Source organism: Giraffa tippelskirchi, chromosome 9 (genome assembly GCF_054371585.1).
Source record: "Giraffa tippelskirchi isolate mGirTip1 chromosome 9, T2T-mGirTip1v1.2.pri, whole genome shotgun sequence".
In the NCBI taxonomy this organism is placed as follows: Eukaryota; Metazoa; Chordata; class Mammalia; order Artiodactyla; family Giraffidae; genus Giraffa; species Giraffa tippelskirchi.
Window position 1 is genome coordinate 84,688,674 of NC_137283.1, and position 576,716 is coordinate 85,265,389.

Consider the following 576,716-nt stretch of genomic DNA (forward strand, 5'->3'; position numbering starts at 1 on the left):
ATTGTTTCAATTTACAGAGCCCAAAGACAGTAGTCACTCTCAGGGGAAAGTTCTCCACTTCACATGGCAGAACCTGGGAGTCTGCTAATTAGATATTTTACTCCTGAAGGCACATCCTATTTCTAAATGTGTGAGGTTGTGAGATCCCCCAAAGTACTCATTCCCTGACTTCTGCAAGGCACCTTCAAAAAGCTGATGGGCTTTAGATCCTACAGAAATTGATGCCTCCTCGGAACAAAGGCCCATCCCAAACATGAAATAGCATAATAAGCAATCCTGCCAAAGGGCCCAGTTCATTCCTGGTCACTTTCAGTTTCCTTCAACACTTTTCACTTAGAAAGGTGATTCCTGTGTCCGTACTCATAGCAATATTTCCTGAGTTGTTTCTGAATATCTGGTCTGAAGGAATCATGAACGATGCAGCCTAATTAAAAATTCATAATTAAGTCCAGGTGGTTTCTGAAAGTTGCAGTACAATGATCACTTGTAAAACATTGAATGTGTAAGGAATTTCAGTTTTTGATAATATTTGTCTACACATCTACAGATATCTATTGTATATGTATATTTACTGTGAAATGTAATAGTCAAGTTTATTAGTAAGAAAAATGTAAGGAACAGTAATTCAAGAGAATTTTTTTATCTCCTTCTGGTTTGTTCACGACCATTATCCTTCATCGAAATAAAGTTATTTAACAAAGAGAGGGATTCTGGAATCACCATGTAAGAGAGGGAGACTGGGAATCCCCACAAGAGAGAGGGATGTTGGGAAGGCAATATAAGGGAGGGAGACTGGGAATTTGCCTTCAGAGAGAGGGATGCTGGGAACATGATGAAAGGGAAGGATTCTGGGAGCTTCCATCAGAGAGAGGAATGCTGGGAACATGATGAAAGAAAGGGATGCTGGGAGCCCCTATCACCCTCAGAGGAAGTGATGTCAGGATTACCCGTCAGAGAAAGGGGTGCAGGCTGGGAGCCCCCTCAGAGTAAGCTGCTACCTCTCAGAGCACCAAGGCTGGTTCTGTCTATCCATAGAGTTCTTACTCAGCTTTTTTTTTTGTTTGCCAAGGGACGATCTTGAAAGGTTTATGGCATGAAGTGCTACAGTTAGTAAGTATTATTAATTCTCTGAGAGGTTTCGATGTGATGGACTTTTGATCTTATACTTATTTAATTAAAGTTCAGATTGTCTTTTGATTTTTTTTTTGAAGTCGCTCAGTCATGTCCAAATCTTTGTGATCCCATGGATTGTAGTCTGCCAGGCTCCTCTATCTATGAAATTCTCCGGGCAAGAACACTGGAGTGGGTAGCCATTCCCTTCTCCAGGAGCCAGGTTAAAAAAAAAAAAGTTATCTAGAAGGGTCAAGGTGCAGTGGAAAGAATCAGAACTTCTAGATTTATGTTTCTTGTCTTCCACTGATTAGCCTACTATTTCTAGCAAAATATTTAATTTCTCTTAACCCTGGCTTTAGCAGAAATTATAATATCTTCCTTATTTTTGCCATAGTTTGTTGATGAGGAGCAGATGAGAAAAATGCTCATGACAATCTTTCCAAAATCCTGTACAAATACAGCAATTATATCAGGAGGAAGGCATTAGAATATCCTCACCCTACTGACAATTTAGGAAACTTCCAGTACAGGGTAACAGCAATCCTTGTAAAAATGTCTCAGTTGTTTGCTTCTATCTTTGGACTGCACTAACACTTCTCAGATAAAAGTGCAGCAGGCCATAGACAGAGGAGGTCTGAAAGCTGACTGGCAGTTCAGTCAACGACTTTGCATTTCAGGCACACAGAATCCCCCTTCAAATGCGGTCTTTAGAGGAAGTCAAATATATGATACGATATACAATAAGCTAAGCTGCTTTGCCTGGGCTGGTGAGGGGAGGTGAGTGTTCAGCTGCCCTGGTGAATCTCCTGCTGCCATCAAAGCACTAACCTCAGTTTGAAAGCTGCCTCATCAGAGGAAAGGACCAGTGGTAAAGAAGTCACCGCGAGGGCCAAGTAGCAACCCTGTGCCTGGGACAGGGCTCCATTTCCCGGATCTGACAATCATCTGTGCTGACTTGACTGTAGGGTTCTTATTGTGATTCCAGATCTCAAAGTGCAAAACAAAATAACTCAGGACCACCAGATTAATTACTGTGGATGGTGACTGCAGGTATGAAGTTAAAAGATGATTGCTCCTTCGAAGAATAGCTATGACAAACCTAGACAGCATATTAAAAAGCAGAGACATCACTTTGCCTACAAAGGTCCATATATTCAAAGCTGTAGTTTTTCCAGTAGTCATGTATGGAGGTGAGAGCTAGACAATGAAAAAGGCTGAGCACTGAAGAATTGATGCTTTTGAACTGTGGTGTTGGAGAAGACTCTTTAAAGTCCCTTGCCCAGCAAAGAGATCAAATCAGTCAATTCTAAAGGAAATCAACCCTGAATATTCATTGTAAGGACTGATGCTGAAGCTGAAGCTCCAATACTTTGGCCACCTGATGAGAAGAACCTACTCATTGGAAAAGACCCTGATGCTGGGAACGATTGAGGGCAAAAGAGAAAGGGGTGGCAGAGGATGAAATGGTTAGATAGCACCGCTGACGCTATGGACATGAATTTGAGCAAACTCTGGGAGATAGTGAAGGACAAAGGAGCCTGGCAGTCTACAGTCCATGGGGTTCTAAAGAGTCAGAGACAACTTAGTGGCTGAACAACAACAGCAATCCTTACTTAATCTGGTGGGATCCCCGAACTTATTTGACGAAGAGATTCTTTGGGAAGAAACACCTTTTAAAGACTATTTTCAGAACATGTTCTGGGAGGTGGTTTCTAAGTCTTTCCCAGGGGACTGAAGAAGGGAAAAGTGAGGTAGAGAGTTTGGCACAGGCAAGAGAAACCAGTGCTCAGCACACTTGCCCTGGGCTGTGCCTGGACTGTCTTGGGCTGATCTAATTCCCCTCAGACCCATTTTACAGATAAGAACCTAGACACTCACTCGCAAGATGTTAGGTTACTTGCCGAAGGTCACAAAGCTGAAAAGTGGAGGGATTCAAACTCAGGTCAAATTCTAAAACACTGTTTGCTTCCCATTTTAGTTCAGAAAAATCCCATGCCAAGAGCCAAGTGACACCATTAAGAATGGCGATATCAGGACTGAACATTTCAGCCAGGAGTAACACAGTTGTCCAGTCTAGGGGTTTCAGACTGTCCTGGAGGAGCCTCCTGGGAGCCACGTGAGGGCGGAGGACAGACGCGGGAGGGCACAGCCCTGGCTGAGACCAGGTCTGCCTATGGTTGCTTTGGGGAAGTCAACGACTGAGAAAGGGCTCTCCTCTCTTACAGAAGGTTGCAGACCTTTGATGTAGCTGTCTCTCCCTTTTCCACAGTGGGCTGTGGGGGCCCAGTAGGCAGCTGAATGGCCGAGGTGCAGAATTTCTCAGAGACGGAGCCATCTATGGATCCATCTGGGTTGTCAGACTCTTTGACTTCAGTATCCTTCCCACACGGATGGCCTGTTCAGACTAGAAATCAGAAATTTAATCCCTTTAAAGACCATTTTCCATTTTATTACTCATTTCTGAGGGCTGGCTAGGGACACCAAAATTACCAGACTCCATTTCCTGACTGAAGTATCCAGTTCTACTGGTTTTGTTTCCTGGCAGCTGCTTTTTGAGGAGGGATTTTTCTTTTTTTTCCTTTCAGATCATTTTGATAAAAATTTTCCTCCCTGAGGTGCCCCTTTTCCTAAAGATGAACAAACAACGATGATAGTTATCCTGTGGTGAGAGGTTAGATAACAGCTAAGGGCTAAATGTGTGTTTCCTCATGTTCCTCTCTTAGAAAACATCCTGCAGATAAACACTGTTACCCAAGTTTTAGGGTTTTAGAGGTGAGGAGCCTGCCTCTGCGAGCTTCCTGAGCTTGCCTAAGATCTGGAGTCTTACCAGTTGGAAAGCTTGGCCTCAAACCCAGGTTCTGCCCTTGACACCTGGGCTTTTAGCCACAGTGTTAAATTGCCTGATCCTTTGTCTGATCAGGGAAGAGAATTCTCAGCAGACAACTGAACCAAAATCCTCTTAAATTTCCTCTTAAATACTACAATACTGGAGTCTTAAAATGCTTATTCTATTGTGACTTAATTTTTGAAAGGGAATCTTAATGAATGGAGGAAGTACAGAGCAGATCTTTATGTATGTGGTGAGAATATTAAGGGTGGCAATTGTGAAAACCAAGTCCATGGGCCAGTGCAAATTGTCACTGTTTTGCCTGACTTGTTACAGAAGCACCAATCTTACCAGAAGAGTAAAAACATGGTAAATACTGAATACTGAATACCAGTGGAAATTCCAGTATTTCCCAGATACTAAGGACAATGCTTGTAAACCAAACTTTTCCTCTCTTATAACTGATTATGATATTTGATGCTCAGAATATTTTACATGAATTAAGCTAACCACAACTGCCACCACCACAATAACAAACCCTGGGAAGTAGACAAAATAATGAATGACTTGAGACTCTTCCATTTGAGAAAGTGTCTCAAAGAACAGGAGTCTTATAAACTTCTGTTACTCTGTGATACATAATACGGAATATGTGTACAATACACATTAAAATAACACGTTTGCTACTTCCTGTTCCCCAGAAAGAATCTTATTTTTATCACCATTCTTAAGATCACTGAAAATGTATTTGCTTTCTCTCCTGAATAAAGGGCTATAATACTCAAAATCTCTATTTTCTTAATAACTTCACTCTTCTGAAAAGTATGTACCTACCTAGAAACTGAGAAGATAATGCATGGTTGGATAAGTGGAGAAAGGTGGATATTTATATTCCCTTACTTGGAAATGATTAAACATGACATTAATTCACTTTCTCCTGTTGAATATTCTACCTCTAAAATACATGGATAACACCCCATAGTAATCGCTGAGCCAGTTGACCAGGGCAAGAGAAGCAGCTGTCACTCACAGGTTGTGACTTTCAGCATCACTCACAGGCATTTTGGAAGAGCTGGTGCCACACCACCATTTGTGGCTGACTGCTCTAATAAACCTGGCACAATGATTCAACATAGATACTAACTTAGTTTGAGTGTGCACTTTTCTCAGCAAACTATGCCTTATACTCATCAAATACCATTTTTCATGAAATGTTGTTAAGGTTGCACTTGCTTCTAAAACTACAGAAAGAACAACTTTCTAATAGGCCTGATGACTTCAAATAAAATGTCTCCCAAACTGTAATTTTGTAATCACTGTATTTCTTTACTGATTAAAACATGTCTACTCTGAACTGTCAGGAGATGGTTTTTAAACAACAAGCTTGAGTGCAATGTAATAGTTGACCAAATTCATATACAGTTAATTAAGAAGTATGCATGAAAACAATAGTCTGGAAAAGGTTTTGTTATTGGCTAGAGAATCAAATCCTTAGGTGCTATGGTGACTGACTCCCATCCTATTCTTAGAGCATGAGCTATGGTATCTAGAGCAGAGTGACTCACTCATGGTAGGTGTCCCAGACACTAGTAACGGTGGTGGGGTGATATCAGCTCCAAACAATCATCTCATGCTTTTCTCATCTCTGTAATATGTGTGACTGAAGACACAAATAACTTCCTTAAAGAAATACACCTTGTATGAGAGAAGTGAAACCTGAATTTTGATTGATTACCTGTTCCTAAAGTACTTCATAATCTACTTTATTACCTCTAAAGTAGGACCTCATAAAAAAACAACACTAGATCTTTCCAGGGTATGGAACAACAGAAATTCACACTGCTGATGTAAACTGGTGTAACCTCTTTGGATAACTCCTTAGTAATATTTACTGAAGTTTAAAATACACATACTCAATGGCCTGGCAGTTTTACTTCTAGATATATACTCAGCTGTGGTGTATGCATGTGTATGCATATGTAGAAATCTATTTCTTTTTCCTTTCTTTTCACCTAATGACCCCTCTTAGCATAGTTCAAAGTGGAGACTACCCAGATACCCATTACCAGTAAGTTGGGTGAATATCCAGTGGAGAACAGTAAGAATGATTGGGCTACAACTGCACAATAATAAGGATATATCTGAAACACAATGTTGAATGAAAGAAGTAAGACATAGAAGAAAATGTATTTCATAGTCCCCTTTTTAAAAAATTTATTTATTTTATTTGGAGGATAATTACTTTACAATATTTTGATGGTTTTTGCCATACATTAACATGAATCAGCCACAGGTACACACATGTCCGCCCATTCCGAACCCATCTCCCACCTTCCTCCCCATCCCATCCCTCTGGGCTGTTCCAGAGCATCAGCTTTGGTTGCCCTGCTTCATGATTCACGCTTGGACTGGTCATCGATTTTGCATATGGCGATGTATATGTTTCAATGCTATTCTCTCACAGCGTCCCTTCCCTTCTCCCCCTAAGTCCAAAAGTCTGTTCTCTATATCTGAGTTCCATTTACATAAAGTATAAAAATAGGCATAATTAGTTTATGCTGTTAGAGGTCAGGACAATGGTTACTGCCTTCCTGGGGGTTGGGAGGTGGGGGTGGAGGTAGCAACTCCCATAGTGACTGAGTGGAAGCCTCTGGGGATTTACAGTCTGAGCAGGGGTTTCATGAGTGTGTTTAGTGGTGACAATTCAGGTTTACATTTATGCGATATTTATCACATTTTGAAGTTAAAAATAAAAACGACAATGGCAACAAAAAATAGGCTGTTATTGTGAACAAGGAGAGAATATGTTCTCTTGCTATCCATAAATATTACTATGTATAGGTCATGACAATGACTTAAGTCTCTCAAACTCATTGTAATGAAAAAGAAGTTTATTTTTTACCAGTCAAAGAATTAATTAGGCAATTATTTATTATCTGAGATTTGAGTTGTATCTCTGTGGGTGTTATGGACCATTCAGATCTTGAGATAAAATTTAAAAAGCACTGATCAGACAGTGGAGCTGAGGATTTTTTATCTCCATTTCAGAGGAAACAGGTAGTGTTCCAGCCTCAGTCTGAGTCGGGGAGGAAAGATCAGCAGGATTCTACAGGTGAATTATCATGTGCTTCACATGTTAATGCCATGTTCATCTTTTCTTGCTTCCATCCTTCTCCCACACCAACTACCCTCTCGGACAGTTACCAATAAAAGTTTCATAAATGAAACACAAATCCAACTGTATCACTCTCCTGCTCCCTGTGTCACTCTCATCTCTTGCACATTAAAAAAAATACTAGGTAAAATCATCTTCATTTTTCAATTTTTTATTACCTGCATCCTTCAGCTCTCCACTTCTCTAATAGAACAAAGATCAAGGAAGCTCTCTTTTGTATCATGTTGTATCTCAAGGCCAGAATAGTTAGCACATCATAAGTGCTCAGTACAAATTTGTTAAATGTGTAGATACAGAATAATAAAAGTGGTGAGAGCAAAATGTTTCTGCTATTTGCCCTTCTGGGGTTCTTTTATGAAAATTACTTGAATTTCTGAAGTTTCTGAAGTTTTTAGACTCCTGGAATCTTATAAGATTAAATATAAATCTTATAAGATTAAATCCTGATGTCCTTAATTGTCTAGCACCCATATATCAAATATACCAGGTAGGGTTACTCTCTGCTTTTTCCTTAATATACTTTTTGCTCATGGGAGGCAATGACAGGCCTCAAGCAAAAGCACTCCCAGACAGAAGAATCATGTGTCTTTTGCTGGAGGCTAATGGAAATAGGAAAGCCTTGAGCTATTACATAAAGCCAGTGGGGGTTAAGTCTCCCAAATGTTAAAGGCCCATTAAAATTGGGGAATTGTGGTTGAATGAAATGTTTTTTTGTTTTTTGTAAAAGCATTCTACAGAATTTGCCTCATTTCTCACTGAACACTCTTTTAGAAGTGACTTAGCCATTTAAAAGTGCAGAGAATATAAAATGCTATGGTCTTGCTGTCTTGACTTTCTATCATGCTTTGTTTGTATTGACTGTTCAGCATTGATTTGCTGGATGACCAATTGCATTCTTTGTTTTTGGCTTGCAAGTATTGATTAAATACTTCATTTTAAATGACTAGCTTACACAAAAGCTGTAGAGTGAGCCAGGACCCAGAAACAGGTATTCTGCCTTCTTCTGTTTATATAAGCTGTGCTGTCAAGCTAGAGTCACAGAACTCCTTGGGGCTCCGCTCTGCTATAACACAAAGTTTTCATTGTGTTGGGGTATTTACCGCTGAATGCATTTTGGGTAACTCACAGGTGAAATAGCATTGTCTGTGAAGTGAATGGCCACATTGGTAGCATGGAATGGTGGTACTGGCATTTGCCCTGGACAGTTTTTGTGCTTAGAGATAAACTTCTGGGCCATTTAAATTCATCGAAGCTCTGTTGTTTCTAGCATCACCTTGGACTACTGGCGATTTTAGTGCTGATCATTCACAAGGAAACAGGTCACTTTCAGGTTAGAATGTCCTCAGCAGAATATTGCCTTCGCTGAGTGGGTGCTAAAGGAGGAGTGAATATGGGCTGGCCCCATGTCCCTTTACAGTCCCATCTGCACCACCATGCATAACTGAATGGGAATATTAGACTTTCCTGAATGGTTGGGGTAAAATAACAACTCATGTGCTTATAGGGAGTTACTATGTGTCAGTCTGTTTTAAGAGATTTATATTCATTAATTTATTTAATTTTCAAAACAACCCTATAAATAGGTGTTATTATTACTCCAATGTTATAGTTGAGCAAACAGAGGGAGAGAAAGGTTAATAACTCTTCTAAACTTCTAGCTACTTTAAGACAGTTCTCAAGGTGGCTACTCCTAGCTTGAAAAGTGTTAGTTGCTCAGTCGTGTCCGATTCTCTGTGACCCCATGGACTGTAGCCCTCCAGTCTCCTCCATCCATGGAATTCTCCAGGCAAGAATACTGGAGTGGGTAGCCATTCCCTTTTCCAGGGGATTTTCCTTATCTAGGGATTGAACCCAGGTTCCCTGAATTAGAGGCTGATTCATTACTATCAGAGCCACAGAGTGGTGGCACTAGTGGTAAAGAACCCACTTGCCAATGCAGCAGACATAGGAGACACAGGTTTAATCCCTGGTTTGGAAAGATTCCCCTGGAGGAGGGCATGGCAACCTACCCCAGTATTCTTGCCTGGAGACTCCCATGGACAGAAGAGCCTGGCAGGCTATAGTCCCTAGCATCATAAAGATTCAGACACAACTGAAGCAACTTAGCATGCATACGTGCATGCATTTTAAAAATATGCCCTGGTGATTTTATTTTAAAATATCCAGGTGATTTTATTGTGCATCCAGTGTGGAGAACCAGTGGTCTAGAATCACATCCTGTGAAGCTCTGGAAATACAGCCTGTGGTAACAATTGGTATGTAAAGTCTTGTTCAGTGGGTCAGGGGTTGGGAGTGACTGGTGCTTCACCTCTGGTCCAGTAGCCTTAGATATGGTCACAGCTATGAGCCCTACTCTGGGTAGGTTGAGTATATACCCCTTAATTATTTCATCCAGATGATTCAGAAATACATACAAATGAGACACTTCTGAAGAGCATGCTTTACTTTCCTGAGACAGTACATTTTAAAACTTTAAGGAGGGAGAACATATTTTCTTAGCTATAATGTAAAGTGAAAGGCAATCTCTAAAATGCAATCTGTGCTCACATTATTATGTAGTAACTAAGTCCCCTACTTGTAATTGTGCCCCTTGGGTTTAGCTAAGTCATATGCCTCCTACAAGCCATTGTCTTAGCTACATAAGTACCTTGAGAGAAAATTTAAAATAATACTTGCAATAATATGTGTAAATCATTGATTAAAATTGTTCTTTAGCAAAGATTCATATATCTTCCCATTCTGTGTGTCTGAGTTGAAATGAGGAGAAAAGTTGATTTTATTATTCCAGTTTGTATAGTCATATATACTAATGCACATCTCCATGTGCTTTGGGGCTTCCCAGGTGGCTCAGTGGTTAAGAATCCACCCGCCAGTGCAGAAGATGCCAAAGACATGGGTTCTATCCCTGGGTCGGGAAGATCCCACAAAGAGGAAATTGCAACTCACTCCAGTATTCTTGCCTGGAGGATTCCATGGAAAGTAGACCCTGGTGGGCTATAGTTAATAGGGTCACAAAGACTTGGACACGACTGTGCAACTGAACACACATGCCACGTGCTTTCATACATGCATAATCTAAACATATATTTACCTTTGTCATTTCACTGTGAATTAAGGTGAGCTTTGGATTACCTTTCAATTTTATTTGTGTCTTAACCGTTGCTTATACAAGCAAGCCATATATTTGCAAGCTAAAATCCTCTCTGTCTGTAACACATATTAATCATGTGAGGCTTAGTAAATGGATGGAGCTGAAAAAATATTTTCTTTGGTATTTGAAATATGAGTTTTTGAAGTCCTACTCCCCCCACTCCCCGCGCCACCCACATGGATAGAGAAATGTTGGTTTTGTAATAAAATTAGTGTGAGGTGTGTGTGTGCTTTGTTCAGAGCTGTTTTCTTTTAGGAGCTCTGTTATAAATTAGCTTCAGGAAGATGAAAAGCCAAGTGTGGTCTAGTTTATTGAGTGAAAGCTACAGCTATGAAAGAAAGCCCGAGGATGTGGAGGTAAGCGAGCCAGCAGCTGGGAAGTGAGCTACCAGGTAGGGACTAATAGAGACTGTCTTGTTGGGACTGATGCCCATCCTGACAGCCTGATGAAAGCGAGGTGGGGAAAAGGATGAAACATTAGCGAGAGGACATCTGAGTTACTGCTCTCTGTCTTAAGTCACAGAGTGGACTGATTTTTTAAAAGAAGAATATTCTCTATGTTTAGGTATGGATTTTGAAGCATGTAAAGGATATTTGAGTGGAAAATCTTAAGTACCAAAACATTTCTATCATTAATGGAAGTGAAAAACCTTCAGATGGTTCTAAACAGGGCAGCTGAAGAGATGTGCACAGTGCCTGGCACATTGCAGGTACTTAAATGAACTTTTGGACAAATAGATGAGAAATGTAGACGGCCTTATCATATTTTTTTCAATTTTTGGTAGGTTGGGAGGAGTTATGCTTATCAGTACAGAGGATCTGTGTTTGGGGGAAAAAAAGCCAAAGATCAAGAATCTGATGTTTTGCAAAACTGTGTGCTGAAATTAACAAGACTTAATGGAGAAAGTGGAGTGAGGTTGAGAGGTGACCACTCACGCTAGTACAACCTTGTGACTAGAGCACTAACCAAGTTAGCATTGATGCCTTGGGAGATAACAGACTACTCAGGCAGGCAGTTCAATATAGCTAGAGGCTGTCCCACAGGATCCTAAAATGTACAGAAAAAATCTAGTGGAAAGTCTGGCAACTCCTTAATTAGTAACAGGCTGGCAGGTAGATGGAAGCAGAGATCTCGAGCAGTGGGGGTCCTCTGAAGGTGAGTTCTGGGTGTGCAGACCGTCAGGAGGATAAACTGTAGTACTCTGGGATGTTCTTCTCTGGGGAGGGCTTATTTCAACCTTTTGAAATTGGGGCTGAAAGAGTTTCTGCTGCTTGAGCAGACATGGACTTTCTCCTTCACTGTTGAAGGTTTTATTTCTATTCCTGCTTTTTTGGCTCCCCTCACCTAGAAATATTACATATGAACCAGATTACCTCCACATTATACTAACATTTCTCCATTTCCCAATTCTTCATGAGCTAATTGATATTGTAGAAATAAAACAGGAGGGAAGGAGACAAGGCACAACCTTTGAAAGAATGGCACAGCCACATGCATGTGCTCATTTGCTCAGTCGTGTCCAACTCTTTGAGACCCCATGGACTGTAGCCCACCAGGCTCCTCTGTTCATGGAATTTTCCAGGCAAGAGTTCTAGAGTGGCTTACCATTTCCTCCTCCAGGGGATCTTCCTGACGGAGAATTGAACTTGAGACTCTTGTGTCTCCTGCATTGGCAGGTGGATTCTTTGCCACTGTGCCACCTGGGAAGCCCATAAGACATGGCAGAAACTAATTAGAACCAAATGGGCCCAAGGTGACAGATGAGTCAATCTCTACTAGACCTTGAGCCTCAGTATATGTTCATTGTAGCACATCTGGGTTTTGGCTCAATCATAGGTGCATGGTTTCAGCAAAATACTCTATAGTAGAACAGATTGTTTAGTGATTTGGAATTTTTGTGAAGAATGAAGTTAACTATATTAGATCTATGAGGATCTTAGTAGCCATATAATAAGTCTAATTTTACAAATGTAAAAGCAGAGAATTAGAGAAATCACATCCTTTGTGGTAGGGCCTATAGTAATTCAATATTTACCAAGTTAAAACAATTAAAAAAGCTCTAATATTGGGAGTACTTTGTAAATTCATGTTAGATGAAAGAAATAAAATAGAATTTTAAGAAGCCAGCTAATTCGGCAGCAATTAATAGTACTATTATACCACACACAAATATCTTGCTTTTCTGAAGATGAAAGCAAAAATTTCACTGGACAAAAGTAAACAGGCAAGGGAGATTTTATTCAAGGCTACAGGGAAAAAAGGCTATAAATCTGTCTGCATTCAACTCTGTGGAAGCAAAACACTGGAGAGTTTTGATGAGCTGGAGGGAGGAGAATAGAAGGCCATTTGTGTTTGCTAGTTGGATTCAACCAGACAAAAGGTAAACTTTCTCTTATCGTTGTGATAGGAAATAACCCACAAATCACAAACAGGAGATAGTTAAAAACAAACAAGCAAACAAAAAGCAAAAATAATTAAATTCACATTCATATTATTATTATGAAATTCTTAGTAGCATTAAAAGTAGAAGGTAGAAATAAGAGTAAAAACATGTAGATATACTTTAAGTTAAAAAGGACAGCATTTCTCCAATGTTATGTATTTCCATATAAATATATATTTATAATAGCATCATATGGTGATTTATAATTTTCTTTTATTTCCCCAAAGTTTATCTTCAAATAGTCAGTTCCTTTTCAAATCCTATTTGTACAGACACCTAATATCTTGCCTCCTTTTTACTTCCTTTCCCTCCAACAAAATGTGGATATCCTCTTCTTTGACTTCTCTTGAGCATCACATACACAGGGCAGTTGTGTGTAGCAGATGACCCATACTGAATGTTTGAGAGCAGTGGAGAAGGGCTTTAGCACATCACACTTTCAACCTAAATCACAGACCAGCATCCCCCTTCTCAAAGTCCCTTAGCCATATCTTCCACCAGGCATTTCTCATAGATTGTTCCTTCACTTTGGGCAATTGCTTCCTGCCAGTCTCTTAGTTCTCTATAGATCTCTTTTATCTTTACCCTTTTCTGAATCAGTTCAGTTCAGTCGGTCAGTCATGTCTGACTCATGGACTGCAGCACGTCAGGCTTCCCTGTCCATCACCAACTCCCAGAGCTTGCTTAAACTCATGTCTATCGAGTCAGTGATGCCATCCAACCAGCTCATCCTCTGCTGTCCCCTTCTCTTCGGGGCTTCAATCTTTCTCAGCATCAGGGTCTTTTCTAATAAGTCAGTCTTCAAATCAAGTGGCCAAAATATTGGAGTTTCAGCTTCAGCGTCAGTCCTTCCGATGGATATTCAGGTCTGATTTCATTTAGGATTGACTGGTTGAATCTCTTTGCAGTCCAAGGGACTCTCAAGAGTCTTCTCCAACACCAAAGTTCAAAAACATCAATTCTTCGGGGCTCAGCTTTCTTTATAGTCCAACTCTCACATCCATACATGACTACTGAAAAAAACATAGCTTTGACTAGAAGGACCTTTGTTGGCAAAGCAATGTCTCTGCTTTTTAATATGCTGTGTAGGTTGGCCACACCTTTTCTTCCAAGGAATACCTTTTCTGAATACCTTCATTCTTTTTCTACAGATTTGTTTATTAGACTCCAGATTTTTGTAATGCAAAACAATTTAGCTTTCTTTTGCTTTATTTCTCTATCCTCAGGAGTGTGCCCTGGGGCTGTCTTTCTACTAGCAAAATAGTTTGTTGGTTTTCTTTCTAAAAGGAGAGTAAAAATCTTTTTTTCTTCCTATATGTCAATAGACATCAAGTGTTTTGGACAGTCTTCACAAGCATGTGAGTGCAAATGAACTCCCATTGAGAGTACTGATTTATATTTCCCTGGTTCTCTCCTCTTTTCTTGAATGGAGCCCTGTTGCTACTTCAAATTCCCCCTTTTATTGTCTAGAGTCTCCTGTGCTGTTGATACATCAAAGTATAAATGCTGTTCAGTGATCTGGAATCCTAATTGTCAAAGTTCTATGCCAAAGCAAGACTTGCTTTTGCTGAAGTAAGGATGTCCCCCATCCTTACTGTATTGCAGTCAGTTAGAAAGTGATCAGAGGAGAACAGCCTTAATCCTCAATACCTTCCTGAGATCTTGGAGAAGGTAGTCATGCGTAATTCATCTGGAGCAGTCTGCTCGCTGAGACTTCCTTGGAGCTGGATCTGTTACACATCTGAGTGCCAGCCTCTGGTCCAGACCTGGTATCCCTTTCTGCTGACTGCTTATTCTGGTTGTAGTTCCAGTTGGTTGTGATTCTCTCTTCCCTTCATGTACAGTACTCCAGGAAGCTTTTCAAATGTTCTTGGGAAGAAGATCTGATTATGCTACCCTACTCTGTCCTAACAGTTTTTTAGAGAAGCCGAAAATGTCTGAGTATTAGTGGTAGGTAACCTTACAGATGGGGGCTTCCCACGTGGATCATTGGTATAGAATCCACCTGCAATACAGGAACCACGGGAGTCCAGAGTTTGGTCCCTGGGTCAGAAAGATCCCCAGCAGGAGGGCATAGCTCCAGGATTCTTGCCTGGAGAATCCCATGAATAGAGGGGCCTGGTGGGCTATATAATTCAGTGTTGCAAAGAGTCGGACAGGACTGAAGTGACTTAGCATGCAACCTTACAGACAGGAAAGAAATATATAAACACTTTAAGACTTATAAACTTTAAGTAGCAAGATCATGAATAATTTTAATGTTTTATGCTTTTCTTTATTTTTCATACTTTCATGTTGACCATGTGCTACTTTTAAAATCAGAATAGTTAAAACTTATAATAGGTACTTGAAGTACATTATAATTTGAGAGATAGATGATATTCCCTTACATGTAAGAACAACCAGTCTGAATATAATTATCCTAATTACTCACACAGAGGCTTTGTGAATATTTATGGTCCCCTTTATCTAAAGGATTTCTTTCTTTCTTTCTTTCTTTTTTTTTTTTTTTTTACAATTTTTGAGCACAAATTTATCCAGGTAGAATTACAGGGAATTACTTATTTTGGAAAAACTGGACAACAATTGCCAAAACCCTTAGAGTTTTGTGCAGTATGTTAAGTCTCCTGGGAGGAAGTGAAGTGAAAGTTGCTCAATTGTGTCTTATTCTTTGCGACCCCATGGACTATAGCTTGCCAGGCTCCTCTGTCCATGGAATTCTCCAGGGCAGAATAATGAAGTGCGTAGCAGTTCCCTTCTCCAGGGGATCTTCCCAACCCAGGGATCAAACCCATATCTCCCACACTGCAGGCAGATTCTTTACAGTCTGAGCTACCAGGGAAACCCTAGATGTTTTAAAAAGATGTATGGCAAAAACCGCTACAATATTGTAAAGTAATTAGCCTCCAACTAAAATAAGTAAATTAAAAAAGATAAAAAGAAAGATGAAATTTCACCCATTAAAATGAAAAACAAATGTTTTTCTTTAACCCCAGGCATTTCTAAATTCCTCCATTCTCTTACTCAGGAGTTGTTCCCTGACCTGCATTGGGATTAATGGTTGGTCATCAGTATCTCATAGGGAGCACTGGGGTCTGAGGCCCACAGAGGGAGGTGCTCATTGCTGAGTTTCACACAGAGATGGTGGTCTCCATTCTCCTCCACCGAACAATAGCAAGGTTGATGTAGAAAGAAAAGTAGCATCAGATGAGTGAGAGAAGACTTCCACTTTCCCCTTGGTTGGATGGCATCACTGACTCGATGGACATGGGTTTGGGTAGACTCCAGGAGTTGGTGATGGACAGGGAGGCCTGGCGTGCAGCAGTCCATGGGGTCACAAGGATTCGGACACGACTGAGCGACTGAACTGAACTGAACTGAACTTGGATAGCTCATTGGCTATGATGGTGCGTCAATACTGACCCTTTGACCACTAGCTCTCACTGTTTTGATGGCCGTGGCAGCTGTGCTTTGAGAGTTTGTTAGAAACCTGCTGTTCTTGGATTGAGGATTCATAACCTCAGGAAACCCATTCAGTGGCCTGTGTTAAAGACAAGAGCTCAGTTATTATCTAATGACATAAAGACACTTCCTGGGAAATCATGCCTCAGGAATTCAAGAAGGATCACCTCAAAGTGGCCAAATGGGGCTTGAAGTCTTATTCATTTTATTGTTAGAAGTTGATGACCTTATTTTGTACCCCAAGCTGAGGATGTGAGAGATTTGGGTTAGACTAAGGTGTGTAGGGGTTTCCCAGGTGGCGCTCCTGGTAAAGAAACTGCCTATCAATGCAGGAGACATAAAAGACACCAGTTCGATCCCTGCGTTGGGAAGATCCCCTGGGGGAGAGCATGGCAACCCACCTCAGTATTCTTGCCTGGAGAATCCCCACAGACAGAGTAGCCTGGCGGATTACAGTCCACCGGGTCGCAAAGAGTCGGACATGACTGAAGCGACTGAGCACGCATGCCCAAGGGCAGTGCCGAAGTTAAACACTGCGTCCACTTTGGAAACAGAAACACCTTGACTCAAATTCTATTTCCATTCTTCTAACTGAGAGTTATTTAATGTCCCTGAGCCTCAGTTAATTCATTTGCATAAAAATGAGGACAATAATAATAATACCTATCTCAGTGAGTAGCTGTAGTAAATAAATGAGTTCATTATTCAAAACAAGTGTTTTAATTATTGCAGTATAGTAAAAGTTTGATAAACAATAGCTATTGCTGTGAAGTTACAGACTTTCCTAGATATATTCAAGGCAATTTAAGAAAAGCAGGTACAACTAACACAGTGCTCTGCATACAAAGAAATAATCATTTTAATGAAATTATTGTGTGATGGGAACAACTGTGGGATGTAGAAGAGGACCCCCATGTGAAACATAACAAGGATGATGGAGGAATAACAGAATCAGGCAGGAACATGGTATTCGATGCAGGCCTTTTGAGACTTTGATGTCAACTAATAATCTATTAGCCATTCTATCTACATATGTTTTTTATGCATCTTGCTACCTAAGGATTCCTCTTCCTTAACAAAATGTCACATTATCTGTCTATTCAATAAATATGTATGTAAAACAACATGGATTTTTATACCCTATTGGGGAAATGGACCTCAAACCATATGTATTTTAGTGGGAGAATAAAGTGTGTCCAAATTGGGACACACACACACACACACACACACACACACACACACACACACACACACACACACACACACACACACAGGAGAGAGAGGGAGAGATACAGAGGAAGAGGTAGAGCTGCTTCTCTTTATCATATAGATGCCTGGCATTCTTATCAATCAAAAAAAATAAAGTAGAAAAAGCACAGTTACCATATGTGGTGGACATTTTAACCTTTGGGTCAGTTCCTGTGGTCATGGTACTATAGCAACTGTATTTCTCTTCCTTGGAAATGTAATATGAGTTTTAGAATTTACCTCCTCCTTGTTGAAAGAGGAATGAGGAAAATCCTAAAAATGAGAACTCTAACTCAAAAATTTACCCTTAAAACCCATTAGGATTGAAAATTTTTTTATATTTGCCACTCATTCTCACTTGTGGTGGATGGTCTGTTGTATGTGCTCTTTATATGAGTGTTATCCATTTGCCGTCATGTAGATTGCAAGTATTGTTCCCAGATAGATGGGTACTTTTTATTTCGCTCTGGGTGTACGGATATTAAGCTTTTCTAACACTGCTGTGCAGTCTAGTGGTTTCCTTTATAATTTTTGCCTCATAGGATGACACTTAAAAAAGCTTTTCACTCTCACTCCCATTTCGTCCCCATCTATATTTCCTTTGGCCTTTCCATTTAGAAACCGAGGCAGTTCTCATTTCAAGTTAGCCTTTACATTCCTTGATATCTTTGGTAGTTTTCTACATAAATGCCACATAAATTTGTTCTGCGATTCCCAAGTATCTGAAATACTTTCTTGTTTTGGGAATAGTAATTTATTTCTGTGATTTTTAAAATGTGTCATTTCAGCTATAAAAGTGTGGAAATATCTATGTATGTTTTTTAAACAGGCTCTTTGAGTGAGCTCTCTATTCAAATAATTTTTCATTGATCATCCAGGTCTTTCTTGAAGGACACTCTTCTCATATGTAAATATTGGGAACTTTGATTTTAACTTTTTATTTCTCTTTTTGGAATTTTAGAAAATGGCTACAACTTTTCACTCGAGTTCCTTTACTTGACTAACTACCACCTACTTGGAAATATTTTGAAACCGTTCTAATTTTAGGAAGTGCATATGAAGACTGTCTGAAGGCTCGAGTATCTCAGAATACCTTTCTTTGCCTTTGAACATCAGTATAAATGTGGTTGGTAGCAGAATCTCAGGTCACAACTTTCGGTCCTTAAATTAATGCAGATCTAGCCTCAGTTCCTCTGCCGTTATCTGGTGCAGAGGCATCACAGGGCAGCCTGAGCTTGTTTTTTGATCAGTAACATCAGTACAACAGAAGAAGCTATTTTTTTCTTATATCGTCTATGACATTAAGAGTCTTTAGACGTTTTGCCCTTTGTCCCTGTAAGAAAATAGGCTCTTAAAGAGATCTTTAGAAGTAAAGACTATGGAATACTTCTATCTATGACATGCCAACTCATCTCATCAATTTGTCTGCTTGTGACGTGGTTAAACTGTTCAGAGAGCTGTGATGAAGATAATGACCTACCGAGACTTTAATTATATTCCATGACCCGCAAGTGCTTTAAAACCATTTTCTAATTTATTTTGCTTCTGATGTTGATTCTTTACTCATGACACTATACAAGGGTGCATATGCAAATATAATGAATTTCTGTCTGCTTTTTAATGAAGATTTTTAATAAGATTAAGAGTCAAGACACATTCAAGCTCTCTGATTAGGGCAAAGATCTTCCAGTTATTCTACATTTATTGAATGAAGTGTTGGTCTTCTCTAGCTGCCTTCTGGAGGATGTACCAAGCAGCGTGGTTTCACAGCTTCTCAGAATAACCCCTGAATAAACATCTCAGACCTGACCATCTAGAGTATTACTAGGAAAATGCCAAATAAATTGGATAATTTTTGCTAACTTGTCTTTGAAACAGTATAATACGCTGCTAGTATAAACAATATAAAGTAATATACTCTCTTGATAATAAACAACATAAAACATTATCTTTTGGGATAATGTGGTTGGCATATTATGATTATTTTTGTTTTTGTGGTGAGTCCACTAGTCTGTGTAATCCAGGGAGAGGAGCATCCAGATAATGAAGCCAAGTTGGACCTTTGTACCCCAACATGGAGTTAAATCTCAGAGACACAGTTTTGGGTGGAGTTGAAAAGAATCACTTTATTGCTTTTCCAGGCAAAGGGGGCCAAGGTGGGCTGAGGCCCTCAAAACTGTGTCCTGACATAGAGCGGGTAGTGAGGAGTTTTACAGTAATGATTCAAAGAGAATGTGAACAGCTCTTGGACGTTCTTCTGACTGATGGTGAGTAAGTGGGAGTCAGCATCATTAACCTTCTGTTCCAATCTGTTTGGGGTCTACATGCTTGTGGGTAGCACACAGTTAACTTCCACTTGTTTGAGGTTTCATTGTCTGCAAAATAGCTCAAAGATATTATTATATACAAATATATCCCGTGAGTGGGGACCAGGATCCTGCCTCAGGGCTGCACTATTGTTTCTTTTGACTGTTTCTCCCTTGTTTCTGCCTCCCCTCCCTTCCCTAATTAGCATCTGTTTGAACCTGCCTGTTGGAACTCAGGGAAAGTCATGGAAGCTGAATGAAGCCTATTTTCTGTAATCAAAAAGTGGGGGACACAGAAAGACTTTTGTGCCCAGGATCCCCAAAGGTTCCTACTCAGTTTCACTATCACCTTGAGTTCCAGAATTCATTCACACTGGTGGTAGTGAATGTTCATCTAGGGTTCCTGAAATCTGTCAAACGTATCTCAAAATAAGTCCTCTGTGTTGTATCATTTTCTCATGCAGATATTTTATCTAGAATCTTCTGCACTGGTCATATTATTTAAAAAAACAACAACTTGTGCCAAATTCTTTTGGTCTGCAAGTGGATATAAATTAGCATAATTCTGTAGCAACAAGGATTTATTTTGGATTGTTGCACCAAATTGGATTCACCAAACTGTGCTGCTTGGTGCATCCTCCAGAAGGTAGCTAAAGAAGAGTCAACACTCTGGTCAACAAATGTGGAATCACTGGAAGATCTTTGCCCTAATCAGAGAGCTTGAATATGCCTTGACTCTTAATCTTATTAAAAATCTTCATTAAAAATAATTTTGGATTGTGTTCACATGTTATTGGTGCAAGGTAGTGTATGCAGTTGTGTAGCAAGTAATCACAGGGAATTCCTTTTTCTCAACAGCATGTACTACTTTTTGGTTGCAAGTTATGGGCCCATGAATCTTAGACCTTCAGAGATTCAATTTATTTTTCTTTCTCTCTCTTAATTGCAATTACCACCACCTATAGTATCTCCTGGGGTTATTTTCCGTTTAAGAATTGCTGCCGAGTGGGACATAATTTCTTCAGGAACTCTCTTTCAGCTCGTAAAAACTAAATGTATAAGCCATTTCTGCCTTACAGGTTTCACTGATGAGTTCTGAGGAATTTGGAAGAGAAAAATGAAAATCACCACGATTCTAAGAAGTTGAACTAAGTTGACCCTTGTTTCTACCTTCCTTTTTTGATTGAATGTGGACATGTGCAGTCCCACTAGCTATCAAGTTTATGTGAGATGATTGATTTTATTGATCCTGCCCTCCCAGCTTCACTCATTTTCTCCTGGGGCTCTGTCACTCTCAGTAGACATATTGCTGCATTGAAATAATAGATGTGAACTAGTGTTAATCAATCACCTTCTAGAATCCTCTGGATAATTTACTTCTCAAGGGAAACTCTCAAATAGGTGACTGCTGTGTCAAAATTCTTCTTGCTCTATATTGAGGAAGTTCCCTTCTCGGTGGGAACAAGTTCCCAATATATTCTATTCCAAGATATTCTATTACTCAGAGGGAGGTTCCTATGTTCTCCTTAAGGGTCTTCTAACAATGCATTCAACAATACATTTATCTCTGTGAGAGTTGATCACGTAAGTCAGCCTTGTGCTAACACACACTCACACACAAAACCAGTAATTTCTTACTATTCTCTTGAAAGTGAATGTTCCTCAATCATGTCTGACTCTTTGTGACCCCATACAATCCACAAAATTCTCCAGGCCAGAATACTGGAGTGGGTAGCTGTTCCCTTCTCTAGGGGATCTTCCCAACCCAGGGATCGAACCCAGGTCTCCTGCATTGTGGGAGGATTCTTTACCAGCTGAGCCACCGATTCGCCACTGGACCACCAGGGGAGTCCTACACTATTCTCTGACTATATTTGATTTTAAGGGTTTTAGAAAAGGCTCTCTCATCTGGAGGTAGGAGTACAGTGGGCATCTGAGCTGGACTCATGGTATTTATTAAGTAAAATTCTCACTTTGTTCTCACCCAGATACTCCAAAGACAAAGCTAGTGGTAAAAGATGAGCTCTGCTAAAGCAAAGTGATAAGGTGCCCACTCCTGGGGTCAAGGAAGTCTTTCTTGCCTGTACATGCACAGAAAGGCTCCTTAGAGGTCACAAAGTGAGGGAAGCCCACCCCATAATAAATGTGGACATGCATCCATAGGCCTCTATGGTGGGATCCATCTTAGCAAAAAAAGTTGTGCATGCATCTTGGGGAGGATCTACGGACCAGTCAGATGTGAAGAAAGAAACAAGATAGTTAGCCAAGGATAAACAAAGACCTGGAAGGACTCTCCTATATAAGTGATTTACATCACCTCCACACTGCACATTCTTCCTCATCCAGGACACCACACCACTCTCTGGGTCCTAAAAATTCCCACCAAATAAAGCATAACTCTCAACTTTTAGGTTGTGAATATTTTTTAAGTCTACAACAGTAGGTAAGTAAATAACATAATTTTGGTTGTGTTAATTATTAAGGATGAAATTAAGCTGATGATAAGGAGAATACACTGGGAAGTTCACTTTAAGTCAAAAAAGGCTTCTCTGAGAAAGCATTTTCAAATGAGACCAGAAGGCTAGAGTGATCTACACATTTTAAGAGCGCTGGGAACAGTCAACTGCAAATGCTTTAATCTGGGAAAGGACTTGCCTTGTTCCCTAAAGAGAAAGGTGGCTAGTATGATTGAAATGTTCTGACAGGAGAAAAATGGTGTCAGACAAGTTTAGAGAAGGAGTTAGCTACCTGATGATGCAGCCCTCATAAGTGAAAGAAATGTGTAGTTTAAGAGCAACAGGAAGGTATTAAGAATGTAGATAGTATATTTCTACAGCTGCACTGATTGTTTGAGACCCTGTCAATTAAGTATAACTCATTATCCTGGATGGAGAAGGCAATGGCACCCCACTCCAGTACTCTTGCCTGGAAAATCCCATGAACGGAGAAGCCAGGTAGGCTGCAGTCCATGGGGTCGCTAAGAGTTGGACAGGACTGAGCAACTTCCCTTTCACTTTTCCCTTTCATGCATTGGAGAAGGAAATGGCAACCCACTCCAGTATTCTTGCCTGGAGAATCCCAGGGACGATGGAGCCTGGTGGGCTGCCGTCTATAGGGTCACACAGAGTTGGACACAACTGAAGCGGCTTAGCAGCAGCAGCAGCAGCAGCATTATCCTGGGAGAGTTTCTAATATTGTGCTGAGGGATTTGGCAGGGGATCTGGGGTGTGAGATATGGGGTCCATCTCTCCATGCTGACTTCTGTTGAAGCACTCTTCTTTTCATCTGGTCCTTGATTATGACTCAGGCTGACTGCTTTTTTTTTTGGTCCCTCATCTCAACCATTCAGACTCTATAGATGCCACCTCTCATAGTTTTGCCTGTGTCTTTCTTGAAGACACAGGGCACTTTTGGTTGCTCTCCTGGGTTAGGGTCCACCTACAAATGCAGGAGACACAGGTTTGATCTCTGAGTCAAGAAGATCCCCTGGAGAAGGAAAAGGCAATCCACTCCAGTATTCTTGCCTGAAACATCCCATGGACAGAGAAACCTGGCAGGCTACAGTCCATGGTGTTGCAGAGTCAAACGGACTGAGAGATTGTGCACGCATGCAAGAAAGCTATTGGAATGACATGGAGCATTGCTTAACTATAAGGCCATGAATAAAAGCATGAGATATGCCCTAGCCCATTAGGTGGAAGAAAAATGTCACCATCCTTCTGCTGATAAGATAATCCTAGTTTGACCTCATAGGGTCAGACACTCTCTCCTCTGATATGAAGGAGGAGCTAGTGGTAAAAGCCTCATGCCTACTCAAAGATGGTGATCTTTCCCCCTCTCTGCTTCCTTTGACTATAAAATTGTAGTGCACTCAATACTCGGGAAAAAGCTCCCTCCCCTACCCTTTTGCATCTCTTGGACACATCTTATGTTAGTAAATCTATTTCTTGCTCATCACTTTACCTCTCACTGGATTCCTTCTGCACTGAGACACAATGAACCTGAGCCTCAGTTAAGTCAAGACATCAGGTGAGTGATTCTAATGAAAAGATTGTGGGTTTGAGTCCCAAGCAGGGTTTTGTCCAGATCCGAGTCCCTGCACACGGGGTCAAGTTCCAATTTGAGGTGAACAATTTCATTTTGATGAAGATGGAGAAGAGGAAGACAGAATGACTAGTTTACCATTTGGTGTGGACTAACTTGATTTCTAATGACAACCAGTACATACATATTTGATAAATAGGAGACCACAATTTAAAAACATAATCTTACATAAAAGAATTTACTTATGAAACAGAAATAGACTCACAGACATAGAGAACAGACTTGTGATTGTCAAGGGGAAGCGGGTAGGGAAGGGGTGGATTGGGAATTTGGGATTAGCAGATGGAAACTATTATATATAGAATGGATAAGCAACAAGGTCCTACTGTCCAGGAATGATAATCAATATCCTGTAATAAACCATGATGGAAAAGAACATGAAAAAAAATATATGTGTATTACTGAATAACTTTGCTGAACACTTGCATGATCAGCTGTGTCTGACCATTTGTAACCGCATGAACTGTAGCCCACCAGGCTCCTCTGTCCATGGAATTCTCCAGGTAAGAATACTGGAGTGGGTTGCCATTTCTTCCTCAGGGGATCGTCCACACCCAGGGATCAAACCTGCATCTCCTGATGCTCTTGCATTGGCAGGCAGATTCTTACCACTCAGCCACCTGAGAATCCCAAATTTAAGGTTGTCCAAGGTTTTAGTTGTGGCATGTGGGATTTAGTTCCCTGACAGGAGATTGAAGCCACCCCCTTGCACTAGGAGCACAGAGTCTTAACAGCTGGGCCACCAGGGAAATCCATCTCTTTGCTTTACAGTAGAAATTAACACAACATTGTTAATCAACTATATTTCAATAGAATTAAAATAAATTAAAAAATATCAATTTGCTTACATCATTAGAAAATATAGTTTCTTACTATTTTTCATTAAATTCAGAATATCTAGAATGTTCAAAATATTTCTATCAAATTTCCTCTTTTCCCTTGGGTATTGCCCTGTATCTAATTCAATTCTTCTTTGATCTTTATGTAGGAAATTGTATTTTCAGTAATTTGTGGTGTCGCCAAGGAAATTACAATGAAGGATTGAGGGGTGGATTTTCTGAGAGTTAAAATAGGAAACCACTACATAATGAGTGATAGAGTAAATTTATTATTCAAGGTATATCCCCAAATCCTAGCATCTGCCAGACACAACAAAGATTTGAGCTGTGGAAAACATGAATGGATGAAAGCCATTTTATCAAGATATAAGAGTCCTCAATCCTATATGATTTAACTATATAAATGAAAAAAAATTATAACGAAGAAATGCTCTTGTCTTAACTATGCATAGAGAAGGAGTTTTGGTGAAGTGGGGAACACATTTGTCACCTTGAAAACTCAGTAAAAGGGTCAGGGTGATAAATTTTAGCAGTGCAGCCCAAGGCACTCGCCAGAAGACATCCTCCCCTGGCCTACTGTGTCTCTGGAGAAGTCCTAAAGGCAGTGGAAGAGGCCCCACGCTGTGTTAGTCCAAGATCATAAAACACTTGAATAATATAATTAACTCCTCTCAGTCTGAATCTAGACTTACCAAGCAGGCTTTTCAATATTTTGACTATAATTTGGTTTCTCATGCAAATCTTACAGTAAAAGGGCAAGATGGCAGGAAGACACAGGCTCCCAATCCTCTTGACAATATTTACTATTGTATTGGAAAAAATTGCTTTTCTGAATTTATCATGCCTTCCTGAATTTTGCATCCATGAGTCCTTTAAAGTATGGATTCAGGATGCTAACCAGACAGGTTTCTGGGCTGAAAGGATGATTTAAAAAAAGACCTTGGTTTATGTTAAATGCATCATGTTGCTCCACCCTGCAAGCTGCTAGGGTTTTGCCAGAAAACAGAATAAACCCTGGGTAGCTCAAGTGGAGAGAGTTAATTAACAGACTACTTGCCCAGCTGTAGGTCACAGTTGAGATAATGCGCATGGGATAGTGAGGTTCCCACAGAGAGCAAAAGGGGAAGTCTGCCTCACTCTTGGCGCCAGTGTGACAAGAGAAGGAAGTGGACTGATTGGGGTCCAGTGAAAACTAGAGCCACGGAGGAGAGGAGACCCAGTGGGAGCTGTGGTCATGGAGAAAAGTGGACATTTTAAGAGGTTCGCTTATAGAGCAAAGAAATACGGCAGAAAACCACAGCTCTCTCCCCTCTGGCCCTCTGATTTGCTCACCAGTTCTACTGACCTGCATAAAGCTGGTCAGCAAGAGAGCTCAGAAGATGCCATGTGAAATTGGTCTCTCAAGCCATAGAGCAGACGACGAAGGGGAGCTGGATGAGTTGGGGTAGGGTAGGGCATGCTGGGGAAACCAGAGGAGTGGCAACAGTGTAAATGTTAAGAGACAGCCACCTGGACATGAGAGGTGATAAAATCATGCATCTCAGCTTGGGACTGAACCCACAGTCTTTTAACTGAGATCTCACTTGGTCTCAGGTTCTTGATGTCTCATCAAAGAAAGAATTCAGTGACAGTAAGTGATAGGTAAGAAGTGGATTTATTTAGAGAGAAACACCCTCCACAGACAGAGTATGGGCTGTCTCAAAAGGTGGGAACAGCACCAAAGTATGGGGTTGCCAGTATTTATAGGTGTGCGTAATTTCATAGGCCAATGCATGGGAGGAGTAATCCAGCTGTTTGGGGGAAGGGGTGGGGATTTCCAGGAATTGGACTTCCACCCACATTTTGACCTTCATGGTCAGCCTTGGAACTGTCTTGGCACTGGTGGGTGTGTCTCTTAACTTGCGGATGTGTTACAATGAGTGTACACAGGGGCTCAAGGTCTAGTGGAAGACAATTCCTCTGCCATCTTGGACCTATTTTGTTCTAATAAGTTTATGTTGTGTCTTCAGGCTATGTCATTTTTTAAAGGTTGTGCTCTGTCCCCTTCCCTCCTGTTTCAGTAGCACAAGTGAACAATTCTGTCTTTTTATAGTTAGAATTTATGAGTTTGTTTTCTGATATAATTTTCATAGGACCAATGAAATGTATTGTTTATTTGTGTACAATTGTGATCTATCAAAATTCTTAGTTCTAATCTTTTCAGAAAGGTTCTTATTCTGAGAGCAACAGCTGGGTTCTTTTGAAGTTTCAGGGTTCTGCTGAATTCAAAATGGACTAATTTTCTGGAGTATTTGTTGTTCTTTGAGGTTGCTTCAGGCAGAAGGTAAAAAAGTAAAGATTTCACATTGCTCATGTGGTACAAAAGCATAAACTTCTGCATGCAAAGATATACGTAGAATATTTGGAACAAAATAATGTGTCTTTCCCATTTGTGAGATTTTTTTATTGTTCAGGAAATGCAATGCCATCCTTGTTGAAAACCTGTTCTGGAGAAAATTGGTTGGCCTTTCACATCACACATGGAAAATATATTTACCTGCTTGGTTCTTATGGAAAGTTTGAAGGTCAGGATAATTATACCAAATAACTATCATTCACAGAACTTCACATGACTCTTCTGTATCCACTTCTGAATTTCAAGCTTTCAAGGGATGCAGAAAAAGTTACAAAAGTTCATCCTAAAAACTTTTCCCTCTATACTCATAACTCAGAAATAAAAGAACAAAATGAAAAATAAAAACATCAACTATTTGAATTTCCATGTACAAATAAAATAATGATTGAAAGATAATTTGAGACTAGGGACCATACATATATTAGCATTGACTTTTGCAGTGTTATGTAAAATACTGGCTATGGTATTTATCCTCAGTAACAGAGACTGACCCATAAGAGAAATTTGAAGAAGGTTTGGAAGTCTATACAAAAAAGATCTTAATGACCCAGATAACCACGAGGGTGTGATCACTCACCTAAAGCCAGACATCCTGGATTGTGAAGTCAAGTGGACCTTAGGAAGCATCACTATGAACAAAGTTAGTGGAAGCGATAGAATTCTAGATGAGCTATTTCAAGTCCTAAAAGATGATGCTGTGAAAGTGCTGCACACAATATGCCAGCAAATTTGGAAAACTCAGCAGTGGCCACAAGACTAGAAAAGTTCAGCTTTCATTCCAATCCCAGAAAAAGGCAACGCCAAAGAATGCTCAAACTACCACACAATTGCACTCATCTCACATGCTAGCAAAGTAATCCTCAAAATTCTCCAAGTCAGGCTTCAATAGTACATGAATTGGGAACTTCCAGATGTTCAAGCTGGATTCAGAAAAAGCAGAGGAAGCAGAGATCAAATTGCCAACATCCGCTGGATCATTGAAAAAGTAAGAGTTCTAGAAAAACATTTACTTCTACTTTATTGACTATGCCAAAGCCTTTGACTGTGGATCACAACAAACTGTGGAAAATTCTTCAAGAGATGGGAATACCAGACCACCTGACCTGCCTCTTGTGAAATGTGTATGCAGGTTAGGAAGCAACAGTTAGAACTGGACATGAAACAACAGACTGGTTCCAAATTGAGAAAGGAGTACATATGTCAAGGCTGTATATTGTCACTCTGTTTATTTAACTTATATGCAGAGTATATCATGCAAAATTCCAGGCTGGATGAAGCACGAGCTGGAATCAAGATTGCCGGGAGAAATATTAGTAATCTCAGATATGCAGATGACACCACCCCTATGGCAGAAAACAAAGAAGAACTAAAGAGCCTCTTGATGAAAGTGAAAGAGGAGAGTAGAAAAGTTGGCTTAAAACTCAACATTCAAAAAACTAAGATCATGGCATCCAGTCCCATCACTTCACAGCAAATAAATGGGGAAACAATGGAAACAGTAACAGGCTTTATTATTTTGGGCTCCAAAATCCCTGCAGATGGTGATTGCAGCCATGAAATTAAAAGACACTTGCTCCTTGGAAGAAAAGCTATGACCAACATAGGCATCATATTAAAAAGCAGAGACATTACTTTGCCAACAAAGATCTGTCTAGTCAAAGCTATGATTTTCCCGGTAGTCATGTATGGATGTGAGAGTTGGACCATAAAGAAAGTTGAGCACCAACGTATTGATACTTTTGAACTGTGGTGTTGGTGAAGACTCTTGAGAGTCCCTTGGACTGCAAGGAGATCAAACCAGTCAAGCCTAATGGAAATCAGTACCAAATATTCATTGGAAGGACTGATGCTGAAGCTGAAACTCCAATACTTTGGCCACCTGGTGCAAAGAACTGATTCATTGGAAAAGACCCTGATGCTGGGAAAGATTGAATGCATGAGAAGAAGGGGATGACAGAGGATGAGATGGTTGGATGGCATCACCTATGTGATGCACATGAGTTTGAGCAAACTCCGGGAGCTGATGATGTTAGGGAAGCCTGGCGTGCTGTAATTCATGGGGTCACAAAGAGTCAGACATGATTGAGTGAACTGAACTGAACTGGTAAGTTTACAGAATTTCTGAGAACACTGGAGAAACAGGCTTGGGAAACACGCAGGAATAAACAGACCTTGCCACCAGAGCCAGTCTTATGACACAGGACCCTACTGCTGATACTTATCACTGGACTCCAGACCTTACCTGGCCTCCCGTGGACAATGTTTACAGCCGTGGCCCCACTACCATTTTGCTATGCAGGAATGGAAACTCTCCTATCACTAATGGCTGAATCAGAGTTCCAGCCTTTGTTACAAGCCTATACCCTATCTGGAAATGATTTATTGTTAAGAGGATCTGACTTTTTTTTTTTTTGCTTCTATGGGGAAATATAGATATACTCATCTTCCTGTTAAGATTCCTAAATTTGAGAATTCCACAAGCAAGTCAGAATATTTAGATGGTGGGTGATTAAAACAAGACAAAAGCCAAGCCAACCTTAAGCACAGTTAGTATAGATGTGTGTTTACATGCTCAGTCACTTCAGTTGTGTCTGACTCTTTGCGAACCTATGGACTGTAGCCCGCCAGGCTCCTTGTCCGTGGGATTCTCCAGTCAAGAATACTGGAGTGGATTGCCATGCCCTCCTCCAGGGGATCTTCCTGACCCAGTGATTGAATCCAGGGCCTCATACGTCTTCTGCATCACAGGTGGATTCTTTACCACAGAGCCACAGGGAAAGCCCTAATTTTGATGCAGAGTCTAGTATTATCTCTATTACAAACAGAATAAGTTTGAAAGAAGGTTCCAGATGTAACATAAAAAGATTTAGACAGACCAAAAAAAAGTTACCTGATTAGGAAATGTTAAACATATCATACCTAAGTGATTATGGTGTCTCCTTTACAGAGATCTTTTAAGATAAGTTTCTCATTTGATTCAGTTCAGTTCCGTTCAGTTCAGTTCAGTCACTCAGTCATGTCTGACACTTTGTGAACCCATGGACTGCAACACACCAGGCTTCCCTCTTCATCATCAACTGCTGGAGCTTGCTCAAACTCATGTTCATTGAGTCAGTGATGTCATCCAACCATCTCATCCTCTGTCGTCCCCTTCTCCTTCTGCCTTCAATCTTCCCCAGTATCAGGGTCTTTTAAAATGAGTCAGTTCTTTGCATCAAGTGGCCAAAGTATTGGAGTTTCAGCTTCAGCATCAGTCCTTCCAATGAATATTCAGGACAGATTTCCTTTAGGATTGACTTATTTGATCTCCTTGCAGTCCAAGGGACTCTCAAGAGTCTTCTCCAACACCAAAGTTCAAAAGCATCAATTCTTCAGCGCTCAGCTTTCTTTATAGTCCAACTCTCATATCCATACATGACTAGTGGAAAAACCATAGCTTTGACTATAAAGACCTTTGTTGGCAAAGTAATGTCTCTGCTTTTTAATATGCTGTCCAGGTTTTTCACAACTCTTCTTCCAAGAAGCAAGCGTCTTTTAATTTCATGGCTATAGTCACCATCTGCAGTGATTTTGTAGCCTAAGAAATAAAGTCTCATTTGATTGGAGAAATGTAAATATGTGTTCTATATTATCACTTTGAGTTTGCAATGTTTGATTTAATTGATCCTTATTTTGAAAGTTGGATTTTTTAAAAAGACTTTTGATGTGGACCATTTTTAAAGTCTTTATTGAATTTGTTACAGCCTTGCTTCTGTTTTACTTTTTGGTTTTTTGGCCCTGAGGTGTGAGATCTTAGCTGTCTGACTAGGGATCAAACCCACACCCACTACATTGGAAGGTGAAGTCTTAACCTCTGGACCACCAGTGGAATCCTGAAAATTGTATTATTAATGAGGGTAGAGATTGTTAGAATAAATACAAAGAAGACAAAAACTTAATAAGAATTGATAAGTGGAAAAGGGCAGAGTCATAGGAGGATCTGATGAGTTGTTTAAGATCACTTGCTATGCTTCTTAACAGAAATATCCCAAAGATGAACATGAAGTATATTAATATTGTAAATCCACTAGATGTTTTAAAAATGTAAATGTATGTCTCTTAAAATAGATAACAAAATGATGCAATTAAATCTTAATAATCTAGTTTGAATTTACTCTGAAATTAGTTTCAAGGTGACCCATATCTTCTATTCTTAATAGAAACTGAGAATTAGGGTCAGGATCCTTGTTTGGAATTTAATTGTGTTTCTAAATAGGATGACATTTTGGATGAATTCTACAGGTGTTTATTAAATCCGTTTTATACTAAAAGCACCAGAGTTACAAGTAAAAGATGAAGGCAACACCATTTCTGTTTTGAAGAAGTTTTTATTCTAGTGGGGTCAGAGACATAAGACTGATATAAAGTAGAAAGGCTAGGTACCAAATACATTCCAAACTGCAGATGGCTGGAGAAAGGCTGCATGCATTCTGCTATGGGAGATAAGATGAGGTTGCTTTTGAACTAAGCTTTGGAAGAGAAAAGTAATTATAATTGGAAGAAAGTGAGGAGACATTCCATATAGGGATGGGAGCAAATTTTCGAATATGAGATGAGTGTGTTTGTTCAGGAAACAGCTGATAAAGCTGCAGAGAAAGAGTGTATGGTTAGCAGAGGAATGGAATCGAAGGGCTTAAAAGCTGGCCTGACATCATATATTATGGTAAAGAATTTGGCCTTTGTCTTAAACGCTATCTGGACCTCTGCTGTGTTTCTCCCACAGCTATCCTTCTTTACCATCAAAATCTCCATTTTTCTCACTATTGGGTACCTGAGGGTTGAATATCTAAGCCCATCACAGTAATTTCTTCCCCGTTTTCAGTGATTGGATTAGGTGTGAAAGTGATTTGAAACCTTGGTCACTGAGATGTAATGGAATGTATATTGGGGACCTCTAGTAAAGGAACCCAAAACAATGAGTTGATTCTTTCAGCCTATGGACACTGACAGACAATATGATGCTTGGAAAAGTGGCAATTAATATGAGCCCAGAAGTAAAGCAGAAGTCTATGTAGAGTCCTCTCTACACTGAGTTACACAAGTAGCCAACCTTGGAACTAGCTACTTGGCCATTTATAGTTATGAGAGATCAGGAATTTTGCTTCTTGGTGCAGGCTTTTTTCTCTTGATACTTCATTATTTGTACCAAAAGCACCTGTAATGATAGATCTCTCTTGCTATGACTCAATTCTGCATTCTCTTTGGGACATTCTGAATCAAAGTTAATGTTTACTTTTTCTGTCTGTCCCTCTAGGTGGAAAGCTTTTTCTTGTTTATCAGAATTACTTTTATAATTAATACATTTCTTATCTAGGAACAAGTTCACTTTCTGAAGTTCTGTTAAACATTTATCCAGTTGTTATATCCAAGAGAAGAATAGATGAGTATGGAAAAAGTCCAAAGGTTAAAAATGTCAAATATATTCATATGCTCTAGAGCTTTCATTGTTTATTGAAGCAAATGAATTTTTCTGCAGAAACCTGTGAGTATTGGTACTGTCTGTATTACTTGGGAGAATGACAGTCATCCTTATTGGCTTCTCATTTGAAGAAAACAAACTTTCAGCAAAGTTTTCATGAAAGAGATTATTCTCCTCTCTGTAGGGAACCCTTTGAGATCTGTGTTGCGGGTCAGGAAACTGAACCAGGCAACAAAAAGTCCTTTGGAACCTAAATTTGCTTGTTGAGATTCTGCCAACTCAGGCTTTATTCTTTTTCCTTCACTCCTGATGATTCTCTTATTCTCCTTTGTTTGGAGCAGGCAGTACTGAAATTTCACATATTCTGATCTTCCCAGTAAGCGCCAGATCTTTTCCTCTGATCAGTGTGCTAATTCATAATTAGAATTATCCCCAGTAACTTGACCATACCTTCATCTGATCAAATAAAGTCTGGAAGCTGATTCACAAGGCACCATCTCCTTCACTACCATGGTTATTTAAAGCTGGGGGTGTTGCAAACTTTTAGGAATCCAAATTGAGTTGAAACCCAAACTTCATGTATAGTAATGTGTTTATTCAGTCATTAACTTTCTGAGTTTCTGGATGCCTAATTTCCTGACTTACTCAAATCATGAACATTGTTTGAATACCTCATTTACATTTCTTCATTTAAACAAAAAGACATAAAGGGTCTGAGTTGTGTACTTTGAAGGCATTATTAATGCAAAACTTCCCTGAAAAAGAGTTTTTAAGTTTTTTTGGTAATACTTTTTACTTTTTTAAGCATGATTTATGTCTATTTAGAAATATGGAAAATACTGAGATAATGAGAAAAAAGAAAGTTGTACCAAATCACATCAGGGAGGCAATGAAACCTTATATTTATTTTTCCATATGTGTTTATAAATGTGCATAGAATGTCTGTGTTTGTACACACACATATATACACATGCATTACATATAGATAAATTCATATTAATATTTATTGTACTCACTGGATTTTAGGTAAGTGTTGATTTAATTTTAAACTTATATACAATTTGCTAGATTAGTGCAAACAGCTTCAGCATACTCTTTACTAAGATTCAACAGTTGTTTACATTTTCCCCATTTATGCTCAAAGTTTTATAACTTGCTGTTTTATTTAGCAAGTATAGCATATCTTCTGATATTTACCAAGTATAATTATATTGTATCATTCTAAAGATGATGATGCTTTCTTGGTGGCTCAGACAATAAAGAGTCTGCCTGCAATGCAGGACACCTGGGTTCGATCCCTGGGCTGGGAAGATCCCTTGGAGAAGGAAATGGCAGCCAACTCCAGTATTATTGCCTGGAGGATCCCATGGACTGAGGAGCCTGGCAGGCTATGGTCCATGGGTCGCAAAGTGTAGGAAACGACTGAGCAACTAACACACACACAAAGATGACAATGGAGATGATGTTGATAGTAATGATAACGATTGCTAAATACATTTTGGACGTTTTGATGTGTCAGACACTGTTCTAAGTGCCTAACATATTATGTCTCTTAACCTTCAGATATACCTAGAAGATATGCACTATGATTACCCTAAGTTTAAGGAACATAAAGCAGAATACAAACAAGGGAAGTGACATAGAAGTGACAAATGAAGAAGCAAGGAGCTGGTTAAGGAAAAATCTCAACCCTTGTAAGAGGTGCTGCAAATAGACTATGGTTCTCAATGTGTCTGAACCAGACAATTCATTACTCACGGCACAGCAAACAGCAGGAGAATTAGCATGATAATGCCAGTTTTCCTGACCCTAAGTCTCAGGGAGGGACTCAATGGATGGTAACTCTTCACACAGTCATGTGAACCTTATCCCAGGATTCTTGGGTGAAGGGCTCAGTACCTTTTGTTGCAGGCAATAAACAAGCCCCTCAGTCTCATGGTTTCATGCTGTGGTACCATTTACCTACTTTATTGCCCACGTGTCAAATTTCCCAAACAGTATCAGAGCAGAGGAGGTTAGACGTGTAACTGCAAGCACTAAGCAAGGATATATGAGGGGTGCTCGACGCCCATGGCCAACTACTTTCCCCGGCTGATTTGTATGCAGATGAATTAAGCCCACAAAACTGATGATATATTATGCTATCTCTCATCTCATTTTATAAGTATTATTTGACTAATTCAGCAGTTTGACCATAAAGAGTGTTTCTATTTTTTTCTTAACCAGAGAAATATAGTTATGATAAACATGTTTCACACAAATCTGCTCACTTCCCTGTTTATCTACTTTAAATAAATTTCTTGAGCTAGAATGACTGCATCAAAGATAAGTTTTTTTCCCATATGATAAGGTTGTACCCCTGAAGTGTTTCATTAGTCAGTTTTTCCAGCAGCATTTTCTACCAATAACAGCATTGCCTCTTCTTTTCCAGTATTTATATCTCAATACAGCCGATATCTTATCTTTGTTTTGTTGGGTTGGCTAGAAAAGTCAATATTATTGGGCATATTCATCTAAACAGAGATACATTTTTAATGGAAGTTTTATGTTTTCAAGTGACTTATTACCTATCCAGACAATATGTCTTGCTAGAAACCAAATTTATTTGCTCATCTGTTTTGTCTCCTATAAGGATCAGAATGTTGATGAATACCTGGAAAGGTGGTTAAAGTCAGCATTTTATAAAATTGCAACTAAAAGAATATCTTCTGGTCTATGCAACAAGAACTACATATAGTACTGGACTATAAACTTATTTAATTTTATTTTTTACTTAGGGATTCTCAGCAGTGGGTGCTTTCAGACACTTCCATTGTTTTCTCTCATAATGGAACTAGTGAAAATTGTCAGGGAGTGTGGACAAAGGAGTGGTTTATTCACAGGTAATTTTCATGTTTCTTTTTCTAGGATCCACTGACCATCTCCTGTGACCCATTCTGTCCTTCTGCAGTGGTTTAGTCCAGTGTCAGTCTGCCTCAGGATGTGATGCTGTGAGTACAATTTGCATATCATTTCTAGTCTTCGCCTGTGTCTTTGTTCAGGGTTCATTTGAGTTTGAGTTTTTATCACTGCCTTACCTAGGAGTTTTTATTTCTTTGTGCAAAAAGTTGTTCTCCATCACTCATACCCTGGGAGCAGCCTTGCTCTCTGTGAGGCACCAGTTCTGACTGTGCCACTCATCTCATTACTCTGTGCCTTTGTTGCCTCTGGCCTTTGTGTTTGGAACCTCCTGTGGCCAATGGCTGCCATGAGAAGGTCAAAGCTGCCGTGAGACTGTAACCAAGCAGGACCCTACGAGGCCTTCCAAGAATAGACCTCTGCCCATGTCCTCTGCCTGCCTTTTGTCTGTAGAACTTTAGTCAAAGGATGCATTTAATCAGGCAACTGAGGAAAGGCAGAAAGAAAGGAAAACAATCAAGCAAGACAAAATAATAATACTTGAGCCTTTAAACGAAGTCAAGGACTTTTAGTTCTTTCTCAAGGACTATAGATACTATTCTGAGCCATGTCCTTTGAGCTGTTTTGCAGAAACTGAAACCCCCACCAGATGGAAGAAGTTAACTGTCTGCTGCCCAGAAGCACTTAGACCCCAGGTTGGTAGGAACCAGAGGCTGATGATGCTAACTCCTGACTACCTCCACTTGGTCAGAAGAATGTCCATGAGTTGATCATGCCCTGTTCCTCACTACTGGCTCCAGAGTGGGTCACATAGTCTTGAGGGCATCAGCCCCCTTTGCCTGGCAAAGCAATAAAAGCTACTCTTCTGTACTTCACCCAAAACTGTCTCCATGTTTCTATTTAGTGCTGGTGAACAGAGGCTGAGTTTGGGCAACATGACTAAAATGATTCATGGAAGGCCAGCCTTTGAGGTGGATTTATTTTTCCCTCCACAAGATGGATTCTCTGGTGACAATAAAGAACTTGCCTGCAATGCAGGAGACTTGGGTTCAGTCCCTGGGCCAGGAAGATCCCCTGGAGAAGGGAATGGCAGCCCACTCCAGTATTCTTGCCTGGAGAATTCCATGGACAGAGGAGCCTAGCAGGCTACACACTCCATGGGGTCATCAAGAGTCAGACACCACTGAGTGACTAACACAGCAACAACTTTATCAACAACCGCAAGATGGCACACACAGTGTTTCTCTCTTTCAGTGTTTACCCTGACAAAAATGTAAAATTTTAACATTGTCAAATAGAATTTAATGAATAGTATGGCTTATTTAATGTGACTTCATGTTGTTTCTCACCACATTGTGATATTAAATGTTCCTCCTCTGGAATTCCACTGGGACCCAAGAGAAGACAAGTGATAATCTGAGGGAGAAGGTACACCAGTTAATTTCATGGGCTGGTGACTCATTTCCTTTGCAGCAGAGTGTCTTCCATAGTTAACAATTCTAGGTACCTTGGGCTCTGTCCTCTGGTGCAGATACCCTTCAGAACTATTCTGAATGGAGCCTGTAGGCTGTAAGAATCAAGGCTGACTGTTCCAGCATCCTTTGCAACTGTGTCTAAAAGAAATCTTGGTGCTGAGTTTACTATCTTGCCTTGAACCATTTGCGTCCTAGTGATCAGAGAGGTTTTTTGGTTTATTTTTTCTTTTCTCTTTTTTCTCTTATTTTCTGAAGTTAAATAACATTCTTGTAGACTTCAGTGAAATCCCTGTGGCTGTTGTTTGGTTTGGAGGAGCTCTGCTTGCAGTGAATCCAGTCAGAAAACTTGTTGCATCATAGCGCTCTGTGAGCTTGGCTGAACTCTCGGGGCCGGGTTTATGATTCTTATCAACATCTCTTCCTGGGATTCTGTAACTCTATATTTATCTGCTTAATGACCTTAGTGTTAAGGTCTAGTAGAAAAATAATGGCCAACAGGACAGATTTCTTTAAACTATTCATGTATTTATATCTTTCCCAAGCCATGAAATCCAGTTTAGCTTTTGAATTATTTGCATATTTGTTATGTTGAAGCTTGAGGATGGCACACAGTAAGGGAATTCTTTGAAAGGGCCTATGGAGAATAATACCTTTCTAACTTTCTAGCTAATTGCACGTGTTATCATTCTAAATATTATGATACTTTTTTCCCAATCAGAACATCAGAACACCTAAATTGTAATATGTGATCATGCAAATAATTTGGATGCTACATTTTGGCAAGGCACATCATTTCTTAATCTGGAACACAGCAATCTTAGGTCCAGGTCCTTCTTTCCTTTCGGCCTCTAGACAGGGAATTTTCCCCTCAATTCTGCCTTTGTAGCTGTCTGTTTCACAGGTTGTAATCTGCATACTCTGATACCTTTAAATTGACTATGACACCCGTTAAAGCCTCACTTTTTGTGGAACTATGTTCTGAATTGTCAGGGATAGCAGATGTTAGCTGACCTCTTTTGTTATTGCCAAACAGAAATTGCTGGTTTCCTACTCCTTGTTAGAGGAATCCTTATTACCCTTCAACATGTACTCCATTTAAATTCATCCAGTTTTGCTTTTTTTTTCCTCATATGAATTTATTTACAACTTCACTTCTTGTACTAATTTCTGTTGCTTTTAAATTTGGCTACAGATGAGTGAATCCCATTCAAAGAAGCTCAAGTGAAAGAGCTCACGTTATTATCAACATTCACAGGTATCTCATGAGGCCAAAGGCAGGATGTATATTAGACTTTAGGAAGGAAAAACTATGAATCTAAAAGCCATCTTCTTCATTTCAATTAAGTTGATCTCCCATCTCTGTGTATCTTTTTCATTTGTTTCTCTCTACTGACTAGAATTCTGTTGGACCAGAGTGGTAATTCTGGCATTTGGTACTCTCAGCGGCAATATCTGTGTCCTAACTCCAGTCCACAGGTGAGTGGATCTGATTGGTCGAGTGGGGATCATTATGCCTTCACGTCCAATTAGCTCTGACTGTGAGACTGAGCTGAGTAGGACCCAGAGAGCTGTATAGCCATAAGGCTTTGGGGACCTATGATCTGGTAGACATACAGAAAGTAATTCATTTTGTTCTCCATTGGGTAGAAGCATGGATGACATGGAACAGCATTCAATAGTGTCTCAGCTGAAGTGACTCAGAGAGTTTGTTAATTTTATCCATAAGGCTTTGTAGGTTATACTGAGTTTCAAGGATACTTTCACTCATTAAACTCAAGGTAGCATTATTATTTTAGTTTTATTCTCTGCTGTCTAAATAATATCCACATGTATGTAGCCTAGTTCAGTACTAAAATTGATTTACACTTAATTTTAAGCTCACCTCCATTTGCTTTTTTAAAAAGTTTCTTTATTTCATTCTTTCTTTGCTGGATTTCACTGGCCAATCATTTCATGAACAAACTCAGGGATACTGTAATCCCTAAAGCCTATTTGAAAATGTGTGGTTTCTTTACAGTTGAAGAACATCTTTTGTTCACAATTTTGGTTATGGTGCTGTACTCTGTCTGCCTAGAGTGTTGCTGTGGAGAAGTCTGTGCACGTGTCTCTGTGCCCAGTTGTTGAGTCATGTCTGACTGCTTGCAACCCCATGTACTGTAGCCCACCAGGCTCCTCTCTTCATAGTATTTTCCAGGCAAGAATACCCCTTCAGGGCATCTTTCCCACCCAGGGATCCAGCCCTAATCTGCACTGGCAGGCAGATTTTTTTACCATGTGACAATTTTCATTTGATGAGTTTTCTTTTCAAGAGTAATAAATATGTGTGTTTTGGGTCTCTTTTGAAGTCATTTTCAATAAAAAAAAAAACCTTGTTATTTTCTATTTTATTTAATTTTACTTTCTCTAGCCAACCTATGTTGTCTCTCCCTGGATTTCAGTCACGTGATCCTATTTTTCTCTGATTAAAAACTGGATTTTCTTTCTTGGTGATGTTTCTGCATTGCTCTTTCCTTTCTTTACTGAATTCTGCAGTTTATTTTTCACTCCCTCCTGTCTTCATGTAATTTCATCTTTCGAACTTTCTATTTCTTCCTTGTCCTTTTGTGGAGGTTTGTCATAATTAGTGGAGACTAATTATGAAAAAACATGGAGAAACTCTGTGATTTCCTTTATTCATATATCTTTTTCATCATCTATTCTTAGAGATTTTATGGTTGCTTTTTGAATATTATTCATGCTTAAATGGGACTGGAATTATTTCTTTTTTACATGGATAATATAAGGCAAGTGTGGTGACTGAGCTGATGAAGACCAAAGCTTTGATTTAGGCTCTGTTGCCTCAAATATCCTTTCACAAAATCTGCTATATTTGCCCTGGATACATATATTCTTCCATTATTTTTTCTCACGTGTGTGTGTGTGTAGAAAAGTTAGCAACACTCATTAAATCTCTACCTCTCTGACTTGAAATCTGGTTGCTTCTCCTTACTTGTATCTTCCTGCTGCTCTTCACCTGAATTCAACATCAATACTGAACTTCACCTGGAACTGCTTCTGTCCCCCTCTGTGTCCCTTGGTGCTGTCATCTTGATCAATGATTGGATAGGCCCTGGAAGCCTAGGACACTGATTTTTCTCCGTTTTTGAATTTTTAAATTAGCTCTATTGAGGCATAATTTACATATAATGAAATGCACATATATTAAGCAAGTAAGAGCCAGGTGGGAGCAAAAGTCTTCAAAAACGAAAGAGTTTTCAAAACTCCAGAAACTGAAGTTTTGAGAAGGGAGAGTGGAGAAATGATTTAACATCAGCAATGGGAAGCAGTGAGAGCAGCTCATCCACTTCCGGGCATGGAGGAATGTGGAGGATAGATGTGAAGTAACCTTTGCTCCTGAGGGAGCTGGAAAGTGGGATCATCAGGGGACAGCTGCATGTCACTGAAAATAAGATTATCACCAGTGACATGGGTCCCCACTGCTTATCGAACAGTCCTGTGTTCCCATATACACTGAGTTTTTAGCTTTTACATTTCACTTTTAGCCAAGTAGAACTTGGAGATTTTTAAAAAGTAAAAGAGAACTGCTGTTGCTTTTTAGTTGCTGAGTCATGTCCGACTCTTTGCGACCCCATGGACTATGGCCCGCCAGGCTCTTTTGTACATCGGATTTCCCAGGCAAAAATACTGGAGTGGGTTGCAATTTCCTTCTCCAGGAGATCTTAAAAAAGCATTCTTAATAAGAATTATAAGGCTTCCCTGATGACTCGGTGGTAAAGAATCTGCCTGCCAATGCAGAGGAGGCAGGTTCAATCCCTGGTCTGGGAAGATTCCATATGCTGAAGAGCAGCTCAGCCTGTGTGCAACTACTGGGACTGCGCTCTAGAGCCAGGAAACTGCAATTACTGAGCCCAGGTGCAGTAACTACTGAAGACTGTGCTCCCTAGAGCCTGTGCTCGGCATTGAGGGAAGCCCCTGCAAAGAGCAGTAGCTGCCACTCTCCGCAACTAGAGAAAAGCCCATGCAGAAACAAAGACCCAGAACAGCCAAAAATAAATAATTTTTAAATAGAATCACAGCAGAAATAGTCGTCCACTTTTCCATCCTTGCTGTCCTGTAATCCTGCTTTCAAGAAACTACAGTTTTTTTCTTTTTTCTGCTATTTACCTCTATATTTTGGAATGACCTGCCTCTACTACAGTTTCATATTATTTTTCACTTTTGGGTATTTTTTCCTGACTTTTTATATCAAATTTCTTTCACACACACTTTTCTTTCCTCCATCTTCCTGATTAAGTCACACCAAATTTTTTGGTAAATGTTCAGTGCATACATTATAATGGTTATATAAGCATTTTTCAAGCTTTTTACAGCATATCAAAATTTGTTCTGCTCTCTTGTACAATTCTCTGAAATTAACTTCAACATCATTTTAAATTTTGTTAATTTTTAATATATCTGTTAATAACCCACCCACAAACTTTCCACCCATAAACTCTCCAAAATACCCATGAATATTCCAACACATTCAAATCCATAAATAATGTATGAGTTCTATTCTTTTTCTGAAAGTGTTTATCTTGGAACTCTGTGATTTCCTTGATGGACCTTGTACTCTAATGAAAACAGTGTGTAGCATAGTTATCCTTATAGAAATTTTCCTTTTACCTCCATCCTCTGTTGGATTCTCTTCATGATATACCTTGCATTTTTTGCCGTCTTGGTTTATTCCCTACTTTTTGTGGTACTCACATTATCCAGTAGTTTATGAAAAGAGCGTACATTAGAGTAAACTTTGAGAGCTTGCATATTTGAAAACATCTTCGACCTTCCCTCAAACTTAACTGATTTTCTACCTCGGAATACAGTACTGGGTTGAAAATCATTTACCTTCTGACATTTCTGTTGTGTGTGTGAAAGCTTTATTATATAGTCAAACTTCCAAAGTTGCATTAAAATTTAGGTGATATTTAATTTTGCTTTTTCATCGCTTTTAAAAGCTACCTATTTCTGGATTTTTGAAAATTTTGATGCTGTTACTTAGTGAGGTCCGTATTCATCTCATTTCTACGGCTTTTAGTAGTCTCTTTTAACTTGAATGTTAATGTACTTTAGGTCTGGTAAAACTATTGGTGTTATATTTTGAGAATTTTTACCCTACAAATTCATTGTTCTTAGACTGGGATGGCTTTATTTTGATGTTAAATATTGTAAACTGTTGGTGTAGGAAATGGCACCCCACTCTAGAATTCTTGCCTGGAAAATTCCACAGGCAGAGGAGCCTAGTGGGCTCCAGTCCACGGGGCTGAGAAGAGTTGGACATACCTGAGCAACGGGGCACACGTGGTAAACTGCCCCAAACATTCTCATCTCTTCTCTTTGTTCTCCCATCTTATGTCTTAAAATGCCTTTTGAGAGATTTCTAACAACTTGACTGACAAAATTGGCTCTGTAATCATATTTTAAAATGCAAGAATTCTTATTTTTGGATTGCTTCATTTTAAATAGCATCTCTTTCAAATATCAATGGATGATGTAAATAATACAGTACTTACAGAGCATTTGAAACATACCAATAAATAGATGCAAATGTATTTACATGATTTTCTGTGTGTCTATATAAAAATTACAAATGATTCATATTAAATATATTATAAGTTATAGAATATTAAAAGCTTTCTTTTGATCTCAGCATAGTCTCGGTCGTCTCTGATTGCTTGTTTGTTTTGGTATCTGCACTGAATAAAATAATCTTTTCTTCATTGACAGGTTATTCTTAGCTGTCTTTTCATATTTCAGAGTGAAACCCTAAAATTCTGACTACAAACTGTGTGGCGAGGGCAATACTTACTGACTGCTGGATTTCACTGATTAATTAGGGATTGGCCATTTCACAAGGGATCCATAATAATCAACATTGATTGACTTTTTCTTTGTCCTAGTCAGTTTTTTCTTAGAGAATACCTGCCCTTGCAACCCCGAAGATATAAGCCAAAGAATCCCCAGTGGGTCTTACTTCTCACATGTAACCTTTTGTTTAGTTTCCCAGCTTTGGTTTCCAGCACCTCTGCTGTAGCTCTGCCTAGTGTCTTGAGTCAAGAGGTACCCAGTGTAGCCTCACTAGAGAGGGAATGGCCAAGCTTCCCCAGTGGAGAAGAATTGCTTGGCTGTCCCTCAGTGATCTAGGGGTCAAGTGCACTCTATAAGGATCTTCAGCCTATTTTTCTGTCCAGAAACTACACGGTATTTCTGCTTTCATTGACTACTGCAATACTTGTAGTTTTTGTACCTCCAAATCTTGAGACTTTCCAGGTTGCTGAGATGTGCAGTTTCTAATTACTTGGTTTCTACACCCTTGAGCTCCTGAGTAACTTTTTTCCCTCCTCTGTGTAGTTACCAACGAGCTATTAGCTTTCTGACTTCTAAAAAATTTTGTTAAATCTTGTTTTCTGAGATTTACTCTCCCATTCTCACTGGCTTTATATACTAGTATCATATTGTTTAGTTCTTTTGTTATAGCTCTAGTAGGACTTTAAGAGAGGTTGGTGGTTAATATAGATATTTAATATTCAGTGTTTCATTAGAAACTTTCATATCTACATAAAAGATTTCAATCTTTTTTAATAAAAAGAGAGGACTCTTCAGGGTCTTTGATAAATGTATTAGACATAGGATTTATGCAGTTTATGTTGTGAGAATGATAGATAAGAGTTATCCTGCTGAGAATCAAGTACATTTCTATTAAATCTTGTAGTTTTAAGGATGAACCTTAGAAGCAATGTCTTTCTTTGGTAATGGAGAACTATATATTATTGTTAACTGAAATACCAAGATTTTTCCCAGAATGTTTAAGTAAATTAAGCATTAAGTAAATTCTTCTTAAGTAAATTAAGGTTAAATAAATTCTTTCAATTCTCTTGGCTTGAAATGCTGCAGGAGGGAAAAGCAAAATGGTACAACCAGAATAGTATTAAATTCAGATGCGCTTTTATAGTGAAAGGATTATTTCTTTCCTACCTTAAATTTTTAGACTACATCTAAGCTCTGTATTATTTTTTTGTTTTCTCCATTTTGGGATTTGGTTATTTTAAAAAAAATTATGCATACCCACTATCATTGAAGACATTGAAGTAAACTATTGCAGAAATGTGTAAATAATTGTGTCTTTGTGTGTTATGTTTTTGTTTGTTTGGTTTTTGCTATTAGTTACTTCAAGGACTTTCCAGGATTCTGGTAGACTCTGGGGTAGCTTTTCAGAAAAATGCAAATTTATTGACTTTTATTTGATGGTTATCTATTAAGACTTTGGGCTTACTTGGTGGCTCAGACGGTAAAGCGTCTGCCTGCAATGCAGAAGAAGTGAGTTTGATCCCTTGGTTGGGAAGATCCCCTGGAAAAGGAAATGGCAACCCATTCCAGTACTGTTGCCTGGAAAATCCCATGGACGGAGGATCCTGGTAGGCTACAGTACATGCAGTTGCAAAGAGTTGGACATGACTGAGCGACTTCATTTTCTTTCTTTCTTGTTAAGATTTTGCATTGTTATTTTAACCTCCTAAAGATTTTTTTTTTTGATAAGTATATGGTTTGATGATTTTAATGTTGGAGTTCCTTGGTACTAAAATGTAGTTTAAAATATGTGTCATCTCAAATTTTTTTTTATGTTTATTTAACCAAAGAAGAGAAGCACTCCATTAAATATTTATGTTAGTGGGGTAAGGTATTTCAACATTTCATGAATATTTAACTGCAAAATTATCTTAGAGTCAATGAGATATGGTAATTTATGTGTATATTAACTATTTGTGTATGTATAATAAGTTCTGGGATCAAACAGTAAGGGAATATTATAATTTTATGCTCTCTAATGAGCAAATTATTGTGTTGATTTTTATGAAATTCATGAATGCATTCTAAATACTTTAACAGTTTATTATGAATATATTAATTTATATTAAGACTCAGGATTGTTTTATTGTTTTATTCTCTATGTTATTGGTAGGATTGATTTAGGACAAATAGATGTATGTGTTTACATTTTTTCTAAGATTTATAAAGCTTAGAATGGGTATTAGAAAAATACTACTGTCTTAAACCATTTGTTTTTCCCTGGAAAGTTATTTCTTTGTTTGCATGTAGCCTTTTCCTAACAAGAATCACAGAAACTTTCTTTGTATTTCAATTCTAAAAAGATCTCATTTACTGTCTACATGTACTATACTTCTATGTTGCTTTACATTTTAAAAGACATTTTACATAAATTGCATCAGTGACATTTTGACAGCATATATATTTACATCTATGCATTGAACACTTATTTACATTTATTTCTCTAATTGGCTCTCCATTTTTTTCAGTTAAGTCTTAAAGTCTATGATTTCTTTCTCATTACCCTTCAAAGTATGTTCAGTAAAAGGATAATATTTCCTGAATACTTATTTCCTTTCACATGTTTTGGTAGGGTAGGTAAGGAGATAAGGTGTATATTAACTCATGTGATGTTTCCTCTTTTGAAATTGTGTCAATTCTATATATTCTAAAATGAGATTCACCTATTAAGCATTCCTTATAGAGAAGACAAATATCCCCATCATTAGATCTTTACTGTGACTAAGGAAGAGCTCAACTTTGTCCTTTCAAAGGTAATATTTTTCTGTAATATGTACATATGTTTCCAGCACTAAAATAAATTTTTTAAAGCATATGCAAAGCAATCTGAGTGCATAATACTGGTAGAGCTTTGTAAAGTTTCCACCAATTTTTATAGTCTTTTCCTGTATCTAATTTCATACCACTTTCATTTTAGCGATGCATCTTCATTAAGGTCAAAAATGTAATTTCATTTTCATATAAACAGGTATATTTAGCACTCATTTTTCTTTAATTTGTGTTATAATTAGAATAACATGTAAAACTGGCATAAACTTATTTGGGTGAAAACACAACTGACATTTGGAAACTGAAGCAGGAGCGACCCAAAAGAAAGCAGTTCAGCAGCTTTGAGTGTTTAGTGAACTGCGGTCATCATCAGCTATACTTCACTGAGGAAGTAGAGCGCTGGCTAATCCGGTAAGTAGGCAGAGTAGAGGTCGGTTAAGAGAGCTGCTGATGTAGTGGAACTCTGAGTATCCCCTAAGAGCAGGGACAGGGTGATGCATCTAGAGGAACCCTGTATCTTGTTTCTGCAGAAGGAAAAATTTCTTTTGTTAATATGCCAAACTTGAATAGATTTAAATTCTTTTAGTTCTGCTTAAATAAATTATGGTACATACAGAGTATGGACTACTGCTATAAAATATGACAGGGAGGCCTGGCATGCTGCAGTCCACAGGGTCACAAACAGTCGGACACGACTGAGCAACTAAACTGAACTGAACCATGCGTCGTGAAGCCAATCTAAGTGCAGGAGCTGTAGTTCAGTATGAATGTTTATGCGCATCAATCTAACTGCTTATGAGTGGGATTCAGTGGCTCTGGCAGGAAATGCACTCTTTAATCACTTCAAACGGTTTATGTTTATATTACAATCAGTATTGCTTTTACAATACTAAAGAAAACAAAACACTCAGAGATGGCTCTCAGAGTTTAATCTTCCTTTTTCTGATCTGTTTTAATGTTTTCCCCCACCTCCATCATTGTTACAACAGATAAAGACTCTCACTGGTATCCTTAAGATCATTTAGTTCACATCATCCGATGGGGGCAAAGCAAAGAAGCCGAGGGAGCAGAATTCCATGCTACAAATGTCCACTTTGGTCAAATGGGAAAATACTACTTTCCATACACAGATGTTAGAATTAAATAAGGCAATACATGTCAGGTGCTCAGCATTTTGTCTTGCACATGGGAAGTATATATGCTGCATTATCAATAGTGTATCTGTTGTTGTGACCTGCTGCTAAGTCGCTTCAGTCGTGTCCGACTCTGTGCGACCCCATAGACGGCAGCCCACCAGGCTCCGCCATCCCTGGGATCCTCCAGGCAAGAATACTGGAGTGGGTTGTCATTTCCTTCTCCAGTGCAAGAAAGGGAAAAGTGAAAGTGAAGTTGCTCAGTCGTGTCCGACTCTCAGCGACCCCATGGACTGCAGCCTACCAGGCTCCTCCGTCCATGGGATTTTCCAGGCAAGAGTACTGGAGTGGGGTGCCATTGCCTTCTCCGGTTGTTGTGACCAAGTCTAGCCAACTGACCTAGTGAGAATAGAAATTATGCTTCTAGTGTCAAACTTGAGGGTGAAAAGAGGGTGGGCTCAAGTCAGACAGATCTGGTTGTGTACTCCGGCTTCATCTCTTATAGCTTTCTGTTCTCAGACAAGTGATTTTATTCTCTTTGCTTCAATTTCTTATTCTGTAAAATGGTTATTATAATGATGATCGCCCAGAACCTGTGATGGTTAAGCGGTGTTGAAGGATATAAGGCACTGAATACATGGCAGAGTGCCCACGGGCCCTCCCTCTAGCTGTGCCCCTGCCTTCCTCTCTCCATCACTTCGTGCTTTTCTCTGCATGACTGAACAAGCTTTCTTTTCTCCCTTCTTTCTTTTTAAACCAGTAAGAGTCTGTATGAGCTCTCTTTGCATTTTTTATTTGGATGATAAGCCCTTCCTAGAGACTTGCCAAAGGTTGTTACGTTTTAGTATTATAGTCCTGAGGATTATATCTGTTATTAAATTTTAGAGTATAATTTGAGCTTCTACCTGGAGAGAATCAACATTACTAGCTATTTCAGTTTGCTGCTTTCCTGATCTTCATAGATGCAGAATTGGAGAGCAACTTTAATTATTCATTTCTACTTTGATGGTCCCATTCATTTTTTATGATTTTGGGAATCATTTAGGTCAGCTCCCTCACTTGTTCCCAAATGGGACTTTTGCTCTAATACCACTGACAACTTTCATGCCTTAGTTTTTATTTACAAGGTACTTTTTACCTTGCAAAAGTATATGGAATTTTAGAGAACATCCAAACAGATTTTTTTCTGTGCACCTTTTCTTTAATAAAAAATAAAAGAAAGAGAACTGTCTTTGGAAAAGGTAACCTGGAGGAGGAAGTTAAAGAAAACTAGATGCAAGTGATTGAAACTTGTCAATACATGTAAACTGAGTATTTCTACATATTTTTATTCCCTGGAAACAATCTTCTCTATGTACATGACATATAAAGTCTGGTAATAACTTGTACACTGAATTGTTTCCTTTATCTTTTAATTGAATTTTAAGAGAATACTCTAAGATTGATATTACATGAAGGGTTGGATCTCAACTTTGTTTTGCCTGAAGATTATGCAGCTTGGGAGGGCCCTCTTTCATAAAAGGAATAAAAATTTAAACCGCAAAGTTGTATACAAATGTAAAAGTTTATATGGGATAAAGAGAAAAACCTAAAACCTTACATATTCTACAAATATCTAGAAACTAACTTACTCTAGTATTTTCATTAATGAACTGCCTCACAAAGCACAGTGATTCTGTTCCCTATATATTCAGTTGAATGCTCTTTAACTACCTAGTTAAATGGCAAATAATTGCACAATATTCACTATAGCAACTACAGAATTAACCTTTTTTTTACCATAGCTGATTAAAGTTTGTTTTTCATTAGTAAGAGCTGGGATGCTTTCAATATGAAATATTATAATAAGCTATACCTACTATTTGGGCTTTCCTGGTGGCTCAGATGGTGTAGAATTTGCTTGCCATGCAGGAGACTCGGGTTTGATTCCTGGGTCAGGAAGATCCCCAGGAGGAAGGCATGGCAACCCACTGCAATATTCTTGCCAGGAGAATCCTGTGGACAGAGGAGCCTGGAAGGCTACTGTTGTAAAGAGTTGGATATGACCGAGCAACTGAGCACACATTCCTATTATTTATAATGCTGATCTCGGTATGTGCGCCACAAACACAGTAATTCTAATTCTAATACATTTCATTTTGAGAGATTCCTGTAAAAAATTATACTGTGCTGATAATGATATATGCTGCATTATTGAGAATTGTCCTGAAAAAAATAGAGCTACCATTTTGGTTGGGGGTCACTGAGAGCTAAATCCTTTCCTTACAATTAATTACATGTCTGATAATTAGAAGAATTTTCCCCATACTCTTCTTGCTTCATACATTTCATACCTTATTTCTTCTTTCCTAGTTACAAATGTCCGTGCTGGGAAATACGGGCCTGTTTATATCACGATATGATCTCTGGATATGTACATTCCTTATATATTTCTTGCAATGATGCCTGGTGAGTCAGCAACAATTGAATTACACATGGGAAAAACTGGAAAACATAAACGCATCCAAACCAGGTACATATATCTCCTATTCAGCTTTCCTTTAGCCTGATTCTAAAATACACACGGCTCCTCCATTGACACCTCACTCCAGGGGATTTGTGATGGAGAGGGAGTTGAGAGAAAACAGACGGCAGTCTAACTGGTTGTAGTAAAACCTCACTTTTGAAAGTTTTAGAAAAAACAGTGATTCTGTGAGCTCATTGCAAAGGAAGACGCTAGGGCCTGGCAAGTGCCTAAGAAAACTGCCCAGAAGTTAAGCTTCATTAGCTTCACAGCAAATCTGCCTCTGATTACAGGACTTTCTGAGAAAAGGGTTCACCCTGGAGATCCCACTCTCCCCAGGCTCAGATTCTGCCACACTAGATTTCGTGTCTGGTTATGTTTTCCCATTCAGTTTTTTTTTTCCTCAAAAGTTAAGAGCAAATCCGAAGGACTGAGATTGTGACCCAAGAACTGTTGCCTGCCTCTTATAGCACTAATTCTGTGTGAACTATTAAAAAATGAATGACTTGCAGCAATACAACGCAACAAGAAAGCTGGATGAAACCAAAGATGTGAATTGATCTAACAAAAGGGAGGCCTGGTCAAGTCATTTAAGGTAGAAAGACAGCTATTGCAAAGCTCTATTGCTTCCCAGGTGGCGCTAGTGGTGAAGAATCCGCCTGCCATTGCAGGAGACGCAAGAGACATGGGTTCAATCTCAGGGTCAGGAAGATCTTGAGCAGGACGAAATGACGACACACTCCAGTTTTCTTGCCTGAAAAATTCCATGGACAGAGGAGCCTGGTGGGCAATGGTCAATGGGGTCAAAAAGAGTCGAACACAACTGAGTACATACACAAAATACCAGAGACTTAGATGTAATTCTGAATGCTAACTTATTAATTAATAGTAAAATGAAACTCTACACTGACCCGAGTACTTGGGATGCTGTGACAAGATTTCTCTCCCTATAGGCTAGCTGCAGTGACAAATCTGATTATAAAAACAAAGTTGCTTGGTGAACATAGAATGAGCACACGGAGTGTGGCTTTGGTGCTCTGCCAAATACACAGACTCGGCGTTTCGTAAGCAACTACTTATTTCTCACATTTCTGAAGGCTAGAAAGTCCAATATCATGACACTGGCATATTTGATGTTTGGTGAGGCCGCCTCCTTGCAGATAGCTGACTTCTTGCTGTAACCTCACATGAGGGAAGGGGCAAGAAAGCCCTCTGTGATAAGGGCACTAATCCCATTTATGAGGACTCTGCCCTCAGGGGACTCCCTGGTGGCTCAGATGGTAAAGAATCTGTCTGCAATGCAGGAGACCTGGGTTCAATCCCCGGGTCAGGAAGATGGCAACCCACTCCAGTATTCTTGCCTGGAGAATTCCCACAGATAGAGGAGCCTGGTGTGGTGCAGTCCATGGGGTCACGAAGAGTTGGACACAACTGAGAGACTAAACAGCCATGCATACTGCCCTCATGGCCTAATCACCCTTCTAAGGCCTCATCTCCTGATACCATTGCTTTGGGGGCTAGGACTTTAACGTATGAATTTTGGGGGAATGCAAACATTCAGACCATTTAAGCAAAGTTTCTCAGTTAATTTAAGTCAGATTGCTCTTTCCTCTCTCTGTTGGTCACAGCTGGCTTTTCTTTTCATGTTGTTATATGCACACGCACACATTCAACATGTGTATTTTTTCTGACTGACACATTCTTGGTTCACATATATTAATGCCATTGTTACGTCTGCAAACACTGTGCCAACTAGGAGTCATTTTTACTATTTTAGATGACATAGCATACATCCTTTTTATATCTCTTTAAATTTTTAAACTTTTGCCAAAGTAATACTCATCTATGACTGACAAATCAGAAGACTTAAACAAAAAAGGTACTGTCACTCCCACTCACCATTCTTTTCCCTGGAGGTTGCCTGCATTGCTGCAAATAATGTGGATAAAATAGAATCTCTTGACTGTCAGTCTTTAGATATTTTCTATTAACCTCTTGCTAAGATAGACGAGAACTTAGCCTACTTATAACTGAGCAATCTTCCTTCACTCTAACACAGTTGTATTTTTTTTATTACTAAATTCTTACATTTGGTGCAGTAGAAAATGTTCTTATGCCTTTACTTTTTGTTCTGCCAACTATACACAGTCATTTTTATTCCCTGATTCATAAAATATGGATATTCGTACCTCCAACTTTCTTTCAGCAGTTCTCTACTGCAGTTTCTATTTGTATTTTTACTTTGTCAAAATTGATAACAATTATTTACTACATATTATATGGAAGAGAATATTAATTGAACCCAAGATTAATATTATCTGCATTCTGTTCATAATTTGATTGTTGAGGAAAAAATTAGATCAAGGAAGAGATTTGTGAGCAATAACCATGGTGTTTTACAGCCTGTAAATGTTTTGCTTAAGAATTCCTTAGAATATGCAATATGAAGTGTGTTTAAGGATGTTTGCATGTACACTATGTCCTGAAGATCTGAATGTAGACACTAAGGCCAACCGGGTCCAGACAAGCAATCCTGTCCTCACTAAACAGCCTGACATCACTTTTTATGATTATCTGTAAACTCCTCTCCCAAAGGACCCTGGAGAAGAGATATATTCATTGACTTCTTCATATGCACACTTCTTCACACCAGAGCAAAGCTTCATAAGCACTCAATTCAGATGCTGCTTGTTTCTTTGATCATGTAAATTTAGAAAACTAATAACATTTACATTATTATGATTGTGTAATTCTGTTTCACTAAGAAATGTTCCTTTTCCATGTCTGGTATAAGGCTTTGTTTTTCAATTGCCCTCTTTTTTCATCACTGTTTGTCTTCACTAAGTACTCTTTCCTCCCCCTGCCCTACTTCATATAGTGTAGCTGAGTTCAGTAAGGATAAATATAAGAATAAAAATTCTCCTCTGAATGAGTCACAGAAACACCAAATCCAACATTAAAAACTGAATTCATCATCTTTAACCCAGTCTCGCTCCTTCTGTGTTCCCCCTCCGAGGACACCCAAGTCCCAAGACCAAAAATCCAGCAGGCATCCCAGTTCCTTCAACTGACTCTCCATTTCCTGTATGTTGTGAGGTCAGATCTGTTCTGCTTCAAAAAGAGCAGTTGAATCAGGGAAGTTTTTTTTGCTCTTGTGACTGCTGTCTTGGTTTGATCTGAACTGAATTCTGAATCCTCTCACTGAGTAGTTCCTACAACAGCCCCTTCACCTCTCTCCTTGCCTCCAGTGTTACCCATCTTCAAGCCATTTTCCATTCCCCTTTAGATAAATCTTCCTTATACTCAGATCTGATCAAATACACTTTCTGATTACAAACCTTATTGCTTTCTCACTGCTTGCTTGATAATGTTCCAAAACCCCAACATAATATTCTAGTCTTTTTATTATCTAGGTTCTGCTTATTTCTCCAGCCTGGTATCTGAACACACCTCCTGACTAGACCCACACCCACCAACTCCTGAGCCTCTAACAAGCCACTTCCACTTTTGTCTTTAGGGTTTTACAAGTTTGGTCTCCTCTCACTGGAACTTCTTTCAGCCACCTTCTCACCTGGCAAAATTGTGTGACAGGTCTCAGTTTAGATGGTAAACCTTTTCTTGAATATCTTCTTCTCGAGTTGTTAAATACCAAAATCATGTTTCTAAAGATATATTTTAACTGTTTCTCAGAATACATACATTATTCTGAAATTATTAATATCTCTTTACTTATTTTGCCTACTAGACTATACATTCTTCATGGAGATTGTGTCTTATTCCCTGTGCCTCCTTAATGCCTAAGGCAGATACTGGCACTGCCTGGTATCTGTTTATTAAATGGATGCATAAAATCATCTGAGGCCTTTGTTATACTTTTCTTGATTTTCTCATAGTATTTTCAAAGGAGCAGATGACTATTTCATGGGATGGTATAATTTTTCTTTAAAAGGAATGAATGGGAAGAAGGAGAGGGAGGGAAGAATTGAAAGAGTAATGTTGAAACATATATGTCATTATATGTAAAATACATAGCCAATGGCAAATTGCTGTGTGATGCAGGGAGCTCAAACCTGGTGCTCTGTGACAACCTAGAGGGGTGGGATAGGGTGAGAGGTGGGAGAAAGGTTCAAGAGGGAGGGGACATATATATACCTAGGGTTGATTCATGCTGATGAATGGCAGAAACTAACACAATATTATAAAACAATTATCCTTCAATTACATGAAAGTTCTGAAAAATAGCAAAATGGTGACTCTGCAAGATGATAGCTGTGTTAACTAACTGTACTGTTGTAATCATTTTACGATATATACATATTTCAGATCACGTTATATAACCTGGTTGGTGATGGTGGTTTAGTTGCTAAGTCATGTCCAACTCTTGTGACCCCAAGGACTGTAGCCTGCCAGGCCCTTCTGTCCATGAGATTCTCCAGGCTAGAATACTGAAGTGGGTTGCTGTTTCCTTCTCCAGTTATATATTCTAAGTTTGCACAATGTCATATGCCAATTTTATCAATAAAGCTTGGAAGAAAAGGAAAAAAGAAAATGTTCACTGTGATTTGGGAAGCCTGGGGAGAGGTTTGATTGTTATGGGTGTCAATTTTTTTGCACATCTGTGATCAGAAATTGAATAGCAGTAAAGATGAATAAGATAATGGAAAAGGTAAAAATGGGATAAAAGAGAGCATTTCTAAAATTTAACTCTCAATATCAAGAAGTTTCACCATGACTTCCTTACTGATTTTGGCCAAGGCCGTGATTCTAAAAGTCAGTGGCAAAAAATTTCAAGTCTATTGTGAATCCTCCATTTGTAAAGCATGTTTATATAGTTGTTTAAAAAAAGGAGTGGGTGAATTAGATGATAACTCCAGTTGCTTTAGGGTTGTTAGAGTATTAAATTGACTGCCTTGTATATTCTGAAGCATTATAACATCTTTTTGTAAAGCCCTTTTCAAGTTTGCCTGTGGTCTGAAATTTACCTGAGGTTTGTAGGAATTTCCAAATGGCTAAGAAAGCTACTTTTCTATATACTTTTATTCTCTAACTGCAATAGTGTGAGAAAAGCAGTTGTTGCTCACTCTTTTAGGAGTACAAATCACGATCTCGGTAGTTATTCTGGAACATGTTGCATTATGATAAATGTATTCCATTATTTTAATTTAAATTCAACAAGTTATATTTCTACCAGAAAGCTGTTTGAAACTTTATTATGCAGTCAATTCATTTACGAGATACTTCCAAATGGGAAATTTGTTTTCCAATTATTTGACTAATCTCCTTAAACTCTGTTGACATTCTCCCTACAGAGATTTCCCAATCACTCTAGGTTCTGGAATGTGGCTATGTCACTGGAGAGCTGGGTCCCTTGAGAGTGTGAGATTTAGGGACTAAGCTTTGGAGCATCCTAGCTTTCCATGGTAACATATCTTTTGTTAAGAAATTTTCCCAGATATGCTGTGCTTTGTTCTGAAGTTTCCCATATTGATTTACTTCTCTGCTTGTTTCATCATGACATACTTAGTGTTTGAGGGAATCTTGGCTACTTAAATTGCCTGAGTATCCTACCTATTCTGTGCCTGGACTACTTACTGATCAAGGCTCTAGTGGCTCGTCACACTCAACATCTTCAAGGACAATTCACGTTGATAAAGGATCCAGTGTTTGCCTCTGTGATAACTGTTCAGTGAGTGCGTTTGACACCTCTCCACCCAGGGCTGATTCTTCATCTGGAAGTGTGTTCTGAGAGATATCTTCTTTGTTTTTTTTGAAAACTTTGTCAACTACAAATTGGCACTTGCCATCTATTTCTACAAGAATTAAATCATAAGCTGCCACATTTGCTGACTTTCAACACCCCCTGAAAGGACTTCTGGGTGGGGAGCAGAAATGAGGCACTATGTGCTCTAGGAAAATGGGCAGAACAGGCCTTCAGAGGATTTGGCAGTTTCAGGAGATGATTTTATGAGCCTCATTCTTGTACCTCCTCATATCTAGAAAAGCACTAGAATTCTTCATGGTGATGATCGTTTCTTGTGACTAGACAAAGCTTCATGAAACTAGCAGGAACCTCCTAGAAAAATATGAGCTTGATTGCATTGTACTGCCTTTGCAGAAGAATTGATGCTTTTGAACTGTTGTTTTAGAGAAGACTCTTGAGAATCTCTTGGACAGCAAGGAAATCAAACCTGTCAATCCTAAAGGAAATCAAACTTGAATATTCATTTGAAGGACTAATGCTGAAGCTCTAATACTTTGGCCACCTGAAGCGAAGAGCCAACTCATTGGAAAAGACCCTGATGTTGAGAAAGACTGAGGGCAGGAGGAGAGGGAGCAAAAACCATAGCTTTGACTAGACAGACCTTTGTTAGCAAAGTAATGTCTCTGCTTTTTAATATGCTGTCTAGGTTGGTCATAGCTTTTCTCCCAAGAAGCCACCATCTTTTAATTTCATGGATGCAGTCACCATCTCCAGTGATTCTGGAACCCCCCAAAATAAAGTCTGTCACTGTTTCCATTGTTTCCCCATCTATTTGCCATGAAGTGATGGGACTGGATGCCAGGATCTTAGTTTTCTGAATGCTGAGCTTTAAGCCAACCTTTTCACTCTCCTCTTTCATTTTCGTCTAGAGGCTCTTTAGTTCTTCACTTTCTGCCATAAGGGTGGTGTCATCTGCATATCTGAGGTTATTGATATTTCTCCTGTCAATCTTGATTCCAGCTTGTGCTTCATCCAGCCTGGCATTTCACATGATGTACTCTGAATATAAGTTAATTAGGCAGGGTGACAATATACAGCCTTGACATACTCCTTTCCTGATTTGAAACCAATCTGTTGTTCCATGTCCAGTTCTAACTGTTCCTTCCTGACCTGCATACAGATTTCTCAAGAGGCAGGTCAGGTGGTCTGGTATTCCCATCTCTTGAAGAATTTTCCACAGTTTGTTGTGATCCATACTGTCACAGGCTTTGGCATAGTCAATAAAGCAGAAGTATATGTTTTTCTGGAACGCTCTTGCTTTTTCAGTGATCCAACGGTTGTTGGCAATTTGATCTCTGATTCCTCTGCCTTCTGAATCCAGCTTGAACATCTGGAAGTTTCAGATTCACGAACTGTTGAAGCCTGGCTTGGAGAATTTTGAGCATTACTTTGTTAACATGTGAGATGAGTGCAATTGTGGGGTAGTTTGAACATTCTTTTGTATTGCCTTTCTTTGGGATTGGAATGAAAACTGATCTTTTCTAGTTCTGTGGCCACTGCTGAGTTTTCCAAATTTGCTGGCATATTGAATGCAGCACTTTCACAACATCATCTTTTAGGATTTGAAATTGCTCAACTGACGTTCCATCATGTCTACTTGCTTTGTTCATAGTGATGCTCCCTAAGACCCACTTTACTTATAGCCTTTTGCTTGTATTGATTTCATAGGTCTATCCTATAAGCATCTGCATTAATGGGGATTAAGAGAATGACCAGTTTGAACCATTCTAGTTGTGCTGCCTTCATATTTCTTATCCCATGAAAATATGGACACAGTTACTTTTAAATTCAAATTCATGTTCTCTGAAATCTTTGTGAGTTAATTTCTACCTTTCAAATCAATGTGCATTGAATAGACTTCTCTTTGCTTTATGCGAAGTAGGGTGGGAAGGCCAAATTGGAGGTGAGGATCACACTGAAGTCATCTGCTATCCAGGTAAACCAAGTGGTAGGTTACATGTCATCACTTTGGTCCTTTTTTCTCAACTGCATTCTCCTTTTATTCATCCTTAAGACTACAGTGGTTGAGAATAATCACTTTAGATATCACTTTAGCAGAGTGGTATCTCATTAATAATAAAAATGAAGCAAAACTTTGGGGATTTCTTTATTCTAAAGACACAGTTGAAGTGTAATTTCCTTGTATTACTTCCTGGTCGTTGATCATTTCTCTGCTGCTGCAAGGTAGGTAACTGCTGCAGTATCTAATTGGCTACTTAGCCCAGGGTGGCTTTTCTCTTCTGGGATTGCTTCCCCTTTGCCTAGGACGCTTTTTTTTTTTTGCTTCATCAGGTAAAGTGATCCCAAAGCTGGAGGTAAAAAATGTATCATATCTACACTTCAGATTTAGTGGTGGTGGTAATGGTTTAGTGGCTAAGTTGTGTCTGACTCTTTGTGATCCCTTGGACTATAGCCCATCAGGCTCCCCTGTCTATGAGATTTTCCCAGGCAAGGATACTGGAGTGGGCTGCCTTTTCCTTCTCCAGGGGATCTTCCCTACTCAGGCATTGAACTCGCGTCTCTTGTACTGCAGGTGGAGATCTGCATTCCAGGCAGATTCTTGACTACTGAGCCACCAGGGAAGCCCTTAAATGTGGTACTAGAATCTAAATCTCAGATGGCTTGAAATGCCACATGACTTAGACAAAAAGGATTGTAACACTTCCTTCTTTATGGTTAAGATTATGCAGGAAAATATTTATGGTTTCAATTAGATGTTTTGCCCCCAAACAGTTATGCTTTTTATTCAGCAAATAATTTAGCTCCCATTCATTTAGGAAAAAGTAGCATGTGTTCAAACATGTACCTATGGAAGAGATTACAATACTTAAGAGCAGTTAAAACATTACAATGTTTAAGGATTGTTTCCTGGTGAATTGCCCTATCCATATCAAAATTTACTTATATAAGAGAAACAAAACATATTCAGCACCATAAATATCAACTATAGTGAAAAGAAAGCCATTGTCTCCCAATTAAAATCATGAATTCTCACACATGCTATAATTAAAGGACAAAGTAATAAATGTTACCTTTGCTGTCCAAGTGCTAGAATGAGGTTGCTATTATTGAAACCTAAACTGGTATAATCTGGAAGAAGTCACATGTACTCTAGTAAAAGGTCCTGCAAAGTCATTAAATACTTAAATACTTCAAGTATAAATGGTTTGGTTGCAAATAATGCCCCACGGTTATTTAACAGATTAGAACTGCATATACTGTTATTGGATGTTTTTGCCAGGCACAGACAGTAAAGAATCTGCCTGCAATGCAAGAGACCTGTGTTTGATTCTTCTCAGGAAGACCTCCATGAGAAGGAAATGGCAAACCACTCTAGTATTGTTGCCTGGAGAAGTCCACTGACAGAGGAGCCTGGCAGGCTACAGTCCATGGGATTGCAGAGTCAGACACGACTGATTGACTAACACTTTCACCATCACTATTGATTGCTCATTGGAAAGCCAGTGCAGATTTATAACTATCATTATATTCACATTGTGTTCAAAGTGTATAATTATTTGTAGCTCTCTAGACAAATATGCATCACAGAATTTTAGAGTTACATAATGAAAACTTCTGGAGTGCACAGAACGCAGTAAAATATGAACAAGTACCATGAATATTTTAGCTTTAGATAACAAGATTTTTGAACTGGGAAAAAAAGTAACTGCATTAAAGCTCTTTATATTACTTTATAATAGTTAAGACATATATGTGGGCTAAATGTATCTAGTAAGGTAAATTGGACTTAATGTTTATATCCCAAAGAGGCAAAGTATGAAACGGAAGAAAAATTTCTATCTATTAACCACATTAATAAAAAAAAAACTACTTAGGAGATAACTTATTTGATAACTTCAGGGATCATTAAAGATATGTGAGAGACTAATCTGCCCGTATGGCTCTGAGATTCTTTAATTTAGAACCTTTACGGAGGAGGAAATCTAACTTCCCTCCAGTGAGTTATAAAACCATTCCTTCTTTGGAATTCTAGTCTGATTTTTACATTTGATCTTTATTGAGATTTGGGAAAGAAAGAGGGGTACTTCAAGCCACTCTTGCTTTCGGAAAAAATTACATGAAAGAAAATTTGCCTTTATTTCTTCTAATTTTCATTCCAAATCTTACTTCTGGTTTTTGGGACAACGCTTGATGGAGGGGGAAAATGAATCTCCATTTCCCTGAGTCAGGTATTGAGTACCTTCACTTTTCTGTTCCTTCAGTTGTGCTCCTATCAAAACTCCCAATTCATCAGTGTATTGACTTTAATAATTAGCTTGAAAGGTTGACCTGCTTTTCAATGTACAAGTATAGGAGTAACCTCAAATTGATGTCTAAATGGAGAAATGTGTTAATTAGGATGCAAGGGCTTCATGGTAAAGTGAGCAAAGGAAATCTTGGTTTGTTTATCTTGCTATTACTTGTGTGTATAAAAATTAGAGTCATTGTAAACACTCTCCTCAGAAAGGTGGTGGTACTTTGTCCTAAGAAAATTGTGACTTGATTATTAATAACTTGATTATTATTACTATTTATTTTTCACCCTAATTATAACACTGGTTTACATATTGAACTTTAAAATGAATTCAAGCTTCCAGAAAAAAAAAAAAAGAAAGTGAAGACATAGGAAAAAGCTTTGAACCCTCTCCTAGAAACTTACCAAAATAGCAAAAAATAACAACAACAACAACAAAAAAGGAATAGCATCAGCTCTTTTCTTAAAGGTTCTTCAGGCAGGTTTTGATATACAGGGAAAGTGCTCTAACATGGCAGAGCGGGCTCAGAGGGAGGAGTGTGCTCACTCAGGGGCTGACTGATCTTCTTACACCATTCTAGCAGCTGTGGCTCCGTGACTCTCTTTTTTATCCTTTTGTCCTTATCTCTACTCTTTTCCTACTCCATTTTCTCTTCTTTCTCCTAACTGCAACTTGTCCATGCTTTGGGTTTCCACAGCTTTGGATCAACACAAGGGCATCCTTTAACCTTCAAAACTCCCTTCTTAACACTCCAGTCTCCCACATCTCTGAAAATCTCCTGAGAGGAGTCTCTGGATCACAAGCACAGCTAGGTGATGTCTGCCCAGCAGGGTGCCCACTTGGTATGGAGCAGGGATACCCAAGCTCCAGAGAGTGAGACTTGGTAGGGTGGGCATGACTTTTGAATGGTGTGGGCATGGCCAGTGATAATACTCACCCCCCAAATTTATCCCAGTTTTTGTCTTCTCTCCGTTAATCCAGTTTCAAAGATGACTTCTCTTGACTTAGCATCCTATAACCAAGAAAGCTGTGGCTGTCTCTGCGATTGTCAAGGCTCAGATTATTTTCACTCACTTCTTCATGTCTTCTTTATGGCCCAAGTCATTACAATTAGCTTCTAATCATTTTATAATCTGAAAAAGGCAACTTTATTAAAAATAGAATAAAGTAGATTTCAAACTTGTTGAGAGTGAATCTGGCCTTTTGTAAGATATTGAAAAGTAAGAGTAATTGAAATTTTGAGCAGAGGGAGTATTTGGTACTACTGATATGCTTTAGCTGGAGAACAGCCCTTTGAATCAGATCTCGTATTTCAAGAAACTCTTCTGTGGTTCATTGTAGGCAAGTAATGGTTATGGACACTCACCCGAAGAAAGGTAAGGGCAAAATGAATGGAGAAAAATGAGAAGCAGAAATAGCAAATGTGCCCTAGAGTCTTAGATGATATTTTGCTTGTGTTTTTAATTTATCTATGGAAAGAAAGAAAGTCCTTTCTCCAACCTCTGACACACCTGAGAATTTGATACTTCTGTGACTCAAGTTGAATCCTTCTGTGACTCAAGTTCAAGGAACTGTACACAAGTATATGAAATTCATAATGAATGGTACAGAGCTATGGAGCACCTATACCTCAACCTAGGGATAGCTTACTGCATAAATTGCAAAGACCAACCACTGTAATTGATGAGAAGTAGATCTACCAGAGAAGGAAAGCATGTTCTGAGGGGCCAATGTGACTAGCAATGCATAAATGCTGATGACTTCCTTAGAGTGTGGTAGTCTGTACCCATACAACCTTGCCTCTCCTGACCACGCATGTTTGGAGTCTAGTCATAGGGCCTCTGCCGTGCTGGGGGTCTTCAAGCCACATTTACTGTCCTGGCTTTATCTGATCATTAAATAATCTGGGATTGAGTGAAGCTTGCTATGTCTCATGACACTTTATTATTAATCAAAATCATCATTGCTAACTGAGCAGTGAGTGTTGCAATGTATGCTGGAGAACTTTCTCCCTAAAATTCCTCCAGCTTTTAATGCTCAAATTTATTGGAAAATAAGTCTTTGAAATAATATTCAAGTGATAGCCAGTGTGTAAACTCTTCAATAACTTTTGGTAGAAAAAATGGCTTCTTTAACCCCTTTTGCAAAGAAATCTGATGGTTTAATTATTATGATACAACATATAATGCTTCATAATAAAACTTCTGTATTATAAAGATTGGTTCTGTCTTCCAGAGTAAAATATCAAAATGTTACCAAAATGGGTGCAGACATCTTCAAACATTAGTTTTTACCATGACCAAAACTTGCAAAATAGAGGATTTTTTAAAATAAAGAAAGAAAGGGAAATTATTTTCAATTTTATTCACCCACTCAAAAGGAATCATGAAATGTGTTTTAAAAATCATTTTCTGTTTGACTTTGTACTTGTCTTTTCACCTGTTTTTTACAGATAAAGTGATAAAATAGGACACTTAAATTGCAGCTTTGCTGATGTGTTTTGAGAAATCCAGGGTTTTATAAAACATGATAAAGCAGTGGCAGTTAACTTATTAAAATATTAGATCAGTTCTAGGAGCTCAAAACACCTTGCACATGCAATATTATTTGTCCTCACAAATATTCAGATGCTAGAAAGACAAAGCAATACCTTTGCAGTGTACATCACAGGGGTTTGGGACACATCATGGTAGAAAATATTTTCTTCACGATCTGAGTTTTCAAGGTCTGTGTATTTTTGTGTACAAAAGTAATGTTTCTGTACTTTTATAAACCAAGTTTATATTTTAGAACTATAGTATTGGGGGAATTATTAGTACAGTTAAGATTTCTAAAGACTTCCACAAGTTTTGATTAGAATAAATAATTTATTTTGTAAGGGATACTTCCAAATGATTAATAATATACACACAATTGCCTCCTCATTGAAATTTAATTGAAATATTTTCCATATGAACTGGTTTTCCAAATGAGGAGTTGGTTCCAATTTGGGTGGGTGGTTAAGATTTTTTCAGTTGCCCACTTTATAAACATTGCTTTGTAACATAGATCCAGGGTCGGTAAAACATTACATACTAATCAAATGCAATGAATTAGCTTTTGTTGTACTTAAAAATAAGTAGATATTAATTTTATCCACATAGAAAATATCTTCTCCAATTTCCAGTGATTTAGGGGTTCAGTTTATGGTCAGCTGTCACTATTTACATCTCCTCTGCTATTTTTTTGCAATGAATAATTACCTGAACTCTGAGAAACAATTTATTCTTGAAAAGGATTAAAATCACCCATCATAAATATTATGTTGTTATTTTATCTGTGAAGCTGTTGTCTGATAAATAACTTGGATTGTTTGGATAATCCTAGATAAATTTTGTGTGTACATTGGATCTACAATCAAACTACTAATGGATGGAGACTAAGGAGGGATAATTACTCATTCCTTCTTTGTATCTCTTCTTTATTGTCATAGTTTTAGTTGCTTCTTTCGATTTATATTCTTTTTAATTTTTCCTTTTTAAAAATAATTATTTGTTTACTTATTTTTGGCTGTGCTGGGTCTTCATTGCTGCATGGGCTTTTCTCTTGTGGTGAGCTGAGGCTACTCTTGATTTCCATGCATAGGCTTCTCATTGTGGTGGAATCTCCTGTTGCAGAACGAGGGCTCCAGGACATGCAGGCTTCAGTAGTTGTGGCACGTGGCTCTGTGCGATTCCTGGGCTCTAGAGCACAGGTTCAATAGTTGTGGCACCCAGGCTTCGTTGCCCAGTGGCATGTGGGATCCTCCCGACACAGGGATTGAACCCGCGTCTTCTGTATTGGCAGAATTCTTTATCACTGAGCCACAAGGGAAGCCCTGATTTTTCCTTTTTTCTTCAAGTTTTCTTACCTTAAGGTTAGAAGTATTTTATCTCCAACTTGCCTTGAAATTTTAGTGCATCATTGGAATTTAAGGTGGTTGGAAGGAACCTGAAAGCTCAAAATAAAGGACAGTTGTTAACAACAACAACAAAAATACTAAATTTTACAACTTCTAAATTCAACTCTTACCATATTAATTTAGATATTGCAGTACATTTAGATACATTCTGAATATTAACTCCCTTTCCTCACTGTGCATTCTTTTTTATTTTTATTTTTTATTGAACTATAGTTGATTTACAATGTTGTGTTAATTTCTTCTGTAGAGCAAAGTGATTCAGTTACACATATTTAAGTTCATTCTTTTTCATTTTCTTTGACATTATGGCTTATCACATGATGTTGAATATAGTTTACTGTGCTATATAGTAGGACCTTGTTGTTTATTCTATATATAACAGAATATTTGCATCTTCTAGTCCCAAACTCCCAATCTTCTCTCCCCACCCACTCTTGGCAACCACAAGTCGGTTCTCTACTCACCCAGACGTTCTTGAGTATACATAGTCCTTTAGTCTTGACATTTATCTAATTAACACTTAATGCCATTCTGGCTCAGGAGAAGAAGTTGTAAGGAAGATCAGTTACGTACCTATGATGATCTTGGGTGGTGATGCGAGAAATCAATTTTCTACTGTCCTTGCTGGCAATTTGGTGGACCAGTCACTGTGCCATTGCCTGAGCTGAGGCCAGTTTGATGCCAGAAGTCAGCAGCTCTCAAGGTAATAGAAACAGTTCAGGAAAGGCCAAATTATAGGTCAGATGTACTGAAACATATTTCAGGACAGAATATTATTTCAGAAATTAAAGACTGAAAGGTCCTACTTTAGTACATATAAGAAAACAATCAGAGCATACTAGTTGCTATGGTTTCATCATTTATGAAAGTGAAAATGTTAGTCGCTCAGTCATATTCCGCTCTTTGCTACAACGTGGACAGTAGCTCATCAGACTCTTCTGTCCGTGGAATTCTCCAGGAAAGAATAATGAGGGGATAGCCATTCCCTTCTCCAGGGGATCTTCTCACCCAGGGATTGAACCCAGTCTCCTGCATTGCAGGCAGGTTCTTTACTGTCTGAGCCACCAGGGAAGACTTACCATGTATAATAAGGTGCAAATATACAAGTACCTATTAATTTTATTGCTTGGCAAGCATTTTAGTTTTCAATACAGCTCCTTCTCTACTTACAACTGGGTTACGTCCCAATGAAGCCATCATAAGTGAAAAATATCATTAAGCTGAAAATGCATTTATTACACCTAATGTCATAGCTTATACTAATCTATCTTCAAAATGTGCTCAGATCACTTGCATTAGCCTACAGTTGGGGAAAATTATTCAACACAAAGCCTAGTTTACAATAAAGTGTTAAAAATCTCATGTAACTTACTAAATGTTCTTCTGAAAGTGAAGAACACAATGGTTGTATGGATGCTGAATGGTTGAAAATGTCCTGATTGTTCCCTCTCATGATCTCATGACTGACAAGGAGCTGTGACTTGCTGCCATCATCCATCATTACAAGAGGGAAACTACTGCTGGGGAAAAGTTCAAAGTTCAAAATTCAAAGCACAGTTTGTATTGAATGGGTATTGTACTCGCACCATTGTAAAGTCGAAATACTTTTAAGTCAAACCATTTTGAGACAAGGAATGTCTGTATTCAATTTTGATAGCAACAAATTAAAAAAATGGAAGAGTATGCTTAGTTAAATATTAAGGCGGAATTTCTGAAATTCTAAACAGTTGTGTTCATTGACTATGCTAAAGCTTTTGACTGTGTGAATCACAACAAACTGGAAAATTCTTAAAGAGATGGAAATACCAGACCACCTAGCTACCTCCTGTGAACCTGTATGCAGGTCAAGAAGCAACAGTTAGAACTGGAAAAATGCACTGGTTCCAAACTGGGAAAGAAGTACGTCAAGCCTGTATATTGTCACCCAGATTATTTAACTTATATGCAGAGTACATCATGCAGAATGCTGGGCTGGATGAAGCTCAAGCTGGAAGTCAGATTGCCAGGAGAAATATCAATAACCTCAGATAGGCAGATGACACCACCCCTATGGCAGAAAGCAAAGAGGAACTAAAGAGCCTCTTGATGAAGGTGAAAAAGGAGAGTGAAAAAGCTGGCTTAAAACTCAGCATTCAAAAAATTAAGATCATGGCATCCAGGTCCCACCACTTTATGGCAAATGGATGGGGAAACAATGAAACAGTGACAGACTTTATTTTCTTGAGCTCCAAAATCACTGCTGATGGTGACTTCAGCCATGGAATTAAGACACTTGCTCTTGAAAGAAAAGCTATGACGAACCTAGAGAGTGTATTAAAAATCAAAGACAACACTTTGCCAACAAAGATCAATATAGTCAAAGGTTTTTCCAGTTGTCATGTATGGATATGAGGGTTGGACCATAAAGAAGGCTGAGCACTGAAGAATTGATGCTTTCAAACTGTGGTGCTAGAGAAGACTCTCGAGAGTCCCTTGGACAGCAAGGAGATCAAACCAGTCAATTGTAAAGGAAATCAACCCTGAATATTCATTGGAAGGACTGATGCTGAAGCTCCAATATTTTGGATGTGAAGAGCTGACTCATTGGAAAAGTCCTGGATGCTGGGAAAGATTGAAAGCAGGAGGGGAAGTGGGTAACAGAGGAGATGGTTGGTTGCATCAATGAGTCAATGGACATGAGTTTGAGCAAACTCCAGGAGATAGTGAAGGACAGGGAAGTCTGGTGTGCTACAATCCATGGGGTCACAAAGAGTCAGACACAACTGAGAGACTAAACAACAGCAGCAACAACCAGAAGACACAGATACACTAAAATCAAATTAAAAAAAAATCCATCAAATCAAATATTAGAATTCATTTTAAAAAGACTGTGCAAAAAAACACAATCATTTAACACATGCAGTTGTGGAAGATGCATTTACACATCAATTTGTGAAATATGACCTTTCCTTTAGATCAGATGACAGTTGTCCTATTTGATTTGCCTTTTTTGACTCCAGTTTTTTTATGAATATGTGTATTGGTTGCTGTTTTTGGTTTCATCAGTAGAGGAATAGCTTCACAAATGCCTAAAATATGTTGGTTTTTATAGCAGTGTCATTAGAAGTCAATAGAAATGGAAATATGAATCAAATTAAAATATCAGTAAATTTTAATAATGGTTCCTAATTTTCTTCCGAAACATGGAGTCAAATATATCTGGAAGTACATCTTGTTGAAAATAAAACATTTGGCAATATTGTGATTGCTATTGTAATTTTGGTGAAAATTTTAATTATTGAAGGTAATGTACTTGCTTTTGTGGTGATGAGAGGAATACACATATTGGTAGGCTACAGCATAATGATAAAAGTAATGTTCTTGCGAAATTAAGAAATTCATGGACCAAAAAATGAACTTGGAATTGGCTTGAAACGTGAACATATAATTCATAATTACATCCAAATAAGCTCCAGTCATTGACTCATGATTTGCCATCAACTATAGAGGGCAAACCTTTAGCAGTATGTTTATACCTAAGCAAGGCCCCTGGACCATAAACATACTGCAGCCTAGCAAAACATGCTCTCTCTCTTTGCTGTCCATGCAATGCCAGACTTTAAAAATATTTGAGACTTTACAAAACACTTTGTTAATCAGTCTTTGTCACTGAATGGTATCAAATATTTACATAAATGTGTCCTATATTTATTGCATTTGGCTTAAAATCTTTTGAGAATATTTAATCAACATATTCAAGTAGAGTATTAAAAACTTTTGAATACTTTTAGAAAACCATGATTATTGAACACTAAGGTTACAAACAGGGAGATATCCAAAATCTCTACCTACAAAATCAAGGGAAAAGCTCAACAAATAAACAATGAGAGCATAGACTGTGTAAAAGGTTTAATTTTGAAATTCTAAAATTGCAGTTTCGAATCTTGTTTGTGGGATGACTCTTGATAGGACATCTATTTTTAATTAAAAAACATAGATTCTCTGCCTTATTGAAATGATTTCAACAAATTTTATAGCTTAGTAGCATCTAAATTATGTGATACTTTAAAAAGCATCATAGTGATATTATGCAAGAAGTTTTGTGTGACAAAAACACTTATTGAAGGTAGATATTTTGAATAGAGTGAAGACCACCTACAAAAATAATTGTGTTGAAATACTTTAAAACAAATTTAGAATTGAAATTATTCTTTATTTAGTAAAAACTTTCACTAACTTTTACAGTATTTGTACAGAGAATTTTATCTTGATTTAAAATACTATGGTAAAGACAAAATAGTCAGTGAAGGATATCAACGTTATCAAACACTAAGTATATAATCCAACTCTGGTCAAGGCTGTAGTCAAATATATCAAAAAGTTAAAACAATAAGATCTTATTTTCAAATACATTCTTTAAAAAATAACTGTGGCATATTAGTTATGCATGAGGCTGAGAAATTGATTATAGTACATGACTGTGTACAAAGAATTATCACCCTGCTTATAATTGTTTATAAGCATTATAAAGACTATATTGCTTTAATACTCATAGAAACACATAGATGGATGGTATTTAATTTTATGTAAAATGTTTATTATAAAAATTTGTTTTTGAAATGAATCATTGTTGAAAATATAACCTGTTTTCCACATTAACTATTTTAGTTTATCCATCTACTTTTTTTTTTTATACTAAGATCTACGATTTTTATCTTGATGTTAAAATTTGTTACAGTAGGCTGATATTTTTCATAGTGATTAACTATAGAATTTAAAAGAAAAGCACTTTCTTCCTGCAACTTAATATATTCTATAAGTAAAATTCAAAAAAACTAATATCATGGCATACAGTCTTATTTATTCTTGGCAAATAGATGGGGAAACAAGCGAAACAGTGACAGATTTTATTTTCTTGGGCTCCAAAATCACTGAGGATGGTGACTGCAGCCATGAAATTAGAAGACGCTTGCTTCTTGGAAGAAAAGCTATGATGAACCTAGACAACGTATTAAAAAGGAGAGACATTACTTTGCTGACAAAGGTCCATCTAGTCAAAGCTATGGTTTTTCCATGTACAATTGTGAAAGTTGGACCATAAAGAAGGCTGAACACCAAAGAATTGATGTTTTCGAACTGTGGTGCTGGAGAAGACTCTTGAGAGTTCCTTGGACTGCAAGGAGATCAAATAAGTCAATCCTAAAGGAAATCAGTCCTGAACATTCATTGGAAGGACTGATGCTGAAGCTGAAGCTGCAATACTTGGGCCACCTGATGTGAAGAACTGACACATTGGAAAAACCCTGATGCTGAGAAAGATTGAAGACGGGAGGAGAAGGGGACGATGGAAGATGAGATGGTTGGATAGCATCACCGACCTGCTGGACATGAGTTTGAGTAAGCTCTTGGAGTTGTTGATGGACAGGGAAGCCTGGGGTGCTGGAGTCCATGGAGTTGCAAAGAGTCGAACACGACTAGTGACTGAACTGAACTGAGCATTTGATAAGCTCTCCAATCCTTTCCATCACAAAATACAAAGGTTTTTAATATAGTCTGACTATTGTATACATACATTTCATTTGGTGATGAGTTTTAATTTCTGACCAGTAAATAACAAAATTCCATTTTTACTTTTACCTGTGGGTTTATTTTCACTTGTGTTGATAAACAAGGTGAGCTATTGTCAGTATAGCTCTGAAGGGTTTAATACAGTAAAACATCACCAATTCTGCTATTCTGCTATCTATTTAATAAAGTCAGCCTTATGTATTTTAGACTCAAGTCTCTTGAGCAACATAGGTGGTTGGCAGATGCCCCATTTTTCTCAGATTTCTCTACTTAAGTTTTCACTCTTACCTTGAATTTTGGTTTACTGTACACTTCCTTAATTTCTGATCTTTGTGTTGATATTTGGTCATCATGGTTTGACACTTGGATCTCTCTTATAACTTAGTTTAACGCCAACTCTGTGATTACGTTTCTTACATATGTTAAAGTAATTTTCAGTGACAGTCCTTGGCCCACTGATTATACTGTCTTGTTTCTTCTATAAGTACCTCCCTGAGGTCTTGTATCACCACTAATGTGATTAAAATAGTGTTATGTGGCACGCACACTATGAAGTTCAAATGGCTTTTCTTTTAAAATAGTTATATAACTTAAAATACTTATTTCAGTTAAGTTAATGAGAGTTATATAATGTTAAATAAATGATCTATTAGAGATACAAATAGTCATTTTTAGTGATGTGCATTGTTAATTCTTTATAATTAAATATTATACTCTTCTAGTATATATCTGACTTGGTTTAGCAAAAACATTAAATTTGGTAGGGTATGATTATTCCTACTTAATTCCAAAGAAAATTTGACATCAGGCCAAAGAATTTTGAACAGGCATGGACTTGAACTTTTAAGAAATAACCAGGTTAAACGCATAAGATGCCTAATAATTTAGGGATACGTAAGCGAGTTTCAGTTCTGAGTAATCTGTCTTTCCTAACAGGCTCTCTATTAATGTTGCATGAAATGCCATGTAATGATCACTACCAGTGCAGTTAAATGCTTTTATAATTAAATCTATATTGAATGGATTTCTTTGTCTTTCCTAAGCAGTTTCTCACTGTGTGTTTAAAATTCTTGCAGTTTAGAGTATTGTGGTGGAAAATGTAAAATGTGTAAGAATGAAGTGAAATTGTGTTCTGTGGCAGGAAAAAATATTTATTTTTGCCAAATAAATAGGTATTGAATCGTAGTCATTAATCTAATAATATATCTTGTAAGCTTGCTACAGCTTAGGAAAGATACTATCTTTTGTGAAAACTATGTGAAATAATACATTTTGGCAAAGAATATAAAAATGTTTATAATTATTTCTTTCACTGTATAATCTTTGTAAGTACTCCATAGGAAGCATGATTCATGGTTGTTGAAAGCACTCTCAGTTTAAGTTGTGATTATTCCATTTAGTAGCAATGTGAACATGGGTTACTTATTTATCATTTGTAAGTCTGTCATTTAGAACAAATAGTACCTGTGGCACAGAGATGTTTTGAAATTTGAATGTGAAGATGTATATGTAACATGCCTAGTGCAGTGTCTAGTGCTTGATAAATATTAGCTATTATGATCACTTTTCCTTACTAAACAAACCTCTTTACCTGAAATTATATTGAGATTTATTTAAGAAAACTATATGATGTACGTTTCATAATTAGCCTACAATTTAGGGAACAGATATTCATAGAAAATATTTATTTCCTTAAGAAAACTCTTTATTTTCTATCCAACAATGATCTGTTAAAAAAATGAGTTATATACAAATGTATTAATTTAACTGAATATGGTAAAGTCCAAAAATGGGTATTTTAGTGTCAGTGACAGTGAAAGTGAAGTCGCTCAGTTGTGTCCAACTCTTTGAGACCCCATGGGCTGTAACCTACTAGGCTCCTCCATCCTTGGGATTTTCCAGGCAAAAATGCTGGAGTAGATTGCCATTTCCTTCCCTAGGGGATATTTCTAACCCAGGGATCGAACCCAGGTCTCCTGCATTGTAGGCAGATGCTTTACCATCTGAGCCACCAGGGAAGTCACTTTAGTGTCAGTGCTTCTGCTTAAATCTCCAGATTCTCTTTCAAAACTAAGATTTTAAACTTTAGTAGATTAATATGAATATTTGAAGGTGTGTGAATCTAAGAAATTTTTTTTTTGCAAAAAATAAAAATTGAAGAAGTTAACTTTAGTACATGCGTATACATTTGTCACAAAAATTTAGCAACTGCTACCTATTGATGTAAATTAAAGTCTGTGTAGATCAGGCAATGTGAGCACTGATCGTCAATGCTGTGTCACTACAGTTCACATATTGTACAGGTCTCTTGTTGCCTGGAAAGATCCGATTATTTTATTACATGAGTGAGTTCTATTATGTCTTGAAGCATTTTGAAAAGAGATTCAGCTTTGATATTAAACAGTTGAAACCTCAGCTCTGTCACTGGTGACAGCACCACTGACTCCTTCCTATGCGCTTTAGTTTCTTTGTTCATCAAATAGAGCTGGGGGAGAGTTCGTGTGAGAAAGCAGTTATGATAACCACTTGAATGATTTCTATGCTACAGTGGTCATTTCTCTGTTTTAGGCTCTTGTCCATTCAACTATTTTTTACATTTGAAGCAACAGCTGACGAGGCTCATTAAGATGCTTTTTCCTAATCTCTTTCCACATCAAACTGGCCTTGCCAGTCATGATGGAACTGCTATTCTAGAATATCTGCTTGTCTTAGCATAAAACTCATATGCTTGAGAAAATGTATAATAGAAAGAAAGAACTGGGCATCAGGGCTGAAGACCTGAGTTTGCTTTGTGTGCCTATAACCTAAGAAGTTTGTGACTTCTCTAGGCCTCAGATTCCTCATTTGTAGAATGATGATAACAACAATGTATTTGTTTTGTTGTCTGATGTTGTGAGAATCAAGTCATAGGTGGTTTAAAAATGCTTCTTAAGGAAGCAGCATAAATATCTGTCAACAGTGATATGGATATGGATAAAGAAGATGTGGATAAAGAAGATCCTTTTGGGAACACTTCTGGTGCTGTAATTGAAAACGCTGACATTGATGTTGAGAGTCTGATACCAGGACTGGAACCCCTGGTGCCTCAGCACCTCCATTCTCAGACAAAATCTGTGACCTCAAACTGCACAGATTCTCTTGCCTGGGAAGATTCCCTGATTGATCGTTCTCTACTTTCTAACCCCTCTACTGACCTTCTGGAAGAGTTTGGCCTCACAGCCATCTCTCAACCATCTCTCAATCAACCACCTATGACTTGATTCTCACAACATCAGACAACAAGACAAATACATTGTTGTTATCATCATTCTACAAATGAGGAATGTGAGGCCTAGAGAAGTCACAAACATCTTAGTTTATAGGCACACAAAGGTTGTAGGCGCACATTTCTCAAGCATATGCTCCAGCCCATAAAGCTGCAGAAGATAGTAATCTCATCTCAGGTTTTGATGTCCCTTAAGGCTCGGACAATGTGGCAGAAGATGAGTTTGACCCTATTCCTGCATGGATAACCAAAACCCCACAAGGTAGGCACTGTAGAAACAGTAGTGGGAACTCTGAGTCCAGTCTCCCCAGCCTAGCCAGGTCTTTACTGCTGGTGGATCAGCTCATAGACCTGTAGCCGTGACCCAGTAGCAGAAGCAGTTCTGTAATCTTCATACCATAATACACATTTTCATTACAGAGTTATAAGAAAATGATTTTTTTTTTAATTTGCAAATAAGGGGCCCTCTAGCCCTGATCTCTTATCCCTTGCCTTCTCCGGTAGAAATGATAAGGAAGGAAAATCACTTTGGCCCTCCAGATACTCTATGGCCAGTTCCTGCCTGTTAGTTTGCTGTGTTTTCTCATTACCCTTCGTCAGTAGCATTATCTTACATCAAGCACTAGATGCCATGAGCCTTACCTCTGCTGGAATCGACTCCACCACAAGCTTAACTGTAACTGAAACTAGTGAATTGACACCTTGGTCTCATTCTTGCTAGGAATGGCCTCTCAAATCGATCCTCCCAACCCCATCTCCTCTGGCCAGATGCTGATGAATGTGTTTCTCTGTTTTTGCTTTTCTATCCTGCTGCTCATCCTGAGTACACGGCTTCTTCAGCTGGTCTTGACTCTAGGCAGTAACATAGAGATGTGTGTGTGGTGTAAGAGAGGGTGAAACTGACAGATGTTATATGTCCGGAAAGAAGAATTGAGCCCAACTCTAGCCAACCAACCCCGACCTTGTTTGATCATAGACTTAGCCAAGGGATTTTACACCCCATGCAACCTGCCCTGGATCCGTCCAGCATTCTGGCTTCCACTAAACCATGATTTCTCAAATCTGGAGACGTGACTGTAAGAACTTGAGATCCTTAGATAAAATGTGTACATTATATAAATCCCAAGTATTGCCATTCCTTTTTGTGTTTAACTATCCCAAGCTGGGATCTCAGAATTAGCCCCAAACAAGACAATATGGTAATATAATACCTTTTATTAGAAGACTTTTCACTGAGGGGTGGATGGAGGAAGGGAAGGAATTGTAGCAGAAGCAGATGTATTTTTCTTGAGATTTTTATTTTGAATCAAATATTGTAAATTGTGTATAAATGAAGACATGAAATAGTTCTGTTTCCACTTGGGGATTCAAGTTTGATATCAGGTGTCTGTGCAGGGTTTTTATCTCCTTTCCTTGTATAACTAACTACAGCAACCCTACAATGTAACATACGGAATCATATTAAATAGACTTGTGTGTTGCTACAAGCTTTCAGCAGGTCCTCTGTCTTTGTAGGATAAGCATGTTGTTTATTTTCAGATAATCAGAAATAAATACACTGACACACTAGGCACAATTTCACTCTGGCTACTTACCTTTCTTTCTCTCTGATGTTTGAACTAAAGGATACAGCCAGTGAAATATGTTCACTTGGTTTTCCTTGTCTTCTTTGATTAAAAAAAAACAAAGCATAGTTTTCTCACTAACCTTAGAATATTGTTCATAAAATAAACAAAGACCCCTGCACTGATGTGAAAAAAATAGATGATGTGGCACATATATACAATGGAATATTAATCAGCTACAAAAAGGAATGAAATTGTCCCATTTGCAGAGACATTGGTGGACCGAGACTGTCACATAGAGTGAAGTAACTCAGAAAGAGAAAAATAAATATATATTTACATATATATGTGGAATCCAGAAAAATGGTATAGATGGTCTTATTTGCAAAGCAGAAATAGAGATAGACATAGAGAACAAATGTATGGATACCAAGGCAAGAAGGGGACTGGAATTATTAGGGAGATTGGGATTGACATATATGGGCTTTCCCAGTGGTTCAGCGGTAAAGAATCAGCCTGAAATACAGGAGTTGCAGGAGACACAGGTTTGATCCCTGGGTCAGAGAGACTCCCCTGGAGGAGGGCATGGCAACTCACTCCAGTATTCTTTCCTGGAGAATCCCATGGACAGAGGAGCCTGGCGGCCTACAGTCCATAGGGTCACAAAGAGTGGGACATGACTGAAGCGACTTAGCAAGCACGCATGCATTGCCATACATATGCTATTGATACTAGGTATAAAATAGGTAACTAATGAGAACCTATAACACAGAGAACTCTACTCAGTGCTTTGTGGTGACATAAATGGGTGGTGGTTTAACTGCTAAGTCATGTCTGATCCTTGGGACCCCATAGACTGCAGCCCATCAGGTTCCTCTGTCTATGAGGTTTCCCAGGCAAGAATACTGGAGTGGGTGGCTGTTTCCTTCTCCAGTGGCTTTTCCCAACCCAGGGTTTGAATCTGGGTCTCCTGAATTGCAGGTGGATTCTTTATTAATTCAGCCACCAGGGAACTTAAATGTGAAGGGGAAAAGAAAAAAACAGGGGACATATGTAAGCATATAGCTGATTCACTTTGCTATAAGCAGAAAACTAACCCAACATTGTAAAGCAACTGGACTTCAGTTAAAAATATTTTTAAAAGCACTTCTTAAACTGAAAAGTCATCTGGAAATGTATTGTTTTCTTGATTCCACTGGTTTTCAGGTAACAGTTTCATATCTGTAGAAGGATTGAATGTTGGTTATATTTTTTATGTTCTTGACATGTTTTCTCACAGAGTTACAGTGGTTCTTTCAAAATGGCTGGCTGCAGTTAAGAGGTGTCTGCTCCCTAGCAACAGATTTTCCTGCACTCCCTCTGCAGCAACACAGCTTCTGGACACTGGTACACACTACATGTCACAGTTCAGTGGTTTATTCACCTTTACCAAACATATCTGTGGACTTTCTCAGTTCAGTCGCTCAGTCATGTCCGACTCTTTGCGACCCCACGAATTGCAGCACGCCAGGCCTCTCTGTCCAACTCTCAGAGTGGACCCAAACTCATGTCCATCGAGTAGGTGATGCCATCCAACTATCTCATCCTCTGTCATCCCCTTCTCCTCGTGTCCCCAATCCTTCCTAGCATCAGGGTCGTTTCCAATGAGTCAACTCTTCTCATGAGGTGGCCTAAGTATTGGAGTTTCAGCTTCAACATCAGTCCTTCCAATGAACACCCAGGACTGATCTCCTTAGGATGGACTGGTTGGATCTCCTTGCAGTCCAAGGGACTCTCAAGAATCTTCTCCAACACCACAGTTCAAAAGCATTGTGGACTTTCTACAGCTCATCAAATGAATGGAAATTCAATGACCATGACTCAGGAAACGGCCTGGGTTAACAATTATACATTTCATTAGATATTTGATTTTACCTATTTGTTAAGTGTAATAATTTATTTTTTGAACTGAAGTCTTCTTTGTTTATGATAACTGTGATTGGTTATCAAATAAACCTAATATCCTTGAATTTCATAAGCATCTGCAAAATTGTGCTTTCTATATTTCTGGCTGATATCCAGCCTTATTAAATATATTAGTGCAATAATAATAGTTGCCAAAGCCCAGAGTTTTGCTTAAGCTAGCAAATAATTAGTACATCACTATAAACAAGCCCTTTATTAATAAATTTGTTAATGATTATTCTGGCTATGGAAATAAGTTCAAATTGGCTTTTAACCAAACAGAAGGCTTTAGCTTTATTGTATCAAAGTGAATAGCTCTGCTCACATATAATTTCAGTTGTTAGGCAAAGAGAGCCCTTGCATAATTTATTTTGTATTTTTAATACTTGTAGTTCTTAGGTTCTGTTGAAGCATATTTTCATCAAAATGACCACATAAATCTTGAAAAGGTGCAAGCTCTTGGAGTAATCAGATCTTTCTCAGCAATCAGCCTGAAAATAGTCCTGACAATTCACAGTACAGCTAATTAGTCTGTAGCTATATTAATTGATGTAAGACTCACCGGTTGTTACTTTGGGATTATAATTTTGTTTTTTTCCAAAATCTTTGAGGCAATCATCATATCCACTCGTAAAACTGGTGTAATACTGGAGACTAATGATACGTTGAGTTTTGCATCTGCACTTTAAAATTTTCTATTATGGCATTAGCATGATAGATGGTTCCTTAACACTTACAATTCAGGATATTGCTATAGTTTCTAAAAAAAGAAAATAGCTAAAGCCTAAACTCATCTAAATTCTATTTCCCTTACTCAAACCATTATATAACTTTTTTAAAATAAAATCTTATTTATATGTAGAGTCTTGTTTTTCACACAGCACTCAGGAAGCATGTGTGAGCAAATTATTTTTCCTGCCACCTACTGTGATATAATTCCCAGGTGCTACTTCAGAAACAGTGGTTATAAGGAGTAGAGATTTGGGGAGAGGGAAGGTTGGGAGGTTTCTTTGCAAGCAAAATCTTAACACAACTGAAAGTGAAGGTTGCTCAGTTGTGTCCAACTCTTTGCGACCCCATGGACTTAACAGTCGATGGAATTCTCCAGGCCAGAATTCTGGAGTGGATGGCCTTTCCCTTCTCCAGGGGATCTTCCTAACCCAGGGATTGAACCCAGGTCTCCCTCATTGCAGGTGAATTCTTTACCAGCTGAACCACAAGGGAAGCCCGAGAATACCAGAGTGGGTAGACTATCCCTTCTCCAAGGGATCTTCCCAACTCAGTAATTGAACCTGGGTCTCCTGCACTGTAGGCAGATTCTTTACCAACTAACTGAGCTATGAGGGAAGCCCAATGTGTGCACAAAAGCACTGCAACATTGCTATGTCCATGTCTGGAATGTAGGAATATATATTTCTTTCAAAAGAGCAGTAGCAAATATGAGTTTTCACTAGAAAACTTAGTAGAAAATAACATGCTATTCAACTAGTAACAAACACTTTTTTTAGAGAAATGGACAACAGTTACAACAAAATAATTTATGGCCATAACCATTTGAAAAGATGGATAATAATAAAACTGGGATTTAAAGAAATGTAAGCTTTAAAATAGGTATATAACTCATAGGATCAATAAAAATGTAAAACCCTGACAATATCAAGTACTGATGAGGTTTTCTGCAAAATAACTGTTCTCCCGTATTGCTCGTGGGGATGAAATGACTGCAGCAATTTTAGAGGATCTAAACTAACAAGGTAAACCTTGTGACCATCAATTTCCATTCTGAGTATCCGAAAAAAAGGTTAGTGCATTTGACTAAGGAGATATCAAGAGGGATGGATTGCAAACAAATTAAAATCTTAATTAAAAGGGAAAGGTAAATTAAATGCGGTATATTTAAAAATTTATTTTTATTTTATATTGGAGCATAGTTGGTTACCAATGTTGTGTTAGTTTCAGGTGTTTAGAAAAGTGATTCAGTTATACATATATTTGTATCTATTCTGTTTCCTGTTTAGGTTATTACAGGATATTGAGCATGTTCCCTGAGCTATAAGTATTAATAGGTCCATTTTGTTTATCTGTTTTACAGGCAGCAATATGTAAGTGCCATTCCCAAGCTCCCAATTTATGTCTCCTGCTCCATCCCTCCTAGTAGCCATAAATTCTTTCTCTGAGCCTGTGAGTCTATTTCTATTTTGTAAATAAGTTAATTTGTATCATTTTTTTAAGATTCTGCATATAGGTGATATCATATGATATTTGTCTTTCCTGATTTACTTCATTCAGTATGATAATCTTTGGGTCCATTCATGTTGTTGCAATGACTTTATTTCATTATTTTTAATGGCTGAGTAATATTCCATTGTATATGGATACCTCATCTTCTTTATCTATTTATCTGTTGAAGGAAATTTAGATTGCTTCCAGGTCTTGGCTACTGTAAACAGTGCTACAGTGAACACTGGAGTGCTTGTATCCTTTTGAACCATGTTTTTTTCCAGATATACATCCAATAGTGGGATTGCTGGATCATATGATAGCTCTGTTTTTAGTTTCTTAAGTAACCTCCACACTGCTCTCCATAATGGCTGCACCAATTTACATTCCCATCAATTATGTAGAAGCGTTCCCTTTTCTCCACACTGCCTCCAGTATTTATTGTAGACTTTTTAATCGTGGCCATTCTCACTGATGTGAGGTGATATCTCATTGTTTTTCCCCCTGGGGCCCTGGTGCACACTAGACATTGTAAGCACCCTTCAAGTAGGATTTCTTTTTCCCTCAGTCCTGTGGAATTCCTGTGATCAAACCCAGCTGGCCTTCAAATCAGATTCTCTAAGGCTTCTTCCTCCAATTACTAGATCCTTAGGGTGGGAAGACTGACACGGGGCTCAGGACTTTCACTCCTGTGGGAGAACCTCTGTAATATATTTATTTTCCAGTTTGTGAGTTGCCCACTCCATCAGGTATGGGATTTCATTTGATTTTTTTTTTTGGCCAAGACATGTGGCATGTGGGATCTTTAGTTCCTTGAGCAGGGACCACATCCATGTCTCCTGCAGTGGAAGCTTGGAGGCAACCTCTGGGCTGCCAGGGAAGTCCCAGGGATTTGATTTTTTTGCAGCTGTGCTCCTTCTACTCTCTCATTATAGCTCCTTCTTTGTCTCTGGATGTTGGGTATATTTTTTTGTAAGTTCCGGTATTGGTTTCTGTTTGTTCTTTTTTTTTTTTTTTTTGTCGATAGTTTTGAGCAGTTAGTCATGATTTCGATGTTTTTATAAGAAGAGTAAGTTCATGTCCTTCTATTTGTCCATCTTGCCAGCAAGTCCTCAAAACGTGGTACATTTTTATACAAAGAAATAATCCACATGAGCAAGGTTCAACAGAAATAACCAATCAGACTCTTACAGAGATGAGAGGTATCCTTTCAATCAAACTGCTACAGAAATGAGAGATATTGACAGTACAGTATCAAAGGGATCCAAGAGATAATAAGAGGGAAAGACTGATATGATGTGAGACAGCAGCTGAATTTTTCTCCTAGAATTTACTAAAGATACAGATGCTCAGAATCTTAAAAGCACACGTGTTGCAAGCAGGATAATGAAAAAAAAAAGAAAACAAACAACACTTAGAAAAATTGTAGTAAAATGAAGGAAATCAACCCTGAATGACTGATGCTGAAGCTGAAGCTCCAATACTGTGGCCACCTGATGCAAAGAACTGACTCATTGGAAATGACTCTGATGCTGGGAAAGATTGAAGGCAGGAGAAGGGGATGACAGAGGACGAGATGGTTGGATGGCATCCCCAACTCAATGGACATGAGTTTGAGCAAGCTCTGAGAGATGGTAAAAGACAGGGAAGCCTGGTGTGTTGCAGTCCACGGGGTCACAAAAGAGTCAGACTCAACTGAGCAACTGAACAACAGCAACAGGATGGAGACAAAAGAGATCTTAAAACTAGCCAGAGAAAAAAGACTGATTACTTAAAAATTGACTGTTAATGTCTCAGAAACAATGGTGATAACCTTTTTCTGTACTGAGAGATGGGAATGAGTCATAAATGTAAACTGGAAAAAACTATCTTTCAATAAAGACCCTGGAACAGAGGCACAGCTAGACAGCACATATGGAAAGTTGTCATTGCCAACTATTCCTCTCCCAAAGTTCCTCTCACTACAGAAAATTTTAAGCTTTCAGGGTGCACTTCAGGGAAAAGGAAAATAATTACAGGAAATAGGTTAGGATACAAAAAAAGGATGTGTCAACAAGTAAAATGCAAATTGTTGAATAAATTGAAGAAATATTTCTTGGATAAAAATAATAATATCAGATTTGTAGGGTTAAATCAAGCTAGAATTAAAATCCTAGAAAATATCATATTAGTTGAGAGTGCAGTGATATTAGTTTAAACATTCTAAACTGCTTATATTTTTTCAGGAAGAGGGCAAAGATACTCATCATCACTGAAATTTATTGAGAGTTAAATCACTAACAAAAAATCAATAACAGAAAATATATCACTGACAGCAAAGAGAATCAATTCAAGTAGGGCAAGGTGATTGCTAAAGAATAAAGAAAACAGTCCTCCCAATGAATACTCAGGGTTGATTTCCTTTAGCATTGATTGGTTTGATTTCCTTGCAGTCCATGAGAGACTATTAAATGTCTTGGTGAAATCAATGTGAATTTCCTGGCTTAATTTCTTTCTTTTTTTTTTTTTTTAATAAATTTATTTATTTTAGTTGGGGGCTAATTACTTTACAATATTGTAATAGTTTTTGCCATACATTGACATGAATCAGCCATGGGTTTACATGTGTTCCCCTTCCTGGACCCCCCACCCACCTCCCCAATACTTTGGCCACCTGATGCAAAGAGCCAACTTATTGGAAAAGACCCTGATGTTGGGAAATTAGAAGGCAAAAGGAGAAGGGGGCAGCAGAGGATGAGATGGTTAGATAACATCACTGACTCAATGGACATGAATTTGAGGAAACTCGGGAGACAGTGGAAGACAGAAGAGCCTAGTGTGTTACTGTCCATGCGGTCACAGAGAGTCAGACACAACTTAGTGACTGAAAAATAACATCATATTATTGTGGATACTGTGGAGAACTATGTACTGGATAGCAATAAATTGGGTAGACTTGTAACCATTTGGAAAAACTGTCCTATTAAATAGTGCATAAAATTGTTAGCAAAAAAAAAAAGAATAAAGAAAACAAAGGGACAAAATCAGGTGATAGAAATGAATAGAAACATATAAATAATCATAATCATTGTAAATGGTTTCAACTCTTCTATAAAAGATAACTGATTATCAAAAATCAATTAAACTACTTTCTATAAGAGACATAGCTAGAACACAGGGCAGTGAAAGGCAAGCTGGACATAAAAGAATGAAAAAACCCACATCAAGGATAAATCAACAAAATAAAGCTCTTGTAATCATACCAATACTTTACAAAATAGATTTTAAGGGTAAAAATATTTAAAGTGGAGAAGAGGGACACTATATTTTTTCAAAAAGATTCAAAACATCCTGCAGATAATTTCAATTTACATGTGTCCCATGAAATTTTAAAATACATAAAGCAAAAATTTACATAACTTCAAGGAGAAATAGAAAACTCTACCATGATAGTGGGAAATTGTAATGCACGTCTCTTAGAAAGAATTAGATCACATTATAAAATAAAGCAGGAAGGATTTAAGAAGATTTAAACAGTTGCATAAATAGATTGATTTAAAAGGCATATAAATAAAAAAAACATGTACTCCAAAACTAAAGAATAAATATGCTGTGCAAATTTTCTAAAAATTTCAGAAAAATTGACCACATCCCAGACTATAAAGTAATCTAAAAGGGTTTATAGCCTTTCACCAATACATCACCATTTTTAAACTATAGAACAGGAGTTTTTATATGTATTAAAATCTATTACAAAAATGGTCTTATAAAATATATTTCTTACAAACTGTGCCTTTAAAATTACTTGAGAGGCATAATTCACATAGCTATGGGCAAAGAAAAATAATAAGGGAAATTAGAAAATACTTCATATTGAAAAATAATGAAAAATTTACTTATCAAAGTATATATATAGGATGGATAAGCAACAAGGTCTAATATAACACAGAGAACTATATTCAATATCCTGTGATAAAACATAACAGAGTGAAGTAAGCTAGAAAGAAAAACACCAATACAGTATACTAACGCATATATATGGAATTTAGAAAGATGGTAACGATAACCCTATATGCGAGAAGGCAAAAGAGACACAGATGTATAGACGAGTCTTTTGGACTCTGTGGGAGAAGGCGAGGGTGGAATGATCTGAGAGAATAGAACTGAAACATGTATATTGTCATATGTGAAACAGATCGCTGGTCCAGGTTCTATGCATGAGACAGGGTGCTCAGGGCCGGTGCACTGGGATGACCCAGAGGGATGGGATGGGGAGGGAGTTGGGAGGGGGGGTCAGGATGGGGAACACATGTAAACCCGTGGCTGATTCATGTCAATGCATGGCAAAAACCACTACAATATTGTAAAGTAATTAGCCTCCAACTAAAATAAATAAATTTAAAAAAACATAATGGGAAAGAGAATAAGAAAGAATGACTAGATGTGGACATCTGAGTCTCTTTCTACAAAGCAGAGATTGGCACAACATTGCAAATAAACTGTACTTCAGTTTGGTCACTCAGTGTTGTCCGACTCTTTGCTACCCCATGGACTGCAGCATGACAGGCTTCCCTGTCCGTCACCAACTCCTGGAACTTGCTCAAACTCGTCGCTTGAGTCAGTCATGCCATCCAGCCACCTCATCCTCTTTTGTCACCTTCTCCTCCCCCCTTCAATTTTTCCCAGCATCAAGGTTTTTTCCAATGAGTCAGTTCTTTGCATCAGGTGGCCACAGTATTGGAGCTTCAGCTTTAGCATGAGTCCTTCCAATGACTATTCAGGACTGATTTCCTTTAGGATTGACTGGTTTGATCTTCTTGAAGTCTAAGGGACTCTCAAGAGTCTTCTCCAACACCATAGTTAAAAAGCATCAATTCTTTGGGGCTAAGCTTTCTTTATATTTCAACTCTCACATTTATACATGACTACCGGTTCAATAAAATAATTAAATAAAAGAGCATATATAGAGAAATAATTGATAGAATTAGTCTTTTATGAATAATATTATATTATTTTCCTATTAAAGAGGAATTGAAACTGAAAAATAGGGGCTAAGAAACCGGTTTAAAAACTTAGAAAAGGAAGAATAGAATAAACCAAAAGAAAATAATGAGCAGGCAATTTTAAATGTAAGAAATTAATGAATAGAAAACAAGGAAATAGTAAGGAAGACAATCAGGGCTAAGACTAATTCTTTAAAAAAATATAATAAAAATAACTTTTGGTAAGAGTGATCAAAACACAAAAATAAACAGTATTGTTAATGAAAAGACATATTTTTAGAAGCAGCAGATATTATAACATAAAAAATACAATAAGCTTGCTAGAAGCACATAAAGTACCACATTGACTAATAGAGCAGTGCTATGAAAGGTGCCATCTTTTTAATCTGCTATGATGAATTTTTCACAGGGTAAGTAGGATGAAAGTGTATTCCGGTTGGTGAAATTTTGGGTATTTTTCCCGTTTATTTTCTTTTCTCTTTCTATATATCTGTTTATTGAGGCTACCAGGCAAATGATTCTGCCTGTGAACCTGTAACTTGGGTTATCATATACATGATAAGATTATTGTTTTTCTTTTTAGAAAAGAAGAGATGCTTATTTTTCTATCATTTGCACAAAAAAACTCCTAACATTCTAGGCTTTTTTTTTTTTTTTTGTCATTTGGGGTTGTCCAATTCAATCTCTATTCTAAATTCTATAATATTAGTTGGAAAAATTGGAAAGGCAAAAGCTATCTTTCCTACCCTTTTGTTTTTTTCCTGCAACTAGTGTTTTTGTGTGTGTACGTGAGTTTTGGCCATTTAGAAACACATATGTTTGGCCATTTGTGTTTGGGCAAACATACATCTGTATGGTGTTTGGAAGGTAAATGTGAGGTGCAGGCCACATGCTTGACGTCCTTGATTGACTGCTACCTGGAAGTCCCTGAAAACTTGTGACTTGCTTGCAAAACAACAGTGTCTATCTCCAGCTTTCAGTGTATCAGGAAGCAGAGGTAGCATTGGTGAGTTTTTGCTCTTAATTTCTAAACTCTGGAGCCTAGTTTCATGTTTCTTTTTTTTCCTTCAGGGTCTAAGAAGTGTTCATGGTTGATGTTCTGAGTTCTTGATTTAAATTTCTACGTGGTGATAAATTTAGGGCATCAGTTGCATATTGTTTTAATAGATTCCCCCCAGAATCTACTGCTCAGGATCTTTCAGTGTTTAGGTACCTAATTGCCTGATTAATCTCTTCTTGCATTAAAATGTAAGGCATTGTTTCTTGTCCTAAACCTTGACTATGACAGACTCAGATTCTTTGTATATTTCCTTCTTTATACAATAGAGCCGGAGAAGGCAATGGCACCCCACTCCAGTACTCTTGCATGGAGAATCCCAGGGACGGAGGAGCCTGGTGGGCTGCCGTCTATGGGGTTGCACAGAGTCAGACACGACTGTCGCGACTTAGCAGCAGCAGCAGTAGCAGCAGCATACAATAGAGCATTGTACTTCCTTGCCATAGATTTGACAGTAGAATCAGAGACAAACTAAGTACTGCTGATTTGTTTTCTTCTCTTGAATCCCTGAGTATCAGGGCAGAGAAAGCTAATCACTCAAAATCTGTAAAAACATCGACTTCAGCTTGACAGATCTCCCTTTCAGGATAAGTACTGTTACACCTGTAACACAATTTTCCTCTAGCTTTCTCCAGTCAGGTATGTGTAGTGTAGGTAAAAGACAGTGCCTGAGAAAAACAGAGGTCAGTGTCCATATGCATCCCTATAATTAGCCAAATACAATGCTAGGAACATTTTTTTTGTGAATATTTCTCAGTGAAAACTTATTTTTTAAAAATCAATGAATCTGAATAAACTATAGTTCTTCATGTTTGTACATGATATGATTGTGAAATCAGAAAGTGTATTCATTACTCCAGTGAGATATCCATTCATTAATATTAATAACAAGTAGATTTTACCCTGAGAGATACTTGAGCATATCAACAGACTCTTGACCTAACCCATGTATTGCTCCTGGGAAAAATCAATAGGTGACAGGTGACCATTTATCTAAATCTATATATATCTGCCATTTGATTTGCCTCAGTAATCTTGGGGTCTTTATTTTTAGTCAAGCTTGCTATAAAATAATCCCAAAGGAATTTAGCACTCAAGTTCTAGGGCATAACACTCGCTGTCAGCTATTCTTCCTGCCCCAAAATATGTTGTGCTTCTCCTATTTTTTTTTCTCCATTAGTTTAAAGTAAAGTAGGATGAGAATTGAGTTTTACTGGTTTATCCATCTTCCAGTTTAATATGTTACAAATTTAATTCTATTTCAGTTAGAAAATAACCGTAAATAGCATTTCACTCTGAAAACAAATTTGTTTGTGTAGCTCTATGAGATGGTTTTGAGACATCATTGAATTAGTGATCAATCTATGGTGCTCTTTCTCCAATGGCCATAATATATGGGATTCAGAATCAGGTATGTGAACAAACACAAAGGATTGAATTATCAAATTAAACCCACACGAGTCATAGATCTTACCCAGTGACATGCTTTACTTATAATTTCAAGGTTACAAACAGTTTAAAGGCACAGATGAAGTAGGAGAGGTCCCATTTGGCTCCCCAGGTCATTCCTTCCAGTATCAGGCCTGGAAGGCCTAGAGAAAGAGATGGTGTTTCTAATGATGTTGTCAGGGCAGCTAACACAAGGTACGCATTGTAATGTCTCCATTTCCCACCCTGTGTGTGCTCAGTTGCTTCAGAAACGTCCAACTCTTTCTACCCTATGAACTATAGCCTCCCAGGCTCCTCTGTCCATGGGATTTTCCAGGCAAAAATACTGGAGTGGGTTTTGCCATGCCCTTTTCCAGGGGATCTGTCCAACCCAGGGACTGAGCACATGTCTCCTGCATTGCAGGTGGATTCTTTACCCACTGAGCCACCTAAGAAGCACCCATTCTCCACCTCATCTAGTACTAAAGCTTATGTGTTATTTTCAGATAGCCATGATTCACAGATTCATAACTTGTTGTACCACATGCAACTCTAAACCAGAGGCAAGGACATCTTGCTAAAAGTATTCTACAGATGATGATTCTCTTCCTAGTCAATATTATTAGTTTATATTCTAAACTAAAAAAAAACTAGATATGTTTCTTTGTGAGTTAATTAGCGCATATTGTTTGTCTTCTTCTTTCCCTGAGGTATTATCCTTTGATTCCTGCAATCAACAGAGACATTGATCATAAGCCAACTGCTTTACTCCTGCCCCAGAGTGGAAATATGTGTGGCTTCTTTCACTATTATACTTAATAAACTACATGTAGAACTTTTGTTTCCCATCCCTGCAACTTCAAACTTTGCTGATCTAGAGGGCTTAGTACTTAAGATAAAAAAATACTTCCACCAGGGGACATATAATATCCCATTTAAATTGGAAGTTGAGATTCCTGCTTACTTTTCAGTTCAGTTCAGTGGCTCAGTTGTGTCCGACTCTTTGCGATCCCATGGACTGCAGCACACCAGGCTTCCCTGTCCATCATCAACTCCCGGAGTTTACTCAAACTCATGTCCATTGAGTCGGTGATGCCATTCAACCATCTCATCCTCTGCTGTCCGCTTCTCCTCCTGCCTTCAATCTTTCCCAGCATCAGGGTCTTTACGGGGTCTTTACTTTAGGGAGTTACAATATTGATTGGGGTGTTTTAATATACCAATTGGAATGATGTTGCTTTTACATAATTAGAGAGGGAGGATTATGTCTGAAATCCAGGGGATCCTCTGGGGTGCTTTATCCATTGAGAAAAATGAATGATAAACAATAGTAATCCAAAATGGGCAAAACCACTGAGGTCTCAGGTCCTTTAGGAATGACAAGATAAAGAATTTCACCCCTCTTAAGTGCTGACTTACTGTGAAGGGAACGTGGAATGGGTTGTTGAAATAGGAAATGATGACAACTATAGCCTCTGGGAAGTTACAGAAATGAGGTTGCTACAGCTATCCCTGTTGCCTTTTTGCTTATTATGTGGATGTACATACATACTAACTGTTTTCTCTCTGCTTTTATCTCATGATTTTATTAAAAAGTTGGTGGTGGTGAATAACTTCACTATTTTTTTTTAAGTTACTGATTATGCAACTTCTGCCAAATTCCAAAATTCAAAATTACAAAACATTTTATTTGGAATCAGAGAACTCTAAAGCCTTAGTAAGAATAATAAAGTTGGAAACATCATAGTCTTCATTTCAAATTATATGACAAAGCTATAATAATCAAAACAATGTGGTACTGGCATAAAAACAGACACATAGACCAATGTAAAACTATACTACATCAATCAAAAAACTTCTGCAAAAGCAAGGAAACAGCAAAATGAAAAGGTGATTCATACAATGGTAGAGAATATTTGCAAGCTGTGTTAACAGGTTAATATCTTATATAGAGAGAACTCCTACACCTCAGTAGGAAAAAGACATGTAACTTGATTAAAAAAAAAAAAAATATAGGCATTTTTGCAAAGAAGGCATACATATGACCAGAAGTATATGGCAGGTATATAAAAAGTACTCAGCAACACTAATTGTTATGGGAGTGCAAATTAAAACTGCCATGAGATATCAACTCACACAGGTAAGAATGGTTGTTACCAAAAAGTGTTCGCAACTATGTGGAGAAAAAGAAACACTTGTATACTGTTGATGGGACTGTAAATTGGTACAACTATTATGAAAAATAGTATGGAGATTCCTCAAAAAATTAAAAATAGAGTTACCACATGATCCAGCAATCCTACTTCTAGATATATATCCGATCTTGATCTCTTGGTTTTCTTTATTCAATTTACAAGTCAAACAGTTAGCACTTCTACTCTCAAGACTCATGTGTGTGTGCAAGTCACTTCAGTTGTGTCTGACTCTTTGCAACTTTATGGACTGTATTCTGCCAGGCTCTTCTGTCCATGGGCTTCTTCAGGCAAGAATATTGGAGTGGGTTGCCTTGCCCTCCTCCAGGGGATCTTCCAGACCCATGGATCGAACCTGCATCTCTTATGTCTCCTGCACATTGACAGTGGATTCTTTATAACTATCACCACCCGGGAGGCCCTAAAGACTCATATGCAACTTCAATTCTAAGATATTATTTTGTATCACTCCATTGAAAATTTCTCCCCTCTGAAGTCTCATTCTGATATTCTTAGTTTTATGTTGGACACTTCAATTGGGCCTGTTCATCTTTACAAAATCCTTTCTTTCTTGTATTTCCCATTTCTTGATCTTTCTCAATTTTATGTTTCAACATTTAAATTAACTTCTTATTTGGCAATAATATTTTATTTTCTTAAGCTCTTTCTTATTTTCCTGTCTACTCATTACATCTTGTCTTTACTTTTGTAGATGTAGTCTAGAATTTCTTTCAAGATGCTATAAGACCTTTTTATAAAAAAATTATTTACTATTCCCTGGCTTGTCATTTTTGGATCTGCAGTTATGTTTTTGTCTATATGTTTATTTTAATCTTTTTCATTTACTGTATGTTATATCTTCAATGTTTGATATTTGTCACCTGTACATTTCTATTCAAAATGACATCGGTAAAGATGCTGTCTGATGTCTGCCTCCTATACACTTTACTATGAGATATGTTGATGAGCAGTAGGAAAATTTCAGATAGTGGGCATTTGCTAAGGCAAAATGAAGAGTTCTACCTAGCAAGTTTCTTTTCTTGAGAGACGAACACTGATTGGTTTAGTTTTCCCTCATTATTTTTTGCTTGTGATAAATACATTCTGGAGAAGACTCCTGAAAGTCCCTTGGACAACAAGGAGATTAAACTAGTCAATCTTCTTTTTTATTTATTTTTTAAATTAGTTTATTTTCTATTTTTTAACTTTACAAAGGGAAATCAACTCTGAATACTTGTTGGACAGACTGATGCTGAAGCTGAAGCTCCAGTATTTTGGTCATCTGATGCAAACAGCTGACACATTGGAAAAGTCCCTGATGCTGGTAAAGATTGAGGGCAGAAGGAGGAGAGGAAGTCAGAGGGTGAGATGGCTAGATGGCATCGCTGATACAATGGACATGAAATTGGGCAAACTTTGGGAAATGGTGAGGGGTAGGGAGGCTTGGCGCGCAGCAGTCCATTTGGTCACAAAGCGCCAGACATGCCTGAGCAAATGTTGAACAACAATAGCGTTCCACATTCTTTACACTGAAATGGGAAGTCCTCTTGCTCCATAGTCATTGTTCAAGTGTTTTAATTCTCATACCTGTATTTTTTTTCATGTTGGTACCTCAAGTTGTTAAGCTTTTCTAGGGTCTGTCCTCTCAGATCAATTTCTCTTTGCTCATATTCTAGGAGATGGACTTTCAGACTATGTATCAATCACCACTCTTCTATATGTTCTCTGTCCCAAAGAAATTTGAAGTTATCGCAAATCTATCAGTCTGCCACTGCCAAATATTACTACTTTAGTTCACATCCTAATAATGGCTTCCCTTGACTAGCATAACTCACTATCTCACAAACTTCAGCCTCTTCCCAATTCAGTTGTAATTTCCCCTTGCTATCAGGGCGTTCCACTTAAATAACAAATATAATTGTTTAACTGTAATCCTTAAAATCCTCTTTCATCTCTCTACCAATTATAGAATTAAATCTAAACTCTGGTTTAGCTTATGAGTTTCTTAAAAATCCACACCAAGCATAATACTTGAATATGATTTTAATAGTCAACTTTGGCTATATTTGGTTCTGTCGTCTTTTTTTTTTTTTTTTTTGATTCTGTCTTTGTTAGACAATGTGACTGTGAGTGAGGGGCAAGGTTTTATTTATCTGTGTATCTAAATAAAAACATTAGTCTTACCAAAAACTATTATTTTATTAATTCATTCAAATCATTTTTTGAAACTTACTTATGTATCAAGTGTTCTCTGGGTGCTGGGTATATAATCTGAACAAGAGAGACAGAATTACTATTTTCATAAAGCTATGTTAGAGACACCAAGTATATGTACAAAGCTCTCCACCTTTGTCACCCTCTACCTATCCATGCCCCAACACATGAAATTTTCACCATTTTTATAAAACTTCCATTCTTATGGTATGAGACTTAAAGACTCAAAATTATGTTCTACCTTGAAATCATAAACTCAGGACCATCTATAATGGCCTAAGTATAAATTTCCCTCCTTACTCTGTTTCCACTGATAAGGTTCCTCAGAGAAACAACCCTACTTCTCAAGGAACCAGACACAGTTTTGCTTATCCCTGAGTAGTGGGATTTACTTCCCCGATAGCCATGGTATTATCCCAAGTCAGTGATATATCATCTCAAAGGAGTCAGGGGTATCTTACCTCCTTGATACTATAAAGCCTGCCTCCCACAGCCCCCATCTGCTCACTCTCTTCTTGAGTGCAACACCAGGGTGGTGATGCAGTGTGAATTAGTGTGATGCAGTGTCCTCCTCCTGGCTGTGAGTATAGGCGACTAACTGCAGCTGATCTCACTTGTCCTGTGTTGGGTGATGTGTGTTCAGCCATTCCTCTAATTATAAGACAAGAATCCTTTCTTCACCAGTGGGGTGAATGAAAGGTAATTAAAACAGTTCCTCTGCCTGTAAATCTGTGCCATTTGTTCATAGTTGACAAATAAAAGGATGTATCTAAAGTTTCTTCTTTTGTGAAGATTTCCTAATTTTTCAGGAAGGGTTATTTCATTCTCCTTCTTCTTGCTCCACGTTATTCAATCCTCTGTACCACGCCATACATTTTTTCTGTTTCTGTTATTGTCTTCTTCCTCATGGTGAGCACCCAAATGAAGAAAAAGTCTTTGTAGTCCCAGTATCTAGTAAAGTGAATGCATTAATTTATCTAACAAATGCTTCTTAGCAAATAATGTATGCACATACAAATTCTTCTTTTAAACAAACTCATAGTCGTTTAGAAAAATTACACTGTACCAGCCTTCATGATTTAAAGTCCTATTGTTGAGAAAAACTTATTAATACAAAGTTGTAAGTCATGGCTGGGAAAAGTCAGTTTGATCTCTCAAATAACTGATACATATAAAGAAAATAAACATGTTATAATATGATTAAATTAGAATGTCTTTAGTTAAAGTGTATACTATTTTGGAGATCTCATTTTTTATGATAGCATATTCATATAAATAAAATTTTAAAGACTCAGTAGAAAAACACAGATTGAAAGGGAAAGTACGTGTTTTAAAATATGTTTCAAATAGTTCCCGAGAAGTCTAGCACATTCAGGGAATATAATTATATAGAAATTGCTGAAAAGCTATTTGAAGTAAAAGCATGACAATCTCTATTCCATTCAGATAGCTTCATTAAGTGGAAATATTAAAAAAGGCCATTGGAACTTTCCATCATCATTTCAGAACATTTTATTAAATCCCTATTGAACAATGGAAGGCAGAATAGACAAAGTTGCACATTGTAAAACTCTTGTGCCAAATGTTTTGAGAAAAAGTCTAGGAATTAGATTCTGATAGATTTCTATGTTAGTCAGTAAGTAACCTAATTTGCCAATGGGAAGAATAAACAATCTCTATCGTTTGTGCTATGATTTGGTTACATTCTTTTGTAAGAGAAAGAGAGAGGGAAAATAAATACAATAGACAAAGGAAAAGACAATGAGTAAGACATAGAAGGAGAATGTCCCTTAGTTTTCAGTAAAACAATTACAGCATACTGTAGAATACATGATTCTAAATAATGACAAAAGAGGAAACATGTCTCATTGATATTTCTTACAGGAATCCTTGTTAAATGAAAGATGTATTAAAGAATGACATCTCATAGTGATGTATCAACTTGTAGCCTAAATCTAGTAGACTTTTCCATGTCTTTGTTTGTCCTGCTTAGTCTCCCAGTTGTGTCTGACTCTTTGTGACCCCGTGGACTGTATAGACATCTGTCCATGGGATTTTCCAGGCAAGAATACTGAAGAGGGTAGCCACTTCCTTCTCCAGGGGATCTTCCCAACTCAGGGACTGAACCTGCTTCTCCTTCATTGCAGGTGGATTCTTTACTGCTGAGCCACCAGGGAAGCCCTTTTCAATGTCTAATTGAATTAACTACTGCAATGTAATAAACCATCTCAAAACTTAGTGGCTTAAAACAGCAGCCATTGATTTAGTTCATGACTTTCCTGGAGAGCAATTGAAGCTGGACTCAGCTGAGGAGTTTTTCTTCTTATCTGGGCTCCTGAACAGCTTTGCTGATCTTGGCTGGACTTTGCCTTCTGTCTAGGACCTTGGGTAGGACAACTGGGTCGACTCAGCTCTAGTTCACACAGTCTCAACATCCATCAGATTAGCCCAGGCTTCCTCATATGGTGGTGAGGCAGAGTTCCAGCAGAGAAGGAAGCATGCCCTTCTCTGGTGGTCTAGTCTTAGAACTGCTATGTGATTACATTTGCTTCATTTTATTTGCCAAAGCAAGACACAAAGTCAGCTTAGTTTCAAGGGGTAGAGATTCAAGGACTTAAAAGGTTGCAAACGCAGAAAGGAGTAAAAGCTATGGTCATTTTTGTAATCAACCACATAAATGTACAGAAAATGGAGATCACTGACAGCAAAGTTCTAGAAACAATGATGACAGAGATAAAATAGTTTAACATCAGAAGTCCTTTCAGAATTAGTTTTAAAGTTTGTAAATATTTAAGTTTTTATTTCTATTGACTTCTCAAAATTGTTGATGAATTGAATATAAAAACAGTAGATCTTATTGAAAACATAAACATAAGCTCATGTACAAAGAAATACAAATTTAGTTGCCAGTTCTTAGGACACAGTCAAATAACCTTGAATTGATGATATTCTAACTATAAATTAATTTTCCAGTTGTTATTCCATGTCCTATTTGCTTTAGGTTAATGCATCTGAATGTAAATCATGTCCTAATAAATTTGACATTTTATGCACATTATTTTTAGGCTGTAATATTTCAAAAGGTTCAGTAAATAGCAATTAAAAAAAGCCATGACTGCAGTTTTCAGTTTCATTTGTTCTTACAGAAAAATATTACTAGAATCAACCCTGGTGATTGACGAGAGAGTAGTTTTTTTTTTTTAACATTGTTTTCTCTTTCTACAAATACTTGCTTCTTTTTAAAAACATTTGTTTATTTATCTGACTATGCCAGGTCCTTTTTGCAGCACATGGGATCTTTAGTTGCTTATATGTGAACTCTTATTCACCACATGTGGGATCTAGTATTCTGACCAGGATCGCACCTTGGGTCCTTGTATTGGGAGTATTGACCACTGGACCACCAGGGAAGTTCCAACAAGGGATTTTTTAAAGTTTTCTGTGTTGTAGCTAAAAAAGTAGTACTTTTACTTAAGTGAATATATTAACAATAGAATTTCACAGTGAGTGATCAGAAACATATGATCAGAAACTTGATCATAAAGTAAAACCAAAGTAAATTTTCTGCAGTATTTCCTAGAATATCCTTCTCAGCTTCCATCAGATAAAGACCGACTATGGGACAGGAAACTGAAATGTGTGTGCGTTACATTTACGAACCTTTCTTATTGGCTGCCTCAGAAAGCTGAGAATTATAATGCCAATCCGAAGTTAAGATCCAATTCAGATAATGCACGTTCATAGATAATTACCATGAATATTTATTTTATGGATAATCCATTTTCACTATTTGAAGCCAACCAAATCACTGCTAAAATGCGTTGACACAAGAATTCTGAAGTTAAAAAAAAGAAAGTTACTTATACATGAACTGCTGACAGGAGAGAGTATCAGTAGATGTACTAGTGTTATTTTCTTACGTAGAACAGTGACTAAACTCTTCTCTGAAGAAGTAGAGGAGGTGGCACGATGACACTGGTTTCCTGTAATCCACATTATAAAGCCGTTGTTGAGGATTATGCTTGACTTTTTCTGTTACTTGGGGGCCAAGTAGCAGTTGAACTTTCATGACAAAAAGAGGAAGAGAATTTTGCTTAACTTTTAGCTAAATTCAGTGAAATGTATGAAGCATAATAAGAATTTTTTCCTTTATCTCAGTACACAGCCTAAAGGGAGAAAAAAAAAAAAACAACAACCACCTTGGGGAACAACTGAGTTGAAATACAGTATTCAACAAATGGCATTTCAATGATCTGCAGTTTGGTCATTATTGGTGTGATCAGCCACATCCACCACGGGCTGTTGCCTTTGGAGAGTGAGCTGGAATGGGATATGGAAATTTCCATTTTACTGCTGGTTAAATCACACCTATTCAAATCTAGCTAATTTTTTTTTTTTCTCATGGATTTCATGGAAAAAATAAATAAACTAACCCCAAACCCTGCTAGTGTTAGTGACTCTATCTCAGTGAGCATGCTTAACTAAGAAAACTTTCCCAAGACCACAAGTTTATATATTTTGATTATCATTTTAAATTTTGTTGTCCAATGAAGCAAAGCAGAATAAAGGATTTTCCTTAAAAATCAATTAAAAGCCTCTTTACAGGCATTAAACCATTAAATTATTTTCAAAACTTGTTCCAAGGTTAAATTCTTTATTATGAAAATAGGACCAGAACATTTTGAGATTGTTTTCTACTAACAGAATACCAGGTGGATATCAAGATTATTATTCAAAACCATTAGTTCAAGGTATCTGTGGTATGTATGACATGCAAACAGCTTTGTTAAACTGTTCAGACTATGAAAAATACAGTGTTTTCCCAAGTCAAATTTGTAACTGGGTGGAAAGGCTAAATGTTTTTCTCTTTATGTTTTCTTAAGGTTGTAAAATGTCAACATTATGTAAATTAAACATTAAAATGATAAATAGCAAACCTTATGAGAGGCAAATGGCATTTTGTTTTTTACTAAATTGTAATATTCACATATCTTACATAATATTTTTAATGACTAAGTTTCAATAGTTTGTTACATCAATTTAGTTAACTTCTTAGAGGCTTTTGCCTACACACAATAACTATGCAAGTTAGTATAATACTGCTTTGAGAACTCACCACTAGCATTTATCACATGGAGCAAGTCATTTTAAGGGCACTGAATGATTCAACTTTTCAAGGGTTTCAGCTGACTGGCGAAGGCCTCTGATATAATTTCATTCTTATGAGCTATAATTTAACTGGGATTGCCTGAAAGCAAGAAAAAATTGCCAAAGTTTTAATGTCCATCTTATTCCCTAAGCAAATGTTCTTTCTGGAACTCCAATTGGAATACAGCATTTTTCTATTTCAAGACAAGGTTTGTTAAGGAAAAATGAATTAGTAAAAATGAAATGCACTGCTCATGTGGCCCTAAACATTTTCCTCAGAGGGCAAGTAATGATTGTTTTAATTCCCTCCTTGACTTGGAGAACTTGGCTTTTATTTAACCAGGCTGATGGGTTAGAGGCACAAGTCCTCATCTAAGACCATGGAAAAGTGATGCATAAATCAGATATGGTTCATGGGTTCCAAGAAACAAAATCAATCCAGGATAAATTTAGCCAAATCAAATTTATTGTGAAGCTGGAGAAATGAAGCTTAACGGACAACGTTTACTGGGTGCTTGATAAATGCCAAGAGCTGTTCTCAGCATTTTACATGGATTATCTCATTTAATCCTCTCAACAACCTTATTAAATATGATATTGCTGTTCTTTTTTCACAGCTGAAGAAATATAAGCACAGAAAATTAAACAGATTGTCCAAGATTATGGAGCTAGTATGGTATCAGGTCCACGATAGGAATCAGTGCTGCCCTGGGAGACTGCATCAGAAACTACCTACTCACCTGTCTTTCCTAAGAGGAGCAGCTGGGCTAAGTGTACACCAGACATTTTCAAGTCTTTAAAGCTCTCTCTCCAAGATTCAAAGACCCTTGACAGACATTCTATTGACCTAACATGGGTCTTAACTGGGTGCAAAATACTTTGAAAGGATTCTTATCATAATACACCCAATGAGGGGTAGCTAACTCCCTGAAAGGAATTAGAAATGCTCTTAGGGAGAGGAATAGATGCTGGGTCATCCCCTAAAAGTCAAATCCCTTCTACACTGGAAAAATAATGAGACTAAAAATCAAATCTCATCTTTTGCAAAACAATCAAGGAAGTTGTTAGCTCCTGGGGAACAAAGACAAGGAATAAAGCTAAGATTTTTACAATTCAAACCATGAGAACAAGCATAAGCAAAGGAGATCAAGGGTTTATTAAAACATCAGCTGTAACTACAATCTGATTTTATAATACATACATGAATTACATGGCCACCAAAACATACACTGAAGAGGACTAAATTCATTCTTCAAATGAGAACTGTATAGAGTTTATTCTCCAATTAATTTTATCACATAACTAGCTATAAACCCTATACAAAAGTGTTCCTTATAGTGACTCCTTAGCTAGGAAACTGATAAACCTCTTAGCAGGACATATTTTTTTTCTTTCCCAGTTAGGGTTCTGTGTTGTCCACACAGACATACTTATGTCATGCACTGTCTCTTTCTTTTATAAAGATTGACATGAAAATAGCTCAGCACTGGGAAGTTCAAAGAGACATCCCTTCTTACCTTTTAAATGCTTCAACATGGTTGGATTATGATACACAGTTCCTTGACAGGAACTTGGATTAAAAGGGTGGTGTGAGATCTAGATGTTCTCCCTGTTAATTCTTTTAATTCAATATCTTAAAGGAGAAATTCTGATGAAAAGATGATAGTGGGAAGTACTAACTCTTTAACCCAGTTGAAAAATAATCAATTAAAAAGAAAAAAACATAAAAAGAGTGATGAAGATGGATAACAGAGCTGGAATTGTGTGTAGAGGGGAAAACAAGAAAGTATAGAAAGGCCATGGCTGATAAGGAGGTGGGATTCATTCTTAATGCCATATCTCAGGATGACTTTTGAAAGTAAAATATGAGAAATTATGATCGTATCTTAAAATTCTTAGAACAAGAAATTTTCATTCAGCAATGAGCAAATGAATCAGCTGCTGTTTTATTTTCCCCTTCTCATTCAAACATTTTAAAAAAACATATAGCTACTATCCATGTCATTGAAACTGCTCCCCTCCAGGGATCATGAACTTCTTTCATGTTGACAAATCCATATGGGCATTTTCAGTCTTCATCATGTTACCTCCTTTAGTAAATTTAGTTCTATTGACTTCTGTATCTTCATTTTCAAGTCCTTTCTCACTTAAAATATAAAAAAATATTTTTATCATTATATTGCATTCAAAAATTTTGAAAAATTATTTTGTACTAAAGGAATTATAGTAAAAAATAATGGTCTTGGTCACCAACTAGTATTACCTTCCCCCATAACTCACCAGATGAAAACATCTACTCCTTTGATGTTTCCTTGGTATTTACCATCATATTTGTAAGTGGTGTTCCTACACTACCACCTCATTTTCAGTTCTCTCAATAGACATATTAATTTTAGTAACTATTGCTTTTCATTTTATGTTCCATATTCTTCATCTAATTGTATCATTCCAATATAAGTCTACATTGGGACTTCTCCGATGGTGCAGTGGCTAAGGCTTCGTGCTTCTAACAGAGAGAGTGCGAGTTCAACCTCTGGTCAGGGAAAAACATCCCACATGTCACACAGTACAAACCAAACAAAACCAGACAAGTGTATTTTTAAAAAGTCCAGTATAATGATAGATAAATTTTGGGAGAACAATACTTATCATCTTCACATTATAGCAATTTAAATATAACTTATTTCTGTTCCAAATAGTATCTATGATTTTATTTTCTTTCTTATATGATTTTAATTATTGTCTCATTATTTTATTGAAATAATCCTTTGTATATCACTTCTGTAAACTATTTCCCAATACAATTTTCCATTTGGACAAGTCATATTATTTCAATTATTTTTTTTCTTGGTATATTTTCCTGGAACACTCAGTTATTTATCTTGAGAATTTTTTCCATTTTGCTTCTGTGTTAATATTTCTCATTCTTGGTTTACTCTTTTCTTGGTGACATATGTTTTACTAGTAAGTAGTTTTTTGAAAATAGGCTAATGGGAGGTAAATGTGAGAATTGCATAATTAAAAGATGTCTTTATTTTATTTACTCATTTTGTTGATAGTTTAAATAGGGAAAGAGATCTATATGGAACCTCATTTTCACTCATAATTTTGAAAGAATGACTTCAATGTCTTATGGTTTATAGTTTTGCCTTTGTGATAGTTTAAATAGGGGAAGAGATCTACATTGAATCTCATTTTCACTTGTAATTTTGAAAGCATGGCTTCATTGTCTTATGGTTTCTCGTCTTGTCTTTGAAAAGTCTGATGAGATTGGCATCTTTTATTACTTCAGTGTGACTTTACTTCTCTCTTGGGGAGGTTTTACGGAATTTATTTTTATTCTTTTATTTTGAAATTTTATAATAATGTGTCATAACATGAGTTTAATGGTTTTCAACTATTTGGGTGTTTGTGTAGGCCTTTCTTAGAGCTTAGAGGGTTGTCAGTTTGAGAAAATATTATTTTCTTATTCTTTCAGAGATTCTCTTTCTTTATATTTTTGTTCTGAAATTCCAATTGGTTTAATGCTTTATATTCTAAAAATGTTCTCTTTCTTCCCCATTTAAAAAACCTTGATCACTCCCCTGCGTTTTGGAGCGTTTCTGCTATTATATATTCCAAATTCTGAATCTTTAACATACTTTTTAGCTATCATAATTTTTTACAGTTTGCTATCTTCAAATGTTTCTATTTAGTGCCAATCTATGAAGTGACTTAGCACAGACATATTTCTATTAGGTCATGACATCTTTTCTTTTTCTCTATTGTCTCTTTTTCTTGTGAGCTTCTCTCTGCATCGATCTCTCTTTCTCTCTCTCTCCCTTCACATACCTCCCCCTCTCTGCCTTTCTTTTTGTGCCTTTCTCAAACATCTTGGCCACTATTATACTTTCGGACTAAGATGCTAACAATCTGATGGCAGGCTCTGTATGGACTGGCAAGGCTTGGAGAAAAGGCAGAACTTGATTTGGGTGAAGGGTTCCTAGTTTTCTGTTGGTAAGCCCTGGATGTCTATATATGTAGGTATTTCCCTGGATAGCTTAATTTCTCCTGATAAGAAAGTTTTCATGTCCTGCCTGAGATGGAGTTAGTGCATCAGTGAGGATGTGAACATAGTATAAGCATGGTTGTTGGCATTCTGGTGTGGGAGAGGGACAGTGATGGATCAGGCATTTCGTTTTCCACAAGGGCTCTCAATTAATCCCTATCTTTATGGCAAACTATCTACCTGCTCTCCTTTTTGACTCCCAGTTCATCCAGAGATTAAATCTCAATCTACCAAGGAGGTCAGTGGAGTGGTGGGTTAAGTGGGGAAGAAGGGCCCAGGATTTCCTACTCTGCCATCTTGCTGGCATCCCTCTTCTCTCTTTCCTCTTAAGAAAGTCCTCAAAGGTAGTACAGACCTCAGACTCTGTAGTCACAATAACTGTATCTGCGATTTAGGGTAAGTTACTTAAACTCTGTGAAACTTACCCTTAAAATGGAACTGATGATAGTAGTACTCTACTAGGTTGTTGTGAGAATTAAGCATATTAATGTATTTAAGAATGATGATTGTTATGTAAGAAGTGCTAATGATATTATTAGCTAAGACCTATAACAGGTAGCTAATGGTAAAGAACCCACTTGCCAATGCAGGAGACATAACAGATGTGGGGTCGATCCCTGGGTCGGGAAGATCCCCTGGAGAGGGAAATGGCAACCCATTCCAGTATTCTTGCCTGGGATATCCCATGGATAGAGGAGCCTGGTGCACTACAGTCCATAGAGTCGTAAAGAGTTGGACATGACTGAAGAGACTTAACACACGTGCACACACACACACACACACACACACACACACACACACAAATAAGATTCATAACTTATTTGCTGTACTTTGTCCTTAATAATATTTTAAATTAATTTTTAAGAATTGATTACTGAAGGAAGGCATTCTGATAGACTTAGATTCCAAATGACTTCCTTAATAGTTTAAACTACGCCATGTACTTTTATATATGAATGTGAGATTTAACAGTTAAAGTTAGTTGCAGCAGACTGAGAGTCTGAGAGCTACATCTTCATCCTGTTTTAGATGAAAAACATTTTATTTCATTTAATTTCATATAGAAGTAATGTGACTCAATTTGGTAAGTGATGGTAACATAACAGCGTGATCTGAGACATTCTTAATAAAATTAAATAACCTATGGCTTGTGAACTGACCTAGTAATATTGGTTTGGTACTGAAAATACTGGTTTGTACAGTGCCAACCTCAGTTGAATTATATACCCTAGAGAATATTCGTTTATATTCAAGTAAAACTAACAGATTATACAATATAGTATTATTATGTGTAGTATATATTATATGAATATTTTATATTGCATTATAATATTATCTATATTATATTTATATTGTATATGTACCATATATATTGTATATGTATTGTATATATTGTATATGTATTGCATACATACAATACATATAAATGTATTTCTGGACCATCCACATTAATTTTCATTTAAGTGTCTCACCAGGAATTAACTCTTACTGTATAATTATATCTTAAAATTCATCTTCCTTAATCTACCAGATGAATGATATACAGAGAACTCTGATATACTGGTACCTCCAGAGGGTCCTATATTCAAGGCCAGAATTTTATGGGACAAGTTAGATAAAGCAGCACACACTGCCTCCACTCCTTGCCAACGTTCTCTTTTTAACCCCTTCCTTTCTAATCCTAGTTTCCTCATTCCACTGAAATAACGGCCGTTAGGACCAACTCTGACCCCCATTCTCCCTGTTAGTCATCATTTCTCATCTTACCGGGCTTCTCAGCAGCTTTATCACTTGACCTTGTTCTTCCTGAAACACTGTCATCTTGCCTTTGGAACCACGTTTACCCAGCTGTCACTCATCTTCCTGGTTTCCTTTTCTGTTTCCTCCTGTTTCATTCTTTAAATTTTGATTTATCCAGTTCCTCTTTTTTGCTTAAGCGCTCTTTTTAAAAAAAAAAAAATTCCACTTTTTCATTTAAATGATCTTTTTACCTCATCTCATGTGATTCTGCAGCTTGAAGCATAATTTATGTGTTGTGTGGGTGTGTGTGCTCAGTCGCATTAGTCATGTCTGACTTTTTGCGACCCCATAGACTGTGGCCTTCCAGGCTCCTCTGCCCATAGAATTCTCCAGGCTAGAATACTGGAGTGGGTCACCATGCCCTTCTCCAGGGGATCTTCCAATGGATTCGTTACCACAAGCGTCACATGGGAAGTCCAATTTATTTGTTGGTGTTTCTCAAAAGTGTACATTCAAGCTTAATATCTTCTCTCTTTCTTTTTTTCGAATCATAGTTTTTTTTTTTCATTTTTTGGCTGTGCCGTGAGGCATGCGGGAACTTCCCCAATCAGGGGTAAGCAATGTGAGCATGGAGTCTTAATCACTAAACCACCAGGGAAATCTGTATGTCTTCTCTTGAACTTAAGTTTTATTTTAAATATTTACCAGCTATATTGCAAGGATCCATAGCCAAAACAGGACTTTTGATTTCTTACCTACACCTCCAAACTTCAAGCTCCACTACCTCAATAACGGCAACAACTGTCACAAGTAACTTAGTTCATTTTCTTCGGAGGCATTATTGAATCTTATTTTCCTCATATCTCACATCTCATTTGTCAGCACCATCTTTAGAAACTTCTCAAATCTGATCCATTCTCTTTACTGTTCTACAATCCTTCAAGCTCCCTTGTGTTTTTCCTTGGGGAATTATTCAAATTACCTCCATAATGGTCCTATAATAAATCATAACATATCAATGACTAGGTCATATCACTCTTCTGTTTAACCCTCTATTATATATAATATAGGGCTTTCCTCGTCTCAGACAGTAAAGAATCTGCCCACAATGCAGGAGACCTGGGTTCAATCCCTGGGTTGGGAAGATGCTCAGGAGGAGGGCATGGCAACCCACTCACTGGAGTATTCTTGCTTGGTGAATCCCCATGGACAGGAGTTCCTGGTGGGCTACAGTCCATGGGGTCGCAAAGCATCGGACATGACTGAGTGACTAAACACAGCACATATATAATATGACTAGAATAAAGTAGCATGCTTAGCTTGGTCTATAGGGCTTTGCCTGGTTGGGACATTACCTCTTAGTTCATTTCCAATGTGCTCCAGATGAAGCCTCTCTCCTTCTTTCAGATATGCCAAACTTCCAAGTCTTTTTATTTGCACTTCCCTTTCCCTGGACGCTTTTTCCCCCAAATCTCTACATTGCTGACTCTCTCTCTTCATTCAGTTCTCAGCTCTAAGGCCATCTCTGCAGAGTCATCTTCTAAGCTAGATAAAGAACCTCACTCTCCTTCCTGTTGTCTAATCCTTTACTCTCTTATTTCTTCATGCCCTTTATCATTATCTCTGATGAGCAAAGAAGGCAAACTCTCACTAAGATATAGCCTTGGTGAGGAGGAGAGTTTGATTTATTTTTTTAAACCATGATCTTTAGAGCCTAGAACAATGTCTAGCAAGAGTGTTTGATGAATATCAGATGAAAGAATGAATGATTCAATTAACTGTTGAAAAGTCAGTTGTTGAAGAATGCACTTTGATGAATTACAAATAGAAATTAATGATAAAGAACCTGAATCAAAAATTAAGATATCAATGCTCAAGTAGCACTGGGAAAAAATTCGTTGAGATTAGAGAATTTAAAAAACTTAGGGTAGAACAGGCTATTCTTTTGCTCTGAATTGTTAAAGGTTATCAGTAATATCATTGTGAAGAGTTGCTGAAGCTTGGTGTCAAAAGCCCTGTATTCTTTTTTCTGTATAAGCTTGATAAATGATATGTAATTCTTACTATTGATGGCAGAATCAATCATTCTAAACAACATATTTTGCAATTTTTAAGGAATCTACAGTTAGAGAATTTTTTCAAGGATTATTTAATATGAATATTGTACTTGGTGGATTCTACCTATGTATATAAGACCAGGTGTGTGTCTGTGTGTGTGTGTGTGTGTGTGTGTGCACTCAGTTGTGTCTGACCCTTTGCAACCCCATGGACTGTAGCCCGCCAGGCTCCTCTGTCCATGGGATTTTCCAGGCAAGAGTACTGAAGTAGAATGCCATCTCCTACTCCAGAATACTGGGTAAGCCATGTCATTTACAAAATTCTGTCTTCCTAAGTTTTATTTATATCATAGTCTTTTTTGAAACACATGAGTATTAAAAGGTATTTGACCAGTTGAGTAAGACTATAACATTCCTAATACCAGTTTTAGTAGGTACTCCTCACCTAGCCAACTCTTGAGAGAGAAATATAAAAGAAAAAAATATATATTTGTTGGTCTACTTACTTATAAGTGGTAAAATATCTTTTCAGTGTAAAAAAGCCTTTGAATTTTCAAAATGGGTATAATGGAGACCTGGAGATGCTGTCAAAAAACAGAGGAATATTTGACCAAAGAGGCTTGAGATGTTACCATTGAAGACAAATTAAAAAAATTTATGTTGAGTATTAGAAAAAAATTAACTCCCTGACTTTTGGCATGGTTTTACCAACAATAAACTCACTGATGGAACGAATTTCTTTTTGTGAAATAGTTACTAAAGTGATAGAAAAAGTAATGTGACAAATTTGGATGTGAGTAACAATTTGACAACTTAAAAATTATTCATGTAGAAAAGACATGTGTGGAATCTATTGATAAATTAAGTGAATTTTTAATCAGTGAAATGGCTGTACCTGAAGGGTCCTACTGATTATATCATTGTTAGAACACAGGAAAAGGTCTCTGGTGATATCTCAGTACACTGTTAAATTTAATGTTTTTATTGCTTCTTTGAAAGTTGACATAGAAATAATTATTGCTAAATTTTTAGACAACATGAAACTGGGAATATAACAAATATACTGAGTGACAAATCCAGCATCTATAATGATCTCTATATGCTGCAAAGCTGTTCTATATCCAACAAGGTGAAATTGACTTGAAATAAACTAAAGTACTACATTTAGCTTTTTAATATACCATTGCTAATATTTAGGACAGGAGAAATATAACTTCATTTGATATGGGAAAATCTTGTCTACAAAATAAAAGCAAATCAACACTTTGGTTTACTTATTAAATAATTGTTAAGCACCATTTATGTCCTTGCCTTTTATTTATTTATTTGTGGATTTACATTTAGGTTAACTTTTCTGTTTCTCTGGCTAGACTATTGCTAATATATTGTGCTCAGGTTTGGAAACTCACTCTAAACAAATTGAAGTTCACAGAAAGGGGAAGGTACTGACAACTCTAATTTATGAAACGTAATGGGAAAATCTGAGAGAGGTTGGCCTGGAAAGAAGATAACTTAGGAGCAGTTAATAGTTCTAAAATAGGCCGGAGATAAATAAATTAATTTATGGCTCCAGAGGAAAGGATCACATCAATGGATAAGTGATGTGGAAATGACTTTTGGTTCAATATAAGGTAAACTTTTAACTGTAAGATCTTCCTGGAAAACAGAATGTGCTGCCATGCTGAATCTTAAGATATAGGGAAATGTTCACATAGAGACAGGATGACCAATTACTATGAATGTTGAGGATAGGATTCATGCACAGGTTTAATTTGCTTTCCAAAAATTGCTTTCCAACAACTCATATTCACAGTTTTTTAAATTTGTTGTTCAGTTGCTCAGTCGTGGCTGACTCTTTGTGACTCCATGGACTGCAGCATGCCAAGCTTCCCTATACTTCACTGTCTCCTGGAGTTTGCTCAAACTCGTGTCCATTGAATTGGTCATGCCATCCAACCATCTCATCCTCTGTCACCCCCTTCTTCTCCTGCCTTCAATCTTTCCCAGCATCAGGTTGTCTATTTTGGCAAATACTCTATAATTCTCTTGAACTGAAGATGAGAATGACCTGTAAGTCTCCCTCATAGCTCCCCAAATATTCTGGCTGCTTTCCTAGTTTCCATTAGATTATAAAAATATAAATGCTAAGATAATGGACTTGCTTTTTCTTAAATGACTATTTTTGAATGTTGTTTTAATTTTTCTTTTCTATTTATGTAATTTGAACTTTGAAAATTACCAATAATGAATTATAGTAACCTGAATATTTTCTCTCTTTCTACCTATTTTGCATCTGAGATACTATTATTTTTTATATTCTTCTATGCACAATGCAAAATTTTAAAAGACGTTTTTCACTAGTATTCTTATGGAAAAATTTACACTGATATTTAAACTCCTTTTCTTGCCTAAATTTATTTCTTCTGTGTGAACAGTGCTGTAGATTATTGATACAGTGTTGGCCCTATTACATCTCTTATGGTAATGTTAAGCCTCCTAGAGCTATAGTTCTTTATTGGGTGGGATGAAGAAATGCAGTTTCTTTAGTGTGATCAGACACATGAACAAGTCTTTACCTAGTCTCCTTTGCCAGGTCTGTTTAAATCTCTCCACCCCTGAAATTACATGTAAATGTATGTGTGTGCAATCGTGTAGTTTTCTAGTACTCTTTAAGAGTGGAGCCTCTATTTTCCCCAGGTTTCTGGGCTTCACAAAACTAAGCCCCATTGCCCTTCCAAGCCAAATGCTCTGAAGGGTTATCTTTCTGGTGCAGGACCCCAGGGCTGGGGAGCCCAGCATGAGGCTCAGACCTCTCACTCTTTTGGGAGAACTTCTGCAATTGTAATTATCCTCCTGTTTGTGGGTCACCCACCTAGTGGTATGGGATTTGCCTTTCTTGTGAACTCATCCCCTCTTATCCATTTCACTGTTGTTCCTTCTTTATATCTCTAGTTGTAGCATATCTTTTCTGATAGGTTGACTTTTTTCGCTGATGGCTGTTCTGCCACTAGTTGTGATTTTGGTATGCCCATGCGAACAGATGAATCCAGGATGTTTCTACTCTGCCATCTTGGCAGATCTTCCCTGGTAAGGTTAGAATAAACAATTTTATAAAGTGTTTGATGCAAAGTAAGCTTCAAACCAATGTTAACTATTATAAATTATTACAAATTTATTAAAAGGAATGCTTTTTCTCACAAGCATTAGTTATCTACTGTAGAGTCACTACACTTGAGCTCTATCAAATAGGATCAATACATTCATTTTTTCTGTTGTTCTTTAGAATGAATTTTGATATGATGTTGTTTTGACCTAATATAACTTTCATTATTGATCTTTTTTTTTTTGTCAAGTGCTTTGGATCGAATTGCATCAGGTGTGTGCTAGTGCATGTAACTTTTGAAAAGGAAAAAGAGAAAAAACTGTGGATGTTTTCTCATCAGGCAATTTTTTTCCACATCATTTCCAATCAAAGAATAGAATCAGGGTCTTGTGTGCTATTGTATTCATGAGAGGAAATAATGTCACTCTTCTGGCAGACTGAGAGTAGATGATTTGGCTGGAAAATAACAACAAAATATAAGAAAAATATGATTATCAAATGGTAGAAAAATGCTATTGTTGAAAAAGTAGATCAAAAGTGTTTTTAACTAAAGATGGTCTTCTAGAACTCAGTGATAATAATAGAATAGTGATGATATTCATGACGCTTATGAACAAGGCTTAAAATAAAATAACTGAAGAAGCAGATGAAAAAATGAAAATGGTAAATACATGTTAAGTGGACAGATTAGGAAATATAATGTTCATATAAAGTGTCAGTAGAAATTGTAAAATGGTGTGAAAGCTTTTTGGTTGTTTTAGATATTTTACTTTTATTGATGAAAGGAAAAACAGTATTAGATTTTATAGTTTAATAAAGAAGGACTTGGATAAAGGCAATTATAAAAGTATGTATTATTCGGCTATTAAAAATAGGAACATTTCCCAAGAGCCAGATACACACAAGGCCTTCTGACTCTCAATGAAAGTTTATATTGTTAGCATTAGGAAATGAATATGTAAGTACTTAAGCTTGCTATCTTCATACAAGGTACATTAGAATCATCAAAAAAGATAAGTCAGAGTCTTCCCAGGTGGTCTAGTGGTTAAGAATCCACCTGTCAATGCAGGGGACATGATCCCTGCTCCTGGAAGATTCCACATGCCTCAGGCAGCAGCACAACTACTGAGTAAACCCAGAATTCTGTAACAAGAGATGCCACTGCAAGGATAAGCCCGCTCACCGCAACAAAATGTAGCCTCCACCCCAGCACCTAGAGAAAGCTGGCATGTAGCCATAAAGACCCAGTGCAGCCAAAAATTAAAAAAAAAAATAAAAATAAAAAAAAAAAATAAAAAAGAAGTAAACAACTGATGTCCTAAGGGGTTTGGGTTTATTAGACTGATAAAAGGCCTGGAAAGGGCTTCCCTGATAGCTCAGTTGGTAAAGAATCCTCCTGCAATGCGGGAGACCCCAGTTTGATTCCTGGATCGGAAAAATCTGCTGGAGAAGGGATGGGCTACCCATTCCAGTATTCTTGGGCTTCTCTTGTGGCTCAGGTGATAAAGAATCCACCTGCAATGTCAGAGTTCTGGGCTCGATCTCTGGGTTGGGAAGATCCCCTGGAGAAGGGAAAGGCTACTTACTCCAGTATTCTGGCCTGGAGAATTCCATGGACTGTATAGTCCATGGCGTCCCAAAGGGTTGGACACGACTGAGTGACTTTAACTTTCAAGGCCTGGAAGTCTGCATCTCAAACAAATCTCTCCAGATAATTTTGAAATTATCTCAGATTTAGGAGATATTGCAAGATGTTAAAAATATCAACAGTATTAAGACAAATAAGTATTAAGCTTCAATTATGTTGAAGAAATTGTTCTAGGCTCTTGAAGCATATAACAATGATCACTTTACAGATTCTATTTTCAAAGAACTTAATCTATTAGAAGAAAGTTGCCATAAAATTTCCATAAGAAAGGTACAGACCTCAAGCTTCATTAGCCAAATTAAAGAGCATATTTTTTTTTCTTCTGAAGGAGAAAGATTAATAAAAAGAAGCCTTCTGAACAGGACCTTGATAAACTGCTGTCTTCATAGAATTGATGGGGAGAAACTCATTTCAGACAGGAGCAGTAATGTGGGCATCATGAACGAAATCTCATTGAGGATATATTTAGGGTAGATGTGGGGAAAGAGGAATAATCTAATTTAGATAAACTGAACTGAAAATTGCTCAGTTGTGTCCTACTTTTTGCAACCTCATGGACTATAACCCACCAAGCTCCTCCGTCCATGGAATTGTCCAGGCAAGAATACTGGAGTGGATGATCATTCCCTTCTTCAGGGGTCTTCCCAACCCAGGGATAAAATCTGGGTGTCCTGCATTGCAGGCAGGTTCTTTATTATCTGAGCCACCAAGGAAGCCCAGTTTAGATAAAATTGATGGCCAAACATTCATTCATTCAATAAATATTTACAGAGAGTAAATCTGGTCAAAAATGAGTCTTAGAGTAGTTGCAGTATGGGTGGACAACTTTGAATAGATTCAAAAAATACTCAATGAACTTAAAAATTACTTAGTAGTAGGTAAAAACTCCATGATTCATGGGATATGGGCAAGATGTGAGTGAGGGAAGGGAGTTAAAGGTCAGTTGAACTTTCTAGTATGAGCTACTGTCTGTGTTATAATACATCACTGGGTTTTGGATGTTTCCTATTTACAGGCACTGAACTTGCCCCTTTGCTCTTTGGTCTCACTTGAATTTTGTGAGACCACAACAATGTGGGTACCATAGTCCCTTTGCTGATACCAGTACTAGTACTGTAGACCTTTGGGTTGACAGTCACGTAACAATGGATGAATAAGGTGCCTTTTCCATTCTCCTTTACTTTGATCGGACCATATGCATTTGATTTTCCTCCTGTTAGAGAAATCAAGTACCATACAATACACTGATTAATATTCTACTGCTGACAGTGCAAAATTACAATTCCAATTCATATTCAAAATAAGAGTATGTTAAAGTTATAGTAGCTTTAGGTAAGATACTGAATTTAGTCAATAGTTTTCTCATTTGACATCTACTTGGTTTTGTTTAGCATTGAGCTTGAAATTGAAAGTGAAAGTCTCTCAGTTCTGTCCAACTCTTTGTGACCCCATGGACTATGTACAGTCTATGGAATTCTCCAGGCCAGAAAACTAGAATGAGTAGCCTTTCCCTGCTCCAGGGGTTCTTCCCAACTCAGAGATGGAACCCAGGTCCCACATTGCTGGCGGATTCTTTACCAGCTGAGCCACCAGGGGAGCCCAAGACCCCATTAACGTTTTTTATTCTTCTCAATTTAGTTACATTCTATGAACAAAGTTATTTACTTTGAAATAATATCCCCCTAAGCTACTTATTATCAAGTTATTAAAATAGAGCTTTCTCATAAGGTATAAATCAAATGTTTTCTTCTCTTAATTTTCACTCAGAGTAAGTGTGCATTTTAATGTAATCTCAAGAAGAGGTCATGTTCCATGTTAAATTTTTAATTGTCCAAAGTATGTTTTTTACAGAAAAATAACAAAAATTGGAGAACAGAGTAAAATCAACAAGTTAAAGATTATTATGAATAAAATGATATTCTGTGATAGGTTCTGTTATTTTGTTCTTTAATATAGCTTAAGGCCTCATGCATTTCGTAAAAGGATTTGATTAGAATTCCAAAAAGAAAAGGAAACTTAGAGGAAGAGCCATTTCAAACTTTGATGATAGATACATTGGAACTTAAGCAGTACAGCCACAGGATGAGTATATTTGTAATTATAGTAATGCTAACCAGAATATCATGCCAAACTGTGGTTTCATAGCATAGAGTTCAGTGCTGCTCATATTTGCCCCGAAATTTAATTAACATAGAAGTAAAGTCTTATTAGAGTCTAGTCCAAGCCTGTAGTTATCAATTATAGGATAGAAAGCATTTAAATTGTTTAATGGCCCTGGGATCTGGAGAGTTTTGTAAGTAAGGCCACATTCTATCCTTACCCACACCTTCCATTAGCCCTGAGTTCAACTAAATTCAATAGTGATTGGAGACATGATTGTGAACATTAGGATGGTTTGAAGTAATAAAGAGAAGAATTAGAACAATTTAGAGACACTATGAATATGAAGGTCGGATATGTAAACAGCCTTGAGTTCTCAGTAGTAATATGGTTGCAGGTTTTTTTTTTTTTTAATCAAGATCATGGAGAACAAACTGCTACCATTTATTTTAATATTTCTTTTAAATTTCACTATAATAGATTAGGACAGGATCTTATCTATGATAAAATGAATCTATATCTATTCAGACTTCTGAGAAAATAGAAACATACTTTTATATAGATATATATATGGGTAAATACTAGATAAATACCATATATATTCCCATTAGTGTTCAGAGGCTGGAATGAGAAAATCTTCAGAACTTTGTTCCTGTTTCTTGGTCTCCAGAACTGAGAGGAGAGTAAAACCATTGGAAAACATGCTGCAGGCTAGATGAGGTCTCAGACCTGAAATTAAAACTCTAGTTAACTACTATAAGAATAAAAGACATACTACCAATAACAAAATAGAGTGATTTTTCATTATTGAACAAAGGAATATAAAATGAAATTTAAAGTACAACCAACAAATAGTTACCAATGTAGATAACACTGATTCATACACACAGGCCATTTGTAGCTTGGTGTTGAGCCATCATGAGCTATTAATACTTCTAAGTTAATACTCTTCAAAGCATTTTCACTAGAATGTTGAACACCAAAAAATTGATACTTTTGAATTGTGGTGCTGGAGATAATTCTTGGGAGCCCCTTGGACAGCAATGAGATCAAACCAGTCAATCCTGAAGGAAGTCATCCTTGACTATTCATTGAAAGGACTGATGCTGAAGCTGAAACTCCAATACTTTGGACACCTGATGCAAAGAGCATCAAGAAACTATTGGAAAAGACGCTGATGCTGGAAAAGATAGAAGGCAGGAGGAGAAGGGGGCAACAGAGGACAAGATGGTTGGATGGCATCATCAACTCAATGAATGTAAGTTTAAGCAAACTCCGGGAAATAGTGAAGGATGGGGAAGCCTGGGGTGCTGCGGTCCATGGAATTGCAAAAAGTAAGACACGACTGATAGACTGAACAACAACAATAGTTGATTTTGAATTATGCATAGTCATCCAACTTGCCTTGGCCAATGAAATGTTGAGTCAAAAGGTCAAGAGTCACTTCCATGTGGAAGTTTTAAAAGCTTGTGCATTATTTGCTTCAGCAACTTCTTTCTGCTTCAGAACTCATGGATGTACATGTTGATATTGAAGCCTATATCAGCCTAAATCTTTGAATAAATACAAAGAGTAGAGCCCTCTTGGGGTTTCCCTGGTGGCTTAGTGGTAAAGAATCAGCCTGCCAGTGCAGAAGGTGAGGGTTCAATCCTTGGGTCAGGTAGATCCACTGGAGAAGGGAATAGCTGCCCATCCAGTATTCTTCACTGGGAAATTCCATGGATGGAGGAACCTGGCAGGCTACAGTCCATGGGATCACAAAAGAGTCACAGACAACTTAGCAACTTAACAACAACAAAGAGCCCTCTTACAGATCTTCATTAAACATGAAGCACTGAGCCACTGAAAATTTAGGATTTTTACTGAAGCTTAACTTAGCCTATCCTGATTGACTTTATACTTAGAACTTGACAGTTTTATTCTCAATTTGACTATTTCATGAGTGAAAGCTGGTGAATGATCCTGCAAGATGATTTTAAAAACCTAGTTCTTGTTATGGAGAAGACAATGGCACCCCACTCCAGTACTCTTGCCTGGAAAATCCCATGGACGGAGGAGCCTGGTAGGCTGCAGTCCATGGGGTCGCGAAGAGTCGGACACGACTGAGCGACTTCACTTTCACTTTTCCGTTTCATGCACTGGAGAAGGAAATGACAACCCACTCCAGAGTTCTTGCCCAGAGAATCTCAGGGACGGTGGAGCCTGGTGGGCTGCCGTCTATGGGGTCGCACAGAGTTGGACACGACTGAAGTGACTTAGCAGCAGCAGCAGCAGTGCTTGTTATACAGAGTGAAGTCAGAAAGAGAAAAAACAAATATTGAATATCAGTGCATATATATGGAATCTAGAAAAATAGTACTGATGAACCTATTTGCATGGAAAGCATCGAGATGCAGATGTAGAGAATGGACTTGTGGACACTTTGGAGGATGGAGAGGATAGGACAAATTGAGAAAGCATCCACATACATATATATAGTATCACGTCTCAAAGAGATAGCTATGGGAAGCTGCCATCTAACACAGGGAGCCCAGCCTGGCACTCTGTGATGATTTAGAGGTGTGGGATGGGATGGAGAGGGAGGCTTAAGAAGGAAGGGATATATGTATAATTATTGCTGATTCATGCTGTTGTAAGGCAGAAACCAACACAACATTGTAAAGTAGTTATCCTTCCACTAAAAATAAAAAAAGATCATTTTAATTTTTGATCTAGAACAGTGCTATTAAATAATCACATGATGGAAACTCTCTTTTGACTTTTGAAAAACATATACCTTGCACATTGCAAAGTCTAGTTGTCTAAATAATCCAAATGATATCTTCATACTAATTATATTTTTATAGCTCTGGTGAAAATAGTAATTATAACTATCAAAGTTACTTAAAACAGTGAGTTCAGAATTTTTAAAAAGTATAAAAACATATAAAAACAGTTCCTGATTCATCCTGCTTTTGTCTTAAAACTACTGTATTAGTTTGAACTGCATATATTACCTAAAATTAACTCAGGGAAAACTGTATAAATCTAAAATATGGCTTCTTAGAGGTTTATGTTTTTTTCTGTAAGTTGATGTTTGAACCAGGTTATAAAGCAGGACAATATACAGGTGGAACTGCTGCCTTGAGAAATATCAAATCAGTAGATGTGGTTGGTTTTAATCATTTTAATTTTTTATCTTTTCATTTCAACTGTTTTATTTCAAAATTTGTTTTTATTTTTGTACTACTTCATCCATGATTTAACAAAGAACTTGTCTTACGTAGAGTGTAAAATTAGAGAAAGCTTGGGTTTTGTTACCCCTGATTTGTTTCTTGTCTTTTTTGTCTTCAGTTCAGTTCAGTCGCTCAGTTGTGTCTGACTCTTTGCAACCCCATGGACTGCAGCACCCCAGGCTTCCCTGTCCATCACCAACTCCCAAAGTTTGCTTAAATTCTTGTCCATTGAGTCGGTGATGCCATCCAACCATCTCATCCTCTGTCGCCCCCTTCTCCTCCTGCCTTCAGTCTTTCCCAGCATCAGGGTCTTTTCCAATGAGTCAGTTCTTCACATAAGGTGGCCAGATTATTGGAGTTTCAGCTTCAGCCTTATTTCTATCAATACTTCTTTCTGCCATGATTTTCACATACCATGTGAAGACAAGCACAAATTCAATACCTAGGACTAATGACAGCAATTTATACCTTCTTTCAAACTGGAGTCATTAGTTTCACTTTTCTCCAGAGTACATGCATTTCAAGTGTATATGTGATGGTAGGAAGATCATTTGTGTCCTCTGAAGAAAAATTCAGATATTAGATGGGAGCAGGATTTTAAAGAAGAGAGGATGATTTCTAACACCTCTCAAATAATACTCAGTGGGGGCTACTTTTCAACCAACAGATGAAAGAAGCTTGGCTTTGAGGTGTAGAGAATGCAAAAGAGGGAATCACCTACTTCCATCTGCATAAATATTTTTATTTGTATTCAATAATGTTTTTTTTTTTTGGAACTGAAACAAATAGACTGCCAGATATTTCTCCAGAAAAGATGAGTTTATTTGGAACTAAGAGAATTGAAAATTGGGTTCTGCAATTATGACAAGGTGCACTCAAGTCCCCATTTGACAAGGGAAGGAGAAGGCTTTTATAGAGAGGTAAAGAAAGTTGGAAAAGCCATAGTAAGCAGTCTATGGCTTTTCATTGACTAAGTCATTGCCAGGAAGAAGAGGAGTCTGTCTTCTTCCAGTTGGCCTCTGCTAGGCTTTTAGGCATGAAAGCTTCCCTTTACGGTCTCCCAACTCAATTTAATTGAGATTTCTGTTATTAAGTTTTTACATTTCCCCTTTTTGATGAAGATTGTTCTCTAAAAGCATTTTACAGTAGTGGGGCTGAGTACTGAGAGTGCAGCTCTAATATCAGAACTAGAACAGATTCATCGGCAATCTGCAGAAATGTTCTTCACGTTGACTAAGAGGGAGGCTTGGGAAGAACCCCTGTAGTTTCTTGGAGCCCATCGTTGATAACTGGGAGGATATTGGTATTGAGGTATTGAGGATATAGGAAAACCCAGTTTGCAGGCTGAAGGTGCCTAAACTGCTTGCATTTATAACAATCTCTTGTGCAATGTCCTGGCTCTCTGCAATAATAGCAGAAGCTAGAAGGGCTTCAGTTCTGTGTAGGGTCCTTCACTTGCTGACTAAGAATTTTACCAATCCTCCTTTGCAGTGAGAGAGAGAGATGGTTTGCCAGGTTAAATCTGGGGCGAACATAGTTTCTCATTTCATCCTATTCCTTTTGACTAGAAAAGAAAGATCTCATTTCAGCTGATTAATCAACACAGAGTTAAAAACTTCAGCTGGGTCAACATCTGAAGTAAGATCATAGTTTCCTTAAAAACAATTTGAAGTTGATTATGATAATCATGGGGCTTCCCAGGTGATGCTTATGTTAAAGAATCTGCCTGCCAGTGCAGGAAACACAAGAGACATGAGTTTGACCCCCAGGTCAGGAAGATCCCCTGGAGGAGGGCATGGCAGCCCACTTGAGTATTCTTGGCTGGAGAATCCCATCGAGAGAGGAGTCTGGCTGGCTATGGTCCATAGAGTCGCAAAGAGTGGACATGACTGAAGCGACCTTAGCACACACATTTTAATCATAAATGTGTTCATCAGATTTTTGTGTGCAAGCCTAAAATGTTATTCTAATGAACAGATTTTGTAAAAGCCCTAAGAACTATTCAGTGAAGTCACTCAGTGCTTGAGGTGGATCATATAGAATGTTAGCAGGTTGATCTCCTGGTTGTAAATCTAGATATTTTTAGGATTTTTGCAATTAGCAACTTTCATCTACTAATGAGTCTAGTCTTCACCAACAAGCATATGAATTAGCTTATATGTCAGATAATCCAGTTTGATAAACTTTAATGACTATATCAAATTCTTCAGTCTATCTAGGTTCTTCAGTTACCTTGGGAAAATATATGATTATGACTGGCAGATCATATTTAGTTCAAAAAAAAATCAAGAGGTTAGCTTCTGAATCTTTAGAAGGCTTAATTTTAAAGGGACAGGTTTTGACAAGTTCAGAGGAAACAGTAGTAGAGGGTTCTTTTCAGAGAAAAGAAGTTGGCAAGAGAACTAGTATGAGGGTATTGAGGATATAGGGGGCTTCCCTGGTGGCTCAGCTGTTACACAATCCACCTGCAATGCAGGAGACCCAGGTTTGATCCCTGGGTTGAGAAGATCCCCTGGAGGAGGGCAAGGCGACCTACTCTAGTATTCTTGCCTGAGGAATCCCCATAGACAGAGGAACCTGGTGGGCTATAGTCCATGGGGTCACAAAGAGTCGGACACAACTGAATGACTAAGCAGGGCACATTGAGGATATAAAGGAGGGATAGGCAGTGTGAGGGAAAAAGAGGAAAATAGTGCTAGATGTGGAGCCTAAAGCAAAGAAGCCACAGAAGTAGAACCTGAGGCTTCAGGAGCCATTCTATCTTTTTTTAACTGCTTGCTTTGCCTGAGGTAATCTCAAAATCTTATTTTGCAGAGAGGCATTTTTAGACTCCAGATAATGTTGGGAAGCATAAAAATACCAATCAAAATAAAATTCCAGTAAAGTCTGTAAAATTTTGAGTTATTGTAATCCAATTTGGTTTTAATAAAATTAATTTTGATTTAAAAAAATTCCCCAAGATGGCCATTAATATTCTAAATTAGCTTCAGTCAAGTCCATCCCTCTAGTTAGAAATGCATATGAGGAAGGACCATGGTTTTCAAATATAAAATCAGCTGAAGTCCCTATAGGTGGGACACTCGCATAATATTTAGATGACTTGGACCTTGTTTCTCAGAGTTTTTTCTAGAGTAAGAAAACAATTTTCTGACAGCTTAAAAAGTTTACAGTATTAAAAAGTTCACTTTTAAGTAGTAGGCAAGCCTGAATACCAACCAATTCTAAGAAAACAGCTTGATCCCAGAGGAAACAGGCAGAGGGCTTTTTAAGCCAGGTTTAAGAGAATATCCCATTCTGAAGGAATAGGCTGAAGTCTGAAAAAGTGTGCCATTTCAGAGAAGCAGTTCCTATTCCTGAAGAAATGAGCCAAAGGCATTTTCAGACAGCTTTAGTTGAAAAAGTCTGATCAAAAAATTAGGCTGAAGTGCCAACAAATATTTGCACACAGAACAAGATCTTAACCAGAAAGACAGAACTTTAAAATAGATCTCAAATAAAACGTGGAGAGCCTCAAATGCAATGATAGCATGAGATTAGATCCAGGAGAAAGATGTACCTCCAACCTCCAGGATCTTCAAGAAAGCAGTGTGTGGCATTAGGCACATACTGTACCTATTTTCTCAGCAGCCCTGGAAACATTAAGGGTCTTTGGTTCCCATACAGGCCTCTAAAATGTTGACCTGAAATAAATAGGCTGCCAGATATTTTTCCAGCAAAGATGGATTACTCAGGATCAGCAGAGAATTGCAGTTTGAGGTCTGGAACCGTGGTCAGTCACCTTCAAGTCTCTGCACAGCAAGGGAAGGAGAATGCTTTTATGGAAGGGAAAAGGAAGGGCTATAGGAAACAAAGATTTCATAGTTTTTCATTGGCTGAGTCCTTGACAAGAAGGAAGAGGACTCTTTCTTCTTCCTGTTGGGCTCTGCTATCAGGGCATGAGAAATCCCCTTCTAATCTCCCAGTTTTATTTCATTGTGGTTTATGTTTATTAATTTTTTACTGTTTCAACAGACTTTTTAACATTTTAGAAAATCAAATTTTAGATGTTTTGCACAGTATGGGATCTCTGTGTGAAATTTATTGTAACTCAACAGAACTGCCTTCTGGCTTCACGTGACTGAGCATTTGATTAAAATTACAGAAACCAAACTACCAGGAAACTTCCTCTAGCTCCATATGGACCATCTGCTGAAGTAAGCCTTTAGAAGTTGGAGAGAATTAAAATGTCATGCTCTAGGGAAAATATACACAAGACAGAATTAAGCGATGAACATAAAGGAGAGTGCTCACAAGGTGTGTGTGTGTGCTGAGTCACTTCAGTCATGTCAGACTCTTTGCAGCCCAATGGACTGTAGCCCACCAAGCTCCTCTGTCCATGGGATTCTCCAGGCAAGAATACAAGAGTGGGTTGCCATGCCCTCCTCCAGGGGACCTTCCTGACCTAGGGATTGAACCTGCGTCTCTTATGTCCTGCATTGGCAGGCAGGTTCTTGGCACCACCTGTGAAGCCCACTCATAAGGTATAAGCTCATGTAAACCTGTTTGTTTCTGGCTCAAATGTTGAGATTTCAGGAAACAATAAAGGAGCAGGGAGTTATAGATTTGTTTTCTTGTTTGGATTAGCTTAATGTTGTGTAGAAATATCTAAGTCTAGTTATAGTAAAGTTTCAGGTAATAGAACTCTTTAAAATAACTACTAAAAATACACTGAGCAATTCATTTTTAAATTTGTCCAAAAGTTGAAATAGTAAATACATTTCAGAAATTCATATGAGTAAAAAGTTATTATACTAAGAAAAACTTTGGTATATAAATTTTTAGCATGAAAAAGCCATTATTTGACTTAAGTCGACAGACTTTAAAGAGATATTGATGAATAAAAATACATAAAATATTTATTCTAAATTTTCAGAAAATCTGTAAACATATAACTGATAGTGACAATTGAGGTGTAAATAAATTAAATAAATATTTTCAAAGAGATGACTTACTATGCTACTTAACCAATTAAGCTAGACATTTTTTTTCAAAATTAAAGAAGTGATATATTAAAGCTATAGAAATCATAAATTGTTGGTACCTTCCTCTTTTGTAGAAAAACTTACTAATATAGTTTTGGACCAATACCAATTTTATATTTACTACTAACATTGGTTATAGTTGAATACACAATAGCTAATGTACGCGTGTGTGTGTGTCTGTGTGTGTGTGTGTGTGTGTGTGTGTGTGTGTGTGTGTGTGTGTGTACGCGCGCGTGCACGTTCGCGCTAAGTCGCTTCAGTCATGTCTGACTTTATGCGGCCCTAAGGACTGTAGCTTGCCAGGCTCCTCTGTCCATGGGATTCTCCTGGCAAGAATACTGGAGTGGGTTGCCATGCCCTCCTCCAGGGGTCAAATTAATAATTATTGATTGTGTCTTTCTCAAAGTTAATAATTCCCATTAATATAATCAAGTTTGATGTTAGAAGTGATGCTATTGGTCATTTCTCAAAATAACCATGAATATTACATTTTAAATACTCAAAATTATTTAAATAATAGATTTTGCAATTGTTTGATTTATATTTTACTAGTAAAATATTTCTATTTTTCGCTTTGTGTATTCAATATAACACACTGTATAGAATCAAAATTCCAGTGCTTGATACTTGACAGAGGAATAAAAAAGCTGAACTTGTAATTCCTGGGTGTTATCTTGCAAAGAGTTATGAAAAGAAAAAAATCTGAAAAATTATGCTTTATGTCATGCTATAGTTGTATCATTTGATGAAATTCACATGGTTCATTAATTTCAGCAAGAGCTACAACATGAGCAAAGATTTAAGAGATAAAAGAGACTCACTGGGCAATAGAAATATGTTTTCATAAAAGGCAACATCAGAAAGACTTTATTTCATAGATATGCTTTAATAAAAAACATTCACACATATTCATACCAAAATTCATGTTTGGCTTATAGGAGTTCTCAGTGATTCGTTCAAAGATTAGAACCAACCAGTGGGAGAGGACAGGTGCCTCTCCTGCTGCTGCTAGGAAACCATGGTATTTGAGTGACTAAATGAAACTTAGTTACCTCTTTTAATCCTTAAGGATTAAGCTTTAGGATGTGGATGCTATTTGCTAAGGATGAACTTTCAGGTAATATTTTGCTTGGAAAATCCCATGGACAGAGAAGCCTGGCAGCTACAGTTCATGAGGTCACAAAGAGTTGGACATGACTGAGCAACTAACACCTAGTTAGTTATACTTAGTGACTGAGTACAAATACAGAGAACTATAGAAAGAACTATAGAACTATAGAAAGTTAAGCCTATCCACATAAGATAATTTAAGACAAAAACCAAAGAGTCAGGGACAGAGAGACATTGAGTCACTGTTGCAGCCCATGTAGCAATGTGACCATAGCTCTCCAGGTATGTGGAATTCAGAATCAAAGCTACATAGAAGCTCACCTCACCAGCTTTCCAGAAGCTTGTAGAATAAAGATAAGAAAAAGCATAATAAAATCACAAAATACAGTATATCAGTGTGTGTTTTGACTTCTCGGTAATGTTGAAAGATGCAACTTTATTTGCATAGAACATATCTTCTATAAAGTAATTTGTATGGTTATTAGGAATAGGATATAATTAGCAATTGTCATCAAAATATATCCCAAATTAGATCCATCAGTTTGAGTTAAATTGTATTTCACTAAGAATTTATAACAGTATGTTATAAAGTGTTACTCCATTTCCATAAAATTGAAAGCAGATAAGATCTGGAAGATTTGAAGCACTTATTAACTTTTGACTTGGTTGATTATATAAGTTAATGAACCTAGAAATTTATATGATGTTGGAGAAAGTTCTAAAATGAATTTTTGTAGACTTACTCCAAGTCAGTGATCACATTTTAGCAAGCAATTACTTATAGATATAAACCAAACAAAATAAAACATCAAAGTTGACAACTTTGTCATTTACCTAAGCTATTTATCAGCACTAGACTTATATGTGTGTGTGTGTGTGTTTGTGTGTTTGGTTGACTCGTGTGGCATGCAGGGATCAAATCTGTGTGACCCTGCAGTGGAAGCATGGAGTCTTAACCACTGGACTGATGACGAATTCTCTAGACTTATATTTTTAATTTGACAATTGTGTTAATTATTTTAGTGCAAAAATAAACTCACTGCCATCAATTTTATAAGAAAGAAAATCAACTTTAATAATGTATTCCTATATGAAATTTATATGGTTGCAATCATGTCTTCTTTCCTCAACTCAAGATTTTGGGAGAACATACAACTGAATATAAATCACTGGATTAGGACGGGATTTTAAAAACTGTGCAATTTTTCCTTATCACTTATAAAATTATTACACGAATATACACCTAGCTAAATTTTATTTGGAGTTGAAAAAAGACGTAAAAATATGTAAGCTAGGGCATCCCTATCACTTTAGATACTGCTTGATGATGTAGTACCCATGAGTCTACATATAAGACATGTTAGTGTAGGCAAATGAAAAACAAGTTTGCAACTTTCTTCCATATAGCAACTTTGATTGGCTAGCAGTGCATTTGACTACATGATTTATTACTGGTATTTATAGGACTAGTGCCAATAGAGGAGAAGGAAATGGCAACCCACTCCAGTATTCTTGCCTGGAGAATCCTGTGGACAGAGGAGCCTGGTGGGCTGCCGTCTATCGGGTCACACAGAGTCCGACACGACTGAAGTGACTTAGCAGCAGTAGCAGCAGTGCCTATAGAAAGATTACCATATTAGTAGTGCCAAAATACTCAAGTATTTGGTTTGTGTGTGTGTGCTTAGTTGCTTAGTCACGTCCTACTCTTTGCGACTACACGCACTGCAGCCCGCAGGCTCCACTGTCAATGGGGATTCTCCAGGCAAGAATACCGGAGTGGGTTGCCATGCACTCCTCCAGGAGATCTTCCCAACCCAGGGACAGAACCCAGATCTCCTGCAGGTGGATTCTCTACCTTTTGAGCCATCAGGGAAGCCCATTTGGTTTGGATGTATATATTTAAATAATTCTACAAAGCAACAACAAACTCTTTCTTCAACTGTTTTCTCTCTTTACCCTAGTTCTCTTGGGGCTGCCTCATCTAAAACCATATGAAGTTTGTATATCTGTGTATTATAGTATATTATTAATATAATATGGAGAACTAGATATTTTATTTCTTCTATAACACCTTGCTTGTTTTGATTTTGGGCTTCCCTGGTAGCTCAGACGATAAAACGTCTGCCTACAATGCGGGAGACCCAGGTTCGATCCCTGCGTCGGGAAGATCCCTTGGAGAAGGAAATGGCAACCCACTCCAGTATTCTTGCCTGGAAAATCCCACGGACTAAGGAGCCTGGTAGGCTACAGTCCATGGGGTCGCAAAGAGTCGGACACGACTGAGCGACTTCACTTTCACTTTCACTTTTCAGTAGCTCAGTCGTGTCTGACACTTTGTGACCCCATGGAATGCAGCATGTCAGGCTTCTCTGTCCATCACCAACTCTTGGAATTTACTCAAACTAACGTGCATTGAGTCAGTGATGCCATCCAACCATTTCATCCTCTGTTGTCCGTTTCTCCTCCTGACTTCAATCTTTCTCAGCATCAGGGTCTTTTCCAATGAGTCAGTTCTTTGCATCAAGTGGCCAAGGAGTTGGAGCTTCAACTTCACAGTCCTTCCAATGAATATTCAGGACTTATTTCCTTTAGGACTGACTGGTTTCATCTCCTTGCAGTCAAAGGGACTCTCAAGAGTCTTCTCCAATACCACAATTCAAAAGCATCAGTTCTTTGGCACCCAGCTTTCTTTATGGTCCAACTCTCACATCCATACATGACTACTGGAAAAACCATAGCTTAAACTAAACAGTTCTTTGTCAACAAAACAATGTCTCTGCTTTTTAATATGCTGTCTAGGTTGGTCATAGCTTTTCTTCCAAGGAGCAAGCATATTTTAATTTCATGGCTGCAGTTAGCATCTGCAGTGATTTTGAAGCCCAAGAAAATAAAGTCTGTCACTGTTTCCATTGTTTCTCATCTATTTGCTGTGAAGTGATGAGACCAGATGCCATGATCTTAGTTTTTTTGAATGTTGAGTTTTAAGCCAGCTTTTTCACTCTCCTCTCTCACTTTCATCAAGAGACTCTTCAGTTCCTCTTCACTTTCTGCCGTAAGGGTGGTGTCATCTGAATATCTGAGGTTATTGATATTTCTCCCAGCAATCTTGATTCCAGTGTGTGCTTCATCCAGCCCAGAATCTCACATGTTGTACTCTGCGTATAAGTTAAATAAACAAGGTGACAATATACAGCTTGGCATACTCCTTTCCCAATTTGGAACCAGTCTGTTGTTCCATGTCCAGTTCTAACTGTTGCTTCTTGACCTGCATACAGATTTCTCAGGAGGCAGGTAAGGTGGTCTGGTATTCCCTTCTCTTGAAGAATTTTCCACTTTGTTGTGATCCACACAGTAAAAGGCTTTTGGATATAGAAGTAGATGTTTTTCTGGAACTCTCTTGCTTTTTCTATGATCCAACAAATGTTGGCAACTTGATCTCTGGTTCTTCTACCTTTTGAAAATCCAGGTTGAACATCTGAAGTTCTTGGTTCACATACTGTTGAAACTTCACTTGGAGAATTTTAGGCATTACTTTGCTAGTGTGTGAGATGAGAGTAATTGTGTGATAGTTTGAACAGTCTTTGACATTTGCCTTTTTTTGAGATTGGAATGAAAACTGACCTTTTCCAGTCCTGTGGCCGCTGCTGAGTTTTCCAAATTTACCAGCATGTGAGGGCAGCACTTTAACAGCATCATCTTTTAGGACTTGAAATAGCTCAGCTGGAATTCTAACACCTCCACAGTTCAGTTCAGTTCAGTCGCTCAGTCGTATCCAACTCTTTGCGACCCTATGAATTGCAACACGCCAGGCCTCCCTGTCCATCACCAACTCCCGGAATTTACCCAAAGTCATGTCCATCGAGTTGGCGATGCCATCCAACCATCTCATCCTCTGTAGTCCCCTTCTCCTCCCGTCCCCAATCCTTCCCAGCATCAGAGTCTTTTCCAATGAATCAGCTCTTCCCATCAGATGGCCAAAGTATTGGAGTTTCAGCTTCAACATCAGTCCTTCCAATGAACACCCAGGATAGATCTCCTTTAGGATGGACTGGTTGGATCTCCTTGCAGTCCAAGGGACTCTCAAGAGTCTTCTCCAACACCACAGTTCAAAAGCATCAATTCTTTGGTGCTCAGCTTTCTTCACAGTGCAACTCTCACATCCATACATGACCACTGGAAAAACCATAGCCTTGACTAGACAGACATTTGTTGGCAAAGTAATGTCTCTGCTTTTTAATATGCTGTCTAGGTTGGTCATAACTTTCCTTCCAAGGAGTAAGTGTCTTTTAATTTCATGGCTGCAATCATCATCTGCAGTGATTTGGGAGGCCAAAAATATAAATCCTGACAGTTTCCATTGTTTCCCCATCTATTTCCCATGAAGTGATGGGACCGATGCCATGATCTTAGTTTTCTGAATGTTGAGCTTTAAGCCAACTTTTTCACTCTCCTCTCTCACTTTCATCAAGAGGCTTTTTAGTTCTTCTTCACTTTCTGCCATAAGGGTGGTGTCATCCGCATATCTGAGGTTATTGATATTTCTCCCGGCAGTCTTAATTCCAGCTTGTGCTTCTTCCAGCCCAGCTTTTCTCATGGTGTACTCTGCATATAAGTTAAATAAGCAGGGTCCAGAATCTGTTTTAAATCTCTTTTAAAAATAAAAGGCCATTGTGGGTGTCTTAATTTATTTCTATCAAAATAGACTTTTCTCTTGGTTTTTTTTTTTTTTATCTCTTTTGCTTTTAGCTTTGATCTAATCCACCACCACCCCTTTTTTTTTTCTCACATTTACTATGGTTTGAGTCCTCTTTTTCATTTGCTCAGAGGGTAAAAAGCTCAAAGGAGTTTGTTTTTTTCTAACAATTATGCAATTTTCTTTTTTCTTTACCTAATTATCCATTTGTGAGGATATATCAAGCTTATATTTTGTTGCAGACTATTCTGTATATTTTTTCTCCTCTAATACTGCACTAGTTACTTATTGCTGTATGACAAATTTCTCCTAAAATTATCAGCTAAAACAATGATGATTGTGTATTGAAAGTGAAAGTGAATGTGATAGTCTCTCAGTCTTGTCCAACTCTTTGTGAACCATGGATTTTAGCCTTTCAGGATCTTCTGTCCTTGGGATTCTCCAGGCAAAAATACTGAAGTGGGTAGCCATTCCCTTCTCCAGGGAATCTTCTTGATGCGGGGATCGAACCAGTTCTCCTGCATTTCAGGCAAGTTCTTTATCATCTGAGCCACCAGGGAATCTCACACCATTTCTATTGATTAGGAATTTGGGAATAATTTAGCTGGATGCTTCTGACTAGGAATCTCTCATGAATTCCAGGCAACATGTGAGTGGAGGCTTGACTGAGACTGAAGGATTAACCTCTTTAATAGTCTGGGTTCTCCAGAGAATAGAATCAAGACTGTAAAAGACTTATTATGAAGAATTGGTTCACATGATTATGGAGGCAGAGAGACCCCATGATCTGCTATCTGCAAGCTGGACACCCAGTAAAGTCAAAGGTATAATTCAGACCCAGTCCCTAAATGCCTGGGAACCAGTAGGGGTCAAGAGTGTAAATCCCAGTACAATGGCAGGGAAGATGCAATGTCCCAGCCTAAGTATTGAGGCAGATGAAAGGGACAAATTCCTCCTTTGTCTGCCTTTTTGTTCTATTAGAACCTCAACAGATTAAATGATGCCCACTCAGATTAGAAATGGGAATCTAATTTATTGAGGTCACCAATTTAAATGCTACTTGCATTCATAAACATCCACATAGACATACTCAGAAAGAATGTTTTACCCACTCATATTTCTGGCAAATTCATTGTTAGTGGGAGGCCTCAGGTCCTTATGATGAGTTTTTCTCTAGAGGGTGGTGTTCCTTATGATATGGCCACTCATTTCATTCAGGTAAGTGATCCAAGAGGGATCAATATGACCTTGCAATTTTTTTTGTGGCTTAGCCTCAGTCATCACACTATTAGTTACCAGGTCATTTCATGTTGGTGCAGTAGGGACCACAGCAGGTATGAACACAAAGAAGTGAAATCATGAAAAGCCATCTTAAGGGCTAGTTACCATAAATACCACACTATATGATTTCTTCTTATTTCACTTCTGATCCTTTGAAATTTCTCAGGGATAATTTTTATTCAACACTCACTTTCCTCTTCTTTCTAAATTTCATCTCTCTATAAAAACAAATCCATGGTTGCGTTTGAAGATTTTGCACTTGACTGAACAGTCAGTGTTATCCTATAATTTGGACTGCTCAGTGTATAGCATTTTTATAGAAAATGTGCTAAAGTCATGTTTGCATAAAATCCCCTTTTAACACAATTTTTGTAAACTTTTCCTCTCAGCATCATGGTGGACGATCCTAACAATACCAACATATTCTAATTGCTTCCTCTTGTAGCTGCTTGGTTTGTTTCTACCCGACCACTAGGCTGTTATTATTATTACCGTTATCTACTCTGGAAGCATTCTTTAACAAAAAGTACCTCAGATTAAGCTTGCATTTTTTGGGGCCAAAACTATTGAGTCAGTCTTATTCAAGGAGTTCTGTTTCCTTTTAGAAGAGAACAGCATGAAAGATCAACATATAGAAGCCAGAAGAGCACATTTGTTTGCTTCAAAGGACTCTTGGAGGTAGGCACTTTGTTGTTTGATGGTTATAGTTTCAGTTTTTTAAGTTTTAGACTCTGTGATTATGTTTAAAAAAATGGATATAATCATCCTTCCACTTTAAAAATCTAGTTTCTTACTTTATACAAACTCTAGAAAGAATACATATGGATTTGATCTCATGTGCAAGAAGCAGAGAGGTATGAGGCAAGAAACTGAGAGAATGAAATGAGATGATATGTACAAGCCTGAGAGAGAACAACTGAACGGAAGATGAGCTGATAACTGCTGGTGTCTTATGTGTAACCTAAAAAAGTTTTAGATGAAAGTCATTTAATCATGTGTGTCTTGGGTAAGAGGAGATTGGAATTCCATGCTTTCCTTTCTGAAGCTCTGTGTTTTGGAGCACTCCTCCGTTTTCTATCAAGATAGCTCTCCTAAGTTTCATGGATAGTTTCTGAGGACTTTCCCATCAACTGGGAGTTTTGGTGGCTGGGAGCCATAGCTCTGAACTGACTCCATCATCTGGAGTCCTACGTGACCTTAAACAAGATATTTACAGCCTCGGAACTTCAGTTTCTTCATCTGTGAAACAGGAATAATATAGCAACCTCATGGTGTTTTAAGTATAAATGAAACATAAAAGGCATTCAGTTAACATTGAAAGAATGATAGTTATGTTGTATGCATCATATTTTGTAAGTGTTTTATGATCAAGAGATTAGCGTAGTGCCTGGGACCTAATAATATTGGTTTATTTCTAGCTCTTATTACTTATCCAATCTGACTTCTTTTTTTTTTTAAGAAACTTTTTGATAGTCTTTTTTACCCCAACAATGTGCTTCCACTAACTAATGCTTTACATTGTGAACATGAAGAGCATCTCTGAGTACACATTAATAATGCTAAACAAAATTACTTGGTTGAGAAGGCAACGTGAGTAATTGAAAAGGAAACTAGTTTTTTTAGCATATTTATGAATTCTATGACTTTGGTTAAATTATTAAACTTTTCTAAGACTCAGTTTGCTGGAAAAAAAAAGGGATAGAAAAAACAGGATAATATCTTTCATTAGTATTGTAGTGTGGATTAAAAAACTAATTACTGTTATTTTTTGAAAGAATGGCCATTTCTCTATATAATCACCTCTCCACTGTACTAAACTTAGCAGAAAATATAATCCCCTTCCCCAACTGTAAATGTTGAGAAATGTGTCTTCATTTGCAGTGATCTGTTCAGTGACATGTGCTTTAAAATGAGATAGATTCTATTTTGGTTTGTGTTTTATCAGTTTAACTTTATTTTAAATGACAGCTTATTTACATATCTCAGATACCAGTTTTCATTACTGTCCGTGGTGGCTCAGATGATAAAGAATCTGCCTGCAATTCAGGAGACATGGATTCGATCCCTGGGTTGGGAAGATCCTCTGGAGGAAGGCTTGGCAACCCACTCCAGTATTCTTGCGTGGAGGATCCCATGGACAGAGTAGCCTAGTGGGCTACAGTTCATGGGGTTGCAAAGAGTCGGACATGACTGAGGGATTAAGCACATGCCCTGTTTATCTGTAAGACAAGTAATGTGTCCTTACAGTTTAGGAATTAAGGGATTCAAATGATTATAGCAAAAATACAGAGGGTGATTATCTTATGAAAAGATGATTGGAGACATTGTATTAATACAAGCACTTCTATTGACTGCCATTTATCATTTTGGTAATGCCCACATAAAGGCCATATTTGGAATAACCCAAAGTAAAAAGTATATGATTTGAAAGGGGATTTAGTAGGGACCCACTCAATTTACAGACAATGGAACATGTCATGTCTGCAGTCCTGGGGTAAATTTTGTAGAACAATGTTTCATCAGTCTTGAGAAGTTTTTTGGTTTTGCTCTTCTACCCATGTACGAGTAGATTCAAGCCCTTTCTCATTAAAAGATTTGTGCAGAGGGGGGGAAATGTTAGAAAAAAATGAGGGAAAACAGTATCAATAAGATGGATGTTTTATTAAAGAAACCCCCCTTTGCTTATTTTCAACAGCTATTTAACTTGATCAATTATTTCAGAGGTTATCTTTTGCTAACATTAGCACTTAAAAAGAAAGAGAAAAAAGATTGGCTTATTTATTCTTAAAAAAATAATCGTTAGCCACTTGTGATATGAGACTGAAACGGAATTAATCCTGGAAGATGCTGACTACTAGGAGAACAAACATCTAAGCATAAGAACAGCTTCTGCAATTTCACAATGGGAAATATTTTTCAAGCACTGGATTCTTCCTGTCCTTGTGTTTTGGCCTCAAGCTGATGATTAGCTATCGGAGAAAAACTATTTTTTTTTGTTGGAATAGTTTTGCATAGTTAGGAGCATAATAGGTTCCATACTTTCCCCTAAGCATTAAACAATATTCACTGATACAGAATGTCAGGCAAGATACACCACTGATCTTTCGAAGTTAAATAGTTCTTTTATTTTGATGGTAATTATCCTTGGTTGGCCATTAGCATAGATGATGTACACATGAGGGTTCCAACCAACCACAGGGTTATATTAGCTTCTGTGCTGCTTTAGCTGAGGGAAGTAAGGAGTGAAAGGAGAAATATATGGATGTAACAGTCTAAAAAATTCCATGACCAGTAGTAAAGGACCTGAAATTTCATTAGAACTGCTTATGGATGATATAAATAAAATAAAAGCTAGTAAATACATTAAAAAAACTAAAAACTTGATTAAATTGTGATAATGATAGCCTGTTGTAGCCCTAATAACAAAACTTGGAAAGGATGTAAGAAAAGAAAATGATAAAGTTACATTCTTCATGAATAGAGATGCAAAACTTCACAACAAAATATTATTAAATTAAATCTAGCAATAGAAAAAGGCATAATAGCTTACAAAGTGAGATTTATCTATGTAATTCATCACATTAACAGAGTAAATCAGAAAAATCATGTTCATATCAATAGAGATAAAAAAGTTGATGATATCTGAAACTTTCAGGAAAAAACACTCAATAACATACGAATAGAAGGAAACTTTCTCAACCTGACATTTATAAAAACCAAACAATATTCTTTATGAATACTCTTACAACTTCTATTCAACATTATACTGGAGGTCTTAGCCTAAAAGATGGGAAATAATAAAATAAAATGTATGACTATTGTGCAAGAAAAAGTAAACTTACTTTTATTCACAGACAGAATGATTGTGTATATTGAAAATCAAAGTATTAGATCTAACATTTGAACTCTGCAAGATTTCAGGACACAAAGCCAAATATTAAAAATAATTTATATGTCCTTTTATTGGCAATTAATAATTGAAAATATCTTATAATACTTACAATAGCAACAAAAACAAAATACTTAGAGACAAATCTAATGAAAACTGTGTAAGGCTTCTACCCCAAATCTGTAAAACACTGAACAGAAAAATAAATGAAAATTTACATTTGAAAAAATGTGATGATAGAAATAGAGGGAAAAATCTGTTAGAAGAAAATTTTCAGTTAAAACTGAAAAATATGTATTTGATTAGGGGAAAACAAAAAACGAGGATTTTCAAATACTGTGAGGTCAAAAGTAAATAAGATGATGAACATTTGTTAACAAAACATGGAAACAAGGAAGCTTAAAATCTCCAAAAGTAGGATTATTAAGTTCTTAAAAGACCTGCATGGCATCCTTCACATAGTTGACAACAATTACTGCTTACTGAATATATAAATTATTAAATAAAACCTTGCCATAAGATGAACTTCCAACTCCTCCATTTTGGAAACTCTTCAAAGAAATAAATGGCCAGTGTATTGAATTTCTATGGAGCATATTCAAATGTGCTAGATACATGACATATGCTATCCTTACAACAATTGTATGAAGAGTTATTACTCCATTTAACAGAGGTATTTTGAAATAATAGCATGTCTAAACTACAGGACTGAGAGGCAAATTTTACCAAAGCACAGTCCTAACTATCTGTCAACTGAATCTATAGAGAAGAAGAAAATGAACCAAAACTTTTAGTCTCATTCAATCTCATGCTAATGAGGAAGAATAAAGATAAAGCAGAAATATATAGAAATAAAGATGTTAGAACAGGCCTTTTTTTTTTTAACTATCTAGTAATGGAAACCTAATTCAGGTCAGTCGCTCAGTCGTGTCCAACACTTTGCGACCCCAAGGACTGCAGCACACAGGCTTCCCTATTCTTCACCAACTCCTGGAGCTTACTCAAACTCATGTCCTTCGAGTTGATGATGCCATCCAACCGTCTCATCCTCTGTGGTCATCTTCTCCTTCTTCCATCTTTCCCAACATCAGGGTCTTTTCCAATGAGTCAGTTATTCTCAGCAGGTGGCCAGTGTTGGGAGTTTCAGCTTTAGCATCAGTCCTTCCAAAGAATATTCAGGACAGATTTCTTTTAGGATTAACTGGTTTGACCTCCTTGTAGTCCAAGGGACTCTCAAAAGTTTTCTCCAACACCAGAGTTCAAAAGCATCAATTCTTCAGCACTCAGCTTTCTTTATAGTCCAACTCTCACATCCATACATGGCTACTGGAAAAACCATAGCTTTGACTGGAGGGACCTTTGTTGGCAAGGTAATGTCTCTGCTTTTTATTATGCTGTCTAGGTTGGTCATAGCTTTTCTTCCAAGGAGCAAGTGTCTTTTGATTTCATGGCTGCAGTCAACATCTGCAATGATTTTGGAGCCCAAGAAAATAAATTCTGTCACTGTTTCCATTGTTTCCCCATCTATTTGCCATGAAGTGATGAGATCAGATCTGATCATTGGAAAATTGTACTTCATTATTTTCATTGTATTTCATTGTATTTCATTATTTTTAGTGGGAAAATCATGATGGATTCCAAACCACAAAACTCCAACCGAATGTCACTAAAACTTTCTTAAATAGCTAAATAACAGTCCACAAATGACTTCTGGATAATATCAGCATTGAAAATACAAGATATCTAATTATTTACAAGTAATGAAATCATTGGAGTAGACCATGTTACTCTGAGTTTTCTTTTTCCACTACAAGAGCTATTACTTCAAGGCAGCCGTACAGTGAAATAAAAATAGAAAAGATACTGACTAAATTGGAGTCCGTTGATAGGGCTCTTGGGTGCCTGACAAAAACAAATAAGAATCCATGTCAACATAAAGCTCTAAGTAAACAGTGAAGGAGACAATAGTAATTTTGTATAGTAGATTTAAAAAATGTTAACACAAGTCATAGTCCCATTAAGAGAACAGCAGAGTTAGAACCGCAATTTGATGAAAACTCTCTTATGAGGAGAGGCACTCAGTTAAGTTGTCTGCTGATATGCATATGCAGTTTTGTTTAGGGATGTTTGGATCTTGACAGTGAATTTTTAACATTTTTTTTGTGCAAATTGGTGAGATTTTGAATAGCAAGAGCTAATTGTACACCTCTCAAAGGGTTTTTTAGAATTAAACGAAATCATTCTTAAAGATCTGACCTTATTAAGTATTCGTGTATAGTAACAAATATTAAGTTTGAAAGAAGTAGAAAGATAGGTATAATTGTTGTCATTAGATTTGCCACAAATTAATGGTATGCCTGTTCTTGCGTATGAACTTCCTATTTGTCAGCTATTTTTTTCTGATTCAATAATCTTACAATTTACCAGTTTGGAGAACATGAAATAGGAGAGAAGCTTCTCAAACTGTCATATCAAAGTGCATTCTAATCAACCATGAGTCCTGCAGCTGCAGTGATGACTATTATTCCTTATGAAGGCTCTTAATAAGGCTCTTATGTTGTATTGATTTATCTGACTTCCCTGGTAACTCAGATGGTAAAGAATCCTTCTATAATTCAAGAGACACGGTTACGATCCTTGTGTTGGGATGATCCCCTGGAGAAGGAAATGGCATGGACAGAGGAGCCTAGTGGGCTACAGTCCATGGAGTTGCAGAATTGGACAGGACTGAGCAACTAACACTTTTGCTTTCAAAATAATTTCAGTTTTTAAATTTGAAAATCAAAACTGTTACGGAGGGGACTGAAAACTTGTTAGATTGTTAATGCCTGGCTTTAAAATTTTGAGAAGAATTGGTATTCTATTTTGCATATCTCAAATCCCTCTAAATTATTTCAGATGCCTAGTCTATAATAGCTTTGTGTTTTCAATTTTGCACTTACGGAAATACATATCTAATTTGAAATTAAATAAGTACTGTTCTTGTATCATAGATAAAAATATGGCTGGCAAGCTGTTCTCAGTTTTATGGAATCTATTATTGCTACTGTGAAGCTACCTGCATATCTGGTTAGGTTAATAATGACAGAAAAAGAGTAAACCATAGGAATATCATCTGCTACCTTAGAGTAGAATTTTAGTTTGATTTTAGAAATCAATATCTACAAGCAAACTATACAGATACTTTTTTTTTTCTGCTTAGATATTTAGTTTTAGCTCTTTTGGATGGAAAATCTTTGCAGCATTCTGCATATACTTAATTCAAACTTAAAGTTTGCCTCATTAGCCTAAAAACTAACCTGAAAAGTAGACCAGTCAGTCCATCTTCTTTTATACCAATCAATTCTTTAAAAATACTATCCAGTTACAGTCAGATTGGTAATTATCAATAAAACTAGAATTTGTACCCAGATTATCATTTCAGTTTCATGAACATAACTGTAATTGTTAGATTGCTAGTTTTTTAAAAACAAAATTGCCTTCTGCAATTTTGAGCTCAAGAATATATTCAATATATTTTGGATTTATTAGGCTAAACAATATTTGTCTTGGTCCTAGAAAACAAAAATTGGATACAATTTGGAAGAGCAGGAGCAAGCTGACCAATAAATTGCTAAAATGCTAAGAAACTGAACAGATTAGGGAAATACAAGGTACCAGTATTGAAAAACTAAGTTAATTTATTCTCACTGACAGAGGACTAATAAAGTATGTGTGACTCAATTATATCTCATTAAGTAATTCATTTCTTTCACAAACATTTATTGAATATTTTGAAAGTTTCACACAGTTCACTAGTACACATAGATTTGCTTAATAACACAAGAAAAATATACAGAAAAAATAAGGAAAAAAAATCAAGACTAAGATCAATGTATGCTAAAAGTCAAGGGAGTAACGTACTGTAACCTGGACAATTCTCAACACTTCTAAAGAGAGTAAGTCTCTTTTTATGTAAACACTATATCTACAATCTTATGTAACAGAAACAAAGTAATGAGAAAACAGAAAAAGTCTAAGAATGGACACATCAGTATAAAACAATAATCTAGAATTAGAGCAATCTTTCTTCCTCTCTCTCCAAGCTCACATGCACGCGCGTGCACACACACACACACACACACACACACACACACACACACACACACTCATTCAATGTACAAGTTGAAAATTTTTCTTGTTATTAATTTCTAAGGTAATTATATTATGGCCATAAATTAAGGTGTGTAGGATATATGTGCCTGCGTGCTCAGTCACTCAGTTGTGTCCCACTCTTTGTGACCCCGTGGACCTCAGACCACCAGTCTCCTCTATTCATGGAATTTTCCAGGAAAGAATACTGAAGTGGGTTCCTATTTCCTACTCCAGGGGATCTTCCCAACCCAAGGATCAAACCTGCATCTCCTGAGTATCTTGCTGAGTCACCCGGAAGTCAAAGTATGATATATATTCTCTGCCCAAATAACACTGTTTTAGAAAAAGAAAAATATTGGAAATAATAAAATAATCCAAGCATTGAAAATATATGTGTTAAAACTTATGGAATGTCATAAGTGTAAGTTTTACAGAAAGTTAGACTTTCTAGCTAGTTATGTTAGTAGACAAAAAAGCGTCTAATTAAAATTCTAAGCATCTAATATAAGAATATAGTACAAGAAAAACATAGTAAGGCCAAAATTTAGAAAGAAGTAAATGAAAAAAAATAGAGTAGAAATAAATAAAATAGAAACAGAGGATGTAAAATTTGATAATTAAAAAAAAACTAACAGGAAATAAACATATATTATTATTGTTAGAGAGATGAAAGAAGATACAAATAAACAATACTGTGAATAAAAAGAGGACATAAATACAGACTCAGTAGAGACCACAAAAATAAGAAAACGCTATCAATGATGAGATGACAAGTTTGAAAACTTACCAAAAATTCTAGAAAAATGCAATTATGAAAACTGACTTGTGATGAAGTCAAACATTAATAGTCTTATACCCCTTAAAACAATTAAAATAGTCATTAAAAAATCATTTTTCAAAACATACTATGTCTAGATAATTTTACAAATATTTAGGAAACAAACTTCAATTTTCTTTCAAATTTTCTAGACAATTGAAAAGGTAAGAAAATCTTCCATTTAATTCTCCAATACATTTACCAAAATGAAAGTCACTATGAGAAAAAAAGACATACTCATTTCAATCATACTACAAAAACAAAAAAACCAAGAAGAAAATGCTGCTGCTAAGTCGCTTCAGTCGTGTCCGACTCTGTGAGACCCCATAGACGGCAGCCCACCAGGCTCCCCCGTCCCTGGAATTCTCCAGGCAAGAATACTGGAGTGGGTTGCCATTTCCTTCTCCAGTGAATGAAAGGGAAAAGTGAAAGTGAAGTTGCTCAGTCGTGTCCGACTCTTAGCAACCCCTGAACTGTAGCCTACCAGGCTCCTCTGTCCATGGGATTTTCCAAGCAAGAGTACTGGAGTGGGGTACAGGTAGATGGCCATAATATTATAAACTGTCATTTTTAACCCTCGGTTATTTTTTTATCTGTTGATAAACTTAACTACAAAACATCTTTAAAAATATGGTTCCTGAATGATGTCATATACACCAGGTTAGTAACAACCAACATTCTAAAAAATGTCAAAGAGCTTTCAAATGAACAAAATTTCAGTATCACTTTTAATACATTTAAGTTATATCCACCCTAGGACTAGAAACAACATTCTTTGATGGTGGCTCACTATAAGATACTGTATTGGAAATATGTAGATTAAGCAACTGCTTCTTATGATATGCATCATTTTCCTGGTTGGCGTGTTCATCCAGAGATTTCCTTAAACAGTTCTTTAGTTCATCAATTCCTTCTCCAGTAATTGCAGAGATGGGGATGATGTGTTGGAATTCCACAGTCCTCTCTGGAATCATGTTTTTTTCAAATAAATGCAAAAATTCTTTAGGATTCTGGAGTTGGTTCATCAGTACATGGAATTTATCCTGTGCATCTGGCAAGTCCATTTTATTTACTGCTAGGAGTGCAGGTTTTGTCTGAAGTTCCTCTTTGTACAACTCTAACTCTTTTGAAAGTAATATTATTGTTTCAAAAGCAGTTCTGTAATGAGTTTGAGAAGAAAGCTGAAATCCAGAAATATCAACAACAAAAAGCAGTTGTTTAGTTCTTTCTATATGCTTGAGGAATTTGTGGCCCATTCCTTTGTTCATATGTGCTCCTTCTATTAAACCAGGAAGATCAGCTACTGATATCTGTTTGAAATCACTATACATAATTTTCCCAAGTTCAGGCTTTGTTGTTGTAAATGCATAATCTGCAATTGCAGGTTTTGCATGAGAAATCTTACTTAGCAAAGAGGATTTTCCAGCATTTGGGAATCCCACCAGGCCTATATCAGCTATAAGTTTTAGATCAAGGTGAATCACTCGCTTCTGGCCTTTCAATGGCAAGAAATTTGTAAGTAATTTACCACCAAGACCTCCTTCAGCTACCAAAATTGTGTCTTTCTCTTTATTGAGTTCTCGTATAATTTTACCATTTTCATCAGTTACTGAAACACCCACAGGTACAGGAATTTCACAGTCTTTTCCTTTGGAGCCTTTCAGCGCACTAACTCGACTGTTAGAAGAAAATATTAACAAGTAAAATCCAATGTGCATGACAAAGATACATTCCAACCATGCTAGGTTTAATTTTACATCTCTAAGAATCCTTTAATTTTAGGAATCCATAAATGTAACTCAACATATTAATTTATAAAAAATATATAATCATATCAATAGATGCAGAAAAATATTTGATAAATTTCAACACTAAATCACAAAAATAATTCTTGGGAAATCAATATTAGAGAGTAACTTTATTTGTCTGATAAATTGATTTCATTTTTCAAAAAGTGCACACATTATTTTATCTAGGAAACAATGAAATAGTCTTTTGGAAAGTATAAAATGATGCAACAAATTCCATAAACACCACTTGCATTCTATATCATAGTGGAAGTTCTAGGCAGAACATTAAGGAAAGGATTTAGAAATATATAGTAGGGAAGATGCATAGATATGCATGACACTAATTATTATAGGCTATAGTTAGTATGTTCCTTTTTATTTTACTGAAGGGTTATCTAGTGGCATTATATTTGTCAAAATAGAAAACTAAACAACAACAAAAAAAATTAAAAATGTGGTCATCCATGGACAGATGATGAAATTAAATCACCATCTAGTATAATAATAATCCAATATGTGCAGCGGAGTCAAAAATATTTAAAAGTATAAAGTAAGTGATTTTCCGGAGGATAAAAACTAAAGACTTTCAAAAGCACATCTGTATATATTCAACCAATTGAACAGCTATGTAGGCTGCTGCTGCTGTTGCTGCTGCTGCTAAGTCACTTCAGTCATGTTCAACTCTGTGTGACCCCATAGGCGGCAGCCCACCAGGCTCCTCTGTCCCTGGGATTCTCCAGGCACGAATACTGGAGTGGGTTGCCATTTCCTTCCCCAATGCATACACGCACGCTAAGTCGCTCAGTCATGTCCGACTCTGTGCGACCCCATGGACAGCAACCCACTAGGCTCCTCTGTCCACAGGATTCTCTAGGCAAGAATACTGGAGTGGGTTGCCATTTCCTTCTCCAATGTAGGCTAGTATTAGCCTAAGAAATTAAAATTTTGCTTGATTTCATAAATGCAAAAATCAGTTATGATTTTTTAAGTGAAAAATTGCTTGTGAATGACAACTATCAATTTTTAATCAATTTTTGGAACACCTAATCTATACTCTGATTAATCCTTGGAAACAGAACTGCAAGTATAGTGAAAGGCCTTTACTGAGTAGAACTTCTTGTCTTTATTAATATTATTTTGTCTTGTTTAGATAGCAAACTGTCAGTGAGGATGAACAATGAGTATAAAATAAACTTACTTTTAAAGTCATCATAGTAAAACTAACTTGGTTGAACAACTTTTATTTTATGAAAGTCTTGAACCTTTTTCACTTAGCATTCAAAATCTTTGCTTCGGATATGAAGATGCTTTAATTGAGTGACCTAATTAGAGGCCTTTTTGAAGATAGATAATATTATTTGACCTCAGGACATTGAACAGTTCTTTAAAAATTTCTGAGATGATTCTATGGAAGGAACATATTCCAGTATTCAATCTTCGCCCTGAGGTACTTCAGTTACTAAGGTCACCTGGGAACATCTAAGGGGCACAATAGTAAAATAAAATATACATGTATTTTTACATGTGTACATATATATGGGGCTTCCAATGTGGCACAGTAGTAAAGAATCTGCCTGCCAATGAAGAAGACACATAAGCCAAGGGTTCAATCCGTGAGTAAGGCAAATCTCCTGGAGAAGGTAATAGCAATCCACTCCAGTATTCTTGCTTGGGAAATCCCATGGACAGAGGAGCCTGGTGGGCTACAGTCCATAGGGTTGAAAATAGTTGAACACTACTGAGCATGCACTCAATAAAAATGATGATGTATATATGAATTCAATTGTTCATTGGGGGTGGAGGAGATGGGTGTTAGAAATCATTTGCCTTTCTTGAGCATCAACACCTCAATTTGTTTTTAGTAATCAGAATCAGTCACCGGTGTTCCTTTATCTGTCTGTTGGTTCAGTGCCATAAAGAGCCCCAAATGAACAGGGGACAGTCTTGGCTTATTATTTAATATAATTACGACTGTTTTTCCTGGTGGAAGACTTCTCTAAAGAATTAGGTCATCCAATCCACTGGTTTCATGGTGAAGAGCAACTGTCAATTGATTGTGAAGAACTTTGTGCTTAGCAACAACAAAAGGGAGCTGTTAAAACCACTTTTGTCTTGAAAGAGTACAAAGGGAATTTATGTAACCTAAAAGCTATGGCTGTAGAAGAGAAATGTCCGCTAAGAGCTGTAACTTTGGATAGCAGAACACAGAGAAATCTAACCTGTGTCCAGTAGGGGATCTTCCAGGCTCTTGTTGAGAGAGATCTTCTAATCTCTTTCTTGGAAATCAACCAATAATCTATTGATACAGTCTCCAATATTAGCCTTCTGGAGCACAGGGTAGGGTAGAAAAGAATGGAGAGTGAATTCGGATGGCAGATTGAGAGTATTCCATACAGTCTACCTTCGTGTTGAACAGCCTGGTTTTCTGCTCATCATTTAGTCAGTTCAGCTCAGTTCAGTCGCTCAGTTGTGTGCGACTCTGCGACCCCATGAACCGCAGCATGCCAGACCTCCCTGTCAGTCACCAACTCCTGGAGTTCACCCAAACCCACGTCCATTGAGTTGGTGATGCCATCCAACCATCTCATCCTCTGTCATCCCCTTCTCCTCCTCTCTGCAATCTTTCCCAGCATCAGGGTCTTTTCCAATGAGTCAGCTCTTCACATCAGGTGGCCAAAGTACTGGAGTTTCAGCGTCAAAATCAGTCCTACCAGTGAACACCCAGGACTGATCTCCTTTAGGATGGACTGGTTGGATCTCCTTGCAGTCCAAGGGACTCTCAAGAGTCTTCTCCAACACCACAGTTCAAAAGCATCAATTCTTTGGCACTCAGCTTCCTTTATAGTCCAACTCTCACACCCATACATGACTACTGGAAAAACCATAGCCTTGACTAGACGGACCTTTGTTTAGGCAAAAATGTTCAAATTTTTGAATTCTATGTTGAAGACTCAGAAGGAGCAAGAATGTCCTCTTGATATTATTGTTGTTTAGTAGCTAAGTCATGTACCACTCTTTTGCAACTCCAAGGACTGTATGTAGCCCACAAGGCTCCTCTGTTCATGGGATTTCCCAAGCAAGAATGTAGAATTGGATTGACGTTTTCTTCTCCAGGGATCTTCCCAACCAAGGCATCAAGCCCACATCTCCTGCACTGGCAGATTCTTTTCAAAATCTTGTCCCAGATTCTTCATAAAGTGATTGAAAGTGAGAATTCCCATTACGTTTAGATGAAACTGTTGCTAATTTATGATGTATCAACTGATTGGATAGTGGGTTGATCAGATGTCTGGGGAACATTCTTTCTTTGTGTGTCTGTGAGGGTGGGTCTGGAAGAGATTAGCATTTGAATTGACAGATTTAGTGGAGCACATTACATACTGTGAGTGGGCTTCCTCTTTTTCCTTGAGAGACTGAAGAGACCAAAAACGTGGAGGAAGTGAGTATTTAGTCTCTCAGTCTTACTGTTGAGCTGGAATATCAATGTTTTCCTGCCCTTAATGCTTCTGGCTCTTGGGTTTTCAGCCTGAAGTCTATAACATTGGCTTTCTGACTCTGAGGCCTTTGAACTACACCATTGGCTTTCTCAGATGTTTTGCAGATAGCGGATTGTGAGGCTTCTTAATCTTCATAATCATGTGAGCTAATACTTTATAATAAATTTGTTTACACACACACACACACAACTGATTCTGTCTCTCTGATGAACCCTGATTCAAAACCTTACCCCTTACTCACAGTAGTGGTCCTTTTTTCTCAGAACAGTGGCACTGATATATATAGACCAACATCAGTATAAGAACTAATTATCAATGACAGATAACTTTTCCTTTAAATTTTCTTTTCTTCTTTTAGGTACAGAATGAAAGAAAGACTAGCAGCTTCAACTCTTTACTATTTCTTGAACACCGTATAGGACAGCAACGAATGGTAAAGCCAACCTTTAACGAGTCAATTCTCTAGAAGGAGACATTTAGGTTTAAGCATGTCCCCTCCACCTTCTGAGCTTTATTTGGCTTTAATCTCCATTAAAACAGTCCAAAGGAAACATTTGCTTCTTCACAAAGCCTAGCCACATTCTGCAGGTACAGCAGCATCTAAATTCATATTTAGAAAGGAAAAATTTTTCTAAAAGGAGCATAATCTTCAAAGATATACTTTACCTTATAACAAATGCTTGATTAAATTATGACACATTCTAGTGTATTGTTTCAATTTCACATCATCTTGATTTTTACCAGGTCCACAATATACTCTTTACTCTTTACTTGCATAATGTGTCTGTTGGATCTGCTTTTTCAGAGTAAAGAAATGAAAGACATCAAAAGTGTAGTCATATCTGTGGATGTTGGAAGGTAAAATATTATATACAGTTTCAAAGCTGTAGTATTTCAGGTTACACCATTCTCATCATAGTTTCAAAGAATGTCAGTCAAGATTCAGATGTTATGTACCATATGTTTTTACCTCTTCCATAGCCTCTTTATGATAGGTTGCCATACAAACACAAAGATAATAATCAAAATAAAAGTGACTTTTTAATAAAATAGTGTTTTATTTTATTTTATTAAATAAAATAAACTGTGTTTATGTTTCATTTATATAACTGTATCTTGCACATGTTACTCAGTTAACTCTTTGCATCACAAAGAGTTGATTAATCTTCACAACAATCCCATGAAGTAGCTACAATTCTTATCAGCATTTTAGATTTGAGGATCCTGAGGCTTAAGGAAATTAAGTAAATTCACAACACTAGTAAGTGGTGGAGTTGGGCCTGTTTTCCTTATCAGAGTACATGCTATTAACCTTTCTTTTTCACTATTTTATAGATATGCAAATTTAGCCCTGACTCAGAGACGGAAGCTGTCTTGTGGTAAGTGAATTTACTGTTTTGAGTATAATTAAGTAAAACAGGAGTTGCATCTAAAGAAGTAACAGTAGTTCTGTGTTCAAGGGGTTTAAAATCAGGCATAGTACTGTGAGGCAGCAGTTTATATCTGGATCCCAGGATTTTTATAATAGTAGTAGTAGTAGTAGTAGCAGTGTTGCCAGTGAATTTGAGGTTCTTGCTTCATTGTGAAAGAATTTGGAGATGAAGATATAGGCAAGAAGTGAATTTCTTTAGAGAAACACTCCATAGGCAGAGTGTGGGCCAGCTCAGAAGGTAAGAGAGAAAGAGAGAGAGAGCCCAAAAGAGGCCCGAAATAAGGTGTGATTAGTTTTTATAGGCTGGCTATTTTTACAGGCTAATGAGTAGGAAGATTATTCCACTAATTTTGAGGAAGGGATAGAGATTTCCAGCAATTGGGCCTTTGCCTACTTTTTGGTCTTTGATGGTTGGCCTGTAATGGCACTGGTGGGTGTGTCATTTAGCATAAGCAACAACAAAATGTATTACAATGAGCATATAATGAGGCTCAAGGTTCCCTGGAAGATGACTCATCCACCATCTTGGATCTATTTGGTTCTAATCAGCTTATGTCATGTCCTCAGGCTATGTCATTCTTTTAAACATTTTGCCCTGCCCCCTTCCCTCCCACTTCAGTAGTAATAATATAGTAATAGTAGTAATAATAGTTAAGATAAAGAATCTGCCTATAATGTGGTAAGCCCTGGCTTAATCTCTGGGTTGGGAAGATCCCCTGGAGAAAGGAATTGCTACCCACTCCAGTATTCTTGCCTGGAGAATTCGATGGACAGAGCCTGGGGTCTGGGTTACAGTCCATGGGGTCACAAAGAGTCCAATAGCTCTCATGGGCTTCCCAGGTGGGACAGTGGTAAAGAATCTATGTGCCAATGCAGAAGATGCAGGAGACATGGGTTTGATTCATGAGTAGGGAAAATCCCCTGGAGTAGGGAATAGCAGCCCATTCCAATATTCTTGCTTGGGAAATTCCATGAGGTCACAAAGAATTGGACACCCGAGCAGGCACACACAATAGAACTTGTGCCCCTTTTTGTATCTCAGCACATTTCAGAATGTGGTTTCTTTCAGCCTAAATCTCAGAAAGAAGTTGATATATTGAGCAGAATTCCGTTCAGAGCAGAGCTGGATGTACCATGAGCAAGAAATAAACTTTTGCTACTCTAACCCTCTGAGACTAGTGCAGCAGCCTTACCTGGCATGAGCTCATATATGACAAATGTTGCTAATTATTCCTGATCCTCTTGCCTGCAGAGTTCAGGGACACAGACCTTTTGCCGTCTTTTTCACCATAGCATTCAGGTTTCCAACACCATTGCATCACAGAGGGTTCAAAACTTGAAACTTCTTGGTGATGCTTGTATTTCTACCTCATATCATGTCAGACAGGATGTAAAATATGTAAGCTGACAGACAATGCTCTTATTCACTAAGGCTTGTAATCTTTACAGAAATACATATAGAAAAATTGAAAAATAATGAAACATATGATTTAATTTTGATGTTCTTTACAATTTTCTCAAGTCAAAGGTTAATATAAAATAATGTTCAAATTAATGACCCTGACATACTGAATATAATATGACTTAGAATAGTGCCCTGAAATATGGTGGATGACTAATAAATATTTGTTGGACATATAATCAATAATTATTAAATTAGTAAAATACAAATATATCCAAAATACTAAGATAACTTGAGTTGAGCAGCATATGGAAATATGGTTTATAAAATATTAAAAACTGAAAAGTGAAAATGTTTGCACAGATTCTATCTTTAGAAATGACACCCAAATGAAAACTATTGAATGTCAAAACTGTTTCAATCAAAACTATTGAATCAGTTTCGAATTGGTGATTGATAATATTATGAGTGGCATTCATGAAACATAATATAATATTTAATATCTATTTGCCACTAATAATCCACAAAATAGATATTTCATTGATTACTAAGCAATTATCTACCAATCGCATGCTTTTTATGACACTTTTATAGGTAACACATATAAACTGCTCTTAAAATGTAGTGGCATGTTCCTACATATTATTTTAAATGCTAAAAATTTTTATCAGAAAGAAAATAATAAAAGTATCATAATCAGCAGAAAAATGGAAGATGGAAAGACATTAGAAAAGAAAAGAAAATTACTTATATCACAGAAATAATTTGGAAGAAAATATGGAATGCCAGGGGAAAAAAAAGAAAATTGCTTATTTTTCAGCAAAACATACTAATAAATATCAAACATAATTGATACATTTTACCAAAAACTAAAAGACAAAAAAAAAAAAAATACTCAGAGAATCCATTAAACTAAACATAGCTTTTGCAACTCTAAGTATATGACTGTGTAAATTGACTCTTAAATTACTCTTTTTCTGAAAGTTATGAATCTCAAGCAAGAAATTCTAACTTTCTGAAAGGTAGGAAGTTTTGGAAATGAATATTATGTGAATATTTCAAATGGAAAAAATGAATAGAATTTGGTTACTTCATTCAATTGAGATATTGTGTATATCTCAAACTCTTTGGAAATATAAAATAGTGTATCGAATAGTGACAGGTTTTTCATGTAGTACAGGTAAACATGAAGGAATAGAAATGTATATTAAGCAGTAATATTAAATATTCAGAATTATAATCTGATTTTTAAAATTAGTGTGTAGAATAGAAACTATATGTAAATGAGAAGAAATAATGTCATATGATAGTTGAAAGCATGATTCAATTTTTAGAGATGCAATGTCTAACACCAATGGATTAGCCTACAGCATAATGAGCATGATTATGGAACTTTTTCCTGGTGGCTCAGTGGTAAAGAATCCACCTGCAATGTAAGGGATGCGAGTTTGATCCCTGGGTCAGGAAGATACCCTGGAGGAAGGAATGGCAACCCACTCCCGTATTCTTGCCTGGAAAATTTCATGGACAGAGTAGCCTGGAGGGCTATTGTCCAAGGGGTCACAAAAGAGTTGGACACAATTTAGCGACTAAACAATAACAACAACAAATGGAACTTTTCCATTTGGCAGGAATTATAGCAAAATTTGCATATTATGGAAAACACTTATGCAGAATACAAATATTTCCACCAAAAACTGCTACATGTTATTTTGAGAACGAAAAACAACTGAATAATTAAGACAGTAATACATGTGATTAAGAAAGTAACTTTGAATAGATTAATTTATATTACTCAATTTCTCTCTCTCTCTCTACATATATATATATAATCACAAATTATATTGAATTGTGACAAATTAATGCTTGATTTGTAAATTTCTAAAATGCAGACTTTTTCAGATTAAAATGTTTTTTGAGGGTTTGCCCAGTAGATGACAAACTTGAATAAAGAATACAGACATTTTTAGTGGACTACTTGAAAAATCTGAATCTTGCCAAAAATAATCTAAGAAGCATGGGTAAAACAGTGTGCAGAAAAAGTAAGATATTGCAATAGATGATCTTAAAAAAGAGTATTTTATGTTGCTTAGTCTGTGAATGTTTATATGTCTTAGTAAAGAATATAACTAAAATCTCTTTTGACACATTTGATTTTGTTGTTGTTGTTGTTGTTCAAGAACTACACAACTACTTTTCATCTTCAGAGAAATCATTGTAGTATGTTGAAAGCACATTTACCAGACTTTTATTTTAAACTGACAATAAATAAATGTATTTCTTTCCCTAAGTGATATTGTTTCTTAAAAGTACTAAGGTCAATAAAGTATTTTTAAACATAGAATTTGACTCATTATTATATATTAGCTGAACATTAACATTCCGCTACCTCTTACCCACATCTCATAATTCATTACTATTTATTGCGATAGTTATTTAATCTTTATCAAGTTTTGTAACATTTACAAAATGCTGTGTCACCATACAGTTGATTAGTTAACTTTGTAATTAAATTGCTTAATGAATGAATTTCTGTTCATCTCTTTAAAATTTCTTCAAAACCTGGGGGGATATTACTTTGATTAATCTTTTAATTCACTTGATTTTAATTCTTAAATGTTGAGAGTATCTATGATAGATTGAATATTGGCCCTCTTATGATATATCTACATCTTAATTCCTAGAACCCTATGAATATGTATCTTAATCTTTTAGGGCTCCTATTAACAAAACACCATAGACTGGGTGGCTTAAAAGAAAAAAGGAAAAAGTAATTTTTTTCTCCACATTTCTAGAAATTAGGAAGTCCAAGGTGGAGGTATTGGCAGATTCGGTGTCTGTGACCATCTTCTGGCTGTAACTTCCCACGGTGGAAAGGAAGAGGCAGCTTTCTGGAACCACTTTTATAAAGACACTTGTCCCATTCATGACATTCTCCCTTATGACCTAATCACTTTCCAAAGGCCCTACCTACACATATTATCCCATTAGGGATTAAGTTTCAACCTGTGAATTTACGGAGACACACATATTCAGTCTATAGCAATATATTACCTAATATGGCAAAAAGAGATTTTGGGAAATGTGATTAAATCAAAGATATTGAGATTTTGTGAGGGACTGAACAACAGTAAATTGAGATTTAGTTGTCCAGATTATCTAGATGGGTCCAATGTAATCATTAGTGTCCTTATAAGAGGCAGGAAGTCAAAGTACAGTGAAGGAGAAGAAAATGTGAAGAAAGAAGAGATGGGAGACATTGTCACCATCCAAGAAAAGCCAGAAGCCTCTAGAAGCTGAAGGAAGTAAAAACTCAGTTTTTCTTTGGAACCTCCAAAAGGAACAATCCACTAACATCTTACTTTTTTTTTTCCCTCTGGGGGGGGAAAATTATGCTCAGAGACTGCGATTGTCTTTGCCAATGTTTTACTTAACACAAGTTCACTGCAGAACTTGTATAATAATTTCATAAGCCAATAACATGCAAGATAATATCTCATAATAAGCCAATAGAGAAATACCATATTCTAAACCAATGATAGATTAATAACTATTGTTCCAAGTAAGAGAAGATGAAAGGAATAAAGTCCAAATTTAGTTCAAGGTGAACCCTTCTACCAGTTGGTTCTTGGGAGAGTCAGTTTAGCCAATCACGTGTTGATGTCCAGCAGCTGGCATAAGAATAAATGTTCCTTATTGCTAGAGGAATAATTTCCTTATTGCTTATTCCCTTCCTTGTGTGAGGGAATGAAGATGTAGGTGTTGACAGGCAAGATGATCTTCTGAGGCCACTACATGGTTTTCACTATGGCCAAACAGTCATTTTCCAGGCACGAGCTGATGCCCCCAAATCTTCAAAGAGCTGTTTAGATCAGCGAGAGTCACTTTGCCCAGACCAAACACTCTTGCATAGTCTTCAAGAGCTCCGGGTGTTTATACTCAAAATGTCCTTTGCCATGGTTGTTTCTTCTTATGTTCTTACTGGTAAGCAACCAGTGGTGCCTCTCAGCAGCTTACTCAGTGCTCGTCAGCAATCATGGGTGACACAATTTCCCTTTTGTATCAAAACAACTTTACCAATAAAAACAACTTCATTCTTAGATCAAAACAGATTCACTCTTAGAAACAACTTCATTTCTCCCATAGACAAGTAGATTTGAAATCACATTCCACTACGTAACACTTTGATTTTAGACTCACGAGACTAACTTTGGACTTCTGTACCCCTGGAAAGTAAATTTGTATTGTTTAAAGCCACTGATTTTGTGATAATTTGTTATAGAAGTGATAAGGATTTAATACAACATACCATGGTGCTGGGAGCCAGCTCACGAGATCCCACCCATGACAGAGTCATGAGAAAGAGGACTGATTTGAGCACGGCTTCTCAGGCCTCGGGGATTCTCGAGAGGCTGCCTCAGCGCTCACCTTAAAAATTAGATCTCTCTTTCTGACGCTTGCTATAATAGACCTCTTCTTGTCTTCTATGACTTGAGCAAAAGGCTTTTCCTGATTCTCTTCTGAAATAGATCAGTCTGAAACCCCAATCAACAAGGCCCCTGAACGGTAGCACCCTAAATAAAATTATCTGGGGTATAGAGTATGCTGATCTAAATTCCTTTTGCTAACATATTGGTTTGTTTAATAAATGTACCTGTGCCTTTGGAGCTAATGTGCATGACTGTTCCTTAATAATAAAACAGCATTGAGAGCCTCCACACGGAAAGCCCCTATGGGCACAAAACCCTTCGCAGGAAAAAAGGCTTGTTGGGAAATATAGGAAATGTTGCTTTGTGAAACTGTTGCTTAGTCTATATTTACTCGCTATGTTTTTACTCTTAACGTATTTAGCCTATATAATAAAAGCATAATAGTTGAAGATTTATATAAATAGAAGTTTAGCTGTAATACAAATAGTGAGACAATTGTTGATTTGACTGAAGATTCTTAATTAGAGCTGACCTTCAGCTTGCTGTTCTATGACTTTATGGGACCACATTCTTTTCTGTTAAGCTCAAGGCGTAAAGTAAATTACTGAAAACAGGTTTTGCCTTGAAACTTTCTATTGATGGATTCTTTCCTGCTGTGCCTGATACAAAAGTGTTCTGACTGATCAACCCTTATCAATAGGAGAGTCACAAGATGTTGGCAGGCCCCCAGGCCAGAAGATGATGTAAACAAAATGAACTAAGATATGCAAACGATGTCAGTAAAGGTCAACACTGTTGACCCATTAAGCTGATTTGATATGACTCTATACATTTGTTTCTATGTACCACTAAAGATATAAAAGCTGTCTTAAAAAACAATAAAGGCAGGAGACACTTGGAAACACCGAGACTCGCTGTGTCTTCTCATTCACATCGCCGACGCCGTCCATCCTGAGGGAACCCCTGGACCAGCTGGAGCAGGACTCCGGCACCATGGTATAAGTGAAGAACCTTTGGTGTTTATGATCGCTTATAATATTACTGAGTCATAATTTTACATCCTGAAAACTTTGGAGATATTAAAAAAATTTCTCTTGCAAAGAGATATTAATTTGGAAAAGCCTGAAACCAGCTTGGTTTATTCTCCCCTTTTTTTCAGTTTGAGTGCTTAACATATTTTTTTCTTTATTTTTGAAATTTAATAGCTTATCCAGGATATTTCTAATTTAAATTACTTTTCTTAGTGTTTCTGAGTTATATTTTAATAAACAGATTTAGTTATTCCTAGGTATCTGCAAGGAATTTTTTAATGTTGAAGTAGAATTAATTGTTTGTTTGTTGGACTTTCTATTTTAGGAAAAGCTAACGTTAAGTCGCATTATCTTTGTTTTTCTCACTGTTTTCTTTCATTGCTTTACTTTTATGGTTTTCTCTCCATTTACTCTGATTGTCAGAGGAATCCTCAATCTCTGTTATTAATTTGCTCTTTGGATCTTAACTTGATAAATCTATCTTAGTTTGATAATAATATCATTAGTTTGATATCATTCTGGTATTTTACCTGTGTTCTTATATTTTGCAATCATTTTTTTGTTTCATTTGCTCTGTTTTTGCTGGCCTCTGGTCTAAATTCTTTGTTTTGGGCATGGAATTATTAATATTTTTTTTATCTGTGGTTTTATTACATAGATGTCCTGGCATTTGTCTCATTATGTACTTAAGTCAACAGGACCACCTCTGTCCAAACATCAATATTTTTTCATTGGTTTCAAGTGCATTCTGTCTGATGAAGACTAAGGAGGGAAAGGGAGAGAATTCAGTGGAAACTGTGCAGTCCATTGAAAACCACTGGCTCTCATGTGAAGTTTGGTAAATTTACTGCCATAGGGTTTATTCCACATTGCCAGAGCTGGTTCCTATGGGGCGATAACTGAGAATTTAAACTCCTGACTCCAGCTGTTCACTTTCCCCATTATACGTTGTCTTTCCCAGTAACAATGGTTCTTTTCCCCAGCTTCTCTTCAGATTTTCAAATACTAGTGAGAATTCTTAGAATTGTTTGCCTCATTCATTAATGCATGCATATGGAATCTAGAAAGATGGTGCCAATGAGCCTATTTGCAGGGCAGCATTGGAGACACAGACATAGAGAACAAACTTGTGGACACAGTGGGTGAAGGAGAAGGTGGGATGAATCGAGACAGTAGCATGGAAACATATACACTACCACATGTAAAATAGATGGACTTCCTCGGTGCCTTAGATGGTAAAGAATCATCCTGCAATGCAGGAGACCTGGGTTCAATCCCTGGGTTGGGAAAATCCCTTGTAGCAAGGCATGGCAACCCACTCCAGTATTCCTGCCTGGAGAATCCCCATGGACAAAGAAGCCTGATGGGCTACAGTCCATGGGGTCGCAAAGAGTCAGACATGACTGAGCGACTAAGCACAGTAAACAACACATGTAAAATTGATAACAACTGAGAATTTGCTGTGTGACACACGGAGCACAACCCAGTGCTCTGTGACAACGTACAGGGGTGGGATGAGGGTGGGAGATGGGAAGGGGGTTCAACTGTAACTGATTCAAGTTGATGTATGGCAGAAACCAGCATAATACTATAAAGCAATTATCCTCCAATTAAAAAAAACTTGCATGGTTTACTCTTTCTCTGAGTGTTGGCATATTAATGAGAATGAAGAGCTTGTCTTCCCATAGATTTTTTAATTCAATGAAAATTCTTAGACTTGGTTGACCCTCTTCTCAGGAATAGAATTGGGTTAAGTGTTTTATAGCAATTTTTATCTCTATCTTTTGCCTAGATTTATTTCAAATTATATTGTAGCTCTTTATATGGTTGCTGTTGATGGTGTTAAGAAAACAAAGTTCACCAAAGTAAATTTTAAAATTCTAATAAGCTTTACTGAATGATTCATGGACCCGGCAGCCTCCTGTCTATTGAGCAGAGGGGAACTACAATGGTCCACAGGGAGGGAAAGGTTTTCAGAGGCAAGACAAAGAAGTAATAAACAAAAAACACAATTTCAGATTAGGTCATCTCTGTTTGGGGACAAAGTGGTCTTCTTAGGTGGGTTACTTCATCTTCATTGAGTGGAGATAGAGCGGGCCCACATGACACATTACCTCATTGGTGCTGACCAGAAAATTTCACACTGACTGTTTAGGGTTATAGTTCTGAGGAAGGTTGTAATTGCAGCTAGGTTATATATGTATTAAGTCTTGATTTTAGCATTAGTAACTCTATTAAGGGCCTGACATTTCTTTTTTAACATATGGTAAATATTTTTCTTGCTTTAAAAAAAAATAGCTGCCCGAAAAAGATTCTACAGTATAGCTTTGCTCCTCATCATTATCTAGAAGTTTCTCATTAATGCGCCTCTATTTTCTAATCAGACATAATCCCTTGGATATCATATAAACCTCTCTTCTTTGTATTGTGCTCTTTATAAAGTTAAAACTCTCAAATATGTATTCTGAAATACCCTAAAATATATACCTGCATCAAGTTACAGAACTTTCAATAAATATACCATTAAGTATTATACAAATAGTACAGTATTTGGTCTAAATATTAGACTTTTTAGTATTATAGCCCCAAGAGCTAGGAACCAATAAATCCTTCCACATAGCACATTTATCCACCCCAATATGGTTATTGAGGAAGCTGAACTTACAGGGAATAATGGCTTAGGAGTATATGGTAATACTTATTGGTAAGTGTCTTGGGTCCTGAACTCCAATAACATGAACTCTTTTTAATTTACCTGGAGGGTATACAACTAGCTACTGCTGCTGCTGCTGCTAAGTCGCTTCAGTCATGTCCAACTCTTCGCGACCCCATGGACTGCAGCCTACAAGGCTCCTCCGTCTATGGGATTTTCCAGGCAAGAGTACTGGAGTGGGTTGCCATTGCCTTCTCCCACAACTAGCTACAGGCCCAACTATTTTTCTCCTGTTAATATAACCAGAAATAACACAGAAACATGACTCTCCAAAAGGATAATCCATCCTTCTGCTCATCCCCAGAGTTATAAGCCGAGGCTGGTATTTTACTTTACAACAGCTTCATGAAACGCAGGGCTTCCCTTGTGGCTCATTGTCTGCAATGTAGGAGACCTGGGTTCAATCCTACGTTGAGAAGATCCCCTGGAGAAGGGAAAGGCCACCCACTCCAGTATTCTGGCCTGGAGAATTCCATGGACTGTATAGTCCATGGGGTCACAAAGAGTCGGACACGACTGAGCACCTTTCACTTTTTATGAAACATATGGTGTTTTGATCTGCAAAACCTGCCACAACTATTCCAGAATGAAAAACTGGGGTAGTTTATGACTTCTGCTTCATTGAGAGAAGTGGAGGGGCACGCTGGCTCTGTTCCCATGTTTCACTCCTTCTTTTGGCTCCAGCCAAATAGAAGTACTATTCAGAAAGCATGCTCATGATTTTCGACTGCTCTTCACTGTGACTTGACCATTAGTTTAAGTGGCCTCATCCAAGTTCTGGAATCCAATCAAGCAAATGTTGCATAACTCCAGCACTGTTAGGTGGGATTTTTAGGTAGGGATGAGTGGCAATCGTCTTTTCTAAACTACAAATCAAAATATATTACAAAAAGATTTGTGTTTGTTTTTTTTTTTGTAGGCTGTTATAAATGGCAATCCATTCCAGTAATCTTGCCTGGGAAATCCCGTGGACAGAGGAGTCTGGTGGGCTATAGACCATGGGGTAGCAAAAGAGTTGGACATGACTGAGCGACTAAACAACAACAAAAACAATTAGGCAGTTTAGGAGATTGGGTGATAAGTTGTTTCATTTTATCTGACTCTTTGTGACCCTTTGGATTGTAGCCCACCAGGCTCCTCTGTCCATGGGGATTCTCCAGGCAAGAATACTGGAGTTGATAGTCATTCTTCTCCAGGGGATCTTGCCAACCCAGGGTTTGAACCCAAGTCTCCTTCATTGAAGGCAGATTCTTTACCAACTGAGCCACCAGGGAAGCCCAGGAATACTGGAGTGGGTTGCTATGCCCTCCTCCAGGGGATCTTCCTGACCCAAAGATTGAACTTGTTTCTCTTAAGTCTGCATCAGCAGACAGATTCCTTACCACTAGTGCTACCTGGGAAACCCATTTAGGAGATAAGAGACTAAGTGTTTGTAATAATTGAATCGTGTTGATGGTTTGTGGAGTACGAAGAAAGAAAATATGAAATACGTAATTCTTTTAGAATACTGTAAGAATCAGAGTAACTACAGGTGGCTATTGTTAAAGAGAAAAACCACAGGCCCATAATGGTGTCACTTGTACACTTAATGCCAGATCGAGATTTTATGCCTAACCTCAATAGTACTCTGGACCTTCACCAGAAATGTAATCAATGAGTCCATCAGACAGAGGAAAGAGAGGCAGTTTGCATGATAAAACCTTTTGCCTCCCCGCCAAGCTCCGCCCCCTCCCAAAGATATCCTGGCCTAAAAATAACCCTTTCTTTTTTTTTTTCTTCCTTTCCCTTGCCTCATTAGTTTTCCTATAAATTCTTCCATTTTGTACAGCTGCTCAGAGAGCCCTTCTAGCTGCCAGATAGGATGCTGCTGGGTTCATGAATTGCCTGATCTTCTCCACCCAGGAACAGAAACCAGGTCTGCATTGCAAGCAGATTCATCACCAACTGAGCTACAAGGGAATCCCAATAAAATCAATTAGATCTCATAATTTCTATGTTGAACTTTCAGCTTTTAATACTATAAAGACAAAGAAGACATATAGCTCTTGACCTCATGGAACCTAAAGTCTAATTCAGAAAGTATAACAAATATAGAAAACATCTGGGGAAAATGTTTCAAAATAAAATACACAAAATGTTTAGTAATTTAGAATCCTAAAGTAAAAATAAGGAGTGATTACCCTGAAGATAACATTATTTAGGGACAACATTGTAAGGAAAAAATCAAGTTATACTCAAGATAAACGAACACAAATTTGTCAAATGGAGAATAAATTCATTTTAGGCTGAATGAAGATATTGGATACGAGGATGAAAAGAGTGCATGAAGGAGATGAAAAGAAACTGGCTTATTCTGAGTACCAAATCCCTGAGTTTTACAGGAGAGCATATTTTGCCACCCTAAGAGATGTTTATTGGCATAAGGATTATTTTAGGCTGATTATTTTTAAGAAACGGCAGACATAGAAGCTTTGAAAACTGAGAAGTTATCCTTTTGTAACAGACACTTACATGTATAAAAAATACATATATCTATATATCTATATATTTTTAAGGGCCTCTCCCTCACTGTACCAGGAAGAGGGAGATGAACTTACCTCTAAAAACTCCTATTGTACCAACGCTGTTTCTGTTACCAGGAAACATACCCCTGGCCCTCTCTCAAACAGAAGCTAATTACTCTAAGTTTCAGTAGGAAGCTGCAAAGAGAATAAAACAAGAACCATTTAGAAACAACTAGGCCCAAGATGGCAGAAGATTTGAGTTCCAGTAGACCATGAGCCTCATTATACACTCACTATAAATCATTAGCTAAATGGCACACCTGTCAGTGCCATGAGAGCCGACAGTTGCCATGACAACAGCCAGAAAGGTCCAAAAAAGGACTGAAAAGGAGAGTTGTATTAGTTTTGGGTCCAAATCACATCCTTGTTCCTGGTTAACTCATCATATTGATTCCTCCCACTCTTTCCAAATCCCTCCCTTTTACCTTGACCCTCCTATATATTTGGTGTCTCCATCTAAATTTGTCTCACTCAAATTGGGTTGAGTTGATTTGTGAACTAAAGTCTCATTTCTCCATTTTTTGACCATTTAATAAAGCTTGAGTTGTTCTAGTCTCAGCGTAGATTTTGTTATTGGCTGTGCAAATCTGATCAGAAAAAGAACCTCTCTGGCTGAGACAAGAAGGAGGTCTCTGCCTGGGCTAGGACCCCAGCATATGTCTGGTTTACCAGTTGTGTAACACTATCTATGCAGAAGGCAATAAACTTAAATATGCTAAACAATCTTAACCTCTTTTACTGTGCATTTCCTGGTAACCTCCCACACCCGACTCCCCACTTCTCACATCTGCTGTCTAGCTGAAGATGGTATTAGGTGAGGGCTCTGCCACTTAGGAGACTTACTCAGTTTTACTGGATCACTCCCACATATGTAAGAAATAGACATGTTATTATACTTCACTTTTTCACCTGTTAATCTGTCTTATATCACTTTACTTATTGGACCAGCCACGGTACCTGTAAGAAAAGTGAACACTCTTCCTACAGTGTTCAGGGATAAAATGACATAAGTAAGTCAGGCGAATGGATGAAAGAATATAAAAGAAGTTCATGCATTGTGCTCAGCTCCATATGAGAATATTTCTATCAGTTCCATGTGTTGATTGCTAAAATACACCACAGGATAGCCATGAATATGCACATTGAATTGTTAATTGATTAATAGGTCAAAGGAAATTATCAATTGTGCATATAGCTCTTAAACATTTCAATCTCAAATAAAACCGTTAATCAGTTCAGTTCAGTTCAGCCACTCAGTCGTGTCCGACTCTTTGTGACCCCATGAATCGCAGCACGCCAGGCCTCCCTGTCCGTCACCAACTCATGGAGTTTACCCAAACTCATGTCCATTGAGTCGGTGATGCCATCCAGCCATCTCATCCTCTGTCGTCCCCTTCTCCTCCTGCCCCCAATCCTTCCCAGCATCAGGGTCTTTTCCAATGAGTCAACACTTCGCATGAGGTGGCCAAAGTATTGGAGTTTCAGCTTCAACATCAGTCCTTCCAATGAACACACAGGACTGGTCTCCATTAGGATGGACTGGTTGGATCTCCTTGCAGTCCAAGGGACTCTCAAGAGTTTTCTCCAACACCATAGTTCAAAAGCATCAGTTCTTCGGCACTCAGCTTTCTCTATAGTCCAACTCTCACATCCATACATGACTACTGGAAAAACCATAGCCTTGACTAGATGGACCTTTGTTGGCAAAGTAATGTCTCTGCTTTTTAATAGGCTGTCTAGGTTGGTCATAATCTTCCTTTCAAGGAGTAAGCATCTTTTAATTTCATGGCTGCAATCACCATCTGCAGTGATTTTGGAGCCCCCCAAAATAAAGTGTGACACTATTTCCACTGTTTTCCCATCTATTTCCCATGAAACGATGGGACCAGAACAATGATATTAGTTTTCTGAATGTTGCATACGGGTCACGGTGGAGAGGTCTGACAGAATGTGGTCCACTGGAGAAGGGAATGGCAAACCACTTTAGTATTCTTGCCTTGAGAACCTCATGAACAGTATGAAAAGGCAGAATGATAGGATACTGAAAGAGGAACTCCCCAGGTCGGTAGGTGCCCAATATGCTACTGGAGATCAGTGGAGAAATAATTCCAGAAAGAAGGAAAGGATGGAGCCAAAGCAAAAACAATACCCAGTTGTGGATGTGACTGGTGATAGAAGCAAGGTCCGATGCTGTAAAGAGCAATATTGCATAGGAACCTGGAATGTTAGGTCCATGAATCAAGGCAAATTAGAAGTGGTCAAACAGGAGATGGCAAGAGTGAACATCGACATTCTAGGAATAGGCAAACTAAGATGGACTGGAATGGGTGAATTTAAGTCAGATGACCATTATATCTACTACTGTAGGTGGGAATCCCTTAGAAGAAATGGAGTAGCTATCATGGTCAACAAAAAAGTCTGAAATGCAGTACTTGGATGCAATCTCAAAAACGACAGAATGATCTCTGTTTGTTTCTAAGGCAAACCATTCAATATCAAGGTAATTCAAGTCTATGCCCCGACCAGTAACGCTGAAGAAGCTGAAGTTGAATGGTTCTATGAAGACCTACAAGACCTTTTAGAACTAACACCTAAAAAAGATGTCCTTTTCATTATTGGGGACTGGAATGCAAAAGTAGGAAGTCAAGAAACACCTGGAGTAACAGGCAAATTGGCCTTGGAGTGCAGAATGAAGCAGGGCAAAGGCTAATAGAGTTTTGCCAAGAGAACGAACTGGTAATAGCAAACACCCTCTTCCAACAACACAAGAGAAGACTCTACACGTGGACATCACCAGATGGTCAACACCGAAATCAGATTGATTATATTCTTTGCAGCCAAAGATGGAGAAGCTCTATACAGTCAGCAAAAACAAGACTGGGAGCAGACTGTGGCTCAGATTGTGAACTCCTTATTGCTAAATTCAGACTTAAATTGAAGAAAGTAGGGAAAACCACTAGACCATTCAAATGTGACCTAAATCAAATCAGTTATGATTATACAGTGAAAGTGAGAAATAGATTAAAGGGACTAGATCTGATAGAGTGCCTGATGAACTATGGATGGAAGTTCGTGACATTGTACAGGAGACAGGGATCAAGACCATCCCCATGGAAAAGAAATGCAAAAAAGCAAAATGGCTGTCTGAATAGGCCTTACAAATAGCTGTGAAAAGACGAGAAGTGAAAAGGAAAGGAGAAAAGGAAAGATATACCCATTTGAATGCAGAGTTCCAAAGAATAGCAAGGAGAGATAAGAAAGCCTTCCTCAGTGATCAATGCAAAGAAATAGAGGAAAACAACAGAATGGGAAAGACTAGAGATCTCTTCACGAAAATTAGAGCTATCAAGGGAACATTTCATGCAAATATGGGCTCGATAAAGGACAGAAATGGTATGGACCTAACAGAAGCAGAAGATATTAAGAAGAGGTGGCAAGAATACACAGAAGAACTGTACAAAAAAGATCTTCATGACCCAGATCATCACGATGGTGTGATCACTCACCTAGAGCCAGACATCCTGGAATGTGAAGTCAAGTGGGCCTTAGGAAGCATCACCATGAACAAAGCTAGTGGAGGTGATGGAATTCCAGTTGAGCTATTTCAAATCCTGAAAGATGATGCTGTGAAAGTGCTGCACTCAATATGCCAGCAAATTTGGAAAACTCAGCAGTGGCCACAGGACTGGAAAAGGTCAGTTTTCATTCCAATCCCAAAGAAAGGCAATGTGAAAGGATGCTCAAACCACCACACAATTGCACTCATCTCACACACTAGTAGAGTAATGCTCAAAATTCTCCAAGCCAGGCTTCAGCAGTACGTGAACCGTGAACTTCCAGAGTTCAAGCTGGTTTTAGAAAAGGCAGAGGAACTAGAGATCAAATTGCCAACATCTGCTGGATCATCGAAAAAGCAAGAGAGTTCCAGAAAAACATCTATTTCTGCTTTATTGACTATGTCAAAGCCTTTGACTGTGTGGATCACAATATAGTGTGGAAAATTCTGAAAGAGATGGGAATATCAGACAACCTGACCTGCCTCTTGAGAAACCTATATGCATGTCAGGAAGCAGTAGTTAGAACTGGACATGGAACAACAGACTGGTTCCAAATGGGAAAAGGAGTACGTCAAGTCTGTATATTGTCACCCTGCTTATTTAACTTGTATGCAGAGTACATCATGAGAAATGCTGGGCTGGAGGAAGCACAAGCTGTAATCAAGATTGCTGGGAGAAATGTCAATAACCTGAGATATGCAGATGACACCACCCTTATGGCAGAAAGTGAAGAAGAACTAAAAAGCCTCTTGATGAAAGTGAAATAGGAGAGTGAAAAAGTTGGCTTAAAGTTCAACATTCAGAAAATCATTAATACTCTTTTTTTTAATTAGTTTATTTTCTTTTTTTTAACATTACAATATTGTATTTGTTTTGCCATACATTGACATGAATCCACCATGGGTGTACATGTCTTCCCCTTCCAGAACCCCCCTTCCACCTCCTTCCCCATCCCATCACTCCGGGTCATCCCAGTGCACCAGCCCCAAGCACCCTGTATCATGCATTGAACCTGGAATTATCCATTATTTGAAGGACAGAGCAAAACTGATAGTTGGCCACCTTTCTGTGTAGACGGCAAGAGAAGTCAAATTATAATGAAACAATTAGAAATATAAGTCATTAGCTCTTTGTTCCTCTGGTAAACTGAGATGAATTATATGGAACATGGACCTGAAAAGTTCTGTCTGTACAAGTAAATTGATGTTGAACAGATAGAAACGTATAATGGTTTCAAATTTCCTCTCCTGGCACATTCAGATCAACATGGATTGAAAGACTGTGAGGGTTCTATCTGAAATATCTGTAAGAGCCAGACAGATAAACTAGTGTGTGGGTCAGGTCGAGTACAAAATAATAGGGAAGAATGGGGGCTGGAGAGAGCATAATTGTGTGCACTGTCTCAAAGGATTTCAACTCAATTTTTATAAAAACACAGGGTCTGCCAGAGAAAGCTTGTGTGACAGCCATATAGCAACCCATGGGCCACCAGTATGCCATCTTACAGATACACCTGCAATCTAATAAAAATCAAAAAAAAAGAAAATGTTAAAAAAAAAATCTTGAAAAAAAGGAACATTTGCTAATTAAAGTCCATGATCTATTGAAATCTTTTCTGTAAACAAGATGGACTATCAGAGATGCGTGAAATAAACATGAAACCAAATGATCCCGTTCTTTTAGATTAAGTCCCCAGATGATGAGAGCTCTGGTTCTGTTTCCTATGAGCAAAAGTATCTCAGTCCTTGTCTTCTTTGAATAAAGCATTTGACAAAGAGATCAAGATTGCAAAGGAGGCACAGAGTTTATCAGAAGCACAGTATGTGTGGGACAGCACATGAGCATTCCTTTGGAGTGAGTTACAAGTTTCAGAATAGCTTAGATTTTTTAATATGGGGTTAGTTTTCTCGGGTTTAGGTGAGAGTGACTGCATTTCCCCTTTCCTAGAAGCATGTCATCTGCGATTCTTGGGTTTCCACCAGGCGCCATTTTGAATCTTTCCCATGAGCACTTAAGTGAAACCCACGCCAGGGCGGGGATGGATCAAAGCCACAAGGCTGATGATATTATCATAATATTACAATGTGGCCAAGATTTCTCGAGGATGACTTGCGATCCCTTCTGCGCAGCTGTTGGGCTGGGAAATCCTCTCTACCACAAAAAATGAGGAGGCTGTGGTGGGTTGCTTTGCTTTCATCCAGTCACACTGTTCCTGTTGGCGGTTTATCTCAAAGGGCCAGCATGAAACTTGGTGCTGCAAGGTAACTGGAAGCCTATCTATCTTCTTCTTCAGTCCTGCCGTGAGCCTGGTGGAATGAGTGGCTCCTCCACTCTCTGTTGCACTGCTGCACCCCCTCTCTCCTTGTTCACTCTCTGTCCTGGTTTCAGAGAACCGATAATAAAGGCTAATCTACTTGGAAAGACAGCAGAGGGTAAGTAAGGACATTGAAATGATTAAATCCACAGAGAAAAGCTGAACCAAAGTATTACATTTCCACACATCTCCTCCTCACTGCTTTCATATACCATTTAGTCTTTTTTTTTTTTTCTGAGGCTGATAGCTTCTTATCACTTGCTAACTGACTGTGCCTGCCTAGTGAGTTGAGTCTCTGTTCAAATTGAGCCATGAGCCTTTCTCTCTTGAGAGAGAAAACAATGAAAGAGGAGAGAGAAAACTAAAGGAGACGCTGGAGGCAGAGACACTCAGGCCCTCAGCCCTCCTATGATGACCTTGAGAGAACAGAGGCAGATGCAAAGTCTGATACTGATAATTATGATATGAGAAATGGGGATCAGAAAAATGGGAATGTGGGTAAGAATTTTTCCTGTCACTAATTGCATTCTGCTTCAAGTAGACATAATGGCAAGAAAGTTTCAATTGGCATTTATTAGTGCAGCTGCTCACCAAATTATGATCTTGGCTTAATTTTTTTCCCTTTAATTGCTGCATTCTCCTTTTTTCCTCCTCCCCTTTATGCTGCCTCCTCTTCCTCCTTCTAAACAAAGTGCTCAAAGAGTCCAAAGTGCTCAAAGTCCAAAGGAGAAAAGCAACAGTATTTTGGCACAGTATTTGATTTTAAATGTCTATTTTAAAGAATTAGGAAGATGATCTAAAAGGTGAGGTAATTTTGTGAACTGGACTAAATTTCACAGGTAGAAGAGGAAAGACAGAAAAGATGTACATTTATAAAATTTAAATTAAGGCTTTTGTTATTCAATTATTAAAGGGAAAGCTTTGAGCTTGTAATGGAAAACCCATTAAGATCAATGAGCTCTTCAGTGAGGGAGAATATAGTAGTTTGAATCAATCGAATCCCTATTTCTATTCTACTTTATCCAGTTTGTGCCTGTGTTTCCAGGTACTAGCAATTTTATGCCTCTGCCTAGAATGCTTTCAGTCCTTGTAAGTGAAGGGAAAGTCGCTCAGTCATGTCCAACTTTGCAACCCCATGGATTATACAGTCCATGGAATTCTCCAGGCCTGAATACTGGAGTGGGTCGCCTTTCCCTTCCCCAGGGTATCTTCCTCAAACCAGGGATTAAACCCAGGTCTCCCTCATTGCAGGCAGATTCTTTACCAGCTGAGCCACCCGGGAAGCTCAAGAATACTGGAGTGGGTAACCAATCCCTTCTCTAGGGGATCTTCCCAACCCAGGAATTGAACCGGGGTCTCCTGCATTGCAGGCGATTCTTAACCAACTGAGCTACCAGGGAAGCCCTCAGTCCTTGTAAGGACAAATACAAATTAAAAAGAAAATACTTCAAGAAACTGGTACCCTTAATTTCAAATTTCAGTGGGAGAGTGAGTACCTAACTAATTATATTATTTATAAAATATATTATTATATTTATTTTGTTATTATACTTGCTACTATAGATATTTCTAATCAGTATTTTACAAAGTTAATATGGAATCTTCTTTGGTTACAGAAGATTTCTAAATTAAAATAAAGTCTGAAAAATATGGCGATATGTAATTAAAAACATATCACCAAAATGTACTCAAAGATAAGAGCTTATTTTTGTGGCAATATGTTTTTTATTTTTTGTGAGAAATTAATATATAAACCTTTTATTATTTCATTATGTTTATTTTTGCTTGCTCATGTTGGTTTCTGTTTCACTTTCCTTGAATGCTTTCAAGAAACCTTGTTTCCAGAGTAATGACCACCTTCTACCTTTGTCAATGTTTCCCTTACCTGAAATGGATTACAACAATGCCAAGCTAGTAAATAAATTTTAGTGACTTCTACAAAATATCACTTCAGTACCTTTCATAGGCAAGCACATCCTGATTAAAGGAGTGTGCTCTTCCTCTTCACAAAAGCTAGTAAAACTCTGTGTTTGCTTAATGGTAAATATATATGATAATATGGTTCAGGTAAAGAAAATATAATTGGGTAAAATTTGCAATGCAAAAATGTATTTTGTGGTGATTTTTAAAAATATTTGTAAAATAAATAATATATAGTAAATAATGTATACATATATGTGTCCATCAACAGATGAATGGATAAAGTAAATGTGGTATATATCTATATATATATATAGAATGGAATGGGTTTCCCAGATGGCTCAGTGGTAAAGAATGTGCCTGCCAATGCAGGAAATATGAATTTGGATCCTGGGTGGGGAAGATCCCTGAGAAGGAAATGGTAACCCACTCCAGTATTCTTGCATGGACTGAGGAGCCTTGGGGGCTACAATCCGTAGGGTCATAAAGAGTTGGACATAACTGAGTGCACACATACACACACACACACACACACACACACACACACACACACACACATACACACACACCAGAATACTACTCAGTCATAAAAATGAATAAAATTTTGCCATTTGCAGCAACATGGAAAGAAAGAAAGACAAACAAATATTTTATTATATCCTATATGCTGCTGCTGCTAAGTCGCTTCAGTCGTGTCCGACGCTGTGTGACCCCATAGATGGCAGCCCACCAGGCTCCGCCATCCCTAGGATTCTCCAGGCAAGAATACTGGAGTGGGTTGCCATTTCCTTCTCCAGTGCATGAAAGGGAAAAGTGAAAGTGAAGTCGCTCAGTCATGTCCGACTCTTAGCGACCCCATGGACTGTAGCCTACCAGGCTCCTCCGTCCATGGGATTTTCCAGGCAAGAGTACTGGAGTGGGGTGCCATTGCCTTCCCCCATAGCCTATATATGTGGCATCTAAACAAATACAACAAACTAGTGAATATAACAAAAAAGAAACAGACTCACAGATAGAACAAATTAGTGGTTACCAGAGGGCGGGAGGAGGGGAAATATCAGGGTAAGGAATTAAGAAGCACAAACTATTAGGCATAAAATAAACTATAAGAAAATATTATACAACACAGGGAATATAACTAATATTTTACAGCAATTATAAATAGAATGTAACCTTTAAAAGGAGAAGGCAATGGCAACCCACTCCAGTACTCTTGCCTGGAAAATCCTATGGACAGAGGAGCCTGGTAGGCTGCAGTCCATGGGGTCGCTAAGAGTCAGACAAGACTGAGCAACTTCAGTTTCACTTTTCACTTTCATGCATTGGAGAAGGAAATGGCAACCCACTCCAGTGTTCTTGCCTGGAGAATCCCGGGGACGGCGGAGCCTGGTGGGCTGCCATCTATGGGGTTGCACAGAATTGGACATGACTGAGGCAACTTAGCAGCAGCGGCGGCAACCTTTAAAAATTGTGAATCCCTAACTTGTACACTCTTACCTTATATAATATCAAACTGCAACTATGCTTCAGTAAAAAAAATTTGTTGAAAAAAAGGGAGTCAGATCAATTTTCTCTTTCACTCAAACTCTCCATTGCTGCCCTATCTCATGGGCATAAAACCCAGTGCTGTTCCCAAAGACTCCCTGTGATCTGCCTCCTGTCCAGTCCCTCTCTGACCTCATCTCCTGCCTTCCTCCCTCTCACTCATCCCTCTGCAGCCAGGCTGTCCTCCTTGTTGTCCTCTCTCTGTCAGGATATTCTTTGCACTTGTTCTCTCTGCACCATTCTGAGCCACCTGGATGACTCACTCCACCTCATTCATGTCTTCGCTTAAATGGCATCTTTAATGGACACTCTAGTTAAAAAGTATAATACCCCCCCCAACCAATTCTGGATCCCTATACTTTTTTGCTGTTTTTATTTTTATGTTTAACATTTACCACTATCTACATACTATATACTCTGCTTGTTTTTCTTGATTGTGGTTCATATCCTCCTGATAGAATATAAATCTCTGAAGGCAGGAATTTTTGCATAGTGTTTACTGCTGTATTCTGGGTGCCCAGTCCAGTGTCTGGCACAGAGTAGAGATGTAGATGTTATTTAATGTATCAAATGAACAAATGTAAATCTATATCTTATATTTGAAGAAATGCATACAGAGAAAATAAGCATTTATCCAAAGCCCCACTTACAGTCACTCGGTGATGGATGGGGACAAGACTGAAACCAGGCAAGGTAAATGAATGAAGTCAAAGGTCATCTTACGTGTATATATATATATATATATATATAAAAAACTCCAAAGGTGACCATACTCATCCTCAGTTGGAGCTTTCTTGGAGGTACCCCTAACATTCTAACATGCATATTTATTCAACAACATTTATTGAGCATATATTATGTTCCAAGCCCTGTTCAAGACACTAGGACTTAGCAACAAACACAACAGGAAAGGAACATATTTAAAATGTCTTCTAGTAGAATACAAAATACAAATCACTGGTGACGAAAGCTGTAAAACATGGTGGGATCTTATTGAGTGTTTGGTGTGGAGTGAGAGAGGGAGTCTATTTAACATTTGGTGTCCAGGGTAGCATTCTGTTAGGAAGGAAAGTTTAATCCAAAGTCTAAATTAGAAAAATAAGATTGTCTGCACTGATCTGGGCAAAGACCTTTCCAGACCAAGAGAGTAGCTAGTGTAAAGGTGTGTACTTGGAAAGAGCATGACATGCTGGAGTAATAGAAGACAGCCAGGGTGGCCAGCACATTGTAAAAAGGGATACCATTGCATGAGATGAATCTAGAGAGACAAGCTAGTTCACACATTGCCTCATAAGCCAAAGGAAGGGAACACTGATCTTTTTTTTTTATTTAAGAAAGAGAATACTCTGGTCTGATTTACTCAACATAGATCACCCTAGTTGGTACATTTTCATACTGTTCATGGGGTTCTCAAGGCAAGAATACTGAAGTGGTTTGCCATTCCCTTCTTCAGTGGACCACATTCTGTCAGACCTCTCCACCATGACCTGTCTGTCTTGGGTGGCCTCACCCATCACTTCATGGCAGATAGATGGGGAAACAGTGGAAACAGTGGCTGACTTTATTTTGGGGGGCTCCAAAATCACTGCAGATGGTGATGAAGCCATGAAATTAAAAGACGCTTACTCCTTGCAAGGAAAGTTATGACCAACCTAGACAGCATATTAAAAAGCAGAGAGATTACTTTGCCAGCAAAGGCCTGTCTAGGCAAGGCTATGGTTTTTCCAGTGGTCATGTATGGAGGTGAGAGTTGGACTATAAACAAAGCTGAGCACTGAAGAATTGATGCTTTTGAACTGTGGTGTTGGAGAAGACTCTTGAGAGTCTCTTGGACTGCAAAGAGATACAACCAGTCCATCCTAAAGGAGATCAGTCCTGTGTGTTCATTGGAAGGACTGATGTTGAAGCTGAAACTCCAATACTTTGGCCACCTGATGCAAAGAGCTGACTCATTGGAAATGACCCTGATTCTGGGAAAGATTGAGGGCAGGAGGAGAACGGGATGACAGAGGGTGAGATGGCTGGATGGCATCACCGACTCGATGGACATGGGTTTGGGTGGACTCAGGGAGTTGGTGATAGACAGGGAGGTCTGGAGTGCTGTGATTCATGGGGTCGCAAAGAGTCGGACACGACTGAGTGACCGAACTGAAACTGAAGTTGGTGCCTGGCATGGAGTATAAAGGACAGGAGAAAAAGAAGATTAATGTAGTGACCCAATACAACAATGATGGGGTTCTGAAGAAGGTTTGTAACAGTGAAGATGGGGAGAAGTGGATAGATTTGGGAGATGATTTGGAGTTTGAGTCAACTGAAACTGCTGCTGGATTAAGGGAGTAAGGACAAGGAAAAACTCAATCACATCTTTGGATTTTGTCTGTAGGTATTCATGGACAATGTTGCTAAGAGGGAGTAACATAGAGAAGATTTTTAGAGGGAGAGTTTGTTTTGGACATGTCAATTGTGAGGTGTAGTTCATGTGGACAGTCATGTGGATATGTCAAATTGGCAGGTGAATACATGAACTTAGGTTGATTATACAAACTGGAGAGTAACTATCATATGAATAGGACTTAAACTTGTGGGAAGAAGTCTTTTAGAAAGAAGGCGTGGTTAACAGATTGAGTCAGTATTTGGTGACTGAGTAGTGGAGAAGTCACTTAAGTCTCCTGGGAAGGAGGAAAACCTGCAGGTGTGATGTTAGAGAAAACGGGACTAGTAGGGGGTTGGCTAACCTTGCTGGATATTTTGTGCACTGAGATGAAGACAGAATATTCATCACCAAGTTTGGCCACATGGAAGTAATGGGTGAACTTGACAAGAGCAGAGGTGCTGAACTGGTAGAGCCAGAATTCCTGTGGTTAGAGATTCTGACTTGTGATATTACTAGAACAAAGCAATTTATTGAAATTGACATCAATTGGTGAATTTTCCAAGACTTCAAGTCTTGTTTATGGACACTGGTCTTTTTTTTTTTTTTTCATGACGTTAATCAATGTCTGTTCTCACAATGATCCTGAATACTCCAGTTGCAATGATAGAAACTGGCTTTAAAAAATGAAAAATTCTCATATGTATGTTTACTTATGAAATTAAACATTTAACCAGTTAGTTGAAAAGTTCAGAGTTATGAAGTCAACTGTGCTTGGAAACAAATTAATTAACAAAATGAGGAGGAGCTTCTCCTTGTGGTTTCAACAGTGTATATATTTGTAGGTATAAGGGAATATCATTTTCAAATATGCTTGCAATTTATAATATCTGGGGAAAATATTTATAATTTACTCTTTCAATACTTGGCAGGTGGAAAGCCTCAGTAAATAATTTTGCTTTTATGAACATAAAATTTTTTTCATCAAGACAGTAGTTTAAACCTCCCACTTGCTGTGATTGGTTTTGGGTTCCTCTGCACCCCACTGGCAAAAACCATGGCAGGGTGTCCACAAAATGCACAGACATTCTCTGTAAAGCAGGGGAGAAGCCAATATTTACTGTTTAAGCTTACCATTTTCTAATACTGAGAGCTAGAAATGCTCAGAATTCAAACTCATCACAGCAGGTGTTACACAAGGAGGGGGAAGAGAAAACCATCATATATTAATTTAGCCTGTTGAACTCCCCCTGACACACACAATATGTTGTGCTGTTTCAAATATATGTTATTTTCCTGCCTGTAGCAGTCCATCTGTTAAGGAAGGGTTCTTTAAACACTTTAGTTGAAAAGAAATAAACTTCAACAATACATTTTCTAACAGCTTTTTTTGGTTCTTGTTGATTTTATGGTGGCATTCAAAATAATACATCAGAAATACTTTGCAAGCAAAACTCATTTTCTGCTTTTGTCCTTTAAAGAGCTCAGCTTCTTGGCACACAGCAGAGCGCAGCAAAATGTTTTAGAGGAAATAAGTTGTGTAGGTGCAAAATATCCCTACATCAGGGGGTTGATGATTGCTGTCTATCTGCCAGGTAAAATTCATATCCCTATTATGAATATGAATCTTTTTCTCAAAATGGGTATGTTTGTAAAGGTGTTTTTATTAGCTTCTGAACAAATACATGTTTTCAGTACTGAAAAATATTGCTTTAGTTAAGTGTGAAATTACATTATTAAACATATAATGCAGATTAAAGTGAAGGGATGTGGCCCAGTGTGTCTCCCAGTACAGACAGCATATGTAGGGATTTCTCCTTATGGATATGCAAAAAGGACTTGAACCCTATAATTTCAGAGGGTAGACTCTTCTTTCCCCTTTTTATTTCTATAAATACATTTCAGGAGATTTATTTTATAGAGACCTACACTGTCTGTAGATTTGGTTCTATTTATTAAATTCAACCATTCTAGGAGGGCATTGTCTTCAGAAGAGTTATCAGTGTTTTCCTAGGAGGATCCACTTTTCTTAACAAATAACCCACATATCATGTAAAACACTATTGCAAAAAGATAGAAATACAAACTACTCCAAAGGCATTTCCAACAAAGGCTTCTACTTACCCTTACATTCCTCCTCATGTTTTTCTCTAAATCTCTGACTGTTTGCCTGTCTGCATTTTCTTCCCCCTGATCATTTTCAGCTGAAGTAGAGCAGACAGTAAAATCATAAATTCTGTTTGTTTCCTACTTGCAGCTGCTCATGCAGTTACACTGCGGGCTCCTTTTGAGGTGTGCCAGTCGAAAATCTGAAAACTTCAATGATTTGTTTGTAAACAAATTGCAAGTCATTTGTGGATTTGGCCACTTAGGAAATGCATTGAAATAATGATTTATAGCAGCTGTGATAAGGGCATTGATACTAAGCAGAATAAATGTCTTATCATTTCTTAATGGAAAACCTGAAGCAATTTTCTCATAATTTGAGCACCTAAGTGTTGAATACATTATCTTAATCCTCACTTCATTTCTTTTAAATTGAATAGTACATTTTTTCTTGTTGAAGTGCATTTGTTCTTATATTTGCCATTGAAAGACTTAATGATTTATGAGTATGTGGCACCCAATATCTGGAATCTTTTAAATTAATTCAATAAGACCATTACATATAGTTTCTTAGTTTTCATAGCTTTTTTTTCCCCTAGGAGATTAAATTGCATGTGCATGTTAAATTGCTTCAATAGTGTCCAACTCTTTGAGACCCTATGGACCGCATACCAACAGACTCTTCTGTCCATGGGATTCTCCAGGCAAGAATACGTGAGTGGGTTGCCTTGCCCTTGTCCAGGGGATCTTCCCAACCTAGGGATCAAACACACATCTCTGAGTCTTCCTGCATTGGCAGGTGGGTTCTTTACCACTAGTGCCACCTGGGAAGCCCCGGGAGATTAAGGTAAGCCAATTTAAATTCTAATGTCATCTGAAGGCTCCTATTCACCACATGGAGATAAATAAAAATAGCAGCTTAACTTCTCTGTTCTTCACATCATATAATGGTGTATTTTGTATATGGGGGTTTTGGTTACACCCTCTTGCAAAATCTTATCCAGATCACCTTCATGTGGAACTTCTTGCAGTGAATGACACTTAGTACAATAAAGTTTAACAGATTGAAAGAGTCTTCTGAGTTTATATGACCTCAGTTTAGCTAAAGATCAAAGGGAACGAAAAGTAGCTGTTCATTTTGAGAAAAATAATGGTATTCTCTCACTTTCAAATGATTGTCTAATTTTGATAGAAGGAGGTACGCTCAATGAAATCTGAGAACTCTCAAACAAGTTCCATAGAATAATTCCTGTGAAATCTGGTCACAAAGACCTGGAAATACTTGACCTTTCAGCACCATTCCTTATACAAGGAAAAATACATCACTATGGATGTAAACAGTGTTCTAGTTCGAGACTGATACAAAATCTGAATTCCCTAGTTGATAAAACTTTGTGGATTCCTTCTTCTGTAGCAGAAGTGCTGGCTATTGTACTCCTCCAACATGTGTTTATGATGACATTCACTCTTGACAATGGAATGGGAGTATTCAAAACTTACCTCACAAATTCTGAAAAATTCTTCCAGATTCCAGCATCAGAAGTCTTAATCAATGATGACCTTCAGCAAGGTATGGATATAATCATGGATATGTTTTACCCTCCAGGAGCAAAAATTGATGCATATCTGTGGTATAATGTTGCAAGCAAAATGGAGCAGCAAATTTGCCATCAGATTTTTGACATCACAGTTGCAGCTGATGTTATCCAATTTTGACATTCAACTTAGCATATGCAAAATATTGTAATTTTAGAAAACATTACGATTTTCTATGAGATTGCTATAGAACACATGAAAGAGCTAGCTCTGTAGTTTATTTTCCTTTTTAAACAGTATTATTATTATTTTTTTCTTTTACAAATAGACATTGTGTTATCTTAAAGCCCTCTTGTAAGTTAAAAATGTTCCTGTGGCTCAAAATCTCCAGTATGACGGTTATGAGGGATATCAAAATGAGATACTGAATAAATAAGGACTGTGTTTTCACTTAATCTTTACTCTTCTCCTTTTGAGAAGCTATTTTGTTACGCTCCCCTAATAATTGGAGTAGAAAATGGCAACCCACGCCAGTATTCTTGCCTGGAAAATTCCATGGATAAAGGAGCCTGGTGGGCTGCACCCCACGGAGCCACAAAAAGTCGGACATGACATAATTACTGAGCTCAAGCACAAGCAACTTCTCCATAAACATGGGTGTTCAGAGGCGTCACTTCTGTTCTCCTTTAGGGTGAGTTAATACACTTATATTATCTTTGTGTTGTCCCCTATCAACTTTTTAGGACACAGGTAACTTGAAATTCATGGACGGTTTCTCGTTTTTATTAAGACTAATTCATCCCAGTCATTTAAGGAGCTACCAGCTCCTTCTCTTTCTCTAAGAATGCATCCAAGAAAGTCTTGATGCAAACGGCTGGCCTCATGAACAAAGGGACAAAATAATTAAAGAACAAAAACAGATGTGTCTCCATTGTAATTTTTGCTTTGTTTTCAGTTTTCCCCAAATTGACCATTTTGGAGAAACAATAATAATGACAACAATAAGAACAATGTGCATATACACTGTCAACTACAGATTGGCACTTGGCCTCTACCTGTACAAGGATTAAATCATGTGCTGCTTTGGCTGCTGATTTTCAGCACTCCCTGTAAGGAGTTTATTTTTGGGGGCTCCAAAATCACTGCAGATGGTGACTGCAGCTATGAAATCAAAAGACGCTTGCTCCTTGGAAAAAAAGCTTTGACCAACCTAGAAAGCATATTATAAAGCAGAGACATAACCATACTGACAAAGGTCTGTCTAGTCAAAGCTATGGTTTTTCCAGTAGTCATGTATGGATGTGAGTGTTGGACTATAAAGAAAGCTGAGTGCCGAAGAATTGATGCTTTTAAACTGTGGTGTTGCAGAAGATTCTTGAGAGTCCCTTGGACTGCAAGGAGATCCAACCAGTCCATCATAAAGGAAATCAGTCCTGAAAATTCACTGAAAGGGCTGATGCTGAAGCGGAAACTTCAATCCTTTGGCCACCTGGTAGGAACAACTGACTCATTGGAAAAGACCCTGATGCTGGGAAAGATTGCAGAGAGGAGGAGAAGGGGGTGACAGAGGATGAGATGGTTGGATGGCATCACCAACTCGATGGACATGAGTTTGAGCAAGCTCTGGGAGTTGGTGATGGACAGGGAGGCCTGTCGTGCTGCAGTCCATGGGGTCGCAAAGAGTTGGACATGACTGAGAGACTGAACTGAACTGAACTGAAAGAAATTCAGGGTGTAGAACAGAAATGATGCACTCTGTGCTGGAGAAAGAAAATGGCAGGACAGTTCCTCAGATAAGTCAACATTTTTAGGAGTTGATTTTATGAGCCCAATTCTTCTATCTCCTCATATGTACTAAAATCCTTCATGATGGCAGCTGTTCCTGTGACTAGCAAAAGCTTCATGAGACTAGCAGAAACCTTCTGAAAAAATATGTACTTGATTGCATGTACCCTCCTTTCACCAAAATCACATATATACCGACCTTCTCCCTTCCTCTCAGAAGCAGTTTCTCAGAGATAACTGAGGTGCTGTCACATGGCCTGCAGTCCTCATTTTGCTCCCAAATAAAACTAAAACTCACACCTCTCATGTTGTGCATGCTTAAGACAATGATACCTCAAAGTTATCATCAGCATCTCTTCTATTTGACCCCATTTTAGAGCAGTTTTTAAAACAAAAATCAGTTACTCTAAGATGCAGTCACCATGAAAATTGAATTTTCTGTTTTCCCCTTTGTAAAAAAGAAACACTGGTTTGTTTCTTTCCTGCTGTGGCAAAATTCTGATTCAAGCCAGATAACTCCATGAAGTTAGCTATTGCTTGAATGTTTTCTTTAATTTAATAATAACAAAGTCTTGCTGTCATTCAGTTTACAAAGTACTTTTGAGCCTTGCATCAACCTGGTGAAATAAGCAGGGCAGATGAGTTATTATTCTCAGTGGCATAATTAAAACTTGAACTCAAGTCTTCTGACTCTAAATTCTGACTCAACATGCTATAAAAATGTGACCTGACCCAATGCATCAAAGCATGAATGAAGCAGATCTGTCTGCTGTACAAGCCTGTTTCCCAGAGCTCACTGTGATCCAAAGAGCCCCAAGGAGACCAGAAAGGTGGCTGTGAAGAGGTTGCAACTTTCACTGTTCATCGCATCCTGTTTCCTGCCCTAGCTTATATAACCTTCTAGTATTCAAAATCCGTGGTAGCAATGTGGCCTGAATGTCATTCTCTTCCATGTTTTATCCATACCATAAGAATACCAGTGGATGAGATTTTATAGAGAGACAACATTCCAAGCGTTTGTGCTTAGCAATTTGTTTACCTTATGAGACTGCTTTTTATATTTGATGTTCTAAATATAAAGGGATACTCTCTCTGAAAAACAAGTAATGCCGAGGCCAAACTTGGCTACAGATCATGGGATTTTCAGGGCTTCCCTGGTGGCTTAGTCAGTAAAGAATCCGCCTGCAATGCAGGAGACCTGGATTTGATACCTGGGTTGGGAAGTTCGAGGAAATGGCCTTGGAAATCCCACAGACAGAGGAGCCTGGTGGGCTACAGCCTATGGGGTCACAAGCGTTGGACACTACTTAGTGACAAAACTACCCCCATGGGATTTTCAGACAGTTCCACTGAAATATATATATATATATATATATATATATATATATATATATATATATATACACTAGACATTGTTCTTTTTTATTACATGTGATCTTAAAAGAAAATTTTATTGAGCTGTTGAAAATCCTGGAAATGTAGAAGTACTTCCTCTTAGGCATCGTTTTTCTCTTCCTCTTTTTAAGCTAATAAAATATCACATTATGAAAGCAGTCTGCTGTATTCAATATGAAGGAAAGCAGGCATTAGGCAGATATATGGGAACCAGGAATGTACTGAGAGCTGGCTCACAATCTTTCTCTACAGAAAAGGAAGAGTGCAGTCCAGTGTCTCAGGGAGTTATCTTGTAGAATAGCTGCCTTGATCTAGAGAGGGGTTTGACCCAGAGAGAGAAGCTGAGTCACAATGTGGGTAAGAGCTTACATTTCAAAGTTAAACATACAAGTCTTTAATCCCCAAATCTATGACTTGCTACCTGAGTGAGCTTGTGCTCGTTACTTAACTTCTCTAAGTATCTCTGGGAACACACACACATATATGTACACCTACATACATGCATTTTGAATAGGACATACATTCACACAATTCAATAACGAACACTATGTGAAAGAATATGCAATTTAAAATTGATTTTTTCTTACTACGTCTTAGGTAATGTGACAGACTATACCTTCCTTAAATTAAGGAGGATTGGCATCTTAGAGTCTTAATGTGGAAGTAATACAGTGGAATCCAGAGGTAAGATATAAAGGAAGATTTAGCTTCCTTCTGGTTCCTGTGAGATGCTTGCTCTTGGAATCAGCTGCCATGTTGTGAGGAAGCTCAAGCAATCTGGGTACAGAGGAACCTTCATGACCTCTGGCTCCCAGCCCCATCTGAGCTTCTAGTTGACAGCCAACTCCTAACTGCCAAGTGTTGTCAAAAAGTCAAACTGAAGTGGCTATTCCAGCCCAACTCAGGTGACATCAGCTTGTCTTGCATGGAGTAGCAATAGCCTGTGGTTGCTGATACCTGCCCAAATTGCAAATTAGTGCATAAAAACAAATGACTATTGTTTTAATTCACCAAATTTGGAGTGGGTTGTCAAACTGAAATAGGTAATTGAAAGTGTTAGTCGCTCAGTCCTGTCCAACTCTTTGTGATGCCTGACCACACCCTGCCAGGCTCCTCTGTCCACGGAATTCTCCAGATAAGAATATTGGAGTGGGTAGCCATTCCCTTCTCCAGGGGATCTTCTCAACCCAGGGATTGAACCCAGGTCTCTTGTATTACATGCAGAATTTTTACTGTCTGAGCCACCAGGGAAGATTGTTAGACATACAATCAAAGATAAATCAGACATATAATCAAGGATAAATCCATAATTGATTTGTGTTATTATGCATATTTTTTCTAATTGAAAAGAGAAAACCTTCACTATTGAAAATTAGAGGGCTAATTTAAGTCCAACAGAATCACTACTACAGATTTTCAACTATTCAATTTTTTTTTAGTTTCACGCATGATAAAAAACTTAATCTGCAAGCCTAAGTGGGGAAATTTATATAGATTTCTCATTGCACTTAGAGACTATGTTTTTCAGATTTCTGTTGTTATTTAGTCTCGAAGTCATGTCTGACTCTTTTGCGACCTCATGGACGGTAGACTGCCAGGCTTCTCTGTCCATGGAAATATCCAGGCAAGAATACTGGAGTGGGCTGCCATTTCCTTCTCCAGGGGATCTTCGCAACTCAGGGATCAGGAAGGTGGTTTCTTTACCACTGAGACACCAGGGAAGCTGCTAGATTTTCTATTAGCATTCATAGAACTTTATTGTTTTCCCTTTTAAATAACATGTAAATTTGCATGTTGCTTGTAACTTCCTACACTTTTACATACATTGTATCCTTTGACACTGAGAATGACACTGTGAGGTAGGTCTTATTTTCCATAATTTTTAAGTGGGGAACTAGAGGTTTGAAGAGGTTTTGAGAGAAAAGCGTCACTGGGTCAGGTTTCCTTGATACAACACATTCCACCAGGCAATTCTTTATAAGCAAATAGACCCGATAGTAAAACAAAGCTGGGTGTAACAAAGCAGCCACCCCAACCCTCTTCACCTTACTTCACCTACTTTATGATCCACGCAGAGATTGAAGCCACAGAAAGGGATGGTTTGAACTAACTTCTCCATAGCAACATTCCCATTACTCCACTGTGCAGGTAGCAGCTCTTCACACAAGATCTCTTCAGTTACTCTGTATCTTTCTTTATTTCCTTCCTTATTTTGTTACTCTTCAAAAGTAGCCTCCTTCTAGCTCTCTTCATATTTTCAATCTCCTGATTTTTCACATGAAGCCTAAGCTACTTTTCAGTCTCTCCTATATTATTCTGCAGAAAAGTTTCAGACTTCCATTTCAGTTAAGATTATAACCTCTAAGAATTTTCCGTATGAAAGTGTGCCAGCAGGACCTGCTACTGATCCCAGTCAAAACTGCATTCTCTCTTATTCTGTTTATAATTCTGTTTTGTTATGCACATGTTTGTTTTAAACTCATAATCATTCTTTTTTCATTATAAAAGTAATCTTTGTTATATATTATTATAAAACAATTTTATTTTTATAATTTATATAAAAATTATAGAAAACAAGCAACATATAATGAGAAGGATGAATCACCCATATTCCATTTTCCGTATCCTACTCTCCATCAATCATCCATTACCCTACCCAGAGATAAGTGCAATTAGTAGTTTGATAAGCATCCTTACAATGAATTTCTGTGTATTTACATACATATTCACATATGTGTGCATAACTCTTTTCTTGGATAAATTGTGTAATAACATATCCTTCTGTGAAACTTTATATTTTCATTAAAATTTGTGTCTTAAAACTCTTTTCGTAGCATCCCATTTAGACTTCTCATATTTCATAGTGACTGTAACAACTTATATTTCAGATTGTATATAATCTTATATAAAATAAAAGTTCTGGAAGGATCTGAAAATCCATTTGTTCTGAAATCCAAATGAAAGGGACAATAAAATCATCATTTGGTGGTGAGTAGGATAAAGAAGCTATTGTTTAATTCATGATAATGAATATTTATTTAACTTAAAGATGGTTAAAAATAGAGTCTCCTATGTATATTTTATAAGATAGATATGTTATAGTTTATTTAAAATCTATGTTTTAAACCAACTTCTAGAATTTGCTCAAACTTATGCCCATGGGATCGGTGATGCCATCTAACCATCTCATCCTCTATCGTCCCCTTCACCTCCTGCCCTCAATCTTTCCCAGTATCAGGGTCTTTTCCAAGGAGTCAGCTCTTCACATCAGGTGGCCAAAGTATTGGAGTTTCAGCTTCAGCATCAGTCCTTCCAATGAATATTCAGGACTGATTTCCTTTAGGATGGACTGGTTGGATCTCCTTGCAGTCCAAGGGACTCTCAAGAGTCTTCTCCAACACCACAGTTCAAAAGCATCAATTCTGAAGCCCTCAACTTTCTTTATGGTCCAACTCTCACATCCATACATGACTACTGGAAAAACCATAGCTTTGACTAGACAGACCTTTGTTGGCAAGATAATGCCTCTGCTTTTTAATATGTTGTCTATGTTGGTCATAGCTTTTCTTCCAAGGAACAAGTGTCTTTTAATTTCATGGCTGCAGTCACCATCTGCATTGATTTTGGAGCCCAAGAAAATAAAGTCTGTCACTGTTTCCATTGTTTCCCCATCTATTTGCCATGAACTGATGGGACCAGATACCATGAACTTAGTTTTTTGAAAGTTGAGTTTTAAGCCAACTTTTTCACTCTCTTCTTTGACTTTTATCAAGAGGCTCTTTAGTTCCTCTTCACTTTCTGCTATAAGGGTGGTGTCATCTGCATATCTGAGGTTATTGATATTTCTCCTGGAAATCTTGATTCCTGCTTGTGCTTCTTCCAGGCCAGCATTTCACATAATGTACTCTGCATATAAGTTAAATCAGCAGGGTGACAATATACAGCCTTGACATACTCCTTTCCCGATTTGGAACTAGCCCGTTTTTTTATGTCTGGTTCTAACTGTTGCTTCTTGACCTGCATACAGATTTCTCAGGACACAGATCGGGTGGTCTGGTATTCCCATCTCTTGAAGAATTTTCCAGTTTCTTGTGATCCACATAGTCAAAGGCTTCAGTGTAGTTAATAAAGCATAAATGGATGTTTTTCTGGAACTCTCTTGCTTTTTTGATGATCCAGCAGATGTTGGGAATTTAATCTCTGGTTCCTCTGCCTTCTCTAAATCCAGCTTCAACATCTGGAAATTCACAGTTCATAAACTGTTGAAGCCTGGCTTGGAGAATTTTGAGCATTACTTCGCTAGCATGTGAGATAAGTCCAATTGTATGGTAGGTTGAACATTCTTTGGCATTGCCTTTCTTTGGGATTGAAATGAAAACTGATCTTTTCCAGTTCTGCGGCCACTGCTGAGTTTTCCAAAATTTCTGGCATATTGAGTTCAGCACTTTCATAGCACCATCTTTTAGGATTTGAAAATAGCTCAAGTGGATTCCCATCACCTTCACTAGCTTTGTTCATAGTGATGCTTCCTAAGGCACACTTGACTTCGCATTCCAGAACATCTGACTCTAGGAATGTGATCACACCATCGTGGTTATCTGGGTCATGAAGATCTTTTTTGTATAGTTCTTCTGTGAATTCTTGCCACCTCTTCTTAATATCTTCGGCTTCTGTTAGTTCCATACCATTTGTGTCCTTTATTGAGCCCATCTTTGCATGAAATGTTCCCTTGGTATCTCTAATTTTCTTGAAGAGATCTCTAATCTTTCCCATTCTATTGTTTTCCTCTATTTCTTTGCATTGATCACTGAGGAAGGCTTTCTTATCTCTCCTTGCTATTCTTTGGAATTCTGCATTCAAATGGGAATATCTTTCCTTTTCTCTTTTGTTTTTTGCTTCTCTTCTTTTTATAGCTATTTGTAAGAACTCCCCAGGCAGCCATTTTGCTTTTTTCCATTTCTTTTTCTTGGTGATGGTCTTGACCCCTGTGTCTTGTACAATGTCACGAACCTGTGTCGATAGTTCTTCAGGCACTCGGTCTGTCAGATCTAATCCCTTGAATCTATTTCTCACTTCCACTATATAATTGAAAGGGATTTGATTTAGGTCATATCTGAATAGTATAGTGGTTTTCCCTACTTTCTTCAATTTAAGTCTGAATTTGGCAATAAGGAGTTCTGATCTGAGCTACAGTCAGCTCCCAGTCTTGTTTTTGCTGACTGTATAGGGTTTCTCCATCTTTGGCTGCAAAGAATATAATCAGTCTGATTTCAGTATTGATCATCTGATGATGTCCATGTGTAGAGTCTTCTCTTGTGTTGTTGGAAGAGGCAAGAGGAGGGGAGGAATGAATTGGAAGATTGGAATTGAAATATACACATCACTATATGTAAAATTCCTATTGCATAGGAACATGGAATGTTCCAGGTTTGCTATGACCAGTGCGTTCTCTTGGAAAAACTCTATTAGCCTTTGTCCTGCTTCATTCTGTACTCTAATGCCAAATTTGCCTGTTACTCCAGGTGTTTCTTGACTTTCTACTTTTGGATTCCAGTCCCCTGTAATGAAAAGGACATCTTTTTTGGGTGTTAGTTCTAATAGGTCTTGTAGATCTTTATAGAATTGTTCAACTTCAGCTTCTTCAGCATTACTGGCTGGGGCATAGACTTGGATTACTGTGTTATTGAACGGTTTGCCTTGGAAACAAACAGATATCATTCCTTCATTTTTGAGATTGCATCCAAATAGTGAATTTGGGAATCTTTTGTTGCCAATGATGGCTACTCCATTTCTTCTAAGGGATTCTTGCCCACAGTGGTAGATATAATGGTCATCTGAGTTAAATTCACCCGTTCCAGTCCATTTTAGTTCTTTGATTCCTAAAATGTCGAGGTTCACTCTTGCCATCTCCTGTTTGACCACTTCCACCTTGCCTTGATTCATGGACCTAACATTCCAAGTTCTTATGCAATAGGAATTTTATATATAGTAATATGTATGTTTCAATCCCAATCTTCCAATTCATTTCTCCCCTCCCCTTGCCTAATGGTAACCATAAGTTTGTTTTTTACATCTGTAAGTCTATTTCTGTTTAGTAGACACATTTGTATCATTTTTTAGGATTACGCATATAAGTATTATCATATGGCATCTGCCTTTCTCTGTCTGACTTGCTTCACTCAGTATGACAATATCTAGGTCCATTCATGTTACTGCAAATGGCATTACTTCATTCATTTTATGGCTAATATTCCATTGTGTATATGTACCGCATCTTCTTTATCCATTCCTTTGCTGATGGACATTTAGGTTGCTTCCATGTCTTGGCTATTGTAAATAGTGCTGCAGTGAACATTGGGGTGCATTTATATTCATGTATTTTGAATCTGTGTTTTTGTATACATGCCCATTTATAATTGCTATATCCTCTTGGTGAGTTGGTCTAGAAACTGATACTTTTCTCAGAGATCTACCACTCCTGCTGCCCCACAGTTCTGTCTGAGAGAAAAGAGTTCCTGTAGGGCAAAACAGTGAGAGGAAAGAGTGAGAGAAAAAAAAAATATATAGAAATTCCTTCCAGTCTTCAGCGACAGGAGCCTCCAGTCTAGATTTTCTCTTAGGGCTTTGATGCCCGTGCCACCACAACCATCACCACTGGATAATTTATGAATGAGATTGTGTTTGGGACAGTGCAAAAAGAAAAAAAAAGGATGTCCTCCTATACTTTCTGGCTCAGAGGGACTTCCTGTCCCAAGCTACTGGCCAGAAAGGCAAAGTTTCCCTCAGGAATTTGTCTGTCCATGCCCCACTGCCCAGTTTTGCAATGGAACTCTCTGGCTTAAAATCAAGATAAAAGATAGGGGGAAAGGCTTTTAAATTTAGCCCCATTACAGATTATTCTTCACCATTTGCTTTCTCAGTCTACCGGTTAATGGTAATTTTTCAGAATCTCGTTTAGTTGCTTTTTGTATTTTGTCCAGAAGTTTTAGCTGTAATCAATGGGAGCAATGGCCTCTGGTAGATTTATTACTTCTTGACCAGCAGTGGAATTCAAATAATCTTGCCTTATGATGATAAATTAGGATTCATATATATATATGTGTGTGTGTGTGTGTATGTATTAATATAGATAATTCTAAAGCCCTTTTCTTAAACACTGTATTTCACATCTTACATGTAAGGTATAATCTTTATTTTTACATATTTTATGCAAAATGAAAAGACTTGTGACCTATGATTTCTATTGTGTTACCTGGAAATAGTCGAAAGAGAACAAGAGCTAGAGTAAGAGAAAAATCAGTAAATGGAAAAAGAAAGAGAGAAATTGCAATAGATAGAAGGATAAGTAGATGTGAGTTGGCTTGCATCATTAGAAATAAGTACTTGTCATATTTCTCAATTAGAGTTCAGGCAGGGAACAGATGTTATACTCAGAGAGTAACTAAAAGAAGTTTAATGACGGTACTCTTTCCAAAGGGTTAGGCAAGGTAAGAAAAGTAACAAGTGATGCTGAAATACAAAAGGACTCACAGTCAGCTGAGATCCATTCCCATCCCTGGACATGCAATTTACTGGAATCAGTGACCATAGCTAGAGAACTTCAGCCACTTCTCTATACTCGTAAGGAAGGAATTAGATAGTAAATATTCTGTCTTGTGTTTCCTCCTGCTCTTTTATCTGCTACTAGTGTTTCTTGAATAAACTCAAACAGATGCCAGACTCAAGAGAGCCTGGATAAGACAGCTTATGGATATCACTGCTCAGAACTCAGAGTAGGTTAGAAAAGAGTAGAAAGTGGTTATAGAAAACAAATGGGGGATATCGACTTCTTTTGCCCATCATTTTTCATTCTTATCTAACAAAGGGAAATCATGTCTGTCTTATTACAAAGCAACATCTCTGTAGTCTTAAATGGAAATATTAGGACCAACTGTGCCATTTAGATATGATAGAAGAAAAAAAGTGAAGTGAAGTTGCTCACTTGTATCTGACTCTTAGCGACCCCATGGTATGTAGCCTGCCAGGCTCCTCCATCCATGGGATTTTCCAGGCAAAAATACTGGAGTGGGTTGCCATTTCCTTCTCCAAGAAGAAAAAAAAGGAAGCATATTTAACTTACATGAAACATAGCTTCTATAGTCCCCTCTTTTATAATCGATCTCAAGGCTAAATTGACAAATAACTTTTTTCTTTAAGGACTCATTCTGTATTTCTCTTACCCTCTGCTAGCATGTTGACTGGTTGCATATTTAATCTGATGGGATGATGGAGCTTTTATTTCCAGAAGATCCAAATCCTCAGTAGTCCTGTATTTATTGGTTATGTTATTCTCCATTATCCACTGAGCATAAAAGTACTACAAGGTGACCCAGTGAATCCCCTGGACTTCGGAAATAGTTACCCTGGAATCTTAATGTGCAATTTCCCCTTGACAATAAGGATAATCTTCATTTCTAGTGAAGTGGTATTATTTTTTACCAATTGTTTTAACAGCACGAGAAGCTGTAAATAACCAAGGGACATTGAAATTGGTAGAATATTGCTCCAAGGTGTCCTGGAACCTCTGAATGTGTTAGGTTACATGGTGAGGGGAATTAAGGTTGCAGGTGGAAGTAAGATTGTGAATAAACTGACCCTAAAATAGAAAGATTATTCTGGATTATCTATGTGAATCCAGTGTCAGTTCAGTTCAGTTCAGTCACTCAGTCGTGTCCGACTCTTTGCGACCCCATGAATCGCAGCATACCAGGCCTCCCTGTCCATCACCAACACTCGGGGTTTACCCAAACCCATGTCCATCGAGTTAGTGATGCCATCCAACCATCTCATCCTCTGTCGTCCCCTTCTCTTCCTGCCCCCAATCCTTCCCAGCATCAGGGTCTTTTCCAATGAGTCAACACTTCGCATGAGGTGGCCAAAGTATTGGAGTTTCAGCTTCAACATCACTCCTTCCAATGAACATCAAGGACTGATCTCCTTTAGGACGGACTGGTTGGATCTCCTTGCAGTCCAAGGGACTCTCAAGAGTCTTCTCCAACACCACAGTTCAAAAGCATCAATTCTTCCACGCTCAGCTTTCTTCATTGTCCAACTCTCACATCCATACATGACCACTGGAAAAACCATAGCCTTGACTAGATGGACCTTTGTTGGCAAAGTAATGTCTTTGCTTTTTAATATGCTATCTAGGTTGGTCATAACCTTCCTTCCAAGGAGTAAGCGTCTTAATTTCATGGCTGCAATCACCATCAGCAGTGATTTTGGAGCCCCCCAAAATAAAGTCTGACACTGTTTTCACTGTTTCCCCATCTATTTGCCATGAAGTGACGAGACCAGATGCCATAATCTTAGTTTTCTGAACGTTGAGCTTTAAGCCAACTTTTTCACTCTCCTCTTTCACTTTCATCAAGAGGCTCTTTAGTTCTTCTTCACTTTCTGCCATAAGTGTGGTGTCATCTGCATATCTGAGGTTATTGATATTTCTCCCGGCAATCTTGATTCCAGCTTGTGCTTCTTCCAGCCCAGCGTTTCTCATGATGTTCTCTGCATATAAGTTAAATAAGCAGAGTGACAATATACAGCCTTGACGTACTCCTTTTCCCATTTGGAACCAGTCTGTTGTTTCATGTCCAGTTCTAACTGTTGCTTCCTGACCTGCATGCAGGTTTCTCAAGAGACAGGTCAGATGGTCTGGTATTCCCATCTCTTTCAGAATTTTCCACCATTTATTATCATCCACACAGTCAAAGGCTTTGGCATAGTCAATAAAGCAGAAATAGATGTTTTTCTGGAACTCTCTTGTTTTTCGATGATCCAGCAGATATTGGCAATTTGATCTCTGGTTCCTCTGCCTTTGCTAAAACCAGCTTGAACATCTGGAAGTTCACGGTTCACGTATTGCTGAAGCCTGGCTTGGAGAATTTTGAGCATTACTTTACTAGTGTGTGAGATGAGTGCAATTGTGTGGTAGTTTGAGCATCCTTTTGCATTGCCTTTCTTTGGGATTGGAATGAAAACTGACCTTTTCCAGTCCTCTGGCCACTGCTGAGTTTTCCAGATTTGCTGGCCTATCCAGTATAATAACAAGCATTCTTAAAAGCAAAAGAGGAGGCAGAAAAAGTGAGATAGAGAGAGACGGGACTATAGAAGAATGGCTAGAAAGATTTCACATTGTTGGCCTTGAAGATGGAGGAAGGGAGCCATGAGTGAAGGGATTTATGTAGCCTCTAGAAATACTAAAAGTCAAGGACAGGATTTCTCCCTTAGAGCCTCTACAAAGGAATGCTGAGCTGCTGGCATTTTGATTTTAGTACCATGAGATCCATGTTGGACTTCTAATTTTTAGAACTGCCAGATGATTAATTTGTGTTGTTTTAAGACACTAAATTTGTGCTGATTTGTTACAACAGCAATAGAAATAGTTTTTTACATACACTGTCAGTTCCCATTTAATGGACCCATGCTTCTGTTTCCTCCTGGAAGCATTTCTCTCTAGATAAATGTTGACAAGTACTCCAAATCCAATGAGTTCAAGATTGGAGGGAAAGAGTAAATAATTCATTCAGTGATATGGGCCATTTTGACCTTCATCCCTTGATTCCCAAACCCATGCATTTTGGCTTTGGGCAAATAATGTCGTATGTTGGTTGCTGACTTAAGGCCCTTTCCATATTCTATGGAACAATATCTCAGTCTCTCATTGTTGTCCCTTGGATGACAGAAAACAGAGACTTCAATAGGCCATCCTATCACTCTATCAATCCAGCCACTTCTGATATCGGTACACTTCTAAGATCAGTGAATAGTCAAAAGCTTGTTGCATACCTTTTTCACTGTAAAATATATACATTTTGGTTAGAGATAATATTAGTGTAGCATATGAAGGAATTGTATAAATCTGAAATGATGGTGCTTTCAGAAATTTTGTAAATAGAAAGGCAGGTATGAATATGAAATATGCATTTCTCCCATGAAGACAAACTGAGATCCTCTCTGTGAAAGATGTTCAGTGTGATCAATATGCCTCAGAGCATCTGGTGGGTTTTGACCACCATATATGATGCCATAGTGGAAACTCAGCCATGTTCTTTGCGTTTGGCAGTTTGGGCACTGGCGACATTTGAACTAGCCTGCTGAATCCATGAAGAAATTTTATCCCTGCCTGTGTCTCCTGATTATCCTCTAAATTATATGTAAATGTTGTTACTGAGTAATAATATGTATTTATAAAAATGATTTGACAGTCAGCTCTTTGTGCTATCACATTCACCTTCAAATACTCTTTTATTTAAGTCCTTGACCAGTGGGTTAGGAATTCTGAATGAGTATAGATTCCTACCTCAGGCCATAATTGCCATGCTGTAAAATAGGTAACTAAATATCTTATGTAGAGTTTTTCCAACTGGGAGCATATAATTCTATTGCTATATTTCACGACTACCCTAACAGTCAAGGTAATGCAACAACTCTTCACTTCCAGCTGGTTCCATGTTCCCTTGCAGACCCATCCATATACCTGGCCTGTATCTTTCTTCCTTTGGTCCAGGAAAATCCCCAGTTGGCCATAAGCTTATGAAGTTTAATTTTGTATTCTGGAGCAGCTGGGGCCAGGTGTCCTAAAATGGGGTACTAATCTGTGCACTAAATATTATGACTTTATAGATTGGTAACACCTGGTCCAGATGGGAGTTGAGGTGGCATAGTAATCTGATGCTTCATGATCAACCACTGTTGTTTTTCAGTCGCTAAGTCATGTCCAATTCTTTGCGACACCATGGACTGCAGCACGCCAGGCTTCCCAATCCTTCACTATATCCCAGAGGTTGCTCAAACTCAGGTCCATTGAGTCTGTGATGCCATCCAACTGTCTCATCCTCTGTCGCCCTCTTCTCCTCCTGCCCTCAATCTTTCCCAGCTTCAGGATTTTTTCCAGTGGATTGGCTCTTCACATCAGGCGGCCAAAGTATTAGAGCTTCAGTTTCAGCATTAGTCTTTCCAGTGAATATTTAGGGATCAAACAGAGTTGTCACCAGAAACTACTTTTCAAGTAGAGAGTAATTTTGGACAGAATATGACATAGCCTAATTCTAAGACCCTAGGGACTTGTATTATGGGTTCCCTTTAGGGTTTTTCAGAGATTCCATAGACCCTCTTGATTTAATCTTACTATGAATACTGGGCTTGAGGAAATAGCTATAGGAGAGTTCTGTAGTCCCACTGGAACTATTATGAGATGAACTAAGGCCAAAGCTCCAACTGTTACCTAACTTCCATCAGCCCTACTCTGACCAGTTTTCTGTAATGACATTTTGTTGTGTCTGGAGACTGGCAGAAGTTTAGAGCCAATATCTAACGTGATCATTGAAGTGTGCGACCGAATCCCAGAATTCCTTTTCAATGGCTGTTTCCTCAGGCCACTTCTGGAAGAAAAGAATATTGTAGTTTTCCCATCAGGAAGGAAATATCCCATCAGGAGGGAAATGATGTACTCAAAAAGGTTAAAATACATATATATATATAAAGTTAAATAAAGGGGCAGTTGACAGAGGTGTGGGAAGGTTAAGGAAACAAAGGACCGCAATGCAAGCAGGATCTAGCAACAACTGAAAGCCTTCAGCAACCCTTATTTGGAAGGGCTAGGGGAACAAGCTGCTGTGACTGCTAACTACTATGGGAGGTTAGGAGCCAGACAAGAGCCTCAGTCTTAGGTAGAGGAGCAGAGCTACTTCTGCACCAAAGTCTTCAAGAGGGAACTGAGGGAGCTTGTTTTCTGACTTTTTCCCTCTGACCTACTACTGGAGCTTCCCACTCCAGGAACCTACCAGTATCCAGAGGACAAGAAAACCCAGAAGGTACAACACACCTGGGCCAGAACTTAATCCAGAGAAAAGTCCCAATGGATGGAGAATGGATATTGAGAGCAACCAGGGAATATGCAGGATACCCTTTGTAAGACCCATTTTTGTTTCAGAGATATTTAAATGGGGAAAAGTGCTTCCAAGGTGCTTTTCAAACATAATGAAATACGGTAATATAGAACTAGATAAGAATATGAAAATGATTTAGAAAGATAAAAGATAAAGAGCAGACTCTTGAGGAAGTTACGTATTTTAATGGTACATTAAATTTAAGTATTAGACTTCCTGACCATAGTAGGAAAATAAAACCATGAATAGTAAAAATTTAATTTTTTGATAAAATGGAACAAACAATTAACCTAGGTTTTTTTCTTTAGGCCAATTTCAAGAAGAGTACATCTTATAAATCTTAGTTTTAAAGATTTGTATAATGATTCGAGCCTTAATATAAAGGAAACCATTCAAAACAGGAGTTTAAGCATGGAAGCATTTTTGGTAAAAAAAAAAAAAAAAGAATAAGCAAAGCCAAGGAGACAACTATTGAATGTGATTTCTTCACGATTTTATGTTTTAGAGGAGACTGTTATTTGGCATCATTTTCAAGACTAGCTCAAGGCAAAATTGAAAACTACCTGTAGTTTATCTCTAGTCTCAGCTCTTCTTAATTTTACCATTTTCCTTCCATATGGCACTTATCTTAATCTGCAAATATGAAAAACAAAACAAAGCTTATTATTGCATCTGGTATTTTGTAAAGTTCTGAAGAAAAGTAAAAACAAATAACTTTATTAGTGGATGCTAAGTAATTTCCATATGCTTATTAAATTCAAATTAGTAAAATCATGATAAGAATATATTTCAATGAAAAATAATAAGGACAGAGAGTATCTCAATAGAATTGCAAAATCCAGACCTGCTGAGAGACTAGTGAAGACATTAACTTACAAAATTTATACATTGTTAGAAGTGAGAGAAAATATAATTTAGAGAAATGTGGTATTCATCCTGTACCATTGAGTACTGAACAGGTTAGAGGCTTCTCTCCCAGGAACAAATTGCATTTTCGTTAGAGAGAAACACACAGGCAGTCCTTTGGCAGGAGTGTCAAAATCAAATAGTAATTTCAATCTGTAATGCCTTTTATCTAAAGAACTCAGCTGCATTTCCTCGTTAGCTTTCAGAATATACTTGTGATTTGTCTCTTGAATTGTAACTCTTTTATTGTTGTTACAAAGAAATCAAGGCGTAGAGAAACAGACATGTACTAACTTCTACTGAGGTCATTTAAACAGGGTCAATTACTGAGACACACGGGTCTCGATGCTTGATATAATAAGTGAAAATGAAAGTGTTAGTCACTCAGTCGTGTCCGACTCTTTGCAACACCAAGGACTGCAGCACCCCAGGCTTCCCTGTCCTTACCATCTCCTGGAGTTTGCTCAAATTCATGTCCTTGAGTCGGTGACACCATTCAACCATCTCATTTTCTGTTGCCCTCTTCTCTTCCTGCCCTCAGTCTTTCCCAGCATCAGGGTCTTTTCCAATGAGTTGGCTTTTCGCATCAGGTTAACCAAAGTATTGGAGCTTCAGCTTCAGCATCAGTACTTCCAATGAATATTCAGGGTTGATTTCCATTAGGATTGATTGGTTTGATCTCCTTGCTGTCCAAGGGACTCTCAAGAGTCATCTTCAGCACCATAGTGTGAAAGAATCATAAACACTCTTAAAAAGTCAAGAACAGAGACCGTCATTGTTCAGAAACATGAGAGACCATGGAGAATTGTCTTCCAAGACAGTGTACCACATATATAAAATTATATATACATATAAAATATATATAAATATAATTTATATATAAATAAAACTAAATTTATATATAATTTATATATAAAATATAATTATATATAATATATAAAATTACATGCAAGATACAAAAGTGAATAGAATACATAAAATCCTTTGTAATATATGTAAGCATTTAACATATAGAGAAATGGCAATTAAATTAGTTTGTTTTTTAGTATTATCAGACTGTTTTTATAATTCAATTTTTTTCTAGATGCCTGAGTTAATGAATGTCATTAATATAATAAGTAAGGTTTTTAATGCTGCATGATGAAACTTTGTATTATCTGTTTTTCTATGCATCATGACACTAAATTGAACACCAAAGTTTTCATGACTGTTTCTAAATTGCACATAGTTTTATTGGGTAGGCCAAAAAGTTTGGGTTTTTTTGTAAGTTCTTACAGAAAAACTCGAATGAAATTTTTGGTCCACCAAATAATATAAGATGGTTTGATTTTTACACCATATTATTTTTTGCTCCAGTGATGTCTCCATAATCTTTTTACAGTTATGCTAAAATAAACATGATACAAACTTTACTCCCATAACTGTTTTTAAGCATACAGTTCTGCAGCATTAAGTCCATTCATGTTGTGCAACTGTCACCATCAGCCGTCTCCAGGTCTCTTTTCATCTGGCAAAACTGAAACTCAGTGTCCATTGAATGTATTTCTTAATGTCATAAATAGGTAATAAGAATATAATGTGCATCAGACACTGTTCTATTCAGGATTCTATCAAAGTAATCTGGCTTGAATATATGGTTAATATTTTGATTATTGCTATCTGTAATCTATCCTAAAGTTAAAATCTAATATTCAGAAACGTAAGACTCAAATTTATCCAACACCAGGGAAAATGTCCCTTCCTATGACAAGCAGGGCTATCCTTCCATACAAGTGTGTGTGCATGCGTGCTCAAATCTTGTCCAGCTCTTTGCAGCCTCATGGACTGTAACCTGCCAGGCTCCTCTGTCCATGGGATTCTCCAGGCAAGAATACTGGAGTGGGTTGCCATGGCCTCCTCCTGCGGATCTTCCTGACCCAGGGATTGAATACAAATCTCCTGTGTCTCCTGCACTGCAGGCGGATTCTTTACCACTGAGCCATCAGGGAAGTCTCTATCCTTCCATAGTCTGGTATATTATAATCCATAGTTCTAGTATGTTTATTCAGGATGTTCTGGATGTACCTCTAGTTTCCAAAATAAATGCTCACAATTATTTCAAGGATCCTAGAATGCTCCTTGCTGTTCAGTTTATGTGAATGTATCTTATATTTTAAATAGACCTGTTTTTTTATTGATGGAGAAGAGGTTAATATTTTGGCATTTTAACAAAATCCAATCCTGAAACCATGAATTCCTTTGGGAGAAAACTATTTAGTTAATGCAATATTTGCCCGTATTATGTTGTGATAGGGTCTCCATTTCTGAATTTCTCCTGAGAATCTTCCAACCATCATTATCAGTATTAGGAATTCCAAGTGGGCTTGGTTAAAGCCTCATGTCTCAGGTATATATTTTGCTTGTAGGTATTTTAGCCTCTACTCTGTTAATACATATGGGAGGGGTTGATATCTCTTACCATAATTATAAATCCTCTATGTACCCATCTAGCATCTTCAACAATTGTCACTCACAGACACAATTTTTGTTTTGTCCTTGCCCACTAAGACTCACTGGATTATTTTGAAACAATTTCCAGACATAACATCTTTCATCTTTAAATAGTTCACTAAATATTTAAAAAAAGATAAAGATCTTTGTAAAGTACAATCATAGTACCATTGTACCATTTGGAAATACATCATAATTATTTTCAATAACTTAAAATCCAGTCAATATTCAAAATTTCTTAATCAGCTGACATTTTCCCCTTTGATTTACTTTTTATTCTTCTGGCATTGTTTGACATGTTCCCTGCATTTTCTGTAAACTGATAGCTAAATCTAGAGATTTTATCATATTCAGATTTTATTTTTTGTTTATTTGGTTAGAATTATTTTATGAATGTCATCATATACTTCTATCAGGGATACCTAGTGGCTGGTGGTCCTTCATTTTATGACACTGGCAAACGTTAATGATTATTGTTTAGATTAATTATTTCATTATAGGTTTGCAAAGTGGGAATAGTCTACCTTTACTATTTATTCTTCCTTTTTCCCTCTTAAGCTGGGACATAACTATGAAGAATCAGCTATTAGATTTTGTTACTCCAAAGTTTTGTTCACATAGAAAGGATGCATGCTTGATTATTTCTGTTAATGTACTTATTTTTTAAATTAATTGTTTCCCAGAATCCTTCTAAGGCGACTATTAACTGCATTTTAAAAATATACTTCTGAACTCATTTGATTTATTTCAATCTGCTTCAGCTATTAGTCTTTCTGAGACTCAAGCCACCCTTCCTTTGCCGAGTAAAAGGCTCTTCAAGTCGACTGGAGTATTATGGACATGGTCATAGAAGTTTGAATAGTTTTATTGATTTCTATTATAAGATGTCCCAGGTACGTCTTGTATAATTCCTCTGACAGCCTTTTATCACCTGTTTCTTTACGGAGCTTTGGTTTATTTTTAGTGGGAAAGACATTAGGTAGTACCACTCAGGCACTAGGGTGCTCGTTATTGCCAAGGTGATCTTTTATTGTATTTTCCTAGTCATTTTCAGTGGACAGAATTTTAAAATGTACATTTTTAAAAACAAACTTTATTTTTAAGAGCAGTTTCAGGTTCACAGAAAAACTGAGCAGAAAGTAGAGAGAGCTCCTGGAGGCCCCCACCTGTGTACAGCCTCCTCCACTATCATCATCTAATACAGTGGTACCTGGGCTTCCCTTGTAGCTCAGTTCGTAAAGAATCTGCCTGCAGTTCAGGAGACCTAGGTTCAATCCGTGGGTTGGGAAGATACCCTGGAGAAGGAAACGGCAACCCAATACAGTATCCTTGTCTGGAAAGTCTCATGGACAGAGGAGCCTGGTGGGCTGCAGTCCACGGGGTCACAAAGAGTCAGGTGTGACTGAGACTAACCCTTACTTTGTTACAAGCAAAGAAACTATACTGATCCATCATTAACATCCAAAATCCATAGTTTCTATTAGGGTCACTTGATGTACATTCTGGAGAAGGCAATGGCACCCCACTGCAGTACTCTTGCCTGGAAAATCCCATGGACGGAGGAGCCTGGTAGGCTACAGTCCATGGGGTCGCTAAGAGTCGGACACGACTGAGCGACTTCACTTTCACTTTTCCCTTTCATGCACTGGAGAAGGAACTGGCAACCCACTCCAGTATTCTTGCCTGGAGAATCCCAGGGACGGTGGAGCCTGGTGGGCTGCCGTCTATGGGGTCGCACAGAGTCGGACATGACTGAAGCGACTTAGCAGCAGCAGCAGATGTACATTCTATGGATTATGACAAATGTTTAATGGCATGTATCCATCATTATAGTATAATGTACAATAATTTCACTACCTTAAAAAAATCATCTATATTCTGCCTATCCATCCCTTCTTTCTCTCTAGCCTCTGCCAACCACTCATCTCTTTATGGTCTCAGTAGTTTTGCCTTTACCAGAATGTCATATTGTTGTAATCATGCAGTTTGTAGCCTTTGCAGACTGACTTCTTTTCCCATGTCTTTTCATGGCTTGATACTTCCTTTGTTTTGAGTGTTGAGTAATATTCCCTTGAGACTTCCCAGGTGGCTCAGTGGTAAAGAATCTGCCTGCTAGTGCCTGCCAATGCAAGCCATGCAGGTTCAATCCCTCAGTCAGGAAGAACCTGTGGAGAGGAAACAACAACCCACTTCAGTATTCTTGATTCTTGCCTGGAAAATTCCATGAGCAGAGGAGCCTGGCAGGCTACAGTCCATGGGGTCGCAAGAGTCAGACAAGGCTTAGCAACTAAAACACCACCACCGATTATATATTTTCAGTAGTTTTATATATATATAAAACTACTGAAAATGACATTTTTGGATTTCCCTTGTGGTCCAGTGGCTGAGACTCTGTACTCCCAATGCAGAGGAGCTAGGTTCAATCCCTGGTCAGGTAGGTAACTAGATCCCGCATTCCACAACCAAAGATTCTGCATGCCTCAGTGAAGATCCTGCATAGGATCCTGCACAGAATACCCTGAGTGTTCAAACTAAGACTTGGTACAGTCAAATAAAATAAAGAAAAGAAAATGTCATTTTGAGTAATAGTCTTCCAATTCTTCATAAACTATTAAATTGAGCTTATTTTCCTGAACATTCCCACCAACCACAAACAAAAACAAATTACTAATTAGTGACCTTGGAATCAAGGAACTGAGGCCCTTGATTCCTGTTTGATAGAGCATTAAACCTTGATTACTACCCTTGGTTATATTCCAGAAGCTAACGTGACTTTGGGTCATTGGGAAGATTAAGCTCTTATGACCCATGTAGTTAATAATGACAATGTTATTTTTGTTAAATGTGTATGAAGTTTCTATTTTTCCAAGTATCTTTTATGTTAAAATCATTCCATATTTTTTTAGTGTTAGCTAGGTAAGATTTTTTTTTTTCACTATTGAACCTATAAAGAGAAGAGTTTTATATGTAATAAAATACGAGTGGGATCTAATCCCTTCGCATATGGCAAGGGGTTAGGAGAGGTTGGCCTTGATTTTTATTAGAGGATTTTCAAGGAGTCATTAATGGATACAAGCAGAATATTGAATTCTAAATGATGAACAGAATTCATCTATGTCAAAAAGCATATATATATGATGGTGGGACAATGAATATTTCTATGAACTTGAACTAAATTCCTTCCTGCAATTATTAAGTTAAGCTCTCTTTAGTAACATGATGTGCAATGGAATTCAGAAATCTAGACAAGATGTTCCATTCAGCCATTCCAGATCCATTCATTATCTTTATGTTAAGTGCTTCCAAGTTTTAGCAATTATAAATAAAGTTAAGTGATTTTTTTGAGGGGTGACTTTGAGTTAGCAGTTAGATAACCAAAAAAAGAATGATTGTTGCTTATTCTTAGGCTCTATCGTTATAAAATTAGCAGGCTGTCTCACTGCTTCACAATTGAGCATTCTGTTTCATGTCTTGAGGAAGAACATAAAACCACAAATGTGTTTAGTACTGTTTTGTCTCCCACATTCTCTTCATCTTGATGACAGAGGATGTCTGATTTGGCATAGTCTAACTCAGTTTTGACTTTCTGGTAATTAAACATTTAGTCTTGAACAGACTTTCCATTAGTATAATTTCATTATGCCTCACTCTATCTTCATAGCCTGCAAATAAAACTTTATAGGAACTCTGTAACTACAGCAGGATAGCAGTAATATAAACACCAAATGAATGATTCTGTTGTTTTACGACTTTTATTTTAACATTACTTTCCAAAGTACACTGAAAAAATAAGTATAAGGATTTTTCTTTGCAGAAGAATGATTCTAACAGTCTGACTAATTATATAAGTCTATTAAAATATTTCAAAATGTATTTTGGTAGTCCAAATAAGAGCTTTTCCCACTAATGATATCAAAATAGGAATATCAGTACTTTTTCAAAATTAAAACTTAGCCATATTACAGGTTCAATCTGAGAAACACGATGATGTTCATTCAAAATGTTCTTCTACTTAAGATGTCAAAATTTAAAATATTATTTTAAACTAATTATTGAGAGGGTATTACTATAATATGGCTTCCCAAGTGGCTCAGAGTTAAAGCATCTGACTGCCAATGTAGGAGACACAGGTGATGCGGGTTTGATCCCTGGGTTAGGACGATCCTCTGGTGGAGGGCATGATAACCCACTCCAGTATTCTTGCCTGGAGAATCTCAGGGATACAGGAGCCTGGCAGGCTACAGTCCATAGGGTCGCAAAGAGTCGGACATGACGAGTGACTGAGAATGAATGCATAAAAGCACACTACTCAAATAAATGAGAGTGGCGCTCAGGGGACGGAGGTGGGAGTAGGGAAGATCTTATTTTAATAGGGAATCAAATGTCTGCATATTCCAAAACAGAACTCCAATTTTAGAATTTAAGACAGTAACTACTAGTGGAGGTTCTTTCCAGCTGGCGCACTTCAGACCATGTGATCTCAGCACAAACATGTACTACCTATTTCTGAAGCAGATCCAACTTGTGAAAGCTAAACTCGTGTAAAGAAATGTCCAAGATCTTCAACTGCTTCCCTTTGTTATGTATGTTTTAAAAGCATCTTTTGCAGACAATAGCTGCTGTCGAAAGAGTATTATTCTTGCCCTGGGGTACATAATTAACTCTTAGATCTAAAAAGAAAAAAAGAAAAGACATTTTGTACTTGAATCTGACTAATCCATTGCTTTCTACAGTTGAGTAACATTTAAATATTTAATTTTTAGAAGTAGTTCTACCTGTTTAATTCTCCCTTACTAACACCGTGAGGACTTGAGGAAGAAGAATCTTCTTAAAAGCCTCTAGTTGTGAACACAAGTCAGTAGCATGATGGAAAATCACTATGATTCAGTGTTGAAATGGAACATAGAAATATAGTTAAGCCCTCATGAGAATGGGATCAGATTGGGAACATTTTAGAGCCAGGGAGCAGAGTTTGAGGTGGGGATAAAGATGAATTATTTCAGTTGAATATCTGAATTAGGCTGGGAAGGACAGTGAAACACTTAGTGATACACAAAATCAGAGTGAGACCCTGATAGAAAATTGCAATTATAATGCAGTAATCACAGTTCAGGTGTTAAAAAAAGGTATTAGGTGGCCATAGAGGTTCTGGTCTCAGACTTGTCTCTGCACCACTGACAATTTAAGTTTGTTTGAACTGTATGAGACCCAAGGACACCAGCAGCCATATTTAGAACACCACCTGCCAACAGTCTTAAGTTCTTCCCTTGTAACTATGCATCTATCTCAGACTCCAACGAACCCTAACATTACAAGCACCTTTACTTCTTGCCAATTTCAAGTATAATTCTTGATAAACAATTCAAGTAACTAACTGTAATCTTGTGATTTTTGATTTTGTAAGCCTCCCCTGTTTTGTACTCCAGCAGAACACAATTCAAGTGTTTCTTAAATCTGTGTCTCCTGGGCTGCTGTCCTAACAAATCCCTGACAAACACTTTTATTTCAATCAGGTCTGCTTTTCTAAAATTTTGGTTAATGACCCTACTGTGGAGATATTCCATAAAGCAGAAAGCAGTGAGTGTTGGAAAGATAAGTCAATATATAACCTATTAGAAAAAGCTATGGCTCATGTATCACCAGACAACAAACAGATACGCAATAATGGAGAGTTCTTAATCTCTCTGTCAGCCATTTCTCAGTGCTCATAGTATGTTTGTATTGATTACCTCAAAATTTTGGGCTTAGTGATAATCCATATCCTTCTTTGAAATGGCTGGTATTTAATAACAGAAAGTACCATATATTTTTTCTTATTTTATAAATGTATTCAGTAAATACTATTTAATTTATTCTATTCAATTAATTTTTTTGTCAGGCTTGTGATTTCATTTTCTTAGTTAAGTCCATCAAGTATTTTCATTTATAGTAATTCGGCACAGTAGCTTTCCTGCCCACCTCGTCTGAAAATCACCTACAGATAAATCTATAAATGCATTGCTGGGCCAGAAAAAAAAAATGAAGAGAAATTCTCTGAAGGCAAAAGAATAGTTAGGAGCATGAATACAGAGAGATGAGTGAGAAAGTGACAAGTACCTGGCTGCTCTGGAGAAATCCACTTTTCCACAGTTGGTTCCATGGCCTTTATCTTCATGGCTGGATGGAGTCAAAGGCAAAGACTAGATCACGTTACATGTGAAGTCTAATAGGAGACCCTTCAGATAAGATCAGACCAGAAAAGTTGCATCTTCTGAATGGATGCAAAACAAGTATTCTCTGCAGAATTTCTGTATGGAAGGAGAAAAATTAAATCTCTCTACAAATAAACTAAGTAGATTTAAACCCTTGAGAAGATTTGTGGTCAAACTCAAGCTTCATCAGATTGAAACTGAAAATCATCAAAGAAACAGAAAATCTTAGACGCAACCAGAGAAAAAAGACATTAAGTACAGGAAACAGCATTTAGGTACAAAAAGTATTTCTTACCTCACCAATGGTAGCCAGAACACAGTAGAATAACATTTTCACTGTGTTTTACAAAAATAAATCTTAATCCAGAATAATATAACTCATATTTTATTTCTTATATCAATAAGGGAGATTCTACCACTAACAATCCTTTACTAAACCCCCTTATTAAAATGATGAAATATTTACTCCAGAAGTCTAGAAAATGATGCTACAAGAATATTCTGTGATTACAGAAGGAAAGATTAGCAGACTGGTAAAAATGAGATAAATCTCAATGAACACTATCTATAAAACTAAAAACTACTAAAATAAAGTGTGGTTTATAAAGTAAGAAAAAGGAGTCAAATAGCTTGCAAGTCAATTAGAGTTAAATTGTATTGTTTAGGAAGATAAAAACAATAACTTTAGTCTTTAAAGAGTTAAATATGCATTTAATATTTTATAACAAACATTAAAAATAACCTTCAAATTAATAGAAAAAGTGGAATCAGAAAAAAAAATCAAACAAATCAAAAGAATGAAAAGGAGAAAGAGGGATGCATACATGTTGTATCATGATTAATCAATTATTATGACTCTTCTTCCTGCTGAGGGTTATACTTCCCCACCCTCTTGATGTCAGGCTGCATGTTGGTTAAAGCAAGTTACATGTCAGGCTGTAACTTGCTTTAGCCATTGGAAGGTCAGTGTGGAAGCTTTGTGGGCCAGGTTACAGCTTGACATCTCTGCTCTTTCTTTGCTGTGAGATTGGCAGAGGTTGCTTCCTGAGTCCTAAAGGGAAGGGGGCGTGAGGAGCCAGCGCCACCATGACAGTGAATGAGGGACACCTTTTCACTGTGGTGAGCCCCTGAGGTTTTTAAAGTTAATGTTACTGGAATGGTAAAATACACATTCCTAGTGATATAGGAAAATTAACTGTCTTGAAGTTTGGGACTAGTAGCTGTGTGACGTTGGGCAAGTTGCTTCACCTTTCTGGGTCTTAACTTCCTTTCCTGTAAAATAAGGTGTTGTGTAGACAGGAAAATCTCTTGGAGGAGTTAACAGGAAAAGGAAAAATCATACAACATGACACCATTTATGTTAATAAAACCCTCAAAATAACAACTCTTCACTGTATATATCTGTAACTATGCATATCAGTTTACAAATACAAAGGAAAAAGTCCAGAAGGATACATTCCAATTGTTAACCACTGTTGCTACTATCATAGAAGGGAAAAGGGGTGGGGAGGAAGGTAAAGGGGACTTTTTATTCTCTATACCAATTGTCTAAACTTTTTATAATTGATTTTACCTATCCATGTATAATTTCTGGCACAAAGTAGAATCAAATGAGTGGTGGTGAAAATAAATAATCCTTGAGATTAATGAATGTGTGTGTGTATGAGAGAGAGTTTTCAGAAGAGAAATTTGAACTTGAGACCCAACCAATAATTGAGCTATTGAAGTTGAGATTCAAGTGTCCAGAGTGGATGATATCTACTTTAGAAAAAGTTCAAACAAAGCCCTTTTCATGTCTGAACATGGCATCAAGTATATACGCCCAAAAGCATTTCATGTCTCATGTGTTGTCAAGATACATACTCTAAACAGCAATGAGGCTACCATTTGTGTCACTTCTGTAAATGATAAAGGAAGGCTGAGTGTCTCCAAGATAGAAATGTGAATGTTTTTGGATAGTTGATTGACAAGCTGTGTTTGAGAAATATAAAACAAACAAAAAACTCATTTCACACAGAAAACAGCATTATAGTCATTGGAGAACACTTTGCATTTAGTACAAATATTGCAAAGGATTATCAGAGTAGCTTTTTTCTAAAAATATCATAATTAATTAAAGATGCATTTAGTAAGTAACCACGGATATGTCAGGATTGTTCCGAGAGTACAAAAATTATTTGGCACCTGCACATAAGGAACCTACAGCCTAAGAACAGAAGTGCTCACATAGTCAAATAATGGAAATTACAGTAACTTGGTTCATGCTCAACTTAAAAAGTTAGTTCTCAAAATGAAAATATAAAGGTCATCTAAGGAAAAGCCACCACATAATTAAGGCAAAAATTCTAATTTTCAGTTCATATCATTGCAACACTTTTCAATAATATCATTCTATGTAGAGCCAAGATCATCATACTTTTAGAAAGAGCAAAATGGAATGGAAAAAATTGTTGCAATTTTTAAAGCAATTATTTCTTTGAATGAATTTATGCAGTTTAAACTGACCACAGGAAACAACAAAGGACAAAACTATCTCTGCTTCTTGATATGACTTCTCTTTAGCTATTTTCATGCTCTCCCTAAGTACTGTGTACCTTAGGTGGAGACTGAATGGTTATTTTGGATAGGTTTTTATATTTTTCTAAAAAATAATTTGGAAGAACTAGTCATACTGTGCCAATCTTCTTAATAAGTCATTCCTTCCCAAAGATTTTCAACCTACTTGAGGAAGGAATTTTATAAAAATGATGAAAAAAATATGTCCCAATGAACTTACATTCCAAACACTTTTCAAAAATGAACATCGACCAAAGCCTTTCATAAATTATGCCAAATTGAGTAGTCTTCTAATTCTTGAACATTCATATCTTGAGTTTTCCTGGTGATTGGTGGTCATAGAGAGAGGAAAACAGTTATTTGCATTGCAAACACACAGAAAAAGATAATGAGTTTAAAATTATGTTGAATACTAGTGGTGAGAGTGAACATCCTTGTCTTATTCCTGATCTTAGAGGAAATGGTTTCGGGTTTTCACCACTGAGAATAACGCTTGCTTGTCATATATGATCTTTATTATGTTGAGAGAGGTTCCCTCTTGCCCACTTTCTGGAGAGTGTTTATCATGAGTGGATATTGAATTCTTTTTGTGTCTATGTTCATCAATGATATTAGTCTGTAATTTTCTTTTTTGTGTGATATTCTTGTCTGGTTTTGGTAGCAGGGTGATGGTGGTATCATAGAATGAGCTTGGGAGTGTTCCTTTTACACTACTATGTATGCAATAGATAACTAATGAGAACAATCATATAGCACAGGTAACTCTACTCAATGCTCTGTCGTGACCTAAGTGAGAAAAAAGTCCAAAAAAGAGGGGATATGTGTATACATATAGCTGATTCACTTTACTGTAAGCAGAAACTAACACAACATTGTAAAGCAACTATACTCCAATAAACATTTTAAAAAGATAATATGCTGTAAAGGGAGATTGCTGTGGACTAAGAACAGAAGATAAGTGACTCTTGGGGACAGAAGTCACAGTCAGATGGATGTGGGTGGGGTTAAAGGAATCTATACAGATGTTGATACACTCAGGACCTTGCTACTGTGAGAAAATGTTATCACACTAGGCTTGAAGAGGCATTGAGGTCTTCAAGATTCAAGAGGCTTGAAGAGTATTACTTTGTGAGGATAGGAGCCATGGAGGAGAGACTCTGTCAGAAGCTGAGTTCATAGAGGGTGCAGCTGCTGTAAAACTACTGTAAGTGACACAGTGAGAGGCTGTGAAAGAAGTACTCCTTCTCCAGCCTCTGCTTTCCTGGTCATGCCTTCCACTGACTGAACCCAACTAGAATCAGAGAGTAAAGGAGCTACGGAGATGTAGTCTATAGAGCTCATCCACCTGGGTCATAGTAGCTCTGGCAAAGTCACATGAGATTTGAATACATTTAACCAGATTATAGCCCACACCCTCCACCCCCATCATCAAAGATCAGCTGGATGGACTGTCCGTTTACCTCTCCAAAGACTGAGCATTATACCCTTTCCCACTTGTTTGCTTTTTCAATGCTACTCTTGAGATTTATTCTGAACACCTTTCAACTGGACAAAAACATTGAGCGTGGGAAGAAAAAGCTTACACTATGATTTGCCCTGGCAGTCACACCCCCATTGCTGCCTAGGAATAACCCTAATAGATCTCATCACAAAATATCTATCATCAGCTATATTGCATTTTCTTCCTCTGATACCCCTGAAAATGCTTTTCACAATGAAATAACCTCATGATATGTTATTTATCATCATTTTAGTTCTGCCATGAATTTTACTCAACTTATAAATAAAGGTTTATATTTTATAAAAGCAAGTAGAGTGATGGAAGGGAAAAGTTGCTACAGTAGAAAAACTTTTAATGTCAGAATCTTCTCTTGTAGTTCCGTTTCTCAGCCATTGCTTTTCTGTCAGAAATGCCAAGGTGAACCTGCTGGATACTTGCCTGAGCCCTGCTTAGCTTCCAACTTCCATCACAGCCATTTCCAGGTCTCGTAAATACCTTTCAGACATAGTGCATAACATCACAGTGATTTTTGTATGAATGATAAAGTCAACAATGCTATCATAGTCTGTTAGGGAATGATGAGAGCAACTTTTCATTTACATTTCCAAAATTTGGTTTTATATGATCAGATTAGATTCAAAAGACAGTTACTTTAGAGTGAAGTAGTCTCATTTTCTAACTTCTATTCTCCTCCACCACTGTATCCAGGATCTTGTCTTGGACCACAATCTATGACCTAAATTAGTTCCCTCATTTCTCCTCAGGGTTTCTAGAATCTTCAGTTGGATGTCCTATTCTTATTATGGCATTTAACATGCTCAGATCATGAACTCCTTATTGCCAAATTCAGACTTAAATTGAAGAAAGTAGGGAAAAAGCACTAGACCATTCAGGTATGACCTAAATCAAATCCCTTATGATTATACAGTGGAAGTGATGAATAGATTTAAGGGACTAGATATGATAGACAGAGTACCTGATGAACTTTGGACGGAGGTTCGTGACATTGTATAGGAGACAGGAATCAAGATCATTCCCACGGAAAAGAAATGTGAAAAAGCAAAATGGCTGTCTGAGGAGGCCTTACAAATAGTTGTGAAAAGAAGGGAAGCAAAAAGCAAAGGAGAAAAGGAAAGATATACCCATTTGAATGCAGAGTTCCAAAGAATAGCCAGGAGAGATAAGAAAGCCTTCCTCAGTGATCAATGCAAAGAAATAGAGGAAAACAACAGAATGGGAAAGACTAGAGATCTCGTCAAGAAAATTAGAGATACCAAGGGAACATTTCATGCAAAGATGGGCTCAACAAAGGACAGAAATGGTATGGACCTAACAGAAGCAGAAGATATTAAGAAGAGGTGGCAAGAATACACAGAACTGTACAAAAAAGACCTTCATGACCCAGATAATCACAATGTTGTGATCTCTCACCTAGAGCCAGGCATCCTGGAATGTGAAGTCAAGTGGGCCTTAGAAAGCATCACTACGAACAAAGCTAGTGGAGGTGATGGAATTCCAGTTGAGCTTTTTCAAATCCTGAAAGATGATGCTGTGAAAGTGCTGCACTCGATATGCCAGCAAATTGGGAAAACTCAGCAGTGGCCACGGGACTGGAAAAGGTCAGTTTTTGTTCCAATCCTAAAGAAAGGCAATGCCAAAGAATGCTCAAACTACCGGACAATTGCACTTATCTAACACACTAGTAAAGTAATGCTCAAAATTCTCCAAGCCAGGCTTCAGCAATACATGAACCGTGAACTTCCAGATGTTCAAGCTGGTTTTAGAAAAGGCAGAAGAACCAGAGATCAAATTGCCAACATCTGCTGGATCATTGAAAAAGCAAGAGAGTTCCAGAAAAGCATCTATTTCTGCTTTATTGACTATGTCAAAGCCTTTGACTGTGTGGACCATAATAAACTGTGGAAAATTCTGAAAGAGATGGGAATACCAGACCACCCTACCTGCCTCTTGAAAAACCTGTATGCAGGTGAGGAAGCAATAGTTAGAATGGACATGGAACAACAGACTGGTTCCAAATAGGAAAAGGAGTACGTCAAGGCTGAATATTGTCACCCTGCTTATTTAACTTATGTGCAGAGTACATCATGAGAAATGCTGGGCTGGAGGAAACACAAGCTGGAATCAAGATTGCCAGGAGAAATATCGATAACCTCAGATATGCAGATGACACCACCCTTATGGCAGAAAGTGAAGAGGAACTAAAGAATCTCTTGATGAAAGTGAAAGAGGAGAGTGAAAAAGTGGGCTTAAAGCTCAACATTCAGAAAACTAAGATCATGGCATCCGGTCCCATCACTTCATGGGAAATAGATGGGGAAACAGTGTCAGACTTTATTTTTTGGGGCTCCAAAATCTCTGCAGATGGTGACTGCAGCCATGAAATTAAAATACACTTACTCCTTGAAAGGAAAGTTTTGACCAACCTAGACAGCATATTAAAAAGCAGAGACATTACTTTGCCAACAAAGGTCCATCTAGTCAAAGCTACGATTTTTCCAGTAGTCATGTATGGATGTGAGATTTGGACTGTGAAGAAAGCTGAGTGCCAAAGAATTGATACTTTTGAGCTGTGATGTTAGAGAAGACTCTTGATAGTCCCTTGGACTACAAGGAGATCCAACCAGTCCATCCTAAAGCAGATCAATCCCGGGTGTTCATTGGAAGGACTGATGTTGAAGCTGAATCTCCAATACTTTGGCCACCTGTTGCGAAGGGCTGGCTCATCGGAAAACACCCTGATGCTGGGAAGGATTGGGGACAGGAGGAGAAGGGGACGACAGAGGATGGGATGGCTGGATGGCATCACCGACTTGATGGACATGAGTTTGGGTAAACTCCAGGAGTTGATGATGGACAGGGAGGCCTGGCATGCTGTGATTCATGGGGTTGCAAAGAGTCAGACACAACTGAGCCACTGAACTGAATTGAAGTGAACTGAATGTGCTTAGGGATGCAAGTACAAGCTCTGAAATGCATGGTGGCTTAAGCAGTTATTATCTCAAATAATGAGTCCAGGGGAAGGTGGTTGCAGAGTTGGTACAGTAACTCCCTGAAGTTGTCAGGAATCCATGTGTTTTCCATTTGTCTACTGCTGTCCATGTGGTGATAAATTCCCCCATTCTCACAGATGGCAACAGTAGCTCTGAGACAAGAACAATAGTTCTCATATTTATCTTCTTACCAGGGAGAAAACCTTATTACATAAGCTTCCAGTAGACTTTTCCTTATATCCTATTGGTTAAAATTGGGTCATATGACAATTAAATATAGTCATTACAAAGGAGACTGTGGTCATCATGACTGGCTAAGGTGAATTATGATTTTCTTGGGGCTATAGTTGGGCCCTGCTTCCTTGAGCACAAGCTCTATGCTTCTGGGCAAAATTAGTGAAAAGACTGGGGAAAAAGCACTACTGAATAGACAAACAAAAGGATCTGTTAAGTACAAGTACTTTTGTGATGTTCCCTACACTGAGCCCACTGGCAGGTACTGAAGGTTTCTTCTCTCTCACATTGCAATTTCCTTCTCTATCTTCCTAACATTAGAGAGGCTGGAGTATAAAATATTCACTTCCTTATGCTTTAAATGAGCGAGCGCAGGACTCATTTCTGACAATGAAGGAAAAGGCCGATCATTAGTGAAAGGTATTCTAGGCAAAAATAAAAGCATGGACGAGAAAAGTGGTATATAGAGAACAGAGATGTGGTAGTGAAGTCTAATCAGTGATAAATAGTGTGTATGGAGAAATAAAGTAAGAGATAAACTTGAACACTTGGGCGAGAGCCAGTAAGAGAGAAACCTCAGATTTCATTCATCTTAGAAGTGTTTTGAACAGAAAACTAACCAGCCATCTTCCCCAGAATTGCATTTTGGAAGCTACTCGTTTTGGATTCAACAAGATAGAATAATGGGTCAAGCTTTGAAAATATAAGCACATTTCAAAGGATACCATGAAAACATCCCAGCTCAATGAAAATAAATAAGCTGACAGACTGGATAGCTAATATATCAATTAGAAATTGTTTTCTACTTCCTATAACTCTTATACAATAACTCAAATAATTGCAAGGTTTTTGTTTACAAATTTGTTTTTTTAATCACTTGGCAGCAATCCAAGGCTCATAAGGATTCTCAGTGATGCCTTCAGAGACTCATCCTATACTCATTCTTGTTCTGCCATCCTTACCCATGGTTTTCAATTTCATGTTTGTAAGCTGTTCCACCTCCAGTCACATGTCTGTATCCAAGCAGATTTAAGAAACAAAGACAAAAGATAAAAGACAAAGAACAAAAGCTTGTATTAGTAAATTTTGGCTTTTTATCAGAACAGCAAGTCCTTCTCAGACACTTGTTTGTAGATGACATGTTCAGAAAATTGGAAATGTTTGACCAAAGACTCCTGGAACTAATAAGTAATTGGAGCAGGGTTGAAGGATTCAGGGTGAATATACACATGTCAATTGCTTTCTGAAAAAGAAAAATGACTGGTGTGGAGAAATTTGAATATTTTGTGTACTACTGATGGAAATGTAAAATAGTATAATTGCTATGGAAAACAGTTATGGTGATTCCTCAAAAAATTAAAAATATAATTATAAATAATCCAGCAATTACACTGCTGGATATATAATAAAGGAACTAAAAGTAGGGACTCAAATTTCTACTTGTATACCATGTTCATGGCAGGATTATTCTCAATACTCAAAAAGCAACCTAAGTGTCCACCGGCAAATGAAAGGATAACCAAAATGTGGTATATATACACAGTGGAGTATTATTTGGTCTTAAAAGGGAAGGAAATTCTGACACATGCCACAACATACATGAACTCTGAAGACATTATGCTAAGTGAAATAAGACAGTCACAAAAGAACAGATATTGTATGATTGAAGTTACAAGAGGTATATAGGGTAGTAAAATTCAAAAACAGAAAAAAAGAATGGTTGTTGTCAGGGGCTGGGGCAGGGGTAAATGGAGAGTTGTTTCATTGGTACAGGGTTTCAGTTTAGGGAAATAAAAAAAGTTCTGGAGATGAATAGTGGTGTTTGCAGTTGTCATGCTGCAGTACAACCTGTGAACTTACTGAATGCAACTGAGCTATGCACTTAAAAATGGTTAAAATGGTATATGCTATGTGTATTTTAGCACAAAAATTCATTAAAAGTCACTTCTTTTTTTTATAGACCAGCAATGAAGACATGGAATTTGAAATCACAAAACAAACAAAAATACCAATTCCTTTAGCATTCCCCAAAATGTTATTAAGTCAAAATTTAACAAAATATGTGCCAAATATGAACAAACTTCAAGGAAATATACCAAAGCAGAAGTAAGTAAGTGAAAAGATATTCCATGTTCATGAATAGGAAGACTCAACACTGTTAAGATGTCATTTCTTCCCAACCTAATCTGTAGATGATATAATGTAATCTTAATAAAAGTCCCAGCAATTTATTTTGTGAATATTGACAAACTGATACTAAAATTTATAGAGAAAGACCCAGAGTAGCCAACATAATATTGAAGAATAACAAAAGTTAGAGAACTAATATTCCCTGACTTTAAGATTTGCTATAAAGCTACAGTAATCCAGACAAGTGTGGTATCTACTAAAGAAAGATAAATGGATAAATTCAACAGAATGGAGAATCCAGAAACAGATCTACATAAAAATAGTGAACTGTTCTTTTATAAAGGAGCAAAAGCAATACAGTGGCGCAAAGGTAGTCTTTTCAATAAATTGTACTGAAACTACTGGACATCCACATACAAAAAAAAAAAAATTGAATCTTGACACAGAACTTACACACTTCACAAAATTTAATTCAAAATAGATCAGAGACATAAATGTACAATCTAAAACTATTAAGCTCTGAATGATAACATAGGAAAAAAATCAAGATGACATTGAGTATGACAATGGCTTTTTATATACAACTCAAAATTATAATCCATTAACATAATTAATAAACTGTACTTCCTCAAAATTTAAAACTCTGCTTGATGAAACACAGTGTTAAGAGAATGAAAAGATAAGCCACAGATGGGGAGAATGTATTTCTGAAGATGCATCTGATAAAGGCCTGATATCAAAATATGCAAGAGCTTCTAGAACTCAATGATAAGAAAAGAGACAACCCAGTTAAAAATGGGCCAAAGACTTTAAGAGATGCTTCATCAAAGAAACCATGTAAGTGATAAATAACCACATGAAAAGATTCTCCAGATCGTATGTCATCAGAAAAATATGAATTAAAACAGCAATAAGATGCCACTACACACCTCCGTGAGTAGTCAAAATTCAGGACACTAACAAAGCCAGACACTGACGAAGATGTGACTCTACAGGAGCTCTAATTCCTTGTTGGTAGGAATGCAAAACGATACAGCCACTTTCAGAAGACAGTCTGGCCGTTCCTTAAAAAACAAAATGTACTCTTACCATATTCTTACCATCCAGCAATCATACTCTTAATATGTACCCAAAGGAGTTGAAAACTTGAAAGAAAGTGCAAGTGGTAGTTGCTTAGTTGTGCCCTGCCTTTGTGACTCCATGGTGTAGCCCACCAGGCTCCTCTGTCCACGGGATTCTCCAGGCAAGAATACTGGAGTGGGTTGCCATTCCATACTCCAGGGGATCTTCCCGACCCTGGGTCTCCCACATTACAGGCAGATTATTTACAGTCTGAACCACCAGGGAAGCCAGTTGCAAACTTTTGTCCACACAAAAACCTGTATACATATTTGTTGTTGTTCAGTTGCTAAATTGTGTCTAACTCTTTGTGACCCCATGGACTGTAGCATGCCAGGCTCCTCTATTCTCCACTGTTTCCAAGAGTATGCTCAAATTCATGACCACTGAATTGATGATTCTGTTAATCTTTTCACCCTCTACTCCTGTCTCCATTTTCCTTCAATCCTTCTTGGCATCAGGGTCTTTTCCAATGAGTCAGCACTTTGCATCACGTGGCCAAAGTATTGGAGCTTTAGCATCAACATTAATACTTCCAATGAATATTCAGGATTGATTTCCTTTAAGTTTGATTGGTTTGATCTCCTTCCTGTCCAAGGGACTCTCAAGAGTCTTTTCCAGCATCAAAATTCAAAAGCATCAATTCTTCAGTGCTCACCCTTCTTTATGGTCCAACTCTCACATCCATAGCTTTGACTATATGGACTTTTGTCAGCAAAGCTGGCAAAGATGTCTCTGCTTTTTAATACCCTGTCTAGTTTTGTCATAGCTTTTTTTCCCAGTGAGCAAGGGTCTTTTACTTTCATGACCCTAGTCACTGTCTGGAGTCATTTTGGAGCCCAAGAAAAGAAAAACTGTCACTGCTTCCACTTTTTCCCCTTCTATTCGCCATGAAGTGATGGGATTAGACGCCATGATCTTAGTTTTTTTAATGTTGAATTTCGTGTCAGATTTTTCACTTTTCTTCCACTGTCATCAAGAAGCTCTTTAGTTCTTCCTCTCTTTTTGCCATTAGAGTGGTATCATCTGCATATCTGAGGTTGCTATTTCTCCCAGGAATCTTGATTCCAGCTTGTGATTCATCCAGCCTGGCATTTCACATGTACTCTACATATAAGTTAAATAAGCAGGATGACAATTTACAGCCTTGTTGTATTCCTTTCCCAATTTTGAAGCAGTCCATTGTTCTAAGTCTGATTCTAATTGTTGCTTCTTGACCTGCATATAGGTTTCTCAGAGACAGGTAAGTTGGTCTGATATTCCCATCTCTTTAAGAATTTTCTATTGGTTTTATAAAGGAATGGAATAGCAAAGAAGTCACAGGGAGCTTTGAGCCTTTATACAGAGGTTGAAGCTCATTTTACATAAGTTAGTTGGTTAAGCTGCTAATTAATACTTCCTTGCAATCCTGTGAACTGAAGCCCGCCAGGCTCCTCTGTCCATGGGATTCTCCAGGCAAGAATACTGGAGTGGGTTGCCATTTCCTTCTCAAAGGGATCTTCCCAACCCAGGGATTGAACCCAGGTCTCCCACATTGCAGGCAGATAAAAAAAAAAAAAAAAAGAATTTTCTAGTTTGTTGTGACCCACACAGTGAAAGGTTTTAGCATAGTAAGTGAAGCAGAAGTAGATGTTTTGGAATCCCCTTGCCTTCTCCATGATCCAGTGAATGTTGACAATTTTAGCCTAAGACTTTTCTAAACCCAGTTTGTACAACTGGAAGCTCTTGGTTCATGTACTGCTGAAGCCTAGCTTGAAGGATTTTAAGCATGACCCTGCTAGCGTGTGAAATGAGCACAGTTGTACAGTAGTTGGAACATTCTTGGGCAGTGCCCTTCTTTGAGATACATGTTTATAGTAGCTTTATTCATTCTTGCCAAGACCTGGAAGCAACATTGTCCTTTAGAAGATGAATGATTGAACTATAGTACATTCAGACAATGGGGTATTATTAATGCAAAAAAGAATTGAGTTATGAAGCCATTAAAAGACAAGGATGAGTCTTAAAAGCATATTACTATGTAAAAGAAGCAAATCTGAAAAAGCTACACACTGTATGACTCCAATTCTATGAAATTCTGGGAAAGGGAAAACTATGGAGACAGTGCAAAGATTAGTGGTTGCCAAAGGTTAGAGAGGAAGAGAGATGAATAGGCAAAAGACAGAGGATTTTGCAAAACTGTTTGTGTGATTCTATTCTGATGGAAATATCATTATAGTTCTATACAAACCCACAGAATATACAACACCAAGAGTGAAGCCCAATATAAACTATGAATTCTGGGCAATAATAATGTTTCAAGATAGGTTTGTTGAATAATTATAAGAAATGTGCAACACTGGTGGGGGATGTTGGTAATGGAGGCAGCTGTATGTGGATGGGGGAGGGAATATACAGGAAATATCTGCACCTTCTTCTCAATTTTGCTGGATAGACTTCCAAACATACTTGGGGCACTAGTTTCTGGGTTTATTTTCTGTTTGTTTTTTTAAAGTTTTTTGTTTGTTTAAAGTTGTTGTTGTTTAGTCACTAAGTCGTGTCTCTTTGTGACAACATGGACTGGAGCACGCCAGGCTTCCCTGTCCTTCACTATCTCCTGGACACTATCTCATGTCCATTGAGCCAGTGATGCCATCCAACCAACTCCTACTGTGTCATCCCTTCTCCTCCTGCTCTCAAACTTTCCCAGTATCAGAGTCTTTTCCAAAGAGTTGGCTCTTCGCATCATGTGGCCAAAGCATTGGAGCTTCAGCATCAGTCCTTCCAATGAATATTCAGGACTGATTTTCCTTAGGATTGACTAGTTTGATCTTGCTGTCTAAAGGACTTGCAAGACTTTTCTCCAGCACCACAATTCTTCAATGTTCAGCCTTCTTTATGCCTGAGCCTTCTTTAAAGTTGAGGTGGATACAAAACAGAAAAAAAAAAGCAGTGACTTGATTGCTAGTCTTTAAGTTAACAAGAAACATTGCTTTTTCTCACAGAGAGTTGGAATTAATAACAACAACAAAAAAAAAACCACAGAAGGAAAAAAAATACCTAACAGAAAAATTTAATGTACAGAATCTTAAAAATTATCTGTAATATACTTTATTCACTTAAAGATGACCAGATATGCATTTTTGTAGAGGAGTAAAGTAATGGGCAGTAACTCTTATCACTCTAGTTAACACTGAGTTAGACTAAGGAGCTGGGTGAAACTACGGGGTCCATTCTTATAATGTTAGGCATTTTATTTTTTTTTCCATTTTTTTTTAATGTATCAAATAACATTTCAAATAAGCCTACTGGTTCATTACAAAGTAACCAGTACCCATTCTACTGTTTGGTTGATATCTGCTTTCTGGTTTACATGGTTGGCCTGTGGTCCATAAAAATAGTTAACATCCAATTAGCATTAGCTTTCTACTTCCCTGTTTTCATGAATGTTTGTGTGACAGCCACAGGATTTCCTGGTATGATCCAGTCATATTTGGATATATTTTGCCTAGTTTCAGAGAAGAAAGATAGCATTTGGAGAGCTCTAGAAGTTACCAAAGGGATTCTTGGTATCTTCACATTATCTGTAGGCATCAGGGAGCCCTGATCTATACCTAATCACCTTGGTTATCTGAAGAAACATATCTTAGTCCTCTCCAGGTTAATCTAGATCCCAGAATATTTTCTCACCTTTGTTAACAACTAAGAATTGGAAATCATAGAAAGAAGACGCCAATTGATTTTGTTATCCTGGAAACTTTAGACCAAGTCTGATTATATCTGAAGTGTTGGACAAACCCATAGGTCACACTAAAGGATTTAATAATTTGTTTCCTTTAACATTAAAGTGGCTATTTTTGTTTGCTTTTTTTTCCCCTATGCTTTTCTTATTTTTCCTTTTTCTTGCCTCCTTCCTTCCTTCTTCCTTTCCTTTTAGTTAAAATGAACAATATTAACACTTAATATTGTAATCATATCGTATTAAAGAGTCTATGGCAATTTTTTTAACATTAGGTAATAAAAATTTCTATTCTAACTCTCTTTGTCTAATAAGACCTCTCTAAAAGTCCAGGCTATATATTTAGCATTGCTCTGATGAAAACCATTAGTTTGATCAAGAACAATTAACAGTATGTTCATATCTAATTTATGGTTCACACAAATGATTCTAGCATTCATGAGGGATGTTCAATTATTGTGGAATGTTCAAGTAGATGACAGATTCACACCTTCAGTGTTTATGTTTACGTTAGTGATATATGATGATTATAAAAAATACAGAGATAAAATTTCCATAATTCCGAGAGACTTTTATTATTTACTCTGTCATTGTTGTTTAATCATTAAGTCATGTCTGACTCTGTTGCAACCCCATGGACTGTATAGCCCACCAGGCTACATGGGATTTTCCAGGTAAGATTACAGGAGTATGTTGCCATTACCTTCTTCCTGACCAAGGGATCAAGCCCAGGTCTCTTGCATTGCAGGCAGATTCTTTACTGCTGAGTCACTAGGAAAGCCCTTAACCATTTCTACCTCAATATATTTTTCCATCTAGCTCTGCCTCTAGCTATAGTTGAGATCATGATGAATTAATCGCATCCTATCTTTTAACTTGATATAATATGAGCACTTTTCTGTCTTTAATATTTTTGTAGACTTCAAAATTATAGAATTTTTGATACTTTTTCAATTCGAATACGGGCTACTTCACTTATATAGTTCCCTCTTGTTAATCCTTAAAATTGATCTCTCTGATTTAATATTACAAATAATATGAGTCATAATTTTCATTAATTTTTGATAAACTTCTACTTTTTCTTTTAGTATATATTCTTAAAAATTATTTATTAGAAATATAAACAGTTAAATGTCTTTTGATATAATCTGTTGAATTTTTCCAGGCATGTTTGATACCAGATTACAAACCTCCCTGTAATATCTAAGAATGTGTGTCAATGTCTCCTCTAGCATTATTAGAAGTGTCCTATATGATTGTCCCTTTTCAAGATAAAGGCACACAAATTATGGGCCTTCATTATCAAAGTTATCCAAGTCTCTTCATCAAATTTTGAACAGGTCTCATGTAAAAAAAATGGGACCCAGTATTCTTTTTAAGATTATTTTTGTTGTATCCTAGCAATTTAAAACTTGTACCTTATGAAACTAAAAGTTATCATAGTAATGTGACAGTTAATAGAAATTGAAATTTCTCTGCTTGGCAATTTGCCTACATGAAAAGAAAATCAAAATGATGTCAGTGTTGCTATAAGGCTCCCTAAAGTCAAGCCAGGAAGCCAAGAAGAAAGTGTGACTTATGTGTCTCAGCCTAGATGGTACCTGACCCACATATTGTCCTAAAGAAGGCATACACAAGCTATGCCAGAAATTCTGTGCTTGAGATTGTTACCCTAAAATAGCTCATGACAGCCTATATATGTATTTGGACACCTCCCCTAATACAGCTTGTGACTCCTTAAGGACAAATACTTCTTGACTCCCTTCAGAGTCAACCACAGTGCTCACTGGCAACTCTTTACAACCTCATGTTTGTGTGTGTACGAGAGTGTGCTTTAATCTGTATGAGCCCCTGACTACTCCTGCCTCCTGAGAAACCTGTATGCAGGTCAAGAAGCAGCAATTAGAACTGCACATAGAACAACAGACTGGTTCCAAAGTGGGAAAGGAGTATGTCAAGGCTGTATATTGTCATCCTGCTTATTTAACTTATATGCAGAGTCAGTTCAGTTCAGTCAGTTCAGTTGCTCAGTCGTGTCCGACTCTTTGCGACCCCAAGAATCGCAGCATGCCAGGCCTCCCTGTCCATCACTAACTCCCAGAGTTTACCCAAACTCATGCCCATCGAGTTGGTGATGCCATCCTGCCATCTCATCCTCTGTCGTCCCCTTCTCCTCCTGCCCCCAATCTTTCCCAGCATCAGAGTCTTTTCCAGTGAGCCAACTCCTCACATGAGGTGGCCAAAGTATTGGAGTTTCAGCTTCAACATGACTCCTTCCAATGAACACCCAGGACTAATCAGCTTTAGGATGGACTGGTTGGATCACCTTGTAGTCCAAGGGACCCTCAAAAATATTCTCCAACAGTACAGTTCAAAAGCATCAATTCTGCAGCGCTCAGCATTCTTCACAGTCCAAATCTCACATCCATACATAACCACTGGAAAAACCATAGCCTTGACTAGATGGACCTTTGTTGGCAAAGTAATGTCTCTGCTTTTTAATATGCTGTCTAGGTGGTCATAACTTTCCTTCCAAGGAGTAAGTGTCTTTTAATTTCATGGCTGCAGTCACCACCTGCAGTGATTCTGGAGCCCAAAAAAGTAAAGTCTGACACTGTTTCCACTGTTTCCCCATCTGTTTCCCATGCAGTGATGGGACCAGATGCCATGATCTTAGTTTTCTGAACGTTGAGCTTTAAGCCAACTTTTTCACTCTCCTCCTTCACCTTCAAGAGGCTCTTTAGTTCTTCTTCACTTTCTGCCACAAGGGTGGTGTCATCTGCATATCTGAGGTTATTGATCGTTCTCCCGGCAATCTTGATTCCAGCTTGTGTTTCTTCCAGCCCAGTGTTTCTCATGATGTACTCTGCATATAAGTTAAATAATCAGGGTGACAGGATACAGTCTTGACGTACTCCTTTTCCTATTTGGAACCAGTCTGTTGTTCCATGTCCAGTTCTAACTATTGCTTCCTGACCTGCATACAGGTTTCTTAAATTTCACTTAAAGGAGGAAATTCACACCAGTATGAGTTGTGCCTTGGCTCTCAACATTATATTATCTTGTTCTAAATCCTATTCACTCACCTTCTGCTCTGTTATTATAGCAAGATACACCCCACAAAGCAGCTTGCAAGATTCATCTATCCATTTATCCAAAAGTGTTTATTGCCAGATTGTATTTTAGGTGTTATAAATAATATGGTAAACGAAGTATACAAGTTCCTGCTTTCAGTAACTAGTGTTATAATGGAGAGGATAAAAAAATCCCCAAATTAGCAAATAAATTGACCAAGCAAATCCATTTAGTGGTAACTCTTCTGAAAGAAATAAAAGGGGGTGATGTAATAAAGAGTGATGTGTCTACACTGGGTAGTCAGGGAAGGACTTACTTAAAGGTAACATTGGAGCTGAAACCCGAATGACCTTTTAGACAAAAAGCATCCCAAACACGGAAATGACCCCAACCCCAATTGCATTCAAAAGAGAGAAAGAAAACCAGTGTGGAGCCCAGTGAACAGGGAGAGGATGGTATGAGACAGAATCTCATCATGAGAGGGACAGAGAGGGAGCTGATCCCAAAGGGCCCCACACTAGGGCTCCCATGGTGACAGACTTGGATTTTAAGTTCACGTTTAGTTCAATGGCAAACCATGAGGGAGTTTAAAGCAAGAGAGTGACTCGATCTGATTTATCTTTCAAAAAGTTGACTTTGGTTTCTAAGTTGAAAACAAACTTAGAGGCAGGAGTGGAAGCATTAAGATCAATTAAGAGGTAGAGCAGTTGGTCCCCAGGGTAGATGGTGATGCTTGGTCTCCAGTTGTCACAGCAGAGATGCAAAGGAGGATACGGAATCTGTAGAGTATGTTTTGGCAGAAGAATTGATTCAGTTTCGTGTATGGGGGTGATGGAGAATAAGGAGAGATGAATGGATTAGATTGAGGATTACATCTAGGTTTGGGCTTTAGAACGGCTTTTGGGTAGTGGTGCCATTTATGAAGATAAGAAAGCCTGGGAAGAAATCAAGAGATCTCTGTGGGCACACTGAGTTTGAGATATCTCTTAGGCAGTTAGGATAGGAAAAAGAAATCCAAGATGGTTGTTAGAGAAAGAGAACTATGCAGAAGGCAAACAAAGAAAAGAAAAAGCCCAGGAAAGAGAAAACCACAGACTGGACTGAAAACTTTCAGCAGGAAAAGACGCCCTGGCACACTCCTTTCCCTGATTGGCCTTGAGCATATGCCCTATTTAAATTTTCTTCCCGATTGGTCTCAGGCACAAGCCCTGTTTTGCTTGGGGCAGAACAAATTAGGCTTTGGGGACGCTTAGGGGAGGAAACAAAGAACAAAAAAAGGGAAACCGAGATCAGTTGAGATCCTTCACATGGGATTTGGTCCACTCTCACGTCTCAAGAGTGTACTGTTTTCTGCTTTCTTAGTAAATCCTGCTTGTTTGAGCAGTCCTAGCCTGTCATTTCAATTCTTTGATGCAATGAGATAAAAATTGAAGGGGAAAAACCAAGCCAACATATCTATTATGCATCCACATAGAGATGTCAAGTAGGAAATGATGAGTATATGAGCCTGGAGATGTGTGGAAAGACTGAGGCAGAGATATAAGAAGTTATGTGGCTGGATGAGTTATGCTAGTGAGATAAAGTAGATGCAGGGGTAAGAGGGCTTAGGACCAAGCAGGGAGGAAGAGTGAGAGCTTGCCAACATTTCAATGTTGAAAAGGGAAACAGAAAAGGTAACTAATGAGATACAGTCCAGAGAAAACAAATTATTAATAGGAACCACAAAACCAGAGCTTCTGATATTTTTCTTTAAGTGGTCCTCACTCAATATAATTTTTGTTTTGGGTTTGGCTTCTGGCATTTTGATACTTAGTAAAGAGCATTTTTAATTTAAGCAGTAAACACTTTTACTCTATTATGGGATGAATTGTGTATCCCCAAAATTTGCATGTTGAGGTTCTAGCTTCTGATACCTCAGAATGTGATTGTTTTGGGAGATAGGGTCCTTATAGAAGTACTTCGTTAATAATGCTTGGTGGCTCAGACTGTAAAGAATCTACCTGCAATTCAAGAGACCTGAGTTCAATCCTTGGGTCAGGAAGATCTCTTGGAGGAGGGATTGGCTACCCACCCCAATATTCTTCCCTGGAGAATTCCATGGGCAGAGGAGGCTGGTGGGTTACAGTCCATGGGGTTGCAAAGAGTCCAACACAACTGAGGGACTAACACTTTCAACACTTTCAGATTACAATTAAATCATTAGGGTGGGCTCTAATTTGGTATAATTGATGTCCATGCTGGAAAAGAGATAAAGACATGGACATGTGTTTACAGAAAGAAAAGACTGTGTGAGGACACAGTGAAAAGGTAGCCATCTGAGAGCCAAAGAGTGAGGACTCTGAAGAAATCCACTCCACTGACGCCATCATCTTGAAATTCTAGCTTCTAGAACTTTGAGAAAAGAAGCTTCTGTTGTTTAAGTGATTCAGTTTATGATATTTTGTTTTGTAAGCCTTAGCAAATATATATCCCTTGTCTTCATTTTTCTGTGGCATCTGAAGTTGCCAATTGCCCATTGAAAGATTTGTAACAGTTTGTTAGTTCAAGTATAAATTTAGCTAAGTAAAATGGACCCCCAATAATAGACATGTTAGAAGTTTACTTTTCTTCCACTTAAGAGTCTGGGTATCAGTTCAGAGCTGGTGTTAGGGACCCAAGTTTTTTTAATAATTTTCTCTGCCATCCTCAAGGTTTTTCTCCATTCTCATGATCTCAAATAGTTCACCTCGGTGTCTACATTTCAAGAGGAAGAATGGGCACCATCTGTCCTTTGAGGAAGTGACCTGAAAACTGCCTACATGACTTGCCTTTATACACATCAGTCAGGACTTAGTCATACAGCCATGCCTGCCTTTAAGGGAAGCTAGGAAGTGACGCTAAATGAAAAGTGGAGATTCTACAATTAGAGAGAAGAGGAATTTTTTTTCAAAAATAGCTTTATACAATAAAATGTGACTTTGATTTTGATTAATCACTTTGATTTTAATCTTATCACAATATTACTTCTAAATATTATAAAACTAGAGAAAGTTTATTTTCTAAGCATTTGTCTTCTACTGTAGGTAAAAGAACCATATCCTATCATTACCCTTCTCTATCTACCCAGTCATGACATACTAGAAAGTAAACTGAGGCTTTGTCCCTATTTCATGATTTTCTCACTTATAAAATTAGATTTGATCAGATTATCTTTAAGATTCCTGTTGATAAAATTTCTATAAATCTATGCTATGAAACACACATAACCTACATATAAGCAGTTGAGAAATAGGTATGTCAATGTAATTTTCCTGTATAAATATTATGGTGAGTTGTTTATTTTCAAATAGTCATGCAGTTCTTAGACAACTCCTTTTAAAAATTAAAAATAAAATTGCAGAAGAAAACATTCAAAATATTGCAACTTTTCTAGTCTGTTTGTACATACTATCCACAAGGTGGCAGAAGTAGAGAAATTTCCCCATAATTTTCTCAGGCTCAAAAAAACCAAAAACCCAAGCCCAACAGCAAAAAAAAAACCCCATTACAGTATTTAGAGAAATGTCACGAAGTAAGTAATGTTTTTTCTCCTTAAATTTCACATGTATTCTCTCATAGTGATAGCACAAGAGGGACAGCATCTTTTGTTTGTCAGTATTAAAAAAGAAAAAAAAATTTGGTAAAGTTTCACGTGTGCAGAAGTTAAAATTTCTCAATACCACAAATATATACAAAACATACAAGCAGATATTCATGCAGTCATTGAAGACCTAAACTCAAAAATTCGAACTCCCCATACTTCCCATATTTATCTTTGATCAGCAGTAGTTGAACAGCTTAGGGCTCCTCTGCTGTTTCTTAATATAGTAATTTTATAATCAGCCATACATTCAGTTACTACTTAAACTGTATCGAAAGGGTGATTTTCATAGTATAGACATAATATGTACTACCGAATGTAATGTATATTTCATAGTATAAAATAGCATAATATTTACCCTTTCAAAGTATTTATGCTGTGCTGTGCTTAGTCGCTCAGTTGCTCCTCATCTTCCCCAAAGAGATCAGTATCCATTTGTCAGACTGACTATGCATCCAGAAGGGAAATCATCAGACTTTCCAGGAATTGCTGGACACTGGTTCTGAACAGACCCTAATTCCTTGTCAAGCAAATTGTCATTGTGATCCATGAATCAGAGCAAAGCTTCTGGACGTTGGCTGATCAGTGAGGTTTTGGCCTGGGTCCATCTTACTGTGTACCTGTTAGGTCCTTGGACTAACCTTGTGCTTATTCTTTCAATTTGGAATTCATAATTGGAATAGATATTCTGTCAGATGTCTGAATCTTCACATTGTTTAATTGATCTGTGGTTTGAGGGCTATTATGGGCACAAGGAAAGCCAAATACAAACTACTTCAACAGTCTAGTTGGCAAAGTTTTTCTAAAGAATCTGTAAATTAGTAAATATTTAAGGTTTTATGGGTCAGTATAGTCTCTGTCATGAAGCAAAATTCTCTTGGTGGACACAAATTTGGACTAGAGGAGAAGAAGCCAGATCAGGTACAGAGAGAACTTCAGGAGTGAGTCTGTCTCAATGAAACGCTCAGCTGACGGTACTGGCAGCTTAGAAGTTGAGGTAACCTTGCATATTTGTCCCAAGTTGGGAAGAAGGGGGCCAGGACTTCATACCCTTGTGTTAATCCAGCTATTGAATGTTTCCCACCCCGGGAAGGGGGCACAGCTGTGGAGGAGGCAGCTCTTTTTTGCTGAGACCATGATTGCAGTTGTCTGGCATCTCAGGGAAGGCTGGCTTCATGGGCAGATAATATGTGCAGACTCAGATACCCCATACTCAGTAGTGCCCACACTTGGTTTAATTCTCCACTCTCACCACTTCAAAATTCTTGCTAGTATTTGAATAAGAGGCCCCACATTTTCTTTTTGCACTGGGCCCCACAAGTTAATTTATCCTGGTTAGTGACTCTGTGTAGATTTCAGTGGCTGGGATCGTGTGTCCTTACTAACGGGGGATTTGGATAATATATTATGCTACTTCTAGCATACGAATAGATAGGACCACTTCTAATGAAAAATCATGTAGAGTAAACAAACAGGATAATTAAACTCATTAAAAAGAAAAAGTTTCATTTTATTTTCTTTAAATTGAGTTCTGTTCCATTCTCTGCCTTCCTGAAATATAAGATTTAATATCTTAAGTTGTTATACACTTATTTGATTTACTTTATAGAAACTAGAGCTTAAGTAAACAACAATAACAAAAAGGAACTGTATGCAGCCTGATGTCTGTTAAAGACTGTGGCCTTGTCCATTGTTTGGTTTAAGGTCAGCACAGTGAAAAAGCAACGCTGGAGGAAAGAAGGAGGCATTTGCTTTTTCTGAGTAGTTAACTTGCTGGGAATTATTTTGCATTGTTCAATATGGGAATAGTGCATTAGAAAACAAAACAAAACAAAAACCTGTTTTTCTTCATCTTTCCTTATCAGCTTAGGACATTTTTCCCAGATCCTCAGCTTTGTATTGAGTTTGACTTTTGATTTTTCTTTTGTTTTCCTCAGAGTTCTTTTCTGAAAATTGCTATAGATTTAAGATATTAATGGAACGTTCAGGAGGGAAAAAACAGGAGAGAATAAGGTCCCCTGAATATCTTCACAGAAAATATATATTCTGTAACTTGATGGGTGGAAAACTTACCGATAGGGAGATTTTGGACAAATATTGCTACTAAATTCTGTGTTTGCCAAATTGCTTGTTTTGAGAAAGAATCCTGACATGGATATTTATATAACAAAATGCCAGCTTTCATTCAGGCTAAATCCTTTATTCAATATCTAATTCTGGTTTATCTAGTCATTTTGAATTTAGACAAATTGCTCTTAATACCATTCATAGTGTTAAACTCTCAGTTGTATCTGACTCTTTGTGACCCCATAGACTGTAGACCTCCAGGCTCCTCTGTCCATGGGATTTCCTATGCAAGAATACTATAGTGAGTTGCTATTTCCTTCTCCAAATACTATTCATAACAGGGATATAGTACACTGATTCCTTTTATAATGAATTTTATATTGAAAAAATAATGATGTTGAAAATAAACCTAAAGTAATAGGTGACATTCTGAGATGGCTGAAAAATTGAACCAAAGGCTGTTTTATGGCTTAAATATAGCTTTCATGAAAAAATTGCTTGATCATAAGAGCCTGTAGATGATCCATTCTCTGATGTCAGGGAGAACAAAGGACAGACTAGCACAAGCAATGCAGTTGGCGTATAGTTAAGAATAAAAAATGAAATATAAGACAGAGTTAAGGGCCAGGAAAGGAGGTGATATAGTGTGACGACCAAAAATATAGACTCTTGAGTCTGGCTTCCTGGGTTCAGATCCTAGCTTTACCGCTTTGTGATGCTGTCAATTTAGTTACTGCTTTCTCCCCCACCGTGAGTTAGTTTTCTCATGTATAAAAGTGATGATATCTGCTTCACAGGCTGTTAGGAGCAATAAATGGCTTAATACACGTAAAACACGTAGAAAACACCTGGCATATATATGCAGTATTGAGAGGTTGTTTTTTAGTTTATTGAAGTATAATCAACAAATAGAATTATAATGTATTTCGTGTACTATGTGATGATTTGATAATGTGCATGCGTGCTGAGTCACGTCAGTTGTGTCTGACTCTGTGAGATCCTATGAACTGCAGTTTGCCAAGTTCCTCTGTCCATGGGGTTCTCCAGGCAAGAATACTGGAGTAGGTTGCCATGCTTTCCTCCAGATCTTCCTGACCAGGGATCAAACTCATGTCTCTTAAGTCTGCCTCCACTGGCAGCTGGGTTCTTTGCCACTAGTACCACCTGGGAAGCCCTTGATATATGTATACATTGTCAAAGAATTTTCACCATTGAGTTAATTAACACATCCTTCACACAACATATTTACTCTTTTTCCTTCTTTCTTCCCTCTTTCATTTTTTTTTTCTATTGGTGGAAACACCGATTCTACTCTTGACGGATTTCATTTACAGAGTAAGTATTGTCAATTATAGTCATTGTGTGTATATAAAACCCTCAGACCTTATTTATCTTTTAATAGAGGTGTACCCTTTGGTCAACCTGTTTCTAAATTTCCACCTCCAGGATCTTGCAACCATCAGTCTACTATTCTATTCACTGCTTCTATGAGTTAACGTTTTTGTTTGTTCATTTTTAATTCCACATATAAGTGATAGAACGCAGTATTTGTTTTTCTTTGTCTGGCTTATATCACTTAGCCCTACAAGTCATTCAACTTTTCACAAATGTCAGGATTTTCATATTTTTTAGAGCTGAATAGTATTCCACTGAATATACTTAATATGTATATGTTCTGTTTTCTTTACCCATTCATCTGTTGATGAATACTGAAGTTGTTTCTATGTTTGGCTATTGTGAATAATGTTACAATGAACATGAGAGTACAGATATCTCTTCAAAATAATAATTTAGTTTCCTTAGGATACATACTCACACTCAGGAGTAGAATTACTGGATCATATGGTAGGACTATTTTTAGTTTCTTGAGGAACGTCCATACAGTAGTCCATAGGGGTTGCACCAATTAACATTCCCATCAGTAGTGTACAAGTGTGCCGTTTTCCTTACATCCTCACCAACATTTGTTATTTCCTGTTTTTGTTTTTTTTAAAAAAATAGACATCCTAACTGGTATGAAATGATATATCATTATAGTTTTGATTTTCGTATCCCCAACGATTAATTGATGTGCAATACATTTTCATGTGCATTTTGGCCATTTGTATGTCTTTCAAAGAACAAATCTTTGGAAAATTGTTGGCTTAGATCCCTTGGCTTACAAATTGGGCTATTTAAAAAATTTGTTTTTGCTATTCAGTTTTTGGCTTCTCTATATATTTTGGATATTAAGCCCTTAATCAGATACATGACTTTTTTCTATTTCTGTGAAAAATGCCTTTGAAATTTTGGTAGGGATTGCATCAAATCTGTAGATTGCTTGGGTTAGTATTTTAACAGTACTAACTCTTTCAATTCATGAATATGACAAATATTTCCACTTATTTGTGTATTCAATTTCTTTTAAATTGATGCTTATAGTTTTCAGTGTACAGATCTTTCACTTCCTTGATTAAATCTATTCCTGAATGTTTTCGTGTTTTTGATGCTCTTGTAAATGTGAGCATTTTTTAAAATTTCTCTTTCCAATAGTTCATTGCTGTTGTATAGAAATGCAATCAAATTTTTATATTGATTTTGCATCCTGCAATGTTATTAAATTAGTTTATTAGTTCTAACACTCTTTTTGTGGGTCTTTAGGGTTTTCTATATATAATGTTATGCCATCTACAAATAGGGACAGTTCTACTTCTTGCTTTCCAGTTTGGATTCCTTTATTATCCTGCCCCTCAACTCACCAGGTGCTCTGTCTAGAACTTCCAGTCCTATTTTGAATATAAACGCCAAAAGTAGACTAGCTTGTCTTGTTCCAGAAAAGCTTTCAGCTTTTTATTACGATGTTAGCTGTGAGCTTGCAATATATGACCTTTATTGTTTTGAGGTACATTCCTTTTGTACTCAACATATGAAAGTTTTTATGCTGGGCTGGAAGAAACACAAGCTGGAATCAAGATTGCCGGGAGAAGTATCAATAACCTTAGATATGCAGATGACACCACCCTCATGGCAGAAAGTGAAGAAGAGCTAAAGAGCCTCTTGACGAAAGTGAAAGAGGAGAATGAAAGCTCAACATTCAGAAAACTAAGATCATGGCATCTGGTCCCATCACTTCATGGGAAATAGATGGGGAAACAGTGCAAACAGTGTCAGACTTTATTTTTTGGGGCTCTAAAATCACTGCAGATGGTGATTGCAGCCATGAAATTAAAAGACGCTTACTCCTTGGAAGGAAGGTTATGGCCAACCTAGATAGCATATTTAAAAGCAGAGAGATTACTTTGCCAACAAAAGTCCATCTAGTCAAGGCTATGGCTTTTCCAGTGGTCATGTATGGATGTGAGAGTGGATGGTGAAGAAAGCTGAGCACCGCAGAATTGATGGTTTTGAACTGTGGTGTTGGAGAAGACTCTTGAGAGTCCCTTGGACTGCAAGGAGATCCAATCAATCCATCTGGAAGGAGAGCAATCCTGGATGTTCATTGGAAGGACTGATGTTGAAGCTGAAACTCCAATACTTTGGCCACCTCATGCAAAGAGTTGACTCATTGGAAAAGACCCTAATGCTGGGTAGGATTGGGGGCAGGAGGAGAAGGGTCGACAGAGGATGAGATGGTTGGATGGCATCACCAACTCGATGGATATGGGTTTGGGTAGACTCCGGGAGTTGGTGATGGACAGGGAGGCCTGGCGTGCTGCAATTCATGGGGTCGCAAAGAGTCGGACACGACTGAGCAACTGAACTGATAAAGTAGATAACTAATAAGCACTCACTGTATAGCACAGGGAACTCTAATGGAAATACAAAAAAGAGGAGCTATATGCATACATTTAGCTGATTCACTTTGCTGTATAGTAGAAACTAACACAGTATTGTAAAGCAACTATGTGTGTGAGCTCCGTTGTGTCCAATTCTTTGTGATTTCATGAACTGTAGCACACCAGGTCCCTCAGTCCATGGAATTTTTCAGGCAAGAATACTGGAGTGGGTGGCCATTTCCTACTCCAGGGGATCTTCCCAGCCCAGGGATTGAACCCACTTTTCCTGCATCTCCTGCATTGGCAAGTGGATTCTTTACCACTGTGCCACCTAGGAAGCCCAACACTCCAATTAAAAGAAAAAAAAAAAAAAGGAGGGAATGGCTTGCTCCATGGTAGAAGCAGAAAGTCTAGTGTCTTTTCCCTGTGTATTCGGTATCATTTCTGCCACATTTAGCTATATATCATATATCATATTCCTAGCTACTCTTTCATCCACAAAGCATGACGTGGATATCCCCAACAATATATAATCTATTGGATTGAAGTTAAACACTGAACTTCTGTTAACAGAGTAGACATGAAAGGCCATTAATATTCATCCAAATTGATATACCCACCCAGCAACAGTAATATACAGAGCTCAAGCAATGAAATAAGAATAGATGCATTTGGTAAAGGAAAAGATTGATAAACATGAAGTGGTCCAGAAACTCAGAAGAACTGGTCTCTGAGGGAGTCCCCTGCAGTGATGCTGGGTGACTAAGGGCCCTGGGGCTGAATAAGTGAGTCAACTGGGCAGGAACAGGGTTGCAGAGGAGAGGAACTGGAGATTCCACTCTAAGCCTAAGTCTGGTATGCGTGTGGACTCAGTCGTGTCTGTCTCTTTGTGACCCCGTGGACTGTAGCCCACTAGGCTCCTCTGTCCATGGAATACAGGCAAGAATACTAGAGTGGGTGGCCATTTCCTTCTCCAGGGGGTCTTCCCAACCCAGCGGTCAAACCCACATCTCTGGCATCTCCTGCACTGGCAGGTGGATTCTTTACCAGCTGAACCAGCGAGGAAGCCCAAAGTCTTGTAGTTAATTCTAAGCTTTAATAAAGATTGAGTAAATAAATTCACTGAAATTATTTATTGCACATTTGATACTGAATTCCGTATTTTAATTGTTGTATCAGCTTTTATTTGAGCATATGAACCTTGCTCCCCAACCTGCATTAACTTAATAATTATATTATAGATGCCTGTAGTGATTGGTGGGGGCCAGGGGTAAGATTTCTCAAAGACACACAATTTTATTATCTTACATTTTTCTGTGAGTGTCTTACAAATTATCCCTTCATCTTGCCAACCGAAATCCTTTTTCTGACAACAAATTTGACTGGCATTAAATATCTGAAAACCACCAATCATTTTCCCTTAGCCTATTTTATATTTAGCTAAAAATTCTCCACATGTTTGATTGGTATTAAAGCACCATCAGTTATGAGGAAATCTCAGCATTTAGCTCCAGATCAATGGAACAGATTATAATGGAAATTTAGAAAACAATATCTGTTGAAGGATAAAATGCATGAAAAATGCATATTATCATACTCTTGCTCTAACAAAGAATTTCAAAAACACTTCAAAAGAGAGATATTTGCGTTTCATTCATGCCCCTGAAGATGGCACTGATGATATTAAAACTTTCTTAGTTTTTGCAAGGTCCTTGTAAGGGTTAATCTGTGAGGTCTAGCTGTTTTCTTTGATTCCATGGACATTATCCTTTTCTCAGGGCATGAACCCAAGAGGGTAGTGAAATTTGTGGAAACTAGTTCAATCTGGGCTATCTGTCTCTCCACTGCACCAGCTCCCATAGTTTTAATTAAACTCAGTGTTTAGTAATCTCATCTACTTAATAAAGCAGTTATTGCATTTCTGATTTCCTTCCAAACATTTATAAAGGTCTACTCCAGGCTCTACTTGAGCAATAAAAATGCTGTCCTAGGAGTTTTGAGAACAGTTGGGAAGATACAGTGAGACAACAGAAGTGACCATCTGACCCTAAGTTAATGTGGTATTTTGTTTAAACAATAGTAGGTTACTAATAAGTCTGGCCTATGTTATATATGCTAGAAAAAGATCAGAATACATCATAGCATAGTACTTTAATACAGTGAAAACTTTTCATTCAGATGAGGTCAAGGTATGAACCTTGGCTCTATGCCCTGGCATTGTAACTTTACAAATATTGCTTATTCTCTCTGAATCTTGCTTTTTTTTTTTTTTTGTTTTTTTAGTTGTAAAACAAGAATAAAAACACCTAAATGAATAGACAAATATGCAGAACTTTACAAATGGTGTACACTCTCGATAATGACCCAGATCTGCCTAATAATTCTGCCAACCTTGTTTACCCCTCCTTAAATATTTCATGGATACATGAAACCCAGAAAAAGTCTTATATATAGTATATAATATAATTATATTTTGAAAATGTTGAAAAACTTAAAGTGAATAGTGCTTGATATCTTAGCAAGATTTTGCTACTATAAAGTGGGATGTATGTAAAAATTCAGTCACAATTGCTTTGTTTTTTCCCTCTCTTAAAATATAATGAGAAAACACCTCAGAGAACACAGGCAAGTTTACCCAGGAATGAATCTATGTCACCACAGAATGTTGACACCCTGCCTAGCAAAGTCTGTGGCACAAACTTGGCATGCAAATTGCTTGTTGAATATGAAATACAGTGTTTTTTGTTTTTTTTTTTGGTAATGATTTCTTATTTTGTTTGGCCCATTCAGATAAAGAGACAGAGGGTGAGAGAAACTAAAGAGCTAGTTCAAAGTAGCCCAGCTTATTTGGGTTGGAACCAGCATTCCAGTGGAGGATTGATTCTCTGCCCTTTTTTTCCCCCACTTCTTTTTTTTTTTTTTTTAATATTTATTTACTTATTTATTTATTTGGCTGCATCGGCTCTCTAGTTGCGGTACATGGGCTGTAGAGTGTGCGGGCTCAGTAGTTGTGACACACAGGTTTGCCCCTCAGCATATGGGATCTTAGTTCCCTAACCAGAGATTGAACCCACATCCCCTGCATTGCAAGGCAGATGCTTAACCATTGGACCATCAGAGAATTACCATATCACTTATTTTTTTCTGGAATTCCTATAGTACAAATCTTGATATGCTTGATGTTGTTTCAGAAACTTCTTAAAATACCCTCCTCAAAAAAAAAAAAAAAACTTTTTCTTTTTCCTGTTCAGTTTGTATGATTTCCACCACTCTGTCTTCCAGATAACTGATCTGTTTCTCTCTATCAGTCAATCTGTGATTGATTCCTCCTGGTATATTTTTTATTTAGATATTTTATTATTCAGCTCTGGACTTCTCTGGTGACACAAATGGTAAAGAACCTGCCTGCCAGTGTTGGAGACATAAAAGATTCTGGTTCGATCCCTGGGTCAGGAAGATCCCCTGAAGGAGGGCATGGCAACCTATTCCAGTATTCTTGCCTGGAGAATCCCATGGACAGTGGATCCTGGCAGGCTACGGTCCACGAAGTCGCAAAGAGTTAGATAAGACTGAAATGACATAGCACAGCACAGCACATTATTGAGCCTTAATTAGTTACTTTTATGTTTTCTAACCATGCCAAAATTCTCACTTTGTCCCTTCTCTTGAGTTTGGGGAGCAATTTTATCATCATTATTTTGAAGTCTGTTGGGTTGATCAGTTATCTTTATTTCATTTATTTTTTTCCCTCTTTTCTAACTTTGTCCTTTGTTTGGAACTTTGTCTCCTCATTTGCCTACTTCTTTGTGTTTACGTCTATGTATTAGGTTGGCTATATTTCTTTTTTTGGAGAAGTAGCATTACACAGGCTTTCCTGGTGTAATGACTCAGATTCACTCCCTGGGTCAGGAAGACCCCATGGAGAAGGGAAAGACAACCCACTCCATACTCTTGCCTGGAGAATTCCATGCACAGAGGAGCCTGGAGGGCTACAGTCCATGAGGTCTCAAAGAGTCAGACACAACTGAGAGACTAACGCTTTCACTTTCAGCCTTATGCAGGAGATGGCTTTGGAGACTTAGCAGCACACTCCACTCTGGCCCCCAGGGTAGATGCTCTAAGGAAGTCCCGTATATGGACTGTGTGTGCCCTCTGTTGGGCAGATCTGACTACTGTGGCCCCCTGGCAGGTGAGATTGGCCCCTGACCTGGCCTGCTGCAGTTCTCTCCCTTGTGTTGTTCCTGTGGTTGTATGGTGGGTGTGGCAGGCTTCTATAGTGGCTGGTGGCAATGACCCGTGACCTGAGAGTGTTGGTGGGTAGGGTAGGCACCTCCAGGCTGACTGTCTGGCCCAATCCCACATGCTGCTGTAGGCCCACTGGTGGAGAAGGCTGTCATTAATTGTCTGGAGGGAGGATTCCAAAATGGCCCTTGCCAGCTTTGGTGTCAGCATGGTAGAATTACACCTTTAAAGTGGCTTCTTCCAGCATCTCTGTGGCCAGGGAGACCCAGCTGCCTCCTGCTCTCCAGGGGGCTGTCCATGATCAGCAAACTGGTCTGACCCAGGTACCTCTCAAACTGCCGCCTCTGGACTGGGGTTCAGAGCCTGTGAGGTCTTGTGTGTGCCCTGTAAGAATGGTCTTTCTTCCCAGTAGCCCTCTGGTTTTTCTGAATGTGAGCCCTCCTGATTTTCAAAGCTGGGTGTCCTGGGGACTCATCTTCCCAGTGCAGGACCCTTCAGCTGGGGAGTCTGATGTAGGTTTAGACCCTTTGCTTCTCAGGAGGACCTCTATGGGTGTGATATCCCTCTCATTTTTGGGTCATCAGCCCAGGCATGTTAATCCTGACTTGATTGCGTCTTTACCCCTCTTAATGGTCTCATTTGGCTCCTTATTTATATCTTTAACTGTGGAAACTTTTTTCTGCTAGCCTAAAAGTCATTGTCGTAGATAGTTGCTCTGTAGGTAATTGTAATTTTGGCATATCCATGGGAGGAGATGAGTTCAGGGTCTTCCTATTCTGCCATCTAGATTCTTCAGCTGTGAGTTTTAAATGACTGTACATGGATGTAGAGTAATTTATTTAACCATATCCTTATTGTTGAAGAGGTAAATTGTTCCCATAAAAGCTTATATAGATTTTACACAAGTAATATATTACTAAAGCTTCATTTAGAAATGGATTTATGAACACCAAGAAGGTGCAAGTATTTACTGTCAAATTTAAATAAGTATGTTAGACTTAATAGAGGATAAAAATAAAACATGACCTATAGAAGTAAAACTAGAGTGTTCAGAGAGGTTAGTCAGTCCCCAGATTCTTTTGTGGAGCCAAATTTACCTTTAGGTTCAAGGATGACTATACCAGAAAAAAATGAATGCCACATTTTGCAAGGATAAATCAGAGCCATAAGTTAGAGGAGACAATTTGAATGAGCAATATTTGGTGTTCAGAGATCCTGACTGCACAGGTTTTGTGAGAGTCTGTAGAATACACAAAAATTATATTTGGAGAATGCTTGTTGCCGTCTCCCCTTCCTATCTCTGGGAGCCACACTGTTTTACAATGGGAAGGTCATTAGGACTAGAAAGGAATATGTCATTCTTGGTTTCGGGAAGTATTAGCTTTTGAGGATACTGTGATACAATCTAATGTTTGGAAAAAATCAGTGCAATGGGTGTCATTAAGATTTTTAAGAAGTCTCTTTTCAAGCTTCAACTCCTTGGTCTTTAATCTAGGCTATTTATGGATATAATTATTTGTTGTTGTTTAGTCGCTAAGTCATGTCTGACTCTTGCGACACCATGGACTATAGCCCACCAGTCTCCCCTATCTGTGGATTTCTTCAGGCAAGGATACTGGAGTGGGAAGCCATTCCCTTCTCCAGGGTATCCTCCTAGATCAGGGATTGAACTCACATCTCCTGCATTGATGGGTGGATTCTTTACCATTGAGCCACTAAGGAAGCCTATCTAATTATCTGCCTGTGCATTCACATCACTGGACTTGGTGGCATTTAGTGAACATCTATTCCCTAAATTGGATCTGGGTTAGATTTGAATACTCTATATGTGGGAAATAATTTTGAAATTATAGGAAGTATCTCACCTTCACTTGTTACTATTGGTTCTCAATTAAGGATGAATTTTTCTTTCTTCTTCCCAAGGAACATTTGGTAATGTCTGGAGATATTTTTAGTTGATACAACTTGGCATCTAGCAAGTAGAGAGGAGGGACACTGATGAACAGCCTACAATACACAGGACAGTCCCCACAACAGAGAATTCTCTGTTAGTAACAGCTCTAAATGCTAGTAACACTGAGACACCATGCAGTGAGCAGTCTCATGTAACAACTAGTTTTCTAACAGGTTCTGATGTCATTTTAACTTATGACATATTTAGAAAATCTTATGCATTCTCAATAGGTGTTGGGATGTCACTGTCTTAAGACTTTTTGTACAATATTAAATATATATTTATATATACATATAAATACATATGTAATGGATTCCTTGCTCTGTCAAAATTGATATTAGAAAGGTACAAAGTGAGTGACCTCTCCTGAATACCTCACTTATACAATGTATTTTCTTACTTACATAAGCTATTCCACAGATTGAGAGAAAAATGGTGCTCTTCCCCCATAGTTTTCAAATCATAGACTTTTATTTTCTTCCTAGAAACAGCGACCACGTCTACCAGCAGAGGCTGGTAGTGTGACTCAAAAGAACAGCCGTCAGATTCACAGCTTGAAGCAAAATGCTTTGATTGCCGAAGTCTTTCCTAATAAATTGTGCTCCCTCTTTGCCAGGGTAGAAAACACTTGAAGTAACAGAGAGAGTTGCCCCTGGCTGGTGGGGGAAGAGGAGGGATAACTTAACACTTCCTTTTCCACCCTGACTTTTTATTCCTCTAGTTTTCTTTCTGCCTTCCATTTCCTAGAACTCTTTTTTTTTTTTTTGGCTTAAACCACATAAATTTATTATCTTATAGCTGTGGAGGTCAGAAGTTCAAAATGGCCTTCCTGGGCTAAAATAAAGATGTTGGCCAGGCTGCATTCCATTTTTCTGCCTTTTCCAGCTACTAGGGGCTGCCTGCATCCTTTGGCTCATGGTCCCTCCTTCCATCTTCAAAGCCAGGAATGTAATAGGCATCACCTCCATGAGCTTTCTTAAGTCTCTCTCCTTTCCTTTTTATTCATCTTGATTGCGGTGATGTTTTCACCTTACATGCCTGAGTCCAAATGCATCAAAGAGTGTACATTAACTAGGCGCAATTTTTGTATACACAATTGTATGTAAATAAGGCTCTTCATAAAACAAATTCCAGCATGGGATTCTCCAGGCAAGAATACTGGAGTGGGTTGTCATGCCCCCCTCCAGGGGATCTTCCCAATGCAGGGATCAAACCTGCGTCTCACATCTTCTGAATTGGCAGGTAGGTTCTTTACCAGAAGGATCTTGAGATGGGGACATTATCCTGGATTATTCAGAAGGGTCTAGTGTAATCTCAGGGGTCCTTATAAATCAAAGAGGGAGAACTTCCCTGATAGTCCAGGAGTTAAGACTCTGCCTGCCAGTGCAGGGGACACAGGTTTGATCCCTGGTCCAGGAAGATTCCATGTGTCACGGAACAACTAAGTCTGTGGACCACAACGACTGAAACCCACACATCACAGCCTGTGCTTTGCAACAAGAGAAGTCACTGCAGCAAGAAGCTACAGCAGTGAGAAGCCCGCATGCTGCAACTAGAGAAAGCCTGTGCACAGCAATGAAGACCCAGTGCAGCCCATAAATACATAAGTAATGTTTTTAAAAAAATCGAAGAGGGAAACAGGAGAATCAGAGAGAGATGTGAAGATGCTACATTTCCTAGAACTCTTAATGCTCAGCTTGGCTGGAATTAATGACATGTCTTGGTCAGAAACCATCAGGATAAATTGTCACTTTATGCACATTCCACAGTTTTTCATTTTATGGTTTCCACTTGTCTCTCACTTCTCATCTACACTAGACTCGAAGCACAATTCATCAATCAGTGATTCCCAAATGTGAGTAAGCATTGCAATTAAAATGGGTAGATATTAACACAAAGATTTCTAAGACCACTTCACAGATATTTTGACTCTGGCATAGAGCCTCAGGATCCATACTATTAACAAACAACCTTGGTAAATCTGAAATAATGCTACTAGAATTTATAATTCATTGCTCAAATATCCCAGAACTTTCTCCATAGCAGCCCCCAACCCACCTTCTGCCTAGACTATACTTTTAACCTCTTCTGTGGAGTTTTTCCTGAACTTCCCAGGCTGACTTGACCATTCCTACCTCTGTGTCTCCATAGCACTTTTCTTACATGTCTGTTGTTAAAGCAAATGTAATAATGCACAGAATTTAATTTTGTTGTGTTATTTTACAGGTCAGATTGTGAATTCCTAAAGGAATAAATACTTCTTAAAAGAATTACTGCAAGACTACAATTTGTACCAAATTAGGTGTACCTCAAGCATCATGCAGAAATCTTGGAGGTTAGAGCTGCCAGTTGTAGAAAAATTTGAAAAAATATTCTTCAAGTAAATTTTGCCTGTAATTGTTTAGGAATTACTTTGGTTTTTAACTCCCTTCACAAAGATGACTCCTCATTAATCTTAGGATTAACAGAAATATTTGAACACATGATGAAATATATAATGATAATAAGTAACAAATATGTAAAATAATACTAATTAATACATACACATACATATGATAGTAGAAAAATACACTAAATATACTGCGAACATACACTGTGAAAAATTTTCAGTGTGATTAATTAAATCTGGGGGCTTCCCTGGTGGCTCAGATGGTAAAGAATCTGCCTTCAATGCAGGGGACTTGGGTTGGGAAGACCTCCTGGAGAAGCGAATGGATTCCCCACTCCAGTATTCTTGCCTGGAGAATCTCATGGATAGAGGAGCCTGTCAGGCTACAGTCCATGGGATCACAGAGTCAGACACGACTAAGTGACTAAGACACAATTAAATCTGAGATATATTTTTCATATTGTAAGGAGAACATCAATTTAAATAAGAGGCTTTATTCTCTCTGTTGAAAACTGGGGGAGATTTCCCTCTCCATCTTATTCTTAGAGTATTTGCCACATAGAAAATGAAAGTAAATACTTTCTCATCTGTTTGAAGTGCATGTGAATTATTTTGAAGACTAGATAGGACTTTTATAAATTTTGTAACCCAAAAATGACTTTCTCAAGAATCTGGGAGTCATTTCTTTGAAACAAAAACATCAAAGAGGTGGCACCCCTATCTTCCAGTTTCTGTGGGAAGGTAGGGGTCTCACTTTGTGGGTGCCTCACTTCAAGACACAAAGCTACCTTCCTTCCACAAAGATGGGGCATTTATATTTTCCTCCTGTTAATTTTAATTAGGTAACACAGATGATCACCCCAATTACCAAGTAAAGCTAGGATGAATTAGGTGTGACAAATGAAGTTGCAAAAACTCCTCTTATTTAAGAACTAGTTATTGCTTGAAAACGTGTGCATTGTATCTGCTCAACTATAGAAAAAAAGAAGGGGTGAAAATTCCTTCTGTTTTTGCAGTCACTTAGTTGATTGACTGTGATGTCTATCACATTCTGGTTTAATGCTTATTCAGTGATGAAAGTGTTTTCTTTCTCTACTTGTTTTGGGAAAGCATATCTATGTCTGGGAGATTTTGTTTTTAGTTATATTTACCTTCAATTTTTTTTTTTTCTGTTTAGTTCATATAAGTTCTATAATGAACTATTTGTTTAAATACAAATTAGACATTTACTTGTAATATTTTTTCCCTACATCAAGAGAAGCCACTTTTTTTCCCCTTTGGCTTTTCACCTAAAAGATAATTGAGAGGAAGTGTGGCCAGCTGGTAAGGAAGATGAGCATCAAATATTTATTTGATGTATTTTTGTTGAGTGTTAACTTACCAAAAGTATTACAAGGAAATTTCTAATTTGCATTTAAATGGACAGTTCATTATAGAACTTATGTTAATTAAACAGAAAAAAAAATGAAGATAAATATAATTAACATGGAATGATAAAAGGTCATACCCACCTTAAAGGTCATTTAGTCTAACTGAAGACACAGGTATGTTCCAGGTAATACAGAGAAGCTAAGGAAGATGGTGAAGACAGACTTATTTTCTATAGTCTGAGGAAGTGACTGTTTACCATCAGGGATCTAGATTGTAATGTACCAATTTTAAGGAGTAACTTGCTTTGTTGACTGACAACTCTAAAATCAAGATGAAGGCGATATTTTTCATCAATGATAACAAGCCATGGTTGATGTGAAGAGCTTTTTTTCTTTTTGTAACTGTAATAGTTTATCTTATTTTCAAACTGACTATAAACTGCTAACCACTGTTTTGTCGTTGTTGCTGTTTAGTTGGTAAGTCGTGTCTGACTCTTTTGTGACCACATGGAGATTAAGATACTAACTGCCCAAGTATGTTCCTACCAAAAACTTCTACCTTCACTCAGAATGGATCATAAATCTAAATGTAAAACATGAAATCATAAAATTTTAAGAAGAAAATGTAGGAAAACATTTTTGTGACCTGAGGTCAGGTGAAGAGTTTTTGGACATGACAACAGCAGAACTGTTTATATGTCAAGGAAAATAAGCAAATTGGACTTTTGGTCTGTATTTGTGAAAAACGCTGCCATGAGAGTGACAAGACAAGATACAGACTGGGAGAAAGTGTTTCAAATTCACTGTATAACAAAAGACTTACAGTAAGAATATAAAATAAGCAACTTCATTAGAAAATAGGTCAAAGTCTTGCCTTAGAGTTGAACTTGTATGATGTTAGCAGATCCATGCTGGCTTTTTAAATTTAAATTAGTATCTGCATGAGATATTTTTTCATTTGTTTACTATTCAGACATTTTTTTCCTTATATTTAAGGTGTTTAATGTAGGCAACTTATAGTTGGATTTTGAACAATCTTTTCCCTTTAATATTGTATCATTATATGTATAGGAATTATAAATAAGCTTACATTTTATTTTCATTGCTTCATGTTTCTTTCTTTATGATTTTCTCTTGGATTAGTTAAGTTTTCAAAAATCATTACATTTCTTCATCTTATTCTGTAATCTGTTAGTTCTAGCTCTTCTTTTATTGCTCTCCTGGAGTTTACAACACACAGTGTTCGTCTTTGACTTATAGTTCTTTTTAAATTGGTATTTTAATTCTCCCCAGAAAATTATGTTAAATCAGAACTCTAACTATAGTCACCACAGTAATTGCCATAAATCTCATTCTTCATATATTTTAAACTTCAACACATTTTTCTTATTGTTTTAAATAATCTGTACAAAATTAGATTTAGGTACACTTTTAATCTCTATGGTACTGTTCATGCCTTTATGCATTGCCATAATTTCAACTGGAATGAATTTTCTTTTGCTGGAGAATTTCTGCCTTATTGTTATTTTCAGTGTGATTCTTCCAGTAAGATAGTCTCTCAACCTCTGTTTCACTAAAACTATGGTATTTGCCTACATTTTTTGTGACTAGATCCTGATTTTAATGGTTGCCATTTTTGTTAACTACATTTTAGAAGGAAATTATCAATAGTTTTAGAGTTCTAGGTTTGCAATTATCTTCTGTCTGGACTTTAAGGATGTTATCACTGAGTGTTCTGGCTTCCACCATTTCTTTAAGTCCGTTGTCAGTATTTGTTCTTTGAAAGGAGTTTTTTTGAAAGACTCTTAAGGTATCTTTTTCTTTGGTTTTCAGTGGATTTACTGGTCTGACTTTCTTTGTAATTGTGTTGCATGAAATTTTAGAGAATCTTAATGCTTTGGAAAGTTTTGAATTATTTTAGGCCTGTATCACTTCTAAAATTACCATTTTCTCTCTGTTTATTTCCAGAACTTGCAAAATTACATGTGCTACAGCTTTCCTATATCCCAATCATTTTTTTTCAATTGGAGTATAATTGTCTTACAATGTTATATTGGTTTCAGATGTAAAACTCAGTGATTTGATATTTTGATACATTACAAAATGATCCCAACAAGTCTATTTATTGTCACTATTAAAGTTATTAAATTATTGACTCTATGCTCCCAATGTTATACTTTATATCTATGTGACTTATTTATTATGTAACTCATCCTTCCACAGCCTTCCTCTCTGGCAACCACCATCTTGTTCTCTGTTTCTGTGAGTCTGTTTCTGTTTTGTTATATTTGTCCTTTTGCTTTGATTTTTAAATATCATGTATACATAAAATCATAAGTTATTTATCATCTTCTGCCTGATCTAATTTCACTTAACAAAATACCCTATAGGTGCATCTATGTCATTACAAATGGAAGATTTCAGTCTTTTTTAGGACTGAATAATAATTTCTTTATCCATTTATTTACCTGTAAGGACCTAGGTTGTTTCCATGAGTTGGCTATTTAAATAGTGCTGCTATGAACATGAGGTGTACATATTTTGTTGAATTAGTGTTTTTGTTTCCTTTGGAAAAACAATCAGAAGTGAAATAGCTGGATTATATGATGCATGTGAGAAGGAAATGGCAACCCGCTGCAGTATTCTTGCCTGGAGAATTCCATGGACAGAGAAGCCTGGTGGGCTCCATTTCATGCGGTTGCAAAGAGTCGGACATGACTGAGCAATTAACACTCACTCACTCATGATGCATGTGTGTGTGAGTGCTAAGTCACTTCAGTCAGACTCTTTGTGACTCTATGGAGCCCACCAGGCTCCTCTGTCAACGGATTCTCCAGGCAAGAATATTGGAGTAGGTCGCCATGTCCTCCTTCAGGGGATCTTCCCCACGCAGGGATCAAACTCATGTCTCTTATTTCTCCTGCATTGAGGGGCAGATTGCTTACCACTAGCAGCACCTGGGAAGTCCACATTATGTGGTAGTTCTATTTTTATTTTTTTGAAGAATCACCATTCTTTTTCAATAGTGGCTGCAAAAATGTATTTTCCAAGCAATAGTGTAAGAGTTTTCCCTTTTTGCACATCTTTGCTTGTTACTGGTTGTCTTTTTGACAGGTGTGAGGTGATAAGTCATTGTGATTTTGATTTGCATTTCCCAGACAATTAGTCTAATTATTGGTACACTGAAGTGCATCAAATTGTAACATACTATTATGTGATAGTGTCAGTTTTTCCCTTTACGTCTGTTATTCTTTGCTTTATGTATTCAAGTGCTTCTATGTTTGGTACATGTGTTTACAAATTTTATATCTTCTTGTTGAATTGATCCCTTGATCATTACATAATGTCCTTATTTGTTTCCTATTACAAAGAGTCAAAGTCTGTTTTATCTGATATAAGTATTGTCACCCAGGTTTTCATTTCCATTTACATTTTTCCCATCCCCTCACTTTCAGTCTGTGTTCATCTTTAGATCTAAAATGAGTCTGTTTTAGACAATATATGTGCCTAACTAGATGAAGAAATATGATATATATGTTATATTTCTTCATCTAGTCAGGCTCAGTATGTCTTTGGATTAGAGCATTTAATCTATTTACATTTAAGATGACTTTTTATATGTAGGGTTACCCTCATAGCACAGTTGGTAAAGAATCCACCTGCAATGCAGGAGACCCCAGTTTGATTCCTGGGTTGGGAAGATCCCCTGGAGAAGGGAAAGGCTACCCACTCCAGTATTATGGCCTGGAGAATTCCATGGACTGTATAGTCTAGGGGGTCACAAAGAGATGGATATGACTGAGCAACTTTGACTTTAACTTTATATGTATGTATTATTACAGTTTTGCTAATTATTCTCTGCTTATTTTTGAAGTTCTCTGCTGCTGCTGCAGCTGCTAAGTCACCTCAGTTGTGTCCGACTCTGTGCGGCACCATAGATGGCAGCCCATCAGGCTCCGCCGTCCCTGGGATTCTCCAGGCAAGAACACTGGAGTGGGTTGCCAGTTCCTTCTCCAATGCATGAAAGTGAAAAGTGAAAGTGAAAGTGAAGTCGCTCAGTCGTGTCGGACTCTTAGTGACCCCATGGACTGCAGCCTAGCAGGCTCCTCCGTCCATGGGATTTTCCAAGCAAGAGTACTGGAGTGGGTTTCCATTACCTTCTCCACTGAAATTCTCTATTGTTCCTTAATTCTACTTTTGCTAACTTCCCTTGTGCTTTGATGACTGTCTTTTGTGCTGTATTTGATTTCCTTTCTCTTTTTATGTGTATCTATTTTCAGTTCTTAATTTGTGGTTACCATGAGGTTCATATATATCAAACTAAATATTGACATGATTATTTTAAGTTAATGATATCTTAAGTTTGAAATTTAACAACTGTGGATGTTTACTTCCTCCTCCATTAAACATGACATTTAATGTTTTGAGGTCATATTTTACAGTTTTTGGTGTTGTGTATCTCTTAACAACTTATTGTTGATATAAATAATTTTTCTGCTTTTGTCTTTGGTTTCTATAATATTTATAATTTTTTGATTTACTGTGGTTACTGTGTGCTTGCCTCTACCAATGGGATTTTTTTCCTTTCATAATTTTTATATTTCTACTTGTGGTCTGGTCTTTTCCCCTTGGAGAAGTTCCTTTAACAGTTCTTGTAAAGTTAGTTTTCTTGTGCTGAACTCTTAGCTTTTGTTTGTCTGTAGGACTCATAGTTTCTCCTTGCATTCTGAATTATAACCTTGCTGGATATAGTATTCTTGGTTGTAACTTTTTCCTTTCATCATTTCAGCTATATTGTGCCACTCCCTTGTGGCCTCCAGTGTTACTGCTGAAGCTCAGTTTATAGTCTCATGGAAGCCCCTTTGTATGTAGCTAGTTGATTTTCCTTTGCTAAGATTCTATTTTTAATTTTTGCCAATTAATTATAATGTATCTTGGTATGGACCTCTTTGAGGCCATCTTCTTCAGGACTCTCTCTGCTTCCTGTAGCTAAACATCCATTTCCTTTTCCAGGGAAGTTTTCAGCTGTTATTTCTTTAAATAAGTTCACTGTCTTTCTCTCTCTTTCTTCTTCTGGGTCCCATAGAAAGCAAATTTTAGTATGCTCAATGTTGTCCTAGAGGTATCTTAAACTATCTTCATATTTTTAAAATTCTCTTTTCCTTTTTCTGTTCATGTTGGGTGATTTCCACTATTCTTCCTTCCTTCCAGTCACTGATTCATCCCTCTATATCATCTAATCTGCTGTTGATTCCTAGTGGAGTATTTCTTATCTCAGTAATTGTATTCTTCAGCTCTCTTTGCTTCTTTTTTATATTTTCCAATTTAGAATTAACCTTCTTGCTCTGTTCATCCATTCTCCTCAGTTCATTAAGTATCTTTATGATTATTATCTTGATCTCCTTTGCTTAGTTCTTCTTGGGTTTTGTCCTGTTCCTCTGCCTCCTCATTTTGTCTAATTCTCTGTTTTGTTTTGTTTTGTTTTTTCAAATGCTGTAGTTAAGTCAATTACATTTCCTGATCTTGGAGATGATCTTTGAGACCTTGTGTAGGAGTATCCTATAGTCCCATTAGCATATTCCCCTCTGGTCCCTAGAGCTATATGCTCCAGGAGTTCCCATTATGTGGGCTGTATGGGCTCTTCTCTTGCAGTGGGACCACCTACTGTGGGTGTGCTAGTGGGTGGGATTGGCTTTCAGTATGATTGAGTGCTAGGTCATAACTACCGACGTGGCCTCTGTTCTATTTGTGGATGGGGCTGTGTCCCAGTATGGCTGGATGTTTGCCCTGGGGCTTTCCAGGATTGATGCTGACCCACTGGTGAGCAAGTAAGCCACTGGTGCTAATGGTCCTTGCCAGTATCAGGGTCACTGTTACAGAATGAGCTCCTCAAAATGACTGCGACCAGTTTCTGTGTCTCCAGGGTAGTTTCCAGTGACCTCTCTGGGAGGCTCTCCAAGATGAGAAGTTTATTCTGACCCAGACTTCTTTCAAATTACTTTTTCCATGTTTTGACCCCAAGTGTGAGATTTTGCATGCAGCCATTAACAGCAGAGTTTGTTTCCTATATCCCTCCCACTGGCCTGTTCACATGTCTTCTGTCCTTCAAATCGAAGTGTTCTGAGGGCCTGTCTTGCAGCATAAGACCCAGGTTGTGGAGTCTTTTGTGGGTCTCAGAACCCTCACTCCTTGGGGAAATATCTCCATAATTGTGATTATACACCAATTTGTGGGTCACTTATCCAGAGGTGTGGGTTTTCACTATACCACATCTCTGCCCCTCATACCCTTCATACTCATCTTGTTGTGGTCTCTCTTTATAACCTTAGTTGTATAAAATCTTTTATGCTAGTTTGCAGGTCATTCTCATCAATAAAACGTTTTCATCTTACATGACCAATATTCTATATCCTTTAAACAGATGCTCCCTGTTTTCCTCATGCCTTCATCCTTGGACATCATCACTCAATTTTCTGCTTCAATCAGTTTGATTACTTTAATTCCTCATGTAAGTTCAGTTCAGTTCAGTTCAGTTCAGTCGCTCAGTCGTGTCCGATTTTTCCTGACCCCATGGACTGCAGAACACCATGTTTCCCTGTCCATCACCAACTCCCGGAACTTCCTCAAACTCATGTCCATCAAGTTGGTATGCCATCCAACCATCTCATTCTTTGTCCATCCTCATAGAAGTGGAATCATGAAATATGTGTTCTTGTGTGTGCCTGACTTATTTAATTTAGCTTAATGTTCTCTAGGTTCTTCCATGTTTTAATGTATGGCAGGATTTTCTTCTTTTGTAAGGCTGAATAATATTTAATTCAGTTCAGTTCAGTTGCTCAGTCATGTCCGACTCTTTGAGACCCCTTGGACTGCAGCATGCCAGGCTTCCCTGTCTGTCACCAACTCCAGGAGCTTGCTCAAACTCATGTCCAGCAAGTTGGTGATACCATCCAACCATCTCATCCTCTGTCGTCCCCTTTTCCTCCTGCCTTCAACCTTCCCAGCATCAGGGTCTTTTGCAGTGAGTCAACTCTTCGCATGAGGTGGCCAAAGTATTGGAGTTTCAGCTTCAATATCAATCCTTCCAGTGAATTTTCAGGACCGATTTCCTTTAGAATTAACTGGTCTGATCTTCTTGCAGTGCAAGGGCCTCTGAAGAGTCTTCTCTAACACCATGGTTCAAAAGCATAAATTCTTCGGCTCTCAGTTTTCTTTATGGTTGAACTCTCACATCCATGCTTGACTCCTGCAAAACCATAGCTTTGACTAGACAGACCTTAGTTAGCAAAGTAATGTCTCTGCTTTATAATATGCTGTCTAGGTTGGTCATAACTTTTCTTCCAAGGAGTAAGTGTCTTTTAATTTCATGGCTACAGTCACCATCTGCAATGATTCTGGAGCCCAAGAAAATAAAGTCTGTCACTCTTTCCATTGTTTCCCCATCTATTTGCCATGAAGTGATAGGACCAGATGCCATAATCTTAGTTTTTTGAAAGTTGAATTTTAAGCCAGCTTTGTCATTCTTTTCTTTCACTTTCATCAAGAGGCTCTTTAGTTCCTCTTTGCTTTCTGCCATAAAGGTGGTGTCATCTGCATATCTGAGGTTACTGATATTTCTCCTGGCCATCTTGATTCCAGCTCATGCTTCATCTAGCCCGATATTTTGCATGATGTACTCTGCATATGAGTTAAATAAGCAGGATGACAATAGACACTATTGACATACTCCTTTGCCAATTTGGAACCAGTCTGTTGTTCCTTGTCCGGTTTTGTTTCTTGACCTGCATACAGATTTCTCAGGAGGCAAATAAGGTAGTATGGTATTCCCATCTCTTGAAGAATTTTCCACAGTTTGTTGTGACCCACATAGTCAAAGGCTTTAGCATAGTCAATAAAGCAGAAGCAGATGTTTTTTTCCAGAACTCTCTTGCTTTTTTGATGATCCAAGGGATGTTGGCAATTTTATCTCTGGTTCCTCTGCCTTTCCTCAATTCAGCTTGAACATCCGGAAGTTCTCAGTTCACATACTGTTGAAGCCTGGCTTGGAGAATTTTGAGCATTACTTTTGCTAGCGTGTGAGATGAGTGCAATTGTGCAATAGATTAAACATTCTTTGGCATTGCTTTTCTTTGGGATGGGAATGTAAGCTGACCTTTTCCAGTCCTTTGGCCACTGCTGAGTTTTCCAAACTTGCTGGCATATTGAGTGCAGCACTTTCACAGCATCATCTTTTAGGATTTGAAAGATATATAGGAATTTAGGATTTGAAAGATATATTATTTAACTATATGGATATATTTTTTTATCCACTTGTCTATCAATGGTCACTTCAGTTGCTTCCACATCTTGGCTATTGTGAATACTGTTGCACTGAACACTGGAGTGCAAATATCTTTTTGAAATCTGTATTTCAATTATTTTACCCAAAAATGATATTTTAAAAATCACATGGTAGCTATATTTTTTAATATTTTGAGGATCATCCATACTGTTTTACACAATGGTTGTACCATTTAAAATTCCCATCAGCAGAAGGATTCCATTTTGTCAATATGCTTGTCAAAATTTACTTTATTTTGTATTTTATTTTAATACTTGCCACACAAAAGGTTCAAAGTGACATCTCATTGTGGCTTTGATTTTTATTTCCCTAATTATTAGTAAAGTTGAGCATTTTAATACATTCTTATTGACCATTTTTTTGTCTCTTTTGGATAAATGTGTATTCAAGTCCTTTGCCCATTTAAAAATCAGGTTATCTACCTATCATCTATCTACTCATTTATTTTTCCTGAATTGTATGAGTCCTTTATATATTTTGGGTACTAATCCATGGCTGATATATCTGACAAAAGACATATTTGATGACATATTTTCTTTTGATGACATATGACATATTTTGATGACATATGACATATTTTCTTTTCTTACATAGGTTGTTGCCTTTCACTCTGTGGATTGTTTTCTTAGTTGTACAGAAGTTTTTTTTTTTTTCAGTATATGTGGTCTACTTCTGTTTTCTTTATTTGTGCCTTAGTGTCATATTCAAAAAACAAATTATTGTCAACACCAATCTCATGAAGCTTTTCCTCTATATTTTCATCTTGGAAACTTACAGTCTCAGGTCTTACATTTAAATATTTAATACATGTTCAATTGATTTTTGTATATAGTGTAGTAAAAGCATGCAATTTCATTCATTTTGCATGTGGGTATTCAGTTTTCCCAGCATAATTTGTTGAAGAGACTATGCTTTTTCATCATGTGTTTTTGGTTCCATAGTTGAAGATTAGTCTATTTTGATCAGTATTCCTTAATATTCAGTATATATGTGTGGATTTATTTCTGGGCTCTCTATTCTGTTGTACTGGTCTACTTGTTAATAATACACTGTTTAGCTGCTATAGCTTAGTAATCTTCCTAAATCAAGATGAGTGAGGCTTGCAGCTCTATTTCTCTTTCTCAAGATTATTTTGGCTGTTCAGAATCCTCTACGGTTCTATATGAATTTTAGAACTTTTTTTCTATTTCTATTTCTATAAAAAATGTCATTGGGATTTTGATAGGGATTAGGTTGAACATGTAGATCACTTTGGATAGTATGGATACTTTATATACATAAAATAACTGCTTCACAATAGTCAATTGAGCAGAAGTTTCTTATTTTAAAAAGTCCTATATTGCTGGAATTTTTTAGGGTATTAGTTTTTTGATATTAAAACAGTGCTGCAATGTCTATTCAGGTTATTTCACACATGCAAGTAAATTTATATTTTTGATGTTGTTAAGTTGCTCTTTACTGAGTTTGTAGAAATTTTACTCCTTTCATTAGTTTGTGTCAATGCTTATCCCAACACCACCTTTAGCAAAGTGTGTCCTCTTGCTTTTAGACCTTTGTCAATCTTATGGGCAAAATGCCACCTCAGTGCAAGGATGCTTCTAATAAACTCTTTGTTTATAATATAATAATAAAATTATAGCCAAAATGACACAATTGCTACTGTATGCTAGGCTTAGGCACATTTCTAGATACTATATAATTCTTAACTCTCAATTCTCAGGCCTACATTTGAGGTAAACGCTTTTTTAATTCTTATTTTACAGATGAGAAAACTGAGTCTAAAAGATAGGATAATCTCCCCAAGATCATTAGAAGAGAAGATAGCCCTAAAACACAGCAAATATGACTTTAGGGTATGTATGCGTTCCTCTTGGGGTGATGCAAACCAAGGTAATAATTCTAGGTACAATTTTAAAATAAGAATGACTTTCTTTCTGGTATAAAAAGGTAAATATAGCCGTTTATATTCTTTCTTCCTTTAGCAATCAAATGCATTATTAGAAGCTATTAGAACATCCACATTGTATTAATTTTTGGAGGCTGCTGTAACTATTTGTTACATTTATTTAACTATTTTTTTAACACAATAACTATTTGTAGTTATTTACTACAAAACAGAGTTTTAAAATGACAGAAATGTATCCTCTTATTCTTCTGGAGGCCAGAAGTCTGAAGTCAAGGTATCAGGAGGGCCACTCTTGAAGGTTCCCGTGGGAATTCATTCCTTGTCATTCAGCTTCTCATGGCTGTTGGCACTTCTTGATTTATGGTTGCATCACTCTGATTGTCTCCATGGTCACACTGCTTCCTCTCTTGTATGTCTTCTTGATACATCTCTCTCTGTTCTCCCTCTGCCCCTCTCTTATAAGTTTACTTGTGATTCATGTAGGACTCACTTTGATTGCCCAGGTTAAACTCCTCTTTTCAAGATCTTTAATCATGTCTTTTCTAGTTATAATGTACTATCCATTCTTTGTCCATAATAGTCACAAGTTCTTGGGATTAAGACATGGACAAATTTTGGGGGAGGGATGACTTTCAACCCACTAAACACATTTTCCATTCATTTACTCAAAAATATTCCTGAAAGGCACACTATGTGGCAGACATTGTTTATGGGCTGGGTAAAGAGCAGTCAATAGAACAGATATTAAGTCTGCCCTCACAGTGCTTATGTTTTAGCTGAAGGAACCAAATGCTGTGAGAAATAAAGGAGTAAATATATGAAGTGCAGTCAGGTGAGAAATGCTGTGGGAAAAGACAAAAAAGAAGGAAGAGGTGCTGTGGGAAAAGGGTGGGAAATTCAAGCATGGACATATGAGAAGATGGCTGTGGCTAACAAACGACTTCCCCCCAAAGATATCGTGTTTTAATCTCCAGAGCGTGTAGATGTCAACTCACACGGCAAAGTCTTCCCTGACAAGAGTAAATTAAAGATTTAAAGATGGGGAGATTATCCTGGATTATCCAGTGGACCCTTAATGTTATAACTGATGTCTTTGTAGGAGAGAGACAGAGAAGATTCTTCCAGGCAGAGAGCAGGCAGTGTGACCCGGGGGGCAGAGCTCTGACTGAGGTTCCATCAGAATCTGGGAGGGGTAAAAAGGGGGTTCTCCCCAAAGACTTTAGAAGGAGTGTGGCTCTGTCAACACCTTGACTTTGGCCCATTGATTTAGAATGTCTGCCTTCTAGAACTGAAAGAGAATAGATATCTTTTTTGTTTTAAGACCCACAGTTTTTGGTGATGTATTACAGCAGCAACAGAACGCTATTGACAGCACACATTCTGTAAGGAGGTGAAGGAGAAAGCCATTGTGTATATCTGAAGGATGAGAACTCCTGGCAGAGAGAGGCTTCGTAGCCATTAGTCTTGAGATGGAAGCATGCTTGATGTGATGGAGGAAACTTTAAGGGGGCACTGAGGCTTCTTTGCAATGAGTAGGGGAACAAGGAAAATGAGAGGTCAGAGGACTTGAGGATTTGGTCTTGAGGTTCATTTTCTCTTCCTGTGAGATGAGAAATCACTGAAGGATTTTGAACACAAGGATGATCGAATCTGACCTGTACTATGAGCAGCTCTCAATTCCTACTGAAAGGAATCAGGATCATTCTGTCTGTCTGTCTGTGGTATTGATAATAGACTATAGGGAGCTAAGGGTAGTGATGAGAATCAATTAGAAAGCTATTGATTGTGTTCAGTAGGCAGTTGATGAAATGGTCTAAAGTTTATAGACAATGCATACTTCTAAGTCTTGTGATATAGAAATATGCTTTAAACATTTCCTCATAGGAGACAGGATACATACACAAACACACACACACACACACACACACACACACACACACACACACACACACATTCCATATTCAACTTTATCCAAGAAGCAGTTAGTTTTCCTAACAGGAAATACTTTACACATATGAAGGGTGATAACATTTAACTGAAAGGTAGCTACAAATGTTTCAGCTATAATTGTCTCTGATTAAAAACCAGATGCTTTGCAAATGGATGTTAGAAGAGGATTTTCATGGATGAACTTACTGGCTTTTTAATGAGTACAATGGCTATGTGAATAAATTATGTGTGGATTTAGTTGTATTCAACATATACAGATTGGTAAACTATGTTAGGGGGCTTCCCCGGTGGCTCAGACAGTAAAGAATCTGCCTGAAATGGGGGAGACGTGGTTTGAATCCTTGAGTCAGGAAGATCCCCTGGAGAAGGGAATAGCTACCCACCCCAGTACTTTTGCCTGGAGAATTCCATGGACAGAGGAGCCTGGTGGGCTACAGCCTACGGAGTCGCAAAAAGTCCTGTACAATTGAGTGACTAAGACTAACGCAATCGATGTTAGGCTTCCCATCACTGCTTATATAGGGTAATAGTCAGGGAGGCTTTTTACTCATCACATTTTGGAATGCCGTTTGAGGCATGATTCTAATGCAGTCATCCTGCTCTTGAATGCTTATGGTCATTTGAATATGTTGGTTGGCTCTGTCAAATATTAAATCAATTGACTCTTGCTTCTAAAATATTGTTGAGCAAGAATATCTTTTATGCAAAAAGTATTTTCTTAATCTCAAAAAACAGAGAACTGAGGCTTCATCAAGCTGACAGGAACAGGTTGTATGAAGGGTTTTGTACCTCCTTATTAATACAGATTTGACTTACAAATGGCAGTATATGTTGCAGAACTGAGACTGAGATTTGTTTTCACTGAAAACCGGGTAGTGGAAATATAAGAGGGAGATATTGTTAATCTTCTTTAGAAGCAATTTAGATTTCAAGAGAAAATTTCAATGAAGGTTTTATAGCAAAAATTTCCATGCTGAAAATTTGCAAACTATTTTGGACTAAAAGGGTTCCCCCACTCAGTTAAAAAATGTAGAGTCAGAATTAATTTATTTCTCTTTGTTACCTGGATATTCACATGTTTTCTGTTATCTCTCAGAGGTAACAGGATCACTCTGATCACTATCTAAATGATTTTTCTGAAGCACATTTTGTGTTTCCTTCTTGCTAAACAGTACTCTTCACACTTTATAGCGTATAAAACATAAAAATATGGACAAATCTTCCTTCTCTTAGACCTGGTATGATAATGATCTGGAAAGAATAAATAAGTCACAAAGCATTAAAAAATGTCTTATGGGCAAAAAGTTGATCCAAACACTTATTAATTATAGTATATAATGAAATAAATATAGACATTGATCCTAATATTATAAAATAATGATAAAATAAAATGTTAATTCCAAACTTCATACATATAGAATTATTATTATTTTTCTTTATTTTTTTAAAGAGGTATAGTTGATTTAAATATTGTATTAGTTTTAGGTGTACAGCAAAGTGATTCGGTTATACATATATATGTTTATATTTATACTCCTTTTTAAAATTATTTTCCATTATGATTTATCAGAAGATATTGAATACGATTCTTTACCGATCACAGAATAAATTCTAACCACTGCTTGATCTTTCTTACTACATGCATTTGGATCTGAGATAGAGAAATGAAGTTCATGGGAGAATGGGAAAATGTGTCTTCTCTGCACATGCAGAATAAATTCTACTAGTCATCCTTTGCTCTACTTGGGAGCTCTTTGTACATATAGGTTATTAATCAGTAGATTTTACATTTTTGATATTTTAAGTTAATAATTCTAATAATGTACCCCATTTACAGATTATCTACTTTGTTTACAGAAATTGTTTAACCCTTAAGACATCCTGTGAGACTTAGTATTCTTTTCCACAGGAAGGAGTTTGGGTTAAGATTAGATAAATAACTCACCCAGGTTCACGTGACTAGAAACGGGTAAAGCAAAAGCTATACCAATATCCAGTGAAATTATCTCCATGCTCTTTTCATTAAGTCATAATGGCTACTTACAATAACTCTGAGAAATGGACAGAGAAGTTACTAATATTCATAATTCGTATGCAAAGAAAAGAATACCTTGTCCAAGATGACAGAACTAGTTAATAGTAAACTAGCCTTTAAGTAAAACTTTAGACTCACTGAGTGATTCTCCTTCTTTTAGACCCTTCAGTGTCCCAGTTTATGATGTACACTTTTGCTTTTCTTGCCATCTCAATGTAAAAACACTGCAAAATCTTCCCTTTAATTCCTATTAATTAATATTACAAATAAAATGATGTTTAAAAGTCTGATTAGATAACAAAACCTCATGGTTCACTTTCTTACTCATTTTATCTTTTTGAGTCTTGCAAATTTGAGAAAATCTATTAGATAAATACATTGATTAAAATAATTTTAATACAGTTTCTTAAAACAGGCTTCCTTTGTAGCTCACTTACTAAAGAATCTGACTGCAATGCAGGAGACCTAGGTTCTATTCTTGGGTCAGGAAGATCCCCTGGAGAAGGAAATGGCAACCCACTCCAGTATTCTTGCCTGGAGAATCCCATGGACAGAGGAGTCTGGCAGGTTACAGGCCATGGGGTCACAAAAGTAGGACACGACTTAGCGACTAAACCACCTTAAAACAGGAATTGTTTTTATTGAACAAATTAGAGAATTAGTAATAGTGATTCTATTACTAGTTTAATTCTATTACTAAGTTCTATCAAACTTTTATTTTACGTTATTGTGAATTCTCTAAAATGTCCCTAATTTCTCTAAGGAACTTGGTTTACAGATGGTGTATTTTCCTTTACATAATCACACACAATTAAAAGGATGCATTGGTTTCTTTTCTAGAGAGCTCTCTAATGTCTAAAGTAAACTTTTTCTCATTTATAGCATGTAAACATACTGCCTACTACATTGTTCCACAAAATGGTCTCATGAATGAAATTAAAAACCTCAGCCCAATTTCTCATAATTGTGATAGTCTTTTACGTTTTGGAAATTATGTAAGTTATTTGGAAAGTACGTAAATTAACTCTAATTTGTATTTCATTGATAAAAAAGAAATAAAACAGGAGAGGAAGGAGAGAAGAAAGAAGAAAAAGACAAGTAGAAGAGAAAGAGAAATAGAAGGGGAAAATATATGTATATATATCTAAAAATGTATAGCAACATATATATGTATATAAAAATACATGTAATGTTTTTAAGCGAAGCTAATACAGTATGCATTATATTTTTTATGTACTATATAAGTATGCACTGTACAGACATATGGGCTTCCCTGGTAGTTTAGCTGGTAAAGTACTGCAATGGAGGAGACCCCAGTTCAATTCCTGGGTCAGGAAGATCCCCTGGAGAAGGGATAGACTACCCACTCTAGTATTCTTGGGCTTCCCTGGTGGCTCAGTGGTAAAGAATCCACCTGCAATGTGGGAGATCTGGGTTTGATCCCTGGGTTTGGAAGATCCCCTGAAGGAGGGCATGGCAACCCACTCCAGTATTTTTGCCTGGAGAATCCCCAGGGACAGAGGAGCCTGGCAGGCTACAGTCCACGGGGTCACAGAGTCAGACACGACTGAGTGACTAAGCACAGCACATACACACATATGTCAATACACCTTTTCGTGCTGGAAAAGAAGATTGCCTGGGAGATATGTATCATTGTGGTAGTCAGAATTATAAGGTGGTCCTCAAGATTTCTGGCCTCCCTCTGAGTATTATAGGATGTCACAGTTGTAACTAAGTTATGTTACATGGCAAAGGTGAGGGACTCTGCAGGTATAATTAAGTTGGTTGATTTTAAGTTAATCAAAAGGAAGATCATCCTAAATGGGCTTGACTTAGTCAGATAAATGTCCTTTAGAAAGGAAGGCCATTAATTAGGAGAGAGACTCTCTTGCTGGCTTTGAAGAAGTAAAGTGGTACATTGTGAGATGGCCTGTGGGAGAGTCATATGGCCAGGAACTCTGGTTCTCTAACGGGCCTTGAGCAGCAGATGACTTATAGCCAGCAAGAAAGGGACTTCAGTCCTACAACCTTGAGTAACTGAATTCTGACAACAATCATGCAAACTTGGAGGAAGACTTCAAACTCCAGAAAGGAATATAGCCCAGATGACATCTAGATTGCCACCTTATTTGAACCTCATCAAAGGATCCAGTTAAACTGTTCCTAACTCCTGCTCCACAGAAACATACAGAAATTGTGCTGTTTTAAGTTACTTCATTTGTGGTAATTTGTTACACAGCAATAAAAAATGCAATGATTTTTTCAAAAGTAATATATGCCACATATTCTTATAGAATCACACAGATACTTCAGACTCTAAGCTTGGTAAATATATTACTGTGGTTCTTTCAGTTCTAAAATTCAGTTCTGCAGGAGGTAAGACTCATAAACTTGAATTCATACAGGATTTATGTTGTGGCACAGAGTGTGAAGCAGTCATAGAATAAAATAGGTGCTCCCTTCCCCCATTGCCACCACTGCAGGCATGCCGCCTGCCTAACTACAGTTTTTTAAAAAGCACTCTTACAGGTCAAATGAAATCATTAGAAACATTCTAGGACTATATAAGTCTTGTGGGCCAGAGATTGAGGCCCTGCTGTAGGATTACCCACAGAGGAGAATGTTTTATAGATGATGGCTTTCTGTATTCCGTGTCTGGAAAACAAAATTTAAATCACTATAGTCCTTTTCTGCTAAGAGATTAAGAAACCTGATATACAAACATTTATCAACTGTTTCCCATGTATGGTCACTGTCCTAGACACTGGAAAAAAATATTTGAATAAGCTCTATTCTCAGGAAGCTCATAATATACTAGGGATATAGATGGTTAAACAAATAAGTAACAATTGAGAATATATAATTGAATGTGTCCAAGATGTATACCTGTTGTAGAAATCTTTTTACTAGACATTGAGTTATTTTTTATTGGACACAATAACTTTACATGGATAAAAAGTAAGGTAATGATTTAATTCATGTAATGCTTAAATTCGAATAGCTCCAAAATCTTCAGCAATTTTATGGAGGGAGATCCAAATTATGAAAGTCATTCATAGTTAAAATATTGATCAAGTTATCATAAATGGAAAAAAAGAACTAACATTTTATAATTCATAGGCAATTCCTGATAGTGTTGGTGAAGGATGAAACAATTACCTCAATCGTAATCATGAAGACGTTTTCCTCTGTGGAACTCAATTATCTATGTTTTTTTGGCTCCTAGAACCATTTTTATATTGTTTGGATTCATTCTAAATCAGTTGTGTCTATGATTTCTGGTATGCAATTAACACATTTAATAAATTTATTTTAATGAGTTAAATGATATTATAGTTCTCTAGCAATTTTTCTCAAAGTCTTACTGGTTTTGAAAACAGTCTGATGTACCATAGAGATGTGTTGATGTTGAGTTAAAAGGGATTCTTAAAAGTATTTAAATATAAATTCAAGAATTAGTATAAAACTCTGTTAGTTTACTAATATTTAGTAAGTACTAAATTTATATGTGTATAGGACTGAGAGCTAGGTATTGTAAATGGTAATGCCTGATTTTTTTCTCTTTTAAATAATTTCTTTTAAACAATGTATTTTATCTATGCGCTGGATCTAAAAGCCTCATTACTGATTATACACTGATTACAGTTGTGTGCATTACTGTGATTACTGTGAATGCATTATAAATTGCTCTTCCAGGAGAATGCCATTACCTTAAAATGTAGAGGAACACCATTACAATTTTTAAAAGGAGTTAGGTGATAATCTCTATTGCATAAGCAGACTGTACATTTAAAACTTGTATAAATATATGACATATATAATTTTAACTTCTTTAGTTTCTTCATCTTGAGTAAATGATGAAACTGCATTGGAATATATTTTTTGACCTTTCTTGCTCTAATACATAATTTCTAGCCCCTCCTTTTACTTTGAAATGCTTTCTAAATCATGATAAGGACCATCCAGGATGTTGCATCCCTAGAATATATATTCTTTTCCATTCTCTCTATTCTACCTGTTGCCCATGTGATAAGAAAAGTGAAAGACATGACAAAATGAATAGAAAGCCAGAGAAGCATAAAAATAAATGTAGACAGGGGAAAAAAAAAAACATAAGAATAGAGAACAACAGGCTAAAGGAGTTAGAAGCAGTTAGAGTAATGCATGAAAAGAAAGGTAGAAACAGGACACGAAGCATGCCATTTATACACAGGCTCGTAATACTCCAAGGGTGCCTTACTTATGTGTTCTGGTTTCTGTTCAACCGAGTGGTATTAATACAAATTACTCTCTATCAGTAGTATGGAGAGATACAATAGTATGGATAGATAGGTAATCTCAGCCCATGATTTAGCACTTTAAGTAAGGTTTGAAAGATCTGAGGAGAGATGAGGAACAGTTGTTAAGAGCAGTTTAGAAGGACTTTATTGGAAGGACTGATGCTGAAGCTGAAGCTCTGATACTTTGGCCACATGATGGTAAGAGCTGACTCGTTGGAAAAGATCCTGCTGCTGGGAAAGCTTGAGGGCAGGAGAAGGGGACGACAGAGGATGAGATGGTTGGATGGCATCACCGACTCAACGGACACGAGTTTGAGAAAGCTCTGACTGGGAGCTGGTGAAGGACATCACCAGCTGATGTACCATGTACCAGAAGGACTTCACCATCTGGGAGATGGTGAAGGACAGGGAAGCCTGATGTGCCGCAGTCCTTGAGGTCACAAAGAGTTGGATATGACTGAGTGACTGAACAACAGTTTTCTCCTGAACCAATTCACCCTCTCACAATCTGCTAGAATTTTTCTTGTAGAGTCCACCAATGACTTTACAGTGTTAAATCCAATGACCCTCATACTAACCCATTACTATCTTTAGACAGTTGATCTGTCGCTTCCTTGAACTTTTTTATTCATCTAGCTTCAGTGACTCAATCCATCCTTGCATTTTCCCTTATAACTCATTGATCACTCTTTTCAACTTTTTTCACTTGTCCCTTCTCTTTTCTTCAACCTTTGAAAGTTGATGTGCTCCAGGGCTCACTACTAAGACCCCCTCTCTTTGTCTTTTACTTTCACCCAGGTCCTATCTTTAAAGACCATTTTCATTCCCATGAGAACCAGCATTATATCTTTCACTTGGATGTCTTGTTGTTCAACATCAACAGTTACAGAAAACTTGATATGTCCAGTCCAAACTCCTGTTCTCCTCTCTGCTCCTGAACTTGATTTCACCTTTGGTAAATGGCAACTCCAGTCTCCCAGTTCTCTAGGTTAAAAGCTTTGGAGTCCTTGACTCTTCTCTTTTATACCTCACATCTAATTTGTCAGCAAACACTTTGTATCCATATTCAAAATATTCAGAATAAATCTTACCACCTCTATTGCTGACTTCCTGGTACAAGCTGCCCTATTCTCTCATCTCAGTAGCCTTCTAAGTATTCTTATCCCTGCCTTTGCTTCCTGCCTATTCTTAGCAAGTAACCAAAGTGCATCTTGAAAACATCAATCAAACTGTATCTCTCCTAACCATCTAACTCAGAATAAAAGCCAACATCTTCTGGCTTATAAGACCCTCATCTCTTATTCTTCTCATACCCTTGCTTATTCCCAAAACTTTCCACTGATTCTTTGCTTCTCTTAGTCATACCATCCAGGGTCCTATCTCAGGACATTGCACTTGCTGTCCCCTCTACCTGGGATGCTTTCCCCCAGACATCTACATGATTTCAACTTTGTTCAGCTCACCTTTCCAATGAACATTCCCTTGGAAATTTTACTTAAAACTGCAACCTTCCTTCTCTCCCCAGCACTCTTTCTCTCTTTCCAGGTTTGATTTTCTCCATAGTGCTTATCATCTTCTTATGTACAGATATCTTACATAACTTATTCTATCTTTATCAATTAGAATGTAAGCTCCTTAAGGACATGCATTTTATTTTGTCTTATTCACTCTGTTTTTAGCACCTTTGAAATTGCCTGATATATGTAATATAATTACTAAATTCTTGTTTAACTTAACACATCACTTTCTGGCACCACCACCAGATCCCCAGCACTAGAGTTTCTAAAACTCATCAGAGTTTTTCATGTTAGAATTTCATGTTTTTCATGTTAGAATTCTTAAGTGAAACAAGAGGAAATTCCAGGAACATAAAGATTTTTAAAAAACTAATGGAGAATTACCTGGTGGACTAATGGTTAGGACTTGGCACTTTCTCACTCTTGTGGGCCTGGGTTCAATCCCTGGTCAGGGAAATAAGATCCCACATGCCATGTGGTGTGGCCAAAAATAAAAAATAAAAAAAAATCAGTGCACCTAATGGCACTTCAAAGAGTTTCCATATTGCCTTCATGCTGTGTTTTCAGTTACACAAAAGTGTTGTAGGATACACAGAAATATGCCAACTGAAACTTAAAAAAGAATGCGCAATGCCTTTTAGAATCCATCACACTTATTTCCTGCTGGGCTTAATTTCAGAACCCAGAGCTATTATTAAACTTTAAAAAGTGTTTGTTCTTTTATCTGGGGATCATAGTGTAACATATTTATTTATTTATTTTGTGTGTGTAAAAAAATGCCTCTAAAACCTTATCATCAAGTTATACTCCTGGGACCCTCTGCATGAGAATTTTCTAACTTAATTCCTGCTGTCAGGTAAGCCCAGCTGAACTTGCCATCTATATAAGAACTAATTGAAAAGATTTTCGAGATGGTATTTTCACATGGCCCCAAAAGGTGACCAGAAGTTTCCAGTGCTGTATATTAAGGGTTTCTGTGATTCAGACACAGATGATTTTATTACAGTATGGCTTTGGGGGCTGGATGAACACCTGGGAGCTAGTTGGTCAGTGCTGATTTGCCAGGTGTAAAACACTGCTTTGTTGCTGCTGTTATCAGCATATTCCTTGATTGTATAAAGCAACTGAGATCATATTTAGGTCATAGGGGTGGTTTTATCTTGCCTGAATAGTAGGGGCATTTGTACCTGACTGGGGAAACTTCTGTCACTTTTTGTTGGGTTCATGAAAGTTAGCAAGAGGTAGCAAGGTTAAAAGATGACTTTCATTACATCTTTTCTTTCAGTTGCTCAAACCATGATAGGAAACTGGCTTTCTTCAGGAACTTTTACTATTTAAGTTTGTAAATAGTTTCTGAGTGATGGATCTGAAGAAAGTAAATTTGGTAATTTTTGTAATCATTTTTTCTCGTGAATCAACAAAAATATTGCAAGAAAAGATGCAAACTTCTCAAATTTAGCTACCAAGGGGAAAATGGAGCAGCTGACACTATATTGCTTTGCCATAAACACAAATGTAAAAGAACAACCAATTTAAAAAATGAGTGACCTGCCTAAACTGCCATTTTTAGCTTTATGAAGAGTGGGGGCCAGGTTATGAAGATAAAATTTTGTCTCTTTTTAATTCTGTTTGTACTGATTCTTGATTTTCTTTCTGAAAAACATCTACTTGTGTTTCATTGACTACACTAAAATCTTTCAATGTGTGAATCATAATAAACTGGACAACTCTTCAAGAGATATCTTACCTGTCTTACCAGCCCATTTTCCCTATCTCCTGAGAAACCTGTAAGTGGGTCAAGAAGCAACAGTTAGAAGCTTATATGGAACAAATGACTTGTTCAAAATTGAGAAAGGAGTCCATCAAGACTATATATTTTCACCCTGTTTATTTAATTTATATGCAGAGCACATAATGCAAAATGCTGGGCTGGATGAGTTACAAGCTAGAATTAAGATTGCTGGGAGAAATATCAATGACCTTAGATACACAGATGATGCCAAAACCCTAACGGCAGAAAGTGAAGAGGAACTAAAGAGCCTCTTGATGAGGGTGAAAGAGAAGGCTGAAAAAACCAGCTTAAAACTCAACATTAAAAATACAAAGATCATGGCATTGGCCCCATCACTTCATCGCAAATAGAAGGGGAAAAGGTGGAAGCAGTGACAGATTTCCTCCCCTTGGGCTCTAAAATCACTGTGGATGGTGACTGTGGCCATGAAGTTAGGGGATGATTGTGTTAGGGGATGATTGTGTCTTGGAAGAAAAGCTATGACAAACCAAGACAGGGTATTAAAAAGCAAAGACATCACTTTGCTGGCAAAGATCTTTATAGTCAAGGCTGTTGTCTTTCCAATGGTCATGTATGGATGTGAGAGTTGGACCATGAAGAAGGCAAAGAATTAATACTTTTGAACTGTGGTGCTGGAAAAGACTCTTGAGAGTCCCTTGGACAACAAGGAGATCAAACCAGTCAATCCTAAAGGAAATCAACCCTAAGTATTTATTGGAAGGACTGATGCTGAAACTGAAGCTCCAGTATTTTGGCCACCTGATGGGAAGAGCTGACTCACTGGAAAAGACCCTGATGCTGGGAAAGATTGAAGGCAAGAGGGGTAGGGGACAACAAAGGATGAGATGGTTGGAGGGCATCACCAATTTAATGGACTTGAACTTGGGCAAACTCCGGAAGGTAGTGAAGGACAGGGAAGCCTGGTGTGCTGCAGTTCTTGGGGTCACAAAGAGTTAGACAGGATTTGGCAGCTGAACAACAATAACAACAGCATGATTCTTGTAGTGCATGCCATCTTCTTGATGTCCAAAGAAATCTATCAGAGATCAGGTAAACTTTTTAAGATATTTGTTTATTTTTGGGTATGTTGGGTCTTTGTTGCTGCACACGGTCTTTCTCTGCTTGTGATGAGTGGGCATCTCTTTGTGGTGGCTTCTCTTGCTGCAGAGCAGGAGCTCTAGAGCACAGGCTCTGTAGTTGTGGTGCATGGGCTCAGTTACTTTGTGGCATGTGTGATCTCCCTGGACCAGAGATCGAACCCATGTCCCTTGCTTTGGCAGGCAGATTCTTAACCACTGGATGAAAGGAAATTCCTGGGGTGAACTCTTTAAAGAATAATTTTTTAAAAACGTATCTTTATTGAAGTCTAGTTGATTTATAATGTACAGCCAAGTGAGTCAGTTATGCATATACATATATCCACTCATTTTTAGATCCTTTTCCCCATAGGCCATTATAGAGTATTGAGCAAAATTTCTTGTGCTATATTTTAGTTATCTAATTTACATATAGTGGTGTGTATATGGAAAAGGAAAATATTCTTGCCTGGGAAATTCCATGGACAGAGGAGCCTGGAGGGCTACAGTTCATGGGGTCACAAGATTTGGACACAACTTAGTGACTAAACCACCACCAGTGTGTATATGTCCATCCCAGTATCCCAGTTTACCCTCCACCCTTTACACCCTCATAGCCATAAGTTTGTTTTCTATATTTATGACTCTATTTCTATTTTATAGATGAGTTCATTTGTAGCTTTTTTTTTAGATTCCAAATATAAGTGATATCATTTGGTGATTGTCTTTCTCTGTCACAATGATCCATCCATGTTGTTGCAAATGACATTATTTTGTTCTTTATGACTGAGTAACATTCCATTGTACATATGTACTACATTTTCTTTATTCATTCCTCTGTTGATGGGTATTTACTACAGATAACAGTGTGGAGGTTCCTTAAAAATCTAAGAATAAACACCATATGATCCAGCAATCTCACTACTGGGCATATATCAGGAGTAAATCATAATTCAAGCAGACACATGCACCCCAGTATTCATTGCCACACTATTTACAATAACCAGGACATGGAAGCAAATTGCAACCTCTTAAATGTGGATCATCATTTAAAAAGTGGAATTTTAGTCCCTGACACAATTTATTTGTTTGCTCCCATTCTTATCTTTATACTTTACCCCCTTTTTTCTGATCTAAAAATGCTTGAACCAAATTAATTTTTCTCATTTAATTGTTGCCTCTTTGTTACTTTCTTATTTTTATTGACATTGCTGTTCTCTGTGTTATTTATGTAAAAAATTTTAAAGTTGCTTTGATTCCTTTTTTTTCTATGACCTTTTCTTCTAATTTGTGACCAAGATGATCCAATGTGTGTGTGTGTTGTGCTAAGTCACTTCAGTTGGGTCCACCTCTTTGTGATCCTATGGACTGTAGCCCATCAAGGCTCCTTTTTCCATGGGATTCTCCAGGCAAGAATCCTGGAGTGGGTTGCCTTGCCCTCCTCCATGGGTTCTTCCCAACCCAGGGATTGAGCTCACATCTCTTATGTCTCCTGCATTGGCAGATGGCTTCTTTGCAACTAGTGCTACCTGGGAAGCCCAAGATGATCCAGTTTACCAACTAACCCTCTACAAGAGAGCATCTTGTACTTTTCACTTTCTTTCTAATCTCATTAGCAAGTGCCTGGCTTCAGTTTCATGACTTTTCGACCAACCTGTTGCTATAATCTCTAAACTGATCTTTTGTCTTTACTTTTCCCTCATCTCCAATTCTTTCTGTATCACAAGCTTAATACAGTAGCCATTAATCAAATACTTTAGTTAAGAGGATGGCATTCCTTGACTGAGTTTTCAGATAGCCTTATTTTTCTCCTAGAATCAATAAAAATTGCCCCACAGTGATCATCTTTCAACTTTTTTAAACATGCTAAAATGCCAAACACTACTTTCATCCTCTTGAATTAATGAATTTAGTAAAAAAAATATGCTTATTCTGTGGGGGCTTCCCTGGAGGCTCAGATGGTAAAGAATCTTCCTGCAGTGTGGGAGATCCAGTTTTAATCCCTGTGTTGGGAAGATCCCCGGGAAAAGGGAATGGCTACCTACTCCATTTTTCTTGCCTAGAGAATTCCATGGACAGAGGAGCCTGGCAGGCTGCAGTCCATGGGGTCACAAAGAGTTGGACATAACTGAGCAACTATCACTTTTACTTTTTTATACTTATTCTGTATCGTTAATTCAAATCTATCTGCTAGATTTTTACAGGATGCATAAATGGATAGCATTCCTGCTCTCCAGAAGCATATAGTATTCTCAGTTCAGTTCAGTTCAGTTCAGTCACTCAGTTGTGTCCGACTCTTTGCAACCTCATGAATCGCAGCATGCCAGGCCTCCCTGTCCATCACCAACTCCCAGAGTTTACCCAAATCCATGTCCATCGAGTCAGTGATGCCATCCAACCATCTCATCCTCTGTCGTCCCCTTCTCCTCCTGCCCCCAATCCTTCCCAGCATTAGGATCTTATCCAATGAGTCAACACTTCGCATGAGGTGGCCAAAGTATTGGAGTTTCAGCTTCAACATCAGTCCTTCCAATGAACACCCAGGACTGATCTCCTTTAGGATGGACTGGTTGGATCTCCTTGCAGTCCAAGGGACTCTCAAGACTCTTCTCCAACACCACAGTTCAAAAGCATCAGTTCTTCAGCGCTCAGCTTTCTTCACCATCCAACTCTCACCTCCATACATGACCACTGGAAAAACCATAGCCTTGACTAGATGGACCTTTGCTGGCAAAGTAATGTCTCTGCTTTTAAATATGCTATCTAGATTGGTCATAACCTTCCTTCCAAGGAGTAAGCGTCTTTTAATTTCATGGCTGCAGTCACCATCAGCAGTGATTTTGGAGCCCCAAAAAATAAAGTCTGACACTGTTTCCACTGTTTCCCCGTCTATTTCCCATGAAGTGATGGGACCAGATGCCATGATCTTAGTTTTCTGAATGTTGAGCTTTAAGCCATCTTTTTCACTCTCCTCTTTCACTTTCATCAAGAGGCTCTTTAGTTCTTCTTCACTTTCTGCCACAAGGGTGGTGTCATCTGCATATCTGAGGTTATTGATAGTTCTCCCGGCAGTCTTGATTCCAGCTTGTGTTTCTTCCAGCCCAGCGTTTCTCATGATGTACTCTGCATATAAGTTAAATAAGCAGGGTGACAATATACAGCTTTGACGTACTCCTTTTCCTATTTGGAACCAGTCTGTTGTTCCATGTCCAGTTCTAACTGTTGCTTCCTGATCTGCATACAGGTTTCTCAAGAGACAGGTCAGATGGTCTGGTATTCCCATCTCTTTCAGAATTTTCCACAGTTTATTGTGGTCCACACAGTCAAAGGCTTTGGTATAGTAGTCTAGGAAAGATTAAATATAAAATTAAATAACTATAAAAATTAAAAACATTCGAAATAGGATTCAAGCAAATTGCTGTAGCCCAACATTATTATGTTTAGCACATATTATCTGTGCCTGTCACTACTCTGGATGTGGGGATATAATGGCAGACAGAGCAAAAAACTCACCCTAATGAAACTAATGTCCCAAAGAAGTTAGAAAGATAATGCATATGTAAATATGGGGACTCCCAGGTGGCTCAGATGATAGGAATCCATCTGCAAGGCAGGAGACCCAGGTTTGACCCCTGGGTCTGGACAATTCTCTGAAGGAGGAAATGGTATCCCACTTCAATATTCTTGCCTGAAAGATCCCATGGACTGAGCACACACACACACACACACACACACACACAAATATGCAGTATGTTGCCAGATAGTGATGAATTGTAGGGAGACAAATTAACTAGGATAAAGGAACAGAAAGTGGGCCAGGGACGCTCTTTTAGGAAATGAGGTCTGGAAAGCCTCTTGGAAGAGGGGCTATGTGACAGAGACTCAGAGAAGTGAAGGAAGGACCATAAGAGGATGGAGGGAAGGGCATCTGGGAAGAGGAACAGTTAAGTAAAGGATACAAAGGAGCCATGAAACTGGGTGTCCAAAGAATAGCAAAGAGGCAAGTTCATGTGGAGATAAGTGGGTTGAGGGGGTGAGTGTTGGATGTTTTTGGGAGAAAAGAATGCAGGGATTTAAAGACTATGTTAAAGGACTTGGACTTTTTAAAAATATATATTTATTCATGTATTTTTGGCTGTGCTATGTCTTCATTGCTGCTCAGGCTTTTCTCTGATCGAGAGATAAAGCTTCGTTGAGGTGCACAGGCCGCTCAGTGAGGTGGCTTCTCTTGTTGCAGAGATGGGCTTTAGTGTTCTCAGGCTTCAGTAGTTGTAGCTCCTGGGCACAGGCTCAATAGTTGTGGCCCACAGGCTTAGTTGCTCCTTGGCATGTGAGGTCTTTCCAGATCAGGCATCGAACTCACGTCTCCCTCGCTGGCAGGCAGATTCTTTACCACTGAGCCACCAGGGAAGCCCAGGACTTGGACTTTTGTTCTAAGTGTGATGAGGTGGTGTTGGAAGGGTCCGAGCAGATGTATCAAATGATCTAACTTAAATTTTGAACCAATTATTCCAGCTGCTCTGTGCAAAAAAAGCTGGGGAAGGAGTGGAATCTGGGTGGTCTTTGAGGATGCTCTGGCAGAGTCCAGGCTGGAGAAGATGCTGGCTTAGGCTTGGGTGGTGGCAGAAAGGCAAGAAATGCTCCATCAGATCCTTGATGTATCTGTAAGACAGAGCTGATGAAACTCACTTGAGAATACTGGATCTGCGGTGTGAAAGAAGAGAAGAATCAGAAATAGCTCCCCATCTTTTTAGACCAATGGAAGAGGATAATTTGGAAAAACAATCTTAACAGTTCTATTTCACACATGTTAAATTTGAGATTTCTATTCATATATAAGCACAGATGTAAAGTGGGCTTCCCAGGTGTCACTAGTAGTAAAGAACCAGTCTGCCAATGCAGGAGACATGAGAGATGCAGTTTTGATCCCTGAGCTTGGAAGATGCCCTGGAGGAGGGCATGGCAACCCACTCCAGTATTCTTGCTTGGAGAATCCCATGGACAGAGGAGCCTGGTAGGTTACAGTTCATAGGGTTGCAAAGAGTTGGACATGACTGAAGTGCTTCTGATGCACTCATAGATGTAAAGTAGGTAATTGACTACGTCAAGAGACAGGTTAGGGTTAGGAAAAAAGAGGAACTCAATAATTATGGGTGGCACTGAAACTCTTGGGACTGGATGAAATCACTTACCAGTCATAAAATCGATAGAGAAGAGACCCAAACATTAAGGCCAGGGACTGCAGACACTTAATAAGGTTTACAAGAAAGGGCAGTGAGATTCCACTCATGGAGCTGGGAATCAGGGAAAGTTTCCCATAAAATATGTCATTTGACCTAACCCTGGAATCAGCAGAATTTTCACATTAGTGCTGGTGGGAGGAGTCTAAGGCAGTAAAGAACTACATGAGCAAAGTCGCAGGGGTTAAAAGTGTTGAATGCATTTGACAAACAAATTGCTTAACCAGCACCCGAACTGAAGCCCTCATCATTCCTCACACTCATTTCTCTGTTTGGCATGATACATCTCAATATGTGTTGTTTTTGATGCTCATATTTTATGCCTTTTCTATTCCAGAGCAGTGGATTACAGCCCAGAAACTATGTTACTGATTCACAGTGGACTCAAGCTGCTTTTCATTGTCACTGTCTTTTCACTTTCTGGAAAAGGTGCTTTGCCTAGCCATGAAATGCCAGATGGCAGCAATGTATCAATTAAATTCAAGAATAAGTGTATATATAGAACAAAACTAGGTATAAATTCTCGAAGAAGCCCTGGCTCTTATTAGAGGAACTACAACAGTTCTCTGAGCTTTTATCTTACAAATGTTTAATTGACACAAACTTCTCCTGGGGTTTAGAATAAATCAGGTGTCTTCCATGACCTCAAGATTTTTACTGTGTAGTATAAGGAATATATTAAGTGCGTAAGTAATTATTATACATGACTGACTATGCTTTCAATGTTTCTACCTCTAGTTACTGATTCCTATTTCAAACAGTCTAGGATCTTTTAGTTATTGCTACTCTCTTGATTTGGAGAAGGCAATGGCACCCCACTCCAGTACTCTTGCCTGGAAAATCCCATGGAAGGAGGAGCCGGGAAGGCTACAGCCCATGGGGTCGCTAAGAGTCAGACACGACTGAGCGACTTCACTTTCACTTTTCCCTTTCATGCATTGGAGAAGGAAATGGCAACCCACTGCAGTATTCTTGCCTGGAGAATCCCAGGGACGGCAGAGCCTGGTGGGCTGCCGTCTATGGGGTCGCACAGAGTCGGACACGACTGAAGCGACTTAGCAGCAGCAGCAGCAACTCTGTTGATTTAACAGGCAGCATACAGGTAAACACAGGCTCAGACCCAGAATCTAGTGTACTTTTGATGACTCTAGATATAAAGGTATTCAAAACACAAGTGCCAGCCTCTTGAGCTGGAGATTCTGCCTTCCTTTCTCTAACTAGTACTGCTATTTCCCACTGTGTCTTGACGGACACCTTCTTAACATCCAATCTATCTTTAGCAAACCTTTTGCACAAAGGTTTGCACAAAGAAGCACAGTTTTTCATATCCTCTAAATTGCTGACCATGTAAATTGATCTTTATGTACTAATCACCTGGAAATGTTAAACCACCAATTTAATATCCAATATATCTACCCACTGCATTTTCCCTGTCCCAGTGGGCAGTTGTAATATCCTGGGTGAGCTGTTCTTGATGGGTGTAACTTACATTGCCCTCACCCACTATATCACTATGCTTTATTATGTAGCAACCGACCCTTAGGATCAGCTATGCTGCCTGGCTGGTTTTGCTTTACCTGTCCTGGTCCTACTTCTCCTTTCTTTGTAGCTGGTAGTGCTGAAGCCCCGGGATGCCTCAATCAAAGCCCATGTACAACTTGGCAATAAGCGTAATAAAAGAAGTACACAGGTGTTGAGATAAAAAGCAATCATTTACAGTTGAGATTAGTGATGAAAATTTGAGTTTCTCTCTCCTTGAAACCTAGAACAATGAGGACATGAGTATTGGAGTCACGGTCACTCTTTCTTGGTTTAGCAAAAGGGAAGACTTGGGTAATGGGGAAGAGGGCTAAAATCAGGTGGTGATTGAATTCATGGAAATTTCCCCTCTTTATTCCTGAGTGAGATCTTCCTGTTTGTTAGCATGCTCACACACTTGTACTGTTCTTTCTACACAAGGACTTCAAAGAATCAGGCAAAAAAGAGAGAGATGCCTCATTGCCTTGTTGCATCATGTGCTCATTTCCTTCCAGAAAGTATGCCAAGAAGAAAACCATGAAAAGAGCTCATGGCAGTTTCTTATACTAGATCCTTAATCACCCACAATTTGAATTGTATATAAATATAACAGCAGTAAGCATAATTTAATTCTAACATCCAATTACTTGCAGCAGTATTGTGCTTTCATCTAACAATCCCAACGTGCATATATACCATTTTATTTGCAGTTGTGCTCAATGCCATCTGTCAGACGCTCATGGCTCAGAGCGTTTGGGCCTGTGCTGTCCACTCTCACTCCTGCTGCACCTGTTCTTGTGCTTGGTCATCATACAATTTCAGTCCTCTTATTCCCACCTCCTCTCCCCAGCCTCGCAAGCATTCTGTTCCCCACAATTTCTCACTCATTAGTTTTCCCCATAGATTTTTAAAAATTAAACTCTTTGATGATTCTCTCGTGGAAGTTCACATCCTTTCTTCTTTCTCTTGTCGCAGCCATATCCTTGAGATGTTATCTGATGACAAGGTTTGTGACCTTTATTTTACAACATAAGGCATTGATGGAAAATGCACCATTGGAAGTAGGACTTCAAGATTTGGTGAGCTCTTTATTTACAAAACCGAAAGACCACAGATGAAGAAAACAAACTTATAGTTACCTGAGGGGAATGGAGTGGGAGGCGTAAAGTAGGGGGATGAGATTAACATACACACACTACTGTATATAAAACAGATGAGCAAGAAGGACCTACTGTATAGCACAGGGAGCTCTACTCAATATCTTGTAATAACCTATAAGGGAAAGATCTGAAAAAAAGAGTATACATATATATAAAATACTATATATATAATGTGCATCTAATATACATTATATAACATATATGTTATATATAAAACATGAAACATTATGTAAACTTTTAATACATTATATACTATGCAATATATATCATATATAATATATATCTAATATATAACAAATATCTGATATATATTAGATACATATTGTATATAAATTATAAAGTATGTATATCATATATATGATATATAATATTTAATATATATGCTAGATATAATAACACATTATGATTAAATAATATATAATATATGATTATGTAATCATATAGGTTTAATATATTATATTTCACATAATATCATACAGTATATAATATATATTAATATATTGTGTAATGTACAAAATATACATTTCCCCTTCAAGGATCACTGCCTTGTTGCGGTGAAGGGGCTTGTGTAACTCAATGAAATTGTGAGCCATGCCCTGAAGGGCCACCCAAGATGGATGGGTCATAACAGAGAGTTCTGGGAAAACATGATCCACTGGAGGAGGGAGTGGCAAACCACCCCAGTATACTTACCATAAGAACCTCATGAACTGTATAAAAGGCCAAACCGATATGACACCAAAAGATGAGTCCCCAGGTCTGAAGGTGTCCAATATGTTACTGGGGAAGATCAGAGATTACCAATAGCCTTAGAATGAATGAAATGGCTGGGGCAAAGGGATACGACACTCAGCTGTGAATGGGTCTGTGATGAAAGTAAAACCTGATGCTGCAAAAAACAGTATTGCATAGGAACCTGGAGTCTTAGGTTCAAGAATCAAGGAAAATTGGATGTGGTCAAGCCAGAGATGATAAGAATAAATATCGACATCCTAGGAATCAGAGAACTAAAATGGATGGGAATGGGAGAGTTTAATTTAGATGACCATTTTATCTACCTCTGTGGGCAAGAATCCCATAGAAGAAATGGAGTAGCCCTCATAATCAACAAAAGAGTCTAAAATATAGTACTTGGGTGCAACCTCAAAAATGACAGAATGGTTTAGGTTCATATCCAAGGCAAGCCATTCAACATCACAGTAGTCCAAGTCTATGCCCCTAATATATAATATATATTAATATAATTTATATATGTATATATAATATACCTCAGTTCAGTTCAGTCTCTCAGACATGTCTGACTTTTTGCGACCCCATGGACTGCAGCACGCCAGGCTTCACTGTCCATCACCAACTCTCACAGCTTACTCAAACTCAGGTCCATTGAGTCGGTGATGCCATCCAACCATCTCATCCTCTGTCATCCTCTTCTCCTGCCTTCAATCTTTCCCAGCATCAGGGTCTTTTCCAGTGAGTCAATTCTTTGCTTCAGGTGGCCTAAGTATTGGAGTCAGCTTTAGCATCAGTCCTTGCAATGAATATTCAAGATTGATTTCCTTTAGGATTGACTGGTTTGATCTCCTTGCAGTCCAAGGGACTCTCAAGAGTCTTCTTCAACACCACAGTTCAAATATACATAATATACATTTAAATATATTTATATATTATATAAGAAAGACATAAACTATATATATAATATATAAAATATATATATTTACAAAATATATTTGTATATATAACTGAATCATTGTGCTACAAAACTGAAACTAACATGACAATGTAAATCAACTACACATCAGTAACGAAAGAAATAAACATGAAGCAAAGCAAAAATCTTGAGAACTCTACAATTTATTCTACAATGGAATGCAAACTGAAGACACTCTATTTGGAAGAAGTTGTAAGAGTACTGTAGTTGCTAGCCAATATAGTTTTTACTAGGTAGTACCTTTTAATAGCCATAAAGAACACATAACATGAGATGTACTCCCTTAAAAATGTTTGATGTGTAAAGTACCATATTGTTAATGATAAATATAGTGTTATACAGAAATTCTCTGGGATGCTTCATCTTGCATAACTGAGACTCCCTACTCTTTGAACTGCAGCTTCTCATTTCTCTCTCCACCTAATCTCTAAAAACCACTATGCTACTTTTTTTCTAAGAGTTTGACTTCTCTAGATGCCTTACACTAGTGGAATCACACAGTATTTAGCCTTCTGTGATTGTGCTATTTCACTTAGCAGAAAGTCCTCAAGATTCATCCAGGCTGTAGCATATGGCAAGATTTACTCCTTTTCTATAAAGAAATAATAGTCCATTATATGTCTATATCACATTTTTTTTTTGGATCCATTCATCCACTATTGGACATTTAGGTTCTTTAGAACAAGAATGTTCTCTGAATCACTGCATCTGAAATTATCATTTTAAAATAGGTCAAAATAGTTGAATATCTAGTGATTTAATAATATAGATCAATATATTATACAGAAATTTAGAGACTTTAATTATAATATGAACTCAAAAATACTAAAGTGCATGCTGCTCCATAGTAAACTTGATATTTCTTCCTCAGTAGTTAACACTTTTTTTAACCAGCAAGGGCAGTGGTTCTCAAACTTTGCTGCGCATTAGAACCGTCAAAGGAGCTGATACAAGTACCAATGCCAAGAATGTCCCCTAGGCAGACATTGGTATTCTTTCATGGCCCAAGGCGATTCCAAAAAATGTACCAATATTTGAGAACCATTTGATGAGGGGATTATTTTGCAAAGCATTCTTTATATTTCATTAAAGTACGCAGTATGAACAGTGATTTCATGTAATCAATTCAGATTTTCAGAGAAGATTTACTCTTTCCTTCATCTCACTGTTCCAGAAGGTGTGTTGCCAGACATTCATCCACTTCTAAGGGAAAGGGGAAAGGGAAAGGGAAGTCGCTCAGTCGTGTCCGACTCTTTGCGACCCTGTGGACTCTAAGCCTACCAGGCTCCTCCGTCCATGGGATTCTCCAGGCAAGAATACTGGAGTGGTTTTGCCATTTCCTTCTCCAGGGGATCTTCCCGACCCAGGGATCAAACCCAGGTCTCCCGCATTGGAGGCAGACGCTTTAACCTCTGAGCCACCAGGGAAGTCCCACATCCACTTCTAATCAGACAGGATAATGTAAGAAGAAGACACAACACACGTAGCTCTGGGTCACATTTTCCTTTGTTTCCTTTCACATTGTTGCCCTTTGCTTTCCTCCTGGGAAACCAGAGCAATGATAATAATGGGACTGCCCAAGTGATGGTAAAGAACCTGCTTGCCAGTGCAAGTTAGACTTCAGAGATGTGCATTTGATTACAGATGAGGAAACTGTAGTACAAAGAGGCAAAGGCAATTAACATGGTGGAAAAACAGTTCTATATTGCAACCTAGACTGTAAAAGGCAGTATGAGCTGCCTTTTAACTGAAACAAGAGTTTACTTTTTGTTTTTTCTTTGCCTTCATTTAGCCAAAGGAGTGTGCTTCATAGCATGACATAAGACACCTAACTTGTACTTCCCTGGTGATCCAGTAGTTAAGAATCCACCTGCTTATGAAGGGGACATGGATTCCATCCCTGGTCCATAAAGGTTCCACATGCTGCAGGACACTTAAGCCTATGTGCTACGATTACTGAGCTCACATTCTAGGGTTTGGTTCTGCAACAAGAGCAGGGTGCTTGCACCTCAATGAGAAGCCTGTGCACCACAGCTAGAGAGTAACCCTGGATTGCTGCAGCTAGAGAAAGCCTGTGAGCAGCAGCGAAGTCCCAGCACAGCCAAACAAAGGTAAATAAAAGATGCCTATCTTATCTCAACCTCACATAACCTCATGAACTTTAGAAATCCCATCTTTGAATTACCCTTATTAACCATGCATCATGGCACATTTTCATTAAACATACAAATTCCCTTAATCCAACAGGGCAGAGTATTCATATCCATCTTTTCTTCTTTTATTACACTTTTCTATAATTTCTTAATCATTTTAAGGAACATTCAACATAGCGTTAAGGAATCTGGAGGCATGTCAGAACAGGTTCCTGGTGCTTTCCTTTCCCTCATTTGACCATTTGTGTTGACACAAGTGGTTCAAGTCACAAGCTACAGGCTCCAGTAATTATTGCTTCTCCATAGTGAATTGGTCTTTGCTGTACAGAGTTTTCTTGGCTATATCATTTTTACTTCCAGTGTCTGGCATCTTGTTTATATTCTTATAAAGACACAAGTTCCCAAACTTTATTCTGCAGAACACTATTTCAGTGAGATTATAATGGGGCTTCTATTTTAAAAAAAAGGATTCTATATCTGTGGTTGGGTGAATGTCAGCTTTCCAAAGATAACCACATCCAAATCCTTGCAATCTATGAATATGTTACCTTACATGGCTAAAGGGATTTTGCACATGTGATTAAGAGATCATTCTGGATAATTTTAGTGAGCTCAATATAATAATAAGGTTCATGTAAGAGAGGGACATGAGGACCAGTGCCCAAGATGTGACAGTGGAAGCAGACGCACATAGAGAAAGATTGGAAGATGCTACCTTCCTGGCTTTAAAGATGTATGGTGGGGCCGTGAGCCAAGGAAGGCAGGTGGCCTCTGGAAGCCAGAAAGGCTACAGATAGATTTTCTTCTAGAGCCTCCAGAAGAAACACAACCCTCCTGACACATCCTGGACTTTAGAGCTGTAAACGAATAGCTTTGTATTGTTCTAAGCCACTGGGACTTTCCCGATGGTGCAGAGGGTAAAGAATCTGCCTACACTGCAGCACACACAGGAGATGTAACGTGGATTTGATTCCTGAGTTGGGAAGATCCCCTGGAGGAGGAAAATGGCAACCCACTCAAGTTTTCTTGTGTGAAAAATCCCTTGGACAGAGGAGCCTGGTGGGCTACAGTTCAAAGGGTAGCAAAGAGTTGGACACAACTGAGTTCTAAGCCACTGAAAGTGAAAGTGAAAGTGAAGTCGCTCAGTCGTGTCCGACTCTTTGCAATCCCATGGACTGTAGTCTATCAGGCTTCTCTGTCCATGGGATTTTCCAGGCAAGAGTACTGGAGTGGGTTGCCATTCCCTTCTCCAGGAAGCTTGTGTTAATTGGTTATAATAGGAAACTAATTTAGTTACCAAATAAGTTTGGGAAATGTTACATGCTTTATTCTCTTTCAGGAAATTCATAGTGTATATTAATGCAAAATGTCAATGATAAATATGAAACTTGTAGTAGAATTGAAATAATTTTCTCTTAGAAAAAGTAACTTTTGTGGAGAAAGGACTTTGTGACTAATTTCAATTACTTGGCTAGATTTTTATTAAATAGTAACCGGGTTCAAATCCAATAAGTACCAGGTATTGTTGACTAGTTCTACCAATGGACTGAGAAGCACCTTGAGCACTGAACTGGCAGGAAACAGGCATACAGTCTGGCCCTTCCACTCATTTGATGCATTTTAGTCATTGTATCCTCTCTGTGTTTTCTGTTCATATAAAATGGGAGCCCTTAGATAAAGTCTTATTGCTTGCTTGTATTATTATTCACTTTGGATGGACGATGCTTTATAAATATTTTTTTTCTTGTTTTGATAAAAAGACTGAGCACTTATATTTCATTTTATGGTGCTGCTGGGGTTTAAAATAAAAATGTATTTAAAAATTCTCTATTATGAATTATACTCTGAGATATGTTTTATTTTAATTTGTTTATTTTTAATTGGAGGATAATTGCTTTACAATATTGTGTTGGTTTCTATGATATATCAACATGAATCAGCCATAGGTATACACATGTCCCTTCCTTCTTGAGATAATAAACACTATAATTTATATTCTAGGGAACAAAAGATGCTTTGATATATCAATTATTAGAAATTTTGAGTTTTGTTTCCATCCTTTTATATATAGCATTACCGATGTCCCTGGTGGCTCAGATGGTAAAGAATACACCTCAATGCAGGAGACCTGGATTTGACCCCTGGGTTGCCAAGATCCTCTGGAGGAGGACATGGCAACCCATTCCATTATTCTTGTCTGGAAGATCCCCATGGATATAGGAACCTGGTGGGCTACAGTCCATGAGGTCTCAAAGAGTCAGACACAACTGAATGACTAAGCACACACACTCAATGTCATTTAAGTGAACTGTATTATTTTTTTCACTGGTTTTTGCACACATTAATTGGAGAGAAAAACCAATATAAAGGTCAGATGCTCTTTAAAACATTTGTTCTTGGAATCAATTTCTGGCTAGATTTATAGATTTACTTTGTTACATTTTGTTTTTTAAAAAATGACCTTTCTTGAGTTATTAAAATATATTTTTTTCTTGTTTATTGTGGATTTCCTTCAGATGACATGCTAGAATTAAATTTGTTTCTTTGGCATTCCAAATAGTTCTCACTTTGGAATATCTCATTATAGGACTGAAGATACCACAAAAATAAAAGGAACATAAATAATCCAAAACAAATATAAATTCATCCTATTGATTATTTAAAAAAAAAAAGATTAACTTCCTATTTTAAACCACATACACAACAAGGTGCTGATGATCTACAATATCCTTGCTTTCAAGATGCTTATGGTATTATTTTCAATTCCAGTTTTCTTAATCTTCTTTGACTTTTATATTTGAATCTCAGGGATTTGTGTTAAAAGGACCTCAGTGTTTTGTTTGCGCCCTCCAAGAGTCTGTTTCTCCAGTCCTGTATAAGTTCTGTAATTAAATCCCACTGGCCTCCAAAGTCAAATTCCCTGGGTGTTCTCAGTCCCTTTGTCAAATCCCCAGGTTGAGAAATCTGTTGTGGGTCCTAGAACTTTCTTAACAGTGCAAGAATTAATTTGGTATAATTGTTCTTCAGTTTGTGGGTCCTCTGCTCAGCAGATCTATGGTGGTGTTAAACGTGAGCTCCTCCAAGAGGGCTTATGCCACACACTGTGTGACCCAGGTCTGCTGCACCCAGAACCCCTGTCCCTGCAGCCAGCCACTGCTCACCTGTGCCTCTGCAGGAGACACTTAAACACTCAAAGACAGGTATGTCTCAGTCTCTTTGGGGTTTCTGGGTCCTGGTGCACACAAGGGTTTGTTTGAACCCTTTGAGCTCAAGCTTTGATTTTAAATGTGATTTCGGCCCTCCTACCATCTCGCTTGCCCTCGGATGTGGGGTAATTTTTTGTAGTGGGCTCCAACATTTGCCTCTCAATGGTTGTTTAGCAGTGAGTTGTAATTTTGGAGTTCTTGCAGGAGAACATGAGTGCAGGTCCTTCTACTCCACTATCTTGTGTGGGGGAAAAAAAAAAAACACCTTGTACATACCAGGACTCAGAAGAAAGGAACATGACCCCACAAGAGACTGACCCACACTTGCCTGTGCATGTCCAGGAGTCTCCAGCAGAGGCATGGGTCAGCAGTGGCCTGCTGTAGGGTCAGGGACACTGAGTGCAGCAGGGCCTACATGGGGCCTTTTGAAGGAGGTCGCCATTATCTCCATTACCTCCACCATAGTTTGGCCTCAGGTCAAACAATAGGGAGGGAACAGAGCTCTGCCCATCAACAGAAAACTGGGTTAAAGATTTACTGAGAATGGTCCCGCCCACCAGAACAAGACTCAGTTTCCTCCACAATCAGTCTCTCCCATCAGGAAGCTTCCGTAAGCATCTTATCCTTATCTATAAGAGGGCAGACAGAATGAAAGCCACAATCAGAGAAAACTAATCAAACTGATCACATGGACCACAGCCTTATTTAATTCAATGAAACTATGAGCCATGCCACGTAGGGCCATCCAAGATGGATGGGTCACGGTGGAGACTTCTGACACAACGTGGTCTACAGGAGAAGGGAATGGCAAACTGCTTCAGTATTCTAGCCTTGAGAACCCCATGAACAGTATAAAAAGGCAAAGAGATAGGACACTGAAAGATGAACTCCCTGGGTCAGTAGGTGCCCAATATGCTACTGGAGATCAGTGGAGAAATAACTCCAGAAAGAATGAAGAGATAGAGCCAATGCAAAACAATGTGCCGTTGTAGATGTGATTGTGATGGACATAAAGCTTGATGCTGTAAGGAACAATATTTCACAGGAACCTGGAATGTTAGGTCCATGAATCAAGGCAAATTGGAAGTGGTCAAACAGGACATGGCAAGAGTGAACATCAACATTTTAGGAATCAGTGAACTAAAATGGACTGGAATGTGCAAATTTAATTCAGATGACTGATATACTACTACTACTATGAGCAAGAATCTCATAGAAGAAATGGAGTAGCCCTCATAATCAACGAAAGAGTCTGAAGTGCAGTACTTGGGTGCAATCTCAAAAATGACAGAATGATCTCTGTTTGTTTCCAAGGCAAACCATTTAATATCACAGTAATCCAAGTCTATGCCTCAATCAGTTATGCTGAAGAATCTGAAGTTGAATGGTTCTAAATTAAAAGATGCTTGTTCCTTGGAAGAGAAGCTATGACCAACTTAGACAGCATATTAAAAAGCAGAGACATTACTTTGGCAACAAAGGTCTGTCTAGCCAAGGCTATGGTTTTTCCAGTAGTCATATATGAATGTGAGAATTGGACTATAAAGAAAGCTGAGTGCCAAAGAATTGATGCTTCTGAACTGTGGTGTTGGAGAAGACTCTTGAGAGTCCCTTGGACCGCAAGGAGATCCAACCAATCCATCCTAAAGGAAATGAGTCCTGACTATTCATTGGAAAGACTGATGCTGAAGCTGAAACTCAAATACCTTGGCCATCTAATGTGAAGAACTGACTCATTGAAAAAGACCCTGATGCTGGGAAAGATTGAGGGCAGGAGGAGAAGGGAACGACAGAGGATGAGACAGCATCACTGACTCAATGAACATGAATTTGAGCATACTCCAGGAGTTGGTAATGGAGAGGGAAGGCTGGCGTGCTGCAGTCCATGGGGTTGCAAACAGTCGGACATGAGTGAACAACCGAAATGAACTGAACTGAACTTTTGACTAAAAACATTTACAAATAAATATGCAAAAGCCCAAATTTAAAGATGGCAACTAAGAATCGAATTGTTCTAAATGAACAATAATCAAGTGCAATTTTCCCTAGAAATTCAGAGATAGTGCAATGTCAATAAATCTTTAAAATAGTTATTCATGTTAATAGTACAAAGAAATAAAATATATACTCTCAATATAAATTAGACAAAGTTTGATAAAATTCAACATCTATTCCTGGTTTGAAGAAATTAGCAAAGAATTATTGCAAAAAGAAAAAATATACTTATCCTGTTGAATTAATAACCAACTCACTGCTTAATGGTAACTTAATAGAAATTTTCTCATTATAAGGTATATGCATATACATCAATATTTTGATGATATATAGAACCTGACTCTCACTTTTTAGGGATTTATCATATAAAGATGGATGTATGAGATATTGTTCATGATGTGAATGTAAGATAGTAAATAAACTTCTGTATTTGGAATTAATGTGATCAGTCATTTTTCCTTCTAACAGGCAAGTGTTATACAGCCATTAATCATGATGACTGAGGGTTCCAGTTAAAGTTGTTGAATTGAACGCACACTTATCTTTTCCACTTTATGAAATGCTATTGAAATGACGAACAGAAATAAAGCCAACTTTATAAACACAAGTACAAAGAAAATAACAAATAAAAAATAAATGGAAAAGAGAGTTCCATGAGTTTTTGAGTGAGAGAAGGTGGATGGAAGAATGATAACTGTCCTGATAAACTGGAGTGAGGGGAAAGCTACTCTTCCTCCCGAGACTCTTCTGTTGATTAGTGAGCATGTTCACTTCACAGAACCCTGAGAGGCACCAAGTACCACAGAACTTAAGGGTGTCATTGGAGCTGAGAGGCGATTTCAACATTTGCACTCAGAGTGAATATACATCCATTCTTCCTCATAACCTGCCTCACTCCAACTCCCTGGACTACTTGCAGATAGCAGATTCAGAAAGACATCTTTCTGGAGAAATTTTATGAGAGTAATTCTGGACACAACGATACAGAGAAAAAAAATTAGAAATGAGGCACTGGGAGGTACAGGGGGATTTAGTGAAAATTTGCAGAGTGACAATTTCTGCAGCTTACTCCTTAGATGCCAGTGTGCAGGCCCATGCCCATTATGCTGAAGAGTGGATAGTTTCCCTCCAATCCATCCTAGAGAATAAATGTCTAGACATTTATGCTTGTGAGTCACTGATGAAAAAGTGGCCACAACCCTGTTACAGTAAGTCTTCTACATACAAACCTTCAAGCTGCACACTTTCCAAGATGTGAATATGCATTTGCAAGTCCAATCATGTAAGTTAGTTCACGTGTCTGGCATGCATTGTTACATGCATGCATCCTCTACAAGTGGCTGGGCTTTTGTGTACTTTACTGTATAGAATACAGTATTGTACAGTATTGTTGTTTCAAGCCCAGGATGTCTGGAAGCAAGCTTAAAAGCAGAGATGATATAGCAGCAGCTGCTAAGAAGTGCCAAGCAAAAATGATGGAAACAAAAGTGAAAATAATTGAGAGAATGAAGTGAGGCAAAAGATGGAATTAGAGGCCCAGAGAAAGGACAAAGAAAGACAAGAGGAAGAAGAAGTAATGGAAGAATTGAAGAGATTTATGACACAGGAAATGGCAGAGGATTTTCTTTATTTGAGGAGACACTGTTAATTTTGAGGCACAGGACCTTAATGTAGAGCAGTATATGAAGGCTGCAACGGTCGTTCAGAAAGCAGTCCAGTGCTACCGTGTTCTCTATGACAAGAACAAAGAGCTGCTACTCAGACATCACTGAATCTTTCTTCAAGAGGGTAGATAAAATTGAATCCAGCAAGGAACCAGAATCTGTGCCATCAACTTCCATGTATCAGGCATGAGTGAAACTGCAGCTTGCCCTCCATCTCCTGCTGCTGGTGATCCTCCAGCTCTCCCATTTCCCACCTCTTCTCCGTCCTCCAGTCAGTAACTCTTCTTGCCTGTTCACTCAATACCAGTCACTATATGCCAGCTACTGTACAAACTGCTGTACTGTTCAAGTTATGCTACTATAAGATTAAAAATGTTTTCTTTATTTTTGTTTGTTTTTTATATATGTATTGTTTGTGTGAAAAGTCTTGTAAACCTCTTACAGTGCAGTACTGACTGTGTTAGTTGGGTACCCAGGCTAACTTTGTTGGATTTATGAACAGATTGGGCTTATGAATATGCTCTTAAAATGGAAATTGTTTGTATGTAGGAGATTTACCACACTCTTCTTTGATACACTCTAAGACACATAAGAAGAAATTTCAGAATCCTCAGTGCAAAACTAGCTGTATAATTTGTGGATCTTAACACAAAATGAAAATTAAAGTCCCTTGGTCAAAAAGCAGGAAAAAAGTGTCATTAAAACTTCTAAAATATCAAACGTTTTCCTTCATTCCACAATATCTCTATCTCAACCTGTCATGATGTTTTTCACTGGTATTTAGCAATTTACTTGAGCTGAATGTGGTGATGGACGTGATGACATTGGCAGTGTGAACGCAAACATTCACAGAGGTCTAGGGACTCTTGCTGTAGAATTGGGCAGGTTTCCTCTGCTGCTTACTACCAAGGAGTAGTGTCCAGTGAAGGATGGTCAAGTCAAACCAGGAGATCCCTGGCACAGACAAAAGACTGTTATTCAGGTTAAACATTTGATTTCAAAATTGATAACAGATGCCAGAAGGAAATGAAGAAATACCTTCAACTTTCTCAGTGAAAATCATTTTCAATTAGAACTTCATCATTGACCAAATTATTGAGTATAAACAGAACTGTTGTTGTTGTTGTTGTTCAGTCGCTCAGTTGTGTCTGACTCTTTGCGACCCCATGGACTGCAGCATGCCAGGCTTCCCTGTCTTTCCACATCTCCTAGAGCTTGTTTAAACTCAGGTCCATTGAGTCGGTGATGCCATCCAACAATCTCATTCTCTGCCATCCCCTTCTCCTCCTCCCTTCAATCTTTCCCAGCATCAGGGTCTTTTCTAATGAGTCAACTCTTTGCATCGGGTGGCCAAAGTATTCAAAAGTAGAATTAAAAATTGTAAATTATGAAGGATTCAAAATATTTTTTCACCCTTTTTACAAAGCTTGGAGGATATGTTTCATCAATTCAAGAAGGTAAGCCAGGGAGGAGACCCAAATCGACTAGAAAACAGAAATTCCAATAAAAGAATGCAGTAAGGCCCAAGGGTACATACATCAGATTGCAGAACAACTAGCCCAGATCAATGTAGAAGGTTTCAGTAAGAAATGCTCTAGGGAAAAAAGTGGAGTTGATGCTATAATATATGACATAGGGGGTCATTTTGAAACTAACCTTAACAACTGTGTAACTCATAAGATGAATTGTGTGGGAGGAAATAGGCCTAGATATCATGCCAGGTAAAGTGACTTTTAAATTGTTAGATATTTCTTCATGAATTTGTAAAATTATTACCCTTTAGAGGTATAAGAGACTTGGGTTAGATCCTTGGGGTGGGAAGATTCCCTGGAAGAGGAAATGACAACCCACTCCACTATTCTTGCTTGGAAAAGTCTACAGACAGAGGAACCTTGTGGGCTACTGTCCATGGGGTCAAAAAGAATTAGACACATCTGAGCACATATTATTTAGGAAAGTTTAAAAAAGTTATTTTTCCCATTAAGGAAGTGATGTGCCTCCTTCTATTATAGAATTTTTGCTGGCTACAATTCCTGCGTCTTTGCCCCACATCCTCTTGCTTCACATTTGGGGGCCCACAAATGTGAATAATTTCTAACCTTCAGTAAATAATTCAAATTCCCATTGACATTTTATTTCTTTGATCAAACATGTCTTAAAAATATGACCAAAATATAGTTTTCTTTTCTAAATTGGCAAATGGAAACTTTTACCCACAAACTTTTCATCTTTACTTTCCATAGTCATCATTCTTTCCAAACATTTGTGTATGAATATATCATTATACTGGGGGGCTACAGTCTGTGGGGTCACAAATAATGACAAAACTTAGCCGCTAAATAACAATAAATATCATTTACACTGTTGAGATAGATAAATAGGGACAAGAAAAAATACACAAAAGCTTAATATGAACTGGAAAAAGATGGATTTTATAGAATATGGAGGCCAAGGTTAGACAATAAATATTCTAGGAGTCCTTGAGAATGCAATACTGGATTATTGAGTGTTTACAATGTCTGATGGTTTTCTCTTTATTCTACCAAATGAGACCAAAATTGTGAATTGAAGTGATGTTTATTCTACCTAAGCAATAACCATCCTAGTTAGAATTGATTCTTTGTTCAGGGCTTTGAAAAATTGCACAAAAGTAATTCTCTGAACATACTTCCATGAGGTGTCATTTCACTTGGAAAGGTTGGTGGTAAATTACCTGGACATTTTAATATGAGCTACATATGCTAGATGGCAATAAGCTGAACAGATGGATGTGATTTAGACAATAGTGCCACTGGGATTGGGTGAGTAATTGATGTGAAGTCAGTGTTCCTGTGATTGGACTAAATGTTCATGAAGCTTTGGTAAAATCAAGATCAGGCATCTTCCACTATAAAGACATATTAAATGTTGTCCTTTTAAAAATCTTAATAAAAATTGTATATGTTTAAGTAGTACAGCATAGTGTTTTGATATACTTTTAAATAGAGACATGATTATTATAGTCAGACCAAATAGCATACTCATCTCCTTATTTACTGAGTTGACCAAAAAATTTGTCCAGCTTTTTCTGTAAGAAAACTCTAGTAACCCTTGGTTATCTTTAGCTTCAAGCAAAACAGTTTTTTTAGATTGTATTGTGATAACTGTCATATCAGTACTCATTAAAAAATAAATATCAAAATTGGTGAATTTTTGTGTAGCCATTTCAATACTGAAGATGGAATAAAAAATAACATTTTAGGCATATTATAATTTATTATTTCAAGGAAGATTAAAACAATAGAGATGCAAAGAGAAAAAGGATTTGTGCAGTGTATAGAGAAGGTGCTGTGACTGATCAAATGTGTCAAGAGAAGTTTGCAAAGTTTTATGCTGGAGATTTCTTGCTGGACATTGCTCCACAGTCAGATAAACCAGTTGAAGTTAATAGTAATCAAATCGAGACCTTAATTAAGAACAATCAACATTATACCATGCAGGAGACAGCTGACATATTCAAAATATCCATATCAAGGTTTGAAAATCATTTGCTTCAGTTTGGTTATGTTAATTGCTTTGATGTTTAGGTTCCACTTAAGCAAAAAATACCTTCTTGACTGTATTTCTGCATGCGATTCTCTACTGAAACATAATGAAAATGTTCTGTTTTTAAAGCAAATTGTGATGAGCAATGAAATGTAGATACTCTACAATGATATGGAATGGAAGAGATCATGCAGCAAGTGAAATGAGCCACTACAAACCATACCAAAGGCCGGTCTTCATCCAAAAAAGGTAATGTTATATATACAATGGGATTGGAAGCATGTCCTCTATTATGAACCCATTCTGGAAAAAAACAAAAGGTTAAATCCAAAAGGTACTGCTCACAATTAGACCAACAGAAAGTAGCACTTGACAAAAAACATCTGGAATTAGTCAACAGAAAATACATAATCTTCAATCAGATTAATGCAAGACCACATGTTTCTTTGATTTCCAGGCAAAAATTGTTACAGCTTGGCTGGGTAGTTCTGATTAGTATTCACCAGACATTACGCTTTTGGATTTCTTCATTTGTCTTTACAAAATTCTCTAAATGGAAAAAAAAATTCAATTCCTTGGAAGACTGTAAAAGTCACCTGGAACAACTATTTAAAAGTTTTGGGAAGGGATGGCCCTAGTGGTCCAGTGGTTAAGAATCAGCCTTCCAATTCAGGGGATGTGGGTTCGATCCCTGGTCTGGGAACTAAGATCCCACACGTTGCCGAGCAGCTAGTGTGTCACATATGCAACTAGACGGAAGCCAGAGTGCTGCAACTGAGACCCAACACAGCCATAAATAAATAAATACTTAAAAAAAAAGCTTTGGGAAGGTGGAATTAGGAAGTTTCCTAAAAAATAGCAGAATGTAGTAGAACAAAATGGTGAATACATTGTTTAATAACTTTCTTGGTGAAAAAGAAACATATGTCTTATTTTTAGTTAAAAAACCAAAGGAACTTTTTGGCCAATGCAATAGTTTCTACTCTTTTGTGTGTCATGAGAACACCTAAAATTTTCCCCTTTAGCAAATTGCCAGTGTACTGTGCAGTACTGTTAGCTGCAATCGTAATGGTGCACATTAGATCTCTAGACTTATTCATCTGCCTAACTGTGACTTTGTACCCTTTGACCAACTTGTGATTCTGAGTGCTCTCACTCAGGGTATAGTACACGCATTTGAAGAGGGTGAAGCTTTATTTTGTGATAGTACCCCAAGATAGTGCCTTGATTTGTCAAGTTGTGATGTTGTAGTCATTACTGACAGGAAGAAGAAAAGTTCAGACTTCTTTCAGATAAAAACATCTTAAAAGCTTTCCAGGTCTAAACAACTGGAGAAGACACCTCAGAAAATGACACGTTATAAAGCTGGTGACTGGACTCTGTCTTACGTATCAGAATTTGGTAGGATCTTATGTGACAAGCTGTGTCCCTCAGTGAAACTGCAGAATGGGAGGGCTACTGGGGAATTTTTCAATGTACTTTGCCAACAAAATTTCCCTACCCTCACCTTCTTATTCACTTCAGTTAAGAATTTGTAACTCAAATTCCCAGAATATTTGATTCTGGGAAATCAATATTTCCCAGAAGATGAATTTTCCACATTTCTGAACTTAAAGCCAATAGAAAGCTGACACTAGTAGCTGAAAGATAATTCAACTCTTTATATCCATGACTATTCAGACATGAGAATCACATAATAGATTAAATTCTTTGAAGAATTTTTTTTGTGGGAATAGTGGCTCCATAAAGAATCCTCACTTATAACTTATATCTCATATCTCGTGATTTTAAAAATGTTATGCATCCAATTTTTAAATCAGATCAGATTTGTAGTTGCTGCAACAGCAATGTTTATCAAGTTATTATTCCATATCTTTACAGAGATTAATAAGTTAGGTGATTTTATTTTTTTTAGATATGTAAGGACACATTTAATCACGTTACATGTATTTTGGGGAGGCAGTTTTACATTTAAATCCATTTTGTGCAATGCACAGATTTTCACACTGAATTACACAGGCTTTGAGAAATTTAATACTGGCCTTAATCCCCAAGCAATATTAACTAAATATACATACAATTGCTTTAAATTACTTCAGTGTATTGAAAACTTGCTTAAAAATTATTTATGACTATTCACAGGGATTCAGAAAATATTTCCTTGACTATACATGTATTTCGTATTAAAGGGGACCTATATGTGTAGTGAATTTTGAAAAAGGAAGCAGGGGATGCTTTGGTTATATAACAAAGAGATGGGTACCAGCTAAATATGTCAGAGCAAATACTTAACCAAGTCTCAAATACTTAAAGATTATTAATTTCTAAAACTTAATAAATAAAGCTAATAATTAACAAACTTTTTAAATAAATTATAAGGTCTTCCATTTCTTGTTACATCACAGCCACTTGCATCCATTCAATATTGCACTGAGACAGCAAGAAAGCTAGTTTGAAAAATAAAACAGAAAGAGAAAACTAGGACCTGAAAGGCCAAGGCTACATTTCCACTATGTTTTCTTCTCAGTGTGTTTCTGAAATGTGCCAGAGAGGCCAAGGAGAAAGCAGAGACTGAGAGCATTTAGAATTTTCCTGAAACATTTTCAATGTTCCTGAAATAACGAAAAATGTGGAATAAAAGGTTAGCTAGGCCAAGGCCCAGGGAAAAAGGGAACCACAGAGAAGTGAACCCAACATTCTGAAGGAATCTGCTAAATCCTCTGATGTGTTGGTGTTAGAAGTGAGGGGTAGATGCTGAGAAGCTAAAAGACTAAGCAGAGATGCCAGTGCTACTGTGGAACTGGGAGACCAGGCTCGGAGTTGAGGGATGATAGACAGCAGGGGTAGATCCAAGCCAAGAGGAAAGGGAAGCGAAGAAATGTGAAACCAGTACCGTTAGGGGTCACTCTTAAGTGTTCACTTCCATCCTCTATCCTTCTGCTAGTGTTTACTTTTCAAGCCTTCTGGAGTTACTTTTTGTCTGTCCAGAGTTTTAAATTGTAATCAGTAGGTGAGGTAGAGTGTAGTTAGTGTACACCATCTTAGCAATTACTGAAAACATAGATATTTTGTTTTTAAAATACAAACCCATAGGGACTGTTACAAACATCCATCAGAGGGTCTCTACCCTTAAATATGGTGTTATGGACAAACAGTTGAGTGTGATACCTCTGCATTAGAAAACACTCCTCCACCAATAAAGTTTCAGCTTAAAATTAATTTCTTATTTATTTATTTAGTACAGAGAATTTAAATATCAGTTGGATTTTGGGAATCTCAGTGATGTTCCAGTCTAGCTGTGTGCACGCTCAGTTGTGTGGGACTCTGAGACTGCATGGACGGTAGCCCACCAGGCTCTTCCATCCGTAGAATTTTCCAGGTGAGAATACTGGCGTGGGTTGCCATTTCCTCTTCTAGGTAATCATCCTGAGTCAGAGATCAAACCGGCGTCTCCACGTTTTCTGCATTGGCAGGCAGATTCTTTACCACTGAGCCACTGGGAAGCCTGTTTCAGTTCTAGAAGTCAGTACAAAATAGCTTTTATTCTTTACTTCTAATTTCTCTATTTTTCTGGCAAAAGTGATCTTGATAAAATAACTTTGAAAATTGAAATTGCACCAAATTTGTCAACCAGATATTCTTTAACCTTTTAACAAACCTTATATTTTATACATGATGTATTCTAATGCAGTGGGTGTCCCAGCTCAGCAGTAAAGAATCTGTCTACCAATGCAGGAGATCCCTTGGTCAGGAAGATCCCCTGGAGAAGGAAATGGCAACCCACTCCACTATTCTTGCCTGGGAAATCCCATGGACAGAGCAACCAGGCAGGCTATGGTCCATGGAGTAGTAAAGAGTCAGACACACAAGAGTGAGCATGCAATGCAAAGGAAAAACTAGTATAAAAAATTATCAGTTGTTTACAAAAAAGAGTAAAAGGAGCCTAATCAGGCTCCTTCAAAATATTTTCTCTTGAAGTGTCAACATGTAACTTTTAAAGGATTCAGCCAAACAACAGAACAGGAAAATCAGACTGGCTTCAGACTTTTCAATACTAAAAATTTGAAGGACAACTCTTTCAAAATCTTACAAGGAAAAGAAAATGTGTGTCTTGGCTTTCTATTTATAGCTAAATTGCCCTTCATTCTGAAGGCAGCAGACAAATATTATCAGATAACAAAGTAATCACAACATATACCAACTCCCAATAAAAATCACTGTAAAATTTAACTGGGTTACAGTTAATTTTTAAGTTACAGTTAATTACAGTTAATTTTTCTAAGTTATAGAAGTAAATTTTAATTTTTCCTCAGTCTTTAATCAGAGTTTTAATGCAGTGGTTGAACACATCAAGCAAGAAAATATTTTCTTATGCAAGTGAAATTTACAGTTGTTAAAGTTTGTTTTTCATTGCTTTTGAATGCTGAAGCTCACAATTTTTGGTTCCTTAAATTATATCTTAGTTATGGCTGACTCTGCATGGTGGTAAATGAGTATTGTTTTCAGTTAATATCTATCATGGCAGGTTTAATGAATCTCTTGAATAAGATTATTTTTAAACGCTGACTTGAAAACTACTGTCAGGAAATTAACAGGTGTGTTAGCATTTTGATTGGAAATAATTTCTGTTGTTTGTTTCCATCCATTGTTCCCCAGTGATTATTCTGTCACACGGAGGAGGGTTTTCCTGAGGGAAAAACAAAAGCCTTCTGATTGGGTCAGGTTTGAATTAAGCCTTACCATTTACATGCTTTCAAGCTGAATAGAGAAAAAACAATTCCTGAGTGTGGGGAAGTAGTGGCAGGAGAGGGTACATAGAACATTTATTGTTACCTCCAGTCTAGTGGCCCAGATGGGGAATGTCCCACACAGAGATGCTTCTGGTCTTTGTCCTAACACTGGATAATTTTATTATTTTGTGTTCCTGCTTCCTCTACTGTGGAGAGAGAGTGAAGAAAGAAAATAAAATTGAGCTTATTTTTTTCATTTTCAGCAAACACAATTACATACTTTAAGGAAAACAGAAAACGTTATTGTCAACTTATATATAATGCTCCTTCACAGTACTTAGATCAGAGAGAAGGCATGGTTACTTTCACCATGAATATTTTAAAGTTTCAAGAAAACTCAAGCAGAGGCTGCCTTATGTGGCACGCAAGCACCAGTGTCTGAAGGATAAAAATTGCATCACCCTTTTCCTGTGTGTTTGTGTGTTTATGAATTATTTCTAATTACTTCAGCAGCATGAAATATCTCATCTTTTATGTTTCCCCCAGTGAAAGCCTGACAATGCCCGTAGGATATTTTCTTCAACCTTTTTCACTGCAATTGCATTTTGTAAGTGGTAAACATCATTCACATTAAGTAACTATTAAGTTCCCAAAAGTCTAACATGAATTTAGAAAAGTACAGCAATTTCACTACAAAGAAATATAACTAAATATGTCATTTGGTATTCTATTTAGTGGAATATGAAGGCTGTGACTGTAGTATAAAGAGAATAACTATAAAAGGTTTTGTGACAAGTAAAATTTAGGGCATGCTAAACATTTGAATTCCTGTGAAGATCAACAGCCTCTTCAGAAAAGTAATGAAAAGATATAAAGCTTGTCACATGAAAAATGCCTCAAAAATAATCTGAAGTAATAGTCTGCCAGTATAATTAAGTATTCTGCTCCAAAAACCTTTTAGCTCTGGAAAATACGGTGTGTATATATGTATCTATCTGTTATATATATCAATATATAAAAAACTTTTGATAACAATTTTCATAGTCAATTATGTAAAATGAAAGTGTCTTGAGTCTTTGCGACCCCATGTTGCCCATGGAATTCTCCAGGCCATAATACTGGAGTGGGCAGGTTTTCACTTCTCCAGGGGATCTTCCCAACCCAGGGATCAAACCCAGGTCTCCTGTATTGCAGGTGGATTCTTTCCCATCTGAGTCACAAGGGAAGCCCAAGAATGCTGGAGTGGGTAGCATTTCCCTTCTCCAGGGGATCTTCCCTACCCAGGAATCAAACCAGGGTCTCCTGCATTACAGGAAGATTCTTTACCAACTGAGCTATCAGGGAAGCCTTAGCCAATTATGTAACTTCAGTTTAAATAAGTGACTCATTGAATTCAGTTCATATCAGTTCAGTTCAGTTGCTCAGTCTGTCCAACTCTTTGTGACCCAATGGACTGCAGCAAGCCAGGATTCCCTGTCCATCACCAACTCCCATCCATCACCAACATCAATTCATATACTTAGAACTATTTTAATATATGTAAGGTATAAAATATGTATCAGATATTATTTTTTCCATTTAAAATAATTATAATGTAGCTGGAGAAAGAAATTACTATAAATATACATAGTGCGGTGCATGCTAAGCTACTTCAGGTGTTGTGTCTGATTCTTTTCCACACTATGGACTGTAACCCACCAGGCTCCTCTGTCCATGGGGTTCTGCAGGCAAGAATACTGTAGTGGGTTGCCATGCCCTCCTCCAAGGGATCATCCCGACCCAGGGATCCAACCTGTGTCTCTTACCTCTACCTGCATTTGAAGGTGGCTTCTCTTACCACTAGCACCATATGGGAAGCCTCATAAACATACATATCAAAAGCTACACAACACTATTAATTTTAAAGAAGAGTTTAGGTAATAACTGTAAGAGACACCATTTTATGAAAATCAACTATAAATAGGATAATTATTAAAGAATTCAGAGAATGAAGGTATACTTTCTTTTTAAGATTAGCCTGAGGAGATAGAAATGCATCTTGTGGCTATTTCATTAGAGGTGAGAGCAGAGAGTGTTCTAAGCAAGTGGAACATTAAAAATAAATGTATGGGGGTAGTGTCAGAGCAAGGACCTCCAAAAGTTCTTTCTTCCATAAAAGAAATGGTCAGAATCAAAAATTTTTAAAGCTTTTTAAAACCCTAGGAATTAACCAAAGAATTGCAGTATTTATTCATAAAAGTGACCGAATCTAGGTAAAAAGAGTGACCTTTGTGATGTTTTAACTTGCTCTTTCCCATCACCCTGTCACAACTCTATAGTAGCTTTAAAAACCAGCATCCCACAGCCTTTGTGACAACCAGCGTTCTGGTTGTCAGAATGCAACTATCAGCCACTGGAGGAGGCAGATGATTTTGAAGATTGTTCAGAGCTCTAATTTCAGAGAATTTGGACAAGACTTGCTTTACCTGACCTGACTCAGAGCTTGCCCAGTGAGAACAGCTTTTCCTCGGGGGTGTCGGTTGTAATCAATCAGTGACAATGACTTAATATTATGGCTTCCTATGATGGTAGATAACGTCTACAATAAACAATACACAAATTAAAAAGCTTGAAAGGACAAACTTGAGAATGAGTTGTTCTTAAGGGATTTGGAAAAGCTCTGACATACTTCTGGCAGTCTAGAAGGGCATACATATGTGTGTAGGTCTATGCATGCTTAAGGCTGTATGCATGCTCTGAAAGGAACTGAAAAGATCCTGAGCCCTCATCAATGTCAAACTTTGAGGCTCTGTGCAACTAGAAAGTGAAGGCTAAGGCAAAACTAAACAATATGCTGAGCATTGATGTGTACATGAACACACATTCTGAGGCCCTTGGTAAAGTCTAAGAAATTTATTCATTTCAGGCATTTAAGGAAACCTCTGTCCAATCATTAATTATTAGTGTGCTAACTGAACAGAAACTTTAGTGGCCATGTCATACTATATTAGAAATTAATGCAAAATGGATTAAAGACCTTACTGGTGGAGCTAAAACTATAAAACTATTAGAAGAAAACAGGCATAAATCACTGTGACCTTGGTTGAGGCAATGGCTTCTTAGATACGACGCCAACAGCACAGGAAGCCAAATTAAAAAAGTGAATCATTTTCTATCAAAATTTAAAACTTTTGGTTTCAACAGATACTATCATGGGAGTGATAAGACAGTCTACAGAAAAGGAGAAAATATCTGCAAATTATAACTAGTAAGAGTCTAGTTTTCAAAATATATTAATATAAAGAACTCATGAAATTAAACTATAAAAAAGCAAATAAGCTAAATAATAAGAGGCAAAGGATTTGAATAGATATACCTTCAAAGAAAATATACAAATAGATAATTGGCATATTATAAGGTGCTCAACATGATTAATTATTAAGGAAATGCAAATCTAAACTAAATGAGATATCACTTCAAACACACTAAGATGTTATGATTAAAAAGATAGATGATTATAAGTGTTGCCATGCATTTGGGGGAAATCAGAACCTTCATACACTATTGGAGAAGGCAATGGCAACCCGCTCCAGTCCTCTTGCCTGGAAAATCCCATGGAAAGAGGAGCCTGGTAGACTGCAGTCCATGGGGTCGCTAAGGGTCGGACACGACTGAGAGACTTCACTTTCACTTTCCAGTTTGACGCATTGGAGAAGGAAATGGCAACCCACTCCAGTGTTCTTGCCTAGAGAATCCCAGGGTCGGCGGAGCCTGGTGGGCAGCCATCTATGGGGTCGCACAGAGTCGGACACGACTGAAGCACCTTAGCAGCAGCAACAGCAGACACTATTGGTAGGTTTGTAAAATACTGCACCTGAATACACTCAAGATAATAAAAAACACAGGTCCTCACACAAAAAAATGTTCATGAATGTTTATAGTAACAGTATTCATAATATCCATTTAGTGAAACTAATTCATATGTCCATCTGCTGTTGAGTGAAAAATTAAATATGATTTACCTGTATAATGGAATATTATTCAACAATTAGAAATAATGAAGTACTGATACAACCTACTAGACAGATGAATCTTGTAAACATTATGTAAATGAAATAGCCAAATGCAAAAAAAACCCACATTTAATGTAAATTCATTTATGTGAAATGTCTCAAACAGTCAGATCCTTAGGTTTAGTAAATAGATTTGTGGTTTCCAGGGATTGGGGATAGGGTAGAGTGAGGGTTGACTTTTATGGCATGGAAATTCTCTTTTGAATGATGAAAATCTTTTGATATCAGATAGTGTTGATTATTGCACATTTATCAATATATTGTATATTCTAAATGGATGACTTTTCTGACGTTTGAATTACCTCTCAATAAAATATTAGCAATAAGTCTGTTCTCTGTGTCTGTTTCAAGAGGGAGGGGACATATGTTATACCTATGGCTGATTCATGTTGAGGTTTGACAGAAAGAAACAAAATTCTGTAAAGCAATTACCCTTTATTTAAAAATAAATTAAAAATAAACAAAAAATAATAATATTATTAACAAGTGGATTCATGGGGGTCAAAATTTAACATGACTATATGAGGAACTCAGAAGAGCCTCTACCAGATAAATAACAATTTTAAAAATAATTTTATTTATTTTTGGCTGCGTTGAGCTTTCGTTGCTTTGCAGGCTTTTCTTTAGCTGCGGCGAGCAGGGATTTGTCTCCAGCTGTGGTGCGCAGGCTCATTGCTGCGGTGGCTTCTCCTGTTGCTGAGCGTGGACTCTAGCGCATGCAGATTTCAGTAGTTACTGCCCCCAGGCTCTAGAGTACAGACTCAGTAGTTGCTGCGTGGGCTTAGTTGCTCCTCAGCATGTGAGAACTTCCCAGATAAGGGATCAAACCCATGTCTCCTGCATCAGCAGGTGGAATTTTTTACCACTGAGCCACCAGGGAAGCCCTGAGAGACAACAGTTTCACCTCAAATTATGAAACTCAGTCTTTTAACATCTCTGAAATTAAGTATCTAACAAGTGGAGAAATACCTATTTAAGAACATTTACTAAATATTGGTAAGAGCAGTGAGAGTCTGTGACATTTGAGCCATGACATATTCACACCCATCTTCTGCACTCAATGCAATGGAAGGTCTACTCCTAGCAGTTGCAGCCAAAATAAAAGACTCCCTTTATTTACCCCAAGCTCCCAATCTAGGACTACAGGTTCACCCTATACAGTGAGGCACAGCCTCCCTGCATATCTCATCACTTAACTCCATACGGTAGAAGCTCTACTGTAGGCTAGCGAGGATAAGAAGATTGGGCTTCCTTCCCTACACAGCTCCCGCACATAGGCCAGAAGCTCTGCTCCAGCTGCAGTAGGCCAAGAATACTGGAAATTGAACATCTGTGCTGCAACTATCTTGATGATCATAGGTTCCATGTCAGGAAAGTCAGGCCTAAAAACCATGAGCTATCATCTGCACGTGGAGACCTATAAGTAGAGAAGATTTGTCTATAAGGGTGAGTGGGGAGAGGCGGGCCACTCCTTTCCCCAGTCTTCAGAGCAGTGGGGCAGAGGTTCTGAAAAGGAACCAAGTTCTCATATGTGCTACAACATGGATAAAGCGTTAGTCGCTCAGTCATTTCCGACTCTTTGAGACCCCATGGACTATAGCCCGCCAGGCTCCTCTGTCCATGGGATTTCCCAGGCAAGAATACTGGGTGAGTTGCCATTTCCTACTGCAGGGGACCTTCCCAATGCAAGGATTGAACCTGGGTCTCCCACATTGCTGGCAGATTCTTTACCATCTGAGCCACCAGGGAATTTTGTGGCCAAAATTGTATGGTTCCCTTTGATGACACTGCCAGAACTGTCAAATTTATAGGGATATAAGGTAGATTGCTAGTTGTCTAGGGCTGGGTGGAGTGAGGGCAATGTGGGGTAGGGATGGAGTTTCTTTATGAGGTGATGAAAATATATGAAAATTAGATTGTCATAATGTTTTCACAAATCAGAACAATCTAAAAAAAACATTGAATTGTGTGCTTTAAGTGGGTGAACCACATGATGTGTATTACGTTTCTATAAAGTTAATGAATGGACACATGACACAAGAAAGTAGTATTTGTTTTGGGGAGGTAAATGTTTTGTACTGTATTAAGCATTTATAAAGGGGAATAGTAAACCTGGTACTAAAAGAATAATTTTGCTAGGCTCATATGCCAGGTAAATGCTATGGATATATACTTATTTCATAAAGGAATTTTTTAATGTCTTATCATAGAGTTCCTTAAAAGATGCAGATATTTGCTTTGAATGATAGCATTGTTAAAAGTATGCCTAATAGGTCTCAAATTTCTATACAACATGACATGATGAATGGATCAATATAAAACAAAGTTGGGAAATACATGAGGCTCAGCTTCCAGCACTATGTCATAGATACTACACTTGATCTTAGCCAAAAGGCCGAGAAGTGATAAGGACTGTGTCATAGAAAATCCTCTATTTGGGGGTTAGTGATTGAATAAAGACATGATGAGATAATCAGAGACATAAATCAAAATCAATATATTGACTGACAAAATTAGTATCCTATCACATTAAAGCGGTCCTATTTGATCCAAGATCAAATTTGTTATAAATGTGTATGTACGTAATTAGTCCAAAAAGTGACAAAAAGGAGAATGAGGAAGATAACTGATTGAATCTGTTTGAAGTGGAGCATATATATTATTATATATGTGTATATATACATACGTATGTGTGTGCATATATATATGTATATATACCAGTACATTCTCATGAAATTGGTTAGAGGTCTATAATATTTAAAGTAAGAGGTTGAAATCACTCTACCTATAGCATTCAGGCAATAATTTTAATTTGGTGACAAACTGCATTAGTATCATTTTGATAATACTATACAACAATAATAGAGTGAATTAACTCATTCCACACCTGCTCCAATCTCCTTCTCAGGAACCTTCCTGACAAACTGGAACCAGAAAAATGAAAAGCCACGTCTTTCAGACTTACTGAATTTCAGATGTTAAGCTCTCCATATTGTAGTAGTTGGGCTTCCCAGTGGTTCAGTGGTAAAGAATCCACCTACCAAGCAAGAGACTCAAGGGATGCAGGTTCAATCCCTGGGTCAAGAAGATCTCCTGGAGAAAGAAATGACACTCCAATCCAGTATTCTTGCCTGGCATGAATATATCCCATGGACAGAGGAGCCTGGAAGACTACAGTCCACGGGATCACAAAGAGTTGGTCATGCCTTAGTGACTAAACAACAAAATTGTGGTAGAAATGGGATGGTTTGGTGCCAGAAACCAGATCAGTGACTTCTGAATTAACAGGTTTTCTGATTATGCAAGGAAGGATACATCTCCTTTGAGAACAAAGTCTGTCACTTTCTTCTAGAAGTCATAACTAGAGGTCCAGCTTTTTCTTTCAACTCTTTTAACAAATTTGAGAGCACCTAATTTTCTGAGTTAAAACACTTTAAAGTAGCAAAATTATTTCTATTGCTAAAATAGATAATTTATTATCAGAAATGTTTATAAGCAGCAAACTTTTCAACAACTTTGGATTGGTTATTTGCTCTAGTTGACTCTGAAGGCATTGAGAATCTACCTATCACTACATGGTGGGGCTTCACTGGCGCATGGAATGAATGGTAAAGTAGTCTCTTCAATTCTCACGTATAGTCTCCTGGAATGAAAGGCCAATTTAAAGTGTTTCCTTGGTAGTATGTGTGGTGTTTCAGAAGGAAAAGTGAAGTATAAGTGCTGGAGTTAACTGACTATTTCCAAATATATGATATGGCTTAAAAGAGATTCAAATTCAAGATACAGAACAAGGAGAAGGTCTATGATAGGATTAAAATATCTCATATTTTGTATCTTAGTGAATAGCAACAGACCAGTGGCCTTAGTAAAATTATGTTTATAATCTCAGATGCTGTTCCAGAAGTTTTTTTTTATTTTAATGAAGAATATAAGACAAAACTTAGTGCCTTGCTGCTGCTGCTGCTGCTAAGTTGCTTCAGTAATGCCTTGTATGTAATCTATAAATACAGTAGAACAATTTTCAGTCTTTCCTTAGTGTTCTATTAACTCTCTTACTCTTTGTCTTAATTTGCTTTCCATACCTTACCTATAGTAAAACAAATCTTCTGTAATGTTGATTTCATGATGATGGGATATCAGGAACAGGAAGAAGAAAGAAATATAAATGCCTTTGGATAAAATAGTTTTTGGAGGTGAGATATACTGTATACTATCCCACAAATAGTTAAGGGGTGACATTTTAGTAAATTTTCTTAAATCCAAAAGGTTGTGGTTGGTTGTGATGTCCTGTCTAGAGTGAAAAACTAGATGCTACATTTAAGCCACTATTGTTAATAAGAAAGGAAGTCTTTTTGACATCTTTGATTTTGGAAGGTATATGGATTCACAATATGTATTGGTACATGAGTTACCTCCTTACCTAGTAATCTCTAATGTTTGGAGTAGTCTGAAGAGCAAGACAGGTCTCTTTAGCGGGCTCTAGCTTATGTGCAAGAATCCCTGCCACTTGGTTCCTATGAGATAGTATACTTAGTGTGGATTCACAATATGTATTGGTACATGAGTTACCTCCTTACCTAGTAATCTCTAATGTTTGGAGTAGTCTGAAGAGCAAGACAGGTCTCTTTAGCGGGCTCTAGCTTATGTGCAAGAATCCCTGCCACTTGGTTCCTATGAGATAGTATACTTAGTGTTACTCTAAGTAATACTCTCTGTTATAGAACAGGATTCTAAATGGAACCTGTGGAAATCCCTGATAAGGGAATCAAAGTGTAGTCCCATAGACTTCCCTGGAAAGTCATGAAGTTTTCTATAAATCACTTTTCTTCTGATAAAAAATTCCCGGCTTGCAAATGGAACCTGAGATTAAATGTCTAACCATGAGACCAAATATGATCCAAGGACTTGAGATGCCCATCATTAATTATTATGTGATAACCCAAGCTATAAAATTGGATGTTCCAAGTGGCACACCATCATCAGATGGTGAGAGTATACCCAGCACTGGGCTGGGGTGCATGTACATTATATAAGCAGTAGGACCACACACCCAGTGCACCTTCTTTTGCTTGCACTTCTGCTCCCACTTCAACTCATGCTCTAGCCACCTAAGGAGTCTCCTGTCACCAGCTGAGTAAGAGAGAAAAACAGAATCTGGTTTATTGGTGATTGTATATGACATGCAAATACCTGTCACAAGTGCTTTACTGGGCATTACAACCCCATTAACCGGTAGTTATAAAACACAGAGAAATTATCCTATGGGGAGAACTAGTTGTCCATTTGTCCTGGAGTCTTAGATAATCTGAGGTTTGGATTTGAGGATCACTACCATATGGCTTACTGTAAATTTTCTGTGTAATATATTTAGTATATTACTACTTCTGGTTATGGAATTTATTCTGCAGTAATAGAAGTGAAGTAGGCAAGTTGGCTGTCAAATTGGACATTTAGTTAAGGCATTAGCTTACAGGCAATACATTACTAGATTAGAGTGCTGTCCTACAATATTCAGCATATTCTTTGAACTTGTGACAAATATACGGTACTCATGGAATATATGAAAGAGTTAGTATCATTTTTCTGTTTTGTATCTGATAACCCATTTGCAGTTTTTTTGCATTCCATTCTCTTAACCTTGAACGCTGCTTGTTTAAGGATTGAGTAACAATAATTGCTTCACTGAACTGGAAGTTGGGACATCACGGTGCCATTTTGAATGCCTGACACTATTGGACTCCAAAGCCAAAAAGGCTACATTGGCTAAAGTGATTGGCTTTCATTGTTAATCATGATTGCTGCTATGCAGTGAGGCAGGAAAACATGTCTAAATCTCCTGGAATTCTTGATGTGTCTCTTCATAATACCACATCCAGTAGTGAAGTTAGTGAAAGACTATAGAAACCCAATGTAGAGGGGAAGACCAGGTTTCAGAACCCTCAGCAAACAAGACTACTCTCAATTCACTCTCCATTTTTCGCTGCTGTTTGACAGCTCTTGTCAGTTTCTTTGCTGGATTGTGAGGTGCACACATTTGAGCACCTCCATCTCTGTCCTTATACTTTTTATTTACCAATAATAGATTTTTGAATTATTTCTATAGTTCAAGATGTCATTTGTATACTGATGACTTCAAAGTCTGTAGTTCCAGACAAGACCATCTTTTGGACTCTAGATTCATATATCCTATTGCCCAGATATCTACATATCTGTCTACTGATTCATAAATTAATAAGTTCAAATCCAAACTCCTGTTGTTGTTGTTGTTGTTTTTTCTCTTATGAACTTTTCCATATTAGTGAATGGAAACTCCATTCTTTTAGTAGGTCAGACCCCAAATCATGGAGTCATCATTGACTTCCCTCTTTCTCTCATATGCTATACCTAAATCATCTTCAAAAGTAGTCAGCTATATTTTCAAAGTGATTTCTCCTTATTTTCTCTTGTTTGTGTTTATATTTTAAAAATTGTTTTTAAATGAAGGATAATTGCTTTGCAATCTTGTGTTGGTTTCTGCCGTACATCAACATGAGATGCAGACATAGAGAACAGACTTACTTGGGTTTTTGAATAGTCTCCTAAATATTTTTTTTTCTGCTTCCATTCTCTACTAACTATATATATGTATTTGATGCTTTGACACCTGGGGTCCTACTGACCATGGAGAGATTTCCCTCCCAGGGCTAGCCAATTTCTAGAGATAATACTGGCCTGCAAGTGATCTTTCAAATGCAAACCAAGTAATCCAAGCCCTTAACTTCAATTTTCTCTGTTACAGAGATCTTATACTCCAGATCACCATTTTTCTGCCCTAATCATCCTAGAGGCAGGTTCCAGACTACTAGAGACCTACCCTATATAGTCACTGAAATTACTCAAACTAGCCATTCCAATGCCTGCACACCCTGCATTGTCTTTCCTCCCCCCACCCCCCAACACACACACACAGAAACCACAATCAATGAACCTTCCACTAGGGAACTGTGAGTAACAAACCACTTTTTCAATGGTAGTAGGGCAGTAGTCTCCTGATATGTTGGCCTCACTGTAAATGAATTATAGTAAAACCTACCTTTAAAACATCCTTGACTCTCCTGCCTCTCTCACCCATTCTAATCTGCATAGAGAAGCAAGATAAACCTTTAAAAATATGTCAGATCATGTCCTTCCTATTTTAAAAATCGTCCAGTAGCTTCTCATTTCTCCGACAAGACAGGACAGTTTCTGTTCCTCCCTTAACTGTTACTTCTTCATCTCTGCCTCACTGGTCTTCTTGGTCTTCCTTAACAAGTCAAGTCACCTGCTTCAAGCCTTTGCATTTGCCTTTCCTCTACCTACAAAACGTTCACCCACTTTCCACATATTTTACTTGCTCACTTTCTCAGATTTCTACTGTAATAGCTCTTAAAAAGATATCTCTGTCTACTTTACAGTGGAACTTTCATCCTCTATTCCATCACTTTATCTTCATTTCTCCATTTCTTTTTTTCTTTTTGGTACTTGTAACCACCATCAGCATAATTTTTCTTTTGTTATTAGTATTATTATCTTATGTCTCCCCACTAGAAGTAAGTTTCTCAAATGCTGGTACTTTATTTATTTCACTGCTGTATTCACAGTGCCTAGAAAGGGTCCTCCCCAGGGATGGGTCAGTCAGCCAGTCAGATCAGTTCAGTCGCTCTGTCGTGTCTGATTCTTTGCGACCCCATGGACTGCAGCACACCAGGCTTCCCTGTCCATCACCAAATCCCGGAGTTAGCTCAGACTCATGTCCATTCAGTCAAGGATGGGTAGCCATTGAATACTTAGGCAGCCAAATGAAATTTTTGTTAGTCAAGTGCTACAGCTTTGGATCTATAGTTGATGTAAGAGTATCAAGAAAGTTTCAGAGGAGTAAAATCCAAGATTTAAAAATTGACCTGTAAAATCAATGCTCTATCTGGCACCCTTCATCCCATAAAAGTTGCAAGATCTCTACAACAGACAAATCTGCTTAATGGTGTCATCCATTGCTCATTTTACCCACTACTCACATATCTGTGGATACTCTGATCCCATATCTGGCTTTATACTTTCCCACACCATTGATTTTGTCAGCTTCTCTGAATATGTTTACTCTTTGTCCATTTTCGTGGCTTCATATTTTCCTTCACTTTTTAAAATGTCTTTTCCTTTTGTTGTATCTTTTATTTTCTTTGCTTCTTTTGCTAAGAAATATTTCCCAACTTGTACTTCTGAAGGTCTATAGGCCCCTTAATCTCAAAAATATACAAGCAACTCCTGCACTTCAATTCCAGAAAAATAAACGACCCAATCAAAAAGTGGGCCAAAGAACTAAACAGACATTTCTCCAAAGAAGACGTACAGATGGCTAACAAACACATGAAAAGATGCTCAACATCACTCATTATCAGAGAAATGCAAATCAAAACCACAATGAGGTACCATTTCACGCCCATCAGAATGGCTGCTATCCAAAAGTCTACAAGCAATAAATGCTGGAGAGGGTGTGGAGAAAAGGGAACCCTCTTACACTGTTGGTGGGAATGCAAACTAGTACAGCCACTATGGAGAACCGTGTAGAGATTCCTCAAAAAACTGGAAATAGAACTGCCATATGACCCAGCAATCCCACTGCTGGGCATACACACTGAGGAAACCAGAATTGAAAGAGACACGTGTACCCCAGTGTTCATCACAGCACTGTTTATAATAGCCAGGACATGGAAGCAGCCTAGATGCCCATCAGCAGATGAATGGATAAGGAAGCTGTGGTACATATACACAATGGAATGTTATTCGGCCATTAAAAAGAATACATTCGAATCAGTTCTAATGAGGTGGATGAAACTGGAGTCTATTATACAGAGTGAAGTAAGCCAGAAAGAAAAACACCAATACAGTATACTAACGCATATATATGGAATTTAAAAAGTTGGTGAAGATAACCCTACATGTGAGACAGCAAAAGAGACACAGATGTATAGAACAGTATGATGGACTCTACGGGAGAGGGCGAGGGCGGGATGATATGGGAGAATGGCATTGAAGCATGTAAATTATCATATGTAAAACGAATGGCCAGTCGAGGTTCAATGCATGATACGGGGTGCTCGGGGCTGGTGCACCGGGATGACCCAGAGGGATGGGATAGGGAGGGAGGTGGGAGAGGGGTTCTAGAAGAGGAAAACATGTACACCCATGGCAGATTCATGTCAATGTATGGCAAAATCAATACAATAAAAAAAAAGAAGAAATATTTCCCAGTATCGTAGGGACCTTGAATTGTATTTTTTTTACTTAGCAGGTAAGGAGAATTTGAAGAGATCTAGACATAGCCCATGCAAGCAGAGAGTTAGCAAAATGTACTGGATACAGTGTTACATTTCATTGAATATACTTAAGGGCATTGTTTTTTTTTGGCTAGATTTAGTGAGAACTAGTCTGCAAAGACATTGTTTCTCTGAAGTTATGGTTTAATTCTGTATAGGAAAATATATTATGGAAAACTTAGAATAACATGCTAGGCTAAAAACCAATCTCTTGCTGGGCCATGGAATACACAAAATAAGCCTGGGGCATATTGAGTGCCAAAAAGTAATGAAGGAACCTAAGAACAAAGCAATGAGTGTTTGTCAAAGTAACATAGGAGCCAACTGAAAGTGCTCCTAATTGACAAACCTGGAGTCACTGGAAGAACAACAACAAAAGAGTAGCAATACATTATTACCCAAAGCATGAGATAGATATTCATGCTGCTGCCGCTGCTAAGTCGCTTCAGTCGTGTCCGACTCTGTGCGACCCCATAGACGGCAGCCCACCAGGCTCCCCCGTCCCTGGGATTCTCCAGGCAAGAACACTGGAGTGGGGTGCCATTTCCTTCTCCAAGACATTCATGAGTCTATAGTAATATAATTAAGTGATGCAATAAGAAAATGGAAGAGAAGATATAAACCTTTTATACAGAAAGATTCCAAATAATTTATGCAGTCACTCACCTCAAAGATGTGAGGCATAACTCCTCAGTTTTTAAGTGTGGACTGTGCTTATTTGCTTAATTCTAAATAATACAATATGAAAAAGGTGAAAGAAGGACATAGCAAAACTGACAATATACCTCAGGAAGGTGATGAAGGTTAACCTCAGCAGTGATGATCTGATTGATAATTTATACTCTTTTTCCAAATTTCTATTTTATATTAGAATATAGTTGATTTATAGTATAGTGTTAGTTTCATGTGCACAGCAAAGCGGTTCAGTTGTGCATATACATATACATCTATTCCTTTTCACATTCTTTTCCCATATCACTTATTGTAAGATATTGAGTAGAGTTCCCTGTGCTCTACAGTAGGTCCTGTTGACTATCTATCTTATATATAGCAAGCAAAATGTAGATGTTAATACAAAACTCCTAAATTAGCCCCCCCCCCTACTTTTTCCCTTTGGTAACAATCAATCTTTTTTCTAAATCTAGTGAGACTCTCTGTTTTGCAAATAAGTTCATTTATATAATATTTTTTAGATTCCACATATAAGTGATATCAAATGATGTTTGTCCTTCTCTGTCTGACTTACATCCCTTAGTATGATCATGTCTAGGCCCATACATGTTGCTGCAAATGACATTATTTTATTCTTTCTTATGCATGAATAATATTTTACTATATATGTGTATATATATATATATATATATATATATATATATATATACACACCACATATCCTTTATCCATTCTATTGTCAGTGGGCATCTAGGTTGGTTCCATGTCTTGGCTACTATAAATAGTGCTGCAATGAATATTGGGGTGTATGTATCTTTTTGAACATTTGTGGCTTTCTCTGGATATATGCCCAGGAGTTGGATCACAGGATAATATGGTAGTTCTATTTTTAATCTTTTAAGGAACATCCATACTGTTCTCCATAGTGGCTGCACCGATTTGCAGTCCCACCAACAGTGTAGGAGAGTTCTTTCTGTTTTCCCCACAACTTCTCCAGCATGTAATGTTTGTGGATTTGATAGTATGCACTCTTGCTATGATGTGATAAGAATGGCAGTTCACCTCTGTGGTCTCTCTCCCCTAAATTATGAGAGAAATATCAGACAAACTCCAACTGAGGGAGCTTCCTACAGAATATCTGACCAGTACTCCACATAACTGTCAAAGTCATCAAAAACGATAATTTGATAAAATGTTATAGCCTAGAGAAGCCAAAGAAGACATAACAACTAAATGTAATATGGTGTCCTAGATGAAATTCTGGAACATAAAAGGTAATTAGAGAAAACCATTGAAAATATGAAATGTAGTTAATAATAATGCATTTTTGATTCATTAGCTGTGACAAAATAACTGTAGCAATGTAAGACATTAGTAATCAAAACTATGCGCAGGATATATGGGAACTTTGTACTATCATTGCAAAGTCTCTGTACATCTAAATCTATTTCTATAAATTTAAACACATAAATCTATTATAACGAAGTTTATTTTAAAAGTTGAGTCCTAGGAGATGATAACCGTTGTGTTCTCTGCCTTTAAGACTTTTTTTTTCTTTTCTTTGAATAAATATCCTAAAGACTTCAATCAGAAATAGTCTTACCTTAGATTAAGAGTAAAATCTACAGGGACTTTTTGTTGGGGTCCAGAGGTTAGGACTTCACCTGCCAATGCAGAGGATGAGAGTTCAATCCCTGATCGGGGGGCTAAGATCCCACATGCCTCAGGCTGCCCCGCCCCCAAATAAAACAAAACACCGAACAGAAGCAATTTTGTAACAAATTCACTAAAGACTGCATCAAGAAACCATCCACACTAAAAAAAAAAAGACTAAAATCTATTAGCGTTGCTAAACCACATAAATACCTGTTGCTATTACTCTCAATTTTGTTTCAAATATTTTTCCATTTGGCATGTTTAAAGTTAGTGGGGACATCACTGTATGTACCTTGACCCACATGATGAGATCTCACGGACAGGATTTTCTCTCCTTCCTTCCAACACCATTTGGTTTCCCTGTGTTACCTTTTGCTATGGATCCTCAAATGAGAAGATACAGAAACACTCTGGATATAAAAGAAATGAACTATCTTATTTTCCTTAAATTCCTTTCCATTCTCTGTACCTACTCAGATTGGTATACCCTCATTTCTATCTCTCACCAGATGAAATCTGAGGAAGAAAACATCAATGCATCTATACCAATTATCCATCATACCTAAGACAGCCCAGATCCAGCTCTAAGGGTCTTGCTTATTGCTCATCACTCACAAAAGAAGCATTATTCTTACTTGGCCAATGTTTCTTTATTATGGGTCCTGGAAATTTCTGGTGTCCATCATGCTCTTGGAACCCCTTCAGTTCAGTTCAGTTCAGTTCCTCAGTCATGTCTGACTCTTTGCGATCTCATGGACCGCAGCACACCAGGCTTCCTTGTCCATCACAAATTCACGGAGTTTACTCAAACTCATGTCCAATGAGTCGGTGATGCCATTCAACCATCTCACCCTCTGTCGTCTCCTTCTCCTCCTGCCTTCAGTCTTTCCCAGCATCAGGGTCTTTTCCAGTGAGTCAATTCTTTGCATCAGGTGGCCAAAGTATTGGAACTTCAGCTTCAGCATCAGTCCTTCCAATGAATATTCAGGACTGATTTCCTTTAGGACGGACTGGTTGGATCTCCTTGCAGTCCAAGGGACTCTCAAGAGTCTTCTCCAACACCACAGTTCAAAAGCATCAATTCTTCAGAGCTCAGCTTTCTTTACAGTCCAACTCTCACATTCATACATGACTACTGGAAAAACCATAGCCTTACCTAGATGAACCTTTGTTGGCAAAGTAATGTCTCTACTTTTTAATATGCTGTCTAGGTTGGACATAACTTTCCTTCCAAAGAGTAACAGTCTTTTAATTTCATGGCTGGAGTCACCATCTGCAGTGATTTTGGAGCCCCCCAACCTAAAGTCTATCACTGTTTCCACTGTTTTGGAACCCCTTAGTCTCACCAAGTTTAGACATTGCTTTAGTCAGAAGTTAAAAGGATTGGGATAAACAACTTTGACAAGGTGGATGGACCATGTAGGTCTAGATTTCCAAGTCTGAACTTTTGACTTAATCTTGAGAAATTGTTGTCAGAGCTGTATTCAACAAACATTTAAAGCACAGTTTACATAGGTTACCAGTGTGCTTCCAGGAAGGGCACCTCTGCTCACAGGTTTACAGTCCTGAAGCAGATCCCTTCTTGGGGAGCAAGGCATCAGCTTCTCTGCCTGAAAGTCTCCTCATGGAATAACAGCCAGGGAAAATCATTAGTTTTTCAGGATCTAGGATGCATTCATCTGACATATATCAAAAGGGTGATAACAATCTTTGCATAACAACAGACAAGCATTCTCACAGAGGCTGTTAGATTGCTGAGGCCGCTGTTCCCTTTCACATCATCCTTTTGCAGGAAACAGTACCAATATTTATAATTGCCAAAAATTTTAGGTATATAAAATATAAGATAAACAACTAAGATGTTTTGTTAGCATCAAGATATATAGTGCTTGTGCTTAGTCCCTCAGTGGTACACGATTCTTGGCAACCCTGTGGACTGTGGCCCACCAGGCTCCTCTGTCCATGGGATTTTTTCAGGCGAGAATACTGGAGTGGGTTGCCATTTCCTTCTTCAGGGCATCTTCTCAACTCAGGGATTGAACCCATTTCTCCTGTGTCTCCTGCATTGCAGAGGGATATTTTATCTGCTGAGCCATTGGAGAAGCCCAAGATACCTAGTTTTACAGTGAAATTTATTTAGTCCTAAAAACAATTATATGAGGTGAGTGTTATACCTAGTTGACGGTTGAGAAACCTGAATCTTAGCAAAGTTAAGTAAGGTATTTATGATCTCTTATATAACAGTTAGATATGGAACTGAGCCCAGGTGTATTTTGATTCCATCTACACTCCCTAGCTCTGCTTTATTAAAACAAGTAAACAAGGGATCAAACAAACAAAGAATAAAAGAAATACTCCTGGCATGTCCAGATACCATTTTTGTTTGCACAAATTTCTTTTTGTGTAATTGACAGATTGAGAGTTGATGAATATAAAGTCCTCGGTAAACAGGAAGGAGAGTAGAGAAAGGAAAGGGAAAATAAATCCTAAGATAAAAGTACTTTTATGTTTTATAGTCATTTGTTTAAAACGTAAGATAAAGTGTTAGACTTAAAGGCAGTGCAGTTAGCAGTAAAATAAAAATTCATGATGCTGGAAAAAAAGAGTGGAGGAAAGATGATTTCATGCTGAGAATCTAGGTTTGGCATTCAGTGCAAATCAAGAGTCCTTTTTGGAAAATACTTTGCGATCAGCAGCACAACCTAGAAGATGGGCCAATTACAAGAACCATTTAGGTACCTGTAGCAGGATGAAATCTAAAAAGAATAATCAAAACTGCTATTGCTGGATAGTTCAAGCTGACAACAGAGAACAGCTGTGGATTTTTAGTGAAGAAAACATATTGCAGCATGAGCAACAGAAGTTTGTTTAACTGCCTGTGAAGAGCTGATTTGTAATAGCTGTCTCTTCTGGGTCATTGACAGTGAGACGGTTCTAAAAGGGTTCTTCTCTGAAAGCTCACTCACAGGTCATTTTAAGTGGTTTTAGAGCATGGATTCCAAGTATAATCAACCCATCCTCATAAGCAATATCTAGAATTCTCTTTGCACTGGGTCTGCTATTGAAAATGTCTAATTTTTTTTTTTGTACTTTTAGAATTAGTTTACAATATGGTATGAAGTTGGGCTCTAACTGTAATATTTTTTCCTAAATTGTTGCCTGTTAATTTCAGACGGCGCTAGTGGTAAAGAACCTGCCTGCCAATGGAGGAGACATAAGAGACACAGTTTGTGTCCCTGGGTTGGGAAGATATGCTGGAGGAGGCCATGGCAACCCATTCCAGTATTGTTGCCTGGAGAATGCCTGTGGACAGGGGAGCCTGGAGGACTATACAGTCCATAAGGTCTCAAAGATTTGACACAACTATTGATAACAGCAATAGCAGCAGCAGCAATTTTATTACCATTTATTGAATAATACATCCTTTCTCCTGACATTTATCATATCTCTCATATACTATATTTTGTGCATATGTAGGTGCATCTCTATGTCCTTTACCATAGTCATGGCTACTTTTGTTGGGCCAATATAATACAGGTTTTTTTTTTTGATGCATAGTTGACTTTTTAGAATGTGTTTTAATATTCAGTAGGGGAAGGTATCTTGTTCACTATTTTGTCTATTTTTAATAACCTATCCTTCCTGAAAATTTTCAAAATAATTTGACAGTATGAAAAGAAGAGTTTTTAAACGTTCATGGTATTCAAAAGCCAAAAACCATAAATGGTATATGGTGAAAGTTCTTCCTCTCATCCTATTTGCCATCTTCCCAGTTCCCTTGTCACCTTTCTCCTGCAAACCCGTAAACACTAACATTTGTTTCATCTGTATATTTCCCAAATTTTTTTTAATGTATGTTAAAGTAATTATGAAAGTGTTAGTTGCTCAGTCATGTCCGACTCTCCACGACCCCCATGGACTAAAGCCTGCCAGGCTCCTCTGTCTATGGAGTTCTCCAGGCAAGAATACTGGAGTGGGTAGCCATTCCCTTCTCCGGGGGATCTTCCTGACCCAGGGATAGAACCTGGGCCTTTTGCATTGCAGGCAGATTCTTTGCTTTCTTTAGCCACCAGGGAAGCCCTAAAGTAATTACGTATTTTTAATTTTTTTCTTTTTTTTTTAAACAGAAGATATTCCTCAACAATATATTTTTGTCACTTGGCAATATACCTTTAGGGTATCTTCATTTATTATATGGGCAGCATGCTTAATCTTTATTAGCAATTTGATTGCATTTTATGGAGGTACCAGCTCATCCAGTAAAGAATCAGCCTACAATTCAGGAGACCTGGGTTTGATCCTCCAGTTAGGAAGATCCCCTGGAGAGGGAATGGCAACCCACTCCAATACTCTTGCCTGGAGAATTCCATGGACAGAGGAGCTCCATGGGCTATAGTTCATGGGGTTGCCAAGAGTCACACATGACTGAGTGACTAACACTTTCACTTTTCAATGGACATTTAAGTTTCCAATATTTTGCCATTATCAACACTACTACCATGATTAAACTTGTACATATCCAAATTAGCACAACTGTATGAGAAGAATAATTTACCAGGAATAAAATTGTTTGATCAAAAAGCACAAGCATATTTATAATTTTGATAGTTCTTACAAAATTACTTTGTGTATGGAGTAAATATAACAAAAATAAAACATAGCATTTTTATATAATAATGTTTTTCATGTAAAATATAACATTTATACAATAAAAGATAAACATTTATCCTCTCTCCACTAATATATTTGGGTATTCATTCCCTTCATGCATTAATAACACTGTGCATTTTCTAGTTTTTGGATTTTTGCTAATCTGATAGTGAAAAATGGTATCACGTTTACATTTTCTTATATGAGTTATACTAAACACCTTTCTCATGCTTAAGGGTCATTGTATTTCTTTTGTTGTATTTATTTATTCATAGTGTAGTGTTTTTCAATCTGTATTCTTCAATTTTGTCATGGAGCTTTCTCTTTTCTAGAAGCTCTTTATAAATAAGAAAAAGTAAAGCATTTGTGATATGAATTGAAAATATTTCCCCCATTTTATTATTTATTTTTTGAACATTTTTCATATTTTTTTAAAAATGTGGTTAAACTATATTCACCTTTTGTATGGCTTCAGAAATTTGAGTCATCAAACGGCCTTCTCTTCTTGAAAGAATTGTATGATTTCTTATCATTTTAATATTTTATTTTAAAATATAAATATAAATTACTAATTCTTTTGGAATTGTCCTGCTGTATGATTGATGGTTTGCATCTGCTAGAGTTTTTTGGCCTAATTAACTCTGAAATTGTTCCGATCTTGTTTTCCCACTGATCTGGTATATCATCTTGATCATAAATTAAATTTCAACTTCTACGGGCTTCTGTTCCTGGGCTTTGTGTTCTAATTCCATTGATCTGTCTATTTATGTGTGTTTTTCACTGTTTAACTGTATTTGGTAACACATTTAAATATTGGGTAATGCCTTTCCCTCCCACTGTTCTTTTTTCTGAAACTTTTCTGAGTTTTCTTTTTTGTTTATTTTCTATGCTTATTTTACTTCAATTTTTTTCTTATAAAGAAATTCTTTTTTTTTTAATTAGAAACATGTTGAAATACTTAGAGATAATAATATAATGTTGAGGTTGGAATATTCAAATAAGAGCATGTTATGTATTTTCATTTGCTCAAGTCTTTCCTTGTATCTTTAGGTGTATTGAAATTTTTTTCTTCATAAGGGCTTTACATACTTAAAATTGAGCTTCTTTCTCAGTATTTTATATTTTGTGTAACTATTGGAAATCAAGTTTTTAAATTCACATTAGTTTCTGATTATATAAATGGCATTGATCTCTGTGTATTAATTTAATCTATCTTACTGAATTATCTTGTGCTGTCACATTATCTGCAAATAATGATAGTTTTATCTCTTATGTAATTTGTATAGCTTACTTTACTTCCAGTAAAATGTTGGACAATAACAGTATCTTTTTTTTTCATTTAATTAGAAAATCTTCCAGTGTTTCTCTGTTAAAGATAAAGAATTTAGGCTAACATAGACATATATATATCATGCTGATAAATATCCTAAGCCTTCATTAATGAGTTTGTTTAAAAAAATGATATTGGATGAAGTTGCACTCACTTAAAATATTAGCTACAGGAAATTAAAAATCTTCTTGTCATGAAACAGAGCATACTTAGTTATTGGCTAAATATTTCATGTCCTTCAGTAAAAATCTGTGATTTTCTTCATGTAAAAATCTCACTAAAGGTCCAATTAACTCTTTGTCTTGATATCCAATGTTTGTGTTTAGGTCCCTATTTTACTTAACATTAACCAGCTTTTGGCACTGTTTGAAATTCTCTCCATCTTAAAACATTCTTTTCCATTTGAGCTAATGAAGCCTCACTGCCGTTTTTCCTCCAAGATCTGACTCCTCATTTATATGATTTTATTCCTAAGTTCTTTACATTTGTTTTCACTATTGTAAATAGAATCTTCTCTCATTTTCATTTTATTTTTCCTACTGGTTCTTATAGACAGGTTCTAAAAGAATTGTGATCCTACTGAAAGATTTTTCTATTAATTGTTCATTTAGTTTTTCAGTTGCTATCTCTACAGCACAAAGAGCAATGCCAAATAATGGCTGAGAAAATAAGCATATTTTTCTTGTTCCTTGCTTTAAATGGAATAAATAATGTTTTACAAGCAAATATAATGATACCTATTGATCTCATGGTTATTTTTTATATTTCTGCTTTGTTTTTTAAAGAAATAGTTTATTTAATAAAAAGGATCTATTTCCAGACTTTGTGATATTGAAGATAATCATCTTTTCTGGTAATGAGGTAATCACATATTTTTGTCACATTAATAAGATATGTTGTCTTACTGTACTCCATAATAACTGTTGCTAAATTATGGTGAATTTTATTTGTAAATATATGAGTTAGGATTTTAAAATTCATAATATTTATAGTTGGCTTATGGTTTGTATTTTTTGTGATAATCTATTAATTAGTCGCAGTATTTAACTCAGTTATTCCACAGATACATAGTAAACTCCCCATCGCAGTCAGTATGCTAGTTGCTAGGAGTAGAAGGGATCAAAAAACCCATGCGGTACCTGAACTCCTAGAATTCACAATACAAAATACAACTGCAACCACTGCTCACTTTACAAAGAAGAGTTTACAATGCCATAAGGGACAAAACAGAATCTGCACTAGTTTGAAGCTTCAGAATGTTCAGGAAGACTTTTCTGAGGAAGTGACAAAGCTAAAGATTGAGTAACAGTTAATGTCAAGCAGGATTAGAGTATCAGGAAGAACCTTGTAAATTCAGTAGAAGGAGAGCACTAGAACAGACACAACAGCGGGAAGGCAGTGCATGTAAGGTGCAAGGCCTAAGACCCCACAACTCTTTCAGTTGTTTCTTTTGGCATATACTTCTGAGGCTCTAAACTATGTGTTTGAATGACTACTTCATGATATATCATTACCTATTGTCTTTGAAAATGAGTGGTATTATTCTCTCTGCCACCCAAACTCACAGGCATAAATGTTGTTTCCCCATATTCCCAGAGTAATTATATCATAACTTCGATCAGAGTTTTTTCTTCTTTTACATATTTGGCTCCATATTTTGAATCCACAGAAGAACATGTGGCACAATAAGATTATGCTTATATCCCTACACAGCATTTTCCCCCGAAGTTAATGATCATCCTCATATGCTTTCATGTTAGTACTTCCCCCAAATCACTTCCAGTTGCTTAAATTGCCTCACAATGTTGTTAGTCATTTCATCTTCTTCCAGACCCTTTCCCAGAGCCTCGTGAGCTACTTGAGCCAGGAGCAGCTGATTTCTAGGACGGCTGCAGGCAGTCACCTCGGAATCTCTCTTCACTGTTATCCATTCCCTTTGACTCTTTTTTTTTCTGTTTGTTCCCTTGTTTTCTAAGTTCCATGACTTCCTCTTCCTTGGTTTACTCTCTCAGTTTCTTCCTGAGAAAGTGACCATGGAAGATAAGATATGGAAAGTGAAAGTGAAAGTTGCTCAGTTGTGTCCGACTTGCTGTGACCCCACGGACTATACAGTCCATGGAATTCTCCAGGCCAGAATACTACAGTGGGTAGCCTTTCCCTTCTCCAGGGGAGCTTCCCAACCCAGGGATTGAAACCAGGTCTCCTGCATTACAGGCGGATTCTTTACCAGCTGAGCCACCAGGGAACCCTAAGATAGGGAAAGCATTTTATATCTGAAAGCACTTTATCTTTCTATTTCTGCTCTGGTATTTGTGTGGTAGTTTGACTGGTATTAGAGTTCTATATTGGAAATAATCATCTGTCTAGAATCTTAAAGGCAACACCACATTGTGGTTAAACGTTTAATGTCATTGTTGCCATTCTGACTTGTTAGCCTTCGTAATTATACTTGTTTTTTCTTTTCTGTCTCCTAAGTTTTAAAATTATAAAAACATATACCTTTTAGCAAGAGACTATTTTTTTTTCCCATTGTTTTGAATGAGCCATTTCAAAATGAAGGATTCTAGGAAATTTCTTTGATGATTCTCTTTACTGATTTTCTGTTTCTAGAACTCTAATTTGCATGTTGGATCTTCTAGACTGAATTTATGTTTTAAAAAATCTTTTCATTAAATTTCTTCACTTTTCCATTTTGGCTCTGCTTGTCATTGTATTGTTTTAATTTTATCTTCTGATCATTTTGTTAATCTTAAAATTTATTTTTATTATTGTTATTTTTTAATTGGAGGATAATTGTTTTACAATCTTGTATTAGTTTCTGCTGCACAACAATATGAACCAGCTATATGTGCACATAAACACTGTCCCTCCCGACCCTCGCTCTTACCTCCCCATCCCATCCTTCTAGGTCACCGCAGAGCATCAAGCTGAGGTTTCTGTGTTAGACAGCAGCTTCCCACTAGCTATCTGTTTTACACATGGTAGTGTGTATATATCAGTGCTAACTCATTCCAAGCTGTCCTCTCCCCTCTATGTTCATAAGTCCATTCTCTATGTCTGTATCTCTATTCCTGCCTTGCAAATTGGTTCGCCAGTACCATTTTTTCTAGAGGCCATATATAAGTATTAATATATGATATCTTTTCTCTTTCTGACATATTTCACTCTGTATGATAAACTCTAGTTTCATCCACATAACTTCTGTTAATTTTTCTCATTTCTGCTGGAATATTTACAATTTCCAAACTTCTTTTTTCAAGTACTCATTTGTCAAAGCACTTTGTTCTTGCGTCCTAAATGAAATAGAAACTCCAGAGTCTGCTTTCCTCATTATTTTTCATACATAAGAGAAGATGCTGATCAATGTTTTCTATGCGTAAGTAGACTTTATAGACTGGGGTTTTCACTGAAGACCTCACCTTTCTCATCAGGGTTCTGGGAGAGAAAAAAGTACCACAGAACTTGTATGCATGGCTATTTTCTCAGGAGAGAGACTTAGCTAGTACCATTATAGATTTGTAAAAGATAGTTTAATTTTTTGTGTATAACAGAAGTCCTGGATCATTCAGGCTTACTTCTCCCATGGTACCTAGTTTGTGAAGGGTTGCTTTGGCCCCAGTGTACCTTGAAAAGTTTTATCTTGATCAAAAAGATTCCCGGAAAAGTATCTTTCATTCAGTGAGCTACAGAATATAATGTGCTAACATTATGGTAGCTCAGTGGGGAATAAGTACCATGTATGTCAATATTTCAATGAGTAAATATTCACTGAGGCCCCTGTTTACAGTTAGTGCTGGAATCTCATCTTCAACTGTGCTAGTAGTTTCTGGGCTAGAATATTGTGATCTTCACTAGAGAAAACCCATCATCTCTTGCAAAAGAGATGAATAAGAGGGATACTTCTGCCTGGAATCAGGGTGTGGTTTCAGTTCAGTTCAGTCGCTCATTCATGCCTGACTCTGGGTCCCAGTGGACTTTCAGCACTCTAGGCTTCCTTGTCCATCACCAACTCCCAGAGCTTGCTCAAATTCATGTCCATTGAGTCAGTGATGCCATCAAACCATATCATCCTCTGTTGTTCCTGTCTCCTCCTGCCTTCAATCTTTCCCAGAATCAGGATTTTTTCCAATGAGTCAGCTCTTTGCATCAGGTGGCCAAAGTATTGGAGCTTCAGCCTTGGCATCAGTCCTTATAATGAATATTCAGGACTGATTTCCTTCAGGATTAACTGGTTTGATCTCCTCACAGTCCAAGGGACTCTCAAGAGTCTTCTCCAACACCACAATTCAAAAGCTATTGCTTCTTTGGTGCTCAGCTTTCTTTAAGGTCCAACTCTCACATCCATACATGACTACTGGAAAAACTGTAGTTTTGACTAGGTGGACCTTTGTTGGCAAAGTAATGTCTCTGCTTTTTAATATGCTGTCTAGGTTGGTCATAACTTTTCTTTCAAGGAGCAAGCGTCTTTTAATTTTGTGGCTGCAGTAATCATCTGTGGTGATTTTGGAGCCCCCCCAAAATAAAGTCTGTCACTGTTTCCATTGTTTCCCCATCTGTTTGCCATGAAGTGATGGGACCAGATGCCATGATCTTACTTTTCTGAATGTTGAGTTTTAAGCCAGCTTTTTCACTCTCCTCTTTCACTTTCATCAAGAGGCTCTTTAGTTCTTCTCCACTTTCTGCCATAAGGGTGGTGTCATCTGCATATCTGAGGTTATTGATATTTTTCCCGGCAATCTTGATTCCAGCTTGTGCTTTATCCAGCCCAGCATTTCACGTGATGTACTCTGCATATAAGTTAAATAAGCAGGGTGACAATATACAGCCTTGATGCACTCCTTCCCCAATTTGGATCCAGTCCATTGTTCCATGTCTGATTCTGTTTTTTCTTAACCTGCATACAGATTTCTCAGGAGGCAGGTAAGGTGATCTGCTATTCACATTTCTTTAAGAAATTTCCACAGTTTGTTGTGGTCCACAAAGTCAAAGGCTTTGGCTTAGTAAATAAGGCAGAAGTAGATGTTTTTCTGGAACTCTCTTGCTTTTTCAGTGATCCAGAGAGTGTTGGCAATTTGATCTCTGGTTCCTCTGCCTTTTCTAAATCCAGCTTGAACATCTGGAAGTTCATAGTTCATGTATTGTTGAAGCCTCACTTGGAGAATTTTGAGCATTACTTTGCTAGTGTGTGAGATGAGTGCAAATCTGTGGTTGTTTGAGCATTCATTGGCTTTGTATTTCTTTGGGATTGGAATGAAAACTGACCTTTTCAAGTCCTGTGACCACTGCCGAGCTTTCCAAATTTGCTGGCATATTGAGTGCAGCACTTTCACAGCATCATCTTTTAGGATTTGAAATAGCTCAACTGGAATTCCATCACTTCCACTAGCTTTGTTCATCGTGATGCTTCCTAAGGACTACTTGACTTTGCATTCCAGGTTGTTTGTCTCTAGGTGTGTGATCACACCATCGTGGTTATCTGTGTCATTAAGTTCTTTTTTGTATAGTTCTGTGTATTCTTGCCACCTCTTCTTAATATCTTCTACTTCTGTTCCTCCATATCAGGTGTGATTTAGGGAGCCTGTTTTTTTAATTGCATTTTTAACCAGTCCTCTTGTTTGGCCTACTTTCAGCCTTACTTCCCAAAATAAGGAATGTCATCCATTCCAGGGCTTCAGATGATTCTACAGTGAAACTGAACTCAGTCCACCACCCACTGAGAATTCTTTTTTCTGGATTCAAGTCCTTTATCACTCAACTCCTGCTTTTAAGCTTCTCAAATTTTATCTTCTCTATCTTTACTCCTCAAATTTCATTTCTAAAGTATGTGTATTTTCATTGTTTTTTTCAAGGCATTAATACAGAGCAAAGAGATGCTTATATGTAATCTATGTCCTGTAACCAGAAGATAATTGTTTTTGTCTTTACATTACTTTTTATCATTCTCTAGAGCCTGGAAAATCCTGGACAGAGGAGCTTGGTAGGCTACAGTCTATGGGGTCGGACATGGCTGAGCGACTTCACTTTCACTTTTCCCTTTCATGCACTGGAGAAGGAAATGGCAACCCACTCCAGTGTTCTTGCCTGGAGAATCCCAGGGACGGGGGAGCCTGGTGGGCTGCCGTCTATGGGGTCGCACAGAGTTGGACACGACTGAAGCGACTTAGCAGCAGCAGCAGCAGAGATAAGAGTATCTCATTTGTTACTGTTTCAGAGACAAAAGTTGTTGCTATTTACCCAGTCAATGAACTTCAAAGTAATTTTAAAAATCTGTAGGGATATTTTCTTCAAGCATATTGAATATTTATAAATATTTATTGAGAGGAAATGTTTACAGTATTAAGGATAATTTCTTTACAATGTTTTATTAGTTTCTGCTAATACACTGTAATAATGTATTAAATGTATTTAATAATGCTTTGTGCATCATCTTTGTGAAAATTGTGCATCATCTTTTAAGACCTCTTAGCAAAGATTTTAGAGATATTCATATGTTTTTAATATTTCTTGTCAAGATGGTTACAAGTTATTTTGAATTACTTGGTAGAATATTAAAAGACAATATTTTATCCCATTAACTTCCTGAGACTTCTTAATATGTAAATAAGTTTTAATTTGTGAATATTTATTTTGTAACTACACAGCTAGTTTTTTTGAAGTAAGATTTATGTAGATATTTCTCTTGTGTCATTAGAAGACAAATATTACCTATAAATAATAATTTTTTTTTCAGTTTACAATGACCATTCTTATTTTGAAACTCTAAGACAAATTTATTAACATCTATTTCTTTTCTTTCCCACTATTTGCTTTCTCTAGATTTATTATCAGTTATTTTTCAGCTACCTTACAATATTATTTTAATAGCTTTTTGTTTAAAATATGTATAATAATTTTATATTTATGTGGAACCTTGACTTTATGATAAGCGTTTCCTTAAATAGTATCATCATTTGTAAGAATTTTATAAATTATTTTCAACTATTTTTATTTACTTTTTGACATAGTATATCATAAGAATCGGAGAAGGCAATGGCACCCCACTCCAGTACTCTTGCCTAGGAAACCCCATGGACGGAGGAGCCTGGTAGGCTGCAGCCCATGGGATTGTGAAGAGTCGGACACGACTGAGCGACTTCACTTTCACTTTTTACTTTCATGCACTGGAGGAGGAAATGGCAACCCACTCCAGTATTCTTGCCTGGAGAATCCCAGGGATGGAGGAGCCTGGTGGGCTGCCGTCTATCGGGTCGCACAGAGTCGGACACGACTGACGGGACTTAGCAGCAGGAGCAGCATCATAAGAATATAGTTTTGTTTTTAAGTAATTTACCTTGCTTCTGTGAACTTTCATTATATTTAAAATTACACTGTATGATGGGTGTCTCACATGATTGTTTCAGAATTTCATTCCATCCTTAGACATGCTTTATTTAGGAGTTTTATCATGTCTGAACAGTCTTTAAAATGCAATGTAAATATTTTCAGATAGCTTCTGTTGCAACTACTCAGTTGTTACACTGTAATATGAAAGAAGCCACAGGAATCATGGAAGTGAATGAGCCGGGCTGTGTTCCAACAAAACTTTCTTTCGCAATAGAAGTGGTAGACTAGATTTAAGCTGTGGATTGTAGTTTGCCAAAATTTGGGATAGATTTATCAGATCCTACTTTATGTATAGAGAAATTGAGGAAAACTCTAAAAATGGCTTGGAAATTTGTCATGGATTTTTATGAAGACCTAGTCCTCAGCTTTCTCTTTCTGACCAAGTAACTGAGGCTGAAAAATCAGTTCAGACATGGTCTCTTGCGTTGGATATGTATTCAGCCATTTCTCTTCTGCTGCATCAAAATTAATGCCTTCTTTACAGTGATTTTCATCTAATCTACAACATTTTTAGCTAAATAGGGGGCAAACTGAAATAATTATGATCAGAGAATAAGTCTCTTATATATTATCCTTATATTAGAATTTTCCTTTGTGATGGTGCTGGATATTTTCTGTTTGCTTTTATATATCAACTCTCCATGCTCTCTACCCAGCTTGTGACCCAGAAGGCTGAACCAATGGTCGCCCATGCCAACTGGCTGCAGATTGTCTTTGGCTGTTGGGAAGCAGGAAGGGAGCTCCTCAGAGAGCAGAGAGGGGGAAGAGAGGATGGCTGAGGTTTTTGTTTCCTCAGCTCCTTCTGTTCCCTAAATTTTACAGTTTCTTTGAGATGGGTCTCCATACAACTTTCTCTTTCTCTCTGAATTTTGCAGATGCTTCTTCAGCCTTTCAGGAATCTAGGACAAGTTCCTGGATATTGCACCATTCCTGTGGTTTCCCTACACATTCTTAAAAACTCCTCAAATTATCCATTGTGTGTGTGTGTGTGTGCAACTTGTTCCTTACCAAGAATCTAAATAATAGGGTTGGCAAATAAATGGTCAACATCTTGGCAACCTAAGAGAATGGATAGTCTCTATTTGTAGAGCACAGAGTTCTTTTTATATTAATTCTTTCATATAATTAAACCTTGTTTCATTTACACCTTTTAGTTTTGTAATCAATAGAGTTATATAGAAGCATTAATTATATTAAATGGATTACTACAATTTTCTTGTTTTTTTGCATTACTTAACTGGATTTCTTTGATTATTTTTGCTTTTTATATAATATGATGATAGCCCACAAAGTTTTTAGATTTTAGTTTAATCAATGTAAAATGACTTTCTCTTGCCCATTTAGTAATTTTTGATCTTTAATATTCACTCTGATTTGAATATTGCTGCTCCTGTGTTTGTTTGTTTGCATTAGACTGATAACATTTTGCCTCTAATTTTTATAGTTTAATATATTTTTTTCTAATTATTTAAATAACGTGATTTTTAACCAAGATCAGAAAACATCAATTCAATAATAAAGGAAAAATAGTTCTCTAGTAATTCCAACTCCACAGTTGACTCTATTAATATTTTTATATGTAGAAGCTCTCTTATCTCGGTGAGTTAATTGAAAAAGTTGCTAAAAGGAAAAATCCATAAAAATGGAATATGTATACCTGAATTTTATTTTAACTTAAAGCTTATATGTATGTTAAATCAGTGCTCATTTTTATGCTCATTTTTTTCTATATGAAATCCACTAAAAGATAGTGATGATGAGGATGACAATGATAATATTCTTGTCTTGAGTACTTTTCATTTTACTCTTTCTGTCTGCAAAATTAAGTACCAAAATCACGTTTTCAAACTTTGGCTTTTGTAATTCCTTGTATGCTTAAGGGGCCTTCCTAGGTGGCACTAGTGGTAAAGCACCCGCCTGCAAATGCAGGAGACATAAGAGATGGTGGTTCAATCCCTGGGTTGGGAAGATCCCCTGGAGTGGCAACTCACTCCAACATTCTTGCCTGGAGAATCCTATGGACAGAGGAACCTGTCAAGTTACAGTCCATAGGGTTGCAAAGAGTTGGACACACCTGAAGCTACCTAGTACACACGCATATATCCTTAAGGACCTGATTCTCAGGCCCTGTATCTTAGAGATTCTTATTAGACTAGAGAGGGATTTGAAATTTTGTGAGTTTAACAAGTTCTCAAGGTATTTTAGACACAGGTGAAATTAAGCCACTCAGAAAAATTACCTTGGTATGACCAATAAGCCTTTCATGGTTCAGCTCTTTCTGACTATCTCTTATCTCTCCCTCTTGCAAAGCTATCCTATCTATTTCACTTCAATTAAACTTAAGCATTTGTAGTCTCTGGATGTAGTCAGTTTATTTGCTAGCAGTGCTTTCTTCATTGCCGTGCACCCTCATCAGTTTGTCCATCTGCAACCACCAGTTCATTTGTTCACATCCATCTTTTGTGCTCTTTACTTTTAAAGCCATCAATCATTTTCAGTTGAACTGTGTGAGGGAAGAGCTTCTTGGAAGCCATCTTACCAATACCATCTTACTCTAGCACCAAAGTGAACGCCTACTCCCCTCTAAGAAACTGTCAGAACAATCCCTGCCATGGTCTGTGCTCATTTAACCTAGACACTGGGAGATTTCTGCGATCCCACAGTCACCCATTAACAGGGGGATTCCTACCGCTGTGTTGCTCTGATCTGTACAACCCTCCTATGTTACCCAAATCTTTCCATTATGTTCCCAGAACTGTGGCTAGGTGATTAGCACTGTATCATCAGCTTTCTTCCTGAACATCACTTCTACCTTCTAGCTTAACTGAACCTAACTGCCCCATGAAGACTCCGCATTCTCAAAATGAAGCATTCTAAGGCAACAGCTTGGGTTGATATCCTGCTGCAACCCCCCTTTTCTGGCAAACTATTACTTTTTCTTCCTTTTGCAAGAGACCTCTACTGCTGTTACTACTCCTTTGAGGCCAACATCATTATAATTCTCCATCGTTCTACTCTCTAATTGCTGTCGCCTGGTCACTTTCATCATTCTCTGAAGACAAACCAGTCTGCCGTTCAAGATATCTATCATGCACATGTCTGACGTTAAGTAACTTTTAGGTCTAACACACTTACACCTGATAGGTAAATATGGCAGTAGCCAATTTTAGCAACAGTGTGAAAAATAATCCTCTTCCTTCATATTTGTCTCAATTGATCTCAGTAACTTCCAAGTTAGTTCATTTTGCCTGGTCCTTAATAGAATTGCAATATGTTTTATGTGTTATGGTTATATAATGTTCTTATTCTGTGGTTACATATTCTGAATATAAAGTGTGCATACATATGTGTACATTTCATATATATATGTGTGTGTGTATGAATATAAAGTCTTTGTACATACATATATGTGAATAATCTGTTTTTATATTAAGTATTTGTGTTCTCTAAATCTTCTGTTAAATGTTAAAACTGTTTGGAGAACAAAGGCTGTGATGTCTATGAGAACTTGTTCCCAGATTTTGTCTTTTCCCAGAGCTCTGACAGGTGAGAAACTGGAATTTTTGTTGGAGAACTTCTGTACTTTAATTATAAAATCACAGTACTATTCTGAAACATTTTCACCTTTTCTTTTTCCCAAGTGTTCAATAATAAGAAGATAGCAGGGTCTTTTACTTCAGAACAAATATGAAGATATGTAAGATCATGTTATTGAATAGTCAAAGGATTGCTATGGAGACTAAAGAATACTTTCAAGCTAGAATAACAACCTTGAATTAAGAAAAAAATAAATACTTAGGCAGTTGTCCTAGATCAGAGATCAGAGGTGGTGTAAGTTGCCCAAGCACTGACTGGCTCTGTGTTTTTCAGAGTGTTAGTTTATGAAGTCATCCGATATGACCAGATTTCTAAACATAGACCTTGTAAATCAGAGGGAAAAATCCAGATGACATTTTTGTACACCAAGGTCAGATGAAAATTTCCACTCTGTAATACTTCGTTTGATGTTATTTGCCCTTTGCTTAAACTTTGGGGAGCAGAGGAGGAGGTTTAATTAGAAATTCTAATGGAATATTTATAGAAATAGTAAATAATCAAATCATCATTATTTAGCTTGACATTTGGTCTTTCCTGTCTTTATCTTTGGATTATACTCTCCTCTCCCCTTCCTTTCATAATCAGATATGCCTCATAATGCCAAGACCAGAAAAAGCCAAGTTTTCCCCTGGGAAAATGACTACAGAATAGCTAAGGTCAGAGACTAGTTAACTTCTATAACCAGTTATGGAATTTTAGGGATAAGAACAAAAAAATATAGAGTATGGGATTAAAAATACACAAAGATACAGCCCTAAGAATTATAGTGTCACTCTCCTATAACACAAGCTCTCTCTGCATTAGGCACTGATGGGCAATACAGGTAGTTGCTCTTGTCTGGCAGAAAGAAAATTACTTGCAGACACTTTTAATACAGGCATGCTCTCAACTAGGTACACTACTGAAAATATATTGATAAATATGTTTAAGTTGGTGCAAAAGTCATTGCAGTTTTCAATTGTTGAACTTTGCATTTAGTACTGGAATACATTTGTTAATAAATATAGTTATGTTATACACCATTTTAATGAGCATTCCTCTCTATGTTTTTTTTAATGACATTGCTTGCTGCTTATTTTATATTTATTTTAGACTATACAAATGATGCTAGATAAAAAGCAAATTTGAGCGATTTTTTAATTTGAGTTCAAAATAGGTCATAAAGCAGCAAAACTACTCAGAACAGCAACACATTTGGCCCAGGAACTGCTAACGAACATACAGTGCAGAAGTGGTTTAAGAAGTTTTGCACAGGGGACAAGAGCCTTGAAGATGAGGAGCCCAGTGGCTGGCCATCAGAAGTTGACCATGAACAACTGAGAGCAATCATCAAAGCTGATCCTCTTACAACTACACAAGCATTTGCCCAAGAACTCAATGTTGACCATACCATAGTCATTCGGCATTTGAAGCAAATTGGAAAAGTGAAAAAGTTTAAGTGGTGCCTCATGAACTGATTAAAAAAAAAAATTGTCATTTTGGAGTGACATCTTCTCAATCTGTGCAACAACAATGAACCATTTCTTGATCAGATTGTGATGTGCGACAAAAACAGGATTTTATACAACAGCTGACAACAGCTTATCAATGGTTGGATTGATTAGAGGCACCAAAGCACTTCTCAAAGCCAAACTTGCACAAAAAAGGTCATCATCACTGTTTGGCGGTCATCTGCTGGTCTGATCCACTACAGCTTTCTGAATCCCAGCAAAATCATTACATCTGAGAAGTACACTCAGGAAATCTATGAGATGCACTGAAGGGATTGGTCAACAGAAAGGTCTCGGTTCTTCTCCATGATAACATCTGACCACACATCACACAGCTAACACTTCAAAAGTGAAATGAATTGGGCTATGAAGTTTTGCCTCATCTACCATATTTGCCTGACTTCTCGCCAACCGACTGCCACTTCTTCAAGCATCTGGACAATTTTTTGTGGGGAAAATACTTCCACAACCAGTAGGAGGCAGATAATGCTTTCCAGAATTTGTCAAGTCCCGAAGCACAGATATTTATGCTACAGGGATACAGTTATTTCACACTGGCAAAAATATGTTGATTGTAATGTTTCCTATTTTGATTGATAAAGATGTATTTGAGCCTAGTTATGATTTAAAATTCACAGTCTGAATCCGCAATTACTTTTGTACCAACCTAATAATTTCATGTAACTATGGTATTCATGACAATCAATGTGTAGCGAAAATTTTACTTAACTATTTATTCAAGAAACTGAAGCAAAGGAGAATAGAATTAGCATTTACTGAATACAGAATTATAGGTTTGGGAGATTAGTGGAACAGTAATCAGCAAGGTTTCATTCTATAAACACATTCTTGCAAAGTGATACTTAATCCCAAAGGAATAACCTCCTACACTCTGTATTGTGCAGACATAATTAGGAAATATTCTTACTAGTCAAGAACATTTACCAAATAAATATATATTAATAACTGCAATCAGAATAAAATGTTTTTGTGATTTCATAGTATTATTCCTCTGTGACCTGTAAGTCTAATGATTACTACCTAAATAGAAGTTCACGTTTAGGTAAATAACTATGAATGAACAAGTCGTTCTGAATATTTAAATTATTTTATTTTCAGTATTTTAAGAAAAGGAAACATTTATGCCTTTATGTACTAAATAAAAAGATTTAAGATATATATTTAGTTTATATAAGCATAAATAATGTTTTGCAGTATTATTTGAGTAATTCAGTGTGAGAAACATACTGTATTAAACTCTCCCCTGAGACACATTCTAGAACCATTTCTTTTAGCTAATGTTTATATCATATGTCTTTTTAATTTTTCAGCATTTATGCTTTACATGTGTCACATTTAAACAAAATACCATTTTATTTCCAGATTATAATACTCCTCGTGAATTTGTCTCTGTTTGATTAATTTCAGTGTAATCTCTAATTTTTATCATGTTAGTGAATACTTTCTATTTGTCCTGACCATTTTATGATCTTTAATTTGCTTTCCTTTGTTATTTATAAGTCATGCACTCTTTCCTTATTGTTTCAGTGTTAAGCCAGATGACATGTCCTTGGTTAATTAAAATCTAACATTAATCTTCAATTCTTCTCTCTTTTCAGGCAACACTAATATCTTAGTATGTTTGCTTTCCATTTTTATACTTTATTAAGATTTTATTACTATTTATTAATATACTCTATAGTTAATATGGAATTATACATGTTGTTATTAATAATTTGTTATTCATAATTTATTTTTTTTCCTAGATCATGGATTTACTGGCTTTACCATTTTTCATTCCTCTGTGTATCTTCAACCAACCACGGCCTTTATAGTTCCTTCTGGATGTACAACATCCTTTATTATATTAATTTTAGTCCAGTCTGCTAGGGAATCTACTTTTTTCTGAGTTATGGAAAGAAAACATGTCTATTTCACTTTATTTGTTGGCATGTATGTTCACTAGTTAATATTTTATTTGGGTAATGATTTTCTTTCAGAACTAAGAATATGTCATTCCACTTTATATTGGCATTGTTTATATAGAAGTCATTCATAAGTGCCTACTACTACTCCTTGTAGTCTGTCTTCTTTTTCTAGTGACTTAATATTTTGTCTTTGTCTTTAGTTTTTGTACTTTTACATATGATATATGAAATTCTTGTATCTATAAGTTGATTACATGTGCAGAATAAGCTTGCCAAATCTGAAGGTTGATGTATTTTTATTAAATTTTTATTTAGTCCTGCCCTATCTTCCATCTCTTTTCTTTTGGGAATGCCAATTATATGTGCATTAAATCTTTTACTATGTTGCATCTTTTCTTTCATTCTATCTTCTTATTACTTGGTGCTTTTTTTCTACTTATTTTCTCCTGACTATATTCTAGTTCTGTAAGTATCTCATGAATTGTATCTAACCTGCTGAGACACTCACTCCCTGAGTTCCTAATTTCATGTACTACATATTTTTTAATTCTATAATTTATTTTTTGCTCTTTTTAAGTACTTCTGTTTCCAGTTCTCTCTTTCAATATTCTAGCTTGATCTTTATCTTTTTAATGTAGTGATGATCTTTTTTTCTTTTAAGTCTGTATCAGATAATTTCACTTTCTAGAGTCACTAATTCCATTGTTAGTTCTTTTGCTTATTTTAACTCATGTTACTCTTTATAAGAATGTCTCATACTTTTTGATTTTGTAGTAAATAGTTTGGAAAAAAACATCTTGAGAGAAAGAATAATATTTTCTTCCTCTGGGGAGAATTTTTTGCAGGCTCATCCTGAGGTGACTGAAAATGTGATATTATTATAGGCAAACTTCAAGAATTGGAATTTTTGAAAATTTAAAATTGAAGTTAGCTATAGTTTGTGTGAATATTCTTGTATGTTCCAGCTCATCCTTATTTCTCAGGTAGCACTTTGCCATTCTAACTCCAAATAAAGAGTGGATTGCTAGAAACACCATTCTCCCTGGGCCCTGGACTCCAACATTTATGTCCTAGATCCAGGAGACAATCAAAACTGCTACCCAGCCTTTTAGTTACTTTTCTCATATTAATAGGTCAGAATGTCAAGCTCATTTATTGGCCAGTTATTTTCTTTTTTTTGCTTCTATTTTTTATTCCTTCAGAATTTATACATATGAAATCATGATACCTACAAGTAGAAATGCTTTTACTTTAGTTAGTATAATCTTGAAGATTTTCACAACTGTTTTCTTTTTTTTTTTTTTGCCCAAATATTCTACTATAATTTTTAAAAACATAAATGAGGTCATACCTCTTACAATAATTTTTTTTTTAAGTTTCTTTTTTTTTTTTAAATAAATTTATTTATTCTAGTTGGGGGCTAATTACTTTACAATATTGTAATAGTTTTTGCCATACATTGACATGAATCAGCCATGGGTTTACATGAGTTCCCCTTCCTGGACCCCCCACCCACCTCCCTCCCCATCCCATCCCTCTGGGTCATCCCGTTGCCCTGGCCCTGAGCCCTTGTCTCATGCATCGAACATGGAATGGTGTTCTGTTTCACATATGATAATATACATGTTTCAATGCTATTCTCCCAGAACGTCCCACCCTCACCTTCACAATAGTTTTAGTTCTTTGGTAACTTCTATTAGATTTTATATATATTCCAGGCTAATTTTTTGGCAGGTAATTTGATATGAATTATCTAAGGTTTTAATGATCTGAGGTCAGATAATTATTTAATGTATTTTATAATCTTTCATGGCTGTACCGATGTTCTCTATTGGAGAAACTGATAGCCTTTTCTGGGTTCAAATTCTCTCATGACCTTTATTAGCTTTGAAATTTGGCAACTAATTGTACCCTTCTTTACCTAAATCCCGTCAACTATAAAAAAGGGACAAACTATATTTTACTATTAAATATCAAAATTTATAGAGCATTAAAAGCTATTCCTGGTGTATATAAATTAATATGTACTATTGTACAGTTACTACCTGATATATGCTGAATGCAGCGTGTTCTTTAATGCATCTTCCCTTTATAATGTTTCTCTCTTTTTCAGCCCTCTTTCAGAGTTTCAGAAGTAAACCTATTCATTTATTAAAAAAAAAAAAAAGATTGGTTAAGGCATTTTTCTGAAATTCAATAACAAAACAGTTGTATTTCTTTTTCTGACAAGTATTACACCTTCTTATTACATACGTATTCATATTTCATCTAGTAGTTTTTCCTTTACATTTCACAGGATATCATATAATGTTAGGGTTGAATGGGCAGTTTAGTTCAGTGACTCCAAAATATTTCTCTGGCTACATCAGAATTGTGTAAAAGTTTTGTAAAAATCAATCTTGGGAGTAGCTGATCCAGGATATTCATATGCATTTATTCTGTAATAGTTTCCAAGAATTGAACTATAACATGTCTTTTCTTCATTATGCTACATCACCCCTGCATCTTAGTCAATTGCTATTAAATGCACACATATTGTTCATTTGTAGAGGATACTGTATGGTCATTTTCATGGTATCATGGTTTAGTTTTTAAATCTCAGTACTTGGAACATTTTTTAAATTCAGTAATAAAGTGTGAAAAAGTTTACTTTCCTTATGGTATTAATTATATTTAACATTGTGGTGGGAAAAATGTCTTGGGGGAATTGTTTACCATTTTCTATATTTAAAAATTAAAAACTCCACCATTGCATTATTTAAGCAATTTTTAATCCTATAAACTGCATTCACACCTAATACCTTTCAAATATGAAAGCATCAAAATACAATAATGTAAGTTAAGAACTTATTTATATATTTACTTATTTATGTTTCAGCATAAGCCTTACTTCTTATTTTTTCAAAGGTAGACCACAGTTCTCTAAATTGTGATTTAAAGAGTCATGGTAAAAGGACAAAAATAAATTTATGGATTTTATTCATGTTGTATGTCAACCGCATTAAGTCAGTCTAAATTCTCATAAGGCTATTTGGTAGAAGTATAATGTTTTTTTGTTTGTTTGTTTATCAACATTGAGAATGCATTTTGTAACAGGGGCCATAATCTCCTCATTCTGCCCCAGACAGGTCTTATGCCACCTACATTCAATATTTTCATATCAGGAAATACTTATCTTTCAAGGCACCAATACTTATTGCATTTAATTACTTCCATCATTACTTGTCATTATCCCTAAAAGACATTAAATCTGAAGAGAACAGGGATCTACACTTATCTGATCTATCAGGGCGTAACTTAACGCCAGGCCCAGGCAAATGTCAGGTGTATGGTATGTTTTAATAAATAGTAATAATTTTTTAAAGCAATTGTTTGAATGATTCAGTAAATATATCTGCTCTTCAATATCAGGAAGGTATAAATGACTGAAAGAGAGTTGTTAACTGGAGTTTAGGTGAATGGTTACACATTGCAGATGTTTTTATTTCCCCAGAGCTATTTCTACTGAATAAAAGTCAGTGATCAAACTTACCTTTGAATCATAAAGACTTTAACTTTGCTGCTTTTCATTTTTATTTTCTTAAACTAGTGTACATCTGAGATCTCTGACCTAGTGGGTGGTGATAATTATAAAGTGACGTAAGAGTAAAACAAAGGTCAAAATGATTCTGGCAAAAAGCACACCACACCGTGCTTTGAGTAAACATATCAGTTAAATTCATAGATAAAATAGCAATTTAGTGCCATCTATAGCCATTGTAACTAATTCAAACTTATCCTCTATGATGACTATCTCATTTGTAATTTAGAAAATAAAAGATGTGAATTCTGAAGATTATAATTAGCAACTGAAGTTCAATAATTAAATCTATCACAGCAGAAGTTTTCTATGGAGAAAGAGAAATGATGTTGCTTAGCAAGATTGAACTTTAACTTAAGACAGTTTGTCATTCCATTTTGAGGCTACTGAATACAGTACGCTTCTTTAATTTATCTATATTCATGTCTGCAACAAGATATAAGGTTCAGAGAATATATATGCATACATATACAGAGAATATATATACACATATATATATACACATACATACACAGAGAACACACACATGCATATGCACACATTAAGCATATATTTGAGGAGAGCAGAAGCTATCAATTCACTAAAATATTATGTGGATGGTGATAAGGTCGGAGACAGTTCCAAAATTCTGTTTCCTAAGGCTTAATCATACTTCTTGAAAAGCTAACCCTCCACTGTGAAGCAAGAGGGATAAATTTATCAGGTATAGCTCCCTTTATACTCAGCCCTGTCCTGTGTGTCTTATATCTGTTCGTTCATTTGATCCTCACAACAGTCCGTGAAGTACGTATATTATTATCTGTATAGAGATGAATTAAATTTGTTATTTTCAACTTCCCAGGCCCAACTGTTCTCTGACTTCCTTCCCCAGAAATTTTTAAATATGTATATATAAATATATACACACATGTGTATGCAAATATATACTCACCTCTGGATTCAAATATATATATCAGTTCAGTTATATATATATATATGTGTTCAGTTCAGTCGCTCAGTCGTGTCCGACTCTTTGCGACTCCATGAGCCGCAGCACGCCAGGCCTCCCTGTCCATCACCAACTCCCAGAGTCCACCCAAACCCATGTCCATTGAGTCGGTGATGCCATCCAACCATCTCATCCTCTGTCGTCCCCTTCTCCTCCTGCCTTCAATCTTTCCCAGCATCAGGGTCTTTTCCAATGAGTCACCTCTTCGCATCAGGTGGCCAAAATATTGGAGTTTCAGCTTGTGTATATGTGTGTAAAAACATACATACATATATATATATGTATACACATGTGCTGAGTCAGTTCAGCCATGTTCGACTCTTTGCAATCCCATGGACTGTAGCCCCTCACACTCCTCTGTCCATGGGATTGTCCAGGCAAGAATGCTGGAATGTATTGTCATGCTCTCCTCCAGGGGGAATCTTCTCAGCCCAGGAATCAAACTTGCGTCTCTTATGTCTCTTGCATTGACAGGCATATTCTTTACCACTAGTACTGCCTGGCAAGCCCAATATATACATATACATACACACACACACATATATATATATATATATATATATATATACACACAGAGAGAGAGAGCGAATATACATAGTATTGCTATGTTTACTTTTGAAAACTGTACATTGGTATATTCTATCAATCATATTTTATCTCACTGTTTAAAAAGTAACATTATGCTTAAATATTTTTTTTTGTTGAGTTCAAACATACAGAAAATGCACAAATATTAACTGTGAAGTTCAATAAATTTTTGCCAAATTATGGGCCCTTAGAACCTCATGTGTTAATGATTGGAAATGAAACCAGCCCAGGAAGCTGCTCTGGAGTCTTCATTCAGTTGTCATGCCCCTAACTGATTTCTGTCACCATGGATTAGATAGGTTAATAGAGTTTTGCCAACAAAATGCACTGGTCATAGCAAACACCCTCTTCCAACAACATGAGAGAAGACTCTACACATGGACATCACCAGATGGCAAACACTGAAATCAGATTGATTATATTCTTTGCAGCCAAAGATGGAGAAGCTCTATACAGTCAGCAAAAACAAGACCGGGAGCTGACTGTGCCTCAGATCATGAACTCCTTATTGCCAAATTCAGACTTATATTGAAGAAAGTAGGGAAAACTACTAAACCATTCAGGTATGACCTAAATCAAATCCCTTATGATTATACAGTGAAAGTGAGAAATAGATTTAAGGAACTAGCTCTGATAGACAGAGTACCTGATGAACTATGGACAGAACTATGGATATTGTACAGGAGACAGGGATCAAGACCATCTCCAAGAAAAAAAAAATGTAAAAGAGCAAAACGGCTGTCTGAGGAGGCCTTACAAATAGCTGTGAAAAGAAGAGAAGCAAAAAGCAAAGGAGAAAAGGAAAGATATACCCATTTGAATGCAGAGTTCCAAAGAATAGCAAGGAGAGATAAGAAAGCCTTCCTCAGCAATCAATGCAAAGAAATACAGGAAAACAATAGAATGGGAAGGACTAGAGATCTCTTCAAGAAAATTAGAGATACCAAGGGAACATTTCATGCAAAGATGGGCTCAATAAAGGACAGAAATGGTATGGACCTAAAGGAAGCAGAAAATATTAAGAAGAGGTGGCAAGAATACACAGAAGAACTGTACAAAAAAGATCTTCATGACCCAGTTAATCACGATGGTGTGATCACTCACCTAGAGCCAGACATCCTGGAATGTGAAGTCAAGTGGGCCTTAGGAAGCATCACTACGAACAAAGCTAGTGGAGGTGGTGGAATTCCAGTTGAGCTATTTCAAATCCTAAAAGATGATGCTGTGAAAGAGCTGCACTCAATATGTCAGCAAATTTGGAAAACTCAGCAGTGGCCACAGGACTGGAAAAAGTCAGTTTTTGTTTCAATCCCAAAGAAAGGCAATGCTAAAGAATGCTCAAACTACCGCACAATTGCACTCATCTCACACGCTAGTAAAGTAATGCTCAAAATTCTCCAAGCCAGGCTTCAGCAATACGTGAACCGTGAACTTTCAGATGTTCAGCTGGTTTTAGAAAAGGCAGAGGAACCAGAGATCAATTTGCCAACATCTGATGGATCATCGCAAAAGCAAGAGAGTTCCAGAAAAGCATCTATTTCTGCTTTATTCACTATGCCAAAGCCTTTGACTGTGTGGATCACAGCAAACTGTGGAAAATTATTAAAGGGATGGGAATACCAGACCACCTGATCTGCCTATTGAAAAACCTGTATTCAGGTCAGGAAGCAACAGTTAGAATGGACATGCAAGAACAGACTGGTTCCAAATGGGAAAAGGAGTACGTCATGGCTGTACATTGTCAACATGCTTATTTAACTTATATGCAGAGTACATCATGAGAAATGCTGGGCTGGAGGAAGCACAAGCTGGAATCAAGATTGCTGGGAGAAATATCAATAACCTGAGATATGCAGATGACACCACACTTATAGCAGAAAGTGAAGAGGAACTAAAGAGCCTCTTGATGAAAGTGAAAGAGGAGAGTGAAAAAGTTGGCTTAAAGCTCAACATTCAGAAAACTAAGATCATGGCATCTGGTCCCATCACTTCATGGCAAAGAGATGGGGAAACAGTGGAAACAGTGTCAGACTTTATTTTTTGGGGCTCCAAAATCACTGCAGATGGTGATTGCAGCCATGAAATTAAAAGACGCTTACTCCTTGGAAGAAAGTTATGATCAACCTAGATAGCATATTAAAAAACAGAGACATTACTTTGCTGACAAGGGTCCATCTTGTAAAGGCTATGGTTTTTCCAGTGGTCATGTATGGATGTGAGAGTTGGACTATAAACAAAGCTGAGCACTGAAGAATTGATGCTTTTGAACTGTGGTGTTGGAGAAAACTCTTGAGAGTCCCCTGGACTGCAAGGAGATCCAACCAGTCCATCCTAAAGGAGATCAGTCCTGGGTGTTTTTTGGAGGGTCTGATGTTGAAGTTGAAGCTCCAATACTTTGGCCACCTGATGTGAAGAGCTGACTCATTTGAAAAGACTCTGATGCTGGGAAAGATTGAGGACAGGAGGAGAAGGGGACATCAGAGGATGAGATGGTTGGATGGCATCACTGATTCAATGGACATGAATTTGGTTGGGCTCCATGTGTTGATGATGGACAGGGAGGCCTGACATGCTGCAGCTCATGGGGTCTCAAAGAGTCAGACACAACTGAGTGACTGACTGAACTGAACTGCTTTAACTCCAAATAAATAGAATCATTTTTCCTTCAGCATTATTTCTTATGATATTTCTCACTTTAATTTGGAGCACTGATTCTTTTATTTTTACTTTCAATAGAATTTTATGAATGTACTACAATGGTACATTCTGTTGTTGTTCATATTGGGTTATTTCTAGTTTTTTTCCATACTGTTGAGTATTTAAATTGGCATTACCACTTTGAAAACCACTGAAACGAATATGAGCTACTAAATCTACTGAGCTAATCTGCTAAAGAAAAATGCATTATACCCTCCAAACCAGCAATTTCACTTTGAAGTGAATATTCAACAAAAATATATATACATATGCACAGAATGTTCAATAAAGTATTATTTATAATAGCCATCATTATATTTTTTCAGTTCTAGCTTGATTTTATACAAACATAGTTCTGTCACTTTCATTGTTTAAGATTATTCACTGTGTGAATAATAAGACTTTGTTTTTGTTGTTGTAAATAATATTGCAATGTCTCACGATACACTTGCACAGAATTGCTCTAAGGCACACACATACACAGAAGTTAAACTGCCTGATGGTTTTAGAATCAGCATATCTGAACCACTACTCAATATTTAGAAAAAAAAATCCTAATTTATTCCTACTAGAACCTGTAAGAACTCTTATATTCCACTTGTTTAATACAACTGGGAATTGTCATTGTTTTTTGTAATATATTTTGTGGCTATACTTTTTGTGAATGTAGTTACTGTTTTGCTTTGAATTGTATTTCTTTAGTTAGTAGCGTAACTAGAAAACTGCATATGGATGAGAGCATTTGTGATACCTTTTTAGAAATTATTCAGCATTTATCTCAATTGCGTGGTCTCTTTTTTGGGGGGATATAAAAAAGTTTTTCATACATTCTGTATATAAATTTTTCATCTATGTATTATAAAATATTTTTAAGACTGTATCTTACCTTACCTTTGGTTTCTAAAATTTTTCAGAAGACAAGAAATAAAATGTTTTCTTGTTGCTATCATACATATAATTATATTTTTATTTTGTGAGATTTGCTTTTATATCAATAAATATCGGTTTCAATCCCAATAAGAAATCTGTAGGAGACATTTTCCTATATTATTTCCCATAGTTTTAAAATTTTACTTTCCAAATTTATGTCTTTGATCAATCTGAATTTTATTTTTTAGAGGAATTTTGTAGGAAATCTATTATTTTAAAAGATTTTCTCAGAATGCCATTTGTTCCAACACATATTAAACAGTTCATTCTGTGCCATTTGGCTTATAAATAACCTCAGTCTTATACCAAGATAGTATACACACTATATAAAACTTTGCCTTTTTTTTTTTTTCTGGAAAACAGACAATTCTTGTGAGAAGTTTTGCTTGAAATGAAGCAAAAGAATGGTATGATACCTGGATTGAGGTACTAATTTGAGTCATGTCTGTTCTAGCTCCAAAAAAATCTTGATTATTACAACTTCTCCATAGCCACAATTTCAAGACACCATAGACACAGCTCCAAGACAGATCTCCTTGGTCCAAGGTACTATCGTCTCCTACACAAGCCACTAGTACTCTTCACGCAAACCCACTATTCCATTTTCCACTTTGGCTTTTTCATCATTGCCCTCCACTCTTTTCAACCTATTATTTTAATATATTTTATCCCATAATAGTAAGAAAACTATAATAGCAGCTGTTCATTTCCTCATCAAGCATCCAGATTCTTTATTGCTGCTCTGAAATCCACTGGATGCTGTCATCTTGAGGTTGGTTTCCCTTGTGGTGACAATATGACTGCCTGCTGTGATCAAGAGGTATGCTCCCACAAGGGAAGGAGCAGATCTATTCTTCACGTAGAAACCAGAGTAAGGATGATTTCACTCTTAACTCCCAGGGGACATTTGTCAATGTCTAGGGACAGTTTTGGTTGTCATATCTGAGGGAGATGTCACTGGCATCTGTTGGACAGAGGTCAGAGGCGCTACTACACATATTACAATGCAAAGGGCAGTCTTCTGAAACAAGGAGTTATCTGACCCCAAATGTCAATAGTGCTGAAGCTGAATAGCCCAGATTTGACCAAATCACATCAGTCTCTTTGCAGCAAGCCCACTGATGTCGTTCCACTGTTTATCCTTACAATGGACCATGGGGTACCTCATGATCTGGTCTCTATGAAGCTCTACATCTTCATCTTGTTTCACTCTCTGCCCAGTATTCTAGACACATTATCTTTGGAAGTTTTCAGAGTTTCTGCCCCTAACGACTCTATTCCCTATTCTCCTATATTTCAGCCCCCTGTAAGTTTCCTTCATGGAAAACCACGATGTGTAATTCTATATCTGTTTTTCTGCTCTTCCAAACCATATCTAATTAAATCTAGAGATTCCATAGTATAATTGCTTCATTTGCAGTATACTATGACTATTTCACTATAATTAAAACATAGCAGAGCTACAATACACAACCACATATACTATTTACATATGCATACTTAAGTAAATAACATCATAAATATGTAAATAGCATTAATTTTGGCTAGTGAAGAGTATTAGCAATCTTGTTTTCTTCTTTTGGCTTATAGATATACTCTTAGTTTTCTACAACAGACATAGGGACGTCAAACTATAATAAAATAACAAGTTTTCAAAATATGTTGACATTAAGTCTTAAAGATTATCGTTTATAATGACTTTTTAGATCCATAAAGGTTTAACATGCCCTCTGATATCTTGTTGAAATTATTCCCTTATAACTATTTAAATAGTGTATCATGGAAACAACTGTGATTGTTCAGTTCTCAATGGGAATAGTTTTTCCTTCGGCAACAGGAAGCCTGCTCTTTTGTTGGTAGTGGGGTTTTCATGAATATGTGCAAGTACTTGTTAGGACATATTTCATAACAATAGCAATTTATTTTTTTCAAACCACGAAGAAGAAAATATTTTACTATTCATATAGTTAATTTTATCATTAAAATATTAGCATTTCATTTTATGTTTAAAATAGATTTCTAAAATATTACATGATTATTTTTCATCAGGTAATAGTGTAAACAGAAAATACTCATTGGATATAATTTTATTTGTTCTCTTAAGTGCTGTCTAATTTTCTTGGGATACAATTCACAAAATATAGGAAAGAAAACTGTATGGAGTACAGGGTTAAGAACTGTGAAGGAACGAAAAGGAGAATGATCAGAGGGATTAGAAGAGTGAAGAAAGTTCCACAGAGCCCTACACACATTGGACCTGGGTTTTCTTGAATGAACAGGACAAGGGTAGGTGAGAGGCCAGCTATGTGAAGCAAACATAGCTGATTTGGTGACTTATATTGAGTAATACTAATATATAATAATATATAACAATATGATAAATAAACCTCAAACCTGATGAATTATTATGTGCTGGGCAAGTGCTTTATATGAAAAAATTCTCTAATTATTACTCTCCTTTTTTTTTTTTTTTTCAAATAAGGGAGAAACAGAATGGCAGAGTCAACACAGCTAGAAATGTCACATAACTAGAAGGTGAGCAAGGATTGAAATGGAAGAGAATTTTGGTATATTGCCTCTCTCATAATGTATTCCAGCCACTTTTCTATAGCTTGTATGCAGGATGTGAATGAAAAAGAGTTTGGGGGTGAGGTCAAAGAGATAGGATGCGGGGAAGCTGTAAAGAAGTGAGAAAAGGGACACAGTGGGGATTAAATATCTAATGGCAATGGCTGTCCTCAAGGAGATTTTTCTAATCTATGTGTTATCATTTCTCTTCCAACTATTCTCATCTGTCCCATACAATGAAAAAATTTGCTAAGAGATATATCAGCAGAACAAATAAATGCAAGAATTATTTGGACGTTAATTTTTCTTATTTTAAAACGGATTTCACTTACAGTTCTTAATGCTTTCATGTCCAGAGGAAGCAGCTTAAACCACTTTCTTGGAACTAAACTTCACTAGTGTCAAAGAACAGCTTTGGAAAATCTGAAATGCCCTTGGAAAGCCCATGTACTTTTTTTGCCAAGAAAGATGGAACTCCTGGATTACTTTCCTAAACTTGAAAAGACATCTCAGGCTACCAGGAGTGGGGAGACTTCTTCATATTCCACACTATCTGTAAAAGGATGCCAAAGTGATCAGTGCTGGTCCCTGGAAAGCTGTCTACTAGCTCCATTCATAGTTCAGAGAGGAAGGATGCCTAACTCCTCGGGTGTATCTGTGGTATAATGGGAAGGCGCGGAGCCAGAGAAAGAGGAAGTCTGATTTCTATGAACAGCACTTTTCTTACAGGGTAACAAAACTAAGCCAAGTCACTTCTCTTCTCTGTTCACAATGTCCTCAACTTTAGAATGAGAAACTATGAACTAAAAATATATGCACAGACATAGAGAACAGACTTGTGGTTGCCAAGGAGGAAGAGAGGGAAGGAAGTATTGGGATTAGCAGATGCCAACTATTATATATACGTGATGGATAAACAATAAGGTCCTCCTGTACAGCACAAGGAATTATATTCAATTTTCTATGACAAACCCTAATGGAAAATAATATGAAAAAAAATATGTGTACAACAAAAAGATGTAGCAAATGCCCAAAATCAAGGTCCTGTCAGAGATATGATGCTGTTCATTCATTCACATAGCAACTATTTGTTGAATAGCTACTTCTAGTTGAACCTCGGTGTTACAAAAAACAATGAAAAAAAATGCAGGGTTTCTTTTTTCATGGAAATCTCAGATTGTGGGAGATAAAGACAGTTAAGTTGAGCACATAATCTGTGGCCTGATGAATTTTGTGGGACTGCACTGGAGCTACCTAACCCAGATTAAAAGTAAAATTTTGCAATAACGTGAAAAATTATTTAAAACCCAGTGTAGATTTAAATCACAGCGCTTTTCCATTTGTGAACAGCATAGTTCATTTCAGTTCAGTTCAGTCGCTCAGTCGTGTCTGTCCCTTTGCGACCCCATGGACTGCAGCACACCAGGCCTCTTCACATCAGGTGGCCAAAGTATTGGAGTTTCAGCCTCAACATCAGTCCTTCCAATGAACACTCAGGACTGATCTCCTTTAGGATGGACTGGTTGGATCTCCTTGATGTCCAAGGGACTCTCAAGAGTCTTCTCAGTCTTTTGAACTGAATCACAGTTCAAAAGCATCAATTCTTCAGTGCTCAACTTTCTTTATAGTCCAACTTTCACATCCATACATGACTACTGGAAAAATCATAGTCTTGACTAGATGGACCTTTGTTGGCAAAGTAATGTCTCTGCTTTTTAATATGCTGTCTAGGTTGGTCATAACTTTTCTTCCAAGGAGCAAGTGTCTTTTAATTTCATGACTGCAGTCACCATCTGCAGTGATTTTGAAGCCCCCCAAAAATAAAGTCTGTCACTGTTTCCATTGTTTCCCCATGTATTTCCCATGAAGTGATGGGGCAAGATGCCATGATCTTAGCTTTCTGAATGTTGAATTTTAAGTCAACTTTTTCACTCTCCTCTTTCACTTTCACCAAGAGGCTCTTTAGTTCTTCTTCATTTTCTTCCATGAGGGTGGTGTCATCTGCATATCTGAAGATATTGATATTTCTCCTGGAAATCTTGATTCTACCTTATGCTTCATCCACCCCAGCCTCCACCTTATGCTTCATCCACCCCAGCCTTTCTCATGATGTACTCTGCATATGAGTTAAATAAGCAGGGGGACAATAGATAGTCTTGATGTACTCCTTTCCCGATTTGGAACCAGTTTGTTGTTCTATGTCCAGTTCTAACTGTTCATATTAGTGGGAGGTTAATCACTTTAGAATATCTTCAGATCTATCCTATAGCAGAGATTGATTAGTAAGAGATAAAGAAAATGCCTCAGCTGGTAAAGAACCCATCTGCAATGTAGAAGACCTGGGTTTGATCCCTGGGTTGGGAAGATCCCCTGGAGAAGGGACAGGTTACCCACTCCCATAGTCTGGCCTGGAGAATGCCATGGACTGTATAGTCCATGGGGTAGCAAAGAGTCAGACACAACTGAGCACCTTTCACTTTCACTTGCAAAGAAAAAGCACAGATTGGGTGAGGTCTCTGTGATCCTAGACTGATGTTGGGAGCAGATAGTGCTTTATCATAGTAGGCAAGCCTGAGTGAACTGGGGAGACAGAGTTAGTTCTGTGTAATAAAGCAAAGGACATTGCAATTTTGCAGCAGACAGATTGTTGCACACGTTGGCAGGAAATGGCAACCATAACACTTAGAGAAAGATGGTCAAAGTTTTAAAGTTGAGTACTTTGAATGTGTTTAAAGCTCATCTCGTACTTCAAAATGTCTAATGAAATCTGTTATACATAGAGATAAGTACAAATGAAGTCATTTTGGGAGATACCAAAGAAAAGAAGTAGGCATAGAAATGTGGGGCAAGTGTGGAGGAGAAGGTAATAAACAGCTGTAGGAATTGAAAAAATGTGTGAAATCCAGAGTTCAGCAAAGATGATGATTCAGAACCAGAAGGGACCAGGTGACCTTAAGTGCCTTTGTCACAGAAATTTCAGGAAGGTCTTTGGACTTCGCCTAAAGTGCAGGGTAAGAATTTGCATATAATATAAAACTCTTAAAGAAGAGGCAGCCCCAGCTGGTGGCAGGGTTACAGCATGGGAGAGAAAGAGAAAGAAAAAGCATTGTTAAGACTCCACATGAAAAAATATATGTGAGTCTGCCCAACGCCCACTATGCTCTTCTTTGTCTCAAAATGATTCACAGAATAGGGAAGATGAGTGTCCTCACAGAATAAAAATTGTTCAAAGAAAGAACTACATTTTTTTTCTTTTCCATAAAGTTTTAATTATCAGATTCCACAACTGATTAACCTGGATATGCAGAGAGCTGAGAAATGAGAGAAGCCATGTTATGAGGCTCCTGAGTGTCCGCTTCTAAGACCCTGAAGAGTATTCCCCTCTGTAGCCATTGTGACTGAAATGAGGAGTCACCAGAGATTGGAGCCTGGAGAGTGGGACTTGACCCAGGGTAGCTCTATACACCAGAGCTGACTAAATAGTTATCTTATGTCATTTTATACTAAATTCTTTTTATTCCAGCTGTATTCCAGGACTTGCTTTTTTTCTCATAAGGCAAGAAATCATATAACAAGCCATTTCTTGAAGTACATTGTTGCAAGCTTAACATAGAGGGCTTGGACCTTATGCTAAGGTCCTAAGCTGAGGCTAAGGTCCCTACACTTCCCTCTCCATTATGTTTTCCTACTAGATTAGATGGCCCAGATAGGAAGGCAACTTGTCTATACTGCTTTCCAGCTACAGGGCCCTCAACTCCATCACAAAGTTTGTCACATAATACAAACCTATGTTTAATATCAGTAACTATAGACAATTAAGACATTCATGCAAGAATGATAGTGAGTTTGAACATGTGTAACTTCAGTTATAGATTCACTATGAGGACAGGCTTCTCGTGAGACTATTTTTTTGCTTCTACAATGATAAGTTGCATTGATGTATACAATATACATTCCTTATGACATAGAATCACTAATAAATTGTAAAAGTGAGGTTAAGGCGCTAGATGCCCTTAAGATTACAAACCTGAACAAAGCTAACTAGCTCTCCTGGGACAGGAAGCAAGTGAGTTTAGCAGTCATATGACATATTTAAACTGTAAATCGAGTTGAGTGACCATTGCTTGCAGAATTAAGCTTCTGCAATTCTTTACCATTTTCTTTGATATTCATTCTATTTCATACTCCAAATTTAGGTTCATATGAAAGTATACATGAAGTCTGAAACTCTCAGAATTTCATTCTTAGTTATATAGAGGAATTTTGCTAATTAATACTCACCTTCAAATTTAACAATGAGGGGCTAACCTTGCTAACTTTATCTTTAAAAACTGAAACATCATAGTGATTAATTTTATTTCAGATTGTGAAAATGTTTTTTCCTCCAAGGTCTGAATGTCCATTTACTTAATTTACAAACAAAAATTATTAAATCATTGCTGGTTTGTGAGTGTCCTGCCATACACCAATGTGTTGCTACTTGTCCTTCTGAAGCAGAAAGAATCTGTTTTTTTCCCCTGTAGGATGGAACTTTAAAACACCACAGCTCCAAATAAGGGCATAATGGAAAGGCATTATGACATTTTAAAATACACTTTGACAGATCAGGTAGTGCTTTTGAAGTGAACTTGAGAAACATGAATTTTTTTATGGTTAACTGCATGAAGCATGGTTTGACTACCAAAGATAAACATATTGGCAGAAAAAAAAATCACTGGGCAAAAAGAAAAGACAAAAAATAAAATGCAAAGATATTTATAATCGATCAAAACCCATTAGATTACTCTCATTGTCACTGAAGAAAGATACACATATGTTAAAAATCTATGGGAAATGAAGAGTTGTCTGTAGAATACTGCAAACAATCTAGTATGACCCCCAAATTATTATTAACTCTATTATGCAAGCTACATTGATAAAGCAGACACAATGTTATCAAATAACTCACCTGCTTTAATAATTGGTACCATACAGACTTAGGTCGTGTATGTATAAAGTTAAGTAAATAAGTAAATGTTGATAAAAATTTAGAAATTATAATCGATATAGATTGGGCATCTGACGTGTCTAAAGACAAGCAGACAATTGTTACTTTATTTCTCTGGCTCTTTTTCTCCTGCATCTGCTGGAATTTCTTGGAAGGTGATGGATAAAAGGGTGATGCACAGACTCTCGTTTTCAATGACTGTTCTGTTATCAGACTTAGCTCCCATAGCAAGCCGTCTTCTTCAGCAGATTCTCAACTATTTTCTATTATCAGCTAAGACTCTTTTCTTTTTTTCAGTAGATATTGAAAATAGAGAAGTGTGTTTGGGCTTTCATGTAGCTGAGAATTATCTGAGACTCTAGGGGAAATGAGTGTTTTCAAATCACCAAAAACAAAACTAACAAAAAAGGTGCATCTTTTATTTTTATAAATTTAACCACCTATCTGAAGTTTTGTTTTAAATAATGTTTTCCAATAAGATACATTCTGTTTGGAATCAAAAATATTTCATTCAATTTTATATTCTTATTGTCTGTTAAAGGGCTTACTTCAGAATAAGAGCTCCATAATGTTAAATGAATGGATTTATGGAGTGATGAGTCGATGGATGGAAGAGCAAATGGATAGAGTTGGGAGAATGAATGAGTGAATGTATAGACTGATGTATAGAGAGGTATCTTCAGAAGTATTAAAATAGACTTGAGTTTACACAAAGCAGAATCTGATATGTATGTTTTCTGTAGCCTCAGTTGCCCTCAGTTAAGCAATTATATTCTTCTTTTCTTTTCTTGTTATGCTATTAACAAATACAGCCTAAAAATACTATAGTGAAAATGTACAAGCACACCTCATTTTATTGTGCTTGACAGATATTGCTTTCTTTACAAATTGAAGGTCTGTGGGAACACTGCTTGGAGTAAATCTTTCAGTACTATTTTTCCAACAGCATTTGCTCACTTTGTATCTCTGTGACATATTTTGTTAATTTAGGTGATATTTCAAACTTTTTCATTGTTATTGTATCTGTTATGGTCATCTATGATCAGTGATCTTGATGTCACTATTGTAATTGTTTTTGGATCATCACAAATGCCCATATAAGATGCAAGCTTAATGAATGAATGTGTGTGTTCTTACTGCTCCAGCTGGATTAGTTTTTTTTTTTTTTTTCCCATCTCTCTCCCTCTCCCCAGGTCTTCCTATTCTCTGAGGTATGACAACATTGAAATTAGGCTAATTAGTAACTCTACAATGGGTTCAAGCAAAAGAAGAGTCACATTTTCCTTACTTGAAATTAAAAGCTAGAAATGAGAAAAGGCATGTCAAAAGCAGAGATAGGTCAAAAGCTCATCCTCTAGTTGTGAGTATTAAGGACAAGTTATTGAAGAAATTAAAAGTGCTACTCTAGTGAAAGCACAAATGATAAGAAAGTGAAATAGCCTTACTGCTGATATGAAGAAAATTGTTGTGCTCTGGGTAGATCAAACCAGCCTCAATGTTTCCTTAAGTGGAAGTCTAATCCGGAGAAAAGTCCTAATTCTTGTCAAATTCTGTGAAGGCTGAGAGAGGTGAGGAAGCTGCAGGAGAAAAAAATTGAAACTAGCAGAGGTTCTTTCATGAGGGTGAAGGAAAGAAACTGTCTCCATAACATCAAAGTACAAGATGAAGAAGCAAGTACTGATTGCATAAGCTATCCAGAAGGTTTAGCTAAGAAAATTAATGAAGGTGGTTACACTAAATGGTAGATTTTTCAATGTAGACAAAACAGGCTTCTATGAGAAGAATTTGTCATATAAGATTTTCATAGCTAGAGAAGAGAAGTCAATGCCTGGCTACAAGCAAGCTGACTTTCTCTTTAGGTACTAGTGCACCTGTGACTAGTGCACCTGTAAGTTGAAGTCAATGCTCGTTTACTATCATGAAAATCTTAGGGACTTAATAGTTATGCTAAATCTATTCGACCTCTGTTATCTAAGTGGAACAATACAGTCTGGATGAGAGCACATCTGTTTACGAAATGGTTTACTGAATATTTTAAGCCCACCCTTGCTCAGAAAAAAAAAAAAAAGATTCCTTTCAAAAATTAGTTCTTGTTGACAAAATAACTGGTCATCTAAGAGTCAGATCCAGAGGTACAACAAGATTCTTGTCGTTCTCATGCCTGCTGATACCACACCTATTCTGCAGCCCATGGATCAAGAAATACTTTCCACTTTTAAGTCTTAATATTTAAGAAATACATTACCTAAGAATATAGGTACTACATGTAGTGACTCTTCTGATGGATTTGAGCAAAATAAATTGATAACCTTCTAGGAATGGTTCACCATTCTAGATACCATTAAGAACATCCCTGATTCATGCAAAGAGGTCAATATATCAACATTAACAGGAGCTTGGAAGAAGATGGTTCCAACCTTAATGAATGACTTTGAGGGGTTCAAGATTTCATTGAGAAAATAACTGAAGAAGTGTTGGAAGTAGCAACAGACCTAGAATTAGAAGTGGAGCTTGAAGATGTGACAGAATCGCTGCAATCTCATGATAAACTTGAATGGATGAGGAGTTGCTTCTTATGGAAGAGCAAAGAAAGTGGCTTCTTGAGTTGGAAATTGTTCCTGGTGAAGATACTTTGAAGATTGTTAAAACAACCACAAAAGATATATAATATTACATAAATTCCGTTGATAAAGCAGTGACAGAATTTGATAGGACTGACTCCAATTTTGAAAGAATTCTACTTTGAGACCTTGCCTGCTATAGAAAAATAATTCATGAAAGGAAGAGTCAATTGATGCAGCAAACTTCAGTGTTGTCTCATTTTAAGAAATTTCCACAGTCACCCCAATCATCAGCAACCGCAATCCTGATCAGTCAGTAATCATAAACACCACAGGAAGACCCTCCAGCAGGAAAATGCTTATGGCTTCCCTATGACTTGCTCCATGGGGTCATAGAAAAAGCAAGAGAATTCCAGAAAAACCATCTACTTCTGCTTCATTGAATACACTAAAGCCTTTGACTGTATGGATCACAACAAACTGTGGAAACTTCCTAAAGAGCTGGGAATACCAGACTATCTTACCTGCCTCCTGAGAAACCTGTATTCAGGTCAAGAAGTGACAGTTAGAACCAGGCATGGAACAATGGACTGGTTCCAAATTGGGAAAGGAGTACATCAAGGCTGTGTATTTTAACTCTGCTTATTTAACTTACATGCCGAGTACATCATGCAAAATGCCAGGCTGGATGAAGCACAAGCAGGAATCAACATTTCTAGGGGAAATATCAATAACCTCAGATATGCAGGTGACATCACCCTTATGGCAGAAAGAGAAGAGGAACTAAAGAGACTCTTGATGAAGGTGAAAAGGAGAGTGAAAAACCTGGCTTAAAACTCAACATTCAAAACATGAAAATCATGGCATCCAGGTCCCATCACTTCAAATAGATGGGGAAGCACTGGAAACAGTGACAAACTTTATTTTCTTTGGCTCCAAAATCACTGCTGATGGCGACAGCAGCCATGAAATTAAAAGACTCTTGCTTCTTGGAAGTAAAGCTATGACTAACCCAGACAGCACATTAAAAAGCAGAGACGTTACTTTGCCAACAAAGGTCCATCTAGTCAAAGCTATGGTTTTTCTGGTAGTCATGTATGGGTGTGAAAGTTGGACCATAAAGAAGGCTGAGTGCTGAAGAATTTTTGTTTTTGAATTATGGTGTCGGAAAAGACTCTTGAGAGTCCCTTGGACTGCAAGGAGATCCAACCAGTCCATCCCAAAGGAAATCAGTCCTGAATATTCATTGAAAGGACTAATGCTGAAGCTGAAACTCTAATACTTTGGCCACTGATATAAAGAGCTGACTCATTAGAAAAGACCCTGATGTTGGGAAAGTTGAAGGTGGGAGGAGAAGGGGATGACAGAGGATGAGATGGCTGGATGGCATCACTAACTCAATGGTCATGAGTTTGAGCAAGCTCCAGGAGATGGTGAAGGACAGGGAAGCCTGTCATGCTGCAGTCCATAAAGTTGTAAAGTCAGATATGACTAAGTGACTGAACAACATGACTTGCTCAAATGATGATTAGCATTGATTAGTCATAAAGTATTTTAATTAAAATATGTATATTTTTCAAAATAGTGTTATTGCACACATAGGAGGCTACAGTATAATGTAAACATAGCTTATAAATGCACTGAGAAACAAACAAACAAAAATTTGTGTGACTCAATTTATTGCAATATTTGCCTTATTGCACTAGGCTGAAACTAAACCTGCAATGTCTCAGAGATATCCCTGTAGTCACTGTTGAGGCTATCCTTTGCTGTTAAAAAAAAAAAAAAAAAAAAAAAAAACTTGAAACTTCATGGCTTGCAACAATTATTATTGTTTCTTCCAGATTTTTGAGTTGGCTTGTTTCAACTGGGCAGTTCTCCTTTGGGATCTCACCTGCAGTCACAATCAGACAGATGGTAGTTGGTATCTGAGTCATCTGAAGGCTTGACTGAAACCAAGATTTCCAAGAGAGTTATTCACATGGCTTGGCCTTGGACTGGAACACTGAAATGTGGATTCTCTATGAGGATTGTCTCACTACATAACAGTTAGTTTCTGAAGGGAGGCAGGAAGTACAAGCTGCCAGATCAGTTAAGAGCTTCTGTCTGGAACTGGATGCACGGCTCACCCAGTTCAAGGAAATGAAGAAATAGACTTCAAATATCACTATACACTGACCCCTATTGGGGCACGCATGATCTGATTTAATTTTTTACATATCAATTGTCTGAATAAGTCTATAAACGGTTGTTCACTGTTTATTCCTCAATTCCTCACTGAGTGCCAGATATGTAATAATTCAATAACAAATGATTCACTGAACTAGAATAGTTATCAGGAAAATAATATGTAGTAGAAGCAGTGCTAGACATGAGATACTCTGATTTTTCCTTATTTATCTGCCTCCCAATTTCCTGCATTTACTGGTATTTCTTGGAGAATGTCTAAAAGGCATGCTGAAAAAGACAGGTTAAAAATCCTTTCTTCCTGGTACTTACACTCCAGTACTGGAGAGAGAATAATAATATACAAATATAGAATTTGGAGTTGTTTTAAATGAAATTGGCAGGGTCAGTTGTATATGGAATAATGCGGGAGGAAGAATGTGTTGCTTCCATGCAGGCATGTTCAGAGGCAGTCTCTCTGGGAAGGAGATCTTTAAGCCCAGAAGTGAAGCAGGAGAACGAGACAGCCATACAAAGAGACAGAAATACACATATTCCCATTCCAAAGAAATGGAAATAAGCCAAAGTAAAACTGATAGATCCAAAAAATGAAAGAAGCCAATGTGACTAAAAATAAATTTATCAAGGTACAGAAAACCAGGGGTTAGCCTGATTATGGTTAGATCATGCCGTGCTTAGCAGGATGATGAGAAATGGGTGTTTTATTCTAAATGCAATTAGGAGCTAATGAACTAAATCTCTTAAGTGAGCCAGTGGCATGATACAATTTATGCTTTTAAAATATGCTGGCTGCTTTGTGGAGAATGGCTTGGAAGAAGCAAAAAGGAAGTACTGAAAAAAAGAGTACTTTTGTGCTTGCTTAGGGGAGAGATGGGTAGTGGGATTGAAAATGGAAAAAAAGAGAACCCAGATCTATTTTGGAGGCATATTAGAAAAGGCCTGAGAAGGAGATAGAGAAGAATAAGATGATTTCTGTGTTTTCTTTTCTTAGTACACCAAAGCAGATGCAGTGCTTTTTACTAAAGTGGAAAAGACTGAGGGAGGAAGGCATAGGGGAAAACCAGAGTTTCCGTTTTGACATGCTAAATTTGAGCTATTTATATGATAGCTAAGAGTAGATGTTCATAGAAAAAGGAAGGGAAAAGTGGCTGCCAGGAGAAATAGGAAGAAGTTGGTAAAAATGGTATGAAATTTCACTGATGAGTTGAATGAGGTCTGAAGATATAAGCTATAACATGGTGCATTATTGACAGCACTTATTGTATAATTGAAATTGTGTAATTCACTGAGAGTAGAACTTAAATATTCTTAGAGAGAGAGAAGTTGAACTTTAAAAAGTAGATGTTGAGTTCCTGGTTGGACATAGGAATCTAGAACTTGTGAAACAGAAAATACAGGGAACCCACGCTAAACTAATGATATTTAAATCTTATTCTTGTGGGTAGATAAGATTTCCTAAGGTCTAAGATTCTGGAAAGAGTAGAGGCCTTAAGACTAAACTTTGAGGATTCCAATCATTTGAGGTTGAGGCAAAGAGGAAAAACAAGCCAATAAGCAAATCAGAATAGTGTGGTGTCCTTGATGCAGGGAGGCTTTCAAGAGAAAAGATTCTCCTATCTTGTCAAGAGTTGCTGACACAGAGCTCTTGGAGGATGCAGGCAAAGAAGTATATGAGGATTTTGCTGAAATAAAGTATGTTTGACAAGAAGATTCAGTTAAGTGTTAGGAAATAACAGAATCCAGGTTGGAATGGGCTTGGGAGTTTAGAGAAGGGAGGAAGTGAAGATTATATATAAACATTTTTCTTACTGCTAGCTTCCATTATTTTCTGCTAAAGGTTTTGCTGTTGTTATATGTATACAAAAATATACACAATATCGAATCCAATTTTCCTTCTTCTTATACCAAATGCACCTGAATCATGATTATTTTATACATACTAATATATCTAGTATCACATATCATATAGAGTTCATTGTTCTTTTTATATTAATAGCAACATCATACAGTATTCCAATATATGACTATGTCATGCTTTATTTAATCATTCAAATTATTCTTTATCTTCTTACTATGCATAATATTGTGGTTATAGGTAACTGGATACTCTATATTTAAAAGTTTTGCCCTCCTTAATATTTGTGCTAATTTGCATGTCTCATTGTAATGTAAACAGATGACTTTTTTCACAGTTTAGTCAAAATTTGTGCATTATCAAACTTTTTTGCATTTTTCTAATCTGATACATTAAAAATATATTTGGATATTTTTAATATATTACCATAAAATAAGTGAAATTTACATAAAATAAAATTAAACACTTTAAAGTATACAATCCAGTGAAATTTAGTACACTCACAAAGTTGTGAAATGACAACCTCTATTAAATTCCAAACATTTTTATCACCTGAAGGAAGATGAAACCAAGAAGGACCTGTGGGGCTGTCCCAAGGCTAGACTGCCTTATCCCCTGTCTGTCTTTTGTTTGTAGGAAAGCTATAGTCTCTTAGGCCTTCTCTGAGTTCTGTAGAGCAAATTTAATTAGAGATGTGAGAAAATGCAGAAGCAAAGGAAAATAGTCAAGTAAGATAAAATAAATAAAACAAATTCAAGGACCTTTATTTCATCCTCAAGAGCCATAGATAATATTTTGGGCTGTGTGTTTGAGTTCTTTTATAGATATTAAACCCTTGCCTGGTGGAAAAAGTTAACTGCATGATCACTTCAGGCACATAGACCTCAAACAAGTTGGAACCAGAAGGTTGATGCTGTTAACTCCTGAAATACCACATTGATGCCTCATCACAAACCAGTCAGAAGAAATGTCCGTAAGCTGATCAGGCACTCTGAGATCCTATTCCATACCTTGACTCTAGAAAGCCTTTCCCCAAACTCATTAGGGTGTTGAAGGCTTATAAGTATAGGCTGCTCATTCTTCTTACTTAGCCCTGTGTTGGATGCCTTGCAATAAACTCTGTATTTTCCTTCACTTCAGCCTGGTGTCAATAGATTGGCTTTGCTGTGCTTTGGGTAAGTAATCTAAGTTTGGTTCAGTAACAAAAATCTCACGCTCATTGAGCACTCCTACTTTATTCCCTCGCCTCCTGAAAGACCTGGTAACCACCAATCTGCTTTCTGTTTTTACGGATCTACCTATTCTGAATATTTCCTATGAATAGAATTATATAAAACATATTGTGTCTGACTTATTACACTTAGTACATTTTTGAGGTTCACGCATTTTGTAACATGCATTTGGTACTTCATTCATTTTCATGACAATTAATATTCCATTTTTATATTTGTAAAAAGCACAATTTGTTTACCCATTGGTCCATGGTGGACAATTGCATTTTTGGCTATTGTGAATACTGCTGCTATGATTATTTGAAGTATCTGAGTATCTGTTTTCAATTGGATGGTATAGGTATAGGAATAGAAATTTTGGATCACATGGTAATTCTGTGTTTAACTTTTTGAGAAAATGCCAAGCCATCATCTACAATGACTGTACCATTTTACATTCTCACCAGCAATGTATCAGGGTACCAATTTCTCTACATTCTTGGCAACATTTGTTATTTTTCTTTTCTTTGTTCTCTTTTTTTAATCATAGCCATCCTAGTGTGTGCTGTATGGTATCTCATTGCGGTTCCCTTATCTATTTATGGTTACATGGCTGTGTTCATTTTATGACAATTTATTAAGCTGTCAATTAAACTGTGTGTTCTTTTCTGTACATATTTTATTCCAATAAAATATTTAAAAAACTTTAATATAAGTGTCTATTGAGGTATAGGTACATATTATGCATATTTTTAAATGTTTATTAAATTGGCTCCTTTAATTAAATGAATTTCCACATCTATTTGTCCAAGGCAGTCAGCTTGAAAGGCTATGGAAATTGTTCCTTCTTCCAAGAGGACACACTTGGCACTTCTCTTATTATTTCTATTTTACTTGACCAAGTATTTATATTTGGCATTGTAGGCCCAGTAACACCTGAACTTTTCACTTTTTTTAATTCACTTTTATTCTCATAAGTTTCTATCTCACACAGACTGTGCAAATCTATCCAACGCTCTACCCCATCTTAGAGAGTTCATCCTACTTTCAACTCAGAATGCTTACTTGCAAATGTAAATATTTGAGAGCTATTGAAAAATTACTGTGGACTTCTTGAGAACTTCAGTCCTTAGTCTGAAATATTTAAACATGTAATTTTAAATGCAATTTTTCTTAATTTATGTGATCACATACAAATGATACTGTAACTCAAATATTATTTGGCCTAATGAGGTTGGAATATGTTTGAGTCACAAAAGTTATTTTTCATGCCTCTTCTCTTTCTTACCACCTAAGCATTTCACCTTCTCCTCTTATTGGCTCTTGTACAGATTTTATTTAATTTTTACTTAATTATATTAAAGTTATCTTTGGTTATAGTTGAGATGTGGGCAAAAAATACTAAAAAGAGGAAGAGAATATTAAGTTGCCTGAGAAAAAAATAAAGAATGAGAAAGAAAGAAATGGGGGAAAAAAAGGGGAGAAAATGAAAAGGTCCTAGTATGTGCAGGGCTTAGGTGAGGATTAATAAGAGAACTTCAATTTTGAGAGAGGCTGAGAGGTGTAAGCAATACTGGAAGCTAGAGAAATGGAAGCAAGCCTTTCCATGGAGCATTATTTTGAAATATAAGTTGGATTGATATTGGTGTCCTCTAAATATGCCAATAAAAAATGAAATTTACTTTTGATTCCTTTTGTTGCTGTGTCATGGTAATTGCAGCAGCCAATGAAAAGTGGGTTATGAAACACCAGTTTATTTTCAGTTTCTTTTTTCTTTTATACACTATTACTGAAAATAAAATAAAATAAAATTCAGTATTTAAAGCATCTTGTACACAGGACATTTCCTAGTGGCTCAGATAGTAAAGGATCTTCCTATAATTCAGGAGACCCGGGTCCTATCTCTGGGTTGGGAAGATCCCCTGGAGAAAGAAATGGCAACCCATAGCCTGGAAAACTCATGGACAGAGGAGCCTGGTGGGCTATAGTCCATGGGTTGCAAAGAGTCAGACAGGACAGAGCGACTAACACTTCTACTTTCACTTTTATATATCTTGAAGAGCCTGAAAATATGTTTGCTAACCCCAGTTTGAAAAATACAAGGACTTTCCCAAAGTTATCAGCCGAGACAAAATTCAGTTAGTCCTTCTTTGCAAAATATGAAAATTATTGAAGAAAATAATCAGTTTTCCCATGAAATGTTACTACATTTTCTTTCTTTCTTTTTTAACTAAGGAGAAACCTGATATGTCTCTACAAGGTCTGTAAGAAAAAATAAAGGCAGTAAGAAAGGAGCCTTCTTTAGCCACACAGGGCTCTGAGGGACATACCAGCTCTGGATTCAAAATCTAGGTGGAGGTGAGGTTGCAAAAGGACTTTGGGGATTTCCTTGGTGGCCCAGTGGTTGGGACTTTGCTTTCTGGTGCAGGGGGCGCAGGTTCAATCGCTGGTCAGGGAGCTGTGATTCCACATCATTCATCAAAACACCCCCCACTCCAGATAAAAACCATAGGGCAAAAGCATTGTTGTGATGAATTCAATAAAGACTTAAAAAACAAAAAAAATTTATAGTCTTCAAAGAAACCTTTAAAACAAAAAAGGAGAGGACTTCAGAAATAAGGTCAATTTACCATTTATCTCTCTTCTTAATGCTACATATATATATATATATATATATATATATATACATACACAAATATATTAATATATATATTCTTTATTGCATTTCTCCTGTTCTATTATTATAAATATATACATATATAATATTATTATAGATATATATATAAAATATTTCAAAAACTAACTTTTTATGTTTTTTTTCTTGTAGCCATTTCAATTTTGTCTGTTTTGGGTGTGTACACATATATACACACATATATATATACACGCATCATATTTTAGTTATACTAAGCAAACCATATAAACAAAGCGAAGGAATCCTAAACTGGCAAACCTCTACCTCTCAATTAAAAAAAAAATATTTCTCTGTAACTTCCTTGTCCCTCAAATTCAATTGTAGGAATGTTCATTTCTAATATGGAAAAAAGAATATGAATAGTGCTTGCCAGTTAAATTATATGCTGAATCTTAATTCTCAAATAGTCAGTTGTGACTATTCTTTTCTTTTTCATTAAGCCTCTCCTTATAAAAGAAATGTTAATTTAAATTATTTGTCCAATTTATAAAAGTATGTTTGTGGCCAAGATTTTCAGAGAAGGCAATGGCACCCCACTCCAGTGTTCTTGCCTGGAGAATCCCAGGGAGGGCGGAGCCTGGTGGGCTGCCATCTATGGGGTCGCACAGAGTCGGACACGACTGAAGCGACTTAGCAGCAGCAGCAGCAGCAGCAGCAGCAGGCCAAGATTTCTGGACATATGACTAGTTTTAATCCATCAAAGACACAGCAGTGTCTAGTAGCAAACCATATACTTCATAGTATTTAATCAACTATTCTTACATGTGCAAGGGTCACTCGACAAGTCCTTTTACTCTTGTTATTGAAGTTCACATCTGGTGTTACCCAAATGAAACAACTTTGTACACAATGTTAACTCAGTTTGAGAGTGCTCTGAAGGTCATTCCCTTTGTTCACTTTCTTCCTTTGTTCTCTTCATCATACATTTATTGCATACTCTTTTTGTACTCTCTTTGGCAATGAAAGGAATACATAGAATTCTAACTCACTGACTACCTTCTACAGAAAAGTTTTGCAACATGTAAAGCTTATCACTAATATAAAAGATAAGTAACAAAAATGAGATTGTCACAGGACATTTTCTTTGCAATTGTCAAATAAGTGAGTTATGGAATAATTTGAGGGAATTGTGAACAAGACTGATCAAGGAAATCCTCAAGTTAAAGATAAGATTTGAAAGGGAAACTTGTAAGAGATGTAAGAAATCAGTCTTGAGAAAAGAAAATAAAACATTCCAAGAAAAGGACCAGAAAAAGCCATGGTGGTCTTCCCTGGTGACTCAGATGGTAAAGAACCCACCTCCTAATGCAGGAGACCTGGGTTGAGATGATCCCCTGGAGAAGAGAATGGCAACCCACTCCAGTATTCTGGCCTGGAGAGTTCCATGGACAGAAGAGTCTGGCGGGCTACAGTCCCCATGGTCTTACAGAGAGCCGGAGACAACTGAGCAACTAACACTAACTCAGGGGGAAAATGTAGCCTTCTCAAGGTACTTAAGTGCCTAACTACTTTAATTCAGGCGGGGGATCAGCACTTGGAGAGATCAAAAAGGCAACCCATGAGCTTAACCTTCAGAGTTTCAGAAGCTTCACCTTTGAATTACAAAATGATAAAAGAACCTGATTTTGGAATATTCCATACATTGTTTCCACTTCTAAACTAACTGAGCTAATAAAGAGGAGCAAGTCTAGATTATTCAAAATGATTGAATTCCCTTTGGACTGTGCTTTTATATTGAAATTAGAATAAAATTGTGTTTTTTTGTGACACTGCAAGCCTTCGATTATGGAAGAACTCTGGAGCTTTTTCTTAGTTCATCTCCATTCAAAAGATAAACAAGGGATTGCTGTGTGTTAATTTTATATCCTGCAACTTTACTATATTCATTGATCAACTCTAGTAATTTTCTAGTAGAGTCTTTAGGGTTTTCTATGTAGAGGATCATGTCATCTGCAAACAGTGAGAGTTTTACTTCTTCTTTTCCTATCTGTATTCCTTTTATTTCTTTTTCCGCTCTGATTGCTGTGGCCAAAACTTCCAAAACTATGTTGAATAGTAGTGGTGAAAGTGGGCATCCTTGCCTTGTTCCTGACTTTAGAGGAAATGCTTTCGATTTTTCACCATTGAGGATAATGTTTGCTGTGGGTTTGTCATATATAGCTTTTATTATGTTGAGATATGTTCCTTCTATTCCTGCTTTCTGGAGGGTTTTAATCATAAATGGATGCTGAATTTTGTCAAAGGCTTTTTCTGCATCTATTGAGATAACCATATGGTTTTTTTCTTTCAATTTAGCCCCCAACTAAAATAAATAAATTTATAAAAAAAAAAAAAAAAGATAAACAATACCTCTTGGAAATGTGTATTGCAAACTTTAATAGATGTGTCCTTTTTCTGAAAAATTTTTGGTAGGCATTTTTCTGAAGTTCAAATAAGTTAAGCATAGGCTATGATGATTTGGTGTTAAAAAATTAAGTCCAAAAAATTATTATTTTTTTGATTACGCTAGGCTGTTGGTTTAAAAAAAAGTCTCTAAAATAAAAATCCCTTTGCAAATTTGGCAGAAAGTGGTTCCTAAATTCATCGGAGTATAATTTGCATAATTTTGTGATGTGTCTTTATTTGTTTTATAAGTGAGTTCTTTTAATACGTTTCTGCTTGCAACTGTAACCTTAAAATAAACTGAGAATATCAGCAGCATGCTGATCACTTGAGAGTCATATAATTATTGGTATCAGCCCGTAATATCGTGCAATAGCTTTGAGCCAAAATTTTAAATGAATAAAGACTAAATTAAGCTATTTCCTTGATGAAATAATTAGATCATTAACTGGATAATAATAGAGTCTAATCTTCATAGATATTTTTAAATTACTGTCTACTCAATGGCATTTGGATTATATCTTGTAAAAAAAGTTTTTCTACAAAATTAATCCAGTTCACCTAAGTCAGATATAAACTTGAAAAACACTTCATATCTTGGCTTTCTTTTCAAATACATTAGGGTTAATTGTGTGGTATACTGATAATGATGTTTCCCTTTTAAAAGTAACTGGAATGAGATATTAAAATGGACTTAGTAAAATTTATCACCATCAAAACACACTGCAAATCTGTCTTCATAACATGCTTTATTAGTTGCTATGCACACAAAGTTAGACAGACATAATCTATCTCTTGGGAATTTACAATCCAAAGCTGAAGATGCTGACAGATGCTACTAAAGCAATTTAGGTAAAGAGATAAGCAATAAAAAGAAAACTTGAATAGGTGGGTGAATTTTTTTAAAAAATGCTAATAACAAATAACTTTAGATAAACAATTCACATCTGAACATTTCTAATGTTCTTGTCTTTTAAATAATTCTTCATTCTTCCAAGACTGTCCCTTAAGTTCACACATGAAGGCACCAGGGGGTAACAGAGACTGATAAATAAATTGTACTTTTGGCTGCATGGAAAAAGAATCACAGGCAAAGAGGTCGCAAAGTCCAAGGAAAAAAAGGAATTTGCTCAATATGTCTTAGTGTAAAAGCAGGATTAGGAATGTAAATTTGGTCTTCGGATCCAAATAGAAGAAAAAATTTAATTCCAGTTGATCCTCTCTTGGTTTATTCCTGAGTCTCATATATTTGAAGAGCTTCCCAGGTGGTGCTAGTGGTAAAGAATTCACTTGCCAATGCAGGAGACCTGGGTTTGATCCCTGGATCAGGAAGATTCCCTGGAAAAGGAAATCGCGCCCTACTCCAGTATTATTGCCTAAAAAATTCCATGGACAGGGCACAGTCCATAGGGCCACAAATAGTCAAACATGATTGAGTGACTGAGCACCTCATATATAAAAAGCAAAAACCTTCATTAATCTAAGGTACAAAGTGATGAATTATTCCAGCAGATGGATCAACAACCATTGGCCTTTGTGCCTGGGATCAGGAAAATTTATGATGATCCTGGAGTAAAAGGGTATCTCCCTGTGGAAAATTGTTCCTAGGATAAAAAACCAGAAAGAAGTACTTCGTATTTTTTTTTAATTGTACTACATATGTTTCCCAAACAATATAATCCCACATAGTTACACAGAACAAATACATGTTCAAGCAAAGCTAAACACATATACAAATGGGTGTGCAATCTCTAAGGAGACTGAGACAGGATGGTCATAAAAAGCTACTGAATCTGCCTAACTCTGCCCTGTTTTCTTCATAGGAGCCAAATTTGATTTTAGAGGAAAGATGAAGCTAGGTTCGAAATCCTGCTGAAATCAGAGTTGATTCTTACTCACATAGGTTGAGAGGAAAAGCAAAACTCTGTACCTGACTTTTTTCAAGCAACAACAATAAAAAAATATTTAAAATGTATAAAAGCTCAGACTATAAATCGTTCTGTCTTTATTAAAGTTATTTTTGGAATATGAAATTGAGATACTGGCATATTTAATATTTTAAAATATTTAGCAAGAGGTTCATCCTTCAAAAATAAAATCCAGTTAATACTCATCTGCATATGTTAACTAGGGTCCTATTAATCATAGGCATATGCTTCCTGGTATCAATCGTAAACAATAAATTTGAAGGAAAAGACACAAAGGAAAAATAGACAAAAGGTAATGAAGTTCACAAGATATATATTCTAAAATTATTACAGAGAAAATCAGTCTTCGGAAAGAAAAAAATAGATTTTAATCAGTCAAAAGTAATAAGACAGACATTTTTAAAACAAAATTTTTAGCCATTTGGAGTGCTGATTTTCTCCACCAGCTGTATATCTTAAAGAACAGGACTATTAGAACAAATATTTCAAATTCAGTATTCTCTGGTTGCATCGCCCAAACTAAAAACCAAACATCACTTTTTTGTAAGGAAAACATTTTTCTTTCTTTCTAAATGATATTGGGAATCAGACTCCTCTAAATATGTCAGAGAAAATAAAAGAGAAATAAATCCCTGATTGAAGAAATTTCTTCTAAAATGAAAACAAGGAAATGAAAGAAATCTTTATAGCTAGACTAATAGTCTAGGTGGCATAAAAATGACTATAATTATAACTAGTATTAGCCATGGAGAGGAAGTTAAAGATAGGAATGCCCCAGAAGTTAAAAAGAACTTGTTTCTGAAACAAATCAATGGCTTAGAAACAGTTTGTGAGGACTGCTCCATATCTAAAGAGATCCTCATAAGCAAGTGTGACTAACATATGAATTTTCAGAATCTTGATTTAGAAAAAGTAAATATGAAAAAGAGTTTTTTAAAAATCTGAGGAATTTATTACATGCTCAATATTAATTGACATAAAGGAATTTGCTAATTTTGTTATGTGTGAAAAAGCCATTCACTTTACAAAGGAAATTATTCATGCTTTTATAAGGTATATGCTGAAGTTTATAGAGATAACATTAAATGATGGCTGGAATTTGATTTAAAAAATCATAACAACAAAATAAGAAAAATAAAATGTGTATGAAATTCTTCCAAAATCTTCAAAATTGTTCATTTAGAAAATTGGATATGTGGAAATTGCTTGCTTGCAGCTTTTCATAACAAATATTATTTTGGGATGATAAAAGTAATATGTATACGGTTTAGAAATTTTAGAAAATAAAAAGAATTTTAAACAAAAAAATCAGCAGTAAGCTTAATTTCTCTTAATAGTTTGAGTTACTTACTTGTATGCTATTGATAAAAAGTTTATATAATTAATTACCATTTCTATTTCTTCCTGATGAAATATGAAGATGTCTTGATCCTTTTATTTTCCTTTTATGTCTTAGTTATTTAAAAAATAGGTTTATGGAATTTTATTTCAGAATAAAACTAATCACATTTTCATACTTGAAGAAAATGTTTTCATTTCATTGTTTGTATTTAGCATTACAAATTTATATGTATTGAAGTTTTAAAATTCTACCTATTCTTTTTTTATTATAATTTGTATAATATTCCCTTCTTAATTTAAAAGAATAAAGAACTGTTGTTGAATTTTCTTATTCACTCTGTGGATATATATATTCCACAACAAGTAAAATTATTTCAACAAAGAAATTTTTCTATATAATTCCTGGTATCAAGTTAGTGTGCTAGATGGGTTGCACATTCATTGCTGAGAATTCACTGAACACAAGCTGCTAAAATTCTGTCAGGTTTAAGAAGTGAAGCCGTTTATATATCAGCCCAGAACTCTTAGGAGCAATATGATTAAAAAACTACCCCTTAAAAAGAAAGTATTTGTCATCACCCACAGTTGGGAAAAAACTAATTCATGGGTGGTAAAATGCAGATGGCTTCTGACACATGAAGAATAATCTTAATTACAGGTTGCCTTCTTTCTCATTCAAATGGAAAAGTTGAATGGAATAGTATGACTCACTTATTATATTTGTTTATTACTATACTGAATTCTTGAAGGTAAAGACAGTATCTTTTATTCCTGATAGGCACAGAGTATTAGGTACTCAACAGTTTGGCTAAAATATATAATAGTGAGATTGTTTTCTTAAAATTTCATGATATAACTGAGCATGCCCAAGTCAATCTACATACAGATTTAAGATTTCATAAGAATTCAGTAAAAAGAAAATTCAGAGTTGGAAGTTATTATTATTATGTTTTAGAAGAGAAGGTAATGTTTTGATAATATGTTCATACATGTTCTTTCTATTTTTTTGGTTCCCATTTCTATCTTTTCTTCAAGACCCAGGTCAGATTTATCTGCTCCATCATGTATGTGTAATCTCCCATGCTTAACTGTTGCTGTATTTTATCTGTACATGTTAACGTCCTTTTTTATTCTCTTCTAAAAACTTAGTTTCTTGACTTCATAGTTCTAATTATATTTATTTATTCTCATTTTTGTTTCTCTTATTGTCTGAAGCATCATACAAATTAAGAGCATAAGTATTTTATAAGCATATGAATAAAATGGATAAGCATCACAACATGCTCTCTACTACCAACCAAAGAAAGCATTGGATAATGTAATCATATGCTCATTTAAAAAGGCAATAAAATATCTTTCATCATAGCAGCATTATTAAAGAATGGTAGAGAATGGCTCAGTGGGATTTTCCTTGGATCCTAGAATTGTTACCAAAACCCAAAGCTAGAGACCAAAAGAAACATATATCCCAATCTGTAAATTCTGAGACTGATTTGTGATTAGGGCCAGAAATCTCATAAGATTTGTTGAAACGTGCAAGCTCAGAGAATAAATTTCACCAAGAATGATATTTATTTGTTAGCCAGTCTGACAACACTGGCTATCTCAAATGGATGCTAGTTATAAAAAATCAGTATAGCTATAAAAGTTAATGATATTGTCACTTTTACCCTCCAATAATGTCAAGAGAGGATTAGTAGAGCAAATATTAGTCCCGTGCACTGCAATTCCTTCCTATCAAAACTGATCACTTATAAAGACTGAATGGAGACTGCTTTGAAAAGTAAAAGGCTGGCATTGATTTGCCAATAGACCAGGAAACACTGTGATCTTCTCTTGTGCTACTGGTGCAAGATCAAATGGCAGACAGACTGCCTGCAGAATGAGGACTGAGACTGCTCCTCCTGAAGTAAGACTTTTGAGAGGAATAGGAGGTGAGTCCTTCTCCTTCCCAAAGGTTGACAATTTGACTGTGCAGACTGGATGAGGCTGGAAGTTATCATATTGCCAGAACTGCAACCTTATGTTGCTGGAGAAGTTTGTACACCAGAGAAAGGTGATGTGATGCAACCGGTTTGAAGCCAAGAGAACCCACAGTGCTTAAAGCAGCTCACAGGAATGAACCTCTTTCTCAGCAGGACAAGTTGGCCATCACCTGTCCACATCAGACAAGACAAGACAAGAAGAGGAATGTATTAGATACGAAACGTCTACTTCCTAATTCTTTGGCTTCCTATTAGGCCCTCATTCTTAACATCTTCGATTCATCTCCTAGTGTCTTCGGTTCCTCACTTAAGCTTTTCTTGTCCACCAGACTATCCCCTATTTTAGCAGATCTAAGTGATGGTGTATTTTCATGCTTTATCTCGCTCCCAACAAAGGATCCTCCTTCTTGTACCTTCTTCTCAATGGTGCAGCACCTACTACTGCTCCATAGAGCACACCATTTTGTAAATTACTTTTTTTTAAATCATTCCTTCCAATTGAAATCAGGCCCACCCATTCATGGCCAGACAGAGAACAGGCCAAATTTCAGCACTACCTTCTCTCTTCCTGAGTGCCCTGCAACCAAAAATCTGCAAAACAATATATGATAGGTAAGTTTAAAATGATAGAAGAAAAAATGAAAGTCTTTCAAATAATCTTCCTAAAAACTTCAAATCTATGAAAACTTAGCATTTATATGAATTATAAAATTATATATACAGTTTAAAGAAATAAATAGGTTATTCATTCAATTAACTCTTCAGAAAACTGATTTTTGGGAGAATTGGTTTTTGGTAAACTGATTTTAAGTCGACTAATTTCCATGGAATTGACCTTGAGCACTGTCACGACTTCAGAGATTAAATTAGAGAAGGAGCAGGACCATGCCAGAAGCTTCTGTCTTTCTCACTCCATTCCAAGATGCTATAATCAGGGAGGGATTTCAGGGAAGGAATAGAAAGAATTTCAATCAGACATGAGACTGCTATTTAAATGAGGAAGATCAACTCTCAGCAAGTTAAATGAGTTGATGTGAATACTGAAAGAGATGGAAGAATTACAAAATCTGTCTGAGATAGCATTAAATAAAAACTATTTAATTGCTATGTAAGGCCAGGAGGACACAATTCAAGGTGATGACTGCAAAATAATTTAAACTTTCATTTTGTATCCATAAAAAAGATTCCCCTATAATCAAGAGAAATCATTTGGAAATAGAAGCAAATGGGATTTGACCAACTTCAACAGAGCAAAATTTTATGGTCTGTGAAAAACAGCATTTTACATTATTTAACTATATTTTGTTTACAAAACTCCTTCTCTGTAAAGTGTCTCACTTCATTGCAATTTGAGAAAGTTGAAATGTACTTATGAATTCAAGAGATTAGCTAAAATATAGGGTTTTTTCTTTAACTCCCTCCTTAGAGTTGGATGTTGAATCACTTTTTTCTTGTGTGTTCATCCTTCTGCAGGGTCATGGCAGTCCGTCCCATTGAACAAGATGAAAAGTCATTGTCAGAATGGTCCCCACTGCAGAAACACACAATGGCCAAGCTGATGTCAGTACCCGTTGGTGGCTTCCATTTCTACATTACACAATTGTGTTAAGAGAATCATCCACGTATTTAGGTCTCCTTTTGTTAGCATTGTAAAATCCAAGTGGGTGAGCATATTGTCACTATAGATTATTGCCTTATATCTGACTTACTAACAAATGTATGTAAATATTAAGCTTAATGTTTTTTGCTGCCCTAGAATTTTAAAAAGTTTTAAATGTTATACTTTGTCCTCATTTCCTTTATATAAGTAATTTAGTCAAGTGAAGTCTATAAAAATTTTATAATTTCTGACTTGTTATTTAGAAATGTATATATATGTATATATCCAGGGTCATGGATATGATTTTGGTGTGGTCCTTGTAACTCTCTTGGGGTGTGGAAACAGGGAAGTATCAAGGATTTGGAGAGGGAATACTTTATCTTTATCTGTGGTCTTTTCATCACTCTATTTCTCATTAACAATATCTCCATCCTTGAAACTGACTTCAAAGAATCAGAGGAACTTGCCGTTTACCAGTTACCACCTCAGTTCCTCTTGTAAATATTCACATATATTTATTTCAAAGAAGTTTTCAGCATCTGTTTATTTAAAGCTTCCAGGAGTAAAACTAAAATTGCACCCTGTAAGGAAACTTAGGTATAAGAGCTTGATATTGGACAGCCACTCTAATCTTTCATCTATAAATGATTATATAACTTCACTGGCCACACAATGGAGATGTACACACAGATGTTTTCTTTCTTTCTTTCTTTTTTAAACGTGAGCCATTTTTAAAGCCTGTATTGAATTTGTTACAGTATTGCTTCTGTTTCATGTTTTGGTTTTTAGGCTGCCAGACATGTAGGATCTCAGCTCCCAGCTAGGGACTGAACCAGCACCCCATGGGCTGGGAATTGACGTCTTAACCCCTGGACGTCCAGGGAAGTCCCCACCAATGGTTTCTAGGCTAGTTACTGTGTCCCACTTGAACAGTTCTCTCTCACAGTCACTTCACTCAGGCCACCCAGCAGCCCTTCCTTGCTGTGTGGTCTTTTTAACTTCTTTTCACCTCTCTAAAGCTGGCTCAGTTGATAAAGAACCTGCCTGTAATGCAGGAGATGCAGGTTCAATCCAGGTCAGGAAGATCCCCTGGAGAAAGGAATAGCAACCCACTCCAGTATTCTTGCCTGGAGAATTCCACGGACAGAGGAGCCTGGTTTTCTTTTCTGTTTTATTCAGGCTCTGGTTACCTGAACATCTAGACAGATCAAGCATATCTTACACAGAACTGATTAGTGGTTTTTTTTGTTTTTTTTTAAATAACAGCCCCTACAATATAGGACTTGGCATATAAGTTTCACAGTCTTTACATATGACTTGCAATCCTTCTGCCAGTAATTGATTTTATTATGTTCAAAGGTTACTGATGTCTTTCCTGTCCTCAAGTTCTCTTTCAGTGTCTTTTTTATTAACTTGATATTAGAGTGTAGGGACTTTTTGGTGGCTCAGATGGTAAAGAATGAGACTGCAATGCGGAAGACTCGAGTTCGATCCCTGGGTCGGGAAGATCCCCCAGAGAAGGGAATGGGTACCCACTGCAGTATTCTTGTCTGGAGAACTCCATGGACAGAGGAGCCTGGCGGACTATAGTCTATGGGATCACAGATCACAAAGAGTTCAACATGACTGAGCAATTAACACTTTAACATTTTTAGAATGTACTCTGCCCAAACCTTAATTCTGTTTTCTGTCCCTTGCTCACTATGGAGAGAGAAGGCATGGACTTCCTTCTCTTCTTAAATAGTTAGCTGGAAGAGAGATGTACAATGCTTTTTTTTTTTTTTTTCTTTTTCTGAGTTTCTTATAAGACTGCAACCTTCATTGGAAGTCATGCTATAAGAAATGACAGAGGATAATCTGATTCTTTCTCCTTCCTGAAAACAAAAGATTCTGTAGAGATGAGTGGAACTATGTTAGTCAATTCAGAGGGAAGACCTTTTTGGCTATAATTCTTTCTCTTTTTAATCTCAATTGTTTACTCTGTATAAAGGTCCTAGTGCCTGAAGAATGGCAGTTCATTTTTTTTTGCTATGGTTTGTTTCATTGTGTTATTACTTTGAAATATCATCACTTCTAAAAATAGATATGTTCAGATTTTTCTGATTGAGATAATTTCATGAGCACGATTGCTTAATTTTCTTTCTTCCAAATTCCCATGGAAGTTTCGAGCAAAATATGAATCATGGAAAATATAAATATAGGAAATATTAAAATATTAAAAATGTTTATCTCTATATGGTAAGATTATAGTGAGTTTTCATGTTTTCTGTGTGTTTTTACATACTGGTATTTATTTTAAAATTTATAATCTAAAAGTTTGTACTCTGCTTTAACCTGCTCCCTTCATTTATTGAATTGCTACTTGTGTAATATCTTTTTACACCATCTTGGTAAGTTTTATTAATATTATTGTTGTTGTTTAGCTGCTAAGTCATGTCCAACGCTTTGCAACCTGATGGGCTATAGCCTGCCAGGCTCCTCTGTCCATGGGATTTCCCAGGCAAGAGTACTGGACTGAGTTGCCATTTCCTTTTACAGGAGATTTTCCCCACCCATGTAATGAACCTGCATCTCCTACATTGACAGGTGGATTCATTACCACTGAGCCACCAGGGAAGCCCTTAATATTATGAATTTTATCTTAAAGACATATTATGTCATTACAAGTATACATTTCAAATATTGTATTTCTAAATGCCTGAAACAAAATGATTGCATTAAAGCAAAAATTTACAAATCCAAATAGACTAGAAATAGTAATCCTTGATTTCATATTTTTCATCTAAGTTTTTTCTAACAAAATATAAATAGTCTTTGTTCCCAAATGCATAATAACTGTGTATTATCTTAAGAAATTTAATTTTAAAATTGAACTTTGTGAATTCTCAATGTTCATTTTGTAGCATTTTTATCATGTATCTACTGATCTTTTCTCATTTTGGTGCCTATCTAATGGCTTTTTCTTTTCAGATAATTTTTCATTACTAGTTATCCTAATTGATTATTTTATCTTGCATTTATTTCCTCATTATGTATATGTTTTCCTTTATCTCTTGGGGCATATTTATGATCGATGTTTTATAGTTTTTATCTGATATTTTCTCTTTATTTTTAGGTCTGTTTCTATTAACTGATTCTTTTATGACTAATGATAATATTCACCTCCCTTTTGTTCATGTTTAATAATTTTTTTAGATATGGAACATTGGTATTATCAGTTTGATGGATGCGTTGATTTTGTTATGTTCTTCTAAGCAATATTAGAGTTTATTTTGGCAGGATGTTAGCTTCTTGCAGATCATCTTGATTCCATCAAAGCTTATATTTAAGATTTGATAGAGGAAGTCTATGAAATCTTGCTTTGAGTAGATTATCCATTCTATTACATCGTGATTCACCTATCTTAATTGAATGACGTAAGTATTTCACTGCATATCTTCACTCTGACTCACTATAAATTCGATGTATACTAGCCCTGCATGAGTTTTAGGACCTGCTAAACTCATAGGCATCCATCACTCTTTGCCTGTCCTTGTGGAGTTTTAGTCAATATACGTGCAACTGGAATGTACAGTAGACTCACTGTGATCCACAGGCAGACTTCTGGAGCTTTCTCGCAGTATACATCCCATATATCATGACCCATACATGTTGGCATCTTGGTCTTCCTGTGCTTGATTTCTGTGTCCTCAGTTCAGTGAGGAGACACCTTCTGCTTGAGTTACCTCTCCCTATACTGAGGTCTGAAATTGCTTCAAAGTGTAAAATCAAAGTTATAGGACCAATATCATTTGTTTCCCTTCTCTTACATGTGAAACTCTGGTGTTGCATGCTGTCCAAAGCTTGAAAAAGGCTTTCCATATAATTTATCCAATTTTCTAGTTGTTTATGGTAGGAAAACAAATCTAATACCATGACCATATGCAAAATTTCATAGGTCATTATTTTTCGTAGTAAGTATTAAGACACTTGCAAATTTCTCTGTCATATAAATTTTATACCAGATGATTTTTTTCATGGAAAGGGAAATAGACACACCTTTCAGTATTATAATCTTGAAAAGTCAGAAGAGACCCAGTGAAGCCTATTTGGAAAGTCCTGAATTTGACATATGATTTTATTTTTATTTCTAACATGGATATATAGATAAAAACTGTATATTCTGATGGATAAGTCTAGATTCACTCAGAAAACAGAAACCCTAGAGAGATTAAACAGGATAAGTTTAATATAAATAATTATTTAAGCATGGTAAAAGTAACCCTAAGAGATAAGAAAACTCAATATAGTATCTTGGGAATGAGGAAGAATATCCATGGTAGATGTTCAGAGCTTGTGGGAGGTGTGCTTCTACTCACTGGAGAGCAAAGAAGTTTGCAGGTTTGGCTAGTGTGGAGTTGATATGTAGTTACTGGGTGAGCAGAAAGTGACCTGGAGCACAAGCATGGAACAGGGTGGTCAGAAACTTTTCAAGCCACAGACAAGGTGTACAGGGCTTACAGAGGATACAGAGGTTCAGTGGGAACCCAGGGAAGTTAAGGGAGGCAGGCTATGAGAAAGCTTGCCTTGGGAATGTGGTGCTAGAACTCTTGATATGACTTTGAGTGTTAATGTGTAGCATGGAGTGGGTTTGGACAACATTCAGAATAAGAACCCCTTGGGATGATGGTTTTTGGGATGAGAGATCTACTGACAGGTTATTGCCAGACCAAACTGCAAGTTGGGGCTTCCTTGATGGCTCAGCAAGTAAAGAATCTGCTTGAAGTGTAGGAAACACAGGAGACTCTGGCTTGATCCCTGGGCCAAGAAGATCCCCTGGAGAAGGAAAGGGCAACCCTATCCAGTATTCTTGCCTGGGAAATCCCATGGACAGAAGAGCCTGGTGGGCTACAGTCCAAATGGTCACAAAGTGTTGGACACGACTGAGTGACTGAGCTCAATAAGCACAAATTGCAAGTTTACCAAAGGACCACCATTAGGGGACTACTCTCAAGGACAAAGCTCCCCTAGATGTTCTCATACACACATGACAGACTCACCAAGTACCAGACAGAGTCATCGGGGGAGTCTGTTCTTTCATATCCTGCCGGCACCTCTTACTGAGAAAGTTTAACATTATGCTCACTGTAAAGGAGAGATGCTCAAAGGAGTACCATTATCACGGGGCATATACTGAAGGGTATTTTGTAACTGTCAAACCTGGACACTTGTTGAGATTTCAGATCAAAAATAACATATTTTCACACTCCCAACAAAGCAAGCTTTATGAACTTGACTGATAGAGTGTAGGCTGCATTTAAAATTTTGGTCTGCATTTATTTACCAACACTTAGTTTTATCAACTTTCTGTTAACAATTAAATTATAACATCTGATCTTTCTCACTCTTTCTTTGAACATCAACCATAAATTTTCAGCATAGGTTTTTCTCAACTGAATTCATTAGAAAGTATATTTTAAGAGTTTTGCTTTTTTGCATTATTTCAGTTCTTTTCCTTTAGAGGTTGACATTTTCTCATACTATAATAGCCAAAGTACCCAAATGTTAACATAGTTTAATTTTCACAATTTTATCTGTGGACACAAAAGTTAATTTGTCCTAAAGCAAAAATATGGGTTTGAAGAAAAGAGAATTTATTTATTTTTACTTTTTTTCAATATATGTTTTAATTGGAGGAAATTTGCTTTACAATGTTGTGTTGGTTTTCTGCTATGTACTCAGCTGCTCAGTCGTGTCTGACTCTTTGAACCCCATGGACTGTAGCCCACCAGGCTCCTCTGTCCATGGAATTTTCCAGGCAAGAATACTGGAGTGGGTTGACATTTCCTCCTCCAGGGTTTGCACTGTACAACAACACAAACAGCCATGATTATACATATATCACCTCCCTCTTTAGCTTCCCTCCTCTGTACCCATTCTACCCCTCTAGGTCATCATAGAGTGCCAAGCTGGGCTCCCTGTGTTATAAAACAAATTCTCACTAACTATCTATTTTACACATGTATATATGTCAATGCTGGGAATTTATTCTTTTTTTTTTTATGAGTCAATCAGAAGTTATTTATTTTCTATAAAAACACATACAAAAAGTGACCTACTCTTGGCTAGAATTAAGGTAGTATCATTCTTGATGTTGATATTTTGAGTTGAGTCTTCACCTGAAAGACATTAAAGATGGATTCATCAAGGGAACAGAATGATGTGGCCAAGTTTTGAAACATGTTATGCAAAGAATCACATAGAATTGCTCTAAATAGAAAACAATGCTTCATGCATCAATCACATGAAATAGGTTTTAGTTTTGTTAAAAACAAAACATTTTTCAGTATATCTAAACCACAAAGACAAACATTTTTTTTAGGTTTCAATATCTTCTGTATTAAAGCAAATCTCATTTGATCTTTTGTGTAAAATTGCATGAGACACTTATGCAATTCTTTCATTTCTCATTGTTTAAAGCTCTGTCCTTGGTGTTCTGTTTCTACCGAAGATTTTATTCAATATACTGAAGCTCACTTTTCGTATCTACTATAACCGCTAGTCAGATGGCATAATTTTAGCCAATCTAAGAAAGAAAAATCACAGTTCAGCACAAAAGCTGTCATTGCAGAGTTTTTCTTTCCCTCTCTTTTGGTAATCACATTTCTCACTTTGTAAAATAAGTCTCTAATTCCTTTAGACGGGTCATTAACTTTAACACAGATAGCCTTATTAGGATAATTTATCAACCATCCAAGTCAAAGTGAAGTGGAAATCTATGAGAACTGGAGTAGAGTTAGGAACATAGGGCAGCTCTAATGAAAATTTATTTGTAAGGTGGGAAACTACTAGATTTTAATTTTTGGATTAAGTTTGAAAACATTGCTTAAGGCAAAAGAAAATGAAAATAAAACAGAATCACTGGCATTACTGGGATAACAGGAATCATTCAAGATAGTCATAGAATGGACTTTTTAAAATATTAACAAACAATCTATGGAAAATTTCTTTAAATGGAAATGTTCACTGGGGAGAATAAAATTTTTCATTAAAATATTTCTAATCTAAATCCAGGAATTCTTCAGGAATCTATGAGCTAACCAGCAATTGCTCTCCTCTTATGGCAAATGCTTTTTATTTATGTGTGTGTATGTGTGTGTCTGTGTCTGTGTATGAGAGAGAGAGAGGAAACTAAAGAACTAACCAGCAATTGCTTTCCTCTCATGGCTAATAGTTCTTTATTTGTGTATGCATGTGATGAGAGAGGAGTGGGGAAAACATTGTGTCTGTTTGTGACATCCTATCATATGACTTGTGTGGACTTGGACTCTGAAAACTTAGTGGGACCATCCCTGCCCATCCTCCATGGGCACATCATTTAGACATTCATGTCTACTGGGCACTGTAGTCACATTGGACTATGATAAAAATTTAGCCATGTGTGGATACTGAAAATGTTTCTTTAGGCCTCTGCTTGCATCTCATTTGCGTACATCACTTTAGATCTGACTATTCATAGGTACTTTATTGTATAATTTGGAATCAACTTATTTTTACCAAAGAAAACAAAAATACCAAAAGGATACCTGGGGACCACTCATTTGGTCCCCCATACTGGAAATGTATATTTAAAATAAAGTTATAAGTTGGGTCTTGTTTGCTCATTTTGCCTCACAGTTGCAAAAGAAAACATTGACTTTGCATTCCCTCAGCTCTTCTGGGAAAGAATTGATCTTCATATAAATCCTAGATGGCAATCAATAAATATGTGTGAGTTACAGATGAATAAATGAATGAATTAATGCATAGCTAATGTGACTATTTGCATTTTTTCTCCACAGTAGGGATACTTTTATACTGATTCATTTACAATGCCATACAATTCATGTAATTGATTGCTTATACTTGAAAGTACACCAGGGTCTGAGGTTTACTCTCTTAATCAGATTGCTGTGAATTCAACACCTTAGAGTCATTTAGCCTCAGTTCAGTTCAGTCACTCAGTCGTGTCCAACTTTTTGCGACCTCATGGACTGCAGCGTGCCAGGCCGCCCTGTCCATCACCAACTCCTGGAGCTTGTTCAAATTCATGTCCATTGAGTCGGTGATGCCATCCAACCATCTCATTCTCTGTTGTCCCCTTCTCCTCCTCCCTTCAATCTTTCCCAGTATCAGGGTCTTTTCAAATGAGTCACCTCTTCCCATCAGGTGGCCAAAGTATTGGAATTTCAGCTTCAACATCAGTCCTTCCAATGAACACCTAGGACTGATTTCCTTTAGAATTGACTGGTTGGATCTCCTTGCAGGCCAAGGGACTCTCAAGAGTCTTCTCCAACACCACAGTTCAAAAGCATCAATTCTTTGGCGCTCAGCTTTCTTCACCATCCAACTCTCACATCCATACATGACCACTGGGAGAACCATAGCCTTGACTAGACAGACCTTTGTTGGCCAAGTAATGTCTCTGCTTTTTAATATGCTATCTAGGTTGGTCATAACTTTCCTTCCAATGAGTAAGTGTCTTTTAATTTTGTGGCTGCAGTCACCATCTGCAGTGATTTTGGAGCCCCTCCAAATAAAGTCTGTCACTGTTTTCACTGTTTTCCCATCTATTTGCCATGAAGTGATGGGACTGGATGCCATGATCTTAGTTTTCTGAATGACGAGCTTTAAGCCAAATTTTTCACTCTCCTCTTTCACTTTCATCAAGAGGCTCTTTAGTTCTTCTTCACTTTCTGCCATAGGGTGGTGTCATCTGCATATCTGAGGTCATTGATATTTCTCCTGGCAATCTTGATTCCAGCTTGTGCTTCATCCAGCCCAGTGTTTCTCATGATGTACTCTGCATATAGTTTAAATAAGCAGGTTGACAATATACAGCCTTGACATACTCCTTTTCCTATTTGGAACTAGTCTGTTGTTCCATGTCCAGTTCTAACTGTTGCTTCCTGACCTGCATACAGATTTCTCAGGAGGCAGGTCAGGTGGTCTGATATTCCCATCTCTTTCAGAATTTCCCACAGTTTAGCCTCAGTTGCACTCTATTACTGAAACAACTTGTTTAAATGGATATCTTAAGCTCTCAAGGTGGCTAAGCATTTCACTAGGATAAATTTCATTAATCCTTATCAAAAAATCACCATATGATGTAAGGAATATTATCATTACAAACATGGAAACAGATGTGGAATATATAGATACTTCCCATAAGCACATAGCTTCTATTGTGGTCAATCCTTTACATGAATACAAGCAACCTGGTTACAGCATCTCTATGCTAAACCCCTCACTGGCAACTGCTTCAGAGAAACGGTCATGGTAGTTCCTCTGAAAAGAGTTGCCCCATAAAGTGCCACAGGTCACCATTTGTGGGTCTTCACTATAGTTGGGTAGGCTAGCTCTTAGTCTTACCTCTGTCCTTCTCTAGTTTTTAAAACTGTGACTTCCAGAAATTGCAGAAATCTGAAACATTCTTCCTGACCTTTAGAAACATTAGGATGTTGTGTGAACCAGGAATTAAAATCTGTCTGTTTATCTACCTGGGTGTTCTCTGGGTAAAATTGTTATGACTGTGTTAGAAGAATAAACAGTTTTAGGCAGGGTCTTGTCTCTGTAATTCAGTGAAATCTGAAAGGAATGTAGAGACTCTTTCTATACCTATATGCAGGAAATAATGACAGCACTGGAGAACAATAACCTACACTGACACAGATTACAGAAAAATAGCTAGATGGATGCGGAGACTGGGGGAGGGAAGAGGGCCTAAGTTTAATAGAACTTAGCAAAAGAAAGAGAATAGAGAGAAGAGCGAGGGAATTAACAGTAGCCAAGAAAAAATTAAAAATAAAAGTGACTATGATTTCTAGGTTGTAGAATATATGTAGTTTTGGTATTTATTTATAAATTTTAATTAAAGGTGGCCGGATTCCTGGAGCCTTAAAGATCATAATGTCTGTTCCTCAACATAGAAAGCATGTAGGTTCTATTTCTTGTGGTGAACTGGAGGAAGCTTTATTGCTGGCAGTGTTTCTGTGGGAAATCCTCTGGTGATTTGGGAACACACTGAAAACCTCAGCAAGAGTCATCAGAACAATACTAATTACCAGATTGACCCTTCTTATTTTCTTTTCCCTTAAGATCCAATTGATTGAATAGAATTCCCTCCTACTCACAGCCCCAGGGAGAAGACTTGTTCCTAAAACTTATAGGGTAGTATTTCTGTGCACATCAGCTCCCCACATGGCCAGTAATACAAAACATTCAGAGAATTACTGGGCTCAAAATTGAAAGAAACTTAAAGGGCTACTGAATCAACCCACTTTTCAGGGCTAGACTCGGTCCTCAGCTCATGCTTCACACACACGGCTGTCTTCCATATTTTTCCATACAGGGAGGTCTTTGTATCTTTGGAAAAGTTCTGATTTGTTGGAAAGATCTCCTCCTATTCAATAGAAATCGGCATTCCTATGTGTTGCACTGACTGATCCTAGTTCTAGCCCCCTCCAATGTAGGATAATCATGCTTTTTTGTTGCACTCACCAGGTGTTCAAACATTGAAAAAAAGGTATTAGTATCATTTGATAAACATTATTTGAGCACCTTTTATGTGCCAAGCACTTCACTAAGGACCAAGGGCTCAAAAATAAAGAAGACACAATCTCTTTCCTGACAGGTCTCCTGTAGTAACATAGGAAGAGAAAAAGTGAGCCACAGTGAAAACACAGAAGAATATAACTGAACTCAAGGAACGCAGCTTAGCTCTGGAGGAAGGTTAGGAGGGCTTCTGAGAAGTACAGAAGTTTGGGCTGAAATGCAGAAAAGTGATTTGTTTAGGCAAACAAGACTAGCAACTGTGTTAAACTTAGAGGGCTTTGTGCAAGAATATGGAGTCATGAGACCACGGGGTTCAGAGTGTTTTGCTGCAGTTTTCTACATTGAAAGAAAATGAGTTTAAGGTATGGTCAGATTGCGGGGAAAAGGGATTCTTTTGACTTGTCAGACATTTGGCTTTTGTCCTTGAGGCATAAACAAATTTACATGGTTAAAGCACAGTAAGGACATGATAAAAATCTACCTTCAAAATTATACTACTTGTTCACATAATCAAGACTTATCTGTCTCAAGTTAGACTTGCCCTGTTCTTTAATTATCCTCAGATGACACAGCTTATCCCTTCACCATCTGGCCACTATTTTGAAAAATTGCTTAGTTTATTCATATCAATAGTCTAGAAACTCAAATCCCTACCAGGGACAGGGAAAGAGAAAGTGTACAGTTGCTGGAAATGAGACACTAGAGAGTGATAATGCTCAAGGAAACCTGGACAATCAAGGTCTGCAATTCTCACAGGCAGGCATATTTCAAGATTTAAAAAATTTTTTTAATTGAAGTATAGTTGATTTATAGTGTTTCAGGTGTATAGCAAAGGGATTCAGTTATATACATCAGTTATATATATATATATTTTTTTTTTTCAGTTTCTTTTCCATTATAGGTTATTACAAGATATTGAGTATAGTTCCCTGTGCTATAGAGTAAGACCTTGTTAGTTTCCTATTTTATAAATAGTAGTGTGTATCTTAATTCCAAATTCCTAATTTATCCCCACTTTTCCCTTTTGGTAACTAAAAGTTTGTTATCTATGTCTATGAGTCTATTTGTAAATAAATTCATTTGTACCATTTTTTAGATTTCATATATAAGTGATACGCGATATTTATCTTTCTCTCACTTACTCCATTTAGTATAATAAAGAGCCCTTTGATGAAAGTCAAAGAGGATAGTGAAACAGCTGGCTTAAAACTCAGCATTCAAAAAACTAAGATCATGGTATCTGTTCCCATCACTTCATGGAAAATAGATGGGGAAACAATGGAAACAGTGACAGACTTTATTTTCTTGGGCTCCAAAATCACTGCAGTTGGTGACTGCACTCATGAAATTAAAAGACACTTGCTCCTTGGAAAAAAAGCTATGATCAACCTAGACAGCATATTAAAAAGCAGAGACATTACTTTGCTGACAAAGGTTCATCTAGTTAAAGCTATGGTTTTTCCAGTAGTCATGTATGGATGAGAGTTGGACTATAAAGAAAGCTCAGCACTGAAGAATATAAGCTTTTGAACTGTGGTGTTGGAGAAGACTCTTGAGAGTCCCTTGGACCACAAGGAGATCAAACCAGTCCATCCTAAAGGAAATCAGTCCTGAATATTCACTGGAAGGACTGATGCTGAAGCTGAAACTCCAATACTTTGGCCACCTGAAGTGAAGAACTGACTCCTTGGAAAAGACCCTCATGTTGGGAAAGATTGAAGGCAGGAGAAGGGGATGACAGAGGATGATACGATTGGATGGCATCACTGACTCGATGGACATGAGTTTGAGCAAGCTCTGGGAGTTGGTGATGGACAAGGAGGCCTGGTGTCCTGCAGTCCATGGGGTCGCAAAGAGTAAGACATGACTGAGCGACTGAACTGAGATTCATCCATGTTGCTGTAAATGGTATTTCTTCATTATTTTTTTCTGTTTGAATAATGTTCCTCTGTGTGTGTGTGTGTATGTATATCAATCTTTATTATTCATCCATCTATGGACATTTAGGTTGCTTCCATGTCTTGATCATTGTCAAATATTTTCATTGTTCATTTTTGGCTAAGAAAATAACATTTCTGGGCCAGATTTGACTAGGACTGGTATCAACAGTGGCCCTTGATCTGTAACTTTCCTAAAGTATAGGTCTCAAAGCCTGGCATAGTATTTCTACTGCAGTCTAACAATACAGACTAAAGCTAGTTCCTTCACACTACTCTATATTTCTGTTCATCTATTTCATTATTAAATTGACATTATACCTTTATATACTATAGTACATTTTATATTTTGGTTGCAGAAGCATATCTTTCCATGCTGCGCTAGAATAGTTCTTTTTCTCAGGCATAATTCAATCACCAGGTGTGGTGGGAAAGCACCTCTTTGTTGTACAAAGAACTTACCTCCAGTTTTGATTCTACTCTTTGAACTTGAGAAAAAGGAGTTTGCGATCTAGGAGACACAGACATAAAGAACAGATGTTTGGACACAGTGGGGGAAGGAAAGGATGGGATGATTTGAGAGAATAGCATTGAAACATATATATTACCATATGTAAAATAGATGAGCAGTGAGAGTTTGGTGTGTAACAGAGGGAACCCAAAGCTGGTGCACCCTAGACAGGTGGGATGGGGAGGGAGCCGGGTGGGGGTGGCAGTTCAAGAGGGGAGAAACATATGTATACCTATGGTCTACTCACGTTGATGTATGGCTGAAACCAACACAAGTTTGTAAAGTAATTATACTCTAATTAAAAAAAAAATTTAAAGGGGGTTTGCTCTCTAAGATGCCTTCCTTTTAGAAAAGGTGGACTGAGGCCTTCTCTGAGTCATCGCATGTGAATTCTGTGTTATGTAAGTAGTTTATAAGCCATGAAATGGTCACAGACATTACTTGTTATTTTCTTGACTGAATCGTCTCTATTAGGTTCAGTTATCACTCCAGGTTTCTTTCCTTTTTTAAAAAAAAGTCCTGCCTCTTCAATCTTTCTTTCAGCCAAGGACAATCTGTTGAATTTGCTGACCCTGTGAAATGAATTTTTGGCTGTGGCTATTTGAAATCACTGCATCTATCATCACATATAATTTTGGGTATGGTCATATCCTCTGACTATAAAAGTGATTTATTTCTCTTTAAACAAAATGTGGCCCCATTTGTTTATTTTTAGTTTTGTTGACAAAGAAAATTTTAACAATTTCTAAGTATGAAAATGGATCAAAATAAGATTACAGATTCATTTCTATATAAAAAAAATTAATACTCTTCAATATAAATCTATATCTGTTTGGCTTAAGGAGTTTGCTTTTAATTTTGTTTTTCACAATAAAATAGAAAACAAAGAATCTTTTTGGCATGCAGATATTTTGGGTTAAATAGTTGGTAAATAATCCTCCTGCAATGCAGGAGACCCTGGTTGGATTACTGGGTAGGGAAGATATGCTGGAGAAGGAATAGACTACCCACTCCAGTATTCTTGGGTTTTCCTTGTGGCTCAGCTGGTAAAGAATTCACCTGCAACACAGGAGACCTGGGTTTGATCCCCTGGAGAAGGGAAAGGCTGCCCACTCCAGTATTCTGGCCTGGAGAATTCCATGCACCGTATAGTCCATGGGGTTGCAAAGAGTCGGACAAGACTGAGCAACTTTCACATTCATATTTATAGAACTTTCTGTTTTGGTAATTATAACTTTGGACTTCCCATGTTGTGCAGTGGTAAATAATCTGCCTGCCAGTTCAGGAGATGCAAGAGACATGGGTTCAACTCTGGGCCCGGAAGATACCCTGGAGAAGGAAATGGCAACCCATTCCAGTATTCTTGCCTGGAGAATTCCACAAACAAAGGAGCCTGGCAGGCTACAGGCCATGAGGTCTCAAAAAAATCAGACACAACTGAGCAACTAAGCACAGCACACAGCGCATATTAACTTTGTTATGGAATATTTAGCTATTGCTTTAGAGTTTTAGCATAAATTCATTCCCAATATCTTTAAGATGAGCTTCTTATTCTCATCAAACCACAAAAGAAATGTCATTACAGAAATGCAGAATAAATATGATATTTCTTGATAGCATTATTTTGTTTTATTTTATTGAATTTTCTTTCCTTAAAGTTTTGTTTCAAGCTTAAATAAAATAAAGTCTATCAAGTGAGATTATCATAAAGGTTTATTTGATACCTACAATGATACAACTCAGTGAAGGGGAAAATACGTATTTGATTACTGGAGCTAGTGTTTTGGAGAAGGCAATGGCACCCCACTCCAGTACTCTTGCCTGGAAAATCCCATGGACGGAGGAGCCTGGTAGGCTGCAGTCCATGGGGTCACTAAGAGTCGGACACAACTGAACGACTTCACTTTCACTTTTCATTTTCATGCATTGGAGAAGGAAATGGAAACCCACTCCAGTGTTCTTGCCTGAAGAATCCCAGGGATGGGGGAGCCTGGTGGGCTGCCATCCATGGGGTCGCACAGAGTCAGACACGACTGAAGCGACTTAGCAGCAGCAGCTGCTAGCGTTTTGGTGTGTTCCTCTGTTTATACACACAGCAGTTATCATTTATATTTATAATTTCATTATAATGCCCTACAGGGGCTATTACAAAGTCAAAATATAAATAATCAGATACATTAAGCATGCAAGGTCTTAATTTAAATAAATTAAATTTAATTAATTTAAATCATATAAATGGTTTCAAATAAGCGCTGTTCTTCACTTTCAGTTCAGTTCAGTTGCTCAATAGTGTCTGACTGTGCGACCCCATGGACTGTAGCATGCCAGGCTTCCCTGTGCATCATCAACCTCTGGGGCTTGCTCAAACTCATACCCATTGAGTCAGTGATGCCATGCAACTGTCTCATCCTCTGGCATCCCCTTCTCCTTCAAACACTTGAAACTGTAAATAATATAGTTTCCTGGGGCCTGAACAAGGGGAAGGAATTCCTAGATGCTTCCTGGCAGTGTTCCATCTGCCTGCCTTATTAGAAGGAAGAATTGGTTACACACCATTGATCATCTACATGACTACTAATTCCCACATTTGTTGCACATTTAAAATGAAAAGTGAAAAAGTGGTTACCATGCAATCCCCCCTTTCAGTATGTCTATAAAATGTTTTTCAATTATTCTTTTAAGAATCATTCAACAGGAAATGAGCAAAGCACTATTTTATATCAGGCACCATGGCAGGCAATGGAGATCTTTCCATGAACAAGATATAGTGAGATTGACATCAAACAACTTACCCCTGGATTAGTGATAACATCATAAAAAAAAAAAAAAAAACAGAGTCTTACATAAATATAAAAGTAGGCAAACAAGCTTGTCTGAACATTAGAAAGGCTTCTTAAGTAAGGAATCTCTGGTTTGCATTGATTGAAGTTGGGAGGTGAAGAAGGAATAGGTTTTGCAAGTTTCTTGGTATGGGAGTGAGCATAACTAATCTGAACAACCAAAAGAAGCCATGAAATGCATTTGTTCTTCTCTCCAAGTTTTATTTAGCCCCACTCAGGGTCAGCTCTGTGCAAGGTCCTGGAAAGAGATAGATTATTAACATAGTCCCCTGGGGGAAATATATCAGAATGTGAACCTTTTCAATTGAGTTGATTTTATTTTTATTTTGGCAGTTTAGGGGGATTGGTATCCCTCTTGTTTGAAACAAAATGCTCAGCTGAGCTGGCACAATGAAATACAGAAAATTCAAATTTGAAAAAGAAATAATGTAGATTCAGACTCCTGGGAGATAAATTAGACTCTGTTGATAGCTGCATGGGGTAGAGAAAATGGAAGATAACGACTAGGATGCTGGCACAGTGGGGGAATCTGAAACCAGACTCCTACATAAGGCAGTAGAAGCTGTTACCCTTGATATAAGATGAACTGAATCCTGCCAAGTGAAGAGATACAACATGCTGTAGCTTTCAACTATGTTGAACAGATCTATACTCACAATCCATAACACTGAGTTTCTTTCATCAATTTTGGTCTACATTCATACAACCAGAGTAGACTAACAACTTCAAGCTAATAATTTAATTGCAAGGGACTCTACATTAGAAGTGTCCCCCTAGACTGGCTGATGAAAGTACAGTCTCTGAGAAGCTCAATTCCAATTCACATCTTCACAAATTCCCAAAATGCTTCACTTAGAGTCAGAAATCACAAAATGAAACTCTATAAATGAGAATCAGTAGAACAGTACAGAGTTGAAATAGACCCATAAAGACTTTAGATACTATAATTATCAAAGTATAAGACAGTTACATTTAATATGTTTTAGAGGAAAAAAAATGAAAGTGTGACCAGAGAATAAGTCACTACCAAAATAAATAAATAAATAAATAAACAAATAACCAAATCAATCAGACAGAGAGAACACTTCTAGAAGTGGTATGCATAGTAATTGCAATTAAAAACCCTATGGGCATCCGGCCCACCTCCCCCATATGGCTGATTCACACTGTTATACAGCAGAAGCTAACAACATTTTAAAGCAATAGTACTCCAATTTAAAAAAAGGAAAGAAAAATCACAAAGACATGAAAATCATTAAAGGCTCTGAGAACTCCTGCAGAAAAAAGAAAAGCAGATTAAACCACTAAATAGAAACAGCTGAAGGAGGGAAGAGCAGACATCTAGTGTTACTATAGCATTCTATGTGGGAGTATCTTTATTTTTCCATCTTTACATGACTTTCTCTCTCACCCTTTTTTCTACCTCTGCGTGATTCTATTCTTCTTGGGATTCAGCTTTTCATTGGGTTCAGGCAGCTGCCTTTGCTCTCAGGCATGAGGCTGAGTTGCTGAATCAGGCTTGGTTCTGCTCCATTTCTGCTCTGTAATGTGATGTATGGGTGAGTGATACAAGTTTTCTCTAGTCACCATCCAGAATCTGAACTGGTGTTGTCCCTGGGTGACTAGTGAGTAGCAGAACTGAATAGTCCTGGGGAGAACCACCATCCTCCTGTTTAAGTGAGAGGAGAATTTTCACGCTATATGACCTGATGGAAATTTTCCCTTGTAGGGTTTTGAACAGACTGATCTCTGACCCATGGGACAGACGACTGTGACTGCTGACTCACTGTGGTTCTCCCGTGTTTTCAGTGGCCCAAATGCATTTCATGCTTCAACCGATGCTGAGCTATTTTAAAAGTCCAAATAAATAGGGCCTCTGTGGGAGGTTTGAGGATCCTAGAAAATAGCATTTTGAATTATTACCTACTTATATAATGTACATGAGTTAATATTCCCCAAAGGATCTTGTATTGTTAACTCCATATTTTCTGCTACATTGGAGTTTGCTCTTGCATTGCTACATTTTGTGGCTGGCCAAAAAGATTTGAAACCACCGTTTACATCAGAGACCAAACTAAGGGTACCCAGTAATTTAAAAAGCCTAACTTTAACTGGCAGGTACCCTTCGGATCCCTTGAAGATAAGATGGGGAATTTTCTTCAGTTAATTTCTAAGCTCATTTACTAATAATGTAATAATATAATAAAGCCCACATCCACAGAGAATAGAATAAATTGTGTACGTATTCATTCATGTACTGTGTATATTTCAACTGATCAGGATAACTACAGATTGTTTATCTTTCAATGTGGATATCTGTCAAACTTCTGCTATAGTTCCAAAAAAAAAAACCAACCCTGTGTGCATAGCATATGATTCTAATTATGAGACATGTGTTAAGCATAGGGAATATCACTGAGTATTACTACATGCAAAATCTGAGTCAGGTACCGTGAATGACTCAAGTAGCTGACTAACAGTGGAAATATTTAAAATACATGTAATCGGTTGTGGATTTCAAAAAGAATCATTTTTTTCTCTCTTTTCTCCAGGTACTGCCTTCAATTGTGCTATGTCTAATTCCTCTTACTTTCCTTGTAAATCCATCAAAAATCATTTGGACAAGTCTGGGTATAAAGATGTTCTTTTAGGCAGAAGGTGAGTCAGCATTCCATGTTCTTAGACTAGGATGGATGCTCTTGTATTTACCCTCCCCCATATAAGGTGCTTGGCACCCCACCTCCATCCCCCAACTATGTGAAGGAACCCCTAAAAGTGCTTTGTGAAAAGTGGTTTGTTTGCAAGAGGGGCACCTGGAGCCTTGTTTAGGAGAGGTGGTCTGCTCAAGCTGTATCATCAAATGCTGGGTCTCCCTGCTTCCCCACCCTTTCCTCTCATTTTGGGCCAAGAGATTGAAGAGACCTGGGAAAGAAAGGACTCAGAGTACTCAGCATTCTTGATGTACTGGGAGGCATGCTTTTTATAATACGGAAGAAACTTGTTCGCACCACTTATGGACAGGAAGAGCCAAACAGGAGTTACGAGTAGGAAGAGTGGAATTGGAAAGAAAAAGATATTTTTCAGGCTTGAAACTTTCCATTCAACCTGCCTAGAAATGAAGTGAGTGAGCTACACTTGTTTAGAGGCATGCAGCTAGCAGTTCAGTTATCATACAGAAAGCATACTGCAGAGGTAGTTCTAATATCATCTAAGAAGCGTCTAGATCAACTTTTCATTTCTCTCTGAATTTGAATTCTACACTATCAATTTTTTTTAAAAAATGGCATTTGTATTTTTCTTTAATAAAATCAAAAACAAAAAATGAAATCCATAAAAATCTGCTCAAAAATCTCAACTCGAAGATATCACTGTTACAATTATATACTATTCTATATATGTTTTCTTATGTATTTCAAGGATGCAGAAATACCATATACATGAACAATTGACAGAAAGCAAAATGCACAACGTAAAGGTTTTATTTGGGGATCTTACTAAGGACTGTAGCCTGGGAGACAGCATCTCAGAGGAACTGCTCCAAAGAGGTAAGGAGGGAGCCAGGATACACATGGTTTTTTGTTGTTGTTGTTGTTGGGAAAAAAAAAGACATCTAAAGACTACTGCTAATCACAAAGAACTTAAAGTTAATGGTTGTAGTGCTTTTTTATATGGGAAAGTGAAATTGGCTCAGTCATGTCCGACTCTTTGCGATCCCATGAACTGTACAGTCCATGGAATTCTCCAGGTCAGAATACTGAAGTGGGTAGCCTTTCCCTTCTCCAGGGCATCTTTCCAACCCACGGAAGGTCCATAGACAATGGGAGATGCACGGAAAAATTTTTCTCCAGCCTGAGTCTGCCGCAGGTTCATGCAGTGTTAGTGGGTGACCGCAGTGGCGAATGGCTTGATCCTTATAGAACTTGAGTGGCAGGAAATATTTTCTTTTTCTTCACAAACTGAACCCTCTCTCTTTAATAAGATTTTATTGACATAATCTTGTTTTAAAGTAAGATACGGTGCGCATCTTTCTTGACCAGCAAATCAACTCTAACATTTTAAATAATGCATAGTATCTCTCTCACAGGGTGAGATGATTCAATTTTATTTAGCTAGTTGCTGTTTTTTGTACTTTGACTTTTATTTGCATTTTTTTGCCAGTTGCACTAACCATAGGATTAACGTTTTTAAAGGAAAATCTTTATGTATATACTTTAAAAAATGCAATGGATTGAATTAGTTTTCTCCAAATCATAAAAAATAGTTTTATAACTTAGCACTTCTTAGATAAAGAAACTTCCCTGGTGGCTCAGACAGTAAAGAATCCGCCTGCAATGCAGGAGACTCAGGTTTGATCCCTGGATCAGAAAGATCCCCTAGAGAAGAGGATGGCAACCCACTCCAGTATTCTTGCCTGGAGAGTTCCATGTACAGAGGAGCCTGGAGGGCTACTGTCCATGGGGTCGCAAAGAATCGGACATGACTGAGTGACTAACACTTTCACTTCACCTATATAAAATGAATTTTTTCCTAATGACTAAGTCACACAGATGAAGACAGACTATTTCATTTTGGCTGATGCTGTAAAAGGAAGCACTATTTTCTTTACTTTTCAACTGCCTGTCAATCAATTACAGGCTGTTTAAATCCCTACTCTACCTTTTATCCACTAATGGTACCCCCTTTACTCCTTTAAGTTAAATGTATTTGTTCTCAAATGGTATTGTGTCTAGAATTCTAAGTGAAACCTTTTATGAATAGATATATTATATTGTCATTCCTTTACTCAATTCCTGACATTCTGGAAAGCTCTTAACAGGCAAGTTTGTATGTTGAACAAAGAAAAATCAATAAGAAGCTGAAGACTTGGAACTGATTTTTATCTTGCTATATTTCTAGGAGAAAGCAGAATTATTGACAGTATCCCTGAAAGAAGGAGCTTGCATTACAAGAAAGATCCTATTAGGGATTTCATTATATTTGCAACATTCTTAATTCTTATAACTCAGTCAAACTCAGTCAAGCCATTGGAAGCAATTTACAAAATCTTTAAGCATTCAGTGATTGGTTTGTTAAGAATGAACTGAAGAGATGTTTGTATGGCTTCTTTCTTATATTGTTAATTATTTTTATAATATTCTCTCTAGAATTCAGCATGCCATCTTAAGGATCTTTCCTAGTTTTCCTGTTTTTTTTCTTTTTTTGAAAGCATATCTTTTTGTATATATCTTTAACATCACAAATTCCATCATCTCACTTTTTTCTTCAAAAAAAATAAAAGCTTATATCTTTCTATGTTCAGTGAATTCAGGTTAACTTCATAGGTTGATATATTTCCTGTGGCCATTTTTAATAACCATCTGAAATGTTTACTTTTTATAATTAGGATATAAATAATTTATTTCTTTAAAAATTCTGACAAAAATAGACCTACAGGTGCCCAGTGGACTAAGCATAAAGTTGCTAATAAAGAGCCACTAGTGCTCATTTTTGGTGACCTTAGGCAAGTTTTATGGTCTTCAAATGCCAAAGATGCTAATTAATTTTACTCTTTCCATGTTAGAAAAATAATGCTTACTGCTTGAAGATCTGTTGCTGGATGCAACCAATACTGCATACGAATTAATACCAGGAAGAAATGAATACGCATAAGGGAAAGGAAAACTTGATTACCCAACTAGCTGGATGTACAGAGCATAGAAATGAAACAGGAATTTAAGAATTACCACTGCCAAAGGATTTGCCCTTTTCGCATATGTTTAAACCTTCATCAGAGGTGAGACTTTCTCTGAACTTCCTTTACCACAGTGAATCGCCATTTTCACTATGCATGTGAAGCTCACTCATTATTTTCTGTGCCTGCTGCTTATCTCTGCATCCTAGTCTGATTCTCTCCCATAGGACTGGTAGGAGGTTTCTCTCATTCGGTCAAACCATGGCTCCCGCGTAGGTGTGTTGTTGTTTAGTCACTAAGCCAGGCCTGACTCTTTGTGACCCCATGGACTGCAGCTCATCAGGCTCCTCTGTCCATGGAATTTTCCTGGCAAGAATACTGGAGTGGGTTGCCATTTCCTCCTCCAGGGGATCATCATGTTAAACACCCTCCAAGTTAATGTTTGGAAAATGCTTAATCCAAACCTTGCTTTTCACCCATGGTAACTCTAATACTGAAGAGCCGAAGACTTCATCTGCAAATAAGAAAACACTGTTTGGCAGTTCCCTGAACAAATGAGACTACAGTTGACACTCGAACTGCTCATTTTCACTTACACAGATTTTTTTTTCAATAGTAAATACTATAGTACTACAGGATCCAGATTGGTTGAATCCACAGTTTCAAAACATCAGATATAGAGGAATTACATCTATTTAGGGTAAACTACAAGTTACCTGGATTTTCAACTGCACGGAAGGACTGGCACCCCAGCCCTAACAAGGTTCAAGGGTTAATTGCATTTATTTCCACTGATCTCATCATGTTTCCTTTTCTTTAAATCAGTACTGTTGTCACGTGGTCACAAATGGCTGCTTCCATCCAGGCATCACATCTGTATTTAAATCACTAGCCCTTATATAATTACCTTCTATATTTGTAGTATCCATTTCACATCTTTACTTTCAGCTGTAAACAGGTTATTGTCATTATGCCAGACCTTACACTTTTTATCAGATTAAAATCACAGCTACACATATGAACATAAAAACTATCTGAAAATGTTCTGATTGTAACATTTGTCATGTGTACTTCCCATATGTAGGCTTTATAAATCTAAAGACAGAAAATATAGTGTTTTAGTTTATTAGTTGATATTTATCTTTATATAGAAAAACCCACAGCTTATTCAAAGCACCAAAATAAGAACAGAAAGGATTTTAATGTAATTCTGCCCTCCAGCATGGAAGCACCCTTAGGCATCTTAACTACTCATCTAAGTGTGTGTACCTCAATTTTTTTTAGACATCACTGTCATTACGATGCTAATTTCCAGGAGAATAGGTTCTCTCTCTTGTTTTCCACTTTATTTTTGGCACTTAAAACCTACTGGCAAACTTTGATAAGAGAATGAATAGATATATCAATTTTCCATTAATGCTTTAAATCATCTTTTTTTCTCCAAAATTCACTTTGTTTTACTTACAAGTTTATGGGTGTGGAGCTGGCTTAGTGGTAAAGAATCTTCCTGCCAATGCAGAAGACATAGGAGATGTGGGCTCAGCCCTCAGTTCAAGAAGATCCCTTGGAGTAGGAAATAGCAACCCACTCCAGTATTCTTGCCTGGAAAATTCCAGGGACAGAGGAGTCTGGCGGGCTGCAGTCCACAGGTTGCAAAGAGTCAGACGTGACTTAGCACACAGTCACATTCACAGAGCTTTACCTCTGCTTCCACAGTCCTGATATTCTACTTTTTTTTAATGCCAAAGTAAACTTATTTTGCTAAAGAGAAACTGTTGAACTAGACGAAAACTAAGTGCAGTCTTGATTTTGTGCATATGTGGGGAAAAAACCCTGAGATTGCCAATTGTGTATTTCTCAGAGATATACCTAACTAGTGTTAAAAAAAAAAAAAGTTGAAGGACTTACTGACTTTGAAACATATGTCTATACATTTGAAATATAAAGGCAAACTATACAATCTTCTCTAGTGGCCACAGTTCATAGAAATGGAACTTATTATTATATACTGAAAATTATTTCAACTAAAACATAGACGGTAAGTATTCATCTTAATTTTTATTGTAACCAAAAGCAGGATGAATATGCCACATGAGAAGAAAGGAAATGCATTTTCACCTGCTTTATGGCATCTAATTTTCAGATTGAAGAAAACAGGCATTTATATACCCTCTTTGAAATCTTCCTAAAGAGTACAGGAAATCACGGATTTAAAGTACATATAACTTAAAATACACTAACTAAGTGTGTTGAGACTTTATTCTCCATACCATTTTCTAACACATCTTTCTTATATTCAGCTTGTCCCAGTTGACATTAAAATTCCAGTTGAAACCATTTCCTATCAAATTAGTGCTTTGGGCCATCAAGAGATCTTTTGCTTGAAGGATCCCTCTGAAAGATTATGACAGTGAATAAGCTGAGAAAAAAACTATAAGGAATTGACAATTCACACGTAAATATTTATATAAAAACATAAAGTTGTACCTTTCTTAACTACTATAAAAATGATATCTACCATGCTATCAATGGTATTGCCTCATTTACTGGCAATAGAATATTCTCTTGGAACTGTTTAAAAACAAGGCAAAACAAGCCAAACGACTTTTAACTTAAATGAAAATGAAATAAATATTCAAGTTTGAGTTGTCCTCTACTTGGAAATTGACACAATAGCCTCACAGCTTGTTTTCTGTGTGGAGGTTTGTTTTGGAGTGTGACTTATCTGTAGCATATAGTTGAAAATTTTGAGAATGAAGTATTTCAGAAGAGGTGTCACTATTATATCACAGTAATCATGACTGGGGACTGAGCAACAGCTTGTTTGGTCTTTTCTTTCTGTTTTCTATGCATATATATATATATATATATGCATATGTGTGTATATATATATATGTGTGTATATATATATAGTACGTATTCTCAATTGCTTCAATCGTGTGTGATTCTGTGTGACCCTATGGACCATAGCTCACCAGGCTCCTCTGTCCATGGGATTCTCCAGGCAAGAATACTGGAGTGCAATGCTGTGTATATCTATATATTATCTATATATATATATATATATATGTCTATGTCTATCTATATATACATATATATATATATGTTTTATTAGTAATAAACATAATAAATGTCTAAGGAGTGGTTGCTAAAATTTTGTAAGGGCTTACTCTGATTCAGCAACTGCCTCTGTAAAGGATTTTACACGTTTTGATTTTGTAAAACTCCTAGTCTAAGTATTGCTTTACCTCCACTGTGTGGAAAAGAAAACTGAGGTACAAAGTGGTAAGGAATCTTGCCTAAGGTCTCACCAGTAATTCGAAGAACACAGATTTGAACCCAGCTCTGGGTTCTTATTTTTTGCTCTACAGAAATGAACAAATGCTAAATAACTCTACCAAATATTTTCAGGAAATTTAAAGTTAAAAATCAATAGAAATGTTTCAATAATTATGGTACTGCTACCCAAGGGGTTAAGCAAAGAAAAAAAAAGTGGTCTCTTGGTCGTATAGATGAAATCTTCACACTTTCATGTATTGTTTTTTCTATCCTACAGATTATAATACAGGTAATGTTCAGAGACGCTGGAGGAGACAGACATATGTAAAATAATAGAAGTAACTTAATGGTTGATAATAATACAGGAAGCACCAAGGTGCTCAGGATGGTAGTTCTGTGCAAAAGCAGAAGAAGAATGGGTTATGATGCAGGAATTACACGAACCTCTGTTAAGTACAGTTGTGGCAGGTTTTCAAGTTCTCTAAGGCTAATAAAAAATATATATACCTGGGGCTCTGTGGTTATTATTTTCTATGGCTCAAGGCTGGAAAATACTCAGTTCCAATTCAAACCATTTTAGAGAAAACTCTCTCTAGTATACAAATTGAAGGTAGTTGCTGTGACTAAAAATCGGTATCATTTTTACAGCAGCCTACTTATTTTAACATTTATTGATTTTTTACAGATATGTTGAGAGGAGCTATTTTTCTCAGAATCTAGTCACATACTAAAATAATAATGTAAAGCCTATATTACTTTAGCTATCACCTTAGGAGAAACTGATTACCAGAGCAACCTAGTCGTGATTGGAGTTGAAGTTATTTCATTTGATTTAAAGGCAGAACATACAGAATATACTTAAAATTTCTGTTTCTCCTTCCTCATTTGTATCAATCAAGGAAAACACAGTATAACCCTTTCCTTTTAAAACATTTATACTTTACTTCTAAAGTATACTAAAGAAGGGAGCAAGTTACATGCAAAGTTCATCATCAGCAGTCTGAAAGCACCCAAAATGGCCTTGTCTGCAAAGCATGGAGCCTCCCCCTGTTCTGGATGAATCAACAAAAATTAAAATAGTAAAATTTTCAGGGCCAACTATGTTAGGGCTTTCCACATAGTGCTAGTTGTAAAGAATCTGCCAGCCAATGAAAGAGATGCAAGAGATGTAGGTTTGATCCTTGGGTAGGGAATAGCTCCTAGAGAAGGAAATGATAACTCATTCTAGCTTTCTTGCCTGGAAAATTACATGGATAGAGGAGCCTAGTGGGCTACAGTCCATGGGACTGCAGAGAGTCGGACCCAACTGAGTGATGGAGCACATATACCAGATTTTGCTAGGAAATGTGGTGATTAAAAATATTCTTTAGAGTCTTTAGCTTATACTTTCAAAGAACCTACAATCCAAATACAATCAAGTTTATTAACTGTACACAGGCACACAGTAACACCACTTTGTTTGTTGCTGTTGTTGTGTGTTATTACATGATACTGAGTTATGTTCCTCCCATTGAAAATAATGACTCTGGCTTCTCCTCTTCCTTCTGATTCTTCATGGTGTTGCTTCTCAAAGACCAATGATGCATTCGCTTCCTGTTTCTTGAGTCTCCCGCTGGTAGCATCTAGTGTGAAACATTAAGCTTGAATCCAGACTTCTCTGGGAACTTCCTTCTCAAATGCCTTTTATCCTCATTGACACTCCTCCTGGATACCTCATTGGCTTCCCAATACCAGTTTACCCAAAAATGACCATGATTCTACCTTACTAAAGAAAATTACACTCAACATTCTGACAATATTTGCAATCTACTTTCAAGCCTTTCAGCCCCCTTCATCTTGATTTGATTTCTCCCTTGGGTGCTTCCTCCATTAAGATCTGGGCTATACTTTGTACCTGTTTTCTTCTCTGCCATCCACCAAACCACTCTAAGGCAATCGAGTTATCTTTCAAAGTTTTATTTCAGTCTCTTATCTGGCTTTTCTGCTGATTGGGAAGCATTTCCTTTCACTTAAATCTAGAGACAGAAAGTCCAGAGGGAGTACAGTGCCTCTATGATACTGTCAATGCCTCAGCCTTCATCTATCTTCCTTCTCCATTATCTTTAGAGCATGTTTTTCATTTTCTAGTAGCAAGACGGTGGCTGCAGCTCCAGCCATCATATTTGACTTCCAGAAAGGAAGAACAAGGAAAGAGGAGGTAAAGGCAATATGGATTAACAGAGTCAGCCCCCTCAAAGAGATTTCTTGAAGACCTCATTCTACAACTTTCCTTTTCATAACATTGGTTACCCTAGTTTTCAAGGAAAATGACAAATTTTTTTATTTGGGAAAAATAGCCACTCTCAAAATACAGATTCTCTCAGTGAAGAGAAACAGTTCAGTTCAGTTCAGTTCAGTCGCTCAGTCGTGTCTGACTGTTTGTGACCCCATGAACCGCAGCATGCCAGGCCTCCCTGTCCATCATCAACTCCTTGAGTTTACCCAAACTCATGTCCATTGAGTCGGTGATGCCATCCAGCCATCTCATCCTCTGTCGTCCCCTTCTCCTCCTTCCCTCAATCGTTCCCAGCATCAGGGTCTTTTCAAATAAGTCAGCTCTTCACACCAGGTGGCCAAAGTACTGGAGTTTCAGCTTTGACATCAGTCCTTCCAATGAACACCCAGGACTGATCTCCTTTAGGATGGACTGGTTGGATCTCCTTGCAGTCCAAGGGACTCTCAAGAGTCTCCTCCAACACCACAGTTCAAAAGCATCATTTCTTCTGCGCTCAGCTTTCTTTACAGTCCAACTCTCACATCCACACATGACTACTGGAAAAACCATAGCCTTGACTAGACAGACCTTTGTTGACAAAGTAATGTCTCTATTTTTTAATATGCTATCTAGGTTGGTCATAACTTTCCTTCCAAGGAGTAAGCGTCTTTTAATTTCATGTCTGCAATCATCATCTGCAGTGATTTGGGAGCCCAGAAAAATAAAGTCTGTCACTTTTTCCACTGTTTTCCCATCTATTTGCCATGAAGTGACAGGACCAGATGCCATGATCTTAGTTTTCTGAATGTTGAGCTTTAAGCCAACTTTGTCACTCTCTTTCACTTTCATCAAGAGGCTCTTTAGTTCTAGAGAAAGGGTTATTAGATATTAATCAGGTATCTAGCTTTACTTAATTTTAGCAAAGATAATTTGTTCATTCATTCAATTCAAAACTTTTATTCCCAAACTCCTAATCTGTAAAAAATTAGGAATTTGGGGTTAAAGTGTACTCACTATTATATATACAATAGATAACTAATAAGGACCTACTGTATAGCACAGGGAACTATATTCAATATCTTGTAATAACCTGTAATGGAAAAAAATCTAAAAAAGAATATATATGTATAACTGAATCACTTTGCTGTATGCCTTAAACTAACAAAATATTGCAAATTAACTATATTTCAACAAAAAATTTTAAAGACACAAAACTTGTATTTATTTTAAATGTTGAAGATACTTGGAAAGATTGAAGGCAGGAGGAGAAGGGGAAGACAGAGGATGAGATGGTTGGATGGCATTACTGACTCAGTGGACATGAGTTTGAGCAAGCTCCAGGAATTGGCAAAGGACAGGGAAGCCTGGCATGCTGCAGTCCATGAGGTCACAAAGAGTTGGACATGACTGAGCACCTGAACGACAGCAAAAATACTTGGAGAATAGAGATTAAAAAAGACACAATCATTGTCCTAGAGGATATCACAGATAGCTCTCAGTACTGGAAAAATAAACAGATAATTGTAATGCTATACATATATATATATACGTATATATATGTGTATAAAATGCAGCTAACAGGAAAGCATTTTTAAACATGAGGCTATTGCATTGGGAGCACAAAGGAGATGTCATGAATCTTCACTTGTGGGTATGTGCTCAGTCACTCAGTCGTGTCCAACCCATTGTGACCCCACGGACTGTAGCCCACCAGGCCCCTCTGTCCGTGGGGTTCTTCAGGGAAGAATACTGGAGTGGGTTTCCATTTCCCACTCCAGGCGATCTTCCCAACCCAGGGATCAAAACTACATCTCCTGTATTGGCAGACAGGTTCCTTACCACTGAGCCACCTAGGAAGCCCAGCATGTTGGTAGTGTTTGGTAAACATTTGCTTTAAAAGAGAATGAAATTTGGGACAGCAAAAATAAAAAGAAAGAAAAAGAGTCGGAGTGGGGATTAGAAAAGAGCAGGCCAGTGTATGAGAGCATCATGTGCTAAGAAATAGGATGGTGAGTTTAGGATGTTCAGGCAAGTTCGAGAGCTTGGTATGATGGACACATAATGACCCAACTGGAAACACAAAAGAGTTAATGCTTAGACAAGAAGCACCAGGGAAATCCTATGGAAGCACCAGGAATTTTCTATAATAAGAGAAGATGTGCAGCTTTTAACCTGAAGGGAAAAATCAACTCTTTGAAGGATATTAAGCAAAGCATTAGTTACTTTGATTTTTGCATTTGGAATATAATTAATGTGGTGGAGTGGAAAATGGCTTGAAGTGTGTTGGGTATGGAGAATGGAGGCAGTAAGGAGGCCCAGCACCACAAAGCCAGACAAGACGTAATAAGAATCTGAACTAAGGTGGTGGTGGCTATGGGAACAGAGTAGGAGGGAAAATTTAGGAGGTGTTCACACACTTCGCTTCCTCCTTTACCCTCTGCCACAGTCTGTTTCCCCTATGGAATCTCCTTCACTATTCCTTCTTTCCTTGCCTTCTTGCTCTACCTGTCCAAATTCCATGCATCTTTTAAGATCTATGGAAATATTTACCCTCAAACTTTTCTCTTCTCTACCCTAAGTTTGGATTATCCTTCCTTCTAAACCCTTTTTTTTTCTTTCAAATATTACCTGCACTAGTATAAATATGAGATACATTTTATTGATCCCAATATATTTTAAGACATTCAAGCACAGGAGGGTGTCTTACTCATCTCTTTGTATTCCCAGATTCATGAACAATTTTGAGGACACTGTGGGCAGTCAATAAATGTTTAAAAATGAATGAAGACCATATGATTACAAGATGAACTATAGCAGAGAGCTCTGTTCTGGGATTTAACCAGTGCTGACTTTGTTAACTTGATGACCTTGCCAAATAATTCACCTTTTGGTCAGCAGCTTCAGCGTGTAAGGAGACCGTGATGTTTTTCCTTCCTCAATTCATTTGTGTCACAAATATTTGTTGAACACCTGCCTATGACCACTTTGTTCAATATTGGGAAAGCAAGCATGAACAAAACATAATCTCCACAGCAAAGGAAGATCAATCTAGAGAGGCACATAAACTGATCAGAGGAAGTAATAGTTATAGAGTCTTGGATATCATTAAGGGGAAGGGTGTGGGGGGGGCGGGGGGGGTGTAGGTTAGAGTTCAAAGAAATAACAGAAGAAAGAGAGAAAGGTAGGAAAGTTTTAACATGTCCTTGAGTCTGGAAAAATGAGTATGATTATGCTACATAAGAAAAAGAAAAGAGCATTTCATCAGAGAAAGTGGCATGAGCATAGCTGCCTGTAAGAATCCTTGCATTTTGGCCTGGCCCCCCGTGTAGAATGGAAGATTGTCAGGAACAAAAAACTGATGCTAAGCCTTGAAAAATTCATGGAAAGTGCTGAAGATTCATGGACTAAAGTTTCGTGCTTGAAGTCTCAAAATGTTCTTACTATCTGTTTATATGTTTTCAGCTGAATTTGAGGTGCCAAGTGTTAGAATAATCATGCTTGTTGGTTCAAGGCAACTCTATAAATTTTCCCCTCATCCTACTGTGCCAATTCTAACTCCTTCCCAAAGCATCATGCCATCTAAAGACATAAACATTAATGCAGTATTATTAACTATTGGACAGTTGCATTTTAATATCCCCAATTCCACCATAATGCCTTTTATAGCTGTGTGGCTGTGCGTGTTTCTGGTCCAGAATATCTTCAAGGCCCACACACTGCAGCGGAAATTTCATGCCTTCTTTCTCTAATTGCCTGTAATCTAAAACTGTCCTCTGCCTTTTTGCTTTAATTTTCATAACATCAAATCTTTGATGAGAGTAGGCCAGTTTTCTTCTAGAAAGCCCAACTATTTAATTTTTCTGATCGTTTCTTCTTGGTTAGGTTCAATTCAAACATTTTTCAAGAATGCTGTGCAGATAATATCTTTGAGTCTATGTCTTCTGCATATATAGTAGTAGTAGTAGTAGTAGTAGTAGTAGTAGTAGTAGCAGCAGTGTTAGTCATTCAGTCTTTGACTCTTTGCAACCCCATGGACTGTATACCTCTAGCCTCCTCTGCCCATGGAATTCTCTGTATACATATATGACATTTTGGAGGGTTAATTTCTTACTCTTCTCCTTCAACAAAGATTTGAAAATCTACCATGACTGCTACATACACTTAGTTTTCCTGCCTTTGACCTCAGGAAATGCTTCACACTGGGCTGTATTTCTCAGCATACCATCTATCCATACCTCAAGTGATGGGGATAGAGGTTGCATCTGTCTCTTGGTGATCAAAGACAACACCAGGTGAATAACTGCATTCATACCCCCCAAATATAGGTTTTTAAGTGGAGGAGTAATATGATCAGATACGTGTTTTTGAAAGATCACATTTGTACTGGTATCTAAGATCTAGTTGAGGGGACAGAGTAGAGCCAGGAAAGCAGCTCAGAGACAAATAACACTGCCGATGAGAAAGATGAGGCAAGGGGGGCTTAGGTCAGCACTAGTCATTGTCATGGTGAGAAGGAGAACTTGTTTAAAGTTGTGTTCAACTCTTTGTGATCCCGTGGACTGTAGCCACCAGGCGCCTCTGTCCATGGGCTTTCCCAGGCAAGAATGCTGGAGTGGGTTTCCATTTCCTTCTCCAAGGATCTTCTTGACCCAGGGCTCGAACCCAGGTCTCCTGCATTGCAGGCAGATTCTTTACAGCTGAGCCATCAGGGAAGCCTGAGAAGGGGGAAGAGGGACATGAAAGAAGCAGAATTAATAGAACATTACTGAAGGTTCCATTATTATTCAAACCTACTTATTAAGCTCTTTCTCCATTTGGGAAAAATCTTCCCTTTTCACTTATCACCCAGTCTCCCTTGTGGTGTTGAAAAGGAAATGAGTATTGGAACTGAAATTTTTTAGGGAAGGTTAGAAAATAAAGTTAATGTCCTTAATTATTTGCATAGTGAGACCTATTAACTCTAAGAGGAAGGAATGACTGGCAAAGCAGTGGTGCTCCAGAAGCAGGTTCTGGAAAACTCCAATGCCTCCCAGACTAAAAGAAGCTTGACCCTGGGGTGCAGTCCATAGTTTAAATCATTTGGAAATGTCCAGAAAATTATGCTTTTATCCCATGCAGCCTATGTATAAGGAAGCCAAATAGCAAATTTTGGTCAGAAGAGGAATAAAGAAATCTACTGGAGTGTGGTAGTTAAGAATATGTTATCTCAAGAGTTAAAATGGATGAGTAGCAAGCACTAGGAATCTGATTTTCCACGTAAATAACGTCTGTCTGATGTAACTACTTTGGAGCTATAGACTGTTAAAAGCTTGCAATATCTACAGGATGTCCTGGATAGTTAAATACCCTTCATTCTGGTCAATTTCAGACCTTGGGGTAGCAGAGCAGTAGCAAGTACCTCTCCTATAGCCCATAGCCACAGGGCAGGCAGAATTCACATGTTCCTGGAGCACTTTGCTGGCAGCTTACGGAAGTCACAGTGGGCAATAAGGATTCTCTCCTCCAAATATTGGGCATCTGTTTTCTGATTGCTGATTGTTGCCACCTGATTGTGGAGGTCAGACACAAAGAAAGGCAGAAATTGTTACAAACTTTTCCTCTTGCTGAAGTGACTTCCAAGGATTTCAAGACCCAGTGTCTGTGGGTTTTGATTTTTTATTTTTTTTCTCTTTCATTTTTTTCTTCGTCGTCTTTTGGGAGCCAGGAAATTAAGGATTAGGACATTCAAAAGCAGTTGCATATAAAGGGGAATTTGGAAAGTCTTTGCACATGCCCAGGGAAATGTGCAGATTCAGAAAAGACCTAAGACCGTAAGTTTCCATCTCAGGCTTATTGTAGGTCCAGAAAAACCCTACAATAAGAAAACATGTGAACCAAACTAACAAACAAACAGAAAAGAAAACGAGAAACTCCCAGCATCCTGGGAAAGAGAAAATCTCTCATCTCCAGTTAACAAATGATTCAAATGTACATTTTTAAACAACAACCACAACCACCACCACAACAAAAGCAAAACACAAATAAAGAAACACTAAGTGTGGTATATTCAAAGAAAAATAAATCAACAGAAATTTTCTCTGAGAAATACCAGATAGCAGACATAAGAGACAATAGCTTCATACGTAGCAGGATGATTAGTATAAAAAAAAACAAAAAAATGAAAAACTGTCAGACAGTGACAAGTGTTGGTGAAGAGGAGAATTTGGCACTCCTGTACACTGCTAGTAGTCATATAAAATGGTGCAACTGCTGTGGAAAATACTATGGTAGTTCCTCCAAAAATGTAAAATAATGAATTACTATATGCTCCAGCAATTTCACTTCTGAGTATATACTCAAAAGAATTGAAAGCAAGAACTTGAAAATATATCTGTACTCTCATGTTCATAGCAGGTCTATCAATACAACCAAAAGATGGAGGCAACAAAGAACTCATCAGGAAATGAACAGATGCACATATTTTAGTGTATACCTACAATGAAATATTACAAAAACAGCCTTAAAGAAGAAAAAAACAAGATATGGAATGAAAGTCTCTCAGTCATGTCCAACTCTTTGCAACCCCATGGACTGTAGCCCGCCAGGCCCCTCAGTCCATGAAATTCTCCAGGCAAGAATACTGGAGTGGGTTGCTGTTTCCTTCTCCAGGGGATCTTCCCAATCCAGGGATGGAACCCAGGTCTCTCACATTACAGGCAGATTCTTTACTGTCTGAGCTACCAGGGAAGCCCAAATCAGATGCATGCTGCTAATTGGATGAGCCTTGTAAAAAAAAATATTAAACCAGTAGCAAAAGGACAAATACTGTGTTATGACACTTATATTAAGTACCTAGAGTATTCAGATTCATAGAAACTGAAAGAAGAATGAAGGTAGTCATGGGAATGTGTGGAAGTTATAGTTTAATGGGTAGAGTTTCAGATTTACAAAGTGAAAGCAGCTTTGGAAGGCAATGGTGATCATGGCTGCCCAACAATGAAAATACACTTAAATTTATTGGATTGTTAAAATGGTAATTTTTATATTATTTGTTATCATAATTAGAAATTAGAACATTTATTCTAGAGCCAGAGAGCCTGCGTGTGACCTTGACTCTCACTCACCAACTGGGTGACCATAAGCACATTACTTCACTTCTGCTCCCTTATTTGCTTGTTTGTCAAATAAAGAAAATAATATTCCTTGATTTATAAGTTATTATGTGGATGAATTGAGGTAAAATATGCAAAGCACTTAGAAGTTCACCCATAAAAATGCTCAAAAAGAACTAGAAAGTAATTTATCAAGAAAATTATATAAAAAAGAAACACAGTTGCTAGCTATTTGGATTTAAGTAAGGATGGCTTTACATTCTTATGGTGAATATTGAAGACATATCACACTTATAAAACTATTATAATTTAGACCCATTTTTTTTTTTTCAGAAATAAGGTTTATCTAACACCTGTGTGTAGAATTGAATGTGATGTTAGTTCACCCATTCCAGTTATCTCATGGCTCTGTAATTCGATCAGTTTCCTGATGTAATACTGTTTTCTTAGAATAAATCATTATGGAAAACAAAATATTTTTCCACATTCCCAATCTCTTTGGCCATCCACGGAACAGTGTTCTTCAAGCTGTAGAGCTCAATCTTTTTCAGTGGGACAACAGTTATTTTTTAATGGTAGAATATCATTAATCAGCTTATGTCTTCATTACTGTAATTGTTAGGTTTGGGGACATCTTGTAAGTGAAATCTCAGTCTATTGGGATGTGATTTAAAAGATGTATAGGTTATGAGAATGGGTTTATATATCATGAGGTGAAAGTGAAGTCGCTCAGTCATGTCTAACTCTTTGTGACCCTGTGGACTGTAGCCTACGAGGTTCCTCCATTCATGGAATTTTCCAGGCAAGAGTACCGGCTGCTGCTGCTGCTAAGTTGCTTCAGTTGTGTCCAACTCTGTGTGACCCCATAGACGGCAGCCCACCAGGCTCCCCCATCCCTGGAATTCTCCAGGCAAGAACACTGGAGTGGATTGCCATTTCTTTCTCCAATGCAGGAAAGTGTAAAGTGAAAGGAAGTCCGACTCCTAGTGACCCCATGGACTGCAGCCTACCAGGCTCCTCTGTCCATGGGATTTTCCAGGCAAGAGTACTAGAGTGGGCTGCCAGTTCCTTCTCCAGGGGATCTTCCCTACCCAGGGATCGAGCCTGGGTCTTCTGCATTGCAAGCAGACACTTTTACCATCTGCCACCAAGGAAGCTCCGAGATAAGTTATAAATTCAGGCTGGGTCTATGAGTTCTATGATCTAGGAGCCTCATTTTGTAATCACTTTAATACAGTGAATAATACTTAGTATAAACATGGCTTTAAGATTTATAAGAAACCATGAATGTACGTAAATCTCTGCAGTAGGCTACATTATAACCACTATTCATGAATAACCGCTAATTATCTCTGAAAGAGGATTATGTCTTCCAAATCTGATGACATCAGACTTAGCCACATGTCTTGACTTGCTTTCAGTGTATGTGAGTGAAATGTGTTTCATTTGGGGGCAAATGCCTTACAAACCAGCATATAGTTCTCCATGTGCCACAAGAAATGGCAATGTTCTAGATAGAATCTACTTCATCATCTTAGGTTCTGGGTGAAGATAACATGTAGCAGAATCACAGCTGACTTAGAATGAGAATGTATGCTTAGTGGAAGCAAAAATTAAAGTGCTGATGATTTTATAAAACAAATAAGTGGAATAAAATAGTAAGTAATAGAAAACATAAGGCTAAGGGTGAGTATCATTCTATGATGCTTTTGTTCATGCTACAGTTGTGTATGTGTGTGTGTCTGTACCAAGATAAGATTAAAAAATGTATTTATTGTGTGTCAGTGAAAAATAACTTTGAAAAACAAGATGGGGATTTAGAGGTCAAGAGGAATCATTTCTATTTATAATGTTACTTAGAAAACAAAGTGTGATTGATTCACATAATAATGCTTGTTGTTGTTCAATCACTAAGTCGTGTTGGACTCTTTGCAACCCCCAAAACTACAGGATTGCAGGCTTCCCTGTCCTTCCCTATCTCCCAGAATTTGCTCAAACTCAAGTCCATTGAGTCAATAATGCCATCCAACCATCTCATCTTCTGCCACCCCCTTCTCTTGTTGCCCTCAATGTTTCCCAGCATCAGGGTCTTTTCTAATGAGTTGGCTCTTCACATAAAGTGGCCAAAGTATTGGAGTTTCAGCTTCAGCATCAGTACTTCCAATGAATATTCAGGGTTGACTTCCTTTAGGGTTGAATGGTTTGATTCACATAATACAATGTATGAAAGAGTTCATGTATTTCAGGCAAAGTGTAATTTTTAACTCAGTTAGGTCATTGCCTCAATAATTCAGTTTTAACTCAGTGTATTACAAATGAATTTCTCCACCCTTCAAAAAGGAATAAACTAGATGTATTTGATCACTTGGCCTCAATTATCACATAGAGTTCTGGAAAGTTTTATTCCCAGGAGCAGAGACACTGCACATTTCCTTCAGTGGAAATGTTCCAGGATGACCCTGGGTGGCCTTCTGCTCTGTCCATACAGAAAGGGTGTCTGTATGGAAATAAGAAGGTTCAAATCGACTTATGAAGTCCTGTCTCTCTCTCAGGTCCTGACATTCTGTAGGAATGCAAGCTTCTGGCCTTGGGCAGCAGGCACTGGAGGGCTTGTGCTTTCATTGACCTGTTCCTGCTGCTTCACATTATTGATACTGACACTTAGCTGGGTTTCACATCTTGATGTCATGCTATTTTCAGCCACTTGGCAGCAAACGCCAACCCCTGTGCATCCATTTTCCACTTCTTAGCTATTTAGGACATGACTAAATTGTAGGAAGCTCAGGGGAGAGAATTTAAGGAAAGCATTCCATATGAGACTGACATGGCAGAAATACTAAGGGACTGAGAATCAAGAGAGAGTGGCCACTGATCTGACCAAACAACTGCCAAGTCCCACTCCCTGTGCCTAACATGCTGAGCAAGGTGCTGCAGGGCATCACACCAAGGGCAACATTTCATGGAGCTGAGCTATAGATCTCCATGTAGATAACCCAGTTCATCTCCGTGACCCAGTTCCCTTTCTACAAGCATGTCTGACCACCTACATTCAGAAATGCAAGCAAAACACTCTTCTCAGCTTAGAGAAAAACAGAGGCAGTATCTAGTATTGCCAACCTAGTATTATCCTCTGCTTAAGATAAAGGGAAAGGTGTAGTTCGAGGCAGCAAATATACTGAAGGGTCTATTATGCATCAAACCTTGTGCAATAATGGTGGATGCAAAGATAAACAGACACTACATCTGCCTATGTGGATGGGCTCATATTCCAGCTGGGGAGTTGGGCCTAGAAATTGATAATTTTACCACTAGATGGCAAGAACTAAGATATTCATGTATATAAAGTGCTGTTAAAAAGTATATAACTGAAATCTGAATGTTCTCTAGTGAAGAAAATCTAAACATTCTCCAATTATATGCAGTCAATATTTATTTCTCTCTGGTTTTTGAAAGCAAAATGGAAAAATTTACCAAATAAAATACCTAAGAATTACAAGCAATATAATTACTCTAATACTAGTAAGTTAGTATCAACAAAAGTGCTTCTAATAAATATAAATCATTATTTGTGAAATACAATGTTTTATTTTAAAAAAATGTTTATTCAAGTATCCACTTGCATTTTCTGCACTATTTTCATTTTCATGGTGTTTTTTGTTTGGCTTTGTTTCGTTTTAGGCCATGCCATGCAACATCCCCCCTTCATGGATCTCTGCCTTGTTGTGGTGAAGGGGCTTGTGTAACTCAATGAAGCTATGATCCATGCTGTGCAGGGCCACCCAAGACTGACGGGTCACAGCAAAGAGTTCTGACAAAATGTGATCCACTGGAGGAAGGAATAGCAAAACACCTTGTATACTTGCTGTGAGAACCTCATGAATTGTATAAAATGCCAAAAAGATATGACACCAAAAGATGAGTCCCCCAGGTCTGAAGGTGTCCAGTATGTTACTGGGAAAGAGAGAAGGAGAATTACCAATAGCCCCTGAATGAATGAACCGTCTAGGCCAAAGTAGATATAGTTCTCACTTGTGGATGTGTCTGGTGTTGAAAGTAAAATCAGATGCTGCAAAGAACAGTATTGCATAGGAATGTGGAATGCTAGGTTCATGAATCAAAGAAAACTGGACATGGTAAAACAGGATATGGTAAGAATAAACATCAGCATCCTAGGAATTAACAAACTAAAATGGATGGGAATGGGCGAATATAATTCAGATGACCATTATATCTACTACTGTGAACAAGAATCCTATAGAAGAAATGGAATAACCCTTATAATCAACAAAAGAGCCTGAAACGCAATACTTGGGTGCAACTTCAAAAGTAACAATGATCTCGGTTCATTTCCAAGGCAAGACATTTACATCACAATAGTCCAAGTCTATGCCCTTACCACCCTTGCTGAAGAAGCTGAAGTTGATCAGTTCTATGAAGACCTAGAAGACCTCCTAGAACTAACACCTAGAAAAGATGCTCTATTCATTATTGGGGATTGGAATGCAAAAGTAGGAAGTCAAGATATACCTGGAGCAACAGGCAAGTTTGGCCTTGGAGAACAATATGAAGCAGGACAAAGACTAACTGAACTCTGCCAAGAGAATGCAATAGCTGAAGGAAATACCCCTTTTCAACAATACAAGATACGACTTTACACATGATCGTCACTAAATGGTTGATACTGAAATCAAATCGATTCTTTGTAGCCGAAGATGGAGAAACTGTATACAGTCAGCAAAAACAAGATCTGGAGTTGACTATGACTCAGATCATCAGCTTCTCATAGCAAAATTCAGGATTAAACTAAAGAAAACCAGGAAGAACAGTAGGCCAGTCAGGCAAGACTTAAATCCTGTATGAATTAGCAGTTCAGTTCAGTTCAGTCACTCAGTCGTGTCTGACTCTCTGCGACCCCATGAATTGCAGCACGCCAGGCCTCTCTGTCCATCACCAACTCCCGGAGTCTACCCAAACCCGTGTTCATCGAGTCGGTGATGCCATCCAACCATCTCATCCTCTGTCGTCCCCTTCTCCTCCCGCCCCCAATCCTACCCAGCATTAGGGTCTTTTCCAATGAGTCAACACTTCGCATGAGGTGCCCAAAGTATTGGAGCTTCAGCTTCAACATCAGACCTTCCAATGAACACCTAGGATTGATCTCTTTGAGGATGGATTGATTGGATCTCCTTGCAGTCCAAGGGACTCTCAAGAGTCTTCTCCAACACCACAGTTCAAAAGCATCAATTCTGCGGCGCACAGCTTTCTTCACCGTCCAACTCTCACATCCATACATGACCACTGGAAAAACCATAGTCTTGACTAGACGGACTTTTGTTGGCAAAGTAATGTCTCTGCTTTTAAACATGCTATCTAGGTTGGCCATAACCTTCCTTCCAAGGAGTAAGCGTCTTTTAATTTCATAGCTGCAGTCACCATCAGCAGTGATTCTGGAGCCCAAAAAAGTAAAGTCTGACACTGTTTCCACTGTTTCCCCATCTATTTCCCATGAAGTGAAGGGACCAGATGCCATGATCTTAGTTTTCTGAATGTTGAGCTTTAAGCCAACTTTTTCACTCTCCTCCTTCACCTTCATCAAGAGGCTCTTTAGTTCTTCCTCACTTTCTGCCATAAGGGTGGTGTCATCCGCATATCTGAGGTTATTGATATTTCTCCCGGCAATCTTGATTCCAGCTTGTGTTTCTTCCAGCCCAGCATTTCTCATGATGTACTCTGCATATAAGTTAAATAAGCAGGGTGACAATATACAGCCTTGACGTACTCCTTTTCCTATTTGGAACCAGTCTGTTGTTCCATGTCCAGTTCTAACTGTTGCTTCCTGACCTGCATACAGGTTTCTCAAGAGACAGGTCAGATGGTCTGGTATTCCCATCTCTTTCAGAATTTTCCACAGTTTATTGTGATCCACACAGTCAAAGGCTTTGGCATAGTCAATAAAGCAGAAATAGATGTTTTTTGGAACTCTCTTGCTTTTTTGATGACCAGCGGATATTGGCAATTTGATCTCTGGTTCCTCTGCCTTTTCTAAAACCAGCTTGAACATCTGGAAGTTCACGGTTCACGTATTGCTGAAGCCTGGCTTGGAGAATTTTGAACATTACTTTACTAGCATGTGAGTTGAGTGCAATTTTGCGGTAGTTTGAGCATTCTTTGGCATTGCCTTTCTTTGGGATTTGAACGAAAACTGACCTTTTCCAGTCCTGTGGCCACTGCTGAGTTGTCCAAATTTGCTGGCATATTGAGTGCAGCACCCTCACAGCATCACCTTTGAGGATTTGAAATAGCTCAACTGGAATTCCATCACCTCCACTAGCTTTGTTCGTAGTCATGCTTTCTAAGGCCCACTTAACTTCACATTCCAGGATGTCTGGCTCTAGGTGAGTGATCACACCATCGTGATGATCTTGGTCGTGAAGATCTTTTTTGTACAGGTCTTCTGTGTATTCTTGCCACCTCTTCTTAATATCTTCTGCTTCTGTTAGGTCCATACCATTTCTGTCCTTTATCGAGCCTATCTTTGCATGAAATGTTCCCTTGGTATCTCTAATTTTCTTGAAGAGATCTCTAGTCTTTCCCAGTCTGTTGTTTTCCTCTATTTGTTTGCACTGATCGCTGAGGAAGGCTTTCTTATCTCTCCTTGCTATTCTTTGGAACTCTGCATTCAGATGAGAATATCTTTCCTTTTCTCCTTTGCTTTTCTCTTCTCTTCTCTTCCCAGCTATCTGTAAGGCCTCCTCAGACAGCCATTTTGCTTTTTTGCATTTCTTTTCCATGGGGATTTTCTTGATCCCTGTCTCCTGTACAATGTCACGAACCTCTGTCCATAGTTCATCAGGCACTCTGTCTATCAGGTCTAGTCCCTTAAATCTATTTGTCACTTCCACTGTATACTCATAAGGGATCTGATTTAGGTCATACCTGAATGGTCTAGTGGTTTTCCCTACTTTCTTCAATTTAAGTCTGAATTTGGCAATAAGCATTTCATGATCCAAGCCACAGTCTGCTCCCGGTCTTGTTTTTGCTGACTGTATAGAGCTTCTCCATCTTTGGCTGCAAAGAATATAATCAATCTGATTTCGGTGTTGACCATCTGGTGATGTCCACGTGTAGAGTCTTCTCTTGTGTTGCTGGAATAAGGTGTTTGCTATTACCAGTGCATTCTCGTGGCAAAACTCTATTAGCCTTTGCCCTGCTTCATTCTGTACTCCAAGGCCAAACTTTCCTGTTACGCCAGGTGTTTCTTGACTTCCTACTTTTGCATTCCAGTCCCCTATAATGAAAAGAACATCTTTTTTGGGTGTTAGTTCTAGAAGGTCTTGTAGGTCTTCATAGAACCATTCAACTTCAGCTTCTTCGGCGTTACTGGTCGGGGCATAGACTTGGATTACCGTGATATTGAATGGTTTGCCTTGGAAACGAACAGAGATCATTCTGTCGTTTTTGAGATTGCATCCAAGTACTGCATTTCGGACTCTTTTGTTGACCATGATGGCTACTCCATTTCTTCTAAGGGATTCTTGCCCACAGTAGTAGATATAATGGTCATCTGAGTTAAATTCACCCATTCCAGTCCATCTTAGTTCGCTGATTCCTAGAATGTCAACGTTCACTCTTGCCATCTCCTGTTTGACCACTTCCAGTTTGCCTTGATTCATGGACCTAACATTCCAGGTTCCTATGCAATATTGCTCTTTACAGCAATATTGCTCTTTACAGCATCCGACTTTGCGTCTATCACCAGTCACATCCACAGTTGGGTATCGTTTTTGCTTTGGCTCCATCCCATCATTCTTTCTGGAGTTATTTCTCCACTGATCTGGATTTATTTCTCCACTGAATTAGCAGTAGAGGTTAACAAATAGATTCGGGACTAGATCTAGTTAGCAATGTTATTTCTCCACTGATCTGGATTTATTTCTCCACTGAATTAGCAGTAGAGGTTAACAAATAGATTCGGGACTAGATCTAGTTAGCAATGTGCCTGAAGAACTATGGACCAGAGGTCCTTAATATTGTACAGGAGGTGATGAACAAAGCCATCTCAAAGAAAAATAAAAGCAAGAAGGCTAAGTGGTTATCTGAGGAGTCTTTATGAATAGCAGAAGAACAGAGAGAATTGAAAAATAAGGGAGAGAGGGAAATGTACATCCAATTAAATGCAGAGTTTCAAAGAAAGGCTACATGAGACAAGAAGGACTTCTTAATGAACAGTGTTTAATAATAGAAGAAAACAACAAAAGGGGAAAAACTAGAGACCTCTTCAGTAAAATTGAAACATCAAGGGATCATTCCACCCAAAGATAGGTGCAATAAAGGATAAAAATGGTAGACCTAGTAGATGCTGAAGAGATCAATAAGAGATGGAAAGAACACATGGACGAACTGTATTAAAAAAAAAAAATCTTAATGAACCGGATTACTACAATGGTGTGGTTAGTCACCCAGAGCCAGACATTCTAAAGTGCAAAGTCAAGAGAGCCTTAAGAAGCCCTGCTCTTAATAAAGCTAGTGGGTGCGATAAAATTCTAGCAGAACTATTCAAATCCCTAAAGGAGGATACCATCAAGGTTTTACATTCATTATGTCAGCAAATCTGGAAGATCCAGCAGTGGCCACAGGATTGGAGAAAGTCAATCCTCATCCCAATTCCCAAGAAGGGTAGTACCAAAGAATGTGTTAACCATTAGACAATTGCACTCATCTCCCATGCTAGTAAGGTCATGCTTAAAATCTTACATGCTAGGCTTTAGCATTATGTAAGCCAAAACTTCCAGGTGTCCAAGCTGGGTTTAGAAAAGGAAAAAGGAACTAGAGATCAAATTGCCAATATTCATTGGATTATAGAGAAAGCAAGGGAATTTCAGAAAAAAAAAAAACCAAAAACATCTATCTCTGTCACCAGCTATGCTAAAGCTTTTGACTGTATGAATCCTGACAAACTGTGAAAAGCTCTTAGAATGATGGGAAAGCCGCATCATCTTACCTGTCTCCTGAGAAACCTGCATGCAGATCAAGAAGCAACAGTTAGAACTCTGTATGGAACAACTGATTGATTCAAGATCAATAAAGGATACGAAAGGTCTATCTGCTGTCACCCTGTTTGCTTAACCGATATGCTGAGCACATCATGAGAAATGTTGGTCTGGGTGAGTTACAAGCTGGAATTAAGATAGATGAGAGAGACACCAACAACCTCAGATATCCAGATGCTACCACTATAACGGGAGAAAGTAAGCAGAAACTAAAGAGCCTTATGATGAGGGTGAAGGAGGAGAGTGAAAGAGTGGGCTTAAGACTAAATATTAAAAAAAAAGAACCCTAAGATAATGGCATTTGGCCCAATTACTGCTTGGAAAGTGGAAGGGGAAAAGGTGGAAATAATGACAGATTTCCTCTTCTTGAGCTCCAAAATCTCTGTGGATGGTGACTGCAGCTATCAGATCAGAGGATGTTCACTTCTTGGCAGGAAAGTGATGACAAACCTAGACAATGTGTTGAAAAATAGAAACATTACTCTGCCAACAAAGGTCTGTATAGTCAAGGCTGTGGTCTTCCCAGTGGTCATGTATTGTTGTGAGCACTGGACTGTAAAGAAGGCAGAATGACGAAGAACTGATGCCTTCAAACTGTGGGGCTGGAAAAGACTCCTGAAAGTCCCTTGAACAGCAAGGAGATCAAACCAGTCAATCTTAAGGGAGATCAACCCTGAATATTCACTGGAAGGACTGATGCTAAAGCTGAAATTCCAGTATTTTGGTCATCTGATGTGAATGGCTGACTCACTGGAAAAGTCCCTGATGCTGGGAAAGATTGAGGTCAGAAGGAGAAGGCATCAGAAGATGAGATGGCTGGATGGCATCAATGATGTAATGGACATGAACTTGAGCAAACTCTGGGAGATGATGAGGGACAGGGAAGCCTGGTGTGCTGCCATCCATGGGGTTGCAAAGAGTTGGACACAACCGGGTGACTGAACAACAACAAAATTGCAACACCAAGGACATCAATTCCCTTAACAGGGATTGAACCCATGCCCCCTGCATTGGGAGTGTAGAGTTTTAACCACTGGTCCAGACCACCAAGGAAGTCCCGCAGTGTTTTAATTTTGATATATTTTATTATATATGCAACTGACATTATATTCTTCTCAAATATATGTTTAGTGAAATAATTTGTATATAGTTCTCTATAACTAAAAGATTTTTCAGAAACATAAGCAAATTGTGTTAAAATTCTGTGTCTAATCTCAGACTCAGAAGAACAGAATGTTCAAAGATTATGTAGAGAAAAGCTCTACATATATATTTAACTAGTGTAAATGTTTGGAGAAGGAAATGGCAACCCACTCCAGTGTTCTTGCCTGGAGAATCCCAGGGATGGCAGAGCCTGGTGGGCTGCTGTCTATGGGGTCTCACAGAGTCGAACACGACTGAAGCGACTTAACAGCAGCAGCAGTGTAAATGTAACCTCCTAGAGGGCAAGGATTGTTGTCTGTCTCCTTTTCTGATGAAAGTTAACATAAAGGGTATGTTGCTGTTCAATAAATTGTGAGTAAATAAACAGCTTGTAATGACTAGTCATAAAACAGTATTATTTAAAATAAATAAATATGCAGAATTTCACTTCATCCACAGACACTTAAAATTTTATTCCCTAGAATGATGACATTGAGTTATATAAATTTCAGGTACAAAATATAGGTGTGCATCCCATGCAGCATTTAACACTGTTTTAACTGAAGCTTGTGTCATATTATTATAGGTTCCCTTAGTCACATTCTTATTGTCATTAATTGCACTTCCTTCTCCCTCACTCCACTGCAACCACCTAATGAATACTATATTTAATGTCCTTTAAGTAAGAAAACCAAATGGGGGTGGCGAGGAAGAATTCAGGAAATATTGTTCACATAGGCTTTATGAGAAAAGTGGAGAACATTTAACCAAATGTATATTTTCAGGAAACTAGAGCAAAACGTCAGGGACAGAATCTTAACTATTTAGGCCAAAATCTAAGGAAAAGTGAAAAAATGAGTGACAGAATGAAATGTACATGCCATATAAAAAAGAGGAAATGATACAACTACCAAAAAATGAGAAACAAAGGGAAATAGAGTTTGTTAGGTCAAGTGATATAGTTAATTTCCAAATCTTTAATAATTGAGAAAAAAACATCAATTAAAATTAGTAAATGCAATATATTGTGACAGAGATAAGGTCAAGGAAATATGATTTCAATAAGTGTAATTAGAACATCTATCTTCTTTTTACCTGTCCTTAGAAAATATACAAGGAATGATCAGGGCTTCCCTGGTGGCTCAATGGTAAAGAATCCACCTGCCAATGCAGGAGAGACAGGTTTGATTCCTGATTGGAGAAGATCTCACATGCCTCGGACCAACTAAAGCCCATGGATGGCAACTATGAGCCTATGTTCTAGAACATGGGGAACTGCAACTACTGAGCCCATGAGCTGCTACTACTGAAGCCGGTGAGCTCTAGAGCCTGTACTCCACAAAAAGAGAAGCCACTGCAATGAGAAACTCTCGCATCACAGCTAGAGAGTAGCCCCTGCTCAACACAACTAGAGAAAAGCCCGTACAGCAATGAAGACTCAGCACAGCCAGAAATAAATAAATAAATAAAATTATAAAAGGACCAAATATAAAAGCCACACAGGTAATTTACTATTAGTAAATTCCAAGTGAACAAAAATAAGTAACAAATCTAATATTCTATTAAATAAAAATAGAAATTACCTTTATAAAAGGAAAAATCCTCCTAGTTAAAGATCTTAAAATTTTATAAGAAACTGCTGATACAGGGGGAAGGTCAAATAAATTTTATAAGGTTTGTAAAAAAGAATGACAAAGAAAACAGTATGTATCAGAATCGCTGGGATACGTGTAAAACAGTACTTATGGGAGCATTCATAATATTAAATTGCATTAAATTGTATTAAATGTACTCATGCAGATATAAATTAAGCATATAATTGTAAAATGTTAAAATAAAGCCAAAATAAACTGAAAGAATGAATTAATGAGATAAATTTAATAAGTTAGAAAACAGTAAAACAAATTTTAAAAATCTACTTTTTTGAAAGTCGGCAAAATAATTCAACCACTAGGTACTAGATCATGCAATCAAAGAAAAAATAAGACAAATTACAGATATATAATGTAATAAGTAAAAAATGAAAAAGATCACAGAAATTGACTAAAGTTTTAAAACTCATAAAAACTACTCTGCATAATTCTTTGAAAAGATATCTTGAATGAAATGGAAGTTTTCCAAGGAAAATGTAATTTATTAAAGCAGTTTATAATTTATTAAAACAGATTAGACAGTGTATTTTTACATAGTAGTACAGGAAAAATTGCAAATGAGCTAAACCTCTCCTTTCCAAAGCACTTGTTTCCAGGGTTACCAAGAGGGGACTTTTATTGAATGTTTAAAGATCAGATTCTAATATTTAAATTCTCCCAGAACATAAAAAGTAGTAAAGATGTCTTTTTTTAAAATAAAACAATGCAATGTTTATACCAAATAATCAATGAAATAGCAACTTACGCTTTGCTAACAGCAAAATTCTCTAAGAAATTATAAAAGATCTTAGAATATGGGCAGGAGGAAATATATAAGACACAAACTTATTATTTTAATATATTACCCTCCTACAGATAGTAACATTTGTCTGAATCTTGAAAAAAATGTGTTAAAATCATGCTGCGATTTTTTTTCAGCATATATTTCCTTTCAGACCCAAGTTTTGTACTTTTAAATGTTATCTTGATTTATAATTTCTTATTAAAAGTCTCTTTTCCTTTCGTTTCTGTAATTATTTAGGCCTCTTCCTGACAACTCTTTGGTTCCAGGCAAGAAATTTGAAATAATGCCTTAAGATGGAATCACACAAAATGCATTATTGTTGAGCTCATATTGGACACATTTAAATTCAGTATTTATTATATTTTAGGCATATAAAATTGAATATAAAAATAAAATATGACATTAGTCTTGCTGCTTCAAAGGTTAGAGGTAGGATGTTGTACTGCTTTTAGTAGAACTTAGCTGTTTGTTAGACTATGGTGTCATATTTAAGGAGAGGTCATTGAGGAAAGCTATAAATGTAAATTTAAATGATGCAGCATTTTCTAGTTACCTAGAAAATATATCAATTTTCTTCATTTAGCTTTATTATCCCAAAGATTTTATTTATGAGATTGTTAATTGTATTTTGGGCTTCTGTGGTGGCTTTTCTGTCTGGTAAAGCATTTGTCTGTAATGTGAGAGACCTGGGTTCGATCCCTGGGTCGGGAAGATTCCCTGGAGAAGGAAATGGCAATCCACTCCAGTACTCTTGCCTGGAAAATTCCATGGATGGAGGAGCCTGGTAGGCTACAGTCCATGGGGTTGCAAGAGTTGGACACAACTGAGCAACTTCACTGGTTAATTGTGTTTTGACAGAATTTAGCAATAAAGATTTTATGAGAGTTACTGAAAAAATTCTGATTTGTAAAAAAATATTTAATTTGGTTACATTTATAGAATACAACTCTGAAATCTAGAAAAAAATTACTTTTACATAGAAATATGTGTTTTTACCACTTTTTACTTGATCCAAACTCTGATTTGGATGATGTGGGAAATCATGAACTCAGGCAGTAACTGTGAAAAGTAACTTAGAGGTTTGGAGAAGCAAATTTTAATAGAAGTGTACACAAAAACTGAAGCCACCATTTCTATATTGGAGCTCAAGTTATCCAATTTAGCTGTCAACTGGACTGCTAAATCCATACTTTTTCTATCCATAGGCCAACCGGTCTTCAGTGAACCGATGAACAGAGCAATGTCACATCACATCTGCATATAATGTCATATTGTAGCTATTCATTAAAATGATCCTTTTAAAACTCAAGGCAGATCATGTCATTCCTCTGCATGAATCTTGAATGGCTTTTCATCACAGAGTCCAAGTCCAAGTCCAATAATCCCTAAGCATGATCAACACTTTGCTCACCACCATCGTTCTTTATGATCTCATCTTCTGCTTGCTCTGGATTACCAGCTGGACCTCAAATATGCATGGTTTATTTATTCTTAAAAGATACATCACAGTTTACAACTATTTAATATTTTGCCTGTCTGTCTTCTGATTGGGCCATCCTTCTGCGGTGTCCTGGAGCTCACTTTCATGGCTCCGTTTGGCCAAAACTGGGTAGAAGATGGGCTCAGTTGAGAGGGGTGGCTAGGCCGTTCTTCCCATAGTCTTTCATCGTGGACTTTTTTTTTCTCTATGGCAGTCCCAGGGCAGTGTTCCAAGACCAGAAAGGCAGAAACCATGAGGCCTCTATAGACCTAGAGTCCAGGATGTATACATCTTCACTCCATCTATGTTCTATTGATCAAAGCAAGTCTGAAGGCCTGCTCAGACTCAGAGTAATGAGGAGCTACCAAGAAGTCGTGGCCAGATTGAACCTAGCACATGTAACACGCCATGGCATCATCTGGGAATTTGGCTCACCTTGTTCAAAGGTCCTACTTTCTCATCCAGATCACCCATCTTTCTACATTGGTATCTGTCTCTTTAAGCCTTCCAGTCCCTGACTTCTCCATCTTCCCAGCCTCTTAACTTTTTTGTTTTTCTCTCTAAGTACATGTGATTGATCTTCTGAGCAATCTTTTCACCTGTCCTCATCATTCCTAGTCAGGGAGTTGGGTGAAGATTTTTGGCAGGCCTGAAATCTCACAATCAGGAAGAAATCACAAAATAAAATGGACTGGCAGGTTGTCCTCCACCTGTTCTCAAACTCTAGACTCCACCTGTCAATGGTTTCACCTGTTCCAGGTCAGTCTCTCACCCATCCTCCTCTAAAGCTAGTCCAAACCTCCACTGCTGTGTAACCTCCTTACTCAAACACTATCAAGTCCCGTCTCTCACTCTCAGTAGAAGTGAAAACAGAAATAGTGTCACAGATGTAGGAAAAGAAAACTTACAGTTACCATGAAGGGAAAGAGGGAATGGATAACTAGAAGATAGGGATTGACATATACACACTACTATATATAAAGTTGATAACTAATAAGGACCTGCTGTACACCACAGGGAACTCCACTCAACACTCTATAATGACCTATATGGTAAGAGAATCTAAAAAAGATTGAATATATGTATGTGTATAACTGATTCACCTTGCTGTGCACCTGAAACAAACATAACATTGTAAATCAACTATGCTCAAATAAAAATCTTAAAAAAAAAAAAAAAGCAAACAAGGTCATTAGATATAATCTCTCTCAATTCCTGTTCCAACCTATAGAAGCATCTCAGTACTCTTGCCTGGAAAATTCCATGGATGGAGGAGCCTGGTAGGCTACAGTCCACGGGGTCTCAGAGAGTCAGACACAATTGAGTGACTTCACTTTCACTTTCTTTCACATTTTTCCCTTCAGTCTTAAAAAATAAAGTTCCCTTTCATCCAATTCAAATCTCCGTCCTTTTCCTATGCCCTTGATCCTATACCTGCGTTTGTAATCTGAGAATCTGCATTTAAGACCTACAGAATAGGTGGCTGATGGCCGAGGGCGGAAACCAAAATACACAAAAGGAGAAATAAGGCAATAAGTGGAAGTCATGAAGAAATTAGTATGCAGGAACTGGAAAGTGGAAACTGTGCGCAAATTGAAGCAATAAAGCAAAGAAAAGGATAGTAGATAGAAGATGTTTGTCAGAGAGGGTAGCAGTAGAAGCGATGAACACTAAAGTTAAGGTAATAGTCAAACAAAACGAGAGAGCTACAGACCCACTGCCAGCTTGGAGGCTCGAGAGCCAAGCCAAACACCGTTTTTGTCTTTAGGAGCCTGAGTGTGGCATTCCTAGGTGCTTGTGAGATTCAGATACTCAGACAAGATTCTCATTTTTATTACTGTTGTATATATTCTTTAACAAATTTATTTTCAACAAACCTTTATTGATGGGAATTTGAGTTCAATGTACTTCCTTCCCTGGTGGCTCAGCTGGTAAAGAATCTGTTTGCAGTATAGGAGACCTGGGTTCGATCCCTGGGTTTGGAAGATTCCCTGGAGAAGGGAAAGGCTACCCACTCCAGTATTCTGGTTTAGAGAATTCCATGGATGGTATAGTCCATGGGGTTGCAAAGAGTCGGACAGGACTGAGCGACTTTCACTTTCACTTTATTTCTTTATGAAACACACCCATAATGTTATTCTACAGGTAAGATATTTTGGGAATTCCCAGGTGGCACTAGTGGTAAAGAATCCGCCTGCCAATGAAGGGAATGTAAGAGGTGTGGGTCCCATCCCTGAGTTGGGAGGATCCCTGGAGGAGGGCATGACAACCCACTCCAGTATCCTTGCCTGGAGAATCCCCATGGACAGAGGAGCCTGGTGGGCTACAGCCCATCAGGTTGCAGAGAGTCAGAGTCAGACACAATGGAAGTGACTTAGCACACAGTACAGAAGATATTTTATTATCTTTGTACTAATTCTTTAGTTTTGACTAGGAAACTTATGTATTTTTTTTTGGATGCCTCTTAGAATTGCATCTTCTCTTTTTTGAAGTAGCGTTTTCAGTTCCTCATCTCTCTTAAACAATAACTATTTTATGAAGAAATTGGAAGCAAGAAATTAAGATATCATAACTACAAAAGCAAATCCTCAGTGTAACTTCTGCCAAGTCGCTTCAGTCGTGTCCGACTCTGTGCGACCCCATAGACGGCAGCCCACCGGGCTCCGCCGTCCCTGGGATTCTCCAGGCAAGAATTCTGGAGTGGGTTGCCATTTCCTTCTCCAATGCAGGAAAGGAAAAAGTGAAAGTGAAGTCGCTCAGTCGTGTCTGACTCTTAGCGACCCCATGGACTGTAAGCCTACCAGGCTCCTCCGTCCATGGCTTTTTCCAGGCAAGAGTACTGGAGTGGGATGCCATTGCCTTCTCCCAGTGTAACTTCTAGGGAGTGTATATTTATTCATAAACATCTTCAAATAGGGGAGAATTGAAAAACTTGATTCATTTGGGTCCTGTTGTCAAGGCTGGGTATCAAAATAAATATATGTTATGGGGCCACTTTTCATAAAATTCTTTCCAGGAAATGCCAATAATTTGGATAAATATGGGAAAATTATGTTGTAGCTGTCTAACAGTTTGTTAGCAAAAGGGAAAATTCGAGAAGAAAGGTTAACTCACAAAAAGGAGCTATATTGCCAAAATTTAAACTCTAGTTATAAATGTATTTCAACAAATTCCAAGTTTATGTTACAAGTAGTCTTCAAGCATGATTCATCTTGTTTCATTTACGTTTATCACTAATACATTCAAGATATTATTTGTTTATACATTGAATGAGACTTCAGACTCTACTTTTTCTATTATTTAGAAGTAAATCATTTAACAGTGTTTGAGAAAGATAGGGAAACTTTCCCCAAAGTGATTTTGTTCTAGTAGTAGAGGCACTGTAGTGTCTTTTTAGCAGAATCAATGTAGTTTTTTTATGACACTTGGCCATACATCTACAGCTGATGTTTCTTTTTTCTCCCTCTAAGGCATTTTATTTGTGTGTATTATATCCCTAGAGAAAGAATCTAAGAATTTTCCTTCCTGTGTGTTTTCCTCTTGCTTCTTCATGGCCCATGATGCCAGCTGAGGTTATCAGTACAATGAAACCAAACTGACTTTATAGGAGAAGGTTATTCTGTCATTTTTTCTAGATCTTTGAGCTACATATCAAATCTAGGGCTGATCACTCCACACGTTTTCCCAGCCCTGTGATCGTTGATAATTTCAAATTTACCAATGTAACCATGCTTCCTCATCATAGTTAAAAACCTGACAATGACTTTGCAACACTGCCTAATAAGCATCTGGAGTTTGTCTCTCTTTTTGGTACTTTTGATACTCTTAAGAGAATCAACCAGGACTTTCATACCACCATTATGGTGGCATGGAAAGATGGTTGAAAGAGCTACAGCTGATGTATTTTGATTCACATTTTTCTCCTGATGTTTCATATATCCAAAGTTCCATTAGCATGATTGCCTTTTCCTCCCTTATGCATATTTGCTATTATGCATAAGTGGCTATTCTGTTTCAGGTTATAGAATATGACTGTTCTTTTTTAAGAATTCATAGACTGCTTATAGTCAGTGTGACTTAGGTATACACATACAAGAGTTATCAAAAACATAAATATTTGATACTAGAAAATAATATGGTAAAAATTACTTCAATGTCAATGTCTCTGTTCAATATACTCCAAAAATATAAAAAATGTTAAATTGGAAATTACAAATAAGTGTTATTTTTAACTTAAACTTTATAAACTAATGTCCTGCCTAGATTAGTAATTTAATATATTCTCATTATATAATATAAAGGACATCTTTGGTAAATACAAGAGAAAACTAATAATTTGTAAAAATCCTTTATCTTAAAGTGTAACAGCATTAAATTATATATATTCTATTTATTCATGAGTATTTGCATCCAATCATGAAGTATTTATTGAATGTCTGATATTGGAGGCCTTGAAAATAGCTATGAAAAGAGGAGAAGTGAAAAAAAGGAGAAAAGGAAAGATAAACCCATTTGAATGCAGAGTTCCAAACAATAGCAAGGAGAGATAAGAAAGCCTTCCTCAGCAAAGAAATAGAGGAAAACAATAGAATGGGAAAGACTAGAGATCTGTTCCAGAGAAGGCAATGGCACCCCACTCCGGTGCTCTTGCCTAGAAAATCCCATGGACAAAGGAGCCTGGTAGGCTACATTTCATGGGGTCGCACAGAGTCAGACATGACTGAAACGACTTAGCAGCAGCAGCAGAGATCTCTTCAAGAAAATTAGAGATACCAATGGAATATTTCATGCAAAGATGGGCTCAATAAAGGTCATAAATGGTATGGACCTAACAGAAGCAGAAGATATTAAGAAGAGGTTGTAAGAATACACAGAATAACTGTACAAAAAAGATCTTCATGACCCAGATAATCACGATGGTGTGATCACTCGCATAGACCCAGACAACCTGGAATGTGAAGTCTAGTGGACCTTAGGAAGCATCACTATGAACAAAGCTAGTGGAGGTGATGGAATTCCAGTTGAGCTATTTCAAATCCTGAAAGATGATGCTGTGAAAGTGCTGCACTCAATATGCCAGCAAATCTGGAAAACTCAGCAGTGGCCACAGGACTGGAAACGTTCAGTTTTCATTCCAATCCCAAAGAAAGGTAATGCCAAAGAATGTTCAAACTACCACGCAATCGCACTCACTTCAAACACTAGCAAAGTAATGCTCAAAATTCTCCAAGCCAGGCTTCAACAAGGGGAGGAACCAAGAACTTCCAGATGTTCAAGTTGGATTCAGAAAAGGCAGAGGAACCAGATATCAAATTGCCAACATCCACTGAATCATTGAAAAAGCAAGAGAGTTCCAAAAAACATCTACTTCTGCTGTATCAACTATGTCAAAGCCTTTGACTGTGTGGATCACAATAAACTGTGGAAAATTATTCAAGAGATGGGAATACCAGACCACCTGACCTGCCTCCTGAGAAATCTGTATGCAGGTCAGAAAGCAACAGTTAGAACTGGACATGGAACAACAGATTGGTTCCAAATAGGAAAAGGAGTAAGTCAAGGTTGTATATTGTCACCTTGCTTATTTAACTTGTATGCAGAATGCTTCATGGGAAACACTGGGCTGGAGGAAGCACAAGCTGGAATCAAGATTGCTGGGAGAAATATCAATAACCTCAGATATTCAGATGACACTACCCTTATGGCAGAAAGTGAAGAAGAACTAAAGAGCCTCTTGATGAAAGTGAAAGAGGAGAGTGAGAAAGTTGGCTTAAAGCTCAACATTCAGAAAACTAAGATCATGGCATCCGGTCCCATCACTTCACAGCAAATAGATGTGGAAATAGTGGAAACAGTGGCAAACATTTTTTGGGGGGCTCCAAAATCACTGAAGATGGTGATTGCAGCCATGAAATTGAAAGATGTTTACACCTTGGGAGAAAAGTTATGACCAACCTAGACAGCATACTAAAAAGCAAAGACATTGCTTTTCCAACAAAGGTCCATCTCGTCAAGGCTATGGTTTTTCCAGTGGTCATGTATGGATGTGAGAGTTGGACTATAAAGAAAGCTGAGTGCCGAAGAATTGATGCTTTTGAACTGTGGTGTTGGAGAAGACTCTTGAGAGTCCATTGGACTGCAAGGAGATCCAACCAGTCCCTCCTAATGGAGATCAGTCCTGAGTGTCCATTGGAAGGACTGATGTTGAAGCTGAGACTCCAATACTTTGTCCACCTGATGCAAAGAACTGACTCATTTGAAAAGACCCTGATACTGGGAAAGATTGAAGGCAGGAGGAGAAGGGGATGACAAAAGATGAGATGGTTGTATGGCATCACCGACTCAATGGACATGACTTTGAGTAAACTCCGGGAGTTAGTGATGGACAGGGAGGCCTGGTGTGCTATGGTCCATGGGGTCGCGAAGAGTTGGACACGACTGAGTGACTGAACTGAATTGATGTATTTTCAAGGCTACTAATATCCTATCATCTAAGATGTTTTATTCTAATGGAAAAAATAATTATTTTAGGAGTTTATAATAGGCATTTCTAGCCAAGTTACTAAGCAAATCTTCATGAAGTACGTGTCATTTTTTGCTTGGCCATACAGAGATAGAAGGTACAAAGGGTATCCCAGATGTTTTGCAAAAACAGTTGATTTTAAAAAGTTTGAAGTGAATAAGTGAATTATCAGTGGGTTGCCTGAGGGTGAGACATTAAAGGTATATTTAGAAATAAGTTTTAAAGACTGGCTAGCCCAGAATACTGAGAGTTGAGAACACTGAACTGGAACTTTATTATTATTATTATTCTGTAAACCAAGAGCAATAGTTCAGTGAACTAACCCAAGTGTATTTCATTAAGAAAATTTGACAATGTGTTTGAGACTGTAATTGAAAATAATCTGGATGCAGGAGTGCATTTGAAATAAGAAACTCTTCAAATGTATTCCTCCATAAAATCAGTGAGATCAGTGGTAAAAATTGTTTCAGTCAATGTTTTAAAATTCAATTCCAAAATTAAGAATTCTAGAAATTAGCCCAAGGCTTGGAACAATCTGAAGAACATTTATTCCAAAAACAAGAGGTTGTATCTTGGTAAGAGCTGTACATTTTCTAGTATTTTAACCCGTGCTAGTCCCATCTCTTCTTCCAAACTCCATGATAGCCTTGATACCAGTAACCTTGCAAATATAACCTTTGCCTCTTCTAGAAGAGTTTAGCAATGATACTTAGAATTTAAAATCTGAAATTTCATTCAGTAAACTAAAAATCAGCGGCCTAGCAGCCACTGTAAGGGGCAGAATGTGTTTGGGGAATCCTGGAAAGCCGCATGCCCAGAAAACTCTCACTATTTGATTTGTTCAGAAGGCCTATAAAAAGCTCCACTCTCTTATTTGAGCTGATGCAGAGATTGCTTTGTACAAATAGTAAAACCTTATAGCATGTGTCAAAAATAATCAGTGAGAATCACTTAATTTTATGGCTGTCTTCAGGAAGATTCTAGTTGGGACTAACAAGAAGCAGATAAAAATCTTAAAAATAAAAATTTGATAAAGATAAATGCACAAAGAAATTGCAAAGTTCTGAAATATTTTCTGGAACATAGAAGATTATACATATGATCAGGACTGTGAGCATGCCCAGGAAAGACCTGAGAAAGGCCTAATTTCTCATGTCTTGTTGACCTTGAGGCTTGGTGCAAGTGAGTAGTGAAGGGAAAAGTGTTGGAAACCGCTCGCTGATGTACACATATAGCGAGCCTCTCTACAAAGGCAGGGAAACTTATTGGTATTTAAAGAAGGTTCAAGGTATTTAAAGAAGTCTGTTCAGTTATTAGCTGACTACTAAAGTAACTAAGCAAGACTTCAATGTCCATACATGTGAAAAAATACACACTTTACGAAATTAATTGAGAAAGTCACTATGCAAACAAATGGCAACAACAGTGGATCCTGGTTTGGGGGAGGATTTCAAGGTTGTCACATTATTTGAAAATCTAGTTTTCAAAAGAAGATTATGAGGCAAGCAAAGAAATAGAAAATTAGCGTGGCTTATATACAGAAAAAGCATGAGTCAAGAGAATTATGCCCAAATGTTGGACTTATTCAAAATGAACTTCAAATCAACCACTACAAATATTGAGAATTGTAAAGGAAACCATTCTATATATTTAAATAAATGTATGAGAACAGTGTGTCACCAAATGTCAATGTCACTATACATCATTTTTTAAATAACCAAATCGTAATTCAGGAATTGAAGATTATAAGTGAAATGAAAAAATCACAAGAGGAGCTCAGCAACAGATTTGAACTAAAAAAGAAAAGCAGTGCATTAGACAATATGTCAATTAAGATTATCCAAGTATGATAATAAGAAAGACAAAGAGTGAAACAGCTTAAACAGACACAGATTATATACTATGATCTGATTGGATTTATCACAGGAATGCAAATTTGACTTAATATATGCAGGGAAATCAATGCAATATAGCTTATTAATGAAATAAAGGGTAAAAGCAGGTGATCACCTGAACAGATTTAGAAAAAAATCAATTGATGAAAAACATTACTCTGATAAAATATTTAACAAACTGAAAGTAGAAGGAAATATCCTCATCCTGTTAAGTGTATCTATGAGAAACTCACATGTAACATCATCTTTAATGGTAAGGACTGAATTATTTTCCCCTTAGATAAAAAACAAGACAAATATGTATAGGCTCACTACTTCTATTCAAGATTGCATGGGGAGTTCTAGCTAGTAAAGAAAAAGAAATAGGTATTCAGGTTGGAAAATAAGAAGTAACATATTTGCCTATCTACAGATGTGTGGGAAATACTAAGGAATCCATAAGAGAACTATTAGAACTAATAAATAATTCAGCAAGATTACAGTTAAAAGATCAATATAAAAAAGTCAATTTTATTTCTACATGCTAGCAATGAATAATTTGAAAATTAAATTAAGAAAATGATTCTATTTACAAGCCATCAAAAATAATTTACTAAGGGGTACATTTGACAAAAGCAGTACCAGACATACACATTAAAAGCCAAAAATAATCACTGAAAGAAATTAAAGAATATATGTAAATAAATTGCAAGACGTGAATTAGAAGATTTAATATTGTTCCAGATTGAAACACTCTCCAAGTTGATCTACAGTTTCATGCAAACTTTATCAAAATTCCAGCTTTTATTTTTCTTTTCAGAAATTGAAAAGCTCTTACCAAAACTGATATGGAAATAAAAGGAATAGAAAATAGCCAAAAAACAAATGAGAAATAAAAGTTAGAGACTGACATTTTCTGACTTTAAAACTTACTGAAAATCTGCAGTAATCAAGAGAATTTGTACTGACATAAAAATCTAAGGAATAGGAATAAGAATTCAGAAATAAACCCTTACATTTACAGTCAAGTGATTTTTGACAAAGTTGCCAAGACAACACAATTGGAGAATGAAGAGCTCTTTCAAAAAATTATTATGGGATATCAAATGGCTATCCATGTAGAAAATAAGAAATTTGGGTGTCCATGTCCTTATTGGTTTCTAGGGTTTAAGTAAGTAAGGTGAGAAGGAGACAGAGGACACATCTGTGTGGCTAAAGGAAAAAAAGAAAAAGGTAAAATGAAAAACCATTTGGTATTTACATACTGATTGTTTCAGGGTCAGTTTCCTGGTTATGATCTTGTACCACTGTTTTCTAAGTTGTTACCATTGTGGGAACTGGGTTAAGTGTACATGGGATATTTTGTACAATTTCTACAACAGTATGAAAACTGACAACTATCTATCTCAAAATCAAATTTTAATGTAAAAAGAAGCTTGAGTGTTAATGAGAAAGGAAGTAGCAGGAGAAACACTTTGAAACATAGAACAGATGGAATTTGGTTGCAGGAAAGAAATAGAGAAAAAATGTCTCTGTCATTTTTGGTAAGGTGATGTGAACTCTGCAACATTCAAAATAGTAATAAAATAATTATTATCTACTTTTTTCAATGTTCTGAATCCTACCCTATGACTACTCTATTTTATGGTATATTGTTTTTCAAAATAACAACAATTTTCTTGTGCAGCTTAAAAGGTCAATATTTATTTTGCCCAATTTCAATGCATTATACATTTATAAGACTAAATATTTTGCAACAGTAATTGGTATTCTTTGCAATGACTGGAAAATCCATTAGAATCTGATCAATACATAGTGGATAAATAAGTTCTGATGAACTGATTAAAGAAGATATTAAGAGGAGGTGGCAAGAATACACAGAAGAACTATACAAAAAAAAAGACCTTAATGACCCAAATAACCATGATGATGTGATCACTCACTTAAAGTCAGATATTCTGGAATGTGAAGTCAAGTGAGCCTTAGGAAGCATCACTACAAACAAAGCTAGTGGAGGTGATGGAATTCCAGCTGAGCTATTTCAAATCTTAAAATATGATGCAGTAAAAGTGCTGCATATAGTATGCCAGAAAATTTGGAAAACTCAGCAGTGGCCACAGGACAGGAAAAGGTCAGTTTTCATCCCAATCCCAAATAAAGGCAATGCCAAAGATCGTTGAAACTATGGTGCAATTGCACTCATCTCACACGCTAGTAAAGTAATGCTCAAAATTCTCCAAGCTAGGCTTCAACAATAAATGAACCGAGAACTTCCAGATGTTCAAGTTGGATTCAGAAAAGGCAGAGGAACCAGAGATCAAATTGCCAACATCCGTTGAATCACAGAAAAAGCAAGAGAGTTCCAAAAAACATCTACTTCTGCTGTATCAGCTATGCCAAAGCCTTTGACTGTGTGGATGACAACAGACTGTGGAAAATTCTGAAAGAGATGGGCATACCAGACCACCTGACCTGCCTCTTGAGAAATCTGTATGTAGGTCAAGAAGTAACAGAACAGGACATGGAACAATGGGCTGGTTGCAAATTGGGAAAGGAGTACATCAAGGCTGTGTATTGTAACCCTGCTTATTTAACTTACATGCAGAGTACATCATAAGAAATGCTGGGCTGAATGGAACAAAAGCTGGAATCAAGATTGCAGGGAGGAATATCAATAACCTCAGATATGCAGATGACACCACTCTTATGGCAGAAAGCAAAGAGGAACTAAAGAGCCTTTTGATGAATGCAAAAGAAGAGTGTGAAAAAGCTGGCTTAAAACTCCACATTCAGAAAACTAAGATCATGGCATCTGGTCCCATCATTTCATAGGAAATAGATGGGGAAACAGTGGAAACAGTGTCAGACTTTATTTGTGGGGGCTCCAAAATCACTGCTGATGGTGATTGCAGCCATGAAATTAAAAGATGCTTACTCCTTGGAAGGAAAGTTATGACCAACCTAGACAGCATATTAAAAAGCAGAGACATTACTTTGCTGACAAAAGTCTGTCTAGTCAAAGCTATGGTTTTCCCAGTAATCATGTGTGGAAGTGAGAGCTGGACCATAAAGAAAGCTGAACACCAAAGAATTGATGCTTTTGAACTGTGGTGTTGGAGAAGACTCTTGACAGTCCTTTGGACTGCAAGGAGATCCAACCAGTCGATCCTAAAGGAAATCAGTCCTGAATATTCATTGGAAGGACTGATGCTGAAGCTGAAGCTCCAATACTTTGGCCACCTAATGGGAAGAACAGACTCACTGGAAAAGTCCCTGATGCTGGGAAAGATTGAAAGTGGGAGGAGAAGGGGACGACAGAAGATGAGATGGTTTGGATGGCATTACTGACTTGATGGACATGAATTTAAGCAAGCTCTGGGAGTTGGTGATGGACAGGGAAGCATGGTGTATTGCAGTCCATGCGGTCGCAAAGAGTCAGACATGACTGAGCGACTGAACTGAACTGAATGAATACATTGTTTTTTTGTCAAAATTGTTTTGAAAAATTAAATTGAATCATTATTCTTTGATTCAATAATGCCCATTTGAACTTCCTCAGATCAATGGAGGGCTTCCTTGGTAGCTCTAATGGTAAAGAACCTGCCTGACCTGAGTTCAATTCCTGGTTTAAGAAGATCCCTGGAGAAGGGCATGACAACCCATTCCAGTATTCTTGCCTGGGGAATGCCATGGACAGAAGAGCCTGGCAGGTTGCAGTCCATGGAGTTGCAAAGAGTCAGACACAACTGAGTGACTAACAAATCAACAGACACCCACTGCTAAAACAAATAAAATCAGCAAGACTCTGGGTGGTTTAATTGGCTTGGATAGCACATGAGCAATGTATTTCAGTAAATGTACTTGTCAACTCTTTTATCCAAACTAAGAAACTGTCTCTAAATGAAGCAATCATTATACACTCTGACCATGACAATGATTGGGCTGTTACTATGGAAAAAGCAATTGAAGCAATTAACCAAAGCTACCAGCCACTGTAATGAACTGTCAGAATTGAGGCTCTGTTACTGGGGGAAAAGTCAGAATGTGAAAGAAACCGTATAGCAGTGCAAGCAAAATCACAGAGTTGAGTGAGGACTGATGTCAAGGTGCAATAAGGCTTGTGAGTAAACATTTAAAGAATGCCCCAATCGAACATAGATCTGAAGATTGACCCCAAATGAGGAGATATATTCTCAGTGGGAAAAGTTTTACTAAAACTTCAAGTGAGTCCCAAGAACCAAAGTGCCTGTCCCAGTCTTTCATGAGAGGAACACACATTCAAGAAAAAATTTGGCTGAAGGTAGGAATTACGGAGAAGCAGCAACAATTAGCAAGAATATCCCCTCCCCACTTCCTGGCCTTGAGAGACATCTCCTGTGATAGGATAAAACAGCTTCCTTGAGAAGGCTACAAGGAAAGTTGTGTCCTTAAGAGAAATAAAGGCAAGAACTTTTCCCTTTTGATGAATATACAATTTGAGTTTCATAGAGCATGGCAGAAGTTCAGAATTAGAAGGCATATGAAGTAATATTAAAAAAAAATGATCTGGATGATGATAAGTTATCAGGTAGAACATCTGACGATGACTGAAGTCAACAGTGGTATCATGTGTGGTAGAGAATGAATTTTAAGTCACCTTTTTACTGCTGCCCTTTAGCTACACTAAGGTTGTGGCAGCTTATGAAAAGGTAGTTTCTTGAGGTTTTCTCATCTAATGGTGTTTACAGCTGGAGGAAGTCTGTCAAAAACGTGACACTCTACAGATAGGAAATAGAAATGCTTTTGCATTAGTTCATTCATTCATTCAGCTTCATGGAAGATATTGCACTAGGCACAGAGGATTTCATAGTGAGCAAAACAGAAAAAATCCCAAAACTTTTTAGCTTGCATTCTAGTAGGAAGGATAGAAAGGGCTGAGATTGAGGTCAAGAACTTCTTGGTGTCTCAATGTCAGGTTTGTGTGTATACTTATATCATGAATATATAATATACATGGGCACGTATAGCAGTGAGGGGATATAGATAGGATAGCAATAGTGCCTCAAATAAAATCACCTAAACTTATAGAAGCTACAGGAATCCAGAAGAATTATGTCTGGGCCTGGTGGGTATTTTTTAAATTTAATGTAATACAATTTAACTTAATTTATCTTTACCCATTTATCTTATACTTACATATTTACACCTTCATATGACCTGATATAATTTCTGAGCCTCTATTTAAACCAAAATTTTTTCTGTGTTATTTAACTCATGATTCAACTCATGTGGCCAAACATTTTGTATTTCTCATGCTTTCCACAATCTTTCTTCTTCTACTTCATCCTGCCTAGATTTCTACATCCTTATTTATGCCCCTGCCTAAATTTTATTCCTAGTCTTCAGCTCTGCTTCAGGTTCCAGAAGTCTAGCCCCTAGACCCAATTTTGTTCTAATTCTCCTAATTAGGAACTGGCTCATGTTTATTGAGGACTAATCCTAAGAAGCATATAGAGGACAGATACTTATGATAATCTACTAAATTGTATAGCATTTGAACTTTCAAATCTATAAACTTCCTCATATCTACCAAAGTTATTCACTTTGGAATGACTCTAAATAGGCATCAATTTACATAGACATTTACTTCATGACTTTAATTTTAATCCAATTCATTAATTTAATGCTTTAGAATACCACCGCTATTTTCATAATTCTTTCCTGAAGTCTCTCAAGGGAACCAATGTAAATGAAAAATAAATTTAAGAAAATTTGCTTCTTGAAAGCATAAGGATGACTTACTGGTGGCAAAAACCTTGGCAAATGAGAGTGAGCCAAGATCCCTTAAAATCCAGGAGACATCAGAAAACCATCCCATAGCCCTTTTGCTTGTTCTATTGCCACAGTGATAGAAAAGGAAAGGAATTTTGGAGAAGTGACAACATTCTAACATTCTTGCTTATAAATGTGAAAGAATATTTTGGATATTCGTAGATCCAATAAAATCTCTTAAAACACTTCCAGTCAGTAACAGTTTGAATTACTACAAATTATTTCAGGACTCAATGATGTCCACAGCTACTAAAATGGGGGCATGTGTGGCGTGTGGGTAGAACCTGTGTCCACATCCCATCTACGCCTACGATCTCATTCCATAGTGAAAAGCCATCAAATTCTCATATGTTATTCATCTTTCTAGGCCTGTTATAAAATTTGTCACAAATCTAACAGACAGGATGACAGAAGTATAAGTGGTGTCCAAATATATCAGCAGCTGTCAGGCACAAGAAAATGTGACTATGTAATACAGAAGAGGGGATGTGGCCTAGCCTTCAAGCTGGAGAGACAGGAGGTAGGCCTGGTGAAAGAAATATTAAATCCTGCGTCTCGGTTTATGACCATGATCGCCAAGGCAGACAGGAGAATCTATTTTCTGCCTTGGTGCTAGCAGCATTCTTCTCTAAAGTTTGATAGAGTCTGGCAGGTATGTTCTGATTTTCACCATAAAGAAGAGTTTCATGAATTTAAGTTATATAAATGCTGAGATGCCATCAATGTCCTAATATTTTTATATAGTTCATATAATCAATTTCCTTCACTGGAATCTGTTATCCTACTGAATTAGATACAAAAGTGTTAGCGTGGACAAACCCTTCAACAAATATACGTGTATGTATATATATTTATATATATAAAGACTTCTATGAATAAAAGATTAGAATAACATCAATATCCATATTATGTGATAGATGTACAATTTCAACAGTGAGAGTCCTTGTGAGCAATCAGCTGTAAGACTTCCCAGGTACCACTTGCAGAAGACACATGCATTTCAGGTTCTTAAGACATTGGAAATTTCATGCTGCTTTCATGGCTGATAGGGATTATGGTGATTGTCAGAATAGAGAAGAGTAAATATTAACCATAGAAAGTTAGAATTTTATGCCATGGATTCAACATACTTTCTCTTTTAAAGTTCAATTTGATTCTCTGAGTACAGAGAGAAAGTATGAATTTTATTAGTGGAATCTAAGAAGAATTGATTTTATTAATATTTAGGATGGTACTCATCATGATTTCATTGGAAATAATTTTTAATTGAAGTATACTTGGCTTACAATATTATATTAGCATCAATGTACAACATATTGATCTAATATATTTGTATATTACAAACAGATCACCACCATGAGCTTAGTTATCATCTGTTCATGTACAAAATTATTATTTTGCTAATAGCTCTATTCCCTATAGTATATTTCATTCTGGTGACTTTTTTTATAACTAGAAGTCTGTACCTCTTAATCTAATACATCTATTTAGCCCATCCTCATCAGCCTCCCCTCTGGTAAGCACTAGTTTTCTCTCTGTATTTCTGAGTCTGTTTTGTTTTGTTTTTCTTGTTACTTTATTTTGTTTTTATATATGCCACATGTAAGTGAAATCAACAGTAATCTTTCTCTGATTTACTGCGCTTAATATAATACCCTCCAGGCCCATCCATGTTCTCAGAAGTGACAATATTTCAGTCTATTTTATGATGGAGCAATATTCCATTATATATATATGTGTGTGTGTGTGTGTGTGTGAGAGAGTCACTTAGTCATGTCCAACTGCAATGCAGGAGACCTGAGTTCAACCCCTGTGTTGGGCAGATCCCTCAGAGAAGGTAATGTCTACCCACTTCAGTATTCTTGCTTGGCTAATCCCATGGACAGAGGAACCTGATGGATTACAGTCCATGGGGTTGCAAAGAGTCGGACCCAACTGAGCGACTAACAAATTCACTTTCATACACACGCACACATACACACAGACACACACACACACACACACATATATATGTGTATATATATATATATGAAACCTTCTTTATCTTCTTTATCCATTCATATGCTGAGGGAGACTTCAGTTGCTTCTATACCTTCACTATGGTAAACAATGCTGCAATAAATATTGCTGTGCACATATTTTTTAAAATTAGTATTTTTGCTTTACTTGGACATATATCCAGAAGTGAAATTGCTGTATTATATATTGCAGTTCTATGTTTAAGTTTTGAGAGAAATTCCTATTGCTTACCATAGTGGCTACACAAATTTACAATCTCACCAGTGGTATACAGTTACAAGGGCTTCAATTTCTTCACATCCTTATCAACACTTATTATTTCTTATCTTTTTGATAATATCTATTCTGAAAGGTGTGAGATGATGTCTCATTATTATTTTAATTTTCATTTCCATGATGATTAGTGATATTGAGCACCTTTTCATGTGCCTTGCTATATTTCTTTTAGAAAAATGTATGTTTAGGTCCTCTATCTATTTTTCAATTGTATCATTTATTTATTTTATATTGAGCTGAGCTGTTTTATATTGAGCTGTATGTTTTCATTATGTATTTTGTATACTAACCCATACCAGGCATATTATTTGCAATTTTCTTCCCCTATTTAGCACATTGCATTTTCATTTTGTTTATTTTATTATTTTCTGAGTAGGCCTCCTTATGAAATTTTGCTCTGTCTCATAGATTTTGAATATTGTGTTTCCATTTTCATTTGTCTCAAGTTTTTTTCTCTTAATTTCTTCTTCAATTTCTTCATTAATCTATTGGTTTTTAGTAGTGTATTATTTAGTATTGGTATTTAGTATTGTATGTATTTGTGGGATTTTTTTCTCACTTTTGTTGCTGTGATATATTTCATACTGTTGTAGTCAGAAAAGATGTTTGATATGATTTCAATCTTAAATTTAGTAAGACTTATTAGTGTTTTGTGGCCTAGCATATGATCTATCCCACAGAATGTTCCATGTGCACATGAAAAGACTGTATTCTGCAGAGTTTGGAAGCAATACTCTGTGTATGGAGCTTCCCAGGTGGCGCTAATGGTAAAGAATCTATCTGCCAATGCAGGAGACACAAGAGGTGTGAGTTCAATTCCTGGGTCAGGAAGATCCCCTGGAGTAGAAAATGACAATCCACTCCAGTATTCTTGCCGGGATAATCCCATGGACAGAGGAACCTGGGTGCGCTATAGTCCATTAGGTCACAAACAGTCAGACGCAACTGAGTGACTAAGCACACATTCTGTGTATATCGATTGTCTATCAATCTAATGTGTCATTTAAGGCCAATGTTCATGAATGTTGACACTTACAGAGCAGCTATAATTAACTGGATTTTGACAAAGACAATTGTTTAAAGACCCATTTTATACACCTATACTGTGTTAGGTTCTGAGGGATATAGTGGTACTACACAGAGGAATGGTAGTGTATTCTGAAGCTATGTGAACAAGGGAAATGAAAAAATAATAATACTGGTGTTGATAATTAATGTTGGAATTAAAGTTAATTTCTAATATTAGAGTGCCTCTAACATAGAAAATAAACTTGTTTACACTTACTCTGGAATCTAAGGATGGTGCAGAGAATATCACTGCATGGGTGAGAGATCAGTATTAGTCACATTAGTTAATTTCTTTCAAATATAAGATTTTATCTTTTTTTTTTTTTAAGGAGAGATCATACATAAGACTAGAAACATTAAAATAAGTTATAAGTCCCTGAGCATCACTTTTGCCAGATCCATCTTTCCCAATGCTCACTGTATGATGTATGTGTCTTGCACCTTCGTTTCAACCTTTGAGACTTCCTAAAACATCTTTCACTTCCAAGAATTGGAGAACTGCATTAAAGGTCAAGGTCAAAACTGTACTAGAATCCTGTAAGTAAAATTTCTCAGTTTTGGACGTACTGACATTTGGGGTCAAATAATTCTTTGTTTGAGAGACATCAGAGGATATTTAGCAGTATATATGGACTCTACCCATTAAATGACAATAAACTCCACCCCACGTATCTCAGATAGGGACAACGAAAAACACCCCTATGTATGGCCAAATGTCTCCCAGAGAACAAAATCTCCCTGATAGAGAGAATCTGTTATTTAATAACAGATTATTTAAGAATCTGTTATTTAATAACACCTCCCTGGTGTTATTAAATAATTAGGTAAAGTAGATATTAAAAATCAGTGAAAAATATTAAGTATAATCAAGTAGGGAAAAATGGACAAGAAGCTACAATGTATGTGGAATTCTGACTTTATAGTTTGAAACAGGTCACTGTATATTTCATGGGAGCATTTTTTAAGAAATCACTCAGATGTATTTCTTTCATTCAGCATTCAGATATACCTTCAATGTTGACTAAATGAGTTAATGCATGTAAACTCTTAAATCATGTCTGATACAGAATATTCAATACATAATAGTTTAAAAATATTCAAATTTCTAGTGACAATATTTTTGTACACCATTTTTAATGATTCATGTAATAATGAAGAATTTTATTTCTTAATGATCTCTGTAATATATGTTTGTATTTCAGAGGTACATATAACATTGGATAAGCACCTAATTCATATTTGTGTATAAATTATTGAATAAAAGTGTAAATAAATAACATGGATATATTTTATTTTTAACAATATATCAATAAATATATATCCTTATTATATGACAAGGATAATAATAGGCTTTATGCTTGCAAAATATTTGATAAGATGCCTACCTCAGATAACTTAAAAGAAAGAGTTCTCCAATGAGCCTAACTATTCAAAATGGTTGGACAACAGAATATCACTAGCATAGAATAAATGCTATTAACAACATTTGAAAATAAATATATTCAGAAACATAACAAATTTTCTAGCAGGATATAGAGAGTTCAGAAATTTCTCAACATTGCTGATTAAAAATCAAGCTCTACAAAACAGACTTGAAAGAGTATGGAGTTCACTTTGTTAAATTCTCCAAGTTTGGTATATTGATGTTCAGTAATGGCTCAGAGAGAAAAGATTAAGGGCTGAGTCTGAAGGATATTTGAGAGGTTCAAGACACCCATAATTAAATCTAGACAGAAAAGCATGTAACTAAAAGAATTATGAGTTTGGTTATAGCATGTGGAGTTGACCATAATTAGATATGAACACAAACAGATTTTTAAAAGAGCTAGACAGTGTACTGAAACTATGGTATTAACAGTTCAAATTAGAACAGTATGACTATTAAGTACTATATTAGACTTTGGAACCTTTATCCTATAGAGGCAACAAACCAACTGAGACAGCTGCCCAGCCCTAAGGATTAGCAATGGAGTCATGCAACAAGTGTCCAGTGACCTGATGCATTTATCCACAGGAATTAGACCAGGAACTTAACGAAGGACCACTTCCTTTCTACCCTCTACTCAGGATAGGGGTTCCTCACAGTACCTGCTCAGTAAGATCTCAAGAGTTAGAATGGGCATGTTTTATCACCATTATCTTTTCCCTAACTCATTACATAGATATTATTTATTAGGAGCAGATGTTTTCTTTCTTTTTTTTTTTTCTGATTATTAAACCAAGAAAAATCATGTTGGTCTTGATACAAATAATTTCAAAGCACTGGACTAAATATCATTTGGGACTTTTGGGTTTTCTTCCTCCTAGAGGAAGTCAGTGTACTGTATATCACATGTGGAAAGGATAGGGCCTTGAATATTTATAACTCAAAGGGTAGGCTCTGTTTGTCATTATGGCCATTCACAGATGTTGAGTGCTCTCATTCCAGACATATGGTAGGATTGACTTGCTTGCTATTTCAAATCAGATTTTGCCTTGTGGCTTGCTTGGCCCATAAAACATGAATGCAAGCACATCGAATCACTTCCAGGCAGAGGTGTTGAGTACTAGAACATGGCATGCCATACTCTCTTGTATATAATTCTGTGGACATGGAAGCTTCTATCAAGGTGATGCCTTCATAAACCTTGCCAACCCGCAGAGGGCATGCAGCTTAGGCAACAAATAAGTTTACTCTTTCAAACCACTGAGAGTTTTCTAGTTATTGGTTTTTACAGCATAACCAGATCTGTTCTGACTGATACCTTTATGAATTATTTTTAAGATCTGTGAAATCCTTGAATGCCCCTTCAAAATTATTTAAAAAAAAAACAACCCACAAACCACTATTTGTAATGTAATAACCATTGATTAGGATATAAATAATTTTTTCCTTTCATATATTTGCATTAGTTCCATTTTATTTTTTTCAGCATTATTTCTAATGATTAATAAATTACAAACATTTTTTGTCAACATTTTTAAGGAATGCAGAAACTTGCAACAATAGAGAATTTGACTTTCTTCCAAATCCAGCAAAATGTAATTCCATAATGCACTAATAATCATTATTGGAAATAATTTTAGAACATTAGGCAATTTTTTACTGGTTATCTTTCACTTGGTTAGGTATATTGAGCATTTATTCTACTGTGTAATTGGAGAAGCAATTCAATTCTATGATCCATTTCCAAATATGCACATATTCAGTAAAACTGTCAGTTTCCCCCTTCTCCTTTCCTACCAGAAGTACAGAAATTACTGTGTCAGAACCAAGTGGACAAATTGCATTACCCAAGAGTCCTAGATCCCAGGGTATTATAGCACAAAGTTAATTAGGGCTTTCAAAACCTGAATTTCTTAATGGTTTTTTTATCCCATTGTCTTCAGTAAAATGGCAGGAAAAGCTACTTTATCAAATATGGTTCACAATGTAATTGACATTTGATTCTTTTTTCCAAAAAAAATGTCAAGAATTCAAAAATGTGTTGCCCCATTAATTATATCTACAAAGACTATTTCAGCAAAAGTGGGTGAGGAAGGTAGTGAATTCAGTTAGAAAGCTGATTAGAAATAGAAATAATCAGCTTGTCAAACTGGATTAATTTGATTTTGCTTCTCCTTCAGAGCTTTTAGTATTTCAATAAAATATATAAAGCTATTTCAAGATTAATGTCTATTTTCTCTGTCTGACCACAGAGAATTCTTTCCTCTTGATAGGTTTATGAAGTGCTATTTTTTTTTGGTCATCTGATTAAAAAGAAAATGATTTAGTAACTGAATCCTGGAAATGACTATAAAAATAAAACATCTTAGTGATTCTATTCCAAAAACTGCAATTTATAAATTTGTTATTGAATTAAAAAGCATAATGTCTTTAAAATTTTGGAAGGGACTATGCCTCAAACGAAGGTTTGCTTTAGAGCTATGGAGTATTACATCAGAAAATGTTTTGTGAGAGAATGTTAATGGAGTGATAGCAACAGAATGTGTGTAAAGGTAGCAACATCAAGGAAAGCTTCAGGAGACAATACCTTGTTGGTTCTCACACCACCCACATTCAGAATTTTTGATGGCAAACATTTTATTGTTTAACATTGACTTCATTGCAGATACAGAAGAATGGACTTGTGGACATAGCAGGGGAAGGAGAGTGGGAAGAACTGGTAGAGTGGTATTGACATATATACATTACCATGCAAAATAGACAGCTAGCGGGAAGCTGCTGTATAGCACAGGGAGTTCAGTTTGGTGCTCTGTGATAACCTGGAAGGTGGGATGAGGGGTGGGAGGGAGGCTTAAGAGGGAGGGGGTAAATGGCTGATCCACATTTTTGTGCAGCAGAAATTAGCACAACGTTGTAAAGCAATTATCTTCCAATTAAAATTAAATACATGATTTAAACATTTGATGCTAATACTTTTTTTTCCCCCCCTTCAAGCTACGTTTTCCTCCACACTTCTGAAGTCTGGGTTTCTAAGTCTGCAATTTTGGGGGATACAACTTAAGTTCGACCGATCTCAGACATGCTGTAAATGTCAAGGGACTTATTCTGCTTATAATGCCTTTCTTTTTCTGTCTTGTAAATGTCTAGTTATTCTTCAACATTCTATTTACATTCCAACTCAATAAAACCTTTCATAACCCCCTCAGGCAGTTATTTGATTTTTCTCCTGGGATCCCGTGATATTTTGTTCACAGTACTTTAAAACTTCATGTTATTACATTCCATCTATTTAGATGTCTTTTATGCTGTGAGAACTTTAGTAACTGAGTTTTTCTTCTCTATGACCTGCACACCTAAAATATGCTACATGATGTTGGGAAAGATTGAGGGCAGGAGAAGAAGAGGATGACAGAGGATGAGGTGACTGGATACCATCACTAACTTAACCGACATGAGTTTGAGCAAACTCGGAGAGAGTTAAGCATAGGGAATCCTGGCATACTGCAGTGCACGGGTCACAAAGAGTCAGAAATGACACAGTGACTGAACAACAACAACATGATAGAATTCGACTCATGTTTGTTAGATGAATGGATGACTCTATAAATGGTCATTTTTGATGTAGCAGAGACTGGTAATCATCCCTCAACTTCATTCTTCTCTTCTGCCTTTAGTAACAGACAACAGTCCCATGAGCTGGGCATGTGGCTACTCAGACACAAATTTATCCATATCCCTGGGTGGATTATATGAATGTTTTTTTTTTTTTTATAACAATGATATGTGAGCATGGGTGATGTATATAAGTGCTGTTTCTTTACCATAAAAATAAATTATGCATCTTCCGTTTATCCTCATTACCTTATCTACAGACTAGATATCAGATGTCATGCCAATGAAGCAGCTTTGACTCATTGCCAGTGAGACAAGGATCACACCCCGAGGGATGGAAGAGTAACACATTAGGAATAAGCTGGGTACTGAGAAGACCCGAGGAAACAAACCCACCTGCCCACATGGTACTGTCCACTTCCTCATGGACTGTAATGAGAGAGAGAAATGAACTTTACACCATTTGAGACATCACATTGGAATCACTTTGTTAGAGAAGCTTAGCCTATATCCAATACAACATCTTATGCAATGTACCCATCCTGTGTGCAGGCAGGTGGTCCCAAGGCCCTTTTCAGGCCTGATGGATATTGTCATAATGCAGTGGCTCCCAGTAGAACACAGTGAGCTAAGGACCAGCTGTCCAAACTGATATCCACTGGCAATACAACTCCCAACAGCAGTAGCAGCTCCCAAACCCTCAGCCACCAGAACAAGCAGCCCCAGTGGTTCCCAAGTATTGCTTCTGTCCACATCCCTTGTTACCAAATAGTTGTTATCCTCTCTGCAACTACGTGACTGGATCTGGTTATGTGTTAAAAGTGCTTAACTAGCACTCTCTTGAAAAAAGCTCTAGTTTGTTGATTTCTACATGTAAACAAGTCAGCACTAATAAAATGGCCCAGTTGATGCTAGTGATCTGACATCACTAAGTGTGGAGTATCTGGAGCTGAGTCAAGATGCCCACACGTGGCTTTTGTGATGTGGTGAGAGCAGTCTCCAACACATCACAAACAAGAGTATCACTCATCTGTCGTGGCACAACCCAACCATCCAAACGTACTAGCTTAAAAGCTCATTTGCTTCTTGCAGTTTTGGACAGTAATTTTGTCTGGGATCACTATGTTAGGTAGTTAGAATAAGAAAAGGGAGTCCATAATGGCAGTGGCTAAAAGACAAAGAAGGAAAAAGCACGGGGAAAATAGAACAAAGGAAGGTACAAGGTACGGAGTGAGAGCCTCAGGTAAAACAAACAGCCCTCCTGGCTAGCCCGATTTACACAGGGCAGGCTCAGGAGGAGAAAAAACATATAAAAAGAGGAGCCAAAATTGAACCATGTGCCTCTCTTCTCTTTGCTTCTTTTGGGTCTGCTTGCTCCCACACCCCGAGGATGTATTTTCCTTTGCTTGCCAAATAAAACTGAGCTGCAACACTAGTCAACACTGGTCCATCCATCTCTTCAAACTTTTTGCTGTGGCGAGACAGAACCAAGGAAATTATAAACTCCCCTGACATATATGTTGCTGTTTCTCAGGTTTAACCTGGCTGAAACAACCTCAGCTCAGCCCCTGAGAGGTGGGAGCCAAACACAGCAGAAGCCCAACTTGGCAAAAGCTCCCCTGGTGGAAGCTGAACGTGAAGAAAACCCAGAACAGTGGAAGTGACAAGAAGCCCAGAGTGCTGGAAACCCGGACATCAAAAACAAACTCAGCAGAAAGCTCACACGGTTGTCTCAGATTCCAAAAGACCTCCGATTGGGGTAGAAAGTTCTGTCTCTATGGCTGAAAGGACATATGGCTAACAAAATCTTAATTCCTTTACAATCTCTCGTTCTTTGTTTCCTCGAACCCCCCTCAAACAGGCGAGCAGCAACGGGTGCAACCGAGGGACTCTGGCAGGGGCTACTTAGTAGCTGTTGCTCAAATGGGTGTGGATTCTTCTGTCCTTAATCTTCTTTGTGCGAAGAGATCACGCCAGTGAAAACTGTGAGCACAGGTCAGGTATTTAGCAGATTTTCTGGCAGGTTATGAAGGGGATTCCTCGGCACATTTTTCCCACTGCTTTTTCCTCCCATCCTTCAGCTCCTCTCTCCCGGGTCTTGAGCCTGGCCAAAACCCATGGTGCCTGGCTTCAGGACCTAATGAAGCTCAGGCTCTTGATGTCTCATTACAAAAATTCAGTGAGAGACACAGTGATAGGTAAGAGGTGGATTTGTTCAGATTTAGAGAGAGGCTCACTCCAAGAGTGTGGGCCATCACAGAGGGTGAGTGCGGTGGCCATGGAATGTGTGGTGGTTAATTTTAATATGCTAATGAGTGGGAGGCTCATTCAAACATTTAGGGAGCCACCCACTCCTTCATGTTTTCACGGTGCCTTGGAACTGTCCTGGCGCCTCTGGGTGTGTCATTTAGCTTACAGATTGAGAATCAAGGTTTAGTTAAATTTTTCTTGTTATCTTGGATCCATTTGATTTTAATTGCTTTATGTTATGCCCTTGGGCTATGTCATTGTTTCAAAAGTTGTGTCCTGCCCCCTTTGCTCTTGTTTCTTGCTCTTTTCCTGAGTCTTGTCCAGGCCTGCAATGTTGCCTCTACCGTCTTCTGGAGGGACAACCAGAAAATAGCTGGCCTTTGGGAGGGATATACTGCATAATATCCAATCCCTCTAGATAGTCAGGCCTTCATCTTCCATGTTTCCTGCAACATGTGCAACAACAGCATTTCTCAGTGAACCCGCTAGGGCGGGTGACAGTCACATAATGCCTGCCAGAAGTCAATCTGTTGGTGGTATCACTTCAAGGGCAATTGGGCTTCCAGGGATAATGTTTGCCACTTTGGGAGTTAACCCTGCAGGCCGTTTGGGCCCAAATCCTTAACACCCCTCTCCTAAAGTTACAAACATACCATCTGGATCAAATCTCCGCTCTACATTTATGGAACATCTGGTTTGTTGCCTCTTATCAATTTGTTCTTAAGCCACTTACTACCTCCTACAACCAGATCCTGCCCCTTTGTAGGCAACATCACTCCACCCAGCTTATTATTAAAATACTCTAAGGCCCTTAACAGGACCAGATAACCCACTCCTTTGTCATTACTTCTCTTATTACCTAGAATGGGTCTATGACAATGAAATGTTTACCATTGGAAACACCCTAAACTGCTCTTATGGAGGACTAGGGGAGGAAATCAGTGGCTTACATTCCCTCAGAGCAATATGAGGATATAGCTTATAGCTCTTTCACCAGGTTCCCAGTCTCAGGGCACAGCTTTGGATTGTTTTACATCATGATATCTATTCCCATCAACGGTGGGCAAGGCAGCAATGAGTTAAGATTACAACCCCTTAATCCTACCCAGCACTGGTTACACTGGAGACCTTGGGGATGCCTAACTCCAGTCCAGGGGTCCCAAGAGGTCGACCTGCCTTGACCTGCCTAGGGATCTGGTCCTTGAAAGGTTGTCACACCTCAGCCTTCTCAGGGATCCACCAGTCCAGGGATCCCAGGAGGTTGACACTCCTCAACCTGCCCAGGGACCCAATTCTCTGGAGGTCAATCTTCCTCAATCTGCCCAGGGATTTGATCTCCAGGAGGCTGCCACGCCTCAGCCTGCCTGGGGATCTGCACCCTGACCTGAGGATGCCTGGCTCTCCGGATGCAACAGTACTGGGTATGATAAGCTTGAAAAAGACTCACCCTCAAGGAAATCCACCCATGGAAATAGGCTTATTAGGTTTTTTTTTTTTTCTTTTCCTCCCTGTCATCACTGTCTTTCAGATGGGAAATAACCAATCCACTTCCTGGCAGATGCCCTTAAGATGCATCCTTGGTAAATGGAAGCTGTTTGATCCTCTAACCCTAAGGAGAAGTCACTTAAAATTCTTTTGTGCCACTGCATGGCCATGGTATCCTCAGAGGGCCAAGGAACACTGGCCTGAGGATAGGAGTTTAAATTACAATACCATCCTGCAGCTAGACAGATCCCCTCTGTCCAAATTTTCTTCCGACTAAGAGTATGAAGGAACTCGGTCTTAAGTGTGGGATTGTTGTATGCCCTAAAAGTGAGCCTACTAGGCAAAGGGTGTTAGGCACAGACACCCAAGAGAAGGAACCCCTCCCCATGAAGGCTCACCTCCCACAGCTCCCAGGTTGCCTGTTGTTCCTTCCTTATATACAAACGTGCCCCCATATCTGGGAGCACCCACTCCACAAATGGCAACTCGCATATGTCCCTTAGTTGAAACTGGAGGAGAATTTGGACCAACCTGGGTCCATAAGCCCTTCTCCCTACTAAGACAGATCAAACAAGACCTGGGAAGCTATACAGATGACCCAGGCAAATATGTAAATACATTCCAACACATTACCTTGGCCTTTGACTTGATGTGGAAGGAAATCATGGTCATATTTAGTCAAACTTTAACTGACCTTGAGCATACTAGGGTCTTAAAGGCAGCCTAAAGGTATGCTATGGGGCTTCACATGTCGAGTGATAAACACGCAGTAGGGGAACCTGCGGTCCCCTCCTCAGATTATAACTGGAATTATAATGACCCTGAGCACCTCTGGGAAAGGGATCATTTTCTAATCTGTGTAAAGGCAGGACCAAAAGCAGCCCACCCGGGTCTCAGCAATAACTCAGGAGCCCAACAAGAACCCCATTGCCTTTCTGGAAATACTAAAAGAGGCCCTCCAAAAGTTTACCAATCTGGACTTAGACTCTTAGACTGTCTTATGAGGGACAGGTGATTTTAAAGGATAAATCCCTGTCCCAATGTGCATCAGACATCAGGATAAACTTACAACAGCTACAGCAGCAGGACCCTCTGCCTATTTAGATGAGATGGTCCAGTCAGCCACCAATACCTTTTATAGCAGAGGGAGGCCAAGGTCCAGGAAGGGGAGAAAACGAAAGAGACAAGGCACGCCCAGATGCTGGCTACCCTCCAGGGAAGCCCTGTGGCAAACCCTGAGTCCTTGAAGGACAAGGCATGAGGCAAATGCCTAATCTGTAGACAGGTGGGACATTGGGCCAAAGAGTGTACAAACTGAGGAGTCTCCTAAAACAGATTGCTACAAATATCATCAATTGGGATATTGAATGGCACTCTGCCCTGCGGCCCCAAGAGCCTCAAGTTCAAGTGCCAAGCCTTCCCTCACAATGGTTCAACAGGACTGAAGTGGCCTACTTCAGCCAGCCCGCCTGTCACAGATAACCATCACGGGGCTGGAGCCAAGGGTGCAACTGGGTGTGGCAGGTAGGTCTGAGAATTTCTTGGTTGACACAGGGGCTACCTACTCTCTCCTGACTTCCTACTCCGGAACCTTCTCCTCCCAAGCCTGTACCATTTTGGGTGCTACAGGAAAAACAACTGCTAAAAGATTCACCTGAGCACTTCTTTGTTGCTTGCTGCTGCTGCTGCTGCTGCTGCTAAGTCGCTTCAGTCGTGTCCGACTCTGTGCGACCCCATAGATGGCAGCCCACCAGGCTCCACCGTCCCTGGGATTCTCCAGGCAAGAACGGTGGAGTGGGTTGCCATTTCCTTCTCCAATGCGTGAAAGTGAACGTGAAGTCGCTCAGTTGTGTCCGAGTCTTCGCGACCCCATGGACTGCAGCCCACCAGGCTCCTCCATCCATGGGATTTTCCAGGCAAGAGTACTGGAGTGGGGTGTGATGGAAAAATATTTTCCCACCAGTTTCTGGTGGCCCCTGAGTGTCCTACTCCTTTATTGGGAAGAGATCTTTCCCTGCCTTCAAAATCTTGATACTATTGGAGTCCTAATAGATGATACTTTAAAACTCTCCCTTGGGGGCAAACTATTTTTACCAGCCACCAAATGAAACAACCTCTGAAAGGGAGAGGCCTTTTAGGGATGTCTGATCAAAGAATCCTCAGATATCAAGTAGTGCTGATGGAAAATTCAGGCCTGACTATATCTCTTTGTGAGGTTCTTAATCCAACTACCCTCCTGCCTACCCCTGAGGGCTCTCTCCCCTTTCACTCTTGCTAGAAAGCTTGGACCTTGTCTCAAAACCCTGAGAGGGATTGTCAAAAGATCCGCTGACCAATCCTAAGGAAATCGGGTACACTGATGTAAGCAGCTCTGTCTTGGATGGAAAAAGAAGAGACAGACATGCAGTAGTCAGAACAATAACCATATAGGGATTTCCACCTTAGTTCCACAGACTAATTTGCCAGAAACGCCTTCATATACAGAAGGTGAGACTCTTAAAGCTGAGAATAAGGGCTTTTAAGAAGATCATATGGGCTGGTTCCAAAAGGAGGGACTCTTTTTTCTGCCTGGAAATCTCCAATGGAAGTTTATTAACCCCTTACATCCTACCACTCATTTAGGGGAAAAGGCCCCTTCAAAGATAACTAGAAAGGTCCTTCGGAGGAACAGGCCTCCAAACAACTATAAGGCAAGTGGTCTCCTCTTGTCCCACTTGTCAATTAAACAATCCCAAGGAGCTCGAAGACCCCAGCTGGCCAAGCCCATCCAATAATGTGGGACCTACCCAGGAGAGGATTGGTAGATGGACTTCACCCAGATGCCAGGTTTTCAGGAGTATAAATACCTATTAGTCATGATACATACATTCACAGGATGGATTGACAGCTTTCCCACCTGGACTGAGAAGGTTGAGGAGGTGGTAAAAAACTGCTCCATGAAATCATTATGAGATTTGGTCTGCCCAGGTCATTACAAATTGACAATGAGACATCATTTACTTCTAAGGTCACCCAGGTCAGTTCAGTTCAGTCGCTCAGTTGTGTCCGACTCTGCGACCCCATGAACTGCAGCATGCCTTTCATATTGTTCATGGGGTTCTCAAGGCAAGAATACTGAAGTGGTTTCCCATTCCCTTCTCCAGTGGACCACATTCTGTCAGACCTCTCCACAATGACCCGACCATCTTGGGTGGTCCCACACGGCATGGCTTAGTTTCATTGAGTTAGACAAGGCTGTGGTCCATGCGATCAGATTGGCTAGTCTGTGATTGTGGTTTCAGTCTGTCTGCCCTCTGATGCCCTCTCTCAGCGCCTACGTCTTACTTGTGTTTCTCTTACCTCCGACGTGGGGTATCTCTTCATGGCTGCTCCAGCAAAGCACAGCCACTGCTCCTTACCTTGGACTTGGGGTAGCTCCTCCGAAGGAGTCTCTAAAGCGTTGGGCATTACTTATTATCTCCATTGTGCCTGGAGGCCCCATCTTTAGGAAAAGTAGAGAGAGCCAAGCCAATCAATTCTTAAAATCAGCAATAAAAAAGATAACCTGGGATGGAAGGAGGCTTTACCAACACCTCTCCTCTGCACCCGTATTGTCCCTAAGCAACAGGTTGATCTTAGTCCTTATGAGATGCTATATGGGAAATCTTTTGTTTATGTCAATGACCTCTTCCTAGATCCAGAGGCTCAGACCCTCCGGTCTTATACCATGGCCACTGGGAAATTCCAACAAGATATACGATTGTGAGGTGTCAACCAGGACCCAAAAGATTCTAAAGAGCCACCACTATATGCTCCAGGGACTCAAGTCCTAATTAAAGTCTAGAAAGATGAGTCCTCAAAGTCTCAACACCAGACCACGTGGAAGGGCCCCTACCCTGTAATACTTTCTACCCCCACAGCAGTCAAGGTACCAGGGCATGACTTCTGGATTCACTACTCATGAATCAAGCCATGGAAGAAAAAAGAAGAGGACATTCAGTATACCTGTGAACCTCTGGGAGATCTCAGATACCTATTCAGAGCTACAAATGAGTGTCATTATAATGAACACCCCCAAAATTTAGTTTCTGGGGATAAGAGTCTCAGGATAGCTCTAAAGAACCAACACAGCTTGGCAGAGATTGTACTCCAAAATAGACAAGAAATAGATCTCCTGATCCCTGAACAAGGAGGAACTTGAGCCATCTTGAATGAGACATGTTGTTTCTGGGTAAATACCTCCAGCTAAGTTAACAAAAATCTCACAGCCCTCAAGAAAAACATTCCAGATCCAATAGGACCTCAAAGAAAGAGCTGGAAATTTCTCGAGGTGGCTACAATCTCTTTGAGGGATCCTTCTCCTGGTGATGGGGAATTTGGAGTTGGCTAATGTCCCTACTAATCCCTATAATCATCATATTGATGTGCTTATGATTGCTCCATGTATTATCAATTGTCTAATGTGTTTTGTCTCTGCCCAGGTCAACAAGCTACAACATGCAGTGCCAGTTCAACAAGGAGATATAAAACTACAACCAACCATGGAAAATATCACTCACCCTTAGATGGGCACCATTATAAGGACTCTGAGGCTTGAGACTAGCAAGAGGGGGAGGCCCAATGCCCTTTGCCATCCCAGTTCAGCAGGAAGTAGCCAGAGAGACCTTGACGCCCCTATTCCCAAAGAATTGGGCCTCCTGTCTCTTGAGAGGGGAATGCTAGGTAGTTAGAATAGGAAGAAAGGAGTCCATAATGGTGGTGGCTAAAAGACAAAGAAAAGAAATAACCTGCAAAAATAGAACAAAGGAAGGTACGAGGACCAGAGTGAGAACCTCAGGTAAAACAAACAGTCCTTCTGGCTAGCCCAACTTACATAGGGCAGGCTCAGGGCAGAGGAGAAAGAGAATATAAAAAGAGGAGCCAAAATTGAGCAGCGGGCCTCTCTTCTCTTCGTGTCTTGTGGGTCTGCCCGCCCTCACACCTTGAGCATTATTTTCCTTTGCTTGGCAAATAACTCAGCTGTGACACTAGTCCGTCTGTCACTTCAAATTTTAGCTGCGGAGAGACAGAACCAAGGAAATTACAAACTCCCTTAACAACTAGGTATTCCCCTGATGTTTTCTCCTGGGACCACTCCTGAGACACTACAGTTATTGGTTGCAGTTAATTGGCATCTTGATAGAGACTGGATGGACTAAGAGGGTCTCACTCACATGACAGTACTCACTGTAGGCTCCCACAGACTCTCATCCTGTTGTAGGCTAAGGAGGATCTTTACTTGGAAGTTCCAGGGTAGATTTCCAAGAGGGTGATAGAAACAATTTCAATGCCTATTGAGATTTCTCTGAAGCCCTATAATGTTCCTCTCCTTGCATTCTGTTACTGTGCCAAGGTAAGTCACAAGGCCAGTTCAAATTCAACACAATAAGCTATTCTGATTAGATAAGTCAGCAGTTTAATTGGTAACATTTTTCCCTTGCCTAATTAGTATTTAAACATATAGCCATACCATTTCACATCCATTATGATAGCTACTGTAAATTAAAAACAGACAAACAAAACAGAAAATAACAAGAACTGTCAAGGATGTGAGGAAATTGGACCGCTTTTTCACTATTGGTAATAATGTAAAATGGTTCAGTCATTATGGAAAATATTATAGTAGTCGCTTAAATATTTAAACAGAATTACCATTTGATCCAGTAATTCTACTTTTGAGTATACATCCAAAAAAGTAAGGACTCAAAGAGATATTTGTTTACCCCTGATCATAACAAGATTATTCATGATAGCCAAAATGTGGAAGCAATCCAAATGTTGATGAAAAGCAAACCATCAACAGATGAATAAAGATAATATGTAGTATGGGTGTGTGTGTGCATACTCAGTTGCTTCAGTAGTCTCTGACTTTTTGTGACCCTAATAACTATAGCCCACCAGGCTCCTCTCTCCCTGCAATACTAGAATACTAGAATGGGTTGCCACTTCTCCAGGGGCTCTTCCCAACCTAAGGATCAAACCCTCATCTCCTTCATTGATATGTTCTTTACCACTGAGCCACCAAGGAAGCCACAATGAAATATTATTCGGCCTTAAACAAGAAAATAAGATGGTTGGATGGCACCACCAACTCAGTGGACATGGGTTTGGGTAGACTCCAGCAGTTGGTGATGGACAGGGAGGCCTGGCGTGCTGCAGTTCATGGAGTCACAAAGAGTCGGACATGACTGAGCGACTGAACTGAATTGAACTGAAACAAGGAAAGGAATTTTGATAGACGCTGTAACATGGGAGAACCTTGAAGACATTATATTAAGTGAAATAAGCTAGTCACAAAAAGAAAATATTGTTTGATCCCCTTCACTTATATGAGGTACCTAGAGTAATAAATTTCATGGAATCAGAAAATAGAAAGGAGTTTACCAGGAACTAGAAGGGGAAGTTGTTTAATAGGTATAGAGGTCTTTTTGCTTTGTAAAATGAAAAGAGTTTAGGAGATTGGCTGCACAGCATTGTGAATGTACTTAACATTACTGAGTTGTGAACTTAAAATAGTTAAGATGCTAAATTTGTTTTATGTGTGTTCCATCATAAAACACACACGTACACACACAGCCACGAATTCATTGTTTCTCATTGAGAGACAGGCTCTCTGCCTCCTCCCTTTGAATCTAGGCGAGTTTTTGGCTCACTTGAAATCAATAAAATGTGTCAGAATGATGCAATAATTATGGTATAAGAGAAGGCAATAATTATATACCTTATTCACTGGAACACTTGCTTGTGGAGCCCCGAGTTGCTTTTATAAGTCTGAGTACATTACAGCTGCCATGTATGGTGAGCAAGCCAGGGTACATGGAGGACTGATGAATAAGTGTGATTGACAGGCTCAGTCTAAGTCTCAGAACACACAGCATCCACTGACCAACATGTAAGTGAAGATGCTTCCAGATGAGGCTACTCCCCAGCCATAGTCATGTCCAGCTGGTTGAATCTTGGTGGAAGTCTCAGAAATTAGAAAGCCAAGGAAAATCATTCTCACAAAACCTGGCCCAAAGTCCTGATCCCAGATTCAGGGAACTTGATAAAATATTTGTTTTAAGCCCCTAAGTTACGTATATATTGTTGCTGTTCAGTAGTGTCTGACTGTTTGTAAGACACTCAGGCTCCTCTGTCCTCCACTATCTCTCCGAGTTTGCTCAAATTCATGTCCATTGAGTCAGTGATGCTATCTAATCATCTCATCATCTGTTGCTCCCTTCTCCTCTTGCACTCAATCTATCCCAGCAACAGGGTCTTTTCCAATGCATTGGCTCTTTGCATCAGGTGGCCAAAGTATTGGAGCTTCAGATTCAGTATCAGTCCTTCCAGTGAGTATTCAGTGTTGATTTCCTTCAGGATTTGATCTGGTTTGATCTCCTTGCAGTCCAAGGGACTCTGGTTATATATACATACGTGTGTGTGTGTGTGTGTGTGTGTGTGTGTATCTGCTGTGCTTAGCCACTCAGTCACGTCCGACCCTTTGCAACTCCATAAACTGTGGTAGCCTTCCAGACTCCTCTGTCCCTGGGTATTCTCCAGGCAAGAATACTGGGATGAGTTGCTATGCCCTCTTCCAGGGGAATTTCCCAACCCAGGGATTGAAGCCAGGTCTCCCGCATTGCAGGCAGATTTTTTACCATCTGAGCCATCAGGGAAAACCCAAGAATACTAAAGTGGGTAGCCTATCCCTTTTCCAGGGAATCCTCCCTACTCAGGAATTGAACTGGGGTCTCCAGAATTGCAAGTGGGTTATTTACCAGTTGAGCTACCAGGGAAGCCCATATATACCATATTTGTTATATTTCGTGGTTTAGTCACTAAGGCATGTCTGACTCTTGAGACCCCATGGCCTGTAGCCCACCAGGCAGCCCGCCATAGTAGTTTTATTGAGATATAATTCACATACTATAAAATTCATTCTTTAAAGTGCATAACTCAGGGATTTTATGATATTCAAAGAGTTGTGCAACCTTTGCTTCTCTTTAATTTCAGAATATTTCATCTCCAAAAAAGAAATTCCATACACATTTGAGGTCCTTCCTCATTCCTAATCTAGCCTTACTCTATGGATTTACCTATTTTGGAAATTTGATATACACAGATCACACTACATATGATCTTTGTGTCTGGCTTCTTGTGTTAGAATGAGACTTTTGAGGATAATCCCTGTTGTAGCATGTATCAGGATTTCATTCTTTATATGACTGAGTAATATCTCATTGTATGAAAATGCCATTTATTGTTTATCCTATCATCAGTTGATGAATATATTGATTGTCTTCGCTTTGGGGCTATTCTAAAGAGTGATTTTATGAACATTTATGTTCAAGTTTTTTCATGGACACATTTTTTTTCAATTCTCTTGGATATATACCCATGAGGAAAATTTCACAGTCATATGGAAAAGACCCTGATGCTGTGAAAGATTGAAGGAAAAGGGATAAAGGGGGGAGGAAGAGGATTAGATGGTTAGATAACATCATAGACTCAAGACATGAATTTGAGCAAACTTCAGGCAATAGTGAAGGACAGGGAAGCCTAGGATGCTGCAGTCCATGAAACTGCAATATATGTATATGTGTGTGTATATATATATATATACATGTGTAAATACACATATACATGTATATTTATACGTACATGGATTCATATATTTGCATATATATATTCATATATATTTATGTTGTTACAAGATACTAGATATAATTTCCTGTCCTTATTTATCTATTTTGTATACAGTAGAATGTATCTGTTGGTCCCAAAGTCCTAATTTATCCTCCCTTTCCCCTTTGCCCTTCAGCAACCACAATTCTGTTCTCTGTATTTGTGAGTCTATTTCTGTTTTGTAAATAAGTTTGCTTGTATCATTTTTTCTGAAAATTCCACATAAAAGTGATGTCATATGACATTTGTTTTTCTCTGTCTGACTTACTTCACTTAGTATAATAATCTCTAGGTCCATCCACATTGCTGCAAATGACACGATTTCATTCTTTTATATGGCTGAGTAGAATTTGATTGTGAATATATACCATAACTTCTTTATCCATTCATCTACCAGTGAACATTTAGGTTGCTATCATGTACTGGCAATTGTAAATAGTGCTATTATGAATATAAGGGTGTGTGTATTTTTTTTGAATGAGAGTTTTCATCTTTTCTAGATATATATATCCAGAAGTTGGAGAAGGAAATGGCAACCCACTCCAGTATTCTTGTCTAGAGAATCCTATGGACAGAGAAGCCTAGCAGGCGATGGTCCACAGGGTCTCACATAGTTGGACACGACTGAACCGACTAAACATGCACATATGTATATACAGATGTAGGATTGTTGGATTTTATGGCAACTCTTCTTTTCTTTTTAAAAGAAACCTCTCTATTGTTCTCCAAAGGAGCTGCACCAATGTACATTCCTACCAACAGTGTAGGAGGATTCTGCTTTCTCCTCACTTTTCCCAGCATTTATTATTTGTACACTTTTTACTTTCATATCTTATGAAAAACCACAACAATGAGTATTAGTGGTAAGCAATGTATAACCAAGCAATGTAAAACATTATTTTATAAAACAACATTTTAGAAAATATTTTAGATTAAACCATGCTAGACTGGGATGAAAAAGGAAGATGGATTTGTGACCTTCCTCAATCTTCTTTTTATTAAAAATGGCATGTGCTGAGCAGATCTGTCCACTCAAATGAGTTTCTCCTATCAGGACAGAAAAGACCCAAATAAAGAATTTAGATGTGCCATAAAACTTAAGTTTGTAATATATATAGCTTCATCATAAACAACAAAGAATGAAAGTAATTTTCATTATTATGAATTAATTTGAACATTCCCAAATTTTGGAGTGTTACCTCTTTGTTGGGGACTCAAATTTCCACCAATGAGAAGCCAACCACTGTCTTTCATATGATTGTCTAATTTATCCAAATGCCCACATAATTGGACTTTATTTTGGCATTATGATTTAAAAACTTTCACTGTTACTGGTAATTCAGTCTTACTCAAACAAAATGAGATTAAATGTATGTCATAATACTGATGATATTTCAGATATATCTATTACCCTTTTATAATCTAATGATAAAACTGATTCAAGGAGGGAAGTAAAATTTAAAGTGTTCCACTTGCTGCAGGAATCTAGGGCATTAAAAAATATCTAATGAGGGTAATTGCTTACAGTAAAGAGAATTAGTAACGAAAGAGGAACTTTTCATTCTATCCATGGGCAATATATAGTAACTCTTTGACAAGGTGAATTAATAGCTTACCTAATAGTCTAACCACCTGACCTGTCTCCTGAGAAATATGCATGCAGGTCAAGTAGCAACAGTTAGAACTGGACATGAAAAAACAGACTGGTTTCAAATTGGGAAAGGAGTGCATCAAGGCTGTATATTGTCACCTTGCTTATTTAACTTATATGCAGAGTACATCATGAGAAATGATGGACTGGATGAAGCGCAAGCTGGATCAAGATTGCCGGGAGAAATATCAATAACTTCAGATATGCAGATGACACCACCCTTATGGCAGAAAGCGAAGAAGAACTAGAAAGCTTCTTGATGAAAGTGAAAGAGGAGAGTGAAAAAGTTGGCTTAAACCTCAACATTCAGAAAACTAAGATAATGGCATCTCGTCCCATCACTTCATGGCAAATAGATGGGGAGACAATGGAAACAGTGAAGGATTTTATTTTATCACAGCAGATGGTGACTGTAGCCATGAAATTAAAAGACGCTTCCCCCTTGGAAGAAAAGTTATCACCAACCTAGGCAGCATATTAAAAAGCAGAGACATTACTTCGCCAACAAAGGTCCATCTAGTTAGAGCTATGGTTTTTCCAGTAGTCATATATGGATGTGAGAGTTGCAATATAAAGAAAGCTGAGTGCTGAAGAATTGATGCTTTTGAACCATGGTGTTGGAGAAGACTCTTGAGAGTCCCTTGAACTGCAAGGATATCCAACCAGTCCATCCTAAAGGAAATCAGCCCTGAATATTCATTGGAAGGACTGATGTTGAAGCTGAAACTCCAATACTTTGGCCACCTGATGTGAAGAACTGACTCATTGGAAAATACCCTGATGCTGGGAAGAATTGAAGGCAGGAGGAGAAGGGGACAATAGAGGATGAGATGGTTGGATGGCATCACCGACTAATTGGACATGTGTTTGAGTAGACTCTGGGAGTTGGTGATGGACAGGGAGGCCTGACGTGCTGTAGTCCATGGGGTTGCAAAGAGTCAGACATGACTGAGAGACTGAAGTGGAACTGAACTGAACGTCTAAGCAGGACCAAGCACCTTCAGGGATCTCCCCAGTGCTCACTGATGGATCAGGAGACTGTTGTAGCACTTTTTAAGCAACTGATCCTTCATACTTCTTGTGATGTGCAATGTAAGAGCAGTACTTGTGACCCATACTTCTGAAAACCTAACAGGAACTTTTTTTTTTTTTAATAAATTTATTTATTTTAGTTGGGGGCTGATTACTTTACAATATTGTAGTGGTTTTTGCCATACATTGACATGAATCAGCCGTGGGTTTACATGTGTTCCCCATCCTGAACCCCCCTCCCACCTCCCTCCCCATCCCATCCCTCTGGGTCATCCCATTGCCCCAGCCCTGAGCATTTGTCTCAGGCATTGAACCTGGAATGGTGTTCTGTTTCACATATGAAAATATACATGTTTCAGTGCTATTCTCCCAGAACGTCCCACCCTCACCTTCTCCCTCAGAGTCCATAAGACTGTTCTATGCATCTGTGTCTCTTATTCTGTCTCACATATAGGGTCATCGTTACCATCTTTCAAATTCCATATATATGCATTAGTATACTGTATTGGTGTTTTTCTTTCTTCTACCTAAAGAAACAAAAGACTTATATATAGAAAACTATAAAACACTGATGAAAGAAATCAAAGAGGACACAAACAGATGGAGAAATATACCGTGTTCATGGATTGGAAGAATTAATATAGTGAAAATGAGTATACTACCCAAAGCAATCTATAGATTCAATGCAATCCCTATCAAGCTACCAACGGTATTTTTCACAGAACTAGAACAAATCATTTCACAATTTGTAAGGAACTTCTATTTGTCAAGAATTCTATCAGGAATATCTTTTCCTTTTTACAGATAATGGGCCTAACAATAGATTTAAGTTTTATTTCACTTGGTTTGGATAAACAGGGTCAGTTCAATCAAAGGTGTCTTCAAATTAAATATTAAGATAATATTTTACTAATAAAATAAAACAGCTACCTTATTAAGTCAATAGACAATTCTGAAGGTTGTGTAATAGAAGAAAAATTTCTTTTAGTACCAAGAACAGTTTGCTTAATAAAAAAGCCTCCTAGACTATTTATAATCAAAATAAAAAACAAAGTCAAGCCCAAATATTTTCTGATTGCTAGCCTGGTGTCTAGTGTGTAAAATAGTGCTTTATTCACTAGGATTTTCATTTTCCGCTCTAGTGTGTGACACTTTCATGAATTTATACTGCTGAGAGTTTGCATGAAGACAACATATGCCATAATCAATTTAATACAAATAGGTCTTCAGAATTTTTTAGCAAAAAGCTATCCTCTCTGAAGTAAATACACAGGGTAATTTAAAATGAAATTCTAAGGATGCCCTTTTCATTATATGACAATTTCTACACACGAAACAAAATGACAGTTCACTGAAGATGGGTAACTTCTCTGGTTCTACTGAAGTGGTCAAGGAAAATTCTCTATAATTACTTAGACATGTTTTCATTTCTTAAAATTTAAATCCTCCCTCTCTCCCTCTCTCATTCCCTTCCTCTTCCAACGCCTCTCTCTCCTGGTAGATAGTCAAACAGTCAAGTGTGCTTGCTTGTCTCATAAGTATTTCCATAAGAGAACCTACCTGGAGTTTGTATCACTTCAGTTCAGTCAGTCAGTCGTGTCCGATTCTTTGTGACCCCATGAATCGCAGCATGCCAGGCCTCCCTGTCCATCACCAACTCCCAGAGTTTACCCAAACCCATGTCCATTGAGTTGGTGATGCCATCCAGCCAGTTCATCCTCTGTCGTCCCCTTCTCCTCCTGCCTCCAATCCTTCCCAGAATTAGGGTCTTTTCCAATGAGTCAACTCTTCGCATGAGGTGGCCAAAGTATTGGAGTTTCAGCTTCAACATCAGTCCTTCCAATGAACACCCAGGATTGATTTCCTTTAGGATACACTGCTTGGATCTCCTTGCAGTCCAAGGGACTCTCAAGAGTCTTCTCCAACATCACAGTTCAAAAGCATCAATTCTTTGGTGCTCAGCTTTCTTCACCATCCAACTCTTACATCCATACATGACCACTGGAAAAACCATAGCCTTGACTAGACGGACCTTTTTTTGGCAGAGTAATGTCTCTGCTTTTAAATATGCTATCTAGGTTGATCATAACCTTCCTTCCAAGGAGTAAGCGTCTTTTAATTTCATGGCTGCAATCACCATCTGCAGTGATTTTGGAGCCCCCAAAAATAAAGTCTGTCACTGTTTCCACTGTTTCCCCATCTATTTCCCATGAGGTGATGGGACCAGATGCCATGATCTTAGTTTTCTGAATGTTGAGGTTTAAGCCAACTTTTTCACTCTCCTCTTTCACTTTCATCAAGAAGCTCTTTAGTTCTCATTTGCTTTCTGCCATAAGGGTGATATCATCTGCATATCTGAGGTTATTGATATTTCTCCCAGCAATCTTGATTCCAGCTTGTGCTTCTTCCAGCCCAGCGTTTCACATGATGTACTCTGCATAGAAGTTAAATAAGCAGGGTGACAATATACAGCCTTGACGGACTCCTTTTCCTATTTGGAACCAGTCTGTTGTTCCATGTCCAGTTCTAACTGTTGCTTCCTGACGTGCATACAGATTTCTCGAGAGACAGGTCAGATGGTCTGGTATTCCCATCTCTTTCAGAATTTTCCACAGTTTATTGTGATCCACACAGTCAAAGGCTTTGGCATAGTCAATAAAGCAGGAATAGATGTTTTTCTGGAACTCTCTTGCTTTTTCGATGATCCACCGAATGTTGACAATTTGATCTCTGGTTCCTCTGCCTTTTCTAAAACCAGCTTAAACATCTGGAAGTTCACGGGTCACATATTGTTGAAGCCTGGCTTGGAGAATTTTGAGCATTACTTTACTAGCATGTGAGATGAGTGCAATTGTGAGGCAGTTTGAGTATTCTTTGGCGTTGCCTTTCTTTGGTATTGGAATGAAAACTGACCTTTTCCATTCCTGTGGCCACTGCTGAGATTTCCAGATTTGCTGGCATATTGAGTGCAACACTGTCACAGTATCATCTTTCAGGATTTGAAATAGCTCAACTGGAATTCCATCACCTCCACTAGCTTTGTTCGTAGTGATGCTTTCTAAGGCCCACTTGACTTCACATTCCAGGATGTCTGGCTCTTGGTGAGTGATCACACCATCATGATTATCTAGGTCATGAAGATCTTTTTTGTACAGGTCTTCTGTGTATTCTCACCACCTCTTCTTAATATCTTCTGCTTCTGTTAGGTCCATACCATTTCTGAGCTTTATCGAGCCCATCTTTGCATGAAATGTTCCCTTAGTATCTCTAATTTTCTTGAAGAGATCTCTAGTCTTTCCCATTCTGTTATTTTCCTCTATTATGGGTTGTTTTATTTTAACTCCTTCCTCAGTTGCCACCTAAACTCTTGTAATTGTTCAGTGCAAATATACACAAAGTAGGAGTTCAATATTAATAAAATAAATATATACATAAATTAAAATATTATAAACATAGTTAGTAGCCCAGCATTCACAGGATTAAGTAGAAAATGATAATAGATATCCAGAAAACATTTTAAGTGAAGAGGCTGTTCTCAGTTGATTGCTTTAACCTTTGAGAAGTTAAACTGATAAGTTAGTTCAATGACTAGAGAGAGCTTTAGTGTGAAATGGGGCTTATATAAGTTTTAGCTAGAAAGAGATAACTCAGGTGGATGAGATGAAATAGTATGCACAACAGAGCAGAGGCAGAAACTCAGTACATCCGTAGGGTTTCTCAGGTGGGTTTCATGGTGGGATGGGGCAGAGAAATGTCCCCCGTGGTTGCACAGTGGAATCATCTGGAGAGCTTGTCACATGCAGGATGCAGATCCTTCTCACAGAGATTCTGATTCACTGGGTTCTAAGTGAATTTCAGGCACTCAATCTATACATTGCATTTCTTTTGGAGATTATCCAGACCCACTAAATAAGTAAGTAGGTAGTTGGTAAAGAATAGGCCAAACTTCTAAAGATGTTTTCAGTGTCCATAAGTAACTGTTGAGCAGAATATTTGTTAGACAAAGCCAGAATTCACAGTATGTGTTAAGTGTAAAATAAAGAGAAATAGAAGAGATGCATTAGGTATAAGCCAAGTAGTTAGTGGGCTTCCCAAGTGGCACTAGTGGTAAAGAATCCACCTGCCAATACTGGAGACATAAAATACGTGAGGTGGGTTAGATCCCTGGGTTGGAAAGATCCCCTGGAGGACAGCATAGCAACCCACTCCGGTACTCTTGCCTGGAGAAACCCATGGACGCAGGAGTCTAGTGAGCTACAGTCCACAGTGTCACACAGAGTTGGACACATCTGAAGTGAATTAGCATACACATGACAAGTTAGTAAATAGCAAGAGTGACTATTTATGAGACATGGAAATACCAACAATATACACAAGAGGCATATGACAGTGATGAGGGTTCCATCCAACCATGTGTTTCATTCTGCCTCAAATATTCTGTGCTCCCAAAACATAAATAAAACTATTTTTCTGGGTAATTGGCAAAGGACAGCTGTCACCAGGAATAATTATCCTCCTGTCTAGTCAAAAAAGACCAAGGCCTCTTTCTATCTATGGACCCAAATGCTAAAAAGTCTAATTGTGGTCTTCATAATCACACCATCAGCAGGGAAATCTGATGTGGCAGGGAGAGATACAGTACATGTGACACTTAATAGCCCATTTTAATTTAAATCCTCCCTTTCTTTTCTTCCCTCCCAAACAAGATTCAGGTACTTCTTGCTTGTATACTTGTATTCTATCAAAAATGTGCTAAATTACCCATATCTTTCCCCGTGCTCTGACTGTATGCTTAAAAAAATGAGTTAGTAATAAGGTCACTTGAGTAGTTTAACTTTGTCTGTGAATCTCACCATCATGTGACCTCTGAAATAGCTTAGTTGGTATTGTACTTGGAGGCTACCACTGCAACAACATAACTTCCTGTATGACATGATCAGTATTTGAAGATACTTCCCAAGAAATTTTAATATACGTCTAGGCTTGACAGCTTCTGGGATAGAGAATTCGAAGATCTGAAGGAAAATTACAGATGATGCAGAATGACTTTACATATGAGGTTAAGCAATTTATACTCTTTTATATTGGACATCTGGAATTCATAAAATACAAAAATAAAACTGTATCTTGACAGTAGAATGCATTTAGGACTGGTGAGGAGAGCAGACTAGAAATTTAGCAGTGATTTGAACAGTTGAAAAAGAACATCTTGGTGAAATGAACCTGAAACTGGATGAAGGCTCTGGATGAAATGGATATCTAGGTGAGTAGATGGATCTTGGGATCCCTTCACTTCCCAACTCATATTATGAGGCCAATATTAACTGGATAAAAAAGCAATCAGAAACTTTACCAGAAAATAGAACTACAGGTCTGCATCCTTCATTCACATCAATACAAAGATCTTTAACACACTTCTTAACAAAATTTAGTGAAAGCAACTCAACAGTGTATAAAAAGTTTATGTAATATAGATAGCCAGTGGGAATTTGCTTTGTGACAGAGGGAACACAACCCAGTGCCCTGTGACAACCTGGAGGGATGGGATGGTGTGTGGGGTGGGAGGGAGGTTCAAGTATACATGTAGCTGATTCATGTTGATGTTTGGCAGAAACCAGCACAATTGTAAAGCAATTATCCTCCAATTAAAAAAATTTTTAAAAAGTCTCTACCAAGTACTACTGCAGTTGATGTCAGGAATGCTAAACTAATTTAGCAATAGAGATTTCCCCATTGTTTCACTCCATCCTTAGTTATCAACAGGACCTGAACTTCTGATGGGGTCATCAACAGTGCTAGTTTGCCCAGGACTATCCCAGTTTAGGTACTTCTATTACATAATACTTCCCAGAAACCCGTACCCAGTATACAGGAAGTACTGGTTTATCAATGATGAGGAAAGAAAATTGACTTAAGTGTACAAAACTCTTACTGCAGCCCTTAAGATAGAGGCTGCAAGAACCCTACTTTTAATGTCAAATGGATAAAGAACATTCACCTTCTGTTGTTACTGTAATTGTATTTTGCCCATTCCACTGATTATTTCATTTCTTCTGACCAATGTGACTTGTGTACAGTTTAATAACAACAAATTTAAACACTCTGTCTTTATGTATAGATTAACTGTTTTGCTTTGTATAAAGAAATCGTGACTTTAGTCTCTGACACGTTGATTACTGTGACCATGTTTTGTAAGAGTTAAATTATGAAACAACTGCAATGTCAAAACCAGCATGAAGCACTGAAAAATGATAAGTAACTATTACTTGAAGGAACATGCATCTGGATTAGGGAGGTAGCCAACATACAGCGTACTCCAAGGAGAATTTGGGCTTGGATCTGGGAGAGAAGGGGATGTGAAAACATACATGAACACTGAATCTTACAAGTCCAGTGTGAGATAGACAAGCAGTCCAAAACCAAGCAAAAGTCTTTCCATTTCCCCCAAAGATAAGAATGTTCAGCTGAAGATAGAAGTCACTGAATTTGGGCATACCACACAAATAAACACGTATTATTGCTCTGTTCCTTTGATAGCTCTATAAAGCTCAATTAAGGATACATTTCCCCATTCAGAACTTGCAGTCAAAATGTCTTCTGGAAAAACAAAGGAAGAAATTTTGATAGCAGATGTACTGAACCTTTACAAAGTAGAGCTAATTATGTCAAATCTTAACAATGATCATGCTTCTAGAGTATATCGAGTGACTCTTTGAATGATGGCAGCAACAACAAAAATGTCCCTCTCTAGATCTGAGATGAGAAACTTTGGTTTGAAAAAAAGAGTTTGCAATCACCTTCTTGATTTCTATGAAGACCTAAGTGAAATATAAGAAAACATAAAACTAAAGGTTGTTGCATTTTGTCAAATTCAAAATATACTTTGCTTCTCTAAATCTGCTTATTTGGAAGACAGTGAAAATAAAATTTTGGCAAATTTAATTAAGTCTGCAAATTTCTAATCAAAGAAAATAAAAATATAGCTATAAATGTTGTTCTTTTCTTCTATAATTAACTGCTAAAACAGGGTGTAGTTTGTTTACCTGTGATGCTGAGGCTTTTAATAAAGATTTTGTTTAGTGTTTGGTTTTCTCAAATGAAGTATTTATTGAAATTTACATTACTTTTTTGAAGTGGTCTCTTTCAGCATGAGTTTATAAAATAACTATCTTCCACCATAGAAAAGGTGTTAAAATATTGGTCTGTTGTAAAAATTACATTTTCAAACTGTGGGACAAAAATAAGTGCTTTCTAATTTGGAAATATAGTAAGAATATGACTCAAGAAAAGGTTACAATAAAACACAAACTTATATTATATTTACTCAAAGTTTCTTGATAACCTTAAAAGAAGCCATAACGTGCCAACAAAAGGATTAACTTACTGCACTTGAGTTATTTGATGTTATGTGTAGGTTGTGACAAGTCACAAAAAAAAAAGACAACGTCTTTTGAAATAAGACTGCCTCAGAACTCAAAAATATTTCACCAGATAAAGGCAGCTAAATTAAGCATAATTTTCTCATTTCTTTACTAAAGCTGGGACTTTTTTTGGAATTCAACTTTCACATGTTCAAATTACTTCTGTATTTTAAAACCATTGTTCCTGAGAAAGAATTTAACTTGCAACGATAGTCAATACATTTCAGAGTATTAAAAAATGTTGGACATTTTGACATGGATAGCTTATATTATGAACATATATATCCCAAAGACAAATACTTGATCTATAAACACAAGGCTATGATGCAAATGGGTGGTCATTTTTGGAGAGCTGCAAAAAAAAAAAAAAACAAAACTGTGTTGTTGTTGTTAGTAAGTAGAATATTGTGTCCCATAGAGCAATGCTTTTTAAAGAGGATATTTAGTTTGTTGGTATAACACTAGATTCATATCAGAAAGTGGTATTATGTAAATCTGATGAAAACAGACCTGTAAGTTGAATAAAATTTATGATTGGCTATATTCAATTTTAACATCTCATGAAAGAAAAGAAAGATTTTTTTAAAAATACTGCAGGCAGTTTAGAAAAGTACTACTAAAAAAGGTGGAAAAAAGAGTAAAAATAATCCATTACACCATATGATAAAATATGATAAAATATATTTTATTAAATATATATCATTTGTTTAATTAACTTATAAAATTATTCTATAAATAGAAAAATCATTGTTCAATGCTAACTGTGTCTGATTCCTTGCTACACCATGGACTCCAGCATGCCAGGCTTCCCTGTCCTTCACTATCTCTCAGAGTTGACTCAAAAACCATCTCATTCTCTCCTTCTGACCTCAATAAAATTTTTCAGCATCAGGGTCTTTTCCAATGAGTCAGTTCTTTGCATCAGGTAGCCAAAGTATTGGAATTTCAGCTAAAGCATCAGTCCTTCTAATGAATATTCAGGACTGATTTCCTTTAAGATGGACTGGTTGGATCTCCTTGCAGTCCATGGGACTCTCAAGAGTCTTCTCCAACACCACGGTTCAAAAGCATCAATTCTTCGGTGCTCAGCTTTCTTTATAGTCCAACTCTCACATCCATACATGACTACTGGAAAAACCATAGTTTTGACTAGATGGACTTTTGTTAGCAAAGTAATTTTCTGCATTTTAATGTATTGTTTAGATTGGTCATAGCTTTTCTTCCAAGTAGCAAGCATCTTTTAATTTCATGACTGCAGTCACCATCTGCAGTGATTTTGGAGCAGCAAAAAATAAAGTCACTCACTGTTTCCATTATTTCCCAATCTATTTGCCAGGAAGTGATGAGATCAGATGCCATATCTTAGTTTTCTGAATGTTGAGTTTTAAGCCAACTTTTTCACTCTCCTCTTTCACTTTCATCAAGAGGCCCTTTAGTTCCTCTTCACTCACTTTCTGCCATAAGGGTGATATCATCTGTGTGCCTGAGGTTACTGATATTTCTCCCGGCAATCTTGATTTCAGCTTGTGCTTCATGAAGCCTGGCATTTCACATGAAATATTCTGCATATAAGTTAAATAAGCAGGGTGACAGTATACAACCTTGATGTCCTCCTTTCCCAATTTGGAATCAGTCTGTTGTTCCATGTCCAATCCTAACTATTGCTTCTTGACCTGCATACAGATTACTCAGGAGGCAGGTGAGGTGGTCTGGTATTCCCATCTCTTTAAGAATTTTCCATAGTCTGTTGTTATCCACACAGTCAAAGGTTTTGGCATAGTCAATGAAAGAGAAGTAGATGTTTTTCTCAAACTATCTTGATTTTTCTATGATCCAGTGGATGTTGGCAATTTGATCTCTGGTTCCTCTGCCTTTTCTAAATTCAGCTTGGACATCTGGAAGTTCATGGTTCACATACTGTTGAAGCTTGGTTTGGAGAATTTTGAGCATTACTTTGCTAGTGTGTGAGATGCGTGCAATTGTGTGGTAGATTGAGGATTCTTTGGCATTGCCTTTCTTTGGGATTGGAATGATAACTGACCTTATCCAATCCTGTGGCCACTGCTGAGTTTTCCAAATTTGCTGGCATATTCATGCAGCAGTTTCACATCATCTTTTAGCACTTGAAATAACTCAACTGGAATTCCATCACCTCCACTAGCTTTGTTCATAGTGTTGCTTCCTCAGGCCCATTTGACTTCACATTCCAGGATGTCTGGCTCTAGATAATCATCATGGTTATCTGAGTCATGAAGATCTTTTTTGTATAGTTCTTCTGTGTATTCTTGCCATGCTTTCTTAATATCTTCTGCTTCTGTTAAGTCCATACCACTTCTGTCCTTTATTGTGCCCATCTTTGCATGAAATGTTTCTTTGGTATCTCTAATTTTCTTGAAGAGATCTCTAGTTTTTAGCATTCTATTGTTTTCCTCTATTTCTTTGCATTGATCACTGAGGAAGACTTTCTTATCTCTCCTTGCTCTTCTTTGGAACTGTGAGTTCAGATAGGTATATCTTCCTTTTCTCATTTGCCTTAAGCTTCTCTTCTTTTCTCAGCTATTTGTAAGTCCTCCTCAGACAATCATTTTGCCTTTTTGCATTTCTTTTTCTTGGGGATGATCTTGATCACTGCCTCCTGTATAATGTCACGAACCTCTGTTCGTAGTTCTTCAGGCACTCTGTCTATCAGATCTAATCCTTTGAGTCTATTTGTCACTTCCACTGTATAATCATAAGGTATATGATTAGGTCATACCTGAATGGTCTAGTGGTTTCCCCTACTTTCTTCTATTTAAGTCTGAATTTGCCAAAAAGCAATTCATAATCTTAGCCACAGTTAGCTCCTTGTCTTGTTTTTGCTGACTATATAGAGTTTCTCCATCTTTGGCTGAAAAAATATAATCAATCTGATTTTGGTATTGACCATCTGGTAGTGTCCATGTGTAGAGTCTTCTCTTGTGTTGTTGGAAGAGGTTGTTTGCTATGACAAGTCTGTTCTCTTGGAAAAACTCTGTTAGCCTTTGACCTGCTTTGTTTTGTCCTCTAAGGCCATATTTGCCTGTTACTCCAAGTATCTCTTGACTTCCTACTTTTGCATTCGAGTCCCCTATAATGAAAAGGATATCTTTTTTCGGTGTTAGTTCTAGATGGTCTTGTATGTCTTCATAGAAATGTTCAACTTCAGCTTCTTCAGCATTACTGGTCAGGACATAGACTTGGATTACTGTGATATTAAATGGTTTTCCTTGTAAATGAACAGAGATCATTCTGTCGTTTTTGAGATTGCATCCAAGTACTGCATTTCAGACTCTTTTGTTGACTATGGTATCTACTCCTTTTCTTCTGAGGGATTCTTGCCCACAGTAGAAGATATAATGTTCATCAGAGTTAAATTCACCCATTCCAGTCCATTTTAGTTCAATGATTCCCAAAATGTCAATGTTCACTCTTGCCTTCTCCTGCTTGACCACTTCCAATTTGCCTTGATTCATGGACCTAACATTCCAGGTTCCTATGCAATATAGTTCTTTGCAGCATCAGACTTTACTTCCATCACCAGTCACATCCACAACCGGGTGTTGTTTTTGCTTTGGCTCTGTCTCTTCATTCTTTCTGGAGTTAATTCTCCACTGATCTCCAATAGCATACTGGGCACCAATCGACCTGGGGAGTTCACCTTTCATTGCCCTATCTTTTTGCATTTTCATACTGTTCATGGGGTTCTCAAGGCAAGAATACTGAAGTGGTTTGCCATTCCCTTCTTCAGTGGACCACATTTTGTCAGAACTCTCCACCATGACCCGTCCATAGTGGGTGGCCCTACTTGGCATGGCTCATAGTTTCATTGAGTTAGACAAGGCTGTGGTCCATGTGATCAGTTTGATTAGTTTACTGTGATTGTGGTTTTCATTCTGTTGGCCCTCTGATGGATAAGGATAAGAAGCTTATGGAAGCTTCTTGATGGGAGAAACTGCCTGAAGGGAAAATTGGGTCTTGTTCTGATGGCTGAGGCCATGCTCAGTAAGTTTTTAATCCAATTTTCTGTTGATGGGTGGGTCTCTTTCCTCCCTATTGTTTGACCTGAGGCCAAACTATGGTGGAGGTAATGAAGACAATGGGGACCTTCTTCAAAAGGTCCCTTGCATGCACTGAGGCACTGAGTACCCTCGACCCTGCAGCAGGCCACTGTTGACCCACGCCTCCATCAGAGACTCCTGGACACTCAAGGGCAAGTCTGGGTCAGTCTCTTTTGGGGTCACTGCTCCTTTCTCCTGGATCCTGGTGTACACAAAGTTTTTTATGTGCCCTCAAAGATTGTGTTTCCCCAGGCCTCTATAAGTTCTGGCGGTTCTATTGTGGGGTTAATGGTGACCTCCTCCAAGAGGGCTTATTCCATATCCAGGTCTGCTGTACCCAGAGCCCCTGCCCCTGTGGCAGGCCACTGATGACCTTTACCTCCACAGGAGACACTCAAACACAGTTCTGGCTCAGTCTCTGTGGGGTCTCTGTGTCCTGGTGGACACAAGGCTTGTTTCAACCCTCTCAGTGTGTCTGACGGTTATGGGGTTTGATTTGAAACGTGATTTTGCCCCTCCGACCAACTTGCTGGGGCCTTTCCTTTGCCTTTGGATGTGTGGTATCTTTTTTGGTGGCATCCAACATTCTCCTGTCGATCGTTGTTCAGCAGTGAGTTGTAATTTTGGAGTTCTCACAGGAGGAGATGACAGCACATCTTCTACCCCTCCATGTTCCTCCTCCACACCACAATGTTTACACCACAATATTTTTCTGCTTGCATATTTTAATATGCTATCTAGCTTACAACATGCGAATTTCCAATAGTTTTTTTTTTTAAGTAAAATAAATTGTTCTATCAGAGAGCACAGTTCAGTTCAGTCACTCAGTCGTGTCCAACTCTTTGCAACCCCGTGGACTGCAGCACTCCAGGCCTCTCTGTCCATCACCAACTCCCAGAGTTTACCCAAACTCATCTCCATTGAGTTGATGATGCCAAACAACCATCTTATCCTCTGTCATCCCCTTCTCCTCCTGCCTTCAACCTTTCCCAGCATCAGGGTCTTTTCAAAATGAGTCAGCTCTTCGCATCAGGTGGCCAAAGTATTGAAACTTGGACCTTCGTTGGCAAAGTAATGTCTCTGCTTTTTAATATGCTATATAAGTTGGTTATAACTTTCCTTCCAAAGAGTAAGCGTCTTTTAATTTCATGGCTGCAGCCACCATCTGCAGTGATTTTGGAGCCCCCCAAAATAAAGTCTGATACTGTTTCCACTGTTTCCCCATCTATTTGCCATGAAGTGATGGGACTGGATGCCATGATCTTCGTTTTCTGAATGTTGAGCTTTAAACCAACTTTGTCACTCTCCTCTTTCACTTTCATGAAGAATCTCTTTAGTTTTTCTTCACTTTCTGCCATAAGAGTGGTGTCATCTGCATATCTGAGGTTATTGATATTTCTCCCAGCAATCTTGATTCCAGCTTGTGCTTAATCCAGCCCAGCGCATCTCATGATGTATTCTGCATATAAGTTAAATAAACAGTGTGACAATATGCAGCCTTGACAAACTCCTTTTCCTATTTGAAGCAGTCTGTTGTTCCATATCCAGTTCTAACTGTTGCTTCCTGACCTGCATACAATTTACTCAATAGGCAGGTCAGGTGGTCTGGTATTCAGAGAGCACAACTATTGTAAATGTTTTTATATTTATTACTCTATTTTGTCAAACATATTAGTTAAGTAGCCTTAATATTAGTTATTTATTGCTGCCATCATTATTTTGATTAATCAGTAGCACTGATGTAACAAAAAGTAAAAATAAAACAGAAAAATAATTAATTTCAAGTGACTGTCATTTTCATACTAAATATATAGCTACCCTACTATATGTTTTATTGTTATATTAATTGTTGTTGTTCTGGTATGGCTGAATCCTGTATTGGCTCTCTAAAGAGTTGGTTATCCTACACAGGAGAGGGAGTCGCTGTGCATGGTATTTCCATTCCCCAGAAGTGGACTGATGTTGGTGCTAAGGTTGTAAAGGGACAGGTACAGCCTCAGTCTTAGTTGGCCTAGTGAACTTGCCTCTTGGTGCTGAGTTGTTGTTGTTGTTTTCCTTAGCCCTCTTGCCTCTTGTCTTCATGGCAGTAAACTCTGCAGTGGCTCATCTTAGACAGAACTATTTTTCTTCTTTTCAACCCAGTGACAGCAAACCTCTGTTGGTACTGGAACAGGATCCTAAGCCCAAGATGGTTTCTACTGAGGCAATTAAACAGTAATATATAACAAATTTTATAGTAAGTCACTGCGATTTGGGTGTTGCTAATTATAGGAATCAGCCTATCATGTCTAATTTACCTTTATTCATTGTTTTTGTCTTTTCTCTATTCCTCAGTAATAATATTAACTGTGATTTTGTTGTATCAACACCACATCTTTCAGGGGAAGATTTTGTTGGGTGTATTTTTCAATTATTTTATATTTGCATCAAGATCAATCTCTCTGTTAGTCTGACCTATATGTTCTCCCTATTCCTAGATTTATTCTTGGAAATTTGTCTCTGAGGGTGAAACCAATTATTTAAACACTGGATTTAGACTTCATATGATTTCTTGACATTATACCTCACCACATTCTGACAGCAACACCAGCAAGACTCCTAGGCCCACATCTTATCCCTCTTCTACTTAATTAAGGTCTCTACATCTAGTAAGTAGATTCTCTTTGGTCTCCCAACAAGAAGTCTTGTTCAAGTAACCCATATGGTTTGTCAGATTTGCCAATGTTGAGTTTTCAATGCAATGCGTCAGAATTGCCTGGTGTTTATTTTAAAATGCTGATTCCTGGTCTATAACCCAATAAGTTCTTATTCAAGAGGTTTTGTGTAGGGCAAAAAATCTAAATTTATAAAAATATCTCCCCAAGTGGAACACTAAAAATCTGTGAACTAAAAGGCACTGTTTAGGCTTTCTCAGTTTATTTCTTGTTAAAGACTTGTCCTTGAATGAGTTCCCTAACAGTAGAAACAACCCACACTTGTCGTCTTTCAGACACTAATGGCCCATTCCTGCCTCGGTCCCTTGTTGCTATATCTTCAGAATTAAGAGATTTTTAAGAGATTTTCCTAATCTGATGGAATCTGAACAAGATCCTATGCCATAACCCAATTCCTCTAGCAGAGAATGTTTAATAATTTTACCTCATGTTGTAAAATGTAAAGAAACCAGTCAAATGTACAAAAGTGAAGAGCTCTTCAAAGTTCTTTGGATGACTATAGCACATAATTCATTTGGTTTGACATCTTTATCTAGAATGTTTCATTAATGAGTTTGCCATTTGATCTTCTAACACTGTTAGATTATGAATTGTTCCTCTTGCCCCTCTAAGGTCATCTTGAAGATCCAGTGTTTTGTCAGATGTCAGTTCAGTTCAGTTCAGTCGCTCAGTCGTGTCCAACTCTCTGCGACCCCATGAATTGCAGCACGCCAGGCCTCTCTGTCCATCACCAACTCCCGGAGTCTACCCAAACCCATGTTCATCGAGTCGGTGATGCCATCCAACCATCTCATCCTCTGTCGTCCCCTTCTCCTCCCGCCCCCAATCCTACCCAGCATTAGGGTCTTTTCCAATGAGTCAACCCTTCGCATGAGGTGGCCAAGGTATTGGAGCTTCAGCTTCAACATCAGACCTTCCAATGAACACCCAGGATTGATCTCTTTTAGGATGGATTGATTGGATCTCCTTGCAGTCCAAGAAACTCTCAAGAGTCTTCTCCAACACCACAGTTCAAAAGCATCAATTCTGCGGCGCTCAGCTTTCTTCACCGTCCAACTCTCACATCCATACATGACCACTGGAAAAACCATAGTCTTGACTAGACGGACTTTTGTTGGCAAAGTAATGTCTCTGCTTTTAAACATGCTATCTAGGTTGGCCATAACCTTCCTTCCAAGTAGTAAGCGTCTTTTAATTTCATGGCTGCAGTCACCATCAGCAGTGATTCTGGAGCCCAAAAAAGTAAAGTCTGACACTGTTTCCACTGTTTCCCCATCTATTTCCCATGGAGTGATGGGACCAGATGCCATGATCTTAGTTTTCTGAACGTTGAGCTTTAAGCCAACTTTTTCACTCTCCTCCTTCAGCTTCATCAAGAGGCTCTTTAGTTCTTCTTCACTTTCTGCCATAAGGGTGGTGTCATCCGCATATCTGAGGTTATTGATATTTCTCCCGGCAATCTTGATTCCAGCTTGTGTTTCTTCCAGCCCAGCGTTTCTCATGATGTACTCTGCATATAAGTTAAATAAGCAGGGTGACAATATACAGCCTTGACGTACTCCTTTTCCTATTTGGAACCAGTCTGTTGTTCCATGTCCAGTTCTAACTGTTGCTTCCTGAACTGCATACAGGTTTCTCAAGAGACAGGTCAGATGGTCTGGTATTCCCATCTCTTTCAGAATTTTCCACAGTTTATTTATATATATATATATATATATTTATATATATATATATTATTTATTATGTCAGATGTCACCATTTCTTTATATTCTTCTTAATCCTTTCTAGCATTCATATATTTTCCTTAAGCAAATGTATTGCTTTAACACTTTAAAATTCAGTTTGCATCCCTTTTACTACATTACTTTTCATCCTCCAAGTAAGTTGTTTTTGTTCTTAAGATATTTTCTTAACATTTCATTTGCTGTTAGTGGTCATCATCAGCAGAGCTTTATCTGATGGTTAGTCATCAGTGGCATAACTTACTTGATAGAGTGAGTTGGAAATGACACTTTCCTATGAATTTATTTTATAGTTATAATGATATTTTCCATTATTTATCATTTAAACTGAGATGTATTGGCTCAGTGCTAGATTTTGTATTATCAAACTGTAAAACAAATTTAACAGTTTTTTTTCCTGTCTGAAACAAGCAAGTATACTTATAAAACTTAAGAACTAAATGCAAATGTGAGTAGCTAGAATAATAAATATGCAATTAAGTATAACCCTTTGGGAAATAGAAAAAAAAATAATTGTTTGGCTCACAAAGATATTATTTAGATTTATTTTTGTTCCTTTAAAACTAAACATATAGCTTATAACTTTTATTGAGATTTTCAACTAACTGTTTATTAAAAAGGAGAAGGAAATATTAAGAAGGAAGGTAAATTTTACTTGTAGAATTACTACATAAGCTTTTCTGAAAGAATTGATAGGTCATTTCTGTGTGCTTAGTCGCTCAGTTGTGTTCAACTATTTGTGAAGCTGTGGATTGTAGCCCATCAGGCTCCTCTGTTCACGGGGATTCTCCAGGCAATAATACTGTCACGCCCTTCTCCAGGGAATCTTCTCAAGCCAAGGATCAAACCCGGGTCTCCTGCATTTCAGGTGGATTCTTTACCATCTGAGCCACCAGGTCATAATCAAGTCAGTTATATAACAGGTTCAATAACTGGTTCAAGTCAGTAACAGGTTCAGTCTCTCTTCCTTTTAACTGTAGCCTGACTAAGTTGATTCTGTTTTGTTTTGTTAATTTATTGTTTCTAACTGAGGAAATAATTGCTTTACAAGATTGTGCTGGTTTCTGACACACATCAACTCGAATCAGCCATAGTTATACATATATATATATATGTCCCCTCCTTCTTTAACCTCCCTCCCACTGCCTGCCCCATTCCACCCTTCTAGGTTGTCACAGAGCATTGGGTTTTCACTCCCTATGTCACACAGCAAATTCCCACAGGCTGACTATTTTACATATGGTAATGTAGAAATATATGTTTCAATGCTACTCTCAATTTGTCCCACCCTCTCCTTTTTTGTTATTTTGACAGTGTGGTCATAGTGTAAGCACAGCTCTTATTTGGGGTATAACAAATGGGTTTGCTTAGTATATTTAAGATGAACCTCTATTGCATTAATATATTTTTGATCTTCACATTATATGGCATGCAAATTTTTTACATTCATAGATAAAGTGATGTAATAATAATTAGATATATTATAATAATTTTCAATAATGGAAAGAAATGGCAAACTTAAAAGTGCCCTAAAAACATTATACATTTCAAATTTGACGATTATGTTTTAGAGACAGTTCTCTGTCACCATTAAACTCTAAGAACTTCAGATTTTTCACTGGAACTTAATAGCAACTTAAAAATACTAATATATTTGAGATCTTGGTGAGAGGAAGCATAGGAATATTGTAAGATTAGTTAACAACAGATATTACATACTAATCTGACTTGTCATGAAGTATAGTTTTTGATATTAATTATTCTTACAGATATCTATACATCCACCTCTTGCTCATTTGAAAGCCAAAGTGTTCGCTGCTCAATTGTGTCCATGTCTGACTTTTTGTAAACCCATGGACTATAGCCCACCAGGCTCCTCTGTCCATGGAATTCTCCAGGCAAGAATATTGAAAGGGGTAGCCATTCCCTTCTCCATGGGATCTTCCCACCCAGGGATCAAACCTGTGTCTCCTGCAATTGCAGGTGGATTCTTTACCATCTGAAGCTTCCTTGGTGGGAGGGTCCATCCACACTGTTGCAAGTGACAGAATTTCATAATAGTTTTTGGCAGAGTGGCCTTCCATTGTGTATATAAAACTATACCTTCTTAATCCATGCATCTATTGATGAACAGTTGAATTGCTTCCATTTCAGGGCTATTGTAAATGATATTGCTATGAAAATTGGGATGCATGCATCTTTTCAAGTTAGTGTTTTTATGTTTTTGAATATGCTGAGTCATATGACAGCTATATTTTTAGTTTTTGAGGAACATTCTTAGTGTTTTCCATAGTGGCTATACCAGTTTGCATTCCTACCAATGGTGTATGAGAAGTCCCTTTTCTCCACATCCTTGCCAACACTTCTTACTTGTAGACATTTTGGTGATAACTATTCTGACAGGGGTGAGTTGATATCTCATTGTGGTTTTTATTTGTATTTCTCTAGTAAGTAGTAATATTGGGCATCTTTTCATGTATCTTTTACCCATCTGTATGGCTTCTTTGGAAGAATGTCTATTCAGGACTTCTGTCCATTTTTTAATCTTGTTTGTTTTTGCTGCTACTGAGTTGTATGAGCTGTTTATATATTTTGGATATTAACACCCATAATGATTATACTATTTGCAAACATTTTCTCCTATCAGTAGGCTGTCTTTTCATTTTGTGTATAGTTACTTTTGCTGTGCAAAAGCTTTTAAGTTAAATTAGGTTTTGTACTTTTATCTATGCTTTATTTACTTTGCTTTAGGAGACAGATCCAAAAACTCTTGCTAAGTTGTCAAAGAATGTTCTGCTTATGCTCACTTCTAGCAGTTTTATGGTTTCAGGTCTTATACTTAGGCCTTTAATCCATTTTGAGCTTACTTTTATATGTCATATGAGGAGATGTTCTAACATGTCTGACAGCTTTACTTCCCTCCTTCCAATTTGGATGCCTTTTATTTATTTTTCATGTTTAATTGCTGAGTCTAGGACTTCCAATACTATAAAAGTGGCAAGAATAGGCCCCAGTCTGTGGGGTTGCAAAGAGTTGGACATGACTGAGCAACTGAACACACAAGAGTAGATATTGTTCTTGATTTTAGGAGAATAATTTTCAGCTTTTCACTGTTGAGCAGGGTTTAGCTGTGGTATTGCCATAACTGATCGGTATTATGTTGAGATATGTTACTTCTGTAACAATTTTGATGAGAGTTTTTCTCATGAATGCATGTTGAATTTTGTCTATGCTTTTTCTGTGTCTATTGCAATAATCATATGATTTTTATTTTTTCTGTTCTTAATGTAGTACATCACATTATATGATTGAATTGAAATATTGAACCATTCTTGCACCCTTGGGATAAATCCACTTAATCATGGAGTATAACCCTTTTTATATATTGTTGGACCAATATACAAATATTGTCAATGTTGACAATTGACAATCCTGAACATGCAAAGGCATATTACACTCAGGGCATCTTCTCCTTAAGAAATGACTGATAAATCAGAATCAAATTTTAACATTCAACTGTAAGTTTCTTTACCAAGTAACAACAGAATTCCTCTCTCCCTCTTTCATCTCACATGCTTCCCTCATATATCTCTTTTGTTTAAGCAAGGTAAGAGCTAAGACAAGGGTGAGACTTCCTGAGAACCAGTGTCAGGGCTAATAAAGACATAGTATATTTATAGGTTTCACTGTGGGGAACTGTGGAGTAGGATGCTGGGTTACTATTCTATGGCACAATTGAAATTAAACTCCAGAAGACTCGTATCACATGCTATCAACTCACTAGAAGTAAGAGGTTAGAGAGAATTCAGATGTCAAGAGTCTATGGCTTAAAACCAGGACCAGTAGGAAGTAGAAACACTCCACCCCTCCAGGAAATCTCCTGAAATAATCAGATGATCAGTTCTTCCCACTGCTTTTTCTTTCAACTCTGGTTCTTTCTTTTTTGCCAGGCCTAAGGAAGTTTGGATTGCTTCCCTGATAGCTCAGTTGGTAAAGAATCTGCCTGCAATGCAGGAGGACCCAGTTCAATTCCTGGGTCAGAAAGATCCCCTGGAGAAAGGATAGGTTACCCACTCCAGTATTCTTGGGCTTCCCTTGTGGCTCAGCTGATTAAGAGTCCACCTGCAATGTGGAAGACCTGGGTTTGACCTCTGGGTTGGAAAGATCTCTTGGAGAAGGAAAAGGCTACCCACTCCAGTTTTCTGGCCTGGAGAATTCCATGGACTGTATAGACAATGGGTTTACAAAGAGTCGGAAAAGACTGAGCAACTTTCACTTTAGGAAGTTCAAGGTTTTATTCTTTACTACCCCCTCCAGGAAGTCCTTCTAAGCCATTAGACCCATGATCATAACAAATATTTCCCATGATTAATATTCCCTAATTTTCAGTGTTACAATTTTTACATGTACCTTAGTATTTATATAGGACTTCCCTGGTGGTTCAGAGGATAAAGCATCTGCCTGCAATGCGGGAGACCCAGGTTCGATCCCTGCACCAGGGAGATCCCCTGGAGAAGGAAATGGCAACCCACTTCTCTTGCCTGGAGAATCCCATGGTCAGAGGAGCCTGGTAAGCTACAGTCCATGGGGTTGCAAAGAGTCTGACACGACTGAGCGACTTCACTTTTTTCTTTCTTTCTTAGTATTTATATACAAATTGTTCATTCATTATTCATTCAGTTATCCCAAAAGTGTTTGTTGGCATAGTGCTAAGAAAATACATTTGGTCCCAACCCTAATGGATGAATAAACCCAATAAAAATAAACAAAAAATAAATAACAAAATATCAAACATCCATGTATTGATGTGATAGAACTTTGGAAACATTCGTTTTAATTTGGATATCAGAGAAAGCCTCTCTAAAGAATTGATTTGAGCTGATACCTAAATGAAGGGAATAATACAGCCAAGCAAAGTTATCCAAAAGTAAAAATCTTAAGATACTATTGAGTTTAGTATATCGTGTATCCCAGAAAGAAAAGTCAGTGTGTCTGGAGCATGAAGCACATGTAGATTAGCACAAGATGAGCTCAAGAAAAAACGTCAGAGGATATATAAAGTAGTTGCTTATGGGTCTTGGTTAGGTTTTGAATTCTATTTTAAGTGTGATGTGGAACTGTTAGAATTTGTGTATTATAAGAATAGCATAAATTAATGTTAGAAGACATTTTTGGAACGGATTGCAAGAATGAAATTAAAACAGTTTGAGTCTATTGAAGTAAACCTGGAAACATGATGTTGCCTAGCCTAAGATGAGAGTAACAGGGAAAAACAGAAGGAGATGGATTCATAGAATTTATTGGTGTGAGGATGAAAAAAAAGTGAAAATTGAAGCATAAGTGTACATTTTGGATTGAGCAAACAGATTGATAGTGATACCATTTTTTGAGATAATTGAGACTGGGGAGAATAGAAGATTTGATAAGGATATATAGAAACTGAATTCTCTTTTGAATAAGATTGAGACACTCATTTGTCCCACGGATAAATTACAAACATATTTTTTCTTGGTTAGATTGTCTTAGGCCAGTTTATCTGTTGATTTCTTACATTTGTTTCTAATGCAGTAGATCACATTATATTATACCTGTATGGCACGAATCACCACACATTTATAGTGCTCAGGTATTTTGGTCTTGTTGAATTATAATAAATCAATTGGTCAAATGAATTAAAGTAAATAGCGGTTGTTGTTTACTAGTTTTGTTTCATACTTGCTCCAATAAGCTTGGCCTCCAAATTCAGTTTATTCTTTACAAGAATTAATGCAACCATTTGGAATAATGTAATAATTAAGGAAAACATAGAAACAAGCACTGTGCTTTGGAAGTTTAGGTTAACTGCAAGTACTTTGCCAAAATAAACTTTATAGAGAATGATTAAATTGAAGATTAAACAACAACCCTTTTTGTTGTTCAGTCACTAAGTCATGTCTGACTCTACGACCCGTGGACTGCAGCACACTAGGCTTTTCTGTCCTTCATTATCTCCCAGAGTTTGCTCAGATTCATGTCCACTGAGTTGGTGATGCTATCTAACCACCTCATCTTCTGCTCCGCTCCCCTCCCCGCTCCCACTTTTGCCTTTAATCCTTCCCATCGGCAGGATTTTTTCCAATGAGTTGGCTCTTTGCATCAGGTGTCAAATTACTGGAGCTTCAGCTTCAATCCTTCCAATGAATATTCAGAGTTGATTTCTTTCAGGATTGACAGGTTGGATCTCCTTGCAGTCTAAGGGACTCACAAGAGTCTTCTCCAGCACCACAGTTCAAAGGCATCAGTTCTTTGGCGTTTGGCTTTTTTTACTGTCCAGTTCTCACATCCACACATGACTACTGGAAAAACCATAGCTTTAACTATATGGACATTTGCTGGCAAAGTGATGTCTCTGTTTTTTAATACACTGTCTAGGTTTATCATAGAGAAGGAAATAGCAACCCACTCCAGTATTCTTGCTGGAAGAATCCCATGGACCAAAGAGCTGGTTTGCTACTGCCCATAGGGTTGCAAAGAGTCGTGCATGACTAAAAAAGACTTAGCAGGCAGATTTATCATAACTTTCCTTCCAAGGAAGAAGCATCTTTTAATTTAATGACTGCAGTCCCCATCGGCAGTGATTTTGGAGACCAAGAAAATAAAATCTGCCATTGCTTCTACTTTTTCCCCTTCTATTGACCACAAAGAGATGGGCCTGGATGCCATGATCTTAATGTTTTTTAATGTTGAGTTTCAAGCCAGTTTTGTTTTTTTTTTCTTCACTCTCTGCTTTCACACTTATCAAGAGGCTCTTTAGTTGTGTTCTACATACACATTAATACCTATAATTCCAGGACACTTTAGGGAAGGTAAAGGGATTGCATTTTCTATTTTGGGAAGATCAAATTAGAATCAGTGACAGCTGAGGTGTCAGATGACAGTGGCAGGGAAAACATGAACTACAAAGACTACATTGAATAGAGGAAGCACCCGCAGCTAAAGTGATGAAAGAAAGCAACAGCATGAACAACCGAGTCAGAGTCAATCTAGCACCTGGGAGAAATGCTGGCGTCTGGAACCTCAGATTTCAATAGTTAACAGTGACCTTGGAGCTAATATTATCAAGCTTACTTTTCCCTGAAGTTGAGATTGTCTGTAAGATGGATCTGCTTTATTTGGACTTTCTTCATAGAAAACATATACATACAGGAATGATCAAATGTAATTCATCCCTAAAATGCAACAACAGTTCAATATTTGAAAATCAATTGTTACTGAACCATATTATTCCAATTAGGGATAAAAATTATATGATTAACTCAATAGATACAGGAAATCACTTGATAATGTTTAAAATGATTAAAGGATAAGGTGAAGCTGTCTTTATTTCTATATTACATAGTATTTAGGTAAAACATTCAAGAAATCTATAAAAATCTTAAAAATAACAAACTCGAAGAATATGAGCTCAAAATAAAAAGTAATTTTAATTTGTATATGCTCATGAAAACCACTGGCTAATACATTTTGAAGTCGTATTATTAGTTGTAATACCGGTAATAGTACTATTAAATAGTATATAAAAAGCATAGAAATACTTAGGGATAAACTTAAAATATATAAGACCTTTAGACTGAAAACTATAAAACATTGCTGAGACTATTAAAGAAATTCAAATAAAATTTAAAATATGCCATAGTCATTGACTAAGAGATATTAATTACCTCAATTTTGGTAAATAGAGTCAACATACTCTCAAACATAAACAACACCATGTTTTATTGTACAGAAGTTGATGAGCTGATTTTTAAATTTGGGGGAATTTTGAAAGACCCACATCAGCCAAATCAACTTTGGAAAAATAAGAAAGAGCAAAGTTTGAGGACTTATAGTACTGATTTCAAGAATTATTTATCATTCTACAATAATCAAGATTATTATACCAAGTACCCAATCAATAATTGAGTGCAATCTAAAAAACAACAGAATGATCTCTGTTTGTTTCCAAGGCAAACAATTTAATGTCACAGTAATCCAACTCTAGGCCCCAACTAGTAAGGCTGAAGAAGCTGAAGTTGAATGGTTCTATGAAGAATTACAAGACCTACTAGAACTAACATGGAAAAGAAAAAAGATGTCCTTTTCATCATAGGGAACTGGAATACAGAAGCAGGAAGTGTAGAGTAACAGACAAGTTTGGCCTTGGAGTACAAAATGAAGCAGGGCAAAGGCTAACAGAGTTTTGCCAAGAGAACACACTGATCAGAGCAAACACCCTCTTCCAACAACACACGAGATAATTCTTCACTTGGACATCACCAGATGGTCAACAGCGAAATCAGACTGATTATATTATTTGCAGCCAAAGATGGAAAAGCTCTATACAGTCAACAAAAACAAGACTGGGAGCTGACTGAAGCTCAGATCATGAATTCCTTATTGCAAAATTCAGACTTAAAGAAAGGGAAAACCACTAGACCATTCAGGTATGACCTAAATCAAACCCCTTGCAATTATACAGAGGAAGTGACAAATAGATTCAAGGGATTAGATCTGATAGACAAAATGCCTGAAGAACTATGGACAGAGGTTCATAACGTTGAACAGGAGGCGGTGATCAAAACTATCCCCAAGAAAGAGAAATGCAAAAAGTCAAAATGGTTGTCTGAGGAGGTGATAGAACTCCAGCTGAGCTATTTCAAATCCTTAAAGATGATGCTGTGAAAGTGTTGCACTCAACATGCCAGCAAGTTTGGAAAACTCAGCAGTGGGCACAGAACTTGAAAAGGTCAATTTTCTTTCCAATCCCAGAGAAAGGCAATGCCAAAGAATGTTCAAAATACCACACAATTGTATTCATCTCACATGCTAGCAAAATAATGCTCAAAATTCTTGAAGCTAGGCTTCAAGGGAAGCCTGGCATGCTGCAGTCCATGTAGTCACAAAGGGTTGGATATGACTGAGAGACTGAAATGAACTGAATAATCAAGAAGGTGTGATAGTGATATAATGGTAATGAAATATGCTAGACTATCAAGAAATAGCAAGACACATATATAAATAAAATCATTTTGACCAATAGCTAAGGTGATTCAAAAGAAAAGGAATTATGCTTTCAACAAGTTAATTTTATGAATTAACTAGATATAAATGTGGACCTTGAACTTAAACTCACACTATAAATAATAATTAATTTAAAATGGATTATAGACTTAAAATAAATCTTAATCTATTATAATTCTAAGAAATGGCTGGAGAAAACCACCACCACTTTGAGTTAGGTGAAGATTCCTAAGGCCACTCTTTCTTTGCGTGATTACTTAGGAAGGTTTTGTTATCTCTCCTAGCTATTCTTTGGAACTCTGAATTCAAATCAGTATATCTTTCCTTTTCTCCTTTGCCTTTAACTTCTCTTCTTTTCTCAGCTATTTGTAAGGCCTCTCCAGACAACCATTCTGCCTTTCTGCCTTTCTTTTTCTTGGGGAAGGTCTTGTTCACTGCCTCCTGTACAATATCATGAACCTCTGTCTACAGTTGTTCAGGCACTCTATCGGATCTAATTGCTGGAATCTATTTGTCACTTCCACTGTATAATTGTAAGGGATTTGATTTAGGTCATATCTGAATGGCCTAGTGATTTTTCCTACTTTCTTCAATTTAGAAGTCAAGTCCTGTGGTTCAAGATGAAAAGTCATAATTTCTGACCAACTGCAATTCCAATCACAATCCCAAAGGCATCACTTACAGAGATAGAAAAAAAAAAATCTAGAATCATGTGGGCTCACAAAGGACCCCAAATAGCCAAAATTTTCTTGAGAAAAAGAACAAATATAGATGTCTTACCCATCTTTATTTCAAACATATTACAAGGCCACAGTAATCAAAACCGTATGGTACTGCCATAAAGGCAGACATATGATCAATAGAAGAGAAGAGAGAGCCCAGGCATACACTCTTGTAAATACAGGCAAGTGACCTTTGATAAGCGCGTCCAAACTACACAATGGGAAATGATAAGCTCTTCAAAATTGGATATCAACATGCAAAAGGATGAAATTGCACACTTATCCTACACCATTAAATAAACACTAAACTAAAAATGCCTTAAAGGGTTAGATGTAGGACCTGAGATGATAAAACTTCTAGAAAGAAACATGGAAAGAAACTTCATAATATTGCTCTTCGCAGTGATTTCTGGATACTACTGTGACACCATACACACAGGCAGCCAAAGCAAATACAGACAAGTGGTGCTACATCAGACTAAAACGTTCCTTGATGACAAAACAATAATCAACAGCTTTAAAAGATGGTCTTAGGAATTGTGGAAAATATTTGCAAAGCATATATCTGATCTAAACCTAATATCCAAAATATGTAAGGAACTCATACAACCCAGTAGCAAAAACCCAAAATCTTTATAAAAATTGGGCAAAAGTCTTGAATAGACATTTCTCCAAAAGAGATACACAAAGGACTAACAGGTATATGAGTAGATATGCAGCATCACAAATCTTTAGGGAATTAAAAATCAAAAACCACAGTGAAGTATTACCTCACACCTGTTAGAATGGCTTTGTCATCACAAACAAGCAAAACAAAATGAAACCCAGAAATAAAAGCACTGGTAAGGACATGAAAAAATTTAAGCTTTTGTCTGCTATTTTTGGAAATGTACTTGGTGTAGCTGCTATGGAAAACAATATGGAAACTTCTAAAAACATTAAAAATAGAACTACAGTGTGATCCAGCAATCCCACTTATGGATATTTATATTACGAAGTTGAAAACAGGATCTTGAAGAAATATTAGACTCTCATTTTCACTGCAGCTTTATTCACAATAGCCAAGGAAATAGAAAAAACTTAGATGTCTATTGATATATGAATAAAGGAAATGTGGTATATGCATGCATATAATGAAATATTATTCAGCCTTAAAAAAGAAAAATCCTGCTATATGCTATGACATAAATAAACTTTGAAGACATTATATAAAATAAGCCAGGCATAGAAGGCCAAATACTACATAAACCCACTTATATGTAGTAATTAAGTAGTCAAACTCATAGAAAGAGAAGGTAGAATAGTGGTTGCCAGTGACTGGGGTTAGGAGAATTAGGGAATTGCTCCCCCATGGTTATAGAATTTTATGCACAAAAGATGAAAAAATTCTAGAGGTATGCTACACAGAAATATGTTTACAGTTAATATTATTATAATGTACTCTAAAAATATGATAAGTTTGATAAGAGGATATGTCTCACGATTTTTTACCAATAAAAATTCTGACATGCTAAAACAATTGAGATGATTCTTGAAATTAATTCTATTTATTCAGTGAATGACAATCTGTTATATTAGCACTATTAGAGAATATTTTCAAAAATAATCTGCTTTTTAAAAATGTTTATATTAATGATCATTAAGGAAAAATTTTAAACTCTCCTTAATTTTATTATCAGAACTTTAAAAAAAATAGCATAAGTAGGACATATATTCTTTTCACATTTTCACATATTTTAATTAATTTTTTAGCCACATCTGACTCCAGTTTCATGTCACTAATGTTTTTCTGAAGAAAACTCTACTTTTGTATGAAAGGTCATTCTTTAAATAAATTTGTTTGTAATTTTCTTCAAAAGTTTATATACACACTGTTTTTGTTATTTAGTACAATTGAATATGTAGCTACCTTTAATCGATTCTCCTCTTAGACTAAAATATTTTTAATTAAGAAAATAATTTTCTACAGCTACTGAAGTTCCAGGTAAGCTCAAATAAAATTCTGCTAAGTGGGAAGCATCATAATTTCTATTTTTTTCAAAGTGAAATATGTAAATATTTCACAGCAATAATTTGTTTCTATATATGACTTACTTAAAATTATCATTTATCAAAAGCTTTCTAAAGGGCAATACTCATCAAATAAATTTTCTTTATTTGTGATTATCTCAAATAATTTGTTAAATTTGGATACTGCAAAATCATAAGCCTTCTTCAGTTCTAGAGCAAAATACAAATTTATTGCACTAAACATTGGAGCTCTAAAAACATATTCTCACAAGTCAAAATATCCAAAGCAAGTACTGTATAATATTTCAGAATAAAGTAGTATACAATTTTTGAGCTCCCATTGTTTAACTTGTTCTATTTCTATTTGTTTCTTAGGAATACATTTAAATGTGTTCCTATTTACAAGTTTGTTTTTTTTTTTTTTTTCAGTAGTTGCAACTTACCACAAACCTGAAGATATAGACGTATTTGGACATTGTAATAGTTGATTGAAGATTTTCAAATAATATTTGACAAGTAAGCAGACAATTTTTTAATTATTCAAAACATTAAAGACACTAATATATAATTTTGTAACATTTTCAAAGCAGTTCTTCAAAGGCTCAGTCATTTTCAAGCATCACGATTGTGACAGCAAAGAGAGAAACAGTCTGAAATTCTCTTCTGCTAATGGAGTCAGCACACTGCGATTCTTATTTCTCAATAAGAGAGTTCTACAGCTTTCAGAAGAATCAATGTAAAGAAAACTAAATCTAGACACATAGGAGGAAATCTACTGATATAAAAATAAATATAAATGAATATTAAAAGTAAAATTTTAAAAGAACAAGAAAAATAGAAAAAGATTTCTTTCCCTTGTGGCTCAGCAGGTAAAGAATCTGCCAGTAGTGTGGGAGACCTGAGTTCGATCCCTTGATTGGCAAGACACCTTGGAGAAGGGAAAGGCTACCTACTTCGGTATTCTAGCCTGGAGAATTCCACGGACTGTATAGTCCGTGGTGTTGTAAAGAGTTGGACACAACTGAGCGACTTTCACTTTCACTTCCTTCAAAGAAGTCAATGTAAGAGACACAAATGAATTCTCACTGAAACAATAAAAGCCAGAAAACAGCAGGGGACATTTTCAAAATAATGAAAACAAATTGCTACCATTCTAGAGTCCCATACCAGTAAAAATATCCTTCAAAGATAAAGGACAATTAAAGACATCTGTCAGATAAACTAAAAATAGCAGACCTGCACTAGATAACTAAAAATAGAATGCCTCTAAGCAGAGGGAAAATGATCATAGATCAGGTAGGGAACCTAAGCTTAATATAGATAAAGAAATGGGAATACCATATAACTTGAAAATAATGCTTTGGGGAGTTTCTAAAATATACAAGATTAAAATATATTATAGCACTAGCACAAATGTAAGAAGTATAACCAGATTTCCATTGCCTTGCTGTTCTTAAATTGTCCAGAATTTGGTTAATCATTCAGGTTAGAACTCAAAAATGCAACCCTTATAGATACATATATTGTAATCTTTAGAGAATGCACTAGGAGAACAAAATATTTAATATTTGTAGCTAACAAATTTACATATGGGGAAAATGAAATAAAAAGTACATACTTGGATTACCTGAAGCACAAATGTGTTGGTTTCCTAACAATCATCACAAGTTTAGTAGCTTAACATAATACATTTTTTTTTTTTTTTATTGCACAGTTTTGGAGGTCAGAAGTTTCCAATATATCTCACCAATCTGAATTCAAGGCGTAAGCTCCCCTCAGAGTAGATGGAACTGACATACAACCAAGAGTCTGGGGCTGTTGGGTAAACTTCTGTGTGTTCCCAGGTCAGAAAAGCAGTAGTCTTGGATGGGTTATAACACAGGCAGGCTCTCTCAATTCAAGGCTTAAATTTGCAGTCTAGCTACTCTCCATGCACCATGTTCTGGGAGGAGTAGCTGCAAAGATTGATTTACTTAAACAAGCTTAATAATTCCCCCAGCTGCAGTGGGGGTGACCAGCTAAGGAGGAATCTTAGAAGAGGGAGAAATGGGAGTGAGAGGCTTAAGAAGGCATCAGTGGCTGACTCACTGGACAAGCCCTTCAGTGTGGATCCTCCAGCAACGGAGGGATACATCTTAATGAAGAGATGATGGCCTACCGTAGACGGTAAGAGCGGAGCCTCAGAAGTCAGACAGGCTGAGTTTGAATTGCCATTAACCAGCTCTGGAAACTTCAGCAGCCTTACCTGTTATGTCCCCATATCTTCACCTATAAAGAGAAGCACAGCAACTTGTTCCCACTATGTCTTTTTAGCTATCTCACAAAGTGAAGAGTAAAAGTACAGTTTCACCGGCTTGAGTAGTAAAACCTATATTTGAAATCTGGTAAAGCAGCTAGGACTTTAGGAGTAAGATCTTGAAAAGAGAGACTTCAGGGAAGGGAGCTTAAAAGTCACATGCAACTTCCCTCTCAAAACTTACTTCTAAGTTAAAAGTGCACAGAGTAAGATTTCAATAACTCCAGGCAGAAACAGTGACTGGAAAATTAAAGAACCAAGAAGATAATTTAGCAGTTACAAAATTTTCCGGAGGCAGATATTGGAGTACAAACCTTGCTTTGTGGGGCAGGGAGGCCTTGGTAAAACCCTGGGCTTTTACTGAGCTTCTAAAAAGACCACACAGTGGAAATGAGAAATTATAGCCTAGCATATGTTCTTCATATATGCTATCTCTGAAAAAATCTGAAATCCAGCATTTTAAGAAGTTCAAGGAAATATCTGACAATCTAAAATCTTTTGAAAAGAAAAATTATCCCTTTCTGGAAGAAGATAATATCATCTAGGGCTTTTTTTTTTTCTTATTTAATGTCTAGGATTAAACTTAAAAAATACAACACTGTCTAAAATATACTACTGAGTGAATGAAAATCAAAGGAAAAAAAATGACAAGAGCTCCATGGGTGATTGTTATCGAAGCTACCAAAAGAAAACGAATTTAAGATAAAATTTTGCTTTTTAAAAATAAAATCTTTTTTGTTGAAAAATGAAAAATACAAGACAAATGCTAAAGTGGAAGAAATACTGGGATAAACGTGCTAACTAGGATTTATAATCTGCGTATCTCCAAAAGAAGAACGGCTGCCATAAATGGAGCCTGGAATAGCGCCAAGTAAGAACAATCAGGGGCTTCCCTGGCGGCTCAGATAGTAAAGAATCTGCCTGAGATGCAGGAGACCCAGGTTTGATTCTGGGGTCAGGAAAATCTCCTGGAGAAGGGAATGGCAACCCACTCCAGTATTCTTGCCTGGAGAATTCCATGGACAGAAGAGATTGGCAGGCTGCAGGCTACACTCCACAGGGTTTAAAGAGTCAGATACCACTGAGAGACCAACACTTTCACTTTTACTTCAAGAACAATCAGAGGGCTTCCTAGGTGGCTCAGCGGTAAAGAATCCCTGTGCCAGTGTGAGAGATATGTGTTGGATCCCTGGATCAGAAAGATACCCTGAAGAAGGAAATGGCATCCCACTCCAGTATTCTTGCCGGGGAAATCTCATGGACAGAGGAGCCTGGTAGTCCTGAAGCTGCAACGTTCCAGTGAAGAGAGGAAGACCTTAAATATGTGTGTGACTGATGGATAAAGTAAAAGAGGAGTGATGTAGGAAGAGTTTTATCAGCAGTCCATGCAGTGGAGATGAGGTGCAAGCAAGTTTTGATAATTCAAAAAGGCAAGTTTAGAAGCATCATCTCTCACTTCCTTTGAAAGCTGAATAATAGAAGAGGAGATAGATAGCAATAAGGATGGAAAGAGAGCGAGAGAGAGAGAGTACTAAAAGTTTAAAAACACATTATTTAGTTTATATTTTCAAAACTTCTTAAAAAAAATCTCTTACATCTAAAGTTTTAGGTAGTTTTCATTATTAAAGGTATCATGTGAAAACGTTTACAACTAATATTTTACTTCAAATTTGCCTTAACACAACTGAAAAAAATGGTCCATCATTGTTAATTTTTATATGCTGAGAAAATTTCTTTTTCTCCTATATAGGAAAGTGGATAGTATCTTCTATGTTCTAATTATTATGGTTGGCCTGTATCATCTCATTTACTTGTGTGGATTGTTACTGATGCACAGGAGAGAATTATTCTTTGAAGTAGTAATTATTCATTGGTACAATTTTTAGTTACTTTTTGCTTTATTTTTTCTTAAATTTTTAAAAATTCCTACAATTATCATGTATTGTTTTTATGATGAGAAAAAATAAAAGCATAATGAAACAGAGTACATTTTGCTTCATTCTTTTTTTCTAAGTTTTATTTAGTTCAGCTTTGAATTATTTGAAAAGTTAAGAGCTCTTGCTAACAAGATATGCCAGGGGTGGTATATTTATAAACACACAATACTAAGGCTTTCAACATTACTTACTTCTTCATGATACCTATTAAGAAAGGCAAATATATCAAAATTTTTAAGCCATATAAAATGATTTAGGGGATTAAATATAAATGCTTCTAATCCATCCATATGTATTTTAATTTAGCATATCCAGAGATATACCCAGAAAAAATATATATATTTGGGAAGATCGTATTCTTCAGGACACCGAGCAGCTATAAGTGGCATGGGACCAAGGAGGTGGGGGATGCCTGCTAGACAGTCATATTATCTGAATCAACTCCAGTTGTTAGTGATAGTTATTCCTGACATTCTAAAGAGGAAATTCTATAGGTTCTTACTGAACTAAACCACATTTCAAGAAATGCTAATATACCAACTAAAAAGTCAGTAGACTATTAACCTGAAAAAGCACAATTTCTGTCATCTTTATAAAAAGAGATAAGTACACAAATTGCAACCTTACAGTTCAATAAATACATATAATGATTGGTGACAAAGCTTAGTAAATTATTATTTGTGGAAGAGACTTTTAAGATTTTTATTTGTCCTGATATGTAGTCACTTTGGGGCATCCAGAGTCTATTGGGAGGTCCCAATGGGGACAGAGGCCTAAAGTTCAAATCACTGTGGGGAGCTGAGGAAGTGGAGTGGAACGGGAATGCTCCAACAGATAGATAGAGAAGGAGGATGTAAGTGTTTGGAAGGTGGCACTTTAAAGGATTCATGGGGACTAAATGGAAGACTGAAGATGGTAAAGACAAGGTAAAAAGGAGGTGAAGGGGAAGGAGAGGCCTTAGATTAGTCAGTTGGAGGAGATCTTAAGCTTTTCAAAGCCAATGAAGTTCTAAATGATTGGTATTAACATAACGCCAGCAAGAAAAAAAATGGACAGAGTTTCCATTGTAATGGTAAGGATTTAAGAAGGGAAGGTTCAGTTCACTGAGAGCTCCTGTGATTTTAATTAATTGTCCCTCATAGACAAAGAAGCCTGGGACCTCCAACCCAGTCTATTTTACAAACAGAGAGTCCTCACAAAAGAGCCTGGCATTTCACCTCAAGCATCAGGATATAAATCCCCTCCCCAAAAGAGCCAGGATATCTTCCGCCAAGGAAGATTCTTGCTCAGTTTTTAACCAAACAAGACTGGGGCACCAACCTGGCCTCAGAGCGTACACTTAGAGTCTTAAGAAGTGAAATTTGTTCTTGGCATGCTTCATTATGTTGTCATCTGGAGCACAAGATTGGATTAGAAGTTGAACTCACCAGTGGATCCCTGATCAGTCACTCACGTGTGAAGACAAAGGCTTGACTGGTGTACACTTGGGGTGCTCTGTGAGAGGTCCAAGTCCACTAATGAATCTGATCCTGTCAAAATTTTGGGACCATATTGTTTAAGAAATAATTATCCTTATGCTTGTTAAAATGGTAAGGACAACTTAATTCAAGACTATTGCAATAATGGAGAGGAACATGATTCAGCTCCCACTACTAGGACAAGTGGGGATTTGTGACCAAGTAACAGGATCATGGGGAGAAGAAAATGGCAACCCATTCCTGTATTTTTGCCTAGAGACTCCCGTGGACAGTGGAGCCTGGTGGACTGCTGTCCATAGGGTCGCACAGAGTTGGACACAGCTGAAGCAACTGAGCACGCATGCATGGATTGGAGAAGGAAATGTCAACCCATTCCAGTATTCTTGCCTGGAAAATCCCAGGGACAGGGGAGCCTGGTGGGCTGCCGTCTATGGGGTCGCACAGAGTTGGACATGACTGAAGCAACTTAACAGCAGCAGCAGCAGCAACAGGATCATGGAGTGAGTGGATGGAAAATGACTATGGGGAGGTAAATTCTTTATAAATTGACCTAAAAGAATTCTTGCTAAAGGCGAGCCAAGGACTTAGGCATCAAAGACAGGGGATGAAGAACTTGATCAAATATCAAGGATAAACAGATACTAAGGATCCTAGAACTGGGCTAGGCAGGCTAACGATAAGATAGTGGCCTAGTCAAGACAAGATCTGAGAGCAACATGACTAAAATTTATTTAAGAAGAGTCTTTGTCCATTTCAAAAGATAGTGGCTGGATAAATGGATGGATGGGTACATATATGAGTATTGGATCAGTGGGGCATTCCAGGTGGTGCTAGTGGTAAAGAACCTGCCTGCCAATGCAGGCAACTTAAAGAGATGTGGGTTTGATCTCCTGGTAGGGAAGGTCCCCTGGAAGAGGACATGGCAACCCTCTCCAGTATTCTTGTCTGGAGAATCCCTTGGACAAAGGAGACTGGTGGGCGACATTCCATAGGGTCACAAAGAGTTGGACACGACTGAAATAACTTAGCATACATACACATTGGATCAATGGATGGGTGAAAGAAAAAGTTCCAGAAAACATTGATAAACAACTTCTTCAGCCTTTTGGGGAGAAAAAAAAGCTTATTATTCAAAATTGATCTGTTGACATAAAGTGTTCATATTTCATTTGACAAAAATAATTATTAAACCAGACAAATATGAGATGTCACCTACACATTTTCCGTCAAGAAAATAATTCCTGTCAGAGTCCTGTGAAACACTACAATTAGAGAAGATATATCTCTGAGCACAGCAAAATTAAAGATTGCTGCCATGGGAACATAAAAGGTATATTTCTTGAATCTCATTATCATAGCAAAGGTGAAAATAATAACAACTACCCATTAGTTGTGTGTCATTCAGGATTCCATATTTTAACTACTTTTTAGTCTTGTGTGTTATCTCATACTCTGTAAAATAGCTTTCATTCAATTCCCTAGTGTGAATTTGTTGTATCTCCATAGCCTTTTTTTTTTGCCCCCAATTTAAAGAAAATGAAAGAAAGACATGAAAGAGGAAAGAACAAAAGAAAAGTATTCTTTCAAAATTAAAAGCCACTCAAACTTCTTTCAAAAAGAAAGAAAATAAGAAAGAGAGTGTAGGGAGAGAAGAAAAGGAGAAAGGTGGGTTGGAAGAACAGTAGAAAGGGAAAAAAGAAAGAAAAAAGCCATCTACACTTTTTTCAAAAGTCTGTAAACTATGTGGCTTTTTCTCTGGCAGTCATACTAGAGGAATATTTTAATTACCTACTGAAAGCAGCTGATTAGCTTTGCCATTCTAATTATTTGTTTCCATAGTCACCCCTTTTAGCTCATTCATGAAAATTGATTTCTTTCTACGGCACTTATTATCCCTTTAAACCTACTGGTTTCTACCCAATCTGTTCTTTTGCAATTTCAGGTTCTGTTCAACCCTATGACATACAGAGCATCCTGGACGGACTCAGACGGGTGGCAGGGATACAATGTGCCAGCTGAAATCCTCATGCCATTTGCTTGCAGGTTCCCCCTTCTCAGACGTCTAATGGTGAGTTTGAAGAGAAAACTTCCTCATCAGGGAGTCACGTGTTCAAAAAGTTTTTAGAAATGACATGTGTTCTTACTCCCAGTGTCCTTAAGCATTGCATCTAACGTAAGGGAACCATAACCTGCCACATAATAACTGAAGAAGCCCTTAAGGGAAGCCTTTCATGTAGTTGTTTTCCCCACAAAATAATAGTAATAATAATGGTAATAATAATGAAACCTAGGGATATATCCTGTTAAGCATTAAGAAAAAATATAATATTCTATCTACAAAGTTATCATGAAGACTTAACAAAATAAAGAAAACAGAAAAATAAATTTTAACCTGGCAGAGATGCAGCATATTCACTGCATGAAGATGCATGTAAGAATGGTGGCTTGGGTTAAGGGAATCTGAAAACTGACAAGAATCCTGAAGACCCTGTACCACTTCCTAAACTAAGTGATAGGAGGTCAATGGGCTTCTCTGATGGCTCAGTGGGTAAAGAATCTACCTGCAATGCAAGAAATACAGGAAAAACAGGTTCGATCCCTGAGTCAGGGAATATTCCCTGGAGGAGGAAATGGCAGCTCACACAATATTCTTGCCTGAGAACTCCCACGGACAGAGGAGCCTGATCAGGCCATGGGGTTGCAGAGAGTCAACCATGACTGAGCACGTGCAAGCAAAGGGTCAGTTACTAAGCTGGGTATGGAATTGTTAACCAATTTGTTGCATGCATTTTTCCATAGAAATAGAAGATACACAGATATAAGGTGTTAAGTAACAAGGGCATGCATTTTCCCATAGAAATAGAAGATACACAGATATAAGGTGTTAAGTAACAAGGTTCTGATATGTTGCATACATTTACTTGGAGATGTCTTTTATTAAATCCAAGATCTATTAGTGATTAGTTTTGCAACTATGATAAGGTTATTTGAAAAATCAATAACTAAACTGCATCCCTTATAAATACTCAGTGATTTCATATACCTACTTAAAAATTCAACGAGTATACTGAGCTCTTCTTTGCATCTAGGAACCGGGATAGGGTGCCACAGGGTGTCAAAGTGATGACAGTTGCAAGCCTGTCATTCCAAGGAGAATGATACATTTATGAGCAATTAAGTTCAACAAGAACAGTACTGCAATAATGGAAGAATGATGTGTTGTAGAAGCAGAGAAAATGAACCCAAAATTAATTGTGCTGTTCATTTTCCAAAAAAGTATGCATTTTGGTAGCTTTGTAGCTTCACTGCAATTTTATTGCTTTGATTCAAGAACTATTTATCGAATATCTAGAAATTTAGCAGAGAACCTGATGAGGCAGATGCATTCTCTGCCCTAATGAAGCTTCCTTTCTTATGGGGATGCATTGGCAATGAATATGAAAGCATAAGATAATTCAGTTTTCATAAAGAGCTTTTTAAGAAAAATAGAGCAGTGAAACAGAGGCTGCTAACAGATGGGCGGTACTCTAGGGTGAATAGAGAAGGCTTGGTGGAGGGAGTGGGGCTTGAAGTCAGTGCTTGAAGATGAGAAATGACCTTTTTCCAATATCCTAGCATAGAAATAAGACAGGCACAAGAAACAGCAAGAACGGAGGCCTTAAAGCTGGAGTCAATAGTAAGATCCCCTTCATGAATCACTGCCTTGTCATGGCCAAAGGGCTTATGTGACTCATGAAGCTATGAACCATGCCATGCAGGGCCACCCAAGACGGATCGGTCATAGTGGAGTGTTCTAACACAACGTGACACATGGAGGAGGAAATGGCAAACCACCCCAGTATACTTGCCATGAGAACCCCACAAAATATTGGGTAGGGAAGAGTTGGACATGATTTGACGACTGAACAATAGTAAGGTTTGGACTTCGTTGGTGGCTCAAACAGTAAAGAATCTGCCTGCAAGGGAGGAGACTTAGGTTCAATTTCTGGATCAGGAAGATCCCCTGGAAAGGAATGGCTACCCACTCTAATATTCTTGCCAGGAGAATTTCATGGACAGAGGAGACTGATGGGCTACAGTTCATGGGGTCGCAAAGAGTTGGACATGACTGAGTGACTAACACAAAAACAGTAAGTTTTAGTGTCTAATCTGACTGAAACCATTATTAGAAAAATGTCATAACAACATTATAAAACCTAGACAAGGAACTTTCAGGGATGTTTCCACCCTCAAGCTTCCCCTGTCAGAAACGTCTTTAGTAGGAAGATCTCTTTTATAGGAACCCCCTGCTATGCCGTGAGTCTTATTATATTCAAATCATTTTGTGTCTTTTATGGCAAATAAACTACACTTGAAGAGATATTTATAATTCCATTAATGTCTTAAGATAGCTAGTTTGAGGAACCGTAAAAAATCCAGTGGCCTGAAAAGACATCGTCAGACAAGTATATAGATTAGGATGTGTGTCCAGATGAGGTAAAAAAAAAAAAAATGTGATCTCAAGAGAAAGACAAGGAATATTGATAGAATATAGCAAGAGATTCGGAGAAGGCAATGGCACCCCACTCCAGTCTTCTTGCCTGGAAAATCCCATGGACGAAGGAGCCTGGTAGGCTGCAGTCCATGGGGTCGCGAAGAGTCGAACATGACTGAGCGACTTCACCTTCACTTTTACTTTCATGCATTGGAGAAGGAAATGGCAACCAGCTTCAGTGTTCTTGCCTGGAGCATCCCAGGGATGGTGGAGCTTGGTGGGCTGCCATCTATGGGGTCACACAGAGTCGGACACGACTGAAGCAACTTAGCAGCAACAGCAGCAGCAGCAGCAAGAGATTGGAATCTCTGATTTAAGATCCTGAATCTTGGTTAGCATTTTAATGAGGGTAATGAGGGTATACATGTTGTCAGTCACATGAACTGCTGCTGGAGAACTCAGATCCAAGAAATCTGACAGAGTTCTGATCTATGACCTTTTTGACAAAGATTGCCTGAAAGCTGCAGTGAATGTGGCTAGTTTCCTTCATCGTTTATTAGAAGGAACCTGGAAAGCTTTATTAAATTTTGAGAGGGAATGGGCAAGGGAGAGACTTGGAGAATCACAGCATTCCAGGGACTGAAGCAACCAGTGCCCATGTCGTGGTAGAGATGAGGAATTCAAATTTTCCTAACTAACTTTCATGTTGGAATTTATTCAGAAATAGGTGGTGGATTCTATTTAAATAAATGGAGTAAATGAATATGTAAGGAAACTATTGTAGTTGGAAATATTATAGATACAGTTGGTTAACTCAATGGTCTTACAGCTTTGCCACTCCTCCATCTCCAATAAAATGAGACAGTAGAAATAGATGTGATTTGTTTAAACAGACATGCACCAGTGTTGCTCCTAGAAAAGAGGTAGTATTAGTCACGCAAGTCGTGTCCGACTCTTTGCGATCCTGAAGACTGTAGCCCACAAGTCTCCTCTGTCCATGGGGTTCTCCAGGCAAGAATACTGGAGTAGGTTGCCATTCTCTTCACTGAGGGATCTTTCCAACCCAGGAGTCGAACCTGGGTCTCCTCAAATGCAGGCAGATTCTTTTACCATCTGAGCTACAGGCAAGGCCCACCCCACCCCCAACAAGAAAAGAGAGGAAAGGTATTAAGTAATATTCTGGTACAAGTCGGCTTTTGAACAAAACAAAACACAACAAAATGCTACATGTCAGTTAATCTCCCTGATGCACACTATTCACACTTCAGAGTTATAGAAATAAAATGTTAATGTTTCAACTTGAAGGTTATTTCAGAAATCTGGTAATTATGCACATTAATCACTAAATGCAATGTGTCATTTAATATCCTTAGGTAATACGCTATTCCATTCATCGAAAAGGATATGTGTCAGCAATTTCTGATTTTGATTTAATTAACATTTTGCTTAGTGCTTCTTAGACTTTGCCTGTACCAATAAATAAAAGCAAAATGTCAAAGAATTCTTTTACTCTGGAAAAGTAGTTTGCAAATGTTCCACTAATTTTCCTTTTTGTTAGAGGAAATTTGTTAATTAATAATTTGTACCATTAAAGAAAAATATAATCTTGTACTATTTGGCTATTAAAAGCTTAAAAATTGTTTAGATATAAACTTTCAAATTATTCTTGAAAGAAGAAACATCTTTGAGTTAATTGTTCATATTTCATGATGTGATTATATGAGTGTGTGCTGTGTTCAGTTGCTAAGTCACATCCAACTCTTTGCAACCCCATGGACTGCATAAGGGAGAAAAATTAAATTTATCTTTTATGAAAGACTACCAAGGAATATTTTTTAAAGTATGTATGTGTGTATTTGTTTAGCTCTGCTGGATCTTAGTTGCAGCATGCAGGATCTTTTTATTTGTGGCATGTAGACTCTTTGTTGCAGCATGTGGGATCTCGTTTCCCGACCAGGGATCAAACCATTTCCCTTGTGTTGGGAGCATGGAGTCTTAGCCACTGGACCACCAGGGCAGTGACCTAGGGAACATTTTTTAAATGTAGTACAATAAAATTATTAATAAAGGTAGTAAGGCTAGGTAGTAAAAATACTGTCCAAAACCTAGATATACAATATAGTTCTTATATCTGAAGAATCTATGTCTTTTTGAGAAGCAAATAGAAATAAGATCAAATCTTTGGAATAATAGAAACAAAGAAAACTACCATAAGTAAATGACAAAAGCCAAAATGTCTGATGGAAAATGAATTTATTAGAGATAAAGCCAAAGAAAATTTCACACAAAAGATCAGTTCTTGTGGTTCAGGACTCCTGACACACAATAAACACTTGATAAACATCTATGTATGAATGGATAGATGACAGCTCTAACATGCATTAAAAAATTATGACAAACCATGTGTAAATGCTTTGTCTCTCAGTTGGGTCTGACTCTTTGCAACCCCATGAACTGTAGACCACCAGGCTCTGCTGTCCATGGAATTTTCCTGACAAGAATACTAGAGTGAGTTGCCATTTCCTACTCCATTTAAATGTTGCTACTTCATTTTTAATAGTAATTTTTGGCTCAGGTGGTAAAGAATCAACCTGCAATGCAGGAGACTTGGGTTCAACCCCTGGGTTGGGAAGATCCCTTGGAGAAGGGAAAGTCTACCCACTCCAGTATTCTGGCCTAGAGAATTCCATGGATTATACAGTCCTTGGGGTCGCAGAGTCAGACACAACTGAAAGACTTTCACTTTCACTTTAAATAATTTATAATTTACCAGTCTAAAATTGATTATCATGACATTCAATCTGCAAATTTCTGGTTATTTAAAATAATTTTCTTCTAAGAAGTGGTTGAGTATTTTTGTTTACAAAATTCATTAGGTTTGTTACCACATTGTCAAAGTACAAATTGCACTGAAAATAAATATTTAAAATTTTATTAACTAAATCTGCTACTTCTGGGACTCCTATTCATAAAATACTTTAGAAGAGTATGGAAACATGAAATTTAAAATGCTTAATCCAATAGTTAGGTCATTTATTGTCATGGACGCACATCATCACTTATTACAAATGTTTTACCCGTGTTCAGGTGCTTTGCCTAACTTAACCATGAGACATTTATTATTGAAATGTTCATCCTGGTCAAAGAACTGTTAAAAATGATTTGACACCACCCAAAGTTTTCTTCTGTAGAAATCGTAAGGTGATTTTTTTTTTTTTTTCATTTGGAAGATGGAAACTGCTGGTTTGAAAAAAATAAATGTGTACAGAACTTATGACTACATGACTTTGTTTTTACTCCAGTGTTTCAGACCTGTGTGGTATCAAGTTCGTAATAACCTAAAACTCAACATCATTGGAATCTGAAGGCAATGATTACAAAGAACTACTGTATATTGTCAGAAATCAGTTAACAACCTACACTTTCTGCTGAGCATCTTTATCCTTGTTAAAATACAACATTTTAGTGAGAAATTGCTACCTATTTTCCCCCTTTACAGCCAGTTATCTTACTTTTAAGTCATTGTCCTAAAATAAAAATAGAAAAATGACACAAAGAATGCTGTGACAGTGCTTTGGTAGATGATTGGCTGCCATTCTGTTCCTGACTAGAAATATTAGAAGTTAATATAAAGGCAAAGTATCACTGTAAGTAAAGTCTGAGAGAAAATAATAGAAAAATGCATTTGTATTATGATTCGTGAAGTTCAAAATGACATCAATTGTTATCATATATTTATGACATGGATAGAATATATTCTTAGGTCATGTTACACTGGAAAGAGTTTGATTTTTGTCTCACAACATTACTTTAAAAATCTAGTAAAATTAGCCTTAAAAGTAACCTTAGCTAGAAGTATTCCAGAGTCAAAGAGGAATTTATATCTAAGAAAAATAAATGTGATTTTATTCTTTGGTTACATATGAAAAATATACTTTGTAATGGATATGGTAAAGAATTTGAATACTATAACCTGGGACAAACTAAATACATTTTTTTTCTGATATTTAGACCCACTTTCTACATTTCATAATTTAAAAACTGTAAGAGCCTTTTGCAAACTATGCCTCTAGCATTTCCTATTCAAGTTCATCTGTGCACAGGGTTATGACCTCACAAACAAAAATGAAAAATTCGAAGTTAATGAGCAGAAACATAGGCCTGAGGGGCATTCCCTGTGTGATCTCCAAGTAGCTCATAGGGCACTGGAGATATTTTCTTTGTAGTTCAAATTAATCTTCAAACATACCCTTTGACATAGTCAATGGCAATTATTTTCAAAATTTATTAACAGTGTTAAATTAAGCACAGTGTATGCAATATATCAAAAGATTTATATCATGCTTAAATTAACAAAAAAGGTGCAAATAAGATATCCTGTAATACATAAAATATTTATATATAACCTAAAGTCAATATTTACAATATAAATGAAGTGATTCATTACTTAAGCCATCGTGCTTACCTTACTGACAATGGAGAATCTGTAAGTAATGAAAAACATATTTGTTATATCATTTCAAATTGAAAAGCACTAGCATTACACCTAGGAAAGAGAATATTTCCAATTCATTATCAAAATGTATTTAAAATTGATTCTATGTTCAACATATTATTTGGTAGCTTGGAGAATAACATGATTCAAATTCATGAAATAAATCTGTGACATCTTACTTCACAAGAAATTTCTTCTTCAGTGCTTTACCAAGAATACATTGTTAAATATCTATACCCCAATACAGAATAAAAAGTTCAAAAAGAAAAAAAAAATAAAGAAAAAAGAACACAGTTGAGAAACAGAACATGAACAAAAGAAACCTCTTTTTCTTTAAGATTGTTAATTGGAAATCAACTCCCTTGAATTTCATGTACTATAGTCACCAAGAATTTGAACATCTATGCTGCTGGACATAATTAGAGCATGCTTTGTTTCAAAAATTCTCACCACACTACAGACTGCAAGCAACTAACTAAATGATGATGTTTAAATAAGGACTGTCATCTTATATGCTGTTTATTCAACAGATATTAACTTATTTTGAGTTTATGCAAGAACAAGGACAATTTCTTGGTTGATGGAAGTATTATAAAAGCAGATTGTAGTGATGGTTGTACAATTGTATAAATTTTATACAAATTTATCAAGTTCCATCTACAGTGGAGGAATTTTGTTATGCAAATTATATGTCAATAAATCTAAATAAATATATGTGGAGTTAAAGATAAATAATTGTGAAGGGTTTGAGGATAGGTAAAGGTATTAGATGAATTCATATGCAATGAAACAAGAACAATAAAATAATAATGGCTATATGGATGTTTACAGCAAATATTTTTAAAGTTGTATCTATGTTTTAGAATTTTTGTAACCACATTTTGGAAAAACTAGAGCACAATTAGTAGCAAATATTAGGGAAAATAATACCATTTCATGGTTTAAAACAAGAAGCTGAAACACTGCAATAAATCAGTTGTGTTAAAAAAAAATCAATGTGTCTTCATTTTTTGATTTCTGGAAATACCCAAAATTAGTAGAAGGAAAAAAAATCATAAAAATCAAAGCAGAAATAAATGAAAAAGAAGCAAAGGAGACTATAGCAAAAATTAACAAAACTAAAAGCTGGTTCTTTGAGAAGGTAAATAAAATTAACAAACCATTAGCCAGACTCATCAAGAAACAAAGGGAGAAGAATCAAATAAACACAATTAGAAATGAAAATGGAGACATCACAACAGACAACACAGACATACAAAGGGTAATAAGAGGCTACTATTAGCAACTATATGCCAATAAAATAGACAACTTGGAAGAAATGGATGAATTCTTAGAAAAGTATAAACTTCCAAAACTGAACCAGGAAGGAACAGAAAATCTCAACAGACACATCACAAGCAAGGAAATAGAAACAGTAATTAAAAATCTTCCAACAAAAAAAAGCCTGGGACCAGATGGCTTCACAGGTGAATTCTACCAAAAATTTAGAGGAGAGCTAACATTTATCCTACTCAAACTCCTCCAGAAAATTGCAGAGGAAGGCAAACTCCCAAACTAATTCTATGAGGCCACCATCACTCTAATATCAAAACCAGACAAAGATGACACAAGAAAAGAAAACTACAGGCCAATATTACTGATGAACATAGATGCAAAAGTCCTCAACAAAATTCTAGCAAACAGAATCCAACAGCATACTAAAAAGATCAAACAATATGATCAAGTAGGCTTTATCCCAGGAATGCAAGATTTGTCAATATTCACAAATCAATCAATGTGATATAATGCATTAACAAATTGAAAGATAAAACAATATGACTGTCTCAATAGATGCAGAGAAAGCCTTTGACAAAATTCAACACCCGTTTATGATAAAAACTCTCCAGAAAGCAGACATAGAAGGAATATGTCTCAACATAATGAAAGTCATGAATGATAAACACACAGCAAACATTATCCTCAATGGTGAAAAATTGAAAGTATTTCCTCTAAAGTCAGGAACAAGACAAGGGTGCCCAGTCTTACTATTACTATTCAACATAGTTTTGAAAGTTTTAGCAACATCAGTCAGAGAAGAAAAAGAAATAAAAGGAATCCAGATTGGAAAAGAAGAAGTAAAACTCTTACTGTTTGTAGATGACATGATCCTCTACGTAGAAAATCCTAAAAACACCACTAGAAAATTACTTGAGATAATCAATGACTACAGTAAAGTTGCAGAATATAAAGTTAATACACAGAAATCTCTTGAATTCTTATACACTAACAGTGAGAAAACAGAGAGACAAATTAAGGAAATAATCACATTCACAATTGCAATGAAAAGAATAAAATACTTAGAAATAAATTTACCTAAAGAAACAAAAGACCAATGCATAGAAAACTATAAAACACTGATGAAAGAAATCAAAGATGACACAAATAGATGGATTGGAAGAATAAATATACTGAAAATGGGTATACTACCCAAAGCAATCTATAGATTCAATGCAATCCCTATCAAGCTACCAACAGTATTTTTCACAGAACTAGAACAAATAATTTCGAAATTTACATTGAAACACAAAAAACCTCGACTAGCCAAAACAATCTTGAGAAAGAAGTGTGGTACTGGAGGAATCAACCTACCTGACTTCAGACTATACTACAAAGCTATGGTCATCAAGGCAGTATGGTACTGGCACAAAGGCAGAAATATAGATCAAAAAAACAAAATAGAAATACCAGAGACTAATCCATGCACTTTTGGACACCTTATCTTTTGACAAAGGAGGCAAAAATATATAATGGATAAAAGAAAATCTCTTTAACGAGTGGTGCTGAGAAAACTGGTCAACCACCTGTAAAAGAATGAAACTAGAACACTTTCTAACACAATACAAAAAAATAAACTCAAAATGGATTAAAGATCTAAATGTAAGACCAGAAAATATAAAACTCCTAGAGGAAAACATAGGCAGAACACTCTCTGACATAAATCTCAGGAAGATCCTCTATGACCCACCTCCCAGAGTAATGGAAATAAAACAAAAATAAACAAAGGGGACCTAGTTAAACTTAAAAGCTTTTGCACAACGAAGGAAACTATAAGCAAAGTGAAATGACAGCCTTAAAAATGGGAGAAAATAATAGTAAGTGAAGCAATTGACAAATTGTTAATCTCCAAAATATACAAGCAGTTCTTGCAGCTCAATACCAGGAAAATAAACGACCCAATCAAAAAATGGGCAAAAGAACTAAACAAAGAACTAAACTATGTCTTCTTTCTCCAAAGAAGACATACAGATGGCTAACAAACACATGAGAAAATGCTCAACATCATTCATTATCAGTTCAGTTCAGTCGCTCAGTCGTGTCTGACTCTCTGTGACCCCATGAATTGCAGCATGCCAGGCCTCTCTGTCCATCACCAACTCCCGGAGTCTACCCAAACCCATGTCCATCGAGTCGGTGATGCCATCCAACCATCTCATCCTCTGTTGTCCCCTTCTCCTCCTGCCCCCAATCCTACCCAGCATTAGGATCTTTTCCAATGAGTCAACCCTTCGCATGAGGTGCCCAAAGTATTGGAGTTTCAGCTTCAACATCAGACCTTCCAATGAACACCCAGGAATGATCTCTTTTAGGATGGATTGATTGGATCTCCTTGCAGTCCAAGGGACTCTCAAGAGTCTTCTCCAACACCACAGTTCAAAAGCATCAATTCTGCGGCGCTCAGCCTTCTTCACCGTCCAACTCTCACATCCATACATGACCACTGGAAAAACCATAGCCTTGACTAGATGGACTTTTGTTGGCAAAGTAATGTCTCTGCTTTTAAATAGGCTATCTAGGTTGGCCATAACCTTCCTTCCAAGGAGTAAGCATCTTTTAATTTCATGGCTGCAGTCACCATAAGCAGTGATTCTGGAGCCCCAAAAAATAAAGTCTGACACTGTTTCCACTGTTTCCCCATCTGTTTCCCATGGAGTGATGGGACCAGATGCCATGATCTTAGTTTTCTGAACGTTGAGCTTTAAGCCAACTTTTTCACTCTCCTCCTTCAGCTTCATCAAGAGGCTCTTTAGTTCTTCTTCACTCTCTGCCATAAAGGTGGTGTCTTCCGCATATCTGAGGTTATTGATATTTCTCCTGGCAATCTTGATTCCAGCTTGTGTTTCTTCCAGCCCAGCGTTTCTCATGATGTACTCTGCATATAAGTTAAATAAGCAGGGGGACAATATACAGCCTTGACAAACTCCTTTTCCTATTTGGAACCAGTCTGTTGTTGCATGTCCAGTTCTAACTGTTGCTTCCTGACCTGCATACAGGTTTCTCAAGAGACAGGTCAGATGGTCTGGTATTCCCATCTCTTTCAGGATTTTCCACAGTTTATTGTGATCCACACAGTCAAAGGCTTTGGCATAGTCAATAAAGCAGAAATAGATGTTTTTCTGGAACTCCCTTGCTTTTTCGATGATCCAGCGGATATTGGCAATTTGATCTCTGGTTCCTCTGCCTTTTCTAAAACCAGCTTGAACATCTGGAAGTTCACGGTTCACATATTGCTGAAGCCTGGCTTGGAGAATTTTGAGCATTACTTTACTATCATGTGAGATGAGTGCAATTGTGCGGTAGTTTGAGCATTCTTTGGCATTGCCTTTCTTTGGGATTGGAACGAAAACTGACCTTTTCCAGTCCTGTGGCCACTGCTGAGTTTTCCAAATTTGCTGGCATATCGAGTGCAGCACTTCCACAGCATCACCTTTGAGGATTTGAAATAGCTCAACTGGAATTCCATCACCTCCACTAGCTTTGTTCGTAGTGATGCTTTCTAAGGCCCACTTGACTTCACATTCCAGGATGTCTGGCTCTAGGTGAGTGATGACACCATCGTGATTGTCTGGGTCGTGAAGATCTTTTTTGTGCAGTTCTTCTGTGTATTCTTGCCACCTCTTCTTAATATCTTCTGCTTCTGTTAGGTCCATACCATTTCTGTCCTTTATCGAGCCTATCTTTGCATGAAATGTTCCCTTGGTATCTCTAATTTTCTTGAAGATATCTCTAGTCTTTCCCAATCTGTTGTTTTCCTGTATTTCTTTGCACTGATCGCTGAGGGATGCTTTCTTATCTCTCCTTGCTATTCTTTGGAACTCTGCATTCAAATGGGTATATCTTTCCTTTTCTCCTTTGCTTTTCGCTTCTCTTCTCTTCCCAGCTATCTGTAAGGCCTCCTCAGACAGCCATTTTGCTTTTTTGCATTTCTTTTCCATGGGGATTTTCTTGATCCCTGTCTCCTGTACAATGTCACGAACCTCTGTCCATAGTTCATCAGGCAATCTGTCTATCAGGTCTAGTCCCTTAAATCTATTTGTCACTTCCACTGTATACTCATAAGGGATTTGATCTAGGTCATACCTGAATAATTCATTACCAGAGAAATGCAAATGAAACCCACAGTGAGGTACCATCTCATGCTGGTCAGAACGGCTGCCATCAAAAGGTCTACAAACAATAAATGCTGGAGAAAGTGTGAAGAAAAGGGAACGCTCTTGCACTGTTGGTGGGAATGCAAACTGGTACAGCCACTATGGAGAATAGCATCGAGATTCCTTTAAAAACCGGAAATAGAACTACCATAAAACACAGCATTCCCACTGCTGGCCATACACACCAAGGAAACCAGAATTGAAAGAGGCACATGTACACCAGTGTTCATCACAGCACTGTTTACAATAGCTAGGATATGGAAACAACCTAGATGTCATTGGCAGATAAATGGATAAGGAAGTTGTGGTACATATACACGATGAAATATTACTAGCTACTAAAAGAGAATGCATTTGAGTAAGTTCCAATGAGGTGGAGGAAATTGGATACTATTATACAGAGTGAAGTAAGTCAGAAACAAAACCACCAATACAGTGTATTAATGCATATATATGGAATTTAGAAAGATGGTAACAACGACCCTATATGCAAGACAGTACAATATTGTAAAGTAATTAGCCTCCAATTAAAATAAATTTTTAAAAAATAAATAAATATTAATAAATATCAGAATATTTTGGATAACTGGCTGATCCATGTCCCTAGCAGGAATTGTAAAATATGAACATGGAAGATCTATATCAGATGGCAGAATAGCTATTAAAAGCAACTAGAGTCACTATAAAGAGATACCAAATCAATTTGAAGAGGTCCCAGTGACCAATTTGAGATTTTCATGTCTATATGAAATTGTAATAGGTATCAAGCTACTAAATATTAATGACCTTTTAATAAAAGAAAAAAGTAAACTTTTGAGGATGGCAAGAAAGCAATCAATTCACCTGAAAACTAAGTAAATGAGAAAACATCTTTCCCATATGAAATGTATCATGTAGTAAGCAAATAATACATGCAAAGACATATTTTAAAATTACCTAAGCTAATTAGTAAAAGCACAATTATTTTAGAGCAATATCATCTGTGAGTGATGTCTCTAAGTCCAAATTTAAAGTATTCCATATGATTTTTCTGTAATATTCTAAGTGCTCAAATTTATCTCAATTTGACTTAATCAATTTAAGATCAATTCAATCAAAACTTTAAACTTGTTAATTGATTGTTTTGTAACCCAGCTGGCAATATGGGGCTTAAAAGCACTACTGCATCTTCCCAAATAACTGACACCCTTTCATTTGGAAAACACATAAAAAACAAACAACAACAGCAAAAAAACCCTTTTACATATTTTATATGTGAAAACTTTGTTTGTTATTGTTTTTCAGTCACCCAGTTGTGTCTGATTCTTTGCAACCCCATGGACTGCAGCATGCCAGGTCACCCTGTCCCTCATCATCTCCTGGAGTTTTCCCAAGTTCAAGTTAATGTCCATTGCATCAGTGATGCCATCAAACCATCTCGTCCTCTGTCACCCTCTTTTCCTTCTGCCCTCAATCTTTCACAGAATCAATAGCTTTTCCAATGAGTAGGCTGTTCACATCAGATTACCAAAATACTGGAGCTTCAGCTTCAGCATCGGTCCTTCCAATGAGTATTCAGGGTTGATTTCCCTTAAGATTGACTGGTTTGATCTCCTTGCTGGCCAGGGACTCTCAGGAGTCTTCTCCAGCACCAACGTTCAAAGGCACCAATTCTTTGGTGCTCTGCCTTTTTTACAGTCCAGCTCTCACAGCCATACATGCCCACTGGGAAGACCATAGTCTTGACTATATGGATCTTTCAGTCACCATCTGCAGTGATTTTGGAGCCCAAGAAGAGGAAATCTGTCACTACTTTCACATTTCCCCCTTCTATTTGCCATGAATTGATGAGGCCAAAATGCCATGAACTTAGTTGGGTTTTTTTTTATATTTAGTTTTAAGTTGCCTTTTTCGCTTTCTTCCTTCACCCTTATTAAGAGGATCTTTAGTCCTCTTCACTTTCTGCCATTACAGTGATATCATCTGCCTATCTGAGGTTGTTGATGTTTCTCCCACCAATCTTGATTTCAGGTTGTAACTCATCCAGCCTGCTATTTCTCATGATGTGCTCAGAGTATAAGTAAGCAGGGTGACAATATACAGCCTTGATGTATTCCTTTCCCAATTATGAGCTAGTCTGTTGTTCATATCCAGTTCTAACCAGCAAACAAATTTCTCAGGAGACAGGTAAGATGGTATTACAGGTATTGCCATCTCTTTAAGATTTTTCCACATTTTGTTATGATCCACACAGTCAAAGACTTTAGCATAGTCAATGAAACAGACGTAGATGTTTTTCTAGAATTCCCTTGCTTTCTCTATGATCCAGCAAATGTTGGCACTTTGATCTCCAGTTGCTTTGCTTTTCCTAAATCCAGCTTGGACATCTGGAATTTCTTGGTTCACGTAATGCTGAAGTCTACCGTGCAGGATTTTGAACATAACCGAACTAGCATGGGAGATGAGTGCAATTGTCCAGTGGTTTGAACATTCTTTAAGTACTGCCCTTCTTGGAAACTGGGATGAGGATTGACCTATTCCAGTCCTGTGGCCACTGCTGGGTTTTCCAGATTTCCTGACATATTGAGTGCAGCACTTTGATAGTATCATCTTTTAGGATTTTAAATAGCTCTACTGGGATTCCATCACCTCCACTAGCTTTATTGACAGCAGGGATTTCTAAGGCCCACTTGACTTCACACTCCAGGATGTCAGGCTCTGGTTGAGTGACCACACTATCATGGCTATCTGGGTCATTGCAATCTTTTTTTTTTTTTTTTAACAGTTCTTCTATGCATTCTTTCCATCTCTTCTTGATCTCTTCTATTTCTATTAGGTCTTTACCATTTCTGTCCTTTATTGTGCCCATCTTTGGATGAAATGTTCCTTTGATATATCCAATTTTCTTGAATAAATCTTGAAGAAAACTATATTATTTTATCTTCTGTGAGTAAATTCATGATAGGCAGTATACAGATCAATTTATAAATGGTTAAGAAAATTAAATCAATACATGATTTAGAGATTAGGATATTTTGGGCATATGTTTTACTTTTTTATCCAACTCTTTGTGTATGTTCAAAATAGCGTTAATTGTTATTCAGACACATGCAATAAAATTTTTAAACATTTAAAATTTATATCTTTTCTTTGATTCTTCTAGTGGTTACCTTGAACTAATATGCTTTATATTAAAGTCTAGAGTAATATCTATTTTCACTGTCTCTCATTACTTCCTGGTATCATACCCTATCTTCATTCATATTTATTTAAGTATATTTTTATTTATATTTAATAATACATGTTTACTATTTTTATCATTGCTTTATATATCATTGAATATATTTTGTATTGATGAAGTATGTTTGATAATCATTCTCATTTCAAAGGTGTTAGTGAGGGTGATGGTGAACAATTCTGAGTCTTCATTTCCAATATGAGGAATATGGTAGTGGTGGAGGAGACTGCATATTATAGAAATTAAAATTAACAGTAGCTAAACAAGATTCAAAGAGTTTTTTCACTTTTCAAATAGCATAAAGTACAATATGGCAGCTCCGGATAGCCTTGGGGATTAAAATTTCTTCTATATATCTAGTTTGTCATGCTTAAAATATAATTCCTCTCCTTTCTCTAAAGGACCATGACAACTGTCAAAAATAGAGCACTTAAAACAAGAATTAGGAGGAAGAAATGAAGGAGTGTTTATCAAGTATTTGGTTTTCCATTAAGAAATATTCCTATCAACTATTAAATCTCCTTGGCCAGAGCATAATTGTGCAGCCAAACTTGCTGTAGAAGAGTCTGGGAAATGTTGTCTTTTAGCTATGCATCTTACCATCCTGAGTATAGTTGGAATTTTGTCACCAAAGAAGAAGAGTAGAATTAATACTAGGTAGACAACCTTCTTTCGCTGGGTACTTTTCCTTTTTCCAATTTAGGCAGACTTATTGATGCTATCTGGTCTTATCTTTTGCCTAAATTTTGAAAGGATAGCATGAGATGCTCCAAAACATATGAAAAGAAGAAAGATGTGCTTGTGGTAAGGAAACATCAGTCACATTTTCAATGCCTTTGCTCAGGAGTCCTGTCTCTTCTTTCTTTATTAGGAAATTCTTTTGCTTTTGTTGCTGCTGCTGTTACTATTTAAGGTCTGTAACATTGTCTGGGTGAGTATTTTTCCCAGCAAGAACTAATGGAATTAAACTCCAGGGAAGCTATGAGTCCATCTGGTCATTAAACCACCACATCCTCCCCCTTGGCCACAACAATGTACAAAAGGTACAAGAACACTCCCTCTATTTGTCAGGTTATTATGGCCTAATAATAACCCTAAACTGTGGGCCAGAAACTGTGGGTTCGGCCCTAAATTGTGGGCACTAACCCTGTTTGTCTGCCTTCAACATGAATAAGCCAGCTCAAAGCCTCAGGACTTTTCAGACTTCTTATATTTTCTACCTTCAGGAAGAAGTAAAATCTAAGTTTTGGAGGATATTTTGACAGTAAGGAATAACATGTGTGCTGTACTCAGTCACTTCAGTCATATCTGACTCTTTGTGATCCCATGGACCATAATCCGCCAGGCTCCTCTGTCCATGGGATTCTCCAGGCAAGAATACTGCAGAAAGTTGCCATTTCTTCCTCCAGGGGATCTTCCCAACCCAGGGATCAAACCCACATCTCCTGTGTCTCCTGCATTGCAGACAGATTCTTTACCATATTTTGAAAAATTCTATCAGTGATTTCTATATTTTTGTGTGTCAATATTTCTATCTCATGTAGTGATTAAAAGTATCAAATTGTAGCTAAGTTTAGAAGAGAGGTTAACAATTTTTCCCATAAAGATCAGATAATAAATATTTTCAGCTTTGTTGGGCATACAGCTCTATTACATCTACTCAACTCTGCTGTTGCAATATAAAAGTAACCACAAGAAATTTATAAACAAATGAATATAGTTATATTCCAATAAAAGTACATTTATAAAAGCAAACAAACAGAGATTTGGCCTTAATGCTGTATTTTTATGGTTACTAGCTTTAAAAACTGATTAACTCCTAATTTGGGGGATATTCCATAAAGAAAGGTTTAGCAGTGAAGGGGCATGTGAAAAATAAGAACAAATATGACTCCATATTATTAATAGATATGTTTCTTGTACTTTCACCTTTGTGCTCTATTGCTTTTGCTACAAGCAAAAATAATATTGCCTATATTCTGAAATATATAGGATAGCCGGAGTTCTCAAGGCTCTGACCTTTAAAGTTATATTTTTTTCACTCATATGGAGATAGAAATTTGCAGAACAGAGAATAACATTTATCTTGTTGGAGATTCACAAGAACATTGTGTCTTGACCTACATAGACAGTTGCAAGACCAAGGATTCTGACACCAAGAAGCCTGCAACAACCAATGACACTATCTCCCCTTTGGGTATGAAAGAAGCCTGAATTCTTACTTAGATAAGTTGGTTCTTTGAGACATTAGTCCACCATATTCTCCGTCAGCTGGTTTTTCAAATAAACTTGTTATTGCTTGCCCTAGCAATTCATCTCTCAATTTATTGGCCTGTCGTGCAGTGAGCAGTATGAGCTTGAATTTGGTAACAGACATATGGTTGCTTTTAGTATTCATGGCATATAGGTTTCCCACTGCCTTGGAAGCAAAGATCCAAAAATTCCCTGACTAAAAACCACAGGAATTGATATTCTTGTGGTTCTGGAGGTTGGAAGTCTAATATCAAGGTGTTGAAAGGGTCAAGTTCTCTTTGATGGCTCTAGGGGAGAATCTTTTCCTTGCTACTTCCCAGCTTTTCGTATTTTCCAGCAGTCTTTGGGATTTATTCTTTTGTAGGCATAACACTGTAATTTCTGCCTCTGTCTTCTCATGACTATCTTCTCTGTGACCAAAATGTCCTCTTCTTATAAGAACACTGGTAATATTGAATTAAAAGCCTACTCTACTTCAAGTATGACCTTAATTAATTACATCTGCAATAACCCTATTTCCAAATAAGATTACATTCCAGGGCATCTGAGATTAGAACTTTAATACATTTTTTTGAGGGAACACAATTCAATCCGTAACAAGCTGTAGTATTATTTAGAACCAAGAAATCACCAAATTTTGTTGTCAATCACTATTTCTTACAGTGAGGCACCTCCCTCAAATGAGACATCCAGAAGTAAACTTAACCAATGGGGAAATGTGAGACATTTTATTTTAAATGGGGCGAGCCCCAGTACATCATGGACAGATGCAGACTTCTCAGTAATCTGCATTGGAAAGTGAGGTTAGGTCAGTCTCAGTCAAGGCCTCTATATCCCACACACTCTCAGTTCCTTTCTGTTCTAGATACTAATTCTTAGCTATATATGCTCTGGAAAGAAGCTAGAGAAAAGAAAGAGGTTTATTTATCAACTCTAGTTAAGGCAGTGCAATGTAAGATGAGTCTCATATTTTTTGCTATTTTTCTCCTTTTGTATTGCTTCTATTCTTATCTCTCTCTGATGACTACTCTCTGGCTGTTACCAAGTCCTAGCTCACTCTGCTTACTGCATGATAGACCAATAAATCTGAGACAAGGTGGTGAGGCAAGGGATACAATTTTATTCGGAGAGCTGGGTAACTGAGAAGATGGCAGACTAATGTCTCAAATAACCATCTTCTTGGGGTATGGATGTTAAGTTCTTTTATGGATCAGAGATGGGGATAGGTGAGGAAACAAAGTAAAAAGACCAGTTAATTCTTGCAGATATCCCCTAAAATAGCAAGCCTCAGGCAGGGGTGTGTGTTAAATTCTTTCTTCCTGCCATGGATAGGGTTATGAATAAAGGCACTTTAGCTGAACAGTCAGGCAGAGGGGCAGGATTCTCTGAGGCAGGCTATTGCCATGCCATGCTAAGTTGCTTTAGTCGTGTCCAACTCTGTGCAACCCCATGGACTGTAGCCTGCCAGGCTCCTCTGTCCACGGGATTCTCCAGGCAAGAATACTGGAGTGGGCTGCCATTTCCTTCTCCAGAGGCAGGCCATTCTGTATGATTATAATGACAAGCCTGGCAATAAAATAAATAAATAAGGGTCAAAGTCAAAGAAACAGTTTCTACATGGAGCAGAATTCTTCCTGCAACATGGCTACTCATGCTTGTGGGTTCAGTAGCTCAGTCATATCTGACCCCTTGCAACCAAATGGACTGTGGCCCATCAGACTCCTCTGTCCACGAGATTTTTATGGCAAGGATTGCCATTTCCTACTCCAGGCAATCTTCCTAACCCAGGGATAGAACCCGAGTCTCTTGTGTCTCCTGTCTTGCAGGCAGATTCTTTCCTGCTAAACCACCTGGGAAGCCAATCACATTTCCTAATGGTTTTAGCTTTTCCTGTAAAAAGGGAGAGCAAGATGTGTTAAAGGCCAATTAACAAGTTTCTCCTCAGTTAATCACAAAACTAAGGAAATAACGCTGGAAAAACCAGAGCTCTATAGATAAAGTGGAGTCATTCAAACCATTTTTTTGTCATAAAGACTTGTTGGAATAGGAATCTAATTTTTGTGTCAGGTAAGGAGTTGCTCACCTTGCTAAATGGCCTCAGATTGGTACTCTATCATTCTTATTTTATCTTTTCTTAATTTTTTTTCTTTTTTCCATTGCCAACCTTTGTATGCAGATAAAACCAAACAAACAATAATTAGTGGTCTACGGATATGAAAGCATCACACTTAAACACCCCAAGTTTTTTTTTTGAATAACAGTTTTTTATTGAAATCCTAGCTCTCTGCCTAATAAGAAGCCCATTTTTTCCCAAGGAAATATCCTTTCCCTGTCATTCCCTTGAGCCCATGGGCTTCCTTACCTGTGTTATGAGATTTTTTTTTCTAGCATTTCTCCTTTTAACAGTCTGTGAGTCTTTAGCTCTTTCCTTTAAGAAGCCCTAGGAGTGAGGGGGTTTCCTTGAGAGTTAGCAGAGATGCTCTATGCCATTCCGCAACCTGTTCACTGGCTGTTGTTAGCCAGCTGCCTACAGGTTATTGAATATTCATTCAATTGGTATTCATATCACCATCAATCGTTTGTCTATATTGCTTCCTTCTTTCTGCCCTGCTAGTTAAAAAAAAAATCATCTCTCATGATCATTTCTTTCATAGGGTTTTCCTTGGTGTTTAGGAGACTCTATGATGCAAAGTTCTCTCCTTTTACCTAAGACATCTGCTTTCAAAAGGTTTCAGATATCGGCTGGCAGAGTGGGGAGTAGATTTGGGTTGAGGAATGGCCAAGAGGAAACTCACTTGTTCCTGGTAGTTCAGTTCTATTTCTCAGCCCCATCTACTCTCCGAGACTGATCTTCTGGTGTTTCTTTTTCACCATTGCTCTGATATTCTCTTTTCATCAAATACGGCATTTTTTTTTTTATTTCTCATAATGTTTATCTTATTTTCCTGAGTGAAGCATTCAACTTTTCTTTCTTTAGAACATAGTTTCACAAATCTTGTATGCTTTAGCTTTCCTAATATAAATGAGCAGGCTTAAATATGTAATATCTGAACGAAGCAGCTTGCTGGAAAAGAATGTATATTACTTCAAGAGAAGAATGAGATTCTGACTCTCACTTTGCCCAGAGCTGACTCCCTAGCTTGGGTAAATCTAGTGACCTGAGCCTCACCTCTGTTAAGTGACAGGGTGGGACTAAGGGACTCTCAGGTCCCTAAATAAATGTAAATTTAGCTTATACTATGGAACTATTTCATTTTACCTGTTAATCTTACATTCTTTCTTGAGTCCCATTTTGTTGTGTCCTCTTTTACAAGGGCTGGGCTGCTCAGACTTCATTGTTCATTTTGCATCAGAGTTTTTACCTTACTTCACTGTTGAGTTACATGAATTAGAGAAGGTCCAGCCCCCATTAATATTTAATCATAAATTAATATATATATATAAAGAAAGATCAATGGAACAGCCATAGTTTATTAATTAATTAAGGAAAATACAACTTACATTAATTATGACCATAATATGATAAACAGTAGGAAAGACAGTTTTTTCCAAGAACAAACATTTTGCACTGACATTGTTTTTTGTCCCCTCTTTCAGCATGGACTGGGGGCCAGCACCAAATACCATACTTCACTTGCATTCTACTGGATGAATTATTCCTCTGGGATATGTACTTCATCTGAGGTCTCTGGTGGAGAAAAATCAAAAATCTTAAATCTGCAGAGGCTATGTGAGTTTCAGGATAGTAGGAAGAGAGAAAAGGCAGTCACAGCTGTGCCGATGCCTCATTGCTTTGAATTAGAAGGTCTTTCGCTATATAGGTTCTTCTTTAGAATCTTTTAAGTGTGACAATATGAGGCGAGCAGATTGGAGAGTAACCCCAGGCTTAGCATAGGAAACACTGGTGTGGCCTTCGTCCTAAAAGTAGAGGCATTTTAATAATCACTGGGGGTGGGGGGAGAGCTTCTCAACATACATTCTTCTGAGAGAGCACACAGACTGGGTCAACAGAGGCATTTAGCACTTTGTATGTGACAAAATCTCAGAGTTCAGTTTATGGCATTGTACCAGATGTCGTGTCTGATCACATTCCTTATATAAAGAGCTCCTCTACTATTTTTATTTCAAAATTTTCAGTATATGTCATATGTCATTCTGAATGTCATTCAGAATTATTTGATCCTTAGACAGTATTATCTGTTTGTTTTGTATATTTTACTTTGAAGTCTTCCTAACATCAGAAGTATCTTAACTTTTGTTTTGTTTTGAAACCACTGTAATAGTTTATTCAGTTTTTGTCCTTTTGAATCAGTGAGCACGGGTCTGTCACCGCTGTCTGAGCAGTATCCAGTTGGAACTGCCTCTGAACTCCCTGAACTCTGGCCAGCCAGTTATGATACTTTCTGATTACTGAAGATAATTTCCTTTTGTTTGTGATAATGCTTCCATAATTGCAGTTATAAGTGAAAGGGCAGAACAAATTCCTTCTCAACTGGAAATCCACAGATTTTATTATCTTCTACTCAATCATATTCAATTTTGCTTCCAATGCTTTTCACACCATGGGTCACATAAATGAAGCTGCATGGTTCTGTCTTATTTTTACTCTCTGTTTTGATCTCTTTTGTCTAGCACAGTTGCTGTTTTCAGGGAAATTTCTCTCTCTTAGGAAGCAAGAAGCAAATCTGGTCACAGACATGGTCATATGTCTAGAAAGGGAAAGGGAAAGGGAAGTCGCTCAGTCATGTCCGACTCTTTGCGACCCCGTGGACTGTAGCCTACCAGGCTCCTCCGTCCATGGGATTCTCCAGGCAAGAATACTGGAGTGGTTTGCCATTTCCTTCTCCAGGGGATCTTCCCGACCCAGGGATCGAACAAGGTCTCCCGCATTGGAGGCAGACGCTTTAACCTCTGAGCCACCAGGGAAGTCCCATATGTCTAGAGGCAGACCAAATAAATGTTGGAATGCCACACCTAAAATGGTTCAATAGCTTGCAGAAGAAATGTGGTTTTCTGTCCAGACTAAGGGAACAATTTTTGATCAAGTCACACTCCCCTAAGTCCTACGCTCTAATGTGATTACTTCAGAGAGAAGTGATCTGGATTATACTATTAATTACTGAATGAAATTCCAAAAAATAGTTCTGGAGAGAGAAGTTAGAAAATCTTATGGCTTCTTTGACTGTTTTATTAAATGTCTCTTTGACAAATTTTCTCATGCTATGAAAAAAAATAATCATTGATATACTCTAAAGAAAACAGTGTGACAAACTAATGACTGTAAAAAACTTTGAAAATGTTAAACTAGATTTATTTAAGGAAAGAAATCAGATGAATACTCAAAATTTTAAACATCCTCCATTATAATTCAAAAACTTCAAATCCCATGTTTCTGAAGGTAATATGGGATTTTTACGTTGACAGTTCTCTTCATTGAGTTTCCCATGAACAGGTTATTATCGTCAAGCAGAGAAAAAAGCATATTTTTAGTGTCTTTGTACTCTGGAATCCAGATGTCCTTCTAGTGATACAAATGTTTCAAGGTAGAAATAAAAATGAACTTGTCTAAGGGAAAAAGAAGACTTCCTAAAAAATCCATCTAATCTACATGATTTAACTGCTTTTGTCAGCAATACGTTTCTTCATACATTTCTAGTTATAACTTTTAAAAGACTTATAAAGGCTTAAACTCTGTAAATCTTAACTCTTAAAAATATCAGAAAAGAAAAAAAATAGACAAAATAGCCAACAAACATTTAATGAGTGCTTATTATACTATCAGTATTCCAATAAGTACACAGAAACATTTATATGGAGCAACTATCTGAATTGGGGGTATAGTAAGTAAATGGAAAATTAAGTTGTAAATGGTATTATTAAAACATTTCTTCCTCTGAACTACTATAATATTTTCTAATAGTATCTCCCTTTAGATTTCAAGCAAATATTCCAGCCTCCTAAAGCAAAAGTATTATTTCTTCATTTGTTTAGTAGATTTTTAAAGATGTTACTAAGCACCCCTTACACAGATACATTAGAAATTTGCCAAAACTTGGCATTTGTTCACCGATGTAGAATTGAAGTATGGGGACAGATTTTGGGGGTGAAGTAGAAAGGAATATTTTGTTGCTTTGCCAGGCAAAGGAGGCCACATTGGCCTAATGCCCTCAAAACTGTTTTCCACCCTGGAGAGGCTAGTGAGGAGTCTTATAGTGTACAAGGAACAAAGCACAGTCAGCTCATGGTTAGTTGTGAGGTAAGTGAAAGTCAGCATCATCCACCTTCTGGTTCCTACTGGTCTGGGTTCCACATGCTTGTGGGGAGCACACAGTTAACATCTTCCACCTGGTGGGGTTTCAGTATCTGCCAGAATAGTTCTAAGATGTGGCTCAGACTATTATCTATAGTCCTTAGGAGGAACTAAAGGTCTTTGACTTTGTTTAATGGCTAAAGTATTATTATTTTGTCTTGCTTGACTGTTTCCTTTCTTTCCGTGTTTTTTGTTTTTTAATTAAATATATTCTTTGCTTAAAGTTTTTCCACAGATAAAAGGCAGATGGACATGGGTAGGGTCTATTCTGGGAAGGCCATAGGATCCTGCTCCTTACAGGAACCAATGAAAAAGTATTATAGGGGAGGCAGATAGGAATGTGATATGATCTAAGTCCGGAATCTAATTGTGAATTCAGACATATGCCTAAAATTCATGAGTTAGGAAAAAAGATACATCATTTAACATAGCTATAAAGGCATCACGTTGAAGGGTAAATTAATGCTATTAGTTACATTATTTTGCCAACAAAAGTCCAAAATATCAAAGCTATGTTTTTTTCAGTAATCACGTGCAGATGTGAGAGTTGGATCATAAAGAAGGCTGAGTGCTGAAGAATTGATGTTTTCAAGATGTGTTGCTGGAGAAGACTCTTGAGAGTCCCTTGAACTGCAAGGAGATCAAACTAGCCAGTCCTAAAGGAAATCAATTCTGAATATTCATTGGAAGGACCCAATACTTTTTCCATCCTATGCAAAAAGCGAACTCATTGGAAAAGACCTTCATGCTCGGAAAGATTGAAGGCAAAAGGAGAAGGAGTCAGTAGAAGATCAGACAATTAGATAGCACCATCGATTCAATGAACATGAATTTGAGCAAACTCCAGGAGATAGTAAAGGACAGAGGAGCCTGGTCTGCTGCAGTTCATGGGGACGCAAAGAGTTGGATACAACTTAGTGACTGAACAACAGCAACAACAGGAAGTAGTTAAAAAGGCAAGCCTCCTTGTTGAGCTCTTATGAGCAGAACTTGTGGCAAAAGATGGTAACGTATCAGCCCTCCATATGATAATGGTAGGTTTTCAATCAGAAATGGGACATGATATGTACAATCTACTATGAACAAAAAGTGCTTCAGGGCTTCTAGTTCAATTAATTATGTTCATCAGTACTGAATCCCAAACTATGGGAGAATCAGAAAACAAAATATTTACAGATAGATATTTCCCACTAAGTGAACATCTAAGATAAATAAAAGAGTAAAGTAATAAGGTACTGATGCATAACATTTTCCATTGAGCCTTTGCTTCAAACCTAATTGCCCAGTCCATTTATCTCGGATTGCTAGCCTTAGAATTAAAAAAATTATTTGAAAGTCAATTTTTTTTTAAATGGAAGAAATTTTCAGTAAGTTGATTTACAGCTAATATTCCCTCCCCTTTTAATACCCTTATAAAACTGTTGCTTTTGTGTAAAATTATTAATCTATGCACCTGTACTTGTTTAAACTTCACTTAAAACAATCTTTTTCAAGAGTATCTTTAAGGAAGTTTTTATTCCCTTACACACATATGCTCCTGAATACCTGTTCAAATCTTTTATTTCTCCAGGATTAGCTTTCATCAGTTTCTACTGGGCTCTAAGTCTGCTGGTCTCTGCCCACCGTACCGGGTTTCTATTTCTATTTCCATAGTCTTCAGAGGTCACTGAAGTAGGAATATCTAGTCTTTAAAGTGACAAGATTTCTTCTTTATTTTTTCTGGGGAAAATATTTTAATTCACAAATACAAAGACTGTTTTTCTACAGTGGAAACTACCACATATAACCAAAATCCATAGGATTAGGTGGGCTTGGTAGCTATAAATGGTTTAAAACCTCAATCATAGCCTAGTCTTTATCGTAGTTCTTCAGGTGATATTTCATTACCTTAAAGCAACAGGTAGTGATACGGATAAACATGACTGATGATTTTGTGAGTGAAAAGTGAACAGTGAGTGAAAAATTTTGGAAAGTTGCTGTTGACAGAGATTAAGTGGTCCTAAACCTATAAATATATATGATATATATATTTATTATAAGCTACTGCCAGTGTCTTTATGCTATCGTCTCTAGTTCTCACAAATTAATAAGTAGTTAAAATTGATGTCCATATGTCACAGCATGTTTCTGTTTGCATAACCGAAGCCAACAAATAATAGAGAAATATTTTGGGGATATTCAGTTACCATTTTTATTATGAAGGTGAACTGAAGTTTTCAGAAGAAGCTTCTCAGGGATCCTTTCTTACTGTAAACAAAGGATTTCTTCTTACTGAGATCCCAGGTAAATATAGATTTTCCTAATGAGTATAAGCTTTCATCCTAATTTCAGTATGAACAGCATCACCAGGATATAAGGTCTGAACTAAGGAGACACATCTATTTTGCTCACCACTGCATTCGCAGTGCCTAGAACAGGATCCAACTCATAGTAGGTGCTCACTTAATATTAGTTGACTGTTTAACAAGTAACTCAAATGTCTCCGTGACTGAATAAGCCCAGGAGTGATATTTTTTAACTCATCTTCACCCAGAATCAGATAAATTACTTTGAATGTAGGCTTGGCTCTCACACACATTTGATACTTGTGAATAAATCTGAGTGATAGAAAAGAAGATGCTATGAAACCCAGTATGAAGTAACTCTTGTTTCATGTTGCTGACGTTTTAGTGCAGGAAAAAGGACAATGAAGACACAGACTAAAAAAACCAGGACAGATCATGAACGTGATGAAAGAAGTTATGAACACAATGTTTAAGATTGTAGAAGATGCCAAAACTAAAAGAAAGGCATATTAAGTGGAGAAGCAGTATGTGAAAACCTGGGGAAAGATCACAAATAGAGGGAGGAGTATGCAAAGCATCTGAAGTGGAATAAGCTTGGCAAGTCCAAAGAACAACAAAGAGGCTATGTGGTTGGAATGAGCTGAATCAAAAGGGAAGTGATAGCAGATGACTTCAGAAAGCAAGCTAGAGTGAGATCATATAACACTTCTGATTTTTTTAAAAATAACAATGATGCAATATTATTTATTTATTTTGTGTGAGAAAACCTGGTAACTCAATGGAGACCAAAAAAAAAAAAATGGTAAAGGATAGATGAGATATGGGCAAGACATTTGACATCCAGCTGTAAGCAAGAAGGTGAGCCTTGTATCTGGATTTGAGGATAAGATAAAGTGAGGTTCCATGAACCCAGGCTTAGAACGTAATGTGGTTTGGAATTTAGCAGATGCTAATTCATTTCAGGCACTTATAGCTCTACCTGCAGTAAAAAAGAAACAGGTATCTGTAGCTCTGTGTTTTTAATCCTTTGAATTTAAATTATTTCATGTGTATTATAATTTCTGTACTATAGCCAAATGTACACTAAAAAGAATTCTTATGTTGAATTATCTAGAACTCCAGTAGTTGAAATTGAGAGGGTAAAATACTTTCCCGATACTGAGAATGGGTACTGTTGTCAGGAGACAGGCATGTGAATGGTCCATCTGGTAACTTTATTGTTGCTCTAAACTTCCAATTAGGTTTTGCACCAGTCTATGATTGGAATCACCACTGTAACATGAGCTGCCAAGGTAAAGATTTATGAGCTGCCTGATATCTCCAGGGATATCCTTAATCTTATTTTTCTCACTCAGTCTATGCAGACCTCTCCCACAATGCAATTAAAATCATTAAATAACATATACCAGGAAAAATGAAGGGACACATAACTGCACATAAAGATTTTCAACAAAAAGCATCATTGGTATCAAGTGCTTTGGCTTCTTTCCCAGTTTAGTAGTGATTAGTGAAGTCGTGTGTAGAGAATATTTGCTGTATGTAAAATTTCTGAAGCTATCACTAAATCAAGTGAATGCAAACAATGCATAGTTTGCAAAGCTTCAATTAACTAAACCAGAAGAATGACTATTTGCATTGGTATGACAGGACCTCTGAATGGATACTTTTAAATTGTGATAGGCCAGTCTTGTTACATCATTAACTAAATTTTCTTAGTCTATAAAAATTAGAAAAATGGGGGCTTAGAGTTGCAGCACTCAATCATTCAATGATGCAATCCCTGAGTATCTTCTTTGTACAAGATCAATTTTCTCATTCATATATGGACTATTTAAATGTTGATTTTGGATAAAATGGTATTTCTTATTAATGAATCACAGTTGATCTTAGGAGTCAATGATACTAACATTCAAAGATATTCTTATTCATATATTTAAGTTGGCACAGTTTCTCCAAGTAATCCCCCATTCTTATCAATCTCTGCCATTAAAAGAGGGACTGAAGACTACTTTAGAAAGATCATTTCTAAGGCAGATACATAAGAAGCATATGTAAGTGACAGAGAATAAGATTACAAATAGTGGACATGCATATTAAAATACAGAATGCTATGAACATGTAACTTCACCAATTAATTTGAAGTTTAATAAATTAACAAAATTCTAATGGGAACTTTAAATTAAAATTGAAAAATTATGTGAATTGTGTATATAAAAAATTAACAAAAGGAGCCTCCAAAAATGTTGAAGAACAAAAACAATCAATGAGGTCATGCCTTCCCAAGGTCTCGGTATAATTCATACATTATGACTATAAGATGCATTCAACAGGTCATTGAAATAGAATAGAGAGCAGAAAAATAATTCTTGTACTGCAATAAGTTAAAATTTACTAAACTTTTATCACAAATCAGTGAAGAAATAGCTAGACAAATAGTAACTTACTACAAAAATATAATCAAATTTTTACTCCTGTAACTTACAAAATAAATTTCAAATCTTTTGACATAAATGTGTAAAGATTTATTAGAATTTATTAAAATGTATGTAAACATGCATCTGGTTTCAGGATAGGGAAAGAAAACGTCAGCACAATTGCCATGGAGTAAATTGCTAATTAATTCATAAATTCAGTGCAATTCAGTTCAGTTGACTAGAAGAAGTTGTTCTTATTTATTTGTCTTTTGAGAACTTGACAAAATGATTCAATATACATATATGGAAAAATAAAGGTCTTTGAAGATCTACAGCAATTTTGAAAATGAAGACCTAAAGTTTGGGGAAAGATACTTGATCTTCTAGACATTATAAAGCAAAAACGATTAAAGCAGTGTTGTATTAACAAATAGGCTTGCAAATGGGCCTGTTAAACAAGATGGAAAAATTAGAAAAGTATAGGATGGCATTAAAAATAATTATAAAAAATACTATAGAGTTACATAGCTGATGGTGTCAAAAAATTAACTTGCAATCCAAAGAAAAAAAAATTGAATTTCTACATCACACAGTATATACAAATAAACTTTAAATGCATAATAGTTCTAAATATGAATGTAATAGTATTAGAAAAACAAAGTGTAAGAAAATATCTTTGTGAACTTTGGGTAGGGGAGGCTTTCTTAAGAATCTCAAAGAATAAGCTATAATGGGATAGATAGGTGAATTTTACTTAATCAGTTGGAAGTTGTCTGTTCCGTGAATATTTCACACAACATGAGCAAAACTGTAACATGAGAAAGGATATTTGCAATGTCAAAAAAAGAGAAAATCATATAAAATCTGTTATATAGGAGTTTCTGGAAACCAGCAAGAAGATTAAGAAGTTCAGTGGAAAAATTAGATTAAGAATAAAACTACAAAATTCGTGGAATAGACCTCTCCCCCTCAGAATACAAAAATAGGAAAGAAAAATTCTTAAATTCACTAATAAGTAGAGATATATTCAATACAGATCAAATGATAATAAAACAATGCTTAATACCAAACTGTGAAAAAAATGTTGGTGAAGATGTGAGGGGAACAGAGAAGACATGTGGTATTTGTGAGACTATAACTGGGTGGCAATTCTCAAGGCAACTGAAAGTACAGAGAATAAATTGTGTACCTATTCTTACGGTTTTTCCCTCCTTGGAATGTTTTTACTTTCAAATAGGGATAAAATCCAGGGGAAATTTGCCTCCAGCCTCTAGCCCCTGGTGGGATTCCTGCTAGCTAGGATCCCTGAGCTTCGTCCAGGCTACCCAGGTTCAGTTTCTGGGCAGGGAACTAAGATCTCTCTTCAGGATGGCTTACTGCTGTCTGTTTGAGATAGAAGCAGCCAATAAGAGATTGTTTCAAAGCCAGTTACTACAGTGGGCAACGGAAGCTGAATCCCACCAACAGACTCTGAAAAACTGTGCAGAACACATATCTCAGAATAATCTCAGTCAAGGGTGAGGGAGCAAAAGTGTTTATCCACCCACATCCAGTGCTGCCCAGTGGATGCAATTTCCAAGCACTCTGGTCTGCAATGCACTTCAGCAAGTGAATTCCTGTAGCACAAGGGTAAGCCGCACTAGTGAGAAGGCAAGTGCTAGCAACACAAGAAAGGTAACACCCTGTGAGGGAATGGGCAGAACACCAAGAGAATCTGCTACAGTGATCATTGAATGTGATTTAATACTACACCATCATTATTTATATTTACATACAACAATGTTGGTAGATTTCAAAGTCAGCTAAATGAAAGAAGAATACTGAATTTTTAAATAAAAAGACATATAAATTAAAATATTGTGTATTTTCTGACTACACAAACACCAAAAAAAATTAAGGAAGAAAAATAATGTGTCTTATACAAGTTGATGACAGTGTGTCATAAGCTGAGGGGTATAATCAACATCTTTCTCAAGTTATGAAGAAATAAAAGTATCTGTTTATAAAAATATCAGTGACAAAAATGGGAAAATACCACAAATGTAGCAGAGATTTTATCTATTTTATATTTTATGGACTCTGAGGGAGAAGGTGAGGGTGGGACGTTCTGGGAGAATAGCATTGAAACATGTATATTATCGTATGTGAAACAGAACACCATTCCATGTTCGATGCATGAGACAAGGGCTCAGGGCCGGGGCAATGGGATGACCCAGAGGGATGGGATGGGGAGGGAGGTGGGTGGGGGGTCCAGGAAGGGGAACACATGTAAACCCATGGCTGATTCATGTCAATGTATGGCAAAAACTATTACAATATTGTAAAGTAATTAGCCCCCAACTAAAATAAATAAATTTATAAAAAAAAAACAAAACTGAAATAACTCAACAGAAAATTGAATCAAAGACATGAAATGTAACATATGAAATTATGAATAGACTTATCAAAGATAGCCAGCATGAATACTTTGATTACTCAAATTAGCAATGTTTTAAAAGTCAATACTCACTGTTTTCAGGAATATGATCATGCTTTGATAAAAATTGTAGCAATATTTTTTGAATCTGTCTCATAAGGCAAAACAAACCAATACGAAAATAAACAAATGGGACCTAATTAAACATAAAAGCTTTTGCAGAGCAAAAGAAACCATTAATAAAATGAAAAGACAACTTAATAAACGGGGGAAAATATTTGCAAATGATATGACCAATAAGGAGTGAATATTCAAAACATATAAACACATTCTACAACCCAATAATAAAAAAAAACCCAAGACCTGAATTGACATTTTCCAAAAAAGGCATATGGATGACCAGAAGGTACGTGAAAAGATGCTTAATATCACTATTTAAAAAATACAAATCAAAACCACAATGAGATATCACCTAATACCTGTCAGAATAGCTGAAAATAGAAAAAATATAAAGAACAAAATTTGGCAAAGATGTGGAGAAAAGAGAAGTATTGCACAATGGTGATGGGAATGAAAATTAATGCAGCCAGGAGGGAAGACAATGTGGTGGTTTCCTCAAAAAACTAAAAATAGGACTACCATATGATTCAGTAATTCCACTCTGAGGTAAAGGAAATAAAGAAACATTAATTCCAACATATACATGTGTCCCAAGGATGGGCGAATTAAATTAAAATGATCATTATGTTTACTACTGTGGGCAAGAATCCCTTAGAATAAATGGGGCAGCCCTCATAATCAAAAACAGTCTGAAATGCAGTACTTGGTTGCAATCTCAAAAATGACAGAATGATTTCTGTTCATTTCCAAGGCAAACAGGTCAATATCACAGTTATTCAAGTCTTTGCCCCAACCACTGATACCAAAGAAACTGAAGTTAAATGGTTCTATGAAGACTTACAAGACCTTCTAGTACTAACATCAAAAAATAGATATCCTTTTCAACATAGGGGATTGGCGTACAAAATGAAGCAGAGCCAAGGCTAACAGAGTTTTGCCAAGAGAACGCACTGGTCATAGCAAACACCCACTTCCAACAACACAAGAGATGACACTACACATGGACATCACCAGATGGTCAATAGTGACATCAAATTGATTATATTCTTTGCAGCCAAAGATGGAGAAGCTCTACACAGTCAGCAAAAACAAGAGTGGGAGCTGACTGTGGCTCAGATCATGAACTCCTTATTGCCAAATTCAGACTAAAATTGAAGAAAGTAGGGAAAACCACTAGACCATTCAGGTATGACCTAAATCAAATCCCTTAAGATTATACAGTGGAAGTGACAAATAGATTCAAAGGATTGGATCTGATAGACAGAGTGCCTGAAGAACTATAGACGGAGGTTCGTGACACTGCAGAGAAGGTGGTAATCATAACCATCCCCAAGAAAAAGAAATGCAAAAAGGCAAAATGGTTGTCAGACGAGGCCTTACAAATAGTTGAGAAAAGAAGAGAGTGGAAAGGCAAAGGAGAAAAGGAAGATATACCCATATGAATCCAGAGTTCCAAAGAATAGCAAGGAGAGTAAAAAAAAAAAAAATGGCCCCAATAACCATGATAGTGTGATCACTCACCTAGAGCTAGTCATCCTGGAGTGTGAAGTCAAGTGGGCCTTTGTTCATCACTATTAACAAAGCTAATGAAAGTGATGGAATTCTAGTTGAGCTATTTAAAATCCTAAAAGATGATGTTAAAGGGCTGCTCTCAATATGCCAGCATATTTGAAAAACACAGTGGTGGCCACAGGACTGGAAAGAGTCAATTTTCATTCCAATCCCAAAGAAAGACAATGCCAAAGAATGTTCAAATGACCACACAATTGCACTCATTTCACATGCTAGCAAATTAATGTTGAAAATTCTCCAAGCTAGGCTTCAAAATTAAGTAAACCGAGAACTTTTAAATGTTGATATTGGGTTTAGACAAAGCAGAGAAATCAGAGATCAAAATGCCAACATCTGTCAGATCATAGAAAAAGCAAGATAATTCCAGATAATCATCTACTATGCTAAAGCCTTCGACTGTGTGGATCACAACAAACTGTGGAAAATTCTCAAGAGATGGGAATATGAGACTACTTTGCCTGCCTCCTGAGAAACCTGTATGCAGGTCAAGAAGCAACAGTTAGAACTGCACGTGGAACAACAGAATGGTTCCAAATTGGGAAAGGAGTATGTCAAGGCTGTATATTGACTCACTGCTTATTTAATTTATATGCAGAGTACATCATGTGAAATGCCAGATTGGATGAAGCATAAGCTCGAATCAAGATTGCTGGGAGAAATAACAAAATCTTAGATATGCAGATGACTCCTCTCTCATGGCAGAGAATGAAGAGGAAATAAAGAGTCTCTCAGTGAAGGTGAAAGAGGAGAGTGAAAAAGCTGGCTTAAAGCTCAACATTCAAAAAACTAAGATCATGGCATCCGATCCCATCACTTCATGGCAAATAGATGGGAAAGCAGTGGAAACAGTGACAATTTTATTTTCTTGGACTTCAAAATCACTACAGACAGTGACTACAGCCATGAAATTAGAAGATGATCACTCTTTGGGAGAAAAGCTATGGCAAACCTAGACAACATATTAAAAAGCAGAGGTGTTACTTTGCAGACAAAGGTTTGTATAGTCAAAGCGTGGTTTTTCCAGTAGTCATGCCTGCATGTGAATGCTGGACCATAAAGAAGACTGAGTTGGGAAGAACTGATGCTTTTGAATTGCAGTGTTGGAGAAGACTTGAGAGTCCCTTGGACTACAAGGAGATCAAACCAGTCAATCCCAAAGGAAATCAATCCTGAATACTCATTGGACATTCTGATGCTGCAGCTGAAGCTCCAGTACTTTGGCCACCTGTTGCAAAAAGGTGACTCATTAAAAAAGACCGTGATGCTGGGAAAGACTGAAGGCAGGAGGAGAAGGGGACGACAGAGGATGAGATGGTTGGATGCATCACCGATTCCATGGACATGAGTTTGAGCAATCTCTGGGAAATGGTGAAGGGCAGGGAGACCTGGCATGCAGCAGTCCATGGAGTCACAAAGAGTTGGACACGACTGAATGACTGAACAACAAGAAATGACCATAGCAGCATTATTTACAATGGCCATGATATGGAAGCAACCTGAGTGTCCACCAGCTACTGAATGAGCTAAGAACGTGGTTTTATATATACAATGAATACTACTCAGTTATAAAATAGAATGAAATTCTGCCATGTGCAACAACGTGAATCAGCCTAGACAGTACTATACTCAACAAAATCAGTCAGAGAAATGCAAATACTCTAAGTTATCACTTTTACATGGAATCTAAAGAAATAACACAAATGACTGTATAACAAAATAGAAAGAGACTCATAAGCATAGAGAAGAAACTAGAGGTTACCAGTGGGAAGAAGAAAGTAGGATTGGTATTAAAAGAGAGAAACTACAGTCTATAAAATAGATAAGCAGCAAGAATATATTGCATAGCACAAAGAAATATAGCCATTATCTTGTAAAAACTTTAAATTCAATAAAAACATGGAATCACTATACTGTTACCTGAAACTAATATTGTAAATCAACTGCACTTCAATAAAAAAAAGAAGAATACTCACTATTTCCAAGAATATCATCACAGAGGTCCTTCCACAAATTCTGAAAATAATGATTTGATATGACATTTCTAGAAAATGTCTAAAAAATATTTATCAGGAGTCTTAAAAATTCACTGATCATTCAACTCCATACTTTAATTTTAAGAATTTAATACAAGGATAAAATCAAGGCAAGGCAATTTTAAGATATTATTCTCAGTTATTTTTAATAGAGGAAAAGGAACATGAGAATTTAATTGAATACAAAGCCATGAGAAGATGGTGAAAAATATTTTTTGTATATAGATGTAGCCAGTTCTGCAGAATCTATGGTGTAAGAGCAGAGTTGGTCAAAGACCTGGTCTTACCCTACCCCCATCTGCCCTCTTGTATGGAAATAATTTTGGCAATGGTTCACTGAACAGCTGTTTTATAGATTGTCTACTAAATGTTAAATTCTACCTTAGTTGTGGTGATAAAAAAAAAAAGATCAAGAGGAATATCATTCCTGTTTGCAGGAAACTTAACTCTCTTTGTCTATGAGAAGACAAAGGTGCATAAAAACTGAATAAAAATGTCAACATCATATTGTATGTTTATTGGTCCCATGAGGAAAATAACAGCTGATATGATAAAGAAAGAGCATGAGGCTAAGAGTAGGACACTGTTCAGACCCAAGAGTGCCCCTTCATCCCTCCCCTGAAATATCTTTGAGCCAAGAACCTGATGACAAACAAAAAAGCGATTGTTCTTTACATTTTTTCAAAGCAGCTGCGGTCAAATTAATATTTATGCATCCAGCATAAAACAATTTTCCTAGTATACCTTCAAAACATTCTATTTAATATTTATATGCAGTGTGAATCTTATAAAGCATCTTTAGAAAGTCATTTGGGAACAACTGTTTTGTTTTCTAAAACATTTCACTGAGTTTGAGGTCTGAGTAAATGAGTGAAATCTTTAATTCTGTCAGTTATTAGTTTTCTGACCTTTTGCAAATGGTAAAAACCTTTGTCTTCTTTTTTTTTTAATTTATGAAATGAAGATAGAATATGATATGTATTTTTGATAAGTCTAGTAGTTCTCATCTAAAGATGAGCTTGTCCTAATCTTAGAAATCTGAGAAACAATTACGTTACATGGCGAGGGGGACCTAAGGGTACAGAATGGAATTAAGGTTGTTAATAACAGACCTTAAAATGGGGAGGTCATCCAGATGTGAACAGTGTTCACAGGGTCCCTAGTAAGTGGAAGAGGGAGGTGGAGGAGAGAAAGAGACGTGGCAATGGAAGTAAGGCTGGAGTTATGCAAAGGGAAGACTCAACCTGTTATTGCTGGGTTTGAAAATAGCAGCATGCGTGACCTGAGGAATTATAGCAAGTTCTAGAACCTGAAAAGGTAAGGAGCCAGTCCTTCTTAGAGCTTCCAGAAAGAGACCAGCCTTTCAACACCTTGATTTTAGCCCGTTGAAACCTTCATCAGTCTTCTGGTCTTCTGAAATGTAATGCAATCTATTTGCTTTATTTTGAGCCATTACATTTATGGTAATCTGTTAAAGCAGACATAGAAAACTATACACTATTTTATACCACATGATTTTTGTGAGGGGCAAATTAGATAACTTATTGTAATATATTGGAAATTACTTTGGAAATAACGTTGAATATGTAATAATTATACTAAAACAAAGATAAGTTGGAAATATGTATCATAACGTATTTAAGTATGTATTTAAGAAGAGTGGAGGAGTGAAATATGCCCATAATCCCTGTCTATCTATGTTATTGCCTGAGCTGGACTCCATGAAACTTTCAATCTCTAATACTGCAATAGCCCACACTGCACATAAACCCACTTCTACCTTCAATAGCCATCATGTCTCAGGAGAGCAATCCATTCTAGCAATGGATATTTTGTTTAAGCAATAAGAAGTAAGGATAAATCAATAATAATAAAAAATTACCACACAGCTTAGTAATAGAGTAAGAAAGTGATTTGTTAATTAGCCTTTGGATATAGTTCCTGTCAGCATAGGGTAAATAGTATTTCTACAGCCACGAGGCTACAGATAAAGCCAACATTGTTGCTGGCGAAAGAGAGATGGGAAGAACCTGAGATCTCAGCTTATTGCTAAGCAAAAGAATGAATCAACCCTGCCATCAACCAACTTCAGGTAATGTCATATAGCAAATGTCTTTACTATTTAAGTCAGGTTCACTAAAGCATCCTTACTGAGATTACTACCAAGGCCAGCTGGTTTTTGTGTCTGTTCACAAAGCTACTTTTCACAGATTTCCTTTGACATTAAATCTGATATTCACCAACCATAGCTGGCATCACACTTAGCCAATGTTTACTGGATTTACTATACTTGTAAGTATGAGGCAAATGTGGCATATGATTTTGAGAAACTGAACAGGATGGCTCTTAATGTCTGCTGACAGACTTAATTTTGTTTATTGGATGCTTTCATTGGTGGATTGGACAGTATTAAAATACTGTATCAACTAAGAAGCTTTTCAAGACAAATTAGAGAAAGGATGAATATGGACATAACAGTAAAACATTTATTGTGGTGTTTCAAAGAACATTCTGGAGGAATAGAAAATATGCCCGCCTTTCTCATGTATCACATGGATTGGCAATCCTGTGCATTTTTTAAAGTGTTAGTCTCTCTGTTGTGTCCAAGTCTTTGTGACCCCATGGATTGTAGCCTACAAGGCTCCTCTGTCCATGGTATTCTCCAGGCAAGAATACTGGAGTGGGTAGCCATTCCCTTCTCCAGGGGATCTCCCAACCAAGGGGTTGAACCTGAGTCTTCTGTACGGCAGGCAGATGCTTTACCATATGAACCACCAGGAATCCAATTATATCACTATGTTTTTTATGTCCAAAGCAAATTCACTATGGCTCTTTTTCATTTAGATCCACATATCATAACCAACAACCATGCCAATGCTAGCCACTTGAGACAGCCAAGTGGAATCATGTCCAAAGGAAACAGGAAAAAATTAAACACCTAAGAAGAAATTAAATGTATGATGAGTAAAAAAAAAATGTGGATTTCAAACTAAAATAAAATTTCTTTCAAAAGAAAGCTGATATATTCTTTGACCTTAAGTAAAGATACAAATGTAGAGGCAGTGAAAGAAGGATGATGTAAAAGCTTGGAGTTCTGTCCTTGTTGAGCTACGAGACTTCAGACAATGTTTTCACCATCTCTGGGTCTTGACTTCTTTATGTAAATGAAATCTCATATGTTCTTTTTTGTGTGTGATATACTCAAGACCTCTTTGTCTGTGTCTCTCTGTGGTCAAACTCCAAGCAGATTAACGTCAATGACTGAGTGTCGAGCACCTGTGTGTGTAATTTCCAGATCAGGCAACCACACCAGCAGGATGTGTGACTGGCCGAGCTGTGGTCAAGGCTCTGCTTGACAGGCATTGATTTGAGCAGAGAGGTTTGATTTGGGTACTTAAGTTTGGATTTCTCATAATCCATGTCTGTGATTCACAATATTCCACTAGATGCAGAGGAATGTGACACTTCAGTCTCAAGAGTAAGTCAAATTCAACACATTAAGAAGCATTATTTTCAAATATGTTTCTCCTTCATCCCTAGAGCTATAAAGCCAACCAGCACTCAGAGAGATTGGTTAGTTTTCTTCCCGTTTACCTTTATAAAAAGTTTCATCAGAGGGACAGCTTCCTCACATTACACATTACCTTTAAGAGGAGATTCAGCAATTGTGGAAATAAATATTATTAAGCCATTAATATTAGTAAGCCTTAAGAAAAAGAAGATCCTGCCATTTGCAAACACACGGATAAACCTGGAAGACAATATGCTAAGTCAAATAAAGCAGACACAGAAAGAAAAATAACTGCACAACTTCATATACATGTAGACTCAAAAAAAGCTGACTACATATAAGGAGAGAGTAGGTGGTTGTGGGGGGGAAGGAGGGGATGTAGGTCAAAGGGTACAAAGTAGGAATAGTTATCTAGGGTAAGACCAGGGATCTTACGTAGAGCAAGATGACTATACTTAATACTACTTTACTGAATCCTGGTAACTTGCTAAGAGAGTAGATTTCAGGTTCACTCATCCCACAAAAATGGTAACTATATAACAAGATGTGTTAATTTGTTTGACTGTAGTAATCATTCAGGGTTTCCCTGATGACACTAGTGATAAAGAATCTGCCAGGGCAGGAGATGCGGGTTCGATCCCTCGGTTGGGAAGATCTCCTGGAGAAGGAAATGGGAACCCACTCCAGTTTTTGTGCCTGAAGAATCCCATGGACAGAGGAGCCTGGCGGGCTACAGTCCATGAGGTCACAAAACAGTTGGACACAACTCAACTACTAAAAAAACAATAATCAATCAACTGTGTCTATGTATGTCAAATCATCATGTTTTATAGCTTAAACATATATGAATTTTTACTTAAATGATAAATGCCTACAGTTTAAAAGGAACACATAAGAAGAGAGTCAGGACTTCAGAACACACAGACCCACTGAAGCTTCACACTGCTTCCTGTGTGTCAAGGTTAGATGCTAACGTATGCCCTGAAGCCGCCCAGATGCAGATAGAAGAGGGGAAGGACTGTGTCACAAACTCGTGACCATGCTAATTCCCACTTTCTCAGCTGCATTCAAATGGCTTTATATGTTTAAGTTGTGGCTGAATGCTTTCAAAAAATTCAAGATGGCTCTTTTTGGTTATTCTCCTTTTCAGTTTGTAATAAAGTGGGATGATATAACTTCCTGAGCTCAGAGTGCTTGAGAATAAATACTGCTCCACTATTTATTAGATGAGGAACTTCAGGTAAATGGATTCATCTCTCAACTTTCCTGTCTTTAAAAATATAATAATAAAGTTAGGTGTTTTCCTGAATTCTTAAAAGGATATAGTCTACATAGAGTGCAAGGCTTAATGCCTGGCACATGTAATGATCTCTCAATAAATGTTAACTTTTACTGTGATCGGTCCAGGTGGAATGTGCATGATAACATTTCAATATGAAAATAAAACATTTTCATGTATGTGCATGAGAGCAAAATATGTGACATCATCATGAGGGAAAGAACCAGAATCATGGAATTTCAGCAGCATAAAATCTTAGTTTCCAAGTTGGTGAGTATTTTAAGTAAGAGAGACTAAAGTGGTATTTTACACCAGATTTTGCCTAATTTTAGGGTGAAAAAATGTAATGTCCATGCATCCAATTTGAGGTCTGCTGTCTAGAGTGTTTTAGAAGATCTTCACTGGTGATCCAGTGGTTAAGACACTGTATTTCCAGAGCAAGGGGCCCCGGTTCCCATCCTTGGTTGGGTAACTAATATTCCACATGCAGGGTGGCCAAGAAAGAAATAACATTTAAAAAAAGATTGAAAGAAATTGCTTTATAAATAATCTGTCTCAAAAAGGCAATAATACTAGGCACAAGAATTACAGCTTTGAGGAAACTCGTAGTGAATTAGACTAGACTTCTGCCTCAAAGGGGAGGGTGCCATAGTTTATTATAACTTGCTTCTTCCAACTGTTTTTCTTTACCTTCATCAGCATTACATATGGTTTCTTACAGCTAGCAGCTGTATAGATTTTGATTGACTTACACTGCCATTCAGTTCAGTTCAGTTCTGTTCTGTTGCTCAGTTGTGTCCGACTCTGCGACCCCATGAATCGCAGCATGCCAGGCCTCCCTGTCCATCACCAACTCCTGGAGTTTACCCAAACCCATGTCCATCGAGTCAGTGATGCCATCCAACCATCTCATCCTCTGTCATCCCCTTCTCCTCCTGCCCCCAATCCTTCAAAGCATCAGGATCTTTTCCAATGAGTCAACCCTTCGCATGTGGTGGCTAAAGTACTGGATTTTCAGCTTCAACATAAGTCCTTCCAATGAACACACAGGACTGATCTCCTTTAGGATGGACTGGTTGGATCTTCTTCCAGTCCAAGGGACTCTCAAGAGCCTTCTCCAACACCACAGTTCAAAAGCATCAATTCTTTGGCGCTCAGCTTTCTTCACTGTCCAACCCTCACATCCATACATGACTACTGGAAAAACCATAGCCTTGACTAGATGAACCTTTGTTGGCAAAGTAATGTCTCTGCTTTTTAATATGCTATCTAGATTGGTCTTAACTTTCCTTCCAAGGAGTAAGTGTCTTTTAATTTCATGACTGCAATCATCATCTTCAGTGATTTTGGAGCCCCAAAAAATAAAGTCTGACACTGTTTCCACTGTTTCCCCATCTATTTCCCATGAAATGATGGGACTAGATGCCATGATCTTAGTTTTCTGAATGTTGAGCTTTAAGCCAACTTTTCCACTCTCCTCTCTCACTTTCATCAAGAGGCTTTTTAGTTCCTCTTCACTTTCTGCCATAAGGGTGGTGTCATCTGCATATCTGAGGTTATTGATATTTCTCCCAACAATCTTGATTCCAGCTTGTGCTACCTCCTGCCCAGCATTTCTCCTGATATACTTTGCATATAAGTTAAATAAGCAGAGTGACAATATACAGTCTTGGCGCACTCTTTTTCCTATTTGGAACCAGTCTGTTGTTCCATGTCCTGTTCTAACTGTTGCTTCCTGAGCTGCATACAGGTTTGTCAAGTAAAGTAATGCTCAAAATTCTCCAAGCCAGGCCTCAGCAATACGTGAACTGTGAACTTCCAGATGTTCAAGCTGGTTTTAGAAAAGGCAGAGGAACCAGAGATCAAATTGCCAACATTTGCTGGATCATCGAAAAAGCAAGAGAGCTCCAGAAAAACATCTATTTCTGCTTTATTGATTATGCCAAAGACTTTGACTGTGTAGATCACAATAAACTGTGGAAAATTCTGAAAGAGATGGGAATACACTGCCATAGTCCTTCTCTAATCCTGTTCTTCTCTAAGCTCTATTCCCCTTGTGAAATCAACAACATTTGATACCTCATATCAGCAACATAAGGGCCTCCCCAGTGGCTCAGTGGTAAAAAATCCGCCTGCAGCGCAGGAGACCCAGGTTCAGTCCCTGGGTGGGGAAGATACCCTGAAGGAAGGCACTGCAACCCACTCCAGTATTCTTGCCTGTAGAATCACGTGGCCAGAGGAGCCTCGCGGGCTATGGTCTTTGCGGTCACAAAGCGTCAGTCACAACTGAAGTGACTGAGCATGCGTGCAGGCATCAGCAGCATAAAGAAGGCTGAGAGCCAAAGAATGAATGCTTTCCAATTGTAGTGCTGGAGAAGACTCTTAGAGAAGCCCCTTGGACTGCAAGGAGATCAAACCAGTCAATCCTAAAGGAAATCAACTCTGAATATTCATTGGAAGAATTGTTGCTGACGTTGAAAAAAAAGGAGAAGGGGATGGGCGGCAGAGGATCAGATGGTTAGATAGCATCACTGACTCAATGGACGTGAATTGAGCAAACTCCAGGAAATAGTGGAGGACAGAGGAGCCTGGTGTCCTGCTGCCCATGGGGTTGCAAAGAGTCAGATGCAACAATAACAATCAGCAGCATATCTTGATTAAATTTCTGTTAATAAATACCGTTGCCATAAAACTCCTATGAGTCTTGGCACCTGGCATCTCTAGGGTAGTGCTAGAGGTTGGGTACCCAGGAAGAGTGGTGTGGTCCCTGCACTGGAGAACTCACTCACATCTAATGAGAAAGAAGCATCAGACAAGTAGCATCAATGTTACAGAAGTGCTAAAGAGAATGGAGGGTATGTAGCTTGGGCACTCTGCATGGAGGAGAAAGTTGTAAAGGATACCACAAATGCAGCTACCAAGGGCCACCGAAAAAATAAAGAAACTTTTGAACAGATCACATGGGAAAAGAAGATATTTTCACCAGATACTGGACTCAATGTTTACTTCCCTTCCCATGGTCCTGAGTTAGGCAAAAGGGTTTAGCTCCCAAGAGATTCTGCTCCAGGAACATTAGGGAGTCCTCTCCTAGTCAAAACAGTTCCTGACTCAGTTCAGACTCAGGTCACAAATTCTTTAGAATGAAATCTCACAGACTATTTCCTTAGAGATTTTTGAACTAACTCTCCTAATATGCAAATATGTTTATGCAGGGGCATTTGCTACCCCTGCTTGAGCTTGTGTGTGTTAACTCTGGAGTCACACTGCTCAGTTCTCCACTGCCTGGTTTAAGGAGTTTGAGCAAGTCATTTAACCAGTCTCTGTCTCAGTCTGTAAAATGCAAAAAAGAATGGGTGTGGCTTGGGACTCAGTGAGGATCAAAGTTAGTACTCTTAAGGCAGAGTGCCTGCCTGCAGTAACTTCTCACTGGTTGTTTTAAGAGTCGTCCATATGATTTCATGTCACTGATTGTATTCTTTGATGAGAGGGAAACAGAGAAGGAAAAGTAAGCTTCCTTTGCAATGTTGCTTGCTACCAGTCTAGGAAGAGCCTTTTTTCCCCATGAAAGATACTGATAAAAGACCACAATTACAACAGTCATTTTAAAATTCTTATTGCTCTATTATATGCTTAAGCAAAATGAGAAAAGTTCTATTACCTACTAATTCATCATGAGTTTGGGGACAAGTGACTTGGAGAATTGCTGGCAAATGAACACTCAGTTCAGTTCAGTTCAGTTCAGTCGCTCAGTCATGTCCGACTCTTTGCGACCCCATGAATCGCAGCACGCCAGGCCTCCCTGTCCATCACCAACTCCCGGAGTCTACCCAAACCCATGGCCATCGAGTCAGTGATACCATCTAGCCATCTCATCCTCCGTCGTCCCCTTCTCCTCTCACCTTCAATCCTTCCCAGCATCAGGGTCTTTTCCAATGAGTCAGTTCTTTGCATCAGGTGGCCAAAGTATTGCAGTTTCAGTTTCAACATCAGTCCTTCCAATGAACACCCAGGACTGATCTCTTTTAGGATGGACTGGTTGGATGTCCTTGCAGTCCAAGGGACTCTCAAGAGTCTTCTCCAACACCACAGTTCAAAATCATCCATTCTTCAGCGCTCAGCTTTCTTCACTGTCCAACTCTCACATCCATACATGACTACTGGAAAATGAACACTAATACAAGATAAATTCTTTGAGTCACTGGATAAGAATGTCTATATATTATAATGACTACATTTCTAGGTTTGTTTGTCTTTGTTTTACCTCAGTATATTTATTCCATTGGTTGATCAGCTGATGTCAAAATAATGAACCTAGGTCACCTGCATTGCAGGCAGGTATTTGCCACTCTGCCATCTGGGAAGCCCAAAGTAACCTCACTTGTGCTCTAAGCGCTTTGTGGACCAGAGAACTCACAGAGAGGAGCCCTCCCTCCATCTCTGGATCTGCAGCCTTACACTGCCTTTGTCATGTGGATCTAGTTAAGTCTCTGGGCTTTTCATGGAGAATGTTTCAATATTTCAATCTAATGGTAGCCCTCTCTTCCAGGCTAAGCTATTCCCAGACTGTGTTAACTGCCAAATATCTCTTTTTGAATAGGTCAGCCTGTAGCTGCCAAGACCTCTAGAGCTACTGTATCCTGGAAAGGCATGACATTTTGTGGTTCACTACAGCCAAATAGAATTCTCAGCAGTTGAGACCACAAACGTAGTTCTTGACACAAAAATTAGCAATTTACACTATCTGAGCTGATTCTCAAGCACTTGAGCAATTTTGTAAAATAATTTAGAAAGAGATATGCTTGCTAATATAATGAAAATAATCTTAGTCACCATTTTCCTTGTATTTATAGAAACATGTAATTAAATATGTAACTACGTTATGTATAACGTGTGCGTATTACTAAAATCAGACATTGAAACAAACCTAACAAATTGTCTTTCATGGTCAATATTTTCCCTTTCCTTTGCAATTCTACACTCATTCCATTGCTTAAAGCCATTTTGAAGTTTCTATTTATGAAATATTTTTATGTCTGTTTTCTAGCCACATTTATAAAAATTTTACATTTAAACTACATGGCTAAATACTCACTTATGTTTTCTTCATTTAACTATTCATTTATTCTATCCCTTAAAAAGTCTCCATATAGGCTTTTACATACCAGGCACAAATTTACACTGGAATTAGAGAAACCAAGATCTAGATATTCCTAGTCTTATAGACTGCTGGGCTACTAAAAGTACTGAAAGGGTTTATTTTTAAAATAAATCCCACTCAGAAGACAATGTGCCATTACTGAGAATACTCAGACAAATTTATCTCTGGAACTGATGCTGATTTCATAAATTCCAAAAATCTAAGGAGAAGCCTATTTAGGAATATCTAAACATTATGCTCTCTCAGGATGACAATTCTGAAGTTAGTAAGTAAAGTTTAGCACTTTGCTCAAAACAACTATGATTTCTTTATAGCTGTACTTCACCTTTACACATGTATTATACATTTAGCACTTAAAGAAAGCCCGAGTGATCTTTACATAATCTCTGAGATACAGAGCAAATCATCACATTTTCTTCATTTATTTGGTAACAAAAGATAATGGACTTAACCCCAAAGGATTAAACAAGTCAATGGTGAAACCAAAATTACAGCCTAAATATCGACCTGCAAAATATGTCTGGATCTTAGGGCAGAATCGCATATACCTGTGCACAAAATTATACTTGCAATTCATCAAGGATTTTGAGACCACAAGTTAACAGTTATTCCTCTTATAAAGGTGTCAGACTATCTGGATAAATCAATAAGATCCTCATGAATTTCTTATATGATGTCATATATAGGTAATCTTCAGTCAGCTTCAACATCTCAAAAAAAAAGAAACAGACTAGTGTTTACTGAAAATTAATGCTGCTTGTGATATGTAGTTAAGGTCCAACAATGGTAGGTTAGAGTAATTGCTGACATTCAAGAAAGAATTCAAATTACACATTCCATATAAGAATGTATACTTAGAACATCTGCTGAATGACAGCTTCCCATGTGTGAACGTGCTAGGGAATCCTGGAGCACAGAGGATGAGAAGGTGGATCTCATTAAGATACAGATTCTTATTCTGTGAGTGATCCATTGACTCTGAGATCTCTCTACCCTCTTTTCAGGATTCTGTGTTTACCATATTGTTCTATAGACCAATATATTGGTCTACAATATAGAAACTAAAATAATTAAATAGATTCTAAAACAAATCTAATGTATTTAGAAACAGCTGCTCAGCTAATAGAAATAAGACTTTATATATATCAGGATCATTGGAACCCAGAAGCACTTAGTATTGGCTTCTGATTCAACCTGTTAAACTGAAAAAAAATCAAGCATGACCCAGGAATACTTTGTATTAGCCATAAAGACTGTTAAGTTCATAAGAGGCATGAGTATGAATGATTTCATGACAAAATGTACTCATAACACATTCAGTAGATTTATTGCTTGTACCTTGCCATACCAGGCCAGTAGGACTGCCAAATCATCTCAAAACACCCAAGAACAGTCATAGAAATATAAAGAAACCCACAACTACAAAATAAAAAAAAATAGGCTTAGTTTATCAAATGAACTGAGCAGGATTTTCATCCTAGTGAGGTGGTTATAGAACTTGTGGGTCTACTTCCTATATGAATGATGCTGCCTTTACAGTTACATAGTTATATCTTTATATACATTACAAGAATTAGCATAATTTATTTGTGATGTTTATCATCTTTCCTTTGATCAGTTACATTTGTGACCATTGCATTGTATTCTAATATGTAGACATTCCTAGAATTTAGACATTCATTCAGTAGATATCTGTAAAATATAACAAGAAAGCCAATTAAAATGTTTCCCTAGAGAACCAGATAACCTGTTTGGGAGTTTGTATACCTTAGGATGGATCAGAATTCACTTAATACACCTTGTCAGTATGTGAGGATATTCTCTACACTGCTTACCGAACACTGGGCCTGGTACCTGGAAAATAGTAAAGATTCAATATCTAAGCTTTGAAAAGTCATTGTGAATCATCCTAATTCAAGGAATGAGTGTATGGTAACTGTATGTTGGTGATCTTAGGGAGGAAATTACCTTCTTATAAAGTACTTTGGTATAAGAACTAATTCCTCAGGGAATTAGTTCTGTCATACCGAATGCCCACTGAATTTGTTGGTGATGGTGACCAGGTTGGAAAGAGTGCCAGTGTGAAAATAAATACTCTATTAGAAAAGATGGGAGAGAGGCTAGAAATGAGTAAATGCGCAATAAGTTAGAGAAAGAAGGCATTTCACATTGGAACTTTTGAAAGAATTGCACTTGCATCCCAAATAGTTGTTCAGGTTCCCAAACCGTTTTGAAATATGGGATTGCCTACTTCATAAAATGATCCATTTCATTGCTGAACATTGTTAATTCTTACAAAGATTTTCCTTATAGTAGTCAAAATATGTCTCTTGGTACTCTTTAGTACTAGCTCTGCTTGTTAGCTAGCTGAGAGCCAGCAAGTCTTTTACATAACAGGCATCAATATTTGAAGACAGTTCCCTGAAACATTCTCTCCTCTCACTGACTCACTTACTGCTGGAACTCTCTACCAAAGAACATAATGTCTGAATCTTTCTCTTCCTTGGGATTTGTATTTTACTTTGTCAGTCTGTTTTCCGAAGTCTAGTGCTATCCCCAGGCTGGCTAGAATACTGAACCTCTTTCAATATTCTTAGCTGAACAGGAGATTGATATCTTTTTCCCAAGACATATATCTATAATGATAGAATTTCCTTGTGTTCATCTCAATTTAGTCCACCATTCAAAAATGTGTGTTTTGAAAGTAAGGATGGATGAATGTTTTAATTTACTGTTGTTATATAAGTCTGGAAACCTTTAGGTGAACTGGATTAATTTGGTGAAAATTGGAAGTTTACCTGCTGCTCAGATTCTTAACTTACACAGAATATTTTACATGCAATCCAGGTCTTTATTATATTTCTCCAAAATAGATAAATGGGAGACTTAGATTGAATACAGATTCCTCTGAAATTTCAAAAATGAGAATTTTAATAAAAGGCTTTGGGAAAAGAATTGCTAAGAAGATTTCCGTAGTTAGTCTTAGGAGTAGAAAACAACAAGAGCCTTTTGAATCATTAAAATCTCTATGAATGACAACATAAGGATGTAGTACAAAAATGTCCAAAGATGTTGAGCACAAAATTACAATTTGTCTAAAAATTTTACCAAGGTTATAATACCACAAAGAATTAAGACTTTCTTGAGTTACTACAAATAATACTGAAAGTGACCTATGAGACTTTGCTTATTTACTGCATATTTCAAATATCCCGTGATTGTGGAATATTAGGCTTGTATTTAGCTGTATTCAGGTCCTTCTTCTTCGACCTGCATGGAGTGGGAGATCCATTGAAAGTTCTTACACCTACCAGTCAGTTTCCCCAAGGTCTTTTTCGTGAGTTATATCAGTGGTTACTGTCATTCTTTAGGTGTTATAGTTTGATTATGAATCCACTGAAACTCAAAAGTCACAGCTTTTCCTTTGTACAGTGAGGAAACTCAATGAATCGGTGACACCAGTGAATATATATTGCTTCTTTTATATTTATTCTTTTGAGTCAGGGCATCTTTCTCATTACAGAGATTTGGAATGACTTAACACATTATAATAATCTAATTTGTACTGCTATCACATTTTCAAGTGCTTAGGAGTTAGAATTCAAGCACAAATTGGGTTATACCAGAAAAGAATATTAGTGGTTAAAACCTGGCAAATGTAAATGAATAATTTTTCAAACTCAGATGAAGCATTAACGTTGCAAACAGCATTACAAGGATTTTTAGCATACATTGGTGATAAACCTGAAGGGACTAAGGCCATACACCATCCTACACAAAAGTAATCCTCCCCATTCTCAAAGATTTTAGAGAATTGGAACTATGACAATTCATAGGGTCACAAAGAGTTGGACATGACAGAAGCAACTTAGTATACATGCATGGAACTATGAGCTGTTATATTCTGATATTCCTGCGTTGAACATAAAACCCGAAGCAAAGTCATGGAGGCCTAAAGATCCTTTGGGAAGCTAGAAAACAGATTTTTCCATTAGGCCAACTCTTAAAATAAAAGCCACAAACTAGCAGTCCCCTGTTCAAATTAGTGGTCCCCTTACTCACATGATTGAGTCTTTTGATGAGTTACAGTGAGATTCAAAAAAAATAACTACTTGCAAACAATAAAACATCACTGTATTTCACTTATTAATATCAGGATTCTTTTTTTTTTTTAATAAATTTATTTATTTTAGTTGGGGGCTAACTACTTTACAATATTGTAGTAGTTTTTGCCATACATTGACATGAATCAGCCATGGGTTTACATGTGTTCCCCATCCTGAACCCCCCTCCCACCTCCCTCCCCATCCCATCCCTCTGGATCATCCCATTGCCCCAGCCCTGAGCATTTGTCTTATGCATCGAACATGGAATGGTGTTCTGTTTCACATATGATAATATACATGTTTCAGTGCTATTCTCCCAGAACGTCCCACCCTCACCTTCTCCCTCAGAGTCCATAAGACTGTTCTATGCATCTGTCTCTCTTATTCTGTCTCGCATATAGGGTTATCGTTACCATCTTTCAAATTCCATATATATGCATTAGTATACTGTATTGGTGTCTTTCTTTCTGGCTTACTTCACTCTGTATAATGGGCTCCAGTTTCATCCATCTCAGTAGAACCGATTCAAATGTATTTTTTTTTAATGGCTGAGTAATATTCCATTGTGTACATGCACCACAGCTTCCTTATCCATTCGTCTGCTGATGGACATCTAGGTTGCTTCCACGTCCTGGCTATTGTAAACAGTGCTGCGAGGAACATTGGGGTACACGCGTCTCTTTCAATTCTGGTTTCCTCGGTGTGTATGCTCAGTAGTGGGATTGCTGGGTCATATGGCAGTTCTAAAAAGAGGTCTCAAACCTTAGAATACTGATTTCACATACAACTACCCCCTGGAGCAGAGTAGGAGCTACGTACTTTAGAGATGAAGCATTCAGTTGGCCATCCAATCTTCTTTATTTCTTTGTCTTATTTCCCTTTCGCTGTTGGGTAGGGTGAGAAGGGAAATAGCAGAGTCAGTTGTAGACTACCATGACTGTATATACAATGGGAAGATGTTGGTCCAAAGTTTAGGGACAACAGTTTTAGAAGAGAAAACTTTTGCATACACTGAATTTGGAGCTATAGAAAACCTATATATGTGACCTAGAGCAATATACTTCCAGTATGATTCTTCTTGCTGCAAATGTTTCTCATTTAACTGTATCTCTCCGGTGCTACCTGGGAGAATAGAGTGAGCCAGCTTACAGCATCTCCTATAGATGGAGGAGGAAGAATCCCAGGGGCTTTGTGAAGCCAGCAGAGCATCCCAAAGTGTGGCTGAAGGCTGTGGCCATAGCACAAGGATTTAGAACTCTTGTGAAATGGGAGCTGAGATTGTAAAGGAGCGGCCACAGGGTAAGACAAACGGGACATGATGTAGCAGGTATATTGTAGCAAGCTCAAAGACCAAGACAGAAGAGAATGAAGGAATTATGTGAGTTGAGCTGTTCAAGAATTTGGCTGCAAAAGAAAAGCATGCTTTGGTGGCAGTTCAGGAGATGCCTGGGTTAGGTTCCAGATGCCCATCTGTATGCTGAGGGAATCTGCCAGTTGAACAGCTGCACTAACAGACTGAAACTAGACCATTCTCTCGGGTAGGCAGGAGGAAGGGCAGACAGTACAGGGAATAAACCGTGTATCTCTCATTCACATTGCACTTTCAATCCAATATTGAATCAATACAAAAATCAATACAAAAAAGGTCAACATGTTAAAAGGCAATTATAAATTTTTTTTGCAATGGTAAAAAAATATCCTTGCTTGTTTGTTGTTTCAAAAGAGAATAAAAGAGCATATTTTATTTGGGGAATCATTTTACTTCTGAGATTTGTAAAGATGAAAATTACCTTATGAACATGTTTTAAATTTAAGTGAAATATTTTGCCTATTTGGTTGAATTATAGTAAAGGAGGAAAACAAAGTGAAATCTGAAAATAATCATTGCTATAGCTGATAATATCAGTTATTTAAATAATTGTATATTATGAATGAAGCTCAAAGCATACATTATGTTATTTCTTCCCTGCAACAAATCTGCATGGTAAATGTAGTAGTTCTGTTTTGCAACTAAGCTTAGAGAAGGCATTCACCTATCTTGTGAGTGGTGAAGTCATGCAATCAAAACTGGTGTTATAATACCACACTATACACACACAGAAGGAGGAAAAAGAGAAAGGTAGAGTTGGTACATTGGTTTGTTTCAAAAGTTACTTTTAATTTTCATGGTTTTGTTAATAATAACACTGCATAGGCATGGGCTTGAATATTTTATAGGAAAAGTGAATATATATCTTCAAGGGTAACTCCATGGTTTAGTTATTTGTTAAACAATATGTTAAATAGTAAGTACAAATGTTCCTTTTGTAAAAATATCCTAATGAGTAGCCTACAGTGGTATTGTTTTAATAATTTTGAAATCAGAATCTATAAGAAATGAGACTGTTTCTAATCTTATATCATGTATTTTTTTTTTCTTGCCTAACTAAGCTACTTAAGACTGCCAATAAAATTATGGATAGAAGTAGTGGAACTATGCTATCTTTGCTTCATTTCTGATTTCAGAACTATTTTTTAATATTTTATTATCGTGGTGACCCAAGAGTGAAAGAGCAGATAAAACCAATAGGGTCTTGGAATGCAGAAACTGAAAAACCAGACCTTTATCATCCTTCCCTCACCCATGTTATAATTATTAATGAATTTCAGGTCCTTCTATGAAGACCTACAAGACCTTTTAGAACTAACACTCAAAAAATATGTCCTTTTCATTATAGGGGACTGGAATGCAAAAGTAGGAAGTCAGGAAATACCTGGAGTAACAGGCAAATTTGGCTTTGGAGTACAGAATGAAGCAGGGCAAAGGCTAATAGAGTTTTACCAAGAGAACACACTGGTCACAGCAAAGACCCTCTTCCAACAACACAAGAGAAGACTGTACACATGGACATCACCAGATGGCCAACACTGAAATCAGATTGATTACATTGTTTGCAATCAAAGATGGAGAAGCTCTATACAGTCAGCAAAAACAAGACCAGGCACTGACTGTAGCTCAGATCATGAACTCCTTATTTCCAAATTTAGCCTGAAATTGAAGGAAGTGGGCAAAACCACTAAACCACTCAGGTATGACCTAAATCAAATCCCTTATGATTATGCAGTGGAAGTGAGAAATAGATTTAAGGGACTAGATCTGATAGACAAATGTTCATGACATTCTACAGGAGACAGGGATCAAGACCATCCCCAGGAAAAAGAAATGCAAAAAGCAAAATGGCTGTCTGAGGAGGCCTTACAAATAGCTGTAAAAAGAAGAGAAGTGAAAAGCAAAGGAGAAATGGAAAGATATACCCATTTGAATGCAGAGTTCCAAAGAATAGCAAGGAGAGATAAGAAAGCCTTCCTCAGCGATCAATGCAAAGAAATAGAGGAAAACAACAGAATGGGAAAGACTAGAGATCTCTTCAAGAAAATTAGAGATACCAAAGGAATATTTTATGCAAAGATGGGCTCAAAAAAGGACAGAAATGGTATGGACCTAACAGAAGCAGAAGATATTAAGAAGACGTGGCATGAATACACAGAAGACCTGTACAAAAAAGACCTTCATGACCCAGTTAATCATGATGGTGTGATCACTAACCTAGAACCAGACATCCTGGGATGTGAAGTCAAGTGGGCCTGAGGAAGCATCACTACAAACAAAGCTAGTAGAGGTGATGGAATTCCAGTTGAACTATTTCAAATCCTAAAAGATGATGCTGTGAAAGTGCTGCACTAAATATGGCAGCAAATATGGAAAACTCGGCAGTGGCCACAGGACTGGAAAAGGTCAGTTTTCATTCCAATCCCAAAGAAAGGCAATGCCAAAGAATGCTCAAACTACTGCATAATTGCGCTCATCTCACACACTAGTAAAGTAATGCTCAAAATTCTCCAAGCCAGGCTTCAGCGATACATGAACTGTGAACTTCCAGATGTTCAAGCTGGTTTTAGAAAAGGCAGAGGAACCAGAGATCAAATTGCCAACATCCGCTGGATCATCGAAAAAGCAAGAGAGTTCCAGAAAAACATCTATTTCTGCTTTATTGACTATGCCAAAGCCTTTGACTGTGTGAATCACCACAAAGGGTGGAAAATTCTGAAAGAGATGGGAATACCAGACCACCTGACCTGCCTCCTGAGAAATCTGTATGCAAGTCAGGAAGCAACAGTTAGAACTGGAGATGAAACTACAGACTGGTTCCAAATAGGAAAAGGAGTATGTCAAGGCTGTATATTGTCACCCTGCTTATCTAACTTATATGCAGAGTACATCATGAGAAATTCTGGGTTGGTGGAAGCTCAAGCTGGAATCAAGATTGCTGGGAGAAATATCATTAAGCTCAGATATGCAGATGACACCACCCTTATGGCAGAAAGTGAAGAAGAACTAAAGAGTCTCTTGATGAAAGTGAAAGAGGAGAGTGAAAAAGTTGGCTTAAAGCTCAATATTCAGAAAACTAATATCATGGCATCCAGTCCCATCACTTCATGGCAAATATATGGGGAAACAGTGGAAACTTTATTTTTGGGCTCCAAAATCACTGCAGATGGTGATTGCAGCCATGAAATTAAAAGACGCTTACTCTTTGGAAGGAAAGTTATGACCAACCTAGACAGCATATTAAAAACAGAGACATTACTTTGCCAACAAAGGTCTGTCTAGTAAAGGCTATGGTTTTTCCAGTAGTCATGTATGGATGTGAGAGTTGGACTATAAAGAAAGAATTGATGTGTTTGAACTGTGGTGTTGGAGAAGACTCTTGAGAGTCCCTTGGACTGCAAAAAGATCCAACCAGTCCATCTTAAAGGAGATCAATCATGGGTGTTCATTGGAAGGACTGATGTTGAAGCTGAAACTCTAACACTTTGGCTACCTGATGCAAAGAGCTGACTCATTAGAAAAGACCCTGATGCTGGGAAAGATTGGGGGCAGGAGGAGAAGGGGACGACAGAGGATGAGATGGTTGGATGGCATCACCGACTCAATGGACATGAGTTTGGGTAGGCTGTGGGAGTTGGTGATGGACAGGGAGACCTGGCATGCTGCAGCACATGAGGTTGCAAAGAGTCAGACACGACTGAGTGACTGAACTGAACTGAGTAGTATAACTTGTCTCCCTTCCTGTCTCACACAGGGAGAAGTTATTTGCCTTACTAATTCCTCATCCAGTATATCTGCCTCATCTAATCAGTAAATGACCTGCAAGACCCCTATCCCCTCCTTGTATCCTGGGTATAGAAGTGGACTAAGGAAACTGTTCAGCATTGGTTCTCCCTGGAGCTAGCCCACTGTTCTATCAGCATCTCCCACTCTCAGTTCAGTTCAGTTCAGTCGCTCTGTCATGTCTGACTCTTTGCTGCCCCACGGACAGCTGCATGCCAGACCTCCATGTCCATCACCAACTCCTGGAGTTTACTATAACTCATGTCCATTGAGTCAGTGATGCCATCCAACCATCTCATCCTCTGTCATCCCCTTCTCCTCTTGCCTTCTATCTTTCCCAACATCAGGGTCTTTTCAAATGAGTCAGCTCTTCGCATCAGGTGCCCAAAGTATCGGAGTTTCAGCTTCAACATTAGTCCTTCCAATGAATATTCAGGACTGATTTTCATCCATACACGACTGCTGGAAAAACCCTAACCTTGACTAGATGGACCTTTCTTGGCTGCGCAGCACTGAAGTGGCCATGAGGAGATACCCCACATCTCCCACTCCAGACCTGTTGAATCAGGGACTATAATCATGGGACCAGGTATTCTGAAGTTTATCATGTCTTTCAGTTGATTCTGATGAATACACAATAATTTGAGAACCACTGGCCTAAATTATACCCTACAATCCATAATATATTTGATTATTTAACAAAATAACACAGCTTATGAGGAAAGCATATTTATCAAATTAAGAGCATGTTCTCAACAGCTTTGCAATCATGTAGATAACTTAATCAGTTTGTGCTCATAGGCTCACTAAACCCATACAGATATCAACCGAATCTGAGCATAAGGAAAGAAATCAGTTCCATTTCATAGGGCTCTACTTTACCTCTCTGTGGAGAGTTTAGAACTTTCTTGGGTAAACAATGGCATCCTACTCTGTAGCACAGAGAACTATATTCATCATCCTGTGATAAACCATAATGGAAAAGAACATGGAAAGTTATATATATGTATATATATTATATGCATATGTATAACTAAGCCACTTTGTTATATAGCAGAAATTAACATAGCATGGTTAATCAACTATAAGTCAATAAAAATTTTTTAAAAGACATAGTTTGAGCAAAACATAAACAAAAAAACACTTTCTCTTGCTCTGACACCTTAAATCTATCTGGCTTTTATTAGCATAGGACTTTCCTATGTGAGTTCCTGACTTCCTTCCTGTTCTGCCCTGATATTCACTCCTGTCAATAAGGTCTGTAGGTTCTGGCCTTTGGATTCTGGCAGAACGTCAAAACTGCTGATGCTCAATAGCTTAGCAAGGTAGTTTTCACAATTTGCAAAAAGCAGCAGGATTACTTCTTCAAATGAAAACTTGTAGGAATTTCAATCTATGAAACTAATAGATGCAGAGCCTTTTCAAACATTTCAATCTTTGAAACTGACACATCCAGAGCCACTTTTAGAGAATGCAGCCGCAGTGGCCACAGAGTGGTACCACTGAGTCTTTTTTCTGTTCTTTGTGTTTCTCTCAGCCCTGCAGAAGTTTGAACTGTATGAAAGCAACTGATGACAGGATTGCTCTGAACTGGGAGAGCTTGGAAAACAGAAAATCAAAATACCTGGACACTGGTAACATGTCAAGCCCACTATTTTCTGTCATTAAGACGTATTTTCCTCTGAAACTCATCAGTTAAATGACTTTTTAAACTTTACATGCTGCTGCTGCTGCTAAGTCGCTTCAGTCATGTCCTCCTCTGTGTTGCCATTTCCTTCTCCAATGCACGAAAGTGAAAGTGAAGTCGCTCAGTCGTCCGACTCTTCGCGACCCCATGGACTGCAGCCTACCAGGCTCCTCCGTCCATGGGATTTTCCAGGCAAGAGTACTGGAGTGGGGTGCCGATTTTAAAACGGGTGCTTAATTTATTGTGTCACAATCAATGACTACTTAACCATTTTGAAGAGATCTACAGGTGCGCTCTTTTCTACAGGGATGAGGGTAGGGAATCTCTGGTTCACTTGTTTTATGAGAACTTTTGCAATCATGATATTTACATACTCACATCAGATGTTCTTCATGCATATGATCTCCATGTACTACATGAAAGAGAACTACTAGTGAATTCCTGGGGTGCATTAACCTAAGGTAAATGACCAACAGTTTTAAATTTTCATTTGTATATTTTTTAAAATATCATTTGGGAAAGATAATGATAGCAGAATAAGCCCAAAAGCTAAGAGAAAAACAATGAATATGGCCAGGAAAATATGATAATATTAATCATAATAAGTCTATAGACCTTTGTTTAAATATTCAGTGGGAAAACTACATGCAGTCATCTTTCAAGCATTTTGATGAAAGCTATTGTTTTCTTTAGGGAAGCTAAAGAGTATTTATTACAGAGAAGCTTCCTTTTGCTTTCAGTCTCTAAAAGCACTGAGTAGAAAATATGCATTTAAAAGTCATAACAAAGGGTGAATTACCAAAACAACAGACTGGCTAACTACTGAAATTTAATTGTGCTTTCAGGTATTTTAAAATAAATTCTTAATCAGTTTACTTTGATTCACAAAAGTATTCATGTCTATCTACTTCTCCCACATTGTCTGGGGGAAAACAACAGAGAAAACTTTACTAATTGTCTTTCCTCCATTGATGTAAACAAAAGCGCATTTAATAGTTTTGCCTACCTAAATAAGTATATCCATAGATCACATTCTGCTTAAAATTACCAAAAAATTAAATCACTGGATAAAACTTCCCTTAGTATTGTCTGAGTCACCACTGTCCAAACATAATAGCTCAGATAGGTATTCAGAAATCTCTATTTTAGGAGAGAGTTTATATAATGCAAAACATTTATCATCTTACTTGACTTGTGTATAACAACAGAGGGATATATTTTCTAAATGCTTAAATAATAATGAAAGAGAGCTTCTTATAGCATCTCTGCCAGGCACATGACATCTTTGTCTTAGAGTAAGGAAACAGAAGTAAAATACAAAGAAAGATCAAAGTCTTTGTAAGATTTGAAAAGGAATACTTTTCCAGGTCTCCACTCAGAAGTACATCATCTGCATTCACTGAAAAAATATTGGGTGGGCCAAAAGTTCTGCTCAGGTTTTTCTGTAACGCCTTATAGAAAATGTAAGAATATGAACACACTTGGTAATAATGCTGAATCAAGAATTCTTATTGCCTTTTGGAAACTGATGAATTAACTTTTTCAATCTCAGGATGGGGTTTGTTTTCTCCAGAAAACTACGTTTATGGCATTTCCCAATTTAAGTCATGTCAGTGTCTAACCTGACAGATACACGAGAAAAGGCATCAGTGACTTGTTGAAATCCAGGGAAGCCCTAGGTCAGCAAGGAGAGTTAAGAAAGCTAAAGTTTACTTCTCACCAGCTATCTGTTTTACACGTGGTAGTGTATATATGCCAATGCTACTTTTTCCATTCATCCCTTCCTTTCCTTCCCTCTCTGTGTCCACAAGTGCATTCTCTGTATCTGCATCTCCATTGCATCCCTGCAGATAGATTCATCAATACCTTATGGCTGACTTGCATTGCACGGCAGAAACCATCACAACATTGTAAAGTAATTCTCTTCCAATTAAAAAAATAAATTTAAAAAAAGCTACATATTATTCCAGCTATGAAAAAAAGCAAGAAATGAACATTTCCATGAAAATAAACTTATTTCTTCTCCTTTAAGAAAGAAGAGTGGGGTCAAAAAAGCTATCAGTGGGTACTTTTGCAATTAGCATTTCACTTAAAATTTGTTCCACACGTTTTCTTGTGAACAGGACTGATGTTATCAATCAAAATACAACAAAATTTTTTTTTGTCACAAAATGAACATGCTGCTGCTGCTGCTGCTAAGTCGCTTCAGTCGTGTCTGACTCTGTGCGACCCATAGACGGCAACCCACCAGGTACCGCCGTCCCTGGGATTCTCCAGGCAAGAACACTGGAGTGGGTTGCCATTTCCTTCTCCAATGCGTGGAAGTGAAAAGTGGAAGTGAAGTCGCTCAGTCGTGTCCGACTCTTAGCGACCCCATGGACTGCAGCCTACCAGGCTCCTCTGTCCATGGGATTCTCCAGGCAAGAGTACTGGAGTGGAGTGCCATTGCCTTCTCCAATGAACATGAGACAAAAGCAAATATGGAAAGTCTGCATTGACTGTTTTTTGGTACATCTTCCAACCCCTAGTTTTACACAGAACCTTGATTCTATTTCCATACTCAATTTCTTTTCCCATCACCTTTACTCATTGCTTGTCATTTTTATTTCATTCACCTGAACAACTCTCAGATCTACACCTATGTGGAGAACATGAGGAGTGCACAAAACCTTGAGCAGTAAACCCAAGGGTGGATCAGCTAAATAAGGCCTAAGACAGGCAACAGGGATACTTCCGATTGAAGACAAGAAACAGCGACATGACAGGAAAAGGATGCATACGTTGAGAGATCTTCAGTTCATGTGTGATTAGATTTACATTTATCACGTAGTATTGCAAAAATCTATAAATTGATTTTCCATAAGGGGGAAAAAAAACAAAACAGGTCCCACATACCTATGGACATCCATCATCTTATTTGTCTAATAACAATGAAAGTGAAAGTGAAAGTCACTCTGACTCATGGCGACCCCATGGACTATACAGTCCGTGGAATTCTCCAGGCCAGAATACTGGAGTGGGTAGCCTATCCCTTCTCCAGGGGATCTCTCTGAGCCAGGAATCAAACCAGGGTCTCCTGCATTGCAGGCATATTCTTTACCAACTTGGCTATGAGGGTAGCCCAAATTATTATAACAATAGAGAACACTTATTGAATTATTGCTGCATGCCATCTACCAAATGGGAACAGCTATACAAATCATAAAGGTGGTAGAATTAGAATTGAAAAGTTGAGTACCTGGAGAAGAAAGTGTTTTAAGAACCAGGATCATGACCAAGCCTAGGCAGGAAACCTTTCTGTAATTAACAAAAGATGCCCAAGAGAGGACAGGTGGACTATCAAGATGATGCAGACTTTCATGAGTTGTGTTACAAAACAGTAACATGGTACAAAAACTGTCGATACTAGCATATGATTAAAAGTAAGGGGAAGGCTGAGAGGAGAATAAAAATCGGCAGTTATAAGAACTTTATCAGTATTTCCTTAAATACTGACTTTAAAAAATCAGGAAATAATATTATGCTCCTTATTCTACAGATGAGAGCCTCAAGCTAACTATGTGAATGCCAAAACTGGAATTCAAATTTAGCTGGGCTTCTCTCCAAAGCTAGTGTTTGACTTTTCAAATGATCTGCCTCTGGACGCCAACCAGAGCAGAGATGCTGCTTCAGCCAGTCCTGGATAATGTTCTCAGCCCAGTCCTGGCACAGATGGACTGTGGTAAATGTCCAAAACTACACTGTAGTTATACATGTCACAATGGAAAAGCAGAAGATCATGTTTCTAGTTGCTACAGACTAGGTGGCTCAGTGGTAAAGAATCTGCCGCAAATGCAGGAGACACAGGAGATGCAGGTTTGATCCCTGTGTCAGGAAGATCCCCTGGAGGAGGAACTGGCTACCCACTCCAGTATTCTTGCCTGAAAGTCCCATGGATAGAAAAGCCTGGTGGGCTACAGTCATGGGATCACAGAGTTGGACATGACTTAGTGAATGACTTTGGCTTGTTGGATTTACCCCAAAGATTATACAACTGCAGGGAGAAAATTCTGGAACCAGGATTTCTGAATTGATGCAAAGTTGTAAAACTAGTTCATGCTAATAGTCATCAAAGTGCAAACTCCTAATTGGAGATGACATTAATTAGGATTCAAGTTAAAGAGAAGTCTATGGTGAATAATATCATTCCAGGTTGCTCAGGCTACAAACCTTGTAATCATCCTTATCCATTCTTTTTCTCTAAAACCATTTATTCAGTCTCTGAGGAAATCATTTTGGATTTATCTTCAAAATACATCCACTCTATAGATTGCCTTTTTTGCTTTATTGATGGTTTCTGTTGCTTTACAAAGGTTTTTAGTTTGCTTAAGTCCCATTTGTTTATTTTTGCTTTTGTTTCCCTTGTCTGAGGAGACAGATGCAAAAAAAAAAAAAAAAAATGCTGATGAGACTGGTGCCTAAGAGCTTACTGTCTATTTTTCCTTCTAACACTTTGTGTTTCTGGTCTTACATTTAGGTCTTTAATCCATTTTTAATTTATTTTTATATCTGGTGTGAAAAAAATGTTCTAGGGTCATTATTTTATGTGTGACTGTCCAGTTTTTACAACACCACTTATTGAAGAGACTGTCTTTTCCCCATTATATATTCTTGTCTCTTTGTTGTGGGTTAATTGACCATATGTGTGTGAGTTTATTTCTGGTCTCTCTATTCTGTTCCATTGATCTATGTGATTGCTTTTGTGCCAGTAAGTACCTTAAAAAATGAAAACATTAATTTGAAAAGATATGCACATCCCAATGTTTATAGCAGCATTACTTAAAAAGCCAAGATATAGAAGCATCTAAAGGCCCCATTGATAAATTAATGGCTAAAGATATGGTATATATATACCATGTATATCTATATCTATATGGAATACTGCATGCTAAGTAGCTTCAGTCGTGTCCAACTCTCTGTGACCCTATGGACTGTAGCCCTCCAGTCTCCTCTGTCCATGGGATTCTCCAGTCAAGAATACTGGAGTGATTTGTCATGCCCTTCTCCAGGGGATGTCCCCAACCCAGGATCAAACCCACATCTCCTTGGCTCCTGCATTGTAGTGGATTCTTTACGACTAAGCCACTAGGGGAAGCCCCGCAATGGAATATTACTCAGCCATAAAAAGAATGAAATCTTGGTATTTGTGACAACATGGATAGATCTGGAGGGTATTATTCTTAGTAAAATAAGTCAAACAGAGAAAGACAAATACTGTGTATCTTCACTTATATATGGAATCTAAAAAACAAAACAAGTGAAACAGAAACAGACTCATAGACACAGAGAACTAGTGGTTTCCAGAAAAGAAGGTGTGGGGAAAGAGACCAAATAAGCAAAGGGGGTTAAAAGGTACAAACTACCAGTTATAAAGTAAATAAGTCATAAGAATATAATGCATAGAACAAGTATACTCAATATTTTATAATAATATTTTATATGGTGAAATATGTGTGTGTGTGTGTGTTAATTGCTTAGTCGTGTCCGACTCTTTGCAACCCCATAGACTGTAGCCCACCAGGCTCCTCCGCCCATGGAATTTTCCAGGCAAGAGTACTGGAGCAGGTTGCCATTTCCTTCTCCAAAATATATATGTATATATATATATATGTATACACATATATCTCCAAATCTGACTGTTTCTTTCCATCTTCACAGCTCCTGTTTTAAGCCACATCACCTCTTACCTGGATGAATGCAGTAACCTGCTAACTGATCACCCAGCTTCCATTTTGCATGCTACTTTCTCTTTGTCACACAATGTCCAGTTGATCCTTCTAAATCTCACATCTCACTCAGAATAAGTCAAATCCTTATAATGGCTCATAGGGTCTGACATGATCTCCACTCTCACCTCCTTTACTCTCTATTCTCATTTCCAGTTACTCTCTTTTTTGCTCCCTCTGTTCCAGCTACACTGGTCTTTGCCATTCCTAATACCTGAGCTATATTTCACCTTAGGGACTTTGCAAGAAGTGTTTCTTTTGCCTGAAATTCTCCCTCTAGATAGCACATGATTACTTCCTTTACCTTATTCTTAATTTTTTTTTTTTTTTTTTACTTAATATTGAGTGCAGGAGGAGAAGGGGACGACAGAGGATGAGATGGTTGGATGGCATCACAGACTCAATGGACATGGGTTTGGGTGGACTCCGGGAGTTGGTGATGGACGAGGAGGCCTGGCATGCTGCAGTTCATGGGGTCACAAAGAGTCGGACACAACTGAGCGACTGAACTGAACTGAACTGAATATTCTTTACCTTATTCTTAATATTCAAATGTCACCTTTTTCAGTAAGGTCTACTGTCATTACCCTATATACAGTTGCAACATCCCTTCATTACAAATCTACTTGGATGCTTTTGAATTATAATCTTGAGTCTCTGTAATAATGTTTTTTATAGTGAGCCAAGATAATTCATATACTTCAGGAATTTTAAAGAGGGATTTGAACCAGATCAACTTAACTATACTTCTTGACTATGCTTTTTGGCATTAACAGATAAACATCCTCTTTGAAAAATGACACCCAGTGTGGAACTGTTCTTTATACTGCCATTGGGAAGCCAGTGATCCCATTTCTTATGGAATCCCATCATTCACCAAATTTATTTTTTTTCCAGAACATTCTTGTGAATAAATGCAAAATAAGATTCCCATAACTGAATATATTAATTCATCAGTATAATAGCAGTATGATAACTTGGCTTTCAAAATAGCCTTTCAGAAACAGAGAAAAACGTATTTTAATTCTTAGAAATCCTATAGGTGCTGAAAATACATCATTGCTTTATGATTTTGTTCAATCATCTTGATTAAGAGAAGATATATATATATATAGTAAAGAGGCCAAAATATTTTATGATAATGAAAATGAAATAAACCCATTTTGGTTGTTTATAGGAGTTCTGGAAGCTTCCAAGGCAATGCTAGGGTAAAAAGATAAAGTATTAACAAAAATGAAAAAGATCAAGTAGCTTTTATTTGCCTGAACTATATTTTGATTTTGTATAACAAGAGGTGAGTCATTATTGATGGCTGCTTTCTCAACAGACCTCAGCACTATGAGACGGTTTCACTGATTTTAGTTCTGTGATTATATGACTGCTGCTGCTGCTGCTAAGTCGCTTCAGTCGTGTCCAACTCTGTGCGACCCCATAGACGGCAGCCCACCAGGCTCTGCCATCCCTAGGATTCTCCAGGCAAGAATACTGGAGTGGGTTGCCATTTCCTTCTCCAGTGCATGAAAGGGTAAAGTGAAAGTAAAGTCGCTCAGTCGTGTCCGACTCTTAGCGACCCCGTGGACCGTAGCCTACCAGGCTCCTCCATCCATGGGATTTTCCAGGCAAGAGTACTGGAGTGGGGTGCCATTGCCTTCTCCGGATTATATGACTAGCTCCTTAAATATTGGTTTCCTTCCTCACTGACTTAAATTTAGATTGCCCTAGATTTGAACCTAAGAGGGAAAAAAAAACTCATGCACTAAATATGTTTATCCAGTCTTTGAAGCTTCAACAATGCTTTTATAGTAAAGTGTAGCACAGTGGACTACATGCAGCCAGAAAAGTACTTTGTTGAATGATCCATAAGTGGTCACTTCTGTCCTGGAGAAATCAGAATGACCAACCATACACTCATGAATGCACTAGTACGTTTCAGTCAAGTCAGTGAACTTGGTATTGATCACTCTCAGCCTCCCATCCCTCATCACAGCCACTCTCTCCAAACAGGGGGCTTGGCTGAGGGTCTCAGGGATGAGACCCTTCCCAGGCATCCCATACCCCTTAGAAATCCACCCAGAAGGCCCAATCAGGGCTTTTCTCTGGGTACATCTTTCTCTTTTAATCTAGTTCTTATCCTTAGTTTCACCCCAATGACTTGATTTCAGATAGTCCTGTCCTTGAATGCCTTCATCTAAAACAGACTGCAGTTACTCCTTACATGAGACCTTCTGACTAAAAAATACTCCCACCTATTGGCAAGAATTTTTTGGCAACTCAGGGTCTCTTCCAGGTGGCACTAATGCCAAAGAACCAACCTGTCAATACAGGAGACTTAAGAGATGTGGGTTCCATCCCTGGGTCTGGAAGATCCCCTGAAGAAGGGCATGACAACCCGCTCCAGTATTCTTGCCTGGAGAATCCCATGGACAGATGAGCTACGCGGGCTAGATTTCAGAGGGTCTCAAATAGTCAGACACGATTGAAGTGACTTACCACTCATGCACCAGAAGGATTTTTTCAGAGGCCCAGGGTCTAAGCTTTCCTCAACTGGAAGGTGAGAGTACCTGGATCTCTTAGACCATTTTTTTAAGATTCCCCAAATGCAGGCTTCAGAGCAAAGGAAAAAGGATTTCTTATCAGAATTGTCTCACCTTATTTGTGACATTAACTGATTCTATTTCACTTTAGAATTTTAGAACCAGTCTCTTTAGTAATGATTTGGCAGAAACTTTTAATTCTAACTCATCAGTGATCCTTAACTTACTGTTGCTATTTTTTTTTTTTTATTTATAAATTTATTTATTTTAGTTGGGGGCCAATCACTTCACAACATTGCAATAGTTTTTGCCATACATTGACATGAATCAGCCATGGGTTTACATGTGTTCCCCCTCCTGGACCTCCCACCCACCTCCCTCCCCATCCCATCCTTCTGGATCATCCCATTGCCCCGGCCCTGAGCCCTTGTCTCATGCATCGAACATGGAATGGTGTTCTGTTTCACATATGATAATATACATGTTTCAATGCTATTCTCCCAGAACGTCCCACCCTCACCTTCTCCCTCAGAGTCCATAAAATTGTTCCATGCATCTGTGTCTCTTATTCTGTCTCGCATATAGGGTTATCGTTACCATCTTTCAAATTCCATATATATGCATTAGTATACTGTATTGGTGTTTTTCTTTCTGGCTTACTTCACTCTGTATAATGGGCTCCAGTTTCATCCATCTCAGTAGAACCGATTCAAATGTATTTTTTTTAATGGCTGAGTAATATTCCATTGTGTATATGTACCACAGCTTCCTTATCCATTCGTCTGCTGATGGACATCTAGGTTGCTTCCATGTCCTGGCTATTGTAAACAGTGCTGCGATGAACATTGGGGTACACGCGTCTCTTTCAATTCTGGTTTCCTCGGTGTATATGCCCAGCAGTGGGATTGCTGGGTCATATGGCAGTGTTGCTATTTTTAAGTCACAGACATCTTGCACATTGTTTTTGTTGTTGTTTAGTGGCTAAATCATGTCTGACTCTTTGTAGCCCCATGAACTGTAGCCCATCATGCTCCTCTGTCCATGAGATTTCCCAGGCAAGAATACTGGAGTGGGTTACCATTTCTTTCTCCAGCACATCTTCCCCACCCATGGATCAAACCCATGTCTCTAGCACTGGCAGCCAGATTCTTTACTGTTGAGCCATCAGGGAAGCCAAACATTGTTTAACAAAGTATTTTTCAAGAAATATCAATAGACTTTTATTCGATGTTATATTAGTATAGTTTCTGTGGATAACTATGCTTGAGAAATGTTGCGTTTAATCAAATTAATACATTTACTTCAGATTTTAGAGTTTTATTTGCTTTGCTAATGTTTGAAAAATGTACACACTTGATGTTTATAGAGTGATTCCCAAAGTTATTTGAACTAATAAGTATTTTTCAATTAATATAAGAAATGATTTGCAAATATCTTAGAAGATTTAGTCATGCAAATATCCATCCTTGTGTTGTTTTTAAGTTTATTTTTCTGGAATTCCCTCCTTAAATGATCTGATTTAAAAAAATGAATCAGAGTTCTGTGCAAAGTTACTTTACAATGCCAGCAATGATATGGTGATTGATAGCTCATCGGTAAAGAATTCTCCTGCCAATGCAGGGGATGCAAGTTTGATCTCTGGGCGGAGAAGATCTCCAGGAGGAGGAAGTGTAATCCACTCCAGTATTCTTGCCTGGGAAATCCCATGGATAAAGGAGGCTGGTGGGCTACAGTTCATGGGGTCTTAAAGAGACGGACATGACAGAGACTAAACAACAGCAATACAACAGAATATTATTCAACCATAGAATATGATGATATTCTATCATTTGAAGCAAGGTGGGTGGACCTAAAATTAGTATGCTTAGTAAACTATGTCAGACAGTGAATGACAAATACTGTACAATATCACTTATATGTGGAATCTAAAAAGAAAGAAAAACAAAGGAATATATATAGCAGAAAAGGAACAGATTCACATAGGAAAAAAAAAGTAGTCATTACTAGCTGAGGGGTGGAGGGAGGGAAGGCAAAATAGGGATATAGAAATAAGAGATACAAACTATTAAGTATAAAATAGATAAGCAGCAAGGATATATTATACAGCATGAGAAATTATAGCTAGTAATATGTAACAACTTTTAATGGAGTATAATCTGCCAAAATACTGAATCACTGTGCTATACACCTGAAATTAACATAATATCGTAAATCAACTATACTTTAATAAAAACTCTTTTGAAAGAATATATGTACATACAAAGCTGTAACTCCATTATTTATAACCCATCTTTATTTTTTAGATTCAAGTACAAAATCCTCAAAAAAGCTTTTGATAACTTCACTTTTTGAGTTCATAAAGAACTCCCAAATTATTTTGCTGAACACTGTATTCACAAAGAACTTCTGTAGTTTTGCTTCCCCTATCAACAAAGCAGCTGAGGATCTAGATTTTTTTGTAACATTGATGCATGTTAGGATAGTGATACATTTGTATATTTTCCTAAAATAGAATCACAGACAAGTATATCAAAGTTTTAACGGTGAGTATGTGAAAAGTTTTGTCTAATAAGAACAAGGGAAGAATCAGGAATACAGAGAAGTGAGACACGTGGAGAAAGAGTGTGTTGCCATTGCTCAGATCTCCATGAGGAAGAGACAAGTGAACTTAATTAAAGATTCAATTCTATCCACATCGAATTCTATTGGGGCCTCCAAAGTCCACCTGAAGCTTGAATGCTTCAGGCTTCTCATGAAAATGCCTGCATCTGGTAGACAGTCGAGTTAGAGAGAACCCTGGCTACTTATTTAACAAGTTATTATTTGATAATTTTAGTAGTTGCAAATGAATAATACTTCTCAAATCTCAAAGAATCAAAAAAGTACTAATGGGAATAGAATCCAATCTAACTTCCTATGCAATATCCTTTTTAGCAACTTCTAAAGACTGACATTTTTATCTCCATTTATATTCCTAAGTTAAATATGGCATGCAAACACATGCAAGATGGATTTGATGGTGCATGCTGAGAACTAAATAAAGCTATGATATTGATGACTATTAGCTCATCTTGTTCTTCTTACTGGTTATTTAATTATTTCACTTTAAAGTCTACAGTGACAATTTACAGTGAGCTAAGAAACACAAAGAGTTATCAAAATCTCTTTAAACATAATCAATGGGAAGAACATTGACATAGTCAAACAATCTGGGTTTAACTCTTAGAAATGTCATTTTTGATTAAGATTCTGTATTGTCATTTAAAATTACATACAAATGTGCTAAATATTCAGTTTGTCTGAATATACCCATTTTATCCCACTTTATCCTACTCTACCCTATTGTATGATCCAGACGTATGAATGCCATTAATTAGTCTCCTATTCACAAAAATGCTATTTGACTCTGGCTAATTAAAATCATAAGTATGAATATGGAAGGTAGGAAAAAAAATAAGTTCAGGAAAACAGGAGGACTTGGGACTTCCCTGCTGGTCCAATGGAAGAATATATCTTGAAATGCAGAGGATGCAAGTTCAATTCCTGATCAGGGAACTAACAGCCCACATGCCTTGGAGCAAATAAGCCCATTTGCAACACTGAACCTGCTCTCTCCAAAGCTTGCACCACAACTAAAGAGTTGGTGTGCTGCAGCAAAGGATCCCACAAGATGTAACAAAGAATCCACGTGCTGCAATTTAGACCCAATGCATGCAAATAAATAGATAAATGGATACATAAATAAATAAATATTAAAAGAAAAGATCAAGACCCTTGCTTTCAAGTTTGGATTGGAAGTGACTACATTTTGATAGTTTACAGTGAATGGTGTCAGATTTGTGATCTTCAAAGAAGAGATTTTAGCCCCAGAGATGAGGCTTCAGTCACTCAGAGCTTCCCTGTGGCAAAGGTTTTATTAAAGTGGAAAGAGATAGAGAAAGCTTCTGACATAGACATCAGAAGGGGGCAGAGTGTGCCCCACTAGCTACTTTTATCAAGGCCTTGTATATTTTTTCAGTTGGTTACTATCAATAGAAAGGTCTTACCAGACCCACTTCCACAACATACATCTTAAAATAACAGGATTAGTCAGAAAGTTCTTGTTAAGGAGAAACATGTCCTTGAGCAAGATACATCATTGTTATATAATCATTAGCACAGAGCTTAAGAAAAACATACTCTTGGACAAGATGAGTTGTTTTGTTGTCATCATCAACTCTGGGCTTAAAGAAAATTAGTCTTAAAGACTGTTATCATAACAACTCAGAGTTTAAGAAAAAGCATCTTATGTGACTAAGACAAAGCAATGTAGAAAAAAATGTTTGTCCTTTTCTCCTCCTCGAGGGCCCTGGACTCTTTATCAACCTACCTAAGAATTAGCTCTCTCAATTTCTCTGCAAAGTCTGGAAGCCAAGTTTTGATTGTTCACATATTTTTAAAATTAATTTACTTTCAATTTATCTATTTTTAGTTGAAGGATAATTGCTTTACAATATTGTTTTGGTTTCTGCCATATGTCAACATGAATCAGCCATAGCAGCCATAGGTGTATGTAGGTTCCCTCCTTTTGAACCTCCCTCCCATCTCCCACACCATCCCACCTCTATAGGTTTTATAAACAATAAATGCTGGAGACGGTATGGTGAAAAGGGAACCCTCTCGCACTGTTAGCAAGAATGTAAATTGATACAGCCACTATGGAGGAAAGTATGGAGATTCCTTAAAAAAAACTAGAAATAAAACTACCATATGACCCAACAATCCCACTATGGGGTATTTACCCTGATAAAACCAAAATTGAAAAATGCATTATGGACCTCAACATTCATTGCAATACTATTTACAGTAGCAAGGACATGGAAGCAACCTAGATGTCCATCAACAAATGAATGGATAAAGAAACTGGTTCATATACACAATGGAATATTACTCAGCCATAAAAAGAAACACATTTGAGTCAGTTCTAATGAGGCGGACCAACCTAGAGCCTATTATACAGACTGAAGTAAGTCAGAAAGAGAAAAACAAGTATTGCATATTAATGCATATATATGGAATCTAGAAAAATGGTACTAATGAACCTATTTGCAGGGAAGCAGTGGAGATGCAGACACAGAAAATAGACTTGTGGACACAGTGGGGAATGAGAGAATGGGACAAATGGAGAGAGTAGCATGGAAACACATACACTACCATATGTAAAATTGATAGCCAGGAGGAATTTCCTGTATGACTCAGGGAGCTCAAACCAGGTCTCACATATTTGAGAAGCACATGAGTAAATTCCTTGCCAGGAGTAGAAAAAGGAAGTGTTAATGCATAGCATAAAGTGGCATAATGTTTATTCAGATTATCATATGTACTGTTACGGTATAATGTACACATGAAGGGCATGGCATTGGTAGAGCCATTTTCTGTGGTACATGTTCACTATGGTGATAGCAGCGACTAAAACAGATTGTGACAATGGATGGCTACTTCTGATGACCCTAGAAAGAATACAGGTGGAAAACAATAAGCTGATCACCAAAACATCCGTGTTCCCAGAACACAGGTGGGAAAATAAAACTCTATGTAAGCTATGAAGTTGGGTCCTACAACCTATGGATAAATATGACTGAGGACCAAGCCCAAGGTCTGATTGTAAGTGTATAATTTTAGCACCAACTGTAACAATGGCAAGGCCAACAGTCTTATGGTAAGATAAAGACACTAATGAGGAAGAAATTGAAGCCCAACATGTGAGAAAGGGCCATACGAATATACCTCGAAAAGTTTGAGAATGTTGAAATCCAAAATTATTCTTTACTGTGAAAGCATCTCTTCTCTGCTTTCCCTACACATGAGAGCCAGACTTCATTTGGTTTAATGCTTTTCAAAAATTTCTCAGTTGTTCCACAAAAGGATATTATTCTTTTACAGGACTTTATTTCTTCTAGGCCTATAATGAGAGGTAAGAGAGTTCATCATAGACCAGATGGAGAACTACAAGGCTTGGTTCGGAAACAGTTAGCTAATGAATTGCAAGATTTATAGAAATAGATACTGACTTGCCCTTATTGCTCTCAACACTTCTGGTAATGTAACTGGGGAAGGGTTAATTTTGAATTCATGCTGGATTTAGTTCTGTGACTTTAACCCTGGCTTCCAGCTTTTGTTATTGTAGGCATGCATAATGGCCTGCCTCAGGGAGATAACCTGAGCCCAACCACCTGTGAAAGACTATAAGTGAAACTAACACACACACCTCTGCCTGAGGTTTGCCATTCTGGGAGATATTCGTAGGACTGAATAGTCTTTTTATTTTGTTTCCTCGCCTCTCCCCCATATCTGGTCCATAAAAGAACCTGGCATCCAGGCCCCCGACAAGATGGTTAATTTGAAGCATTAGCCTGCCATCTTCTGGGTCAGCAGGCTCCCTGAATAAAGTCCCTTCTTTGTCTCAAATCTTTGTCTCCTAGATTCATTGGCTTATTATGTGGCAAGCAGAGCAGGCTTGGACCCAAGAACAGTTATACTACCATTCACTGGCTTACAAAATCCCTTTGCTAGTTCCATGGGGGGGGGGGGGAAATATGCCAATAAAACATTGCTTCTGACCAGAGAACTCATTTTATCACAAAAAAACATTCACATAGGGATCACACCCATGAAATAAGAATTTGCATGTGTACCATTATCTTAAAGCAGCACCAAATAGAGTGGTGAAATGACCTAGTGAATTAAAGATCCAGCTGGAAGATCACACTGTGTGTAATTGGGGTACTCTGCTTATAGACTATGATATATGTCTTAAATTATCAGGCAGTATGTGGTACTGTCTTCCCCATAGACAGTAGTAGATCCCACTTGAGTGATTTTTTTTGACTTACCATTTCTTTCATTTGGGGTTTAGGTGGTGTGAAGGGCCCAATGTATAAAGAAGGAATTATTTCTACTGGGGAACACAGACATTGTTTAATTAGTTTGGAAGTTAACACAGCCTGTTGGCAGCTTGTGGGCTTCACGTCATTGTACCAAAAGGCAAAGAAAGAGATTAATGGTCACGAAAATTTATTTGAATTTCTAAGGAAAAATAGGTTGCATTCATACAGTGAGTACAAATGAACTATGTCTGGAACTGGGATTCCTCCCGGTACTATCTTGCCCTCTTGTCTTTGTCAGTGGAAAACTACAATGACCAAAAAGTCAAGAGCAGGAAAGACTTAGAACATATAGAAATAAAATATTGGATTATCCCAACTTGTCCAATGATGGTATAAGCAAGCAAAGTGTAAAGAGGACATGAAATGGTTATAGAAGAATTAAGCATTGCTTGTCAAAGAAGGCCTTTTGATCAGCAACCAATGTGGTGTCTATAGTGGTTTTATATATATATATAACACCAACAAAAGAAACAGACTTTGTTCTGCTCCTCCATAGCCTCTCCCCCCTCTGAGCCACACTCTGTGCTCTGAAATGCATACCTTTTCAGATGAATTGTAGATTATTTTGTTCTCTGGTTTCTGGTTGGATGGGCTGGTTTATGAGACTCACCAGCAAAAGATCATAGAGCTGGTGAATAAAAGATGTTTATATCTCCAATTTTTTTAATGATAACTGATAGAGCCCAAATAGGGGCTCATTGTTATGCTGGCTCATTGTATTGACCTCACAAACAAAGAATAAAATCACAGGGACCCTCGAGACTGACCAAATTGCCCAGACAACATTCTGTGTTCTCACTGGCGCCTACCTTCTCAAAGCTACGAGACCACCAGATTCTAGTCCTCCGGCTACATGACCACAGAACTCAACTATAGGCTAAAAATTAACCATCCCTTTAGAGAATGTTTCATTGATGGAGTATAAGAAAGACCACATCAGAAAGGGAGGGCGCTGGTTCTCCTTAAGGGTCAGACCTTCTCTCGTTTTCCTCTAATAAATTTCCCTTTTGCCTGACTGCCCAGCTCGCTCTCTTTTTCTCTGCACTCGCCTTACATTCTGTTGCTGCAACCTGGAAAGGAAGATCCACTGCACCTGGATGGGCTGCTCTCCTGAACCCACCTCCAGTGGTCCCCTGCCTCGATTGAACCTTTCCAAGAAACTGAGACGAGCTCCGGGACGGGACTCTCCACTTGCCTTGCTGGACTGACATCCACACATCCGTCCACATTTCATCCATCAGTTACAAGGGTAAGTGAAATCCCATTCTCTCGGATCCTCTCTCTCTTGCCTCATTTCCAAGTCTTAGTGATAGGCGAGAGGATCCCCACGGCCCTCACACCTTCAGCCTTGTGCGCCCTCTGACTTTGAAATAGGGGACGCCCATTTCAAAGCAAACCGTTATTACTCTCTGAGAAAGTCCTGAGAACGGGGACGCCTTTTCTCTTGTACCTTTCTCCTTGCTTTCTCTCGCCCTTGTCTAACCTCCCTATTCCACTGCAATGGGAAATTCTCAATCCCAGCCTTCTCTGAAATCTAAAAGCCTTGGGCTTCCAAGGTGAGATAAGACCAAAAAAGACTTATTTACTCTTCTAACACTGTCTGGCCACAATACAGACTTGATAATAGGTCCCAAAGGCCAGAAAACAGAACTCTCGATTATGATATGCTATGGGACCTCGATAACTTCTGCCACTGCAATGGCAAGTGTTTAGAAATCCCTTATGTTCAGGCTTTCTTTACTCTTTGCTCTCGACCCTCCCTCTGTGAATCCTGTTCTACTTCTCAAATAATCTTAGCCCACTCTGGGCCAAATCCTCCTCCTGCAATGTCTCCCCTTCCCTGTTCAGACTTTTCTTCTTCCTTTGACCCTTCTGACCACAGCCCACCCCTTATCTTTCCCAATCCCATTGCAGCCTCTCCAGATCCAGTTCCACAACCTCCACCTTACGCCCCCTTCTCCCTCCCTCCTTCTCAAGTTCAGGCCACTGCTGCAGCTCCCAATCCACCTCCCCAGCCTGTGCTGGAGGCAAGCTTTGAGACCTCAGCCCCACCCTCTACCCCAAGCATCCCAAGGCTTTACCCCGACCTCCCTAGATCCCCTCCGCAGTACCCTGTCCCGAACACCTTCCTAAAACAGGAAACTTCACCGCAGGACCCTGCTCCTTTCTCCTCCGCTCCACTCCTCCCTTTAGGGGAAGAAGATGGGGCAGAAGGCATTGTTCGGTTCATGTCCCATTCTCCCTCACCCATCTATCTCAGATTGAAAAGCATCTGGCTCCTTCTCCTCAGACCCTGATAATTATCTAAAAGAATTCAAGTATCTTACCCAGTCTTACGACTTAACCTGGCATGATATTTATATCATCCTTTCCTCCACTCTTCTCCTTGAAGAGAAGGAACGAGTATGGCAAGCCTCTCAGGTACATGCTGATGAGATACACAGGACTGATGACACTAAGCCCATAGGGGCCACGGCTGTCCTCCAAGAAGATCCCACTGGAATTATCAGGCAGGGAGACCTGGACAAGCGGCCCATAATCACATGGTTGCTTGCCTCATTGTGGGCCTGCAAAAGGCAGGGCATAAAGCTATCAACTTTGATAAGCTCTGGGAAATAACTCAAAGACTAGATGAAAACCCAGGACAATTTCTAGCCAGCTTAATGGAAGCCCTACAAAAATATACAAAATTAGATCCCACTTCAGCAGAGGGCACCATTTTCCTTTGGTTCAGTTCGGTTGCTCAGTCGTGTCCAACTCTTTGCGACCCCGTGGACTGCAGCACTCCAGGCTTCCCTGTCCATCACCACTCCTGAAGATTGCTCAAACTCATGTCCATTGAGTCAGTGATACCATCCAACTATCTCAGCCTCTGTCATCCCCTTCTCCTCCTGCCTTCAATCTTTTCCAGCATCAAGGTCTTTTCAAATGGGTCAGTTCTTTGCATCAGGTTGCCAGAGTATTGTATCTTCTTGCTGTCCAAAGGACTCTCAAGAGTTTTCTCCAACACCACAGTTTAAAAGCATTAATTCTTCAGCACTAAGATTTCTTTATAGTCCTACTCTCACATCCATACATGACTACTGGAAAAACCATAGCTTTGACTAGATGGACCTTTGTTGGCAAAGTAAAGTCTCTGCTTTTGAATATGCTGTCTAGGTTGGTCATAGCTTTTCTTCCAAGGAGCAAGTGTCTTTTAATTTTGTGGCTGAAGTTACCATCCACAAAGATCTTGGAGCCCATAAAGATAAAGTCTGTCACTGTTTCCATTGTTTCCCCATCTATTTGCCATGAAGTGATGGGACCAGATGCCATGATCTTACTTTTCTGAATGTTGAGCTTTAAGCCAACTTTTTCACTCTCCTCTTTCACTTTTCAAGAGGCCCTTTAGTTCCTCTTCACTCACTTTCTGCCACAATGGTGGTATCATCTGTGTACCTGAGGTTATTGATATTTCTCCCGGAAATCTTGATTTCAGCTTGTGCTTCATCCAGCCTGACATTTCATGTGATATATTCTGCATATAAGTTAAATAAGCAGGGTGACAGTATACAACCTTGATGTCCTCCTTTCCCAATTTGGAATCAGTCTGTTGTTCCATGTCCAATCCTAACTGTTGCTTCTTGACCTGCATACAGATTTCTCAAGAGGCAGGTCAGGTGGTCTGATATTCCCATCTCTTGAAGAATTTTCCACAGTTTGTTGTGATCCACACAGTCTAAGGCTTTGTGTAGTCAATAAAGCAGAAGTTGATCCGCACAGTCAAAGGCTTTGGTAGTCAATAGTAGTCAATAAAGCAGAAGTAAATGTTTTTTTGGAACTCTCTTGCTTTTTCGATTATCCATTGGATGCTGGCAACTTGATCTCTGGTTCCTCTGTCTTTTCTAAATCAAGCTTGAACATCTGGAAGTTCACAGTTCATGTACTGTTGAAGCCTGGCTTGGAGAATTTCAAGCATTTGTTTGCTAGCTTGTGAGATGAATACAATTGTGCAGTATTTTGAACATCCTTTGGCCTTGCCTTTCTTTGGAATTGGGAGTTAACACCCATTTTATCTCCCAATCATGCTCAGATATCAAAAAAAAACTAAAAAAGGCAGAAGAAGGCCCTCAAACCCCCTCAATGAGACCTTTTAAATTTAGCCTTTAAGATTTTCAATAACCAGGAAACACGGGCAAAGATAGAGAAGACCCTGTGAGATCAGGCCTAATACTACCTTTCAGCCACTGCCCTACATGGCTCCAAACCTCCATCAACAAACAAAGACAGGAAGCCACCTGGTCCCTGCTTCAAATGCAGCAAAGAAGGTCACTGGGCCCTCTTATGCCTACAGCCAAGGCCCCTTGGTCCTGATTGTCATCACCTCTGTGGAGCCCAGGGTAACTCTTACAGTGGCAAGTAGGCCTATCTCTTCTCTCATTGACATGGAGGCCACTTACTCTGCTATGCCTGCCTACTCCAGAAAAACCAAGGTCTCTCAAGTCTCTGTTATGGGGGTTGATGGTTTAATATCTATGCCATGAATAACCGAGCCTCTACCTCGCACACTTCAAGATACCCCATTTTCCCATCCTTTTCTAAAAATCCCAAAATGCTCTACTCCTATTCTTTGGAGAGACCTTTCAAAATTCAGTCTCTGTTACTATCCCAAGCCCACCTTCTGATCTAGCCTGGCTACTGCTCCTTAACCCCACCTCCTCTTCCCCCACTCCATTGTCCTCCTCATCCATAAATCACATAGTTTGGGATACAGACAACCTATCTGTTGCCTCTCACCATGCTCCAATTCATATCTGACTCAAAGACCCTTCTAAATTCCCCAGTCAACCACAATACCCCCACTCCCAAAAACATCAACAAGGGTTAAAGCCTATGTCACTAAACTCCTACATCAGGGTCTCTCGCACCCAACTCACTCTCCCTATAACACCCCTATCCTACCTGTCAAAAAACCAAATGGTTCCTATTACCTGGTATAGGACCTGAGACTTAACAATGTGGCTATTGTCCAGTAATTCCAAATCCCTATACTCTTCTCTCTTTCATTCCCTCTTCACTGTTCTAGACCTCAAGGATGTCTTCTTTACTATCTCTATACACCCAGACTCTCAAGATCTCTTTGCCTTTACCTGGACTGATCCAGACAATCATCACTCCCAACAGCTGACATGGACATTCCTCTCATAAGGCTTTCATGATAATCCTCATTTCTTTGGCCAAGTTCTAGCATCAGACCTAACCTCTCTTGATCTTACTCTGAGTACTATCCTCCAACATGTGGATGATCTCCTCTGTAGTCTTTCACTTACACATTCTCAACAACACACTATACAACGCCTCGATTTTTTAGCTGATTGAGGCTATCGAGTATCTCCCACCAAGGTTCAGCTCTCTCTTCCTAGAATCACCCTCTCAGAGTCCTTTTAACGCCAATAAATTTCTATTGTATTATCAGCGATAGAAAGTCCCTTATATCCACCCTACCACTTCTTGTATCAAAAAAAGAGATCCTGTCCTTGGGGTTAGCTGGATATCTATGCCTCTGGATTCCTAATTTCACCCTCTTGGCACAACCCCTATATCAAGCCACCTGAGGAGGTCTTTCAGAACCCCTAGAGCTAAAATCAAATATCCATTCAGCCTTTAATACCCTTAAGCCAGCCATTCTCTCAGCCCCAGCTCTAATACTTCCTGACCTTTCTTGCCTCTTTATACTCTACACTCCTGAGATACAAAATTGCCCTAGGAGTTTTGGGACCCAATCAGGGCCCCTCCTTCAACCCTGTCACTTATCTATCAAAGCAATTAGACCCCACAATTCGAGGATGGCCAACTTGCCTATGTGCTTTGGCAGCAGCTGCACCCCTCGCTCAGGAAAGCAAAAAACTTACTTTTGGAGTAAGTTTTCGTCCACTGTCATTTGTTCACCATGTGGCTTTAAGGACTTACTTTCTCACAAATCCATGACCCTTCTATCTTCTTCACGCATCCAACTAATTCATGTTACCCTTCTCGAATCTCCCGAGTTCTCCTTTAAATGCTGTCCTACTCCCAGCCCTGCCACCCTTATGCCTAATGCTTCTGAGTCTCCCATCCATACTTGCAAAGAAGCATTAGAAGACCTGATGCCCCATTTCTCCCACATTTCCTCAACCCCTTTAAGTAACCCTGACTTTATCTGGTATATTGATGGCAGCTCCTCTATGACATCAGAAGGAAAAAAAGTAACTGGATATGCAATTGTCTCTGACACTGAAATTATTGAATCCCACCCTCTCCCCTCGGGAACCTCTTCCCAAAAGGCAGAACTTATTGCACTAGCTAGAGCCCTTATCCTCACAGCTAACAAGAGAGCAAACATGTACACTGATTCTAAATATATCTTCCACATTGTACACTCACATGCTGCCATCTGGAAGGAACAAGGGCTCCTATCTACTAAAGGCTCTCCCATAACTAACACCCTGCTTATACTCCAACTTTTAAAAGCAGCTGACATGCCAACTGAAGTAAGCATCATTCATTGCTGAGGTCACCAGGTGGCCTCAGACCCCATTTCACGGGGCAACAACGCTGCAGACAGAGAAGCAAAACAAGCCTCACTCCGATCATCAGCTCAACAACTTTTAGTAATCCCCAACATAAAGCCCCTTACCTCCCCGAAGGAAAAAACACGATTATTACAAGAGGGAGTACAACCACACGGAGACTGGTTACAAAAACAGGGCTGCTATGTCCTCCCCCAATCTCAGGCCACACAAATGCTTACAGACATTCATCAGGCCCTACACGTACGCACTAAACCTCTTTGTCATCTCTTAAGACCTTTTATCACCTATCCTAACCTTCTTTCACTCCTACAACAAATCCCTCACTCTTGCATTATCTGCTCCTCAGTCTCACCACAGGGAGCCCTGCAGCCTATTCCCCTCATTCCCAACACATCACACTCGAGGACGTATCCTAGGAGAGGACTGGCAAATTGATTTCACTCACATGTCTCCAACATGAAAAATAAAACTCATGCTCACTCTGGTAGGCACTTTTTCAGGATTGAGGCTTTTCCTACCAGATCAGAAACTGCCTCAGAGGTAACACAGTTCTCATATGAGAAATCATTCCTCAGCTTTAGCCTCCCACTCTCTCTCCAGTCTGATAATGGGCCAGCTTTTATCTCCCAAATCACTCAACAAGTAGTCCAATCCTTTGGCATAACCTGGAAACTATATATTCTTTACAGACCCCAATCCTCAGGAGAAGTATCAAAGGTAAATTCTATTCTCAAAATGCACCTAACCAAACTCTCTCTAGAACCACAAAGGCCGTGAACTAAACTCCTTCCCATGGCTTTGGCTCGCATTAGCGCTACTCCACAGCCCCATTTTCCTTAGTCCTTTTGCGCTCATATATGGACGCCCTTTATTCTTAGGTAAGTTCTCTACTGTGAGCCCCTTGCTGGGAGATTACCTTCCCCCGTTTAACCTTTTAGACACCTCATGAGAGAACATGCAGATTGCTCTCTCCCAAAGCCTCATCAAACAAATCCAGCTGACTTAACACTCATACCGGGGAGTGAGTCCTGCTTAAGACCTTACACCATAAGGATCTCCAGCCTCGATGGACTGGTCCGTCTGAGGTTGTTCTAACCACACCAACAGCTGCTAAACTAGCAGGTCATTCCTCTTGGTTTCACATCTCTAGATTAAAACAGGTCCCAGGAGACTCTCCATCTCTGCCAAGAAACATTCTCCCCTCAGATGCTGATCATTACACCAGCACTGTTCTGGGACTCACCAGGCTTCGACCTGATCGAATTGCTGAAGAAACAGAACAGTCGAAAATGAATACCGATAAGTAAATCAAAATAGATGTATTGGTTACTAATTGAACTGGGGTTTCCCCTACTTACCCTGTTCACAATAGGACTTTACTCTGTGTCTCCCCCTGAGTGGACTATCATTCAGAAGTTTTCCCTCTGTTTTACCTACTTCTCCATAATTCTTGTTTTGGGGGGTATGGCCCTCCTCTTACTGTGATCAGCCTAGATGAATTCATTATCCACTTTCCTTCACATAGAAACACAAGCCCTTACCTTTCCTGGAAATACCACTGCTACTGATCTCCCTTCACACCCTGACTTTATAACCGATCTTTGACTCCAGGAAGATTTCATAGAGTTCACACCAATCCAGATTTATCTCTACACCTGGATTCTTATTTTTATCATTTTCTCCCCTTAGACATGAGACTTCACATCATGATTTTACTCTTACTCTCTCTTTTTTTACAGTTCAAACTTCACATTAATACCTTGCCTATAACTCACCCTGCCCCAAACCTTGCCTACATATTCAGAACTCTAAATCTGACCCATAGTTTACTCAATACATCAAATCCAACCCTGGCCAGTGCTTGTTGGATTTGTTTATCCATCTCCTCACCCAGAGGATCAACACTCCCTGTTTCCACAGATCAATGGACTCACATAAACATTCTGTTTATCACACATATAGAGGAGAATCTCTCTTTTCATTGTACATACATTGCTTATATTCAATTGATCAAATTCACAATCCTGACGAGATACTGACCTCCCTCCTTATAGATCTCACTTCTAATCATAAAGGACCACCACCACTTCTGGTGGTGGAGGGACCTCCACCTCTGACATTTGTCAACAACAGGCTCCTTTCTGTTTTTCCAGACCAAACTCTATAAACAATTCTTACTTCCAACTAGGAACTACACCACCACACCTCTGTAATCACACTTCACATCTCTCCTTCCCTTCAGGCTGATCCATCTACCAAGTCTCTGGAACTATAGGACATTCTCTTACTTTCTCATATGCAGAGACTGCCTTCAGCATATGGTGTAAATACTCCTCCTGTAGGGGCTACACTGGCGAGTTCACTGTCAGTTTCAGAGACTACTAACAAGTTCCCAGAAAGACTCCTATTTGCTATCAGTTTTACTTCTATTTGTTATCAGTTTCAGCTGTTGTCCTCTTACTCCTGGAATATTTTTCTTATGTGGAACCATCACCTATTTATGTCTTCCCACTAACTGGACAGGAACATGCACCCTGGTATATCTGGCCCCAGATATTTCTATTGCTCCCAATAATCTGCTGCTGCTGCTGCTAAGTCGCTTCAGTCGTGTCCGACTCTGTGCGATCCCATAGACGGCAGCCCACTAGCCTCCGCCGTCCCTGGGATTCTCCAGGCAAGAACACTGGACAGGGTTGCCATTTCCTTCTCCAATGCATGAAAGTGAAAAGGGAAAGTGAAATCGCTCAGTCGTGTCCAACTCTAAGCGACCCCATGGACCGCAGCCCACCAGGCTCCTACGTCCATGGGATTTTCCAGGCAAGAGTACTGGAGTGGGGTGCCATTGCCTTCTCCGTCCCAATAATCAGACCCTCCCTATCCCACTAACTCATAACCAACCCAGATGGGCAATTCAATTCATTCCTCTATTAATCAGTTTAGCAATAGCGGCTGGGATTGGGACAAGGATGGCGGGACTCACAACGTCTTTAAGTTACAATCAAAGCCTTTCTAAAGACCTCACTGAGAGCCTACGAGAAATAGCTACCAGCCTTATCATTATCCCAAACAGCTAGATTCCTTGGTAGCCATTGTCCTCCAAAACAGAAGAGGATTAGACCTCCTCACAGCAGAAAAAGGAGGCCTATGCCTATTTTTGGAGGAAGAAATGGCAACCCACTCCAATACTCTTGCCTGGAAAATCCCATGATGGAGGAGCCTGGAGGACTACGGTCCATGGAGTCGCAAAGAGTCAGACATGACTGAGTGACTTCACTTTCACTTTACTTGCTTCTTCTATGCCAATAAAATCAGGCATTGTAAAGGAAGTAGCAAGAAATCTGACAAACAGGGCTTCAAGAATATGTCAACACTTCAATTACCTCAGTAATTCATGGGAAAACTGGTTAAGGAATTGGATTTGGATGCCCTGGGTCCTACATTTTCTAGGCCTTCTCCTTCTACTTACCCTTATTCTAACTTTCGGCCCACATTTAATGTGTGTCTTTTTTCAAAATTTCTTCAGGACCACTTACAAGCCTTAACCAACCAAACTATCCATGAGCTACTTCTAACTTGCTCAAATTATCAAAAACTTCGACCCATACAAATCTGCTTGACCCACATTCCAGTCTTTTTTAGTCTTACCTCCACGATGCCCCTGTCCCACAGGAAGCAGTTGCGAAAGACTGACCTTTGGCCCTTATCCTAAATCAAAAGGCTAGAATGATAGGGCCCACATGAGGGCTCATTGTTAAGATGGCTCATTAAGTTGACCTCACAAACAAAGAATAAAATCACAGGGACCCACAAGACTGACCAAATTGCCCAGACAACATTCTGTGTTCTCACTGGCGCCTACCTTCTCAAAGCTATGAGACCACCAGATTCCAGACCTCCAGCTACATGACCACAGGACTCAACTACAGGCTAAAAATTAACCATCCCTTCAGAGAAGTTTTCATTGGTGGGATATAAGAAAGTCCTCCACATCAGAAATGGAGGACTCTGATTCTCCTTAAGGGCCAGTCACCCTCTCGTTTCCCTCTAATAAATTTTCCTTTTGTTTGACTGCACAACTCGCTCTCTTTTCCTCTGTACTCACCTCACAATAACCTTGCAGTTGGTCATAGCATCACTTGTCTACCAAAGATCATAACTCCTGTTCCCACAGCCCCATCCACAGCTACAGTCTCTCTCTCTGAATACTTGTAACTGCTCCCCTTTCTTAACCACTCCAGAGTAGGGCAGTAATAACTTCCTGCCAGCCCCAGGGTAATTACCCTCTTTGGCTGATTTGCTGAAACTCTGCCAGCTTCCTTCATAAATTGAATTTTCTTTCAACTTTTCCCAACTATGTGCACTTATAATCTGACTTGAATCTATCATGTTTTCTATTGGGACAGTTAATTCTTTTATTTTTACTAGTAAAATTTATTTTCATTAAGAAGAAATTGTCTTCAACTAATATTCCTAATATAAAAAGTTCTGTGCAGTCCTTTTATGACAATATAGTTAAATAGACCAAATTCAGTTGGGTCAGAGTGAGCTAATTATTAGATTTGGTAGGTAAAATTAAGCTCTTTTGGCGAAGACAGTTCATGACTTTCAGTGACCAGTTGCCTTCAACAAACATTCATACAAATGTGGGTTTCTATAATGAAAAAATTCTAGTTTAAGTTTACAAGTCAGTAAGCCTTGAAACTAGTAAAAGATATCATTTATAGGAAAGAAAAACTTTTCACTGTGCTTTTCAAACAGGCTAGGAAACTCATCTTTATGATAGCAAACATGAAGTACACCTTGAATTGAAATTTTATTATATTAGGTGTATAAATATCTATTTTTTTATAGAAAAAGGCAACGGCTAGATAAGAGCTTGTCTTCTCAATGTTTCTAAGCATAGATCTTCTCATTTTTTCTTTCATTTCTCATTATTTGCTGAGACCTATAATTTATGTTTCATTTTATTGCCAAAACATAAAGAAAATGGGGCTTATAATTTTCTATTCCAATATAAACAAGACCTAATTGCTTATTCATTTACTTTCAGTATTTTTATCTATAAAAAGAGATTAATAAAATCTATCTCAAAGATTTAAGAAAAGGATAATTATTTTTTACATATAATAGTACTTGGGAAAATATTATGCACATAATGGATTAATAATAGAAAAAGTATGTATTTGAAGTAAAGTAACCAAAATTGGAATCAAACTGCCTCTGCACATTAATCTTTTTTATATTGAACAAACTACTTCATGTCCCTTCATCTCATTACTCATTTGCAAAAATAGGATTAATAATGACTTATTCATAGAGTTAAATAATACAACAATTAAACAAGATTATTAATAAAAGTATTTAGTGTAGCTCTTTGTACCTGGAGGGTGTTTTAGTCATGAGTCTGCCCTCCCTGATAGCTCATTTCTCTATGTCAACTGAAAAAATACATGCTGCCTAAAAGCTGAGACTTAGGTTTTTTTGGTGAGAATAATGAGGACTTCAAAGCTATGATTTTTCCAGTAGTCATGTATGGATATGAGAGTTGAACCATAAAGAAAGCTGAGTGCCAAAGAATTGATGCTTTTGAACTGTTGGTGTTGAAGAAGACTCTTGCAAGTCCCTTAGACTGCAAGAAGATCAAACCAGTCAATCTTAAAGGAAATTAGTCCTGAATATCCATTGGAAGGACTGATGCTGAAGCTGAAGCTCCAATACTTTGGCCACCTGATGTGAAGAGCCAACTCACCAGAAAAGACCCTGATACTGGAAAAGAGTGAAGGCAGGAGGAGAAGGGGACAACAAAGAATGAGATGGTTGGATGGCATCACTGCCTTGATGAACATGAGTTTGAGGAAGCTCCAGGAGTTGGTGATGGACAGGGAAGACTGGCATGCTGCAGTCCATGGAATCACAAAGAGTGGGACGTGACTGAACTGATGAGGACTTCAAGCCTGAGAGACAGTATCCCAGGTGACCCTGAGAGAACTGTTACCAAGGAGATGGGATGATGGGAAGGGGGAGGAGGAGTGTGGTTATGTAGAAGTTTGTAGCAAGGGGCAGGGTATTATGAATATTAGAAGATTACTGTTAATTAAGGTCTTTTACACTTAAGGGATTTGGCACTCTTCTGTGTATGGGAAGATGCAAGTGACCAGGTTTACTTAAATTACTTCTTTTATATGCAACTCAGCTACCTGGGGCCAAATCCTGCTTTTTGATTGGTGGATGTGGTGGATGGCTTTCTTGTACTTTCTCCCATTCTTCCAAGTTCCTCACTGCTTGCCAGGGAGGAAATGCTCATGGCAGCCTGATGGCTGGTATTGTTTCAACTGCACTCAGAAATTTACATTTGGAATTCTGGAATCCCTGGTGGCTGTGACATGGCTTGTTTAATATTATAGCAGGAAATATTTTATTTCACAGAAATGTTTCATTTCACATCTATGCTACTCTACTGTGGCATCAAAGAAAAATTGCACTGGGCGAAGTTAAACAAAATGAAGACTTATCTAAGACTACTGCAACAGGGCGGAGAGGCTGCATTCAATTCCACATAAACATAACGCTCTTTAAGCACTGGAACGAGCTAGAGGAAAAGTACTGGAGGACATTGGAGTGGAGGTTGATCAACTGGGACCACACTGAATTATTCTGGAGCTCAAACTTTGTTATCTGTGATTATCCCATCTGGGTTTACTAATTGGTGCCATTGAAGGCTGCTTCCGCCCTTCCACAAATTGAGAAGAAGACATGCTATCTCCCTTGATGATTATATTTCAAAGGGAAGGCTTCCAGGTTCTTGAGAAAATCATCTTCGGTTGTAAAATTGGTGAGCGGGTTGGTGGAGGGTTTATCTGCATTTCAAAGAGGCAGAGAATGAATTTGCAATTACAGGTTTTCTGAAGTAACTGCCCTAAAAGGGAGGCCAGGGAAAGAGAGTCAGGACAAGCCCTTCTGAAGCTTGAGCCTCTGAGGGGAACACTGAGACCATCCTGGTCAATTGTTCCAAATTTGCACACTCAGAGAAATTTTTTCTGAAGTTTGATTTATACTGATTGAAAACAGTGTTATTTTTAGGTACATGTTTATGAAAGTGTTCAGAGAGAAACTTAGACCTGAGCAGGGCCTTATGAATGAGGATTCACCAGAGAGAAGTGTTAGGTAGTTAGAAAAGGACAAAGGAGTTCAGAATGGCAGTGGCTAAAAGATAAGGAAGGGAAAAACCCGCAAAAATAGAACAAAGGAAGGTCCAAGGACCAGCGTGAGGACCTCAGGTAAAGCAAACAGCACTCCTGGCTAGCGCAATTTACATATGGCAGGCCCAGAGGGAGGAGAAAAAACGTATAAAAAGAGGAGCCAAAATTGAGCTGGGGGCCTCTCTTCCCTTTGCGTCTTTTGGGTCTGCATGCCCTCACGCCTCGAGAATGTATTTTTCTTTACTTTCTAAATAAAACTGAGTTGTAACACAGAACTGTAACACTGGTCCACCCGAGAGCTATAACACTGGTCCATCTGTTGCTTCAAATTTTTGTTGTGACGAGACAGAACAGAGGAAATTACAAACTCCCCCAACATCTATGGTGCCGTAAAAGACTCACGACTAAGGAAGTCCACCCATGGAAATTAAAGGAGACCTATTAGGTTTTTCATTTTTTTTTTTCCCTCCCTGTCATCACTGTCTTTCAGATGGGAAATAGCCAATCCACTTCCTGGAAGACACTGTTGAGACGCATCCTTGATAACTAGAAGCTGCTTGATCCTCTAACCCTAAGGAGAAGTCGCTTAAAATTCTTTTGTGCCACTGAGTGGCCATAGTATCCTCTGGGGGACAAGGAACACTGGACCGAGGATGGGAGTTTGAATTACAATACCATCCTGTAGCTAGACTTATTCTTCAAAAGGCAAGGGAAATGGACACAGATCCCCTCTGTCCAAATTTTCTTCCAACTAAGAGTATGAAGGAACTCTGTCTTAAGTATGGGATTGTTGTATGCCCTAAAAGTGAGCCTACTAGGCAAATGGTGTTAGGTACAGACACCCAAAAGAAAGGAGGCCCCCAGTCCAATTTTTGGCTCCTCTTTTTATGTGTTTTTTTATCCTCCCCCTGGGCCTGCCCTATGTAAATTGAGCTAGCCAGGAGTGCTGTTTTCTTTACCTGAGGTCCTCACTCCGGTCCTCGGATCTTTCTTTGTTCTATTTCTGTGGGCTTTTCCCTTCCATATCTTTAGCTACTGCTATTCTGGACTCCTTTTTCCTATTCTAACTACCTAACAGACTTTAACCTATCAAAACAAAGATAGAAACAAAGTAAGAAAGCTCTCAAGATACTTTCAAAAGGTTTTTTTTTTTTTCTCATATGTTCCTTCAAACAGGATATTTATCTTCACAAACCTCTCATACTCCCTGTAAATGCAGAGAAATTTTTCTCAGATTCTAGGCCTTCACTCTTTAATCTTGTATTTAGATATTCAGATAATCAGAGTTTCTCTGACATTACTGTTTATGTGTCACTAATCAGTTTTGCCCTGGGCTACTCTTCTTCTCTCCTACTCTGCTTCTTAGGGTTTCTTGATGGCCTATTCCCCAGTTCTGTTCATAATTATTTCCATCCTATTTATTAAGTGAGTCGCACTATCTCTCATACATTCAGTCACCAAAATCATTTGGGATGGGAAGAACTCTGGAAATTTTCTTATACAGATAAATAAATGAGTCAATGTAGGAAAAGAACAAATGTAATTGTCTCAACACATTTTACAAAAGGGGAAAGGACTTATGAAGATATAATAGTTTAGCCTTTCTGAGGTGAAAATTCCTTAAGGGCAGAAATGGTTGTTCTTTTGATATAGAATATTCAACATGACACGGAGGAAGGACAGAGTAGATGTTACACAGTAAATGCTCCTGTTAACAGGCATTGTGAACACTTTGAATTATAAGTTTTAAAATATAGAAACTTTTCATTTTAAGCATCCAGCCTATTATAAAATTGTACTGCCTACATGCTAATGTATAAGGTAACTTTTCCTTGTCCAAGTGAAGATTAGCAAGACCTGTCTCAGTCACAAGTGCAAATCATTATGAGTTGTGACATCAATTATGCTTTTATTCCTAGTTACCATAACCTGACAATAGAATACAAAATTATATCTATAGTGACATACTAATGATTAACCTGGTGGAAAACAGGTTAAAATTGAATTCTAAGTTCCTCTCTATTTCGTTGTTGCTGTTTAGTTGCTAAGTTGTGTTTGTATCTTTGCAACCCCATGGAGTCTAGCCCAACAGACTCCTCTGCCCATGGGGTTGTCCAGGCAAGAATACTGGAGTGGGTGTCATTTCCTCCTCCAGGGGATCTACCTGATCTGCATCTCCTGCATTGGAAATCAACTTCTTTACCGCTGAGTCACCAGGGAAACTCATCCCTAATCACAGACATACTGAACTTCCTTTTCTCAAAGCAGAGACTTCCTAAATATTATTTAATGCATTGTCAGAATGTTTCCAAGGCACTGAAATATACTAAATGCTTATGTGCTGAGCTACTTAGGGTCAGGAGAGATCTCCTTTAAAACGCTCCCTGGTGCAGCCCACTCCATTCTTAGCTGATCTCAATTTTATCCAAGTTACAAAAATTAAAGGGAAGCATTTAAATGTTTTTTCTTCAGGTGTATTTAGTCTCTGCGCCTCGCTTCACCTTAGTTATCACCTATCATATCACCTATCACCTATCACACTTCATTCAATAGAAGCTCTCTATTCCTTATTGCATGAACTAGTTACACATTGTGGTGCCAAGTTATTTATAAGGCAAGTATACCTCTGCAATTATTTCCCATTATTACATAAGAGATATGTTCCTTCCCTTTTCACCAAAACAACAGGAATGAGAGATTCCCCCAGAGGAGGTGAAACCTCTCTCTCACTCCACTCCAGCCACATTGACTCCCTAATTAGAACACCAGTCCAAAGATGGAGAAGCTCTATACAGTCAGCAAAAACAAGACCGGGAGCAGACTGTGGCTCAGATCATGAACTGCTTATTGCCAAATTCAGACTTAAATTGAAGAAAGTAGGGAAAACCACTAGACCATTCAGGTATGACCTAGATCAAATCCCTTATGAGTATACAGTGGAAGTGACAAATAGATTTAAGGGACTAGACCTGATAGACAGAATGCCTGATGAACTATGGACAGAGGTTCGTGACATTGTACAGGAGACAGGGATCAAGAAAATCCCCATGGAAAAGAAATGCAAAAAAGCAAAATGGCTGTCTGAGGAGGCCTTACAGATAGCTGGGAAGAGAAGAGAAGCGAAAAGCAAAGGAGAAAAGGAAAGATATTCTCATCTGAATGCAGAGTTCCAAAGAATAGCAAGGAGAGATAAGAAAGCCTTCCTCAGCGATCAGTGCAAACAAATAGAGGAAAACAACAGATTGGGAAAGACTAGAGACCTCTTCAAGAAAACTAGAGATACCAAGGGAACATTTCATGCAAAGATAGGCTTGATAAAGGACAGAAATGGTATGGACCTAACAGAAGCAGAAGATATTAAGAAGAGGTGGCAAGAATACACAGAAGAACTGTACAAAAAAGATCTTCACGACACAGATAATCACGATGGTGTGATCACTCACCTAGAGCCAGACATCTTGGAATGTGAAGTCAAGTGGGCCTTAGAAAGCATCACTACGAACAAAGCTAGTGGAGGTGATGGAATTCCAGTTGAGCTATTTCAAATCCTCAAAGGTAATGCTGTGAAAGTGCTGCACTCGATATGCCAGCAAATTTGGAAAACTCAGCAGTGGCCACAGGACTGGAAGAGGTCAGTTTTCGTTCCAATCCCAAAGAAAGGCAATGCCAAAGAATGCTCCAACTACCGCACAATTGCACTCATCTCACATGCTAGTAAAGTAATGCTCAAAATTCTCCAAGCCAGGCTTCAGCAATACGTGAACCGTGAACTTCCAGATGTTCAAGCTGGTTTTAGAAAAGGCAGAGGAACCAGAGATCAAATTGCCAATATCCGCTGGATCATCGAAAAAGCAAGAGAGTTCCAGAAAAACATCTATTTCTGCTTTATTGACTATGCCAAAGCCTTTGACTGTGTGGATCACAATAAACTGTGGAAAATTCTGAAAGAGATGGGAATACCAGACCATCTGACCTGTCTCTTGAGAAACCTGTATGCAGGTCAGGAAGCAACAGTTAGAACTGGACATGGAACAACAGACTGCTTCCAAATAGGAAAATGAGTACGTCAAGGCTGTATATTGTCACCCTGCTTATTTAACTTCTATGCAGAGTACATCATGAGAAACGCTGGGCTGGAAGAAACACAAGCTGGAATCAAGATTGCCGGGAGAAATATCAATAACCTCAGATATGCGGATGACACCACCCTTATGGCAGAAAGTGAAGAAGAACTAAAGAGCCTCTTGATGAAGGTGAAAGAGGAGAGTGAAAAAGTTGGCTTAAAGCTCAACGTTCAGAAAACTAAGATCATGGCATCTGGTCCCATCACTCCATGGGAAATAGATGGGGAAACAGTGGAAACAGTGTCAGACTTTACTTTTTTGGGCTCCAGAATCAGGGCTGATGGTGACTGCAGCCATGAAATTAAAAGACGCTTACTACTTGGAAGGAAGGTTATGGCCAACCTATTATGAAATATCAATCCATCCTAAAAGAGATCAATCCTGGGTGTTCATTGGAAGGTCTGATGTTGAAGCTGAAGCTCCAATACTTTGGCCACCTCATGCGAAGGGTTGACTCATTGGAAAAGACCCTAATGCTGGGTAGGATTGGGGGCGGGAGGAGAAGGGGACGACAGAGGATGAGATGGTTGGATGGCATCACCGACTCGATGAACATGGGTTTGGGTAGACTCCGGGAGTTGGTGATGGACAGAGAGGCCTGGCGTGCTGCAATTCATGGGGTCGCAGAGAGTCGGACACGACTGAGCGACTGAACTGAACTGATTTAGTCTCTGCTACACTAAGCTTCTTACGGCAAAAAGCAAAGAGGAACTCAAGAGTCTCCTGATGAAAGTGAAAGGGGAGAGTGAAAAAGCTGGCTTCAAAGTCAACATTTAAGAAACTAAGATCATGACATCTGGTCCCATCTCTTTATGGCAAATAGATGGGGAAACAATAGAAACAGTGACAGACTTTATTTTCTTATACACCAAAATCATTGTAGATGGTGACTACAGCCATGAAATCAAACCCTTCCTCCTTGGAAGAAAAGCTATGACAAACCTAGATAGCATATTAAAAAGCAGAGACATTACTTTGCCAACAAAGTTCTGTCTAGTCAAGGCTATGGTTTTTCCAGTAGTCATGTATGGATGTGAGAGTTGGACCATAAAGAAGGCTGAGTGCTGCAGGATTGATGCTTTTGAACTGTGGTGTTGGAGAAGACTCTTGAGAGTCCCTTAAACTTCAAGGAGATCAAATCAGTAAATCCTAAAAGAAATCAAACCTGAATACTCATTGGAGCGACTGATGCTGAATCTGAAGCTCCACTACTTTGGCTATGTGATGCAAAGAGCTGAATCATTAAGAAAAAAACCCCTCATGTTGAGAAAGATTGAAGGCGGGAAGAGAAGGGGATGACAGAGGATGAGATGGTTGGATGGCATCACAGGCTCAATGTACATGAGTTTTAGCAAGCTCTGGGAGATAGTGAAGGACAGTGAATCCTGGTGTGCAGCTTTCCACAGGGTCACAGAGAATCAGACATGACTGAGTGAATGAACAGCAACAACATTAAGCTTCTAGAAAACAAGACTATTTCCCTCATTACTGAGTCTCCCTGCTAGCCTAAATTATATGTTCAATACAGTATCATGGAATTCAACCAAAAATGAGTGTATGGTCACACAGCAGTGTCTCAAATCAATTTTAGATGATCATTCATTCTAAGTCAATATAGAAAAGTCAATAATCATAAGATATTCAAAAACTAGTGCAATTTAATTTATGAAAATAGATCACAGAAAAATGAAGCCAAGTCTTTGGGGGTAATCATTATGAATGCAGTTTCTAGAGCAGACAGAGATCCTTCATATCATAACCCATCATAAATCAACTGTGTGACCTGGGGGTAAAACAAACAAGCAAACAAACAAACAAAAAACTACCTTCTCACTTGAAAAATGTGAACAACAATAATGTGTGCTGCATTGGGTTTTAAGAGTTAAGTGAGATGATATATGAAAAGCATTAAGTATACGATTGTGGGGCTTCCCAGGTGGCCCTAGTGGTAAAGAACCTGCTTACCAATTCAGAAGATGTAAGAGATGCAGGTTTTATCCCTGAGCCAGGAAGACCCCTGGAGAAGGGCATGACAAACCACTCCAGTATTCTTACCTGGAGAGAATCCCATGGACAGAGGAGCCTGGTGGGCTACATTTAATAGAATCACAAAGAGTTAGACATAATTGACATGACTTAGCTTGCATGCATGCATACAGCTGAGATAAACAATAAGTAGTGAAAAGTGAAAGTTGTCAGATTGGTGTGATACAGAATTTCTAGCTAGGTGAAATATTAGAAACTGAGAAACTGAGTTAGTATGGTAAATCTGGGGAATAGCTGTAGAAGGAGTAGTAGTTCAATCAAAAATACTATCATAGAACAAATGGGTTAAGTAAGTAAACTTGATAGGGTATATTTTTTAACTTTACATAGTAAGAGCTAGGGATATATACCAAGTAGTAATAAATATTAAGGTATAAATTTGGAGAAGATTAGTTAGACAATGTACTACTTGATGCACCTAAGAAAGCAATAGGATATGTTAGGATGTTCCCGCAGTAAGCCCAGGGCAAACGATGAAACTCATGAAGTTTTGAAACTGCAAAAATGAGGAAACAGTTTCATATTCAAAAACATTACTAATGAACATCCGGGATAGTTTAATGAACTTTTGCAAAGTTAGTCTTTGCTCAAGCACCAGATTGAACAGAGTCAGACACTACTGAAGCAACTTCACATGCATGCACATATACACACACACTCAGATACAGATACTATGATAGATACTATGAACTTGAAGGATATAGCCTTCATGACTGAAGATGAAGATCTATTTAGGAAAAATATACTAGGAAACTGTTGATTAAGAGAATGTTGATAACTCAAGGATATTTCCAGTAGTGTGGTGCAGATCTTTGTCTTAGGACATATGATATTTAATAATTCTATCTAGTTAGATATTAAAACACAAAGGAGGTTTACAATGTTTGTGAAGTTACAAACATATAAAAAAGATAATGTATTTGTTGAAGGATCAAAATTAATTCAATAGGCTAGAGCATAAGCTTAAATGTATCTCTATCAATCTATCAACTATCTATAATAGTAGTAATACACATAGAGATTTCCACTTAGTTTCTAGAAATTTATTGCATTAGGCCAATGTGGGAACGTTTCATGTGAAGGAGACCCAGGAAACGTTTTAGTCCTGAGTGATTTGTAACAGAAAGTTACTGAAGTTACTTAAGGAAAATATCAATAATTATATGTACTTGATGAAACTTTAGTTATTTCACGGAAACCAAAGACACGATGAAAACTAATAACCAGAAAGTTATTAGAAACCCAAATAGTCATCCTTCTCCATCTCTCATCTTTTTGTCTCTCCATTGTCTCATTCATTCCTCTTTTCTTGCATGATTGTTCAGTCTGATTCTTCATGTGCATTCTAAGCCACTTCAGTCGTGTCTGACTCTTTGCGACCCTATGGACCATAACCCACCAGGCACCTCTGTCCATGGGATTCTCCAGGCAAGAATACTGGAGTGAGTTGCCATGCCCTTCTCCAGAGGATCCGCTTAATCCATGAACTGAACCCATGTTTCTCATGTCTCCTGCATTGTCAAGCAGGTTCTTTACCACTAATGCCACATACCAGGAATACTCAGTTCAGTTCAGTCACTCAGTCGAGTCCGACCCTTTGTGACCCCATGAACTGCCCCACGCCAGGCCTCCCTGTTCATCACCAACTCCCTGAGTTTACTCAAACTCATGTCCATTCAGTCAATGATGTCATCCAACCAGGAATACTGGCTTCCTGTATTTTACTGTTTACATTTAATTTATTTTCTTCATCTAAGCAAATTGATTACAAATCTCTTAGTCACTATACCAAACTCCAGGTAGAAAAATAATAAGAATTGTACCAGTCGGAAGCAAGTGTCTGCACTGGTTCAATTAATGGTAGCCAAGGCAGCAGGTAAGATGGTAGAGTAGAATCATGACTGTTGGAGTATGCTGTTCCTACAGAAAAGGGCTTATTGAAAACTGGACAATTGTATCATTGTTTCCTAAATCAGGGAACCAGTTGATTATATTGTCAACATGAGACAACAAATGCAGTGAAATGTTGCCTCAATGAAAGGGCAAGAGCAGAGATTCTTTGTATGATTTCTCCACTGATAAAACTACACCTGTGGTCCTGACTTATTTTAGAAAAGTTTAGACAAACAAGAGCACATTCATTGATTCAGGGTTAAAAATTACTCCTTAACAATTTTCTTTTTCTTTAATTAATTAATTTATTTTAATTGGAGTCTAGTTACTTTAAAATATTGTGCTAGTTTTCACCATACATCGACATGAATCAGCCGTGGGTGTACAGGTGTCCCCCCATTCTGAACCCCCCACCCACGTCCCTCCCCACCCCATAACTCTGGGTTATTTCAGAGCACCAGTTTTGAGTGCCCTGCTTTATGCATCAAACTTGCACTGGTCATCTATTTTACATATGGTAATATACATGTTTCAATGCTATTATCTCATAGTATCCCACCCTTGCCTTCTTCCACATAGTCAAAAAGTCTGTTCTTTACATCTGTGTCTCTTTTGCTGTCTTGCATATAGGGTTGTTGTTACCATCTTTCTAAATTCCATATGTATGTAGTAATATACTGTATAGGTGTTTCTCTTTCTGACTTACTAAACTCTGTATAATAGGCTCCAGTTTCATCCACCTCATTAGAAGTGACTCAAATGCATTCTATTTTATAGCTGGGTAATATTCCATTGTGTATATGTACAACAACTTCCTTATCCATTCATCTGCCAATGGACATCTAGGTAGCTTCCATGTCCGAGCTATTGTAAACAGTGCTGTGATGAACACTGGGGTACATGCGTCTCTTTCAATTCTGGTTTCCTTTGTGTGTACAGCCAGCAGTGAGATTGCTGTGTCATATGGCAGTTCTATTTCCAGTTTTTAAAGGAATCTCCACACTGTTCTCCATAGTGGCTGTACTAGTTTGCATTCCCACCAGCACTGTAAGAGGATTCCTTTTTCTCCACACCCTCTCCAGCATTTATTGTTTGTAGACTTTTTGATGGCAGCCATTCTGACCAGAGTGAGATACCTCATTGTGGTTTTGATTTGCATTTCTCTAATAATGAGTGATGTTGAGCATCTTTTCATGTGTTTGTTAGCCATCTGTATGTCTCCTTTGGAGAAGTGTCTGTTTAGTTCTTTGACCCATTTTTTGATTGGGTTGTTTATTTTTATAGTACTGAGCTGCAAGAGCTGCTTGTATATTTTGGAAATTAATTCTTGGTCCGTTCTTTCACTTGTTATTATTTTCTTCCATTCTGAAGGCTGCCTTTTCACCTTGCTTATAGTTTCCTTCATTGTGCAAAAGCTTTTAAGTTTATTTTTTTTTTTAAAAGCTTTTAAGTTTAATTAGGTCCCATTTGTTTATTTTTGCTTTTATTTCCATTACTCTGGGAGGTGGGTCATAGAGGATCTTTTTGTGATTTATGTCAGAGAGTGTTCTGCCTATATTTTCCTCTAAGAGTTTTACAGTTTCTGGTCTTGCATTTAGATCTTTAATCTATTTTGAGTTTATATTTGTGTTAGAAAATGTTCTAGCTTCATTCTTTTACAGGTGGTTGACCAGTTTTCCCAGTACCACTTGTTAAAGAAATGGTCTTTTATCCATTGTATATTTTTGCATCCTTTGTCAAAGATAAGGTGTCCATAGGTGCATGGATTTATCTCTGGACTTTCTATTTTGTTCCATTGATCTGTATTTCCGTCTTTGTGCCAGGACCATACTGCCTTGATGACTGTAGCTTTGTAGTATAGTCTGAAGACAGGCAGGTTGATTCCTCCAGTTCCATTCTTCTTTGTCAAGATTGCTTTGGCTAGTCAAGGTTTTTTGTGTTTCCATTCAAATAATGAAATTACTGGTTCTAGTTCTGTGAAAAATATCATTGGTAGCTTAATAGGGATTGCATTGAATCTGTAGATTGCTTTGGGTAGTGTACTCATTTTTGGTATATTGATTCTTCTAATTCATGAACATGGTATATTTCCCCATCTATTTGTGTCATCTTTGATTTCTTTCATCAGTGTTTTATAGTTTCTATGCATAGGTCTTTTGTTTCCTTAGGTAAATTTATTCCTAAGTATTTTATTCTTTTCCTTGCAATGGTGAATGGGATTATTTCCTTAGTTTCTCTGTTTTCTCATTGTTAGTGTATAGGAATTTGCAAGGTTTCTGTGTATTAACTTTATATCCTGCAACTTTACTATATTTACTGATTGGCTCTAGTAATTTTCTGGTGGTGTCTTTAGGGTTTTCTATTGTAGAGGATCGTGTCATCTGTGAACAGTAAAAGTTTTACTTCCTCTTTTCCAATCTAGATTCCTTTTATTTCTTTTTCTTCTCTGCTGTGTCTAGGATTTCCAAAACTATTTTGAATAGTAGTAGTGAGACTGGGCACCCTTGTCTTGTTCCCGACTTTAGAGGAAATGCTTTCAATATTTTACTATTGAGGATAATGTTTGCTGTGGAGTTTTTGTATATGGCTTTTATTATGTTGTGGTATGTTCCCTCTGTGCCTGCTTTCTGGTGATTTTTTGTCATAAATGGGTGTTGAAATTTGTCAAAGGCTCTCTCTGCATCTATTGATATAAGCATATGGTTTTTATCTTTCAGTTTGTTAATATGGTGTATCACATTGATTGATTTACAAATATTGAAGAATCCTTGTATCCCTGGTTAAAGCCCACTTGGTCAGGATGTATGATCTTTTTAATATGCTGTTGGATTCTGTTTGCTAGAATTTTGTTAAGGATTTTTGCATCTATGTTCATCAGTGATATTGGCCTGTAGTTTTCTTTTTTTGTGGCATCTTTGTCTGGTGTTGGTTTTAGGATGATGATGGCCTCATAGAAGGAGTTTGGTTGTTTACCTTCGCCTGCAATTTTCTGGAAGAGTTTGAGTAGGATAGGTGTTATCTCTCCTCTAAATTTTTGGTAGAATTCACCTGTGAAACCATCTGGTCCTGGACTTTTGTTTGTTGGAAGAGTTGTGATTACAGTTTCAATTTCCGTGCTCGTGATGGGTCTGTTAAGATTTTCTGTTTCTCCCTCATTCAGTTTTGGAAGGTAATACTTTTCTAAGAATTTTCCATTTCTTCCAAGTTGTCCATTTTATTGGCATATAATTTCTCATAGTAGTCTCTTATGATCTTTTGTATTTCTGTATTGTCTCTTGAGATTTCTCCATTTTCATTTCTAATTCTATTAATTTGATCATTCTCCCTTTTTTTCTCAATGAGTCTGGGTAATGGTTTGTCTATCTTTTCGTTTTATTGATTTTTGCTATGGTCTCCTTCGTTTCTTTTTTAATTTATTTCTGCTCTGATTTTTATGATTTCTTTGCTTCTGCTAACTTTTGGATTCTTCTTTTCTTCTTTTTCTAGTTGATTTAGGTGTAAAGTTAGGTTGTTTATTGATGTTTGTCTTGTTTCTTGAGGTGGGCTCATATTGCTATGAACCTACCTCTTAGGACTGTTTTTTACCTAGTCCCATAGGTTTTGGGTTGTCATGTTTTCATCCTCATTTGTTTCTATGCATATTTTGATTTCCTTTTTGATTCCTTTCATGATCTTTTGGTTATTCAGAAGCATGTTGTTTAACCTCCATATGTTTGTATTTTTAATTTTTTTTCTTTCTCCCTGTAGTTGACATCTAATCTCACTGCACTGTGATCAGAAAAGATCCTTGGACAACTTCAATTCTTTTAAATTTACCAAGGCTACATTTAAGGCCCAGGATGTGATCTACCTTGGAGAATATTACATGTGCACTTGAGAAAAAGTGAATTCCATTGTTTTTGGGTGAAATGCCCTATAGATATCAATTAAGTCTAACTGGCCCGTTTTATCATTTAAAGCTTGTGTTTCCTTGCTAATTTTCTGGCTGGTTGATCTATCCATAGGTATGAGTAGGGTATTAAAGTCCCCACTATTATTGTGTTACTGTTAATTTTCCCTTTCACACTTGTTATCACTTGCCTTATGTATTGAGGTTCTCCTATGTTGAGTGCATATATATTTATAATTGTTGTATCCTCTTCTTAGACTGATACTTTGATCATTATGTAGTATCCATCTTTGTCTCTTATCTCAGCCTTTATTTCAAAGTCTATTTTATCTGATATGAATATTGTTACTCCTGCTTTCTTTTGGTCTCCATTTCCATGAAATCTTTCCAACCCTTCACTTTCAGTCTGTATGTGTCCCTAGGCTTGAGGTGGCTTTCTTGTAAACAGCATATATAGGTGTCTTGTTTTTGTAACCATTCAGCCAGTCTTTGTCTTTTGGTTGGGGCATTTAGCTTATTTGCATTTAAGATAATTACTGATAAGTATAATCCCATTACCATTTGCTTTGCTGTTTTGGGTTCATTTTTATAACTGTTTAAAACACTTCCCTTGTGGCTCAGATGGTAAAGTGTCTGCCTACAATGCGGGAGACCTGGGTTCGATCCTGGGATTGGAAAGATCCTCTGAAGAAGGAAATGGCAACCCACTCCAGTACTCTTGCCTGGAAAATCCCATGGACGGAAGAGCGTGGTAGCTTACAGTCCATGGAGTTGCAAAGAGTCGGACACGACTGAGCGACTTCACTTTCTCTTTCACTTTTATAACTGTTTACTGTGTTTCCTGTCTAGAGAAGATCTTTTAGCATTTGTTGAAGAGCTGGTTTGGTGGTGCTGAATTCTCTCAGCTTTTGCTTGTCTGTAAAGCTTTTGATTTCTCCTTCATATCTGAATGAGATCTTTGTGGGTAGAGTAATCTTGGCTGTAGGTTTTTCTCTTTCATCACTTTAAGTATGTCCTGCCATTCCCTCTGACCTGGAGAGTGAAAGATCAGCTGTTATCCTTATGGGGATCCCCTTGTGTGTTATTTGTTGTTTTTTCCTTGCTGCTTTTAATATTTGCTTTTTGTGTTTGGTCTTTGTTAGTTTGATGAATATGTGTCTTGGGGTGTTTTGCCTTGGATTTATCCTGTTAGGGACTCTCTGGGTTTCTTGGACTTGGGTGGCTATTTCCTTCCCCATATTAAGGAAACTTTCACCTATTATCTCCTCAAATATTTTCTCATGCCCTTTCATTTTGTCTTTTTCTTCTGGGACACCTATGATTCAAATGTTGGGACATTTAACATTGTCCCAGAGGTCCCTGAGGTTGTCCTTATTTCTTTTAATTCTTTTCTCTTCTTTGCTTCAGTTGTTTCCATTATTCTATCTTCCACCTCACTTATCCTCTCTTCTGCCTCAGTTTTTCTAGTTTCAGTTCCCTCCAGAGTGCTTTTGATCTAAGTTATTGCATTATTCATTATTGGTTGATTCTTCTTTATTTCTTCTAGGTCCTTGTTAAACATTTCTTGCATCTTCTCAATTCTTGACTCTAGTCTATTTATCAGTAACTCCATTTTGTTTTAAAAATTTTGGATCATCTTTACTCTCATTATTCTGAATTATTTTTCAAATGGACTCCTTATCTCCTCCTCTTTTGTTTGGTTTGGTGAGTTTTTATCATGTTCCCTCATCTGCTGAATATTTCTCTGCCTTTTTATTTTGTTTAGATTGCTGTTTTGGGGTGCCCTTCTGCGGGCTGGAAGTTTGTGGTTCCTCTTAATTGTGGAGTCTGCTCCCTGTGGGTGAGGTTTGACTAATGACTTGTCAAGGTTTCCTGGTTGGAGGAGCTGTGTCCGTGTTCTGGTGGGTGGAGCTGGATCTCTTCTCTCTGGAGTGCAATGAAGTGCCCAGTAGTGTGTTTGGAAGTGTCTATGGGTTTGACATGGCTTTGGGTAACCCATCTTTTAACGTTCATGATTGTGTTCTTGTTTTGCTGGATAATTAGTGTGGTGTGTCTTGCACTGGATCTTGTTGGCTCTTGGGTGGAGCTTGATTTCAGTGTAGGTGTGGACACTTTTGGGTGAGCTTCTATCTATTAAGGTTCCCTGGAGTCAGGAGTTCTCTGATGTTCTAAAATTTTGAAGTTAAGCCTCCTGCCTCTGGCTTTTAGTCCTTCTCTTACTGTGTTCTTACCAGAACACAGTCACTTCTCCATTCATACAGCATAGAAGATAAGACCCCTAGATTTTTGTTGAAACATTTCTTCACAGCCGGGAACATCCAGAGAGATTCACAGAAATATATAGAGAAGAAAAGAGGGAGGAGGGGGATAGAGGTGACCAGGAGGAGAAAAGGGAGAGTCAAAAGAGGACAGAGAAATCTAGTCAGTAATCGTTTCCCTTAGTGCTCTCCACAGCCTGGAACACCCAGAGAGACTCACAGAGTTATGTAGAGAAGAGAAGAGGGAGTAAGGAGATAGAGGTGACCTGGAGTAGAAAAGGGAGTGTCAAAAGGGGAAAGAACAATAAAGCCGGTAATCAAACCCCTAAGTGAAAATGAATACTGAAGATTAGATTCTCAGGGGTACAAAATTGATAACAAATATCAAAAGCAAAGACTAAAAACCTAGAAATAGAGTTCAGACTCTCAAAAGTACAATATAAAAATACAAAACATAATCAATCACAAAAACTTAAAGAAAAAATACATGAAATCTGTTTATCTCTTAGTCTGGATACCAAACTCCAGGTAGAAAAATAATAATTGTACCAGCCAGAAGCAAATGTCTGCACTGGTCCAATTAACAGTAGCCAAGGCAGCAGGAAAGATGATAGAGTAGAATCTTGACTGTTGGAGTATGCTGTTCCTACAGAAAAGGGTTTGTTGAAAACTGTACAAATGTACCATTGTGTTCTAAATCATGGAGCCAGTTAATTACATAGTCAATATGACACAACAGAATGCAGTGAAATGTTGCCCCAATGAAAGGGCAAGAGCAGAGATTCTTTGTAGGATTTCTCCACTTATAAAACTACACCTGGATTCCTGACTTACTTTAGGAAAGGTTAGACAAATAAGAGCACATTCATTGACTAAAGGTTAAAAATTATTCGTTAACAATTTTATTTAAATGCCTAGACACATATAGTTTCATATAGTTTCAAATCTTGTTTTATTCATGAACCAGAGTAAATGTATAAACAATATAAGACAAATCTCTCAATGAATTTGATGAAAGAATTGCTTAAAGTGCAATTCCTTTGAGTTAAACTATAAATGAACTGTATATATAAATTAGAAGATAACCAACATGTTCAACAAGAAAAATATAAAAATTTTTCATTTGCTCTATTTTTTACATTCAGAATTTTTATTCTTCAAGACTAAGAGGCTCCCAGAGATTAAATATTTATCACTCTTTGCTTTTCTCAGGAAGTAAACATAAGACATGGGGATCAATTTTTTTGCATAAAAGTCTATTTCTGTCTGAATAGTCAAGATTGCATGTGGTATAATACTAGAAGAGGGCACTTACAGGAAAGTAATCCTTATGCAAGTGTCATTTTTTTTTCATTAGACAACTCCAAACAGAAAAAAAATGTAAATAAATTCCACCACTTTGTTAACATTAGAGAGGTTTAATTGATAAGCTTTCAAAAGAAGCTGAGATAATTAGTCTCTCACTGTGAATATAATATGGGCTTCTACCTTTGCTTTCCTTAATAATGATATTGTTGCAACATCAAAAGCATATATATCTGGAAATATATTGGTACTATTAGGAATTATCTTCTAATTAGATATCAAGTACTTGAGTCTCTTATTTCTGTGGACTGAGATGAAATTTCTAGAACAGGAGGAAGAGATATTTTCGTCCTACCATCTTACCCTACCTCCTGCCACAATTCCCAATCATTACATAGTTCACCTCTCCCAGGCATCAAAATAATCCTTTGGAAAACTGATGCTTTTTATTCTTACACACATTCAGAAAATAGAGTTAAGAGGAGTACTTGTGTGTGTGTGTTTATATGTTTGTGTGTATATGTGTATGTACTCACACGTGACTGTTGGTGTTGGGACGTATGTTATGGATTATGTGTAATTATTCAGTCATGTCCGACTCTTTGCGACCCTTTGGACTGTATCCTGCCAGGCTGCACTGTTTATGCAATTTTTCAGGCAAGAATACTGAAGTGGGTTGCCATTTTCTTCCTCCAAAGGATTTCCCCCACCCAGGGCTGGAACTCGCATTTCCTTTTGACATTCTTCCACTCAGTGAGCCATCAGGAAAGCCCTGTTGGGAGTTATGAGGGAGAGTGAAAAGAGAAATGTTGAAAAAATGCTGATTTTATGAAATGCTGATTTTCAACACATGGTACAATCCCTGCCCACCTATTCCTGGCCACCACACATGTCCTTCCATAAAGACCAAATTACTTATTGATTGGGATTTCTCCTTGATCCCATGGATAAATTGATCTTGTGTGAGCCTGCTTTTCTTTGACAGATACCCAGGGTTACCTCTTTGAAAGCATCCTCAATATATAGACAAAATCATCCATCTTTTCTTTTTTTACTCAATCAGAACTTTGAACTAAATTTTACAGCTTATATTGTTTTAAGTTATTTGCGTACCAAGGAAGTATGAAATCTCTTAAAATACAGATTGTATTTATCTCCTTCTATTCCTTAAGCATGTGTCTGAAACATAGTTGATAACGCCGTATTACTTCCATGTGTAACAGTATTACTTCAAATCTAACAGTTTAAAACAATGAATGTATATAATCTCGCAGCTTCTATGGATCAGGAGCACAATTTAACTGGGTCTTCCACAAGGTTTCAATCATTGCATCAGCAAGAGCTAGGTTTTCACCAGAAGTCTTTTCCAGGGAAGAATTTACCTCCAAGCTCATGTTGTTGGTGATATTCAGTTCCTTGCAGGATTTCGGATTGAGAGCTGCAGTTTCTCTCTATTTTATTAGCAATAGGCAGCTCTCAGTTTCTTGCTGTGTGGATCTTCCCAGCATGGCCACTTGCTTCCTCAAAGACAATAAAGGACAAAGCCCAAAGGCAATTGCTATGGTTTTAAATAATGGAATCACAAAGTGCTGTTCCATAAACTTTGCCATATTCCATTGGTTTGAAATAAGTTATAGGTCCCTCCCACATCAAACAAGGGGTGTGAGTACAAAGAGGTGGGGATAACTAAAGGAACTTTTATTAATAGAATGTGTTCATCACAACCACAGAAAGTTTTGTTTTATTTATTCAATATTTTGACGGAGTGTGAAGGAGTGATGTATTTGGATGCTGATAAGAGTACAAAGAAGCATCTCCAGGAGTTGAAAATTTCGGTATTACTGTCTTTCTGTTACTCTTTTCTTTTGATTATTCTTTAATAAGGCCATCTTTGGTATTCTGCCTCACTCTCCCAGGTATAATGGAAAAATCTAAAAGATAATATTCATGTGTCTTTAGAAAATATAAGGGTAAAATAGTAATTTACTAAATAAAGAGTACAAAATCTTATACACAGTGTGATTATGGCTCCTAAATCTAAATAATAAGTCATAAGAAAAGATTAGAACAATATAAAAAGAAAAATCTATAGTAGGTATCTTTGTAGTGTAGGGCCATGGGTGATCTTTGGCATTGTTGCTGTTGTTTTTCCTTTCCATTATATGTATGTATAATTCTTAATATAATACAATAAAAGATAAAATGTATCTATAAATAATTTTTTTATATTTGCTGGATATTCCTGTTAGTTTGATGACAATAAAGTGAAAATAAACCAGAACGTCTTTCCTAGTAGCACTTTTTGCTGAATGTGATCACATACAACACTTCTGTTAAACAGAAGAATTTCTAGTGCATTTATGATGGTTATTATTTTTGAACATAAGGTTGTACTCTTAAGGATTACTATTCCAGGGTCACTGGCTTCCTGAGGTTGCATATAATTCTTTCAGACTTCAAGCAAAAAGAAATGCAACACGTAACTTGAGGCCAATGAACTATCTGATAACTCTATTTAAAAGTTAAATTAAAAATATCTATTTATCTTATTATCTTAAAAGTGGAAAATTTTAACAGAGTTTCAGGTCTTGAGAAGTTTTCTAAATTCTTTTCAGAAGCACAATGAGTTCTACAATTACTTCTCTGAAGTAGGGGAATTCTATCTGGTAGTAGACATGTCAATTATAAGCACACT

General features: G+C 37.5%; 1 protein-coding gene, 1 long non-coding RNA gene, 1 other non-coding gene and 2 pseudogenes across 4 annotated transcripts; 2 read left to right on the plus strand and 3 right to left on the minus strand.

Annotated features, from left to right (window-relative positions):
- Nucleotides 1-26,888: 26,888 nt before the first annotated feature.
- On the plus strand, nucleotides 26,889-280,462 carry LOC145521682 (uncharacterized). 2 transcript variants are annotated; one of them, XM_081530497.1, is made up of 12 exons: nucleotides 26,889-26,991; nucleotides 35,429-35,511; nucleotides 49,035-49,194; nucleotides 125,326-125,398; nucleotides 139,206-139,280; nucleotides 140,183-140,226; nucleotides 228,669-228,777; nucleotides 240,306-240,395; nucleotides 258,676-258,767; nucleotides 260,832-260,935; nucleotides 275,397-275,516; nucleotides 278,507-280,462. In XM_081530497.1, exons 3-7 carry the CDS (start codon nucleotides 49,094-49,096, stop codon nucleotides 228,694-228,696), a joined length of 321 nt encoding a protein of 106 aa, XP_081386623.1. In that variant the 5' UTR covers nucleotides 26,889-26,991; nucleotides 35,429-35,511; nucleotides 49,035-49,093; the 3' UTR covers nucleotides 228,697-228,777; nucleotides 240,306-240,395; nucleotides 258,676-258,767; nucleotides 260,832-260,935; nucleotides 275,397-275,516; nucleotides 278,507-280,462. The 2 variants fall into 2 exon arrangements, with proteins under 2 accessions (XP_081386623.1, XP_081386622.1); XM_081530496.1 differs by lacking the exons at nucleotides 49,035-49,194; nucleotides 228,669-228,777; nucleotides 240,306-240,395; ... (2 more) ...; nucleotides 275,397-275,516; nucleotides 278,507-280,462 and adding an exon at nucleotides 151,684-152,971.
- LOC145520845 (GTP-binding protein 10 pseudogene) lies at nucleotides 134,298-135,278 on the minus strand (annotated as a pseudogene).
- On the plus strand, nucleotides 163,928-167,948 carry LOC145520847 (protection of telomeres protein 1 pseudogene; annotated as a pseudogene).
- A 5,794-nt stretch (nucleotides 280,463-286,256) lies between the features above and the next one.
- LOC145522147 (U2 spliceosomal RNA) lies at nucleotides 286,257-286,456 on the minus strand. Its single transcript, XR_014065954.1, has one exon. It is a non-coding gene; the product is annotated as a U2 spliceosomal RNA (small nuclear RNA).
- Nucleotides 286,457-381,516: 95,060 nt separating this feature from the next.
- LOC145521818 (uncharacterized) lies at nucleotides 381,517-414,701 on the minus strand. The gene is made up of 3 exons (XR_014065714.1): nucleotides 414,613-414,701; nucleotides 384,633-384,779; nucleotides 381,517-383,949 (listed from the first exon to the last, which is right to left on the minus strand). It is a non-coding gene; the product is annotated as an uncharacterized LOC145521818 (long non-coding RNA).
- Between the last annotated feature and the right edge of the window lie 162,015 nt (nucleotides 414,702-576,716).

Bases quoted from the DNA above. Each gene is read 5' to 3' on its own strand.
- LOC145521682 (XM_081530496.1), top strand. The intron at 139,281-140,182 runs GTAAAGCCAACC...ACTATTTTATAG, and splicing joins GTATAGGACAGCAACGAATG to ATATGCAAATTTAGCCCTGA. The intron at 140,227-151,683 runs GTAAGTGAATTT...CATTTTGTACAG, and splicing joins GAGACGGAAGCTGTCTTGTG to CTGCTCAGAGAGCCCTTCTA.